Below are 576,716 nucleotides of genomic sequence, written 5' to 3'. Positions count from 1 at the left end.
TCATGAATTTCAATGACACATGCATTTGTTGTGTGCGATTTATTTCGTAAACTGAAGAGAGAATAAATTTAGTACCGAGATTCATAAGGCACGAGATTTGTATCTCATGCCTCATATATGCTCAAGGGTGCGTATGTGGACATTTTACCATAGTATGTGAGTGTATGTCTTTTGTTATATGTTTGCTTTGCATTGTATCAAACGGTGACTGCACATTCTTTCCACATGGACTGAACAATGAATGTTTGTAGTTGTGAATGTCTCGTGTTGGTACAGAGTTCTTAATGGATACTGAATGCGTCTAATATCCAGTACTTGAAGGACGACAGTTTTGTTTAACCCACATTAAAAACGTAAATTATTCACATACAAGATTGGGAATGTCTGTACTAAATTCTTCATTCAGTTAAAATTATTTGTTGGGCATTTGAAAGGTTATGCATCTTTCTTCTTTAACATTTCTACAGATAACTGACCTACAATTTTCTGACCGTGTAAGTGAACTTTCTAACCACGGAATGTCAGAACCAAAGATGTAACAAATTGACAAACTTGAAATATTTCTGCTAGTTCTCAATAGATGACACTATTATTGGGACAGTTAAAAAAATTGTTGGAAAAAAAAATGGTGATGTAGATTAACTAGCCTATAAATTATTCTTGTAATTGACAGTATCAGCGGTTTCCCGCTAAACCTAATGCTTTTACAATCATTACACGGAGATGAAATTTTGAATTCTATAATACGGGTATATTTATGTAGGTACTATTGGCGACACTGATTGTTATCTTCGCCATCTATTCATAGATTATGATAATTAAAGAAGCCACACTTACGCGAACAAATTATCGATTAGTAGGTGTCGGGTATCTTTGAACGCCAGTGTACCTGGGCAATGGAACATGAACTGTTCAAGATTTTGTGAATAGTAGTAGTGATATTGGTAGTCATGATTATTTCACAATTTAAAATTTAGTTAATGGTGAAACTGATCAGGAAGATAACTTTAAGATACATATATCATATGCGGAGACTAAGAGGAAGACGGAAAAAAAGGGAAGATTGGAAAATGCTGGTTTGCCCTTGGGCAGAATACTATAAATGAAGTGGAATCATAATTAATTCAAGTTATTAACTCCAGATGTCTTTTCTTGGGGTCTGACTGCGGTTGGTTTCCTAATTCATTAATGATTTGGCACGATTCGTAAGTTACAGCAGCTTGCAAAATATTATCAGCTGTGTCGCCGACCGAGCGTCTCTTATCAAAGTTTCAACAATCAGCTGTTTGTATTCGTCATCAGTTTTCTGTACCACGAGCTCTTTTTCTTCTTGATAAACAAGAAATGCGTAAATGCATTGCTATGCCCACCCGAGTCTGTAAAGCATGCTTTATCTTGTTACAAAAATTACGTTAAAGACACCTTTGGTAGAAATGTGTGTCTGTTTTACAGACTTATCGTTTTATTGTTACTATTGACGTCAGCGGAAATTTTACTTGATCGTTGATTTACTTGGATAGGCCTATATCAGCATTAACAAATTATAATGCGGAAAAATATATTGAAACAAAAGCTATAGATAATAATAATCACCATCATCATGCGACAGTCATGTCCACATGCCTCAGCAGAGGTGAGCGATCATCCAACGAGTATGGAGGTAATTAGAACGATGATCCTCTTAGCCGTCATAGGACGTTCGCGGAACCGGATTTTTTTTATCTAGACTAGACCTACTGTAGCTGTTTAAATTCATCACGATACGTGGGTACCGGTCCCACGCATTGTCCGAAATTTCATAAGAAAATGAAAATTTCCTCCCCCATGAAGATCCGAACCATTGCTCATTCTGTAACGTTAGCCCAAAACATGACGCCTTAGACCACGGCGCTACGGAAATAAATACATTAATTAATTAGTAAATATATATATATAATGCTAGGCACTATTTAGCTTCGTGATGATGATGATGATGATGATGATAGCCAGTTTCATATTACGCTAACGTTCCTAGAAGTTAAGCGAAATGAATATCTCAGTTGTGATTTTCACTGACGATTATATGTCAAGTTTTATGTAATTTAATACGCTTCTAGAATAATTCGCAAATTCCTAGTAAGCTTAGGGTGGAATGAAGGCCAATTGCCACGGGATTGTCTGTGTACGTAGTCGCTGTAAGAATGAGTAGGTCTAGATTTAAAAAAAATATATATGAAAATATTACATGCCTTTTTTCCTTTTTATGGATGTCAGGTTCCGAATTGTGTTGCATAGCTATAGGCCTAGTTGAGTCGCCCCCAACTCTCACGGTTAAAGCGAACCTCTGAATTATCTATCCTATTTTTATTGCGGTCTTTGATTAAAGAAATTTGCACCTCATCCCTTACTGAAATTTACGTCACTAAGCAGGCGGGAGTAAAAAAAAAAAATTAAAAGCACCTGCGCACCCACATTTCTTCACTATAATTTCGTCGGTTTATAAGCAAAACACAATAAGTAAAAAATGTTACTTCTGAAATAAAGGCGTGTAATAATGTACATAATGTATGTGTATGAACTTAGGAATTTGAAAATGAAATACTCGTAAAAAGAAACTACTTACTAAAAATAATATTTTGAGGATTCAGTTTTGTCAAAAACGTTTAAACGCTTTTTTCTCAGAAGTAATATTTTTTGACTTAATGTATTTTGCTTGGAAACTGACGATTTGTTTTGAAATATGGGAATGTCACAAAGAATAAAGTGAGTGTTGGAAATTCCAGACTATATAATGTGTGCGCTGAGGTATATTGTTATGAAATAATGAACATTATATATACAGTCCTTGTATTGTGGGTCCCTATCACTACAGCATGGCGCGTCCTCAGGTTGCGGATAGAGGAGACGGCCTCCAGATATGGAGGGTAGCTGCGAATATATTGAATAAGCAGTCGTGGACAGCCGATAAGGGGTGGTCCTCCAGCTTGGGGGTTGGGCGAAGGGCTAACAACCCATCACTGTAAAAAACAGCTTGTTACGAAACCTTACAATAAGCCTCGGAATGGGACTGATTCTCTGGCACGACCACAGCAAAGGAATAATGTTATGAGATTTGGAACTTTGAACGTAAAATGGATCTGAAGGAGGTGGGATATGATGACAGAGTGGATTAATCTTGCACAGGATAGGGACCGATGGCGGGCCTATGTGAGGGCGGCAATGAACCTGCGGGTTCCTTAAAAGCCATTTGTAAGTACGTTGTAAGTACGAGTATATACAGTAGTAAGATGTTGCTTAATTTTATTTCTAAAAATGGAAATAGTCCTGTATTCACTCATGATTTTCATACGCTAAGTCTCCTGTCGGATGTATCAGTGTTCTGATTCAGATAAAACATACCATGACACCCTAAACTTTTTGCCCAAATTGACGAACTATGTTGTTTAGATAGTCATTTGCATATGTGCAAACATGTAAACCGCAAGCTATCTTTAATTACGTCACAAGCTGTCGGTCGGATTTGGTTGTTAGCGGAAGTGCAACACATATGGTGTTGAATCATCGCACGACTAAACAGCTGAGATCAAATGGGCTGTGTAACAGATGGTCATTAAGTCTGAAGGGTTGTAGTATGATGACATATGTCACTTTGTGTATGTATGTACGTGTGGTCAGCATGGCGCGAGATTACCGCTTCGGACGTCATAATACACGCATAAGGGACTTATACCCAATCCCTGTGGAATGATGCTAAATACTGATAAAAACATTAACTTAATTTCACTTGTAGATATGAATTAAATAATGAACAGATAACAATTAAAAGTTGATGTTAAGTATTAATTTATTTGCCTTAAACTATACATATAATTCAGTTTTTTTACGACGTTTATTATGATTCTCTTGGTTTTGATATACAATTTAGTTTATATGGCTCGTTTCAGAGAACTTTGCATTTTACTGCATAAGTGCGACATTAACTACACCCTACTATGTTTACAGTATGTAATTTACCGAGGTCTCGAAGGAGACTAGACGCTCGGTCACCGACCTATAAGAAAATATATATCTTCAAGGTGTTAGGCAAATGAAATGTGTTGTGTATGAGGCATAGCACTTCATACAGAAGATGAATGTATGAAAATTAAAACGTCACAAGTTCTTTGATCTCTTCAGTGTGAATATATTTCACATTGTACAGTAGGCCTATTGTAAGGAGGTTCTACGAGAGGACCTTGGAAAAATAGAGGTATTAAAAATTGACTGTCTTTCCTAGACACTTGCTATACAGTCATAGCGTGTACTGCATTTGGAATTTTGTGACAAGTTCAGTGCTTGAAATAAGAAACATTATGTGGACAATCGTATGAATTTAAGAGAAGCAAGTTATAAAACTGAACGCGTACATGTTCTTAATTTTCAAATAATTTAAATGTGAGTAGACCATTATGTACGTAGCTTTTAAGAAAATCCGGAAAATGGAAGTAGATAACCTCAAGAGAGCACTGAAACGTAATAAGGAATATTAAAATGTGATTGCAGTAAGACTTTCCTTGTGTGCAATATAGTGGTAATAAACGCATAGTTTTATGTATATGCATGACGCTACGCTATAATACAGTATTTCCCATAAAATAAATTAACTAGACTTAAAATGCTTTTAGTAATCCCCTTTGCAGGCAATGAAGGTGTTTGGGGGGGGGGCATGGAAGTAGGGCTTCGTGCTTTCATGATCTCGGTACTAGAATGAGGTAGTGTGGTCGGCACCATGCTCCGACCGCCTTTTACTCTCAGTTTGATAGGAGGTTGGGTGAATCTCAGAGCCGTTCTAGAAGATTTGGAAACGAAAAAAATCCTGCCGCTATCCAGGATTGAACCCGGGACCTTAGAATCCGTAGCCAGTTGCAAAATTCTTTTAATTGAGAGTAATTTATGGACAAAAAACGAGAAATTATCTCATAAATTTAATATCGCAATGTTGTACAGTTTGTATTTTTGCAGTACAAATGGCGTAATGTGCGTTAAACCAAAGTAATAACGACAATACATCACATATGTTTTAATGTAACATAGTCTATTGTTGTTTTATTCATTCAAGTTAATCTTCGTTTACAAAATTTGTTATTGAAATTATTTAACTAAAAATTAAACTACAGGAAGAGGAAGTTATAAGAGCGTATATTATCTAAACTAATTTTAACTGCATAGGGTATATAACAGGTATATAATAGGTATTCTTCACCTGACATAATTAGGAACATTAAATCCAGACGTTTGAGATGGGCAGGGCATGTAGCACGTATGGGCGAATCCATAAATGCATATAGAGTGTTAGTTGGGAGACCGGAGGGAAAAAGACCTTTAGGGAGGCCGAGACGTAGATGGGACGATAATATTAAAATGGATTTGAGGGAGGTGGGGTATGATGATAGAGACTGGATTAATCTTGCACAGGATAGGGACCGCTGGCGGGCTTATGTGAGGGCGGCAATGAACCTTCGGATTCCTTAAAAGCCATTTGTAAGTAAGTAAGGGTATATAACATACTAAAATAAAATAAAAATGACGCATTTATAGTGTGTTAAATTTCTGGCTTCGTGTTACTTTCTGAAAGAAATGTGGTTCCGAAATGCTTACCGATTGGGGAAGAAAGAACAACGAATGCTGTTCGTATTGATTAGAGTATCTGTAATAGTAAATTATCCCGAAATTGAAACGGTTCCCTTTCTACAGCGGTATTGACAACGTTTTAACCCCAGGTTGTATTCCGTGCTCTGATCACCGTAATGAAATTCAGGTCACGGTCGCCCCCACATTAGAAGCTGTGAAATACACTAGTTCCGTTAAGCTCAGACATCAAGCTGACTGTAAGGAACTTTCACTTGGTACTGCTGGCTGCACAGTTTCTAGTCCATATCAATATTCTGTTCTCAGAGTCGACTTGTAAAATTGTTCACATTGCATTTGTATATTTGAAGCGTTTATAATTTAGGAATAGCAACTATCAATTTGAGTAATTTAATGGAATAGAATTATGATAATAGAAGGTGAAATGATCACCAGTATTTTAGAATCTTTCGAGTTCCTATATTATATTCACTTTTGTTAATCATTTCGTACAATAATTTGTCTGAAATTTTATTCTTTAAAGGGTATGTGATTGTGAAGTTCATCCCTAGTACATTCCTGTCAAAAAATGGAGGCTATGGCGTGTTCAGTTTAACGGAGAAAATGCCGTAATATAAATTATGTGTATTTTCACGTCTCTTATTTCTACCCTGTGTTCTTCCAGTTCTAAGTGTGCACGGTGTTATCGGTCCTAGTTGCAATCGGACTCGTAACTAATCGCTTTGTTGAGAAATGCCTGTGATTCCCATTTTTCGTAGTAGTAATAGTTTCTCCTTTCAAAACCTACATTTCCGACATAGGAATAATGAATGGTCCCAATGAAAACTTCACGAATATCTCCCTTCAGTCTCTGTGCCAGAAATAAAGAACCTTCGTTTACAGTCAACTTCAAGATGACAGGCACGTGCCAGAGGTCTTATATTCATGATGCTGCCACACTTCCCAATACGGCAAACATGATTTGAAGGAAAACCGAAAAGAAAATTGAATTAATGGATATATCGTAGTTTTCTGCTCAAGGTCAAGTCTTTCACTGCAAACCTAGCATTCTTCAATCTTCTCTATTTTCCGCTTTCCTCTTAATCTCCGTATACGATCCATAAAATTCATAATCACCATCGTCATTATCATCAAACTATCATGGAGTTGAGCCATGAGACCTGTTCCGCTCTCAGGCATCCAGAAGTCTTTTCAAAGGACACCCTTGATTTCTTCTATCCTGTAGCCTCTGTTACAGAATTAACTGTGGAATTCTGTTCCTGTTAATTTTCCGTACATGTTGAATGCAGTTACTTCTGTATTTTTATTTTTATTTCAACATGGGTTTAGTTTTTAGTTCTTTGTAGATTTTTCATTGTATTTGCGATTAAAGACTGTTATCTTAAGAACGTTGTTATTGAAATTTGTAATATAAACGAGGGTTCATTAATTTTGGCACAGATAATACCAAGCGTAACAGATTTGGAATGTAGGAAATATACAGTAATACCAATTTGTTCCTAGGAAGTATGTCGAAGTCCCCGACCTCAACATGAAATCGCCCAAAATATACCCCTAAAATTAGCTCTCGTGATTTATATGTGACATGTGGAATGTGAAATGACAACTGCACTATAAGGGAAATTGTCAGTTAAGAGTTGGTGCTCTGTTGCCGTAGGCGGAAACAACCGCTGTATCTCCACACGAACTCGAGTGCGCTATCTCTGAGCTTGCATTTCATCGACGCACTATTGTTATATTGCTGTCTGTGATAGACCTGTTGCTTTCAGTACCGTGTGGGAAAATACGATTTACAGTTTGTCTCTCATTCAGGATAATGAAATCAGACTAGCTTGAAGGGAGCAGTTCAGAATATTATGCTTCCGCCGAAATGTTGGACCTTAATATATCGTTTTAATTAATAATTCTGTGATTGTATTGTAATGACGAAGAGAGATTGTTAATCACAACTTTGAACAGATCATAACGTTAAAAGTATAACTTGATCGATTGGATACCACACTCCTCAGAAGGAGAACTGTTTTAAAAAGGTTATAATTAAATTTATATTACATCTTTCTAGTTTTATAATGTGCCATGATATTTAAAATGTAAATCAATTATTAACATAGATTCTCGTCTGGAGAAGAAACATGAATAATCAGTGTTGTTGAAGCACAGTTGAACACTGTAAGATACTAGTCGCTTTAATTTCATAAAAGGAACAAAGGCTTAGAAACAAGAGACGCAGGTACCGTCGTGTACATACAGTATATTGATTTGTTGCCTGGACGATGAGGACAGCTAAATGAAGCAATCGGTCACATTATAAAGGATACGGAGTATCAGTGTGTTGCATGTCTTTGTCGAGAAGAGTACTCTCAATTGAAAGGGCGGAATCTGCGGCTCAAGGCCAGATTGTCATCCTTATTATTAAATTATACCCTTTTGTGAATTCCTCCTCTATTCTTGGGTGATACTAGTCCGGTAACGAAAAAGAAATGTATTATCTAAATTCTAAAGCAAGCCACAGTGAGTCCACTTAAACTGGTCTTGGTTGTGCTTTTCTCTGCTCTTCGCAGCTAAGATTGTAATGATGATGCAAACAATTGCAATGCAAATTTTACGGAACGTGGGTTGTAGGAGATAACAGTAATATTGATGTTGCAAAGAAAAACGTATTCCATCAACATCGAAAATATACACGTATATTGAACGATACCGGAAATGCGGAAGTAAGATAAAACTGTATATTGATTGAATAGTTGTATAAGTTGATTAGAGGAGAAAACCACCATTAAAATACATTCGAGATTGCCGACCTTCATTGTTAAGGACAATCTGTATGTCTGATTTTACTCGAACGTGCCTGTACCAGTTGGAAAGATTAGTACACGTCAATTTAAAAGGATACACATTTCTTCTCCTTGTGTGTCGTACAATAGAACGTAGGTTATTGTACCTATCTCACAGAGTGCCGAGGTCACAATAGACATAATATGTATGGTGGACACGTATACAAGCAACGGTAGCCTCCCTGTATTTCTCAAAGGAATGTTGATGGGAGCAGGTGTATTCTCGGTACAGCCTAGATTTCATAAGATAGAAATGTATTACTAAGCATGAAAATATGCTGCATTGTATACGAGAGTCCGTTTTGAAATTCTAATGGCACTACGAGACTCTCCTCTGTAAACACAGCAACATCGAATTTAAAATTACATTTTTATTCTAAGAAGCAGCCAGTTATGTCCAAGTTCTCTGGTTTACTCTCAGCGATTCCTACATAACGGTCATGCAGTGGACAGGAACAGCGAGAAAGTTGGTCTACCAAGAAAATTGTGATTCATAAATGCCACTAAAGTTGATGCACTACTGCAGGCTCAATTGGACGGAGTTACGCAATAAGAGACCAACCGCCGAAAACCTGTTTTCGAGATACTGACCATTGAAATAAATCTGGTTTTTAGTGAACATTTTATCAAGAAGTATTGTAACATTCGTACTATTACCAAAAATAGCACAAGTAATACGATTTTTAATAAAAGTTCAGCAGTTGATTTAATATTGTAAACCAAATAAATTTTATGCAATAAACGAATTTTGCTTATAAATAACAGCAAAATGCAGATATCGCATTCTTAATTTTATCCGAGTTAAAATCAAGCCAACAATAGATTTGTGCAAATATCTCAATTTTTTTCAAATTGTCGGTTGGTCTATTGTGAATCGAAATCTTGCCAAACGGCGCAAGATAGTGTGACGATGTAAAATGAGAATCCATCAGATTTAAACAAAATTAAGAATATATATATATTATATATATATATATATATATATATATATATATATATATATATATATATATATATATATACACACACACACACACACACACACACAAATTTTTGTAGGTATTACATTTTGTTAAAGCTTAGTCTCATCTAGAAAACCCTGTGACTTGACGTGAGGACAAAAATGCAACAATTGTAAGAGGCACTTACACATATTTAATGACAAAAAGTTTATATGTATCTGAACGCATTAAGATATCTCAAGACAATAGTACTCACCTACATTTCTTAACATTGGGACGCGAACAGTAATTGGATGGAGATAACGCAACAATAGACCAACCGACATTTTGATAAAATTGAGATAATTGCACAAATCTGTTGTTGGCAGGATTATTGAACTCAGAAAAAATCAAGAAAGCGATGTCTGCACTCTGCTGCCGTTTATAAGCAAAATTCGTTTATTGAATAAAATTAATTTATTTATTTTGCTTTGCAACATTAACTTAACAGCTGGTATGTTATTAAAAATAGGTTTGTCTTTTTTTATTATTATTTGTGCTATTTTTGGAACATTATGAATGTTACAATACTTCTTGTATAAATATTTAATAAAAACCAAATTTACTTCAATGGTCAATATCTCGAAAACATATTTTTGTCGGTTGGTCTCTAATTGCGTAACTGCGTCCAATTTATCTTATAAATTTACCAGACGGGGGCGACACACCGCGTAGAGTTAAATTCCCGACAGATATTGTGTGGAATGAAGTGGCTATGACCGGGTTTTCTTAAGAGTAATCAGTTTCCTCTTCCATTTGCATGACACTATTTCTCCATTATAGCCATGCATGCTATCGTATCGTCGTCTTTAAAACTTAACATTAGGGTTGTTGAGTACCTGGTCTTTCCCGAGGTAAAAAGGCAGAAAGAAGGAAGAGCGGTGGTGCCGAGGTCATGGAAATATGGAGCGCCAACACCTACTTGCATTATATTGAGCAAAAAGGTTACTATAAGAACTGAAGGTATGCTATCTCCCAACTTCCAAAGTTAAATATCTCAGAACATCTCGCATGCTACTTATATCACTATGGTTCTAATGGCCTCAATTGGATCTTTGGCGATAACACAATGTCGGCGTAACAGTTCTTGTAATTCTGACTTCCTGGAAAAATGTAATTCGCAGGTCATGATTTTTCAGTGGGCAATAGCAGCAAGTAGTCTGATATGCAACAAGAACTCTTTCGCAAACCCTTATTATCGTAGTTGTAATGAATATAACTCTAATAGTTGCAGTGTACTTGATTCGTATTCCGTTCGTGGCAGTGCCCTGATCAACAAATTTCTAAGTCAGTCTAATTTTGGGGAGAAAGTTAAGCTTTCTTTGGATTCCCCTATCTTTAATATATTATAATATCGAAAGTGCGTTTCATTTTTAACCGGTGCATTACTAACAAGGTTTGGAGTACAATTTAGCAGACACATTTTTGTGAAAGTATTAAATAGACGTGATCCCGAATGGGCTTTCATTCACAAGAAACACAAAGGAGTCGCAAGTTGTACATGTGGCAGAATGTGAGGGGGAACAATATTGATCCCCAAGGAACCACTTGGAAAATCCGCTTACCAAGCAAATGAGCGTGTCGGTTGGCTTTTTCCGTAAGAAGTATACCTAGTTCAAGACAGTGCAGGTTAAATATTTACATGGCCAAATTTAATACAAAATAATCTGTATGCTGTATGTTCGTATAAACACTACAATAAATCATACATACTGGAATGGATACGCCAACGCAAATTAGTTAAAGAAAATGTTGTGATATAATATTGGTGTGTGTTGTGTGTATAGTATACGCATTGTTTGTAACAGGTGTTCATTGTATGTAACACAGGTACAATTTTGGGTGTGCATGAATTTGTTCCGATAAATGTATTACACATGCAGTTAAATGGCGTTATTTTCTGTAGACACATTGGCATATACTGAGAGATTATTTGGTGTATCATGTTACTCTTAAGATCGTTAATTTATGAAATTTATTTAGAAAGTTATGTTAATTCCAAAGACCTCCAAGTGATCTTATGGATCTGTAATAATATTTATACGATAAATACGCTACTTAATTTCGCTTGTTCTAATTTGCATTTATGTCGAAACTGTGTCATTCTGAAGGGACGGAGAAGATATTGTACCCCGTATCACGGCCATAATTTTTTTAGTAATAATGCGTAGCTATTTCTGTAAAATCACAAAGAATATATAATATCAAAGCATACGTATTAATCCACTGTGATTTGACACGCACAAACAGCTGTTACACACTCACACCATAACATGGCACTCACTGTATTCACAACACACAGATCACTGAACGCATTGTTCGGGCGGGCGACAGGCTGCTACTGGCAAAGTGAGAGAATGGTTACCGACATGCCGAGGGGAATCTCACCAGTGCGGGGGGAGGAAGTGTGGTTCCAGTGATGTGGAGGGACAGGCGGGGCGGACCTTGGACCAGCAGACAGCAAACTACACAAAGCATGGAAGATGTGCTTATTGACTTACCATAACAATTGTTTCCTTTCGAATGCTTATTAAGCTCTTTTCCTTTTTCCTATTGAAATAAGTATAGTGCTGCAAAAATACGTATCTTTCGAGACTCAGACTGAAAGATGTTTTTGCCATTCCTTTTGTTTGAAATAGCGGACGGATTTTGTTCGCGTTGCTTTACCCAGAAAATTTGCAATTTTAGGAAGTTTTACCTGAATAATAGCGGTATTTCATTTAAAACCGTTAGTCAGCCAAATGCAAGATAATACAAGTTTTCTCAAAATCGTCTGTAACATTTTTCTTTAGTGAAGAATATTGTAAATAAACTTGTAACTGTCTTCTTTCGAAGGTAGTTTAAAGTATATATTTTAATATGTGCGAATTCATTTTACCTGAATAGTAGCGGTATTTTATTTAAAACCCTTAGCCAGATACATTCCTCTGAGGTTCTGGCTGATATGTACATCTGTTATCAGGCAGGTACATCTCACTTGAGGATATGTGTCAGAGGAAGAACTTATTGTTCGTATACATCTGAAGTCTGATTAGTATAACATGTAGCTAATCGATGATGTATTCAATGAAGGGGGAAAGGAACTGGCCACACTACCCCGTTATCTCCTAATTTAATTGCCTCACAAGTGGCGCTCTGTTGGTATTACTTGTGAGGTTCAGTCCTGTCTTCGGACATCTGTCTGAGCAGCCAAATGCAAGATAATACAATTTTTTTTTCAAAATCGTCTTAAATAAAACTTGCAACTCATCTTTCAAAGGTAGTTTAAAGTAGATAATTTAATATGTGCGAAATCATTTTACCTGAGTAGTAACGTGTTTTATTTAAAACAACTAAATGCAAGATAATATAAGTTTTCTCAAAATCGTCTGTAACATATTTTTCTTTAGTGAAGAATATTGTAAATAAAGCTTGTAACTTTCTTCTTTGAAAGCTAGTTTTTTTATTTTTATTTTAGTAGGTTATTTTACAACGCTTTATCAACATCTCTGGTTATTTAGCGTCTGAATGAGATGAAGGTGATAATGCCGGTGAAATAAATCCGGGGTCCAACACCGAAAGTTACCCAGCATTTGCTCATATTGGGTTGAGGGAAAACCCCGGAAAAAACCTCAACCCGGTAACTTTCCCCGACCGGGAATCGAACTCGGGCCACCTGATTTCGCGGCCAGACGCGCTAACCGTTACTCCACAGGTGTGGACGGAAGCTAGTTTCAAGTATATATTTTAATATGTGCGGAACCATTTTACCTGAATAGTAACTGTATTTTATTCAAAACTAAATGCAAGATAATGTAAGTTCTCTCAAAATCGTTTGTAATGTTATATTTTTCTTTGGTGAAGGATATTTTAAGTAAAACTTGCAGCTGTATTCTTTCAAAGGGAGTAATTTAAAGTAGATAGTTTAATATGTGGCAAATAATTTTATTTAAAACAGCTAAATCCAAGATAATAAATTTTTTTCCAAATTTCTGTAACGTTATGTTTTTCTTCGGTGAAGAGTGTTGTAAACAAAAGTTGCAGATCAATGATTTCAAAGGTAATTTGAAGTAGATTTAATATGTGCCAAATTATTTTATAGTGTCTAATTTTATTAACAAAATTAGTAGTTCAAAAAGTTCCACTATTACCGGCATGTTAAAGAAAAAATTCCCGAAAATATGTCCAGTTCAGTCTCTCTATAGGAGTGGTTGTGAAATTTTAAAATGATAAAAGTTTCAGGTGGGATCATGACTGTAGAGTTCATAAGAGCATAAAGGAAACTTCTGAAAAATCGGATGATCTAATTTAGAAACATAGTCCTATGACTAAGCTGTAGGTTATGAAGTAAGCATTCTGAAAGTAAGTGTCAGCTGGATTCTTTGTTTATAGTGAACCTATTTATATGAGTGTTGCAGCCGTGTGTACGTGAGTAATTCCCAAGGCTGTTGAAACAATAAATGAACAATTCCAGTAAATAAAAGAAGGAACATTATCGCATATTCTCAGACTTCTTATTCTTGTAGAATAAACTTAAAGTCTTAATAGCTAAGAATAAGTCAATTCGCGTAGCCTAAATGTGTTTATGTGCGGATTATGAAAATTAGTCGTACGGTACTCTATTTTTTTAAAAGCCACAGGTGTACCTCCGGAATAAGGACTATAAAGATCCCAGGCTATATAATAAATCATAGAGTCCATCTTCTGGAAAGCCACAAGTAGCCTATACATATATAGCTGTATAGCTGCAGGGTAAAGGCTGAAATGATCAGAAGCTGTAAGTCGTAGATTCTGTCTTCTGAAAAGCCACCTATACTTCTTTTGGTTTATATTGACACATGCGTGTAGACACAAAGTTTTTCTTACCAGCGACTTGCCTCCATCCCCAATGAAGCACAGTGCAAAATCGTCGTTAAGGCTTAGGATTTTTCTGAACTCTTCTTAGCTGCCTTACCGCTTCACTCACAAGCAAACATTCTCATGGGGGCAGATAAATTGTTTTCTTCCATCATGTTAATGTCAAAACAAGTGCTTATACAAATTTTGGCCACTCGAGCGCAATTACGAGGACCTCACAGAAAGTAAGTTTCCCTGGGCCGTTTACAGAAATAAAACGCTATTTCACCAGCTGAGTCAATGTTATGCCTTACTCAGTTAGTGCAGAGCTTCCAAACGAAATGGAAACGTGAAAGCTAGTGCAGGTATGCCTCTTCGACGTGGAAGAGCGCAATATCAGCACGTGAGTGAGTTCGAACAGGGCAGAATGGTTGGGTTCCGGGAAGCAGATTTGTCATACCGTGACATTTCGGCTCGTACAGGGCATGCTGCTACGACAGTGATGCGTGTGAGGAACCAGTGGATAGAAGAGGGTCCTACCACAGTCTAGTATATACAGTCGCGAAGCTCAATACGTAGTAAATATGCAATTATTAGGTAGTTGCTCACCACTAGGATCGCTAATATCGCCTCATTACAGGCAATGCAAAATAGTACCGTCACAGTCTATTGTTTCTAGCACCCTCAAAACTCAAGCTTCGTGACTGTATATAGTAGACTGTGGTCGTACGCAGAGACGAGCGGGTTCTGGACCACGTAATGTGACCACAGCACGGGATGACCACCATCTTGTTCGCATGGCCATGACGGACCGTACACTTCATCCACAGTGTTGAGTCGACGTTGAAGTATTGAAACGAGTGTGGACGTGTCTGCGTCAACGGTTCGTCGCCGTCTTTTGAGGGCTGGACTAGTGGCTCGCATGCCGTTGCGTCGGCTTCCATTGTCCAGAAACCACCAACGCCTCATATTGCAATGGGCATGTGAACGCGTCACTGGCGTGCTGAGTTGCAAAATGCAGTAGTGTTTTCGGACGAGTCCCGCTTCAACTTGTCCTACCATGATGGCCTCATACGTGTTAGACGCTACCGTGGTGAACGCATTCTGAGAGCCTGCATTGTTGAGCGACATAGTGGACAAACGCCTAGTGTGATGGTTTGAAGCGCCATTGGATACAATATGCGATCTCGCCTCCTACGTATTCAAGGCAATCTGAACAGTAACCGCTACATTAGGGATGTTTTAGAGCCCGAGGTGCTGCCTCTCCTTCAGGCAACTCCATACGCCATATTTCAGCAGGTCAATGTCCGGCCACATGTGGCGAGGATTTTACAAGCCTTCTTCGAAGAACGACAGGTATCGCTGCTTCACTGGCCTCCACGATCGCCAGACATGTCGCCCATCGAACATATCTGGGATATGGTTGGTCGGCAACTTGTTAGTCATGGTCCTCCAGCACCCACTGTTGACGCTTTGTGGACTCGCATACAAACTGCGTGGAGGGAGATTCCCTAGGAACATATCCAGGCCCTCTTTGATTTCATGCCACGACACTTAGGCTCTGATTGCAGCGCATGGATGCTTCACACCATACTAAAATCTGACTGTTACAGATCAAGTACAATTCTTTAATTCTAATCATTTGTGTATTGTCATGTATACCTAATCTGTGGTATCAATTTCATTTCAAACACATGTATTCTTCTTGGTGTAGCAATTTTCACAAACATTAGCGTATATAGATTTCTGCCAAATTACAGCTGTATTTCCTGCAAACCCAGTCTTTCCTACTTTCTGCCTTCCTCTTAGTCTCCGCATATGAAAACACATTCAGAAGACCGTACGGTTTTTTTTTTTACATCTACGTAAATAAAAAAGAATTACGTTGATTCTGTTTGTAAAACAACAGACTGGAAGAGTCAATAAGATCCATGCTCAGGTGAAGGAAGAATTTTTCATCTCGTTATGAGGGCGGCCACGCACTCTTCCATAAAATGGAGTATCGGTTCTTTCGCGAAGGAAAAGACTGTCGGAATGTGATGCTGCCAGTCATCTAGTATCGAGATAAAGAAGACATGGGAACTGTACCGTCATGCCTCGTATGCGCCTCAATAGCGTGCACACAGGCACCTTTATATTTTGCTGGTAAATAGAGCTTCAACAGTTTTCGCTAAATAGGTTTCAGCATGACATCATTTATCCTATTACCCCCCTTTTTTTACTTATCGTTTGCTGCAGTAACAAGTGGAGAATTAATTTATATTCCTGTTAAAACATCTGTATAGTGGGTTCAAAATGCTATCTTGTATTACGGTCTGTAAAGCAATTCGAATTTATTCGTTTTGTCCAAAATGTTACTCTCTCACCGCGCACCATTTGTCGTTCTCATTATCTTTTCATATCATCTCACCAGTTACAGGCGATTTTTTTTCTCGAAAAAAAAAACTCGTGAACCCTTTACTAATTGCTTCGTTATTATGAATTATGATTACATTATTCACTATGTCAATGGTCTATAAACATTTCTTTTCCACATTAACATTGTTTCAACAGTAGTATTTATTATTAGAACCATAATTCCGACTGCGCAAAGTGAATAAAAACATCGACCAACTTTTTGGTTGAAATATGGAATCAAAGCAAGAGCCTTTTGCTATGTATCCATGAGTCAGAAGCGCTTCTTTATGATACTACAGTAACTGTACATTGAAATGACGACCAATAATCATTGGAACAGTACTAACAATGTTTTATTCATTTTATGGTACCCTAGATGATGTTCAAAAGCAAGATCACAGCAACTGTGAGCAGAAATCCAACTGTTTTGAATTCAGTAACTTTAGGAGTTCAACAGAGGTCCAACATGTAACTTCGTAAGGAAGCACTTCGTACCGTTTTCTTAACAATATGTTTTCATCCCATCTTATTTACTTACAAGTGGCTTTTAGAGAACCCGAAGGTTCATAGCTGCTTTCAATAAACCCGCCATCGGTCCCTATCATCAGCAAGATTAACCTAGTCCCGAGCATCATATCCCACCTCCTTTAAATCCATTTTAATATTATCCTCCCATCTACGTCTTCGCTTTCCAAACGGTCTTTTCCCCCAGGTCTTCCAACTATAGTCCCGTCGCTCTAATTTCCGGCAGCCAATCGCGTTGCAGGTCGGCTACATTTAAACGTGTGCGTCTTGTGATTCGCTGAGGAAGACGTTATTCATTTCTTAAGGCTCGATAAATACTTAATATAATCGCCCGCCATTTTGGCTCTTTCGTTGGCGTTCGCAGAAAGCACACGAAGACGTTATTTGCCGCTCAATTATTTGCTGAATTACAGTGCGTTTGATTTATTATCATAGGAGCAACGACATGATAATGTTTAACGGTATGGCAAATAGGTTCCTCGTATGGTAGCTCGGCAACGAAAGAACAAAAATGGCGAACGATCCTACCTACCTAGACTTTATAGAGCCTTCACTTCCTAAGACGTAAGCAAAGAGGAGGAGTCACGCCGGGAATAACAGCGTCGCGACTGTAAGACTCTATATGCATTTCTGTATTCACCCATTTGTGCTACATGCCCTACCTATCTCAAACGTCTGAATTTAACGTTAATTATGTTAGGTGAAGAATACAATGCATGCAGTTCTGCGTTGTGTAACTTTCTTCATTCTCCTGTAACTTCATCCTACTTAGCCCCAAATATTTTCCTAAGCATCTTATTCTCGAACACTCAACCTCTGTTCCTCTCTCAAGGTTAGAGTTCAAGTTTCAAAACCATACAGAACAACCGGAAATATAGACTGTTTTATAAATTTCATCTCATCTATCACCTAGGAATGTCTCTGCAGATAATTTTCTTCACTGGTGCGTTTTTAATTTTCTATACTAGACTTTTGCCGATTCTTTCGGTGATTTTTAAAGCTATGATCAGTTAATTACAACCTATGACATTTGAGAATATAATTTTTATCATAATATATTTATAGAGAATACAGTTTTAAGAATTGCAACTTTTGAAGTCGAAAGAAAGTTCATTGGCTGCTTTTTTTTTTTTTTTAATTTGATTCTTTGTCTTCCTTTGGATGTTTGAGTACTTAGGCCGACAGCATACAGTATTGGACATTCTGTCTCGGACCATCGATGCAGTATGCTGCAGCCTCATAAGAATGCGTGTAATCAGTAATCACCGTCACATCGGACATTTCGAGACGGAATTTCCGATGGATGCAGTATGCTACCTATCTTACTGTACATTCCCCGTTCCGAAGCAAAGACTTGTCATGTTTTGTACACCTCTTCCTGGATCTTCCTACACTTGTCCTTCCATTTGGTCGATACTGAATCAGTCATTTTAGAACGACAATTTTTAATGTTATGTTTCCAGCTCCTGTTAGCGGGTTACTTCGTTCGAAATGTGATTTCTTTTCACTCTTAGTCAGGGTCTTATACATAAATCTCATTTGTGCTGCTTCTGCTTGACGTTCTTTGGCTTCTTTTTAATTTGCTTTAGTAGAAATTATCGTGCCATCTAACCTATGATCAAGAAATTCTTTTCTTATAACGAGAATTTGATATTAATTCCTTTTTTGTATCATATTTTCTGCCTCTCTTGTTCGCATTCTTCCGAATTCAGGTTCCTTGTATTTTTACTGGGAAAAAAGACTGAGGACAGGTTTTCTCAAACTAATTGTTTTATTAAAGTTCTTACCTCATTATTGCATAACGAGCACCATTCCGTAGTCATCGACTCTGAATAAACTTCCAATCATTTTAAAATAATTCTCCTTAAATGCAAAACTGTTCCTATCTTAAATTTGAATTCTATCATATTTTTTATTAGTTGTTATTAAACTTAGTATAGTTTAAAGATAATTTCTGTGACATATGTACAAACATGTGAAATGTCAATGTAGTAATGTAAATGTTGACAACAGAATTATCTTTGCTGTTGTTGCTTAACATTAAGTAGAATGACAGTTCAATTACGTTAGAGATAACATGTCAGGCACAGAAGTGCGAGCATTTAAAATGTTGCGCTTATAAACCGATACTGCTAGACACAGTTTGTCTCGACCCCGCATGAAGTGAGGATCCCCTCGCAATCTCGTCCCTCCTAATTGACCTCTTCCGTGAGTTGTCATCCCCGAGGTCTCTGCGCGCGTGTACTCCAGGGAACAACTGTTAGGGGTTTGAAAAGTGCCTCCTATTCTTGTTCGTTTTATACGCATCCCGTTTATTTCCTGAGGGTTGTGGTATTACTAGTAGTAAGAAGAATATTCAGTTTTCAAAATACACTGTCGGACTTCAAACTGTTTCAGAATATAATTAATTATTACTCTTAAATAGGCAACTGTCTCGGAATTGTCTTTTTTTCCTTCATATTCTCAACAGTCATGGTCATTATTAAAATTTCATGGCATTTTTTTGTGAATCTTGTGGCTTTCCATAGAAGATGGATGACCATTTTGGTTTTCTTCTGTAATTGTGGAGTGTTCTCGCGTCCTAATCGATAATACAGGAAAACAGTTGCCTGTTTTTTTTTTTCCTTTGATGGAGGAGGGGTCCGAAGGCTAGCATCTCAGCCTGAGGCTTATTGTGCTTACCACTCCTGTTCTGTGAATATATGTCGCCGAACGGCTCTTTCACGAATAAATAATAATAATAATAATAATAATAATAATAATAATAGTGCCACATGTGAAGAAATGATTCCGAAATGAGTGATAGGACCAACGCCGAAAGTTACCCAGCAATGCTACTTCATTTGGTTGAGGGAAAACCTCGGAAAAAACCCAACCAAGTAACTTGTTCCAACCAAGATTTGAATACGGACTCGCTTCTCACAGTGAGACATGCTAACCGTTACTCCGCAGCGGTGCATATCTGTTTCTCGTGATCGATTTCTTTATAAATCTATAATCTAGTCTTCCAAGTATGCAGTTGCTGAGAATATGTCCGAAATAAATTTGTGAAGCTTCTGTTAATGATGCTTAACATAGAAAAGTCATCAGTCCATCACATTGTGCAAATCTGTCTTTCAGGTAGTAGCTCCCTGTAAAGCAGGTTTGAATAATTATTCAGTCCATCACATTATTTTATATCCTTCATTATTGTTGTTGATAGTGTCTCGATGCCTTATTTTCAGGTGGAAAATTCACAATAATAGTAATAATAATAATAATAATAATAATAATAATAATAATAATAATAATAATAGTGTCACGACAACCCATGAAGCGCCAAGGCTGACCAGCCGACTATTAGGCTAACGCCCACATGCCTGAGCAAAGATGAGCGGTAATCCAGTCGATACGAGGGTAACTTGTGGTCAGCACGATTATTCCCCCAGCTGTTATAAGTAGCTTACGAAACCGGATTTCGCTACTCATTGTAGCTTCCCAATTTCATCACGATGCTTGGACACCGGCCCCATACACTGGCCGAAATTTCATGAGAAAATTTCTTTCCTTATGGCTTGAACGAATGCTCATTCCGTACCTTTGGTCCAAGACATGTCGCCTTAGACCACGCAGCTACGGAGTTGGACGAAGTTCATATTTATCTCTCACAAAAAGAAACTGTTAAAGATCTTAAAACACTAAACATACCGGTAAATTTCTCGAAATAACGGATAAGAGGCGATTTTGTTTGCCTAGCGCCAAATCTGCTTTGTTACATGATTTGTTCTTAGTGAGGATAGTCTTTTTGGGATTAGACATCAGAATTTATAAACATGATGTGTGTTCCCATGTTGTTGTCCTGAAGTCTTAAACGAAGAAAATCTCTAGCAAATGTTTTATTTCTGCGTAACTAGAATAGTCTACAACGTTCTATTCAAAGTATGAAGTTATTAAAAAGTCAGAACAATTCTAAAATCATTCACAGTGTTAAAAATAAGGTTTACATAAACTTTGAAATTAGGTTATCAGTTTATTCACAGAAGAGTAAGTTTATTTATGTGAAAAACGATTAATATAAAATTCATGTATGAACGCCGGTTTGTTTTCACCAATTGAGACGTTCTCTCGAACACGAACATTCGTACAAAACCTTGAATTTGAGATACAGAGCATCACACATTTTAGATCCGGTATAAAAGAATTGCGCACGACATTCAAATGTTTCTAAAGGGCACTGTGTTTGTTGGAGGATAATAATATTTTGTCAAGAGGGAGATGTATTATTATTATTATTATTATTATTATTATTATTATTATTATTATTATTATTATTATTATTAAGCATTCAGTATATGCTGAATACGGAAAAATGAACTAACGCACATTAAGTTGTTATTCCAGGGAACGTGTCAATTATTAATAGCCTCTCTTCCATTCACCTGTACAGCATTAGAAATAAAACCTTGCAAAATGCTCTGGACTCGCTGAGTAATTGATATTATTACATCAGTATTAGAAGAGCGACGATAGATAACCCTGTAGCCATAAATTGGCAGGATTTTATTTCTGACGATCGTGGAGGTCAAATGTTGATGAGCTAGCTCATCTGCAGTTGTGTCGAAATTTTATTTGAACTGCATGTTTCATACTCAGAATTTTTATTAATTGGATTTCTTGTAAGGCTACCATGTTCTTCAGATTTTGGTCAACCAGAACGTCCCTCTCTATTCTTTAATCTGCCAGGGACTGATGACTTCATATTTTCCAACAAGCGTCCGAAATAGGCCTTAAAGACGGATTGCAGGTTCAAACCATTTCGCTGTTCTGTTGTCATATATCTTATAATGACGTTAGTAACTTCTCTGTTTCACTCATAATATGAACAGTTCGTGTCTTTGGAAACAAAAATATTTTTTTCGGAGAGTCGGTTTGCAAGGAAAAAATGCACACATGAATAGTTTTAATATCTTTAGGTTATTGCATTTCAACATGAAAAGAAGTATCCTGGCATTAAACCTCATTCTTTTGTTTTATTTTTATTGTAAACCACATTCTAACGAAGTTTGAGCGTTTTCGGCTGTCCGACTTTTGAGTAATTCTATACTTTTCACAAGATAGTGAACTTGAGTTTGGCGTATCTTAACCGCAACTTAAATTCTCTTTTCATAAGAATTTAACGTTTATAGACAGGAGTTCTATTTATTGCATATATGAGAATGAAAAACAGCGCAGAAATATTTGTTTATAACATAGCTACGTATGAACTACTCGAAACTAGGGTATAACTAGGAAGGATGAGTTACTAGTGAAGAGTGGAAAAGCTAAAGGAGCTAAGCGCCAAAAACATGTTTTCGAAATACTCGGTAAAAGCTGTATAACGTTTATAATTTTTTGTTAAAGTTGTTTAAACAAATATGTAAATCAACTTCAGACTAGGCTGCTGTTGCATATGTTGCTTATACAAGCTTTTCTTAAAAGGTCTTCCAAAAAAAAAAATGTATTGTGTAGGTAATTTGGAAAAGAAAGAAGTCTAAACTATTATTTCATATCTAAAAGAGCTATGTTCTTTTAACCAGAATGGGGGTTTGAATAGGTGATAAGGTTAAAGACTATTATACATTCTTAAAAAAATGTTTATTACAATCTTGCTGAAAGGACTGAATAATGGTATTAATTTGCCTTAAACACAAAACATTAATGTCAACAAAATCCTGAGTGTTATTTGACGACTATCAACTACTAGGCTATTTAGCGTCGATGAAATTGGTGATAGCGAGATGGTATTTGGTGAGATGAGGGCAAGAATTCGCTATAGATTACCTGACATTCGCCTTATGGTGGGGAAAACCTCGAAAAAAATCCAATCAGGTAATGAACTCAAGCGGGAATCGAACAAAGCGGTAGAACTTAAACTGAGAGGATTCAATCCGGCATCGGAACTCGAATCCGGTGTGGCTTAGTGGATAAAACGTCAGCACGTAGAGCTGAAAACTCGGGTTCGAGTCCTGGTACCGGAGAGAATTTTTCTCTGTTCTACCCATTCTTCACCATTATTCTTACTAGTTCGTCTGTGATGTTTTGGCGCAGTGTATTCGATTATATTACGTATTATTCATTATGTTCTGCTAGATCTGTAGTAATATTATACTCAACTTCTGGTTGGATTGCGTTACGTCTCGGGCTTGTGAAGATTGCACAGGAAGTCATGTGACGAAATATGATAGAGGGGTATTTCTAATTACTGTAATCTTGAATTACGGACGAAACATCAAATTCTTCTTTGTTTCCTATGATTATATAACAGAATATATCGAATTTACGCAGTTCCAGTTTCGCTACATTGCGCCATTGTGATGACATACAACTTCCACGTATACATTATTTCATAAGAAATCTGATTTTAAAATATCGTTCGATTGTTTTGATTTTATGTTTAATAATAATCGGTCATACGTTGTGTAACAGTTGCTTATATTTATTTATTTACTGCTTATTGTTCTATAGAGGGTTATCATTAGCCGTCTGCTTTCCAAAACGAATATCGTAGTTCAATCTCAGCAAGTCCAAACGGAATTTGTGGTGAACAGAGACGTGTATTGGGGCAGGTTTTCTCGGAATTCTCCCATTTTCTTTGCCAACATTTCACTATTTATCCGTTCACTGCCAGAATCTATAAAAATTAGATATAGAGGCAAAAGATTCCTCTATTTGAGCTGAAGATTACACATACACACATCCACCCATACCCATACATTGTATAATTTATGACCAAATAAGTATAGCGCGATAATTTATATTAATTACCAGGTTACTTTAACCTTCATCTTTAATCAACAAATATTCATATTTTAGACTGAACTTTATTTAATCCTATTATCGCGATTATAGAACATACAGAATTCGTAACTGAAATCTGTTGATTTTCAAATTAAATCAGATTATGTTGTTCTGTGGAACTTTACAATATTAAGAAATCGTATTTGATTTCTTTTAGGCTTACTACACTATCAGGGTATGTCCTTATTACTTATCAAACGCTTTTATGTTTTTTTATAAACAATTTCACTTCAATATCTCCCAAGATAACGGTCGTGATCTAGGACTAGCGACCGAAACTCGTGCTCCGAAGCTGCGCTCGGACGTGGGTTCAAATCTTGTTTGGGCTGGTAGGGCATTTTGTGAAGTTTTTTCCAAGTAAGGTAAATATTGGATAACCTCATGGTGAATCCTCGAATTCATCTTGCCGAAATATAATTTCGCTATCACAAATTTCATCCACGCTAAATAACCGTGTAGTTGATACAGCGTCGTTAAATAATGACCAGAATATCTCCCACAATTCTGCAGTTACCGTTGCAGTTTGAAGTTTCTAATTTTTTACAGCCAGATAATATACCATGACCCGCACGTTCTCCTGACCTCTATGCATACTATTATTCCTTTCGGGACTGTCTTTAAAACAGGGGTGTTTGAAAGAAATTTAGAAATATAGTTGATTAGCTATAGAGCATATGCCTCAGACAACCGATGATTTGAAAGTTGCTGTCCGTTATGAAATTATATCAATACAAGAAATCGTGGTGAAGCGAGCAGTGAAAAACTTAGAAGCAAGATTAGAAGAGTTTGTGCAAAATGATAGAAATAATTTACGTGATTTTTTTTCCAGTTGGATTAAAAAGGATTTACTGTACTTCTTTGTAATTAACTGTAAAATTCCGCTGAGTTGAAGTAAGTCGGGATTTTATCATGTATTCTTCTGTACTTTGTGACTTCATTAATTATAGTAGACCTTGGATGACTGAATTTATTATGTATTTAAAACAAAATAGTTTCGAATTCATCCAGCTGTGATAAAACATAAAGAGGAAACAAATGATTGTGACATTATTATTATTATTATTATTATTATTATTATTATTATTATTATTATTATTATTATTATTACTACTACTATTATTATTATTATTATTATTATTATTATTATTATTATTATTATTACTACTACACAAATTAATAAATTAATAAATGTGAAGCATAGCTTAAGCGGTAGCGCGTTTGCCTGCTGCCCCTCAGTTGCGTTTATGGCGTGAGTTCGATCCCACTTGGCTTGATTATCTGGTTGAGTTTTTCAGAGTTTTCTCAAACAGTAAAGCGAATGTCACGTAATCTATGGCGAATTCTCGGCCTCATCTCGCTATCAGCAATTCCATCGACACTAAATAACTTAGTAGTTTATGCAGCATCGTTAAATAACTAAGTAAAATAAATAAGTGCGGTGAGTATAGAGCAGATTTCGCACTCCCAGTAAAATAGTGTCGTAACTCAAAATAGCGTCGTGCAGTACAGGCTCTATGTTCGGTTCAAGTTTGTCGAGTATGGCGAAGTTCGATATTCGTCGATGTTCGCTCTGCAGTAAGAGGCCTGGCGTGTTTGTGGCAACTTGTTATAAAAATATTCGCTCTCCTTCACTCCCAACTCTTCATGTTTTAACCGTTTAAATTTTAGCACAGATAATGCGATTAGTTTTTCATGTGGAGTAAGACGAAGTTTGTAATGTCTTGGTTGCATTTCTAATGTTGGAAATTGCAGGACAGTAACTCTAAAATTGTGATTTGTAAAAATTCGATGTTTCCTAGTAAAATACTGCTGTAAAAATATTTTAATAAATATTTACCAAAACGTTTGATAATTTACTATTTTATTATTAGATTTTCATACCTTCAACCAGTAAAACAGTGTTGGAAATTATTTACGAGAGTAATATGTGATTTTCGACATACGACAGCATTTTTCTGGGGGTACGATGTAGTTAATTTAATAAATTTAACGTAGGTATCAAATATGTATAGGTTTATTACAGTCAAATTACTTATCAATAGTACACACGTTGAACCATTACAATATTACATGAAATGGTATATAAAAGTTTTTGACAAACGTTTTCGCCATAACCATGGCATCTTCAGGTCATATATATATTTTTTTTGGGGTTATTTTACGACGCTGTATCAACATCTAGGTTATTTAGCGTCTGAATGAAATGAAGGTGATAATGCCGGTGAAATGACTCCGGGGTCCAGCACCGAAAGTTACCCAGCATTTGCTCGTATTGGGTTGAGGGAAAACCCCGGAAAAAACCTCAACCAGGTAACTTGCCCCGACCGGGATTCGAACCCGGGCCACCTGGTTTCGCGGCCAAACGCGCTGACCGTTACTCCACAGGTGTGGACTTCAGGTCATATTAGAAAAGAACACTGTAACACATGATGAACACTTAAAAATATTCAGGTTAAAACAATCGTTAAAAGTTTAAAAACTGGTATGGTAGGCAGTTAGAACATATGCCATGAAAAATTATTACACGTAGCATGAAAATAACACCATAGGCCTAGTCTATTTCTAAAGTATTTAACTGTGGTATTAATTTCGAATTGAATCCCAGTTCTCTGTAATGGTATATTATTCATTCAGATTTTCGAACAACTCATTGAAGTCGTAGTGATGTATGAATCGTTTCGACTATCAGTTGCATTGTTGTCTCGAGACCAGGTCTCACGGAATGAGGAAGCAATATAATTATTATGAAGTAATTAATGAAATGGCTCTGCCTTGTTAAAGCTAAATGCTTGGGATATAAAAGCAGAAATTGAAAGAAATATAAAAATGTTGTTTCAAATCCTAAACATCCTTACAATCCCAGCCAACTAAGCTTGCAGTAACAATCACGAACAACATAAACGTTTCACCCAATTATTACTTCTTAAATTTCCGCAAAGATAAATATAAACACGGCATTATTTAACCTATGTTCACATATTCTTATTTATTTTTTAATATCGAACTTCCCCCTCTTGCATCGTAATAGAAAAAGAAACAAATGTATGATTTTGCAACAATATTCAAAGAGCCGTGACAATATTTTTTTTTCCAGTCACGTACTTTGATTCCAGTGCCAATATTGTGGGATCTACGAATGTTTATTTCCAATGGCCGTGCCCCTTGCCCTCGTTGCAAATCATTTCAGATAGCGGCATCTCCACAGAGACCCACACACCAGTAATCTTGGCCCCGGATACTTGTTAATTACAAGGGGGTCAGCTCGTAGAGTATTAATACATGTAAATAAATGGAAGCACGCACTGCAATCAAGTTCAGGAAATTTTCCCATTCTGCGATAGTGATTTATTACACAATTTAAAAAATGGAGATAAAGTGTGTGTCTATTTTTCAATTCAACTCTTGAAACAAAATGAAAACTTTTTATTAGTAAATAATGTTGACATACGCCACACCAAGTTGTGCATGATGATAACTAGGGGGGCGGATGTTGATGGAATGTCATCTTATTTTTCACATTAGGATGATGCCTATTAATATAGAAATCCTTTGTATGTTAATATCAACGTAAAAGAAAATAATTTCTTATGTTGCATTTTTCTGCGTTTTTGAACTAATAGGTCATTTTTATATTTTTTCAGCATTTTTTGTCATTTTTTAATACTTTGAAGAACTTTTAGATAATTTGGAATCCATTTTACTTTCTTTTTTACCGATAGGTCTGTTAAACCATTTTCTAAGCAATTAGGTCAGTAGTAATTATCTACTGAATAAGTGAATAACAGTGAAGTTCGAGTTTTATAGTTTGAAACAAACTGTAAAGACCAATTTGTTTTGTCTTTCACACTCCCCCATCTGGAAGATCTGGTAACAAAAGTGAAGAACGGAATTAGGAGGAGACGGAGAATGAAGGCATGACATGGACCACCACCGATAGAAAAACACTGTAAACCCTCATTAAAATCTATAGTTTTCCTTTAAAGCCTTAATTTTTTTTGCATGCTCTTTTCCTTTATCTTAGCCAAACTCCAGAAAGTTGCCTCCTCTCTCCAACATTTGCAGGGCAGTCATTGAAACAAGATGACTAATTTTTAGCAAATTGTGGTGCGAGTACTTTGAATTACATTTAAATGTTATTTTATTTTAATTTTATGACATTTTTACAAAAGTTTAAGGGCATTTTAATGATAATTTTAAATAGATTTTTAGGTCATCAACATCCGCCCCCTAATGATAACTATATGACAAGAAGAAAATCGTTAGGGTCGAATGGAGTGTTGGTCTTTTCTTAACAGTTTCATTTAGGATATGCACTACGTAAGCATAATTCATATAAGAATAAATTGATAGGTACGTAGATATTGTACAAAATATGCGTAATAATGCACGTGAAATTTCCATGCAAAGAAAGATAGAGCTCATACTATAAACCTCCTTAAAAAATTAAATTATGGCTTATTTAACGGCACTCGCAACTGCAGAGGTTATGCCAGCGTCGCCGGTGTGCCTGAATTTTGTCCCGCAGGAGTTCTTTGACATGCCAGTAAATCTACTGATATGAACCTGTCGCATTTAAGCACACTTAAATGCCATCGACCTGGGCCTGGATCGAACCCGGTATCGAAGGCCAGCGACTATACCAACTACGCTACTGAGGCCGACTAACCCTCCTTATTTGGGGTGATAAAACATTTCAGCGAAAACTCGAAATTGTATTTTGCAGCATCGCTATAATTATGCCCTATACACAGATATGTCAGTAAGTTAAAAATCAAAGTAGTACTATTTTTAATGAAGCACATGAAACTTTCACCGCTAGATGGCATATTACCCAAGTGTTAATGTGATCGATGTGCGCACAAGTGAAGCAAATAAGCAGCAGTTGTAAGATGGCGGCACTTCTACACGATTGTGCCATTGTCGAGCAGCTCTCTGTTGTTCGACTTTTCTGAGTAAAAGATTTGACGGCAGTTGGTATTCATAAAAAATGCTGTACATGTATGGTGAGCATTGTCTGTCAAGCTGTCTGCAATTTAATACAGAAGTTCACTGAAAGGCGGACCACAGAAGCAAATGTTCAGCAGGTTGGCAACAATAGGAGTAGACAGGATGAAGGAAACTATCGTATGTGCTAGCCCGGATAGTCACAGATGATGAGTCTTGGGTGCATCATTACCACCAAAGACAAAGCGTGCATCAGTGCTCGAATCAAGTTGTCAGTTGTACACTTGTGCAGAAGTGCCGTCATCTTGCAACTGCTGCTTCTTCAGAAATCTTGGCAGTGTTTAAATCTCAACCAACACACGCCATTTCCTTTGTCTTATGTACGTACATTGCTACCTTTTCTCATATCTTGCACTCCCACGCGTACTGCAACTCTGCACCACACCATCATCGTGTGTGAAAATGTCAGACAATATCAATAGTAGGGCGAGTACATAAGGAAGGAAGGCATTTGGGGCGGGTGAGGCGGGTTTATTGTTTTCGCAGTGATCACATCATGTCTCTAGATTGGTCTGCTACAGTTTAGAGGTTATTTTCAACAATTTAGTGATGCGGGAAGATAAACGAAGTTTCACCCAATAGAGTTATAATCTGATATTCACTGTATATGACGTTAAAATTCCTCTCGTGACATTAAAAGGAAAAATTTCACAGTACAGTCCGACTTCCAAATACTAAGCCGTCACGGTGGTATAGTGTCTAGAGCGCTGAACTTATAATCCTGAGGACCCTGGTTCGATCTCCAGTATACCCCCGATTTATAATTTGTATTGAGCAAGTCTGTGGTCCAGGTAACACAGGGGTTTTCTCCCTGAGCTGCGATTCTCCTGTCCTCTGTGACATCCCAACAAATATCCATCTCATCTCAGTCCCCCTATGGCGTACCTGGGCAAAGATTCTGTCGGTATAGTCGTAAATTTGACTACAGAACAGGCTTCATATGAGAGAATGACGAACAGTCAAGTATCCGGCAGTAAAAAAAGAAATAATGTACAATGCACATTGACTTTATCTGGATTATTATTTTGAGTGCTAGAAGTTCGTCCTTAGTTCCTTTCTTCCGCTCTGCTGCTCTGCACTCTTCATTCAGTTACGTACTGTTTACTTAGTCACACAAGTGATAAAGGTCGCTGAATTCGAGGAATGCACTAAGTGATTTTTTTAATGTGCACTTATCTGCGATAATCTTTGGCGTCACTGAAAGTCCATCGTTCATGGTCAGACTCCGTTATTCGTCCCTAAGAAATGGTTAATTCCCCAGGCTTCTATTTCCCTGTCATTATTTATACATTTATTTATCACAGATTTGATAATAGACAGTAGGCCCTACAGCGTAGTTATGTGTCAGCTCTTAGTATGTATAAACATTTCATGTTCAATCGTTGGCATAAAATACAGCCATTTATAGTATTTTCGGAACAAAGATGCTTTAGAATTTATCCAGGGTAAGGGGGTTCTAAAGTACTAATTCCTAGAGTTGAGAGAGATAAGCGGTCGAGCTCGGAACTACATGTTTGCAGCGTGGTGGGTGTGAAGAGTATGATAACGTCACAAATGTTTTGGAAACAATGTACAATATTTGATATTTAATACAGAACTGTGATGTGTATAAAATGAGGAAAGGTATCACATATCACTAATAACACTGTTCTACAAAAAAAAATGAAATTCATTTTTCTGAGTATAACATTCTTGATTAATATGGAAATTTACCTCCTGAATTCAAATCTGTAATTAGTTTCTCTGTGTCACGCATAGTTTTCAAGTTATATGCAATTTCATTTTTTAAATAATTTTCGTTTCCATGCTATGTATTTATGTAGGCAAAATATGTAACTATTAATATTTTAGTCACTTACAAAATTATTTACAAACATTTTATGCACTATAAAACAAAAAATAAATACAAGCCTCAATATAATAATTATATTATATGGAAAAACGTATTTAAGGTTAGAAAATATGAACAAAATACACTTTTCCCTAAGAATTTAAATATCTTATCTTTTTCTCCTGTGTTCAATTTTGTAGTCTCTAACAATGTTCCAGCAGTAGTCAGCAAGAATCGCAGGCATCCATTTCCTTTCATACCGCTTTTCCATGGATATTATATATTTATGGAACCTTTCACCATGTTCGTCAGAGACATCACTGCAGCTCTCAGGAAAATGATATAGATGAGAATCTTGGAAATACACTTTTAAAGACATGTGACATCCTAGATCTCTATATGCATTTATCATTTGTTGAACCAATTGTTCGAAGTCGTTAACTCTTTTTCTTCCCAGAAAATTTTGCGTTACATTCTTGAAACAAGCCTATGCTCTTCTTTCTTTTGGTGCAAGGCATTGTTCAAAATCTGAATCCTTCTGAAGTCTCTAATTTGGGGACTCACAAACACGCCCTCTTTTATTTTTGCTGCAGAAAAACGAAGAAACGTTTTTGAAAGGTACATAAATCCTCTTCCAGATGTGTTCATGGCCTTAACAAATTGTTTAATAAGGCCTAGCATGATTAGACTGTATTTTGAGGCATCTATAAAAGTCTCCACTCCTGTGGCTCGTATTTGAAGTTCAAAGTATTCATTAGGTCACAAACATCATTGCAGAATGTCATTATGAGTTGAATTGTGCATATGCAGAAACAATATTTCATGTAAACAAACAATGCTCACTTCCTCTAACAAGAATTTCAGGTTAAACTCAAGATTTCTCTCTCTCTGTTAGAATCTGTCTATTTTACTTCTATGATTTAGGAGGTTTCTGTGAAAGAGAAATATGTAAAGTTTTACATATTTTATATACCACAGATGTCGGAATATTATGGTTAAAAATGAATATTTACACACATGGTAAGGAATGTCTCCATCATCCAAATAATGCCAGTTTAACTCAATTTTAAATCCTGTGACAACGACTTGCTTATTAACATAAAATTTTACTAGCAACAGGAATGCCACAATTTGAAAATGAAAACCAATGAAGAACAAAATTAACTGTAGGCAACTGTTGTTAAGCAAAGTTCACCATCTTTATCACAAACTTAAAATGTAAGTTAAATGAGACGTATATTGTCGTATAACTAAAAATCTGTGCCTGATAGCGAATTTCTGTTTTCAGATTTGAATTTGCCATATAAAAATCCTTTGGAATCACATATTTTCATATAAGAAAAATGACCCTTGTAGAACAGTGTAATCGAATTTCCTTTGCTTCTTTCACAATATAACCAGATGTAACACTGAAACACGGATTTAAAAGCCAAATGGACTTGCCACAAATCTTATAACTGGGGCCATTATTCGTATGCAAATGCATATTTTTACTGGCCAGTTGAAAGACCTGCAGAAATAGTCTGTTTTATACATGTTTTGAGCGTCTATGATGATGAATATGCAAAGTTAATCCTGCATGTTTTTGCGTATTTCAGGCGTTTCTGCATAAAATGGACTATTTTGCATGTATTGTATATTTCCAGGATTTTGTTGCATAAACTACCAAGTTTTCATATTTTGTAAAAATAAAATAGTAATGAGATTTGGTTGTCAGCACAATATTTTTTGGTTGATTACTCGATGGCTGGAAATTCCTTGCATATGAAGGGTACGCATGAAAAACCAAAACAACCAATCCCTGCTTTTGTTCCATTCAACTACTTCAAAACAAGAAGCATTTCCAAACATCTCTACCTACTTGACTCTAACACTCTCAATCCATCTTTTCTCTGACTTAATTCAAAGTTGGCGCGCCAGCAGTTCGAGTGCCAAATGCATGATTTTGTTGTATTTTGTGTGCGGTATGTGTGAGTGCGTTCGACCATGATGCATCCTGCAAAATTATTGAGAGTAATAGAATCCCAAACAGAACGATTTCCCACGCACAAGAACCCTTTGGTAAGGCTGTCAAGACAAAACTAGATATGGTGCTATAAAAAAACTCTAGTTATAGCACTGTGCTCAAAGTAAATACGATATTGTGCCAATTAAGTGTAGCTTGCTTGAACCTGCATCTTACATATAATTTGTACACTAAAATTTTGTCCAGTAACTTTATATGATTTGAACGATCATTTTCAGCATTCAAAAATATCCTGGTAGATAAAGTATGACAACAGAGAATCTTGAAAAATTGTTGTTGTTTTGCAACCAGAAAAAATAAGGCACACAAAGAAATCGTATTGAACCTTAATGTAAAATAAACTTATGTATATACCTACTTGATATATTCACATTTTGTTAAACAACACTTTATTAACTGCCTTGAGGCACTCCCAAATGAAATGATATGAGGAAATATTCACACTTTAGTGACCCCAGTCAATTAAAGTAACTTTCTTTATACAGGGTGGAAGTGAAATAGCCTTGCAGATTTTCAGAGCGAATAGCTCATGTAGCAAAAAAACTATATCATATTGATGGAAAGTTCATAGCTTTTTTTTTTTTTCAGGAAAAAAATGTTTCCCCCCACTCCAAATGTTTAACAACCTATTGTATAACTATTGCTAGTAGGATCGTGATTTTTGTCCATATCGATAGAAAATGTAATAAAGAATAATTTATTCCTCTGACGTATTTCAATAGCGTGCACGGTTTTCGTGTAAATTTAAATTTAAAAACCTCTAATTTCAAGCCACTGCACGATACGACAAGTGGAACGTGGAGGCAGAGAGCAGGTCACCTACCGAGGCATACAGAGTTCGTTGATCTCTTACATCTGTGTCACGAGAAGAGTGTGTTAGCGGCTGTTGCCGGACTGCTGAAACTTCAAACTTAATTTTTTATTTAACCGTACATTTAATCGTAATAGCTATAGGTTTCTATTCATTTTAGTGCACCCTATCGTCCATTCCATTTCCACTCTGTATTATGCTGAATGTTTTGAAATTGCCTTGTACTTTTTTTTTTAATCTAAAATTCCATTAACCATTTTAAGGTTGAATAAGATTAACATCTGGCTCCAAAGATATGAAACGAGAAACAAATCGAAATTATAAATGGGAAGGAATAAAAATTGCTACCATCTAGAAATCCATGTTACAATAATCAAAAACAAGGACGTCAAGCGAACGTGCAGGCTAGGTTCATTTCATCCTCGTTACCCCCATTTTCACGCACACATCAAAAGGCGACCACTTTGCAGCCTAACTTTCATTGAGACACACACACACACACACACATATGGTGGACCATACGGGATACTAATGGAATGTAGCGCAACTCAGTACAGCAATCATTAATTTATTCTTATAACGAACCAGTCAGTCAAAACGGCACTTCAATTTCTTAATTACAAAATTCTACAGAGTTACGTTATATAGGAAATCGTCACATTAGATTTCACTGCTGTACCCTGTACTTCACATCTAATATCAAAAGAAGTGCCATAGCTGTAGCATTCATTTTCTTATAGGCTAGTCTTAAACCTGTTTATATAGCAAATGCTGAAACTTGTTTGAACTTAAATTATGCAACCGTTAGGGCTGCACGAAAAAAAAAAAAGTAACAAACATTATACAAACTTTTCAGAGCAAGGAACTGAGGAGCGTCATGATTGCTCCTTTCTGTACGGAAAATTGACATCCATAAGGATTTAAATATCGTTTCAGTCGCCGATGAGATTCAGCGATATACCAAAAAACATGAGAGAAGATTGCAATATATAGCACCAATACATCGAGAAGCTTACAACTTTTCGACAACTAGTGACAGAACGAAACCAAAGCGCGACGTTGCAACTAACAGCATTCCCTCTTCCCTCAACCCGATGACAGAAGAAGAGCTGACGGCTGGACAGGCATGCAGATAAACGTGAAAGGAAAGTTATGTGGCAACGTCGTGTTCACTCTCTGTGTGGCGCCAGAAAGGCGAATAACATAATCCAATTGCTGAGGGATCTCGGGAGATAATGGAAGGGAATTAAAAAAAAATATGTCACGTATCTGTCACAAGTTGGTTGCTTCCTTGCAAGAGCTTTAGTACAGTGAGCCCGTTTAAATAAATAAAATTGATTAGTGAAAATTTATTATTGAAATTAAGCTGTCTGAAATCATTAATACTACCATGCGATGAAATACGAATACTTTATCTTATTTATAATTCTGCAGTGCTTGGAAAAAGTGACATAAGTCGTTTCCACAAACCTTTTTTGATAATTTATTGACAACTTACACTGGTTTATGTCGATTTGATTTTTTTCTTTATGAATTGTTGTAATGGGAGGAATACTTATGTATTTTTTTTCCAAGCGAGCAGATGTTCCGTAAGTTGTCAATAAAATTATCAAAAAAGGTTTCTGGAAACTGACTTGTGTCACTTTTCCCGAGCACTACAGAATTTTAATGCATAATATTTTTTACAAACATGTAGACCTAATTAAATACTTTCGTATAGAGATGCAGGCAGAAACGTTCAACGTTTCGGAGTTGTGTCTAGACTCAATCCTCAAGGAAAGCAGTGGAACAACAACCTATATATCGGATCGTATTTATTAATTTTTTTCTGTTCATATTTTTTTTTTCTGCACTCGTTACCCTCGCGAAAAAACGTGTAGATAGTTGACTGTTGCATGCTAAGACCTCGTGTTGTCAACAAAGACATTTATGGGTCTTCTGCGGATCCTTGGCTGGGGTCGACCTGGTTGGCCTTCTATGCCCAAGGTTGCGGGTTCGATCCCGGGCCAGGTCGATGGCATTTAAGTATGCTTAAATGCGACAGGCTCATGTCAGTAGATTTACTGGCATGTAAAAGAACTCCTGCGGGACAAAATTCCGGCACATCCGGCGACGCTGATATAACCTCTGCATTTGCGAGCGTCGTTAAATAAAACAACATTTTAACATCCTTGGCTGGGTGGTTAGACCTTCAGCCTGTCACGCAGGCTCATAGTGACGATTGCGGCGAACAAGGTCGCAATTGGGGTTTCCCCTAGCGCCGGCTTGCGGGGCGCATACGAACAACCTTCATTTCTTATTCGAGTAGAGCACAAACAATCTGAAATCGTTCATTCGCATTGAGCACAAAAATTTTGAAATCGTTCATTCGCGTTGAGCGCAAACAATTTGACACATTTTCCTTCCCATTTTCTACAGACTTAGGACTGACAGCATTGATTTTCCTGGTATGGTTAAAAATGTTGGTCAAAATTAAAATCATGTAACTGTTTTAATTAAAAAGATTTGCAGTGATGGGCTGCTCGTTTTACATAATCTAATCGGGAAATTACTCCTGTCTTATATTTTAATAATACATTTGTCAAAATATATCCTTTTTTATGTTTCGTCGAGAGGTTTTCTTTTGGCGATTGCAGCTTCTTATGTTAATATAAGCCTCTGTCTATAGGCCTACTCCTTTTAGAATATAAAAAATGCATATATGTTTGGATGTGGGCTGGTAAAATTCTTATTGAATTTAAAATAAAATGCCTCGCAATCATTTGTAGTCCTTTGAGATTCTGTTGACTCGGATGCCCACATTTGCGGAGGGAATAGTGCAGAATCACTTATGTACGTGTCTACTAAATAATCGCTGAATCTACTACTTCGGTAGATTGGCAAACCATGAAATTTAATTATCTACAAACGAAGCGTTGAATTCCGTTGGATCAAGGTAGGTAAGTCCAAAAATTGAACGCAGCAAAATACCATACTCTGTTTGTCCTTATAGATAGTCTATGCATTTTGTGCTTAACTATGACATCGATGTGAGCGCAGATAGTGATTTCTGACCATTGTGCTCAACACGCATCTACCCGGCTTGCGATGCACGAAGGAGGCGGCTGCCTTCTCGAAATCTACTCAGCGATATCAGTCCAAGTCTCTGTTGGCTGAGCAGTTTGAAGAATTCACTTCTGAGATGAGTAAACTTTGTCTGAAGCTCTAACCATCAGTGGCCGTATATTTACCACACGAAACTCCCAGCTTTACTTCCCTATGCAAAAAAAGGTCATATTAAGATTTTTCCGTCGTTAATAAAAAATTAATGGCCTCCGTTCAGGTTTGAACCGCGACCACCAGACTTGAGATTGTTCGTGTGAATCAACTGTGTTACCAATGAACGAATTTTAATCTTTTTTTTCTTCTCCCCCCTCCCCCACTCCGCCCCAGAACTTCGGCCACATTTAATATAATTGAGTGCCAACTGCCATTTACATTTTTCTCTCAATAAAAGGAGTTTATTATTGCTTAAATAAATGTTAACTATATTGTTTAAAGGAGCGATTTTATCATTAATATAGCCTACACCTGAAATGGCTTCCTTTCGTGTATGGTTTTATTCTCTTTACATCAGCCGTACGGTAACTTACATAAGGCTGAAATTTGCATTTAATTATATGATGCCATTATGTTGTTTTGAGCGACATAGGCTCATAATCGAGAACGTAGTTACATAGGCTTTTTATTTGAAATACTGTGTTCAAGTTTGAATGTGGCTAAAAGTAATATTAAGAGCATTTTGCACTTTTATATGATTCACTATGCAATTAGTACAATTTTAACATTTCCGAACTTAATTAAGCTGATGAGATTCCTTCGTTAAATGTTCTTGAGAAAAATTAAATAATGAAATTCAGTTGAGTTGATGCCATGCAGTGAAACGTCTGTACAGACTGTTAAAACAGACGAAACTCGATACTCTTAATTATATAACTACAACGTCTTTGCTCTTAATATACCAGAAACAAATAATAGCTGTAGGAAGAAAAATACGAATCGAGAATATATTTAAGAGGAGATTAACTATCCTATAACTTACCGTCAATGATCTATATTAAATGTGCTTCTTTAATGACCCATTATCTCAGCAACTAGTGGAGATATCGTAATGAAATTTTCACATGATAAAGATACAAACAAGGTTTCTACGGAAACTGGCGCAGATTTATCCAGAAATACAAGTTGTAAAAAAATTGAATTTTTTAAAATAATTATTTTATTTTGTTTTTTTTTATTATTATTCAAATGCCCCATTTTCCCACGAACTATAAAATAATGACAGAAGAGTGAAATTTTCAACACATATTGACAATAATACAATGACGCATATTAAGATTTGTCTAGTAGTTTGACCAGGAAAAATATTTTACGTGAAATGAAATAAAATCAATATTGTTTTAAAAAATGAAATTGTTTTTACAACTTGTAATACTTGATAAATCTGCATCAGTTTGCTTAGAAATCGTTTAACTTTATCTTGTAAAAATTTCAGTATGGTCGATATCTTCATTAGTTAAGATTACATAAGCAAATTTAACATTGGCGGTATATATCTGTTAATCTCCCCTTAATATATCTCGGGAATTCGGCAGAAATGCAGTCACCTGTAATTTCTTCTAGCGTCGTGACCGTCCAACTAAATTTGATAGAGGAGATGTGGTGGTTTATTACACAATGACAAACATATTTTTCGACATTTTCGAGAAAATTTGATGCTTCATTCAACACCAAAAAAAAAATAAATAAAATAAAAAAATAAAAATGACGCGCATGGTTCTGGTTATCTGCCTTATGAGGAGGGAAATTTCTATCTCCGGTTTGAATTCCTAGCTCTTGAATTAATCGCTGTGAACGGTCCAAAGAACACAGGTCTTAAAGTTGATGATAGTGATAATTATGACGATTATGATAACTAAAATATAATTATTATTAAATACAAATCGTCCAAATTAGTAAAGAATAATAAGCTTAACAGCTTCTAGGGAAACAGCAGTTATGGCGCAATAGATTAGCAGGAAATGACTTATGTTCCACAGAGTGAAGACAACACTGTTATTGTTATAAATACACTGTGATTAAATCTCTTCTATGTAACAACAGGCCTGTAAAATTTATTGTTTCGGAATTTACAAGGACAGATGACACATTCGCTTCACCCCCACTTTTCCATTTTTCATTTTATACACGGTAGTCTCTCTCTCTCTCTCTCTCTCTCTCTCCCTCTCTCTCTGTGTTTTTTTGTGTCAGAAAAGGCACAGAAAAAAAATATAAATTGTTTCGTGACGGACTCTCTAACAGAATATATGTGACAATTGTTAAACAAAAATAGCGTGTTAAGATGGCATACAGAATGAATTTATTTCATTGACCTACTGATACAAAACACGTCTATTTCTTAAGAACAGCTGCGCACGAAACAATGAACAATCGGACTGACATTCATTTCACAGGTATTTCTTTGTTCTCCCATGTTATGTTATTGAATGAGCACTCTGTTTACAGTTGATAATCAAGTGCTTTAAGAATTTTTCTTTTATTACTCAGCTGCGGTTTATGTCACTCGCTCTACGTGGGATGAAGTCACCGTAAACGAATGAATCAACTGTCGTGAAGAATCTATTTGAAGCTTCTTTTAAAGCGTAAACTAACACCAAGGTTGATGTACCTATTAATGATTAAGGGCATTCAGGAGTGTCTGAAGTAATGCACGATACTGTAGGCGTTCTTTCCAGATTCTAAAACCGAAGGGCTTAGCTGGTAACTGAAACCCAGGTCCACATGTTGCGCAGTCGGCGTACTGACGACTAAACCAGTGTGGCTGTAATTTTATAATATAAAGAATATTAAATGAGTATACACTGCTGTACATAAAATGTGAACCACTTGGTGTGGAATGCGATTTTTGTTTTATGTATTCATAAAAATCTTGCTTTCATCTTAAGTTTCTTAGTTTGCTGCATTGGGTCGGAGTGTGCTAGTTATGTTGTGATGGGAATGATGGGAAGAAATTGGTTATAAGTGTTGCCAATTTGACATTTTAAACATATGAAAACCAATTATTTCCAGGATTTGTCAGTTTGATAACCTTATTATTATTATTATTATTATTATTATTATTATTATTATTATTATTATTATTATTATTATAAAATTGTCTTTTTGTATAGCCGATTTCAGTCGAAGACAAAGTACGAGTACAGTAACTGAATTAGTCACGTTTATTAAGTTAATCAGTGATTAGATGTTGGTAAACCTGTTACGTTTAAATATTGAAGACAGTCCGTTACTTGAACAGATGGGAGAGCAGAGGAAATGCGTTGCCAATGGTTTTTAGTCTATTGTTTAACCATTATAGTTCATATCCATACGTCAAACCAAAAAACCATATGTGTTATGTATATTGTGGTTTACATTTCCTTTAAACTGATAAACCATTACTCTCCTTTGGGGAGTAATATGAAAAATACTAGTAACAATATTGTTTGTATAATGGTTACCTGTAATAATCAATCAGGTTGTGGACCGTGAGATACAGATCCGATTTTTGCCACCCTTGGCTTGGGTTTAAAATCGCTTCAGTATCCTCTTAAAAGTTTACCTCTTGAATTGGAGGTCTTATTTATGCTGACTAGTGCCGTCCGTATAAGCACGCTCCAAACGGCAGAAGATTTGAGCCCAAGCGGACTTCTCGAACCTGACATCTATAAATTACAAGCATCACATACGTGTCCAAGTAGCTGCCTACCATACAAGGCGTAATTGGATATCGCAACTTGAAAACTGTTACCTACCACTGTTCAAATATGATGCGTAAATTTTAGTCAGAATTTTTTAAATGACACTGTACCCATTTATTTAAGAGTTATTTAACATATACAGTACTCGTATAATGAGTGAAATGTTATAACTTAAAATTGCGAGTATTCGGCATGTTTCATCTAAAATGTTTCACATTGTCGACCACCACCTACTGTTGTAAGACTCGGTAAATGAGTATGTAAGCCACGCTTGAACCCTTTTAAGATAAATCGAATCAGGTGGTCTACAGTTTTCAAGGTCACATATTTATTTATTTATGTCTATAACAAGGCAAAGCCGCACTTACAATAGACAGCACAAATATTTGCTTAGAACATAAAATTGGAGATAACATGAAAGAGATAAAAACAGATACAAATGCAAGATACAAGTGTAAATACAAATGAAATGTCAATTAGTCAAATGACTAAATGAAAATCATATGCATTGAAAATTATATTTGCGTCTTTCTTCCCTCTTCCATTATCATTTATTTCCGAGTAGTCTGAAATTTATGTTTTTGTCGCAAGAAGTTCACGAGAAATTTAGAATTTCAAACATTTAACGGTTTTCTTTTATGTGCCGTTAATAAGGTAAGATAATAGACAACAGTAAGATATATGGATCGTATGCGGAGATGAAGAGGATGGCGGAAAGAGGGAAGTATGGAGAATGCTGGGTTTGCAGTGAAGGACTTGGCCTTCGGTAGAAAACTATGAATGAACATACAAAAATTTGATGATTCGGTGAGATATCCATAACTTTGTTATTACAAAGAATATATATATATATATATATATATATATATATATATATATATATATATATATATGGGCGAATGCCTCTGATTGAGGTTCGACTGATACGTACATCTATTATCGAGCAGTACATCTCACTTGACGTTAGGTGTCAGAGGAAGAACAATAATTGTATGCATCTGAAATGTGATTAGTGTAAATGTAGCTAATTGGCGATGTATGCAGTGGAGGAACTGGCCACCCTACCCCATTATCTCCTGGCCTAGTTGCCTCATAAGTGGTGCCTGTTGGTATCACTTGTAAGATTCAGACCTGTCTTCGAGCAGTTGACTAAACAAACATATGGAGGAAATCACAAATGTATTCTCAAATCTGTATTCGATTTTCGCTGCAGTAATTTGGTGCGCCCGGAGTCTAAGAATGTTACTGAAAAAGGTTGTATAATTCACTAAAATTCTCCCCATGCACACGCAGTTGAATGCGAGGATTAGAATGTTGTTTAGAGCTTCAAGAACGACTGGAGAAGACATTTACTTCTACAGTATTTCACGAGTAATTTATATATCTGTAAGTCTAATATAAACCATGAAACCTTTTAATATTCATATTTAAATATTGATAAATGTTTGTAGTTACATTTATACTGTAATATGTAACCGCATATTTAGACTTATATACTATTTTATACTTAAACCGTACTGTTTAAGGAGAGATGTAAATGAAAGTGCAATACATTGCTAAAATTTTCATAACTCCATTAGTTTGTGCCATAACGTTATGAAATTTGGATATGATGCAAGTAACATGTGAAGCATGTATGATAATTTTTATATGAAAACTGGACAAATATTTTGACAAACATGGCTTACTGGGTTTTAATAAATTTCATTTTACTCGTGTACCATTTTTACAAAAAAGCAATTAAGGCAACTAAATGACCATTTTATACGTTCTTACTTCATGTGTAGTCAAGTAATTGCTTGTCATGATTTTTTCTATGACAATATGATTATATAATTTTAAAAATGATTTTCCAAAAATTGTTCTTCTCTGTAACAAATGTTGTGCAAGTTGAAAAATATACTAACTATAAAGATTTGCCTGAGATTTAAGTAAAGCATATACAAAGGTAAGCAAGTGTTCAGAATTTCAGTTTAATTTGTGAGTTATGGGTACATTCTTATAAAAAAAAATGTAACTTTCGAAAAATGAAGTGTAAAGTTTAGGATTATAAAGATAAGTGATGTGGCACTATTGCATTATTTTGGGGTACTTTCTGATCTAATTTTTGACCATTTTCATTGACATATCCCCCCTTTTTTTTCTCTCTTTCTTGTACGGGGGAGGGACCCGGAGGCTTGCACTGCAGCCTGAGGCTTATTGTGCTTACCACTCCTATTCTGTGAATGTCTGGGTAGCCGAACAACCGCGCTTTTGTACAATTACAGCACGCCGCACCGTGAACTTAAGTCGGTATATTGTATGGCTACTGATGCTGATATGTAGATTAATGATGGCGAAATGAGTCCGAGGTCCAACGCTGAAAGTTACCCGACAATTCTGCTTCAATTGGTTGAGAGAAAACCCCGGAAAAATTCCAACCTGTAACTTTTCCAACCGGAATTTGAACCCGGGTCCGCTCGTTTCATAGTCAGACGTGCTAACCGTTACTCCATAGCGGTGAAAATTCCCCCTTAAATTTATGAAAGGTGTGTTACGTTTTGGAATAAAAGAGCTTCTGCGTGCATCGCGGAAAATGTACATTTATCTAGATACACGTTAAATGATTATTTATCGTAATCATAGTTTTCAAAAATTAAATGTAAGCAGGAAGGTAATAAGTATGTATCACCTTCATGACACCGGAGTAGCTTCGGGCGAGGGCGAGGATTCGAATTCCGTTTGGGTTTGTTACCTGGTTGGGTTTTGTTCGAGATTTTCCTCAACTGTGGGGCTAATGTCGGGCAATCCCGTGGCGAATTCTTTGATTAATGTAATAAAATTAAAACTCGCTATCACAAATTTTACATAAAAATAGCGCAGTTGATGTAGCGTCGTTAAATGACATAATGCATGCCATCTATTTTTGTTTTTCTCTAAATGGTATTTATGTCAATCGTCTCATCGAATTCCTCTTCGTCCCACATTTCATTTCTTGTCGTACAACGTGTTATTGCTGTGTATGCTCTTGGAATTGTTATTGTTTCGAAGCGTGTACGAGAATTAATCATCATTTCCCCTGCGTAAACATTCGTTTGTCATTGGGTCTCTTCATTGATTCAGAGCAGTGCTTTCCAAGGATTGCAAAGTACAAATAAGTAATTTGTGTAAACTGGTTCGAGCGTAGAATGTAATCACAATCACGTTCAGAGACGTGCCAGAGTTGCATGTAGCAGAAAATGCTGGACAAAGGACGACGTATTATTTATATTTATCGCACCTGCTAACGGAGGAGCCAGTCAGTACCACGATGTATGATTATTTTTAAGGGGGCATATACACCTTTCGAAGTCTAAAAAAAAAATTCTTTTTCTTTTTGTTGAATGGATTTTCTTCAATAGTATGGCAAAAAATTAAAATATCTAATACTTATCGAGTTATGACCCAAGACATGTGACTGTGTCAATTGACTTGGTCATTTAAATAACAAGGTGAATGGTGAAAAAAAGTAAAAATCTGTAGCGAGAGTGACAGCAATGTTAAACGGTCAATTATTGAAAATAATGAAGGCGACAGGTGTCACATTATTGTGCTCTTATTTACTAGTACATGTCATCACCACCAGAGTTTTAGTGTAGTGCTACACAAAATGGCGACATCTCTTAAGACAGGGAGGCAGGTGTCACACCCAGATTTAGGTAGATGAATAATTTACGCTTTAATATATTTACTCGAATAAGCAACCGCTGTGAAATGACCTCACTCTAACTTGGGCTATAGATCCTAGATCCATTCTGTCCCTGTTGCAGTAAAGAGCCAATTGGTTAGTCTCCTGATCTGAGCCAATTGACTAGACTACATCCATCGAATCATAGAATCATTTTACCTAAGAGCCAATTGACTAGTCTCTGAAATTGAGACAACTCATTCTGCCTAAGGTTTTTCCGTGGTTTTCTTAAGGCACTAAGACAAATGTCGGGATGAGCCCTAAAAGAAATGGGCCACGGACCTGTATCCACTTCCCCAGACCTTGATAACGGCTCAAAATTAATCACATCTAACTCCGGCTATAACAGAATCTAATCGTCCCATTTTACAGATCGATGGACTCATCAAAGAGCCAATTGGCTATTACTGTTAAGATGATTAAATCCTACGCGGTCGAATCTTTAAACATCCAAATTGACTATTACCGTTTCTTTGCCTATACAGTACTTCGACCACTTCTCCTCTTTGTCGGTACCTTCGCGTTTCTATCTCCTCTTGGTCAGCTCGCTGTACTTCTCCCCCTTTCCCCCTCGAAATTTTCTAGCGCTCCTTCAGTGGAGCAGTGAAACCTGAAGTGAGACAAGTGGCCAACAGGCTTGGAGCTCACATATTCAGTTTTACACAGCTAGAATTCTCTTGCAAGGAACGTTTTCACGTACCGTACCTTTAAGTTTTTCCTTCCATTTCTCTCTCTTTCATTCATTCATTTATTCATTCAAATAAGAGAAAGCGTTTTGCATCATGGAATTTGCACGAACGAGATACAACGAAGTTTTAGGACTACATTTGCTAAGGATGCACGTTGGTCAGGCAAATCGAAACCAATGAATGTTTGTCTTGGGGAAAAGTCCGGGCCGTCCACAGACTTCGGAAGAGACAGTAAACAGGATACGAGCCGTGTACCAACGCAGTCCTAGCAAGGCCACAAAAGGGGCTAGTAGGGAATTACAGGTGTCACAATCCATAGCACTGCGCCCTTACGGAAGCATAATGATTCGCTACCATAACATTGGATCAGCGGTGCAGGGAACAACGATTCACCAATATCGTCTCCGCCCTCCGTGATCGCCAGATCAAAAACTTCGCGACTTCTTTCTGTTGGGATATACCAAAGACTTCGTGTATGTCACCCCCTACGCCACAGAACCTGAATGACCTGAGACGAAGCATCACAGAAACAGTGGAGTCAATATTCGAGGACATGCTGGCACGAGTCTGGACAGTACCGTTTCGACATCTATCATATCACGAACGGGGACCACATTGAGCATTTACGAGTATAGTGTAGAGGTAAAACTTGGACAGTTAATCTGTCTTTTCATGTCAATACAGTTGTGTTAGGTTCATTCAGTTATGAATAAATCAACTTTACTTTTGCACCACCCTTTTTTAATCACGTTGTATGTACAGAAGCTCTCATCTTCGATAAGTTTCTCGCTCATTTACATTTTCCAAATCCGTTTCCGCATGTTTTTAGATACATTTATGAAATTATGCGTGCAAGTATATTTCATACCGAAGAACAAATCCTACCTTTAGCATTGTTTTATCATTTCAATCTTATTTCATTAATAATTCTTTATTAAAAATAATTTTATAATTCATAGCACAAAACTCACCAAAAATATTTATATATTGAAGTTATAAGGGCAGACTTTGTTAACGCAGTCATTGTGAACAAAACAGAGAAGAAAGCATTACAAAATATTCAAAATTATACAAGATATCAGAGAAACCAATTTTTCTTGCACAAATTGCACCCTCCTTCCCCAATTTAAAAATATAACTGACTTTAACAAAAAAGTTTTTTTAGGTTCTAAAAATTGTTTATTAATCTAGAAATACTGTTTAATCACTTTCAAATTCTAGCACAAAATTAATTCCGGATATGTAGAAATTAAATTTCAAATTTTACTAAATGTTTGCTAACGAAAGGTGAACATACCCCTTAAGTGTGCCTGGAGTTTACGTTTCACGGTTATATTTGTATAGCTTCTCCATTCGTAATAAATGTAGTTTCGTAATTATCACAAACTTGATGCGGACTTGCTCTCTCTTTACTTCTCTTAACAGTTGTCTCTTTGTACTCAAATGATTTTGTGTTTTATTTCATACTGTTAACCAAGTTAATTTCGATCATTTGAGAAAATTTGTATTTTCCTCTGTCCGTAAAATCTTTTAGTTTTACTGGCACTAAAATATACTTCATTCAGAACGGATTGTTGTCAATTTTTTATTATCATACCTTTCCGGTATCATACACTTTCTCGTATGTATATATATATATATATATATATATATATATATATATTCCTTTTTCTTCAGAAAGAATGTTTAATTTAATACCTTAGTAGTTAAGAGGGAAAAAAAATGTTAGTGTAATCCCACAGCGCATGCGTTCAGCTTTCTGAAATATCCCTAAACATTGTAGTGTCTATAAATATCTCTGGATTTTTTTTTGGGGGGGGGGAATATTCATCATGCACTCACGATTCACAACTATTTCATTTTATCCACGTCCAACCAGATCACTTTGTATTACTCACCATCATATGATAGTAGGAAATATGTTGAGCTTGTCTAGTGGTTCAGTAATAGTGATGACCAGGGAAAGGATTTATATGTAAATACATATTTACTTATAAAGCTAATATAATTTATATTTTGCATTATCTTTATGTTTCACAATGTGTAGGGTTGAAAAATCCTACTTTTATTTTCCATATTTTTCCATATTTTAGAGTTTAGTACATATTTTCGTTAATTTCCATATATTTTCCATATTTCATATAAAACAGTCCATATTATATTAGGTTTAACAATAAAACAAAACAAAATTCCATTAACTTTTAAAAATACATTTCAACAATAGAGATTTAAACACATGTTCAGTAATCAGAGTTATTTGAAAATTAGCAGTCCTATCAACAATGGGAAAGTAAGTTACAAAACTGTATTAATTTAATTTAAAATTTTTAACAGACTTCAGTTGTGCAGCTCAACAGTTAAATGCCAGTCAGAGTACACATAGGTTCAGTTTTGTAAATCATACTATAAAGACGGTAAATATGCCAAAAGTACGTCATTCAGTCAATTTAAAATCAAAACTAACAAGTTACATTTCAGAATTTAAAGAAGATGGTTTATCAACTGACAATAAAATATTATTTTGTAATTTGTGTCAGTGTGCAGTATCATCTACACAAAAGTTCCTGGTGCAACAACACATTACAACTAGTAAACATCAGGCCAACAAACAACTAAATTCCAAGCAGAGACAATTGTTTTTAACACAACCAACAACATCGAATGTAAGATCTGAGTTTAACATCGACCTGTGCCGTTCTCTCATCTCTGCTGATATTCCTCTCTACAAACTAAAGAATAAGGTCTTCAGGGAATTCCTTGAAAAATATACTCAACATACAATCCCGGATGAGTCAACACTTAGGAAGACGTATGCTCCATCCATCTACGATGAGACAATACAGAAGATAAGAGATGAAATTAAAGATAGTTCAATTTGGGTTTCCATTGATGAGACTCCCGACAAAGAAGGTAGACTTGTTGGTAATGTAGTTATCGGTTTGTTAAGTGAACAATATTCTGAACGAATTCTTTTACATTGTGATGTTCTAGAAAAGTGCAATAACAAAACTATAGTTAAACTGTTCAACGAAGCTATGGGTATCCTGTGGCCAAAGGGTATTATGTACGATAATGTGTTATTCTTTATTAGCGATGCTGCCCCTTATATGGTCAAAGCTGGACAAGCATTATCTGTTGTATATCCTAAATTGACTCATTTTACTTGTGTGGCGCATGCATTTCATCGTGTGGCAGAAGTGGTCAGAGACAATTTCCCTAAAGTAGATTTGTTGATTTCATCAGTGAAAAAAGTATTTCTCAAAGCTCCCAGTAGAGTTAACGTGTTGAAAGAAATGTACCCTGAAATTCCATTGCCACCAAAGCCAATTTTAACTAGATGGGGTACATGGCTAGAAGCAGTTGAATATTATGCCGAACATATAGACTCTATTAACAATGTTCTCCTTGCATTGGACTCTGAAGATGCAGTCTCAATTGATACTGCGAAAACAGTTACCTGTGACATAAGTGTGAAGAATGACTTAGCTCACATTCAGCATACATTTTCATGCATCATAAAAACGCTCAAAAGTCTCCAAAATAGGCACCTTTCACTATCTGAAAGTTTTGAAATTATAAATAGTACTGTGGAACAACTGAATCGTGGTAGAGGTAAAGTTGCAGATGCAGTAAGAGCTAAGGTGGACACTGTACTTTCAAAAAACCCTGGATATGAAGAACTACAAAAGGTTGTTGCTGTGATGAGTGGTGAATCAACAGTGAAGATTAACTTGGACTTATCCCCAGCAGACATTGTGAAATTGAATTATGTACCAGTTACTTCTTGTGACGTCGAACGCTCTTTTAGTCAGTATAAATCTATCCTCAGAGACAATAGAAGAAGATTCACTTTTCAGCACTTGAAAGAAATGTTTGTAACCTATTGTTATGGTAACAGACAATAAAAATTGTGTTTTGTTGAAACTACATTGGAAGATAAGGTACGTCCATTATATTTTTTGTTTAGTTTGATTAAAATGTACCAATATTTAACGTACATAGTCATTTTTTTATAATTTTAAGTCCATATTTAATTCCATATTTTGGTAAAAATCCATATTTAATTCCATATTTTGGTAAAAATAACTACATATATATTTACATATTTCATATATTTTTAGTCCATATAAATCCGTTCCCTGGTGATGACTAATGTAATAAAATAGCCATATTGGTTTTATTGCCTTTTTCTTGATAATTTATGAAATATAAAATGTGTTGAATATTATTTGTAATATTTTTAGTTTTATCATAAAATATTACATACAGAAATTGTTAGAAATAAATGAAGTAATATTATGTCCGTGTTTTAGAGAAAAATATTATGTGGGTATTTGAGGTGTAACAGACATTTTTTTCAATTTCATACCATATTAATTTTTACGCAGTAAGCTATAATTCTAAACAAGAAAATAATAATAATAATAATAATAATAATAATAATAATAATAATAATAATAATAATAATAATAGAAAAATCACTAACATTCGTTAAGAATACGAATAATATTCAAAACTTTTTTACACTTGTATATTGCGGTATTGCTCATCCTTACCCTATCCTGAGCATCTATGAGTTACAGCTTCTTCAGCCGCAAATCAAAAGACAAACCTAATCATAATCCTTTATGAATGCTAGTCCAGATGATACATTCCGACGAAAACATTAATGTCTGTCATATTTATGAGATTGTCTTCGTTTTTCCTCCCGGTCGGTAGTTAAAAAAATTGATAAAGATAATTTGTAATGATTCATTTTTGTAATATTTTGTATCAGTTGTGCTTGTATATATTGATTTAGTCGATAACGAGTACGATTTCTGATTTCTACAGAATTTCGTGTAATTTCTTCTGTGCTCTAGCAAAGTGCATTCAACTGTTCTGAGAAATGTGGTTTATGATGTGTTTTAATCTTTATAAGAGTGATACTTAAAAGAAGAGGAGTCTGGAACTGGTTCAGACTCTCTCATTGGACTCCTTCCATAGCATTTCCTTGCCATTCGTACCATGTTTTTTGTTATCGTTACATCTAAATACGAAAATTTTGTTCTGCTGCTCTGTAGACTTCATTTCGTCGTATTATACAAGCCACCTCTTCACTGCTGGGCTATAATAGGAGTTGTGACACGCAACATTGCTCTTGGCTAGATATGCATATTGTGTTAGTTGTTTTCCTTGGAATTCAGAGGTCTTTATATAGGAAGATGATAACGTGATTTCGTACAAAATTCAAATAAGTAAAAATAACAACATTGTGTAAATTACAAATTACTCGCTATAGCTACTTATTTTTAAAGAGTTTCAGGAGGAATGAAAAAACATTACCACATCGGAGACTTTGTCCTTTCAGAGAGTCAAACACATGGAATCGTGTGAATGTAGATGTTATTGCAGATGGTCGTACTTACCTTAATTTAGGTTTCATAGTTAGTTTTTAAGTTACCGGTAATTATTCGTTTGTTTCCTGACGAGCGACGAGTTTAATATATGTGAAATAACCACCCACGAACCAATAATGAAAATTACTACAAGTACTGCCCAGAATTTGCGTCTAAAATTAGATGGATGTTACTGAAACAGCTGTCCTCTTGGTAATTTAAAAGATTATAATTACTGTATTTATTTAGTTTAGAAAATGTCCACTTTCTCCTATCACAAGATTATATGGAAGGCTCAAAATGTAATATTTTAAAATAATCGTCATCAGCTTGTGGAATTTTTGTCAGGTATTTTGCTACTTTTTAAATTATTTAATTCTTCTCTGTTCATATATCACGAAAATTATCTTAATACCCTGACAATAGAGGCAATAGTTGTCTTTAATTCTAATCGTAAAACTACATCAAGGGTGTCCAAACGCCTATAGAACCGGGAGATATTGCACGTCAAGCATGCTCTGCTAAGGTCAATAACTTTCCATATAAAATAGGAAAAACGACCTTAAAGAATAGGCCTATGCGCTGCGTGTTGCTTACGCCAGGGGTTACCTCGTAGAGTTACAATTGGACATCTATGCTCTACAATAATTCTACATCAGTCCTTGAGACATAAAACTGTTTATTCAAAACTTTGTAAAGAGGTCATATTTCTACAAGCTATTTTTTCAAGACAATGAACTTTTAGCATTCTCTCCACGGGGACATAAAAACGTTTAGAATTCAGAGTTCACATCATCTTTAAAACTTAGTCATTACTAACACACATTATTAGGCTGGTTTTCCAAAATAAAACAAGCTTTACGAAGTTATTAACCTTGTCTAGCGTTTCTCTCTGTGTCTTTGATACTGATACCATCAATAAGTAACACCACAGCGCTATCACAACGAATGTAACGTTTAAAAACTGGACCCGAGATGTAGAATTTCAGCAGACACTATGCTAAACTGTGTACGGATCAACTGACATTTTTAAACTTAATTTTAGATTCATCTGTAATTGCGCTTTCAGTTATGTGCAGTTTGTTGCTTCTACTGTTAGATGCGCATTTACATTCACTAATCAGTACAAAGAATTTAACACATTTATGTAGTAACTCTTTTCTCACACAATTAGTACTTCGTAGCTATTTTCGCTACACGTAGATGAAAACGTAATCATTTCGACTCGCCGACATTATGAAACCAGTCTTGCGTCCAGAGGTGCTTTTCTAATTAATTTCACCTCCCTCCCCCCCCCAATTTTAGGTTTTATTTATAGACAAAACTTTTTTAAGACTGTTAATACATTGGATTGCTGCCACCTGTTGGCCAATCCGCCAGATAAAATTACGATTACTTATCCATTTAGTTACGCCAAGGGGTGTTTGGGTTAGTCACTCGGTTGCTGCCTTCGTAGCGATCGGATGTCATGCGTGCGGTAGAGCGGTATGTTTCTAGTACAATTAAGCTGTACTGCATTCCTTTACCGACCGCTCGCCCTTATCTCTACTCCTGAGCTCTCCCCACTACTCCTATTACTTCCCCTGTTTCGCGTCGCTGAACTGTCAGGATTAAATAATCGATCTGTGATAGGGATTGAGATCTTGCGAAACATTAGACCTATTTGGACCATTTGTAGCGGAAATTGGAAAAATTCTGAATTTACCTTTTAAATAGCTAGGAATATAACTAGATTCCTAGTTATTTTAATGATCGAGGAAATAACTAAAAACCTCAATTATATTGGTCAGCCCCGGGATTTGAACCCAGGACCTCCCGAATGCGAGTCCAGTGATATTTCGCTTTTGTTTCCTTACAAATTCAATGAATATACGTACTAAGAGGAAGCAGAATTTTTTTCTTCACATTCTGGTAATCTGGTGAAAACGAAATTATGTTAATGATGGATTAGGATTTTCATATTTCACTAGTGCGAAGGAATATATTATTCACTCCAGAAGTAAATTTCATGAAACAGAAGTTTACCTGCATGATGTCTAAGATGTGTGCGAAGAGTCCACTTCCTAAAAGCGGTGATCTTTCCTCTGCTTGACGGAATTTTTGAGGTACAAAGAGATAATGAATCCTGTCCATGAGGCCCCGTATCGAAGAGGGATGATGTGACACCACCCATGTTGCAAAGTTCTCCAGGGTGTGTTGTTCGAGCCGCCACTTCCCCTGCTCTGTCGCGTTGTCATATCCTCCTTTGATATACCTGCAAAAATGTATGTTTCTTAATTCTGTCTTGGTAACTTTCTTTATTAACAGTTCTTTCAAAATAGAGTGACCGCTCAGATCTGTCGACATTATGATGAACTCATAGCCGTTTCATTCACCGTAGATCTCGTAGAGTGCCGGTAGTTTTTCTCATTTAGGATGAACTAAAGGACTTGTGTGAATAGAAAGTATCTGAGCTTCGAATGGATACCAACACCAGAAAAGACTGAAAGAATTCTTTGCCATTTTGTTTCCATCCACAATATGTTTGGGTCGCCTACCATTTTAGGTTTCTGCACAGATAAATCGTGAATTGTAGAATTGTAAATTTTTCAGTATCTTCAATAGCATATGATATTTTAAAGTGACTATTTTTTCATTTTGTAATAAGATCTAGTGTTCGACATATTTGAACTTGAATATTTTTCTTTAATATTTTCTGAAAAAGAAATCTGAATTACTTGGACATGTTGGGTTTCTGCAATTCATGACTGATTTATTTTATTCATTTAAAACAATTTCTAGGTGAAGACGAACAAGAATCATGTTTTTATGTTATGAACTGTTATATATACCCATATATATATACTAATAATAAATCTGTAGCCGAAATTTTTCTGGTAATTTTCGATTTTCCAAAAATAATTGGTCCTAACATATATAATTATAATTAACCATCCTGAAACCGAAAATCGCTTTTTTGAAATTTTTGTTTGTATGTTTGTCTCTCTATCTGTCTGGATGTTTGTTACCTTTTCACGCGATAATGGCTGAACCGATTTATATGAAAATTGGAATATAAATTAAGTTTGTTGTAACTTTATATGGCATTCAAAATATTTTATTTAAATGGGGGGGGGGGGTTATAAGGGGGCTTGAATTAAATAAATCGAAATATCTCCCTTATTATTAATATTCATGAAAAATATTACATAACAAAAGATTCTTTAAAAATAATTTCCGATAAGTTTATTCCATGCAAAATTTTGATAGGACTGATATTTAATGAGATAAATGAGTTTCAAAATTACAATAACAACGCCATCTAAGGCGGTGTAATGAAATAAAAAACAAATGACTTCGTCTATAAGGGGCCTTGGATAACGACAATCGAAAGCTATGAAACATAGCCTACAGAGAATGTTTCTGTGTTTGTATGAAGTAATATCGGAAGCTAAATTAACCGATTTGTATAATTAATTATTAATTCACCATTGGAAAGTGTAGTTTCTCTAGATGGACATAATGCTATAATGTTATTACAGTAACTTCTGAGTGAATCGAGGACATGTAAGATTAAAAGAGCTTCTTATGCACAGAAAACTTGATAGGCATTCGTTTCCTGTATTTCTTAAAATAATTTTTATGCCAAATGAGTGGGCTCTGGATCAAAATGATCGCATTTTAATTATTTAAATACAGTTTAAATTAAGTAACATAATAAACGATTTATCCTTCTATCGAACACGAATGTTCCCTGGATCAAATGTCCTATTTTAATTATTTAATTACTTTATATTTATTTCTAACGAGTGCAGCGGAGCGCACGGGTACAGCTAGAAATTGAAAAGTCCACAAACACAAAAATGGAAAATTATATGATTGGTTATATAATTCCTCAAATTCCTTTAAACCAATAGAAATAAACAAAGTAAAGTAAACTGAGACTTTTTGTTTCTAAAAAATTCCACATGTCCTGTACTTATGATCCTGCAATTCACTGTACATAACTTACTGTCGCAGTAAAATGTACACTGCACGTATGGGGTTTCTGCGCCACTTGAAAGGCTTATGTATGAATATTACAACCATACGAAAAATTGAATTTGAGAAAAAATGTGACTTGTGGGGTTTCTGCAATTCATGATTCACATAAGCTCTTTGATTCGTCCTAAATGAAAATCATTCTATCTACAAAAAATCAAACTCCCAATAATGTGGCAGAGACTCACCAGCATTAACGTAGATTTTCTTATTGTTTCTACATCCTTTTTTTACATTTTATTTTACTGCCCTTTCAACTAAAATTATCATTAATCATTAGTATAATGTGACGAATGATTAGTCGAAAAGGTTTAGAAAGATGTAATGGCTGTCCATTTTAATCTATTATCATTTCAATAAAAAAGGAGCCTCTTGTGCGGACCTCTGAAAAGAAGAACTAAGGAAGAGACTAGTGAAGTGCTTTGTGTGGAGTGTGGCATTGCATGGGAAAGAAACCTGGACATTACAACGAAATGAAGAGAAGCGACTAGAAGCATTTGAAATGTGGATATGAAGAAGAATGGAGCGTTTGAAATGAACAGACTGAATAAGAAATGAAGTTATGTTGGAAAGAGTGGGTGAAGAAAGAATGATGCTGAAACTGATGAGGAAGATAAAAATAAATTGGCTGCGTCACTGGCTGAGAAGAAGGATGCACTGGAAGGAATGGTGAACGGGAGAAGAGTTCGGGGCAGAAGAAGATATCATATGATAGACGAATTAAGATATGTGGATTATATGCGTAGACAAAGAGGAAGTCAGAAAATAGGGAAGATTGGAGAAAGCTGAGTTTGCAATGAAATATCTGGCCTTGGGCAGAACACTATGAATGAATGAACAAATCCTTTTATTTGTCTTGAGCAGTGGTCTTCAACCCGCCTTATCTTTTCTTTCTTGCTCTCCCGAATAAGCATAAGACATCGTTTCTTGACCATTTTGCTGTTTTGTCATTATAGTAACGTAGTTGAATATCTCCGGAATAGGAAATTGATCATTTCAGTTACAAGTTTTTCTTCTAGTAATATACGTACTTCACTCAAGTTAGGATATCTTTCACAGGATTCGTATGGTCCACATACACCTGAATGAATTTAATTCTTACGAAATTTTTAAGATCACTGGTCTAGAGAGAAGCTGATTAAATCTATCCTTTCTTACAGAACCATTTGTGATGTATAGAAAGTAAAAGACCTGCCCTTGGACAAAGAACTATGAATCTTCTCATTTATCAGTAGCGCAATCAGCTTCCGGACAAAGCAGGGACAAATGGACTTCCTTCGTTTAATCTATTTCTTGGAAGGCAGTAGTTCACTGCATGATTTAGCGCAATATGTTTAATGAATTGTGTGCAGTGTCATCCATGCTGTTTCATTCAAGGAAGGAAATGCCAGTATCTTACAATAATTTTCAAGACAAAAAATATCTTATTATTAGATATTGTTTGTCTTGAAAATTATTTTCGGAAATAACGTACTCCCCTCATGTTCCCAGTAGGTGCGGTCTTATTCTGTTTGTTATTCTCTTTGTGTCTGTTTTTATGAGTTACAGCAGTTAAAAAAAAAATGCCAATAATTTACAATAACGTGGTCTGCAGAAATCCAGAACATCTGGAGGTTATGACATATTTTACATCAATATAAGGAATACAGTTGAACTTGGTTAATCCGAAGTTGAAGGGACCATTAAAAAAATCGAATTAGACAAGTTTCAATTTCTTCTTACTTTATACGTCAGAGGCATTTTGATTGAAATATACCAACTATTTTCGAGAGAAACTTTCCAAACAAACAAACTACTTTTATGGAGCCTCCATGGGAATCGTATCCGGAACCTCTTGTATAAAAAATATCAGTGCAATACAGTAATAACAAAGCTATTTAATCAAGATTTTGTACAGCATTGTCAAAATACAGGACATTCAGAGTTTTTAAAAAAGACTTGATGCTTTTGTTTGATTTTTAGCATCGATCATTGATTCATGCAAAATTCTTCAAGTTTATTAAGTGATTGGAACATTTTTTTCACTCGGACTTCGTTATCCTTCAGCATAGGATCTTAATTTCTGGATGCGGTCCATGGCGTGGACAATTGTAGGCAGTAGTTTCTCTGGATGTTCTGGCCTTTCTTCGTCTGAAGACAGAATTTTATTTCGTTGGATTTCACTTCGAATTGCATTTAAAAAACTAATTTTAGACGATTTTTTTTTAATTTCGTTGCATAGGAATGTCATAGGACCCCTCTAAAAGCTCAAATTAGACAAGTTCGACTAGACTATGATATAGATAGATTCTTGGCTAAAGAAACGGAATTTTTTTCTTTCCCATTAGTGAAAAATTAGTAAACCGCAATTACCACGATGCAAGTCAATAGTTAATTCCTTTCTGTAGCGTTGATTTTCTTTTCCCCTTCTTAATGTTGCATTAACCTCCTCAATTATGATGTGTAGGGGTGTGCAATATTTTTAAATCGCAGCTTAAGAGACGTAAGTATCGTGTTGCACTCCATGTGGAGAAATATGGGGGACATGGAGGTAGACGGACCCATTCTAGGAGTTTTAACGAGAAAATCGATCTGTAACCGTTTGGCCGACGGTATTTACCTGAGAGAAATCTGTTTCCTGACGAACGCTCTATACAACTGCGATTACTCTAAAAAGAAAATAAACTGTCGCAGAAATTGACACATTTCGACCCCGTGTTCCCCTCATGAACAGAATGGAGAAGTCACCTTTTGAGTTGCAAATCTGCAATGTCGATCTGGCTCATATAGTCTGCAAGTTTCTCGAGTCTGTACTCGAGACGCATTAGCTGCGGCAGATCGCGCATTAGGCTGTTAATCATGGAGGCTGTCATGGCCTGCTGCTCCAGCCTCAGTCTGTCCAACTGACGTGTCACCTCCCCGATGCGCTCTATCACTTTCCTCTCTTTTCCACGTAGCAGGGGCAGCTCAACCCCATCTAACTCCGATGTCTTGTCGGGTGCTGAAAAACATCCCATCAATATGCATTATTCATCACTTCTATTCTTTGATCCAGCGTTTAATGCTCTCATTTTACAAATATTCTATAGCTAGTACTTAAATCATATAATTTACAAATTATTCGGAGATCTTTACTTTCATGACTATGAAAAATTCAGAAAACGAAATTGTATGTTATGTCATTTAAATGATTGTTCTAAAAATATATAATAGTGTTATACGTTATGTGATACATAACTGAATTGTGACATGCGTAAAACGTATATTGTACCCTTTCTGTGCAACATTGCTCCTGATGAAACTCCACAGTGCATTGTCACAGTTGTGAGGTCAGGGCTGCGAGGTGGCCAGTTCGAGAGGAGCTGGTAAGAGAATGACCCACGGCCAATCCAACGCTGTGGAAACGTCATCCATCTTACCAGCTCCTCTCGAGTGGCCATCTCGCAGCCCTGATTTCACAACATGTGACGATACGCTCTGGGGTTTCATCAAGAGCACTGTTGCACAGGAACGGTACGATACCATTGATGAATTGAAGGATGCCGTGCGACACGCTTTCCAACAGATTACACCAACAATGCTGAGATAAATGTCACACCGAACCTGACGCCGCATTATTTTGTATGCGGAGAAGGATGGGGGACATACTGACCCTTTGGACACTTAGGACACACAGTTAGTGTAAAGTGGATGTATGTCTGCATTATGACCGGAATTACATAAATAGTGTATATTTGAGGTAATGGTAGGAGGTAGCGGGACTTTGTGCCCACTCTGTAAAAAAAATTGTAAATTATGTTTTATTTAACGACGCTCGCAATTGCCGAGATTATATCAGCGTCGCAGGTGTGACAGAATTTTGTCCCGCAGGAATTCTTTTACATGTCAATAAATCTACTGAGATGAGCTTGTCGCATTTAAACACACTTACTGTTCTCCAACCAGGAGATAAACCGTGAAAGAAATGTGCTTACTATTGCGTCATCTATTGGAGCGAAATAGATAGATAATATTAGAGTTATAACGTCAGTTTAAAAATCATGCGCTCTCCTCCATATGTTATTTCCTGTATGGAGGGATTAAAAGACCAAGAGATTAACAGTGATCTAATTTTGTAACTAGGGTAGTATAAAAATGTGTTATGGTTTGTGCTTTGAGAGATAGCCAATAGAGATATGAGTACCCACGTGTGTGACCTTATGACATCTTATGACATCAACATTCATTCACAGCATCATCCTGCTTCCCTTCATTCCCTGGAGACTTTCTCGTGGTTGGAGTACAGTATATGCCATCGAATTGGGCCGGGATCGAACCCGCAACCTCGAGCGCAGAAGGCGAGCACTCTACCGACTGCGCCACCCAGGCCGACTCCCTCTCTGTATATAGGAGTAGAAAGAACTCTCTCCTGTCTCCACACATCAGCAACTCAATGCAATAGAAATGAACGGACTCTGCAGAAGTAATGAGAATTTCGATGTTACAACACATCGGACATCGGCGTTATTATGGATTCTAAAGAAATTCTCATACGTAGATTAGAAGCAAGATCATTACAATGGTTTGAGCATTTACGAAGATCCCAGAAGAAAGAAGGAAACGTGAAAGACCCCGTATAACATGGCGACGACGAATGATCCAAACAATCTGACAAGGAAACTTGGTGTGAAGATATCTGGACAGACAGATGCAAATGAAGAAAGGAAATAAAATGCCCCTACCGATAAGTGATGCCTGTGAGGTGGTAAAAAATAATCTTAGACTACAGCTTATGTACATGTAGTCTGTACATTCCTTTATAGCTTCTGCAAATATTTATGTTTACGTAGGGCACTTAATATAGTTATATTTGCAATTCAAATTTGAACACACAACATGAAAATACAGTGTAATAATTTATCATAATGTTTTAGTAATGGGAGTACAATACTTGTCATTTATCTTAGAACTGCCATTTTGTAATTTTGTCTTACCGTACAGGCTTAGAAAAACGTTTTGTCGCACAGATAGAAAGGAGGCAGTGCGCATGATCAGAGGACGAGCGACCTGGTTCACAATAGAAGGACTAGTTGATGTAATATAATTAGTTTTGTTGTATATCTGATCATGCGCACTGCCTCCTTTCTAGGACTTACGAAGTATCTGTGCGACCAAACTGTTTTCTAAGACTGTACATTCAAGATGAGGTTTTGAAGACTTTTAAAATAAGCATTCCACCGCTGTGGAGTAACGGTTAACATGCCTGACCGCGAAACAAGTGATCCCAGGTTCAAATCCTGGTTGGGACAAGTTGCTTGGTTGAGGTTTTTCCGGAGTTTGCCCTCAATCCATTAAGAGCAAATACTGGGTAACTTTCGGCGCTTGACTCCGGACTTATTTCGCTGACATTATCACCTTCATCTCATTCAGACGATATATAATCATAACAGTTGGAAAAGCTCGTAAAATAACCAATTAAAAATAAGCATTGTAATAATATAATGCTTGGATATTTTTTGTGAAATCGCAATATCTCGTACCTTAGTAAGGGTCATAAAATCTACTTTAAGAATAATGTAATGTTTTCAATTTATTATTGCACAACGATGTCACAATCTAGAAAACTTGCCTTATACAGAATTAATAAGCGACTCCAGTTTCTGAAATCAATTCGAATATAATCGAAGGAACTACAAATTCCACAATTGGAACATCTGCCCGACATCTACGGCTGACCACTAGGATCCAGAATACGAAGCAGAGGTTAAATTAAAAATAAAATACAATATGATTTGCGGAGAGAATACAAAACAATAATAAATTTAAAAATGAAGTACAATTTGATTTCGGAGAAACATGAGATGAAAGTACAATGAAGAGTTATGAAATGAAGTAAAAAAATATTACGTAGTGTTATACAGTACAAGCGATTGTGTAAAATGGATGATGAATCTCTCAATACCATAACTTATGGAAATATTACGTTTTTCCATAACTGTAATGAATTCACGAAGTATTGTTATCTTATTCAAATTGAAGTTGAATACAAATTCATTATATGACAAGTGAACTTTCGTCGTTAAATGACACGTAATTTTTATTACTCTTTTCTTTGAAAGAAGCAGCAAGATAATGGTATGGCGACAATGAAAAAGAAATATGTGAAAAAACATTCTCTGAAGCAACAAGCTACGTCCGATTTGTCCATCCAACACTTCAGGTCAACTCTAACTCTTTGGTGAGGAGTTGTCGATGGATCGCCATAATAATAATAATAATAATAATAATAATAATAATAATAATAATAATGTATTTTTCAATAATTGTCACTGATAGCAAAATCCGTCGTGGTTCAAGGACAAATAAAATTTGGGGTAGTCTTAGGCCTATGTCTGTGGAAAAAAATTCAGCGGTACATTCATTAATATGAGTAAATACACTAATATTCAGCAGCAACTTATCTAAAAAAATTCTTGAGGGAATAACCGCCATTCGTCAGGTCACGTGTACACATATTACGCCATCTCAGCTTCCACCGACTGGGCTTCCCCGCTCTTCAACAACTGTTTTTATTTTACATTCGTTTAAGTTGGTCATCAGCTGCACTAATGACACTACGTAAAAAATGCTTTCTGGACATCCAACACGAAATAAGTTATTTCGTACTTAACTTTCATTTAGTGTTATTAAAGTTATCCTGTACATTACCGATACTGAAAGAAATAAAGTCTGTACTTGCTTAGAAAGACCTTCAAACACGTAATAACTGTTTCCTGAATACGACATCAATATTACGTATGTGCAAAATATTGTCGTGAATAAATTGTGATGCTAGTAATGATTAAAAGATTCTGCATTACTTTCCCATTTAATTTTTGAAAATGAGAGGCTAATCCTTTATCACAATTTCATAGACATAGTAAGTAAGATAATTGAGGTGTGAATATTGTAATCTGTATTTTCTTAAGCAATTATTATAATTATTATGCTATCATAGAACGTAAAATTATCCATTATTAGTGTTTCATATTATATCCATTTGGAATTCAGAGGTTAAATTAGTGGCTGTAATTTGACTGTATTCATAATTTAACAAATAGGTACGGTAATTACAACCACATATATACAGTTATTTTTTTCTTCAGATACAGATTGTTAAAATACTCAGTATTTTGACAGATGGTAGTATTCAACAAACAAGAAAATAGCGTATAATAAGTGGGTTCTAATAATGCAGTAAAGACCGTTATTGTTTTTTTTTTTCTTAACTTCAGAAATTGCACAGCTTAACTGTAAAAGAATGGATTACAAAGTGTAATAAAAAGTCCGGATGTTCATGACTTTAAATTTAGTATTGCAACATAGTATAGTTCAAAATCAATAAACATTTCCTTTATGTCAGGTAGAATGCTCATTGTTATTGAGTACTTTGTTGCGATCTGATGAATATTGTCTCCGAAATCTAGTAATTCTTTTTCGAGAGTGAACGTAAACAAAAGGAAAATTACAGCTCACTCCACACAGGTAACAAAATTTGTGGAGGAATGCAAATCAGGCGCTTACCTTACATATTCTTAGACACCACCAATGAGATACACTCACTATCATTTTTAACATTTAGATCATAAACATCTGGGCCCTAAGGCAATAGAATATAAACATGTACTTTTGTTTGGGTATAAAATACTGCGGTTAATGGTAATTTCGTTTAGGTATGAAATACTGCGATTAAAGCATTAACGAATAATTAATTATTCGGTAAAAGATTTACTGATTTTTTTTTTACAAATTTGACAGCTCCATGCATAACTCAGCACTGAAATAATTGAAGTGTAGGAGAATTCTTTGAATTTTGGCTGGAGCAATTGATATAGAATTTAAATATATTATTACAGGAGTTTGAGAGCAATAAACAAATTGTCATGTATGAACTTTCGCAAGCAAGCAGTAGGCATGTACCGCTGCAGTAGGATCCAAAGTGCGACACTGGCCAGCCGGGCTTGTTATACTATATAGCTTGTGACTAGTTTGCACAAATTAATTCATTGTGTAGTGGTCTGGACATACAGTACATGCAGCTGCCGGTCTTACCCAGTGCATTCCACGTGAACATTATTTCTTTGACAATTTCTCGTCCCAGCTTAAGAATAGATATTGCGTCGTCCAGTTCGAATCCGGTCGCTCCATTGCATCCCAGGATCACTGTCACGATAACACACCACCCGATAACACAACCGGTAGCCGGGCGCGCCGACATGTTCCTGAGCGTCCTTAGAGTCACACCACAGTACCAGCTTTGCGAGCACCGGAAACCGCACACTCCATCTAGATCCACTCGCTAGCTAGAGGGTTAGGTCAACGCGTCAATTTTAAATTGTCCAAGTGTCTAACCAGTAGAGGAGAAGGCGGGGCAATTTTCTTCTCTCCTTTGTCCCGGAATTGGTCTGTAACCCTCTTCGTTAAGACGGAACAGGCAGAAAATAAATGTTACGTAGTCCAAAGTTACACTGTTCACTTGACGTCCCCGATGAACCGTCCAGATATCGTGCTACTCGATACGGCGCAGTACAAAAGACGGTGCCAGGCGCGCGGTGTGGCTGCCGTCTGAACACCCGTTACGTAGTGCATGAAGCTGGAGGAGGCGCTTTGCTAACGGGAAATAAAATAAAAAAGCCTTTGGTACACACAGACAATCTTGTACTCCTACTCACTCCACCAGCTCGCTCAGCTGATTCTCGTCTACACCGCAAGTTGCGTCCTTGATTCAAGTATTGCCAGCTTAGCCAGATCCCCGTTATAAAATTTTCACGTAGATATCTATAGTTGAGTGCGAGGCCGCGGTTGTTGACATATTTCTCCGATTTTCATTCATTGCACAAGGTTGAAGGGAGGAACAATGGGGCGGAAGTTCAAGTTTAATGGTCCCCTCCCTTATTTCAAGAGCATGGCTATACAGTAACCCCTATAAATAAAGTAGAGAGTAGCTCGTGTCAAGGGTCTAACACTAGAAGCTCGGCTACGCTAACAACACTGACATCAGAAAGTGAAAGTTGTTTTAGACTTGGAAAGAAGTTTGGTTCTTGGGGTCTGATATTATTATTTATGTAATACTCTTTCGTTTCTATAACAATGCGTCTTATTACTTGATTAAACGAACTCTGCCTCCGTTTAGAAGAGTCACTGTTAATTTTAACTGTTATGTATTCGTTTATTTAATTAATTCTTTAATATATTCAGCAAGGTCACCGGCGTCATGTAGCGAGCGGAACTCTTGCTCCTTTCTAGTTTGCGCTCGGACGTGGGTTCGAATCGTGCTTGAATTACTTGCGTTTTTCTAGAGATTTTCATAACTGTAAGGCGAATATCAGGTGATATTATAACTAATTCTCTGACTAATCTCGCCAAAATATCATCTTATCAGCAATTCCTCCGGCGCTAAGTAACCTTGCAGTTAATACAGCGTCATTAAATGAACAATAAAACCAGGTTATAATAATAATCACTTCAAATCAATTATCAGGCAGTACATCTCACTTGATGATAATTATGTATTAGAGGAAGAACAATTGTTTGTATGCATCTGAAGTCTGATGAATGAGTGTAAGATGTAGCTAGTCGGCGATGTATACAATGGAGGGGGAAAGGAACTGGTCACCCTACCCACTTATCTCCTGGCCTAGTTGCCTCATAAGGGTGTCTTCTTGGTGTCACGTGTGAGGTTCAGACCTGTCTTCGGTCAGTTAACTAAACAAAAATCACCCCAAATTAGTATGCAAAATGCATGTTTCGTATAACAATCTGAAACATGTACAGAAGCGATATTCTTTAAAAATAAAAATGCAGCCATCGACATACGAATGACATTTATACTATGAAAAACGTTGTCAAGAAACAGACGTAAATATGTCACTGTGTAAATCTTACAATGTCCTCACATAATGTAATAAAATGCAACAAAAGAATTTCATTTCCACTTTATGTTAAAATTATTGTATTAATCTTAATCTTATGTTTGAAGACTGGACATAGAAAGCCTCTCTAAGTGCCAAAGATACAAAACGTTGAAAGCAGATCTTTCTTGTGCAACTGCTAATGTAATATACATTTTGCACATCCATGGGAGAACCTAGAGTCTAAACAAAATTACAGTGGGACTTGTCATATTTCTTAGTGGATTCAATAATTAAACTGATTTTCAAAGTTATTGTCACAGCCTTTTTTGTGTCCAGTTTTCATTTATAGTGAATGTTGTAATAGTATTCTAGTGCAGTTTTACATGCATAGTTCATAATTTCGTTTTATACACAAATCCAAACTGTAGCAATCAGTTTAAGGAAATATTAACAAATATAAGTTAATATACAGGATGTAGTGAAATTCTAACGACAGATTTAGTGAGGCGTTACTGTATTGGAAGTTAAGGAAAACAATTTTTAACATTATACCGGCGTCCGTATATTTCACGTGTGCTTACAAGCAGTGCTGCCAACACATTATTCGCCAACTTTTTTTTTTTTCGAACTTCAGCCTAACGGCAAAATTTAGCCTTCCCGCTTGGCGAAAATTCTAGCGTTTTTACTTCCGTTAAGAGAAAATAAAACATCGGATTATGCCAAAATGATTAGTAATTTAAAAAATATAGTTCGATACTTGCAAACTTTTTCTTGTATGTTGTGACTTATTTGCAGGATGTCCTTATTCGGAAACTAAAAACCAGGACTACTTCATCGAATGCAATTATATTTTAATTTTATTTGTTGCAACCATTTCTTAATTTAACTTACACAATAAATTGTAAAATATTGTAAGTTGCCTAACATGGTATGTAAAAATTCTTAATAAAATATTAGAACCTATGCATTGAATTATGTGAAACAATATCAATAAAATGCAAATAAATTTAGCAATAATAGCAGAATGGTTCATATTTATTACCAATTAACAATATTGACTTAAAACATGGGGAAAATAAAGGGCATTTAATTACACTTTTTCTCAGAAGAATGCATTTTCTAACAGATCCCGCTTTTTATCAGATAATCTTAAAATTTAAAGCATAAATACTGAGAGTGTGTCTTCATTACCAAAACATCTTCGAGTTCCCACATGAAGGAGACACTTTTACTTGGTCCAGAACGAGTCCATCAGACTGAAACTGCTCTTCACATATGCGTTTGTTCCATCAAAAAAAAAAAAAAAAAACACAGACTTAGCCATTTTTGTAATGTTGCCAACAATGATACAATGATATGAAAATCTACAAATTGCAAGAGTATTGCTGTCCAGCACTGTGAGAGGGAACGTTTCTTTGTATTTTGCTGCTTAGTGCCTGTCATACATACGTATGTATGATTTTTGTTACATTCAGGAATTCATTTTCATAACCTTCCACAGATATATAGAAAAAAAAATCGATTGATGATTCCATATTACTCCAACCAGGTAGGTACTCCATTAAGCTGATCCATGACACTTCATAACCTCATTGCGACAACAGTTTTTTAAAACATCGAACGCAGGTATCAGAGAATGAATCTGCAGATTTGAATAATTCTTCCTCAAAGATGTAACCTTCCTCTACTGCTACTCTTAAAGACCTTACTAACATGTGAAGTAATAAGTCTATTTCGTCTTCCCACTGATGAGACTTTCACAAAGGTTTTCAATACAGTTTGAAATTTCGACCAGTGACAGTAGTTTTTATTGCTACTGTCTTTTAGTTTTATCATATACATCACGTTTTGTCAGCGAAAAATGATTTAATAAAATATATATTTATTCCACACCTGTAAAATCACAAAACTTATTCAAAGTCTTTGTTTTAACAATATAGGCATCAAAGTACGTGAGATGTTGAATAAGTAATGCACCACATTTTTTTCTTCTCATTCAAGGTTTGTTTTAGTGCATTTGCAAATATACCACTTTATTCCCCCATGCATTGGCTACAAATAGGCCTACCTATTTTTTCCGTCTGCATTCATACAGGGTGGAAGTGAAATAATCCTGCAGATTGAATAGGACGATAGAGTACACTTAAATTAATAGAGTGCACACCTGTGGAGTAACGGTCAGCGCGTCTGGCCGCGAAATCAGGTGGCCCGGGTTCGAATCCCGGTCGGGGCAAGTTCCTGGTTGGGGTTTTTTCCGTGGTTTTCCCTCAACCCAGTACGAGCAAATGTTGGGTAACTTTCGGTGCTGGACCCCAGACTCATTTCACCGGCATTATCACCTTCATTTCATTCAGACGCTAAATAACCTAGATGTTGATACAGCGTCGTAAAATAACGTAATAAAATAAAAATAAAAAATTAATAGAAAACCTATATTGCGTTTCGTGATTAAATGCACGGTTAATAGAAAATTGGGTTGGAAGTCTCAGCAGTCTGGCAACATTGCCCTTTTTTCTTCTCGTAATACAGATGTAAAAGGTCAACGAACTCAGGTCTCTCTACCTTAGTGAACTATCTGCCATCTCCCTTTTTGGCTACAATATTGCAAGCTGGTCGAATGTCAGTGGCTTCAAATTAGTGGTTTTTAAATTAAATTTACACGAAAACCGTCCACACTACTCAAATACACCGGAGGGATAAATAATTCTTTATTAGATTTTCTGTCGATATAGAGAAAAATCAAAATCATACTCGCAATAGTTACCGAATAAGAGGGTGTTAAACATTTGGAGGAAAATTTTTTTTTCTTAGAAAACTATTGACTTTCCACCAATATGGTATTACACTGTTTTGTTACATACAACATGAGCTATTCGCTCTGAAAATCTGCAGGGTTATTTCACTTCCACTCTGTACGTACGGTCTTACGTCAACTTACGCCTTATGCCGACGCAGTACCACTCTGCTGGTCTTCCATTCAGTCATGTCTTTGCTTCGGTTACGACCTCCTCGTCATTGTCGTATCGCTTTCCGCGGATTGCATCTTCAGGCGGCCAAACAAATGGAGATCAGATGATGCAGGTTCCGGGCTGTAGGGTGAACGAGAAAGGACAGTCCACAGAAGGACTACCCAGACAGATGTTAAGTTAAACAGCAAGTTAGTTGGTTGTAATTCACCTTTTGTTTCGAATAACCATATCGCCGCGTTCAATAATGTTGTCGCGTGGCCGTCCCCAGCGTGGAAGATATGAAATCCTCGCTTCACCTTGTTCTGACGCTGACACTCGGCTTACCCGACTCACAGTGCCTCCATTCACTGTCTTATCTTCATATACAAAGCGTCTGTGAATGTTTGTAGTGCTTCCCTCCTCAAAAAGAAATTCGATGACAGCTCTGTTGTTTGTACAGTTTTGAAAAAAAGTTTTGTCGCACAGATATTTTACAAGTCCCAGAAAGGAGGCAGTGGGCATGACATGATCAGACATACAACGAAACAAAACTAATTTCATTACCTCAACTAGTCCTTCTCTTGTGAACCAGGTTGTTCGTCCTCTGATCATGCGCACTGTCTCCTTTCTGGAACTTATAAAATATCTTTGCGACAAAACTTTTTTCCAAGACTACGTACTTCATGTACAGTTGCCATTTTGAACACCAACTGTATCACTGATATCTAACTGAAAATGATGATACTGCATGGAGTTATGCAAGAAGGTTTCAAGAGCTGTATATATGATTTTGTTCTCCAGTGAAAGGTGGCCGAGGAAAAAAACATGGTGTATTACTAATTGATCTATGTAATACTAGATAATGCTATAAATTTTGTATAGCAAAACTTCCAAACAACATTTATTGGAAGGCTATCCTTGAGCTTGTTTTGCAATTTATGAAAAATGCAATTTTTTCGGTATCTCCATCGAAGTTTGTATTCGTGTTGTCGGCTGCAAATGCAATGACTTTGTCCATGACCAATGACACGAGTGTTATGATTAGTAGTTGTTTCGCAGACTACGTAGAAAATAAAAAAATCATTGTACTGCAGTCAGTCTCAAAATGGTTATTGTTACAAATTACTGTATGCGTATGTATCATGCAGTTTTTCGTTCTAACCTGTGATTTTTAACATCCGCAACCTCCCTCCTGTGTCCCCCCCGCACACAGTTCCGCTCATTTTCGTTTCGGAGAGGAGGAGTTACGAGATCACCTTCAGGTCTTTAAATGTGCTAAGCTAACAAATACTGAATCACTTTCCGAATTGCCCTCATATTCACAAACACTACACAGTGAACTTAAGAGTGTACGACTTACGTGGATTTTTTTTCTTGGTTATTTAACGACGCTGTATCAACTACTGGATTATTTAGCGTCATTGGAATTGGTGATAACGAGGTAGTATTTGGCGAGATGAGACCGAGGATTCGTCATTGGTTACCTGACATTCGCCTTACGATTGGGGAAAACCTCGGAAAAAACAACTAGGAAATCAGCCCAAGCGGGAATCGAAGCCGCGCCCAAGCGCAACTCCGGATCAGCAGGCAAACGCGCTACCGCCTGAGCTACGCCGATGGCACGTGGATGTTGTTCCTAAAAAAATAAGAGCTCATATACTTCTTAAGCATTTTATTCTTGTCAGATGTTGGTCTTTTGCACTTAAAGGGAAGGACCTACAGGAAATCTCTTTTCTTATATTATTTGAAGTAGAGCCTCTATTTCCCTAACATAGTTTCATATCAATGTACAAGGTGCGGCAGAGGAATCGGACGATTTCCAAATGAAAATAACTCAGTAGTTATGTCTATTAGAACAAATCTGTTACTGCCAAAAAAACTGGCTATGTATGTCATTTTGTTGACATACATTTAGATTGTCTTGAAAATTATGTCCTTCAAATGGTGTCTGTCTCTCTGTATGCACTCTTCAAGTCTCCCTGAAGTTGCGTGTCGCTCTTTCCAACATTTCGCCATCATTGTTGGCAATTTCCTGGGCAGTGGCAATCTTCAGGTCATCAGTTGTCAGGCCTGTTTACGTACACTTTGAACTTCAGGTAAACCCCACAGAAAGAAGTCGCAGACGGTAAGGTCAGGCGAGCGAGGAGGCCAGGGAATGTCGCCACGCCGAGAAATGATGTGCCCTGGAAACATGCGGCGCAGAAGTCATTGAATTTTCTGCCGTATGAGCCGTGGCACCATCTTTCTGAAACTATACAATTTGTCTACCAATCCCACGTAGACGCCTACGCAGTTTTGGTTGAAGAAATGTCCTCAGCATTTCGACATAGCACTCACTACTCACTGTCATAGTGTTCTCGTTCTCCTCAACAAAATACGGGCCTGTGACGCAGTATCTAGACGCAGCACACCAAACTGTAACCTTTGCACAGTGACACGGACGCTCGTGTAGTTCGTTAGGATTTTCGGGGCCCAGTATTTAAAGTTCTGCTTATTAACATAACCATTTAAATGGAAATGTGCCTCGTTACTCATGAACATAACAACCTCGTCAGCGAAAATTTCCACCATTCTCTCGGCGAATGTCCTGCGTTGGACATAGTCTCCCTCATTCAATTGCTGAACAATCATAAGTTTATATGGATGAAACTTACGATCTGAATGCAATATTCGGCGCACAGAACGTTCCGAAAGCCGCGCAGTGCTATAACCTAGCTGATCGATGTGGACTCCTCGTAATAGCCACTCTTACTCGCTCAATGTTATCTGGCGTTCGCACACTTTGAACGTGTCCTGGTGGTTTCTTCAAATACCTTACTATACCTTATAGTAAGGTATTTGGTTTCTTCTTGCAAGCTGATGCTGATAATCGGAAGTTTTATACCCATCTGAATATGATATTGCGAACATTAAATTGGAGACGAAAGGCACGCTGGGTTTTCACAACTGAATCACCATTCTTGAAAAATGTCTCGATAACGAAAGCACGATGCTCCGAGCTCCATACTACTCGTACTATGATTACACAAAATGGCATCAAAAATGCTAACAAACGACGGTCGATCGATATCCATAACCAGAGCCTTCTTCCATAACCCCTCGTGTTGCTCAGTAAACGGCCTTCTAAAACCGTCCGATTCCTTTGCCGCACCTTGTATGAAGCTTTTTAAATACTGTATATTTTCACTTTTGCCCTTTATGGTACAGTAACAGACATAAAAAGTGCAGGAAATGCAGTATTACGAAGAAAATGATATATCTACTCTCAAGAGTATCATGGAACACAACTCTTGTCCCGAATGAAAGCTAAAAGACTGCTAATCAATTTTGTGTGATGATTTTAAGAAGTTTTAATTTTTATATTTTTATTTTTATTTTGCATTTTTATAGAACAGAAAGAAAAATGGTACGTCTGCTTTTAACTTTTTAATTTGCAGTTTGACAATTTCCTCTTACAGAATTATTCATGTATAATGCGAGAATATGCCCTGAAAATTTTATTCAATTATCTCGATTATTGTGTGAGATATTGCATATTAAATGTTGAAAATGTAAATAAACAAACTTAGAATATTCAACGGAGAAGTTTGAGCACAGTGGTTATTTAAAAATGGCATAAAAGCAATTATTTTCTTCCTAATGATCTTCAGCGATACGCCCAATCCAACGGCGAGGGAGTTCTGTGTTCAGGGATGATAAGTTTCCGGACTGCCCTGAATACAGGCAACACACAGGACGTAGGAATTTATCTAGATCTAGAATCAGGCATACGCCTGGAGTCTATGCTAAATGTATCACTTGAAAGGCAAAGAAGAAGACTAGTCATAAGGCGTATATGGAAATATTCCAGGAAAAATCGCAATAGATCCTTGACATGTTTGCACAAAATCACGTGTAGAAGCCCAGTTCTTAAAGTCTGCCTGACGCTGTTTGATAGAGTGACTCAACAGACATGGAAGCAATTATCTTCATTGACATTCACATTATATTTAACGGTACAATAAATACAAGTGCAGTCCGGAAATACAGTAATATTGATTGCATCTGGACTTCTGGAGACTGGGGAAAATATTTAGGAGTTATGTTGTGGAAAGGATTGAGACTTCTCGTCCCTTCCGGACGAACACAAAAGCTAACGTTGTTTATGAAAATTCACATGTATTATCTTCAAGAACCTCGCTTAAAAATAAATCAAGTTTTGGCGTCTGGTACATGAACTGAGACATTTTAAATAATCACAATAATTTTTTCTCATAACTATTCTTAGAATCATTGGGTAGAAACATATTTTCGAACATAGCTGTATGAATTTGTATTGTTTTTTTTATTTTTTTTATTTAGCTGATTCATTTGTAAGACAATTTCAAACTACGGATATATATTCAAGTTGCGATCTCATTAATGTGAAATACAGTATTAAAAGTGAATCAGACGTACAGATAAAATAGGTTATTATTCTATTATGAACCCAACGTTCTAATAGTTTCTTTATGCCAAAACTACGCAAGACTAATTTACTCAACTTCGGCTTTTAACAATTAATATTTGAATTGTTTTATTACAAAAGAAAAACAGTGTCACATTGACTTGACGCAATAGCCATTGGTTTGTAGACAAATTTATTCACTTCTGTAGGTTTTGCAATCAGAAAGCAAGGGAGAAAAACGTAATATTGAGGTTGACACTCTTCGTCGTTATTGTAATGTTGTAGGTCTTTGAGGCAAGAACTGAAGCAGGTAGAGAATTCAATTCCGACAGTGTAAATGTTGATCAAATGGAGGCAGGAGAAATATGGTCACTGATGGCAGATAATTTGACAGACATTTACTCAAAAAATGATTATTTTAATTTATGTAATATTAAAACCATACACCATTTTAATGACGCCAATATTTATTAATAACACTGAAAGGAGAAACGACTGAAAAGACTGCCCCAACATCGTCTTTGTTTCATTTTAACCAGAATTGTTGATGTAAGAAAGAGATTATTGAGCAATTCTGTTAATTACCCGTTCCCTGTTGTATAATTTGTGCGCATTGTGAGCGTTTAAACGTACAATAAAATTGTCAAATATTGAGTCACTTTACAATATTGTCAAATATTGAGCCACTTTCTGTAATTAATTAAATTAATCTATTTGTACATAAAATATTGTTTCATTGCAAACTTCTGTACACACTCCCACTTTTATGTAGTTAGTGATAAGGAGCTGTTATCAGTTCAGAATCTTAACTTGTACTGAAGTCTTGATAAGAACACGGAAATACCGATACTTTTCTATTTTCCTTAATTGCAGTCATGATGTTTATACATGCCATAAATTTATAAAATTGTGTCCATACTTCATTTTCCTTTCGAAGGAAGCAGGATTGTTCGGTTTCCTCACCCTCCATTTTGTCGCTTCAGTCTAACTTGTGTTTTTGTATTGTATCAAACACACATTTATTAGAATATAGAGTTCTCAAATATTTGCAAGTAGGCTATATTTAGTTGTTTTTAAGACGCTTTATCAACTGTTATGGTTATCTGGAGTCTGAATGAGGTGATAATGCCAGCAATATGAGTCAGGGTCCAACGCCTAAAATTGGCGAGCATTTGCTCTTAATGGTTTGAGGGACAACCCCGGAAAAAACCTCAACCAGGTAACTTGTCCCAACCAGGATTTCAAATGGAGCCCGCTCGTTTTACGGTTAGACATGCTAATCGTTACTCCACAGACATGGACTTTTAGTTGGGGTAAACAGCTGGCTTCCTATGGGTGAATGACGAACACTTGAATACCCGCCATTAGTTTGAATATTATATAATACGTATTATTTAACGGAGAAAAGTAATTGGCATGCAGAGTTCAGCGGTTTTTTAACTTCTCACAATGCAAAGAAACATTTCTTTACATTGATAGCATAAAAATTCAGGAGAATTTCATTCTTCCCTGGCTGTTTTTCCTGAACTTGTATTGGCAACACTGCTAGTTATCGTCATAATTTCGTGATTTATCCGATACACTACGTATCTAAAATCCTGTAGAACTAGCGGAAAAACTATAATTTGACAGCATTGAAACTGGCGGGTGTGTCATAAACCTACTAGTGTAGGTCTACAGCCTCAATGTATTCAACGTTGAAAATTCAAGCTCATTAGATTGAAAACTACATATTTTCAACAATTTCCCCTCTTCCACTTTTCACTATCTGCGCCAATAACGGGATTTGTCTGTCGCCGGACTTTTGAATCACCCTGTATCTATAATGTTTCTTGTTCTTGTGTGATGGAGAACGTCGAAATTGACTTTTCCGTCATAAACCAGTTATTAGAAAAACCCATGTTAAATCGAAAATAATTGCTATATTTGTAATTGCCAGTTGTATGACGTATGTGCGAGTTGCTTCAGAACTGAAATTTTTCTAGTAGTCGAAAAATTGTCGTACTACTTATATGGTAAAGCTCATATTAGTGTAATATATAAGGAACATCTTGTGCCATAGCATTGGATACGAAAAATAAATACACTGTATCGTTTGCAGGCGAATGCGTATTAAAAATGTTTTGAGATCCTTGAAATGTATACCTGCATACTTTTTATGTACAAAGCTATGCATCATCCAAATGTATATAATGACAATAGGTAACTTCTTATTCGATTTTTAAATACAGTCTCCTGTGTGCACATTACGTATGGATAGTACTTTAGTCTATCATATCATCGCTTATATTAGACACTGACGGAGACGTGCGAGAGGAAGTGTCGAGTATAATGTCGGAAGTCTGAAAGTTTTTATCAATCCGTGTTTAGAATTAGAATTCATTGCGTAATTCCCCGGCACACCTTCGCTCTTGAACGCTGAAATGGAAGTATACTTACTTACTGGCTTTTAAAGAACCCGAAGGTTCATTGCCGCCCTCACATAAGCCCGCCATTGGTCCCTATCCTGAGCAAGATTAATCCAATCTCTATCATCATATCCCACCTCTCTGAAATCCATTTTGATATTATCTTCCTATCTACGTCTCGGCCTCCCCAAAGGTCTTTTTCCCTCTGGCCTCCCAACTAACACTCTGTATGCATTTCTGGATTCGCCCATACGTGCTACATGCCCTGCCCATCTCAAACGTCTGGATTTAATGTTCCTAATTATGTCAGGTGAAGAATACAATGCGTGCAGTTCTGTGTTGTGTAACTTTCTCCATTCTCCTGTAACTTTATCCCTCTTAGCCCCAAATATTTTCCTACGCATCTTATTCTCAAACACCTTTAACCTATGTTCCTCTCTCAAAGTGAGAATCCAAGTTTCACAACCATACAGAACAACCGGTAATATAACTGTTTTATAAATTCTAACTTTCAGATTTTTTGACAACAGACTGGATGATAAAAGCTTCTCAATCGAATAATAAGAGACATTTCCCATATTTATTCTGTGTTTAATTTCCTCCCAAGTATCATTTATATTTGTTACTGTTGCTCCCAGGTATTTGCATTTCTCCACCTCTTCAAAGGATAAATTTCCAATTTTTATATTTCCATTTCGTACAATATTCTCGTCACGAGACATAATCATATACTTTGTCTTTTTGGGATTTACTTCCAAACCTATCTATTTACTTGCTTCAAGTAAAATTCCCGTATTTTCCCTAATCGTTTGTGGATTTTCTCCTAACATATTCACGTCATTCGCATAGACAAGCAGCTGATGTAACCCGTTCAATTCCAAAATTGTAATTGTATAAAACATGTAAAGATTGAATAAGAGTTGTCGGTAGTTTGCGAAATAATGATGACGATGATGATATACTTCGGCAGAATAAATTATTTAACCATTCATTAATTGTATAAAATGACCATGAGAACCTTCAGAAACCTCTCAGCATCACAAATTCCACTTTGTCGCAGAGGAGGATCGAACCCGGGTCGCGATGACAGACAGAGCAACTAACAACTCGGCCACAGGCGAGACCTTCAAATGTATTGTTGGATAAATTATATTTGATACACCCCTGTCATGAATCTGAATTGACTCTAGCAGGTTGTTTACATTTTACATTTAATATTAGAATGAAATCAGAGATATTTTGTGTCATGTTGCAGGTTGCATTCTATGAAATCCTGAGTGGTATGTGGGTACGAAACGGTCTGCAAATCAAAGGACAAGCGATGACATACATTCAGTGCAATTTTTGTAATTCCATGGTGGATGCAGACCTCTACCTGCTTCAAGTGTGCGCCACTCAGATTGCTCCAGAGGTGTTCCTTACCACCGTAATGGAAAAGTAAGTTATGTGTAATTAAGCTGTCTTCACGTTTGTATTGTGTTTTCGTGCAGAGTTCAAGTGTTGGAATACAATGTTATTTCATAGTAGTCGTCCTCGTTGGCCCTGCAATTACCATCTAGTTGTTTTATTCAGGATTCGCGGGTTCAAACCCCTTCAGAGGCGATGGGTTATTAAGAGTGATAAACATTTAGCTTGACTTCCTCCAGGAGGGAAGTAATAGATTTACGGCACGTAAAAGAACCCTTCCCTGATAAAGGGCTTCAGGTAAATTTTGTCAGCCATGTGTTGCCTGCGTTGAATTTCGATGAAGAATAGCATCTGCGTGAAAAGCATCATTAAATTAAATATTACTGCCAAGGTCGGACTTTTTTGTTATTAGCGATAAATGAAAATGTGACTGAGAGATGCACTACAAAGTATGTTCAGGTTTTATCATAAATTTGACTGATTTATGACTGTAAATTTGTCGCGAATTTATGCAAAAATTGGCTGTTTCTGCGAAAAATATTCATTTCTATGATAAAAATGAAAAAAAAAATGATATTTTTAAATTACTTTAAAGAAATGTATTGGTTTTGAATATGTTGACTACAAAAAGAATGGGAGGCAAATTGTTCAGAATGTGCAGTGGCCTGGAATTCTCTTATTCTATTTCTGACTGGGTTTTTCCTAATGATTTCAAACATTCCATTTAAGAAACACATGAGCCTACAATTCCGTATTATCTTGAAAAATACCACCTCAAAACAATTCATATCTGTGACATGTTGGAGCAAAAGGCACAATACCGAAACACCTGGTCAAGATTTGGAAACTTTTTCGCTTTTTCACCTAGACCTCCGGAACTTGAAAACTACAATATAGCTTTTTTAGCCTTAAAGGGCTGGCCCCAAATTTTTAAGAATCATTGTAATAAAATTTATTTTTTATTTTTTGTTTTGTTTTGAGAACTTTTTTTTTTTCAATTGTCGAATATTTTAGTTATTTGTGTCATTTTTAGTTTATTATTTTAAAGATAAATTAATTTGTATTATTACTTTTCATTTCTATCTAAATTTGTTCAATATTTGTATGTATATGTACATTATATGGAATTGTATTTCTTCCTTGTTATTTTATACTTTGTCTTTGTAGGCAACCTACAATGGTCGAAAGTATTCAATAAGTTATTAACATTCGGTACTCACTCTCCTCATAGTAACTCCTGGAAGTGTTGCCCATTTTGTGTGAGACGTAATTCACATCATTCACAGAACCTCTTTCATTGATTAAACCTATTCACTAAATTTAATATTGTTTTTCTACACAGAACGGGGCAGCCAGGAAGTTTACGTCTAAAGTTTTCCCCTTTTTTTTCACATGATTTCTTTTTCCATGTATGTTTTCGAAATTGGATATTTCTGTTTTATGGCTAACCACCAAAGATACTGATTCGACTATTCTCACGAGTTCGTCGTCTCCCCTTATTTTCATGGCAAGTGAATTCCCTAATGCTTAGCTTATTTCATCACTCCTGACTGGTGTTTATGTTATCCTTCAGGCATCAACTCTTTGTGTGTGTGTCAAGAAAGAGGGAATGAAGGGAAGAGTGACATAGATCACCACGTGAAAAAGCTGCATGGTTTATGAATTCTCATCCCCTGAAGCATAAATGAACAGAATTTTAGATACTTTTGTAAAGACCCATATTTTGACATTATAATTACCACATTAAACTTGTATATTTCAGTATTGTTATGTTTGACAATTACATTCACATTACATTGTGAGTATAAAATTTTTGAAGAAAATATTGCAAATAGCGTTGTTGTGAATTCTGTAAGAAGAAACGTACTTTCTTTTGAGCACATTGTATTCAATTTGGTAATTTCTGAGGGAAAAAACTGTAAAATTAAACATCCCAGACATTATTGCTGGACTTTCGTAAATTTTATCATCATTTTTAATTTCAGGTTTTATGAGTAGAACCAATATGTGTTTAATTTCAATAAATCAAGAGAAAATATTGTTTATGACATATAAATCGATAGTAAACTGATTGTATTTCATTGACAATATAAATGTAAATGTTTTTGCAATTATATTGATTTTATATCTTCAGTATGCAGTCCTAGAAAATCCTGTTTAACTCTTCACACTTTTCTCTCTGTCGTCGAAATAATTCCTGTCTGTTTTTTAAATTTTGTACATTACATTTAAGAATGACTACCTTGTATTAGATTTTTGGAAATCTGTATAACATTTTAGTAATTAAAAAATCAGCAATGCTGTTATGAACAGATATTGTCTCCGGTTTTTTCAAAGTATCTGGTTGTCTTCAGGTTCCATATAATGGATTGGATGAGTCTAGCTCCTTATGTAGTAAACCATAACTCATTCCTGGATGGTGAGCATGATACTCCAATGTTAGAAAGCTGTCTCACGTTCCTGGCCACTCTCATGAACATAAGGACAAATCTGGGTAAGTTTATGATTTTTAATGTACATATTTTAATAAAAGAATAATGTAGGCATCACACAGTATAGTTTGGAATACAGTAACACCTGTTATAATGTAGTTATCGAGGGATAGCAGAATAAGTCCTGTAGAGAGAAAAATGATATGATGGAAATTCGGGGGAAAATACTTTATAACGTAATATCTTTGTATAGACTGCATACTGTTTGTATTTTGAAATATGTAATTATATAGAGAGGTTTAAGTTTATGGCTGCTTGATTTGGTGTGGCAAAAAGGAGAGTAACTCTATCTTATTCATTTTTAAGCCAGATTTATTTATTTAATTCTTCACGTCCAGAGTTCTGGTAGGAAGCAGTCGAAAATACATGTCAATTTCATCACAGTTATACAGTTGATAGTTGATCATTACTTTGTTTAATTCCTGAACAAAAAGTGCTGCGGATTCACTGTCACATGACTGTGCTTCCCATTCAGTGCTTGCCTGGCATATTCCACGCAAAAACTGCCCATCAGATGCATTAAGTCATTATTGCCATGTAAATCATTATTAAATTTCACAGCTTGAGCTCTCTTAACTGGTCGTGATAGTGGCACACCTTCACTTTTCTTTATTAAAAACCACTTTTACAGACACTCATCTAGCTTATCTGTACTTAATTTAGTCTCTCCCCTTTTTTTTCCTTCTCTCTCCTTTGCAGTCCCTTTCCACTTTCAACTGTGTCCACAAAATTTCTGAGTTTATCTTCTTTCATCCACCCTCCAATTCAGTGGTCATCAGCACTCACTGAAATGTGCAGTGGGTAAGCGGTGCCGTCCCTTGTGCACCGTCGTGCAGCAGAAAGAGGTAGAGAGCATACCCACTAGCAGCTACAAGTGCACCATGGTGCACTGTGTTCTTTGGGGGTAAGAGATGCTAGCCCCAGGGTGCTCTGCGCTGACGACCCCTGCTCTAATTGTTCCTTCTGGATGCCATACTCACACGAAAAACTTGTCTTTGTTTCTCTGTTCTTTACGCAATCTATTTTCTGCGGCATTATGCAGTAAATGCAAGACATCACTGAGAGAGACTACTTAAACTTTTTTTCAAATTTTGTAGTTCCACGATTTTCATTACTGTATTCAAGAATTCAAAGAGCACAGGCTGCAAATTGCTGGGACAATATCACATTGTTCATTGCCCATTACTGTACTTCTGGGAAATCCCAGAAATGCAATTTTACAACCCCCCCCCCCCCCAACTCAAGGTTATTGTTTCTGGTGGTTGAGAACGCAAGACTAGATAAATTGTAATGCAAAATTGCTCTATGCAAAAACATAGTACTGTATTTCCGAAAATTTCACTAATAATGAAGTGTTTTTTGGGTGGGGAGGGACATAATTTTCACTGCATTATATCTGAATTTGCAGTATTTTGGACCATGTTATATCGAGCCTTCTACTGTAGTACCACTACCTATTTATTGAATACACAACACTGGAATTTAGTGTAAATATTTCCAACACACATCAAAGTAGATGAATGAACCAAAGTAGATACAGGTGTTGGAGCAGCTATAGCTGCAGGAAGCCAAGTCATAACACCAAAGAATAAAACATACTATAATAATTGAGGAGTTCTCTGAAAGAAAGAACATGATTGCAAAATCATGAATTTGAGATACAGAGCATTAATATTTCAGATCTCGTATAACAGCATTGCGCAGATTGACATTCAAGTGTTTGTTGAAGGAAAATAATACAGGATGAAGCGCAAGTAATGTAATTAATTTCAGGGAGTTATTTTTTTTAGATATTTCAAACAGAAAAGTTTAATACTACAATTTTGCTCGTTTTTGCTTCCTTTTAGAGATAAAAATTGTTTTATATATATGATGTATTTCATAGTGTGTTTTGGGAAAACAATTGATTCAATTCCCAATATGCTCAGTCAGTTTAAGAGAGCAATGTATTATAATAATAAATTATTGAAAGAATTTTAGTTTTGTCCTTTAATTATGCAGAAATTTGATCTGAACAAATGTAACATTTTAAAATTCCTTTTCAGAACGAAAATTTACATTTGTTCGTATCAAATTTCTGTACTTTTAAAGGACGAAACTAAAATTCTTTCAATAATTTATCATCATAATACATTGCTCTCTTAAATTGACTGAGCATATTGGGAATTAAATCAATGGCTTTTCCAAAACATGCTATGAAATGTTTCATATAAAATGATTTTTATCTCGAAAAGGAAACAAAAACGAGCAAAATTGTATTAAACTTTTTTTGGAATATAAAGCATATTATATAATATACTTTATATTCCGAAGTGATATAGTGTTAGAAGTTGTGTAATCAAGATGTATAAACTTTTTTGTTTGAAATACCTCAAAGAATAACTTCCTCAAAATTAATGACATTACTTACTGTTCACTCTGTATTTTGACAGGAGGGAGATGTGTTTTTATAGATTCAATATATGCTGGGAACGAAAAAATTATGTAATGTACTTAAGTTGTTATATTTTCAGAGAATGCTCCAATTATAAAAAAATAGATTATCTGATTTGTTAATGGAAATTACTTTTTGGGCAACCAACTTTACAGAAAATAAAATTATTTGTTACTAATACAAGGGTGTTTCCATAGATTGAGTGGATAGTTTCATTTGTGCATGTTCGTGTACACAGGCCGCAAATTCAACCATTTTAATTTTATTCCTTCTTCTCAGATGGGTCAGTATCCCCTCTCTCTCTGCTTCAGAAGAAAGAGATAGAGAGAAATTATTAATAGTTTATACTCTACAGCAATTTTGTCAAGAAGAAATTCTGACACTCGTTTAATAGAAGGTAGAGTGATCTCAAAGTTGATGAGGATTATGGAAATGGAAATAGTTTCTTTCTTTGCCCTAAATAAAGCCATGTTCATCGAATTATATAGATAGAGCTAACTGAATCTGTAATTGTGCAAATTGTTATTTGATAGGTGTGAATGATGCATCACTGTCTCAACTTGAGATGGTTACATTACTGTGTATGGGAGACAAGACTCACAGTCAGTTAATGGAACTGATGCCAGAGCGATGTGGAGCAGGACAAAGTAGAGACTTCGAGGTCGTATTGGCTAAGGTATATAGTGCTAGTATGATTATTTATTTTTTCCTAATATTTACATTGAACGAAATATTGCCATATTCAGATGCAGTTGTGTTTTAACTCTAAGCTCCTGTTATTGAAGTTATTACCTCTGAAATAGCTGTTGAAAAGTTAATGCCCATGCTAACAGCTAACTGTAATTACAGTTTACTATTTTCCATTTTCTTCGTAACTATTTAATTGAAAGAAAAGTCTTTCATGCAAGTTCAGGAAAAAGGTACAAAGGAAGTAAAAATGAACACGTGGTAAACTAAGCTGCATATAACCCAATTCAAACGAAATTATAATTTTTATGTCATTATTAGAGGTAGTAAGAAACTTGAAAACAAGCTATATATCAAAGAGTTTGACAAGAGAATGTTATTTTTTTAATCCAGTGGCAGCTGAGTTGGCAGAGGCACTTGCCTTCTGATTCAGAGCTGCACTTGGGCGTGGGTTCGATTCTCACTTGGATTGATTACCTAGTTGGATTTTATCGAGGTTTTCCCAACTGTAAGGTGAATGTCAGGTAATCTATGGCGACTCCAGAGCTGCACTCGGGCTTGGGTTGATTACCTGGTTGAATTTTTTCCGAGGTTTTCCCCAACTGTAAGACAAATGTCAAGTAATCTATGGCGAATCCTAGTACTCATCTCATCAAATACCATTTCGCTATCACCAATTCAATTGACGCTAAAGAACCTACTAGTTGATATAGCGTTGTTAAATAACCAACTGAAAAAAATCCATTGGCAGATACTTTCTGTTATTCATCCTAGTGTTCCCATCTATGAACAACATGCCAAAACTGTTCTTTTTGCAGCCTTAAGGTACGATCACACATCGCTACTTTTGCAGCGCTGCAGTACAAAAAACTGTGCAACTCTTGTACTGCGACGTGTGAACAACAGTGCAACCCGAAAAGTAGCGGCTGCCAAACCTGCTGCCCGCTACTTTTCCATGCTGCGCGCAACTTAAAAGTAGCGACGTGTGAACAGGGTTCTCAGGGTTGCAGCCGCAGCATTTTTGATATCGGTTTTGTTGAAACTTTTGCTGCGGTTGCAACCAGTGTTACCACCAAAATGTGTCAATGATACTTTTATTGTTTGGATATGTTTTAATGTTAAATGTGATGAAAATAAATTATTTGTAACAGTTATTAAAAACACTACACAGTCTGAGCATAATTGGTGACGATATAATTCATTTTTTAAATTTTCCGTAGCGTAGTTCCAAACAGGAGGGTTGCCAACATTGATTACGTGAATATACTGTTGGTTATCATTTAAGTATATAGGCGTTTTTAAAAGCTTTATAGTAAAAATAATGCCAATTTCTGAATACTAGATACGACAGAAAAGCAAATAATAGATAAGGAAGCTTTCGCATGAGTTTCTTAATAATGCGAACATAACCACAAAATGTATATTGAGAAGTCAACACGGAGATGGGAACCTGCAGCATGACTGCGGCTGCAAAAGTAGCGCCTTGCGTGTGAACAGACTCGCAACCTCCAGTTGCAACTTTTGCAGCACTCGGGTTGCGCAGCACAAAAAGTAGCGTGCAGCGCGCTACTTTTGGCTTACATGTAAACACGACACGCAACTTTTGCAGCTGCAGTATAAAAGTAGCGCTGCAAAAGTAGCGACGTGTGACCGTACCTTTAGGCATTGCTCTTGATGCATAATGGGAGACGAACTACATAGCACCACATGATGATGATGATGATGATGATTATTATTATTATTATTATTATTATTATTATTATTATTATTATTATTATTATTATTATTATTATTATTATTATTATTATTATTATTGGAGCAGTGGTGGAATGCGGTAGGGAAAATGGGAATACTCTGGAAAACCTACCACCAAGAACCATCTTTGTTCATCACAATTATTTCACTTGAGCCCCCCAGGATTCAAACTTAGTTTACCAGCATGTAAAGTTGATGCTTCAGCCATTCGGCTAATAGTACGTTTCAGAAAAATGTTGTTAGTGTTAAAATTGCATATCAAACATGTAGTCTGTAAAGATAGGCTGCAGATTTTTTCTTCCCTGAAATACGAATTTTTGTAACTAGGTGGACATTTCTTAGTGTTCATAGAGTTTGTTATAAAATAGTACAGTTTTGCATAATTTTTCGAATGTAGCCTATACTTTTTTTCTTACTCTGCATAATATTTAAAATAATGCTGCTGTTAACTAATGCTGACTTCTTGACAATAAATCCATTAACTCTCTTGTTCTCCAATATAAGAGAGTGATGTAGCAAAAAGTATAACCATTTTAATTAGGCAGTTATATCACCTACACACAACTCCCAAACTGTTTGGAGAACTATACCTGCCATTGGTTAGCAGGTCCATATGCGGATAGTCAGACAACTCCACCAATCATATCCCTCTTCACGACTTAGGAGACCCTTATGCATGCCGTGGCAAGCCATCATGCTGAAATGGCCTTGTTCTCCAATATAAGAGAGTGATGTAGCAAAAAGTATAACCATTTTAATTAGGCAGTTATATCACCTACACACAACTCCCAAACTGTTTGGAAAACTATACCTGCCATTGGTTAGCAGGTCCATATGCAGATAGTCAGACAACTCCACCAATAATATCCCTCTTCACGACTTAGGAGACCCTTATGCATGCCGTGGCAGGTCATCATGCTGAAATGGCATTTCCTCCTTTTTTGATCAAACAGTTATACTGCTATGTATTTGTCCCCAGAGCCTCGTTTGTTAAAAACAGGTTGTCTCATGGGAAGGTGAGGATGGGATTGAGAGTAGGAGAGATTATGGAATGCACTTCACTACTCCTTGCAACCTGTATTTAAAATATAATGCTGTCTATCAAAACAACAGTTCTGTACCAATAGACAATTTACTAACATTTATGCAGCATTGTTTTGGATTGTTACAAGCAGGAGGAAAGCAAATAATTTTAGAATAAATAAACTTCAGTATCAGAATTATTATATTGTAATAGGAATATGTTAATGTACTGTATGAATAGTTCTGTGGCAGAATAACAGTTCTGTTCAAGTTGTTTCTGTTTCTTGCCTTCAGAGAAGTACATTGTATACCATTAATGTGTTTTTCATTGGTATGACAAATAGCATTTGAAATTTGTATTATACTTAAAAAAAAATTCTTTCACTAAGTATTGTGATTGTATTTTCGGTTTATTATATTGCAGGTGGCAGATTACAAAGCTCCAAACTTGGAAGCTAGTGGTAACATGCAGCAGGGAATGTATGTGCCAAAAGCAAAGGTGTGGGAGGAATTGTATGATCCAATACATGTTCTGTTGAGAGCTGTTCATCGACGTGACTTTCAAACGTCCATGGACAGATTCACAGAATAGTGAGTAGTCATCTGTTAAAATACATATTCATAGTATTAAAATAAAAGGAAATTGTTGTTATTTTTGGTTGATTGCATCCCTCATTTAATTTTATTTTATATGTGCTAAACTTCACGGATTATTAAAGGGAATAATTAATATTTTGGGATGACCATTAGGTTAAAAGTTTGTTGTGAGAGCTTAGTTACATGAAGTACAGTAACGAAACTCTAATGATTTTTTTTTTTGTGTGTGCGTGTGCGTGCGCGTTTTTTTTATTTTTTTTTAATTGATGTTCGATTTTGGGTGATCTGTTTTCAGGCCAAATACCTCTATAATTAGACCCTTTGCTTATATGGCTTTACTTATTAGGACATCTTACTTCAGAGAAGTTTCAATAGATCTTAACAAAATGCGTTAATGATAACAATTCTTATACAAATTTCTAAGTTCTTGGACCATATCTCTTACCAGTGTTCAACAAGCTGGTAAGTTCAAGGGCAGTGGAGCACCCTGGCCTCCATTCCGGATTCCTGGGCCATGCAGTCCAGCATATGAAGACCCCCGAAAGCTTCTGCGGTCAAGAGTGTTTCATGCCATGGTGTTTGTTGTTCTCTACAAGGCAGTGCATGGGCAGAATGTGTCAGAACATGTAATGGCTCTTGCTTTGTATCTTCTGGAGATGGCAGTTGAATCGGCAGAACCATTTGACCAACAGAGTCAGGTATGTTGAATATATCTGGATTTATAAATAAAAATATGACTTCTTTCATATTTCAGTCTTCAATTTTGGCTATGTTATATTAATTGTGGAAAGAACTTGAAACTTTCTTCTAAAATTTCTCTCTATCTCTCTCTTCTGTTTAATGTATCTTGATTAGAGATGAGTAGAGGCTTGTCCCGATCTGAGTTGATTCTTGACCTTGCGTTATGTGGCTAGTGTGAGCTGCGGCATCATAGCATGCAGGCTTGTACCATCCTTTGCTCTTACTCCGCTGGCTAAGTAAAGCACACTGCATATGTAAAAGGGATAGCTAATCAATACAGAGCTGTAATTTCTGATATAAATTCAGTAGTATGGGCAGTAACACGTAAATAGTCTTCTTTCACAGTAATTTAAAGTGAACGAAAGGTACATACATTAAATATGCTAAATTATTAGAATGAAATACTGCATTCACAAATAAAAAAAAGTGTCCACATAAAAAGTCAATTTCAAGTTGTGTTAATTATAATAATTAATGTTTTGTATTTCTTTTTCAAGCAATGTAAAGTATGCAGTTGTAAGTTATAAAACAACATTATTATTGGATATAAAATGTGTCTACTATGCATTTGTAAAGGAATAGAAGATAGGGCCAGAGTGATACTGATGTGGAGGACAATAAGAGTGAAAGACGACTATAACGATGAGGAGAAATATTCACTACCATGAGTAACAACTAAACCACAATTTTTCGTTCACAGATACAATGTCCACTCCACATTAGGGCCTACGTCCATTTTATTAGCTGTCTAATGTCTATAAATAATAAAATATCTCCTCAATTTTTACAGCTAATCAAACATAGTCAATGGAATTGTGTTTGAGAAAATTTTTCCGGTTATACAGTAGACCTATATGCACTTTCCATTAGAAAAGATGAAAGTATGTAAAGAAGTATATTCCAGCATTTGAAAACTACAGCACAAGGTATAATCTCGGATTTAAATCTACAATTAATCTTAGTAGAATTCAAAATTAGTGCAATAAATGCCGCTCAGGTTTCGTTCCAAAATAGTATGGTAAAGGAATGTCTGTTTCTTTTTCATTAAAACATTTGGCATCACGCAGTAAATCTTGGACTTCAAGAACATTTCCTAAATGTTGTCATTCACATTGGCTTTCATCACCTTCTGATCCTTCCTCTTGTTTCATTGCAAGATGTAGAAGATAATTTAGACTAAATAGCAGACGGTTTTGAAGATGATATCTAAGATCTTTTTGCATACATGGAGACAATATATGCAAGATACCATCTAGCAAGAGGTAGAGATTTTCGACTGCACTTTGGAATGTCTGTGGCTGAGAGACAGAGTGCAGAGTACTAATAAATTATGTGAAAAGGTAGCACTTCCGTTTTCAAAAAATCATTAGTACAATCATTCGAACATGCGGACGTTTTTGGAACATATTGAAAAACATTATTTGGAAATCCAAATGGCGATTCTACAATTATTCGCGGGACATGTAAACATCCGATACCTTGGTAAAAAGGTAGTCTACATCCTGAAGCCACGGTACCTAGAACAAATTGTGAGTAGATATCAAACATATTGTAAACATAACGACATTAATCTGTATTTGATGTGCCCATATATGTGGGATGATTGTTCAAGTCTAACAGGTGGTCTAGGTGGCATTCGTGAATCTGATGCTGACAGGTGTACCCTCCTGTCTCAGCCCTGACTGAGCCAGGTCTGATCCTCGGACAAGTACTGGATAAGTTTGTTATAATTATTTTTCCTGGTCTTTCTGCTTTCTTCAAGTACAGTAGCTATTTTATAACTTTCATTGGAACCATTGTGTCATCCATTTTTTGTATACATGGCTTCTTCATAGTTTCATTTTCTTCCATTGTTTCATTTAATAATTCCATTCCTAATTTATCCCCTTCCCTCCCCCCAGTATTCTGGTTCGTATGAAGTTGCGGATAATTCTTCAGACTATATAACTTAATTTTCTTTTTTATCTTTTCTGTAGTTCTTGCGTTTGAGTCATAAATATGCTGGAAGCAGTGGTGTTTGTTATTTACAACCTTAATTTGATAAACTGTAATAAAGAATAAGTAAATAAATGTATGCAAAAATAAAATTACATTCTTTTAATAATACTCTTTATTCAAGGGACAGTAATAATTCTTCTCAAGATTAATAAAAGTTATGTGTCACCTTAAAAATTAGAAACATTTTGCATCTCATGAATATAGAACTCACTGTTTATAATTTGTATTGCAGGTGTGCCAAACATCTCGACCAGAACCCAAAGAGATCAAGGACAGAGATCTTAGTTCGTGGTATAAATCAGATTGGCTGTCTAGCAATCTTCGCACTGTCATCAATGTAATAAAGGTCGAACCTGAACCAGCTGTTGTCTTTGACAGTTCCGACAGTATGTGAAGTTATTAACTTAGTCTGCTGCATGTTAGGTTAGGTTTAGTAAATGTTGATTATCAGTCAAATATTTTTTTTCTTTTGTGTAACATTTTCATATAAATAGAATACTTAGCCAATTGATCATTCTTGGCTAAAGGACAAGTTCTCACACTTCAGATAACTGTAAATTTACTTATCCAAGTATGTGATACAGTTTAAGTTATACATTAGAATATGTATTTTTTTCTATAATGCAGTTTTCTGAAGCTGCTAGGAGTGCTGCTTTTAGCTGCTGATCCATATGCCTCTAATTTACATGTCAATATAATAGAAACTTCGAATTAAACATATATATATATATATATATATATATATATATATATATATATATTTTCTTCGAAAATGAATCCAGTATGTGATACAGCTTGTTACAGAATAGAGTATGTATTTTGTTCTATAATGCAGTTTTTTGAAGCTGATAGGAGTGCTACTTTTAGCTGCTGATCCATATACCCAGTGGTATATTAGAGCACTTGAGCACGTGAACCCGCAGTAAAAATGTAGTACAATAGTATTCAATAAATAAATAATTATATACCCACACTTTCTGAAGTCGAAATTTCGATAGAAAATCTGAAAAATTATAAGTCTCCAGGTATCGATCAAATTCCAGCAGAATTAATACAAGAGGGTGGAAGCGCATTATCTTACGAAATTTATAAGCTTGTACTTGCTATTTGGCAAAAGGAAATTGTATCAGAACAATGGAAGGAGTCCATAATCGTACCTATCTTTAAGAAGGGGGACAAGACTAACTGTAGTAACATTCGAGGAATATCACTTTTGTTGACGTCGTACAAAATTTTGTCCAATATTCTTTTGAGAAGATTAACTCCATATGTAGATGAAATTATTGGGGATCATCAATGTGGTTTTAGGCGTAATAGATCACCTATTGACCAGATATTTTGTATTCGACAGATAATGGAGAAAAAATGGAAGTATAAGGGTACAGTGCATCAGTTATTCATAGATTTCAAAAAAGCATATGACTCGGTTAAGAGAGAAGTTTTATATGATATTCTTATTGAATTTGGTATTCCCAAGAAACTAGTTCGATTAATTAAAATGTGTCTCAGTGCAACGTACAGCAGAGTTCGTATAGGTCAGTTTCTGTCAGATGTGTTTCCAATTCACTGTGGGCTAAAGCAAGGAGATGCACTACCACATTTACTTTTTAACTTTGCTCTAGAATATGCCATTAGGAAAGTCCATGATAACAGAGAGGGCTTGGAATTGAATAGGTTACATCAGCTTCTTGTCTATGCAGATGACGTGAATATGTTAGGAGAAAATCCACAAACGATTAGGGAAAACACGGGAATTTTACTTGAAGCAAGTAAAGAGATAGGTTTGAAAGTAAATCCCGAAAAGACAAAGTATATGATTATGTCTCATGACGGGAATATTGTACGAAATGGAAATATAAAAATTGGAAATTTATCTTTTGAAGAGGTGGAGAAGTTCAAATATCTTGGAGCAACAGTAACAAATATAAATGATACTCGGGAGGAAATTAAACACAGAATAAATATGGGAAATGCCTGTTATTATTCGGTTGAGAAGCTTTTATCATCCAGTCTGCTGTCAAAAAATCTGACAGAATTTATAAAACAGTTATATTACCAGTTGTTCTTTATGGTTGTGAAACTTGGACTCTCACTTTGAGAGAGGAACATAGGTTAAGGGTGTTTGAGAATAAGGTGCTTAGGAAAATATTTGGGGCTAAGAGGGATGAAATTACAGGAGAATGGAGAAAGTTACACAAAACAGAACTGCACGCATTGTATTCTTCACCTGACATAATTAGGAACATTAAATCCAGACGTATGAGATGGGCAGGGCATGTAGCACTTATGGGCGAATCTAGAAATGCATATAGAGTGTTAGTTGGGAAACCGGAGGGAAAAAGATCTTTAGGGAGGCCGAGACGTAGATGGGAAGATAATATTAAAATGGATTTGAGGGAGTTGGGATGTGATGATAGAGAATGGATTAATCTTTCTCAGGATAGGGACCAATGGCGGGCTTATGTGAGGGCGGCAATGAACCTCCGGGTTCCTTAAAAGCCAGTAAGTAAGTATATATATATATTACAACAACAGAAAAAGAACATTGTAGAATTATTTGTTTCTGAGTGCTGTAAGAGAAAGAATAAAAATTCTTACACTGTGGCAGAAAGATTACATTTGTTGTCTGCTTAGGCGCACGTGCTATGACACGTCAATGGGAGAAAGACTGGCTGACTCTTAGAAACGAGATGGTGGGGGTACCTTCCCTATAAGTTACTGTGGAGCACATGCCATTCGTGCCAAGGCATCCTGTGAGGATGACTAGTAAAGTGAGCAAGTTGAAAAACTGTTATTTTCTAACTTATCATTGAATAAGAAGTTGGAATTAAATTAGAACGGTAGACAAACATTTCAGCTCAATATTGTGCAGGTAATAAAAAAAACATGTTTTGAAAGAGAATTTGAGTGTAATGTTCTTGAAAGAAATGCATGAATTTGCAGCTGTGAGGCGATCAATTGTTTGTACGTTTTCCATGCTTGTTATTTGAGAAAGAAGGTGGTAAACCTAATTGGGTGAAGCTTGGTGTTGTCAGTGATTTTGCGCACTCAAGTCATAAAATAAATAAATATGAAAGTGCACAGTCACACCTTTATTCTCTTATATTTTAGGAAAAGTGGACAGTATCCACAGCTTAATAGAGCTTATGGCCTGAACATAAAGATACATAATGAACAAATCTCGGAAAATCGTTATGTGCTTTCTAAAATTGTCGACTGCATTAAATTTTGCAGTGCATCCGAATTAACACTTTGGGTCCACAATGAAAGTGCAGATTCGAGCAATCTGGGTGTTTTTAAAGTTCTTCTCAACTTCTCGGCAAAGTTAGATGATTCTTTAAGGGACCATATTTTTTTTTGTTGGTTGTTTAATGATGCTATATCAACTATTGGGTTATTTAATGTCGATAGAATGGTGATAAAGAAATGGCATTTGGCGAGATTAGGCCGAGGATTCGCTATAGAATACGTGACATTCGCTTTAGGTTTAGAGAAAACCTCGGAAATATCCCAATCTGTTAATTAGCTGAAGCGGGAATTGTGGCACTGCATTACAATCGATTGAAATGCACTTTCGAATATGCCAGTACTGTTGATTATTGAAAGTCGAGTCAATATTTCGGGCTTAATTATAACAAAATCCGTAAAAGGGAATTAATTACATTATTCTTATAATAATTTGACGGGACATAACAAATTGTTCCTTAAAATCGGGAATTCTTTAAAAACAGGAATGTTAAAATGGGGTATTACTGTAATTTTATGATTTGTCACTATATTAATAATAATGGAATGGTATGACGAAAAGGAGAAACAATACAGGCATCTAATCCATTGTTTATGTTATAGAAATACAGGCTGGATAACAATACTTTACAATGGCATCGATTTGTAAAGTAGCATACATTAAAATATTTTTCAGGTGAGATAGAGTGGGAGACATCGGAGATGGAGGGCGAGATGTCAGACCTGCCAGTCAGTAGTAGTACTGGTGGTGGGACCACTTCTGTACTCATGCTGGAAGGATCATCAATACCAGCACTTGGCATGGACTCTTCCTCTGGTGAGAACTATCATCTGGCCCTCAGTGTGCCTCATGGTGAAATGGTGGTGGTTTCTTCCCCGGATAGTGAGTACATCATTGTTCTCACTGTTTATGTAACAGCATGCCTCCATCGCATTATTTATAATTTTTCTTCATATTTCTTCGTTAGTCTGAAAGAAATGAAAAATAAAATGAAAATAAGTTTTCTTATGGTATAGCTTGGGTTAAAAATGCATCATTATAAGCTTTTTATTTCTAACTTGCTATAGAGGTGAAATTTTTTCAAGTGCTTTGATTACACATTTTGGGTGTATGTGTTATATACTGTACTGGTTACTGTTTTAATTTGATAAATAGATGTGACTTTCTACACTTTAATATCGAAAGGTGTCTATTAAATTAAACTATGTTAACAATTTTTGACATTAACATTGAGAAACCAGTTGTCTTAGAAAATTTAGTTAATTCTCATCATTCCTAAATAAAATTGAACTAGTAAGTTACTCTGTCTTAGACCTGCAAGAGCTTTACAGAGCGATCCATACAAACCTTTACAAACTAAATGCCTTACAACTTTGAACCAATAACAGCAGACGTGTACAATCTATTCTGAATTAGAGAGTAACTGTGGGAGATTTCTCACAGTAAATGTTGAAAATGTCTTCCACCAGCATCCATACACAACTGTACTTGTACCATTTTCCATGACATTCTCCGAAGTGTAGCCTCGTTGCTGATTTCATTCCTAATGGTCTCACAGAGTTCGACAAGTGACCACAGTTTATTCTTGTCCTTAAGTTAGCCCCGTAAGAAGAAGTCCGCAGAGGTCAGGTCAGGTCAGGTGATCTGGGAGGCCAAATTTTTTTAGATTAGGTGATCACCGAAGAAGCTAGCTATAAATTTCATGGAATCTTTAGACATATGACATGAGTAGCCTGTCTCCTGGCTCAATCAGTGCAATGATTTTGTTATTTCTTTGGTGAGTTAACTAAACATCCTCGAACATCATCAACACAATCTTGACTTATTGTAAGTCTGTTTTTTCCACCCTCACTGAGGAACGAACCAGTTATCTCCAGCTTTCTTGCCATCGATAAAATTGTTGGCCTGGTTGGAACAAAATGCACACTGAATTCTCTTTGAAATGCCTGTTGTGTTTGAATCAAGGAATTTGTCTTCCAATACATTTTCACAATAAAAACATGCTGTCGAATTGAGAACTGAATGTTCGTGATATGACTGCAAAAACTAGAGATTGCGAACTAATTACTAATAACCAACAGTAGTTATAATAGTCAAAATTGGATGGTAGAGATGTCAATATAGATTCTTCCAGAGTCACTGAGATCATTAAATCCAGTTTCAAGTTTGTATTGACTTCCAAAGGGAAATTATAACTCATTAAAATTGTAAAGGTTTATATGGAGCACTCTGTAGAATCTGAATCTGAAAACATTTTCATCTATCATATGATGAAGCTGTATTCTAAGGTTAAGGATTAAGCTATGTGGTCTGATCAAAAAGTTTCAAGACAGTTTTAATATAAAAACAATTTAGGCACTTACAGGATAAGTAGTGCTTGTCTCCTTCAAAATACTTTCCCTCTGATGTAATACAGATCTGTCAGCATCCCTGCCACATTTCAAAGCACCTTTGGAAGTCACTTTCCTGGAGAGACTTTAGTTCCCTTGTCATATTCTCTTTAATGGTAGGAATGTCATCGAACCTACACCCTTTGAGTTTCATTTTAGTCAGGAAAACAGTCTGCTTGAGCCAAATCAGGCGAATAGCGAGGATGGGGATTTTTTTGAGCCAGATGTTCTTGGATGGAGAAGGCACAATGGATTGGTGCATTGTCATGGTAGAGGATTCAACTCTGATTTTGAAACAATATGGAATACTTTTTTCGCACTTTCTCGTGCAAACGTATTAAAACTTCTTTGTAGAAGTATTGGTTAATTGTTTGACTCCTGGGAACAAATACATGGTGTATCATACCTCTAATACCAAAGAAAACAGCATTGTTTTGACGTATTTGACTTCACTTGTCTTACTTTCTTGGGCCAAGAAGAATTCGGTGACTTTCATTGCGAGGATTGAGCATTTGTTGCCAGATATATCTATACACTCATATCTCATCACTGGTTATGATACGAGCTTGTAGGTGTCAAAAAGTTTCAGTTCATTTCGATCAGATTTTTCAGTTATTCACACACGCGACAATGGCCTTGCAACTCACTGACGCCAACAAAAGGTTTGCAGTTGATTTGTTTGTCCCAAAGGGTTGCGGTTGCAGCTTTAGGAAACCCCCTCCCTCAACCACTAGCAGTAGTAGGTAGCTAGTGCATCCTGTTTTTTCAGGGGTGACCCTGTCTTAAAACTTTTTGGCCAGACCTTGTATGGCTGCACTGGAACTAACATTAGAGAGATCAATTACCATTAGGAATTTTATGTATTTTTTTTCATTAACCTTAAAGGGAACTGGAGTTGTATGTCCCAATTTTTGATGAATTACATAGCAGACAAAGTTACTGTGGAGCAAATTTATTCTTAATAGTATTCTGTCAGTTGCTGGATTCTGTAGCTAGCACATAAGGATCATACCATCACGTGCAGAGGCAGGGAAGAAATGGTGAGTGAGAGGGAAATGAGTGCTTGGTGGAAGAAGTTTTTCATTTCATTTATTGTAGTCCATAGATCTTATGTTAGCATTGCAGCTTTAAGATGTGAAAAAAGTCAAAATTTTACAACATTACAATTTTTTTGGCGAGATGTAGTTGAGAAAACCTCGGAAAAAACCCAACCTGGTAATCAGACCAAAAAAGGGGATGAAGTGAGATGAGGCCGAGGACTCGGCATCTGCCCCATGACTAGGGAAAACCTCGGAAGAAACCAACCAATCAGACCAAACGAGGGATCCAACCCAAGCCCAAGTGCAGCTCTGGATCAGTAGGTCAGCTGCAAGTTCAGTTCAAAACAAGCACTCTTGTTTTCTTCTCACTCACTGCTTCTCCCCTATCTCCATGCATGGTGGTGTGACCCCTCTATGTTGGCCACAGAACCCAGCAACTGACAGTTTCACATGCGAATTTCTGTTCTTAATTCCATTGTCATGCCGCCATTCTGTCACCATATTTTTAATCAAAAAGGAAAATATATAACAGCACCAGCAGAGCAGGCTGTGCAGCTGTGTTTTATAGTCATGTTTTAAAATTCAAAGTTCTTGAGCTGAACTTAACAGTATAATAATTTAAAATTTGAATGTCATTTATAGGTCCACGTCAAACTCAAGCAGCTCTGCCCAGTACCCCACGTCATCTGGCTGTATTGGCTGGCACTGAAATGGTTCCTGCTGGTTTCACCAACAATAGTAGTGGTGGAAGTACTGCAGGTATAAAATTAGATTCAAAATGACATTGCATACACACATGGCCATAAACTCCAATCTAAAATACAGTACTGTATATGTTTGCAATTCGTTCACAAGATTTTGTATGTTTTGAGTTTGGTGCTTCATGTTCGAATTCTCTGGTTTCTAAGTGCATAATGGGAGTAAATTCAAACATAAATCCAACATATATCTACGAGTCGCGTCCAGAAAGTAAGTTTCCCATGGGCCATTTACAGGAAGAAAACACAATTTCATGAAAAGATTTATTGGAACATACACAATTGTTGAGCTATTTTTCAACATATTCCCCACTGGAATTGAGACATTTGTCATACCGTGGGATCAACAGAGAGGTGCAGACAGCTGCCATACACTGGTTCCGATCCCAAGCGGCAGACTTTTACAGCACAGGAATACAAAAGTTGATTCCACGTTATGACAGATGTCTCGTTCCCAGTGGGAAAAACATAAAAAAATAACTCAACAATTGCTATATCTGTTCAGATAAATCTTTCCTTGAAATTGTGTTTCCTTTCTGTAAACGGTCCCAGGGAAACTTACTTTCTGGACCTCCCTCTTATATAGTTCTTTGTGTTTGGTCACAGTCAGTTGGATTATCAGATAGATTGTGAAAGTTCAGATTTGAGACTCTGAAGTTGTCACACTCATGAATGGCCTTGCTGTTGTATGTCAGTCTTTTGTTTCTTTTCTGTGTGTATGACGAGGTACAATTGAAATAGATCAACTCTGTGCTGACTGAATAAATAAAGAGCTCTGAAACTTTGCTCTGATTATGTGGTTTCATATTAAGTTCTCTGACATGCTTCCCTATTTGCTTTATAATGAAGAGCTATAATTTTGTTCAATGTTTTTCAGTACTCATTTATGAGTTATGTTCATTTATAATAATAGACACATTTTTGTGCATAAAACAGGTTATAATTATACTCGTTTAACAGCTTCTTATTAAGGGGACAAGGTTTCGATTTTGGCAAATCCCATTTTATTTGTGTTTAACTTTTCAACTGTGAGCAGGTTTAGTTTCCTTTGGCATTCTCATTTCTTTATTGCCTATTATTATCAGTTAATTATCGTAAGCATGAATTTCTACTATATCTGCCTATCTACGAGTCTACCTAAGTCGTACTATTTTTGCTATTGGACAACAGATTCAAAACTGACAAAAGGACAGTGAATTATATGTATAATGATGAGTAACTACTCTTTACTCGAAATCCTTGAGTAATTACTTGACCAAATTCTCAGCAAGAGTAGTTACTTACAATTTCGTATGTATAACAAGTCAAGTGTTCACTTTTCGGAGAGTAGTTACTCTATAATTTTTAAGTGACCTCAGTAGGTGATTCATGTCTGAAGTTCAAAAGTGAAGAAATGGTAGATTTTTACCGGAGTATTACGGCGTAGAAAAGTATATGGAGCAAGGAAAGACTTCAAATGTGATTGTATATCATTATATTGATTTGAGAAAGAAAATGCAGAATGTATGGGATAGCATTTTATAGGGAAATCAAATGAAAATAGAGGTGGTTCAGAAACAATTGAACGTTAATAATTTTATTATTTGTACCATCTATGTTGGACTATGTTTACATGTTCAAAGCTGCCTAATCAAAAGTAATTACTTGATGATATAAAGGATTACTTGTTTAACGACTTCCCATCTTGGAGTATTTACTTATCAAGACGATTTTGCTCAGGAGTAGATTCTCTAAGAATTTACTGGCATTTTATACAGTCATATGTCTTAGTGTATCTTTAAGGACGATAAAAATATTTAGCATGGCTCCTTCAGTAAAAAAAAAAAAATAAATAAAGCAGAGATCATGTAAGTAGATTTGTGACACATGAAAGTACTCCATTTCAGAATGAGATTTCAGGCTTTGAGCCTGCAGTGCTCTTAGAGTGTTTAATCAATATATTAAAATCAGATCGTAAGTTGCCTTCTTACTTCAAATATAATCAAAATCTGAACCTATGTGTCTAACTGAAAAAGAAAGAAAAGTAGTGAGACTGACGTTCTTATACACTGCTCCATCCATTTAGTAGAAAGTCAGTGTTCACCTACTTAGATATAACACACGCAGCAAGTTCTCTGCTAACGACGATCATCATCTTTTGGTAGAGCATTGGTATTCAATCTGTGGTACATGTAGTTGTCTCAAGGAGTAGACATCCCACTGATAACATATATAAAAATGCCGACATATTTATTTTATTATACTTATTAATAATTATTGCATTATATTATAGTTTCTTTTGCAATATCAACTCTTGTTTTTCCTTGCTTGAATAACATTTTACGTAAATCATTACTATTATTATTGCATCAATAACCACTATATTATAAAAATAATAATAATAGTTCCTCTTATTGAGGTTCTGGCTGATATGTACATCTATTATCAGGCAGTACATCTCACTTGATATGTGTCAGAGGAAGAACAATTGTTTGTATGCATCTGAAGTCTGACTAGTGTAATATGTAGCTAGTGGGCGATGTATGCAATCGAGGGGGAAAGAAGCTGGCCACCTTACCCCATTATCTCCTGGTCTAGTTGCCTCATAAATGGGTCTTCTTAGTATCACTTATGAGGTTCAGACCTGTCTTCGGATAGTTGACTAAACAACAACAATAATAATAATAATTTATTTTTAGTACAACATCAATCATAGTCTTTTGTTAAATCTTAATTGGAGTGCAGTTTAGTTCGGAGGTACAAATATATTTTGGGGATATACTAGGAAGAAAGATTGACTACCACTGAGGTAGAACAAGAAAGTCAAGAAATATTATGAACAGTAAAAAATTGATCATATGGGAATGAGTATTTAAGAATTGTTAATTCATTATAAGTAAAGAAAGGAAAGAATGTGAGTGAGTGAGTGAGTGAATGAGTGAAGTCATGAATGAATGAATGAACGAACAAATTAATGAATTATATAAATAAATAAATATTACCTTAGTCTCTCCAGCAATATCCTTAACATTTGTGCCATTTTCAAAGTGTTGAGTAATATTTACTTTGTCAGAAATACTCAGACTTGAAAGTGTTCATGACACGATGCCTTACCGGTAAGCGGGGACTTGGATTTTCGTCACAACAACAGACCATGTTGTACTATTTTCTGCTCTCTTTAGACTCAAAAGCATTCTACCCATACTAAATCGACGGAGCAGTGTAGTATGTATTTTCCCATATTGAATACCTACAGTCGCATAAATTTAAGAGGATGTGATAAGAATGTAGGGTTGGAATATGTATAATAATTGTGTGACGTGATATTTTCCACTTCAGGGCCAAGTACCAGTCAGGCTGCACTGCCTGGTGTCCCCCAACACTTGGCAGTTCTCGCAGGCAATGAGATGGTACCTGCCACCAGTACTGCCCTTACTGCCTCAACAGACATAGGTGTGGGTGCTGGTTACCATTACATGCCTACTGCTACTCCTGCAGTGCATGATGCTCAACACCAAATAGCCATAGCATCACATAACACTTCTGAAGTCCTTCCGTCTTCATCTGGATCTCGAAAAGGATTGCTCAAGAACAGGAGACAAGTTACGGTGAATATCTCATTTTACTTTCTCCATATGATAAAAATGTTAATAAAAATAAAGGTTACAGTAAAACCTCTATTATCCTTGGTACTGAAAGGGGTGAAGTGAATGGTTAATCGAAAAGTTCGGATAATCTATGTCATAAAAGGTTTTCATAAATGAAGTGCATAATACATTTTCGTAATTTTCTCCTTGGTCTTTTGACATGCTGAGTAGTAGATCAAAAGTTCACTGATTTGAATCTCGCTTTCAATGACTGGTTTTTAATGGCCAAGGAAACTCCTTATGACAGCTTTCTATGGAAAGATAGAAATAGTAAAAGGTAGATTTACATACTTTATACACTTTATATTTGTTTTTCATTAAATTGCGCACAGTTGTAATTCTCATCTCATATTCTAATGCGAGATCAACCACAGTTTCCCTCTTTCAAAACCACTCAGTTGCTTGGGTTTTTTTTGTAGCACAACATGTTTTCTTTTGACACCTGTGGAAGACATTTTGCATAGAATTTAGACAGTATGGCCACTCGAAGAGTAGACCATACTGTAAAAAGGTTTTTAAAAAAAGCACTCCATAAAAAAAATTCGTACTAGCATAATGTACAATACTTTTATTACTATTCCGGCGTAGCTCAGTCGGCTAAGGCACTTGCCTGCCGATCCTGCTTGGGCTGATTACCTGGTTGGGTTTTTTCCGAGGTTTTCCCCAACCATAAGGCGAATGTCAGGTAATCTATGGCGAATCCTCAGTCTCATCTCGCCAAATACCATCTCGTTATCACAACTCCCATCGATGCTAAATAACCGAGTAGTTGATACAGCGTCGTTAAATAACTAAGTAAAATAACAAAAAATTATTATTATTATTATTATTATTATTATTATTATTATTATTATTATTATTATTATTATTATTTCTCATACTTGGAAAGAAGTTCCTGCCCACAGATCTGAATGGGAGATTATTTTACCTCTGAATAGTTTTACTTTCTAAGAATCCTTAATTTTATTTGTTATATTAATGTAAAAAGAAAAGCGCTAATTTATTTTGTGTTTGTTTCAGTCTGGTACATCAGGCAGCCCTGAATGTGTAGAAGTAAATGAGAGTATAATTTCCTTACTTCTAAAGCTTCATTCTCATCTTTCTGGTAATCCAGACAGTTACAATCCTGATGAAACTAATAATACTAGTAGTAGTGGCAACAGTAGTACCAGCAGCAATGAGAGTGCTGATAGTCGGATAGGTGACGGTCCATTTTTTGTTGCAAAACTGTTGCGACGGATAGCAGCATTGGACTCGCACTGCAGGTATGATCAATCTTGTATTTCTTTCAAATAATGTAGCTTTGTTTCTTGTTAACCACAAAACTTGCGCCAAGAGAAATATAAACTTTAACAAAACTAAATGTGTTAAGTGTTAAGAAAAGAATAATTTGAGCACAAATCTAGGTCCTGAGATGTTTTTTATATCTCCTGAAAATGGAATGGTTGTAGCCGATTTAAGTGAACACCTTATTTTAACGTTTTGGTGACCACTTCATTCACACACAACCCCCAGAATGTCTGGAGGACCACACCTTCTGTTGGTCGACGGGTCCATTGGACCTAGCTGGGAGATCTTGTTGATCACCAGCTTTCCCTCCTTAAGCCACTGGAGGACGATTTTAGTGCCATAGCAGGTCAACATTAGGAACAGAAAAGTAGAAAGAGGAGGAAGGAAAGTGAAATTAATCCTTAGGCCTCGAATGCTCTAATGCCATCGGGGCCGAAGAAAGTAAGAGTTCAGTCAGAAGACTGGATAGGAAAGGGTAAAGAGGGAATTAGATATTGAATAGAGGAAAATTATACCAAATTCAGTCATTAACTCATCAAGCTGACCAGGGCTAATTGATGAGTAGCCCCTCCCTTTAATTCAGCTTGTAAAATTATGCTTACTAACAGCTGCACCATGGGAAGGTAGGGATGGGACATCGGGTATTTGTCCAGGTTGGTTCCTTAAAGCCTTCAATGGGAAGAATTAATGGATCCCCCCCTGTATCCTACAGGATTGCAGTGGTATCATGCATTGTTGTTTAAAAACTTGAATTTAAACATAAGTATTGCATCCAATCATACGACTTTCGACATTATTAAAACGGTCTTTGTTTAAAATAAGATGCATCTATTACACAGGAAATTTTTTTTAACTCGAAAAATTGTGGTGCGTCTATTATGTGGAGGAGTCTATTACGCTGGTAAATACGGTATATTGTCTATGAATTTTGCCTCAACATCAACCTGTTAATAAACTATTTTTCTTGTGGATAAAGGAGAAGACAGGTTATAGAAATATTTCTATTCTCATGATAATGTTCTATTTTTATAAATATCTCTGTATACTGAAACTCTTACTTTGCTTATTGTATGACACTAAATTTTATTTTATTTTCAGAGAGAGTATACACGAGACCCGAAATCGACTATGGCCTCAGAAACAAGAGGAAGGTGAAGAAGAGCAAAAGGAGAGGGAGGCAAAGGAGAGAGAAGACAGAAGACGGAGAGCAAAAGAGAGACAACAGAAACTTATGGCTGAATTTGCTTCTAAACAGAAGCAGTTCATGGAGAAAGCTATGGAAACAGGTGTGTAGTACCTAGGTATAAATAATTAAAAAGTCTTAAATTAAATTATGCGTAAAAAAATTTCACAACTTAGTGTTATTGATCTTAAACTTTGTGATGTTAGAGAAATAATTTATTTTTTATGTTCTCATTTTGTTAACATGAGCTAAAAAAGAGACTCATATAAAAGCAGCTGAACAGATAATTGTCATGTATTAAAATTTGATGAATATAATGGCTCTGTAAACATTATGAAAATATTTTTTACATTCATTTTATATACAGTAGAACCCCTTTTAACGAATCTCTGGGGGATTACTCTCTTTTTTTTTTCTTTTTTTTTTAAAGGGATTTAGATCTACATAAAATGGGAAGGAAAGGCTAAAATAAGTTGCACTAGCATGTGTGTTATATACCAAACTTTATTATAACCATTTAATTAGACCTACAATTTCATTACAATATTTTCTAACTCTTCAAATGGTATGGCACGAATGTTTTCGTGTTTGGTTGAACCCAAACGACACTGAAATTCGGCATTGAAAAGTTATTGTTCCTTCTTCATTATTCCCCATAATGAAATAGCAAACCATGCTTTTTGCCATATGTGATAGTGTTATTTGAGGATTAGCCTCGACATCCCTTATTATTTTCTCTTTCTGCCCAGTAGTTAATTTCTTCCATTTAATTGTCATTAGGATGATACATAAACAACATAAACAGACAAAAAAAACTTGGAAACAGAATCCACATAACTCTAGAGAACAAAACAAGCAAAGCAATGCAAAGCAAAACCATAAAGAATAATGCTGCCATGTGGCATAATATGCCGGTACTATTGATTATTGAAAGTCGAGTCGATATTTCAAGCTTCATTATCATAAAATCATTTGAAAGTACAGTAGAACCTTTATTATCCATAGTAATAAAGGGGATGGATTGAACTGTTAATCGAAAAAGATGGGTAATCTGTACCATAAAAGGTTTTTATGAATGAAGTGAATAATATGTACAGTTTCATAATTTCCTCCATGGTCTTGTATTTAACACGCTAGGAAGTGGATCAGAAGTTCATTAATGTAAGTCTGGTTGTCAAACACCTGTGGAAGACATTTTTTGTACGAGTTATATAGTACGACGCGGCAACTCAAACAGTAGACCATACTGTGTAAGGGTAAAGGCTAGTATTGACTAATAAGTTAATAACACTCTCTAGGAGCAAAAAAAAAAAAAAAGTAGGATAATACGCTATCAGTTAATAGGATGATTGATAATCAGGGTTCCACTCTATTCCTTAAAAGCAGGATTTTTCTTAAACCGGGTTTCCTTAAAAGCAGGAATTAATTACTTTATTCTTATGGCAATTTGGGTGGGACATAACAGATTATTCCTTAAAATTGGGGACGTTAAACTGGGATTTTACTGTATATACATTTTCACCTGTACGAATGTAACGAAGTAATTTCTTTAATTTTTATAGATGAAGAGGGTTTATCAGGAATGGACTGGAATGAAGATGAAGGAACTCCGTTGTTGGCCAGTAAAAAAGAATATGACTGTGTAATATGCAATCAAACAACTCCAAGCACTGAAGACAAGCCTATGGGTCTTGTTGTTTTAGTACAAGTAAGGAAATTTTTCTTTATTGTCTTGTCATATTGTATGCCACCACACTGAGTTTAACTATTGTGATATGCTTGTACCATATTTTTGTGTCACAGTGTTAAACTTCGGTATTAATTTTAAGTATAGCTTCATTTCTGTTAAAATTAAGAATTATATATAACAAAGGGTTAGATGAGTCAAGTTGAAATAAAATGTTTATTTTAATATTACAAAAAAAGTGCAAGCACCAGTGATTCAAGCTGATTATAAGTTTCCTCTTATTAGTTTTGTTCTCTCTTTAAATTAAATTTTATGATGGTAGGAAAATATAGCTATAATAAATGCATAATTCATAATTGCTATGCAGGCAACAAGTATATTGGGCCATAAAAGAAGAAGTGCAGACCAAGCAGTGTTACCAACAAGTGAGGAGGAACGACAGACTCTAAGGAGAGATGACAGCTTGGCGAGTGAGTTTGACCGTCGTGTGGAAGAACTCAATCGTCAATTTGACTGTGTATGTTGATAAATTTTAATCATTCATTCTGAAGTTTTTATTATTATATTTGTGCCGCACTTGTCACATAGAGATAAAATTATCATATCTTATAATGAACTTGTTAATTTCATTGTAACCATTTCATTGCATTTCATTTTGTCATACTATTAGTGGCTCTTTGGAAACTTGATATATAATATTATCCATTTGAATATTTAATATAGGCCTAATATTAAATTGAAAATGTTCTACATAAATATGAGTTCAAAACAGATTATATTTTAATCATAATTTTTAAGAAAATTTCACTGCCTAATTAAAACAAAATCGTAAACCCAGCTGACTACAATCACTACCATGTCTACCAGCACTACAGTGCGCAGGGAACTTGGCTTCACCGAAGCTTATTGTATTAATTCACGCACATATGTATTTGACTTCCAATAAATATATCTTTTGGGCACTTCGAATTAAAATTTGTTTTAAAAAATCAAATGTTCTCTTAAAAGCACTAATTTCGAATAAATTCGTGCAAAAAATAAATATTTCGTGAGTTCATACTTACGATATTTTGATCTGGAAGGGCTTGAAACATATTTTTTTTGCTTTTATCAGCTGAAAGGCTGTATTTCCCGAATCCGTGGTTTCCAAAAATTAGGTATGTCTAATCAAGTGGAACTTTAATCAGTCTTTAATTTCCAAAGTATTGGGTCACCAGTGTACGATAATTGAAGATACACCTTATTTAGCTGAGCATGTGGAAGAAGTGTGACAAAATGCCAAGTTATTGAGTTTATTTTTCGTTTACTGTTATTAGGAAATTTCTTGAAAAGTTTTAATAGGACACTAAATCGACTTTCCAGTTATCGTGGCTGTTAGCAGTAAACCTGGGTTGGGAAGGTGGCGTTCATGTACAGACGTGTGGTCACCATTTGCACTTGGACTGCCTGAAATCATACCTTCATTCTCTTCGGAGTCAACAGCGGCAGCAAAGTCTGGCTGTTGACAGGTGAGCATTAATTGCTACAAACAATATGCATCAGGTTTTGCAGATATGTATATCATTCTGTGTGTTGTAGAGACTGACATGGTCGTATTTGGTTCTTGAAGATTTTTATAGTGCTGAATGTTTACAATTACTAGTAAGATTTCAACAACTTGTTGTTCATGCTATGTATGTTAGTCCTCTGTAAATTTTGTGTTATGAAAATGTGTTTTCATGCCGAAAATTTGTGTCCTTGATAGTGTAAGCATGATTTTGGTTGTTTCCCAATGACTCACTCACATTTGGGAATTTGTGTCTCTTTGTAAATGAAGTCTACTTAAGCTTAGACTGTTGAAGTACAGTGAATTTTAATAAGTCTTTCTAATCTATTTTCGGGTTTAGTTGTCCATAGAAAGTACGTCCTTTTATTTATAAAATGTTTATTCTGTACAAATGAACAGCTATAGTCTGAATTTAGTCAGACAAGAATAATAGCTTCTTTTCTTGATTTTTTATGGTTCTTTCGCCAAAGTTTTCCCACACTTTCTCGTGCGAATTTGTAAAGTGTTTATATCTCTGCTTTTGAAAGTATGTGCTAGCTCAGTTTTGTTTAGGTGTTGAAGTTTGGTTGCCTCTGTTTTTGACAATATATGTGCAGTGGAATTTCATAGTAATTCAGAATGAGAAAGTATTCACTGAGTATTTATTTTCTTTTGTAGATCTGTAATGTTTTGATTAATTTTATCATTTCATTTTTGTATTTAATGTAGTAATATAGAGATTAGGGATTTTAATATACATTTAATGAGCTGTGAATGTATTTACAATAAATCTTATCTACACATGATGCATTTTTTCTCTCTGTTTGCTAGGGGAGAATATTGGTGCCCTCTTTGTCGTCAGTTAGCCAATTCTGTACTACCATTATCTCCACAACTGGGTGAATGTGCGGCCATGGTTAGATCACGGCCAGCCAGTCTGCCTTCTATAGTCACTGAGCTAAACAACTTTCTGAAAGAAAATCCTCCTACACCAGTAAGATACTGTATATTTTTACCCTTAGTTTGTATATAATATTTTCCAGTTTTCTAAGAGTGAACTATATTTGTAAAACATTATACACCATACATCGAATGGAGAGATGAACGTGGAACACACAAAAAAATGCACAGCATTGCTACAAGAGGATGACATTGCACAAAAATAATGGAGTGCAAGACTGCAAATGACTTCATTGACAAGTGTGTTATAAATGTGATTTCTTATGATCTGTAATCTCTTTAGAGATCTTTCTTAGCTTTTTAGAATTTAAATTAATCTCGACAATGCTAAGTGGCTCTGGTCTGTCTCCCCTCTTTAAGTTTCAGTACTGAAATTGTTTTAATCCGACTTCTACAAATATATTGATTTTAGAAATACCATTAAAATATTTTACAGAAAATGATTATAATAGACCTAAACACTCAAAGTAACAAACACATAGTTTTGTTATGCTTTTCATTAAACTTTATTCATAGTGAAATCTTTTATCAATTTATCCTTCTAACAGAGGACACGATATCATTGATTCTCTTTCAGAAATTCATTACAAGAAACTCTAAACATACCAAAACTCATTTACTACTCTGTAGATATCACAAAATATAATAATTCCATTATCATCACCATAGCAAACCCCAAAATTATTTCCTGCACATGCGCCAATTACAAACATAGTAGATGATGCAATGCAGTCAACATATTGTCTCAAGACTCGTAAAAAAATTGCGTCTCAGTTTTTTCCTGTTTAATCTTTTTCCTTTGAGAACTAGTAAACATTATGTTTATAACTGTATTAAAAACTAATAATTGTCAATTGATATCAGAGTCAGATGTAAATTATATCTTGCCTTATTGATACAGTAGAATCCCTCTTAACCGGCACCAAAGGGACCAGGCTAGTTCCCGATACAAGATTTTGCCGGTTAATTGAATAAATACCTGTGTATACAAAAAAAAAAAGTTCTATTTCATGGTGCCAAATGTTGAAACTGCAGCCATGTGAAACTTATTTCTCTATCACTTGCTCATAACTGAATAAATATAAAAACTGTGTGGATTTTCTTTATTAGAACACATCACACAACACAAATAATACATTAATTTTAGGTTCGAATATTCACTGAAAACGAACGCTCGTGCGAACTTCTTAATGTGGCAAGAGTGACAGCCCGAACATAACTAAAACATAAAAACTATGTGGATTTTCTTTATTAAAACACATCACAGAACACAAATAATACACTAAATTTAGGTTCGAATATTCTCTGAAAACGAAAGTTCGTGCAAACTTCTTAATGTGACAAAACTGATGGCCCAGACTGACAGTGTGGCACATTCAAACTTGGGGGGCAGCTAAAAGTGCCGTTGTTTTGATATTGCCAGTTCTTTGAGTGCCGGTTACGAGGGATTTTACTGAATCACTTATGAGGTTCAAATCTGTCTTCATACAGTTGACTAAACAACAACATCTTTTAAAAATGTTATTTAGTATATAAATGTTAAGTATACCTCTGATTGAGGTTCTGACTGATATGTATATATATTATCAGGCAGTACATCTCACTTGACGATATGTGTCAGAGAAAGAACAATTGTTTGTATGCATGTGAAGTCTAATTAGTGTAATATGTAGTTAGTCGGAAATATGTGCAATGGAGGTGAAAAGGAACTGGCCTCCCTACCCCATTATCTCCTGGCCTTGTTGCCTAATGAGTGAAGCCTTGTTGGTGTCACTTGTGTCTTCGGACAGTTGACTAAATAACAACAACACTGTTAAGTAGTGGTATTTCTGTTATGAAAATCGAGGAAAGATTTATAAACGTCTTAGAATAGGATTTACACTTATAATTAGTATGATGTCACAGTTTACTCTTGTTGGAAACAAAGAATCGATTTCTGACATCTCTAGTGAAGCATGTAAAAGATACAAGGCCAGAGTTGCATCTAGCAGCATTTCCCTCCCCACAGGCAAACATTAGATGAGCAGGCAAAGTAGAGATTTTGTGTTCATTAATGTTAAGTATGGAAGAAAGTGTTTACATTATGATAACAATGGGCTAAGGATTTATGCAACAACACTATTGTCACTTATCTTATATATTTATTTATTCTGGTAGAATTAAGGCTCTAAGGCCTTCTCTTTCACACTACCAGAAATGAAATGTACATTGAAACAATAAAACATAGTAATATTATGGAGCTGGGAAGAGGATAGAAGGGAGTTAAAAGAGATATATTACACAACTGTCAGAAGTCTGTTCTTTGTTTGTGGCAGCTTTAGTGATAGTTTGTCTGACATTGCCATGTAAATACTATGGAATCTTCTGTTTCTGTACTTCAGTTCTCGTCTTGTTTGGTTGAGGCAATGGCAAAAGCAATGGAAGATATGACAAATAGTACTCATCACAAATTTAAACAGAAAAGTACATCACCTACACCACAGAGTCTGTTTCTGTTCGTAAGTTCAATTGCAAGGACAAATCTAGAAGTAGAATTGGTGCAGCGAGGAGGTTCACTCTGTTCCTGTACTAGCAATACTGGTTCCACGTCTGGAAGTAGTACTGGACTGTCTAGTAGTGCTGTTGCTGACAATTCACCTGTTCCACTCATCCCTAAACGCTCTTGTATAGGTAAGTGAGTTTCATGTTATTTTGGGAATGTACTGTTGATGAAATTGAGATTGACTAAATGTTACTATAATGAATTAACTGCAGAAATAAAAGAAAAGTGCTTATGTGAATGTTTCAGTGCCTCTTCTACATGTGCTAGCAATGCACGGTCGCTTGCTAGCACATTGGCCAGCTTGGCATACGTGGCAACAAGTGGCAGGAATAAGGTCAGAACCACGGGCACCATTAGCTCTAACGCCATATGAGAAAGAGGTGCCTCTCCTACTAAGGGATCCTACTGCACTTTTAACTCAGCTTATCTTGCTTCTCCCTCTTCATCTAGATCAAAGTAAGTATGGTATCTCCATGAATATTATAAAATACTTTTTTTTTATGTTCCCTTCAAAAATCTTCCTGTGAACCAGTGATTATTGTCAAGGATTGTGGTCTTAGTCAGAAGTTGCATATGAAAGATCATCATCTTCCTCCTTATCTTTCATGCATTACACATCACTGTCTGTAACAGTCTACATGTCTTGCTCGTGCATTAGACATCACTGTCAGTAGCAGTCTACATGTTTTGCTCATGCATTAGACATCACTCTCTGTACCAATCTACATGTCTTGCTCATACATTAGACATCACTGTCTGTAACAGTCTACATGTCTTGCTCATGCATTAGACATCACTCTCTGTACCAATCTACATGTCTCGCTCATGCATTAGACATCACTATCTGTAGCAGTCTACATGTCTTGCTCATACATTAGACATCACTGTCTGTAGCAGTCTACATGTCATGCTCATGCATTAGACATCACTCTCTGTAGCAGTCTACATGTCTTGCTCATACATTAGACATCACTGACTGTAGCAGTCTACATGTCTTGCTCGTGCATTAGACATCACTATCTGTAGCAGTCTACATGTCTTGCTCATATATTAGACGTCACTGTCTGTAGCAGTCTACATGTCATACTCATGCATTAGACATCACTGTCTGTAGCAGTCTACATGTCTTGCTCGTGCATTAGACATCACTGTCTGTACCAGTCTACATGTCTTGCTTGTGCATTAGAGATCACTGTCTGCAACAGTATACATGTCTTGCTCATACATTAGACATCACTGTCTGTACCAGTCTACATGTCTTGCTTGTGCATTAGATATCACTGTCTGTAGCAGTCTACATGTCTTGCTCATACATTAGACATCACTGTCTGTACCAGTCTACATGTCTTGCTTGTGCATTAGACATCACTGTCTGTAACAGTCTACATGTCTTGCTCATGCATTAGACATCACTCTCTTACCAGTCTACATGTCTTGCTCATACATTAGACATCACTGTCTGTAGCAGTCTACATGTCTTGCTCATACATTAGACATCACTCTCTGTACCAGTCTACATGTCTCGCTCATACATTAGACATCACTGTCTGTAGCAGTCTACATGTCATGCTCATACATTAGACATCACTCTCTGTAGCAGTCTACATGTCTCGCTCATACATTAGACATCACTGTCTGTAGCAGTCTACATGTCTCGCTCGTGCATTAGACATCACTCTCTGTAGCAGTCTACATGTCTTGCTCATACATTAGACATCACTGTCTGTAGCAGTTTACATGTCTTGCTCATACATTAGACATCACTCTCTGTAACAGTCTACATGTCATGCTCATGCATTAGACATCACTCTCTGTAACAGTCTACATGTCTTGCTCATATATTAGACATCACTGTCTGTAGCAGTCTACATGTCTTGCTCATACATTAGACATCATTGTCTGTAACAGTCTACATGTCTTGCTCATGCATTAGACATCACTCTCTGTACCAGTCTACATGTCTTGCTCATACATTAGACATCACTCTCTGTACCAGTCTACGTGTCTTGCTCATACATTAGACATCACTGTCTGTAACAGTCTACATGTCTTGCTCATGCATTAGACATCTCTCTCTGTACCAGTCTACATGTCTCGCTCGTGCATTAGACATCACTGTCTGTAGCAGTCTATATGTCTCGCTCATGCATTAGACATCACTGTCTGTAGCAGTCTACATGTCATGCTCATGCATTAGACATCACTGTCTGTAGCAGTCTACATGTCTCGCTCGTGCATTAGACATCACTGTCTGTAGCAGTCTACATGTCTCGCTCTTGCATTAGACATCACTGTCTGTAGCAGTCTATATGTCTCGCTCATGCATTAGACATCACTGTCTGTAACAGTCTACATGTCTTGCTCATACATTAGACATCACTGTCTGTAGCAGTCTACATGTCTTGCTCGTGCATTAGAAATCACTGTCTGTAGCAGTCTATATGTCTCGCTCATGCATTAGACATCACTGTCTGTAGCAGTCTATATGTCTCGCTCATGCATTAGACATCACTGTCTGTAGCAGTCTACATGTCTTGCTCATACATTAGACATCACTGTCTGTAGCAGTCTACATTTCTTGCTCATACATTAGACATCACTGTCTGTAGCAGTCTACATGTCATGCTCATGCATTAGACATCACTCTCTGTAGCAGTCTACATGTCTTGCTCATTCATTAGACATCACTGTCTGTAGCAGTCTACATGTCTTGCTCGTGCATTAGACATCACTATCTGTAGCAGTCTACATGTCTTGCTCATATATTAGACGTCACTGTCTGTAGCAGTCTACATGTCATGCTCATGCATTAGACATCACTGTCTGTAGCAGTCTACATGTCTTGCTCGTGCATTAGACATCACTGTCTGTACCAGTCTACATGTCTTGCTTGTGCATTAGACATCACTGTCTATAGCTGTCTACATATCTTGCTCATGTACTACCACTGTCTGACATTATTGAAGTAATAGTTTACTTAATTTTGTTATTGACCACCATACATAAGAAAAATATTCATATTGTGAAGACTTGTATTTTGTTTCAGCGTACTTCTCGTGTATCGTCAAAGTGTTGTATAACCTACTATACTTCCAAGTAGTAGCACAACTGAGTTGTCGCATGACAGAGCAGGAACGAGCTCAGTGGCGTGTCCCTGATGTTGGACAAACAAGTTTTCCAGGTGAAATGACATCTCTGCGCGAAGTGATGGCTCTTATCATCACTCTTCTAGAGCAAAGTCAGTTGTATCAGCTAGAAGATTCTGACTGCAATATTTCAGAGGAAGGAACTTGTTCCTCAGAAGCTCTTCGGGCTAAAAGAGAAAATGTGGAGTTACAGGTCTGTATTTATATTAAGCATTTTCCTAATACTGTGTTTGCTAAAAGAATAGCAAACAGCTAATGTAAATTTCGGTAAAGAAGAAGCATGTGTGACATAAAATTCACTGACATTATAGAATGTAGTTTGACGTGTTCACGAATTCTTTTGTTTTTGTTTCAATATAGTCGCTGACATCACCGCTAACAAAAAGCTTGGAGTTTTCAGGCTTGTTTGTTCACATTATCATTCACTTTTAATGTTAACGTTTATGAAAATCACTGTGAATGGTTACATTAAATCACCTGACTGCAAGCTTTGGCGTTCATGTCTATTTTTCATTCTGAATGTCAATTTTGTTGATTATGACCGGTTTAGACGGCCATGAAATCGTGATCATGAATAAAACAAGTTGTGATTCTATTAATACTTAATTCTTAATGGTTCTGAATTTAGACGGCCATTAATTCGTGATTTTATAACCTCTCCAACTTGAAATATTTATTTAACATAAATTTGTGCTGTCATAGAAAAAATGATATGATACACACTCATAAAACAATTTTTTGGCCCTCGTGTTAAGCTTCGATTCACAAACTTTACACTCATGTCCCACTCCCAAAAAAAAAAAAAAAAAAAACCTTTACGAACTTGTTTCATAAATATTGTTTCACTGCTCTGAGTCGAAAACTTTTAATTCACTACTGTGAATAAATCTATTGTTTATATTGCTAAGGTTAATAAAATAAAGACCTGTTTAGATACCAGGTATGGATAAAGAAATTATGAAATTAATCTGATCATGTATTTTATTGTGTTTGAATTAACTATCGCTAAAGTCGAAATATGCACAAATAATAGGATTATAGATGTGGATATTTTTTGATAAAATGAAAAATCTTCCCATAGTATACGTATAGACGAAGCAATATTTACAGGGTAGAAGTGATGTTTTATAAGAGTGGATTATTACATTTTATACTGTTTGTATAATAGGTTCAGGAGCTGTGTCTACCATTCCTTCGAGTGGCATCTCTATTACGCCACCATCTCTATGATCAGCCCCTTCCAGACATTACAACCAAACAGTCAGAATTTGTACGGCTTGTATATTATCTGGAACTTGTTACTGAGGGAATGGATTGGAGCCGTTTCAATGCAGGTGTTGCACTTAATTGGCCCACCAACGGCTACGAAATAGGTCGAGCGTGGGGTGAGGAACTGGTTGCCTTTGTGAATCGCAGCCAAATTGCAGCACGCAACTTCCTTGTAGATCAACACATCACATGGCATCAACCTCGGCTACTTCGGTTACCTGATCTATACGATAAAATATTCCAGGTAAACTTTCTTAAATAATAACAGTATTTATTTATAAAGGAAATTGCGATAAAGTAGGCAGATGTTTGAATTTGAATACAAATTTATTATACTTGTACTTCAGGATGACGATGAAACAGAATTCTGTAATTAATAAAGTATATTTGTATATGTGCTATTGGAACAAATGAAACATACAGTCAGTTAATTTTAACTATTACTAATTTTCCTCTGTTGTTTGATACTAACTGCAGTTTTTTCACAGTGCACGAATTACGAACTCAAACACGATAGGCCTATATTGAATTATTTTAATTTTTTAGAACTATTTTATTACACTAGCAAATGAGATATGATAAAAATGGAGTCATTTCGAACAGAGAAATATCTTTAAATAGCAGTATATAAATATACATGTTTCCTCTGGAGAGTGGTTAGTAATATGACATGTTTGGCTTTCACATTGTTGGATTTTGAAGAAAATTTTTAGCTTTTTGATCGTGTGTTCAGTTTAGATTTCTCTGGCACTTCAGAACTCCATACAGATTCCTGAAAGTTTCACCTGTTTTTTCTTCTGTTATACTTGGCAGCAGCACTGCTGGAAAGTCCAAAATCTTTACAAATAATGATAGTTCATCACAATCCAGTACATATTACCATAATTAAAAAGGAACATATAACATGAATATGCATTTTACATTCTTCACAGTATTACCATCGCAGACAATGTAGCCAGTGTCACTCTGTGCCACGTGAAACTAGTATATGTCTACTGTGTGGAACTCTGGTCTGCCTTAAGGAGACATGTTGCAAGCAACTCAACGTTTGTGAAGCTGTGCAGGTAAATATACTAATCAGACATTTAATGACCAGTTTGTTCCAAACTCATCAGAGGTTTATGGATTTTTAAATGTGATAAAATTGTTTGTTACTTTTCTTTGAATAGATTTATGACATTTAACAGAATTGAGTCCATCATTAAGAATACTCCAGCCAAATTTTACTACTGCTTTAGTTAAAAAATTATCATGGTGTGCGGGATTTTTTAGTTCTTGCATTGTATCATAAATAATGTAAAAATGTCCACTGTTTTGGAACTATGTGTTCACTAGCAAAAGAAAGAACTGCAGAACTGATATTTCAACTGAGACATAATATGAGCCCACGATCCACATTCCTGTAATAGCATCAATGTTGAGAAGCCTATTTCTCTGGCTTTTCTTCGTTACACAGCTACAACCATCAGTTATAATAATGTACCCCTAATTAAACTTCTTAATTCAGTTTTCAATTTTTTTGCTTTCTTGCATTCTGTGAAGGTTGGCTTGGATTTCTGGGAGCATAGCATCAAGTTTGACCAACACACATTCGAATGTGGTCACAAATGATATTTTTCTCCCCTCCCATGATGACATAATATGTATTATCTAGGTTTGAGCCTAGAGTTCTGAAATAATTTACATACCTATGAACAGTATACTCTGCACAAGCATTTTAAAAGATGTTACTCTAAATTTTACATTCTGGTTTATTATTATTATTATTATTATTATTATTATTATTATTATTGTGTTGTTGTTTTTATTATTTATTATTATTATTGCTATGTATTTGTCTCATCTTCCTCTTTTTCCTTGTAGCTTATTCCGTGATTCTTATTTTATAGTCATCTTTGCAGGGTCTAGCAAGACTGTTTTCTCTCAGTTTGTGGGTTAAAACTCTGAATGGAAATCTGTCTGTTGTCAATCTTTTTACGTAGGCTATCCACTTTATATATATATATCTGATCTTAGAAATCTCATTTCAACTACTGGCTGATTCACTGGTAGTACAGCACATTTTGTATTATCGTGATATCGTATAATTTCATTTGTGTGCCCTTTCTTGTCTTGTCTCTCCACTGCCTCTGTCACAACCTTGTGCATAGAATGTGGTACTTAATGCATAAGGGAATAATCATGTAATGTTAATTTTATTTTAAAATAATTTTTTTTTCCTTCTAAAGCCATTACATTTGAAAACTATAATGTCAGGAATATAGTAACTAACATATTCCGAGAATTCTCATAGATGAAAATTATGTAACTTCTTTCATTACAGCATTCTATCGACTGTGGAGGTGGCACCGCGATGTATTTGGTGGTGACTTCTTCTTATATAATTGTGATTCGGGGCAAGCGTGCCTGTCTCTGGGGATCTGTTTATTTGGACAGTTTTGGGGAAGAGGACCGTGAACTCAAGTAAGAAGCTCAAATAAATAATAATGACAGATTTACTTCTACTTTTAGATATTTCAACACTAGAATACTTCCTTCTATATGTTTCATGAATGGTAGTGGAATTACACAAAGTTTTGTTAATTCAGATTATCCCTGAATTTCAATAGAAATAAATCTTATTTATATAGAAAATATTTTCGGCCTTACTCCATCTTACATCGAGAAGTGGCCACTATGGGATTATGTGTGGTCAGCACTTTAAACGTTGTTTGTGACAGAATATAAACTGAAAATGCTGACTTAATATTGTTGCTTAAGAATGGAGATCTTGTATCTGCAATTTTGCCGAAAATTATTTTATTGTATCATTCTAACTATAATGAATTCTCCAGATCGTTCTATATGAGGTCGCCATTCTTAAGCGACTATATGTATACTTGTAATGTTAAGGTTAGCTAAAAGTAAACAGTGGTTCAACGTTATTGCTACAGATACGTTTAATAGATTGCCGAGCGATGCCTGTTCTACTAACTTAAAGATTTTGAAGTCTGGTTTAAAAGTTTGGCTTATTGCCAGTCCATTTTATAATATTCATGAGTTATTTAATTCAATACGTGGCACTGCATTTTAATGTATTCATCATTGTTTATCTATGTATATTTTGACTTTGTCTACAACTTCAGAAAAATGGTAGTTTTTGACAATATAATTGATTGATTGCAAAATGTTTATTTCAATTATTATTTTCATTTTATGTTTACTCATGAATACTTTTATTTCACTGAAGTTTTAGAATGTGGCACTTGACTCAAATGGTAAATTTTAACACAGTTGTCAAGAAACAAATGCAAATTTTTTAATGTATATTTTTCCTCTTTACATCACAGGCGTGGAAAACCACTCTACCTTAGTACTGGCCGTTACCAGCTATTAGAACAACAGTGGCTTGCACATCGTTTCGACCACACAAACAAAAAATGGGTGTGGCATCGTGATGGACTGTGAGAGGAACATTATTGTACTAGCCAATAATGTCAGTCATCAGAATGTTTGATTGGTCATGATCACCACACCATGTTTGCCAAGGGAGGAATCCGACATTAACAACCATTAGATTGTTGAGACAGCAAGCACCGTAATATTTTACACCAAATAAACACAATCCCGTAAGGACATATACACCAAGACATTTTTATACCTGTACAGGAGGACTGCATGTGGTTGTTATTCTGAATGAGTTGTATGGCAAAATGAATTTCAGAACAGCAGGTTTGAAGTTACGAAAGATGTGAGTGTTTATTAAATTAAATTTTTATCAGATCTATAACTGTAAATCTTTGTTGACTGAAGAGACCATTTTAATGTAAAAATATAGTGTAATTGCCTACTGAAATTGAAAAAAAAAATCAATTGCAATTTACAAAATTTATTTCAAGTATGTCAATATATTGAAAAGCTTCACAGTTTGGCAGCATGCAATATTGGATCTTACTTCTTGATGACATAATCATAATTTTGCACCAGAGTAAGATTTACATTGTTGTTTAATTAATATTTGAATCAATTTTTTTTCTTATGATACACGAGCACCAGATCTGGTATTTCATTGAGAGTTTGTCTTGAAAGAGACTGCTAGATAAGTGTCTTGAATGGAACACATACCAAATCTATGTTTAGTTCTGGTCCATAGCTGTAATATCATTTCTTGCATTCTGCCTTTTACATATAAATTTATATTCTGGTATATTCGATCTTGTTTGATTTCTTGTGATTCTTCAAATAGAAAATACAACATGGGCTAGTCTCCGACCATTACGAAATGAATGACAGAATTCCCTATGATTAAGATCAATGAATTATAGTATATATACAGTATAACGTTTTTCATGCATATTATCCAAGTCATATAGACTATCATTTATAAAAATCTTGTAAATTTGTATATGGTATGAATGTTGCCATGGTTGTGATTCTGCAGCTCAGGAAATCGTAATATTTTGTGTATAAGTCCACAAATCTTGATTCTGGAGATGGAAAAGAATACAAAATATTTCTTGCTTTGAAACATCACTCCAAGTTGTATGTAAATGTGATAGAAGGGTAATTGAATTTGAATAATTTCTTAAGCTTCCTTTTTATATTAAATCAGTTTTATGTGCGTAAATATTGATTTATGATTATAAAAAAAAAATAAAAATAATTTCCTTTTTGCGAAAAAAATTCACTGCTATTGACAGACCAAAAAAAAAAGACTTTACTATACTCTCTTCCTTATGAATGAATTTCTAACTTTTAAAACTGAAAGTTATTTTTGCATACACATCTTATATAACTGTTTCATTCCTTGTATTCTATAGCCGTAGGATTTCTTCTGTCAGGAATTCTTCAATCTCATCCCAATTAATTTTAAGCCAATTTAACGAGAATCCAATATAGTAAACATGTTCAGACTCACGAAACCTACAATAGAAGGGAACTGTACTATTTATTTTAAATACATAAACGTTTTCAAAGATGTTGCACAGACACTCTTCAATTGAATGCATTTGAATTGTCTTTGTGTACTTTTAATTCAGTACCCGAATCCCATATGAAGTCTACGTTTCTTTTCAGTAATTTTCTATTTTTCTTTGTGTCCAGTTTTTATGCTTTACATCAAAACTATATTTATGTTTTGAAAAACCTTTCTTGATTCTATGGGTAATTGAATAAGGTATGGCCTTATTTATCTGGTATGTATTTTCTTGTTTCATTTCTCATTTAGTGCATACCACGAATTGTACGAAAAGATTTTGAAGTTTTGTTGTTATTAAAAATTAAACTGAGAAACTGCGCTGGATATACATTTCTTTTGTTAGTTGCCTTATACTGTGAATTAGCATTTCTTATACAGAAATGTTATACTTTGCAAGAACTATAATGTAGCTATATTTTCAAATAATATTTTTGTAATTGCTATAAGCAATATACTTTATAAAGAGAGATTAAATATTATCTCACATTCGGCCTTCGAAGGTTTTTCTTCATTTAATATTTTATACTAAGAACGTGCTTCTTTCATTGAACTTTGAAATATATTTTGTTTTCCAAGTTCTATCCTAAATATCGAAGTTAATTATAAAGACTTGGTGAATATTTTCTTTACATAAACTTCTATGTATGATATCTCCTCATGCAGTAATGTTTTATATCTTCAGCAGGAGAGTTGAGATTTTCAGTTCCTCAGAAATAGAAAGATGAAGTTGTATGTAATCACTTCCTAGATCTTGCTTTTCTATCCTTTTCTCTGTCTCAAATGTGTAATCCGTGGTGCAACAGTCCATGAAGGGCCAAGGCTGACCAGCCAACTGCTGGCCTCACGTCCAACCAGTGCGAAAGTAATGTGTGGTTAGGATGATGATTCCCCTCCCAAGCCATTATAGCTGGTTCTTGAAACCAGATTTTGCTGTGTGAAATATAATTTTAATGACAGAAGAGGAAATCTCATGCAAAAATTCAAAATAACATTTGTACTTTTATTGCAATAGTTTTACTACAAGAGCATTACTCTATGCTAAATGAGAAGGTGAAATAAGAATAAAAATAGTTCAACATAAGATAAATAAAAAGTATACCTAATTAAATTTGCTTTCTTTTATTCTGAAATTGTATTAATCATCTGTAATTTGTCTGAGGATTTTTAGAATTTAGTTTCGTGACTGAAGTTTACCATAACATCACTTATCCTTTTCTCTTTTTACTTCCTCTTTACATGAATATAATGTTATTTACACAACATCAATATTGGTAATCATCCAGGTTTCTGAATCTCAATTTAGAAATAATAGTTTACTATATATCTTTCAGTGCTTGCTTTTCATATTGCCGGACAATTGTGCTGTTATGATTTTAATGGCAGTAGAACAATAATGTAATATGAGTGTAAAACTTGGCATAATTAATTTATAAAACTGTACAAATTTTGTATCAAAACTTAAGTATTTTATGTTCTATTTTAACTAATTGGTTATAATGTCTGTTACATGAAAATTAGCATAAAATATATTGTAAAAACTTCTGTAGTAAATTTTATTGTGCATAAAAAATAATTTCCTAAACTGCTTTCATGCAGTTTTTTGTAGTATCTTTGAGAAAAGCGAAGTCGTTACTTTCATAATGAAGTCATAAAAACAAATATTGGAATTATTGTAGGAGACTTTTCTTTTTTTTTCTCTCTTGTTTTATTTCACTTCTCTCTTCCAGGCTTATTATTTTTAAATAATTTTAAGGAATCTTTAATGATCAACTCATGGTTCGACATGAAAACAGGGTATAGTATCTAGTGTCAGCAGGATTTCCTTTTAGGAATTGTACTAATTGTATTTGCACTAACTTTATTGTGAGATTTTAGGTAGCAAATAGTAATTTTCACCTTGAATTTGATACTGTTTGTTCATGAACACGTACATCTCCCCAGAAATAAATATTCTTATATGTAATATAGAAGAAGACAGTAATATAACATGCCACTGAAGTGGGAAGTTTTTTTACGAATACGATTTGATGTAAAAATCTGTTGATCATGAACGTAGTAGCACAGATAATTAAAACATTTATCAAACAATGACGATGTTTTAACGAAACTTGTCCCTGAAAAATTGCATTCCATTCTTCTATAATCTGCTGTAACCTTGTGAAATCATTCTTTGGGTAGTTACAAATTTGCGTTTTTTGAATTACTGAAAAAGAAAGGAACACATTTTCATGACTACTAATCTGAATAAGATGTGTTGGGTAGAAGAAAGATGATTTATGTAAAAACTCCTGAACAGTATTGATTTCTGTTATTAGATCAGACAGAAGTAGATATGATAGCTGTAACTTAGTGTATGTTACCGGTATACTTTTTTTTTTTCAATCTAATGGTGGGGATTCTTATCAGTTCACTACACAATTCTAGGAGCAATGTACCAAAACTATATAAATCATATGGTAACTGTTACAGACGTTACCCATGATGCATTGTGGATGTTACATAGGAAAGATAATTATCATTAATGGAGAAATGGAATGTCGGTATTATAGATATTCTGTTTACAGTGCACTCTGTTAACTCTATCATATCCCATTGTTCATGATTTTTACACTAAATTGTAGCTTTAGTAATGTCTCGTACCCCACTATCTGAAAAAGACGATATTTTCAGCAACAGTCATATTATTAGTAAATAACTTAGAATAAAATTCTTAACGAGTTCTGTGTTAACTTTTAATAACGTACATTATTTATGCAAATTATGTATTGTTAATGTGCTTATTAAAAATTTTCTAGAAGCAGGATATTTTTAAACTTACGATGTTAGAAATTTCGAGCATTTTCACAATTGTAGACATTTCTCTCATAAAATTCCATTGAACATAGATAAAACTGTAAAAAGGAGAATTGCAGCAAGACATATGTAAACATATATTCTGCAGCTGTAGTGATTTTGGCATGATATGGATGTGAGATTAAGGTAGATAATGATTTTTCTCTTGTTCAGCATTCCTTCCAGTGTATCCTTCAGTATGCAGTATTTTCTTAGCCAGTGACCTAACAGATTTTTTTTTCTCTTCCTCATCATTTTCAGCATTATTCTTTTTATAACCCACTCTTTCTAGCACATCTTTATTTCTCATTCTGTCAGTCCATTTCACACTTTCCATTCTTCTCCATATCCATATTTTAAATGCTTCTAGTCGTTTCTCTTCACTTCGTCGTTATGTACATGTTTCTGGCCCATATAATGCCACACTCCACACAAAGCACTCCTCCCTTTGACTTCCTGACAGCAGCTTATGTTACTACTTATAGTACACCCAAAATATTTGAAACTGTCCACTTGTTCTACTACCTCATTTCGAGTTCACACATTTACCTTCTTTATTTTTCTTCTGGATGTTCATCTTCTTTGCATTTGTTTTCATCCCATATTGCTCACAGCTGTCATTTAGCTCCAGTAATACATCTCTTAGTATCATCTCTTCTGCTAACAACGTATATCATCAGCAAATCTTATGCACTTTACTCTTCTTCCTCCTACTATCACCTCTCCCATGTTCTGAAAACGGTTTCCATTAAATGATAATGTATTTTTACATTCCTACATGCAATGATCTTAAATTGTTATCTGCTTGTATTCTTCTCTGGCCATTTAGGTTCCCTTCACATTACTCAAGTTCCTACGCATTATTCTTTTTTTTTTTTAACCCACTTTCTTTTCAATCAAAAATTGTTTTATTACACGGTATGCATCATAAACCATTACTTAAAGAAATTAATTGTAAAGTGTGTATTAAACTTTTAGTCTAATTTCACGAAAAGGAAATGCTCTAAGAAATGAAACCAAGAACCATTGCTCTGCATTAAATATAGCCTACAATACTACTACTTCTTCTTCTTCTTCTTCTTCTTCTTCTTCTTCTTCTTCCAATCTCTGATGCAAATATACAATACCGGTACTTGAATTAAAATGTGTCGATTACAAAATTTATAACTGGATATTTCAGCAATCTTGAATCAAGTCCTCTCTGACCTCGAGAACTTAATATTTTCATTATTCAAGTGTGCATATACATTTTTTATAAGTTCAAAAGTGTGCATTATGAGTGTTGGGTCATTTTTTTTTCAGTAACATGAAATTTCTGAATCCGACTTTCATACAATAAGAAAAAGGTGAAGCCAACCCTATTAAAGGCTAAATTGATCCGGGGTGGCGAGAGGTTAGGACTTCCCATCTTTAGAGACAGTCAGAAGTAGGGATGTCAGTCCTACATGCCTGCCAACTTTACTCCCAAGGAAATGCCCCTGGTACTCATTTCTGTTAGAGGCTGAGTGAACCCTATCGAGAATCAAACTCGTGACCTCTGACTTTCGTATAGTATGCACTGTCATTAATAATAATTTGTATTTTTGTAATTTCACAGATCATTTCATTCATTCTACATTTAGGGTTCAATTTAAAACGTTTAATTTATATCACTTATAAGAAATAGTGGTTGGGTAGCTGAGTCAGTAAAACATCTAACTACGAACTGGTGGTCCCAAGTTCAATTCCAAGTGTGGCGGAATATTTTTCTTTGCTGAAACTTCGAGAACAGTCTCACAACCCACTCAACCTCCTGTCAAATTCAGTACCGGGTTTTTTCCTGGAGGTAAAAGGCAGTGGTGGCAACCACACCAATTCATTCTAATGCTGAGTTCATGAAAGTATGGAGCTTTACTTTCATGCCCCCTCATGTGCTTTCATAATGCATAAAGGGATACCTTTATTTATTTTTTTTTTTTTTTGCAAAGACATCAGACCAATAACATTGGCAGACCACAAAGATCCTGAATTCCAGAAAACAGAAATTTCTGAATGTTTGAAGGATAGAAAATGTATATATAAATTTGTAAAAAAATGATTATAAACTCTGTTAAAACTGAACATTTTGAAACATGCCCATAAAACATTAATTAGATATATGGTATGCACGAAAACAAAAAAAACAATACTGAAATTATCACTCATCTGCTGTCCACGTTTCCCTAGCAATGTAGTATTTATTTGTTGTATGCAATAGTTTGACATATTGTGAATTCAGTGTTGTGTTGATTTCTGCAATTATGATTTTCACAAAAATCTACAAGAATAAAAATATATAATACACTAGCATTACCCACCCTTTTATACGGAAGCGAGATTTGGTCATTAAAGATAAAAGACATGAACAGAATCGAAGCAACGGAAATGAAATTTTTGAGGAGGACAGCAGGATATACTCTTTTAGACCGAAAAAGGAATGAAGAAATTTTAGAACAATTAGAAGTAGAGTCAGCAGAAGGAAAAAATCAGCAGATACAAATTCAATTGGCTAGATCATGTAAGAAGAATGGAAAATTCAAGAATCCCAAAAATTATGATGCAATATAAACCTAGAGGACATCGTCGACCAGGAAGACCTTTAAGAAGACTGCTAGATGGGGCCGAAACAGGTCTACAGAGGCCTAATTCGTGAAGGATGATGATGATGATGATTTTCACAGAAGAGGAAAATGTATTTATTGTGGAACATTATTTCCGGTCATACGGAGTGGGGCATCAGAATGGGCCGAGCTTGTGCCACGTTAAAGAGCAGTACCAGGAGCGATTTAACAATTTGACACCAAATAACACAACAATGTCAGCTATCGTCGAGAAATTCCGTCATACGGAATCAGTATTATGTTGCCTTGCATGTTATAATGACATCTTTATTTTCAGAATATGTTTGTAATTTCAGTACTCTGTATACCTGGAAATAATGCTCGACAATAAACACCTTCTTCTCTGTTGTGAGAACCATAATTGCAGAAATCAACACAATACTGAATTCACAATATGTCAAACTATTGTATACAATAAATAAATACTTCGTTGCTAGAGAAACTTGGACAGCAGATGAGCGACAATTTCAGTACTGTTTGTTTTGGCTCATACTGTACTACATATTATTACAATAATGATATAATAACAAATAAAATGTATATCAAATTAAAATATTAGGATTCAAAATAGAGATGTTAATTCAAAATGCTCAAGAAATTTTTGATGATGCCTATGATAATTTTTTCCACAGTTTGGTATTGAATATTAAAAGTTTTTAATATGCCCATGTAAATTTGAATACACTACCCCTACTACCAGAAAGTAGTCCCATGACCAACTAGTTTTTATGAGGTAGGTACACTGTAACAGATGCTCAAGTCAGGAATACATGGTTCATAAATACTTTTACTTACAACAAATAGTGATATGAATCCGTAATATATTATTATCATTATTATTATCATTATTATTATTATTATTATTATTATTATTAACACTTTCATGCCATTCCTGTTTTATTTGTGTATATCTTACTAAAAAACGCAAATTAGTAATAAGAAATTCGTCAGTAAGATCTAATTTATCTTATAAGTATAAAACTTCCTAATTAATAATTCTTCACTAGTCATATTGTGCATGATACCTGTATTTATCCAGATTACTGTTTTCACATTATATAGTTGCAATGATTAATTCTATTAGTGGATAGTCATAGCTGTGTAAAGTAATAAATGTATAATATTAATATACAGGGTGATTCACGAAGATCGTGTATTATTCAAGAAACTGATTGCTGATTATCATTGTGAAGAAAAATGTTCATGTATACATATGTCCGAAATAATCACAGTTGTTTTTTCTGTAACACAAATTCTTGTGAACTTCACTCGAGCGTTTAGAATTATTCTGTACTGTAAACAGCTCACACTTTTCGGAACAGTAGACAGAGTATTCCATAATCATTCACAGCAAACTGCGAATTGGTTCCTTGTTCATAATTGTTTAATTTATTACTAGTATACGTACTATGTTGACATGCACGTTCACTCTCGGATATGTATTGCTGCAGAAGGTGAAGTCTTTGAAAACCAGCATTAATAGAAATTTTTCTGGTCACTAATAATGTCAGTAATAATCTGAATGTACTTTAATAAATGTATAATACATCCAGTACCATTTTCCGACATATTTATAGGCTATGCTTAATCTTCATAACTTTCACTTTCATATTTAACTTTCAGGAGGCTGTAACTTAGTCAATTTTAAAATTATGAAATATGTTTATATGATCTTTCTTCATCACAGTTTTATCAGAAATCAGTTCCTGGAGTATTGTACTATCTTCGTGAATCACTCTGTATAATCATACTGTCAAAAGTGCCAGTGCCCCAAACAAAACACGAAGACATTCTTCCACTGTCACATTTCAAAATTACTGTTCAGAATACCAACCTGATAAAATAAAAATGCATTGTGATTGTCATTTTGTAATTGCTTTATTCATGTTACCTTTAAAAATAAATTTTAACGACATTTACAAAAAATTTTAAAAGTCTAAATTATTATTATCTGTAATTGTAAAAAAAACTTATAATATTTTTATTATTAAAATATCTTTATTGATATATCACTGTTGTTTAGTCAACTGTCTGAAGACAGGTCTGAATCTCATAAGTGATACCAACAAGGCACCACTTATGAGGCAACTAGGCCAGGACATAATGGGGTAGAGTGGCCAGTTCCTTCCTCCCCCCCCCCTCCATTGCATACATCGCCGACTAGCTACATATTACAGTCAAATATACGTGTGCAATAGCTATCATGTAAATTATTGAAATTTTCTTTATATACAAATTTAAAAGAGCCATCATATACAAACCTACATCTACATCTACATTTACATACACACAAACAAGTAAACGAATGAACAAACAATACATTACATATAAAAGGTTCAAACAAAATATTTACAGATTTGGTTTTGTAAATGCACAACCATTTAACTAACAGTTAATTATATCACAGTTCTTGAATAACTGAATGCTGTAATAAATTGAGGTTAAGAGGATTTTCAGAATTGTTGAATGTAAGCAAGATTTACTAATGAGAATGGGATTACTCAAATTCAATTGATGTTGTAAAGTTGCGTTTTATCAGAGTGCAAATTTTCTGTTCTATAATTGACACGTTTTCCATCCACATAATTTCCATTTCTGCATGCCTATGAATGTGAGCAATTCTTACCTGCATGATGCAGTGATACGTAACATTCACAAATTAATATGAATTTTGTGATCACTTGCATTTTCATATTGCAGAGGTACAATTACAGTACATTGAACTTGGAATTAATTTTTGCAACTTGTATATATTTAAAGATTCATTTATGTCCATAATTTACATATGTCTGGAGTGATTTATGAAGTTTTCTTGCAATATTTCTGAATTTCTGAATGATATTCATATAACGCCTTTGGAGACCACTCAGAATACTTTTAATAGTTGCTGCTAGTTATTTTCGTAGATTATTCAGAATAATTAAAAAATTTATATCCACTGTCATTGTTTCATATAGTATTTCATTGGTGATTGCGTTATGTGGAGTATGCTATCACTGTATGAAAGCTTACTTCATACCCACCAAACTTCCTTTGAATTCTGGGAGCATAAATAGTGTGGAATTGATTTATTAATTATACTTATTGTTTGAGTAAAGCCAGAAATCACACTTGAAATGCTCGAAATTCTTTACTTATTGTAATTGAGTTTGAAATTTAGCAGTAATTAATAACATTGTCTTCAGAATTGCAACTACAATAATTAAATGCTTTCAAATGATACGATACCCTTGCAGGTTTCCACCTGTGTTATTTATGAAAAATAAGATTACAGCAAGAAAATTAAGAATGCTAATAATGGTTACAGATATGTTTGATCAATGAAATAAATTTGAAGTAGTTGCTACTTGTATCCTTATGTAAATCACATTCCTGTTCCAATATTTTATATGTGAGACAGTTAATTTATTGATTACCGATACTCTTTTACAGAAGAATTTTATTGTTGATGGTCTGCAAATGTGGTTGTGAAGGAGTTAAAATTGTGAATTCATACATTTGTCTGTGATTTGAGAAGCCAACACTGTCCCTTTGATAATGAATCAGGCTTCCACTTAGAATTGTTTTCTACTGTACACGATCTTATAGTTTAGCTGTAACTCATACAATTTTAGTATCGTAAATAATATAGTATTGCCTTTAAATGATTAGATATTCAAGATTAAAAGATGTTCTCCGTCCCTATAAGTAAGATACTGTGTTTATTGATAATAGCTTGATTTATACACAATGCTTTGAATATAGCATTAAAATCATAAATAAATGTCACTAATGAATCTTTCTTTTTGTTTTGGCCGTAGTAATACATTCGTAATATATATTCATGTGTTATACTTGAATTCTTAACTGTCATGGTCAATATTATCATCTTCAGGTGGAAATCATACTGTAATTAAGGACTGAAAAAAGTAAGACAATTTTAATTATTTTCGTAATTGTTTTTAATATTGTCTTTGCTGTTATTACAATTTGTATCCGTTTATAGTCATCTTAAAGTCTGCTTTACATTATATTTATATGAAACGTTTATGGGTTAAAGTTCGTAATCTTCTTGTTTTACACAACCAAATAAACCAGAATCGAAATTGTCTGCATGAAGGCAAAGAAAAATCACATTCATTTTTTTTTTAATTTGAATTGGAAATCAAGTACTTTCTTCCACATTGAGGAGGTCCGAAGCATTCTGTTCCTGTAATATTAAATAATACCCCATTTTCTCAGCTTCTATCAAGCAAAGAATAGTTCTGTTTTTATGATGTTTCTTACTCACTGTTCTCAATTTTAATCATTTTTAAAGAAGTATACTATAAACTGAATATTTATCTTTTAATTTGCAGTATTTATTAAAAAGTGTATCTTAAATAACTTCAATAAAATTACAAAGCTAAAATTTATTAAAATTATTGTTAAAACATCATATAGACTTAGCAGGTTCCTTCACATAGGAGATCCTGAGAAAATGGGTAATGAAAGAGATAAATTTAACCACTACAGGGATAGACCGTTTCGAATTCCTTTAAGAACACATTAAGAAGTACTTTTATAAAAAGTTATTACAGAACAAACTAGCCTTCGTATATTCAACTACTCAGAAGTGAAGGTACAATTGCCACAAATTAAAATAACAGTAAATTCAGAATTAGGCCCTACCATTTTCAGAGATGATGTGTCAGGACAGGTATTGAAGAAACACTGTAAATGTGGTATGTTTCTTATTTTAAGCCATAATGTGTAATCCATTACATATTAAATCAAGAATTTCATTTTTTTAAACATAATATTTAGGAAAATCATTAGCTTCTGTATATCTTCAGCACTCCTTGCATTATGTAGTATCTATCGTACTACAGTATCCATGCATTCATTTAAACAGATATTCTGTACCAGAAAAAAGTATGTGTAAGTCAAATCATTGGCACTTTTAAGGGAGTAAGATTGATTTAATCCATATAATTCGGTGTACAACACATGGTAAATATTGGACAGATTTAATCACCCATCTAATATCACACTATGAAAGAAAAATTGTTCAAATTTGGTGCACTTTTATTATAATTATAGAGCTTTGACCAGATTGTAATGTTCCTAGAAGTTTGTGTATGTATGTGTATATACAAATACACATGGCCCTAAAATATCTGACAGTAACTATTTCAATAAAATTTAAATCCTTCTTCCATATGAAGTATTTTTTTTTATTGAGCATTGTTGACTACAAACTATGTTTATAAATAAATAGGGTTACCATAATATTATGTATTTTGTTTTGATACCAGAACAGTATAGAGTGGGACTATGCTGTATGCTGTTTCGACCTGCATACAAAAATTAAATTACAGAATTATCCAAAGTTTTCTCTTATACAGTATTTACTTAAAGAAAAAAAGAAAAAAGAAAAAATCTTGTAGTTTCAGTGGTATTCAATATTTTTTGCTAGCGTACCCCCAATACATATTTCTTTAACTTTCGTACCCCCAAACTGCATTGCAATTTTATAAGAAATAACAAAAGACTATAATCGATTCCGTATGCAAAATAAGTGATGATGATGATGATGATTATTATTATTATTATTATTATTATTATTATTATTATTATACGTACAGTAGTTATTGATGCAGTAATACTAATGAAATATGTAAAATGTTATTGAAGCAAGGAAAACGAGAATTGATATTATAAAAGAAAATTTGTAATTGTAATAATTATCAACAAGTATAATAAAGTAAATGTGTCAGCATTTTTATATACCTAGTCGGTGGGATGTGTACCCCTTGAGACAAACCCCCATACCCAGAGGTACGCTTACCATAGATTGAATACCACTGTATTACAATATAATATATTTCTCCATAATCAGACATTCTCTGTGAAGCTCGAACTTATGGTAAATCTGTAGTTAAATGGAAGTGTTACGACTTTTGTGCAAGAGCTTTTGAATCAGTATCATGAATCAAAGAAATATTGATCAGAAGTTTCGCGTACATTTGGTATATCAACAGTAGTAATTAGCTATGAACTGTAATAGTTTATAGTAATAATTAATCTTAGGAATTCGTAGTCCCTTTCCGTCAGGTTGCCTGTACACAAACCATGCAGTCGTTACAAAGATTGAATGCAAAACAGATTCGAAGCAGGTAACTGACAGGCAACCAGTCATTGTTATGTGCGTAGTACAATCACATACTGATGTCCTTCAAACTCCGATACAATATGTATATTTGAAAATCGTAAGTAACAGATAGCTAAACGTCATATTCATATTATTACATTGACTTAAAATACTCCTACCTTACATGTATAACGTGCTTGGAGAAACGTACAATATAACAAGCTGTACTTGGTGACAGTGAGTCTCTATTTATAAGCGACAGGTGAATTTACTAGTATGTACACTGAACTCTGTGACCATCTTCCACAGCCCATACAGCACGACTTCATTTTCCTTCAATCAGAGTTAAAGGGACTATGAATTCCTAAGACTAGTAATAATTATGAAAGATTACATAAAAATTGAAATTGGTAAGGAAACGTTACTTAGTTCTCTTCTCTGTTTTGTTACTATTTACCATTCCTGGTTTAAATTCTCACAAGGCTAGCCTTTTTAAATCCTATTTCTCTCCTTCCAGCTGGAATGCTTTTCATAATGAGTAGTTGCTTTGAAAGGTCTGCATGTCCTAATTTGTTTTGTGTTAAAATATTGTATTAATTGAAATATTTTTATTGAACAGTGCGAATTAAAATTGGTATTTTGTCAGTTGATGCATACTTAACAATGAATTCAGTTTAGCTATGTCAAATGCCTTCAAAGTTGAAAAATGGAACTTAATGAGGAAAGTGCTCAACTCAATGTCCCTTCTTTTACCAGAATCAGCATTTTGTTCATTATAATTCTTTTTACATAGTAAGCAAATTCAAATTACCATAATTAGTATTTGGTTCATTTGTTTTTGGACATTGATAAAGGAGCAAGACATAATTATTTTCTGTGACTTCCACCATCCCCATATTTCGATTATCTTGAAGATGAACTGTATCTTTAATTCAAATATTTGCAAAGAGTGAAGTCTTTTTCTTTATTTTATTTTTTTTTCATATTAAGTGAAAAACTTATTCTCATATTTCACTAACATTATACCGGTACTTACAAATTTTCGAGTATGAATGTGTTCCTGAAGACCAGTTTGCAATCAGTGATTTCAATTCTGGACATTTGGTTTTTACAGAATAAAAAACCCTTCCATATGATTTATTATATTAGGAATATATGTAGCTGAAAATTATGTTCTTTACTAAATTAAATAAAGGGGGAACTTTATATCTCTATTGGAGCCATAAAATTAACTATAATTCAAGTAGCTTAATGTTTCTAGGTTGTGATTATTATTACTGTTATTATTGATGTTAGAATAAGTTGCTTGAATTATCATATCTGCTGTTCTGGACTAATTTATGCTAAACATCTTGTAATGGAAAGTTTAAGAGAAATGAGCAGCTGCAGTTCAATCTGTCATGGTAGTATGGTACATACATTAAAAATACTGCTGAAAATATTCATATTCCTGTAATAATTTATTGGGTATTTGCGGTCAATAATAATTATGATGATAATTTGATTTGTATATGCTAAAATGTGCATAGCACATATCATACCCAAGTAATGCACAGATATAAGTGGTGATTGGCTGCTAAATATTGTGCACATGCCCATGGAATTTATAGAGGTGGCTTATGCTTATCAGTATTGTTGAAATACAAACTCAGTTCTGCTTTGCAGGTGGTCAGGATGAAATCTGATTTTCCATAACGTCACCGGATGATGATGATAATTTACTGGTAACAATCACGAAGATTCCTCAAGCAAACTCTTAATATTTGTATCTACTCTATTTATGTCATGACGTATATGGCTTTGGTTTTAACCTAAAGTGGCATGACAGACTGGTGCATTTGCCTGCACATAGAACAAATGGAATATCCTACAATTTTACCAACCTATTTGTGTTATGTTAAAACACGTTTTTTGTATATACTGTACACTATAAGGCCAATTATTTCTCTCTTTTTTTTTTTTTTAACAAAATCTGTAAGTTTATTAATGGTAAACAGATTACCTTCTCAGAGGTAGTTTGTTGAATCCCTCTCTGATAACAGATCTGAGATTGCATATTTATGTTAATATTGTGATAATGAATGATAAACTACAGGGGAACTGAGTTTATTTATACTTCAAATTAAGGGAAGATGCAGCCAAACCTTGTGTTTATGTGAGACAGGGATTGTTGTTATTTTTATTTTACTGATAATTAGATAAATATAAACACTCTATGTTATAAATTTTAAAAATATATTTTCACTTTTTGGTGAAAATTGTTGTACAGTCTATTTGGTTAGGAATATTCGGAAATAATGGAGCTTTCAAATAAAAAGATACACTTCAATTATGTTTACAATAATTTATATATTAAGATGTATCATAAAGTTAATCATTTACCCAATAGTTCCTTATCCCATCATATTTACATGAACATTAGAGTTGAACAACGATCGAGAAAGCAAGAGTAACAGCATTCCCAAAGCTGAAAACCCCTCATGACAGTGTTGCCTATGTCGTTGACTGCTTAAGCAAACTTTCAAGACGTCGGGAGTGGTCAACTCTCGAATGTCAAGCAGCCTTGAATAGTCACAGTTGTTTATACCAGACTGAACTTTTATCTATTTTGGCAACTATTATATATGTATAAACAATTGAGTAACCTACTTGTAACATCATCTCTAACTTTCAGTATATAATAATCCGTTCCCCAATCATTATTTAATTACTAGGTCCTTATTAAAACATTAAGAATTTTTTTTTCGTATTTGTACAATCTCATGCAAATTTATTTGAGAATTTTTTTTTTATTTATGACACCATAGGTAATATCTGATAATAGAACCAGAACATTTTGATAACTATGATACTGTTTTGTTTTGTCTTTTTGTATCAGTTAAACATCTCTAATGTTATTTACTTCAATTATGTATGTTATTCAAAGTTATGAAATCTTTCCGCGTCGACCAAATGCTGTTTCGAGAATGATGAGCAAGACTCGGAAGTGCACAAGGGTTACGAGACGAGACTTGAAAGACAAGTGCAATGGACACAGTAAGTGAGAGCGGAAGTTAGATTTGTTCATCTCCAATGGACATGTAAATTAAAATATTACATACTTATAAAGATGACTGATCTCAAATGTAGTATTTTCCATTTCTGAATTGCTTTTCATTAACTCTGAGAGAGAACACCCAAAATAAAATTTCCTGCCTAAGAAAGAAAGACATGTTCAAATCATTGGAAGACGAGTGTGCCTGTTCAAATGATTGGATGGCAAGACACTCACTCAAAGAACAGTATTTTGGGAAACATATTTTTGTGTTTATAATTTGGTTTACATTGCAGTTGTAACTGACAAATATAAAATTAAAAAGAGAGCATTGGAATTCTGGAAAATTTTGACTACCGGTACATAGAACGAATTCTTTGTACAAGAACAATGATGAGATTAACTTGTAATTTTGTGCTGCTTGTTTCAGATCTCTGCCTCTGAAAATATTAGTGAGTTGTTACAGATCCCTTCTCTATTCATCATCATCCTTGCATGTATTGGGCCTAGTGGCCCGTTACGGTCTCTTTCCAACGCTTGAACGGTCTACCCAAGGCCCTTGTAAGCAGTCGTGTTCTGTGTTTGTAGAGACGTTTTAGTAAGATGATGTCCTTCCAACAGGTTACTAGCCTGGAGGAAGTAAGACCAGTGGTGGGGTTGCCACCTATAGCCTCTGGACAGGCATGGGAATACAGCATTTCCTCTGTACTAGATGTAATGGTTATACCACTATGACTCGGTCCCCAGAGTCCCCGTTAGTTAATTAGGTTGCACCACGAGCAGATGGGGTTGGGATTTGGGTAGGAGAGGTTATGGAATGCATGTCACTATCCCTTACAACCCCCCTTCTCTATTAAAGGAAATAAATATGCAAGAAGCCATAAATAATATTATATTCATATAATTCCAGGCTTACTTTATTTAAATACAATATTATAAACCATATACTTCATTTTCCAATTGATTACTTAATACACAAGAACAGTCACACACACCTTCCAGTACAATTCTCAGAAGCGATTAACTGCTGGGATGTTTTGTAGAACTGGCTTCCCACACTGCAGCCAGGAGAGCAGGAAGTCGGCAGAATGACGCGAAGTTTCCTCATAAAATGAGAACACTGTATTATTAATGTTGGTTAATACCATTTATGTCCCACGTCGTGGTCTAAGGCATCCTGCCTAGGACTCACGTTACGGAATGTCCGCTGGTTTGGGTCCTCAAGGGGAAAAAAATTTTCTCATGAAATTTCGGCTAGTGTATGGGACCAGTGCCCACCCAGCATCGTGATGCACTTGGGGAACTGCGAAAGGTAGCGAAATCCGATTGCAAAAGCCAGCTATAACAGCTGGGGGTTCATCATGCTAAACACACGATATCTCCATTCTGGTTGGATGATCGTCCACCTCTGCTTCGGCATGTGAACGTGAAGCCGGCTGGTCGGCCTGGTCCCTTCACGGGCTGTAGTGCCACGGATTATTATTAATACTGTTTATAAAATTTAAAAATAAAATTAGTAGAAGAAAAGAAGAGAATGTTTTATTTATGAAGTTTACATCATTGGGCTTTGAAAGTTGTCATACTCATAGTATTTCACATAGTAAAATTATTAATCTATTTTGAAAACCGTTTTTACTCGGAAATAAGACCCTCGCAATTTATTGAGTAAATTAAAAAAAAAATTATGCGAATTTTAGACCCATGAGAATATACCAGTAATCTAGTTTGAAGACTTAATGTATTTTACATTGCACAATAAAAAAAATCCGATTAAAATATTTCAGTAATGCATAGTATTAATCTTTTTAGTTTTTCAGACACACCTTTGAATTTATAGATAAGTACATGTCTAAATATAGATCAACAAGCAATATGCTCTGACTTTAATTTTTATGTAAGTTTGAACATCTGTCATTAGATTTATGTTAATATAATTTGTTTTATTAAATAACCATTGTATAGTCACACTCCTAGTTCTCATTTTGGATTATTATGCCTCTATACATTCCTTTTACCGCGAATATAAGACACTCCAATTTTAAAACACAAGTCTGTCAAGGAAGACGTGATCTTATTTTCAAATATATATGACAATTATTACGGTTTGATTCACTGAAATCCTAAATTTCGGCTGCCACATTAGAAGCCATGCAGAACCATAAAATACAGGGTGATTCAGACCACCCGTAACAGCCATTTATTTCGGAAACTAGTACATTAAAATTTTCGAGATAAAAATATTTATTACTAAAGCACACGTGAACTTTAACTTGAGCTTGATTTCATCAATCAATTTTAATAGGAAGTAGGATCAGTAGCGTATCACTTTAAAATTTCAAATGGGAGTAGTGGTCAAAAATGGTACCATTTGATAGAGCTCTTCAAAACAAACAACTTTCAGAGGAAACATTTTTATTAATTCCTCTCTTTCAAAGAGAAAGCGTACAAAAAAGCAATGGGTGATTCGGACCAGCTTTAAGTCGTTTATTTCGGAAACTAGTGCATTAAAACTTTCGAAACAAAAATATTTGTAACTAAAGCACGTGGTCCTTCACTTGAGCTTGATTTCATCAATCAATCTTAACAGGAAGTAGGGTCAGTGGCGTATCACTTTAAAATTTCAAATGGGAGTCGTGTCAAATAGGGTACCATTTGATAGAGCTCTTCTAAACAAACAACTTTCATAGGAAACGTTTTTAACAATTCCTACTCTTTCAATGAGAAAACGTACGAAAAGATGTCATTAACACTGAGTAATGTTACGAAAAGAAAATGTAAACTAGATAAGTACATTTAATATTAACATAGTACACACGCACAATTACCTGGCTGAGTGTAGACCTGGTGGCCGGAAGGGGTGAACACAAGTAAATTACCCCTTCCCCTTTTCGTCTTGTAACATTTCTCAATATTGATGGCATTGTCTTTTCGCACGTTTTATTATTGAAAGAGTAGGAATTAATAAAAAATTTTGCTATGAAAGTTGTTTGTTTTGAAGTGCTCTATCAAATAGTACCAAATTTGACCGGACTCCCATTTGAAATTTTAAAGTGATACGCCACTGACCCTACTTCCTGTTAAGATTGAATGATGAAATCAAGCTTAAGTGAAAGTTCATATGTGCTTTAGTTAAAAATATTTTTGTCCCGAAAATTTTAATGCACTAGTTTCCGAAATAAATAACTTAACGGTGGTCCGAATCACCCATTGCTTTTTTGTACGTTTTCTCATTGAAAGAGTAGGAATTAATAAAAACGTTTCCTCTGAAAGTTGTTTGTTTTGGAGAGCTCTATCAAATGGTACCATATTTGACCACTACTCCTATTTGAAATTTTAAAGTGATACGCCACTGACCCTACTTCCTGTTAAGATTGATTGATGAAATCAAGCTTAAGTGAAAGTTCACATGTGCTTTAGTAATAAATATTTTTATCTCGAAAATGTTAATGCACTAGTTTCCGAAATAAATTACTGTTACAGGTGGTCTGAATCACCCTGTATATTGATCACATTAATTTTCAATTGCCTCTAATTGTTTTCATATTTAAAGGCCCTCTCTTATAAATATCAATGGGGGCTTTAATTAAAAGAACACACGAACCCAATAATTTTATGTGTGGTATTCTCTATTTATGAATCTATCCCCCCTCATCAGAAATCTTAATTCGCACCCTGCTTTTTGTTAACTAAAACGTTGTTTATATTAGCGTGGAAATATCGGGTACCGTTGTAGAATACAAGCAAAGAAACGGGATACTTTACCTCGACTTAAAGTCGATCATTAAACAATCGTTTCTGTTTTGTCTACAGTTTTTTTTATATTTTGTGACTGATAGCTAAAGCACCAGTCGTTTCTGTTTTGTCCACAATTTTTATATTTTGTGACTGATAGCTAAAACACAGTTTAGATACCCAAAATACCTATAACCTACTGTAGCAGAAGTAACTATAACGTTACTGGAAGTAACAGTATAACTCCATTGAATTCTCTTTCACAGATTTCACGACGCTGTTTTGTGTAAGGTTATGTGCGTGAATGCAGCGAGAGAAGATATTTCAGCTTCATTGTAAATATTAATTAAATTGTTGTTTTGTGATTATTTGATTTGAATGGCAAAGAAAATGGTGGTACAGCATGTCAAAAAAGGTACGGTTTCATATTGTTTAACAAATAATGTAGGCTACATTGCAACAATATAATATTTAATAGATCATTCTAGCATGTAGCGTAAAGTAGAATTTGGTTTATTGTCCCTGTATATTAGGTGAGGAAACAGAGGCCCGTGAGATGATTTTTGTCTGTCCGCTGGCGAATGAATACAGTATTAATGTTGACCACACCACAAACGACTTGTGACACTGGCGCGCGTCCCACTGGAGTAGAGTTAGGAAGAGCAGAAATAAAAGTAATAAAAGATAGTCTTTACATTTTTACGATAAAATCTGGTTCATTGGCTGTATTAATGTTTTCTTACAGTAAACATTTTTCTTTTCACTGATTCAGTAGTGGGGAAATGATAGTGTACAAATGGAGAGCCAAGCTTGTCTTGCAGTTCGATGAGACGGGCAAATAATTTAGTTAGGGCTAAGCGATTCCTCCTGCAATTTTCGACCACCAAAATCTCCCGGCTTAATAATGTCTACTGTAGAGACTTAGATCTGTAATATTTTTAACCACGCAGAGGGATTCAAAATTAGGCAGTCCTTTAGAATATGGGTCCCGTTCCTACGCCTTTCTTGCACTCACAAAAAAGAACAACCTCCGTCCTGGTCCAGGGTGCATGCATTTCTTTTTTTTTTATTATTGAGAATCAGTCAACAGTTTGCGGCAAAAATTAAAGAAATAACTTACCGTCATTCTATTGAAATACACTGCCCTGGACCAAAGAAAAGGAACCAACAGAATACGGGGAAAAGGAATTCGGTGCTGGCTTATCCCCTCTTACCGTCTTACGTAAGGAATTCTTTCTCCCATCCAATTGCCTCCACATGAACTCGTTCTCATGTAACAATTACATCCCTCCTATAACTTGTAGTGTATTCGTCCAACATCTTATGTGGCCCATTCACGATCATACCTGTATGACATTCCAAAATTACCGTGTATGACGCTGTTTGACACACCAGACTCATGTACATGGATGGGTAACTCGCGCTCACAAAGTGCTAAAAAAAAATCTTGAAAGAGAGAAAGACAGACGGAGCCAGCCGCAGCAGTTACAAGTTGTTTGTAGTTTCGCTGCAAAAGCAGTTCACTGCTACGGTGCACTTTGGCAGCTCATGCAGATGGTCGTAATATCTACTCCATGATTTGAATTTCAGAATGACGCATGGTACAATAATCCTAGTACTTTTAGGCAGACTGTACCTAAACACACATAACAAAATTATATTATTTCCTAGCTTTGTAAATTAGTTTAGTACTGGATACACAAATTGAATACAACCTTTGCAAAATACAACAAATATAGCTGCAACATTATTTGTTAATATCTCTTATTATATGTCTTATTTGAAACATAGAACGCGAGAATTTACAATTCTTCATACATTAAAGAGTATTCCTCTGTTCTCAGAAAGGTAATAGTCTGTATTCGCCAACAATCACAAATTCAAGGAAGTAATTTTTTACATGTCACGGAAAATGAAATAAACTTACTTCTGAACTCTTTCTGTACATTGAGAGCTTTTACACTTCTTTCTTGTATTAAACTCTGCCTTGTATTAAACAGAATATATGGAAGCAAAGAGTATATTTGGAAATTCTGACTTAGGCAGCATTACGAACCGTTCGATTCCTGATTTCGCTGGAATCTGAGTGGCGTAGCCTATTGTTCTGTAGATTTATCAATTCAAGCTATAAACTTTCAGAACCTTCTATCGGCTGTAAGCCAAAAGGATTTCAGAAAAATCTCGATTCCTAGTCAATTGTCATAGTTTGTCCAAACTTACCAGTGAATTCTGCTGTAGATCTTGTTATAGCCTATTTGATAAGAAGATTTTCTTATCACTCTTCAAGATTATAGTCAAAGAAAGTGAAGTTGTCTATGTTCTACATGATACTGCCACATTTCAAATTTAACCATAAATGCTCTTAGCTAGTCGATCATATGTCGTGCAATTCTGTAACTCACACGCACAACGTGCTAACGATATTTGATATCAGTCTCACCTTGTTGATATCTCATTTTTACCTTTAGCTGTTCTAAAGCAGATCTAGACTGTATTTCTTTACTAAAACCTTCATTGTGTTTATTTGTAACATAAAATGTCATGCGTAAGAAAGTGTAATAGAACATAATACAAGCTTTATCTCACTTCTTAATAAAAAAAACTTTCTCGTTCGACTCATCACTAAAGGGAAATGATCTGGAGATTATATTGTTTTTCACTTAAAACGAGCCGCCACTTACTGCAGACGCGAGCGAACTTGCGTGTTGCAAGAACCGCATACAGACACTACAGCTAATACAGAGTCCGTTCTACCTGCACTGACGTTGTGTTGACACTTTGAAAGCACGAGTTGCCCATCCATGGTTCCATGTAGTGTGTGAAATACTGTACTTCTAGCATGCTTGAGAACAGTGACGTCGCCAGGATCAGAGCAAGGGGGGTGCGGATGGGGTGCGAGATTTAAAAATGGGGTGCGAGCTGTAAAAATGTGGTACATAAAAAATCCAAAACGTTGTTTTATACACTTGCGCGCTTACTATACATATGTTTATTAATATTAATATTATTATTATTATTATTATTATTATTATTATTGCTCATCACATCCATTACGGTAGTTGTTTTTTCACATCCAAGAAATTATTTGAATAATTTCAAGGGGAAAATTGTTCCGGGTGTCGATCCCGGGACCTCTGGTTGAACATACCAGCGCTCTTTCCAACTGAGCTACCCGGGAACTCCACCCGACATCGTCTCAACCTTCCCCTTTATATCCACACAACTCGCGTGGGATGACGAAACGCCAGAGACCCACATCGAGTGCACACAATTCCAAGTCACACAGAGATTGTGTGCACTCGATGTGGGTCTCTGGCGTTTCGTCATCCCACGCGAGTTGTGTGGATATAAAGGGGAAGGTTGAGACGATGTCGGGTGGAGTTCCCGGGTAGCTCAGTTGGAAAGAGCGCTGGTACGTTTAACCAGAGGTCCCGGGATTGATACCCGGCCCCGGAACAATTTTTCCCTTGAAATTATTCAAATCTGCTTTACAGGGAGCCTTACCTGAAAGACTAGATTTGCAAGAAATTGTTTGTTTGTTTTTGTTCTTCAAAATAATTGATGCCTAGTATTTTGTTAATAAATTGCCCTTTGGGGTGCGGAAAGGGGTGCTCCGATTTTTATGGGGTGCTTGCGCACCCTTTCGCACCCCCCTAGCGACGTCCCTGGAATCTAGGACGAGCCTGGTCCACAACATTCATACAAATAATTTTGAAGTTTAATGCCATTCCGCGTTATACCGGTACTTGTTATGTCCTGATTGTTAACAATAATTTATTGTTTCTTTCGATATTGTCGTCAATAGTAAAGTTAGCGATAAGTTTGCTCACTCGCATTGAGAAGCTGAAGGTGAAAGGAGGTCTTAAAATGCTTATGACCTTGACTGTTACCAAGCGGTAGGCGCATGCAGATAGTAGACGTCAGCGACAGTCGCCACATGGAACATTCAACCAACTGAAATGACATTCGTTCTGCATCTAAAATATCACCATAAATTTATTCTGCATAGCATAAAAATCGCTGTATACAGACAGATAATCTTTATAAGAAATCTAAGGTTGTTCATATTTTACAGATCTTTTATTAGATCTCTGCCTCTGTGCAACGTCAGTTTACAAACAGGAGAAAAGTGAGATAGAAAAATGTGTGAGAAAAAAATATGTCTGAACTCTCAGCTTACAATCAGTGGCCAGAGCTTTGGAATGTTAGCAACCAGATATCTTTTGTTTTGGTTTCAATTACTCTGACATCAACGACCAAGATAAGTCACTTGAAAAACTCAACCCTCACTCATCGACAGAGATGAACAATTATTATTATTATTACTTAGTGCTTACCGATAAAAACGATGTTCTTTAGGAAAGTAAGGAAGCCCGTGTGCTGTGCTTAAAGGAACTTTGTAGTAGGACGAGAGGACTTCAGACATAATTTATGGGTTACTTCTCGCCAAAATCAAAATTTTAAAGTAGCACAAAGGGTTCACATGAAGAGCCAAAGTATGCGTGAGTCTGACCCCAACCTCCACCTGCAATAGCTAGGTAGGCCTATAAAAATTGTTTAATTAAGTTTTTACTTTCACTGCGAAGTAGAGACAAATTATTGTGCTACTAAAAAGAAAAGTAATTCGAGATTTTCACAGGGATAAGAGTATTTTGTTTCCTTTATATCGAAAAAAAAAAAATGATTTTGAATTGTTTCGTCTGTCTGTATACCTAGCGATTTTGACGCTATGATTGGAAAGTTTTTATTCATATTCAATATAGGCTATATGAGTCTGTTTATTCTAATATTATGCAGATTAAAGACTAAAACAAATTATAGTAAAAAATAATGGACACTTATCTTACATCGTGAACACGCAGTGGTGATTTACTTGCAAACCAATCTTTCTCATTTACTCATTTTCTTCGTGATTTTTGTAGTAGGCCTATGTAGACTCGTAGAATAAACTAACAAATGAAATGGTTTAATTTATAGGAGAGAGAAAAAAAACATTTCCTCAGAAATTCACGATAGCGACCAGTAGGATAATATGAATTCATAGTATAGTAATTTTTATTAGCTTATCTACCAGATATGAAAGTTTTTCTTGAAAGTAGTTTTCGTAATTCACACGACTTCTCACATACATTCTCAGAAAAAAAGTTTTGTCGCACAGATACCAAGTCCCAGAAAGGAGGCAGTGCGCATGATCAGAGGACGTGCGACCTGGGTCGCAAGAGAAGGACTAGTTGAGATAATTAAATTAGTTTTGTTTCGTTGTATGTCTGATCATGTACATTGCCTCCTTTCTGGGACTTTTTTCTAAGACTGTACAGGCTTTTCGCTTCTCTGACATGACTTCATCATTCTCGGTGCATTGTTATAACTCCACTTGCACGTGATTCACCGCAGGCAACGTTATCTACAGAACGATTATTTAGTCCTGACAGTCGCCGGAGATGTACGCCTGGGTCAGGCGAGTCCATTTAGTTACGCCAAGGGATGTTTGGGTTAGTTACTCGCTTGCCTTCGGAGCGATAGGATGTCATGCGTGCGGTATAGCGGTATGTTTCTAGTACAATTAAGCCGTACTACATTCCTTTATCTACCGCTCGCCCATATCTCTACTCCGGAGCTCTCCCCACTACTCCTACTACTTCCCCTCTTTCGCGTTTCTGAGCTGTCAGGACTAAATAATCGGTCTGTACTCTGCACCCTGCACCATCTACACTCTATACAGTGTAGGCGTTTTGACTCCGGAAGAGGACATCTGGATTACGATAATCAAATAACCGTTATTGCTTAATTCTTTTTTCATAAATCTCAAATTACAGTACGCTGAAATGTTCGAGAGAGTAGAACGGTTATTTAGTACAGTAGATAGGTATTACGCAATTATTCCTAGTAAGCGAATCGTATAGCGTCAGTGCGAACTACAGCTACTTCAGCATAAACATTTCCTAGTAACGGGTCTTATAGCATCGCTCAGCGGAAGTTCGAACTACAACATAAAAATTTTCTAGTAAACTGATTACGTCATAACATCATTCAGCGCAAGTGCGAGCTACAGCATACACATTTTCTCCTCATTTGATACAAGAAGACTCCGCATATCAACAAACGTAACTCAAAATCCTTCCGCTCCCCGATCTCTTGATTGGTCCTATGTTCACGCCGCAAAATGATGAGTGCGACACGTGTGGAGCCCAGATCACATCTAGGGAGTAATGACAGATGACGTAACGACAAATAATTGTATTATTTTAAACTAACAACCTAACATAAAGTATCGATACATGCGGGAATTTTAGAAGAATATACGAAGAGTCCACGTCAGGTCAGGTAACGGACTGCTAGGATGTTTCGATGTCTGAGCCCTGAATTACCGACAACTGACTGAACTATTACAACCTACACCAGGCGGTAGCGCCGAAACACTACTGAATGCAGCCCGCAACACTTGTCTACGTTTTGAGGAGTGGAAGATACAAATCACAAAGTGTGGCAGTGATTTATTACTTCCTTTAGCTGTTACCAATCGCTGTTTATTTATCGAATTATCAACATAAATAATATATTTTATTTATTAGGTTATTTTACGACGCTTTATCAACATCTCAGGTTATTTTGCGTCTGAATGAGATGAAGGTGATAATGCCGGTGAAACGAGTCCGGAGTCCAGCACCGAAAGTTACCCAGCATTTGCTCATATTGGGTTGAGGGGAAAACCCCGGAAAAAAACTTCAACCAGGTAACTTGCCCCAACCGGGAATCGAACCCGAGCCATCTGGTTTCGCGGCTAGACGCGCTAAACGTTACTCCACAGTGTGGACTAAATAATATATATTTACATAACATTATTCCATGAAATTAATATTTCTCTAGTTACTTTTTTTAAATACAGTATTACACAATCAACATTTGTTTGAAAATGAATATAATGCATGCTACTCTTTTCAGTAAGTCAATGTATAATACTTACCAGTTGCGTACGCAGAATGTTGTCAAGGGAGGTTATTATTAAAATTGTTGACAATTTACATTATCGGTATTTTAAATTTTGTGTTGTGTTTTATGTTACGGTATATTTTATCCTTTTAAAATCTTTGAAATGTTTTTCACAGCCATGCAGTTTGTAACAAACAAGTTAAATTTTATATTGTGTCGGTTTCATTTTATCACAAGGTCGTACCAGACGGTAGAGCTCTCTGTAATAAAGATAACATTGTTATAATTCGAACGTGCCACAGCACCGAGCATAGGAATTATATGCATGTATTGAAGGAGGGATAGGACTATGCCTTATGTCGATGTAGATTTTTTTTTACTCTGACAGTGACAAATTAGAGAAGGGAAAACATTATGGATAAACAAATACTCAAATCTAATTATGTGTATTTTTTTTAAGTTAATATATAATAATTACGTTTAAACATTGTTCCCTAATCTTCTTCATCGACTCGAGCAAAAACAACTTCAAAATCTGTTCTTATATCTGATACACCCACAAGTAATTGTGCCAAAAGGTTCTTGTCTTGTATTTTGATTTCACAAGGTTCAACTGTGAAAAAAAGTTGCTCACACTTGTAGGTTCACGCATATATACATTCTATGGAACAGGCAAAAAGGAATTCTAATATTGTACTATAATAATAATAATAATAATAATAATAATAATAATAATAATAATAATAATAATAATAATAATAATAATAATTCCACACCAGTTAACTATATAACATTAAAAATGTTATAAAGAAGTTATAATAATAATACTTACAAATGGCTTTTAAGGAACCCGAAGGTTCATTGCCGCCCTCACATAAGCCCGCCATCGGTCCCTATCCTGTGCAAGATTAATCCAGTCTCTATCATCATACCCCACCTCTCTCAAATCCATTTTAATATTATCCTCCCATCTACGTCTCGGCCTCCCTAAAGGTCTTTTTCCCTCCGGTCTCCCAACTAACACCCTATATGCATTTCTGGATTCGCCCATACGTGCTACAGTTATTATAATAATAATAATAATAATAATAACGTATGTATAGCTTTTAAATCAGAATTTTGGGAGTGACATATAGTATAATGGCGTTAAATATTGGTTTTGAAGAGCTACCCAAAACCCTGCGCCAAATGAGGCATTTAATAATCCTAAATCGTCATTGTTAATAGTGATTCATCTGTCGGATGGGGATGTTAAGCCTGGCAGCCTCCTTGGTGCTATTTGACAGGAGTAGACTACGTGCCGGCACCGGGTTTCCCTTCTCCCTTCCTCATCATCACTCATTCCATACACTAAACTAACACAAACACACATACACTCACCCTAGTACTTACTTACAAATGGCTTTTAAGGAACCCACAGGTTCATTGCCGCCCTCACATAAGCCCCCCCCCCCCATCCTGTGCATGATTAATCCAGTCTCTATCATCATATTCCACCTCCCTCAAATCCATTTTAATATTATTCTCTCATCTACGTCTCTCAATTTGAGAGGAACATAGATTAAGGGTGTTCGAGAATAAGGTGCTTAGAAAAATATTTGGGGCTAAGAGGGATGAAGTTATAGAAGAATGGAGAAAGTTACATAATACAGAACTTCATGCATTGTATTCTTCACCTGACATAATTAGGAACATTAAATCCAGACGTTTGAGATGGGCAGCGCATGTAGCACGTATGGGCGAATCCAGAAATGCATGTAGAGTGTTAGTTGGGAGGCCTGAGGGAAAAGGACCTTTGGGGAGGCCGAGACATAGATGGGAAGATATTAGAATGGATTTGAGGGATATGATGATAGAGACTGGATTAATCTTGCTGAGGATAGGGACCAATGGCGGGCTTATGTGATAAGTTAGGCTCTTCATTAAAATTGTTTTGCTATAGCATTTGTACAGTAGGCCTACATAATGAAGTTGACAATTATTAAAAAAAAAAAAAAAAAATACAAAATGTTACCATAGCTGTTGCATTAGTATTGATGTTAGCAAATGGAAGTAACATGAAATAAAAAAATTTCAGAAATATTTAAATTAATTTCTACTAATTGCTGGTTGCATTTATTTCTGTTAGTACCTATATAAAATAAAATATATAGAAATAACTAAAATCGAAGAATGTATCACATCACATTGCACATGTTTATTGTATTCAGGACCCTTGAGGTCACTCAAATTCTTTGAACTGATGTCTATAATTTAGAAAAATATATATAACCAAATGTCATGTAACTAATACAATCATATTTAGGTAAATTATTATTTCACTTAAGTTTCTTCATAACATACCTGTATTGATAGGAGGACTGTTTTCACAGAAGTACGTCGTCATCTTCAGTTACTTCGTCTTGACTGATATTATTTAATAATATAATAGTTTTCAGTTTAATAATAGTTTCAGTGCCCCTAGTGTATACAGTAATACAATACTCATAAAGTTAATACAAGGATGATGCTAATGACTTTTAATATGATTTAGTTTTGTAAAACAATATCATCCCGAATTTTTGTAATATGATTATTTATTCTGATCAATTTTCGATATCGTCCCACATCACACACAGGACTGACATCTGATTTAAGTTTCTTTATGGGTTAGATAGATTAAATGAGGAGATAGTTAAGTGACATTAAGCCGAGTATGTGACAAGATTAGTGAGTTAGTTGGGATTATGTAAGTGATATGAGGCAGAGGAATTGTGTAGTTGAGGAGATACCGAAGTTTCACCATTATTCTTTATATTTTTATTGCATTCGGTTGAAGAGAAACCTTGGTACACCCAATGCTGGCTTTTCTATAGCATCTGACACTGAAACTTCCAACTTGGGTTAAATTAGGTTAGATTCGCTTTGCTCGTAAATGCTTAAGTCTGCAAAGCTTAAGTTTGATTTTGTGGTATTGTGATTATAAAAATTAATTATAATATCAATACACTATTTTTTTCTCTTAATGTCTTATGTGCTCATTGGGGACACCTTATTGCAAGCGCACAACAAAATGTTTTGCCTTCAAACATTGGTCAGTGTTTGTGCTATGAGCAGTCCCAGTTCTGCTCAAACATGCTGTGTGCACCCTATTGCAATAGGCAATACTTTTCGACGTCTTGTAGCTAAAATATCTTGCCTTCTCTTTCTTGAAAGATAATTCCACCTCTAATAAAATCCTCTTAAAATTAGATTTAAAAATGCATTCAATTGTATTGAATGAGATATTATGCCATTAAACAAAATCTTCCCCAATCTTTTGTTTTTCTTTGGCAAGCCTACAGATACCCTACAAAATTGTTTTATGGATCTGACACAGTTTTATCCCAATTAGGCTGTCAAACAAGGAGACCCTTTTGGTACTCTGCTTGTGTCTTGCATTACAACCAATTATTACATCTCAATAGTAATTTCAAATCTTTTTATCTTGATGACGGCACTTTAGCTTGCGATTGTTCTTAGCGACCTTCAGAAAATAATTTCCCTTGGGTCTCAAATTGGCTTAAAACTGAACCAGATAAATGAGAACTTTATTTATTTCTAACTTCGAGAAGGTTGTATCTGCTTTTCAGCTTGTAGCTCCTGGTATTTAACTTCTATTTCTAAATCTGATTCAACAATTCTAGGTATCCTTATTTTTTTTTATGCAGTTCAAGATACCATGGAGCAGAAATACGTTTGAGAACTTTGCTTGACAAATTAGTCCCCCTTAATCCCGTCATATCTTACTTTCTCCTTAAAAACGGTTTGATTCCTAAATTTAACTACTTTTCGCGGACTACACCTATATGGTTGTTTCCATTTTTCTCTATCAAGCTGACAATATGATACGTCATTACTTAGAAATTTTACTTAATATTTCTCTTAGTGATAGCAGTTGGATTCAAGCTTCTCTACCTATTAAATTTGGTGGATTAGGTATTATAAAATTGAGTGATATTTGTATGCTGCTATTTTAGCTTCTCCGCACAAAGTTTTTGACCGAATCACATCTATTTTTCCCTATTACAGTGATTTGGTTCAGACCCCTTTTGTGCAGGAGGCTTTGGTTCGGTGGGTTGAGGTTTCCAATAACTCTGATCCTCTGTCTTTTCCAGCGGTTCAAAAGCACTGGGATGAAATACTAATCTCTCTTGTTGATAAATTTCTTCAAACCATCTTTTTTCTTTAGATACAGATCATGCTCGTTTTTTGGCTCTCCAACAATAAGTTTCAAGGTCTTGGCTTCACACAATTCCTTCTAACATTGGTACCCTTTGGATCCCAGATCCTTTAAAGTTTCCGTGACTTTATGCCTCGATTGCAAAATCTGTCATATTCATAAATGTATTTTTTGGCAATATTGTAGATTTTTATGGAAACTCTGCCTTAAGTTGTGTCATGAGTAAGGGACATAACTCTCGTCGTTCATCGCTTAATAATATCATTAGAAGAACATCAACATCCTCAGGGATTTCATCCATCTTACAACCTTCCGGGATCATTCGTTCAGATGGCAAAAGACCCAATGGTCTGACTCTAGTCCCATGGCATGTAGGTAAATCCTTAATTTGGGATTCCACATGTGTGGATACACTCGTCCCTTCTCATCTGTCTTCAACCTCTAAGACATCAGGATTTGCAGCAGAAAGTGCCACTCTCGGGAAACACCATAAATATAAACATCTTACAGATAATTATATTTTTATTCATTTTACTGTTGAAACATTTTGATCATGGTGTTACGAAAGGTAAAGCTCATATCTCCATCACTAGCAGAAGTTTAGTGCAGCTTTCTGGGGACCCTCGAAGCAGTCATTATCTACGTCAGCGCATTGGTATTGCCATTCAGAGCGGTAATGCAACAAATATTATTGCAACCTTCCCAGAGTCCTATTTCAATGAAATTTTCTTTCTTCAATTAATTTATATTCTCATCTATATGTACCTTAATCTAGTTTATGATATTTACTACCTATTTATATCAATCCATATTGTATTTTATTATACTTTGACTATGTATACAGCATTTATGTTCATGCTCATGACATTTAATATTTACTGTAACTTGTTGAATTTGCCAATAAAATATACCGTAAAATTGAAAAAAAAAAAAAAAAGTTTCATAGACTGTGTATTTGTTCAAGAGTTAAAATGAAATTTAAGATATTTGATCCTTTCAGTGCTACCCTGGCCTACCCACATTTCTTCTCTTGGTTGATATAGTAGTATTTGTTTAGGTATGAATGCACATCCATCCACTATATCAGTCCATACTTTGTTTCTATATGTTATGATTGTCTCATTGATATTTTCTACGTACATGTACTTCCACTTAATTTCTTTTATGATGGAGGACAGACTTTCCTGTTAGAAGTCTTAAAGATTCGCAACTCTGCTTGCCTGAATTATTTTGTCTGACTGGTTATCATCCAGACTTGTAAGCCATATGTCAGCACTGGACTCGGCTTTTTTTTTTTTTTTTTTTTTAACAGAATTTCAGTACTCTGTTGCCTTTTGAGCAATATCCTTTTTAGTGTGCTAGGCAATTTATAAATTTTAACAGTTATCATTTGTTTTTCCAAACAAAATATTACATCCAAAATAGTTACAAAAATACTTATTCTGAATTTATATCATATAATATTATCTTGTGCATATGAGAACTTCTCCAAATCTATTGCTTTTATTCTGGCATCTGCGAATTAAATATATTGGCAATTTCACTTAGTTCAAATAATACACACAGTTTTCCTCTGATCTGGCAAAAGATGACCTGAACAACAACAAATAAGATACAGTAGAACTTATTTTATACATTTCACACTTATACGATACGCTCTTTTATACTTATAGGAGATATGAAATGTTATTCATACATTCTAAATCAATTTTGCTCTGAATTAGTTTGCCATGAAAATGTAACGCGAAAATACAGCACAAGTTTGTTAAGATGTGGCCCACTTTGAAATTCGTGAAAATTCGAAGCTGTCCATGCTTGCCCTCAACAATCTTGTGTTCTTTAATGATGCAGTTACTGCTTTAGACACAGTAAAACGTTTTGTAACGCATAATGATGTAACTGAACAAGTTATGGAACTTGTACCACAATATGAGCGCATGGTTTGTTCTTTAGGAGCATGCAGTCTAAAATGACAGACTTAGTTATATGCTTTTTTCACTTATTTTCTACAGACCCCCTTGACTTGTATAAATGAAGTTTTACTGTACTATTTATAGATGCATAATTTACAAAATAATATGTTTTTCTGTCATTCGCATACGGCACTGCCAATATACTGTGCATGTTAAGTAATGTAGGTAAAAGTGAACATAATGAGCCTACTTCTCAGAAAATTACAAGAGTCGTCTTTAACTCCTCACTTTAGTTTGTACACACCACTTAAAAGAATACTGAAGTAAAGAAGGGTACATTAAGAAAGTTAAACATGTTTTATTTGACACAAAAAAATACTAAATCAGAAAACATCAAATTGAATGCAAAACCTATCAAACTTTTGTAAGAGTGAGCCAAACAATTTAATAGTGATGCATGCTTGCTACTCAACACAAGCTGCACTACACTGGATGTTTACAAGTATCACATAAATCTAATGTCCACTGCTTTTTTTAAACAAAATTCTTCTTCTGAAACTTGTAAGACTTTCATCCGTAACTAAATGTAATATATAAGTGCTTATTTGGTAAATTACAGTTATTTTTCATCTTCCCCCAAGATGTACCAGTTAGTTAAAACATAGGACAAGAAATTAAATATTAAAAAATCACACATTTTCCTTAAAATATGGAATTTAGCCATTTAAAATGAGATAACAGGCTAACAAGCAAATTCAAGTATGTGACTCACCTACAAAAACAATTTTCTGTAATAGAATATTCTAAATCCCAAACAGTTCCTACTAAAGACGACTTGAAAAATATGTGATTTTGTACTGCTCAAAATACTTCCAATCCATAGTCAGAGAGAAAAAAAGTTATACACAGTTAAATGACAAGGAATGTGATAAACACTTTTACTGGCATTGGTTTTAATTTGGGGGCAAGTCCACAGTATCTAGCATAGTCTCTCTGATGTTTGAAACCTGTGAAATATAAAATTGGCCACATGTTTTACGGCCCAAATACGTTTTCACTTTCATTTCACACAACATCATTCAAAAGCCTCCTGTCTGCTCTTGGTACACCTCAATTACATCATCATTCTCCATCTCAAGTTGCTTTGGAGTCTCATCATCATTTATCCGTCGTCCATCAAATAGAAACCTTAGTGATGTGACAGGAACACCCTAGAAGCAGAAACAGTACAGTATGTCACAGAAGTAACATCCAAACATTTAAAATTCATTGAAAACATTAAATGTGCTACTCCGCAGCAATGATTGTGTTTCTGGGCAAAGCAGTCAGTTCCAGATTTGAAACACGAAGACAATTTTATCAGAAGATAAAAGAGCTAAAATTGAAATAGGTCTACCATTTATTCATATTAACAATGTTAATGTAACACAACTTAACTGCTAGCTAGGTTTGGGAACCGAATGTTTTGGCAATGTAGTAATACACAGAGTTGAATAAGACCTGTCAACAGGGTTCAAATTAATAGAGAGACTAATCTTGTTAACATTTTTAAACTACAGAAGTAAGGCAATTCTCTATTGCAGTGGTTCTCAAAGAGTAGTCCGTAGAACGCTGGGGTTCCTGAAGCTTATTCTGGACGTCTGCGAATATTCTGGATAGGGAAATTATTTTCTTTCTTGAAAAGGAAATTTATTTATTAGGTTTTTTGTTTTCCTTTGGATGAATTTTTATTTATTTATTTTCTGTGGCAATAATGTCTCAGGAGCATTGGCTGTTGTTAGTACAACTTGTAAATTCGTTCTATTGTTTTTGATAGCCTTCATGTGTTATTAGCCCTTAAATAGTCGTGTGGGTGTTATCAACACAACAGTATCTGGAGCTGTTAACTACATACTAAATAAGCCTGTATTTCTGAAACTTTCAGTACCTTTCTTAGAATTGACAAGGGAACAATAACTCGGAACTCGCATACTCGAGATAATAACGGTTTAAGTGGTATACTTGTGTACCAATAATGAAGATGGATATTAAGTAGTGACTATGCGCTCAGAATAATGAAGAAAGTGGTCTGGAAAGGAAGATTAAAAGTAAATGATGATTAGGAGGGCACAGACGTTCGAATATTACACGTGAACCAATATTGAAATATTAACATCACTGTACATTAATTATAACACTGTGCTAGGTATTAAAATATTTCATGTAGTTGTATAAATAAAAAAGAGCGATATTTTAATTGTTCACTAAAAAAATAGCCCATAAGAACCCATTATATTTGGGGTGTCAGCAACACCCCGCCCAACTCTTTATGTTACAAAGTTAGGTGTTACTGCTTAAGGGTTAAAGTTATTAAGCAGTGTAAAGCTATAAGAAGGATTTTTGGTGTGACAATGTCTCAAACACACTGGCCATTGTTGGTACAACTTCTAAATTCGTTCGATTGTTGTTGACAGCCTTCATGTGTGAATGAAGTCATTAAACAGTGTTAAGACTAAGTTCATCATAATATGAAGATGAACTCAGATATTTTGCAGTTCCTAATTCTAACAATATGTGAATTCAAAATTTATCAGCACGGAGACTCTCAATTTCACCGAAAAGGTGGAAGATCAGCTTGAGTTATAGACATCGTGTCACACTGCTTGGAAAATTGTTTAAATAAATACCAGCTTTTTTATTTTTGGCTGAAAGATCATGCAAAATCTAAAGCACTCTCAGAAGGAGTCTTGAAACATTTAATGCCATTTCCCACAACTTGTGATTACTGTTCAGATATTTTCTACTCTTTCGTGTATTAAAAAATGTTTGAAGTAACCAAGTAAATGCGGTGACAAAGTCTAAATGTAGAGACATTTTAAGCACAAAAAAAGTTTAATCATAACGAGTGATTCCTTATTGGTATCACATGGATAGTTCAGACTTGTCTTTGGACAGTTGACTAAACAACAACAACATCATTCTCACTGAAGTAGGGAGACTTGTAAAAGCATACTTGCAGTACAAGAATATTATACAAAGAAAGTATTGAAAGTAGAACACTGTTTTACTATTTTTAATATCAACTCTGCTGTAACATATTAACTCTACTTCTTTCCGGGCATTAAAATATACAGTTAAATATTGATCCAGTTTTATAAAAATATAACAATATTGATCCAGTTTTATAAAAATATAACAGAAATATCACCAGTCATATCTACTTAATATTAAACCCAAAATCTAACCTACCCATCACACTAATGACGACTTTGAAAGGATCTGCAAAAATACTGATTTATAAAAGAAGTCTGCACTGCTAATAAGTTTGAGAACCACTGCTCTAGTGTATGGCTATTTTCAGAGTCCATATTAACTTGACAATACATGAATGGTGAACTGAGAATGACAGAGGAAACCGAAGTACTCAGACAATTTCCTAATTGCTGCTTTTTCCTGTATAAGTTTTACAGTATAAATGTTGATCTTTTTATGAGAAACCTCTTCACAAAAGCCACGAAACTTTATAAAAATGTATCAACAATCACTGATATTTGTTAGATGTTAATACTGTTTGGAAGACCAGATTAATGAATGGGAAACATGCACTTTTCACACAGTTATCAATTAAGAGGGTTACGTATCAAACTTACATTTTGAAAATAAAAAATGTAATAGTGGTGCTCCTTTCCACGAGGCATCTGTACGATGTAATGCCACATATTCAGCTCTAGGTAGGAATAGGTTCTACTTGGCCATAGTTTAGGCTATACTTTGTGTCATATTGTTGACTACATTCTATTGTTCTTGTACCCACCTTTGTAAGAAGACTTTCATGACAATTAAAAATCATTGCACAAAAGGCCACAAGTTAAATACTACAATGGGGCCTTCAACCATTTAATTCTGCTCACTCTTATACCGAAGGATACATTAAAGGCAATCAGAAAAGTTTCAAGCATTGTAAAGTGCAACAAAATGTGTCCTGCAAAGAGGTGAACACAGTTCATATTGGAGAGGGGTAAGTGCCTGACAACTCCTTAGCACACGCTTTCCATTTTGCCCTCTCTCCCTGCACCCTGCTTCGAGCTCAACAGTATGACAAGTCCAGCAGCATATACTTCGGACCAATATCTGTGTTGCATTCTTTCATGTTGTCACAGGAATGGGCATAGTTGATAAATCTTGCATAGTTGATAAATCTTTTTTAAGTACAGGCATACTTCCAAGTCACTCATGTGGTAGTTGTGTTGATTAGGATTTTCACAGGTTAATGTTTCTTGCTGAAGTGGTGTTTTAAGTGTTTTGATTCTCGTTTACGTGTCACATCTTATATTAAATTACTGTTATAGAGAAAATAGTTAAATATTTTCTGCATTTTAATTTTTAAATCCATATTATAGTATTATTAAGAAAGTTTTATTAAAGATTCTAGTAATAAAAAGTTAGGCCATAATGCTACATAAAAAGTCATGTTAAAGAACTTATCTATACGATAACATATTTTGAAGAAAAAACAGATGTGGTACCTATTTTACCTATTGGCGAAGTTGTGGAAAGAATGAGACCTGCATTAAAAATTTGGAGAAATTCAGTGGCAAAGATCTCGTGTTACTTTTGTACCAAAAGCATTTCTACTGTTCCAATAAAAGACACAAGATAATCATTAGATGGTGAGATGATGACAGAGATTTGTCAAACAGTTTAAAATGCAGCTGTTCTCGAATATTCTTCAATCTTAATTATTATGCATAAATAACATGCCATATCACAGTATCCAATTAAGTTAAGACTCCCAATTCCAACTCAAAGAAAAAGACTTATTAAATGACATCGTTAAAACTATGTTTCAAGATTGAAAGAAGGAATGTGAAAAACCAAGTTGCTATCATTAGTGAAACTGCACAAATTAACGATGGTGCAGAATGAAATGGAACTTGTGAAAAAGTATGAGCATAAAGTAGTGAGGATATTGCCATACCACTACCATTTCAATTGTAGAGAACTGTTATGGATAAGAATTAAAAGGCATGTTGTGATGTCAAATACGACACATAGCCTAGACAAATTTGTAAGGGAGTCTGTAGCCAAGACATCAAGTGGGGACAGGTGAAAGGAGATGCACTGCACTCGGAAAGTATTTTAGGTAATATTGAAAATGAAGAAGGGTCATGGAAAATATTTTGGAGTTATCTTTAAAGAGGAACTGCTGAGGTACAACAGAATATTAAGTTCATTAAACAACTATATTGACCTTTTTGGCAGCTCCCAGATGAGATATGGGAAGTTCTTCTCCATGTTTAAAAAGTTGGCGAATGGTGTGCAATCACAGGATACACATATTGCTTCACTAAACAATTAACTCACATTAGTTACCTTAATATTAGCATCATTTTCTGTCCAATTGACGAAAAAAGAAAATAATTACGCATAATTTATTAACACAAAGAAATTTATTCAATGGCCACATTTTGTGAAAACTTGGAAATTTCTACCATGAATCATTCATTCCTGGTCTCACTTGATTAAAATCCATGTAATAGTTATTAACTTCAGAAGATTAATTTAAATACAAAGTGAATGAAAATGACTTTCATTCCCTACATGAACTAGGCTAATACATTCAACAGAGTTGACAGTTACTATACATAAAACAGATACATACAAGCTATAATTTTCCGACTAATTACTGTTCACTTAAGAACATTACACACATCCATGAATACTGTCAGGCTTTGAACTCTCACATAGTGAAGAAAGACATTAAGATGTCCTTTTGTCACGTATATATGCTAATAAATAAATCCGTGCCTTCAAGTTAATAGAAGGAATCTCACATAATTACACATACACATGCTTATCTCGTAAAACTTGTTTCGTTTTTGGCAATCAATATGAAGAATATGGTTCATTTTATGTATAGCCTAAGTAATGAAACTCAGAATACAAATTTACTATAAAGCAACTGATAGGCCTACAGAGACGAGAATATAAGCAACCCATATTATTATTCATATGCCTATTAGAAACCTTTGACAGTTGACGTCTAGAGCTAAGAGAAAATCAGATGTAAGAAGGGCTTTCCAGAATCTATAATAAAAACTGTTGAAAGCACACATTTCAGTGCAAACATAATTTACTGACAGAAGAGAAATAATTAGCAATAAAAAATTGAAGATTAACGAAAGTACTAAACATGGCTGCAATATAAGTCTACGTCATTAAGGAATAGCAAGAGAACTTCACATAAACAATTTCAAAATTACAGACAATATTTTATATACTATTTTGTTTGCAACGGCCGAGCAATCTTCAGTAATTAATAAACTAATTTACAATTAGTTGTCCATAACTAAATGATATAGCAAGCAAGTATAATCTGAAAATTTCAGGAACAAAGACTAAAGTAATGGCATTTGGCGGGAAAAACCATGAGAAGTAAAATATTTATTAACGATTAAATAATAGAGCAAGTGAATAATTACAATTAATGGAATTAAAGGTGTCCTACTGCAAAAAAAAAAAAAAAAAAAAAAAAAAATGTGAATGTGAAACTAAATAAATTTTCTAGCATGCACAACGAAACTGTGGAAACTCATCATCACATGCTTTCATCAGTGGATCTACTTCGGTCTCATACCAGCATATTTTTGGTCTTCCTAACTTCTATTACCCCTTGGGGGGAAAATTTCAGTATACGGATTCCTCACTGACAATTAATCTGAAAATTCTAACCTTGTGCACAGAAAATAAATTATTGGCACTGAAAAGTGTCTTTTCGTAAGCATGATGATGCGCATTCGACAAACGCAGACAAATCTGCCTTTCCCCCCCCCCCCAGATATAACTGTCAGTGAGGAATCCGTATACTGAAATTTTTCCCTAAAATTTTTTTTCTTCTTTTTTTGTGGAGATGCAGTTGATCGTAATTATATGCAAGGATAACAAAAAGCCTAAACTAACCAAATCTAACCTGTCACAGATTCGTATATGCAAGTATATAAGCGGAATGCGAAGGAAACTACTTCAGCGCTAGTTTCTTGGGGGGGGGGGGGACGTAGAGATTTGCACGAGATTGCGGCAGCGTCGGAGGTAACACCCAATACAGAGTTATAATTACTACCGAAACAAAATCTGCGCTGATTTTACTGTGGAACCACTATCTGGTTGCGGATGGTTGCGCTTAACACATTACAAAGATAAAAATGCGATTATACTGCATTAACCACCACAACAAGCACCGTAACTATGATTATTTGTGCAATTAAAACCATACTAACGTACTCATAACCTCTGCCTAAAACCATATCACGCAATTTAACAAACCTAACATGTTATAAATATAACATATTTAAACTATCACACGATGTGGTGAGCAAAATCTTTATAACCTAGCTTTACAGAAATATAGAAAACACTCATGAAATTTAGCATATTACGAACATGCTCATCACTTACCACACGTTCACTGTAGGATTTCTTTAGTTTCCCCATCTGCGTAGTCATCTTAACTCTGAAGTGTATTTCATTTGAATCCTGAAAACAAATCATGGAAAAACAAAATATATTTTATCCTTCCAACACACACATTTCACGTACAAATCGAAACTACACAGAGAATAAGTCCAATATAATAGCAGTATAATGCACTATTACTAATTTACTTACATTTCCAACAACTTTCAATTTTATATATTCTGAATTTCCGTCCCCTGGACCGGCGTCGGGTTTCTGTTCCTGAAAAATATGATCAAATTATGCACCCGCTTTCAAACTAAAAAAGAACTATAATATACTTAATATTTCGGTACTAAAAACACAGATTCCGCATATATTCTACGTGAAGTTTTGAACATTTTTACCTGATTATCGGACATTTTCTACAGCACGCGCCACTATAACACTGTACTACCCAATATGGCGCCACGCTTTGTCAAAGCCACAGCCTTCCTAAGATAAAATCCTAGAGAACTCTTCTACGTAATTTTGAAGTGCATTTAGAAAAGCTTCAAGCAGGAAACGTTGTAAATCGCACGCAGTCATTGGTTGGCTTGAACAATAACATAGCACAATAAGGTAAACATAATCGTTTGGCCTATAATTTTGAAAAACGCAATTCTACGTGGATGCTACACATGAAAATTAATTTTTTTACATTGCTGTTTGTGATAAATTAGGAGCATTTTTCATTTAATTTTAAATTTTATACCAGAATTTTATTCAGAATCTCTTAGGTCTCAAGTGTTTATGAAAGTTCTACGTCATCAAGATATTCACAGCCTTCTCAATCAGTTTTATATATTATATATCTGTTTCTTAATATTATGTGGTGCTAGAATTGATAAAAAAATCATTACTTATACAAATGAATACAACAAAGAAAAAAGTAGGATACACTTCGCTAAAGCGGGAAATAATTATGGACGCTGCGAGCAGTTTCGTAAAGGAAGAGTTATTTTCCCTGGACCAATAATACAATACTAAAGCGGCCATATTATTTATCGTTTTGGCGGAGATTGCCAAAAGTAGAAAATACATTTTGTGATACATCTGACATGTCTCATATCATGTTGTGATCAGTTAGACGCAATATTGAATATATGAATATGAATATAATTTAAAATGCCAAAACGAGGAAACATAGCGAGTTATATTGTAAATTTTATGCATACAGTGCATGAAATCATAGCAATTTTCTGAAATGACAGTTGTTTTGAAAACTATATTATTACACTGCTGTATGTGTAATATGTTATATTATCTGTACGAAGACTGGCTGGGAACCTTGGAATAGTCCACACTTGTGGAGTAACGGATAGCGCGTCTGGCCGTGAAACCAGATGGCTCGGGTTCGATTCCCGGTTGGGACAAGTTACTTGGATGAGGTTTTTTCCGGGGTTTTCCCTCAACCCAATATGAGCAAATGCTGGGTAACTATCGGTGCTGGACTCCGGACTCATTTCATCGCATTATCATCTTCATTTCATTCAGACGCTAAATAACCTGATATGTTGATACAGCGTCGTAAAATAACCTACTAAAAAAACTTGGAATATGGAATATTGTTAGATTGTGACGGTCTCAATCTTTCTTAGCTTATTGCAAGAATAAAAACAAAATACAGAAGAAAATTCTTTATATCTATTGTTGGTTGTTTATTCAATTCAATAATGTAAGCCTATATATTCAGAAATATCACGAAATAGCGAATGGAAAAAAATGTATTTCAGTTTTAGTACCGTTGTTATTGTTTTCCTCTCATCCCAAGAATTATCAGTCACAATAGCTCACATTGTTCACCAAAAAAATGTAAATGTTCTTTTGTACGCTCCATTAAAAATTGTATTATTTGTTTTGCAGCATCATAAGCAGAGAAATTCATGGTATAAATTAATACCAATTCAATGTATGCAATGTAATAGCTTACACTACCCAGCAATAATAATAATAATAATAATAATAATAATAATAATAATAATAATAATAATAATAATAACAGTAATATAGTCTACCTATTTATAAAAAAGAAAAGAGAAAATATAGGTCAGTTTGTTAAACCCAAAACAGAATAAAATCACCAATATAGGGTAGGTGGTATTGAGGACTTCTTATTACTCGGAAGGTAAGACCTGAACCAAACTCGCACAGCTAGATTCTCTTCTGCCGGTAGTGATAGAGAGGAGTAGGGGTAGAAGAGAATGGATATCTCGTGCTGTGAAGGTCAGGCAAGTCGAGATTACGTCATCGTAGACGTCTGCACAACCGTTTGTTTGATTCAGGTCTTACTGTCCAAATAATATATTAAACTGGTTTTGAGTATAGAAATATGTACAGTAGTATCAAAAAAAAAAAAACCGGACCGACGCTTGTAACTGATTTCAGAGCCTTGTTCACTCCAGAGCACGATAGACTGTTAACAAAGACTTTCGTGGTTCAAATCCTGCCTGGGAAGGAAACTTTTTTTTTGTTTCTTATTCAAATTTATTTCCAATACTTTTCGATTGCAGCGATATTTTACTACTTAATTAACTTATAATTCCCAGAACATGAATTTTATCAGCAATCGAAAAGTATTGGGAATAAATTTGAATAAGGAACAAAAAAAAGTTTCCTTCCCATGCAGGATTCGAACCACGAAAGCCTTACAAGGGAACCTTCTATCATGGTGAATTGAAAAGGCGGTAATGCCGTATATTTTTGGAAAGAGGAGGCAAAAGTAAGTCAGCAGGTGAAATTTTTCTGCCTGAGCTCCATAGGGATAAAAGTTATGGGACTTTAAATTTAACATGACAGTCTGTGGGAAGAGACACAATGTGCATACTCAAAGGTTAAAATGAAGTTGTTTTTGAAGTCACTGCATTGCAAACGAGATATTCAGCTGTTGTGCACCTGAATTGCAGACATTATGGATATCGATCTTCATGCAATGAAGAAATTCTGGGTGAAAATACTTGCGAAAGCATATCCTTCATATCTGCCTTCCGCTTATTCGCTGAATCAGAAGCATATGATTTGATGTTATATGAGTCAGCAAGTTTATTTTTAGGGAACTTTTTCTGTGAATCGGCTGACAGAAGATACATTGGGGAGGAGATCTGTTCGTTCATGGAAATGACTGGCATAATCATGTAGGAGTACGTCATCGCAGCCTCTGATACTACTGTGGGATAAAATTTCTTCCCTCCTTTGAAACGCAGGGTTCGTCCGGAGTGAATCTCTTTTTTCAAATCGACTTTGGTCAGTGTTGAGGATCTAGCGAAGAATGAAACCACGATCGATGAACAACTGCTTCATCTTCGACACGAAGCTGTCTGATTTCTGCTTCACCTCTGTCTCTTTGCTGCGAAGTTTCTACTGACTTTATGCGTCACAGAACGAGAAACGGTACGATTCCGCTGCTTGAATCTCCATACCCACGAGTCAGAAGTTCTGAAGTTAAGACTGTCGTCAGGATCAATTTGAGCCTTCGCTTGTATGCCGCAAAGCCTGATAGTTCTGTCATGTATGACAGCGTTCGTACTTGACATTTCTTTGAAATGTTGCAGAACCATGGCATTATTATCTGCCATTCCAGGTTTCTTCTTCTTCTTCTTCTTCTTCTTCTTCTTCACTTTTGCATTGTAATCGTAAAGCATCTTCTGTGTGATGAGAAGGAATCGATTTTTTTTACAGAGGTGAAGGATCGTCTCTTTCCGCTGACTGTATCGTTCGTATAGTCGAGCGACTTCTGCTTGTAATCATCGTCGACTACGTTTTGATTCTTTTAGAAGAGGAACGTAAGAAGACGTGCTGATTTGCGACTACGCGATATCTCCGTCTCTTCAGTGTCCTCCGCTTTCTGGCCGTCTTTTTGGCGTCTCGTCATTAGTTCGTCTTCTATGTCACCATAATCTTGCTGCCCATCTTCCACGTCCAAATCTGGTGTCTCATCAATAAGAGCGACGTGTACGTTTCCACGGCCTCCTGTTCGTCCTTTAACTCATTCTTCAACTGATGAAATATCCGGATGAATACGACTGATGGTTTAGCGTCACTGGTGCCAAACTCGCGCATCAGCATCTGGACCACAACTTTCGGATCCATCCTGTATATGGCACAAATGAAATGTAAGAGTAGCTGTAACACCAGAATTAGCTCGAGAAAGACTTACCTTTCCGTAATAAAAGTAGGTGATCGCATCCTAGCGATAATACGCAGTATTATTTAAAAAGCACAACAGCTGCAATATCTCGTTTGCAATGCAGTGACTTAAAAACACCTTCATTTTAACTTTTAAGTGCGCTCATTGAATCACTTCCCACAGAGACTGTCACGTTAAATTTAAAGTCTCATAACTTTTATCCCTATGGAGCTCAGGCGGAAAAATTTCACCTGCTGACTTACTTTTGCCTCCTCTTTCCAAAAATATGCGGCATTACCGCCTTTTCAATTCACCATGATAGAAGGTTCCCTTGTTAGTTACCAGTCTATCGTGCTCTGGAGTGAACAAGACTCTGAAATCAGCTACAAGGATCGGTCCAGTTTTTTTGCCACTACTGTATAGTATTCAACTTTTTTTTATGATGTACCAGTATGTATCTAATGCTCTGAATTTTACAATAAAGTCATTTTTCTTATCGCCTCCCAATATTTAGAGATGAGATCCTTAAATGTTAAAAGTGCATCACGTATTAATAAATATCTCTCTTCTTCTCTTAATAAATATCTTTCTTCTTCCTTTGAACACAAAAGGCAATTACTTTTTTATGATTAATATGTTTCAAAGATCATAAAATGCCATCCTCTGAACCACTTTACCATCTGAATTGCTAAGCTGTGTGTTTATTGTTTTATAGCACCGACCAGCATTAAAACCTCTAAGCTATATAACAATGGAGAGGAAACTATTGATGGATTCTTGATGTGTGGCACAATTTGCAATTTATTAATCAGTTTGCTTTATTTTCTCTTTCACATTTGACAAGCTAAAATACCTCTTAGCAATGAAGATATTGTGCAAGCTTTCACGCTAGTTGAGGCTAGACACAAAAATTCGTTCTGTGGTTAGTGTAACATCAGTACGTCATTTGGAAGTGTCCACTGTGCCCTACATTAATTCCAAGAATCAGGTTCATACCAGAGACGAAAGGGATCAGTTTCGGAGGTCTACATCTACCAGGAATGACAGGCTTCTGGGCCTGCAACTCTTGTGAGATCATCACATGACCAAAGTCCAGATGAGGAATATTCGTGAGGTAGTAACAGTCGTTACTGTGAGTGATAACACTTTTAGATGATGACTCCAGAAAGCCAATTTTACTTCAGGAGACCTGCAATTATTTCAGAGCTCGCTCTGCAGCAATTACAGTTTGCACAACAATATCGGAATTTGACTGTGAAGCAATGGTCAGTAGTATTGTTCACATATTAGTCGCGATTTGGCCTTTGAGCATCTGATAATAGAGAGAAAGTATGGGAAGACCTAGGGAGTGATATTATTTGCCTTGCAACTTCAAGAGGACACTGTTTGGAGATGGCTCTGTTATGGTGTTGGGTGGTAACAGCTTTGAGGTCCAGACAGAGCTTGCTTTCATCGATGAGGTGCTGTAAATGCACCTAAATGCTGTAAGTGGCTGGAAAACGGTATTTGTCGAATACAGGGGGGAGAGAAATTAATCCTTCCCATTGAAGGCTTTAAGGAACCAACTTGGACAAATACCCAATGTCCCATCCCTACCTTCCCGTGGTGCAGCTGTTAGTAAGCATAATTTTATTTTACAAGCTGAACTAAAGGGAGGGGCTACTCATCAATTAGCACTGGTCAGCTTGATGAGTTATTGGCCGAATTTGGTATAATTTTTCTCTATTCAATACCTAATTCTTTCCCCTTTCCTATCCAGTCCTCTGACTGAACTCTTACTTTCTTCGACCCCGACAGTATTAGAGCATTCAAGGCCTAGGGGTTCATTTCACTTCCCTTCCTACTTTTCTGTTCTTAATGCTGACCTGCTATGGCACTAAAATCGTCCTCCAGTGGCTTAAGGAGGGAAAGCTGGTGATCAACAAGATCTCCCAACTAGGTCCAGTGGACCTGTCGACCAACAGCAGGTATGGTCCTCCAGACATTCTGGGGGTTGTGTGTGAATGAAGTAGCCACCAAAACGTTAAAATATGGTGTTCACTTAAACAGCTACAACTTGCCATTTTCTATTGGAATATATCAGTCTCCTAACTGTCCATTGTGCAACTCAAATCAAGAAATGGATTCAGAACATCTCAAAATCTGTGCATCAGTGGCTAACCATGACAATATCTTTGAAAAATATTGGAGTGCAAGAGGTCAAATGACTTTATTGTCAAATGCCTGGCATTAGAAAACAACAACATACTGAAGGTGTTTGATTAACATGTACCAGTAATCCCCTTCGCTCCATTTATTGATGAAAATTTTACTTTTATATGCATGACAACTCCCACCTCTATACTGACCACTGCATGACTGTATATAGGTAAATGTGGAAATAACACTTATTTCAATTGAAATATGTTTTAATTTATGTACTCAAGTGAGATTACAGACAATATTTAAGTCTCTAAGAGTGCTTGATAATAATTGCTGTGTATTCATCATGTCTTTGATATAGTAGTGTAATTTACACTGACAATAATTATATCATATTCATAGTTCTTAATGTTGACATAAAGTGTCTTTTAGTGCAGTCCTTTGTTCCTTCGTTACAGAAGCCATTTCTGTAAACCAAGAATGTTTTAGTTTTGTTAATGTTACCAGTAAATCAAGAATTATTATATCGTATGTGATAAGATGTGTGTGTGTGTGTGTGTGTGTGTGTGTGTGTGTGTGTGTGTGTGTGTGTCTATCTATGTGTTCATAAATAGGCCTATAACTTGAGTACAAGATGAAGTGAGATATGGTGTTTATTATATAATAGTTATATTTCTTATTGTTAGTAAGTTTATTTTAGAGGCAGAAAACACAAATAATGTGTTGTTATGGACAGATGTTCAGAACAATCGCATCCTTAATAGGAATTGTGTCATACATACAATTTGTGGAATGGTATATTTGTACCTGCATTTTTTGATATTGCTAAGAAGTATATATTATTATAATTACTGCTAATCTAATTATGTACCAGTATTAATAAATTGGAAACATGATCAGATTATGGAAATGTTGACTTCAGAATATTAATATAGACTGTATTAATTAGATACGGTACATGTAAATTTTTCACAAATTTACATAAACACATGGTTACATTTATATTCTAATAATAATTTCTAATTTAAATTTTCTAATTACGAAAATTGCATTAGTGTGATTAGCTTCTTTCTTTTAATCCTAAATCTTTAACATCTTTCTATGGTTAGTCCTCGCATGTCAACGAATTTTACAAGGGATAGTAAATGATATGGAAAGGGAAAGACTTCCAAGATTAGCCTCAGTATATAGACCAAGAAGATACAAAGATCAAGGAAGACCAAGACATTGATGGAGGGATGAAGGCCCTCTTTCTTAGATTATCGTACAGATCACATGGTCTAAAACAGGGGTGGGAAACTCGTATTGTAAATAGAGCAATCTGCATAAGGGCAACTAAGGTAAGGGGAGAGACTAAGCTCTCTGAGAGTGGCTGTTTCCCGGCTCTGGTCTGAAACGAAGAAGTTTATGATGATGAAGAGTAAATGATAGTAAATCCTTGGGACAAGGAGTCCGCTTACATGACATATCATAACAGGCTAAGGTTTTGCCGGGTGATATACAATTGCCACAAGAACATCCCTGAATAAACCCCAACAAATCTCGTCTTTTATTTCTTAAGTGTTTATAAAAGTGAATTATTTTAATATTAAAGGTACAGTACTCACATTTTTGCTTTTGTAGTATTACTCAATTATTAATTTTTGTAAGTCTTAAACTCAGGGGGGAGGGGCATTTGCGCTAACCTGTCCCCTAAATAACGCCTCCTATACTGGAATCGGAACAAAAAGTAATAACAAACAATTCTGTATATAACACCGGTATTTAATTTCTCTAGAATTCCATATTCCTTTTCAAAAAGTTTTCTGTCAGTAATATGTGACTTGTTTCATTTGTAATTTTATTCTGCATAAAAATGATTATTGTGTGACGATTCTTGAAATGAGAGCCATTGTTTTCTATGCCAAATAAAGACCCATTAATTTTTTCCTAAATTATTGTAGCCTATTATATTCATTACATAATATCCGGATAAATATAATCGTAGATGCTAAATGTGAATCAAATCTAATAGTTCAGAAATCTCTCTACGTACATGGACACACAAACTATTGACAAGCCCAAAACCTCTTTTTCACAGATGTTGAAAATGTATATTTCCGCGAAAATTTCGAGTCCCCCCCCCCCCGAATCTCTTTAATAAGAAAAGTGAAATCACGTTTAAGGTAAAAAAGAAAGTGATTCATTTCTTCTTGGCAGCCAGTCACATCCTATAACTGCTAATTGCCTATTAACTAAGTAGGCCTACAGTATCCACATGTGATTGCAACATACATCTCAGTGATTATTTCTATAGGTGGCCCTTTTCCCTTGGAAATAATTATAATAAACTACAGTCAAATGTTAATTTTTTTCCCTACTTAGAAAATTTGTAGGACCAATAATCATTATGACGTTCATAAAGGAAACTATCAGTAGTATTTTCTGCCTAAGCACTTTTATTTTCCGACTGACTCAAATTATTACCTTGAATGTGCAAAGGACATCTCAAAGGTGACATTTGGAATGTAAAGGCCTGCTATTTTTCAATTCTTTTACTCCCATAATTCCAACATATTTTTTATACAGTGAGTCTCAGCAAGCAAACATTTCCAGTATTCTGTCGGCCAACCAGTGGCAGATATCTCCTGCTACTTGCATCCATGAACTCATGGCACTTTGCTGGATTAAAACTTACGTAGAGGTAGGGTAAGGTTATCCCGTAGGGCATGGAGGTAAAACTTCACGCATTGTTGACCTCTGCACTAGAATGAGGTGTTATGGTTGGCACCATGCTGCTACTGTCTTTTTACCCCTGAGAAAGACCCGATAATTCGATAGAAGGTTGACTGGATCTTGGGACCATTCTGGAAGTTTAATCACGAGAAAATTCTGTCACCACCAGAGATCGAACCCTGGACCTTCCTTTCCATAGCCAGCTGCTCTACCAACTAACTACTTGGCCGCAAAACTTACGTACTAAGACCAAGTCCTAGCATAGCTCCTACTTCATCTAGTTTTTCTTTGGTAAGCACAGGAGATTGTTGTTGGCTTTTCCAGTCATTCACAGAACCTGTTATATTAAACCTATTCACTAAATTTGGTATTGTTTTTCTACATGGAACTGGACACCCAGGAAATTTACATCTAAATTTTTCCCTTGTTGTGCCACACGATTTCTTTTTCTGTAGGAATGTTTTCAGAATGTATACACATTTATACACTCAATAACTTATATGACCATTGCAAATTACAACACACCATAAGAGAATAAACTGCAGGTTTCGAAAACCAGCTATAACATTGTGGGAATCATTGTGCTAACCACACATTATCCTGTATTGCTTGGATGATTGTTCATCTTTGCTGAGGCATGTGGATGTAAGGGTAGCATTTGGCTAGTAGGACTTGGTCCTGGCTATTCCTCAACATATTTGTTTTCACTGATGAACTATTAAGTTATCCAGACAATTTCACTGTGTTAATGTTTAAATTATGGTGTTATTTTACCTGAGTGGATTGATTAGTTTCGATGTTATTTCCATCATCTTCTGAATTCTAGTTACCGCTATTTGTTTTGTTTTTTGTACTAGTCTCTATGTAATATGGGTGCAGAAGACATGTAGGCCTACAACGTGAGAAATTTATACAGCATCTTTGCGTCAATTTCTGTGCACATGAAAATGGCAAACAAATAGTAGTATGGAAGGAAATTGTTTTTGTTGTTTTCTAATGCCAGGCGTTTGACAATAAAGTCATTTGACCTCATGCACTCCAATATTTTTCAAAGATATTATCATGGTCAGCCACTGAAGCACAGATGGGAGGAAATTAAAAAGACCTTTTTCAAGAAGAAACCTGGAAAGATTTTCAACGCTCATGAACTCACAAGAATCAATTGTATGAAGAAAAATCTTCCCACATTATGTAAAGTAAATAATATGAATTATCTCACAATACCACAGTTTCTGTATTTAAATATCTGAATTTCTGTTGAAGAGGGCAAAAGTGCAATAGAAGAAAATTCTCCATAAACTCTAATTTTAATTCTAGGCTTATTTATAGGTACTTACTTTACAATTTGTAAAACACAACTGGTGTATTTTGGCTACAAAATTATCTATATAATATATGTAAAAAATTTGACTTCATTTTTTTCAATATAGGGCGTAACCATCATTACTAAATATTACCTAATTTAAAGGTGGAATTTTTTTACACACTAATTATTGCTGTCCGTAAAATAAACTGAAATCAAGTTACATCTTTAAAAATTATGTACAAAGGTAAAAGGAAGGAATTTTTTTTTTTAAGTGTTAAATGTTAAATATCTTACAATTTTGTACATTTTTGCATTTGTAGATGTCTTCTTTCCAATATGCTAAATAAATGGATTTTACAATAGGCTATTATTTTATTCTTAAGTAGTGAACTGAAGAATTTATGTGCATTGGTATTAAAATAACTCTACTGAGCCTTGATAACATACACTCAATTTTAAATTTTCAGCCTGTGAAAGCTTTGAGTAGATTCACGGATGTATTTTAGGCCTGGTTGGCCCTGGCAGCACCAGGGTACTATTTTTCGAGGCCAGGTGGTACCAGGGCACTTTCATGATTTTCCTATTATCGTCAAATTTTGAATTTATTAAAAGTTATATTTTATTCGTATTTACACAATGGCATACCTAACAGTCTCTATATCTAGATTCGAACACATGATTTTCATCTTATATTCTGTATATATTCCTGCAGAAATGATGATGATGATGATGATGATGATGATGATGGTGACGAACAGCTACCAGTACTACCGAAATCACAGAACAAGGGCACTTTTCTGTTTGGAAATACACCATTGAGTAGATCTATTACAATTTCACAAGTTTCTACTGTGTAGCCTACACACAGACGTCATATAAAAGTATCAGAAATGTGTTTGTGGAACCATGAACATGTCCTGTCATTGTAATTTGGAAATGGTAATTTGCCATAATTTACTGTCCGCATGAAGAAAGTGAAAAATCTGACTGTGATTCAATTAAATAAAAACTATTTAAATATAAACTTAAGTGATGAATAATTTACCTGATCATTGAAGTTTTTTTCTTGAAATATCTGCATATAACTGATTTCTCTCTCCGTTATGAGATCAACAGGCTGCTGCTTCTTTGATTCATTTGAAGGTGCACGAGTCTTGTATGGAAGTTTATTAGTTTGTTCTGTAGATTGTATTTGGAAGATTTGTATTGATTTATTTGTAAGTAGTTCAGCCACTACTTTTTGGGTATGTTTGTCAATGTTCAGTTGCTCGGAAATCGCTTGTGGATGTTTCATTGTTGTTTGCTTCATAGATGGAAATTGAAGTTTGGTTCTTGCCCTCTTTTTCCGTTCTGTTCCATAACTTACTTGCTTAAGTTTCTTCATGCCTGTTATGGAGTGTTGCACAGAAGGTTTTGATTGCATTACAGTAGGCCTAAATGATTGATAAGAAATTTCTGCCTGTGATACAGTAGGTGACTTTAGGATGATTGGCTGCGATTGAACTGGAAATTGGTATGGTGCTGGCGATTTTTGAGTAATTGACTGTGTCTGAAAAGAGTGTGATGCAATAGATGATCGCTTTTTAATGGCTGTCTGTGGTTGAAGAGATGTTAGTGATGCACTTGGCAACTCTTGAGTGGATGTCTGTGGCTTATGGGGTAGTTTGGATGCAGTAGTTGATTGTTTTTTAATAATTTGCTGTTGTTGACGGACTGTTAGTGATGAAATATATGATTGGTGATTTGATGTCTGAGATTGAAGAGCTTGTTGAGGTGCAAGTGATGTCTTTTTGAAGACTGATTGTGACTTAACAATTGGTGAATTTTGAATATTTGGCTGAGATTGAAGGAGTAGTTGTGACGCAGTAGTTGCTTGCTCTTGTTTCTTTAACTGATGTTGAAGGGTTGGTTGTGTTATAATTTTTGATTGCTGTTGTATATTTGATTGCAATTGTAGGGGCGATTGTGGTGCTGTAGTTGATTGCTGTTGAATGTTTGACTCAGATTGCAGAGACGACTGTGTTACATTAGTTGATTGCAGTTCATTGTTTGACTCTGGTTGGCATTGCGGTTGTGTTAAAATAGTTGTTTCTTGTTGAATATTTGACTGTAGTTGAAGAGGTAGTTGTGTTACAATAGTTGATTGCTGTTGAATGTTTAACTGAGGTTGAAGGGTTGGTTGTGTTGTAATTGTTGATTGATCTTCAATGTTTGGCTGGAATTGAAGGGACGATTGTGATTCTATAGTTGATTGCTGTTGAATGCTTACTGATAACTGCTGTTGAAGAGGTTGTTGTGTTACAAAAGCTGATTGCTGTTGAATGTTTGACTCGGTTTGAAGATGTGGTTGTATTGCAGTAGTTGATTGCTGTTGAATATTTGACTGTAGTTGAAGAGATGGTTCTGTTGTAATAGTTGATTGCTGTTGAATGTTTGACTGGAATTGAACAGCTTGTTGTGATTCAGTAGTTATTTGTTGAATGTTCAGCTGAGATGGAAGGTCTGATTGTGATGTAGTAGTTGACTGCTGTTGAATGTTTGATTGGAGTTGAAGATCTGGTTGTAATTCACTAGATGAGTGCTGCTGAGTATTTGACTGGAATTGAAGAGTTGGTTGTGATTCAGTAGTTGAGTGCTGTTGAATATTTGACTGGAATTGAAAAGGTGGCTCCGTTACAACAGGTGATGGTTGTTGAATGATGGACTGGTTCTGTTGAATATTTGACTGGAGTTGAAGAGCTGGTTGTGATACAGTAGATGAGTGCTGTTGAATATTTGATTGGAGTTGAGCTGTTTGTGATTCTGTAGTTGAATGCTGTTGAATATTTGACTGGAATTGAAAAGGTGGCTGCGTTACAACAGGTGATGGTTGTTGAATAATGGACTGGTTCTGTTGAATGTTTGACTGGAGTTGAAGAGCTGGTTGTGATATGGTAGTTGGGTGCTGTTGAATATTTGATTGGAGTTGAGCTGGTTGTGATTCTGTAGTTGAATACTGTTGAATATTTGACTGAAAATGAAAAGATGGTGGCGTTGCAACAGATGATGGCTGTTGAATGGTAGACTGGAGTTGAAGAACTGGTTGTTGTGATACAGTAATTGATTGCTGTTGAATGTTTGCATAGGGCTGCAAGTCTGGTTGTGACGTAATAGATGCTTCCTGTTGAATGTTTGCATAGGGCTGCAAGTCTGATTGTGATGCAATAGATGCTTCCTGTTGAATGTTTGCATAGGGCTGCAAGTCTGATTGTGATGCAATAGATGCTTCCTGTTGAATGTTTGCATAGGGCTGCAAGTCTGATTGTGACGACGCAATAGATGCTTCCTGTTGAATGTTTGCATAGGGCTGCAAGTCTGGTTGTGACATAATAGATGCTTCCTGTTGAATGTTTGATAGGGCTGGCTGTGATGCAGTAGTTGATTGATGTTGAATGTTTGACCATGGTTGCTGTTGAATGTTTGGCTGTGGTTGATTGTCTTGTGATGCATAAATTGACCGCATTGGTTGCTGTTGGACGTTTGTCTGCAATTGGAGAGTTACTGGCTTAGACAGAATGTTTTTTTGAGGTATATTTACTGATGTTTGCCCGGTTGACATGTATAACTGTTGTGGACTAGTTTCAATGAATTCCTGTTTTTGAGCTTCATTGTGTTGGTTCACAATTTGTTGAAGTTGCGTCGGTTGTAATAATTGATTCTGTTGTCCGGATTCCTGAACTTGTTGCCTATAATTCACATTCTCACACACTTCATAATAAACGTTCAGAGCATTCTGAATTAATTGTCCCGTATTACTTGTTGCACTGTTATCTGCCATAACTCAAAACTTTATGTATAGTATATAATTTCAAAACTTTCCCAGTGACTGGATTTTAAATTTAAATCCAACAACGGTATAAGATTTACTACACTACACAAATTGTCTCATTTTCGTCGACCAATAAGCGCACAGTTGAGTGATTTTTTTTTTTTTTTTTTTTTTTTTGCAAAGCGAGATGCAGACGAAAACGGAAATATGTTATATTTGTAATTATTATGGTTTAAATGGAACTTGTGTTATACGTATGTAGCACTGTGAGTAAACCGGATTTATAAAACAATCTATTCATGTAAGTTCAAAATAACGTCTTATTTGACGTAATAATTGTTAAATTAACGACTATCAGAATAAACTGAATCGATCCATTTTCGATTCATATTACAGTACTTGTAATATGGTGTGAAATTTGCGTGTCCACTAAATTTTTTTTACGATACTCATGTATGGCTCGACTAGAAGCCAAGGATGTAAATACATTTGTACCTTAACGTGGTAACGCTATAGTACCGGTAGGCCTATTACAGAAATATATAATCATATATCTTCTAAACTATAAAGGGAGCAGAAAGCGTATAATAAAAAACGTTCATGTACTACCGCTAAACATTTGAAAGCTTTCTGCAATTGGTCATTAACTATGGTATTAATTTCCAAATGAATCCAATTCTCTGAAGAACTGTTACGATCTACAAAAACATGTTTTTACAAAGGACTACAACCTGTGAGAATGATGATGGTGACATTAACTTTCAATATAATGCTTCAAACAACTCATTAGCGTCATATTGATGTGTGAATCGTAAGAATAATGGTAGTATTGTTGTCTCGAGACTAGGCTTCATGGTCATGTAATGAAGAAGCAATAAAATTATCAAGTACCGGTAGTTAACAAGAAGGCTCGCCACCTGCGTAGCTAAGTCGGTAAGGCACTTGTCTGCCGATCTAGTGTTACGCTCAAGCGCGGGTTCGATTCATGGTTGGGTTTTTTCCGAAATTTTCCCCAGTCGTAAGGCGAATGTCAGGTAATATATGGTGAATCCTCGGCCTCATCTCGGCAAATACAATGTCGCTATCACCAATCCCATCGACGCTAAATAACCTATTAGTTAATAAGCTTAAATAACCAAAAAAATATACCGTAAAGTGGGGTGACTTTGAACGCCGAGGTGACTTTGAACAATAATTTAGCGCCTTTCTCAATTAAATGCTGTACCCAATTGCGAAAAAAAAACAACTAATTTATTGTCAACTTAAACAGTTTTTTTCGCAATTGGGTACAGCATTTAATTTAGAAAGGCGCTAAATTACTGTTCAAAGTCATCCCACTTTACTGTATAAAAAAGAAGGTTCCACGGACTCCACCTTGTTAAATTTAAATGCGGGGCGTATGAAGACAGAATAAATGAAACTTTTATTTTAAATCCCAACAATCACGAGCAACGAGCAATTTGTAGGGATTCCATAAATTCAACGAGTTAGATAACTCGTTTCATAAATTTCATGTTAATTTTCCCCCTTCCCCCACCCTGCAGTGTACTGACTACCCGAAAATAGTGACCAATAACAATAACCCATGCCCACTTGATTCGCATTTCCTTATTATTATTATTATTATTATTATTATTATTATTATTATTATTATTATTATTATTATTATTATTATTATTATTATTATTCAGCTGCATCCATGTCAGTTGTTTCAACAACTTTCAGTAGTAGCCACTAGATGTCGCAGGTATTGATGAAAGTTGATGGAAGTTCTGCGGATACGATATGAGAAAGTAAATGTCAAATCTAAAGTACAAAATAATATTATGTCGGCAATGTAACGTTCCAACACACGTTATTGAAAAGGTACATAAAGTTTAATATTGAATTAGGGTATGTGTTCTTGTATTTTGGGTATTTAGTATTGAAGTTTATCTTGGACATGTGAAATGTCATAATTACTGTAAGGGAGAAATTGAGTTCAGGAATTTAATATTATCTTTCTTTGTGTAGACTGTAACTACTATATTCTGAGACAAAGTATATAGGAAAGGGAAGAAAGTAATTTACGAACGAGTAAAAATTTGGAAGGCTGAAATTTGTGTGACTGAATTTTAAAGTAAAAAGTTAATTTTAATAGAGACTGTGGCGACGCTGATAGAACCTCTGCATTTGCGAGCGTCGTTAAATAAACCATAATTTTTTAGAGACGGTGTGATTCATTGTTAATGAATCATGTAGGCAATATAATGTTAATGTGGTTTGACTTACTCGCTTTAGTTATTTGTGTAAATGTTGCATATTCTTGTATAAAGTTGGTGTAACATTTTACCTAATTAATGACCTCATGAATTTTCAGTTAGCCTAAATAGATTTTCTTTTCCCGATATATGTTGCGAATTTATAATATAATAATTATGATTTCTGTACTCCTCCCCGTGTAGGAATATTGTTAAATCATCCTATAGACCTAAGACTGATTCTTTATTTTCAACTAGCCTATCCTATAAGATAGTTTTCTGTTCTTGTTGAAATTCATTAAATTTGTAATAGTTTTTACCATCTTTTCCAAGGTTCCTTTTTGTACTTTAATTTCTTTAGGAGTTTTTAAGGGTTTTCTATGACACACGACGCTGAAGATTTTTTGACGAAAAAATGAAAAATGATCTAATTTTCAGAGGGATTGTAGTTTGGAATGTGAAGAATTCGTGTAGGACGTAAATTGACTTGAAAACAGTGAAATAAGGAAGTAGAACATTTCAAAATATAACGCGAAATTCACATTTCACCTTGCTTAGTATATGCAAAACGTAAAAAAAAAGCCTAAACTAACCTAACCTGTTACAGATTCGTATATACAAGACATACGACAAGCCTAAACTATCCTAACCTAATCTGTCACAGATTCCCGCACTGGAGAACTTAGAAAAATTCAAGTTGAAAGATTCAGTGTCACGTGCTATAGAAAAGTCACCACATTTTATTTTAATTAGTCTCAATAACTCATAATAAATATTATGATGATTCTCCACATAAATCCAGTACTGAATATTAAGCGTATCAACCGCTTTCTGTAAATTAAAATACTTGGACTTAAGTTATTAACAAATAGGCCCAAAACCTACAGGTTCTAAATAGCGCAACGTGTCATTTTTAAATTACACATATTACGTAAGTAATATCTTGTAATTGTAATATTTATAAATTACTGTATTTAACAAATTTATGTAGCAAAATTGTTTCAAAATCAAAGAGAATAGCCTATTAATCTGTCACTAGGTAACCGAAAAAAATGAGTTGGAATGTACAAGGACTAGTGGAAGATGCTCTTACATCCTCAACACGTGCCATACAGTTTGATCGTGATGGGCAGTATGAAGTTGCTGCGTTTTACTACCGTGAAGCAGCAAAATTTCTGAAGTTGGCTGTTAGAACCACAGATGAGGATGGAAACAAGGAGTCTTGGACTAAGAAGGCAGATGAATACAAAGAACGTGCGCAGGCACTGGACCAACTTAGTGAGTCATATTAACATTAATGTTACCAAACAATTATCACTTAAACAGAGTTTAAAAAACTTGCATTGCTCATAGTAAATACTGTAAGTACTTGCTTTCTTGAAGAAATTGTAATTGACAGTTGTTAATATATATATTTTTAGTAGGCTATAGGCCTACACTTTTTGAAGATCTAGTGAATGAGGTTTCTCGCAAGATAAAATTCATAGAAATGATGTCTTACTGCTACCACCACCAATATTTATGGCGACCAGATTTTCAGACATTTAAACTTCATACCAAAGCAGTAAGTTAACCAGTTTTAATATAATACAAATTTTCAAATAAGTTATGTAGACTAACAGCTGTCTGCTGCAACTACAACGAAGGAAATATCGGTAAAGTATCAATAATAAAACATATAATATATTTTGTTATGGAGAGGTGTAAATTGATATATATTTGTTACTCATGCTCACTATTAACTATTTTCCAACTTGATTTAGCAAAATACACATACACAATGTAGCTGCTGGACAATGTTTATTCTTATGTTTATACTACATATTTCTGATTTGAGTCTACTGCTTTCAACAATTGCCGTTGACCAAGAAGGAAATCATAATGGCTGGGGGGGGGGGAGATCATCATGCTAACCACACGATACCTCCATTCTGGTTGGATGATCGTTCACCTCTGCTTCGATATGTGGATGCGAAGCCAGCAGCCGGCTGATCGGTCATGGTCCTTCATGGGCTGTCGTGCCTCAGATTATTATTTAAGAAGGAAATCATAGAATCCAATACAGCTGTTTGAGATTGCACTTTGTGATGAACATATGTTTCAAAGTTTCTGGCTTCAATCTGGATTTTTCATCTGTCTACATTGCTGCGAAGTAGTTCTTGTTTTCCTCTTCACTTATTTTCTCTGAGAGAAAATTTTATTTCGCAGGACTATTAGTAGAATAAATTAAAACGCAGGATATTTATAGGGTTTTAAAGGTTTTTTTGTGGGCTGCAGGATAAGGGACTTGGAAAAAAAAAAAAAGGAGTATCTTGTGAAAAAACAGGATATCTGGTCAGCCTACCAATGCTACCTCTACCACGACTATACTATCATCATCGTCATCATCATCATCATCATCATCGTTTTCATAACCATTACCCCCACCGGTGCCATCACCACAACTGCCACTACCACCACCACCACCACCACCACCACCACCACCACCACCACCACCACCACCACCACCACCGCTGCCACTGCCACCACGACTTTACACTCCCTTGAACTTTTAATTGGAGATTTAGATTAGACTTTTGATTCTGTCTTGTGAAAGAATCCTCTGAAAATAAATGTAGATAGACTCCATTAGAATGAAACTTTCAGATATTTTATCGTGAAATACTCAAGAGTCTGTTTCCTAACGCTATCACCGAAGAAGTCTAAAAACTCCATTTACCACTTTCTGAACATGGATTTTTATGTATTTCATTAGATAGCTAGGCTTAGTATCATTTAGAAATTCTTTGTCTAATTATATGTTGTTGTTAACCAGTGCTGAATTCTTGGCAATAAAGCCATTAAGGGTCTGGCGTAGAAATTGGTTATCACGATTTTACACTGAAACTTGTTTTGAAATTAAGACTAGTACTGTCTGATAAGAAATCAACTAAAAAAATTGCGGATTATCCAGTAACAACACACCTAATCAAACATAATCTAACCTGTTACATTAATACACACCTAATCAAACCTAACCTACCTGTCGCATAATACACAACAAATCTAATCTAATATAATCTAATCTAACCTCTCCCATAATACTACAAACCTAACCTAACTCTCACATAATAATACACACCTAATCAAACCTAACCTAACCTTTCACATAATACACACCTAATCAAACCTAACCTAACCTCTCATATAATACACACCTAATCAAACCTAACCTAACCTTTCACATAATATACACCTAATCTAACCTAACCTCTCCCATAATACCTAACCTCTCACATAATAATACACCTAATCAAACCTAACATAACCTCTCACATAATAATACATACCTAATCAAACCTAACCTAACCCCTCAAATAAAACACACCTAATCTAACCTAACCTATTACATAGTAACTTAACCTTTCACATAATACTACACACCTAATCTAACCTAACCTCTCACATAATACTACACACCTAATCAAACCTAACCTAACCTCTCACATAATACTACACACCTAATCAAACCTAACCTAACCTGTCGCATAATGCATACCTAATCTAATCTAATATAACCTCTCTCATAATACTACACACATAATCAAACCTAACCTAACTCTCACATAATAATACACACCTAATCAAACCTAACCTAACCTTTCACATAATAATATACACATAATCAAGCCACCGGCGTGGCTCAGTCGGTTAAGGCGCTTGCCTGCCGGTCTGAAGTTGCGTTCGGGCGCGGGTTCGATCCCCGCTTGGGCTGATTACCTGGTTGGGTTTTTTCCGAGGTTTCCCCCCACCGTAATGTGAATACAAGGTAATCTCTGGCGAATCCTCGGCCTCATCTCGCCAAATATCATCTCGCTATCACCAATCTCATCGACGCTAAATAACCTAGTAGTTGATACAGCGTCGTTAAATAACCAACTAAAAAAAAAATACACATAATCTAACCTAATCTGTCACATAATACACACCTAATCAAACCTGTCACACAATACTACACCCCTGTAGTAACATTCTTCAAGTTTAATATCATTTCGTTTGCAAATGTTGCCCGCCTTGGTGTATGTGTCCAGAACCATCCAGTGTAAGATGATAGTGGACGACTTTCTTCTCCATTCTTCATAATTACATTTAGTTCATTAAGCGTGTGTTATGTGAATGAATCAACGTGTTAATGCAGTGATCATTTCACATATATAATCTCCAATACACCTCTAACATCCATGACTGTCTGAAAATTGATGTTGAAAGTTCTGCGCTTGTTATCTGTTATGTATTAATGCGCGTGAGCCTATAATGCCAACAGTGTATTTCTACGACGCCATCCCAACGCAATAAGAAATAGTGCAACTCTTTTTCTTTATAAATTGTCTTATTTGTGGATAATCCCCAAATAATTTTGTTGATTTTGAATCAGACAATACTAGTCTTAATTTCAAAACAAGTTTTAGAGTGAAATCGTGATAACCAATTTCTACGCCCGAGCCAGCCATTAATTCTTTAATGGAGGCACCATATTTTTATGTTTTGGCTTTTATATCACCTGCATGCAACCCACATAACCCTGCGGTAGCTGAGTGGTCAGACTCCAGCCTGTCACACAGGCGGCCCAAGTTCTAGACCTGGTCTGGCCTGGGATTTTTCAAATCCATAGTGACACTAGTGGAAGACAAGTTAGGGTTTTTCTCGAGGTTCTCCCGTTTTTCCCCATATTAGGCATGTACATCATTTTGTCACCATTTCTCCATTTTGTCATTCTATAGCTTTCCCCAATTGTCTGCTGGCAACGAACGGAGGGAGCTGGCCTAGGGACGAGGAGGAGTTGTCTCTTCGAAATCTGGATACGCAGCGAACCTTAGTGTAACAGGTGTCGCAGTGCTGGGCCATAGTGTCCTCCTCCTGTAAATTCGATTCCATTCCAACCCCGAAACTTTTTGGAGGGTCGCACCTGCCATTGGTTAGTGGGTCCATATGACCTAGCTGGGAGGATTTTCAGACAACTCCACCAACCATATCTCCTATTCACCACTTAGGGGACGCTTATGCATGCCATTGCAGGTCAGCATGTTGAAATGACATTTCCTTCATTTTTAATTATGATATAAAAATGTGTAAGATGGGTGTGTTGCTCTTAAATGGAGAAGTGAAAATTGCTAGGATCCTTATGAATTGAATAGTCGCCCAGAACAAGGTTGTAACCCTCATTTCTTACATGCTGACTTTTTCATGGATCCAGACTCTTAATGATGTGCTATGGGTAATGTTTGCACTCGAATTAAAATCAACATACATGTCTGATTGTTAATCATATTGTCAATCTTGCTCTAAAAATTGAAAGTATGTACCTACAGTACAATGTGTTTTCCCCCATTTCTGAAGAATTTCGTATTTGCAGGTTACAACCCTGTTCTGGGCAGCTATTCAATTGTGATCAATGATTTTTTTAATAACATGTACAGTGTTTAAAGCAACTTCAGATTAGTTTATAGTGCTCCAGAAAGAATGTTAGTGTAAGGCTGCATACTCTAATCTTTAATTTATATCAGACAATGGTCCCACAGTATACAAGTTTTGGTAGAGAAATGCAATTAGGATTGCATTAAAGCAGTTTGATAACTTCCTCATTGAATTAAAAAAAAAAACACTTGTCTTTTTCATGTCATATCTGATTATGAAAGTTCCTAAAACAGAATAAAGTAAAGAGATTCAATAACGGGTCAGATGTTTAAATGTCAAAGTAAAATAATGTGAGTGCCATCTCATTATGATCCTGATAGACTCGAGACCGTGAACTACATGCTTGAGCAGACTACAAATTCAGTACAGATTGGTAGTCCATTGGAATCAAAACCATTGTAAACAAAGAACTTTAAGAATAGTTGCAACAAAATCAGAGAAAGTTACTAAATGACATTGAATTATAGATGGCATAATTATTATGTAGAGCCTGATGAACCAAGAACATTGGTGAAAATCTTTTTTTCATTTGTCTACAGGGACACAATTGCCTGACTACTCATATACTTTGGCTTACCATCTTACCAGTGGTCCTCTGTATAAAGATCTGTACCTTTTGAACTTTAATTTCGGAAAGCTCATGTCAGTTTCTGAAAATTAACCTCAATTTCGAAAATGGTTAATTCATATTCCGAAAAAAATTTTATTATATAGGTTAAAATGAAATTGATTCTCCATATTCTCTTAAGAGAACAGAAATATTGTAGCTACACAGTCATTCAGTGAACAACGTTTAGTGGCAATATTCGTTTAAATGGCAACAAGAATTGTTACGATCATCATAATTTGTATTGCACAATCCTAAGCAAGTAGTGGAGGAGGTTGGTTCGTTTTGTGCAAGTGAGGCGAAGTACTGTGTAACAGGTTTTAGGAACTTTCATATCAGATATGACATTCACAGCTGCCCTGGAGTTAAAGAAAAAGACCATTTTTTTTTTTAATTCATTGAGGAAGTTATCAATCTGCTTTAATGCAATTCTAATTGCATTTCTCCATCAGACTTGTAAAGTAGTCGTCAATAGTAAACAAAAATTTAATTCAGTATAATATTATTCAAAATAAAAATAATTTAAATAATATTAAAGATTTCTAAAATTAGATTCTTCTTTTTCGAAATTGAATTTCCTTTTCCTGAAATGAATTTTACATCTTTCGAAATTTAGATTTAAAATATGTAAATTCAGAATTTGAGACATCTATTAGTTTGCAGTAGACAGTGTTAAGATGTAACAGTATGTATTGCGAAGTTAGACAATTAATGACATGTTGTTGAGTGCCAGTTCATTCTTGTAAATACATAGTAGATATTTACGGAGTTCACAGCTTTGCTATAGTCATGTAGTGACAGGATTTAATGTTACATAATATGGAGAAAATAAACCTAAATATTTATACTAATATGACCTAGGTAAATGTCCAAAAGATAATAAAGATTCGCCGTGGAAGAGATTATGAAGATGACAGAACCAAAACATGTGTAGTTTATTTCTATTATTGCTTACAGAAATGAATCAGGAAGCTACTTCACATTCTGCTGAGCATTTGGCAAGTCACAAGCAGCTACAACGATGCCATTTTCTGTTCAATCAAGCTTTGGATGCTGATGAAGCAGGCAACAAAGATGAAGCTGTGCAACTGTATACTCAAGCTGTTGAGCTTGGACTCAATGCAGTAAGTTCTTTTTAGCTTACTAAGTTTTGAAACCGTTTTCATGTTTCTCGCCTTACATATCTCCATGCTAGAGCCTTTAAGGGTCCAGACTGACTAGCCAGCTGCTGGCCTCACATCCAAACACCGAAGCAGAAGTAGACGATCATCCAACCAGAATGGAGGTATCTTGCAGTTAACACGATCCCCCCCCAGCCGTTGCAGTTGGCTTATGCAACTGGATTTCACTACCTATTGTAGCTTTCCAAGTGCATCACTATGCTGGGTGAGCACCAGAACCATACACTGATCCAAATTTCACTTCCTCCATGAGGACTCGAACCAATGCACATTCCATAAGGCGAGTCCTAGGCAAGATGCCTTAGACCATGATGCCACGGCATGGGACTGAACATGTCTCAAAAAGTGAAATATTTTTATTGAATATGATGAATTTATTTTCAAAGGGAGTATTATGTACATTGTGGCACATCAGCAAGGCCGTTTGCACATTATTTCATTTCTAGTTCTTTTTGAGTGCCTGAATTTGCTTTCTCTTATTCATTGTGAGATATTTTAAATTTCATCACTGGCTCGAGCTACATTAGGCTTTTGGATCCAGGTTACTATGGCTTTGAATTGACTGTGTTACTGCTAAGAAAATAGCAGCATGCTTAGGATAATCTCTATGTAAAGGAACAGGACCTGTGACGAATCTACATAGTTATTATTCTAGGGAGTCCATTGTAAATGCCACTTGCTCCATCAAGTTGGTGATCATGTGTGCTGTAGATTGATTTGAATAATGTGTGCTTCTGTTAATAGTTACCAAAGTGATGAATGCCAACTGGAGAACTAAGTATCGCTTACATCCCTATGCCCTGTTCATACTGTAGGCTACTATGTTGTCTTAGACTTGACTTGTGATGTACCATGGAATATGGAACCATGTTGCACAGGAATGGCGGTGATTATGATTATGATAGTTGTGATTAGGGCAATGGAGAAGAGTTGGAATGCTGATACGAGAAACCTGCACCCAAGGAAGTAGGGATGGAGCTTATCACTGAACTATATATTGAAGATCATTCCGATATTATACAGTATTTATGGTGTTTTGTCACACATGTGGTTTCAGTATTATTAAAATGAAACAAAATAATAATATGATCTAGTAAACACATAATGGACATCTATGAGATGACTGCATTTATACAATATGCGAGTGACCTTAAATACACGATAATTTAGAGTACGAAACTAAATAATCGAAATAATTCTTTATTTATGTACGGTAATAGTAATGCACTTATATTGTATTTTGTGTGAAATAGAATAGTATGCGTTCATATACTCCACTATAATAATATTTTAATAAAATTGGAGATATGCTAGTGCTTTAACAGCTGACCATTTAGGTCCGGAACTTACAATAGATTTAAAATAACTCTGCAAATAAAAAAAATGGATAAATATTGACGGATTAACTACTGATTTATAAAATATTATATAGTTTTCAAGAAAAAGTTTGAATATGTATATTGCTCTTACCTCAACATCGCAGTGAAGGAAAACAAATGGCAGGCAACAAATAGTCTACAGGACGCAAGAAGAAAAACCTATTCTAAATTTTAATAATCAAATGAAACAATATTACAAAACAAAATGGCATTCACATATAAACTAAACCACATTCAAAATATCCTAGAATTCACAACATGATGAAATAAATATAATGACTGTAAGCTAACTTGTATAATATTGTAATTTAAACATCTTACCCACCATATGCAAGTGAAAATTTTATTATATAATATAATTATTTTTAACTAATGTAAATATGAATGTATACATATTAGGATTTTACATAAAAGAATACAAGTGTATTATGAACCAACATATAAATAATTAGTTTGCACTATGTAATTATTTAGCAAGTGAATGTAAATATTGATTTTCAGTAATGTAAACCTCACATGAACATAAGTTACAATGATATTGAAAATCATGGACTTCACACAATGTAACTAATAATATTGATAAGACCACTAAAAATAGAATGCATTATCCCGAAACGTGTTTGTTTATAAAATGAACAAGTTAACTGTATAGACGGTGAATATAATATGATAATAAAAAATAATAAAGTATAATAAATATTAAGTCAATTATGTATGCCTATATCTTATAAATGCATGATTAGATAAACTTCAAAATGTAATATTTCTTCGTATCATGTTCATTTTATTCTTTGTATGAATAACAAAAATAGGGAATTTCCAATTGAATGATTAAAACAAAGTAGTTGGAATCTTATACTAACTGAAATAAAAATTTGTGTGCACGCTTTTGCTTGCAGGGTGTCTGATACAATAAGCTAGCTGCTATCCACACAGGAAGGGAGGGAGAGGGAGCGCTTCAGACTCTCAGAAAGCCAACCGTCCAATAGAGCCAGTGGGCTACTCAAGCGATTTCAATATTTTCATACCATCTTTTGAGCACCTTGTAGTTCACATAATAAGCCATTTTTTTTGTATTCACTCTTTCTCTCCATTATCTTCCTTTATAAGAAAATTGAATAAAACTCAACATGACAGGTTTTAGAAGATTTCCTTGTAAGTTATAATGAATTTGTTTGCAGTCATAACCCTGTTGATGTCATACTCCAGAATCGAACTTATAAAATTTAATTGTCTTGTCCTCCTTCTTTCGTCTCACTTTCGTATTAAATCACTAAAGTTAAGTAAATTTATAAATTTTATTATAGCAAGTTTTTGTTCTTTTAAATGATAGCTGCCATTTTATGACTAATGTCATGAACACAAATATTACATAGAGACTAAAGCGACGTTTTTAAGAACTTACTGGTCATTTTAACCAAAATGTTCTAGACTGGGTTCAAGCATTGTTCCTGCTTATCCTACAGACAGGCAATGCTGCCATTTTTGCTAGTTTATCTGCTTCATAAGTGTGACCATAATCATCTTTTCCTGTTGTGCGATTGGTCATTAGTTTACTACAGACATTTGCTGCTATATTATCACTTGCTTTGTGTTAACACATTTGTATTAATTCTCTTGTGTGTATTTATAAGAAGATAGCCTTTCTTTTTCATACTGTTATAATTTTGTGTAGAATTAGTCATATTTAATTTGTTGTGTTTAATTTCTACAGCGGTCTTCAACTACTGATTCCGAATTACAAAAAAAGTTAACAACTTTGGCTCGTAAAGCTCTTGAACGAGCTGAGGAGCTGAAGGGAATCTCCCCTTTGCAAGAGGAAAAATCAACAAAGCAAGTATCTGTACAACCGAAATTGAACACAGTACCAGAGAACACCAGTTCCAATATAACTGTTCGTGCCACAGCTGCAGCTAGTAGAGGTATGGAAAAATCACAAGTACATAATAAGCCTTTAACCTTGTCATGATAGTCGAAGATCTCCCCAGAAAAAGGATGTACTAACGTCAAATTCTTGAAATACTGTATGTGATTTACGTGGAACAATGAATTTTAAAGCATTTATTTGTAACAAAATATTTTTATTAATGGAGAAAATTCGTTCTGGCACCAAGAATCGACCCCAGGACTCTCAGCTTGCCATGTTGAATTTTTCTCCAATAATAAGTATCTACGTGATGACTACATAAAAATCATTTGATTACACAATATTCAATAGAGGACGGCAAGGTCCTCAATAAGAATATATATAAACAAATTATTGAATTTAATGGTTGAATAAACTTGTATCCTTGTTTAGTCAAATGGTTGTGATAGTAAATATAGATCTAAAGAAATATGCCTCTGAAATTATTTTCCCTTCTCCTGAAACATGAATTACAGTTTTGTTGGTTACATCCTTATTCTGGAAAGACCTTCAATTATTTCGAGACAGAAATAACTATCTCATGACTAGAAACATGAATTTAAAACGAAATGAAATCGCAGAAAATTATCACCGCGAATGTTGTTTGGCTAAATAATTCCCAAGTGAAAAATTGTTCTTATTGCATGAGTGCATTCTATTATTTTTCTATGAAAGCAGAGGTTACAGACACATATGTAAGCTTTCTGGAATATGAAATTTAGTGATAAAATATATTTGGTGTCCTTGCAGTAAAACAAGTGAACATTTTTTTTGAGTTTAATATATTATAACATTTTATTGTGAAATGCTTAAGTTATTATGTCTTTATTTTAAACTACATATTTATTTGTATTTTAATATTACACACATTTTATTGCAAACTGACTTTAACAGTAATTGATAGTATAATTATTATTATAATTAATTACAGTTCTGAGATGACCTTGTGTGCTTGATGTAAGCATTTGAATGCTAGCATTTACTCTTAAACTTTCCACCATGTTAGAATAAAACAATTGAATTCATTGGAGAAAAAAAAACCACATTAGTTTTGATAGCATAAAACTATGAGTGTAGCTCAATTGCCATTGGTCAATCAAGCATCAGTAAGTTTAATGATTGGCTGATAAATGTTAGCGTTGAATTATCATAAGCTCAATGTAATTATCAGGAAAATTATCAGCATTTGGGGAATTAACGTGATAGTTTTTACGTGGTATCAAGTAATTTTACAATACTGACAGTGATTGTAATTACTCATTTGACAACAGTGTGGTTGGGATTAAAAGTTCCAATCTCTCGTGAATGAGGCATTTTGGAATCTTTTTTGATAAATTAACATATGTGAGACATTTCGTGGCTTATTTTCAGCAGGATAACGACAGAGTTCATACTGTTAATGTACTCAAAACAGAATTGCGCCAGATATTTTGGTGCAGAATTATTAGCGGGAATTTTTGGCCTCATTTTCAGACTTTATAACTTGTGATTTTTATTTCTGGGGAATGCTAAAAAAACAAAGCACATACAAATTCTCAAACTCCACTCATGAAATTACCGGCTACAAAATAATAGGACCATTAAGGGAGTTGATACTGATCATAGACCTTATGTTGAGACCCACCAAAATTTCCCTCCGGGTCCATGAGATACTAGGGCAATCCTAATGCATAAACATTTTATTAAAAATTATTAAGTATGTATGAAAGAGTTTAGATTGAAATTTAATTAATCTTTACTATTAGTAAAAAACTTGCCCAGACATGTTCAAACATTTTTAACAAGAGCCAGAACAGGTCACATTGTCACACAATTGTACCTACACTGATTTCACATTTCTGATAATCCTACTTGTCTGTGGTGTAATAATCATGATGAAGATCTGGAACACATTCTTCTATACTGTCCATCCATAAATCACAAAAGAAGTAAATTAAAATCGTCAGTACCAGTTGCAGAAAACACAGCCCTGCAGTATATATTGACTACACCCCAACTCTGGCTACTAGCAACAGGCATCTATAATGAACACCGATCAAAATACCCCTCATTTCTCGTGAAAAACAACTGAATAGACTACAGTGGACTATAGTGAACTTATGTTGTCAGCAAACAGCTGGATACATTAAGAAGATTGATTGATTTACTGTTAGTATTCTAGTTGATTGACAGTACTCTGTATTTCTATTACTACCACCATTAAAAACCTATACAATTTTGATAATTAGAAGACTATGAAAAGATTTGCAGTTTTAGCCTCCAGTTTTTATGAATTTCAATATTGATGATACTGATTCATTACAACTGTTTATCATTTTGGCAGCACTGCTTAATTCTGAATTTATTTAGATAGAGAAGAAGAAAGCCAAGCTTTTATAAAGACAAATGATTCTTTTGAAGAGTCCTAAAATTACATAATACTATATACATTATTCTTAAATGTATAGTGACTGGTGAAAACTGTTGCAGGAACGGGAAAGCCTCAGCTGCATAGAGGTAGTAGTGCTCACCTTAAGGTTGCAGGTGGCCAAGATACATATACAGAGGAAGAGAAACGTGTTCTTCTCCAGACATCTGCTATAAATAACAAAGAATATGTCCCGTTCATGAGTGTGGATCTCAGCGAACGCTTCCAGTATTCACTTCCCTTCACAGACAAAGATGGACTCCTAGCTCTGTCACCAAAACAAAGAAGAGACTTCGCTCGTTGGGCACGTCCAGATGAGATCAGTCCAGAACCTAAGCTGTTGATGGGTCAACATGTAGACTATTTCAGCATTAAGCAGACGGTAAGGTACAGGATCCCTGTAACATTTTTCTCTAATTTGTTTTATATCATCACTTGATCGATGTAATGGTAAAATAAATCTATTAGGACTTTTAAAATGAGGCATCTACCAGGTCATAGTCATATACAGAAGGCAGTGAAAAGTTACCGCATTATGCAGGGGACGTCAGGGAACAGATTGCCCGGAATCCATTGCTTGACTCATTGGTCAGCTGTAGCAGTGCTGGCAAGTGTTCACTTTCATTACGGCAGGCCTGAATTATTAGTTAAGAGTTACCTAATGGATGAATGAAGTTAAAAACTTATGTAGATCTTACCTTTCATCAAAGTAGCTGTTGAAAATGATGTGCCTCGTGTTAAAAAATTCTGAAACACTCTTTGTATCTCCGCATCTGAAATTTCAGATATCACTCGTCTGATTTCATTCTTCAGGAGATTCAAAAGTATGTGGATTGTTCTTGTACACTTTCTGTTTTAAAGTTCCCCACAAATAAAAATCACAGACACTTAAATCAGGGGAATGATTATACCCTCTTCTATGGTTCTGTTTTTTTGCTTAAAACAGAACCTGTTTCTCGCTATTTTCTGAATAACTTGGTTATATATTGTCTTGAAAGCATTGCAGCGTCATGGAACTGACATAGGAACTTGCGAACGATACTGTCATACGATTTCTTCTTTAGGAGAAATGTCTCCATTGTGCAATACTATACGTCACCATACTGATAAAGAACACAAATAATGTTCAGTAACAAGTGTAATAATGCAACACTACGTAATAACGTGTGCTCAACAAACACGTCAACTGTGCTTCTCAGTGTCCGTGCACTCTATCCCCAACACTCGGGGAATTTTAGGTCTACCGTAATGAAACTGAACACCTGTCCACGCTGTTACAGCTTACTGGTGAGTCGAGCAATGGATTGCGGGAAATCTGTTCCCTGACATTCCCTGCATAATGTGGTAACTTTTCGCTGTCTCTCTCTGTACATACCACTATATCCCATAATAATTTTACAATAGCTGGGTGGTAAGTGTTAAACCCATTTTTGATCATTTTTGACAATTTTCTTAACTGCTATGTATGAATCATCTTTAAAAACCTTTGCAACATTTTGTTTACTTAAATCAAGTGTCAAAGACTGCTGTAGCTTCAGAGGTTCTGCAAAGATTAATCTAAATAAAGGAGTAAACTTGAGCATGGTGGATGGATCACAGTTGGAGCGTGGGACAAACTCACACATACTTAACCTACATGTAGGATGGTTATAAATTGTGATTAAATTAAAGATAGGGACTTAAATCCAAGGAGCAACAGTTCAGATATTGAGAAGGAGATTAGTTTGTCAAATGGGGAATGAACTTCCATCAGTCTGTTAATATTAAACTGGATTAGGTTAAAAGTAATTAAATACATTGAAATAAATGTAAGCTGTTCATATTTAACTTCCAGCCTGGACTTTTATATTAAAATTGGTTTTGGAAAACACTTTCCTTATCGAAGAATATTGTGTATATTTATATACTTTAGCCTTAATGGAAAGGAAAGTGTAATAATTTATACATACTAGAACACAGACTGAGTAAAAATTAAAAAGTGATATATAGTAATTTTTCAATAAACTGCTATTAAGATTTATGCCTTTACGTAGGTTTTCTTTATTTAGTGTTGAATTACCATATTACAGGTTGTGTCAGATTGTTCATTTGTGGCATCTCTTGCTGTAAGTGCTCAGTATGAACGCCGATTTGGCCGTCGACTAGTCACTTCAATAATCTATCCTCGAAACAGTAAGAAGGAGCCTATATACAATCCATTTGGTAAGTAGTTATTATTATTATTATTATTATTATTATTATTATTATTTTAGTTGATTATTTAATGATGATGTCCCATTATTTAAAATGTCTTAATCTGGTACTTAATTTGGAAAAGATTCTGGAGTGTTATTTCTTGTGATTTGTAACTTAAAAAAAAAAAACAAGATTTTGGTTTGATACACAGTACTTACTTACTTATTTATAAATGGCTTTTAGAGAACCTGGAGGTTCATTGCCATCCTCACATAAGTCCACCATCGGTCTCTATTCTGAACAAGATTAATTCAGTCCCTTACCATCACATCCCACCTTCCTCAAGTCCATTTTAATATTATCCTCCTATCTACGTCTCGGCTTCCCCAAAGGTATTTTTCCCCTCAGGTCTCCCAACTAATATACTATATGCATTTCTGGATTCACCCATTTGTGCTACATGTTTTGCCCATCTCAAATGTCTGGATTTAATATTCCTAATTATGTTAGGTGACGAATACAATGCGTGCAGTTCTGCGATATGTAACTTTATCCATCTCAGCCCCAAATATTTTTCTAAGCACTTTATTCTCGAACATCCTTAATCTCTGTTTCTCTCTCAAAGTGAGAGTCTAAGTTTCACAACCATAGAGAACAACCGGTAATACTATAACTGTTTTATAAATTCTAGCTCTCAGTTTTTTTAAACCAGACTAGATGACAAAAGCTTCTCAACTGAATAATAGCGGCATTTCCATATTTATTGTGCGTTTAATCTCATGAGCGTCATTTATACATATGTTACTGTTGCTCTAAGATATTTGAATTTTTCTACCTCTTCACAAGGGATAAATTTCAAATTTTTATATTCCCATTTCGTACTTTGTTCTGGTCACGTGACATAATCATATACTTTGTATTTTCGGGATTTACCTCTAAACCTATCTGTTTACTTACTGCAAGTAAAATTCCCATGTTTTCTCTAATCGTTCATGAATTTTCTCTCAATATATTCACATCAACCGCATAAACAAGCAGCTGATGTAACCTGTTCAATTCAAAATCCTATCTGTTTTCCTGGTCTTCCCTAATGGCATATTCTGAGCAAAGTTAAAAAGTAAAGATGATAGTGCATCTTCTTGCTTTAGCCAGCAGTGAATTGGAAAAGCAGCCAACAGAAACTGACCTATACGGACTCTGCTGTATGTTTCACTGAGACAATTTTAATTAATCGAACTAGTTTCTTGGGAATACCAAGTTCAATAAAAATATTATGTAAAACTTCTTTCTTAACCGATTCATATGCCTTTTTGAATTTCATGAATAATTGGTGTACTGTGTCCTTATACTTCCACTACAGTTAGTCTCTTCCCCCTTCTTAAAGTTAGGTACAATTATGGACTCCTTCCATTGTTCTGGTACAATTTCCTTTTCCATATAGCAAGTACAAGCGTATAAATTTCATTAGACACTGTGTTTCCACCCTCTTGTATTAATTGTGGATCCTGTAAGAATTTCAGTTTTGCCTGTTCCTTTCTTTCTACTACGATGAAGCAATATTCATCAAATCATGGTTTCTTTTCTTAGTTTGATACGTAATACAAGATAATAAATTGAATAGATATATGAAGAGTCCACTGCAAGAATGATGGATGTCATTTGGAATACATTTTGCAGGAGAAGCAATTGAAAGTTTGAAATGCTTAGCGGTCAAAGCTTAACTGTGATTTTCCGATCATTACTGGACAATGACTATCAGTGTTAATGCCATATAACTCTGTATGTACTTTCTATATGTCTTAAGCTATGCATTGGCAGTCTTGGTTCATTTTCGACAAGAAAGTGACATCCATCATTCTTGCAGTGGACTCTTCATATATTTTAGGCTTTTTATTTTGTAATATCTGTTTTGTAGGTTTAACAAAATAGATGCTAGAACTTAAGTTTTTCTGGAAAATATGTTACAGGAAAGTATATGGTGAAGCTACATATAAATGGAGTACCTCGCAAGGTTATAATTGATGACCAACTGCCTGTAGGGAAACGAGGTGAACTTCTATGCTCATACTCAACTAACAAAGGTGAATTATGGATCTCACTATTGGAGAAGGCGTACATGAAAGTAATGGGAGGTTACGACTTCCCAGGATCAAATAGTGTAAGTCATATTCTTTTATTGTTTTAAATGAAGATGAAAGAAGTGCTGGATTATTTAGAAGTGTAGTTGGGCTTTTTCCATCATGCTGATGAATGTAACAATTTTATAATGTTTCGAAGATTGGCTCTATGAGATTCTTACAGTCATCATTCACAATGAAAAAAGTGCAATGTAGAACTTTTCTACGTATATTTTAAGTATGATTTGAAACTTTCACGATAAGCGTGGTGCCAGATTTTTAGGTATTTGCATCATGTTCTAGATGTAGAGGCATCAAACGTTTTGGAGCTACCTGTTGTCTTCATTGTCAGGGAAGGTAGAGAAAAAAAGAATGGAGAAACCTATCTGTGGGATCTCTTGGTAATTTAACGAACAGATAGGTTTCCCCATTCACCCTTTTGGAGAACAGCTCTTGGCACTGGATCACTTTTCCCTACCTTTCCTAGTTGTGGAGCTGATTAGTACAGTAGTTCCAAATCATTGATATATACTAAGACACTGTGCAAATACCCCGCACCTTTTTATATCGTAGATTTCTTTGTTATTTAAAGTAAATTGTTACATAGAATTTGTATTAGGACAGCTTTGTGTACAAGAGTGCGAGTGAAATACATAGCATGCTGATATTTGAAACATTTTGCGTTGCGTTGGAGTTACATGGAACAAAATAATGGAACACCTGGCTATTGAAAATGTTCAATTCACTAACATTTTTATTCCAGTTCAGAATTTATTATTATTATTATTATTATTATTATTATTTATTATTATTTATTTATTTTTTTTTTGTATATTTTGTTGGGTGTTCTTAAGTACGCTGTTGTGTATACAATATATGCCCTTTATAATAACATGTTTGAGACTGTTCATTTTAAGAAGTCTCAATGATCTATACAAGCAATGCTAAGTTAACAGATTTCATGTTCTTTTTTCTCAGCAACCAGTAGATATAGAATCCTGAAATATTTATGTGTGATATTTTGTTAATTCGCTATGTATATTTATAACTCAAAGGCCCAGTTTCAATAATGACTTTGATTATACAGGGACATCATTTTATTTTTACTAACATTTTTAATATTAACCTGGCTATACCTTTGGATTAATGATTGAGAACCGGAAACACAGTTTGCTCCCCCTTCCACGACTGGAGTTCGATGATACTGGCGTAAAACACAAACAAATCACTTTACTAGGTACAGGAGGGAAGAAAAGTAGTTCATCCATTTACGTAAACTAGGAAATATCGCGATTTTGAGTTTGATAATTTTCATTAGGTTTTGTTTAATCAAAATACAGTACAGTATTAACAATAAGTGTTTTTACTCACGAACTGAGTTATCCATGCGAACGTGTTCATTATGCAATGTATACAGTATTATACTGTCTACAGCACATTAGCGTACGATCTAGACAATGAAGTTAAAATAAAAAATAATCATAATATGGATATTTAAACACATTTTTGAAAATGATGGTCGTTCATTTCGATACAGGCTTCAGTTCTTTTGTGCCTATTATCGCACTATAGACTATTGCATCTAATTCCAATTATCAGTTTCGTCCCTCATACTTAGTAGCCTAACTCATGTTGAAATAATTCTGTACCTACTTTATAAAAGAGTACCTTATGTACTGTAAATTCAGTCTTCACTTCTGCCCGACCCGCACAGATAAAATTACTCAGACATGCTATCTACTGTCCGTCCAAGTGGTTATGTCGCAGGATCGTAGAAAGGGGGGGAATCACGTGATAGTTAATTACTTAACGAGGCCCTTTTATTTAAGTTATTTTAAACAGTTGCATAATATTATGTAGACGTCCAATTAATTCCTAACAGAAATTAATGTTTTCAGAAAAGAGCGAAGAAAGCTCAGCCAATAGTCTTTATAGTGGAGTGAGCAGAAGCAGGTGGGGGAAATCGGGATGCGACGTAGGAAAACGGACGACAGTACCTGTGCGAAAATACGATTCAATACGGGAAGTTTTCGTCACTGGAAAACGCGAACATATTTCTGAAATGTACTATAATCACTAACTCAGTACTGCGGCCTTGGTTCTGTGTGTAACTTCGTTAGTAGAAGGGGTGGGAGTGAAGTACATTCAAAAACTCAGGTACAATAAAAGTTGAAGTAAAAATAAAATGATGTCCCTGTACAATTTTTTATATAAATGTCCAAGATTTGCTTAACTTTTTAAATTTTCATTTTTTCGTTCCAAAGTATATAATTAAAAAACTTCATATGTTCTAATTCTTTAGAGACTACTTAGTAAAATATGTGGGGAAAAAATCATAAAATTATTTCCAGTACCTATTAATTTGAGAAAAATTCGTTCTGACACTGGGAATCGAACCCGGGACCTCTCAGCTCTGACGCTGAGCGCTCTTTCCAACTGAGCTATGCCGACACATGATCCACGGTGCCGGTCGAACTGTCCTAATTTTATATCATCATGACCTGCATTTTGGACATACAGTATGTCATATATGCAGGAGCACATATTTAAATGACTATGGCCATGGTGAGAACTCATATATGTATATTTATTTCCAGTAGGTTTAGAGAAAAAGTTAGTATAAAAAAAGTTTTGAGAAAAATACATTTAAAATACCCCTACATTCCTATATGTTATGAAATTTTCGCTGACAGCATGCAGATAAATTTAATATTATGACTATTTATGAAATGAAAAACATGACATGTTATATACCACTTGAAAGCCAAGATTTTACAGATTATAAAACTACAATATTTTTTTTTTTTTCTGAAAAATTTCGAATTGTAAACCCCTTTATACTCTCCTTTATTGAATGAGTGTGTATGTTGGAAATAGCTGGACATTGACAAAAGTTACATGATTAAGAACTTCATATAGATGGAATTAGAAATGTTTATGGAGTAAATGGGCAAAAATGTAGTATGAAGACTGAAGTGAAAATAACATTTGGAGAAATATGGAGAAAGATAATTGTAGATTGTAAGACAATGTACTGGATAGTTGTTTAGGTCTAGTTTTTCCCCTTTTATGTTCTTATTATACCTTTTTTGACAGAATATTGACCTGCATGCTCTCACTGGGTGGATACCAGAACGAATGGCAATACGGGCAAATGAACCTGATTTCAATGCAGACGCTTTGTTCGATAAGCTGCTGAGTCGTTTTCACAAGGGAGATGTTCTGGTCACAGTAGCAACTGGTGAAATGAGTGAGACAGAAGCTGATAGGTCAGGTCTAGTACCTACACACGCATATGCTGTCCTTGACGTACGGAAAATCAAGGTAATCTCAACACAATACAAATTTTTTCTGTAAGATATTAATGTATTATAAGTTAAAGTGAATGCAATCAGTGATGAATTCAAGGCTGGACCAGATAGAAATTTTGCTCGATAAAAAATAGACCATCTTCCCTCTCTATTGTAATGAACTGCTAATAGCATTTTCTGTACATAAAGAACCAGTATTATTTATAGGGACCAGTAATAATTAATACGCTGTTTATGTAGTAAATTGTCAATGCTAATGTACATAAACTAGACTATTTACAAGATTATTATTACATTTTCTCATGCTTATGTTTATTTTAAAACTAACTGTTCCTAATTATCTTGAATGTTTGTGCAATAGAACATCTCGAAAATGATATTGTTAATGTAAAAGGAGTTACAGGACTTTATTTTTACGACTATTACTTAAGATTTTTGGTTTGTTTTATTTAACATGATGAGTGTAAGGCTTATTTTTGTTTCTTCGAGCTTTTGTGGGCCCACAACCTGTGGTGTACTCTGGTATGAGATCTTACCAAAGAAATGAGGGCTCAGTCTTCAACAGATCGCGTGACATTTGTGTTGGACAGGTTTTGTCAGTCATTTGACCATAGATCCATATTCGCCTTAGTATCATGTCTGTTTTGAAGAGTTTCTCCAATTTAAAAAGATTCTGAAATGAAGAAATCATAGTATTCTTCATAGTTGATGTCTTGATTGTTTAATAATTAAAATAAGCTTTAACTGATGTGATCTAATGTTTACAAAATGAAGAAATGATTAATCTCTTTCCTGTGTACATGTTTTCATATTTCTGGACAGAATGTCCGACTGCTGCAACTGAAAAATCCATGGTCACATGTTAGATGGAGGGGCAACTATTCTGAGCTGGACACTAAACACTGGACTCCAGAGTTACGTGAAGTGCTTAGTTTTGATCCGAACAGTGCAGCCATGTTTGATAATGGAATATTCTGGATAGACTATGAATCCATCCTGAGATTCTACGATGTGTTTTACTTGAATTGGAATCCAGGTCTCTTCTCGTACACATATTGCATTCACCAGTAAGTTGAACACCATTTTACTTCTGTTTTACAGTTCTACATGATTGTAATATTTTCTGCATCTGTAACTGCTGCTTGTCATTGTTTTTGCTCATGTCATCTTCTCATCTCTAATTCAATGAGACACTCCTTATTAGAGCATTCCCCTTTCCACAGGAGCATTGCGATGGAATAGAGTCAGTATAATACGATAAAATTTCATAAATTCATAATGAGATTCACCACCCAGTACCACAGCTGTCTACGAAAATTTATCTCTTTAAGTACCGTATATTATGTGTTTTCAACTTTGGCAGCTGGGTTTTCTTTCAGTTTGAGTTAGCTTTTCTTACTATGCTTCAATGACGACTGTCAGAAGTGACTTCATTTTGATAAGAGTGTAACTTTCAGATATAACCAACTAAGGTCTAATTCTCCTAAGTATTGAAAAATGCTCTTCAGCATCTTTATAATTTTGGTGCAACATACTGTACCATAATATGCTGGTAACAGCAGTTATAAAAGATATGAAGAATCAAGCATACTTTTACTTTATCTTAATCTGAAATTTTATTTAAAAAAAACTGGATGTGATGTTTGAAGAAGCTGTCGAAAGTGTGTTTAAATGTGTACCCTTGCCTGATCAGAAAAAAACTATACAAAGCCATTTCGTAATATTTAAATGGTTTGTAATTATTTCTTATCTGTGATTAATTCTAACATCTAAATATTTTTAAGATCATGGAATGCTGGAACGGGTCCTGTAAAGGATGCATACAACATTGGTGAAAATCCTCAGTTTCGCTTGGAAGTGGAGCCAGGTGTGAAAGGAGCATTATGGATCCTTCTTACTCGACATATCACACAAATAGAAGACTTCAAAGAGAACCGCGAATACATTACAGTATTAGTGTACAAGAATGATGGACGACGTGTTTATTATCCTTGTAGGTATTTTTATATGCTCTATATACACTGTTTTTCAAAAGGAATGACCCAATTTTAAAACCTTATATTTCCGCAACCACGAACCCCAAATGAATTAAATTTATACCAAGTGAATGGCCTCAGTTCAGAGTTTTATACAATTACCACTAGATTCCACTACTAGCGCCCATACTAACAGTACCATTAGTTATTGAGAAGATTGCCAATGCAACGAAAAACATTTTGAAATGCTGCAGGATTGACTATACCCACGAATGACTGAAGATTTCATTTTTTAGCAAGATGTAGCATCACCACATTAGCATAACAAAGTCGGTTTCTAAATGAAACATTGCCTCAGTTTGGATTGGATGCACAGGACCTCGAGATTTGACCCTACACTCTTGACCCCCAAGTTCTCCAGGCATCATCACACCATGTGATTTTTTCTTATGGATATATGTACAAGAATGTGTTTTAAGTTTCACCGTTACCTGCTGACTTAGATGAGCTCAAAAATAGAATCACAGTTGCAGTAAATTTTGTGACAGAAGACACTGTCTGATGTATTTGGAAAGAATTCAGCTATCGCTTTGATCTTGTCCGTACAGCAGGTGGAGGGCACATATTATAGCATTTATAATTATAGTGAGTGAAACTTAAGGACTTACTTAATAGTGTGTAATTTGTTTTGTAACCATAACCGATTTGCATTATTAAATGTAATTATTTAAAATTGGGTCATTCTTTTTGAAACACAGTGTATAACAGTGCTACTGTTAGCTTTCAGTGGGCTTTTAAATATATGCACCTTGTTCCATAACTTTATAAGTACATACAGTATGATGGTATCATGGTTTGGACTTGGTCATTGTTTCTTCCTTTTTTCCTGCAGAAAAATGTGGCTTCCTCTCTACCATTCTCATCCTTTGTGGATGCATCATGAATTGTGATCTGCACATCTCCAAGATATCACCTTTTTTTTCGGAAGAATTCTGTAATTTATTCCATTTTTTTTTTTTTTTTTTTCGTTTATTGTAAACAGAATTTATCCAGTCACATTAACCGTTAATATCTGGTGGCTTCTGCAGAGTGTATAAAATTGGTGTCAAATATTTTGGGAACATACTCCTAACACTACATACACTGCATACACTATATAGTTGCAAGTTTAATTTGGTACAAATCAGTTCTCGAAACAATGCAAAACAATGAGATAAGATAAGTCTCCACTTCTCTGATTGTATTGATCTCTGCTTAGCATACACAACCATTGAGTCACTGTAAATGAAAAGCCTTTAAGTAAGGTGTAGAGAGTTTTGTGTTGATTATTATCCATTTTTTTGAAATCCTTAATTCTTAGAGTTTTAATTCCTTCCTTGTCCTCTTCAGGAAAGCCAACGACTGCTAATGGCTTCATTGCCAGATGCAAGGCACTAGACAACAACAACAACAACATTTATCAAGTCGCTTGAATTCAAGCTTCGAAAAGTAAGCAAAATTATTCAAGTTAACTTCACGTCAAGAAAATAGATGTTTTCAAGTTTCAAGTAAAATTGAAATAATTTTTACTTTTTACTTGACTTGAGAATTGTGAACTGCATATGAATTCAAGCTCAAAAGGTGCGAATTCGCAAACCAGGTCTACAAAAGTAATCAAAATGGGTAATAAGCGAAATAATAAAACAATATCGATGTTTCTGAAGCTATATGAAGTTTGTCACATTCTATGGAACATAGAAAGCGTTTTATATTGGGAGAAATGCTAGAAATATGGCAATGAGGAAACTTTTCATCCCCTCCCATCTCCCAATACGTTCAGTGGTTAGTGGACTATAAGTATTGCTGCAACTGAAATTTCAATACACGTAACGTCGATTGACGCCAGTTTTCCTCTAATTTGATACAAGTATGACTTGACAATTTATTAATTGTAATTTGAACTCAGTTTACCTGAATTCATGCTACTTGATGAATGTGAACTCCACTTTATGTTGATGAATTCAACGTGTTCTGTAGTTGTAAAAGTTGTTACAAAAGTTTAGCAAAAAATCTGGGAAGCTATTTCACAATTGTGGAATTTATAGTCGATATATTGTGATATTCTTTTATTATACAAGTAATGGAATAATTAAAATAGTTGTTTGATAGAATATAATAGCTACTGTATTATAATATTGTAATAAGAAAATTTAACACTTTGTCATACTAAGTAAATTATATATGGATGGATACAGCACCTTATAGAAATGTCACACAGCTGTCTAAATAAAAAAATTTGAATCAGACATTATATAACATATATGTGTATAAATGAAATTGAATTTAAGTAAACTCACTGGTATTTATGTCCCCAATCAAGGTCCTTATTACTAAAATGTAGTGAGCAAGTTAAAATGTGTGAAATAATGAATATTGAAAACTCGTGTGGTTGTTTCAGATTAAACATTCTAGATTTTGAAAATAAACTAAAAATTTAAATGCTTACATTTTGATTACAGATGATCCAGCTCCATATATTGATGGAGTTCGTATAAACAGTCCACATTACTTGTGCAAACTAAGATTGGATGAAAGTACTGCAAGCCGCTACACACTTGTTGTCTCGCAGTATGAGAAGATGCACACCATTTACTATACTTTGCGTGTCTATGCTACTTGTCCATTCTCACTGAACAAGATAGGTAGCCCTTACCAGCACCAAAAGGTAAGTTTTATAGCAATATTACTTTCTCATTTTACGAAGTATCATCATCATTAACTCAACAACCCAGATGGGTCTTGACCTCCTTAAGAATTCCTCTCCAGACCTCTTGTGTGTGCGTGTGGCTAATTAGTTCTATAAGCTCCACTAGTAAACCGAAACAAAATTAAAACATTCAGAAACAACTCTAGTTTCATTCTCGAATCTGAGTGATGTATTCTATGTGCTGGTGTATTCCTGATATAGTGTAGAAATTCTTTTTTGTTTCTGTAATGTGTGGATACTGGTAAAGTCTTGTGGCATATAAGCACCACAGTAGAAAATATTCTTCATTAACATATGTTTCACTGTTAAAAGACTTAAAAACTATCTTTAATTTTGTACGGCTTCTACAACAGCAGAGAATCCTAAGATGAATATTTCGAGATAGGGACCCTTTGATCAGAGATGTCAACAAAAGGCTCTACAGCTCTTGACACATGAGATGCAGATAAATTGTGAAAAATGCTTTTTAATAAAAGCTGATATTTTCTAAGAATTTTTATAAACTACCAAATGACTTATCAGAGCATTAACACAACAGGCACCCTAACAGTTTTGCCTGTCTTTGGGAATATTCTTGACTTTGTCATCATCGTCTAAAATACTCACCTTAGGATCTTCTATCACCAGTATCATTTGACACCATGTATTCACGCACACATGCACATACATAGATTATTTTTTTTTTTATTTTTGGGTAGATCATTCATGGCTTGTTTCTCTGTAGAATTTAAATGGTCAGTGGAAAGGTGTCACAGCAGGGGGTTGTGGAAATCATCCCACACATCTTAACAATCCACGATATCAGATGAAATTGGAATCATCACACAACAATAACCAGATATTTTTGGATCTTAAGGGTCCGAAATCTTATCAGATTGGTCTGGATGTTATATGTGTCATAGCTAATGATTCCAATGCACCTGGTGTATTCAGGAAGAAAAACTCGGGCCCATTCAGGTGAGTAAATGAGTGAATATCGACATATTCTGATTTAGGAACATTTGAATATTAGAATGAAGCTGTATATCCTCTTAAATTACATTAATAATATGTTAGAAAACATTATTATAAATTACAGAGCTTTACAAATTTACAATCCATTAGTGAAATAAAAATTGAAATGTTTATTTTTAGGTCAGGCTTTGTGATAATGGATATGGAAGATGTGCCTGCTGGAACATATGATATTATTCCATCTACCTTTATGCCTAATCAAGAGAGTCCATTCATTCTGACAATAAAATCTTCCTGTCCATTCTCATTGGCTCAATTACAATGATAATGGTAAGTTTTTGATATTAATATTGGGAAAAGTAATAAAATGAGAGAGCAGGGATGGAGATAGAGGGAACAGAAAAGGAGCACACTTTTTCCTCTATTTCAGACTTCCACTTAATCAAATGCTGTACGGATGCAGTATGCCTCAGAGGTTCTAGTTGCTAATTGCTAGCACTGAGTTGAATACATTGTCTTAACAGCTATCATGATAATGTGAAATAATATTCTTTGGAGCATTATAACAGATATAATGTTATTAATAAGATGTACAATATTTTAAACACATCAATCAATCTCATCTTCTTAATATATCCAGCTGTTTGCTGACAACATAAAGTCCACTGTAGTCTATTCAGTTGTTGTTTTTCACGAGAAATGAGGAGTTTTAGATTGGTGTTCATTATAGATGCCTGTTGCTAGTAGCCAGAGTTGGGGTATAGTCAATATATACTGAAGGGCTGTGTCTTATAAAATTATCTGTCTAGCATGAAAGTGGAACATGGATTACAAAGAAAATGGATAAAGCAAGATTAAAGGCTGCTAAAATGAAATTCCTTAGTGGTGTTGTTGGTTATAAAAGAACTGAGAAAAAAAGCAACAAATTATGAAAGGGCTTGAAATATACGAAATAAACGAGAAAATGAACTACAATTACTACTACTATTATTATTATTATTCGAGAAAAACAGCAGGCTATACAAAAATGGACCATAAGAGGAATGAGGATGTATTATAATAATTAAAAGTAGATCCTATAATACACCACATTCAGGAATATTGGATCAAATGGTTCAGCCACTTACATCGAATGTCCTCGAATAGAATAGCTCACCAAAGGTCATGTTCTACTACTACTGGTAAAAGATCACTAGATCGACCAAGAAAAGATGAAAGGAAAATTCTCCATTGAGATCGTAATAGGCTAAAATACTTGATACTTACAAGGAAGATGATGATGATGGTTGTTGTTGTGGAATGCACTGCTCCTTTACTTCACAGAAATCGTCACTGAGTTGCACTGTATTTCATGGTGCTGGTGATAGAAAACTGAGATTCTTTTTTTGAGTTTGTATGTTAAGTGAAAATGGTTAAGATAAACCATATCTTAACCATTTTTTTGCTTATATTTAAAGGCTACAGAACATATAATAATAAAAATAATGTGACTGTTTTATTTCTCTCAAATCCAACAGTTTTACACTGTTACCTTTGAATTCTTGAATTATATTAAGTTTGCAAGAGTCACAATGTTTTGAAAACTCAGTTGTATACTTCCTATAAAAGCTCTATGTTAGAGTTTATAAACTTAAACTGAAAAGAAAATTTCAGTATATAGTTTTGTAAGTCCATACTTTAGGTGTTTTTTTTTTTTTTTTAATCTTGTCACTTTTAGAAGAGGAAGTATCAGTCTGTTGTCCTTTGATGGAAATTTATTTTCAAAATCTCTCTCTGAACACCTGAAATGAAAAATAACACAAAACACAGTTTTGTATGATTTCTTTATATCAGAGATTTATTACATATAACCTGTAACTGACTTACCTTCTGAACACTTCCAGCATACTTGACTGTGAAATATATCATCTTCTGCTAGCATATTTTCAAACTGCCTAGTGCCACCGCCTACACCAAAATAATGAGTCTTGGCAGCCAAATATCTTTATTGGTGTTAAGGAAACGTCTTGTGTGAATATATGTGCCTGAATTTACATACTGAAATATTTAAAGTAAAGCATCATGAGTTGTTCTAATACATAATGTAGTAAAATTTTCATGTAGAGTGTGGAAGAAAGTGTCGTTAATTTTTTTTTTTCAATGGCATTACATTGTCATTGATCCAAGTGTCTCTCTCTAGAAGTCTATAGTAATCCACCAGAATTGTAGATCACTGTTGTCTGCTGTTCACCATGGGAACTGGTTCTGCCTTACACCATAATAATGGAATTAGGACAGGAAAACAGGAATATCCCGAAAAAAAACCTCCTCAAAGTACCATTTGTTCACAAATTTGCTGGGATTTGAACCCAGATCTCTGGCACAGAAAGTCGATCTTAGTTCGATTAATGATGTGCCAAGGAGTTTCACTGTGTAATTAATTATAGACAGCTCTTGAAATAAGTTTTCAGTTATATGTGTGAGGTTTACAAAATAAATCTCGTGCTTTAGTTTTGTCTCTGAGAGCATATTTCGGAAATTATTTTTCAATCAGACAATTACATTTTAGTCTTTATTCTTTCACCATGTTATTCTCATCTCCTTCAATTAATTTTCTATTTCGCACTTTTGGGATGGAGTTTATTGCCTCTGGTTAGTATTCATTGTGTATGGATAAAATTATTTTTAATGTTTTTGACATCACCCAAATACATGTTCTACCATAACTTTGATCCAAATTGACCGAATCATATAAATTAGCACTCAGTCGATAATGTGTAATGTCCCGAGTGTCCTACGCCCACGAACGTTATCGTAGTTCCATTAGATCTCGAGATATTTCAGTTTAAGTAAAAGGTGAACATATTTTCCAGTTACTTCAACATACAGATTTTCATTTTAAATTGATACTAAATTTCACATTATTACTCTCCACCTTAGGCAGTGGGCAGCACTAAAGTAGTGAGAGGAAAAGATAGGCCTCATTATCAAAAAGGTTGAGAAATACTGGAATAGAGTACAGTATTTACAAATTAGTTAGTGTCCTAATTTATTTTTGGTATCAATTAGGCTTTCAGTATTTATTTTAAAACAGTTACATTTTGTCACTGTAAAAGAGAGACCATCTCCTTGGTGTGTGGTTAGCTTGCCTGACTATGATCCAGGAGGGCTTGAGTTAATTCCTGCTAATCTCAAGAAATGTTTCAAGGGTATAGAGCCTTGAATTTGGTTCACACAGCCTTTTGGGGCCCCATGATAGGTGGCAAACTCAGGTTAAAGGAGAGCTGATTAATAGTACTTGTGGGAATTCTACACTGACTGTGCAGCATTCCAATCCCATCTGGCAGTTACACAGTGATTATTATATGGCAGATGCTTGGCATGGCTCTAGTCTCTAATGTGGCTGTAGTGCCACGGAGTTCAATTATTTTTGTTTAGAATAGAAGAGAGGGGCTTTGATGAAGATGATACAGGAGGATAAATTCTATGATCATTACGTAGATTAACAAACATTCGAATTCATCTGAATTTTTAAGTCAGTAATGAGTAATACGTAGTTACCTATTGATTTTCTCTTCTTCCGTTACTTCTTGATTGATTTCTATACTTACAACTTTTTCCTGGGCATTTAATTGAAAGCTGAAATTGAAGAGAATTTTATTAAACTTAAACTTAATAACATAATTAAGGGGACCATGAACCTCCTATCTTAACAAATGTTGTTGTTGTTTTCTAATGCCAGGCGTTTGACAATAGTCATTTGACCTCTTGCACTCCAATATTTTTCAAAGATATTATCATGGTCAGCCAATGAAGCACAGATTTTGAGGTGTTCCGAATCTATTTCTTGGTTTGAGTTGCACAATGGGCAGTTAGGGGACTGATATATTCCAATTCTATGCAGGTGTTTGGCCAACAGTCATGGCCTGTCGCCAATCTGAATGCAGCTACAGACGATTTTCGTGGTAAATCGGGAATTAACTGTGAATTATGATGCAGAGAGTTCCATTTTTTCCCTTGAGATTGTATTATCAAATTTTGTTTGTTGAAGTCTAAGTATGTAGATTTAATAAATCTTTTCACAGAGCAATACATAGATTTTGTAACAGGTCTGTAAGTAACACATGTTAAATTAGTGATATTTATGTACCTTTTCTCTAAAATTGTTGGCAATAGAACAATGAAACTTTTACAGCTTATTTCTGATACTATTATAAGTGATATGATGGAAGGATTTTCAAAACTAATATTTTATAAATTTGATTTTTTTTAATATGTAAATTGTTACGTAATTTTTTGCTATATTTTTCAAGAAATTGGCTTTAAAAGCGATTATTTAAAAAAAAAACCTGTGTCAATTTATGCTACAATACCAACTAAAAATACACAGAAAATTTGAAATAAATCTAACCACTAGACCACTACACTTTATAGAGAAAAATGCAAACTTAAGGAAAATGGCTGTCAAAGTTATCAGAACACCCAAATTGCATAATTCTCTTAGATAAAAATGTTTAAAATATATTTGAAGGGCTTGGGGCAACATAGTGACAAGCCACACTCAAATTTTACAGGAAAACAACTCTTAAAGATTTAAGTCTTAAGGATTGTTTTCCTGTAAAATTTGAGTGTGGCTTGTCACTATGTTGCCCCAAGCCCTTCATGTCCATAATAATAATAATGTGCATACATGATATACCAATGGAAAGAGGATTTTTCAGAAAATATAAATCAATAAAAAACAAAATTGAAATTTTGAGAATATTACAGGATCCTGGTCCCCTTTTAAGTAAAACGTGAGTAAATCCATTCGTCAATAAATTGTTTGTAACTCAAAACTTTTGAAAGGATACATTACTCCGCCTGGCTTGAGGCATTCTTTGAATACTCTTAAAAGTTTACTTTGATTAGCAGGGTTATATATTGTTTCAGACGTCAAAATAATATCATAATTGTTTTCTTTTGCAGAAGATTCACCTTTAACAAGATCTACAAAAGATTTCCAGTCTCCAGCAAAGAACCTGTTGGTTTGTAAAATGCCATCCTGTTCAAGTTTCGACTTGTTTTTCAGTACATTAGGCATTGTAACTGCACTGATCACTGATGAATTCTGAGGAACAAGCACACATTGTACAAAATATCACTGAAACGAAGACTGTCTTAACCACAAAGTTCAAGCATGTAACATGTTCACCTGAGGCAGATGTATATTATTGTTGAATTTGTCCATAACTTTTTCCTCATGTTTTTAAGATCTCATGTTTATCTGCCGTTAATAGACATATGAACTTGTAGTGACTAACATAATGGTACAGAAGATGTATTTTATTCATTAACCTTCAAAAAAGATTGGTTGTGGATACTTGAAAAATCGGAAATAATTACATACCGGTATTTCTAAGAGGAAGAAATTCAGGTCCATTTCAAAGTACTTTTGTGTCATTTCAAATGTGATGTATAGCTCACAGCATCTGGTTATATTTGTGAAATGTCACTTGTTTTCTGAATGAAAAACGAATGTCGAATCTTTTTTGGGGAGGAAAAACATTCCTGGAAATATGCGGAAATGCCATATTTTAAGGTATTTTATAATAAATCCTTTTAATTTGTGTGAAGGCATTCATATTAACACATTATAGGTTTTAAATTATGTTTAAAGTCTATTTTATGATACTGACACACCTACAATAAGAATAGAGTGAAGTTTAAACAGAGCTTTGAATAATGATTTAAATTCGTAACACGAGTCAACAGTATGTAGTCAGTTTTTGTTCTTTTACGAATTGTAGTGAAGATGTTCCACAGTTTCTCATATGATCAGTTACTGGGGAGAGCAGAGAAAAGTAATAATTTTGATTTCACTCTTTCACAATGATTACAATAAACATTAAGCTTAATTATTTTTATAGTTTCTGAGCAGCCATGACAGGTTACCATACTTTGGTATTGCTGTTCATCTTATCACGTCATTGAAAGAAGCAAAGCACTGGTGGAATTAAATCAGTGATTCAGAATCGGAAAAAATATATATTGTAACACTAATGAGAAATCTTAAGTCTACAAAGATCGTTATAGTAGAAGACTCTGAGAAAAGATAATGGAACATGTACAGTAATCCCTTGTTAATGTCGATATCAGTATTGCTTTATTAAAACATACAATTTTTTGTAACATGATTTGAAAGTTAGGAGATATCTCATGTAAGTAGGCCTACACTTCTATTAATTCATAAGAACAGAAAATGCTATGTACGAAGCACGTCCATAAAGTAACTTTCCCACTCGTTCCACAGCTAGCAAACCATATGTTGCATGAGCATCAAAATCCACAGTTAATTCCCGATTTACCACGAAAATCGTCTGTAGCTGCATTTAGATTGGCAACAGGCCATGATTGTTTGGCCAAATACCTTTATAGAATTGGAATATATCAGTCCCCTAACTGCCCATTATGCAACTCAAACCAAGAAATGGATTCGGAACACCTCAAAATCTGTGTTTCAGTGGCTGGCCATGATAATATCTTTGAAAAATATTGGAGTGCAAGAGGTCAAATGATTTTATTGTCAAACGCCTGGCATTAGAAAACAACAACAACATATGTTGCGTGAAGCGACTGCGTGTACGTGATAAAGTAATGTCCTGGCATGGTGCATGCGCTAGCAGAACTTCCCAAGTGCTTTCAGTAGAATTCGTTGCATTGGTTGAAGATGGACGCTCCTATTCCAGCTCCCGCTGCGTGTGAAGTGCGATTAGTGATAAAGTTTTTGAATGCACAGGGTATAGTGCCATTTATCGTCAGCTGTGCCAGGTCTATGGACTTAACGTCATGAGCAAGCAGATGGTGTGTTGCTGATGTAGACAATTTTCAGCAGGATGCCAAAATGTGCATGACGAGGAGCGTAGTGGGAGGCCAACCATCATCACAGATGATCTTGTGGAGCAACACACCATCTGCTTGCTCATGACATTAGGCCCATAGACCTGGCAGGCACAGCTGACGATATTTCAATTGGCACTATGCCTTGTGCATTCAAAAACTTTATCATTGACCGCACTTCACACGCGGCGGGAGCTGGAATATGAGTGTCCATCTTCAACTAATGCAACGAAGCTGAGAGCACTCAGGAAGTTCCACTAGCACATGCGCCATGCCAGGACATTACTCTATCACGCTTTGCGCAACATATGGTTTGCTAGCTGTGGGATGAGTGGGAAAGTTAGTTTTACGATAATGTAAAGGTTTACATAAACATTATATTGTAAACATTTCATTAAAGTTAATTGGCTATGATTATCAACAGTAATATCAGAAATACTGATAGTTTTCTGGTAATTCAATTGAGCTTAACGAATATTTCTTGTCATGATAGCTATTTCGAAATCGCAAGTAGAGAAATAATTATCTCATGACAGGATACATGAGTTTAGAAGCAAAATTAAACTACTGGTGAAAACTACTTTGCACATGTGAAATTTAGCTAGATAATTCCTATGCAAACAACTGGGTCCTACTGCATGATTGCATTCAAATATTTTTCCTGTGAAAGGAGAGATTATACAGTAGAACCTCTATTATCCGTGGTAATGAAGGGGGTGGACTGAACAGTTGATCGAAAAAATCGGATAATCTGTACCATAAAATATTTTCGTAAATTAAGTGAATAATATTTGCACTTTCGTTATTTTTTCCATGGTCTTGTTTAACACACTAGATATTGAATCAGACGTTCACTAATTTAAGTTCGGTTGTCAATGACTTGTTTTTAAAAGGCAAGGAAACTCCTTGTAATGGCTGTCAGCAAAGGATAGGAATACTCTATACACTTTATCCTTTATTTTTATTAAATCGCGTATAGTTGTAACATCAGTCTCGTATTTTGATGCGAGATGAGTCACAGTTTCTCTTATCCTAAACCACTCAATTATTATTTGCACTCTTTTCAATACCAGCACAACATGTTTTCTTCTGACATTCTTAGAAAGTATTTTATATAGAAGTTGTACAATACGGAAACTCGAACAGTAGACCAAAATGTGCAAGTGTAAAGGCTTGTAATAAAACTCTGTAAAAAAAATACGTACTAGTACTAATATAACATACAGTAGTAGTACTTCATATGATTCTGTAGAGAGAGAGAAAGGAGCGAGTGAAAGACATTTGGATAATCTGCCAATCGGTTAATAGGGTGACGGATAATCAGGGTTCTATTGTAAATATATACCAGTCTCCTGCAAATAAATTTATGGGCAAGCATTTGAGATTACAATATCATAATACTTTATTGTGAAATAGGTTATATTTATTTATATTTTGGGTAAAACTTAGTGTACGGGTTGCTCACTTGTCCTCTACCATGACCACTTTCTTTTCTCTTTCTCCTATCTCAATCAGTTTTTCTTTTCCCACCAGCAGCCACTTTTGCATGATCTCAGCTATTGCGGAATACCCCACATTTGCTGTAAATCGACTTCCACAATAATGTATACACTGAAGCCTTTACCGTCATTTATTTCTCTCGTTGTTTGTTGGTGTTAAATCCTCTATAGCTTCATTTATTCTTTGTATATTTTCACATCCATATCTTGCCATGTTTGCTTAGTGTTTCATACCAACTGCTAATAATTTTGAGAGCAGTAATTGAGTCAAAAGCAGAGATGAGAGTAATAGAAAAGCTTCTTGGAATGAAACAAATAAGAATACTATAAAATATTTTAGCACCATGTTTTTGACTAGCAGTGTAGTATGATTCTCATTGATCAGTTGAGTATCATTGGCTGAGAGATGTTTGCGTGGAATTATCATTGAAACTGTTACAATTTTATATTGAGTGAAATGAATAAAGTGCCTATTTCCTTTACATCTTAGAAATTGCCTTCAAATGTTATGAACTTCTCCTTTGGTCTCTCACATCATTTCAAACAAAATCCTGTATAAATTTCTAATCTTTCTCGTAAAATAACATTCCTGGACTTATCCATATAACTTAGAAATTACTTTGGATCTTTGTGGGTGTATCCTCCGGCCTTTCTTCTTCTCCTCTTAATCTGCAGGGCTGTCTGGATGTTGGGTGATATGCATCCGAATAAAAAACCATGATTTTTACACAGCTTATGAAGTACAGTATATCGGCCAACTTCGGAAATTAACATGTACCATACCATACTGCTGCTGCAGTGTATTCTTAGAGTTACAGAACAATGAATTCCTACTCAGGGCCATTTAAATCCACCAATCTCCTTTGTCAGAAAGTTTTATATGACAGAAAAAAGTCTAACTTATTTTTCCAGGACAACTTTTTGGAAATCTGTGGTTAATGTGTATAAAAAATTGGGCGAACTTAGAATGCACCTGTAATTTATATTAATATTGTCAGAAATTTGATGATGTATAGTTTTCACAGTATGATCCATTGTCCAATAATATTGCAGGTACGGTTTGTCCAGGAAACCCAAGTTGACACCTATTGCAGAAAAAAAAAAAAAAAAAAAAAAACATTTTCGGAGTGGCAACCATTTTCTGTTTAGAGATTTCTTGTTTGATTAATATAATTTAAAAAACAGAGTTCTATTATTGTGCTTAAATTTATCATGCGAAATTTACAGTACCAGAAAAACATAATGGACTGAGTCTTGACGGCAGTCTTCCTGTATGTAGGCAACAAGTTTTTCAACACTGTCCACAAGTGGCATATATACAGGCATTCTTGTTTACTTCACTTCGATGCTTTGTATCCAGAATTTAGTAAAATTGGTGGCCCATTTCTTTTTCCTGAAACTGTACATACAGGATGAAGGAAAAGTATCTATACAAATTCTTCTGGGTAACAGTGGGATCCAAACAAGCATACTTTGTTGCGTAACTAAGGGTCAGAGGTGCTTCCATATGAAATTATAGCTATGCTGTCAAATTCGACCTTTGTTCTAGTTTCCAAGTCACTGGATTGACACCAATGGAATAGATTTTGTTTCTCCTATTGCAGAAGCAGCAACTTTGATCAGAATATGTCGACAATTTTGAGTTCAAAATGTAGTTTTTGTTGTATTTACTGCTGTGCACCAAAGTTGGTGATTGTGCCTTTGAATCGACCTTATATACCGTAAAATGAATAAAATATTAGTAGTATGGTACTTTATAAGCTACATCCTTAACATACAAACACTTAAATGACGTCCACATCTGTGGAGTAACTGTTAGCTCGTCTAGCCGCGAAACCAGGTGGCCCGGGTTCGATTCCCGGTCGGGACAAGTTACCTGGTTGAGGTTTTTTTCCGGGGTTTTCCCTCAACCGAATATGAGCAAATGCTGGGTAACTTTCGGTGTTGGACCCCGGACTCATTTCACCGGCATTATCAACTTCATCTCATTCAGACGCTAAATAACCTAAGCTGTTGATAAGCGTCATAAAATAACCTACTAAAACAAAAAAATAAAAATAAACGCTTAAATGTCTGTGATGTTGTAAGGAAGTATTTCTCAAATTATGATTCAATGCTACTTAACTAAATATACTTCGTTGATCTCATCTCTTATTCCAGAATGTTTGTTTAGATAATTTCCCTTTACTCTGTTCTGTACATTATAAACATAGCTGCTGTAACATGTTTAAGTTGTACCTCTTTTGGCTTATGTTTGGTGGTAATTGTGATTTTCTTTTATCAAAAATAAATTATGGTAAGCCACTTTTCTTTTAATATAAGACTTCAAGGACCTATGTTCCTCACAATGGGATAAAGGGTATTTTTTTACACATTAAATTCAAGTCTTTATTTTATTATTATTATTATTATTATTATTATTATTATTATTATTATTATTATTATTGCTGATGCCTGGTACTTGACTGTTTGTCATTCACCCATATGAAGCCAGTTGTGTAGACCAATTTACTGACAGAGTTGTTGTCCAGGGGCTACACACGTGCGATAAAGTGATAATGGAGATTTATTGGGATGTCACAGGGGAATTGGAGCTCCCAGAGAAAACCCCTGTGTTACCTGGACCATGGGCTTGCCCAACACAAGTTATAAATTGGGGGTACACCAGGGTTCGATCCTGGGTCCACAGGATTATAAGTCCAGTGCTCTAGCCACTAGATCACTGTGACTTCGTTTTTAATGTGTAAAAAAAAAATAACGTCTTTATCCTGTTATGAGGAGCATAGGGTCTTGAATCAACTGTGTCCAGTGCACTCTATTCTCGGCAGTTAATATACTGTCTTCCAGGTGTAGACAGCTTTCTTGTCTTCTTTCGAGGTAGATAATTAAGAGCATTTTTAGACTGAGTTGATTCCTGTATCTCCTTACACCACTGATTCATATGGTATTAAGTTGCCTTGGGACTTGAACGCCATTAACTTGGGATAATAGTACTCCTATTTGTTATGAAAAGTCGTAAGAAATTTCACTAATTTTCAGACCACTGTATAAAGCACTTTTGTTATGTGTATGCAATAATATGTTTATATTAATGAAATGTTTAATATATTTTTACATGACCAATTACTGGCATGTAGAACTGGTGCTATATAATAAAGTTATATTGTTAGTAGCGTGTATGAAATGTTTCATAGTTTCTACAGCTATGAACATAACAAATGCACACTTTCTATATGAAACCTATAAAATTTCTGAAATGTACATAATTATATAAGAAAGTTGAAATATAGCTTTACTCACATAATCTTGAAAATGTACAGATTCAGCTTTAAGGTACATTGCTAATATTCCCAACAGGCCAACACCACATCCAAGGTCTAGAACTTTCATTCCAGAAAAATAAATATTGTTTTGCAACAAATAATCTGCCAAGTCTCTGGTACATTCCCAAACCTTCAGACCTCCTATCAAAAGAAGAAATACAGTTTGAGGTGGTGGTGGTGGTGGTGATGATGATGATGATGATGATGATGATGATGATAATAATAATAATACTTTGATAGTGAACCTTACGGGAGGAGATACACCACTGGCCTGCAAAATTTTAATGAAATTCATTTTTTTTATCTCAGCTCTATAAAAGCTAAATGAACAAAACTTTTCATGCTTAATATACGTACATTACACTCTATAAAACATTATTCATAATGTTAAAATAGCTAATAATTACCTGTAAAAATAATACTAATTTGCATAATTTTTTTTACAACTGTAAAGCATTTACATAATAATAAAGTATACAATTAATTAAATATCTGCATGATTCTTTTACTGGAATGTTTTAAAAACCTACACCAACAACATAGTGTAGAATCTTTTACCTATTCCTTCAGGAAATATTTTTTCTTATTAAAAATTTTTAGAAAATTTAATATTGAAGGTAACGATTAAGAAAAAAAAATATTTCTTGAAGGAATAGGTAAAAAAAATCCGAGACTGTGTTGTTGATGTAAGTGTTTAAAACATTCCAGTAAAATAATCATGCAGCTATTTAATTAACTGTATATTTTATTATGTAAATGCTTTATGGCTACAAAAAATTATGTAAATTTGATATTATTTTTACAGGTAATTATTAGCTATTTTAATATTCTGAATTGTGTTTTATATGGCACGTAGGACGTATGGGCGAATCCAGAAATGCATATAGAGTGTTAGTTGGGAGACTATAGGGAAAAAGATCTTTGGGGATGCCGAGACATAGATGGGAGAATAATATTAAAATGAATTTGAGGGAGGTGGGATATGATGGTAGAGACTGGATTAATCTTGCTCAGGGTAGGGACCAATAGCGAGCTTATGTGAGTGGCAATGAACCTCTGGATTCTCTTAAAAGTCATAAGTAAGTAAGAATAATGTTTTATAAAGTATAACATATGTATACTAAGCATGAAAAATTTTGTTCATTTAGCTTTTACAGCAGCTGAGGTATAAAAAAAATGAATTTCACTAAATTTCTGCAGACCAATAATGTACCTTTTCCCTTAAATACCATTATGATGAGGCAAAAGAAAAAAACTGGTTGTGGTAACATCTCACATGAAATTATCCTATTTTAGCAAAAGAAAGAAACAAATTAATAACACTTTAAAGAACTAATGCAGTAAATACCAAATAAAATTCTCATGCAATTTTGCTTTTACAGGCAATAACCTTATTGTACTTAAGGACGGAGTATACTTATGTAATGTATTATTTAACATGAATAACGTTCACACATTTAGCCAACCTTCATATTTTGCAGGAAGAAGATCAGAGTGTAATATCTCAGCTTCTGAAATTTCTTCTTTTTCACTAATATTTGAGAGCTGTTTAATGCCCTCCTGAAATGGCATGTGTTTAATTTCATACTTTCCACAAGTAAACATATGGAAACGTATATTTTCTTCAATATGCACTTGAAGTGGGAACATTTCATGTGCAGTAAACCATTCTATTTCTCTATCAGAACTGTCGACATCTGAAACATACATTCAGTAATAGCATTACTTTTAATTCTGATGATGCACATAAATTGTCAACATTTAAGTAATGAGTTAATGACCATGTTTTTAATAGGTTTGTTTCTACAGCATTTTTCAACCGTCATGAGCATGAGCACATCGACTTTAGTGTTCGTGCGGCGATAACTTCATATTCTGACTACTTGCTGATTAAAGTCAGGCGTTCTTGCTGCATATCAGTCGCCAAACCATTTCCTGACAGTGAGAAAAATTCCACAAAAATAGTGTATTATGCGGGACTTGAGCGCAACAAACGGAATATTTTATAAAGGCATTATATATGAAATGTTCAGGGACCGGACAAAAAAACAGCATAATAAGCATAATAAGTCTTATCGAGGTTTTACTGTAATTGTTTAGTACATTCTGAATTGTTTTATGTGAAGGACGAAATAACAGTGGTTTATTCATGATTGGTTTCCATTGCCAGTGAAATAAGGAATGACGATATTTTGGAAGTTGAATGTTCCTGCTTCTTCACATGGGAAAAAAAAAAAAAAGAGATGAGGGAGGGAAAGAGTAATCCATTTCTGCACGTTGCTATAAATGCTGAATCCACTTTACTGACCAGTGGTTCAAAATAGGTAGTAAGAAATGAGTAAACTAACAGAGCATAAAAGGGATTACGAAGGGATACACTGGCACATAAAACATGCAGTGTTTATGACATTGGAAATCATGGAATGGTAAGCCACTCGATATTTCACTTTTATACCATATACATTTAGTTTCATTTCACTTTGTAGTCCCTTTTTTATAGTTACCTATAAGCCTGTTTTAACCAGTTTGCTCATAATTTCTCTTTTCCTACCCTCAGTCACTGAAAATTCAAGTGAATTTAGCCTTATGTAATGGGCCTATGAGTATTTCAGCTATCTAGAGGCCACTTATTTCCTTCCCCTTTTCGTCTAAAGATAAAGGCAGGTTCACTATTCAAAACGTGTATTTCACTATTTCACTGCATTTTGCTAGCAGTGAGAAAAGTTCAATTGAAATTCTTATTGAACTAGTTGAATGACCATATTAAGTAATTTTTAATAAATGAAATGCAAATTATATAGTAACACTTTAACATTTGAAGAGTCCACTGCAAGAATGATGGATGTCACTTTCTTGTCGAAAATGAACCAAGACTCTCAATGCATAGCTTAAGACATATAGAATGTACATAGAGAGTTATATGGCTTTAACACTGATAGTCATTGTCCAGTAATGATCGGAAAATCACAGTTAAGCTTTGAGCGCTAAGCATTTCAAACTTTCAATTGCTTCTCCTGACAAATGTATTCCAAATGACATCCGTCATTCTTGCAGTGGACTCTTCATTTGGAATTGGTAACTTTTATTTTATAAAATACAACATTGTCAAAATCTGTTATACAATTACGTCACATCGAATAGGGATACCTACTAAAGCCAACTGTGTTTTATGCGTATTAAGATATATAAATTTTTGGTGTAGTAGAAGGTTCATTCAGACTAAGTCAAACAGTTTCACTTTCAAAATAACAAACTGGGATAGCAGAGTAGATAGTAGGTGAAAATAAATATAATCTTAATCCTTGCTTTAAACATATAAGGTATTTCTTTACAATTGCGTTACCAGTGTAAAGTATTATCATCCTCCAACTTGAATTGTTGCGGTATGAATGAGACACTTGTGTTCTCAGGCCAAATCTTCTTTGGACGACCCAAAGATTTTTTTGCCACGTGGGTGACATTGCATTATGGCTTTAGCATCCTATTAAGATGGTCCTGCCAATTTTCCTGATAATCTTGGATGTAGGCCTAGTTCAAGAGTGGTGTCATTTTCAGATTTTCCAGTATAAATATATTTACGTAGGTACTTGGCTTCTAATTGAGTCATAGAGTCATATTACCACAAACAAAGAAAAAATGAGTGCTGACACCAATTTTGCACTGAAATAAAGGTGGAAAGTTGATGTGAAAGTGGGGACCAGCAGAGAGGTCCAGACAGACAAGCTCACTCCGTCGAGATGAAAGGGGTAGGTGGCAGAGAGGGGCAGCACATCTCATTTCAATGTGTCTTCCTACTGATCACAGAGAAAAGGCGAGTTTTCGTAAGGTCGAATCAGTGACAGGTTAGTTTAGGCTTTTAGTATTCCTTGCATATACTCACAATTGTCTAAGAATGTCCTTTCTATCAAGGCATACCAAAAGCCTAAACTAACCTAACCTGTCACTGATTCGACCTTAAGAAAATTATCTTTCTTTCTGTAATCAGTAAGGAAACGCACGGAAATAATGTGCAGCTTCTCCTTACTGCCTACCCCTTTCACCTCGACGAAGTGATCCTGCCTCCCCATATATCTCTATGGCCCGCCCCCACTTTCACAGCAACTTTCCACCCTTATTTTGGTGTGAAATTGGTGTCTACACTCAATTTTTGTTTTGTTTACGATACATGTGACTCGACTAAAAGCCAAGTAGATAAATAAATTTGTACCTTAACATTGTAACGCAGTTGTAAATAAGTACCAAATATAATACCACTGGTTCAAAACAAAATAAGGGTATGTAATCTGTTTACCAACCTTCTACATTGAGATGTTTAACTGCATTCTCATCCTTGTTCTCGTAGGGATCAGGAAAATTGAATTTGAACATTGTCCAATGTATCTGTAAGATCAGAATTTATTAATGCTATTGAAAAAATGTGGTAAATCGTCAAACTTCCTCAGTCAGCTGCCTCCCCCCCCCCCTTGGCCACCAGTAACAGAATAGAGAAGATTTGACTACATACGTTTGTGACAAATAGCCCCAATGTCAGTTGCAAGTTTAGGTAGGATTAATGAGGCGATAGTTATCATCACAGAGTGTCACAGTTTACCTTTAACGTAGTTGTTCATTTCGCAAGTGTTTGGCGATATCCCGAAAAAAAAGTACAGTATAATAGGCTATATTCACTTTAAGGATACATGTTCGTATAGATGCATCTGAAAAATTATCGTAATTTCTTCTGTAGCGTTTGAATATAGAGCATAAATAAAGTACATTATATTAAAACATTACGACACAATCGCACATTTAAGCAGGCATATTTGATACATTGTGGCATAATGTTTGAATGTACAGCACTTTATTTATCCCCTGTATTCAAACGCTCGTTTAACCACAAGAAATTACTGTAATTTTTCAGGTGGGTGAAACTAGCGCTGAGGTACCGGTAGTTCACGTGATTTCAGAAGTGAAAATCGTTGAATTTATAAGGGATTTTTTTGAGATGCAGTTGATCGTATATGCAAGACATAACAGAAGTTAAACTAACCAAACCTATTCTGTCAGATTCGTATATGGAAAGTGTATAAGTGGATTACGAAGGGAATTACCTCAGTGCTAATTTAGCGCTTAAAAGTACAATAATAGGTAGGCTTATTGTTACTGTAATCTGTAGATTTGATGACTAAAGACTATTTCTTAACCTAATTTAACATAGTGCTAAGTTAATTCAGTGTGATATTATTTCAGAGCACTGACAGAGTTGTTAATTTCCCTTGTGTAACTGAGTTGTCACAGATTCGAAAGAAAGATCCATAATATGTTAGATCCGTAGCAAAATCTAGGTATAATTTTTGTTGTGATACCTAAGCTAACATTCCCAAATAATCCAGATTCTAGCACGTTGATGCCACTTATTACATAGGCCTACAAGTCTTCTGGCAGACCATGGTCAGATTAGACAATTTAATAATACAAAATGGTAAAATCACACTTTAGTATGAAATTTAACTATGGCCACGGCGAACAGCTTTGGCGTGTCCAAGGCAAAAACGCATGTTTCGCTGACGGCCATACGAAAGGGTGAATAACGATGTTAGATATAGCAATGTCATGCAAATCATTTCATAACATAAAAGATTTGAAAGCTAGGTTAGGTTTGCCGTAAAGCCAGTTTGATATTTACGGTCCTTATATCAGATAGTTTGTCATAGTATTACCCCAGCTTATAAGTTAAATATTATTTATGTGTACATAACGTATTTGTTACAATCCTTTCCGGAAAGGTCATGAGAAAACCAATGCCGCGTCTTGTTTACGATACAATTGTAAAGAATGATCGCAAAACGCACAATATGCATTTGTTTACACAGGGTAGCCAACTTGTCCCGTCACTGCACAATTCCACAGTATAGCCAACTCGATTCTTAAAAACTCGCTGTGAAACAGTGCAGAAACCGTTAAATTAGTATATTGCCAATGTAAAATGAGATTATTTTGCCGCCGTGTTTGTTAAAAAAATACTCGCTAAATACCTGAATCAGTAATCTAAATTTCATCAATTTTACCCGCTGAACTAGCACAGAAAAACGCGAGGTCTAGCGAAAAAACCGCTGAACTGGCAACACTGCAAAACCATCACTTACCCAACTATATTATCCAATTAGCTCATAGAAGATTGAAGTCGAAGAAACCGGGTTATTTAAAACGTCGGAAATCTGAATGTGAAAATGACAATCATGACATAATACTTACCGGTCCCTAAGTACTTCATTTCTGGAGGCAAGCGGTAACGTAATGGTTAATGTGCCACGATACAAAGCCGAACATCCCGGGTTCAATTCCCGATTATTTTTTTCAATTGACCTAAGCCTTCCAATTACACTAGGGCCTGGTGCATCTAACAGAAATAGTTACACGTAATTTTACCTGGGATAAAGGAGGCAAGCTTGTAGAACTGATATTTCTACTGTTACTAATGGCACTTGTCTTCAAAGGTGGAAGCCTTAACTTAACTCTTTCCTATGAGCCTCAACAGACTGTAATAGGGATAACTTTACTTAATTTCAAAGCAAGCATAGCAAATGCAACTATTACTTTTTCCACTAATTTTTAGGGCAGAATTTCTTACCTTGAATAGAAAACCTAGTTAGAAACAGTATATACGGTAAACGAAGAAATGAAAATTAACATTATGTGTAATTTCCCTTTCATTTTATGATGAAAGAAGTGCTACTCCTACTCAAATTCTCATAATTTTTGACGTGATCTACAATATTAAAACAGAACGTTGACAGACAATTATTCTGATTTACCTTTCAGCATTATTATTAAACAGGAAAAAGCTACCTAAAATAATTGTTATGCACATTTGTTTCCCTCTATGACAATGGAATGATATGGATAAATAATTCAGACAACTCTTCACTCGTGTAAATCAATTTAGCATCATCACTAGGACTACAGACCTGGGTGAGTTTTGTTTTTTCAGACAAATTTTCATTTTGATCTATTCTTCCATTATCTTATTCCCATGATTTTCAAATCCGATATCACATCATCCATTCACCTATTCTTTTGTCTTCCTTTCCTCCTGCTGTTGTATAACTTTTCTGTTTACCTTCTTGGGCATGCGTGTTGGACATGCTCTCTAGGTGTTCCCAACATTCTTAATATTGGAGATTTTATGAATTTGATAATATCTTGTTCTTCGATAAAATTATTTAACTCATGATTGTAGCATAGTCTCCATCCATTCTGATACCAGAAGGACCAAATAATTAATATCCTGTGCAATACTTTCCACTCGAAACAATTCGTGTCATTCTCATGGTACCTTGTTTAGAGTCTATGCTTGTAACCAGTTTGTATTTTTGTTTTAAGTTATTTATTGTACTGAATTTGAATATATGTGTATGTTATATATATTTGTACAGACCCAGAAACAAAATTTGGGCCCACCTGAACTTTCCAAGCTTTAGTTATAACATACTATGCATGCTCAGTAATCCAAGTGGCCCAAATTTTGTTTCTGGATCTGTACGCACACATTTACTACTTATTTACTCATAGTTTTCTGCCCAAGAGCAGTCTTTGACTGCATTCTTCAATCTTTTCTATTTTCTGTCTACATATCTACTGTACATGAAAATATTTAATTACCATACTCTAAATGATTACAAGAAATAATATCATTATCATAAGAATTTTCTTATGTATACAAACAAGTTTTAATGGCCTTAAAATATTAGTAGGCCTACATTTACTCATTCGTACTTGTGGTAGTAATGATGATATACAAAGAAATTAAGTCTGACTGACCAGGTTATGAGTTGAAAACATAACCAAATATTCGTGAACACTGTAAATTAATGACTATTTAATCAATTTTGTCATTCTACTACTGTCTGAATCTGTATATGCCCTAAGATTTTAAATATGTGCACTCCTATCAGGAATATGACATACAATTACACCTTTTGTGACTTAATTCTAGATTTTATAAGATGAGTGAACATTTTTGTAGCAAAAATGAGGAATATTTGATCTGTTAAATAAGTTTCTTAGAAATTAAGACAGAAAATGTCGTACAATTTGTTTCTTTCCATACCAAAAATATAATGAATATTCTGCATGCAACATTGTATAAAATTTACTTTACTGCTATTCACATAATTTTTTTCACATGATCTGAAAGAGAGTAATAAGATTACCTGTAAACATTATACAGTAATATATCAATGTTTATAAAAGTATTTTGTTAAGAGGTTGTATGTATATTACTACAAGTTTATAATAACGATAATTTCTTTTGATCTAAATAGCCTATCTTTATTGCATACATAGGAAATGTGGTAATACCTAAAGGCTCTTGCCCTTTAGAAGTAAGTCTATTGCTGAGTGTATTTTACATTTTCACTACTCAAGAACATCACCAAAGCTTGAAGATTGTTTCAACGATCTTTTGTCTATAAGGTTGGGTTTATTAGTTTTATGTAATCCATATTGGCTCAAAAATAAGCTGCAGTTGAAAGGAGAGAAAAAAGACAATAATCAGAGAGATTAAGGGAAGACAAATTACTGGTAGCAATTTCATTCTACAGAGTTTATTACGTAAGATGCAATTGACTGCCCTTATCTCCCACAGCTATCGCATACATTTAGCACAGTTGCTGTGTCACGGCCCAGCTTGTCTCTCCTGAGTTGTGCATAAACTAAGAAGTAATGTGACTAGATTAAGCTTACCTTTATTTACAGAACATGCTGCTAGAGAAGCCTGGCACCAATTGAACACGTTATTAAACACTTGACGAATTTCAGCTGTCGAAGTTGTTGAAATCACAATCACTGAAATGCTAAATGAGGCAACAATTTTCTCGAACCTCTTTGTAAGGCCACTCCTAATTCAATTTCCCCAGTTGGAACACTTAGTTTTCTCTATGTTTAACACAGCTCCAGTTCTTTAAATTCTTCTATAGTCCCGTCGCTCTAATTTCCGGCAGCCAATAGCGTTGCAGGTCGGTTACATTTAAACGTGTGCGTCTTGTGATTCGCTGATTCATTTCTTAAAGCTCGATAAATGCTTAATATAATCGCCAGCCATTTTAGCTCTTTTTTTGGCGTTCACAGAAAGCACACGAAGACGTTATTTGCCGCTCAATTATTTGCTGAGTTACATTGCGTTTGATTTATTATCATAGAAGCTACGACATGATAATGTTTAACGGTGTGGCAAATAGATTCCTCGTATGGTAGCTCGGCAATGTGAGAACAAAAATGGCGAACGATACTACCTACCTACTACTACTAGTAGACTTTATAGAGCCTTTACTTTCTAAGACGTAAGCAAAGGGGCGGAGTCACGCCGGAAATAACAGCGTCGGGACTATAGTAATCTACATATTGTCGATTTATTGGGAACATGTACATTGGGAAATTTTTGCATGAAAGTTAGCTGACGTCCCACACACGACTCTGTTCTTGCACAGTTTAATACAATAAACACTCGTTGCTCCCTAGTGTATAACATAGTGAACAAAACTACACACAATAAGAATGAACAAATGTGTATTCAATCACACAACAAATGAAACTGAACAAGGCTGAGTAATACACACTGTTTACAGCTAAGGCGCCTGCAAGACTAATTTTGTTACGAGAAAACGGTGGAGGCCGCCAGCTGCACAATCAGTGCTGCCTTCCTACCAAGCTAATGCTTTCCGAGCAATGCCGGAGACCTAGAGTTGTGTCATACATGAGAAACTCATTATATACATACCTACCATAGAATTTCCCTTCAACATATTTATTTTTTTGTTAAGCATGGTATCATTAACTTCAGTAGTAACAAGTAAACTTTTTTCTTAACAAAGAGTATACTGGCCTAAGGCATAGTGTTATGTATCCAACATATTTTCATTGCCACATTCATTGTTATTACTGACTTCACTATAAACTTGAACATTTTTAAACAGTGCATGACATGATGAAATGTCGTAAAAGCCAGGATCACAAATAGAAGCCACATCTTAACTTTTCAGTTAAAATTTGGATAAAAAGTGCGGCTAGTTTTTGGGCCAATACAGTTAAGATTAATCTTAATATCTGTTTCATTTCAATGCACTGTCTGCAAACAATAATGAATGGAGACCATTTGCTTCATTATTAAGCAATAAAAAGCAGTGAAAGAGATGTATATGTCCAACTGACAACTGCGAGGCAAAATGGACAATTTTCAAAATTCTGAACAATAACAGACAAAAGTTTTAAACAGAATTAGCCTCTCTATCTACTTTACTTTATTAAATTAATAGGAACCAGGGTATCCCTAAAAATTGATCTAGAAATGAAAACTCCATTCCTCTTCGTGATATTTATTTACCAACGTTATGAAGACATATAGATGACATATAATGGACTGACACTGAAATATTTTGCACCTTTGCAAGGGTACTTGTACTCGAATTTCACTGTGATCCTGTAGAGAGCAATGCGAGCAGTCCTCCAGCAGCACCTACTGACAGGACATAATTTCTGAACACAGAATTAAGGAAGAAGTCTATATTAACATTAAGTTTTGGAATACATCTAAAATATGGGTATCATAAAGACGACGTTCTTTCTCATTACACATTTAACACATATCGCAACAATCAATTTCTTTACCATTCTGTAAATTATGATGTTATAGTTCATATTCTTTAACTATCATTTAAAAGCCATACAAGAATGAAATATTTACCATTCACAAAACTAAGACATCTGACTTCATTTAAAAAGTGTACAGTTTGAGTAGATAATGTGAGCGAAATTTCTATTCAAATAGACGTCTCGTAAGTTCAATTATTTCTTTGGAAATTTACTCAAGAGTACAAATGAGGGTTTAAAACTAGTGGCCATTAATCCTTTAAGAAAGAAGGCCATTTCCTTGCCTTCATAGCCATCTGGCTCGAGAAGGTAATTGCAACAAAAGGTAGAAATTATTATGCAACAAAAACAGAAAATCAGGAAACCTGAATGAAGAAATGCCCAATGAATTTTCTCTGAAGTCCCTCATTCTAAAACAGAGTTATTTTACGTTCTAAGGAATCTCAGGTTTTCCTCTTCTGAAGGAAGCAGCATACAAAATTCTTATCATCCTTAAAATTCATTACCCTTGGCCAAATTTGAACCCATGAACCATGATTAGATAATATAATTTCAATGTTAGAAAGCTATCCAAATAATAACACTGTCAGAATATTGTTGCTGCGCCTCCAAAATCTGCTATGTGCATTTAAACAGACTTTTAATTCTCTTGATTTTCGAAGCTACTTTCGGTATAATTTCATCATTTTTCATGAAATGAGTGATATTATACCAAAAGTAGCTTTGAAAATCAAGGAAATTAAAGTGATAACGTTTTTTTCTTTCTCCTGCAAAATCTGTTTAAATGCACATAGCGTATTTTGGAGGCGCAGAGATGATATGTTAATAAAAATTATGCAATAATTGTACTCTCCCCTCCCATATTTCTTAGCCATGGCAAGCACATGAGCATACAAGGCCTGTGCTGAGCTAGTAGGGAGTAAGTTGCGCCAAAGTGAAGTGAATTAAATTGAAGTATAAAATCCTCGTTTTAGATCATGTGATCTGTAATGATAATCTAAGAAATATGGTCTTGATCCTTCCATTGATGTCTTGGTCTTCCTTGATCTCTGTCTCCTCTTGGTCTATATACTGAGGCTAATCTTGGAAGTCTCTCCCTTTGAAGTATAAAATTAATTAATTAATTAATAACAGCAATCAGAGTAACAGGATGGCACACTCTTAAGAGTTAGCCCCGCCTGTTTGCAAGTTCCAGGTCTCACTGGCTCCGGTGGGTAAGGGCCCCAGCACAGGGATATGTGTGAAGACTGCAACCGTCAGCGAGGCGATGTGGGACCATATGATCACCATTATAGCTCAAGGAGTGGAAGTAGCAACCCCATCACTGTCCTTATTCTGCACAACGGTCGTAATGTGGCCAGAAGACATTCCATTTACTGAATTACCTCATCATGTATCACGGATTCCAGATTTCCGCATTTCCAAAAAAAAAAAAAAAAAGATCTTGCAATATAAGCTTAAAGGGAAAAGATCTATGAAACGATGGATGGCCCAGTTTCTTTGAAAGGACGGAACAGGTCGAAAGGCCTAATCCCTGAAGTTGATGATGATGAATAACAGCAATAGTACTATGCATTTAAGTTATAATCAGAGTATTGGTACATCTAAGAAAAAAAGTTTGTTCATGAAACTCATGCATGAATATTTCCCCAAAATATGGACGAAATGTTGTGACCATGTGCGCAAAATAGAGGACAAATATTTCAAATATTTTAACCGGAAATGTACGACTGATGCGAAAATAAACAATGTAATCATCTCCTAATCCAATGAGAGTCATGAATCATCATAATAGTGGTTCTGGTACTGCCAACCTAAGTTCAGAGATGGACTCAGATTGGTAATCGACAGTGGGGAATGCAAAGCGAGCGTGGGAAAAGGAAATGAGTTAAGGTTTCCGCCATAACTGCTTTTTGTAAATGGTTTAGAACGCTATATAAGAACGCTAGCTTCATGTTCTTATATTTATAACAATCAATGAAGAATCAAATTTAATGTATTAATGATTTTTATGCTCGACCGTGCCGAAATGTAGTAATTATACACCTGGTAGCAGTCCTTTAATGCATGTCATTAAAGTACACCTATTCATTAAAATTCAGGTTTTCGATTATTCTCGGATATGCAATCGAAAGACGAGGGAAACGTCACGGAGGCTGGAAATCCAATACTGTTGCAGAAGGTTATGTTCTGTTACTATAATAATTAGCGTTAATTGTAAATAATATTCAAATAAATTCAATTTGTCATCTCGTTTTTCAATTCTAAATCAATTTCCAGGTTATATCAAAATTAGTTCATGTTATTCTCTAGATTATATCGAGGTCAATGACATTACTGTTTCTCGGAAAAAATCAATACTTTCACATATGCGCACGTCTCACAATTTACGAGCTATGCACAAGGTCACTTCCGCTCTTGAGTCAGATACGAATAAAATGAATACTTCTGAATAATTTCAAGTTAGAAATATGGTCGAGCATAAAAGTTGTATGAAACTTGCCTAAAATGGTAATTAAGACGCTTGTATGAAAATTACGGAACTCACTTGCGCTCGTTTCATAAACAAACATACTCGCGTCTTAATTACTATCATTATAGGCTCGTTGCATAATTTACTATTTCTTTACTACGGCCACCAAAGAAAGGATACACAGCTGGTGTGAAAGTCTTCAAAATGTAGAAGCTGGAAAAGATCACCAGAGCTAGGAAAAGAGCATTGTTGTAGAAGATGGAAAATGTTGTTGCTTCGTAGTCAGCAACTTCATTTTTCTTCCACAGGATTCTGCAATAAAAAAAAAAATGATTTTATGAACATACCACAAAATTACCCACTGGAGAAAAATGAATTATATGTAGAAACTATTTTTATCCAAACATAATAATGTAACATAAAACACTGATTAAGTATGCTAATACAACACTTTAAATAAAAGAAACACTCTTGTACAAAAGAGCTGCTAAATAACGTGTGTTTTTTATAAAGCTATACGTTATGTATTAATGTTCTTTTGGAAATAATAAGTATCTCTGCACAGATACTAAAAACAATAGTTCGAAATTGGACATTTCTTTCACTCCCTCACTGGATGGTGAGGAAAAGTTTTCCCACCCCCACAATATCAAAACAAAGTCTTAACTATTCTGTCTGTAGTTCTTACAATAAGTTCTGGAGAGTACAAAAAATAACTTTGTAATTATCTGTAAATACTACAGGTTTTGGTTTTTTTTATGAAATTAATATTTTAAAACCTTCTGATTATTATTCCTAATGTGAAAACACTCAGAAAAAGTAAGCGGAAAAAAATCGTATTTAGATTTATTAAATTTACGTTTGAGACCGTAACAGGCCACTCGGCCTAATACTTGTTAGGAAGACGACAATGATGATATTTACGTACTTACGGATATGACCGATTGGAAGTGGTGGTCAGCCATTTTGTGTTTGATGTTTATAACAGGACAGGAGTCATTTGGCTCTGGCACATGTACTGACCTCTCATGCAGTACCGGCATGTTCCTTACATGAATTTATTTTCGCGGTACATTCCAGATCAAATCAAGCAGTTCCTTTCGTGTTCTGGTTATACATCTTGCATATACGAAGTTTAGGTTTGGTTAGTTTACTGTAGGTTTTTATTAACCAAGTCCACGCAAGATCCTGTCGCAAGCCGCACGTGTATAAATCGATGTTTGATGTCCCATTAATTCGATATTTGATTGTTTTCATTTTGTTTGTCACTTTGCGATTGGTTCTACTGATGGAAGGAGCGTGTAGTTCTACATCTCGTGATGGTGGTTTATCTGGAGATGTCGGATATTTAGCAGAGCTGATGTTCAAGAAGGCATATCCAGAACATCGTGAACATATGCATTGTTTTTTCATGGAAGTGGGAGGTAAATTATCATAGTTTGCTATTTATTGAACTGTTTCGTCGTTGATTAAGGTTAGATTATATTGACTTAGGAATGTTAAGTTGATCGTTATTATAAATTGAAATATAATTTTAAAATTGTCTATATTTAAAGTATTTTGTTTTTGCGAATTTTTTGTGTTTTGAATTTACTTGCGAAAGTTGGGAGTTTTTATATATATTATTTTTTTTTTAAGTTATTTCAAATTTTAATGTTTTCCGCTCATTTTTTCTTAGGGTTTTCATTTTTGGGGCAAAAATTGAGGATTTCTGGAATGTATTTTTCACGAAAGGTCAGAACTAGTACTTACAGATATTTATCAATAACTTACCGGTATTAAAAAAAACAATGATAAGTAGGCCTATCATTTGCATTCCAATGAGATCTCCGATATGAGAAAATCTGAGCACTACAATTACACATAACTAAGACAAAGCTAATTATATAACTTTCCTTGTGCGTACCAGATTTGAAAAAAAGTTAAAATTTGGCATTTTGATTTATGTTGGATTCGAAGTGATTGAGTAGAGTATTGTTATCATTGCTGCATGAACGTTAAGCCATTTCATTTCCTATTCAAAAAAGCCATTTATCACTAGTATAGTGATGCAGGCTACCTTTCATCTTTCTCCTTCTTACTCATCTTCTTATCCTCTGCCAGCTTCCTAGTCATTTCCCTGGTCACTGCTTCTTCTCGCTTCACAGCTACCTGTTAACAGTATAATGTTAGACAATTCATTACCATTTTATCATCTCCCCAATGAAGAATATACCTATATTGAAAAGAACAATGGTAAATGACATACTACTCCTTCACTAGGCCTATTTTCCACTTAAAATTCATGCAAGTTAAAATATATCCTCCACGGTCGAACTCACCTTGTGCTTCAGAACAAATTTGGTGTTCTTATAAGCCAGAGCAACCAAATACGTACTAGCTAACGTCACGGCAATGAAGGAGATAATTGAAGAATATAGATCAATCATGTGTATTCTCCAGAATAACCCTATAACAAAACAATTTTAATATAAAATAAACTACATAATGAAATTATAGTCATGCTTCAGAAGGGAGGCTGAAAACAAAGAATTAATAACGAAACGATTGGTTATATTTCACCTAATCCATAAAACATGGGTTTAACCCTAGCCTATTTTTTTTAGACTTGGTAATTTAATATTTATTAAAATTACAAATACTTTATACAAACATAATACAATTCTCCATCATTTAAGCAATTACTGTTTCCTCGTTTATATTCACTTACATATTGGTATAGCTGACACAATAAATGCATTTCCATAAAACAGTGCAGACGATTTTGTTGACACATTTCTGCTAAAATCTTGAAGCAGTAATTCCTCTTCTTTCGTAAAGGCTTTTGATTGTTTACCCGACATTCTGCCAAATTATGAACGAAAATGAAAATTAATTTAATAAACTCTTGTGTTCACAGCTGGATATATTTCAATCCATTCACAGTCACAAACTTTGTACAAGTGAACGAACAGTCCTGGCGTAAATAGGTCTTTACGTATTTTCGATATTACGCGATGTGGTACCGGTTTATCGACAGTCGACGCAACGTGTCACACGTGGCGCATTGTGGGTGCAGTGTTGCCAAATATGAAGAATTTTATGTTGGTTTGCCTGTATAAACAGTACAAACACGATATTCCAGTTCACGTGACAATGTTATTGGCCAAAAACATAAACGTCATAATCTGTCAAAAATGGAAGATGCAAATGAGTTAATAGTGTTTGATGATTTGAATACCGAGGACAGCGACATCGTATTTATTGAACAATTCGTGCAAGATGTTGTTGGCTTCAGTTCACAGTATGGAAGTGATATTAGTATATCGTATACAGCATATAATATTACCGGAAAACCTAGTAAATTTCCTGATTATGGTGACTTTCCACAGGCATTTGTTATGGTAGGTTAATTTAATGGTTTTTTCGTCAATCACACGGTAACGTTTGCGGAATTTCGACTTTTATTTATTTAATTATGTCTCATACTGAATTAGTGTGTGCTATTTTCCGATTATTGTTTTTCAGGATTGCATGTAACCAATTCTGTTATATGAAGCAGAACCGGTTCATAAATTTTAGTAAATTATGTTCATAATATTAACAAGTAGCAGAGACAGTATTTCGGCAGATTTCCTTGTATCTAATGCTTTCAGTTAACAGAACTTTATCTGAATATTGGATCTTTTATTTTGCATTAATTTGCAGAACTTGAATGAAATGGTCTGTTTTATCAGAGATATATAAGCCTATTCTGTATAATTTGGTACTTATTATTTTATATATAATTAAACTTACATGAGTAGTTGTTTCTGAAAGTCTGTAGTTACAGTTTCTTTTGTATGACAGCGATGATATTCATGTTATTCTTGAATTTGTACTAGGATGAATTATTATTTATTACAGAGAACGTATGGAAAATGGTGGAATGAAGCGCCTTCACGAACACCTTCGTTCATGCCACAATCACTAGGGAAAATAATTAGTCAAGATTTCATAGGTACGACTTTGTCATATCATAATTATGGATGAATATTCATCCATGTCATAATCTTTCACATGTACCCTATATGTCACATTTTTTAATTTAAGATTGGAAGCATAAATTATAATATTCTTACTATTTCGGTAGGTTATTACAGTTAAAGTATTTTAAGGGGAAGCATACATCTTTGAGTAGGCCTATTAGTACTGAAAAATTTGTGATATTCAATTTTTTCTTTCTCACCAATGAATACTTTCAGACTTAGCAAATTCGCTGAGAAAAAAATTCGAATTTCATCAAATTTTCAGTACCCAAAGGTGTATGTTACCCCTAAAGTCTTCATATAATATTATCTTGTGAAGTAATAGGTCTTCACAAACTATAGAATAATAAAGCATCCTGAAATTAAGCTTTTCAAGAGCGCATAGTCATAAGTTGGCTTTTGCTGTTTCTTTAGATTAGATTTATTTACCAAAAATTAAACCTCATATGCATTCATATTAAATAGTTGGTAATTATATAATAAGCATCCGCCAGGCCGCCATCTTCCCGCAATAGAGGTCCAGGGCACATATTTTCCGGTTAGAGTTTAAAGAGGCTGATAAATGCCAGTCATAAGAAAACATTGAAAATTGAGTTAATATAATTGGTATGTAGGCTATATATTTGGTAATGTATGTGCTCTGGACCTCTATTGCGGGAAGATAGACTGGCCGATGCTTACTGGTATTATGTAATTACCAAATAGGGAATTATAATTTTAACAAATTTGTTACGATTAGTGTCTTACATTTCTTTTTCCTTAGTTTAAGATTATTTTTCAAAATATCTATTGTGAGTAGGCTACGCGTCAGTGCTTATTCTCTAGATCAGAGTTTTTCAACCTTTTTCAATGTGTGGCACACTAAAATTATAATTTAAAATCCAGTGGAACACTCAAAAAGGCCTAGTCTAACTGTGTGGTTCCGAACCAGGGGGGAGTTTTTTTAAGGTTTAGGAGGGAATGAAGGATATAAAATTCAAATAAATGTGATAAATTTATATGCATTCATGTATAAAATAAAATATTTTCGATTTTAGAGGCATTATAAGGGTGCATGGGGCAAAAAAGGCTTAGGAGAAAGAAGAGAAACAAAATATCTGTAGCCTACATATGATTAACAAATAGAACTAACACTTTTTTTTTGTATCTTTATTTGAAGTTTATGATAGAAATATAATATTTAATGATACAAAAATTATTCCAATGCAATATTAGTGTGATAATAATTATGGTAGGTCTGTTATGCATGTTTTCTTAATTTGTTAATTAGGAAATATGAAAATATACAGTATTACCAGGCCTGCATGTTGTTCCAAGGTATTTAGTCTACGATTTTTTTCTCATGTAGACAAGTAAAGTATGATATTTTTTAAGGTTGGTATAATATTCTAAATTTATTGACTTGAGAACCCTAGCTGCACGTCACACATTCTCTTCACTGTGTTTGCTGAATGTTGACTTGTGCCGTGTTCGCTGAAAGTTGACTCCTGTGGACACACTGTTTTTTTACTACCGGTACTTTTATTTTTTTCTAATTTTTGCTACGACAGTCTTTACATTAGCACACCTGCAGATAATTCGCGGTACATTGGTTGACAATGGTTGCTCTAGATAATGATTGTTGACAATGTAGTCATTGTTAACTTTTAGTACTGTGGATTGTGAAATTTGAGTTTTGGTATGAGGTCAAGTGCGTTTGAATTCTTTTCAGCTCATAGTGGTCAATACACATTAAACTTACTCTACAAGTCGTATCCTCAGTTGTACTGATGTTCCTGGGACTGATCTCAGTAAGTGAACAATAATCCGTGCCAGCAGCTTTGAATGTGTCAGCTTTAAAATTATCAGATCTGATTTCCTGCGAATGAGTTACAAAGAGTTTACTCATTACTTTTAGAAACTCTACTTTGAATGATCATAATTTTACAATTCTTATGAATTTGAAATTGTATGGTGTACTTTTGACAGATTTGCAGTTTGAGGAATCCGTATATCCATTCAAAGTAAGCGTGTACGAAACATACAACCCTGGTTCAGTTGTGAGAATATGGGCAGCAGATTACCAGAATAGATGGAGATTGCTGTGGGAAGGAGAACCCCAACATGTTGGACACACTCCAAGGGTCTTCTCTCCTGTGATACGAACTATCAACTCTCCAACCAAGTAAGTAATAATCTTTGTAATGATATATGTTAAATATGCCTGTGGCAAGCAGGATTACAGATCTGGAGCTTATCTTTCTCCAAATAGTTGTTGGAAATACAATGCAATGCGTAAAGTAACAAGTGTATAAAAGCATCTTTATTGGACTAGTTGATGCAAGACTTTCCACACAGTTGACAGGAAAATTGTTTTCTATGATGCTTGTTCATTTTAAGGTAATTATGAAGTTTGACTACTGCGCGGTTTTTTAAATAAGGGCTCTTGATTATAGGGTAGTTTTATAAGGTGAAAACAGTGTTTTAGTTTTTATTTTTTCGGAAATTACGGGAACATATTTGTTTTTGTTTAGTAATTTATTACCATTTATATCGCGGAATTCGTCAGGCATTGTTACGATTGATGATTGGGTTTCAATGGGAATGGTTGTGATTGGTTGCTGGGTGAAGGAGTTTGTTTGGTCGATCAATTGCAATATTCAAGTATCTGTCTTTTGTCTTTATGACTTCGATGGGAGTGGATGGAGGAGGGGCTCGCAGCAGAATCATTTTGGCTGTGGCGCATGTGTGGACCTCTCATGCAGTGTCAGCGTGATTGTTAACTGGATTTATTTTCGCGTGCACATTCCAGATCAAATCTTCGTGCTCCGGTTACATATCTTTCATATACGAAGGTTAGGTTTGGTTAGTTTGGTGTATATTAATCAAGTCCGTACATTCTGGATTTGCGTAGATGATCCTGTCGCGAGGCGCACGTGTGGATAGTGTGTTGTGCACAGGGTGTAGACTGTCTTTTGTCTTTATGACTTGGATGGGAGTAGATATTGTGTTGTGCATGGGGTGTAGAACAAGTGAGGTAGAATTTATTAGATTGAGGGAAGAAGAATTGCGTGAATTCTTACCTTATTAATCATGGTGTGTTGATATCTGATAGTTGTGCGTGTGGTAATAGTGGGGATATTTTGAAAGCAGATTGGGAGATCCTATATTCACCACTTCACGTCTAATTGGTAATTATGGATTTTGGACTGTTATTTTCAAACTTTAATTTTCGCCATATTTTACCACTGTAAAAACGATAGAAATACTTTCAATTGTCGGAAATCACCTATAATATGGTAATCTAACTTAAACTAACGTTCGGGTTAGGTTATAGTTGATTTCCTACAAATGAAAATATTTCTATCGTTTTTACGACGATGAAATATGGTGGAAATGGAAGTTTGAAAAAAATTGTTCAAAAGTATTCAAACTCCATAATTACCCTTATTGCTTCATGAATACTGTTATGTTTTTTAGCCCTGATATTGTTTGCTCTAAGAATTCTATTAAAGTATAAAAACATGAACACTAATCTTTGAGAACATTGCTTTGCTGGATGAAGTGAAGCAAAAAATCAAACTAGTTTTAAATGAAGCCAGGAGAGAAGAAAAAGGACAAAATTGGAGTGGTATTATAGAAGAATCCAGAGTTGCTGCATCTATGTGTTGCAGTAGATATACTAGCAAGTAAGTTTGGAGGAACTTCAATTTGACTGAAAAATTTTAATTCAAAATTTACCCTAATTGATATTTGGTTGTACCAAGTGTCATGGTGTAGATTTTTTTTTCTTATAAACTTATCTTTCCAAAAAAGAAAATACACGGGTGGGAAGGGGTGGAGTGAGAATCACAGTTTGGGATAGAAATCTCTGAACAGGCGCTTATAATTAATTATGAAGCCAGTTACAGAAAATTTGTGTATGAATTCATAACACTTATAATTTGAGTGAAACGGGTCCTAAAATATTTATAGAGTGATTGAAGGGGTCAGAAACAATGTTTTTTTTTTTTTCAGTAGGTTATTTTACGACGCTTTATCAACATTTTAGGTTATTTAGCATCTGAATGAGATGAAAGTGATAATGGCGATGAAATGAGTCCAGGGTCTAGCACCAATAGTTACCCAGAATTTGCTCTTATTGGTTTGAGGGAAAACTCCGGAAAAAACCTCAACCAGGTAACTTGTCCTGACCGGGAATCGAACCCGGACCACCTGGTTTCGCGGCCAGACACGTTAACCCTTACTCCACAGGGAAACAATGGGGTATAAGTGCACTTAAGTTACTTATAAGAAAATGTGATTGAAAGTTTTTGAGCTTGTAAGAAATTCAGATGCTGATTTTTATTGATCTGTCCTATATTTACACTTTACTGGCTTTAGTTATTTAATTCAACATTCTTATGGCTTCAGGGATATTCTGTCTTGTCTACCCAGTCTGTGAAAACTTACAAGTTGCAGAATTTTTTATGTTTGTATTTGCACATTCATTCATTCTTACTATCCAGTTACAACTGTTGTGATGCATTCATAAATGATTACCAGTTTGTCGAAACATGTTTCCTAAGTTGATATCCTGATTTCTTTTCGCTGTTACAAGACTATTTTGTTCGTGGTTTTAATATTATAATATTGCTTGTTTGTTCTGCTTGTTTTAATTTGGCGATAGTCATGCAAATCCCAAAACATACATCTGAATTACCACAGGCTTACCAGAAGTCTTAACAGCATATCACATAGAGGCTGCAATTTATATAATAAACTTCCACAGAAAATCAAAGAACTTAACATAAGAAAATTCAAAAAAGAGGTAAAGAACATTTTATTAACACATATGCCATTTTGCACAAATGAATACCTAAATTTAAAATTTTAGAATTTAACTTTTCTTGATACTGCCCTTGACTATTTATGTTTCAGGAGACTGAAGATCAAGCTTGTCCTATATATATATTTTTTTTTTTCTCTCTCTTTTTTTTCTCTTTTTTTTTTTGCATGTCACTTAATATTAAGCTGTTAAATTTATTTAGAATTAAGTCTATTTTTGTATTATATTGTATGTTATGTCATTTTTCTTGTGTACTGACGACGCCATGAATGCTTGTAATTCTATTCGGCTAATAAAGATCTAATCTAATCTCATCTAATCTCTTGACACAAATGTGAAAGAACTTAATTTCATAAGAACTACGTTTGGGCAATTGGTAGAAATGTTTGAATTATTGAGGTGGAATAACGGACTTTAAATGAGGAAGCAAATAATGACATTGGTCTCTATTTTGTGCCAGCTATGACAGATCATGATGGTTTTTTTAAGCTTCACATATCCCATAAACCATCTATGCGAGTTTTATTGTTGTAAGTAATGTGTCTGACTTTATTGCTGGTAATATTGTTTTAGATTATTGCCGTCTTCAAACATTCAATTTATCTCTCTTTATGTCATCTTTTGAGAGTGACTAAAAATGCACAAGCAGTTTTTCGAGTATTAAAAGAATGAATTAATAAAAAAAATTACACTTTTTTAACTCTAGCCTTTTACTGAATTGTTAGCCACAAAATGCTCCTAAATATGTAGAGACTATTATGAAGCAACTTATGTAATACACATTTTGTAATAATTTAATAAATACACTAATTTGTCAGAGTTAAAATTTCAAAGAAGTATGTTTTTTTCTTTATATGCAGTATCATTAGACACTTGCTCTGAGTTTGTTTGCTTCATATCATGGATTATTTAATTAGCTTTAAATTTTAGTGCACGTTTTTCTTTCTGAAAACGAGAAAACGTCCAAAATGCGAATACTGAGAAAAATAGAAACAAAGTTTTGGTGGCATTGTGAAAGAATGTATGCTTCAAATTACAAGAATAGAGATCGTATAATATCAGTGCAAATATTGTTTATAACCTGTTTATTTTTGGACTCTAAAAAGAGTAATAAATCAGAAAATACTGTACTATAATGTCATTATCTGCCTTTTTATCAACATTATCATTAAAGATAATGTGCACAATTTACATTTGAGATTTATTTCGCCTCAAGCCTGTATTTAGACTGTGAAATGTGAGAAGTAAAAATCTTTTCGGACATACAGCATTGTTGAAATTCAATCCAGATACTATTTTCAAAAATACGTGAAGAAGGCCAGGATTGATACAGGACTGGTCGATGTTTTTTTTTATTGGGTTATTTTACGACGCTGTATCAACATATCAGGTTATTTAGCGTCTGAATGAAATGAAGATGATAATGCCGGTGAAATGAGTCCGGGGTCCAGCACCGAAAGTTACCCAGCATTTGCTCGTATGGTCGATGTTCTGTTGCTGTTCATGATGGGGATGATTGTTGTTATTGAAAACATTAATGTCTTTTCTTTAATTTGCAGATTGCTTCGCTTGGAGTTTGATCACTCACATCTGGAATATTATACAGAGTTGGATGCTGTATTACTGGTTGGAACTAAAGAGCCTATTGCTACTTCAGAGGAACAACAAGTATCTAATTATGATCTCATTGTGCCAAATATTGGCAAACTGACATCACAGATTCTGCAGCTCAATATTCATAACATTCCACCCCAGGTTCGTTTTTTCCATGACTAATTAAATTATAGTTAGAGATTTGGTAGTGACTGCAGGAATTCATGCGGAATTTAAAGATTACACTTTGAAAGGCAACATAAAATTGCAATTGCAGTTAATTTTAATTAATCTTCCTCTCATTCTATGAGGTATTCAGGAATGGTGAGAAGATGATATGGAGATAGGCCTAATAGATAAGCAGTAGAATGGAGATGGTAAGAGAAACCAAAATAAGTACTAGAAAAAAGTCTACTTCATTGAATATTGTGTATAGATAGAAGCAAAAATGGCAAATAAATGTAGAGACGTTAGCTTTGTGACTGCTTCTCTGTGCATTATCAAGACTGCCCCAGTGTTCGATGGGGGCGCTTATTGTGCAGTACATGCTAGTAGATCAGGGAATTATTCCCATTGCTGAATGAGGAATGCGAAAGGAAACTTCGCATCATTTCTTGATGTAGAATGCTGTATTAGTATCTGTGGCGTAATCGTGTTGGTTGGGTAGTATCTTGCTAGTGTGAGGGGATTGGTTTGTTTTCTGGTGGCCGTTAGAGACCTGCGTGAGTCGTTTCTGAAGTATTTCCAGGGCTGAAAAGCCATAAGTAGGGTCACTCATCATATCTCTGCCTTTTGGATTTTTCACACTACACAATTAGTCTACATGTGGAAGGACTTTCATTCATTCTCCCCATACAAGTAAAATCTTTAACGAGAAGGTATGTACCATCGTCATTAGAAATTTTTTTTCTCTCTCTCACTCCGTTTTTCGATAAAAGTGATGTTAAGGAATTCTTCATTGATATATTAGAATATACAAAAACAGCATTTACAGTTTTCATTAGTTTGCTTATTTGTGAAGACATCTTGCAAGATATTTTGTTCTAGTATCTTTATAACACTCGATCAGGAAAGATTTTGTGATACAAGAGTATACTTACAGTGAAAATAAAACTGAATTTTAATTAGTTTAGGCCCGACATAATTCGGTTTCTTATCAAAGGAATTGATACTGCTTCTAATCCTGAAAATTTGTGGTGAACTAGAGGCGCCATTAACAGGGCTAAGGGAGTCGTGGTCCCCCCATTATTTGGCCTAATCGCATTATTATTATTATTATTATTATTATTATTATTATTATTATTATTATTAATCCACTGACATGTTTCATTATTCAGTAAACAGAACAGATATAAATAAATAAGGCCTTAATAAACTTTATATATGTATTTTTTGATTCCTAATGCCTCCTCCCAAAATGATTATAGATAATGGCACCAATGAGTGAATATAGCAACTTCTGAATCAGTTTTTGTCCAAGCATCTCCTGTCCTTATTGTGTCCTTGCTTCTTTATCACCATACTAATTATTGAATGTTCAACAGTCTGTATAGTTTAAAAAGTAGTTAAATTAAGAATTAACAACTAAAAATGCTTTTATTTATTCTTTTATATTTTTTTACATATACTTTATGTATAATATTATGTCTAAACTGTTACGGTAAAAACTTGATAATTTCATTATGAATTTTCATTTTATTGCAAACTTTACACTCATGCCTTATATGAAAATCTTGTGTTGCTAGTTTGATAAGATAAATTTTTCCCTTTGGTTGTCATGTCTTGAATTTATCTGGCGCTGAAACATTTAGAGTATATGTATTGATCATGTGCAGAATGAGTGACCTGAAACATTGAAGTGAAAGTATGAAAATATTAGTGGTCATGTACAATATGCAAACATCGAAAACGCGACGAAAGATAAATAAATCATGTATGTCAAGAGAATTAGACCGCTAAATACTAACTTAACTCTGATCTAAGACATCCTAACCTAACCTAACAACCAAATAAAATAAGTACAGTAAATCTGCATAATTCAATAGTTTGTCAGCATCATAAAAATCCTTTCCTGATTGCAAGAATCAGATAAGTCATTTTTTACACAAAAATATAATTATAAATAAATAAAGTTCTTAGACTGGCTGGACTCAACATTGGTTACAATATGACACAAGTAACTTTTCTACAGTTTCTGTCAGAAGATTACGCCTTTAATATGATGAAAACCCCATGAAATTGCAAAAAGAGGAGAGATTAAGTAGACAGCAAAATTGATGATTGAAACTCGTTTAAAGCATTAATTTACACACATGATATCTTAACCTAACTTAAGATATCCTAACCTAGGATAAGTAGACTACTAATTATGTGATCACAAATATTTTAATACTTACTGTTCGATTTACTATACTACATGGCTTGTGTTATTAAATTATGATGACTGAAGAAGGGACAGACAACCAAACGGAAAGGTAAGCCTTTTGTAAACATGAATCTGCAATAATACTTTATTCGTTTTGAATATGTTGCAGGTTGATATTCCTAATTCTTTTTCGAGCTTCCTAGATGAAGAATTGCCATACTTGTTGAAAGGCACAGGAGATGGAGCTCAGATTAACGTGGCTTCAAACAAAATAACTCCGTCCAGTAGAACTGAGAACTTTGACTGCTTGCCTGTATGTTTTTTTATTAATTTGATTCAGGCTATTGACTTCTTGGTATTGTTGATATTGACCACAGAGAGTCATCCACTACCTGACCTTTGGCCTGACTTGAGGTGATATAAGTTCCGGTACTTCCTTCATTCCCGTCAGGTGCATGTTGAAATAGTTTTTTAAATTTATTAATTGACCTGACCTTGTTTTGCCTTCCATATAATTCTTAATTATTATTCCAATAAGGTAGAATTAAATATTGATGTATTAACATAGAGTAATGAATTTCAGTTAGGAACTTGTTTATTCGTTTTTTATTTTTGAAACAAATATATTCACACTACATTTACATTCATATGAAAATATTATTGTCATTAGAACAAGTTTGTAGGTAATATATACATACCTTCGAATAATTATGAGTACTTTTCACTATATATTTTATTTAAATATTTTTTTCCCTCCACTTTTAGTAGATAAAATGTGATATTGATTTCAAATTATTATGTAAAATACAAATTAGTCTTCTTTGATTTTCGAATTTTAAATGTGAATATTCATACAAATTACTGACTTTTAAATATAATTGAGTGTATGTAAACAATCAATGTACTCATTTCTCATTAATTAGCATATTAATAATGTAAATCTCATTATTTATTTATTTACTTGGTTACTTTCTTATTTATATTGGCGGAGTTAAGGCCACACACTCCACCAGCTGACAAAATACACAAGCATTGAAATTTAACAAAAGATGAAAAGAATAAAATACCAGCATATTACAAAATAATAAGAAAATTGAGACACTACAAAATGAAAATAATGCAATACAAGAAAGTAAAATACAACATAAGTAACTCAATTAGTACAAATAGTTAAGAGGGAAAACATAAGGAAGAATATAACAAATGGAATGTAATAAATTAATAAAAAAAATGAAATTTAAATAAAAACCACAATATAAAAAGCTATGATGATAAATGAATCTGGTGATCATGGAAGTTTAGTGATTGTGGGGGGGGGGGGGAAAGGAATTTAATAATGTTACATTTGTTTGGATCAAATTTTTGCATATTTAAAGGACAAAACTAAAACTCTTTCAATCATTTATAATATACTTCTCTCTTAAACTGACTGAGCATATTGGAAATTAAAATGCTTCCCCAAAACATGCTGTGAAATGTTTAATATAAAACAGTTTTTATCTCCAAAGGGAAGCGAAAATGAGCAAAATTGTATTAAACTTTTTTGTTTGAAATAGCTCAAAGAATAACACCCTGAAATTAACGATATTATGTACGGTTCACTCTGTATACATAATCCATATACCCGGAAGCCTAGAGGCATATTACTTAGAGAATGGAGCAACACAGTCCATGTGTGAAACCACGTGGCATGAAAGTTCATCTTACACTTCTGTTTCCCTTTCATGTCAAAATTTACAATTTTTCTCTCCTTATATGTCGAATATAGACATTTCACATCGATAAAAGAATATATTTCACTCATAATTTTGAAACATGAATTGTAATAAATTGTAATACTGTTTATGTTTGCTCTAGGATGAAACTGTGTTGAAGATTTTTGGGCATCTGAGTTTACTCTCACTATGTAGGTGTGCCCAAGTGAGTAGACGTTTCCATGATCTCGCCACTGATTCTCTCCTCTATACGGAGCTCAACTTAAAGGTAAAGTTATACTTCAAATACAGTTTATGTGACATTTTTATGTCATTTGCAATCATTATAGTCTCGTAAACCATTTTTACTTTCTCATTGTACTACATATAAAGAAAAAGTATTATGTCACAAAAAGTCGATTTGGAATTGGTCACAGAAATACTCGTTGTCAGCACTGCTGATAGCGAAATAAGTAATTTTTAGCATGCCATCCGTGTATTGCAATTTCTCATAAAGATTGAACAAATCTTCATTTGAAATTAATAATCCAAAATTGCGATGTACTTAATCAGTTCGTCTGATTTATTTCTTGATTTTTTTTATTATGTAGGAAGTTAACAAAAGTAATGGTACAGTCTGTATTATAAAAAAAAAATATTTCAAAGAAATTATATATTAACCTTGTAACAAACGGAGAAAGTAGTGGTATAATATAATGTCCAAAATGTTGCACATCTCTCAGTCTTTATTCTTACGCCATAGTTCTAACAACTGTGAAGTTAGTTACGTAGAGTTACTGTATCTACCTGCTTTGGTCAACTTTATAGATCAGGATTTTTATCTTTGTACTTGCAAGAAGATTACTTGTAACAATTGTACAGACCTTCACCAGCAAATGACCATAGTACAACTTCCCTTGTTAGTCCTATCCTTGGTTATTTTCCAAGTAAGTAATATGAAATTCATATCTTTTAATATTTCTGTTAATTTTAAATACAATTTCCATGAATAGCAAAATAATATTAGAAGTTATTAAAATATACAAGCAGTTATTTTATGTCAACTTATTTGAAATACCAGGGTCATTTCATAAATAATGCACAATTCGGTTAGAACTGTGAAGTGAATGACGCAACACCAATGAAAATTACACCAGTTAAGAGTTGAAGATTTGAGGAAGAAACACGTAAGTTATGTTCGTTTCGTCCACAGCATATTCTGTGTTTAGATAATGGAGCTAGAAATGGAGCATACATGTTGTCTTGGGTACTGTGACAATTGAAAATCAAAGCTCGAATCTTTTTGTGGCAAAACCTCACAGAAATCCACAGTGGAGCGGAGTTTGTGGTGAGCTTACAGTGAACTGTAATACAGTTTCTCGTTGAGCTACTTGTTTTCATGTCGCTTAGACGATGATGCAAGAACAGGAAGGCCGAAAACATCAACACATGAACAAAGTGTGAAACTTGTGGCAGATGCTCTTCAAGAAGATCATTGAGCAACGTGTGAGAAACTTTAAGAAGCTATGGGGATTTCATCAAATTCAGTATTCAGTATTTTGAAAAAGAATTTGAAGAAGAGAATATTTCTGCGCGATGGATCCCTCACTGCTTGACTGCTGAATAGAAGTAGAAACGCTTGGACATTGCAAACTTGCTGACAAGAGCATCACGAAAACGAGTTGCCAACGAGAACTGTATTATGGTTCACTGTAAGTTCACCACAAACTCCACTCAAAGCACTGTCGAAATGTGGATTTCTGTGAGCGGGTTTTGCCATGTAAAAATTTCGATCATTGGTCTTCAATCGTCGCAGTCCCCAAGACACGTGTAGGCTCCATTTCTAGTTCTCGTTACCTAAACACAGAGACCATCCCCTTGGTGTAGCGATTAATTTGCCTAATTATGAACGAAGAAATCCTGGGTTAGATTCCCGGCCATTTCAAAGCAATTTTTCAAAAGTTCATGCCCCTTCTGGCCTCGTGATACAGAAAATTGGGGAGCCATTATAGGTGGTGAAATAAAAGCCGATTAGTGGCACCAATGAGGACTCATAGCACTGACATTGTAGCACCTCTTTCTCATCTTGTAGTTACACAGTTAGCTACTAGATGATAGGTGCTCGACTTGGAGCTGGTCAATTGTGGGACTGTAACGCCATGGAGTTTGTTTTTTTTAGTAGTCAAATGAAAGCTATTTGCAAGTTAAATCCCGAATATTATTTTAAATTTGTTTTCAACAGACTTAACATACATTCATTACAACACTGTACTAAAAGAACATACTCTCTATTAAAGAATCTCTTTAATTTTATATTATGTGGTTTTTGCCCTCTGAACTCAAGTGATTTTTCTTTCTCTCTCTCTTTCTCATATTTAATGGAATATATGAAATGAAGTGTAATACACAAATTGTTTATATCTTAGAAAGTAATTTAATTTATAGTCATTTTTAAAATAATAAGTTGAAAATTGCATGGAAAGATATTTATTACGAAAGTTGTTTCTTGAAACATAATTGAAACATTTTTATTATTCATGTTTATGTAACTGTGTATGTGAATATTATATTTCAGGTTTATTGGTATTGTGTGACAGCTGCTGCTTTACAGTCCCTGTCAAAACATTGTCAGTACTTACAGAAGTTGGACTTATCATGGTGTGGTGACTTCAACCACATTACATCTGATGACTTTATTGAGTAAGTATTGAACATTGATTTCTTTTGCATGTGATATAATCTTTACGTGTTAGCTTTCTTCATTTTAATTGGGGTTATATTTTTCGTACTGAATAAACTAGTGGTTAGATAATGTTAAGAATGCTTGGAGGTTTGTTTCCTAAGCCACAGATCTGATAAGCGTTTCTTGTTTTTTCTACTGTTTCCAGTCAAATTCAAACCTTAATAGTGATATGAATTCTACCATCCATATCCTATTCGCACAATCATAATCACTTTGTTGTTTTATGGATACCTGAGCAATTTCTGCAGTTTAGAGTATGAAAGAAAACTCAGAAGGAATTATATGTTCAGTTGATTATGCTGATTTGTATCTTGAGTAATCTATCGCACAGTCACATTCATCGGCCTTTCCTTTATCTTAGTGTCTAAAGGACTGAATCTAGTGTGGAAGTGGAGTTAAGAAAGTTCCAGAATTAGGCCTTTCTATCCCGTCAGAGGATTTTTTTCCACTTCCCAACATTGTTTCATTTCAACACAACAGCTGTACTTATTTCAGACAACTTAGTGCTGTTGTAATTTTATCTTTATAATTCCAAATTTAACGTTTCTGTGGTTATTTTAACTGACATTGTGGGTTCCAATAAGTTGTGTATTTATTCAATTACTTCATGTACTGTATAATATTCCTTCATTACATTACATATTCATTTTATGAGGTCTCGCCACCCTCATTGAGACCTCATAAAATGAATATGTGATGTATTAAATGTTAACAGTTTTCACAAACTGTTGTTGAATATGGCCAAAAGTCATTTAAATATGCGCTCCTGCATATATGACTTATATATGTCTAAAATGTAGTTAGTAGGCCGTAAACATTACAATGAGAGGAGTTTGACCACCACCGTGCATCATGTCCCGGCATAGCTCAGTTGGAAAGAGCACTCAATGCGCAGAGCTGAGAGGTCCTGGGTTCGATTCCCGATGCCGGAACGAATTTTTCTCGAATTAATGGTGATAATTCCTTCATTAACTTACTAGTATATTATACGCTTATTATTTTAGTTACATGGGGCAAAGGTATCGCTCATTTTAAAAAGCATCTTTAGGTCCATCAAATGAAATGTGCACTTAAACGCTATTATATAATATTAATTGCAAATAAGATAAAACAATACAAAGTATATATAGTGTGAAAAGGTTTAGACCTAAAATATTAACATGATAAAACAAGTACAGAGTATGTAATATAAAGGTTAAGCCATATCAAATCATAAAATATGATGCAAGTCTTCAAAGTTTAAAACAGAATATTTTATAGATTTGAAGTTCGCAACATGTGTGTGCTGTGTCGCGCGATATTTCAGCTATGGCATAGACATCAAAACAGGATAACAAGATGCATTTATGCAAAACCATATACCGTTAACTTAAATTTCATCAATTACTCTGTTGTCCCCATTAGATGTAATGCTGCGAACTTCAAATATAAAACATATACATATGTGATAGATATCGAATCCATTCCACAAACCAACTATATCATCATTCTAACCACATGATACACCCGTACTGATTGGATGATCATTCACTTCTGCTGCGATATAGGGACGTTAGACCAGCAGTCAACTCTTGGTCTTGGCCCTCTATGGGCTGTAGTGCACAGGATTATTTGACAAGAGAATTAATGTTCACATAGGTTATTTTTTAATGCAAGGTCTTATTAAATTAAAAGATTTTTTTTATACTTCATTAGAATTATGTCAGTTGATATAAAAGTTAGCAAAATTTGTTGTATATATTATTTAACCAATTTTAATTGTGATTATTATTTTCAATTTCAGTTTTATAGAAGAATGTGGCAGTCAGCTTACCCATTTGAGACTGAACTCTTGTAAATTTGTTGATAACCCATGCATCGTGAAGGTAGCGATGAAATGTAAAAATTTGAAAGGTATGAGACAATTTTTCTACCTTTTAAAATTACATTAACACTCAATAATAATAGAACTGTTGACGAATATGTAGATTAATGGTTTTATGTTTTCATTCGTCGTCATGATTGCCTTTGTCATCATCATTATTGCCATTGTTTCTAGTTTGCCATAATAATAATAATAATAATAATAATAATAATAATAATATTTAATCTTCCTCAATAAGATGAGGTTGCCAAAGACGAATACTGAACAGTAACATTTAAATGCCTCATAAGAAAATGGTTTACATAAATTAAAATTTACATTATAGCTATTAAATGATACAATTAAGGTCATGAAAATTTGCAGTAAAGTAAGAAGATAAAAGATTTTTTAAAATAAAAATGAAATGAAAAGAATTCGTTTGTAGTTTGAATCGAAGTACAAACGTTGCTGTGAAATCTACAGAGAACCCTTCAAAGCTAGCAAAGAAATTTATTTTATTGTTATTGCATGGACTGCAAATTTATGACAGAATGACACGAATTGTTTTATAATGGTCCCTCTTGCGCCCACCATTAAACCAGTGACTTCTATATCCCTGAGTTTATACAATGATTTGTAATAAGGGGTAGTCAGTTCATAAATTGCTCTTTTCTCTCGATTATTGTATATTTTGTGAAAAATTTTCTTATTGTGAAATGAGGTCATTCGTTCGTGAGTCAGCTATCTTTTATTGGGTGTGATGTGTCACTTGCCGGCAAGTTCAAGCTATGGTCATTGGAGTATCTTGCTTGTTCGTTAGTATTCAGTCAGTTCTACACTGATTGAATAAGCATGATTTTAGTGTTTTCTGTCTTAATGAGATAATAAAGAATATTTCTTTATGCTATGAAGAATTCAGCAGTGTATAGGCTTAGAATCTTTGTGACAAGGACATTGAAATGCCATATACGAAATATTCTTCACAACAAGGAGTGTTTCTGTACATTATATTTGTTAAAATCAATGGTGGAGTTCTTAAGAGGCTTTTCAAACTCAGTCTACCCAAAAAGTTTGAGTTATTCCTAGTAACACTAGGCCTATAACTTCGTAATAACGATGAATTGTAAAACTTGGTTAAACTCCGATTCTTCCATATATTAAGTTCACTGTTGGCAGTCATTCCATGATGCAGAGTTCAGTGCAGAAAGCCTCTAAAGGCATGGCTATGACCTTGACTTGCAAGCTTGATGGGGACTGGGGAGGGGGTATCAATTCACTACATCTCCATACAAAACAAAGCTAGCCTTCTGTCACAATACTATGTCGCGCTATATTGGTGTTCTTTGAATAAGCTGCATTGTTGAGTTTAGTTTAATCAAAAGTACGGTGAGGGGGGGGGTTGTGTGCGTGCGTGTGATATATTTTTTTTCTTGATTTGCCTGGATAAGTCTCTCTTATAACCGGCCTCATCTAACCTTGTCTGGCACTGTAGTTGCAGTCAAATACTAGTGTGAAAACTGGTTCACGAACAGATAATCTCACTGTATATACCAATATGTTTATTTATTTTTGGCAAATTATGAATTGATGTTTGTCGCTTAAATTTAAAATTGTCAAACGAATGTTAGCTTTAAGTTCTAAAATACACAATTAAGTTACAAAAGAATTAATTTCCAAAATAAATATAAGTGCACGCATTTCACTGAGTCCTGCACATTGTATTTTTATACAAACTATAATTTGATATAAAAATGCATTTCTAATTCATGAAAATTACACTTTATTATGTGTTATAGAGCTTGGTCTACGAAACTGCCATAACATCACAGAACTGGGCTTCCGAAGTCTAGCTGTACTGAAGAATCTACAGTATTTAGACCTTTATCGAACATTGATAGACCTAGGACCTCTCAAAGCTATTCTTAAATCATCTCTACAATTGAAACATATCAATATGGGTAAGTTGTACTATAATAGTAAACAGATAAGTTGTAATATAAGTAATGGCAAATTAATAATAATAATAATAATAATAATAATAATAATCTGATTGAGGTTCTGGCTGATACGTACTTCTACAGTGCGATCAGTTTTGCTTTCTGCCAGAGTGTTTTGCTTATGAGCGAGCGCACCGCTTGTTAGCTAGTTAGCCGGGTCTCGGTGATTAGTGGGAGGGTAAAACAATAAAACAAACCAACCATACAACAATACACAAACAAATTTAAGAGACTCATTACTTACCAAAGTATCAAATGAGGTGTTTAAACTGCCTGCCTTCATTCTTCACACATTTTTCGCATACCTTTAGGAAATTATTCATCACATTTTCCAGAATCCACTCATAAAATGTGCGCCTACGTACAGGGTCACCAGGCTGAAGAGCATGTTTCACAGTTATTTTTAGTTTTTAGGTATTGCTAGAAGTGTTGATTTGTGTTTTTCACTCTACATTAAATTTGCAAGTTTCTTGTTTATGTTCGTTAATTAGTTAGGATATAATTAATTATGATACTTAATCACTCATCTAAAGTTTGTGTGACTGCAACCTCTGTATATTTTTGTGTGGCTTTACTTTGTATATAGTGTGATTTTTATTTTTATTTCGATTATTGTATTTGTATTCCTGGTGGTGTGAAGGAGAAGGCCTGATGGCATTAACTACATCAGAATAAATAAATAAATAAAATGAAATAAATATGGCTTGAAGTGCAGTAATTTAGTACCTTTTGCACAGACCCATATGAAAGTCCCACTTGTAGTGCAAGGCGACAAAGAGATTTTCTAGGAGAATTTTCTAAACGATTACGAATGTCATGTAATCTTTCTTTGGTGAGAACCTTAAGCTGCTTTTTTGATTTCTTAAGCTGGACACTTCCAGTTCCCTGAACTTTATGACAAAGATTATGAACTGTTTTACGATCTGGAGTGTCTACACTGGGAATCTTTCTTGATACCGTCTTCGAACTTCACGAGCTGACTGAGTTAACACATATGAATCGTGAATAAAGACTCACTGTGCAATTGTAAACTCACGCGGTATAATACACTTTATGTATACTATCGAATTAAACGAACAACACAACACACACCCTAGAACAGCTGCCGACATTCAGCAAGGTCAACAAGTAAGCAAGCAGACTTGCTACTCCCTCCAGTGCACAGCAAACGAGTGGGGGCTCGCTCATAGATAAAATTCTGTGCCACGGGAGAAAGCATAACTGATTGCACTGTATTATCAAGTAGTACATGTCACTTGACGATATGTGTCAGAGAAAGAACAATTTTTTTATACATCTGAAGTCTGATTAGTGAAATATGTTACTACAGCGATGTATGCAATGGAGGGAGAAAGGAACTGGCCATCCTACCCTATTATCTTATGGCTTAGTTGTTTCAGAGTGATCCCTTATTGGTGTCACTTAGGAGGCTTCAACCAGTTTTTGGACTGCTGACTAAACATACATATTGAATTCTAGTGGTTTCCAAACAGTAGCAAACGATATTATGAACAGTTTGATTGATTTCGAAGTCCAGTGTTTCGGCTTCTGAAGTTTCATGCAAATCAGTAGTATCTTCTTTAGGTGGTAGATTCTTTTCCAAAAGGCTCTTAGAGTTTGATCCCCAGCTATACTGAGATTTGCAGTGTACAAAAGTAGATTCATTCTTTTTTCACCACTGTTTCAATATTGCATCTTACAGGTATTGGAACTGTCAGTAAGGTCATGTAGCAACTTACCCTTAAATTGCGTGCATAGTTACATGTCCACAGCAGATAGAAAAAAAGCTGCCCATGCTATGTTCAAGGGTACGAAAATTTACTTGGAATGTTACATTAGGAAAACTGCACATACTTGGAGTTAGGATCCTCTGTGAATGCTTACCTTATCATGTGACATCCGAAACAAGGTTGTGCACACAAATCACTTTGCGAGGTGGTGAGCGAATACTATCTACTGAAGACTGGAGGCTATTCAGTTCTTCGATACTCTTTCATAACTGATGTTTGAGATTAGAACTTTACATTTACTAATTTTGCTCGAGCATGAGAAAGCAATCATGTAGTTGAGAGTGTACGAGACTTCATCGCTCACCACTAAACTTAGAGCAAGTGATGCTCGAGATGAGCTAAACACACTCGTGACAGTTGCCCCAGTAAACATGGATGGGGAAACCAGCGAATAGGGATTACATAGAATGAACACTGAGAGAATTTTCGTGTTCTGTTTTACTGTGAGCATATGCTCCGTCGGCATTTAGTTCCACTTTTAGTTGCTAGAGCTTAGTGTAATCGAGCACACATTACAGTTCCTCGATAATAATTGAATATAAGAGTTGAGACACAGGATTCAAACTTCGCTTACCTTGTTGCATAATCTAGTAAGGACTTTGCTTCCAATAAATTCAAGTTAACAGATTTTTTTTTTATTTTTCAGTGATAAACTAGTTGTAATAATAATTTTTATGTTTTATATATAATAAAATTATGTATCAAATTCGTTTCATATTTGTATGCAGTATATAGACGTATGGTTTTACTTCTCATAGGAGTTTTGTTTTTCCATTGTCATTGGTATCAAATCATTACATAGTTTAATTTTTTATGGGATCAACATCTCAACTCTCATTATAAAGGAATTCTAGAGTCTAGACATTATAGATAATGACGGATTTATTATTTCAACGGTCCAATTTATTTTATTTGAATACATAATGTACCTAGATTATTAACCATATGTGTTATATTTCCGCTGGTGTGATGTCAGCGCCAATCCAGAAAAAAAGCAGAATCTCATGCTCAAGCTAGTTTGAAGGTCATTGAAATCAGTCCTGCTTCTTCAAAGGTACTGACGTGAAGTGTCCACACTTATAATTACCTACACGCTGAGGAAACTAGACAGGTTGTAGAAGCTAAACTTTTAACCCAAGAATACAAATTAAGCAAGCCATTAGACCTGAAGAGTAATGCGTGGGAAAAGTTTGTTACAGAACGAATATAAATCATGATTTAATTTCGTTGCTCTTAGTTATTATCCTTGTATTATTTTTATTTTCCAATCAAAAACACTGTTTTATGATGTGCCTACTTCTGTTTTTGATTCAAAGACATAATTTAATATAGACATTATTTAAGGACGTTTGAGATGGGCAGGGCATGTAGCATGTATGGGCGAATCCAGAAATGCATATAGAGTGTTAGTTAGGAGGCTGAAGGGAAAAAGACCTTTGGGGAGGACGAGACGTAGATGGGAAGATAATATTAAAATGGATTTGAGGGAGGTGGGATATGATGATAGAGATTGGATTAATCTTGCTTAGGATAGGGACCAATGGAGGGCTTATGTAAGGGCGGCAATGAACCTCCAGGTTTCTTAAAAGCCAGTAAGTAAGTAAGACATTAAATAAGGTTCTTGTGGTGGTAAAGATGAAAAAATTTACAATTAATTTTTATTGATACAGCATTTGAAATACGAGAAGAAAGTAAAATTGAGTACAAAATATAGTAAATAGAATGACAAGTCAGGACGAAAATAAATATTATTCTATTATTTTATCCTTCACTACCGTATCAGGTTTCATCTAGAACTACTCGTATATAGCTGATCGGCTCGCAGTAAAGAGTACTGTAGGCTGTGTGTGTTTCCGAGTAAAAATTTTAACGATTCCAGGTTGTTTCCTGCGAATCTTCTTTTATGGGAGTATAGTTCACTCAACATGATTTAGAGCACTCTTTGCTCGAAAGAAACACCCTCAAGTGCGGGACCTTTGAATGAATACAAGTGAGCGACAAATTTGCATTGTAGTACACTAGTCGAGATCTAACTGTGCAAGGTCTGCATATTGTGATCATTAATATGCAAATATGGCAGTAATAATTAGCTTTGGAATTCCAGGTTCATGTGTACACATATCAAGTATGGATGAAATTGCTCAGACATTGGCAACATATAACAAGGAGCTGGTGTCAGTGGACTTTTGGAAGACTTACAGTCTGACTCCAATAGGCGTAAGAGCTTTGCGCAAGTGTAAAAAACTTGAGGAAGTTGACTTGGGCTGGTGGTAAGTACAGTATATTCACATATTTTTGGGTGATGTGTACATTATCATAATCTGTGAGATTCGTCATTATGAGGCATTTCAGAGAATATGCAGATAATCTATACTAATAATAAATCTGTAGCCGAAATTTTTCTGGTAATTTTCGATTTTCCAAAAATAATTGGTCCTAACATATATAATTAACCACCCTGAAACCGAAAATCGCATTTTTGAAATTTTTGTTTGTATGTCTGTCTGTATGTTTGTTACGTTTTCACGCGTTAATGGCTGAACGGATTTCGATGAAAATTGGAATATAAATTAAGTTCGTTGTAACTTAGATTTTAGGCTATATGGCATTCAAAATACATTATTTAAAAGGGGGGTTATAAGGGGGCCTGAATTAAATAAATCGAAATATCTCGCTTATTATTGACTTTTGTGAAAAATGTTACATTACAAAAGTTCCTTTAAAAATAATTTCCGATAAGTTTTATTCCTTGAAAAAGTTTGATAGGAATGATATTTAATGAGATAAATGAGTTTTAAAATTAAAATAACTGCCATCTAAGGCTGTGTAATGAATTAAAAAACAAATGACTTCGTCTATAAGGGGCCTTGGACAGCAACAATCGAAAGCTATGAAAGATAGCCTACAGACAATGTTTCTGTGTTTGTATGAAGTAATATCAGAAGCTAAATTAATCGATTTGTATAATTAATTATTAATTCATCATTGGAAAGTGTAGTTTCTCTAGATGGACATAATTCTATAATGTTATTACAGTAACTTCTGAGTGAATCGAGGACAGGTAAGATTAAAATAGCTTCTTATGCACAGAAAACTTGATAGGCTATTCTGTACATTCGTTTCCTGTATTTCCTAAAATCATTTTTATGACCAAATGAGTGGTCTCTGGATCCAAATGATCGCATTTTAATTATGCAAATACAATTTAAATTAAGTAACATAATAAACGATTTATCTTTATATCAAACACGAATGTTCCCTGGATCAAATGTCCTATTTTAATTATGTAATTACTTTATATCTATTTCTAACGGGTGCAGCGGAGCGCACGGGTATGGCTAGTAGATACAATAAGTGAACACTGTACTCAGTAATGTGTTCAGAATATGAATAAATGTGTTTGTTGGAGTGGCCAGTGCTTTTGTTCTCTCACATCATCAGCAACGTTTTCAACTATGCAAGTTATTTGGTGTTGGTACAACAATAGAATGGTTAAGATTTAGTGAACAGAAAGCGATTTAGTTAAGGCAGTTGTGACATCCTTGTACTTGAAATTTGTCTTCTGTATGTCCAAAGCAATATGTAACAACTTACTATTACTGCATTAATGTAAAACTAGAGCTTTCCGCTTAGTATTAGAACTTAAGGATCCATACTCATATTACATTCTTAATATACAAAGTGTAGAGAAAGTATCGTTATTTTATCATCATCATCATCATCATCCTCTTCACAGGTTGTAGTCCTTTGAAGAATTGTTACGATCTACCAAAGTTTTCTTTTCACTATTTCTTAGGACGTCCTAACGACCTTTTATAAAATATTAATTAAGAATTTTCATCGGATCAACATGTTTTCATTACAGTTAATAACGAAAATGTTATTTTGGCAATTCATTTGTCTGAGACAGTATATTTCTGTCTCTATAGAGTTTTTTGTCTGTGTTACAGGACAAATTTTATTTTCATTAACCAATCCATGCAGCAAGTATTCACATAAGCTACCAGAATTTATGGTCGGAAAATAATGATAGTGTGTTTGAAGTCATTCACATAGAATTGGTGTTAAGTGGCAATTTACTCAAAACTGGCGTTGATCAAATTCTTATTTAAGAAACATTTAAGAAGTATTTACGGGAAGAAGTTGTGTAAATGCTCAAAACTTTGGATATAGTGTATAATAGTCTTGCGTCTTTTCCACCAGTCTTTATACATGTATGTAAAATGACAGCTTATTGTAAAGAGTGTTTCAGAAACAAGTACAGAATTTTTTATAGATGATTGGTCGGTCTAGGCAATCATTTTAACTAAGTGAACATAGGAACCCCGACTCGTAATTTCGGCACTATGCTGTGCCAAATTGCAGTCTATCTGCCTGAAGATTAGGCAGCTGGTGGAATCCCTAGAACTTTAATTTGTTTACATTAGTACACCACCTTTCGAAGAGGTGGCAGTCTCCAGTTTATCAGCTGACTGCCCATTTTCTGTTATGTTTCGCCTATAGACATGCTGTGTTTAGGAACCCATACCACTACAGAATTTTTTAAATTGCACTGTATTGTTCCATCCTTCATCCCACAGTTACATATCACAGCATCACGAAGTTATGCAATGACGGATTTGGTGTCATGTACCGGCAAAATGACTAATTAATTGGAGACACCATGTTCCTATTTTTAAAATGTTGCGTGGAAGCAACCTATCATCTCTAAAAAATTTCGTTACATATTTCTGAAATACTCTGTATATATGGAAGTAGTAAAAGGGTCATCACAGATGCTGAGAAAAATGTACACTTGGCTAATTAAGTAAATAATATGAACTAGTAAACAGGGACTCATTGGTTGGCATCTTCTCAACTACAGTGGTTTATTATAAATAGGATATGTTGTAAATTCACTTATTAAGAGAAATCTGAATATGGTGATCACAAACAATTCATTTGACTCATCATTGCATAAAAATGTAGTTGTATAAGTTTGTCTGAATTGTGGAATGAGAACATTTGTTTAAATGTTTTATTGTTATGCACGTTTTATCTCTTCAGTTTTGGTGTTGGTGCACCTGGAGATAGTCTTCATTCTCTTGCAAGTGGCTGTCCTTCTCTTCGAAAGTTATTTCTTGCAGCATTAAGAGGTGTTACTGATAAAGACCTTGAGCCATTCATTGACTATTGTCCTGCTCTAGAACAGGTTGATCTTCTGGGTGTGCGCAGCATTACATCTGATGTCTGTCTCAAGTTAGTATTTCATCTTAGAAATAAAAAATTGTCTTAGTTATTCGTATTATTTCTATTTGTTGCATGAATTTAGATTAATTTAAATTACAAACTTTTATGTACATATCTATTCAGTAGTTCCCAAACCCTGGGACACATTTTCAAAGAAATGGGGGAACATAGAGTTGCCAATTGTTTTTGAAGAAAATACAGGAGACTAAGGAATCGACAAAATTTCACATATAAAATAAACAAATAAATTCGGTTCAGTTACTAAAAAAACAACTTTATTCTACACTTTGGCAGCTAGGCTTAAACTAAGAGTATTTTGAGACATTTTGTCTCGTGTAATAGTTGAAGCCAACTGCAGTTTTCAGCTCTGATTTCGAACACCTGTCCAATTATTGTTCATGAGATGAAACACCCACTTTGTATGAGCATTACTACATGGTATGCTTAGAACAAAACTAGCCAGTTTTTCCAAATTTATAATATTAACACGGTTTGATTTTAAACGAGTGAGCACTAAAACACATTTTGGCAAGCATTACTTTCTACAAAGACTGCACATTTTAATGCATTTCTAGAACAACAAAATTCATCATATCATTAATCATTGGCAAATTCAAATGTTAAGATTAAAAATGTTTATGTTATGCAAAAATAAGGGAGAAAAAATCTCAAGAGAAGAATAATACGGGAGCTTGGAGACTGTTAAAATTAGGGGCAAATACAGAAGATCCCGGGAAATACCGGAGACAGCAAAAGTTCTTCTGACGGTTCACAAAAATTTGTGTATTTTATTTCGTTTTGTACTTATTGTGAAATTTGTACTTTATTTTGGAGTACTGCTTCTAATACTTTCTACAAACGCAGAATTCAAATTTGCAACGATAATGTAACAAAACGATGTTTCTTTCACCTTAATATGATGTCAAAAAGAAAATCTTGGTCGGAGCAGACCGAATTTTTACACTTCACAAAAAAAAAAAAAAAAAAAATACCAAGATGGAGAAAATTCATTTTGAAATGATGTTCCTCATATACCCTTCCTCATCTCTGAGTTCCCCATTCTTGCTCTAATGCAGTGGTCGACAAAGATTACGTCATATAAAATGCAGCCCTACACAGAATAGGGGAAAGTAGGAAGGGAAATATGCCCAAACTACCTAACGTTGAATGAACAATGATGGCTAATGGGAGAGAGATGATCACGCCTTACCCTTCCACCCTGCTTGTGTGTTAAGCGTATACTCGCGAGTCAAGAAATGGCGACCACTGCTCTAGTGTGTACTTAGGGTTTACCATTCTTACAAAATAGGTGATTGCTTCAACAATTTGACATATGTAATAGTACAGTTGTGACTGCTCAATATGGATTATAGAAGAAAGAACACTAGAATAAAAGGACACTTTGGTGAACTTTCAAGATAGCTTACAAACAGAAACTAAACACATTCTATTCTAAATCTGATAAGTCACTTTAGTAATTAGTTTTGCTTTATTTGCTGGATTTGATGGTTGTATTTAGAAATCATTTACTAATAAATTATTTACTTTATCATATTAGGTTTCTAACGAGATGCAGCAAACTTCGGTTGTTGGACGTCAGTTTCTGTGACCAGGTTCAGGACAGTGAAGTGGCGTACTGGCGACTGGTTTTCCCCCATGTCAGCATTAAGAGAAGCTTCCAACACGATATAGTCACTTGCTAAATTCCATCTTTGAAGAAGTGCGTGTGTTGAGTTTTATAGTATAATAATTGTATTAGAAGTACATGACATATTTATTTATAGAATTTGAGAAATATTATTCATACAACTTTATAAACATAAATATTTATAATAATTTACGTATAAAATAAAAACGTGCCATTATACAATGTACTTAATTTCTTTTAAGATTTCCTTGAGTAGATAGTAATAATTTTTTGTGGAAAAAGTTTTGGCTGTTAAGCAAGGAGGATTGTTAACTCAATTTGAAAATCTCTGTGATTTAAAATGTCTGAAAAACTACAGTGTATTTATTGACGTGTATTCTGGCAAAAATGTTGCCTTTTATGTCGATCACAGTCTAGACTTAAAGTAGTGTGACTCCCTGTTCGTAAAAATTATATCTTTGAAAACAAATGAATAGCGTTTATATTTTTACACATATAAAACGAATATTCTTTGTATAAAATTACATTTTACATATAAAAGAAATGTTAAATTTATTTACATATATAGGGTGTTTCCGGGCTAGTGTTACAAACTTTCAGCGATGATGGGGAAGGGCACATGTATCAATTTGAGATAGGAACCCTGGTCCGGAAATGACTGAGTCTAAAGTTATAAGCAAAAATAGTTGAATGGAAATGAAATAATTTTATTCCTCTGTACACCTTATTTGTATGTATTTATCTGTACATCTTACACATACTGTATTCATCTGACGTTGTTTACGTTGTCTACTTACAGTATTCCATTCAGTGTGCTGTCTGAGGGGTGGGGACAGGAAACTACACTAAAGCAATGCAGATAGCATAATGTGTAACGGACATGGTCGGTCCTGATATGCACGTCTGTAGACAGCAGTGTATGTGTACAAGTTGCAGTGTCCAGTCGATCAGTCCTAGTGAAATGGAGGAGTACACGAGAGCAGAATTTGCAGACCTGATTTTCGAATACGTATAAGCCAATGGGAACAGTAGACAAGCTCACAGATTATATCGGGCTGAGTATCCACGTAGGAGACATCCGGCCCATACCATCTTTCCACGACTGTTCCAAAGGTTAAGGGAAGGAGGGCACGTGGTGTGAAATTACAATTCCATTTTCACACAACTATTTTTGCTTATAACTTTCGACTCAGTCATTTTCGGACCAGGGTTCCTTATCTCAAATTGATACATGTGCCCTTCCCCATCATCTCTGAAAGTTTGTAACACCAGCCGGGAAACACCCTGTATATTAAATATAAATACAACTGAAATAAATATCTTTTAAGAAAGTAGTTAAGTCTAGAAAATTGAATCATTATCAGGTATTACATCTTCCTTATGGACAATGATTATATTAACTGAAGTAGATAGTATGTAACCTAGTTTATGTGAAAAGAAAGACAACAGTGTAATAAATTTTCTTGAATGTTTTGCTTTATGACGGAGAATGGATCTGTTCATTTGTTCATTTTTAAGGTGGAGATTAATATACAATAGAAGACCTCCTCGGAATAAGAATGTAACCAACAAAACTATAATTCATGTTTCAGGAGAAGGGAAAATAATTTCAGGGGCATATTTCATTAGGCCTATATTTACTATCACAACCATTTGACTAAACAAGGATACAAGTTTATTCAGCCAACGAAGGCAATAATTTATTGTTATAAATAAATGATTTAAAATCACTTTTTCCATTTACATAACATATTTCAAGAATCTGATGTTACGGTACATTCTTTTTCTAGGGAGTCTTCAATTTTGAAATATCATAATATTACTTCCTGTATGATAGCATAGTAGTATATTGTTTAGGTGTTAATTTTGCTGATGAATGTTATCCTATATTTGATTTTATAGTTTTGTCTATTAATATGTGTAAGAGTTTCTATGTTTTTGATTAGACGGTCAGTTCCTTTTCTAAGGCAGCGTAACTGTGACCATTTAGGAATGTTCTAAAGTACAGGATCTCTCTAAAGGGTATAATTAAGAAGCTATAACTGTACTCAAGATATAGCTGATGCTAAATATGCCATGAAATGTATATTCTTATAAAATATCATGTCAAAAAAAATATATATATAAAGTTTTTATCTATATGTCAGCAGCTAAAACCAATTTAAATGAATGTTTTTGCAACATTACGACAGAAATTAATGGTCATTAATCTGTGTCACCACAGATTTAAAATGCCGTTTTATGACTGAAATTCTATATTTTTTTCTGTTTTGAACAAAATGTTAATGAAAAATCTTGTCAAAATGTCAGTTGTCAATTTTATTTTGTTAGACTTTTATTGCACTTTAAAATAGGGTACTGAGAGGTTTATTGTGACATTCCTACATAAACACATCAACAGAAGTTTTGCATGCCAAAAAATGTATTCCACGTCACCTCATTTACTGTTCCCTCTTGATACATGGCACTATTACATGTTTAATAACATTTTGCCAGTGAGTCATTTTATAAATGTACTCAAGACAGAAATTGATACTAGTGCTAGATTTATATATTGTGTACTTGTGTTTTCAATACATAGGCGTGCGTTTTTCAGTCTGTGTGTGTTAATATGCCTCGTGGAACTATAATGTTAATTAAAGTGATGTGTCCAGGATATGGCGAAGATATAGAGAGAGCCACTATGTGAATGACAGATTTCACTGCCTGCAATTTGCAGCTCGTAAACATTCCATCTTCACTGCCAGGGATTTACCTACAGAAGAGTGATGGGTACTATCGAATATTTTTTACTATCAAATGCATGTTGGTAGCTGAAATTTACTACAAAAAAAATATTCGATAGTTTCATTCGTTTTCGGTAAAGTTGTTGTTGTTGTTGTTTTCTAATGCCTGGCGTTTGACAATAAAGTCATTTGACTTCTTGCACTCCAATATTTTTCAAAGATATTATCATGACCAGCCACTGAAGCACAGATTTTGAGGTGTTCCGAATCCATTTCTTGGTTTGAGTTGCACAATGGACAGTTAGGGGACTGATATATTCCAATTCTATGCAGGTGTTTGGCCAAACAATCATGGCCTGTTGCCAATCTTAATGCAGCTACAGACGATTTTCGTGGTAAATCGGGAATTAACTGTGGATTTTGATGCAGAGAGTTCCATTTTTTCCCTTGGGATTGAATTATCAAATTTTGTTTGTTGAAGTCTAAGTATGTAGATTTAATAAATCTCTTCACAGAGTAATACGTAGATTTAGTAACAGGTCTGTAAGTAGCAGTGCTGCCCTTCTTTGCTAAAGCATCCGCATTCTCGTTTCCCAGGATTCCACAATGGGATGGTATCCATTGGTAAACAATTCTTTTATTGAGTGATATTAATTCAGAGAGCATTTTAGTTATTTCTGCTGTTTGAGATGAAGGTGTGTGTTTAGAGATGATTGATAGAATAGCTGCTTTGGAGTCTGACAATATAACTGCATTCCTAAATTTATTGATGTGGCATAGAAGATTCCTGAGACATTCACTTATTGCAATGATTTCACCATCAAAACTTGTTGTTCCATATCCGAGAGATCTATAAAGTGAGAAGAGACAGCACGTAACACATGCACCGGCACCTTGTTCTCTGGAGATCAAGGATCCGTCGGTGTATAAATGAAGCCAGTTTTGTGGAGGGTACCTAATATTAATTGTCTCGAAAGACAATTGTTTCAGTATTTCAATGTTTACTTCTGATTTCAGTATTTCTTCTGTTAAATTTAGATTATATTCTATATTTAATAGAGTTAAAGGATTTGGTTTAATTTGTAAGTTTTCTTTTAAATTCGGGATATTGATTTTCTGTTTTAATTCTTGAACAATGGATATGAAACTTTTTTGAGTTTTCAATCTACAGAGAGGACTCTATGAATGCCAATTGTTTCCTGGTAATCTGATAAGTTTTTCATATTGAATCAGTGCTTTTTCTTCTATTGTCATTTTGATGCTGTTAATATTAGTGAGGAATCTCATAGAATCTATTGGAGTTGTTTTGATTCCACCAGTAATGAGTATGAGAGCTTGGTTTTCGGTAAAGTTGATTAGATGGTTGATTTCTATTGCCCAGCTTGCTGGAGTTCGATCATTTATCATCTTGATTCCAAATAGTGCAGTGCTAATCCTGTTGCATTTAAACTCTGACATTTTTGTATATAATTCAGGATAATCTGTCTTATGTATGAAAGTATAATAGATACTGTATTCTGCTGTTTATTTTCACTTTAAAGTGTCACAATTTGTTGTACAAATTTTGCTGTATGTCTTCCTGGATTATTGATTTTGACGAATGAAATAATAATAACTGATAGTTTTTGGGTTGTTGGATTGTTGTACCTTTTTTCGCTAGGTAATCTGCTTTTCATTACCGAGGATTCCGTAAGAGACGTATTTGCATCATTATAGCATTATTTACTTACAAATGGCTTTTAAGGAACCTGCAGGTTCATTGTCACCCTCACATAAGCCTGCTATCAGTCCCTATCCTGTGCAAGGTTAATCCAGTCTCTACCATCATATCCCACCTCCCTCAAATCCATTTTAATATTATCCTCCCATCTACGTCTCGGCCTTCCCAAAGGTCTTTTTCTCTCCAGCCTCCCAACTAACACTCTATATGCATTTCTGGATTCACCCATACATGCTATATGCTCTGCCCATCTCAGACTTCTGGATTTAATGTTCCTAATTATGTCAGGTGAAGAATACAATGCGTGCAGTTCTGCATTGTGTAACTTTCTCCATTGTCCTGTAACTTCATCCCTCTTAGCCCCAAATATTTTTCCTAAGAACCTTATTCTCAGACACTCTTAACCTCTGTTCCTCTCTCAAAGTGAGAGTCCAAGTTTCACAACCATATAGAACAACTGGTAATATAACAGTTTTATAAATTCTAACTTTCAGATTTTTTGACAGCAGACTAGATGACAAAAGCTCAACCGAATAATAACATGCATTTCCCATATTTATTCTGCGTTTAACTTCCTCCCGAGTGTCATTTATATTTGTTACTGTATGCATTTGTTTTTTATTCTATCATTGTTAAAGTTAAAGAATTTTATTAATGGTAACATGATAACTAATTACAGTTAATTTGCAGAAATTTATAGATTACAGATTCTTCTGGATTTACAATTTCAATAATTTCTTCTACAGAATGACTAAACTGTTTTCGTTTCAAATGGTCGCAGAAATTCAATGTGTTCATTTTACATATTTTAAAGCCTCTTTTACAAAGCAGACATTATGCTGAATATTCTACCTTTTTCTCGAAATATTGCCAGATGATCTATTTCTTTTATTTATGTTAATAACACGAGATGCAGGAAATAATTACAGAGCTCTTTATATGAACTAGAATAGCTGAATCACTTGCACCTACAATCAGGATATGGGCCCTACTAACAAGAAAATCGCTGAAAATCGAATGATTTCTTAAACATTAATAGTCCGTGAGAAAATTACTTTCTGAAACTGAAACAAGACAAATATGATTCTAGCCCGCATTGGGCAAGACAAAGTGATATAAACACAGAAGAGATATAATTCTCTATGCATATAAGTATGTATGAAACATTATTTTGTCTTTTTATTCGTTAATGTAACGAGCAAGCAGCATTCGAATTGTTTTCTCTAGACTGTGGATTGGGAAACGAATGGATCTTCAGATACATTACAAAACTGTCGAATGAAACAGTGGTTGGTTTTCTTCTGATAGTGCCCATCACTACCACAGAGTGATTTCGCCAGAGTCACAGGACAGTATATTTCTCATCAAATGTACGCAAAAGGTTGCAGCAAATGGGGCTTCATTCTAGGAGACCCATAGGATGTGTTCCACTTACACTGCACCTGCAAACCCAGATTCATAGAAGAAACTGGACTGTAGTTCACCGAAACCTGGAAGAGTGGCATAATGTCTTACTCTGTGACGAAACTATGGCACCATTAAGACCTAATACAGGGCGCACTAGGGTGTGGAGGCAATCTGGACGTCTCCACAATACAATCATGTATAAGAGGTCATCCATTTCGTGGTGAATCTTTCATCTTCTGGGATGGAATCATGATGGGTTGCCAAACACCCCTAATTCCCATCGCTGGCAACTTGGAGATTCTATAACCCATTGCGTTCTCTTTTAGAATATCCATGGGAGAATAATTTCATTTTAGTGCATGGTAATAGTAGACTCCACTGTCATGCAGATGTCTTACGCTGCCTTTAACAGAATAATATCTTTCAGATGGACTGACATTGCTAAATCACCTGACATGAATCCTATTGAACATGCATGGAAAATGTTTGAGAGCGCAGTTATTCAACATCTACATCCACGTGACAGGCTTTAGAAAGATATTGTGGCAGCCATAGAAGAGTGGGAGAATTTGCTACAGATCTTGATCACCAAATGAGAAGCATGTTGGGAAGGACAGGGGAACTGAACAATGTAAGGAAAGAACATACTTCTTGTTAGGCACAGTGTTGAAAGGGGCTAAAGTAAAGACAGGGATAAATTTTTGTTGTTAGAACGAAGTGCGAAATGAAAGAGAGAAAAGTGTTGCAATATGACAAAGTTTTTTGGAAGGGGGGGGGGGGACGATATGTACACATATATACATATGTATATTTCTTTGGCGTAAATCTCTCTAATGTTTATGAACCAAAATTTTGTTGATGTGTTTATATTTAGAAGCTTCTCAGTTCATATAGAATGTACAGTGTTCGGCTAAATTATGTCCTTATGTCATATATATATAGTATACTATATCAAGCAAATACTCATTTTTTTGTTTTATTGGAATGAAAACTGTTAAGGTAAAGTTATTGTTTTAGTATTGAAATTAATTTATTCTTCTTATCAACACTTTATTATAATTGAAGACCTGAATTGACAAACATTCGAAGTCCAAAATTTACCAAATTTGACTTTTTTACTTGACATGTGTTTTGCATATACCACCATCCTGTAAAAAAGAATATATCAAAACCGACTCTGAGCCTGTGCTTTTGAATTATACAAATATTTATTTCAATATTCTTGCATTGCAAGCTCTTGCTTTCCTGAACAGTTTACGTCAATGGACTTGGGATGTTTGTCAATTCCTGTATTCAATTAGAGGCATTATTTTTTCGCATTAATTTTTTTTTTTTTTCCAGTTTCGTGGAAAGTAAATTATTTTTCGCGAAATATTACCTGCACTGCCTGTATCACTTTAATTTTGCTCTGTTTTTATTGAAATAAATGGTAACGAGCATTGTAAAATTATCATTATATTATCTTAAATTTTCCGGTAATGTAAATAAAAAATAAATACAATACAATACTTATAGCTTTATTTATTTATTTTTCATATTATCTAGTGGTACTATACTGGTAATTCACGAATTACTTAATTCTTACTTTTACTCTTTTGCATGAATGGATAGAAACTACCTGCCAGATATACAAAAGCTGAGATTCTTGGCAAATCCCAAATGAGTAAAATGAGATCTTCTTTCTAATATCTCACGTCGCAACATTAATGCAGCATATAAGCTTGTTAGTGGAAGTAAGAACACTAATAAAGAAATAAAATCATAAAAGTCAATTTATTCTGCACCTACCAATGATCAGTTAAAGAAATGTGTGATCTGATTGATGAATTTAAACACAAAGAAACAAATTTTAAAAAATGATAGCCTCGTCATGGTTATGTTAGGTTTCTTTCAAAATCATTCGGCCATTCCTGTATGACAATCTTGACGTTCCTCCCTTACACCACTGCCTAAAGGGTCACCTTACTTTCACAGTACAGGATGCAGATAAAGGAATATTGCCACTCACTGGTATATCCTGGAACTAGGGACGTCATGTTCTGTCCATAATTACATATTTATATTTTTGTCAAACTGGAATTTTTTTTTTTTTTTTTTTTTTTACTTCACACAAACTTGGAACAAAATTTGAAACTTATTTTCTGTGAATAACTTATAGCTAGAATTCCATGCTTTTCGAAAAATGAGTCATTTTCGCTTCAAATGGAATGTATCGCTGTAATTCGTGAAAATGTCGATATTTTAATAACCACAATCACATGATTTGTAAAGATACCTTCAAATCTCTTTAATATATTTTTTGTCGCGTTTATTGTTTATGCGAAAAAAGAGTGCCTCTAATTATAATCATTTACATTGCAATTTTAAACGATGGTTTAAATGTACACAGGTGATAATCTAAAAGTCTAAAAGTGGTGTCCACAATTTTTTTGAGATGATGATAATAATAATAATGGTAATAAATAATAATTTGTTAATAATGGAGAGAAACTCACTCCGGCACCAGGGATCGAACCCAGGATCCCCAGTTCTACGCACTGGGTGCTCTACTGCTGAGCTACACTGAGGCTCAACCCACAGCACAGGTTTTTCTCTTTGTGACCTGACTCCATGTTCAGCATATATTATCATACAAGGAGTGCACTCATATGAGTAACTTGTGTGGCCAAGTCTCCACAGTTTCTTTACACTGTTAGATGAATAATAATCTATGTAAAAATTATTAGTTTTTGGTCCTACAGAATTCTCAGTTATGAGATTATTCGTCTAACAGTGTAGACAAATTGTGGAGTCTTGGCCGCAAAAGTCACTCATATGAGTGCACTCCTTATATGAAGAACAGGGGCGATTTCTCAGGGCATGCTATGCTTGCTGCGCAAGCCCAATATTTTCGTAGAATGTGAATTTCCAAAATGGGATTACATACATTAAAATTTATTTTGATTTTTGGAATATTGTATAGGCATAATACCATCCGCAGGTTGCACACTGCAAGTATCGCAACACTTGGTCATTTCCTGGAGCTACAGGAAAGACGTAAAAATAGCGAGAATATGATGCGCGTGCAATTGTCTTCCTCTTTAGTCCGTCCTAGGCGCACATGCTTCTGTTATATTTTGTTTGAAGCTCTGATCCGAGAGCTACAGCAACGACTATTTAACGTTACACAGAGCAGTATTGACAGCGGGAATGTACATTTTGCGAGGGCAATGTAATAATTGTGTTAGGTGCTGCATGTGTTAGCTGCTGCATGTATTAGGCCTATTAATTCTTAAACTTTAATGTGAAGTATTGCAATGAGTTCGGAATTGTGTGTTATTGAAACCTTATTATTAAATCCATTTTCCCGAAGGACTATTCAAGAGAAGACAGACATTATAGAGAATATGTGCGCTCGTTCAGTGCAGCTCAATACAACAATATGCATTGGTTGGCAGGGTCGAAAAAACTAAATAAACTGTTTTATTGGCCATGTTTGTTATATTATATCGAACTTCTACATCTGATAAGCGAATATGATCCATGACTCATAATAATTTCATAATTATAAAATAAATTATTTATGTCGGTCTGATTATTTTTATTAATTATTATATCCTCCCATCTTCCCCTATGAATAAAAGAACAAGCCTAACTTTCGTGACCAGCATTCACCCCTGATGAAGATATATGTCGAACATGAAGTAAGGGGAGAAAGAGTCGATCTGATGTGGATTGAGCCTCGGCATAGCTCAGTGGTAGGGCATCCAGTGCGTAGAACTGGGGGTCCTGAGTTCGACCCCAGTGCTGGAGCAAGTTTTTCGCCATTATTGATAAATAATAACCATACCAGAGAATTCTGTACGACCAAAAATTAATAATCTTTACATAGAGAAAATAATAATAATGTTGATAATACGGTAATACTATTATTTTATAAATTACCATCAGAAAGGTACAAATTTTGAAATGAAGACCAGATATGATACTGTACATTTGATTTCTAATCTATGTAATATGTTCAGCAAAGTGTTGTAATATGTTTTATTAATGTTAAAAACGATAACATACATTGAAATTTATCATAAAAACACTATGTCTTATGTGCTGTGGTTTCTTTACAAGCGTTTTTTTTTTAATGTACAGTTCTGATAATTGAAAGGAAATATATACTCAAGTCATGAATTTGATTCAAAACGAAGCAGTACATTATATTATTACCCTCTGTTCCTGTGTGGAAGCTTGAATGTTTTATTTAGTAAGTTAAAGTTGACCTGGCGAGCAATAAAGTGTATGTTCATAGAATAAAGGGAAATATTTTATTTATTAATGTACACAAACATTTGATTTATTGATAAATATGATTGTAAATTAAGTCCCTATTCTAGTCTTTCATCTACACCCTAATATTATTGACGTCTTTACATTTGTTTTAACAGCTATATCATCGTGAATCCTGAGACATTTGTTGTTTTATTTTTAAAGCTCAATATAATTGCTACACTCCAAAAAAAAAAAAAAAAAAAAAAAAAAGACACTGAAAAGAGGAAATATACTGAAAAAGTTCTGCAGGTTACAGTTAGGGCGCAAATTCAGGTACTGGTATATTATACTAGATTTAGGGTCTCTGCACATACATATAATCATGTATGAAGAAGTATAGTATACTGTACTCTCAGGACTCAAGAGGATACACTGAGGCTGCTTTCTTCCAAACATTATTGTATATTCCTTTGCTGGCAATGATTCTAACTGGAAAATTTGTTATTGTTCCTAGTCATTGTATTCACATTAATTAGAGTTATTCATTGTCAGTTTTATGTTTGTAATTGAATACCTGCGGGGAAAAAAAATTTAACATACAAATTATAAATTTTACAGGATAAGAAAAATTTTATTTTCTGCTATAATTTTATTTGAAAATATTTGCTATTTTTTCTTTGCATTCCATAGTACATGTATAACATGTTGAATTGGGAGAAAAAAAGACTTTATTTTCTAAAACGAACAAAACTCGATCCTTGAAAAAATCTCCACAAAAATGAAGTCTAGTGGGAACAAGTCCGGCAATCTTGCCACCACACAAATGGATTTCTGTGAGCTTGTGAATTAACGATCGCCGAACGTCTTTTTGCAACATTTCACAGAAGCGCTAGAAATTATTTATACCTGCTTTTTTTTTTTTAAAGATGAGATATGACATTAGCGCTGCGATCGGAAAAACAACTGAATGTCACATGGTGTGATAGGCCTGTTGCTATGGTAACAACGATTGAGTTGCCAAAGTTACAGGTCCCACGTGGTGAGTACTCAATAGCTCTCTTGGCGATATTTATTGTACACACAATGCTAACATTGATACGTTTCGTTTCTCATTCTCTGTCGATTTTTGTATCGTTTTTTTTTTTTTTTTTTTTACCTTATCGTAAATTGTCAATGAATGTTTTAAAGTCAGACATCTAACGTCAATCCCATCAGCTGTCAGCGTGGTAGTCAATATTGGCAACATAGCGCTGTAGTTCCAAGTTCGGCCGCTGAACTGTCATGTCCCATTAAAAAAAAACAATTATAGAATAGTAGCACACAAATTACGCACGTGTTATGAACGCAGAATGTAGCAAACCGACAACACAGGAGCGCATCGCATAGCAGTAGCAGTGCAGCTGATTGAAAATGCTACGTTCTGATTGGTTCAGAAGGCTTGTGTGCAGCGTTATTCAAATTTTTCTTGGTCAGCGTTGCCAACTCATCAACTGTAAGTGCATTGTTACAACAGCTTGGGTACAGGATGCTATTGCGTGTCGGGAGTGTACTATAATCCATGGTACTGCCCTGTTCCTTTTGAAAACGACATTGCATTCGTGTGATCGAATGGACTGCAGTGGACCTTCTCCTGTACGTTCCACATCCGTAGATGAAGATCAAATTGCAATGAAAATAAGCCTCATAGCATCAATTTCAACAATTGCGACACGGGAGAAACATTTTTTTTCTCCCTTGGTCAAGGGCATGCGCTTGCATATAGTTCGCTGCGAGTGCATCCAACAAAACTTTCTGTTTCTCTTACTAAACGTGTAAGCTTAAACATCAATAAAATAAATGCAGTAGTTTCTGAGAGATGATTTTATCTTTTTTCACTATGCGTTTCCCGGACACGGTGTTAGTTTATATATTATTTTAAACATGATACATACTATCGATTTCGTATATTGGGGAAAGTCCTAATCGTTTATAAAGTTTATAGGCATACCCATATTTTTGTATTCGTTTTGAGTTCTCGTTTGATAACTTATTTGTCAACAACAGTCATTTATATTTTCCGCCTCATTCCTCCACTCCAGATAAGTTCAATGATTACGATTGGAATTGCGCAAAGCGATGTTCAGTAAATTATTTGGATCATTTTATTTAAATTTTTGGCGGTAAATTACAAGACTGCAATGGTGCTCAGTACGTAGTGATAAACATAAAGGTGTTACGAAATCTATTTTCATGAGTTCATATACAGCGGTTAAGTACAATTCTAACACAGAATGGTTCATTTAATAGCTGCAGAGTGAGGCTATTCCGCTTGAAATCAATATCATTCTGATTGTGTTGTGTATTATATATATACAGTATATATGTACACATACACACAAGTGTGCCGCTAGATCGTGCCACGGTGGGTTGTTATGGAAGGAGCGTGGCGGACAAATGTATATTTTGTATGTGTTATTTCACGAACATTTCATGGTTTTGTTAACATTCTTAAGCTATGTAAAACAAGTGTGAGATAAAGTGGTTATTTTAAAGTATTTTTAGTAGTTTAGTTACACGATTTGTCTTACGATAAAGATAAATTGCCACTGCAATTGACCTGGTCGTTGGTGGGTCACTGTAGGCTGTGTAATGGAAGTAGGAATGCCAGTGTAACGTTTCTATTAGTAAGTGTGATATTTTTAAATACAGTCTGTGAGACACAAAATGCGTTCATCCACGTATCCATTATGTAAACTACTCCGAACCGCTTTGTGTAAATCAGTGGGTTATTTTTTCGCCTTGAAAGTGTGTGTTTAAATGAAGGAATGTTATCTTCTTCTAAAAAAGAGAGGCAGAAGGAAAAAGAAGGTATATTAGCTTATGTTAATTTTCTTATCAGTTCTGTATTTTCTTATAATGCTATTTATTAATAAGTGCAAGCTTACCAGTGATGTTTTCTGTAGAAGCTAAGAATGTTACATTACAATTGGGCTGTTAACTGCAATGTTACTTGATTAAATGTACCGGTATGTGCACTTTCAGGTCGAAGTCAACATCGAAAATCCACAAAGCCTTTGCAGAATAAGAAGTTTTATCTGGATTTAAAAAACCACGTTGCTGCCAACAATCTTGAACAGAGACTGAAATCATTAGGAGCTGTAAGCATAATTTATAATGATTTCTTGTAATTTCTATCTTATAAGTACTTTGTACATGTAGGCCCTAACGACATTTATCATTGTATAAACTTTAGGGTATTTTGACCGTATAAAATATGGAAATAATACATTTCATGGTAATTAGCAAGGGACCGTCAGTCTTTTATAAGAGCATATGACAAGGTTAGTGAGTTAGATGAGGGGTATCTAAGTGACGTGAGGCCGAGGATCTTAAATCATTGAAATCCTTTCACATATTCCTCGGCCTCACGTCACTTAGATATCCCTTCAGCTAACCCACTAACCGCGTCACATACCTTGTAAAAGAACGGCTGTCCCTTGCTAATTACCAATACAAAGAAATGATATGATTTATTAATAAGAAGCAGTAGGCCTCTTAGCCTCAATAACGACATAGAGCATAGCCGGATGTTTTAATAGGCCCTAACATCCCCTGTGTCGGTATTTTTGGTGTGTAATCGCACTTTCGGATAGCTATTTTAAGAATTTTATAAAATCTTTGCTCTTTCCCTCATCACTATATTTATGTAGATATATTGAGGTTTTCGCTCTGGAATTGCTACAACGTATTATTCCAATGACACTCCATTATCAGTGCTCAGCAAGGGTCCCATCCATCTAGATATGGACCCGACATGAAGATTTTGAGTTACGGTATTTAACATTGGAATAATTAAAACGTTGTACAGGGCTAAAAAGTCAAAGTCTTTAAATCTTAAGTCTTACACTGCATGTGAACTTGTTTTTTCAATTCGTAACTAGTGTAAGAGCAAATAATGGTGTAGGCCTATGATTTATGATATTGTTAATTAACATACATCTTCGTTATTGTGAACTGTCACATTTCTGCATTCCGGTCACACTCTCTGCTCTGTTCACATTTTCGTTACATTACTACGGGATTTCTGTACTACCTACTATTTCTAGTTCATTGGTTTTCTTCTAAGCCCAAGTTTGTTCAGTCTTCTTATTGCCTGTTTTATGCATTTCGGTCTCACATTTTGAAACTCTCAAGCTAATTTTAATCACTGTTAAGCTTCAGTATTAATTACTTTTCTACAACATAGGCTACTGTGACATCTGTAACAGAGACATAGGCCTATTGAGTGAATGAGTTGTAGCATGACAATTTTAACGAGTGAATCATAGATCTGTTTCGTGTCCTTTGTGTTTAGGTACGATACTCGATTTGTCTTTCATTCGTAAATCGTATTTGTTGATGTCATCCATTCACGTAAGGGAGATCAGTGGCAACTACAATTTTAATTTAACGCAGTCGTTTTATTTTCGTGGTTATTAATATTACTAGTAAAGGGACCAGGAATGTTGAAGATACTACTACTCCAATTGATACCAAAGAATTTTGTATCAACCTGAACACTGGTAACTTGGAAGATATTAGACCTACCACAATAATGTCATAGCAATTGCATGGTATGTCAGAATATAGATTTCACGTTGGAGAATAAGAAAATTTTAGTAATATTACCTTTCCTTTAAAGACTAAACCGCATGATTATAAATAGGCTATCTAATTCCAAGGATATTATTATTATTATTATTATTATAACAATACTACTACTATTGGAAGGAAGAAAATAGGAAAGACTGGAGAATGCTGAGTTTGTAATGGTAGACTTGCCCTTGGATAGAAAACTTTGAATGAATTAATTATTACTATTATTATTGTCATTTTATTGTCTCAATATACCTCTAAAAAGGTAGGCTAATCTAATGCTTATAAAAACAAGTTGTTCGAATATTGTTAGCCGAAGATATAAACAATTTGAAACTTGGAGATGAGTTTAACTATTTTTGGCAGTACATTTTATCTAGCATAGGTAATCTAGCTATATGATGATATTATTATTTTTTAAACCTATATAATTCTCTGTTATGGTTATTATTTATTATTAGCGGATAAAAATTCGCTCTGTCACTGGGGGTCAATTCTACATACTGAGTGCTCTACCACTGAGCTATGCTGGCACTTCATCTGCAGCACCGGACCGAACTCTCCTTAGTTTTCGCCTTTCGGCTATTCTGCTTCAATTCTGCAGGAGTGCTCATGTAGATAACAATATTCTGTATTTGTCTATCCTACCTAGTAGGCTTTGTAAATAGCCTAGGTAGATTTTGAATGGATACCCTCACACTGTGAAATAGTAGGTAATGAGAAAGCTGACTTTCTGGCCAAAAAAAGAACAAACATAAGACAAACTCAAAATAATACAATCTCCTTTCATACCTCAAAAGTCAGGATCAAACACATAGTCCAGTCTTTTTGTAAACAGAAATTCCTGAAGAAAAGTGAAAGCAAACCTTGGAACATTCTGCTAGACAGTAATAACATCCTAGATTTACCATGAAAAAAGGCTGTCGCTATATTTCATTTAACCACCAGACGTAATTGTCTCACCTCTCATCTACATCGAATTAATATCTACCAGCATCCACAGTGCACCTTCTGTAGAAATCAGAACTCTATCATGGATAAAGAACATTTGCTACAGTGTCCAGCAATAAAGAAAATAGATGCTGATTTACCATCGCAGCTCACCAGATATTATTGGGATGCTTGCAGGAGAATGGAAGAAATCCAAGATCCTTAGCATTGGTCAACAACAACAACATAATTTGAAATGTTTAATTCTTCGTGTATTGATTAATTTGTTTTATTACGAGAGAGTAGTCTGCCAAAGGTCTTAAGTAGGCCTAATGTCATCTCTGCACACTGTAAAAAAATAAGTATGCATTACCGATATATACAGAGCATTCTTATGCAGATTAGTTTTTAGGGGTCATGTTGCATCCCCATATATGATGATAAATAGTAGTAGAGGGTGGAGTGGAATATTGGTCTGTATAGCAAAGTGTGAATGAAGTTGTCTCTGTGTCGGCATATGACCACTTGCCACCCATGAATGTATTTTGTTAGAGGCTCAAGTGGGACTGGTCTGCATAGGAAGGGTCTCTACTTAATTATGGGAAATAATAAAGTGCTTGTTGAATTACAATTTTTTCTGACTGCTAAAGTACAGTACTCAACTAGGTCTCATACCTACTTACCAAAAATAAGGTGGTTGGAAATCAGTTATGGATTCCTTTTGTCCAAACTTTTTTCTCAAAACAATAAGCTACACTACAGTCTATACAAAACTAGAAAGGTTTTGATATTAATAATAATAATAATAATAATTATTATTATTATTATAAACATATGAATGAATGTGAATATGTTACGTGTATGTAAGCGATAAGTTGTCTCCATTAATACCTTACAACCATTGATTTTTTTCATACTTGAAACCTAAATTCTTTTAAGACAATGTGCAGAAGAAACACTGCCGTAAAAAAGTTTCGCATCTTGAAGCGAAGTTTGCAGCTTTTTTAAAGTAGGATGCTTCTTCTATCGGTAATATAAATATACATGCTGCCGGATTGCATCCTCCTGAAAGGTATCTAAATTTGTCACTGCTTTTCTTTTCTTTCCCAGGGTTTCAAGTCGGGAAGGTCCATCCTCTTGCTCATTCAATTTAAATTTCTCCTTTCCTATTTTAACGATGATGTTCTTTCCTATTTTGAGAGCCTCTGCAGTACTATTTACCACCTGTTGTGTACAGGAATAAGAGGCACGCCATTGTCTTTTCTTTCTCCCACACATTACAAACCATTTCTCTCGCCTGACTTGTAAGAGGAGCACCTTTTTCGTTACTTCTAGACCTCTTGCTGTCCCTTGTAGCACTGCTTTCTCCCTTTGAGCCCATGGTTCGTTTTGTGCTGCTAACTGCAGCCGTGAAACACATGGACACTATAAATCGCGTTACAAATGCACTCACAATTAAATTTAAACGTATTCTACTTTCATCAACAACAAAATATCTACGAAAACAATAGCCACGACAGAACACAGTAACGAAGATTCAACACTTCCAGCAAAGCAACTGGCTACCATGTGTTCGCTGCGAAACAGTCGGCAACATCGCCTGTTGGCATGGTCTCTGATTGGCTAGTTTGAGCTGTTGCCATGGTGACACTTTGAAGCTGCTGAACTGTCAATACCTTTCTAGTTTTGTATAGACTGTAACATGGATCCCAGGACACTCATCCATCCCAGATGATAAAGTGAATTTTTTAACAAAAGAAGCCACACTATCACTAATTTTACTTCAGTTCTCACTCCAATTAAGGTGATGCGCTACTGAAATATGTAGAATTCACAATTTTTGAGCTAGAGAGGTGAAATTTTGACTGAATATGCATATCAATATAACCACACACTGTAAATTTCAATCTTTTCTCAGAAATGCTTTTTAAAAAATTAAACTTATTTTGTTTTTTGTTTTAATTTATCTTAATGGAAATTGTGTTTTTTTAATATATGTATTTTTTAACTCTAATTTTTTCTTAAAGGTAACACTGCATATTGTGCAGTGGAACATTAGTAATGCCCTACTCAAATTTGTTCGTTTGTAAAAAAAATATAACTTCTTCAGTATTCAAACATTAATAAAAAAATAACGCTTTACGTATAATTCTCTAGCATTAAAACTATGCTGAATACAGCCAATCAAATGCTCCAGTTCACAACAGAGATATTAATGAATAAGTATGCCAAGTTTCATCACTCTAGCTTTAACCACTGAAAAATAAAATGATTACTTGTCATTGAAAATGTAGAAAATTTATTTTTTGAGATAATTAAATTTAAAGTTTTGTTACACGTAATTCGAACATTAACACGACTTTTACCAATTATATAAAGGTGTACTTATAAATTAAGGTATTGAGATAAAATGTTCATACTGGTATGTATTTATATTAAAGTAATAGAAAAGGTTCTCCCTGAAGTTGTGAAATAATTGTAAAGTTACGCCTTTGTGAATGTCTGTCGGGTAGAGTATGTTGTGCTTGGTTTCTGTATGAGTTAGCTTTGCAAATCACTATGTCTGTTTATTGTTGGAGTTTGGGTAATTCATCATGAATCATTGGCTTTGGAGTAACGTAATATGTCAGCAGAAATAGTTGGCTTTGGAGTAACGTAATATGTCAGCAGAAATATATAGTCTGTTTAAAGTGTCATAAAACTTAACATTCAATTTCAGTATTCATTTTATTACGCTAAAAATCATCACGAAACCCACACATGCAATGTGCCTGTGTACAGCATATGTGATCATTTTTGGAATACCTTCTCATTTTACACTTTTTTATGCATGCATTGATTTATAGTTATTTTGTGCATTATTAAAAATTCTTTGTGCGTCGACGTCGCAGAACAGAACGTCGCGCATTGATTGATGTTTTCGGAGGTGGGGAGTAGCAACCGATACGAACAGGCGGCTTTCCTAAGCCACCGCCATTTTTATTTCAAGCGATTATCCTGCCCTCTTTTGTAAAGCGCTTGTAACGGAAGAGAATAAAGCCATTTTGTGTGACAGCTTTGGCAAAGTTAATTTATTAATGGCTTTAAATTTGTTTAGTGGCGACTAAAGTACCAGGCGCATTGCTAATTAGTAGAAATTTCATTGTGTTTGCTCTTTAAGATAACTTCAGTTGTCTGGAACAAGTTTAAGTTGGCAGAACCTACAATAGCGTATGTACTCGGGAGGCGGGTCTAAGACCTACATACTGTTGTTTACAAACTATTATGGAGATAACTATTCCAAATGACACCCTTTTCACAATTTAGTCCATCTGTGTTATGTAAGGACAGTTTTAAAGATTGGGGACAAACCTTTAAAGTTAGTGCAGTATACTCGTGACCTTATACTGGTTTGATAAAGTCTACAAATTGAACTATTTCAAGTGAAGTCTGTCTAATTTTGAAGCCTTTGTATTGAGGTTGTCCCACCGCTCTCATTATCTATATGGCCTTAATACTGCACATTCATGACCTATATTAAAACAAAATATACTTTTCTAAGCTTCATCTGGGTGTCTGGTGTATTTTAGAACTAGAATTTGTGTGTTTGAATGGTGAAAGTAGTAAAAAATGTTAGTTCATAGTGTTGTCAGACACTGTAAGATTCTGAGTACATTAATGCATGTTTTCGCTTCTTGGAACTTCAAGAGAGGTTCGCTTATAATGTTCCTATTAACGTTTGGGTGTCGTACTAATTATTTTGTCAAAGACATCTGGGATAGCCTATTACCCATCTCGTTTCATTAGAAGTAATGATTGTGACATATTTCTCTCCATTTATTTTAGAAAAAGTTGAATGTCTCCTACCATGGCCACATAGAGAACAATGAATCATTATACTTTGGGTGAGTGAGTTATATCAGGTGTATGTTTAGAAACGTGTGGTACAGTAACTTATTGTTTCGTTTTGTTGTATGTTGAAAGCATTGTGTTGGTTATTTGATTACTCAGAACAGATGTTGGGGTTTGAATGTGTATTTGATTTAACCTTTTCCTGGTTTCTATTCTAATGACGTTATGAATTAGTTTTCTTAAATTATAAGTAAATATTAGTCTATATTTTAATTTGTACGTAGTTGGTCTGTCATGTAGCAAAATTTAAGTCTACATAGAAGTGTTTTTTTTTTTGAAACTAGATATGCTGTGTCTTGGAACAAAAAACTTTTTCTGTTTCGGTAGCTTAAGGGATATATCGTGAATGGTAAGTTATATACTGTCAATTGTAATTCATATTGGTAAATTAGTGTAATTTTATATGAAGCATGAAGCTGAATTGGTGTATTACTTATTTTATTAAGTGTCTAAGAAATCCTAGAAAAACGTGATTATTTAATTGAAGGAATTTAATATCCAGTTCAGATTAGTCTATTAGCCATTGACGCTTAATTCAGGACCCACCTTTGTCATATAGGAATTCCTTTAGTTTTCTGCACAGATATTTTGTATTACCAATATGACGATAATGAGGAAATGCAGAGAAATGGTAGGATGATGGCTTGAGGAATGAGAGCATCTCTACAGAACTTACCCCAGTACAGTCTTTCCCATTAGAATTTCCACTTGCCGGGACTCATTCACCATGAAAACTCTTTATCCAACCATTTGTCTGCTAGCACCCACATGTTATGGATCAGAAATTATTCATCATTATTTTGTTAGTAAGAGAGAGTGAGATTCTCTTGTAACTACTGGTCTGTCCAATACTGTACTGTGATTATGGCAATTATTTTGTAAGAATAAGGTAAATAGCAAATTATCCCGAATACTCATTGTTACTATTATAATATTACGTTGTGAAAGGAATGCATTTTAATAATCAGTTCTTGTCTGGTATTATGATGTTTCATTGAACATAACATTGCATCCATGATAACAATGAATGTGGTAAAGTGTGAAATATGCATTGTATTGTTTTGTGTTCTCAATAATATATGTTTGATTTTAAGTAGTTTCCAACTTGTATAAATAAATAACACGGGGCAGATTCGATTAAATAAATTCTTTAATTTATTTAAAGGAATGGACAAGGAAAATTAACCTAACTTTTGCAATCTATTGGGAGTCAGGAAATAACGAAAGCAAATCTGTAAGCTTTGGAATAGTATCGTGAAGTCAACCTTGTTTCCACTTAATTCAGCCTTATCTCATCACGTTACATGTATTATGGGAAATTGTACAATAATCATGTAATGTTCGTACAGTGTCATTATAGAAGATATGAATGAACTTATTTTGATACTGCCGGTGTATATTAAGTTCAGATTTAGTGTTTGATTTTGTTGCATTATGTTTCCTATTTCTATTAACGGTTTTTCCTGTCATTGGTCAACAACTACATGAACAATTCTTTTCTTTATTTCACTGAAATTCAATTTTGAATTTGAAAAGAAACAAATTCGATATAGACACGAATTTTGAAGAATTTATAGTAATTGATTAAGAAAAATCTAAATGTGTTGTGTTAATAGTATGTGCTGAAGAGGCTTATATGCTCCCTAGAGGTATATTTTTTAATAAAATGAACGCTTTGATAGTTTTTAAAATCCATTTGAGAATTTTTTTCCCCTTATGTAAAATTATAGATTTGTTCCTGAATATTAAAAGGCGTTCAAAATTCCACCTTTTTTTTAAATTATAAAGATGTTTGTATTAAATACATATTTAATTGTAATAGAATAAAACATAATGGATAATATTTTATAATAGATAATAATTTATAGATATGTTCAATTTGCAATTATTACTAATGTTCAGTTTGTGCAACATTCCATTTTTAAATAGCTTATCAAAAAAATGGTGTATTTTTTCAAAACAATTGCTTAGGAATATTTTTTTTATATGCTTAGTAGAATTTTTTTTTACTTGGTTATTTAACAACACTGTATCAACTATGGAATTATTTAGCGTCGATGGAATTGATGATAGTGAGACGATATTTGGTGATATGAGGTCGAGGATTTGCCATAGATTACCTGACATTTGCCATAGAGTTGAGGAAAACCTCTGAAAAAACCCAAGCAAGTAATCAGCGCAAGTGGGAATTGAACCCACACCCGAGTGCAACTCCAGATAAGCAGGCAAACGTGTTACCGCCTGAGCTACTCTGATGACTTTAGTAGAATAAGAAAAATGTTGTTTCGTTGTTAATTAAAGAATATTCGTGAAATAAAGAATATTCCTCCTATGAAATTGAACTGTGTTAGTTCTTTAGTGGCAGTGATTATGACACATTCTCTGATAAAAAAGACGGTATATGCTTAAATTGTGGACAGTATTTTTTTGTATGAATAGTTCTTTTCGCATTCTTTATTGTCAATTTTTTATGTAGTTCACATACTTTGTCCGTTCGTGATAACCAGTGTATAACAAATTATCTTTGATACATGTCATTAGGATATTTATATATGAGGATAAATAATTTTTGTCATTAGGATATCTATATATGAGGATAAATAATTTTTGTTTCAGATAGTTGAATTATTTCTGGTAAAGGAAGTCAACTATGTGGTGACAGACCGGTCACATTGGACCGGTGCAAGCACAGCTGCTAGTGGTGGATCTGTCAGTGGCAGCACGCCAAAATGTGGTGCCATCCTGTCACCTTCCTTGACTCCTCTTGGTGGGCAGTGTTCCAACGAATCTCCGGCCACACTTGATTCACCAGGAGACGGACTAAAAGGGGGAGGAAGGAGAAGATCTGTGAGTTTGCATGTTGTCATAGTTTCATCAGTAATATGCTAATGTTCTTATAGAATATTACGGTACTAACTACAAGTCAAAGTTTATTACTAATATTACTTATACTCTTACTTACAACTTGCTATAGAGACTATTTGTTGTTATTTTGGCTGACATTCACTTATATTGAATAAGTACTACTAGGATTTGTTTACCCTTTTTTCAAATAACACAAGGTACAAAATTCAAAATGCTGTGTTTGAGATTACGTCATTATGTGTGTAAGAGTACATACTTAATGTTAGTTAATAGTTCTGTAAAGAATTAATGTTTCATGGAAATTCTTGACATTCGTGGCTGACTGTGACAATATCTTTGAAAAATATTGGAATGCAAGAGGTCAAATGACTTTATTGTCAAATGCCTGGCATTAGAAAACAACAACAACAATTCTTAAAGTTGTTGTCAATATCTGAGTCACCAATTATGACACTGTACAAGCAAACAAAGTGTGATATCACAAAATAGGCCTATTGACTGTAAGATTAAATAGTTCCATTTGCATTGATCCGATTTCAAGAGTAAAATTAATCCAACTTGTTTCGTTTAAAACATTGTTTACTTTATACATTATACTAAGAAATGGAACTATTCCTTCACCACTATGCTGGACACTTGGTGATGAAGCCATTCGTCGTCTTGCACTCCAATGCTTTACATAAATAATTGTTTCTTTCTGGAGGGTTGGACATCTGGCAGGTACTTCCAATCCATCTCTTCATTTAGCCCGCACAATGGACGTATAGGTGATGGGAGGATTTCTATTTGGTGTAGGTGTTTTGCCATGCAGTCATGGCCTGTAATTATTTTGATGGCTACTATTGCTAATTTCCTGGGTGCAGCCGACATTATGTTGGTGTTGTGGCATATCTCTTTCCATTTCTTTTCTTTGGAGGTCTTTGTGTGTTTTTATTTGTATTGGAGTTTTATGAATCTTTTGACGGAATTAAACTGTAGTTTTTCTGTGGGCTTATGTGCTATCTTTTTTGGATAGTGCATCTGCTGCCTCATTTCCTAGTATTTTGCAATGAGCAGGTGTCCATTGTATGATTACTCTTTTATCCATTCTTGCAAGTTGTGACAACATTTTGGTGTATTCTTGATTTTGGAGGATTTTATTGATGTAGCTGCTGATGTTGTAAGGATTGCTGCTTGGGAATCTGATAGTGTTACTGCATTCGGGCATTCTGGAATTTATCGATTCCATATAGTAAATTTGTTGTTGTCTAATGCTCGACCCTTGGCAGTGAAGCCATTAGCACTCCTGCTCTCCAATATTTTTCTACAATGGATCCAGCAGGTACGACATTACAGGTTTGAAGATGGTATGTCTAAAGGAGTTCTCATTTTAAGCATGGATGTAACTGTTTTTCAAATGGGCTCCAGTTTTTCTTTTTGTGATGCTTACATCACCCAGTCACTCAAAACATCCCCATATGAGTGGAGGACTGCACCTGTCGGACAATGGGTCCATCAAACCTGGTGGAAGAGTGTTTTGAATCCATCAACCATTCCTCCAATTGCCACTTTTGGGTCATTTTTTAATGCTGTGACAGGCCAGCATCAATTAGTATAATAGCATTTCCTCTATTTCTGTTGTTATGGTTATACCGCCAATACTTGGTCCCCAGTGCCTCATTTGTAGAAGCAGGTTGTATCATGAGCAGGTTGAGGATGAGATTTGGATGAAGTATTATCATTTGTTTCAACGTGAACACTCCCAGATGAAAACATTCCTAATAGAACTACAATCCTTAGATTTGTGGAAAAGTTTGAAAAACAGAACCCGTTCTGAATAAAAAAAAATCTGATGGTACTTGCATTCTCACTGAAGATAAATTACATGAAGTAGATGTCCAGGCTTGAACAATTTCATGGAAAATCTTTAAAACATATAGCTCAGGAAATAAGGGTATCAAGATAAACAACTTTAGTTTGAAGAAACAGGTTCCATTATGAATGAAAGAAAATGTGATAGGACTTGCATTCTCATGGAAGATAAATTACATGAAATAAGTGCCCAGGCTTGAATAATCTCAATGACAAACTTTAAAACATATAGCTCAGGAAATAAGGGTTTCAAGATACATACCTTTAGTTTGAAGAAACAGGCTCCGTTTTAAATAAAAGAAAACCTGATAGAACTTGCATTCTCACTGAAGATAACTTACATGAAATAGTTGTCCAGGCTCATCGAAAATCTTTAAAACATGTAGCTCAGGAACTCAGGTATCCAGATACATAACTTCATTTCGTGGACATGGTAACTGTGTCATTTTCTACAGTTTTCGTCCATTCCATATAATAGTTTAAATGTCAATTATTCTAATAAATTATTGTCTGATTTAATGAGACTAGGATTTTTTTTACAAAAAAAAATGTACCATCATAAGCTAAGATCCTACCATGTACAGTAGTGGCAAAAAAAAAAAAAAACCGGACCGACCCTTGTAGCTGATTTCAGAGCCTTGTTCACTCCAGAGCATGATGGACTGGTAACTAAGACTTTCGTGGTTCGAATCCTGCCTGGGAAGGAAACTTTTTTTGTTCCTTATTCAAATTTATTCCCAATACTTTTCAATTGGTGGTAAAATTCGTGTTCTGGGAATAATAAGTTAATTAAGTAGTAAAATCGAAAAGTATTGGGAATAAATTTGCATAAGGAACAAAAAAAAGTTTCCTTCCCAGGCAGAATTCGAACCACGAAAGTCTTAGTTACCAGTCTATCGTGCTCTGGAGTGAACAAGGCTCTGAAATCAGCTACCAGTGTCGGTCTGGTTTTTTTTGCCACTACTGTACAATAATCACATAACAGTGATGGTACATTCACGTGTTTTTGTAAATACGAGATTGAAATTAAAGCTATGACTACATTTTGCAATTCATTAACTTCAGAATATTGCATATATCTCTTACATAATGCACTACAACAAAAGTTTAAGGCTTTGGTGTAATGTGAATTGTAAGTGAAGTTAGTAAAGATTATAATTATTTGGCATTAATATAACAATGCTCTGTTATGATGGCACACTGTTGACTGCATTGAATAGCTAGTATGTCAGCTTTTCTTGTGCGGGGCCTATATTCAGATCCTAACAAATATGTGAGGAATTTGTGATGGAGAAGAATTCAAATTGGAACATGTTTTTGAGAGGTACTCTAATTTTCCCTACCATCGTTCTTTAATTTCTCCATTAACCATCATAATCTTCTGTACCATTTACTGTAGATTTATCACCACTTGATGTACACAGTGACCTCCATCTGAAACAAAGTGGCCTGCACCTTCAGTGCATAACATATAGAGAGAAACATTTGAAGGGTACACGGGAATAACGATCAAGGTCCATTTTAGAAAGTTTCGAGAAAAACAAATTTTAAAGTTTAAGCACTTAATAGTTAGTTATGTGTGTATTTCATAGAAATTGACGTAGTGGAATGTCAAGAACGATGATTTCTTATGACTAGCTAGACTACATGATAGTACTTCCTTTCCACTACAAGATAGCATTATTAACTCAATTTCGATTTTTGATGGACCTTGATCGTTTTTCCCGTGTACCCTTCATTTGGGTGATATCAAATACCTGCTATTGGCTGGGAGTGAGAAGTGATTATTCGTGCTTGTTGAAGTGCTGGGATGGTGAAATAGAGAAAAGGTTAGAATTGGAAGAAAATGTCAAAGTGTCTTTGAAAACACCACTTCCTGGTTATACTATAGAATTCTGGGGATTGGATTGTGACTTATGTAACTTGACAAGTCTACTGTAATTAATTGATTTGAAAGTGGGTTAGAGGCTGTGAGGTCCGTGTGTTCCTAGACCTTTTGCAGGTCCCCTACAGTACAGGCTGATAGTGGTTATAGGAGACCAGTCCTTTGTATAAAAGATAATGTCCTCAACTTCATTTGCCTGATATCTTCTGGCTCCAATGTGTGTGATCCTGAAGTCGTGTTAATATTAGCTGCTGTAATAGATACCTATACATTTGCTGTAATTCGTTTATTCTCAGACGAATAAACGTATTTTGATACTGAATATAATTTAGTTTCTCCAGGACAGGCTAAAGGCTTGTTGCTACCTAGTCTAGTAGTGGGGCTGCCATTTCATATTCTCTAGCTCAGGGCTCATCAACTCGAAGCACTATGGAGTGTGGATTATGTGGACTACCTTCTCTGGTGCTGCGTGGTTTAGAGAACATACAAGTGGTTTCAGCAGTGCCTTGTAGTAATTTGACACACAAGAATGACGCTTGCAATACAGACAGAATTTTGCATATTTTTATCATCGATTGCTTGATTGATTGACCGACTGACTGGACTCTGAATGTATCTGTGAGTGAAATCCGACCATATTTTCTATATTTGCAGTGTCAGGCAATATTTGTAAATCCATAGTGTAAATGATGGTCAGAGCTAGGAATTTTGATCAAAAAGGTACAAAAAAAGGGGCGGGCCTTAATTTAGTTGAAAAGTTGCGAAAAAAGGTGGAAATTTCAAATGTAAATATTCATTACAATTGGCCTCCTAGTTAGCTGTGTGGTAGCATGTTTACCTTCAGACTAGCCGGCCCAGGTTTGTTCCTGGTGGGGTCAGAAATTTTCATGTAAAATTTCTGTCTCGGGGCTAGGAGAGATGGCAGTGCATAACTTCTAATAACTAAATTGTGCACCAATATGCCTGGGTTAAATTCCAAATCTCTCTGCAGTGCATATAAAGAGAAGACATATGGCACTACTGATAGTGATTCGTCTGTCAGATGGGGACATTAAGCTTGGCGGCCCCCTTGGTCCTATTCGACATGAGTAGACTATGTGCCGGCACCGGGTTTCCCCTTCTCCCTTATCATCACCCATTCCATACACTACACTGTATGAACAGTTACACATACACTCACCCGAGTACATGACATAACTCTCAACAGATATACATCATGTACAATATGGCCCGCTGAAGTGGTGTGCAACTAGAAAATGGGTCACAGTCCTGCCATCCATCCACTATATGTGGAACCCGAATCACGTAAAGTGAAGTGGGTAGTCATTGGATACATACATACATACATACATACTCATTACACACAGTACCAAAATCAATTGCATTACTTGAATAAGCTTAAGTTTCATCCTCTTTGGTGAAAATGTCAGCCGACTGATCTATGTTTGGGGATCAGCCAATAAAGTGGATGATATTGACAGGGAGAGGAACAGAATTAATCTTTCACCATTGCAGGACCATGCTCAAAATTCCTTTCCTTCTTATTCAGTAGCTTTTGCCTAATGATGGTACGATGAAATGCAAAATAATTTGTGGACATTTTACCTAACGGGAATTCATTGAAGCACAAACTAATTTGAAAGCTTTCGCCAAACAGCTCTGCAGTGAAGTGAAATTAATGTGATAACAGAGTAAAAACGGCAAATTCTATTTAAAACATTCAGAAAGCAGTGGAATTGTCCATTTATTAAAGTGAAGAGTAGAATAATAGATTAAGGTGTGTCTAAATGGTATATTAACAGTAGGTACAAGCACTTGTCAAGCCTTCCTTGTTTTCCTTGTTCAATTTTTATAAGGAATAAAATACGTTAAAGGAGCCAAAAAAGGGTGGGAAAGTGTAAAAAGATGCTGACATTGAAAAAAGGTGCAACCAAAACACAGTTAGGAATGTTTATTTCGTGTTTTCTATGCAAGACAATCCAATTTTGGCATTTTAATAGCAAAAAAAAAAAATAAATAATAATAATAAAATAAAATAAATAGAGTACAGTACCTAAAATTCCTAGCTCTAGTGGTGGTGTTATATCCAGGCAGCAGTGTATTTGCCTAGATTGAGCAAACCATCATTTTTATGAAAACTAACATCATGCTTTGTTTTAGAAGACTCGAGCAGAGGCAATGCTGGAGAGGGCCAGACTTCAGCCACAGCAGTGCACAGTTGATCCACTAGATAACGCAGCTCGTTGGAATATTCCCATCTGGCCTTTAGAGAAAGTAAGTTTAATTCCGTCAGCTTGTTTCTTATTTCTAACAGGGATTTTGACATCCCATAGGACACCAAACATTGTAAATTGCAAACAGAGCATGTCACTGCAGCATTAGTCTCTATTATCTGACCTGAGTGGGATTGAAATTGAATAATAGAAATTGCTAGATAGCTACAATGTGTCTACTGGTAACGAAAGTAACTAAAAAGTAACTAATTTAAGCAATCGGTAACGAAAGAAATGAATTTAAAAGACTCAAATGAATGTGGGTAACAAAATTACATACTGTATATTGTTCTGCTTCACTTAATATTGGCTGAAACAGTTGATATTGGAGAAAAAGCTGAGGAGTTGAAGTCCTTTGAAATGAAGATCAGAGAACTTAAGAAGTAGGCCTGATGACGTGAAATGTTAGTCTTTTTAGTCGTGCTTATGAGTAATCAGTAAGACTCCCTGTAATCGAGAACCATATTTGGATTAGATTGCAAAGGGTGTAAGATGAGAAAGTTCATGTGCATTTATGCCACTTCTTAGCAGCTTCTCAGTGACACGAATATCACTCAGCAATCCAGTATGGTGCACGAACTTGATGCTCCAAATTGAAGTGCTGTTAACAACCATGTCAGGCCAAAATTTATTAAATCTACATACTTAGGCTTTAACAAACAAAATTTGATAACACAATCTCAAGGGAAAAAATGGAACTCTCTGCATCATAATCCACAGTTAATTCCCGACTTACCACAAAAATCGTCTGTGGCTGCATTTATATTGGCAACAGGCCATGACTGTTTGGCCAAACACCTGCATAGAATTGGAATATATCAGTCCCCTAACTGTCCATTGTGCAACTCAAACCAAGAAATGGATCCGGAACACCTCAAAATCTGTGCTTCAGTGGCTGACCATAATAATATCTTTGAAAAATATTGGAGTGCAAGAGGTCAAATGACTTTATTATCAAACGTCTGGCATTAGAAAACAACAACAACTTAATGACTTCAACTCAATTCATCTATGACATCAACCCATCTCAGAGTATTACTTATTAACAGGAGGAGGGGGAAAGTAGATCCACCATCACTACTGACACCAATCTTCTTTTTCTTCATGACATTCATCTGCATCACAGATTTCTGAAATTAGGCCACAGATTTTTATTATTAAATGTGAACATATTATGTTTTTGTGTACCATAGTTAAATATGTTTTGTTAGAATTAGGTTTCTAATTTAATACAATTATCTGTGTTACAGGTCCTTAAATGGATCGATAAAATTTGCAACAAATACTTTAACCACTCAAGTACATGCTCTGAACAAAAGAAGCAATCTACAACTGGATTAAAAATACCTTATATAAAGCTAGAAAGTGTTAACAGGTAAATATAATTAAATTAAAAAATAAATTGTTATGACTAATGAAACTTCTTGTTTGTTTCTGTCATTCTGTCATTGGGATCCTTAAGCATTACAGTGAACAAAAGCTAGAAATTTGGAAATTGGTTTTCTCCAACTTGAGATTCGTGATTGGACAAAGAAAACCGAGTTACCTATTGCTAAACAGTTATCCTTAAAAAATAAAAAAAATAAAAAAAAATGCTCTCGAGTTACTGTCACATAATATTAATTATTATCTTTATAGTTTTATGTTTCACAGTGGCGGTTCATGCCTAAAATAACACGGGGTTCCCTACTTTCATTGTATTATAATATAGTTTTCCAACAATTTAAATAATATTCAATTTCTGGAAAAAAAAAAAAAAAAAAAAAAAAAAAAAAAACTATACAGTTCTTTAAAGTAGATAATTACTTTAAAATGAGCCTGATGATGCTCAGTTTTGAAAGAACATAGCGATTTTTCCTTAAGTTATCATTTTGTCTTTCAATATTCTGCCTTAAAGCTGAGCTAAGCTAAGCTGTTGCCTAATTTCTGTTCTTTCAAGGACTGATAAATCTAGGCAAACATTCTTATGAGGAATAGATTCCTCATGCTTCTTAATTTTCTGTGTTAAATGGCTTAAATCTGACCCACCAGTGCATGTCCAGCTCGTATATTTACTCTTAGTAAATAGCAGGCACGGGAAACGAAATAATTTATTTGTAGATTCACAACCGTTAATCCAACTGTTTCTTTCATGTATTTTTACATTAAAAGCCCTGCAAAATGTCTTACCTCGGCTTGTTTGTGCTTGCTTTAAATCGAGTTGAGGTAACAACCTTCCAAGCCTCTTTGTTTTATCTTTATCTTCCAAGATTAAAATTGAAAAAAATTTGTTTGTGAAAGATATTGGACACTATTAATTTTCTTTGAAAACGAACACTTTTCACATTTACAGATGAATATATTAAGACTAAAACACCAAGAATGACCATTCTGTCCACACCTGTGGAGTAACGGTTAGTGCGTCTGGCCGCAAAACCAGGTGGCCCGAGTTCGATTCCTAGTCGGGGCAAGTTACCTGGTTGAGGTTTTTTTTGGGGTTTTCCCTCAAGCCAATATGAGCAAATGCTGGATAACTTTCGGTGCTGGACCCCAGACTCATTTCACTGGCATTATCTTCTTCATCTCATTCAGATGCTAAATAACCTAAGATGTTGATAAAGTGTCGTAAAATAATCTCCTAAAAAAAAGACCATTCTTACGTTTCCTCTATAGCGTGTTGGTTGTCTCACTATTACATCATTGGACAGCTGCACTCAGTGCATGAACATGTTTCCCCGCTTACCTTTCTCCTCGCACGCAAGTCGAGAAGATGGTTCGGCGGGATTCAGAGGAGAAATTGAACCTTTCTAAGCATGTATTCGATCTCTGCGATTCTTAGGATTTCAGACGACAAAAATAGAACAGGACCGCAAGTAAACTTATTAAAGATGAGCAAGAAACAAAGAATGACTGTGTAAATTATAAATAAATTTATTTAAACAATTAAATTGTTTTTCCTGGGGGTTCTCTGAACCATTGAATGCATAGGACGCACCACCTCTGCTGTTTCATCTTGCTTGACTTAAATGAACACCATATGCAAGAACACTGATTTAGATGGAAATTAATATTGTTCTTAATATATCCCTTTCCCTATTGAATAGAATTGTAGGGTACATGGGAATAACGATCAAGGTCCATTTTAGAAAGTTTCGAGAAAAACGAATTTAAAGTTTAAGCACTTAATACTTTATGTGTGTATTTAATAGAAATTGACGTAGTGGAATGTCAAGAACGATTATTTCTTATTACTAGCTAGACCACATGATAGTACTTCCTTTCCATTATAAGATAGCATTATTAACTCAATTTCGATTTTTGATGGGCCTTGATCGTTTTTCCCGTGTACCCTTCAATTATAAAAGTTCGTTCTATAATTTGATAGGAATGCATATGATTCTTAATTCATTTGAAATGAAAAAAGTCGGTTAAACACAGAAAGAGAATTTTGACAGTCAGTTTTGTAATTTGTAGATGTCTTTCGCGGATGTTTTCCATTATGGAGACATTTAACGTCATTGTAAAATTAAGTTTGGGGCAGTGAAACCTAGACAGCTATACCTGGTTCAGATGAGTATTTAGTGGTTTTATTTTTATTTATACTTAATTATTAATCGATGACTGACCAGCTGACTGCTGGACTCACATATATCTTAGCATAAGTGAACGATATAGATGTGTAATGACCGGTGGAGCAGAATGAGACTTAAACAACACAGTGCATCTTTTACACATTATTATGGACTTTTCTGATGCGATGTTGGTGCCATTTACATTAATTAAAAAGTTAGTAATTGTACTAAATTTCTTGTGTTGACCCACTGAAAAGAGGTACTTGTTTATTAATGATCCTTTTGCACTGTTAGAGTTATTCATAGTTGATGTAGTGTTATGGTGATAATATTGGTGACTTAAAATAAAAATTATAAACGGAACTGAAGTTTTAGGAGAAAATTTGCCGCCCGTAATTTTATGCTGCATCACAGATTATGTGATTTATTGTGAATTGAAAGCAGTCCATTTGATAATGAGTAGATATAAAAAGTGAATATTGTGATATCAGTTTTCTCATGTGAAAGAGCATTCTTAATTTTAAATAGTTATATTGACTATTTTTCAATTTAGAACACACATGTTCTAAGTAGAAGTTTGTCGCAAACCATATCCATTAGTGCACATATAGAACGAAATTGACAAATACATGCAGTGAGGGTATTTAGGCCTTACATTCTTTGCATAATTTTTGTAGTGAACTTGTTCGAAGAATGTAACAATTCGAGTTTATGTATAATTTTTGTATGTATCTTAAAACTAAAAGTTTTCACTTTATTTTCAATAGACAATACAGGCCTGTATACAAAGAGCTGTCAGTGTGGCCGAGTATCAGCTTGGACTTCGAACCTGGAGGCTGTCCATTCACAGCTCCAAAAGTGTCTGAAAAGAAAGTTCAGGAAAAGAAGGGTCAGGAAACACCAGGCCACACTCCTAAGCCAACAAGAAAAGGAAATGAAGCAGCAAGTGCACAAAAATCAACAAAACAAACTGTGGAGACTCCAAGGTGTGTTAATTTTAAAAGTATAAAGTTATTAATTTACTGCTGGTCAGTAGTGAAACATTAAGTAAAATCTCTTCTTGAGTCTGTTTATAAGAATAAACAAAATCTGTTAATTAGCTGTGGGTTACAGAAAAAAAGCCATAAGAATAAAACCTGCTCATTTGGGCAGTAGAGTAACCTGTTTGACTCTTAATGTGTTTAGCAGCTTTCTGTTTCATTTGTGTTAGAGAATACACATAAAAATGGAATTGTATCTTCTAGAAATTTTGTGTGTGTTTCATAGCATAATCTTAATAAAAATCACATAGGCCTACTTAGATTTATACACATTTATTTGTATGTCTGAAATGATAGTCATTATAATCCAGTAGATTGTAGTGATGTAGGAGTTAATTGAGTACTGCATATCAAAAGGAACCATGTCGTATTGCCAGACTACCTTTGATTATATAAATGTTCGCATTTTGGATCTCATTGGTCACAATTGTGGTGCCTGTCTAGTGTATCCTACCTCACTTCCGTAACTGTTCTATAATCATTCTTGTATGTGGATTAAAATGAGAAGAATTGGATTGAAGAATGTACCTAAACTAATTTTATATTCCTGATGATTTAGCACGTATTTTCATTAAGATAAAGACAAGAATTCGATAACAAAATCAACCATCATCATCAGCTTTCCCAGAACACGCATTTTCGTTATCATCAAATTCTATGCATTTAAATTCGAGAAAATATCACCACTATTTAAAGTGAAAAGAAACAACAAAAATGTCAAAGGTCGAAATATCTTTGAAGGAAATAAGGAATGGAAAGAAGGAAAGAATGAGTGAGTGAGTGAGTGATTGATTGATTGATTGATTGGCTGGGTGGATGGATGAACGAATGAGTGAATAAACCAAATGAAACCGTAAGATAATTTTTGTCTCGTGAGACAATACAATGTAACTAATAAATTGTATGACCCTATCACCATGGCATGGCACGGCACGTACTCAGGTTGCAGATAGAGGAGACAGCCTGCAGATATGGAGGGTAACTGCAAAAAATATTGAATAAGCAGTTGTGGACAGTCGATAAGGAGTGGTCCTCCAGCTGGGGGTTGGGCGAATGGCTAACAACCCATCACCGTAAAAAACAGCAATTTTTTCTTTGAAATTATTATACATTTAATGTTCGCGAATTGTCCAGTAGTGTAGATAATTTATTTTTTCTTTATCTCCTACAGAGATCACATGTTTTCAATGGTATTGTGTTTTTAATAAACTCCAAGTAACATTAAATCTAAACCCACAATCCAGAACAACAGTAGAAATTATAAAAATTACATGAACATTGAATAAAATACACAGTGATTCAAAGTGAACATATAATTATTTCATGAAGAAACATAGAAATGTTGAAATGCAATGTATTTTGCATTTCATTATTATTTATCCTTTAGAATAAAAATGTCAGTTTCTGATAACATTGTATGTTTCTAACTACTGTATTAATAATTTTAATTTATCCGTGCATTTTTAGGTACCTATTTACCTGGACAGTTGGCAGTTCTTTATATTTATCATATCACTAGTATTGCCTCTTATGCACAGTATTGATGTGTTGGCAATTTGTCAAAGAATTTCCATTAACAAACTTAAAATGCAATTCTCCCTCCTGTAATTTGACATTTTAAGTCAATTTCGCATAAGAGTTAAATGTTCATATTCGTTGTTAGCATTGTAACTTTTGATTGCATTATTACTGTTTGAGATACAGCTTTATTTTGCAGAATGACTCGCAAGGCTCGGAGTCGATTGCATCGAGGAAATGATACTACAGTAGCATTACAGAATTCTGCAATTGTGTCAGGCTACTGTGAAATATGTCAGTTGACCTTTGTGGACCAGAAAAAACACCTCCTAAGTGATCGTCACTCAAAGTTCATAGCAAATAGCAACAACTTCCTCTCATTGGATCATCTCATTAATCAAGGACCAACTATGGATGCTTTCCTTAAGCTTAATGGAGCAAACCAAATAAGGTACTTGAAATATATTTATTTGTGTTTATTTAAACATTGATACTGGAAACTAAAACATCTATAATTTGCTAGCTAGGTAATGTTGATGTTAGTTCTTTCTCAATGTGAAAATTATTTGATGAATATGCTGTTACTCTTTTGTTCTGCTTCTTATGAGGATGAAATATCTTAATTGCCTATCTACGAAGTAGAGGGTTGTCGTGTTTTACCACGAAAAGTTTCATAATGTTACATGTAAACATTAACACAACTTTTTCTTAACTATCATGCTCAAATAACAGATAATCAGTATTCATAAATTGGATGATGTTCCCAGATGTGTTAGATTGACAATACAGCTCCATCTATGAGAAGTATAGTCTTGCTAAATGATGAGAATAATTCACTGAATGTTTGGAGTTTGTGTGTTAAAAATTGTCTTCATGTTATCTATTTTTGTACAAGAGAATTAAATTAAACTGCCTTCATTTATCTATTCCACGAAATTACTAAACTGTGGATAAAATTAATGAACTGTTTGAATTTGATGACAAATTTTTTATAAATTGAGTGGACATGAACACAAATTCATTTCAGCTTACCCACACAGTTGATTAAGACGTGTTTTGTATATCAAATTAGTTGCTGCTTCTAAAGTTCAATAGTTTTATTACTTCACAAGTTTTAATTCCAAACTGTAGGAAAAATAACATTTTATGGTATTTGAATTGCATGCAAAATAAAGACTATAGAAAAACAACCACTATCATTTGACTGAAGCAATTGAGGAATTGTTTTCCTGTTGTATTGTATTTAAATTTCTTTTGCAGTTATAAATGGATCACAAAAAATGTTATGATATACGTAGATAAATTTTATCAAGAGGGAAATAAGGAAATTAAATAGAGAAAGCTGGAATAAATATATAAATAAATAGAATATGAAAGTAGAAGCTTAAGATGGGCAACCAGACTTCTGACCAGACATTGCCATCTGTCTAAATAAAGATGAAACAGACACTGTGATATTCAATAAATCTCAACACAAGAATGACTTGCACACTTTATGACATACTTTATTTTAGACAAATAAACAAATATAGATAATGATTATGATACTTCAATAATGGATAAAGATGAAATTGGTTTTGAGTAGAAGGAATTGATATTAAAATTCTTTCATAATAAACGAAACTCCAGAAAGGGATAGACTTAATTAATATGGAACTTCTTAAATGTGCTCCAAAGAAAATAAAGCAATGATTGCTTCATATATTAAATATATGCTGAGCAATTAAAAAAAATCCCTCAAGAACGGAACGGAGTTATAATCATCTCTATAATTAAGAAAGGTGATCTGTTGACCATGTAATAATTACAGAGGCTTTAACCTATTGAATTCAGTTTATAAACTATGTGCAAAAATAACCAGATGCATAAATACAATCAGCAAATACAAACTAAAAGAAGAACAATGTGGATTCAGAAAAGGACAACAGGTTATTCACAAAAGAAGAAATTTAACTTTCCTACATATGTTATGTTTGTTGATTATGAAAGAGAAGTTGACAGAGTCCAATGTCATGAATTACGAGAAATAAATGCAGCAAGAGATATGCTGATTATTATAAAATAATACAGAGTTTATATAAAAATACAGAAATATTAATACATAATCAAGAGATGCCAATTATTATGGATTGTCCGAAAATTTTATGGATTTTCGGTAATCATAGAATTTCAGTCAAAGGAAAATTATTACATAACAGTATTATCATGGAAAAATATATACTTTATGTTATATTTTAATTGATTGCACAAATAAAAACTGAGAGAAAATATGTCTACACCGCTTGCTCCAGTTCTGTGCGTAACATTTTGTACCTAACTGGTGAAATCATCATTTTCATCTGCTATAATTCTGGTGTCAAAACATTACATCAATATATGACATGTCTTGTGAAATTGTGAACAAGACAAGTGAATTTCGCACTTTATGTTCTGCTTTTATCTTTATATATATATATATATATATATATATATATAAATGAAGCGTGTAAATTCACAACTTGCAGTCTCTAGTAAGAAGACAGCATTTATTACAAAATATCGAAATGGCTACACAAAGAAATGACGATGTTAGCTGCTTCAAGTGTTGGTGAAAATCATGTGTTTTGTAGTGTGTGTTCATTTGATTTTTCTGTAGCTCATGGTGGCTGAGATGACTGTAAAGAACATATTGATTAAAAGAAGCATAAAACATACTGTATTGTAGACAAGTGAATTTGGAAAACAAGTATATTTCGTCCTTAGTTGTTAATAATCATGAAACAATGATGACAAATGCTGAATTGTTATTTACATAATTTCTTTTGGAGCACAATATATTATATCAAACAGAATTCAGGCTTATGTTAAGTGCATCAACATTGAAATCACTTCAAGATGATATCACAAGGAGAAGTATGTTTCAAGAAGTTGCAGAAAAGCATCTGTTAGATACAAACTACGCAACGAAGGATATTTATCATAGAACTGACATGTAATGTGTACTTATATGTAATTTTGTTCATATCTGACTTTTTTCGAAAGGGGGCTGTGAATAACATGGGATTACAGATAACCTATTTCGAAGGTTGGTACCTCTGTATACCACAAATACGATCAGTGGAAAAGTGAAAGCTAATTAAGGCATAAAGCAATGTTGTCATCAACTCAGCCATAGAAAAATGACAATCATCTTTTACATATAAAATCAATATAGGTTCTCTTAAACATTGTTATTTGCAGATCAGCTAATTGTAGACACCAGCTTATCTGGAAAAATGTATGATAAATTACAATTTCAGAATATTCAATATTAAATCTAAAACAGTGACAGTTTTAACACTGCATGAAAGTTGTGATCATTTTCATTGGTCTTCAGCATGATATGCTTCATTATCTTAAATGGATAACATAATCATACAGTAAATTAGCATTTATTGAGAATTACTGAAGTAGGCCTATAGTTAAATCGATCGTGAAACAGAAAGTAATGATTGGTTTTTATCCTATTTCTTTCTTTCTTTACTTTCTCGGTACACGAAGTTTAAAGAGAAAGCATATTAACACTGCAGAAAATTGATTTCGAGGTTTTAACGAATAGCATCCTTGATACTACAAGATTGGTGTTTTAGTATATGTCTACAAGATTTCTTCTAAATTATTGGACCGGTTCCTTTGATTTTAATTATTTATGAGTGAGTTCATCCTGGAAATGCTGTACATCATATACATATAATAATTTGTTGTAGTAAAAGTAAGCCCACACTATTTCTTCATTATTTTATTTTATACATTTATTCTCATTATATACTCTCTGCATAAAAATCCACAGTTAATTCCCGATTTACCACGAAAATCGTCTGTAGCTGCATTTAGATTGGCAACAGGCCATGATTGTTTGGCCAAACACCTGCATAGAATTGGAATATATCAGTCCCCTAACTGCCCATTGTGCAACTCAAACCAAGAAATGGATTTGGAACACCTCAAAATCTGTGCTTCAGTGGCTGTTCATGATAATATCTTTAAAAAATATTGGAGTGCAAGAGGTCAAATTACTTTATTGTCAAACGCCTGGCATTAGAAAACAACAACAACAGCAACAACATTTTTTAGTAGATAAATTGATATATTGAAACTGTGTAGTCAGTGTGTCTTCAAAATTATTTGTAGACAAATTAAATATCTACTTAGGAGAGAGAGCAACTGGTGGCAAAGTACGAATTAGAAGTATCTTCCAGCAGTGGTTTTTTGAGTGGAGGCTACTTGCTTTGTGGATCTGCTTCAAAGAATGGAATTTCTCTTGTTTTGATACTTGTGATAAATGGGGAATAGTAAACCAGAATTCCACAGGTTTTATTAACAAAACAATGAAGTTGTATATATTTTTAACCAGTTTTTTATGATCCACTAGTGGCTGTTAGTTTTCCTCCAGCGTTGTGTGTTACCTGCTGTTGCCATCATGTGCAGTGTTGACAGGCAATGTTTAATTTGTAAATGCAATTGAGTCAGTGGATCTGCTGCAGTATAGTCCCTTACATTTCATTCAATCTAGATGGGAATTCTTCCCACATGCTGTATACAGATGTAACTAAGATGTACAGTTTTGAGGGTAAGTTCTCCACATCTGACTAAGAAAAAAGGTAATATAATTACCAACCAAAGGAGAATTAGAAAACTTAGTAATGAGTATAAAAACAATGGTGTTAAACCCTATTTACGTGCTATATCATACAACTTAAAATTTCGTATACAACCAGAGGCATAGGATGATGAGGTTGAGTAAAATTATGAAAAATATATTGGACTTTTTTTTTTTACATTGAACAGTTATGTAATGAAATTAGTGGACATAAATAAATTGGACGTTTTTAATTGAGTTGGCATTAATGTAGTGTGGACATTTTGCACTGGACATTTTAACCTCCAACCCATTATAATTACAAACATGTGGTGCCTTCCTTCACCCTTGTCTGAGAACGGTGATCATGTCAGTATCACAGTTACACTCTTTGTTCCACAAACTCTGTAGTAGACCAAAACAAAGGTAAATATTGTACATGCACAGCTTACATTATGCCAGACTCCACAAAAATGAAATTCCCAGCCGTGTCCTGAGGAACGAAACAAAATCTGAAAAATATACTCATATTGAAATTAAAAAACTTTATGCATTATTCGAAATCATTTGTATTTCACTAAAAATGCAATCTATTGCGGTAATATCTATTTATAGCATTGATTTACAGTAATGAAACTGGCTTCAAAAGATTGCAATTGTGATAAAATACAAAGAAAACTGAAAAAAAAAAGAACAGAAAGCACACTTCTTATTTTTATCGTGTTTATTGTAATTGCAATATTTTCATAGTTATAGGTGACTATTTTTTAGGTCCACATGTTTTATTACATTGTCTTAGAGGCACTGTCTACAGGGAGTAGATCATGAACTTTCTTTCACAACTTCTAGAGATTGTGCCTCAGGCAATAAGAGCAACTATGTGGTTTATGCAGGGTTAGGTCCCAGTACAGTAATAAATAAGTGGAGGAGCTCTAGCCTCATGACTTGCACTTTCACCTGACCTCATTCAGTGAACTGTTTTTTTTATTTTTGGAGACACATAAAAGCCCTAGTCCATGCAACTCCACTTGTAAATGAAGGGACTCTTCACCAGCACATTGTAGATGACAGTGAAACAATTTGAAACCATCCTGGTGTCTGAAAGAATGCAACAGACCATGATGCAATGTGTCCTTGTATGCATTGAAGTAGGTGGAAGACATTTGGAGCATTTATTGTGAATTCTGAGTAAACAATTGAACTGAAGATTTGTTAGGTTGGTAATGTGTTGTTAAAATAATATCTAAATGTGAAGTAAAATAGGACATCTTAAGTTTTTGTCAGCTGCCACCGTGGTCTAGTGGCTAGAGCACTGAATTGACAATCCTGTAGACCTGGGTTCAATTCCCAACTTACTCCCTATTTATAACTTGTGTTGGGCAAGCCTGTGATCCAGGTAACGCAGGGGTTTTTTCTGCAATGTTCGATTCACCTGTGCCATCCCAACAAATCTCTATCATCATCTGATTGTGGGCGTAGAATAGACCGGCCTCCTGTGGCACACCCTGAGAAATGATTGTCGGTAAATTTGTCTACGCAATTGGCTTCATATGGGTGAATGATGAACAGTCAAGTACCTGTCATTAGCTTTAAAAAAAAAAAAAAAGGGTTTTGCCATCAAATCTTTTGATTATAACTTACAAACCAGGCATTTATGGACATACATTTATATGTTAGGTGTGGAGTACTCACCCTTGCCCCCAGCAAAGTTTATGGAAAGTATTTTAGTTACATCCTGTACAGACATTGAGATATGTATATTCTAGCTATGTGCCTGTCATTTTCTAAACAATTTTTTCTTCATGCTAACCCGAGTAATAAGTAATCATAAGAAAATATGTTCCACGTGCATTGCACAATTTTTTTTATTGCTGCTACATTATTTTTTCATCAATATGATAGGTAGAGAGAAAGATATTTATCGATCATGTTTGGAACTGGGGATTCTAAATGATTCATTGTTTGATTGTATATTCTTCTTCTGTATGGATAAATATTACTTCATTTGCTTTATCTCCTCGAACATTTCTTGTGTGCAATTCGGTTATTGGATCTTCTGCTATGTTCTTATTTATTCCAGATATCTGGAAGTTATTGTTATAACTTAATGATTTTTCACGCTTGTGGTACATGGAAGATTTTAATTAGTGTTGTATTATTCAATGTCAAAAATTTTAACCTTGTTTCGTTAAAGGTTTTACTTTTGAATAAAATGTAAAAATATTCTTGTTAATTCCAAATAAAGGAGAAAACAAGCCATTGAATATAGAATATTGGAAATAATGGAAATAAAACCATAACTGTAATTGTGGTTACTCTTTAAATTATTACTTTGGATATTCGTTCAGTGAAATTGGAAAACATACACTTTGTAGTATGCAGGAACCATTCGTACATATTTATTTTTACTGTATCAAGGTCCGCATTTACCCGACATCAGCGTCGTCTGATTGGCTGCAGATGACATCTTTGCACAAGTGATCACTAGCTTCTTCTCAACAACTGGGTAGGTAAATCCTGCGAAGTTCTTGGAGCACACTTTATTTTGTTATGAAATTCTGGCTCACTGTCAGTTCTAAACCATGCAGTATACTGTCACAACCTTCTTGACCTTTGCTGTTACATGGCCCGTAGTTGAAATTCAAGTACCTACATGTGAATTATATTTATGAATAATCTAAGGATAAATAATTTCTAATTGTGGCTTCATTCGAAATAAACTCATTCATAACAAAAATAATTGTTATAAAACAAAATTTAAGACTGATCAATCGGTTAATTTTGAATTGTAACAAATATCTTGTTTGAAAATCTAGTGAAATTCAAGGAAGTTTTGGTACAAATGATACCCTAAGACTTCGAGTTAAATCTTATTATCTTAATGAAATTTTAACATTTGTCTTCTCTTATCAAATAACTTTTTTGTGTTCAAATTTCTTATCCATATAATCTGAACTACTTTATCTTTATGTTGGTTGCTTGACGGTTGTCAGCCCACTTTGAGGTCTGTGGATATAGAGGCAAAAATTGGATCGGTGTCTGGTAGAGTTCCCGGGTAGCTCAGTTGGGAGAGCATTGGTACGTTTAACCAAAGGTCCCGGGTTCGATACCCGGCCCCTGGAACAATTTTTCCCTCGAAATTATTCAAATCAACTTTACAGGGAGTTATACCTGAAACCTTGATTTGCATGATCAATCATGTGGAAGTGATTAACATAAACGTTTCATTTTATGGTTATATCATTCACTATATGAAATATTACATTTGCAAAGAAAAGGAAGGGACAAAGTTATAATATTTACTGTATTTTGCGATTTTACTTTTTCATTCTTAGCAAGTAGTTTTTCATCATGTTATAAATATGATGGAAGTTATTGTGAAATTTTTATACCCTTGAGATTTATTTTTGAAGCTTTGTCTCTTTATTACTAGTATAAATACAGTTTTAAAGTTCATTAAAGTAATACTGCGTTAACATTTAACACATCAGCGTAATTCATATAATTCTGATAAGTCGTCAAATCTTTGATCTCGTATATTCAGTTAATTTTCAAAATAATAAAATAATATTGAGTTTATTGGTACTTGAAAAAATACGTAGTTGATGGATTTTGTCCTTTTTACAATTCTGAAGCTGCTTATTCACTATCAAATTCAGCACTTCATAAGACTTTTCAAGACTTGCCAATACGTCACAAGTTTTATTGTAAAATCGCTTAAAAGTCTTTTAAATTGAAATGTCTTTGATGTCTTGAAAGTAAATGAGAATACGTTTTAATTGATCAGACTTAGACAATTTTTGAAGGAATTGACCAAAGGAATTCGAAAATATTATGGTGCCAAGAATGCAAAGACATGGCATCCTTTCCGAGAAAAGATGTTTGTGAGTTAATTCACTTATATGAATTAATACTATGTCTTTACACCGTGGGTTCTATTGAATACACAATAAATTGATGAAAAGTAACGTATATGAGAAAACTGCAAAGCAAATATCTCGAGTTAAGCACCAATACATTTATTTTTTGTGTGAAGATGATTCTGACCTACCCTTTGGCAAATAGTCGTAATATTTTGTTTCAAAACAATATGTAATCATAATATTCTTCGTTTCAGGGTACCGTACAGTTAAGTAATACAGATATTGTATTGTATAGCCTAGTCATTCTCCAAAGAATTTGCTTATATAGGTTACAATGAACTTGAAACCCAGGTTGTAAAATCTTGTCAAATTTTTAGCAACATGAAACAGCCTTTGATAAATCTATTTCAGTATTGATCAATCTTTGACAAGTTTTCTTGTAAAGTATTGAATTGCAAGAAAAATTAGATTGTGTACAAGCAGCTTGATAATGTTTTCGGTATGGATGCGGAATTCTTGTTTTGATATATTTCACTCTGTAGAACACAAAATTAATAATTCAAAGACTTGAATTTTTGGGCATGTTCCAAGTGCACATGGCAAGAAAGGAGGTAGTATATTATGTCTCACTAGTAAGTGTGACCATTTCCTTAATTTTGTCATATATTCATGATTTTCAGTCTTACCTTATCATTGTGAGAATTAGTGTTTCTAAATAAATCTTTGTCTCTCTCACAACCTGGCACAGCTTAAATATTAATTTGAGTGGCCTGTTACCATTTTGTAGCATATAAAATATTTTCGGAGCTTCTTGGCTCATTTCATGTATTTGTTCTTTGTTTCTTTATGTTTGTATCCATTTTTAGCCTCCTGCTTTTTTCCTTTCAACAAATCTAACCATTTTCACTGAGTTATCAAACACTGTCACTACAATTGACCTACAATTTTTGCTGTGTTGCATGTTTCTAGGCCTTGCATGACAATAGTTCCACATTTTGATTCTACAAATGGCTGAGGATCATCTAGCGTGCATAAAATACATTTCTGTAACAATTCCATCTAGAGAAGAAACAAGTAAGAAGATCTATAAGAACATACTACTCTTGTGGGTAGCTTGAAAATTCTCTTCTGTGACCAGTAATTTATTTCATACCTGTCACTAGTGAGTAGTATCTCAGGGCACCTAAAAAGGGTTCTATTAATTTTGTAACTTACAATTATGTTATTGGTATGGATGATTTAACAACATTTTCATTTTCAAAGTCTCTTAAGTTCTGTGGTGGAAGAAATCTAGTGGAATGTTGTCTTTGTGAATGAAGTAAGAGAGGTTTCATTGTGTGTCATTGTAAACAAATACATCCTTCCTAATATGTTAAATATGTTGCTTCTGAATAATTCGTTATTTCTTTGTGCAACACTTCTGAACTGAGTTATGTTTGACACTTTGGTGAAAACAAATAAAGTATCCATTCTTACTTGATGGTATGGAAAAGTATTTTAAGAACCCGTAGCATTGTGACATATGCCCATGAGTGTTTTAATAATGTCTTAGCTTGCATCATATGTTGTACATAGTGAAAGACGTAATATTCACATTCACTTTGCTAAATAATTTTAACACATCACTGACACTCATCACTCGCAGAATTCAAGAGATTCTCTCTCCCTTTTAAACATTCACACTTTCATTGTTGCGTTTTCGTATTCTCATTCATCGTTATCGTGATATTAGTTTTCTACTTGTGGAACTACCTTAAATGTACTGTTTACAAAGAAGAGGACAATGCATGTGCTCTCTACCTAAACAAGCTGCAAAACCGGATGTTTTAAAAAATAGTTCCAACAAGGCAGTACCCCATTTCAATTTAATCGAGATGTATAATTTTCTTAACAAGTTTTTCCACACATTTGGACAGGATCAGTGATTTTGTCTTCCTCTGCTGGCCATCCAGATCTCCAGACATATACGATTTCTTTTTGTGGGACTGTGTAAAAGACTTTGTCTATGCATCACACTTGCCTACAAATCTCCAGGACAGATGTAGGAACTGAAACATCAAATCTTGGCTGCACTGATGAAATATGATAAACATTGCACTGAGTGTAAGACAAATTAGACTATTGATTGGGCATATATAGTGTGACTGGTAGTGCTTATATAGATAGACTATAAAGTCTAAAGGTAAAACTTGGAGAGTTATTCTGTACTCTGAGGCAAACTGTGCATACTTGTAACTTCCCAAATATGCGAATTCTAGATGGACTTGTCAGGGAGTCGTATTATGTTATTCTTGTAGTAGGCATAGTCATACAGAAAAGTTGTATATATTGGGCATTTTGTTATTCCTGTAATATTCATACAGTAAGAGTGTATTCGGTTTTGTTATTCTTGTAATAGTCATAATCATACAGGAAAAAAATATATACATTTTTATTTATTTATTTATTCATTCAATATTATGTTATTCCTGTAATAGGAATCCTGTTTAACGTGTGTTTTATGGAGGACAGGTGAATATAAATGATTACTGTAATTTACAATATGTCGTCATTTTTCTTTTACAAAATCTGATCATCTTAGGTACAGCATAGTTTATATGAGTGGTATCGAGCTCTGTTTAGTGGTATTAAGATGTAGAACACATTGGACAGGGGATATTAATTTTATTGAACAACTGTAACTGGTTGAAATATGAAAATTTCGCAATAAGATATATGCAGTTGAAGTGAGGTGTAAGGTTGTGATTGACATTGTGTGAGTGAACTCACATGTGTGAAGACTTGGTGTTACCTTGCTTAATTAATGACCCCTTATGTCACTCCTGTGTCATGAAGTGTGATTGGGCAAGATAACATCGAGTCTCAACTCATGTGAGTTCACTCACACAGTGTCAATCACAGCCATTTTTATCTCCCACTATATGTGTGTTACTGTTTCATCAATGTCAGCAGAGTTAGTACTACATTTACAAAATTCACAAAGATACAAAATTTCATAGATATACAGAGTGAATCGTAAGTAATGTAATTAATTTCAGAGGTTATTCTTTTAAGATATTTAAAACAAAAAAGTTTAATACAATTTTGCTCGTTTTTGCTTCCTTTTTGAGACAAAAATTGTTTTATATAAAAAAAATCCATAGCATGTTTTGGGAAAGCCACTGATTTAATTCCCAATATCCTCAGTCAATTTAAGAGAGCAGTGCATTATGATAATAAATAATTGAAAAAATTTTACTTTTGTCCTTCAAATGTGGAGAAATTTGACGCAAACAAATGTATTGTAAAATTCTTTTACAGAACGAAAAGTTACATTTGTTGATCAAATTTCTGCACGTTTAAAGGGTAAAATTGGAATTTTCAATAATTTATTAATACACTGTTCTCTTAAATTGACTGAGCATATTTGGAATTAAGTCAATAGCTTTCCCAAAACATGCTATGAAATATTTCATATAAAATAGTTTTTATCTTGAAAAGCAAGCAAAAATGAGCAAAATTGTATCAAAAGCTTTTGTTTGAAATATCTCAAAGAATGAATTCCCTAAAATTAATGACATTACTTATGATTCACCTTGTATAATTGAAGAGGAAGGTGTAGTTTAATGGTGTCTTATATAGACTATACACATTGTTATAGGATTACATCAATTAGGCATTGTTTTAATAAAGCCTCTTTATTTGAAACTTCGTATTCATCAATTTACATAGGTGCATCTGTACACAAAGAGACATACATGCATACACTTCTGTAACATATTTCAGGAGAAACTTATTATGTTTCTGCGACTAATTTTTAGTGTCTGTTCTTTTAGGACTTTGTAATACATTTTTTACTTTTTAATTTCATACGGTGCTGAAAGTACAGTCTTAGAAAAAAGTTTTGTCACAAAGATACTTTGTGAGTCCCAGAAAGGAGACAGTGCATATGATCAGCCATACAACGAAACAAAACTAAGTTTATTACCTTAACTAGTCCTTTTGTGAACCAGGTTGCATATTCTCTGATCATGCGCACTGCCTCTTTTCTAGGACTTATGAAGTATCTGTGTGACAAAACTTTTTTCTAAGACTGTACATTAATAATTATTTAGGATCTTACAAGTGTATTAGGAATTTCACACACTACTTTGGAAGCTAATTTTCGAAATCACAGTAATTCTAAAATATGATCTTTGATTTTATGAACCCTCCTATGTGACAGTATAGAAAATAATTTTTTCAGGAGGAAGAAAAAATTAGTTGTATGTATTTCTTTACACTGCAAGTGGGCAAGCACCTGGTGGCAGTGGTATATACAATATAAACAATACACAATAAAATGATAAGCAATACACAATAAAATTTACAATACACAATACAATTTTACAATACATATACAATTTTATACACAATACAATTAAACACAATAATAATAAAACATAAATAAAATACCTAATTTTACAATACAACCTACATAATTATGTATAGGCCCTACATAGGTTTCAATAGTCTTTCACTTTACTCTCATCTCATTCCCTGTAGTGGCACTATGACGCATTTCACTGACACTTTAGCACACATTTCATTGACACTCTGTAACACATTTCACTGACACTATAGAACACATTTCATTGACGCTATAAATTATCACTGATCGGAACTATTCACTGCACTGTAAAACCATAACTTCACAGACTCACCTCCCTTCACTGATACAACAGTTCAAATAAGTAAAATAATTACATCCTTATGCATACTTATAAACAGAACTACATTTAAACTAAACATTTCTAGTCTAAGGCCCTCTTACACGCTATTTTTAAATAATTTACGATTCAAACCAAGGAAGTAACTCGTCAGGCTAGATAAATACATGTCACCTTAAAAAATTAAATGTTGAATATCACCTTAATTTTAATTTGCACTTTATACACAACTTTTTAAGTTATTCTTGAATCTCCTTAAGGAAGGACAGCCCTCAAAGACCGCTGCAGGTAGGTCATTCCAATCATTTATAGTTCTATTTAAAAATGAGAATTTACCTACATCCGTTTCCTGTTTCCTACATTTGATTTTAAAATCATGATCGTTCCTACCATAGTACGTTGGCTTTTCTAACCGAGCCGTTATGTCTACCCATGCTTTCTGACCTAGATGTGCTCTATACAATGATGTTATTCTAGTTTTCCTACGTCTGTTTTTCAAAGTTTCCCATTTAAGTTCTTTTATTGTATCGTTTCCATCTTCTCTTTTACCTTTAACAAATTTAGCTGCCCTATACTGGATTCTTTCTAAGGAATTTATCTGATATATTCTATAGGGATCCCAACATGTAGTTCCATATTCCATTAACGGTCACACTAACGTTAGATATGCTATTTCCCTCGATTTGGGGCTAGCCTTTCTCAAGATTCTTATAATAAAGTGAAGTGCTCTCCATGCTTTACCCGTAACATTATCAACATGCTCTCCCGAAGAAAGTTTGGAGTCCCCAAGAAAGTTAAATATCAATAGGCGTATACTGATCCTCGATATCATTTATGTTCATTTTATTCACCAACGTTTTTAACCGAATTACTTCATATTCTTATTAGGCACATTGATTTTTAATTAAATTTTTCTTCCTCCTGAAAAATTATATTATGTACTGTGACATTGGAGGGTTCATAAAATCAACTACAATATTATATACAATAAGTGCAAATGTACAATACATTGAGGATTTTGAAGATACCTTTCCTGTGTATTGTAGGGAAGTTTTGTACACAGAAAGTAAAAGTACAAAATTAAATTGTATTAAACAGATAGTTTCATAATTTTGTTTTTCTTATATATGTGGGTTATCTTATGTGTAACTTCACGTAATTGTGTATATGCTTTCTTAACATTTACAAGACTTGAGTTTCCTAGCAGAATTGGAGAGGTGTGAAATGCAGCATTATCAGTACATAACCAGACATGAGACAAAGAGACTGAAGTACTGGAATCTTGTTTGTTACAGCACATGTCCAACTGAGTTGAGTGGCAGCACTCGTCGTTCACTACGAAGTGTGGTTAAGCTGCATTCCCTTACTCTCGATGCATCAACATCGATCACTTCCCCAGCGGCCTGGAAAGGAAATGAGCCTCTCTCTTCAACGCCCAAGAGACCAGCTCCAGTGTCCAACACAAATGGCCATCACGTCACTCGATCTTCTGGTTTGAAGCAGCATTTTGAAGAAAAAAGTAAAATGCTGCTACAGCAGAAAGAGAGTTTAGAGGTATGGGAGAAGTTTCGAGAGGTTAACTGGAAACAAAACATTTGTAACAATACAAATTGTATTGTTGTTTGCTAATACAGGACTAAATAAATACTAAATAGACTTTAGGTTCTCAGTTTGAAAAGATCGCATACACTTGCATCTCAATACATGTGTCTGGTTATTGTTATTAACTGATAATATGAAATCCACAAAGATCTGTGGGACCTTCAGTTATTATGGAAGCTTTGTTATTGAGGCTAGCAATAGGCCTATGCCTTATTTTATGGAAAAAAAAAAGTCTGTTGTCAAAGTGAGTTAGATGCCAGAGAAGCAGCTATGTAAAAGTAACAGAAGTTCTACATTTATTTTTTTTTTCACTGTGTCAGCCTAATGTGGGCCACCTGTGGGGTTTCTCAGTACGAGTTGGTTCCTAGCACATGAAGGTCATACTACAACACACACTTGTGGCATGTTCTCATTAAATTGTAGCAAGACGTATGTGTATTCAGAGTACAGGGTTTCTTTTAAAAAGTGTGTAATATGGCTGAGTTTAGGTTTTCCTTAGAGCATCGTGTGTTTACGTACATATAATGTCTTCTTGTCAAATTTCAAGAAGGACTGCCTCCGTGGTGTGTTGGTCAGCATGCTGGCTTCCAGATCTGGAGGTCCCGGGTTCGATTCCTAAGCTTGGCTCTTTTCTTGAAGAAAAATTCCCTGGGTGTCTAGAGTCTGGAAATTTGTATGAATGTGAGTGTGCCGGTTAATATTAATTAACCGGTTGATTATCAAAAACATTAAATATATCAGGACTGTTGCTGTTCAGTAACCTGAACACACATTTCAGCGTCACATTGTTGACAAAGTAATTTCATCTGCCAGCATAACCATGAAGCATTAATAAATGCTATAGAATTACCAACAAGGGGGGGGGGGGATTTCAAGAAGGTTCCAGCTCGTGCAACAATGCATAAATTAGTAAAGTAAAACCTGTTCAAGGCGGAAGTGACTTAGTCCTAATTTTTTTTCTGTTGTGGACAGGTTTCCTTATTCAGGTGTAAAGTTAAAATGGAATAGGCCTATTTTATCATTTTTATAAATGAAAAACAAAATGGCATGCTGCAAAATATTCCGTTTAACACTACTGACATTAAATCAGCTTTCTGTCATTTATTCCATTGGTAAATCATAATGATTAAAAAATCATTTTCTGTATAAATGTTATCGTAACTGACTCATTAAACATTATTGAAGTTTACTAATCACATTAAATTTAATATAATCCTATACTGTATATCACGTAACATTATTTAATTGGACTAGGAGCCATCCATTAGAAGCCTTGAATTCTGGCTTATCTAATTTCTTTGCAAGTTCAAGGGTTTGCTTTGCAGAATAGGTCCAGAAATTAGCATGGTCTTTAAAATGGCATGAAGAACTCACTCCCACAACAGTTCATTTATTTCCACATAATCAGGTGTTTTCTGTTTCATTTTTGTCACATTATTGACCACAAGCCACTCACTCATGATAAGGTCTTTATTTTTAAAAGTGTTACACTTAAGTTTCCCACACCTGAATTTTAACTTTATTTCCCATACACTTCTTTTCTTATTTTCCTTTAACTTGGCAACTTTTACTTCATCACTTAATGATAGTGTCACATTTTTACGCAACTTTTTTTCTTTTACGAAATCACTACATTTGTGTTCTGCTCAGCTGTGACAGTATACGGGTGTCAAGCATCGAAAATATTCGAAGAGATTCGTCAACAGGATAATAAAATTTGTGACCGCCAGACCAACACATCCTCGCGCCCTTTAAAATTTGTAAAGAAAACTTGTTTAATTTTGGTGACCTATATTTCGTACATTTCTTGAAATTACACACTGTTTCAAAATATAATTTACATTAAAATAGCGTATCCAAAATATTATTTCCGTTTTGAATAGTAGCAGATAGTTTTCATTTCCGCATTGGACAGTTTCCATTTCATTCAGGAAAAATTACACATAAAACATACGAATTTCTCCAGGACCAATAAATTCTGGATTATTCAGGTTCCGATTTGATGAACAGGTTTCACTGTATAATAGGTTCGAATTCCATGTTAACCACTGGCAAGCCATTGATTTAGCGACAATGGAAATTTAGTTTGTTGGCTTCCTTTGTGTTCTGAGTCAGCTACCGCTGTGCGATATAGACATAGTTGTCATGTCTACCCTCTTCTCATCGCATTCTTAGATAATTATACATACATTACAGCAGTGATGTCAATCAGAGCGTATATGCGCTATGAAAACGCTTGCGCCACTGGAGCACGCAGAGCCTGCCAGCTATGAATACGTGCTTCAGTGAGGGTTGTACAGTGTACAGTTGGCATTAACCATGCACCCAGTGAAATAAACTAGAACTTTTCTATCGACCTCTTGCTGCAAACATAGAAACTGTACCACTACATTGCAGCTAGAAATAATTGATATTGGGAATACAACGTTGTTAAAACATGCATATAATAATCAGGACCTCCTTACCGTTTACAAATGTTTGAGCCCTAAACTGAATCCTTTGGTCCATAAATTTGCAACTCAAATTATAACAATTTTCGGTAGCTCATATGTATGCGAACAATTTTTTTAATTTATGAAGCTAACAAAGTCAAGACTAAGGGCCAAATTATCTGATAACAGTATGCGTGCTACGCTTCGACTTGCTACTTCAAATAACATAGTACCAAACATTACAAGGCTGGTATCGAACAAAAATCGTAGGAACGATTCTGGTGAAACTTCATTTTGAAATGTTAATTTTCCTTATTTTCGCCGTTACAGAAGATACAGTAGTAATTTTAATAACCAAGAATGTTCAGAAATCATTATATATGTTATGTTATTTGTAAAGCAGTATTCAACCAATCAATCAGTCAATCAGTCATGTTTATTTGTCAGAATCGCATTAGCGTAATTATAGACAGTTGTCAATAAAAACAAACAGATTAAAATTCCAAGTTCATATGGCTGTCGGCTATAATAGTCTGCAAAACTAACCTTGGCTGACTATTCTGATTAAACTTCATTTTCCAATGTTCATTTTCCCTATTTTCGCTATTACCGAAGATAGTAATTGTAATAACCAAGAATATTCAGAAATCATTCTGTTATGTCATTTTTAAGTTACTAAAACAGTACTCGGCTATAATAGTCTACAAAACTAATCTTGGCTGACTATTGTAAAGCATATATAAATTATTCAGCTATCAGATAATTGCATTTAATATAAATGTATAAACAAAGGTGTAAGGAATTATTACATCTAGACACCAGATCATTTTCACTTTGTCTGCACTTGTGTCTTGCTTGTTTCTGTGTTTACGGAATTCCACTCCAGCACGTAAGCACGCGAAGGAATCGAACGTCGTTCATACGCTCTTTCTTTGACATCACTGCATTACAATTTATAAAGAAATAATGAAATTCATTCTGGCAACATCTACTCTGCATGTTCTGTTAGAATGCTAAAGCAATATGCACTTCTATTGTTGCGTTAGATGAAATTGGAGCTGTCCTTTCCCTGTTACGCCTTTAATTAACATTTGGCTTCATAGTGGTCCTGCCTTTGATTTTAGATGTTAATGTGGAATTCGAAAAAACTATACTTAAACTTCGGAAGATTGGAAATATTACAGATACAAAGCCAGAAAGGTATTGACAGAAGAAATGTTGAATGTCTACTGCTTGGAAAATTTTCCTAAAACACTTCAGGCAACTTGTTGGAATTTCTCATTTTTGCGCACATAGAGCTACGAAGTTGTTGGAAAGCAAACCATACAAAATTAGTGTCGTGAGCTACATCATCATCATCATCATCATCATCATCATCTTGCTGTCTGAGGTCGTAGACAACTACAGAAGCACTTGTACAATTGATTCCAGTAGACAACAGTGGATGACCAGCTTCATAGTGCTAGTGGGTTTGATTTCCTGAATCTCCTCAGGATACAGCATATGTTTTCCGAGGTATCAGTGTCTGATATGGCTTAAACCTGAGATAATCTAGCAGAATGTGAGATTATGACTCAACCAGGGCCAACTTACAAATTATTAGTAAAAATACTAGTATCATTAAATGAATTTTACTAAATTTTGTTGCATAATTGAAACTAATATTATTAGTTATTAGTGTTTACTAATATTTTTTGTACAAGTTTGCATTCATCCGTTAATTACAGATCATCAGTGAAGTTAGTTTGTTTGTAGTCAATAATAGTAAACTAAATCATGATTAATTATTTAGTTTTGGATTCTTCAGATGAAGAAAACGTACCAAGGCCTCCTCCTAGACGACAGAAAGTGTGTAACTATAACCAGAGCCATCTTCAGTTACAAGCCGAAGCATGCATACGTTTGGCAACACTGAGCGGAGGCAAGGGCGAAGGCGAAATACAACACGATGTTTGACATTATAGTGCTTTGGTTTCGTTGTCACGTGTACATTTTCGACATTAATTTACACAAAAGTAAGTGGATATGATCAAGATTCAGAATATTGATGTACATAATTTATTACGAAATCCGAAATGGTATTTTGAGTTTCAGAATACTGCGTACTTGCATACAGCCACTTAAAAAAATTGATGGTACAAGGGCAAATAAATACTTAAAGAAATGTTACCTGTACCAAAAATAAATAAAATAACGACGTACTTTCGTAATACCCTATTCCAATCAATTAACTAATATGTAGCTAGTAAATTGACAATGTTTTGCCACTTTATGGCATTTCACTTCTGACATGAAAGGTCTAGGATATCACATATATTTTAATCTCATGTGATTATCTGCCGTGCTTTTCTATAAATATTTCATATGCCTAGGAAGCCAGTTTTGGTTTGAACCTGGCTAGTCACCATAACAATACTGTTATTCTGAATTATTTGTTATAAACTTTTTCAAATATAATTTTAAATAAATATAACTGCAGGAAACAAGTTAAGAATGTAAACTATGCAAAAAAAAAAAATAAAAACATAAACAGAAGAAACTATGGACGTATTATAATAAAGTATGAGGGTATAAACACAGTTAGGCTAAGTATAAAGATCTATGAAAAAATGCAAAAACATACCTTTAACATAATATGTAACAAAACACATTATTATCTATTAAGTATGTGCCAATTAGCGTAAACTCGGTGAACTTCAAATCCTATAAATATGAAGTGAAAAGAAACGTATTTATAAAGGGAATGTGGATGCTGAAATACACAATCAGCATCGTGCTTTTTACCCATCATTTGTAAGAAGAGGAAATTCATAGTGAAACATAGTGGAATACGTGTTTTCAGCAAATAGCTGGATACACTACGAAGATAGATAGATAAAGGGGGGGAAAAGAAAACGAACACCAACAGGGCGAGTGTGTGCATCTACAGAATATAGATGGTTCTGACATTCTGAATCTTCAACAAAACTGCAACATTTATGGGATCACAAAATAGCTGTTTACAATGAACTTTAAACAGCTATTTTGCGATCCCATAAATGTTGCAGTTTTGTTGAAGATTTGGAATGCCTTCTTTATATCAGAACTATCTATAATTTGTGCACGCATTCGCTCTTTTAGTGTTCAAGATTAGAATGGGAGAATAGTTAGGGGCAGGAGAAGATATCAAATAATAGACGACATTAAGATATAAGGATTGTATGTGGAGACTAAGAGGAAGGCAGAAAATAAGAAAGACTGGAGAATGCTGGTTTGCAGTGAAAGACCTGATCTTGAGCAGAACATTATGAATGAATGAACTTCAGAACCAACAGAGTAATTTTATTGATATTTATAGCAGGCGAGATCCCACAATTTAATTGGAACAACATTTCTGCTACACTACAAACCACAAGTAAGACTAAAAATGTAGTTCATAAAATATTTAATATCTAGAAGAGTTGTCAATCACTTTGTCATCATTAACCGTGAAAATTGCCAAATACTGCAGCCATTGTCTTTTATCGCCAATATGCACTTAGTTTATAATACATAAACAATGGATGTTTGGTACGACTGCAAACATAATTTCACACTATGTTATAACATTCATTTACATTAAAAATTGACATTAACACAAAAACATGTTGTAGTCCTGCTCTTGACAGTTATTTACAGTGTTGCCAACTCAAGATTCCGGCTGTCTATGTAATGTCTTTGCTATAACTATATAGTGTTCATAGAAGTCTTATTTCTTACCACTGATGTCTTTTTTGTATTTGACCACCGAACATCTCTCAGATGTGTCCAACCTTCGTTTGTGGTATTGCTCCATTTGATTTTCCATATTCACATATTTCTTTTCATCCATTAATTTTGTCATCTTTAATTAATATGTTGCTAAATCGGCTAAATAATATCGATTTTTTTTAAATTTAATGTTATTTAATACAATTTGAGTTTTTCTTGCTCTTCTCTCTTCCCCATTGCAAAAAATTTAGACACATCAATACTGCTAATTTTTTAATTTGGTATTTACACTCACTGCCATCGAGATTATTGTAATTGTCGCTGTGGTTATCATGGCACTGGTACATACAGTTACAGAGCAAGAGGCTGTGATACCTATATTTCTTTGATTTGTAAAATTTTTCTAGCGAAAATTACTAATATTAGTAAATTCATTGGTATTATGCAATAGAAATTATTAGTATTAATAATTTGTAAATTTATTCTAATGATATTAGTAAAATCATGCAATGGGGCCCAGATCTTCTCCTTTCTGGAACTAGGAGTTGTTTAGTTAAGTCAGGTGTTGGTTTTCAAGTAAAGAGGTTGACATATCAAAATTAGTTACTGTACGTGTGTTATAAAAGTATGTGAATTAAATTAATTTCCTGCAAAACTAGATATGTTTAAAGACAAATGCTTGACCCTTTTTTGTATGTTTTTTTTTTATGCTTTTTATGTTTTAATAGTTCAGCAAAATTTGTACATGCAGACTTCCTATGTTACATATGATGTCAGCAGCTGATTATAATATTCCATGTAGTATTGGATTATTTAATAAATAAATTTCCAGTAATACTTATCAGCTCAGTTTTTTGCACTGCTATCTAGAAAATAATCTTAGCATAACTACATTATTACGTTTTTTACAGGCTGGTGACACTGAATGTAATTAAAATACAAAAAACATCATATTCATTGTTGTTGAAAATAAATGACCAGAGTACAGTAGTCACTTTGAGACTTTTGCATCTGCAGTTAGGCTATTTACAGTGTATATTATTTTTCTGAATATTCGCACATTTTGGAAGAATTAGTGGGAATTAGTATTAAGGCAAGTCAGTGAATTTTTGCACCAATGCATCTGAATACACTTGCATTTTGACAGCTGTTAAGTACAGGCAGCTGCAGTTAAAAATCGGATCTTTGAACATATGATACAGTGGTGACCATGTTTGAGATTTATGTTTGTAACTTAATAGGTTCCGTGTATTTAAATCTAAAATTGGGCTACTATTTTTTAAGGGGTGATGTCATGATTTTTTTTGTCAAAATATGTTCTTTGGAAATATGTTTTTCTTAATCTACATAGTGTGATTATTTACATTGTGTATAAATTTTATATTTGTAGAAGACCTGGAAGTATATTAAAAACATTTAAATGTTAAACTCATCACTTGCCACCATGCCCCTTTCTTTGATATTTCAGTGCATTTTTCTCGAATATACATTTTTTGCAGGATCTAAAGTGTTTTCTCAAAAACTATAAATTCCAGTGCTGTGATTTTTTTTAGGAGTTCATTACATATTGCTGAAGATTTGGAACTACAATGATAATAATTCATTATTTACATTTTTATTTTAGGGTATTATTTGAAGAAAAAATTGATTATTTTTGCAACACTAAGTTCAAAATTTTACAAATATAAAACTGATGTACATATTATGGTATTTATTATAGTCCAGTAATCTTATAGCAGTGTTAGCTTCATACAATAAGAATTTCAAATGAATTGGTTAGTTAGGATTCATGTTATGGCTTTCATACAAAAGGGCATAACTGTTAAGTGTTTTATAATATATTTATGCGCATGTCTTACTCTTAGGTATCGCGTTATATTTTTTCCATTGAATACAATTCTTTGTCTTTATGCACACAAAATTTCATGCCTTTAACTTAAAACTATGGTTGTAATGATTTCTTAAAGAAAAAGTTGTATTTCCAATAACTCCCATCTTAAAAGTCTAGACACAGATATTCAGATTTTATAGGAAACTGGACCTTGTAATAAAAATTCATTTGGTTCTGGATATTACTTCTTCAATATATTCTTAAACTTTGCTTTTTGCCTTACATAGTAAAATAAATGTGCATAGAGTACAGTACCTTCTGCAGTATTGTCGAACATCTGGCTGAATTGTCTGTTGTTTCAGGTATCATTTTTGTACTAAATGAAATGTGAATGTAATTTATCAGAATTAATTAATGGAATGGGAATTGAAAAAGGGAAGAGATATTTTTATACACACGTTATGTATCACAAAAAATATGAAACTTCTTCACATAGAACTCTTGTTTTTGTGTATTTAATTGAACATTATTGAGACAAACTTGTTTTTATTAATTTACAGGTACAGTGCAATGGCATATGGAGTCATTGCTATGACACAAGGCATGGTGGAATGAAAAGCCCTCTCTCTGGCAACATAAGGCGAGTGCAGTGGGAGATACAAGGAGGAGGAGAAGGGGGAGGAAGTAGCAGACCTCAGCGAGTGAGGAGGGCATCAGCTTCCTTCTGCAGCAGTACATCTCCTTCACTGCAACAGCAGTTGTCTCCAACGGGCAGTGATTCAGGACACCATCTGCGTTCCCGAGGCCAGATTTGGCTTCCAAGCAATCTTCTGGGGACTACTGCAGAAGACGAAGGCTATCCTGTAAGGACTCGCCTTGGTCATAGTTCTGCTGAACCGCAGCCTGCCCGTACGTGCCGTGATATACCTCTAACTCGGAGTGATGACGAGAAGCCCAAAGCAGGCCTAGTTATTAAGGAGGAAGTAAAGTCTCCGTGTCGGAGTGGGAACATCAAGGAAGAAGTAAAGTCTGCGATGTGTCGGAGTGGCAATAGTCAGGTGATAAGACGTAAGAGATTGTCTGTTGAGGAAAAATTGATAGAGGACAATAAAGCTTATTACAAATTAGAACTGAAAAATAGTAAACTTCGGTCAAGTGGGTACTTCCCTGCCCAGAGAGAAATTGAAATGCCTTTAAAGTCGGAAGTGAAAGAAGAGAAAGTGGAGTCGAGTATTCCACCGAAGGTAAACAATAGTGTGAAGTGTAATGGAGAACAGGGTCATGAAGGAACTAAGAAGGAAAGTAAAGTGGAAGAAACAGTTACTGTAAAATTTCAAAGGGTTAGGAAAAGTGAACTCACTTTATTAAGTGATGAAGCCGAGAGCTTTATGTTCGGAGAACCGGTGCGGAAAGACAGTTCATCTGATTCTTCCGAAGAAGAGGAGGAGGAAAAGACCAAAACAAAAGTGAATAAAAGCACAAAGAAGGACAATTGCAATGAAGATACTAATGTAAAAAAGTTGGTTGACAATAAGAAACATGTAAAGAAAAAAGATGGCGAGAATAATTCAAGAAATAATTGCAATGTACCTCCAGTAGTTCATTTGAAAATTGATGGGGAAAATGGGAACCAGTGTAACATGTTACAGTGTGATGAAAGTTCAGTAGGTTCAATAGATACTTGTAGCTTGGCCAGCAGTTGTGATACCAGCAATGCAACACGGCAGAAGAGAAAGCGACGGACTCATGCTGAGGCTTTCATTCATGACAATTTGGATTATTATAAGTTTGAAATACCTGGCTCCCGACTTCGTTTTCAAGGAAGTATACTTCCTCCTACTTTGACCTCTGTTGAGAACAAGGTTAACTCTGTTAGCAACAAGGACAGCAGTGGAAGCAAGCAAGGAGCAGGTACACCAAGCAGTTCTAAATCAGACTCAACATCTAAAGGGGGTAAAGCTACTTGTAACGGTGCACATACCAAAGTAGTAACATGCAGTAATGAAATATCGAATGAGAAGGAGCATATTGTCCATACACAGGAAGAATCCAAAGAAAAGGTGGTTGGAGAAAGTGAGAGTAAAAGTGCGAAGAAGCAAGAGAAAGAAGATGACAGAAAGAAAGAAGAACAGGATGACTCAAATTTGAAAGAGTCTGTAGAGAATGAATTGCTTTCATCCATGGAGAAACTTCATTTCTCATTTGAAGTTGTTCCTCAAAGTGAGCCTTGGTATCAGACCTACACAAGGCAGGATGAAGGTGAAGAATTCTATGCGTATTCTTTCATGAGTGATTCCTGTTATTGGAAACCCTTTCTCTTGCCATATGAGATGCCAGCCCCAGAAGGTCTTGCATCTGGGTGTGGTGGTCCGGGTGGAGGATCAGGATCTTCTGGCTTAATGAGAAAGCGGCGCAACAGGTTTGCTCATTTGCTAGACAAAAAACCTAGAAAATCTCCCAGATGTCATGCTTCAACCTTGGCAATTTTATCAAGTCTGATGCATCATAGGCGTAGAAAAGAGCCGGATAAATTCAGAGATGATACAACTGGCAACAATTCCGCTGAAGAAGACAATGCCAGTAGAGATGCAACTAGTGAGATTAAAGATGAGCCTAATACATCCCCTAATACATCCATGATGGTTCCAACTTCACCTGAATCTACTCCAGTGGTACAAGGATCAAATTCGGACTTCAAATCTGAATCTGATGCAGATCTCCATGAGATTGCACGGAACATAGACAGAATGTTTGGCTTGGGAAGTGAGGGAGAGGAGGGCAGTGGTAGTGAAAATGATATGAGCAGTGATGAATTGAAGCAGGAAGTTAATACTACTCCGAAACTTATAGATAAGAACCGTAAGTCAAGTGCGAAGAAAAACGTGCAGAGTAGAAAGAATTCTAATGCAAAGGCAAAGAAGTTAGAATTGAAGTTAGGTAGACATCAGGAAATAATGGATGTAGATCCTGTTGTGTTGGAAGAATTAAGTGGAGAACATTCAATATCAAGTACAAGGGAACAGATTCAGAACCGATGTCGTGGTGGCCCTAAGATGGATGTTGTGACTTTGTTAGATGAGTTCTCCACATGTCGCTGTGTGGACGAACCTGTGTTTATGAACAAGGACTGTTTAAGTTACCTGAATAATCCATCACTTCACCTTGGTGAATCGTCGTGTAACAGTTCTGAATGTGGAGCCTCTTCAACATGTGAGACTATCACTTTTTCTGATGGTTTTGAAGGAAGGGTCTTGCAGATACGTGGAAGGAAAAGGAAACGGAAGAAAAATCTTACAGGTTGGCCAGCAGAAAAGCAGAGGGGGAAGAAAAAAACAAATAAAGTAAATAGGATTGAGGAACATGGTCCATCAGCAGATGACGGGACTGCAAAGTGTGTGAATGTTTCAGATAAGTTGACTTTATCAACTGAAGAACGCATTGCAAGTGGAGTGAAGAGAGACAATTGTGGTAGTGCTGAGAAAGTAATAGATGAAGCAACAGTGTGTCGTGATAAATTATCAGAGAAGTCTGATAGGGTAGGGACATGTAGGGATGACAGCAACAATGAAGTGGGGAAATCGGTAAACAATTCTGCCAGTGGTGGTAGCGAACCTTCCATTGTTCAAGAAAAACGAGCATCTGCTCTAGCAAGGACAGAAAGTGTAGATTCGACTGGTGGACACAGCTCATCGGAATACCAACCGTGTGTCAGGATGACTAAGATACCTGATATTGCTGGTGTAGTGGTAACCAGTTTGCCAAACTCTTCTTCCTCATCTTACTTTGTTGCTGGAATTTCCAACAATCGTCGACTGCGAAGCTCTTCTCTGTCTTCCTCATCACCTGGCATTTCTGTTCCTGTTCAGAAAAGAAGTCCATCAGTATCTTCTAGTGATGGCTTAAAAAGGCCTGTTGGATCTTCTCCATCCAAGAGAAGAGCATCTCCACGAAAATGTCATCCTCGGTCAGGCATTCAATGGAGTACATGGTCTGCGCGGAAACGGAGGTGATTGTGACATACCATCCCCTACAAATCATTATTTGTGTTCATTTTTTAAAATATTTCATTAAATTATATAAATATATATAAAGAGGAGAAATAGAGGAGGATGAACATACAGGGTTGAAATAAATTGAGTAGAGAAAACTCAGCCATATTTAATGTCAAAACACTGAATTAAACTGGACAGTTTCAAATTGCAGGATGCAACGTCTGGTATTAGAATGTTCTATCACATTGCAGTTTGCTGGTGGTTTAATAAACAAGCATATTAATAGATAAACATACAAATACATATCATGTAATGTGTGAAGAGATGTTGACTGTACTGTTCCCAGTTTTCTAAATGTCACTTTTTGATCTTTTGTATTTTAATATAATGCAAAATGGAATAAAAATAGCTAATGCTAACATCAGTTTAAAATATTTTGTATATAGTTTGTAAATCTGATGATAAATATCGTTATTCATATATGAATTCTTCATTGACTTTTAATTATGTTCTGATGGTCTACAATTGAGAAATTATCTACAATAATAGGAAATAAAAACATGTGCAGTACAGTCACTCTGCCACACAAGGAAATGCTGGTTTCTTGAGGGTATATTTCTTCAGACTGAGAAATACTGGTGTAATGGTTTATAATGTTGGGATGTGTTATTTTCAGTCCTAATATTTTTTTAAAGCTTCCGTGAATGTGATTATATACAAAGTTGTGTGCATAATCAAAACCCCCTTGTGATTATGCTTTATATAAAACATGTTAGATTAAGACTATTTTCTAGAGTCATTCTTAACTTTAAATGCTATTGCAGAAAACAATTTCATAGGTAAAGCAGTGAATAATACGAATAATTATTTAAATAAATATTATTTTATATATGCAAAAAAATCACGTTTTTCTTTTTCAGAATTATGTTACATTATTTGATTTTTAAAATGTTAGCATTGAAGACATACCATAGAATTACTGAAAGGATATTATTTAACAAAATGCTAATACTATGGAAAGTCACCTCTTACAATGTTATAGATTTAAAAGAATGTCTAAATGACTTATTCCTTCCTCAGTGTTCTCATTGTCATTTTAGTAATTATTACAGTCATTATTGGCGAAATTTATTAACATTGAATCTTTTACCACATTAATTTTGAATTACGAAAGAAAGCAAGATTTTATTTTTTACCTCTCGTAGAAACTCATTTTAATCAAGATGAAGATACGGAGTGTTCTTCTGCCCCTGGCTGGGAATGCATGCATGAGCTATGTGTATGTGGCTGGCTTAGGTTGCGCCATTGTTGATCCATAAACCCCCACATATTTATAGTCTTGTAACTTTGATTAAAAATAGCATGTACACAATTAGTATTTTATTTCATAATGAGTTTTCCTTCCTGGAATCTGCAAGTATGAGTGACATCATGCGGTGGATTGGTACAAGGTATGTGAAGGGATTATAATACCAGACATGGAAACATCACTGTCACTTACCTTTTGATAGCAACACACTATATAACACTAAAAATATATTTCATTTTAATAGCAGAATGCTGGACAAATCACTTTTGTCTAAGCAACTACACAGTGAAGTAGGGATGATACTGTCATATCTATTTTCCTTTGATTGAGGGATTCGGGGGCCGGATGGAAGTTAAATAGACATTACAGACCTGTCTGAACTTGCTTCTGCAACTGCAAATGTGGATCAACAAAACTGTCCGCAGTGTTTTGTAAAACCCAATTGCAGAAATTCGCCTGATTTACATTGTAATGCGGCTGTAATTCATAGAATATAGTTACTCTTTCAGTGAAAATGCGATTGTGTACATGCTGTTACTAATCAAACTTAGGACTAGAAATATGCAGGGGGTTTAGGACTTATTTACTTCTTTCTTTCTTTCTTCTTAATACATGTGTCCAGCTATAAGCTGATTACATGATGTCCACCGTAAATCAAATGTGCAATTATCCGGAGCTGTGGGTTGGTGAGAATTTCATATAATGAGTTGTTTTTGTTAATTTCTTGCACTTTATAGTTGGTAGTGCCGTGGTGTCGTGGTCTAAGGCATCCTGCCTGGGACTCGTGTTACGGAATGCGCGCTGGTTCGAGTCCTCATGGGGGAAGAAATTTTCTCATGAAATTTCGGCCAGAGTATGGGACTGGTGCCCACCCAGCATCGTGATGCACTTGGGGAGCTACGATAGGTAGTGAAATCCGGTTACACACACCAGCTATAACGGCTGGCGGGCCCATCGTGCTAACCACACGATACCTCCATTCTGGTTGAATGATCGTCCACCTCTGCTTCAGCATGTGGTCGTGAGGCCAGCAGGTGGCTGGTCGGTCTTGGCCCTTCGTGGGCTGTAGCGCCACAGATTATTATTAATTGAAGTAGAATGTGTTCTATTGTTTTTTCTTCCGTTAAACATTTTTTGACATAGTGGTGTCTGATAATTTAAAGTGATGCAGATAAGATTCCATAACAAGGTGTCCAATTCTAGCCTGTGCAGCAAAAGTAGGTGATTTTGGACTGATAATGGCGAACTTAGGCTGACCACACATACATGGCTTGTGTGTGAATTTCCGGCTGGCGGAGAAATGAGGTGCTCTGTACATAATCTAGTTAATTGACAATATATTAGGTCGCGTTAAGAAAATATCACATATGTTGTGTGATAAAAGTAGCTGAAAATTACTGGGTACCAAGTCAGTTGCCTTTATTTGCAAACATCATCTTATCTTGATATATTGTGATCACTAGTATTATATATGTAGATAAATATATATTTTCTGACCAAAATCTCGTAAATACTTGACAGTCCGCTTCAGTGTATTGGATAGTTTGGTGAAAAATTGAAAGGAAATTAAATCCATTATTTAGTATTTGTACAAGTGGAAGTGTGAATTCATAAGAAATAATATTTTGTTGCCAGCAAAGAAACTTGTGTACAAAATTATGTGTTGATATGCAAGTAAAAAACAAACCTTGTGTTTAGTTTGATCGAATCTCCCATTTATTCTTGAAAGGACTCTTACAAAGTAATTTCGGATACTATATTACTGAGTTGTTTTAAAGAAACATAATAGCCAAATTCTCGTTATTTTTTTTAATTGTTTAATTTTTTTCATTCAGGGGAGGGGAGTTTCTCTTGAAAGTCTTTACATTCATTAAAAATATTAACGTCTTTAATTAGTAAAGGAAAGTCATGCAATACAATGAACTATGTTTGGGATTTGTGTCTTTACACTAACCACTTTTGAGCTTACAGTGTTACGAAACTTTGTAGATACAGGTTACCCTTAGTTGAACATATTTTGCATATACAGTAAAACTTCTTTTGTATGTTTTGCAGTTATACATTTTTCACATGAAGTAGTTCCTTTCTGAAGGCCCAGCAAAATTCCTATACTTTCCATGTTAATTTATTTTGGATATACGTTTTTCGTTTATTTATTTTTTACACCTAAATGATTGTGTTTTAAAAGTTTGCCGTGAAAATATAAGAATATGAACAGTTATCACAATTTCAGGATGTGGTTTATTTCTTAGGACCAAACTAAAGCAAGTAGTCAAAATAACCGACTTATTTTGTAAAATAATCACACGTTATTAAATGAAAGTCATACGGGAAGAACAAGGTATTGGGTTGATGCAAAAGTTCGTAGCATATTTTTAGCTATGACGAAAGTTTTTATTTCATATGAATAGAAGACTGAAATTAATCATTAATATATTCTTCTACATTACTGTTATTGCAAGTTATCTTGAACCTTACATCCCCTAAGTCTGTCTTTCGAACTGCTTGGTACGGCATGTACTCATCAACGTAATGGCACGGCAAGGATGCCCCTCCCTCGGGTAACGTGACTCTTTTCAGAAAATGTTGGTCCTTTCACTTTACGGCTCTATGCTGTAAAAGAACTTGGTTCAATACAGACATTATCATCTCACGACACTCCGGTTTTGAGAGGAGAACATGGTTTCGTAGCTGGTTTTAATTAACCTGTAATGAGTAAGTATTTAAATATAATCGTGTGTACACTCCTCTCTCATCCGGGCTAAAGACCGGTAATGGCAGAGTTACTACAGCTATTTCTATACATTATATACGCCTACATGACTACAGCCTACAGCTAATATGTACATATTCTTATAACAATATTTTACAGGCTTATTATTTGAATTTACATTAATTTACAATTATACACAATCCATAATCCTATTATTGCTCCCATCATTGTCATCATCTTCATTGCTTGGTCCAAAATTATTATTATTTCGTCAATGACATCATCCATTCAGAATTATCTTCTTAATTGTAGGTACTACTTTCTGAACAAGATAGAATTCTTCGATTGTATACCGAATGACATGTTGATCTAAGTCGTCCACTTCAACTTTACACAATTCCTAATTCTGGAATGAAATAATATGTTTTGCAGAACTATAACAAAATAATAACTTACAACAGTAATCCATTATGTCGCTCACAGTACACACACTATTGTGCATAACTATTATAGCAATAATTTCTAAACATTATCTACCTATTCTTTCCCGGAGTAGCGTGAGGTTCATTAGGTTGTAATTCAATATTATTCTTAATTCTCTTCACGGAACTAATACTTTTGCCAGAGTATTTAGCCACTCGCTCATATGCCTTATCAAGAGGTTCCAACAAACATTTGTTTAATTTTTCCTCCTCGCAACACTTAATTATATTTGCAATAATATCTCTTTCTCCGCTATGGATAACAGCGTTACTTTTTCTCCGCTGTGGTGTGATTTCACCATAATTACTACCCTGTGGTTGCTGCTCCATGTTAACACTACTGGTAGGCAGTGAAGGAAGTAGTTCTATGTTTTTTGACAAAAGATTATGATGCGGAGCATGTGCAAACAACTCGGTTGGCTCCACCCACGTTGCGCGCTTCCTTCCCTTGCCCCTCTGTCCCCGCTCAGGAAGTTCAAGATAACTTGCAATAACAGTATCTCTGTCTCTGTGCCAGTGCTTTCGATTCCACGTCTGAAGAAATTGCTGGTTTGGAGTTAAAGAAGTCAGTCAAGCCAAATTTGTAAAGCATCTTCGTTATCAAAAGAGTTCCCTTGAAGATGTTGGATAGAGAACAGAAAAGGTGGTAATCTGAGGGCGTAAGATCAGGAGAAAATGGGGGATGTAGAATCACCTCCTAAACAAATTTCTGGATAGCTGCTTTCGTCATGTTAGTGGAGTGTGGGCATACATTATCATGTTACAATCTTTTTGGTAATTTTTTTTTTCAATTGCGGCTGCAAGGCATCAGTTGTTAGCATTACATGTCGGCAGTTATGGTTACATTCCTGGAAAACAATTTATAGTACAAGACACCTTCTTTATCCTACCAGACACACAACTTTATCTTCTGTTGTATGTTGAAACGGCAGAACCATTTTCTTGCAGTGCTTCCTTCGATAGCATTTTCCCTGCACACAGCACAAATGTTTCAGGTCACCTCCACTGCCTTTGCTCTATTAAACTGGAACAGAAGAATATGTCAGAAGTGTTCTTTTTTTTCCACTTGACACTCCATTTTCTTTAGCCTACAAATAGCACAAACTTTCTTCAAATATAAAATTCAAGATGTATTTACAAGCACAACACTTCAAATAACAAATGAAAAATGACAAACATTACACAATCTCCTAACAGTGCAATGTTGTGAAGATGAACAAAAACACTACAAACTTACGCGTCAACCTAATATGTATTGTTCATGAAGTCAATTTCGTAAAATTTTATGGAGTCTTGTGGCTGCAATTGAAAAACGACCAGGAAGACATCAAGGGCTTCTGCAACACGATAATGCATGTCTGCACTCCACTGATATGACGAATGCAGCTATCCAGAAGCTTGGTTGGGAGAAGATTCAACATCCCGAATATTCTCCTGATTTTGTATACTCAGATTTCCACCTTTTCCTTACTCTATCTTCAAGGGAACTCCTTTGATAACGAAGATGCTTTACAAACTTGGCTTGACGACATCTTTAATTCCAAATCAACAGATTTCTTCAGAAGTGGAATTGAAAAACTACTCCAGCGTTGGCAGACAGTCATAGATAATGTATGAGAATGTATTAGTGATTAATATCTGTCTTCTATTCACCTCAAATAAAAACTTTTGTCACAGAGAAAAAAAAAACACTACAAACTTCTGCATCAACCCGATAGATTAATTGAATTTACATTCATCGGTTGAGTAAGAGATATGAATATGGAGAATTTTGAGTAACACTTTTGGAGCATTCAATTCCATTGTTTCAACCATCCCAGAATTTAAGTATATAGAGATAATTAGAAGTACGAAATTTCGGTGAAAGGTAATATGGTCGTGATGGAAGATTACAGGCAGAAAGTGGGACAAACATAAGTACATTTAGGCCACTGATACAGGCCTGTTGTGCTTCTTCCAGAGTTTAATTCACGTCGAAAAATGCCCAGTTGATATTTGTTCGAAGTCCTGTTAGCTTTACTTGTCATGTGGAGGAAGTCTTGTTAACGATTTTTATTGTCCTGCATTTGAATTAAATAATTTCAGATACAGTGGTACAGCTGGGAAGGTAAGACTTGAGCAAAACATTTATATGTGTAATAGAGTCCTTTCGCTTTTGTTTTGGTGGCAATCATAGACTAGGAAGTCCACACCTGTGGAGTAATGGTTAGCATGTCTGGTCGCGAAACCAGGTGGCCCAGGTTCGATTCACGGTCGGGGCAAGTTACCTGCTTGAGGTTTTTTCTGGGGTTTTCCCTCAACCCAATACGAGGAAATTGCTGGATAACTTTCGGTGCTGGACCCCGGACTCATTTCACTAGCATTATCACCTACATCTCATTTAGATGCTAAATAACCTAAGAAGTTGATAAAGCGTTGTAAAGTAACCTACTAAAATAAAAAAAAATAGGCTAAAAACTCATTTTGTGTAAAGACGAGTTTGCAAATGCTATAAAAGATTTAAGAGCTGCTTATGCATGCTCAAGGTATTCTTGCCTGGTTTTGAAACAAAACTGGTCTATCTATATTCTGCAAAAAAAAAAAAAAGTATAGTTCAACATTCCATCATCAGTAGGTACATATTTCATTGAGTTATTAATTAATTTATTTTTTTTAAATAAATTTCAGCCACTTGAAGGCAACTGTCTAAAAACGAATTCAGTATCCATCTGTAACTGTCGTAATTGTTTTGAGTTTTTTCCGGAACATACTTGAAAAGCTATTGTTTAAAATTATGCAAACTTAATTGCATGTCTGTAAAAACAAACTCAGTATTTGTCATATCATACTGTACGCAGCTAACTTTTTCACGAGTTCTTTTATACACTGTAATGAATTAAATTTATTTTTGTCAAGTCAATCTTATCTGTGGTTATAGTAACATCTTGGCCTTGCGAACTACTATTCAAAGTGTTAAGTGTTCAAAAAATATATAAGCGAGGGGAATGCCAATCTAAGAAACCAAAAAGAACCGGAAAATAGTTTTGCATATTCAGACTTCTCATCTTACAGACACCAGTACATTAGAAGTTGGGTGACATCCACTTTATTGTTTTCGATTTTACAGGGATATGTTTTTTTCGAATAGGTGTTGAGTACTGGTACAATAGTGGGGGGGGGGGGCTGCAAACAAAAGTCCCGCCCAAATGTGGATCTTGCCTTCAGAAAGTTTGGAAACCACTGCAATAGACTGTGATGACATCTCCTCTCTAGTGGTCAGTGAAAGGGAGGAAGTGCTTTCCTCTCAGTGCGTTTTTGAGTCTGGTCTAATCTTCCCAGCTATTCTATAGACTAGATGGGTATTATCTAGAAAAGTTAACAGGAAATTGATCCTGAAGTTGTGTATGTATTGACGTCATTGTCTTGTAGGGTGTAGCTTATTTCTATATCGTAGCAGAATACTATTCTTCTCTTCCATCTTAATCTTATTTGTTTCTATGGCTTGCATTAAAGACAACAGCAAGATGGATATTTTATTATAGACTTATGATGTAAATGGTGATTGGGAACAATATTGGCAGAAACCACTCGTGGTCTTGGCCTTTCAACGTGTTTGAACATTATGATGTCTTTGCCGTAATTAACAATAGATAAATTTGACTTGTATTAGTAAAGTACATGCTATATTACATTGCTTTCTTTCTTCCACAAAAACACCGGAAAGAGAAACAACAAATCGCTAAATTCATGAAATGTAACATAGTATCACTGAAAAACTTTGGGAATGAAATTGAAAGCTATGATGAATTCTTGGACTCTTCTCCCTGTAACCAATTCGACTGATGCTGGATAACTGAGCAGTTGATACAGTGTTGTTAAGTAACGGTAAAATTACTTGCTTACTTACTTACTGGCTTTGAAGGAACCTGCAGGTTCATTGCCGCCCTCACATAAGCCCACCATCGGTCTCTATCCTGAGCAAGATTAATTCAGTCTCTATCATCATATCCCACCTCCCTCAAATCCATTTTAATATTATCCTCCCATCTACGTCTCGGCCTCCCCTAAGGTCTTTTTCCCTCTGGTCTCCCAACTAACACTCTATATGCATTTCTCGATTTGCCCATACCTGCTACATGCCGTGCCCATCTCAAACGTCTGGATTTAATGTTCCTAATTATGTCGGGTGAAGAATACAATGCATGGAGTTCTGCATTGTGTAACCTTCTCCATTCTCCTGTAACTTCATCCCTCTTAGCCCCAAATATTTTCCTAAGAACATTATTCTCAAACACCCTTAATCTCTGTACCTCTCTCAAAGTGAGAGTCCAAGTTTCACAACCATACAGAGCAACGGGTAATGTAACTGTTTTATAAATTCTAAGTTTCGGATTTCTTGACAGCAGACTAGGTGACAAAAGCTTCTCAACTGAATAATAATAGACATTTCCCATATTTATTCTGAAGTAACAGTAAAATACCCTTTAAAAACATTGAAAAATAACATCAATTTTGACCAAAAAATAAAAGTGAAAAATGCAGGACTGTAATGAGATGGGGATAGAACTCCCAATCATAGAATTGACATGAGTGCTGAGCATCATACTCTAGTCATTTTACTCCAGTGAAAAGCCGCCAGTACTCTTTATGGAAGGATTAGTGAATCCCAGAAACATTCTGGAAGTAATGGTGTAGACAAGAATTCCTTACCTATGTTCTGTTTGTAGTTGAATCCCAAAGAGAATCTAGGATAAGATTGGTTTAACTTGGCTTTTACGAAGTCAGCAGTGTGAAAGAGAACTTTAGGTCTACTTGTTAATATATTGTAATAATTCCAGGTTATGTAGGATTTATTACGGACTTCTTCCAGTGTTCTCATTCTACTGTTCAGTATTGCTGTATCATATCGCTGAACAGCATTTTGTTGAAAGTGGCCATTAAGTAAAGAATTGACAATTCCACTTCATTTTAGTCTGCTTTCAATCAGATTGGTTGTATTTCAAATGTATACTCCTATGTTAGGAACTTATATTTTTTTTTACAAAAGAAATTTTTATGTGCACAAGTTAAATTAAGATTTTGAGCCTTTTTGCACTCGAAAATAAAAATGCTTTTTTTTTTTTCAGTACATTTGATGGTTAATAGTGAATGTGTAAAATTGTTTAAGTATTGTAACTTGAAAACAAAGTATTTGCAGGCCTATATTTATGTATATAAACATTTTCTTCCATATACCGAGAATTTTACTACAGGTTACATAATATTTATTTTGTAGAAAATGTAAGGTGGTATGATATTTCAAGTTGTTAGAGTGTTTGGAAATGTGTTAAACATCTCAGAATGAACTGTATGTGTCCAAGTTATGGTTCTCTCCTTGTAAGTTCCGTTTCGTTCAGTTTGAATCTACTGAGATTCTATATTTTTTGTGTATATATATTTATTTATTTATTTTTCTTCAGTAGAGTTTTCAGACTTTAATAAAAGATGACATTTGGAAATAATGCATTAAAAGAGCCATGTGTTGGAATTATTGCTGTTTTGAGAACAGGGTACATATTATAATAGTATATTGGATGTAGTTTCTTTTCATAAATAACATGTCAGTTACATCATCATCATTATCATCATATGTTGTGAGGACAGTACCACTTCGTGATGATAAAATGTATGTATAGTTTTTTTAGTAGGGAGGGGGGGGGAATTGATAGACATCAGTTTTCCTAGGTTCTTATGTCATGTATAAGTCCATGACTCAACAAGTTTCAGAGTCATTTGGAGTGATATCTGAAATAGGATCCACAATTTTAAACTGTAATGATCAACGATTATAAAATTGAACTATGTCAGTTGACTGAATAATATGCAGAATTGTTCATTTTTTATGATCACTTTATTTTCCATGTGTGTGGTTATGTTAAGATATTTAAACATTGAAGGAGCATGGAAAATCACACCCTGTTATTACTTTATTCACTAAATGAAGATTATTTGAACAGAAATATGCATAACAAAACTTGTTGCAAATATTGTGTTAAAAATGTTAGTCTTAATTTTTCGGAATCATATATTTCTAGAAATTAATAGTGTTGTCATGAGTTTTTCAGTAAGTGCTGACATACTGTGGATTATCTGGTATCCTTAGCTGTCTTGCTAAGAAAGGAACAAAAATCTTACAAAATTCCATGTCAACTTTATCATTTTCAACAGTTAAAATAGTAATCAACTCAAAATATCGAGAGATATACTATCACATAATTTCCACGAAATTTAAAATAATCTCAGTGTACAAAATATAATTCCTGAGTATCCAAGGAAAAGTGGAGTTGTATCCTTGCAATTTCACAAGGGCATGACTATTTGTCAAAGCATTTGAACAAAATAAGAATTATTTCTTCACCTCTTTATCCATTGTGCAGTCTTCAGGAAGATGGATCAGAATCATCATCAGTGATTCCAGCCCTTTCCTCTAAAGTCACTGTGTGTCAGGAATATTGGAAAGTAAGAGAGTTAATGGCTTTATTGCCAAGAACTTAGCATTAGTTAACAAAAACACTGTTGTGGACTATGTACTGTAGCACTAATGCCTACTAGAAGTTTTCTAGGTACTGTTTTTTTCTTTCTTATTGTTTAAATCTAGTCTGTTTTATCTTATTTATTAGATTCTGCTGAGCAGTACAAGATTTTTTTTTTATGTTCGCCAATTACATATAATAGGGAAAAAATGGCATTTTTGTGAATGTGTTACTTTTTTTTTTTTTTTTTTTTTTTTTTTTTTTTTTTTTTTTTTTTTTAGAAAACCTTGACATACATGTTGCAATTATAATTATGTTGGTGCTACGTATGTGCACACTAACACATTTAGAAGAGTGTCATTATGAAAATTAAGACAAATATTATTAATAAAATCTTTACTTTTGTTTCTAACATGTCCATGAAAATTGATATAGTTAAACAATTATACCTAATAGTTCATAGGTTATTTAAGGGTTTACAACGTCATTTTGCATGCACCTACAAATTCATAATAATAGTTCCTTAAAATATTGATATGTACAGAAAATATAAATTTTCTGCATTAATGAAACAATTTGGTGTGTTTTTATTTAGAGGGATTTCAGCATGGATGTGAGGTTAATTTTTATTATGCACTGATTGCACATATGCCATCTGTAGACTGATTGGGCCTTGGCATTAATCTGAATTGGCTAGTTTATTTTTGTTTCGACAATAGATGTAGACTGAATTTCTGGTGAATTGTATTTCGTCGAGAAATTTGAAGGTATGGGTGTATAGGAGTGGTAAGGTGGTGGAAAATGTTTGTAGGTAAAATTAGCCTTACAATTTTATCTGTTTACATGTTCGACTCTGAACATGTCAAAATTTGAACCTGGGTCTCTATTACGAAAAGAAGATATGCTTGATATTTGAATAAAAGTGAATGCTACCAGCATTTGGGTAACAAAAAATCATTTTTATTTTATTGTTGTACATGTAGGTAATTTATCACATGTCAATTTTCTGCAGTAAAGAAAGAATAACATTCACTGCCTAATTACATAACATCTATTTCAAAAATTTAATTTGAGTGACATTATAGCATGATTTTTGGCAACATATCTGTTATGCTTTTGTCTCACTTGATCTATTATGAACATTTTTTTCCTCCCTTTCAATGGCAGGGCTCTTAACTTGCCATCAATCGTTCTATGATCATGGGTGATACATATTGCTGGTGTCGAGAAGCATAGGTAATTTCATGAACATAGAATTGATTTGTAAAAAAAAAAAAAAACACCTAATATGACGAAACATAACTGATATTGCTGTAGATTTCTTTATAGAAAATATCTGTATGTCTTACATGAAACGAACATTAAGCATTCCATGTGTTCAGTTTTTAAATTTTAAAAGTCATTTGGTATTGAGAATTACACAAAAAAATGTATTACTAAAGAACGTACATTTATCTTTAACCCTCACAGGAAAATATTATTGATAAATTGATTTTTGAGTTTCTGTATTGTTTATTTACATACTTGTATGGGAAATCCGTAAGTGTTTGTAGCCTCCTATTTCTGTAGCATTTAGATTATATGTACATTTTATATGTTATTTTTCACCATATAACTCACAATAGAATGGAAAGGTAATTATGTTTATAACTCGATAATGGAGAAGGAAGAAAAAATAAGAAAATATCTTTTACTAGATTACTACCAGAATTACAAGTTTCTATTATAATTTGATGAGCAGAATATATAATTTGTTGATCATATTAGTATTTCCTCTAGCCTCAATTGTCTCGAAAGTTTTCTTTTTAGTGGGCATACATCTAACTTTTCAATTCAGTATCAGTAAATGTAAAAAAGTTGTAGCTGTTCAGAAAAAAATTTTGTTTTCTAGTAGCTGTTTAGAAAAAATTTTGTTTTCTAAATTACTGGTATTTGTAATTTATTTTTATACGTTCTCATATGTTGTTGTTTAGTCAACTGTCTGAAGACAGGTTTGAATCTCATGATACCAATAAGGCATCACTCGTGAGGCAACTAAGCCGAGAGATAATAGAGTAGGGTGGCCAGTTCCTCTTCCCTCCCCCCCTTGATTGCATACATCACTGACTAGTAACATATTACCCTAATCAAACTTCAGATGTATGACTGCTGTAAAATTAACTTTAGATGTACATATTTGAAATGTCCGTGATACTGAAAATACTGTTTTTCACATACAGTTGCATTTGGTTATGACATCGATGGGACTAAAGAAATGATACTGCAATAAACCAGTGTTGTAATTTATATAGGCCTACAGTATTACTACTTTTCTAAAAATTCTTTACCCCTTTTTTTTATCATTTTTAAAAATGAAAATACTGTGCTGGTTTGTAGGAAATAGTGAAATAGAGTAAAATATTATAATGTATACATGCAGTACTCACAATTTAAGAATGTAGGCTGAACAAATCTGTAAATTTTTCTGCTTCCATTTTACAAAATACTGCAACTGTAAATCATGTTCAGTTCTTCCTTAATGAAACAAATCAGAGTGTGAAAAGAATTACAAAAAATACCTGACATGCATGTAAAATTGGCTATTTAAGAGATAAGAAAAGAGATGACAAATGCTGATTTGTCTCTAGTATATTGATGCGTCTATACCAACATTTTACATAATTAATGGGCCACATATTTCCGCAAAATGACTGTTTGAGAATGTAATTTGATTTTTTGTTTCCCAAAAATCGGGGTAACTGCCAAATATTTTTTTACCTAGAAAGATGTAAAGTATGTAATCTATTTATGTGAGCATATCTCTGACAGTTTTTTTTTTTAATATTGTAAATAAATTGTGATTAATTTTCGTTTGATCTTGTACTACACTTGCTGTTTATGGAAAGTACAGACTTCAGTATTACTTCAGGTAGTTTTATAACATGTTTCTGAAAAAGGAAACCATTATTTTAGGTTATATGTACGAGAGTTGTAGTTTGTAATGAACCAACTAGGTTCATGATATCTCACTGCGAAATCTATTGAGGTGTAGTTGTAGTATGGCTGAAAAGTTTTCTCTATTCAATTTAAATCACAATTGATGTTCGTAAATTATACATACATATATACAATGATGGTTTTTGCATATGTAGTAATTATTCATTTTGTAATTACACAATCATATTTTAATCTATTGCCAAAACAATATTTTATAAGTTAATAATGTAATTTGTATTGAAAAAAGAGTTTCTATTAATCCTGTTTCTGCTGTTATATTTTTTACATTTTTCAATTTTGTTTTCATTTTTTATTTTCTCGTCTGCTATACTGGACCTAACTTTTTTATATGAAGGGAAGTGTATCATAAATCCTCCAAAATGTATTATGTAAGTTTAGATGGTGTAAATATTGCAACTAACTTCCCTCATCTCACCCAATACAAAATTGTACCATCCAGTGTGATAGACATATTGTATTGTAGTTAGTATTATGTCTGAACTATTCATTTCGAAATTAAATTAAGATTTGTACTTTATATATTATTTAATTCTATAGACTCCTAATATCTGTACAAGGGATATATGTTTTCAAGACAGAAATGATATATTCGCTACAAAATTTCTTCTAATAGAAGATTTTCATTTTAAGTTTGAAGTTTACTTTTAAATTTAACCTAACAATTACCATAAATTCGCATTCCTTCCTCTCACCAAGTATTCCACTGCATCCTATACATAAAGTGAAACAAGACATCTTTATATTCAGTGGAACAAACCACATGCATTTGTATTTTACATTTGTATGGGTTGTTTCATACTTTCTATAGAATTTGAAGGAAACATCATAATGTTACAAAAAAGAAAATAATTGATTCGATATTTTGATGAACATGCACGTCTTATCCCACTATTTGTATAAAGCCCCGGAATGTAATCTATTGGGCAGGTTTTGATTGTATTCATTATTCTTCTAATTTATCTCCTGCTCACAAAAATCTCGGTTATTTGTATTTGATTAGCAATGATTCTGTACAAAGTCCATTCAAAAGTCCCAGAGTGTTTGGAATAGCATATCAACGTGATTTCTTAGTAATGTCAGCAAGTGGTGCTGCTTAGTGGTATACTTTCTCTTTAATCTTCTATTTGCACGTTGTCATGCAGCTATTTCTTGTTGTGTGGAGTGTTTTGCATTTTAGAGACGGCAGGTTTTTGTGAGTAATGTGTTAACATTAAATTTTGCTTCATCTAAAGGTACGGTCACACATAGCTACTTTTGCAGCGTAACTTTTGTACTGCAGCTGCAAAAGTTGCATGTCATGTTCACATGTAAGCCAAAAGCAGCGCGCTACTTTTCGTGCTGCGCAACCCGAGTACTGCAAAAGTTGCAACTGGAGGTTGTGAGTCTGTTCACACACAAGGTGCTACTTTTGCAGCCACAGTCATGCTGCACGTTTCCATCTCCGTGTTGACTTCTCAATATACATTTTGTGGTTATGTTCGCATTATTAAGAAACTCATGCGAAAGCTTCCTTATCTATTATTTGGTTTTCTGTCATATCTAGTATTCAGAAATTGACATTATTTTTACTATAAATCTTTTAAAAACGCCTATATACTTAAATGATAACCAACAGTATATTCGCGTAATCAATGTTGGCAACCCTCCTGTTTGGAACTACGCTACGGAAAATAAAAAAAAATTAATTATATCATCAGCAATTATGCTCAGACTGTGTTGTGTATTTAATAACTGTTACAAATAATTTATTTTCATCACATTTAACATTAAAATATATCCAAACAAAAGTATCATTGGCACATTTGGGTGGTAACACTGGTTGCAACCACAGCAAAAGTTTCAACAAAACCGATATCAAAAATGCTGCGGCTGCAACCCTGAGAACCCTGTTCACACGTTGCTACTTTTAAGCTGTGCGCAGCATGGAAAAGTAGCGGGCAGCAGGTTTGGCAGCCGCTACTTTTCGGGTTGCACCGTTGTTCACACGTCACAGTACAAGAGTTGCGCAGTTTTTTGTACTGCAGCGCTGCAAAAGTAGCGACGTGTGACCGTACCTTTAGGAAGAACGTTTATGGAGACTTATGAAATGATTAAAATAGTTTCTATTCAGTGTATGAGCTGTACCTGGGCACCGTGAATGGTTTAACTGATTTAAGGATAGTCGGCAGTTAACAGTTGACAACCCACATTGAGGAGGACTCATCTCATGACACTCATGGTGTTCGTGCTTCCTAATTATCTATCGATAGTTCTGGAATTAGCAAAAGAGTGCAATAAATATGTAAGATCATGTCATGACATTCTCTTGACAAAATTGAAAATGTATTGGGTAGTTGCAGAGTTTGTTCCAAGACTTCTGGCACAGCATCACAGTATCAGAGAGACACTAATGTAGTCATCTATAAGGGTCTTTTGGATTACGCCAGGAATTAATTGAAGAGTGTGATCCCAAAACTTGCTCAGTCCATTTGGCCATTTTTATGATTTATACATATATGATTATGCTTGAGACCTCTTATATTTTAAGCTTTTTTTCTTTCAAAATAACGCCAGTTCTTATCTAACATTTTATGTTATTGTGTATGTCATTTGAGAACTTCCTCAGTCCATAGACCACTAAAAAAATGGACTTAATGCGTTTTGGAATCACATTCTTCAATTACAGATATGACTGATGACAAAAGTGGGTATATTTTGGATACATAGTGAAAACAAAAATTAATTTCTCACAGTATGTCTGAAAAAAATTGTCTGAGACTCAAAAAGTCATTTCAGGTTAGTTCGAATGTGAAAGTCATGGTGAGTTTTTTTTTTTTGACATCCCGGTTGTGCATGACGAATTCTTAAGTGAGGGACAAACTGTGAATCGTTGGTATTATTTCAGTGTGCTAAACATCTTAAGAGAAAATGTCGAGAGACAACTACTGATTTCTCCATCATGATAACCCTGCAACACATGCATTATTATTGAGTCGTGACTTTTTGGCCAAGACAAACTACTGTGCTCACTTATCCACTTCACTTGCCTGATCTGGCTCCAGCTGACGTTTTTCTAATTTTCGAAACCAAAGTCCACTTTGAAAGGACAATGATTTCAGACAATTGACTACATTATGGAAAATTTGCTGATGGAACTACGCATGATCCTGAAAAAGGTCTACCCAGGACTGTTTTCAGAGGTGACATTGGCATTGAGAGCAGTGCATAAACATGGAATTTGCTGGGTAACTTTCGGTGCTGGACCCCGGACTCATTTCACCGGCATTATCACCTTCATATCATTCAGACGCTAAATAACCTGGATGTTGATACAGCGTCGTAAAATAACCCAATAAAATAAAATAAAAATAAACACGGAAGGGGAGTACTTCAAAGGTGATCATATTCACTAGTTCCCAAATATGTACGGAAAAAAAATAATTTTGGAACTTTCTGAACAGACTTGGAGAATGAAACTGCAACAAAATTGGAAATTTTATGCTTTCTCTCATTCTTTACCAGTTTTCCACAACGTTTTCACTGCTTTTGCTGTTTTCTCTACGGCTTTGTCCATAGATGTAAGGAGACCTTTCGTTTTTTTCTCTTCAGGAGAATTCTAGAACATTGTGAATTATATTTCTAGCCTGTGAATTAATGACTTTTCGAGGTGAATTTCCTGGCAGAATTTCCATTGTTAAACCACATGGAATAGGTTACTTTTCAATATAAATTAATTTTCTTATTTGAAAGGCCACTTCTTTCAAACATTTCGGTTCTGCACTAACAGACAATAGCAGCAACTGATATATATTTAGCTGGATAGTGATATTTTTGATTGAGTGTACACGTGACGTTGGTATGATCTCTGCTAGTTCAGAACTCCACTGCTGGTAAAGCTAAATGTCATCGCGTGCATGGATTACTTCATACAAAGTTTCAGACAGTGGCGAAGCTTTTGAGGCTTACAGGCAAACATTCTTATGGGAAAAGATAAAAAAAAGTTAATGACATGAAGTTAAATGGAAAGGTCAGTGGAAGTGTTCGATATGACGTAAATGTAAGGAATATAATCGTGAAAAGATGCATGAAAAATATTTATAAGGAAATTTGAGATGTGTTTCCCCTATACCCCCCAAATTTATGAATGTTCTTACATTGTTCGCATATCTGCTCACAGATGGCGCTGCAGTAGCAGTCGAAACTTAATCGATAGGAAACTACTTTTCGATTGTATAAATGAATAGTGTTGTATTCGAATCTGTTATGAAATTTACGATAGTGCATTATAATATAATAGTTTACATAAACACTACAATAGGGCTAAACTAGCACAGAGAAAGTTCCCTTCGTACTCCGCGAATTGTTTTGCAGCTGTTTCTTCAATCTTACCCACTTAGCGTGACATTACGAAAGTTTAGCGTTAGTGTACAGGTGTACACCATTGAGCTCTATACTAAAATGTTTATAATGTTGAGGTCACTGGTGTACACACGTAAAAAGAGGGAATTTTCAAACATATTTTCGCGATACGTATCTTTTGTTTCTACACGTATGGTGGACATAATGATTTGCGCCCAATAAAATTGTACATGTTCATTTGTGTTATCGCAATGGAAGCTGGTGGTGATTATGTCAATTTTACGTTGCTGAGAATTATTAAAATTGAAGGAGCTCAATTATGGTGCCGGGAGAAAGATCTGCTTCCAAGAAAATACCTATGGACTGCCTACTTTGTGGAGAATCGTACCCTGAATTTCACGAAATAACGAAATATGGCATTTTTGTTTTGTTTGACGATTTCAGTTGTCTGATGCAAATAATAATACGTTTTTCAATCTTACGAAATTGTCTACCAAGAGAGTTCTTATTGTGATGTGTACGTTTGCTCTAAGTACTCGTACTATCAGAAAATAAAGAAGTGCCACGAGATCAATGTACCTGAGGTAGCTGAGTCAACGATTGCGGATTGGATTTCATACATCAGGGAGGGCCGTAGAGGTAAGGTAGGCTAATGCAATGTTTAAGTAGGCCTACATGTATTAGGTTACGTTAGGCTTTGTTACCTTAGATTAGGTTAGTTTGGCTTAGGTTAGGTTAGATTCTAAGTAGATTGCCGATTGACCTCATGAAAGTGCAACAATATCAAGTCTGGAATACTGTGGACTTCATTGTTCGTGATCTCTAATTGGAATGAATTACTTCGCCTATAAGTCGGCGTCAGCATCTATGTCCTGTTATAATCCATTTCTCGACATTCATTGGCCTTGATACAGATTCACATAGCCTGACTTACATCTGAAGAATCTGCGAAGAAAATTCCATATGGAGATGTGTCATAGCCTTTAGAGTACCGTAATACATATAAGTCAGGCCTAATCCTCTTTGAAAAATCGTCAGTCATCCATTTTGCGACCTTGCAGGCAATTGAAACACATGTTCCGCGGAAATTAATTTCTTCAGTTCTATGCTGGAAGTTATGTTGCACTGTGTCATAGTACCGCTCGTATTTTGATAGTTAAATTTTTAAATTTAAATAATTTAAGTAATTGCCTTTCTCATTTTTATGTTTGTTCAAATGTCTACCCTTTCTGCATATTCCTTATTTTCTAATCTAATCTAATTGATATGTTCGTATTACCCTAACAACGGCATATAGGCTGTATCTGACAATTGAGGCGTTCAGCGCACAAATGGCCCAACCCACAAAATTATATTTCCACTTTACCTCTTTGTAACAGTGCGCGAAAATTGTGCTGAAATCTCATGGAAAAACTGGGAATGATAATTAAGGCCCATTTACATGTCTTTGAAGAGAATAATATGAGGTGCTCTTTAAAACAATAAACTCAATATGAAAATGTTTTGGGTTGGGCCATTTGTGTGCTGAGCGCCTCAATTATGCATAGGAATGTGAATCATTACTTTATTTGAAGTGAAATGAAATAAAAATATAAGAAATTAAAACTTTACATCATATAATAAAACAATAATAAATAAAAACAATTCCACATCGCATTGTTACCAGAACCATAGCCTTCAAAGTGTACATGCCGCAAATTTGATCAATTTTTATTAATATGGCCCACAGTAAATATTGTCAGGCAGTACATCGCACTTGACAATATGTGTCAGAGGAAGAACAATTGGATGCCTTATTGGTATCACTTATGACTGTGAGGTTTCAACCGGCCTTCGGACTGTTAACTAAACATACATAGGCTACACAACATAAACATACAGTATTTATTTATTCAAATGATATGAATATAACACAATTTTATTGTTGTACATTCACTCCACTTCTAATACTCGTCTCTTATTCATTGATTTATACTAATGATACATTTTTTTGGTGCAGAGAAAATACCGCTACTAATTTTTATTCGCTTTTTTTATTTAGTTTTTCAGGCGCATGTAGCTATGTTCCAAGGAAGCATAATCTGTCCGAAAAAGATAGTGACATAGTGACAAATCGGAGCTGTAAGCTATAGTAGATGGCTCAGAACCTTATGCTGTTAAGCATTATTGAACCACTGCATCTATACTTCATTCATTCATTCATTCATTCATTCATTCATTCATTCATTCATCGTTCTGCCCAAGGACAGGTCTTTCACTATGAACCTAGCATTCTCCAATTTTTCCTATTTTCTGCCTTCCTCTTTGTCTCCTCATATGATCCATATATCGTAATGTCGTCTATCATCTGATATCTTCTTCTGCCCGAACTCTTCTCCCGTTCACCACTACTTCCAGTGCATCCACAGTGACGCAACCAATTCCTTTTCCTCTTCTTCATCAGTTTCAACATCATCTTTTCTTCACCCACTCTTTCCAACATAAGCTCATTTCTTATTCTGTCTCTCCACTTCACACGTTCCATTCTTCTCCATATCCAGACAGGAGATGTATATATTTCCGGCAGAGGAGGAGAGGTGTAATTGCTATTCAACCAATGGCAGAGGTCTTATTCCACGCTTGACTTGAAGTTGGGCAATCTGAAGCATTCTACACCGCCCAATTTCAAGACAAACTAGGAATGAGACCTCTGCCATTGGTTGAATAGCAATTATACTTCTCTCCTCCTCTGCTGGCGCTGTGTACTTCTCCTGTCAGACATCATGGAACGAAGTATAGTCACTTGTAAACGGATTTCAAATGAACACTAGGCGAGTTAACATGCATCTAACATCTAAAAACTTCCTGTAGCCTGTATAGAACCAAACTATTCTCCCTTGCTTTAATTAAGGCGACTACCACTATAATGTTATTTACTTATGCAAATTAAGAAAGGAGATTCTGAAACTGTCTGCCTTTTTGTTACAAAAAATTTTGGGACCTACTTAAGAAATGACGCAACAGTTGCTGCTGTTTCTTTTGAGAAATGAAGGTGATGTTTTCCTTAATACCTCGCCTCGCCAGACTCTACTTCGGCGTGAACTAGCTGATACAGGGTCTTAAATAACCAATTAAAACACCGATGGCATGGTTGTACGATAATTAAAAACTGAACGTGACCTTCAAGTGTGAAGCTGCACTGAACTCTTGCACTGATACGCTCTGTGGGTCACTTGCGTTAGCAATGGCCTTGGCATTAGAAATAGCTGAATAGTAAGCCAGTGTAGTAATTAATACTAATCCGTTGTAAGCTTCATTATAACTTAATGAACGAATGTGTTGCATCATAAATAAATGGTTGCTTACATCTCCAGATGCGGTGGATTCAGACCTCCCTGGACTCTGCTAGCCTTGCAGAGGAGAAAAGTCCATTTCTGAGGTCGGGCTTGGCTTTTTGAGAGTTGCACCTAACACGGATCCTTGCAGCTAGTCTTGTTTTGGCCCATGGTATGCTTTTTACGTCCTACAGATGACCTGGGTAGCATTTGTGAATCCAGTGCTGACGGGCCATTCTACCTCAGCCCGGATACCCTAGACGAATATATTCATAAGCCCATGGCACGGAGCCCCAAGCCCTTTCTTTATCAACATTGGAAACCCGTACCACCCCCAAGACATCATCCCAGTCTATTTTTAACTTTGCAGATGACAGATGAAACAAGAGGGAAGTAAAGAATATTGGTGGAATGATAGAGGGAAACTGGAGTACCCAGAAAAAAACCCTCTGCAACGCCTGCTTTGTCCGCCAAAGATTTCATCACGATCTGACAGGACATCGAACCCGGGCTGTCTGAATTGAAGACACTTGTAAGGCTGAACTCTTATCCTTGGTGACAGACGAGGATTCCAAATATCAGAACTGAATTATTCTGCGGGAGAGAAAAGATCAACAAATTTTTCCTGTAGCCCTGTCATTTAAGGATAGGATTGCTTCCCATTGTTCTTCATCCAAATTTAATCTCCTCATCGCTATTTGTATATTCTTCTTCCAGGTTGTTTAGGCTTTCCTCTCTTGCGTCTCCCTGGTGTTACCCATTCCAGCATATTTTTTGGTATTCTGCTATCTGGCATCCTTCGCACATGTCCATACCATTTCAAATGTGTCGTTGTTATATCGTCAAAAATTGTAGTTTTGGCTCCCATCATTTCTCTAATTTTGTCTTTTCTTGATATTTGGGCTGCTCGACGCCAAAAGTCCATTTCAGTTACCTGTACCAGTTGTTTTCTTAAGTGGCCAAATAGCTGCACCATAAGTTATTATGCTTTTTACAGTGCTATTGTAGATATGTATTATTATTACTATTATTATTATTATTATTATTATTATTATTATTATTATTATTATTATTATTATTATTATTATTATTATGCAGTAAAGCATGGGAAAAGAATTTGAATTTAAAGACTAATATGCAATGGAAGGGGAAACGAACTGGCCACTCTACCCCATTATCTCATGGCCTAGTTGCCTCATAAGTGGCGCCTTCTTGGTATCACTTATGAAGTTCAGACTTGTCTTCGGACAGTTGACTAAACAACAACACAATAAGATGAATGCGTGCATTTATTACTCGTAATTGGGCGCATTTACGGAATGATACAAAATGATCAATTTTATTATTGTTATCAATGCAAGTGGCGGTTAGCCAGTGTCGCGTCTCTCCGCAGATTTCGTCCCCTAAGAACCATCCCCTGTCCGGGGGACTTGTGTACTTCTTGCAGAGGGTCGTCTTCTGCATTCATGAGCTGAAACAATTAAAGTGAACGTCAGGAACAGTGCTTCATAACTAGACCTGTATGATATCTATCGAATTGAAGACTGGACATGAAAAAGACTGTTGAAAAATTAGTTTTTGAAAAAAAAAAAAAAAAAAAAAAAAAAAAAAAAAAAAAAAAAAAAGTATGTCCCTTGCTCAATCCACTAAAAAATGATGTCTCGTAATTTTATTTAGGCACTGTCTTCTTCCATAGATGTGCAAAACGTATGATATTACATTACTAGTTGCACAAGAAAGCCCGGTTTTTCTCTTGGCATTTACAGCTTTTTTATGTTTTCTTCAATTACTGAATTGTTGCAAGCAGTTCTGATTGGGTGTTTCTATACTTCATGACACCACAATGCCTTATATAAATAGCCCTAAGTAATGATTCAATATAACATTTTTTGCTGAACTCAGTAAGAGAAACTCTGACGGTCTTAACTCCATCAGTATAGATGGATGGATGGATGGATGGATGGATGGATGAACGAACAGATAAATAAATAAATAAATAGATAAATGAGTGAATAAGTGAATAAATAAATAAATGAGTGAATAAACAAGTAAATAAATACATAAAATGAGTAAATTAAGTGAATGAATGAATAAATAAACACATACTGTACCTAATGTTTCTGTGTGTTTTGTGACAACTGTCCAGTCGCAGCTACAGACCAATTATTTAGTCCTGATAGCTCAGCGACGCGAAAGAGGGGAAGTAATAGGAGGAGTGGGAGAGTTCCGGAGTAGAGATAAGGGCGAGCGGTCAGTGAAGGAATGCAGTACGAGTACGGCTTAATTGTACTGGAAACAACACTATACCGCACGCATGACATCCGATCGCTTCGAAGACAAGCAAGTGAATAACCCATACACCCCTTGGCGTAACTAAATGGACTCGCCTGACCTAGGCTCACATCTCCGGCGACTGTCAGGACTAAATAATCGTACTGTACTGTCGGTGATTCAGGAGAAGACGAGCTAGGACTGAGGAGAAAGGCTGGTGGACAGATAACGTTACAGCAGTGCAATACTTGTACTACTAGTAAGCGGAAATAATGTTTCTGCTTACTAGTAGTACAAGTATTACACGTGTTGTCATAACGTTATCTATTCACCATGCTTTCTCCTTAGTCCTAACTCGTCTTCTCCTGAGTCACCGACTATAGTGGTTTTGAAATTGAGAAGTCTGTAAATGAGTCCTTATCACCTATAAATTGATTGGGACCTCAGAATTTATAGCCTATATTTCATTCCTATTTGGAAGGACGGAAGAGAACAGAAATTGAACGTAACACATCACCTGTATGAGGAACATCCTCCTCACGCGGTCCGACTTGTTGAGGTAGCTGCCGTGCAGCAGGAGGTACGAGAACACGATCACGTCGCCCTTCTTGGCGTGGATCGGGGTGGCGCCGGACAGGGGGTACTTTTCCTGTAATACGAGAAATAATGTAACAGTACTCAAAATATCATATTCTTAACAACCTCACGATGCATTTTTACAGAGCAAGTTCAAAGGCCACCGGCGTAGTTCAGGCGGTAGGTACTTTTCTTTCTGACCCGAGGACGTCGGTTTGATTCCCTAATCGGGATTCATTTCCTGGTTGTGTTTTCCCAATTGTAAGACGAATGTAAGATAATCCACGGCGAATCCTCGGTCTCATCTCGCCAAATACCATATCTCTGTCACCAATCGAAGCTAACTGACCTCCTCCTCCTACTCATAATTATTCTTTTTTCCTTTTTTCCCCTAATTTCCTTTTCTAGTTTTCTTTATTTTCTTTATTTTATTTTAAATTCCTTTTTTCCTAAGACTTTTCTTTTTGCGTTCTCTTCTTTCTCGTTTTTCTTTCTTTCCTTATTTATCCCTTTTATCTTGCAACGTCTTAATTCGACCTACACGTGCTGTGCTGATCATACTATTGTACTATTCCTTTAGTTGTGAGATTATATTCATATGTAGTAATTTTTTTTTAAGTTAATACTTGTATACTAGAATGTATTTTCCTGTTTGTGATTATGTATTCAGTCTCTTTTTTATTATACATATATTATTATTATTATTATTATTATTATTATTATTATTATTATTATTATTTTAAAGTTAATACCGTACTGATTGTGTATATGTATTCAATGTCTCTTTTTTACTTTATCATGCTTATTATTATTTTTAAGTTAATATTTGTATACCGGTATGTATTTTTCTGTATGTGATTTGATCCTGGTTGAGTGGAAGAGAAGGCCTGATGGCCTTAACTCTGCCAGTGAAAATAAAACGTTTATTATTATTATTATTATTATTATTATTATTATTATTATTATTATTATTATTATTATTATTATTATTATTATTATTATTATTACATTTGTAGGAAAAAATGAAAGGATTTTGTGGAACGTTTTGTTGTGGCTACCGAGAAAGACAAGCTACGGAACGACGTCACATTCTGAGTCATAACATGGCCAACATTGAACAAGTGGCGTACGCAGTGTCATTATTAAAATTGTTAAAATTTACATTACCGGTATTTTAAATTTTGTGTAACTTATTATTATTATTGTTATTATTATTATTATTATTATTATTATTATTATTATTATGTTACGGTGTATTTATTAATATTAGGGCCTACAGTATGTTCTAATAGAACATAACATATTCATGAATATCCTTATTAACTCTTTGAAACGTAACTTTTTCACAGCCATCCAATTTTTAATAAACAAGTTAAATTTCATATTGTGTCGGCTTCATTTTATTATAAGGACGGCATTAGGCGTTAGGTCTCTCTATAATAAAGATTGCATTGTTATAATTCAAATGTGCCGCAGCACAAGCACAGGATAATATTGAAGGTTGGGTAGGTGGACTATGCCTTATGTTGATGTAGATTTTGTTACTCTGACAGTGAAATTAGAGAAGGGAAAACGATTATGGATTTAAAAAATACAAATCTAAATATGTACGGTAATTTAAAAAAAAAGTTCAAGAGGAGTTCAAACCCGGTAACCTCCTTGCGTACGCCCCTGGTGGGAATCTTTGAGTAAAGTTTCATTTGGAACATACCGGATCTACGTAGTGGTAAGGTTGTCCACTCTTCGGTTCTCCGAAATCTTCCAGGGGCCCAAGCTTGTGAGAGCCTGGATATATGGCCAGACCTCCGTTCTCAGGAGAAGAATCGTCCAGGTTCACGAAGGCGGCAATCATGGAATCCTTTTTGTATGGGAAGTAGTGGTAATCCTAAAATAAAATTTCAGGTTAAAAATCGTGGGGATTGAACCAGGCTTGCTATAAATATAGTGACATCTATTTGAAACGGCGTAATTAAACCGCTAAATTAATGATGTTTCATTGGATGCCCCACTGATAACATTTTTTGTAAAGTTGCTCTGAGTAGAAGTTAACAAAGTTCGTGTGTATTTATCTTATGTTACACAATCATAAAAATAACTGAATCTATCTCCTTGAGGGGAGGGGCACGGGCCTCGCATTGTACTACCCGGAATGGAATAGTGTTGATTCCCTAAGGCCCCCCAGGTTCCCCTGTTGGCCGCCTCCGAACTCCCCTACAGCCTACGGAATCCTTTTACCTTGTATTCCATAAATTATTAATGTTTATTTTTAACTAAAAATGAACATGTCCAAACCATTTCCAATCAATACTGAACAAGTCCACCTCTGTCAATCAAAATTGAACAAGTCCTACAGATTCTTTACAGTAGCTCGAGGGCATTTTGTATAAAACAGAATCTGATTTACAACATTAATTTGTAACTGGCCCCTCAATGTCCTCACAAAATATTACATTCATAGTATTAATGTGAGGGTCTATTTCAGTTTTTTTTTCATATTAGTATTGATGGACTTGTCTGGTTTTGGACGCAAGCTCCACAACTATCACGAAAGAATTAGAAGAAATTCACATTTAAAAGTTGTTGTTATTGAAATAAATGATACATACGAAATAAAATAATGTCAGTTGTTAACAAAAGTTAATATCTTCTCAACGGATGTAGAATTTTTGTTTAGAAAAGTTGTGTCACATTACATTGCGATCCACGATCCAAGGACGAAGAGATTTATTCTGCATCCCGAATTCTTTGGTACTCATTAACGAACAGGAGCCTGTTTGAAATCCTACTATTTGAAAATCGTAGCCAATAGAGCTCCCTTGCCACGTTTGCAATTTTCTTGCTGTTCCGTCATTAAATAAATATAAAATATAAGCTGATTCAGCTTCAGTGAATGCTTCCATAACGTCAGAAATGCTGGTGACTGAGCTTCCAGCAAGGTTAATGACCCTTAGCATTTGCTTACATACTGCAGCCTTAGTTTTCCTTTCCTCAGAACTTTCAGAAGATTCAGAAACAAGTTTCCTAGGTCTGCACCGTCTGTCACTTTTTCCAACAGATGATCGAATGATAACCCTGACATTCTGAAGTAGTGAAAAAAATTATCTTCATGGGCTTGAAGCTCGTGAAAAAAGTGGTCATATGCACTCATTGAATGAGAATCCGATGTATCCAGTATTTTCTATGTTTAACACGTCTTTTTCTAGGACGGAGAAGAAATAATAAAAGTAGTTCTTCCTCGACGTGCATTATTATAATGTGCATGAATAATGACATACCTTTTGCAGTTCGACTGCTGCCGGAACCGATGACACACAACGCCCGTATCGACTGCAGAGTCGCTCATGTCGACTACTTCTGCCGTCGAAAAGCCGCTCATGTAGGCGGCAGACCGACTGCTTTTTGCAGTCGACCTTGGCGGCTAAAAGTCGCTCTGTGTAAGGGCCCTTAGTCAGCTAAGGTCATTAACCTTGCACTAGCATTTTTGACGTTATGGAAGGATTCACTGAAGCTGAATTAGCTTATATTTATTTAATGACGGAACAGCAAGAGAATTGCAAACGTGGCAAGGGAGCTCTATTGGCTATGATTTTCAAACAGACTACTGTTCGTTAATGAGTACCAAAGAATTCGGAATGCAGAATAAATCTCTTCGTCCTTGTATCGTGGATCGCAATGTAATGTGACACAACTTTTCTAAACAAAAATTCTACATCCGTTAAGAAGATATTAACTTTTGTTAACAACTGACATTATTTTATTTCGTATGTATCATTTATTTCAATAACAACAACAACTTTTAAATGTGAATTTCTTCTAATTCTTTCATGATAGTTGTGGAGCTTGCGTCCAAAACCAGACAAGTCAATCAATACTGATATGAAAAAAAAAAAAAAAAAAAAAACTGAAATAGACTCTCACATTAATACTATGGATGTAATATTTTGTGAGGACATTGAGGGGCCACTTACAAATTAATGTTGTAAATCAGATTCTGTTTTACACAAAATGCCCTCGACCTACTGTAAAGAATCTGTAGGACTTGTTCAGTATTGATTGGAAATGGTTTGGACATGTTCATTTTTAGTTAAAAATAAACATTAATAACTTATGGAATACAAGATAAAAGGATTCCGTAGGCTGTAGGGGAGTTCGGAGGCGGCCAACAGGGGAACCTGGGGGGCCTTAGGGACTCAACACTATTCCATTCCTGTTAGTACAATGCGAGGACCGTGCCCCTCCCCTCAAGGAGATAGATTCAGTTATTTTTATGATTGTGTAACATAAGATAAATACACACGAACTTTGTTAACTTCTACTCAGAGCAACTTTACAAAAAATGTTATCAGGGGACATCCAATGAAACATCATTAATTTAGCGGTTTAATTACGCCGTTTCAAATACAGATCTGAACCTCACAAGTGATACCAAGAAGGCACAACTTATGAGGCAACTAGGCCAGGAGATAATAGGATACGGTGGCCAGTTCCTTTCCCCCTCCATTGCATACATCGCCGACTAGTTACATATTACACTAGTCAGACTTCAGATGCATATAAACAATTGTTCTTCCTCTGACACATATCGTGAAGTGAGGTGCACTGCCTGATAATAGATGTACATATCAGCCAGAACCTTAATCGGAGGATATGGTAGTACGATTACTCATAAAACATCAGACCGTATAATACATTTTATAGAAAAACTGTTAGAGTAATGGGAAAAGTAAATAGGACGTTGTTTTACATGTATTGTTCTGAAACAAGGTATAAACATATTTGTACTTATAACCCTAACACTCTGTTTATTGAATCAGTTTGTCCTTGCGTTTAAAATTATGAGTAGCTTACGGTTTTATTTAGGTGTGAGACTAGATTCGCTGCTACAGATTTAAATTTAGTGAGTAATGAATTAATAAGAATAGAATAATAATAAAGATAATAATAATAATAATAGGAATAATAATAATAATGATAATAATAATAATAATAATAATAATAATAATAATAATAATAATAATAAAGACATATAAAGTGTTAGTTGGGAGGCCGGAGGGGAAAAAGACTTTTGGAGAGATCGAGATGAGATGGAAGGATAATATTAAAATGGATTTGAGGGAGGTGGGATATGATGCTAGAGACTAGATTAATCTTGCACAGGATAGGGACCGATAGCCTGCTTATTTGAGGGCGGCAATGTACAGCTGTCAAAAAAAAAAAAAAGTGGCCGCACTCGTGAACAGCGAATATTTTCAAAGTCCACTTCGGGTCGCGGCGATGTTACACGATGCATTTGCAGTTCCGGAACTATGAAAGTGTTCCCTATCTGCGCCTCGTAGACCAGCGGTAGAATGCTTGTTTAATGATTCAAAGGTTGTCGGTTCGGGCCTTCTTGAAGTTTTCATTTTATTTTTTAATCGTTCTTTAGCGATGTAAATGATATTCAAATTATCATTTATATCCAGTTATCGTTCTTTATGGATATCACGTTGTTTATATTTTGTTATCGTTCTTTAGAGATATGAATAAAATTCAAGTCATTTGTATTCTGTTATCGCTTTATAACGATATGAATAATAATTATTATTATTGTATCTCCAATGGGGGTTAGCCCTATTTTACATATGTATGTTAGGGCTATAGTTTTATACACAAAAAAGATAAGCGTAAAGAGAAATGGAAAAGAAAATTAAATTAGCTTACGCGATGTAAACAAAACAAACAATCCGTAAATTAGGCATTGCGATTGCAAAACAAATATCAGGTATCAATTTGAAACATACAAAAACATTAACAACACACATACGTAACACTTCTATAACAAAATATGCAGCTTTCCGTACCATACATCATAAATTAATACACAATAGTCACACAAACACAATCAAACTATAATTACAACATTGCGACGACATCAAGCATCCCATAACTGACTCACATACATAACAAATCAAGCATCTGTTGCAACACATACACTTCAACATAGTAACCACACTTTTAAAAGTTACAAATTTGGCTCCAAGAAGAATAAATAGGACACTGTTACTAACTACTATTTTTCTACAATTTCTTAAATACATCTGTAATAATAAATCTGTGAAATTCCGATATGAATAATATTCACGTTTTTTATATTGTTATCGTTCTTTAGCGATTTAAATAATATTCAAGTTATCATTTATATTGTTTTCCTTCATTAGCATTATAAAATAATATTCAAGTTATTTATATTGTTATTGTTCTTTCGCAATATAAATAATCTGTATTTTATGTAAGTAATTATTATAACACAAATAACCATCTTTCTTTGTAAAATAGGTTATTTTATTTAGATAATTAAATACGTATTATATAATATCTTATATTAATTAAACAAACCGATATTTATCATTTATATTCTGTTATCGTTCTTTAGTGATACTGTATAAATAATATTCAAGTTATTCATATTGTAATCGTTCTTTAGCGATATAAATAACATAAATTTAATATTAGGTTTGGAAAAATCCAGTTGCATAATACTGGTGTTAGTTTTTCTCTTTGTATTATTACATGATACTATCTTGAATCACAATAAAATGAAAAGGAGTAACGAGTAATTGAACCTGAGACGTTGACATCTAAATTCCGACGTTCGTCCGCTGAGCTACGAGGGCAAAAGTGTGGAAACATTTTCGGAAAAATTGGCCCAATCACACTCTAAGATTTTCTGATGATTCGTAGAAGCTAGCCAGGATGCGGGGGGCAAAGGCTAATTGAGATTTCCCGGTCTCTGATCGGGTCAAACATCCTGATAGAATTAATATTTAACCCTTGCCGTGACTTTCGGTGAAGTCCGGAGGGCCCAATTAGTCAAATCCACTCTCCTCATCTCCACGCTTGGGCCCCCTGGAATTTAATAAGATGCGAAAGAGATAGTGGTGTGCGGAAAGCAACAGGAAGTTACCGCATTTATCCTTCCCAAGAAGAACTGCTAACATGAACAAAGGAAACTTTTCATAGAAGAAGAAGGATCTTCTGCGGATCTCTGGAAAAAGAACTAAGGAAGAGACTAGTGAAGTGCTTTGTGTGGAGTGTGGCCTTTTATGGGGAAGGAACATGGACATTACGACGAAATGAAGAGAAACGAATTGAAGCATTTGAAATGTGGATGTGGAGAAGAACGGTGCGTGTGAAGTGGACAGACAGAATAAGAAATAAAATTGTGTTTGAAAAAGTGAGTGAAGAAAGAATGATGCTGAAACTGATTAGAAAGAGAAAAAGGAATTGATTGGGTCTCTGGTTGAAAAGAATAATAGACGACATTAGGATATGTGGATCATATGCGGAGACTAAGAGGAAGGCAGAAAATAGGAAAGATTGGAGATTGTTGGGTTTGCAATGAAAGACCTGCCCATGGACAGAACATTTATGTATGTATGTTCAGAATGCCTGGAATATCGTGTCTAAGAACAGTCGCTATTTGCAAAGACTAGTCAATTCCATGCCCACTCGACTGCAAGATGATCGAGATAAGAGGAAGATAGACTAAATATTGAATTGTGACTTTTTGTTTTGTTTTTTGAACGCTTAACTGTTTGAATGTTTTAAGGCCGACGCCAGTAGCCTAAATTGGTTATGTTTATGCCACGAAAGATATTTTTATTGGGAATAAAATCTTTTTTCTTTCCATTTGCAGCCACAATACCATAATGATAAAGTCATGGCATAATACATTAATGAACCTGATGTTAATTACTAAAATAATCGTAAAAGAGAAAGGAGCCATTATGTATAGTTTGTCTCTCTCAAAAACAGAACGAAAAAAGAACATAAAAAGCACGAGGTTGTATTCGAACGCAGGACCTCATGAATAAGAGGCCTGAACGCTACCATTACGCTATTGAATAACACATAGAATACTTCAATTATAACTGTAGATATCAGGCAACGTGGTCCAACAACATGTAACATCGCCTGTCTCCGAATTGTAGCGAAGATACCCGAAGGGAACTTTATTTCAGGAGAGCGGCCACTTTTTCTTTTGACAGCTGTACCTGCAGGTTCCTTAAAAGCCATAAGTAAGTAAGTAAGTACAGATGCCTCAAACTAGGTAGCTGCCTGGAGAGGGGAAGTAGTAGAGCTAACGGAGGGGGCCCACCTAGGCTCCTATACCCAGGTATAGTCATATTATCTGAAAAGTTGACCTTTTGACAATGTATTCAAGATGTACCCTCCCTATGCAGCCTTTTCAACTGTTATTAGAACTGAGCTGTACTGTTCTAGTCCACAGTGCACAGCAGTAGGCTGACAGTGGTAGGGGAGAAGTGCTCTATGCTCCTGCGTGAACGAGACAGCTTGCTAGTTTGAGGCATCTGTAAGTAAGTAAGTAAGTAAGTAGTAAGTAAGTAATAGATAATAAAGAGTTGCGCTTCTCGGCCCGTTCCGCCCGTCACTCTTCTGAGAATTTGAACCAGCATAAGTACCGGGACAAGTCAGTTAAACTTTTTAAATTTCCATTTGAAACAATTTTGATAAAAATAATTATTTGCATTATTGTGACAAGATTATTTCACATACAAATATAATTGCTAAGAGAGTAAACACTTTTTCCTCGTGGTATTAAAACGTCAATTCAGTTAAAGTAAGAAATGTATTTATTTATTCATTTATTCGTTTATTCGTTTGTTGGTTTATTTACCTATTTATTGTGATTGCGTAGTACATTTTCATGAATTCACTAGAAAATAAAACTGCAATCTGTTAACGGAATGGAATCTTTAACAAATCTTTAACGTTGAAAAGGCTTCGTTATTGTGATGAATAGCAACCAACCTGATGTACGAGAAACGGAGAGCCCTTAGACGGAGGTTTCAGGTGCGCTTTCGTGTGATGGAGCAGGATGTTCGGGGTGTCCATGATGTCCTCCAAGGCGTCAAGCAGTTTCTTGTTGGTGATGAGGCGCGTGAACACTGCAGAGTGGAACTGCAGGTTGTGGATCGACAGCACCTGAACCAGAAAGTAAAATGGAAACAAATTCATTCATTCATAGTGTTCTGCCCAAGGGCAGGTCTTTCACTGCAAACCCAGCTTTCTCTAGTCTTTCCTATATTCAGCTTTCCTTTTAGTCTCCGCATATGATCCATATATCTTATTGTCTCTATTATCCGATATCTTCTTCTGCCCCGTTCACCATTCCTTCCAGTGCATCCTTCAGGAGGCAGTTTCTTCTCAGTCAGTGACCCAGCCAATGCTTGTTCTCTTCCTGATCAGTTTCAGCATTATTCTTCCTTCAGATTAGCCTACAAATATTTGTCTGTGATTTACGTAATGTGGTTACAGTTGGCGTCAGCGTTTTTGGCGTGTGTCCTGATATATAGTGCCCAGTTTGTGAGCATTTTGCTAGTGCAGCTGAGAACGGTACCACTTCCTATACACGTCACATCAGCCATTTGACAAACACAGTTGTCAGACTGACTGCGGCAAATGTAAAACACTCACACGTAACGTTCTCATTACTTATTTCACATGCTAAAAACGGTGACGCGGACTGTACCTCAGTACTCCTCAAAATATTGTACAGTAGGTATATTCATTTGAAAATCATTCAGTTATTAATGTAATAATAGATTGTGTTATACGAGTACTATTGTTACTAAAGGGATTTTGACGAAGATGACTATTTTCACGATGATGATGATGATGATGATGATGATGTTGATGGTGTGTAAGAAGTCGACAACTGCGGCGATGTTTCCGGAGACAACTACATTTATGAAGATAACGAAGATGATGATAATTAGTAAGACGACGAAGAGGGTGGTAATTACGGACACCACGACGCAGTTTACTAAGACGACGAAGAAGACGACGGTGATTAATAATGAGACGAGGATTAAGGAAGAACAATTAATAAGAAGACGAATAAGACGATTAATGACATAACGAATGAGAGGAAGGAGACGATTAATATAATAAGACGAGAATTAATAATGAGACGAGATATAAGACGACGATTAATAATAAAATTACTAAGACGACGGTGATTAATGAGACAACAATTATTAACGAGACGAAGAAGACGGTGATTAATAGTAGTTAATGAGATTTTGGAAACTGGTGTTAATAATGAGACGAGAAATAAGATGACGTTTAGTAATAATACAGCTAAGAAGACGACGGTGAATAATAATGAGATTGCGAAGACGATGGCGATTAATGAAGCGATGAAGACGATTAATAATTAGACGAAGATTAATAACGAGATTATGAAGACAACGATTAATAATGAGATGACGGAGAAAATCAGTAAATAGACGAAGAAAGAAACAACGGTGATTAATAATCAAATGTTGCAGAAGGTGATGATTAATGAGACGACAAAGGCGACGATTAATAATGAGACGACAAAGGCGACGATTAATAATGAGACGACAAAGGCTATGATTAATAATGAGACGACAAAGGCGACGATTAATAATGAGACGACAAAGGCTACGATTAATAATGAGACGACAAAGGCGACGATTAATAATCGGACGACGAAGGCGATTAATAATGAAACGACGATTAATAATAATAATACAGCGAATACGATTAATAATGAATTGACGAAGACGATTAGTAATAGGAAGACAAAGACGATTAATGAGATGAAGATGATTAATAATGAAACGACGAAGACAACTAATGAGGCAACAGAGACGATTAATAGTGACATGGCGAAGACGATTGATAAAACGGAAAAGACGACGATTAATAATGAGACGAAGAAAACGATTAATAATAAAACGACGAAGACTATTAATGATGGGACAACGAAGACGATTAATAGTGAAATAACGAAGAGGATTGTTAATAAGAAGACGATTAATAATGAGAACGAATACTATTAATAATGAAATGACGAAGACGATTAGTAATAGGAAGACAAAGGCGACCATTAATAATATGAAAATGATTAATAATGAAACAACGAAAACAGTAAAATGAGGCAACAAAGGCGAGTAATAGTGAAATGGCGAAGACTATTAATAAGACGAGAAAGACGACAATTAATAATGAGACGAAGAAAACGATTAACAATAAAACGATGAAGACTATTAATGATGGGACAACGAAGATGATTAATAGTCAAATGATGAGTATTGTTAATAAGACGACAAAGACGACGATTAATAATGAGACAACGAATACGATTAATATGAAATTACGAATACGATTATTAAGAGGACGACAAAGACGACCATTAATGAGATGAAGATGGTTAATAATGAAACGCGAAGACAATAAAATGAGGCAACAGAGACGATTAATAGTGAAATGGCGAAGACGATTACTAATAAGACGGAAAGACAATTAATAACGAGACGACGATTAATAATAAAATGATGAAGATTAATAATGAGACGACTAAAAAGGCGATTAATAATAAGGCGATAATTAATAAGGCGACAAAACGGGTTAATAATAATGAGTCGACTAAGAGAGTGATTAATAATGTGACGGAAAAACGAGATTATTAATAGTGACACGACGAAGACGATTTGTAGTGACGAACATCTCATTATTAGTGAGACCAAAGCTTCATAAATATCTTTCAAGAAATAATTTTATTCATGTAATAAAATTCACTAGTGATTAGAATACAAGGGTTACATTTTTAATTGCTTTTTATTATATTGGTTATTATAATCATGTTTATGTTATTGCCGGAGAAGCCCATATTCAGAGCTCGACTCTAGTTTCAGAATAAGAAAATAATAATCAGTGTTGTCAATACCTACCTCTACTTCTTCATCATTGGCAGCATCCTTCATTTCTTTGCCCTTCCACGTTGCGTTTAGTCCAATACTTTTCTTCCTCGCAAACAGATCATCGTATTCATCAGATATCTCTTTGAATTCCTCTTCGGTAAAGATATTTTCCAGCTTTATGAATCCGTTGTCCTTATAGAACTGCACTTGCTCTTTTGTTAACATCCTGAAAACTGAATAATTGATTTCTTTTAAGAGTAAGCAAAGGAATTTTTTAGTGCTACTTAAAATTCCTGTGCATCAGAGCTTTAAAAATAGCGTTACAGCAGTCAATAATGTCATAAATGTTCGTTAAATTTTATGTCATATGTTTTTCACATATTCAATATTATTTTAAAGCATTTTCTTTTTCTTTTTGAAAATGTACGCCCTGTTACTATTCCACCATATTTAACCATCCCTTTCCCTTGAAACCATAGCTTTAAAATGGTGTTACACCAGCCAATAATACCATAAATACGGATTAAATTTTATGCAATATATGTTTCTCATATTAAAAGTATATGTTAAAGCAATTTTATTAATTCACTGGTTTTTCACTATATTAAAACCATCATCTCCCCTTGAGATTGTGTACAGAATGAAGAAATATGAGAAATTAAATTTATCTTTTATCACATTTCAGCAACCATTTTTAGGGCGTATTTTGGATGTTTTCAGTGTCCGTTTGCCTTTCTAAGTTTAACATTTTAAGTGCTTACATGTCCGAGTTATACTCATCACCAATTGAACCGAATCTAGGTAAACTTGCATTTGATACAGCATCACTAAATAAGCAATAAAATTGAAAACTTAATGTAAAATGAATCAAACACCTTTTGCGCAAGGCGTTCAAAGTGAACGCAGATCTCAGCGCTATTGCTCCTTGAATTCTGTTTGACTGGAAGATGTCGGCTTTAACAAGAAAGATCGTCTTAACCGATATATTGGCATTCTATACAGTAGCTGACCTGCGCATTGTATGATCGAGATTGGACTACACACTTAGTTCCGCCTCTCTTTAGTATCAGGGTATCAGTTAACCGGGGATATGAATGTTCCTCCATTACTTTTACTGTATGAAGGGTACCTACTCGTGCACAGTGTGTTCGTCTTCTGACTGAATGTCCGTTTACGTGTTTAATGCACATTGGACATGTCCGTTTACGTGTTTAATGCACATTGGACCTCTGCTGAATAAAAAAATGACCGTTCATCCAGCAGAATGCCATTACTTCTGATATTATGCTATGCTCCATATCTAAATAACGAAGCAATTGCGACAATATTTTCATGTAGCCATTTATGTTTATTTTTAACCATGAAGTGTCCTATCATTGTTTATAGCATGTAATTAAGATACGTTCTATATATTGAAAACATTTCCATTCTATAAAATTCCAGCGTTTGCCATTTTGCTTTCTAACCTGAACATCTAGATCAGTGTTTCCCAAAGTGGGAGGTACTGTCCGCCAGAAGGCTTTTCTGGTTTTCAAGGAGGCAGTAAATAGTATTGCAGGAGGAATTATTCTTACAAGAAGAGGCTCCTGCACATTCCAGCCGACCAATAATTCAGTATCTCAATGAAACCTGTCCTGAGAGTTGTATCGATAGTGGAAATGTCATTTCTTAGCCACCAAGCTCACCCGACTTCACGCCAATGGATTATTAATCTCTGAATTTACTATAACTTGCACTGTTCGCGTTCTTCATGGTTTCGATTGGTTTTCTTCAAAACCATTGATGTACTTCGGTACATCGAAATAACATTGAGAATAAGACATGTTTATACAGGATGTCAAGAAAAGCATTCAATATTTTGAGAGGTAGTATTAATCGAAAGAAGAAAGATATTTTAATAAGCATAGACCCTAAAATTAATATCTTCTGATATGTGAGCACTTGTTCATCAGCATCATAGGGGATGCTCAATGTGATTTATATTTAAAAAAAGAACATTTAATATTCTGAGATGTGGTAGTATTCAATCAAAACAAAACAAAAAGTCTAGTAAACTTGAGTCCTAAAATTAATAAAAAAAGTAAATCCATGGTACTACAGCCCGTGAAGGGCCAAGACCGACCAGCCGGCTGCTGGCCTCACATCCACATGCCGAAGCAGAGGTGGACGGTCATCCAACCAGAATGGAGGTATCGTGTGGTTAGCACGATGATCCCCTCCCAGCCGTTATAGCTGGTTTACGAAACCGGATTTTCGCTACCTATCGTAGCTCCTCAAGTGCATAACGATGCTGGGTAGGAACCGGTTCCATACACTGGCCGAAATTTCATGAGAAAATTTCTTCCCCCATGAGGACTCGAACCAGCCTAAAATTAATATATTCTGAAATATTGTGAGCATTATAGGAGATGCTTAATGTAATTACCGTTGAAAGAAAAAAAGCATTCACTATTCTGAAAGGTGATAGTATTAATAAACACAAGAAAAAAATCTAATATGTATAACTCCTAAAATTAAATTTTGTACGAAAGAAGGGCTTTGAACTTGGTCTTGTTATCTATTTGCTTGTTTCTTTTTGGGTATAAAGTATCTTATCGGAAATGCAATAAACAAAAGGGTAACAAGAACAAGATGCGATTTCGTAAGACGTAGGGCAGAAGGATGCATTACAGTGAATGGAAATCCTCTGTGATGCTGATGATCAACTACTCATCTCGAAAGATATTAGTTTTAGAAACCATGGTTGTTAGGCTTTTTTCTTCTTTTGATGACTACTACCACCTCTCAGAATATCGAATGCTCTTTTTAATGGAAAGTACATTGACCATATGCTATGATGTTAATGAACAAGTACTCATATCTCGAAAGATATTAATCTTAGGACCCATGATCATTAGACTTATTTTTTGTCTTGTTTTGATGAATACTACTATCTCTCTAAATATTGAATGATTTTTAACACTCTGTATATAATATTTTCCCTTTAGAATCACCCATATCATCATCCCTCAACGTATGGTCCTTTCCTCCAGAATCACTCTGTATAGTTGATTATTAAGTGAAATACACTACATAGTTAATGAAAATACATTTATATTTTATTACCGCAATTCTAGTACAGATATTTCATGCAGTCATTGAGATTTGCTTTTATTCCTTGCAATTTTTTTAATTTGCATTAGTCTACACTTAGTTTGAAATTACTGGCATAAAAATGTGCAGTTATCCTCAGATATTGAAGCGCCCTATAAATAATGGCATAATTTGTTTTTTTTTATTATCTAGACGATTAGACATTTTACTAAAAAGAAAGCTTAAGTTACCAAAAAGCACTCATGCTAGACCTTTAAAACATAGGTACCGGTACACTGAATATTAAAATGTTTATGAGTTGCTATGTAAATTTACCGTGTATGTCGTCTTACAATCACGTATTCTTCTTGTTCAGGCAGTCACAGACAGAACACTGCTTTCTTCTCGATTGTTTGTTGTTAATAACGTAATATCTGAAAAGTATAGCCTATAAGCATAGTCAATATGCCCTTCGCTTTTCGTTTAATCTCGGTGACAAGATAGCATTGGCCTTGATGAGAGAGTGGAATCTGTGCCGTATCTCAGATGTGTAGGCGGATGGCACCCCCCACTGCACCAGCCGCGTCTGCTGGTATGGTATTACCCTTTCCGAAAATATTTACCTCTTCCAATAACCAAATATCAGCGTATTGTATTTGTCTAAGGAGGGTTATTTTAGTCACAGCGGAGTTTTCTCGAAGTTCATCTTTGGGATTTCTTTCATCCAATGGGGGATTTTAAAATATCAGAATTACGAAAACGAGAATAACTTGTCTCTTTTTCGTAATAACAGAAAATTATCTTTCCGTCTGTAGTGAAACCTTCGTCTCCACCAATCCACTCCTTCATTAGCATACTGAACGCTTTTCTTTTGAGCAGTACTGGAGTGTTCAAAAAAGATTAATCAGATTTTTGTTTCTTAAATCATTTGGTTACTATCCCTCCTGGAATAATGAAAGTAGTATTTCGTACCCATCTCTTTTGTCTCTCTTTAATTTTGAAAGTTTGCAACACAGAAGAAATAATATTGATATAAAATGCCTCCATAATTTATTAACAAGTTCTGTAAATAGTCATCTACTGTCCAGGATAGCAATACATCTACCAAGAGAGAGCTGTAGGACCAGTAAAACATTTAATATAAACTATGCTAGGGCATGTTATTATAAGTATCCTCCACTTCTTAGAATCTGTTCCTTCTATAATAAACTGAGCAATATTGACATCTTTCAGGATAGAACCACACTCTTGAGAGAAATAAATACCGGTAGCGTTGAAAACACTCCATAAGCATTTTGCAAATAAATAGGTCTTAACTGGTTTGCATATTGTATTTTTGGTCTTCTTTCTTAAATTATTTAATATCAATTATCATGACGAACTCACTCCTAATTCTGACTTAACGTAGGTCTAGTCCCTCATCAGTTATCGTATTATTGTTACTAATCTGTGACTAGTTATTTGCATTTCATCACTGGCTCTATTACTTTAATATAATCTAAGTTTTCTTCATACTGTAAATACTTTTGTTTTTGTTTACCGAGATTTACATGTAATATTTGCTTAATATCTTTTGTTGAAGCAGTATTGGATTGTAACTGTTTAAGTTAAAATACTATTATTATATGTATTACTACTGTTATTTTCATTTTATCTACTCTGTAATTACATTGTTGAGTGGATTAAATAAATAAATAAATAAATAAATAAATAAATAAATAAATAAATAAATAAATAAATAAATAAATAAATAAATAAATAAATAAGTAAGTAAATAAGTAAATAAATAAATAAATAAATAAGTAAATAAGTAAATAAATAAATAAATAAGTAAGTAAATAAGTAAATAAGTAAATAAATAAATAAATAAATAAATAAATAAATAAATAAATAAATAAATAAATAAATAAATAAACTGAAGTGTCCGGAAAATCACTAAATAGTAGTTAACAAAGTAGAGTAGAGATAAACATGGCGTTAGGTTGGCGTTTTTTTCTCAGTTTTGTACTGTTACTCGAAGCACATCGTCACTTTCAATCTGCTTGGTGGTACGGTATGCTAACACCTCTGTGATCCCAAAAGCAGTGTTGCTAATTTAGCGATTCTGTCGTTAAATCTGGCGATTTTAAATTTATTTTAACGTTTTTTCCGCTTAATTAAGAACTTAGCGACTTTTTGAACACGCTCTAGCAACAAATATACTTTCTCTATTGATAATAAGGAATCTAGCGACTTTTTAACTACTATTTAGTGATTTTCCGGACACAAAGATACTGCCCGAACGAAAAGCGTTCAGTATGTTAATGAAGGAGTGGATTGGTGGAGACGCTAGATTCCCTATTACCAATAGAGAAAGTATACATTGCTGAAGAGGCTGCTTCGTTACGAGCGCGCACATCTGCAAGAATGCTGCCTCAATAATAGCATGGTGGAGATCACAAACAATAGCTGGTAATAAAACAATTATACACTTTCATGACTTGTAAAAGCTTGCCTCAATACTTGTATAATTCTCTCGTCAACTAGCTTAATGTTCGTAGAACGAACAGTATGTGTCTATCTTCACCAAGGACAAGATAAACTTTTCTTCGTGTTTTCCCTAGACTGTTGAGAAATCAGTTACTTATCACTTTGCACTTATAATGACATAACAAGTAATTCAGTTCTCTATTGGCTGCATACATAACAGTTCTTATCTGGAATATATGTTTAGTATCTACAGTACATTGCTCTTAAGTAAATAAACACTGATAGACTATGTTTAATGTGAAGTTGCGTGTTTTTGTTGAGAACTTTGCGTAGTTAAGCAAGTCAGGGTATGAATATATTTTAGAGATAACTCACAAAATTTCTTTAAGAGAGAAGATGGCCATTTTTTTTAGAAAAAAAAACTGTTTACATCGGCCAAATTTTATTAATAGAATCGTTCTCCAAATTCATGTTTTAGTTATAGTTCACAATTAAAAACAGGTTTTCGTGACAAAAAAAAAATCGAAATTTTACAGTCTTTTTCTACACTTTAAATTTCACTGTATTTACTCACTCTCAAATACTATAGGCCTAGGCTCAAACAAATTTCATGTTAAGAATTTGAACTTTTTACTGCATTTTCTGAAAAAGTGTGGTTAACAAAACTACAGAGCCTATTTGGGAGGGGGTAAAATAAATATTTTGAAAAAAAAAAAATACTATCCGGACACTGACAAAAATTATTTTCGTTTTTAATTGACTGTATTAACTTTTTTCGGGTCATCCATACATTTAAAATTACAATTATGGCTCTGCTGTTAAATTAAATGCATGACAAAGATGCTGTACAATTTATTCAGACCTGTAACTTATATTTTGTGGGGGTGGATACATTTTGAAAACAATCAACATTGCTTTAAACTTTCAATAACTAAGAAAATATTAAATTAATACTAATGTAACCTGGGGCCATTAATATCAATAACAATAGGTTGCCGTATGCAAAAAATTAAGTCTCTAACTTAAAAATTGTAGAACATAGAAATTTCACCATTTCATCCCTTAATATTGCTATCCACTCTTTCAAATTCTTACGTTGCCATTATTTTAAGATAAACTGTTTTTGAAGACATTTAAACGCTCGAAGACTTGCTCCGTATTACTAGCCCATTTCAATTACTTAGCATTTCATTTATACTAAACTGATGTTTATTGACAAAGTGCAGCCGCGGCTCGAGACAGCCTTGTAGTTGATACAGCATCGTTAAATAATATCGCCTAAAACTGCTGCTACTACTACTACTACTACTACTACTACTACTACTACTACTACTACTACTACTACTACTACTACTACTACATTAATTATTACGCACGATTGGCATAATATGATTTATGAATGATGAATAATATGATATAGGAATGATTATTTTTCTGTCGTCTGATGCAGGACATTTGTTATTCTCACAATATCCAATGGGAAATTAAATATAGGGTACAGGGGCTATTTTAATAATTTCAACTTTGTTGGGAATTTATCCGGAAAATATATGCAGTAATTTCAATGTTAATATGTAGTATATATAGTATATATATCGCCTTTCTCGATATGGAATGGGGATGCAATAAATTTAAAATTATTTAAGTTATCCAATTATTCGATTTACCTTCCACATAATAAATACCTAACATCGAGCGGGGCTATTTGAATAATGGATGGGGCTATTTGGATAAGAGAAAAAACACACAATAATTGTGTCATTTTCATGAAACTGTTATTAGAAAACATGATAAGTTTAAAAAAAGAATAGCAATACATAATTATTGAGAAAAAATGAAAAATGATTTGCACCCACGCAATATTCGTGGTACCAGTCTTGCACTTCTGGCACTGAATCCATTCTTTCTTTTCACCTTCAGATTTTACGAGGTATCATTTTCCCTGACAGAATCCACATTTCCACTCAGGATCTTCATGTTCAGAGTCAGTCACAGGTACAGAGTCATCTAGGCCGGAATCATTTTAATGCCACTGGCCTATTATAAACTATTCATATTCAATTCACCCTAAGGTGTTAATATACACTACACTCAATTTAAAATAAAAGTATATTAATTGAATTAGAAACTTCATCTTATACCCTAAAATGACAAAGATGTAATGCGTAATTTAATCCTGCTGTAAAATATAAGATTGATTAATTAATTACTAATTATTCTATTTTATCTACATTAGAAGTGCTCTATGTGTTTACAAGAAAAAAGAGAAAAAATTAGCGTATATCAAAACATAATTTTGACTATTCAAAAAGCCCCGCTCTCTGTTATTCAAATATCTCGCGTGACATATTTAACTTCATGAACACGTAGTTACCCAAAATGCGCATAGATTGCAGCACGAGTTGCAAGGCTAGTGGAGGAAAGATTAATTAGCACATGTGTATGCCATTCACATTCCATGCATTTCAATGTTCGCTGCTAAAGCTTATCGAACACCGAGAGCATTTTACAAGCTCTACAATCAATACACCAGAACCACCTACCTTCGGTACTGCAAATCAGTCTTGACGAATCTTTTGAAGGCAACAATTAAAATAGATTTCTTCACTGCACAGAAAAGACTTGCACTAACAACATCCACCCACAAAATGGCTTCTCCTTCTTTTTTACTTCATTGCACATGCGCAAAAGCTTAACATTATTCAAATAGCCCCCTATTCGAATAACCCCGCTGTACCCTACCTTATTAAAGTTATCATCGTTATCATTATCGTGTCTTACCCTTATTATTGTTCTAAATTTATTCATCTCATCCTTTTCCATGCCACCATTTTCTTGCAGTTAATAAGGCCAAGTCTTAAAGAGTCACTCAGTACCTTATATTATTATAATATATTTACCGTATAAGAGTGCCAAGCGGTCCTCGGTTCGACTCTCGGCGTAGGCAATGGAATAGATTTATCTTCCGTTCACGGGACCGGGTATTTGTTCTTGTCATGTGCTGTCCTGTGTTATTTCAGCGGTGGTCCTGCGCTGTGTTGACCACACGTCCAGGGAGGACGGCAATGTGTGTCTGTCTAGTGTGGGTCCATTATACCCCCTACACCGCATTGGTTTGTAAAGGCCCATTCACAATGAAAATTAAACATAACCGTAACATAAACACAGAAGTTTGCGCCCAGGCTACCAAATGAGATAATTCACAATGATTCACATAAGCATTGACATAACATTACCGTAAGACGTTAACATGAAAGTTTGCAAACTCCAAACTTTCATGCTTATGCTTACGTGATTTGAAAACAGAACACAATCGTGGAGCGCTGAAGTATACGACAGAATATGAGGAAATGACGTCGTTGTTATGTTTCCATAGTTACCAAGTATCTTTACGGTTATGTTTATGTTCCCATGAATGCTCTTGATTTTACCGTAACGTTTACATTTTTAAGTTAACGCTTACGTTACGTTTAATTTTCATTGTGAATGAGCCTTAAGTCGGTAGGAAAGAACGTGGTTAAGCAAAAAAAAAAAAAAAAAGTGTAAGTGTAAAACACGTCAATAAAGAGCAGTTCATATTTTTTTATTGAATGAAATCTTAATTTACAGTACACAGTTATAAAATATAAAGTGGTTTATTGCACGAAGCGGGTTGCCATGGATGCGTCCCTCTTCACGTTGCGCCCTCGCAGAACCATTCCCTGGCCTACTGACTTATGGACGTCTTTCAAAGGCTCGTCATCTGCAGACATCAGCTGCAACACAAAATTCAGTCGGAATCAAAACGTGACGTCGCTATGGACCGACATGTCATAGCTGTAGAGCAGCCCTGGGTATAAGAAGGGATGTGAAAGAGACGGAGAAACCTGCTTACATCGCCTTGTAAACAAACGCGCAGTAAGGCTCTATGTATCAGTGATTGATTTTAGACGACCAGCGAGAGCCGAAAGGTCGCAAAAGGTATGATGTCCGCCTGATACAACCAGTCACTGACCTTCCTGTCTACACGTACCGCACCAAAACATTACTGTTTCAGCTAGGAAAGGTGGAGTAGGGAGTTAAGGAGTGGTCTACAATGACTCAATTGTGTTAGGCTAATAACGCTTAGGCCTGCTGTAGAGACATCCAAAGTTTCGGAGCTGCATATCGGCTACTCTCCACTCCAGGACCAATGAATAGCTCTTGTTATCGGATTCATCAGACAGTGTTGCCAATTTATTTATTAACTTATTTTGACGTAGTTGAACCCATCAGACCTTCTCTTTCACACCACCAGAAATATATATAAATAACAGAAAAACTATAAACATAAAGTAAAACCATAGCCTAGAGAATATAAGCTTAGGGGATTTAGCCATAAATTTTGGAATATTTCTAAGTCTGGAAGGGGGGACAAGAAATTTTAGGACATAAATATTTCGGAGTCATTGATTAAGAAAAACAAAAAACTATATAACTTATATACATACCGCAATTCCCTTATATATATATATATATATATATATATATATATATATATATATATATATATATTCATTTTTGTTTTGGCGACTAAAGTGTTCTTACGCAGTATACATACTATTACAACAGTATTCAATGGCAAGCCTCACGGTCAAGTGTTCAAAGCTTCTGGCTACAGTTCATGAGGTCCCGAGTTCGATTCCCGTTTAGAGCACAGGAAATCTTTCTTAAGGGGAATTATTCCTGTGTACACGGTATGGAATTTAGATTAAGTTTAGATTAAGATCTCTCTTGGCGCCATATACTTAATCATGACCATCCTATCGTATAATTGGGGTAATGTAACTCTGCCTTCCAGGCGCTCCACCCAACCACTGTCAAGAGAGAAGACCAAAAACGTCGAAAGAAAACCTGGTGGCAATAGAAAAAAGTCTTCTTCATTGTTAAATGCGCATGCGCATAGCGATCATAGATATAACATGCTCATTTCTACTATTTGTTACTTTAGGCTTACTTTTCCCTAATTTTTCTTTTTTTAATTTTTCAGTGACATTTTCTTAAATACCGGTACGTGAAATTTGTTGTTCAAATCTTCTAATCTAGAATTTATGCACATAGACACAATAAATTTGTAATTCTATTTAATGTTGATATTCCCTATGTTTTCTATTCTATGTTGCAATACTGTCCTGAATTATAAAGAGAAAGTTGATTTATTTTTGTTGTTTCCTACTGAGAATTTCTTTTTTTTTTTTTTTTTTTTCTGTCTTCACCCCATTTTTAGGAGATTTTATGGGATTTTGTCAGTATCTTAAGGGAACTGCGATGTCACAGGTTGGCAATACTGCCATCAGATACGTTACCCCTTTCTATACTTTCCCTGACGATGGAACCAACATGTAGCTTCAAATAGTTGGTTTCTCTACAACTGAGTATGACATGATGCAAAAATACTGAAATTTTGCACCACGTTGAACACCTTGAAAATAATAAAAAAAGGCGCGGCACTCTATAAAGGAACAAGGCCGGCTGGCCTCATTCTCACATGCCTCACAATTATCCAACCAGTATGGGGATAACGTGTGATTGACATGAGAATCTCTCCCAGCCGTTATAACTGGCTTTCGAATCCGAATTTCGCTACTTTCTGCAGCTCTCCAAATTTATACCTGTTGTGAAACAGAACTAACCTGTACGAGGAACATTCTTCTCGGTCGATCCGACTTATTGACGTAGCTTCCATGCAGCAGAAGGTAAGAAAACACCACTATGTCGCCCTTCTTGGCGTAGATAGGGGTGGCGCCGGACAGGGGATACTTTTCCTGCAAAAGAAAATAATTACTATCTAGCCTTCGATGAAGATGATAGATGTAATAATGCTCAGGAAAGTCTTACAGTATCTATGGTAGCACTCTTATTTCATTTGAATCTGACTCACCGGGTCTACGTAGTGAATTGACTCCCCTTTATCAACGACTCCGGCGTCTTCAAGGGGTCCAAGTTTGTGAGAGCCTGGATAGACGGCAAGTCCTCCGTTCTCTGGACTGGTGTCTTCCAAGTTGAAAAATGCTGCCACCATGGAGTGATTCTTGAAGGGGAAGTAATGATAGTCCTGCGAAATAAACAAGTTACCTACTGAGAATTTAATATATTGAGTGATTCAGTTGGGAATCGACCGTCACACAACACTTGAGCTGACGGTAGCGGGCCAAGACAAAGCCGGCCTTCAGATGCACAAACCTATGGGTATGCAAACGAGCACGTGCTTTCATGTGGTCAAGACGTGTGTGTTTCTTGCTTTCTTTGTGCTTCATTGAATGTTGAACAACGTGACGGTTCAATTTCTTTGAGTTTTGATGTACAGGGACGTCATTTTATTTTTACTTCAATTTTTATTGTACCTGAATCTTTTAATGTACTTCACTCCCATCCCCTCTACTAGTAAACTTCCAACCGTCCTCCATACAGAACCAAGGCCGCGTATGCAGTCAAAGTCATCTTACGGCCATGTAAACTGTACTGAGTATAGTACGTTCCAGAAATATGTTCGCGTTTTCCAGTGACGAAAGAACTTTCAATATTGAATCATATTTTCGCACAGGTAGGCTACTGTCGTCTGTTTACCTACGACGCATCCCGGTTTCCCCCACCGCTTCTGCTCGCCCCTCTGTAAAGGCTAGTGGCTGTGCTGTCTTAGCTCTTTTCTGAAAACATTAATTTCTGTTAGGAATTGGACGCCTACGTAATATTATACAACTGTTTAAAATAACTTAAATAAAAGAGCCTCCTTAAGTAATTAACTGTCACGTGATTTTCCCCCTTTCTACAACCTTGCGACAAAACCACTTGGACGGACAGTAGATAGCATGCCTGAATAATTTTATCTTTTCGGGCAGAAGTGAAGATTGAATTTACAGTACGTAAGGTACTCTTTTATAGAGTAGGTACAGAATTACTTTAACATGAGGTACTAGTACGAAGGACAAGACTGGTAATTGGAATTAGGTATAGTAGTCTATATGCACAAAAGAACTGAAGCCTGTATCGAAATGAACTGCCACCATTTTCAAAAATGTGTTTAAATATCCATATTATGATTATTTTTTAATTTAACTTCATTCTCTATATTGTACGCTAATGTGCTGTAGGCAGTATATTGTACACTGCATAATGAATACGTCCGAATGGATAGCTCAGCTCGTGAGTAAAAACACTTATTGTTAATACTGTACTGTATTTGGATTAAACAAAAACGCAATGAAAATTATCAAACTCAAAATCGCGATATTTCCTAGTTTACGTAAATGGATGAACTACTTTTCTTCCCTCCCATACCTAGTAAAGTGATTTGTTTGTATTTTACTCAGCATCATCGAACTCCAGTCGTGGAAAGTGGGGGGTAGCAAACGTTGTTTCCGGTTATCAACCGTTAATCCAAAGGTATGGCCAGGTTAATATTAGAAATGTCAGTAAAAATAAAATGATGTCTCTGTACTTATTAATCGCGCTGTACTGTCTTACTTGGTGCATAAGATAAGGAGCCCCCTTCTCTGGTGGCTTCAAATGCGCCTTATTGTGGTGTAGCAAGATGTTGTGAGTCTGCATGATGTCTTCCATAGCATCCAGAAATTTCTTGTTCATGAGGAGGCGTGTGAACACTTCGGAATGGAACTGCAGATTGTGCATAGCCAACACCTGGAACAGTAACGATGTGACATAGTACAGTAAACACGAGTCATCGTCGGTGGTCCAGCGGATTCAAAGACTTCGAAGTCTTAATAGTGTTGTAGCGGAATGGGCTGAGGTTTTTGAAAAGTCTAGGGACTTCTTTGGAATACGTTCCTTTCCGTCTTTGTTCCGTTAGAACCCTTCAAGTTGAGAGGAATTCTAGCTTTCAACGACCCCATTTCCTTTAAAACAGTAGTTCTAACCTGCAGAAAACCTGCCTAGCTAATTCACCTCGTATGCTAAATCTGCCGGTACAGTAAACTAGAGAGTGGGGGTTGAGAAGTCGCGTTCTACTTGTACTATAGTCCAGGTCAGCTTACTTCATACCTAAGGGTGAAATCTAACCATTTTCCCGCCATTACTACATATGCTAGTGGATTGTGGTGATTTTCTAGTTTGCAGGTTGAATTTTCTTTTGCCAACTTCGTTTCGAATTTCGATACTGACAGATACTACAAATGGTAGTGATTTTGTAACTGGTATGTTGGCAGCTGAGACAAATATCGACAATATTTGTTGAAGTTCCATGAAATTAAAACTGTACTGGTTTTCTGAGCCCGTTACTGTGAAATTTGAACATACTACTCGTAATAATTAATTAATATCAGTATTAATATTAATAAATAATATTTATTTTATGTGTTGCGTTGTGATTAAAATTCAAGACCATAGTCAGATAAGTTTTCGGAGTTAGTACTAATAATTTCACGTGGTCAAATAAAATACAATTTTAGGTTAGGTCTCGTGAATCAATTGTTTAGTCAAACCAATGAATTTCGTATTGCCAGACAAAATACTTGACTTGTTGATCCCTTTCTCGTATAGTTTGCCTACGGAAATATGTTACAAATTATTGAATTATTTAGAATAACCTTCCAACATAAAGTACGGAAAGTAAAATAAGTAATTTAGTACGTAGGATCGTGTGATATCTAGTAACAGTTGGCAACACTGACAAGACGACAATATTTGCTGTTTAGGAACTGTTCTTATGTGACCCTCACTATAGTGAGGATCACGTACTGTGTACTGTAGTTCCTTAAAGTCAAATTTGGCCGTCTCTTCAGTGTTGCCAACTAAAATCAGTTATCACCAAAGAGGGAAAAATCACAATGCTAGGTACTGAAATAATAATAATAATAATAATAATAATAATAATAATATAGTAATTAACAATAACAATGTCTTGCTTATTTACCACATCTCCTCATCTTTATGTTGCGAGGTATTTTCTTAATGGTTCAATAAATTATGAAATAATATATTTTCCTCCTGGACTTTTCGCATATTATATTGGTAATTAGAATTAGTATGATCTAATATTAATTTATTTTGTCTGGCAACATGAAATTCATTGCTTTAACTAAACAGTTTACGATTCACGAGACCTAACCTAAAAATGTAGTTTGATCACGTGAAATGATTAGTACGAATTCCGAAAACAGAACACCACTTTAAAATGTACAGCTTACTTAAAAACTTACAAGCGCTTTCTTTCTTGGGGAAGTCGCTACAATGCTATTTCCTCTCTTGGACATTTTAATAAAAATCTAAACACGAAAGAATTTCATTAAAATGTCATATATTTACATGCATGTTTCATACGAAGTAGGTCTGTAAGCTATTTCTTATTTAATTACACTTACTTGAATATAGAGTTAAATTGGAATCACAACGCAACAGAACTGAATTGTGTATTAATATTAATACCGGTATTACTAATTAATTAATTAGTGCATTTTCATCAGTTTAATTTACTCCGAACCGAAGTTGTTGCTGCCAACATAATAGTTAGAAAATAGCTGCCTGTTGTAGTATTCGAAACGAAGTTGGTAAAAGAAAATTCAACCTGATAAACAAACGTTCTGATGGGGGCAGATAAAAAAGTTAAAATTTTTCTTCCGCCATGTTAATAATGTCAAAAGAAGTGCCACTCGACCGCAATTACGAGGGCCGTGAAAAAATAAGTTCGCCAGGGGCCGCTAACAGAAAGAAAAACAATTTCATTGGACAAATTTATTGGAACGGACACAGCAATTGTTGAGCTATTTTTCAACATATTTTCCATTGGAATTGAGACATTTCTCATATCATGGGATCGACAGAGAGAGGTGCAGACGCAGTCAAACGCTGGTTCCGATCTGAGGCGGCTGACTTCTACGACATAAAAATTGATCCCATGGTATGACAAATGTCTCAATTCCAGTGGGGGATATGTTGACAAATAGCGCAAAAATTGCTGTATCTGTTCAAATAAATATTTCTATGCAGTTGTGTTTTTTCTGTAAGCGGCCAGAGGGAAAATCACTTTCTTGACGGCCTCGTAATTGCGGTCGAGTGGTCAAAATTTGTATAAACACTTCTTTTGGCATTATTAACATGGTGGAAGAAAAAAAAATAACTTTTTTATCTGCTCCCATCAGAACGTTTGTTTGTGAGAGCTAGAAAATCACTATAATCTACTAGCATATGTAGTAATAGGGAAAAAATGGTTAAGTTTCATCCTTGCAAAACTGACCTTCTACCTGGAGAAGCAACCCCCTCTATTCATGAAACGCATTATAATTAATTTCATTTTATGATTCTGACAATGGAATTTAAAGGTATTAGTGATAATTCCTGACACTATAGTCAAGTCACTCGAAACTTCCGAAGAAATGTTTATAAATAATTTCAAATTTTTCCAGTGCCGAAACTGGATACATTTTATTCCTTTCCACGTAATTTCTTTTATCAGAAAGGTTATGAAACTTGGTGTAGCACTGCCCGACACATTAACATGTTCCGTGACTTATTCATTGGAGCCGGAGACTTTCATTTTCGTAACAGACTACAAGCAATAGAGACAGTATTTCTTGTATCTTACCAGAACGTTTTCATTCTTGGCCAAATTCTTCATGTCCTTGCCTCGCCACTCAGTTCGCATATTGTCATGTTGCTTTCTGGCGAATAGTTCGTCATATTCGTCGGATATTTCATTTATTTCCTCTTCCGTGAAGATATTATCCAACTTTATGTAGCCATTTTCTCGATAGAAATCCACCTGCTCCTTAGTCAGCATCCTAGCATATACAAAACGAACTTCAGACACATATTTTTTAAGAATTCAGACTGTGATCTTGGTAGGTATAACAAGTTATGTAACAATCCTTTAAGGTAGTTATAAAATAATTCACAAACACCTAGGTAGGACAAATAAATATAGACTACACAGGCATGTTCAGCTCGGACATTTCTAGCCTTTAAATGAGGTGCAACGAAGACGTAGAATCTCAAAAGCGCATGCAGGCACACGCTTAAAAGATATTCTACGTCACTATTACACCTCGTTTAAAGACTAGAAATGGCCGCGCTGAACATGCCTGGGCTACAGTAATTGTTAAATTCTGAACGTCCAGACAATATCGGAAATCTTTATGTCCCACCCATAATGATAACAAAATAGTTTCATGTTAATTCATTACACAAAAGGCCTCTAAGAATGCGATTTTTTAAACATGACTGTTTCTTAACCAAAAAGTTGTGATGTTATATATTCAAAGCTGCAAAGAAATACATACAGGTCAGAAGTATATTCCACCCCTAATTGAATTAGTTTTACATAATTTACCACTAACATCAGTATACAGGGTGATTCACGACGATTCACCGTCCCTTACGGAGCTATTTCTGAAGACATTCTGAGCAAAAAAGTCATACAAACATGTGTCCTAATCTCAATATTTTCAGAGTTACACTAATTTGAAGTTGTTAGTAAAATACATTTTTTCTTTAGTTTTAAGGGTAAAAAATATTACAAATAGAGAATGAACTATTCAGAAGTGTAATTTCTTTAATTAGCTAGTGTTCTGAAGCTAAAAATAGTTTTTAATTGCTTTGTACAGATTTTGTTTTTCAATTTTTAACTAAAAATTACACCATTCTTACGCACTTATCACAAAAATTGTTACAAATCATACGACTTTAAGAACTTGATCCTTTACAGTTTAATTATGCTTCGTAATGTACAGTCTTAAAGAATTGACAAGAGTGGCGTGATTTGTAATAATTTTTGTGATAAATGCGTAATAAAATGTAATTTTGTAGTTAAAAATCGAAAAAAAAAAATCTGTACGAAACAACTATGGAATTCACAACACATTTCTAGCTTCAGAATACTAGCTAATTAAAGAAATGATAGCCTACTCCTGAATAGTTCATTCTTTATCTGTAATATTCTTTTACCCTTAAAACTCAAGAATAATGGTATTTTACAAACAACTTCAAATTAGTGTAATTCTGAAAATATTAAGATTAGGACAAATGTTTATATGAGACTTTTTGCTCAGATTGTCTTCCGAAAAAAGCTCCGCAAGGGACTGTAAATTCTCGTGAATCACCCTGTATACGTTCATCACATGTCACAGTTTAATAGAGAATAGAAGATTTGAATGAAACAGTTTTACTCTAAGTTTAGAATTATTTAACTGGTTATTCAAGCCAGATAAATGAAGTTAATTCTGTAAAACTGTCCCACCCGTAGTTTTGAAATTTCTGTGTAGTCATTAAATTAATAAAATATGTAATTACGTGGTTGGAGTAAATTACATTAGAATTATTTTATGCTGTTTTTAGTTTTGAGCTTATGGAACATTATCACATTAGAAAGCTCTGTATTAAAATTAATTCGAAATCCGTTTACCATTTCTTCAAGACTTTTCCCTAGTCATTTACGTACAAGTTTTAGTACCTATAAATAGGGCGTAACCTCGAGTTTACTTACTTGTTAGCCGTGTGTAGCAAACAACTGGATGCAGAATCACTTTTTCAATGAGAATGCAAATGAAACAGACCCCTACAGTATTTATATATCATCCTCACTGACCTTGAAATCTGAAGATAGATCTGAATATCAATATAACAATATCCTGAGGCTCCTACAAATCAGCTGACCGACGTGTGTATGGAAAATAACAGTCTCTGTGCCAAGCGCGACATGCAGAGATCAAATCCATGTACAACTTGTAACTTACGTTTTGTATAGGCTTCAAAATTAGGCCTAGTAATTTCCTTGAATTAAGCTCGTTTATGCGTCAGTGTGTTATCGTGGCAAAGTACTTATTAAAGTCACATTTATTTATACTTTTACTATCTTACTAATAAACCGTGTATAATTTTTATACGAGACTTTTCCAGAGTTTGGACAGAAAACGTTACTAATAAACGTGCTCACACACACACACACGTTGCAAATGGACTGCACAGAACCATGAGAAATGCCTATAAAGTAACCACATAATCTATTGACTGTCTACGGTCTCGTCTGATTTCTTGCGCAACTCGAGCTATCATTTCTTCCGTTCTTGCCGATCTGGGTCTTCCTGAACGTGGATCGTCATCCGTTGAAAGACGGCCACTTGTGAAGCGCTTGTGCCACTTGTACACTCGGGTCTAAGACATTGCTTCTTCTCCATACGCTTGGCACATGAGTGCCAAAGTCTCAGTAAATGTTTTACCGAGTTTAATACAAAATTTAATGTTATCTCTTTTCTCTTTCAAGCTCATTTTACCATATATACCTACACGTCTTCACTAAACGGAGCGGAAAGCTGCATTGTATTTCGATTGATTTCCGGCTACGTTGTCTTCCTCATATTCATGCGAAGCCGCACTGAGTCTATACGCCTGGAGAGTAGGTCACATACCACACGGACAAGGCAGAGAAGTTGCCTATAGAGCATGGCGTTGCCATACGAAGTTCCTATACTTTCTGACTACTCTCAAGGTCTATGGAGAAAGGGGTTGCTATGACAATGATGTATTAAATTTTAGCACGGAAAATCGTTTCATAATATACACCTTCTTTCAAAATGAATATCGGAGTTTTAAGGCTTCGTAGTATTCATTACATTTAACGTACAATTATAAATGACACATGAAATGAAAGAGTAACTCAAACAGTTTTTTACGCACGCATGCGCATGCACTGTTTCTCTGTCTGCCGTTAGAAAGCGCGTTGAACGAGTGAGAAATCTGTTCGGAAGGCTAGTCGTGAATTAGCAATTCCAGCAACGTCTGTGTGGAGAATTTTAAGGAGATGCTTACAACTAGTCCTTGTCGTTTGCAGTTGCTACAAGTTCTATAGCCCACAGGGGCCGAATGACAGAGCTTGTTTCGCATGGCCTCCACGTTCACCAGATCTTACGCCATGCGATTTTTACCTTTGGGAATTAATAAATGATCATGTGTATGTACCTCCGCTACCAGCTGACCTACCAGACCTAAGACAGAGAACTGAAGCAGTTGTTGCAACAATTACTCCACACACACACTGATCAAGGTTTGGGAAGAACTCGCTTATCGACTCGATGTGTGCCGTGAGACGAATGGTGCTCACATTGAGCACTTGTAGCAAAGCTGTCTGAGTTGCTCTTTCATTTGGTGTATTATTTATAATTGTACGTTAAATGTAGTAAATACTACAAAGCCTTAAAACCCCGATATTCATTTTGAAACACCGGTATTACTTTTATGGCACAAGTTATGCCGTCATATATGTCATGATCTTTTAGTTGACACGGTAATATTTTACGGCACTGGTACAATAATGTGGCATATTATGCACGATTTTCACTAACGCTGAAGACTGTTTATCCACTTTCATTATGTAATGTGGACTTTACATCACTAATAGAAATGTTGTAAATACATTCATTACGAAACTAATTGGGTAATAGCAGTATCATAATCTAACTAGTTGCTTAATGGAAGTATCATTATCTAACTAGATGCGTAATGAATGTGTTTACAACATTTTTATTAGTGATGTAAAGTCCACATTGCATTTTTCTTGGAACATCGGTCTTCAATTTTTTTTTTTTGTATTCCACTTCATGTCTTACGCGGGATTTCGATGGTACTAAACATTCATTACAGAATTTACATCATTTTCAATATTTGAATCCTCATTGAACTCATTTTAACAATTTTTGCTTATTCTCCTAGTGCTGTTGTTCTTCTGTATCGTGTTCAAAACTAATAAAACAAACATAACGAATCGCATCTTGCAGGAAGAAACTAATAATAATACAATCGCCTCTCTACAAAATACATGTTCAGAACTAATATAAAAATAATACAATTACTTTTATTAAAAATTTAATTTTTTATCAAAGTGGATAAAACGTTGTATATTGTATGATATACTTACCGTAACTTCATATTACATAACTCGACTAGTTATCAAATAATATGCAACATTACGATACTCATATCGTAAATAACTATTATAATGATAGAGTACAAAAAAGATAATTTACATGCAAATTTAACGTGATATATTGAAAAATATCTTGACAAAGTTAGAATTTGAAGCATTAACATCTCACTCAATACTGACGTCCGACTGATCGCACATCATAGCGTTACCGTAATATATGCACATTTGAATGAATAAAGAGTTTTAATGTGCATTGTGATATTATTATTATTATTATTATTATTATTATTGTTGTTATATATTACATCATCCGTTTGATGACAAGTTACAAATCAGTGCTGTTTTCCAGATCGAACTAGATTTCCGATAAGCATTTCATTAGACCAGAGGGGTTATAGGGATTACTTGACCGCAGAGACAAAACAAGAACATAATCGTTTTAAGCGATGGTGTCGCCAGACGGTGGCAGTGAGGTCAGGAAACCGGTTAGAGTTGGAAACTGGTTGAACAGTAACCGGCGCCACTTATCACCACGGTAAAAATCATTAAACGAATTTCCGTGATATCCGAGGTTATCTCTGTGATTAGCAGATTTACATGCTCTGTGTGGTCACTCAGGAACGTGAAGACACTGAAAATACCTCGTGTAATGTCAGAATAGTCTAATAAACAATAACAGTAATAGCGATCAACACTCAACAGTTATGTATGGTGACTCTTGCCCTCAAAACTATAGTTTGTTTAATATAATATGTATTTAATAATATTCGTAAAGAATTACAAATTAATTCACAAGTATAAATATATTAGGCTTTACAAGAAGACATTATTGTATAATGTAAGGGCACAATTATACAAGAACTTCAAATGAGGTAAATAAATAGCAAATGAATTTCTAATCTAAATTAAACTAACTTAATATTAAAACCGAAAAAGAGAAACTATAGTATTTTCCGATTGAACATAACTCGTGCTCAGAGATAAAGCAAAAAGAAATACATTTTAGAACAGGCCTGTAGTGCCAAATAATAATAATAATAATAATAATAATAATAATAATAATAATAATAATAATAATAATAATAATAATAATAATAATAAAAGATTTAAAACGGTGTTAAAAACTAATTTCTGTTGGATTGATCTAAAAGATGAATTTTAGTTTTCTCTTAAAGTAGTTAATATTAGCTTTCCCGAGGTGAAGAAATTTATATGTGACTTTGTTGTATTATCTTGGGTCTAAATTTGCACTATGTTTTATTGTTATAGTAGTTTTACATTTTGGGTCTTTTAACGTTATCGTGTCATATTCCATCTAGTTCTAGTGCAATTTCCGTAGTTTCTCGAATACTCCGCGCCCTCGAATAACCCACGCACCCCACTTTTGAAAGGCAAAAAATAACAACTGTATTCACAACAAATTAAAAACAGTTAAACACAAATACGGTTTACTTAATAATAAATAAATACATTTTATCCTGGAATAGGTCGCATTTCAATTCCGTCTTGCACGCTCTGCGCACATGCCAGTTGTCGTGCTTAATTGGCCGTTTACACGATATCCTGCAACATTAATAGCACGCATAATGATTTCTATGTTCCTCCGCATCTTTGATAATTTTAAGTTTTTTTGCTATAAGTAAAGAATCTCAATCTCATACCTTCAGTGGTAGGTACTTCAGAATTGAAAATATAAGACCACAAACTATGCACTTATCACACTTGAACTTGTTGATACAAGTAGGCCTACTGCTAATCCATGTATGTAGCCTATGTATATATATATATATATATATATATATATATATATATATATATACAAAAGTTATAGGGTATCAAAAAAGGAATATTTTGAACATGTTTTCAAATATTATGCTTTTCATTTATAAAGGCTATGCCAATGAGTCTGTTATTTTAAAATGACACCATGTACTTATTTCCCCATTTTTTCCTTCAGGTCTCACTACGTACAAAATCATATTTTTTTTGCCATTTATGAACTATTGTTTTGTAAAAATTAACTCTTTTGATTACAATGTATGTGTACTAAACAAAATAAAATTTTAGTGCTTCAGTACATCTATTTGAAGAGGCTTTGGATTAAACAATAAAATTGCAGACAAAAGAATGCCACACTGCGCATGCTCCGGGCCAAAAGCTTGGTTCATACCAATGAGTTAGAACTAACTCGTTGGTTCATACCATGAATAGATATTCGTGTCTTTATCCTGTTTAAATATTACGTATCTATGTTGAGACATTAAAATTAGAGGGGTTACTATTTAACATACGTAGGCCTATACAAATATACAGATGTAAAATGCTGTGTTAAAAAAAAACAACCTGTAAAATGCAGAAGAGCCGGGAGCATTCTAACCTGTTATAAAAGCAAGCACAGTAGTCGAGTGGTTAAAGCGTATTAGTCAAGAGTACGGGACTGTGTGTGTATAGAATATCATATTGGTCATTCCATGTTATGAAATGGCAACATATAAAGAGAACAACCACTTAATTTTTTTGGTGATGACCGCTAGATGGAAGTACTGCTGCAAGCTATTACTCCATGCAATTTCATCAGGGTTATAACGTGAATTCTTTTGCAGTTGCTGGATGGCAGCATTGTGAAATTGATAAAAGTTGCCTTGAAAGTGCATTAGGCTGATCAATCCGTTACATGATGTTTCGGGAACTGAAAAGTTAAATTGGTAAATGTTTAGTACACGACTGCTACTTCGTAGGAATGAATATTATATTTGTTTCTCCAGGAAAAATACTCGTCTGTTGCGGAAAAATTCACTCCTGACATTTTCCTAGCGACGCTGTATTGTATTTTCTCTCGACAAAAGAAATAATATGGCGTTGCTACAAAGTGATGGTGACGTGCTGAACATTTAATGCTAAATTAACTTGCTGTAACAGTAGAGGTTGTAAGTGCATGTGCATCTTCGGATATTTCAAACAATTCCCTTCCTCCGTGCCGCAAGGCAGAATATGTCGGAGTACTCCTATTTGCCTCTTTTATTCCTTCAACACTCTTCACTACAAGTCTCAGAGGTGGTAGTAGAGGTTTTCGATGCTGATAATAGGTTCTAAGGGATTGGTTCTTCGGACCCTAATGTTTATTAGGTAATTGTCTGGGCATGGGATCATGCTCTGTTAGGACTGTGGCTGGATGACCCACCTGTCAGTATCAGATTCACGAATGTAACGCACGCAACTTGTCATGAACTGGAAAAAATCATCGTATTTGTACGACGCTCAATGGGCCAATGTGAGCTTAAGTACATGAATCGATCTTGGGTCCTACCCTCGGAAAGCCAGTCAGCCAATACAGCCCAATAGCGTTTAGTTTATTTACTTTTAATACAGTGTTTTGTATTAATCAGATCGAAACTCGAATACTCATCTCTTACATAAACTGACTCGGCTGAATTGAAGAGTGTATTTCCAAAGTGATTTAAATCCGACAAATACGAAACTTCAGAAAAACAGCTTTTTTAAATAACCTCTTCATATTTAAGATACATCTGTGAAGTTATGCATATGACTTTATGATTTGCATGTGAATGGTGGTAACTGTTAGTTTGGAAAGGAGTCGTCGATCATCATTTATTTTTCCGTTTTCAGTTTGTTACCCAATGACAATTCAACCATATTCATGGAGGACCACTTTTTCCCTCTTTTCAGTAGACTATGCTACCATCACTTCCACATCTCCGAACCTCCTCATTGTTTTTACGCCATTCTGATGGTTCACGTTTCCTTTTCCACGCATAAAAACCTACTTGTTGCGTTGTAACTTCATTAAAAGTTGTCATAATTCTCAATAATTAGTGATACAAACTCTGGATTCCACATACAGCATGCACTCAACTAACGAAAGCAGCCATTACCGTGTCGCCACAGTATAGAGAACATATGTTCTCTATACTGTGGTGTCGCGTTCACGTGACAGAAAGCAGCACTCCTGTTGGCCAAGTGGAAATAAGACAATTGGAAATAAAAGGAGGGAGCAATAATGACACTTCGGAAATAAACATAACTTTCACAGCCATTTGTAGATGAGATTTACACAGTTTTGAAAACACAATGTTGTTAGTACGGTAAAAGAGATCTATTGGAATGCGAGAACTATGTTAGCTCGAATTTTTTTAAAAGTGGATTTAAGTCACTTTGGAAATACACTCTTCAATTAGAGAGTATCCAACGCAAATTCATGGCCTTACATTCGCAAGATTTGTGCCCAATAACTCTGAGAAACATTGTGATTATTTCAAGTATCACAGTTTATATTTCCATCGTCAGGATCTTGATTCCTTGCTTTTATTAAAGGTCCTTAAAGGTAATATATTTATGTGAGCCTGTAATGAATGATGGTAGCTTATGTATCTCTATTAAAGATATAGGCTAGTAGTCTACGTATAGGAAACACTTCTTGTTACTTCTAAATCTTTTTCTCCTGTCTTCAGGTGGATTAAAGTTTCCAACCTGCATAGCAATAAATTTGATTCATTTGTCTTACAAATTTATAATTTGCATAATCGTAAAAAATTTAAACAAATATTTGGTTCTATTAATTCCTGAAAGTGATGTTGCGGCCATTTTGACCGGAATCATTGCCTTCGACGATGGAGAAAAATAATTAGATTTTATTGCATCTAAAAATATCCAAAAGATGAAGTCACGACCTAAATGACATTGTTTCTTATATAAGGCTTCGCCCATATTTTGCTAGTTTTTAATATGAAAAGTTTTGCTCTTGTCATTCGAGAAATTTAGTCACACTTTCTGTTAATACGGTGACATCATCTTAGCGCGCTACGTCACACAAGCGATAAGAGTTGCGCTGTTCCGCTCAGTAAATGTGAAAGTGTGTAGGCCTATCTAATGCCTACTCACTTCACTTGCGTGATTCGGTTCCACCAAATACTCTCTAACAATCATTGGGGAGTATTTGGTTTTACATACTGCGGATAGATAGCAGAACTGTGACCGATTTTCAAGTTGCACACCATTTCGGCAGGCCACGTTATGCATGATGTGTATATGTGAAGAATTATGTCGTGTACTAGGCTAAATGTGAAAGTTTAACGATAAATTCAACTTAATTTAATACATAGGCCTACATCTTGATTACACAACTTTTAACACTATATCACTTCCGAAAACGTATTACCTGTCTTTCTCGTGTTAAATTTCACATTACCTCGTTAACATGTTTCAACCTGTTATCGGTCATCTTCAGAACTGGTTGTTGCTGTCTTGGCGCCTTTTGTTTGTGTTTCCTGTGGGGGTGTGTTTGTGTTGTGTAATGTGGAGTCAAAGAGTGTGTGTGTTCTGAAATTCAGTTGTGTGTTGAGAATTTCATTTGGATGTGTTTCTATGTGTCTATATATTTCGTATTGTTCTAGTGTGTTTAGTTTCTGGCTTTTCGGTTGAATGTGTAAAATTTCCATGTCTGTGTTGATGTCTCTGTAGGTGTGGTTAATTTCAATGTTCGTACACAAACGGATGTGGTCAATAAATAATAATAAACATATGAGCATTTTAATAGGAAAGACATCAATAAAGAGCTGTACATTTTTATTAAATGAAGTAGTAATTTACACAGTTACAAGAACTTGGCGTGAGTGGTTTATTGTACGAAGCGAGACGCCATGGATGCATCCCTTCTCACATTGCGACCACGAAGTACCATACCCTGAGCTGGTGACTTATGCACGTCTTGCACGGGGTCGTCCTCTGCAGTCATCAGCTGGAACAACAAAGACACACGGGTCAGAAACAACGAACTACTGTATAATTGTGTAAATGTCTCTAGCGAAAATAGTGACTCTGGAGGTCTTGTCAACTGCAAAATGTTCTCTAGCTACGTATGTTTAGAACTCTGTCGTGTGTTCAAAGCATAAAATATCGTTAAATTTGTCAAATACAATGAATTTTGTGTAACAGATCGATATATCGAGTGATTCTGTCACTTTGTTACAAACTTTTAGGAATAGAGATCATTATTATCAACAATTTCATATAGGAACTCATGTCTGTAAACGTTCCGTTTGGTAGTTTTATAATTGGTTATTTTACGACGCTTTATCAACTGTTATGGATGTTTAGCGTCTGAATGAGATGAAGATGATTATGCTAGTGAAATGAGTCCAGGATCCAGTGCCGAAAGTTACCTAGCATTTGTTCTTAATGAGTTGAGAGACACTTAAATATTGTCATTATTAAAACAAATAGAACTAAATTCTGTGTTTACAATGATAACATGTTTTAATGCTGCAGTTAAACATATTTTTAAAAGTTATAAATCAGATATAAATGCAGACGGTTTTTTTTAAACAGGTAGGAGTGTTTCCCGGAGGAGGGGTTGTGTTATTTACTAAACATTCAATTAACTTCCAGGCGATGTCGCCACTTGGTACTTGTGTAAATAGAGTTTGTAAAAATGTATTATGGTAAATTTGTAAAGTAAAAAATTAAGACTAACGGAGAGTCGAATCTATTACAACCTATGCTATTTGGTTTGTACCTATGCTTAAGTCACTTACGCTATAACGGCTCATAATTTAACCTGGCGCGTTAAGTAGCTTTCTTCATTTGATAATTTTGTACCCCGTTTCCATATATTTAGGTTTGGGAGTTGTTTTCTATTCTCACTGGAAGAAAGGTAATTCGTGGATCTCAACCAAAAAGGGACTTTCGAGCAGTCAGTGGACGCAAGCCATTAAGATGAACTGTAATACAATACCTGTACGTACTCTCCCTGGTAGAACTCTTGACTCAACCCGTTGCAGAAGATGCGACGAGCAAGAAACGCTTCCTCACGTCTTGGGTTTCTGCCATCATGGAGAATTGCTCCGAATCAACAGACATAATACGGTTCGTTCTCTCATCGCAGCTTCAATCCGTCAGAATGCTTCCTATGAGGTTTATGAGGAGGTTGGTTGCGTCTCTTCTGATGGCTCTACTAGACGGGCTGATATCATCATAATTGATCGGCAGAAGGATAAGGGTGTCATTCTTGATCCCACAATCCGTTTTGAGATGCATGAGCAACAGCCACAAGAGGTGTGTCGTGAAAAAAAGTCATATATGAGCCTTGTTGTCAGCATCTTGGAGCACAATACCACATTACACATTGGACAGTTTTTGGACTCATGTTCGGTGCCCGTGGCACGATCCCACGTGAAACTTTAAATCAACTTAAACAATATAAAATTTCTGATGCAACGATTGATGCCATAGGATCTCACGTGTTAAAATCATCCTTAGCTATAATTAGTAATCATTTGTACCCAACAAAATTTTTATTGTAAATGATTTCCTACGTTTTCTTATCTTAATGTTTTTTTCTTTTTCTTTCCAAATGTCACAAAATTGTTTTGTTTACTTATTATTCTTTATGAATTGATTAGTAGGCCGATCTATCGAACCCTTATTTAGGGCGGCTTTTGTTTAAACAAATTTCATTCAATTTTATTACTATTTCACTCTTCAGAGGACCTGATGCAGCTAGAATCAACCCTTCGTTTTATTTTATAACATATTTAGAACAAAATACAGCACATTTACATTGTTTAATTGTGTCATCTTGTGAACTGGAACTTCAAGGAGACGGGCATGCGCACTATTCTGTTTCTGCAACTTCGCCGGCCCATTCTTTTTTAACCTTATTGTACACGGAGAACTTTTTAAAGGACAGCCGAACATTAGGCGAAACTTAGGCTGTTAGCAAACTTTGGGAGAATGGGAGTTAATCAGTGACACTCGAGGCGTCTTTTACAACAACAGCCATAGTCCACATTGGATTTTTTAAAAAGGACTGCCCGTTTACGACTCTCTTTAAAGTCTATCTCCAGAAGTAAAAGCACTCATTGACAATAGAAATAATCCTTTAACTGCAATTTAAATCAGGTTTAATGATATACATTTTAACGAGAAGTTCAAACTATTTTATCTCCCTACTAGAAAGAGCTTAGTGAAAGGCGACGCTTCAATTGAAGGGTTCAGAACCATAGTGAGCCAAGCGCCATTTACTAGTAAACCGTAGAAAACAAGGGTTAGAATGAAGTTATTACCATAATTCAATGGAAACATATAGCACGTAATATAAAGTATACACATTAAAACTAAATGATATGTCAATCTTCATTAAACTATAGTATTCACTTAACTTTAACCCTTGCTTTCTCCGTTTTTAATAAATGGCGCTTGGCCCACTGTGGCTCTGAACCCTTCAATTATAAGGTCATTCGTTATCTCGTGAAACCTATCTGCGCGTGAGGGAAAGAAGAAAGTGGACCGGGAACCTTCCCTCCCTCGCTACGCTTCCACTTGTAACTAGCTCGCTCATCCCACTTACTATGAGCTACGGCGCACGCATGCATTTGGTTTCACGAGATAACGAATGGCCTTAATATCTATAATTAAACATGACCAACCTGCAAGAGGAACATCCTCCTCACGCGCTCCGACTTGTTGAGGTAGCTGCCGTGTAGCAGGAGATACGAGAACACTATCACGTCGCCCTTCTTGGCGTGGATCGGGGTGGCGCCGGATAGGGGGTACTTTTTCTGGAACAAGAATAGAACATGTTGTTTCTTCTACAACAAAGACAACTGTAATAAAATTCTTCCAAGTTAAAGAACTACTCCGTTTTAGTTTTTTATTTTAAGAGTAAATACATAAATGAATAAAGAAGTAAATAAATAAACAAATATAAAATAAATAAATAGACAAAATTAAATACATAAGCAAAAAGTAAATAAATAAATAAATAAATTAGTATGTGGGTAAGTAAATAAAATATATATAGAGGGGTGGTGGTGGTGGTGGTGGTAGTAGTAGTAGTAGCAGTAGCAGTAGCAGCGGCGGTGGCAGCAGCAGCAGTAGTAGTGGCAGTAGTAGTAGTAGTAGCAGTAGTAGTAGTAGTAGTAGTAGTAGTAGTAGTAGTAGTAGTAGTAGTAGTAGTAGTAGTAGTAGTAGTAGTAGTCACGAAAGATTTGAAAGTCCTCTAAGAAGTAAAATCTGTGAACGAAAACACCGTTCTGTGGAAATGAGACACATCTCCGCCCAAGCCTAAAATCGAACCCCGGAACGTTTAATCAGGAAGCATATAGCGGCGAATCCATTTTTTCCGTTGATACGGAATTAAGATTTGGAGCCAGTCTTGATGGAAGTCCACCTGTATGTAGGCTACAATTTCACACAACTGTCCACAAGTAATAAGGGGCTCTTGTTTGCTGCACAGTGTGTTGTAAGTGAATCTTATACAATAGGGGAGCTCCAAATTTTATTTCTGTATCTGTAGTTACTATGAAGGTGAGCATTCAGCTGAAGGAGAAGAGTCGAAGAAATGACTTGCGAGTACTCCCTCCACGATTTGGGCAGGGTTGGCATAAACGTTTCACCCAATTATAGGGATTCAATGGATCCCCTGCCACTTTTTTTTACTGGGAGACGATATAATAATAATAATAATAATAATAATAATAATAATAATAATAATAATAATGATTTATTTAACCTGGCAGAGATAAGGCCATACGGCCTTCTCTAACACTCAACCAGGAGTAAAGACTGCGTTACAAAAACACTACAAATTTACAAATTACACTACAATTTTACACACAAAATTGAATAAGATAATAATAATAATAAAAAATAAACAACAAATAAGAAGAAATCGGACATAATATATAACATACAAAGAAAGAAAGAAAAAAGCATAATAATATGTGAACAGCAGGTCAAAATAAATGAGGCATACAAAAAAAGACAATTATTCATAATAATAATAATAATAATAATAATAATAAAATAAGAATAGTAATAATGATGATAATAATAATAATAATAATAATAATAATAATAATAATAATAATAATAATAATAATAATAATAATAATAATAATAGTAATATTAGTAATAAAATAGTGCAGTACAAAGTGTACAGTGAATACAATATTTCTAAGTACACACAATAAGGAAAATTAAGATTATATATAGGTCAACTTATCACATTAGAGATATAACATTATCGGAAAATATGAAAACAAAAATATAAAATAAGTTGAATATCATTAGAACATAAAAAAATGTGAAAACGTGGAAACATGCAATACAACACTTGTCATAATAGTAAGTTAGTTTGGCAACTCGTCATAAGATAATTTTCTAACTTTGATTTGAAAGAATTCAATGTTCGGCAGCCCTTGACTTCAGGCGGCAGAGAGTTCCAGTGACGAGAGGTAGCAACAGTGAAGGATGAGGAATACAGAGACGATGCGTGAAGTGGAATTTCTAGCGTGTTATCGCGTTGTGATCGAGTATTAATATTATGATAGCGAGAGAGAGTATGAAATCGAGCGAATAAATAATAGGGGGATGAAGAGTGCATAATTCGATATAAGAGAGAAAGTGAGTGCAGATTTCTCCTCTCATGTAACCTAAGCCATGATAACTTCTTGAAAGAAGGTGAGATATGATCATAGTATCGAACATTACAAATGAAGCGGACGCACGCGTTATGAACACGCTGTAGTTTCTGAGCGGAATCAATCCTGAGATCACTGAACAAAACGTCGCAATAATCGAAGTGAGGTAGAATGAGTGTCTGTACCAGCGTCTGTTTTAATTTAGATGGATAATGATACAATCTTTTTAGTGAATGGAGAATAGAGAATGCCTTCTTAGATGTATATTTAATATGCGTATCCCAATTGAGATTAGATTCGAAATGTACTCCGAGATTTTTGACGGTAGAGCTAAACGGGATGATTGTTTTATTCAGTTTCACAGGCGGAATATTCAGGTCGTTGACTTCAGGAATTAATCTACGGTTCGCGAACAGAATAGCCTGTGATTTACATGCGTTTAGGTTAAGCCCAAATTGTTGAGACCAGGAAGAGATGGAATCAAGATCTTCATTCAGACTATTAACGCTATCGTTTAGTGCGTCGGGACGGGCTGAAATATACAATTGAACGTCGTCTGCATATATTTGATATCTGCAGTGCTTAAATGAGTTGGAAATTCCATTTATATAAATAGAGAAGAGCAAGGGGCCTAATACTGATCCCTGAGCAGATATGGAAAATAGGTAATGGGAATTTTATGATTGAAATGACTTGGAGTAATATAGCCCTTCTTAATTTGATGGATCATTGCTTGATATTATGATTGCTAAATTGTTTCGCAATACGTGCGATGAAGAAGTATATATTACATATTAACACCTAATGTACTCTTTCTTGCGAACTTACCGGATCGACATAGTGAAACGATTCTCCTTTCTCAGTTACTCCGACATCTTCAAGGGGTCCAAGTTTGTGAGAGCCTGGATACACAGCTAGTCCTCCGTTCTCTGGACAGGAGTCATCCATGTTTATGAAAGCTGCCACCATAGAGTGTTTCTTGAAAGGAAAGTAGTGATAATCCTGCGAAATAAAACAGCTGCTAAGACATTTTTTCATTTCCATTGTCAACATGTTTCCAGTAACGCAAGCTGCAATATGATAATGTAGGCCTACTAAAGTTTTATCTTCCTTCCCATTAATGTCCTCTTGATCATCTAACTCTGATATTACACTGATAATTTCAGTTATAAAACTCGTAAACAATTGATCAGTATGAAGGTGGAATTAATAATAATAATAATAATAATAATAATAATAATAATAATAATAATAATGTGATTATATCATTATTTCGAAGCCTGACTTGTGTAATATGTTATTATCGCCGCGTGCCGGTATCATACAATAACGTGCGGTGTGCTTTTAAAATATAATTTTGTCGACCGGTTGTTGCTCTGTAAGTTTCACTCTAAGCGTCACGTTGTCACGTCTACTTCCTCGATAAGAATAAGCACAAGTTTGTTGTATTGTTAAATGGCTATTATTATTATTATTATTATTATTATTATTATTATTATTATTATTATTATTATTATTATTATTATTATTGTTTCATATATACGAGTACGTCGACATTATTAGCTCTTAATAATAACTCTTTATTAATAAATTTTTAATCACATACCTTAATGTTCGTCCTCAGCACAAGACATTGCAACCTCAGTTTTAATCCATGTGGATTAGACAAGTAGGTGTCATTTTATAATGGAAGCAGCTTATTGGTTGCAACATTGAAATTGAGGCGAGTGATTGGAGCGGCGACACAAGAAATTGAAAACAATAATACAATTAAATTTCAAAGACCTGCCGAATGTTACGCACGAGGCCGCTCAAAGACCTGCCGAATGTTAAGCATGAGACAGCTGCGATAATACTAGTCAGTGATGTATGCAATAGAAGGGGAAAGAAACTTGCCATTCTGTCTTCTGGCTTAGTTTCCTCATGAGTGATGCCTTATTGGTGTCACTTATGAGCAGACATCGGATTCTAGGGCAAATGCCTATTTTGTTTCTTTAGGAGAAAAGTAAAAATAATTATTAATATTTGTGTTTCATGGAAATTGAAAGGTATTCAAAGAGTTTTATAGTGCCCTAAAATGCCCTAAAACGGTTATTAGAGCCTAATTTGTTAATATTCGCCTAAAAATGCCTAACTCACTGTAAAGTTTCGCATTTTACTCTTACTTTTTATAATTTATACATGCATTCACTGCGAAATTTAAGGCATTTAAAAAGTGGAAAGTTTGCTTCACACCGGCCATGAAACCATTGATAAAGGAATCTCACGACATTCACAATAGATTTCACCGAATTTAACATGTTTGGAGGCATAAATGCCGACAAAGAACCAACCTTAGTTTTGAAGCAGGCAACAATCACAACATGTGCTGCTACCGATTCAGAGATATACATACTATAAAAATGACTGTTTTCGATCTGAAACCGATTAGCTGTACTGCCCTTCAGAGTGTCATAAAATCACAATTTTTGGAGAAAGAGTGTTTTTGAAATATTTATGAAAAGTCGTAAAACTGCGAATTAGTAGGGTAAACCGTTACAAAATATTTAAAAGAATGGCCCTCCTAGTGTTAACACTACCAGGAAATGCAACAATAAGTGGAACTTTGTATTTTTGTCCAATGGAATCTCAATAACAACGGTTCATTTGAATGCTCGTTAACAGTTGCTCTTTCCCTCACCTTATTTGTGTTGAGAAGTTTTGAGCGGTAGGACGTTTTCCTGTGAAGTTTAACGCGATAATGCCGAAAAATATAAGTGCAAAATCTACATTGATCCGGCAATGGCTAACAGAATATTCAGAATTCACTTATGATGGAAAAATAATATTCTGCAAGATTTGTAGCAAACAGGTATGTAACAATAGTTGAAATATATCAATTCTATTAATTTTAATGAGTAGGCCTATAATATTTATACATTGACTGAGCTATCCTGAGGTATAATTCTTTTTAAGACCACTACACTTTAACCTTTTAAATTCCGATAGTTAAAGTATTTGCAGGTCATTAAAATTTTGATTGTTCGAACCCACTAACTTTGTGATTGAAATACGGCAATACAACAATTAGGATTTTATTTTAATTCAGTTTACTTTACATTTTTAGATTTCGCAAGAAAAGAAGTGCCACCTAAAGCAGCATGTGCAAGGAGCGGCTCATAAGGCTAAAGCTCAGCAGAAAAATCAACTGCAACAAACTTTACTAACACAGCCTACTTCATCCAATCTCAGCAGCAATTTCTATGCTGATTTAACCAGAGCGTTTGTTGCTGCTAACATTCCCTGGAATGCAATTGAAAATCCGGCTTTAAGACAGTTTTTACAAAAATACTGCAAACAAAATATCCCATCTGAGTCGACCCTAAGAAAAAATTACTTAGACAGAATATACAATGAAACTTTAGCTTCCATTCGGGAGGATATAGGTGATTCTTACATATGGGTCTCTGTGGATGAAACCTCAGATCCTATGAATAGGTATATAGCAAATATGGTAGTAGGAAAACTTAGTCCTGATGGATCTTCGATTCCACACCTCGTATGTGTTAAGGAACTTTCGAAAGTGAATAGCCAAGCCATTGCTTATTTTGTAAATAAAGGCCTACAGTCTTTATACTCAGGTAATATAGACGATTCTAAAGTTCTGTTGTTTTGTACTGATGCTGCCTCATACATGGCTGCTGCAGCTCCACTTCTTAAAACATTTTATCCTAACCTCACGCATGTAACCTGTCTAGCACATGGCCTTCACAGGGTTTCTGAAACAATCCGGAATGAATTTCCTCTTGTCAATTCGTTTATTTATAACACAAAAAAATGTTTTTGTAAAGCCCCATCCAGGATTTCAATATTCAGAGAGAACTTTCCAGATATCCCACTCCCACCTCAGCCGGTTGTTACACGATGGGGAACCTGGATTCGGTCAGTGGTGTATTATTCTAAGTATTTTAAAGAAGTGGTCACAGTTATTGATAAATTACCTGAAACTGATAGTGCAGCGTGTGTGAAAGCAGTGAAAGATTGTCTGAATGACTCACGAGTGAAAAACGATATTGCCTACATAACATCAAACTTTTCTTTCATACCTGCAAGCATTGAACAATTAGAACGTGAAAAACAATCTCTTTGTAGCCAAGTAGCAATAGTAAAGGAAGCTCAAGTGAACATACATTCTGCTTTGGGCGAAACTGGGAAAAAAGTTAAAAATAAGTGGGACAACGTATTAAATAAGAATGTAGGATTTTCATTGTTGGAAAAATTATCAAGAGTGATATCGGGGGAAAGTGTAAATGTTCCAGTAAGTATTGATGTTTCTATTGTACCTAATTTAAAATTTGCGCCTCTCACATCAGTTTCGGTTGAAAGAAGTTTTTCTGCTTTCAAAATGATTCTCAGTGACAAAAGGCAAAGGTTAACTGTGGAGAATTTAGAAAAAATTCTGGTGGTGTACTGTGCAGATAATTATAATAAAGTCTGAGCATGGAACTGAATTTCAATAATTTAAAATGAGTAATCTTGATATCAATAATCATTATTTCATTAGTTTCAATATATTAAATTTGTGCAGCTCTGTTTATAAATATAATATAGTATTCTTTTTTAATGTTTAAACATACTTTTTTGTGCGTATTTTAGTGTATAACTAAAAATTTCAGTGAAAGAAATAAGTATGGTACCTTGATGTGCCTAAAATGCCTATTTTCATTAAAATAGAGCCTAATTTTACAAATTTTGAGCTTATTTTAGGCGCCTAAAACTGCAATTTTTAGTGCCTAAAAATCCGATGTCTACTTATGAGGTACAAACCTGTCTTCGAACAGTTGATTGAACAATATATTATTATCCTTTTTATTATCATCTGTAATATCACAAGTGCTGATAGGTTTCCGGTAATTTAATTCGGCTTAAAAATTTGTTTTTATTGTTATTATTAATATTAATATTATTATTATTATTATTATTATTATTATTATTATTATTATTATTATTATTATTATTATTTAATGTTTCTTATCATGATAATTATTTCGATATGTTGAGACAAGGAAAATATAAGTTTAAACCTCTTTGCTTTTAACCCCCTCAGTTGTTTCCATTTGTACGGTATAGAACGAGTGATAAGTGACCGGCGTTGTAAATCACAGCCCGATCTCTCGGCGTTGGAGGAAAGTTTCGAAGCACTTACTGTTCGCGAACCAGTAAATGCCTATCCTTATGATGTAACTGATACTATTCCTGCATTTTCCTGGAGAAACTTGGGAAATCACGAAAAACCTCCACAGCATGATACAGGAACCCACGCACGAGCACAGCTTCAGCAGAGGAATCTGCTTGTTCCACTGCTGACTTGATCAGTGTAAACTCACTTGGTGCATAAGATAAGGAGCTCCGTTCTCTGGTGGCTTGAGGTGCGCCTTCGTGTGGTGCAGCAGAATGTTGCGACTGTCCATGAGGTCTTCCATGGCATCCAGTAGTCTCTTGTTCGTGATGAGACGCGTAAACACTGCAGAATGAAACTGCAGATTGTGAAGAGATAACACCTGAAACAGAAACGTGGGCAGGTGTTAAGAGGCACAGTACAAATACTAAACTGAACTTAAAGTGGCGATAGAGGTTTACAAAAATAGAATTGATCTGAACTTCTTCCAAACATTTCTGCCGTTCCAAATCTTTTCGTGAAGAGGTAAAACTAGACTTCTTTGTTGTGCCAACATGACTGGACGAACATGAGTTGGTGTTGATCTTCAGTGAAGGTCCTGAATCACAATCTTCTTTTTAATTGGTTATTTTACGACGCTTTGTCAACTGCTATGATTATCTAGTGTCTAAATGCGATGATGATGATGATGATGATGATGATGATGATGATGATGATGATGATAGCGAGATGAGTCCAGGGTCCAGCGCCGAAAGTTACCCAGCATTTGCTCTTAATGGGTTGAGGGAAAACCACGGAAAAAACATCAATTGGGTACTTGTCGCAATCAGAATTCGAACCCGGGCCCGCTCGTTTCACTGTCAGGCATTCTAACCGTCACTCCACAGCGGTGGAGGAATCACAATCTGTTCCCGATATTTTGAGATGCAATAATTTTCCCATAAAGGTAAGTAAAGCAGAAAGTGTTTCCTTCTAACTCCGATTTGGCATTTTACACGCACAGAGAATTGAAATAAAGACCACAAGGACATAGGACATGTATACTCGAGGACTTTGTACGTGTACATAGGCCTATATTAACATGACCTTCATTGTTTACAAGAGTGTGTATGTGGTATAACCACTGCCTACGCACTTGCGTGATTCAGGTTCCGCATATTGAAGATAGATGGCAGGATTGCGACCCATTTTCAAGTTACACATCATTTCGACGGGCCACGCCAAGAGGCCTTCAAGCCCTCTTGGGCCACGCTGTGTATTATGTTTATCAGTGGAGAGTTAGGGTGAGTCAGTGGCGGCTCCTGAATATTTCTTAAGAGGAGGAAAGAAGTTAACAGCGCAAAATGACACCTGCTTGAGAGAAACATGCTAAAAATTAGCCTACATGCATTCATGTAAGACCAGGTCGTGTTAGGATTGGTCTTCCTCTTTGTATAGCAATAATCTGTTCTTGTAAACTGAATTTTCTAAATTGTCCAAAATATAATGTGTTTTCACTTCCATTCATTGTTGAATAATTGCACAAATTAACAATTACAAGGAAATTCACAACCTCGCAGCATTTTTCGCGCACACTACAGCATCACACGTGTTGGAAGAGACTAGCTACTAACACGTAACCAGAACCGTTTTACTGAAGTGGGGATGGGAAATAATCTGTTAGGAAAACGAGAACACTGCACCCACCCACGTGGTCTGTGTTGCCACACGTACATTTTACAAGTTCCGTATCACATGCTTTTGAAGAATGTCAGTTCTTGTAAAGTCATACTACCATTATTGTTCAAAGTTGCTGGTGGCCGATTAATTTTTCTTTTAAAAATAATGTAGTTTGGAGTACTTTCAATTTCATATATATTTGTACAAAACTGACAACTGTTCTGTCTAGTAGACAATGAATGGAAGTGAATTTTAGGGGCCAAAAAGCTCTGCGATAGTAACGTAGAACTACTTCCTCTTTGTTTTATATAAATCCAACTTCAACTTTCAGATCTCCTCGAAAGTTTCAAACCATGAATAGTAGCTTATATAAAGTGGAATGAATAATGTATTTTGATTTATAATTAAAAAAAAAATATATATGGTGTATTTCATAGCTTTGCGTTAAAACTGTTTTTATTGTGCCTCCTCTTAGATGTGTTATAGTCTGGTTGAATGCAGCATCGTTAGATGGCAGCGGTAGCGAGCTTTGCTGCACGACCAGGCGGTTTCTATTTCCCTTCCATGCGCTGATTCAGAGGAGGATCTCCTCCCTATCCGTTCATTTACTTGCTTTAAAACTCTGCTTCTTTCTCTGGCCGCTAGTGCGCTGTTGTCTATGTGTGTTAACTGCAGTAAAGGAGGAATGGATTGACTTTCCTCCACACAAACAATCTCGGATGTTTCTCACAGTTTTCTAGCAGGACATGAGTGTGCGTCGTTTAAAACTCGATCAACCGGGGTTTTCTTATAGTTGTGAACTTAAAATTTATCGAATCTTCCTCGAATTTCAAGGCATATATTTCATTTGGTATTTACTTTCAAAAGAAGAAAAATGTGAGGAGGACGTTCCTCCCTTCCCTCCCCCGAGGAACCGCCACTGGGGTGAGTATATGTGTAAGTGTTCGTATATGGGATGAGTGATGGAGATGAAGATGAGGAAGGGAGAAGGAGAAAGCCGGTGCCGACACGTAGCCTACTTCTGTCTAATAGAAGAAAGGGCTTAACGTCCATATCTGACGGACGAATCACTATCAACAGTGAAATAAGGTCTTTCTTCATATGCACTGCGGACAGATTTGGGATTTAACTGAGACATACTGTATTAGTGCACAATCTAGTAATTAGAAGTTGTACACCACCATCTCTCCTTGTCCCGAGGTAGACATTTTAGACAAAATCTCTGACCTCGCCGGGAATCGAACCCGGGCCAGCTAGTCTGGAGGCATACTGCTAGCATAGAGCTAACTCGGCGGACTGTTTGCAAAAGTAATATTATTAATATTAATAGCAATATTTAGTGTAAGTTGATCAAATTCGTTGTTTAACAGTGATGTTTAATTGTAGCTAACCCAATTCATTTATTAACACAAAAATATACATATTAATATTACCAGTGTTTAATTAAATCTCATCAAATTCACTTAATAAAAGCTATATTATTTACGTAAAGATCAATATTTAATTTAAGCCCATTAAATTCACTATTTAACAAAAATTAATGTTATTTGTAATAAAGAACAATGTTTGACTGAAGTCCATAAAATTCGCTGTTTAACAAAATTAATATTATTATATCAGCAGCAATGTTTTATTGAAGCCCATGAAATTGACAGGTAAACAAAATTAACATTATTATTATTATTATTATTATTATTATTATTATTATTATTATTATTCAGAACAATGTTTAACTAAGTCAATCAAATTCGTTGCTTAGAAATCGATAAAATTCCTCGTTTAAGATGAGTGGCCTAGAATTATTTGTCAGAAAAAAACGAAAAACTAGTTCAGTTAGACCCAAATGGTGATTTTACTACTAAAGTTAAGGCATATAAATTCCAGTTTGACTCCAAATGAACAGTTTATCACATTTCCTGCAAAATTCTGTACTGAAACATAGGCCTACCTTAATCACATATTTCATAATTTGGAAAAAGTAGTTTGACTCTAGGCGACTCAAAAATATTTGATTTGATAGGAATATTTAATTAAAGCATACCAGATTCTTAATATGTTTTCCATCAAGTTTGAGGGGTGATATCGTTACCAGTGTGTTAAAAAAGTCGTGTCAGACTTTAGAACACCGTATAACTAATCTGAACTAATTTATATTTCATTCATTTTATTAGTAGTGCATTATTAATGTACCTGTTCTGTTTTATTTTCTCTTTTTCGATGTATAACTATTATGAGCATAGGTAGGAAGTTCGTACCAAAACAGTAGGCCTATATCTCAGTTGATTACAGCGAGGAGCACCGCATAGATTTCACTCGCGTCTCGCTCTGCTCCCGCTCGCTACAGACAACAAACAGTTCACATAAACAACGCATAGTATGATTCTATGTGTATAGTCGTGAATAGTTTGAAGAATATTTTTAATTTATATTAATAGTTTAGTTTCTGAACAAAGTGAGCTTTTCTATTATTATTGTTATTTACGTAATGTTAATACGTTAATGGGCTTAACCCATGACATACAATAAATATTGTAACTATGCTGTTGTAAAGTTGACAATTAATATGTAATGTATTTATTATTATTATTATTATTATTATTATTATTGTTATTATTATTATTATTTTTATTATTAGTTATCACTATCATCATTGCTATCACTGTTTCTCTTTCTCTTTTTTTCTTGTATTAGCTCGATGAGAACTCTATAGTGTTCTTTCGACCCTGTTGACCATCTAAAGGGCTTTAATTTAATTTGTATTATTTTCATCAGTGTTTTTATTTCTTTTTTGTATTTATATGTGCTATCTGGTAGGATGGAAGAGAAGGTCTTATGGCCTTAATCCTGTCAGATTAAAAATAAATAAATAAATAAATAAATAAATAAATAAATAAATAAATAAATAAAATAGTATATATAACTCCAAAAAAGTGAAATCATCTATTATTAAATAATTATGCAGATAGAAGTGTGCAACACGTTTATTTTTTTAGGATTATGCTTCGTTAAATGTTGACGTCTCGTGCTGCTATGCACTCGGTTGCGTTACAGTCCAAGTTCAACATCGGAATTACGATACGAACTTCCTAGCTGTCATTACAATAGAAATGAAAAATGTTCTTGCAAACAATTATGGGTTTAATATTATTTGCCACACACGAAATACACTATTATATTCACAAAGTAGTTGTTCACTTGATGATAGTAAGAAATAGATTTGCTCCGTTGCGTAAAACGAATATTTTCAGAGAACAAAATATTGTTTTTCTTTTTTCTGAGCATAAAATGAGTTTTTTTTTTTCATAAAAATATGAAAATGTTCATTGTTGTTTGTTACTTGAATCGTAATTATATACCTTGTTATTTTATATAAATGGGTAAATTCACGGTGAGTAAATTATTTTAGATCAGGAGTTACAAAGTTTATAATTACAAATTATTATATTATTCGCTTATTATTTTCTTTTTCTAAGGCCGTGGACGATTGGAGCACATGTTTGGTTACTATCCGGTCGTTCTGATTCACTGACATTGAGAATTAAGTTAGCTAATACTTTTAATTCGATAGAGATATAGTCCAAGCTCACACAACTTAATTGTTTTGGTACCAACTTCCTAGCTCTGATTGTGACTTTATACTGAGTCCTATGGGCCACCTTCGTTGGGGGACAGTTTGAAAAAAAATAACAATATTCATATTAATAGCAGTATTGAGTTTTGTTTTCATGACACGATGCAAGTCCCAATGAAAATTCTTAACTTACCACGACAGGCTGCTGTTTGGCCGCCTTCTTCATTTCGTTCCCTTGCCACTCTGCCCTCATCTTATCGCTTCGGTGTCTGTTAAAGAGTTCGTCATATTCTTCAGATATCTCCTTCAATTCTTCGTCCGTGAAAATGTTCTCCAACTTTATGAAGCCATTTTCTTTATAGAAATTCACCTGCTCCTTGGTAAGCATCCTGCAAACAGAAGAAACAAACTGCAACTTAAAAAAAGTTCGTATACCGAAGAAAAATTGCATACTATCTCTTGCATAGATCTAATAGCAAAACATGTTGAATTTAGTTTGGGAGTAATTTATTTAATATGATTTTTCCAATTTAACATATTATCGATTTGTAAGCCAAGAGATTTGGTGGTTGTTGTTTCTATTAGGGACCTGTTGTTAATTATTGCGCTTGAAATTTTCGAGGTTGAATTTGGGCAGGTTTTGAATTGGATTATTCCATACGACTTTGTAATAAGTTGATAATATTGTTGAGTTGAAGGAATTGTCAATTTGAAATAGGCTAATATAAACTGCAATTAAATATAGTAATTTCTATTATGATAATTGTTTAACTGCGGCAGGACTCTCTGAAGTGAATAACTAATAAACTGTGAAATTAAGACACTCTGTAGAATCTAAAATATTGAAATTCGAATACAGTTTGCCTCCTCTACAAGAACTTCCGGCGATGGTTTACATAAACATTTATGAATGGGGCGTAGCCCTTGGTTTACTTACTCGTTAGCGCGTGTGTGGAAGACAGCCTGATCAGTTCGTCAATGAGAGTACAAATGAAACAGACCCCTATTTAAACCGAATTATGGATAGCCTTGAAATCAGAAGAAACAAACTGCATGATATTAATATAGTAATGATATCTTGAGTCCCGTAGTCAGCTGACCCGACGTGTGTGTGTGGAAAATAACAGTTCATTTGCCAAGGGCGTCATGCACATCCGTCCACAGAGCGTGTACCTGCGACAGTATGCGTAGGCCTAGTTTTCGTTAGTAGAGCTAGGAGTAGAGTAACTTGGGCAGGTACTAACTATCCTTTTAAGGGGTTAGGTACAGCTTACAGCAGTAACATTTTTGGAAATATTCAACATTTTTTTCCTCCATTACTGTATTTTGTACAGTAATGAAAATTGGTATGTGTAAAGCACTGTCCTTCTACTATATGAATATATATATATATATATATATACGATTAAAAAATATTTATATATATTTTTTCAAATTCAAAATGGTGGCAGTCCACTGTGCAGTGATGAAGCGTTTCCCTCATAACTCATAAACTTTTTAACTTTTACATATTCTCTTTCTTTTATTTTATTGCTGAAACTTATGTTTACAATATCATGCTCTTTCAACTACATTCCTTAATAAATAATATTTTTTTTTTATTTTGTGTTAGAAGAAAATACTGATATATGACCATTTTAAAAATGTATTTACTTTTTATCAGACAATCTATTCAAAGATAGAGAATAATAATAATAATTATTATTTATTTAACCTGACAGAGTTAAGGCCATACGGCCTTCTCTAACATTCAACCAGGAGTAAAAACTGCGTTACAGAAACACTACAAATTTACAAAGTACACACAAAACTGAATAAGATAATAATAATAAAATGTAAACAACAAGTAAGAAGAAATCAGACATAATATATAACATAGAGAAGGAAAGAAAAAAGCATAATAAAATGTGAACAGCAGGTCAAAAATAAATGAGGCCTACAAAGTATAAAAAATAAGACAATTATTGATGATGATAATAATAATAATAATAATAATAATAATAATAAATAAGAATAGTAATGATAATAATAATGATAATAATAATAAAATAATAATAACAGGCCTAATAGTAATAATAATAATACTAATAGTAGTAATAAAATAGTGCAGTACAAAGCATACAATGAATACAATATTTTTAAGTATACACAGTAAGGAAAATTATGTTTATAGGCCTATATAGCTCAACTTATCACATTAGAGATATACCATTATCGGAAAATATGAAAACAAAAATATAAAATAAGTTAAATATCACTAGAACATAAAAAAATGTGAATACGTGGAAACATGAAATACAACACTTGTCATAATAGTAAGTTAGTTTGGCAACTCGCCATAAGATAATTTTCTAACTTGGATTTCAAAAAAAGATTTCAATGTTCGGCAGCCCTTGACTTCAGGCGGCAGAGAGTTCCAGTGACGAGAGGTAGCAACAGTGAAAGATGAGGAATACAGAGATGATGTGTGAAGTGGAATTTCTAGCGTGTTATCGCGTTGTGATCGAGTATTAATATTATGATAGCGAGAGAGAGTATGAAAACGAGCGAATAAATAATAGGGGGATGAAGTGTGCATAATTCGATATAGGAGAGAAAGTGAGTTCAGATTTCTCCTCTCACGTAACCTAAGCCATGATAACTTCTCGAAAGAAGGTGAGATATGATCATAGTATCGAACATTAAAAATGAAGCGGACGCACGCGTTATGAACACGCTGTAGTTTCTGGGCGGAATCAATTCTGAGATCACTGAACAAAACGTCGCAATAATCGAAGTGAGGTAGAAGGAGTGTCTGTACCAGCGTCTGTTTTAATTTAGATGGATAATGATACAATCTTTTTAGTGGATGGAGAATAGAGAATGCCTTCTTACATGTATATTTAATATGCGTATCCCAACTAAGATTAGATTCGAAATGCACTCCGAGATTTTTGACGGTAGAGCTAAACGGGATGATTGTTTTATTCAGTTTCACAGGTGGAATATTCAGGTCGTTGACTTCAGGAATTAATCTACGGTTCGCGAACAGAATAGCCTGCGATTTACATGCGTTTAGGTTAAGCCCAAATTGTTGAGACCAGGAAGAGATGGAATCAAGATCTTCATTAAGACTATTAATGCTATCATTTAGTGCATCAGGACGCGCTGAAATATACAATTGAACGTCGTCTGCATATATTTGATATCTGCATAAGTGATCTTGCATCATATTGTAGATATGACATGCATAAATACACATAAAAATTTCATCACAGAATGTTGGATAATTTTTTAGTTATGTGGGAAACGCTTCATCACTATACAGTGAACTGAATGTTGAAGAAAAAAAATGTAAATAATTCTTTTTAAATCGAAAAAGTGTTTTTTTTTCCATATTGCAGAAGTTCAGTGTTTTACACATACTAATTTTAATTATTGTACAACATGCAGTAATGGAGGAAAAAATGTTGAATATTTCCAAAATGTTAGTGCTGTAAGCTATACCTAACCCCTTAACTTTACCAATGTAAACGTAATTGATAGAGAAGGTAGAGTATTTGATCATTGTAGAATAGAGTAAGATTGCACAGTGGCATAGCAACTCTACCACTCGCCTTCCCCTACCACTGATTTTTACTCTACTCTACCGGCACTATACTAATGAAAAAAGTTTGGTATAGTCGAGTGTACTGTTTATGAATATATTGGCGCGTTGTTCTTAGTTTTGTTTCGTTGTGGTACTTTTAAAAATGAAGTGGTCTGAGTTGCAGACAATTTTTGGCGTGATAATCTCAAGTCTCAAAGTTTTCCAGGTTCATCCTCAAATGCAGTTTATAGTTTTGTACGTCCTTTTTAGCAAGTTCCCTCAGAAGTAGGGCAGATGTTCCATGACTGTGCCTTATTTTTACCCAGTCTCTAATCCATATTTTCTTTGTTCTATTCTCTTCTTCATCGAGAGCTGAAGTCACTTCCATAAGCAAAATTTCAGCTATAATTTTCAAAGATTTCGTCACAGTAAAATGACGACCGCTGATGCTCATTTTTGTGATTTCAATTTTGCGCTATATGACTCTACTCTACCATATTATTTTCCAGTTGCGTGTGAACGGGTACTCTACCGAATTCGGTAGGGTAGAGTAGTTTGGCTAAAAATATTCTAGTATACTCTACTGCCAACTCTACTAATGAAAACTAGGCCTGAGAACTAAACCGTAGCTATTGCAATTTTACAGCCATTGAATTTGTTAAAGTGCCACTAACTTAGGCTTAATATGATTTCAAACCCGGGAAAATCAGAATGCACAAAGTTATTTCATAAGTCTATTGAAGAGGTGGATCCCAAACTGGCTTAAGTGCAAATGACAAGTTATGAGAAAAATGATAAAAACTGATAAAATAAATTTGACGCCTTTAGATCCATTTGAAAAAAAAACATGTGCAGACACTTAGTAAGACTAAGTAAGAATTCTCATAGCTAGCAGTGCATATTTCTGTACAGATCACTGTGCATTTAACTGCGGAATCCCGGCCAAACAGCCACTCAGTTGACTGCGCCCCTTGTATAATGGCAGTTGACTTGGACATAAAACGTCAACGTATATGCCTAACTTGGAGTCAGGCCACAAAGGGAAACATTGAAGGAGGATGGTTCGATCCGGTGCATTGGATTGAATTCAGCGTAGCTCAGTGGTCAGAGCGCTTGGTACGTAGAACCAAGGACCCGGGTTCGATCCCCGGTGCCGGAGCGAATTTTTCTCCTCAAATATTAATTCTTGATATCAGTTATGAGGTTCGGACCTGTCTTCGGACAGTTGACTAAACAAAAACAATCTTTATAACTCAGAGGCGCCTATGTTCATACAAGAAAAAAAGAAATCACATAATATGAAACCGCTCCCTACTCATCAGAACTGCTACTCATGAGCGGTAGTTCTACACCAGCTGTTGCTTATGACTTTTAAAACCTCCAGGAATATTTAATCCGGTAACTTATATTAATGAGTGTGACAGCTTAGTTCTAATTTACGTTTTGTACAGTTTACTGTACTTCAGTTTTGTAAATATGAATTAATATAGTTCTCTTCAACGCTAACTAACGATAACTCTGTAACCGCTTAAAACTTGAAATTATGTACGTTAGTCATGGATCACTCTGTATACGCCCATGACAATGATATAACATTTTATTTAGTTATTTTCTTATTATATTTTTATTTATTAGGCCTATTTTAATAAGAAATTAAAAGTCAGTATCGCTTTCCTGATCGAACTGGATTTATGATAGCTTGCATTATGGTATAAAGTCACTTGGTCACATGGACAAGAGCTGGTCGTCTTCTGTCTTGACGTCTTGAATATGGTGTCATTAAGATCATTAAACTGGTTGAAGCTGGATACTAATTGACCGTAGTAGCCAGCGTCCCTTATCATTGCGGTGGAGTCTGTCTTTTCGTGATATATGGAATTATCAGAATGATAAGTGATTTTGCTTGTTCTGTGTGACCATCGAAGAGCATGAAGTCGCATAATAATCTTACGTCCAAAGAATAAACAATAATCATGCAGTAAATAGTAATGTGAAAGAGAGAAAATTCAATGTCACCATTTTAAACGACAACGAAAAGCTTCTAAATGGTGATGATGATGATGATGATGATGATGATGATGATGATGACGATGATGATGACGATAATTATGATAATAATAATAATAATAATAATAATAATAATAATAATAATAATAATATAAACATCACTGCTGCAACTCAACTTGTCCTGCTTTTTGGGTTCTTCCTTGTACTCCAGTTTTACTTTCTTATTGTTCAATGTATAGAGATAAAATTATTTTGATACAGCGAAAATCTATTAGATTGATGCAAACATTCGTAGCTTTTTTTCACTCTGACAAAAGTTTTTAATTGAGATGAACAGAAGAGAGAAATCATTCGGTAATATTCTCTTACATTACCTGTGACTCTGTAGGCCAGTCATGTCAATTGATGCCCAAAGGCGCAAGCGCACGTTTTAGAGCTCAGGAGAGCCTGAGTGCTTTACAGTGGAAGGGAAAGAGACAGACGAAGAGGTAGTATATGCCGCTTGGTCGAGCTATGTACAGGGATGGCCAGCACTGATTCAATAGATAAAGGGAAGTTATTAAAACTGTATCCGCGTTAATTTTTAGATTTGTCTAAGAAGTATAAGTGCATTATAAGAATATAAGTTTTAATTTTAATGCACATTTTTCACAAGTTTTTTTTATTCAAAAGGAATATTTTCTCAACTTTTTGTTTTATGGAAAAGTGAAATTTTCAGATATAGGCGTATTTACTTAGCAGCCTTCCAGGTACTGAAATAATGTTTTCGTAAATCTAATATAGGCCTATCGTAAATACGTATTACTGAAGATAGTGTATTACAAATTTTTAAAATATTTGGATGGAAAGTGTTTGTGAGGAAATGAATTAACAAAGCAACTACTGTTACATCATAAGCAAAAGATATGTGCCCATGTGTTGTAAAAATGTAAGCTCTATAGTTTCAGTAGGTTTCGAGAAAATAATTTAATATTCTGATGATAGGAAGTTGCTCACCAATATCACCTTAAAAGCATAATGCGATAAGAGTTTTGTTATGGAATATTAGTTATACTTAAAACATATACAGTACCTAGGTAACTTTGCTTTGTACTATAATATTGTTTTGATTAGCTCATTGATTATTTTTATAAGGCTAAAGATACCATCAATATCAATTCCAACTTATCATGTCATACTCAATCTCTCTCTCTCTCTTTTTTTTTTGATATCACTTTCTTTCTTTATGAATGATGTGTTTAATCCACTTAGTATAGTATAGACTACTATGGAATTTATGTGAATATTCCTTCTTAACTCTTTATTATGTTATTAGCATTTAAAACACAACTGCAATATTAAGAAATTGGTGTTAGTACTTTTGTTTTACAGAAAATATAGATAATATCAAATAGAAAGAAGTCATATAAAAATAACAACATAAAATTTCACGTTCCGTTTGAAGTTTGTGCACCACTGTTTTCTTAATCCAACAAGCTGCTTATTCCTTCTTCCATACCAAGCGCTTGATGCCCGCGCACGACGTCAAGGTCAGAAAAATGTGCTTTCTTTGACATCACTGCTGTAGGCTATGCCAACACGAGTCGTTTTTCGATTCCGCGTCTGAAGAAATCTGCTGGTTTGGAGTTAAAGAAGTCGTCAAGCCAAGTTCGTAAGAATCTTCGTTATCAAAGGAGTCCCTTGAAGATTGTTGGATAGAGAACGAAAAAGGTTGAAATTTGAGGGCTCAAGATCGGGAGAATATGGGGGCTGTGGAATCATCTCCCAACAGAGCTCCTGGATAGCTGCTTTCGTCATGTTCCCTACAAGGAGCTTCCAGAGTCCCAGTGTTTTATCTCGTATAATGTACTGCTCACTGTTGTGCGTGGCGGCGCATTGGAGACACGATGATTATCACACCTCAGCTACAGATTGCCGTGCCCTCCTATATAGATTACTATATTTTTATCTACACAATTGAACTCTACAATTAAAAATAGCGATAAATGAAATCGTCCTTAAGGCAGCTTCGACAAAGCCTGATGTCTAAGTCCGACGGGTGGCACTTGCAAATCCGACACTGACAGGCGGGCCATCCTTCCTGAGCCCTGCAGGTTAGGTTCCATCACCTACTGACGAGTCCGAATCCAGAGGCCGGAGCCCCAAGCCCTTAGAACCTAGAACAGCATCGGAACCCGTACTGCACTCAGACATCACCCCAGGCTATTTTTACTAAATTACAGATGGTAGATGAACTGAGGGGGAAGTGGAGAGTGTTGGTGGAATGAAGGAGTTTAACGGCAGTAACCCAAGAAAAACTCTGCAACGTCTGATTTTTTTCACCACAAATTCCACTCAGACCTAACCGCGGATCGAACCTGGGCCGCTTTGAAAGAAGGCCAGCGCGCTAGTAGTAAAGCCACAGAGCGGTCATATTGGGACATTTCTTTTGAACCTGTTGCCTTAACAATGGGAACTAGACTCAAATGAGTTGCCAAAGCCGTATAATGTTCCATATGGTTTTAAGGGTTCTGAAGATAGATGAAACTCACTTTATAGTCAATATTGTTCCAGTGTTATATTATTTGCTAGCCTAATGAAGATGAAAAATCAATTAGTTCTCTCTGGTTTTTATGAAAGATTGTATAGTAGGCCCTACTATAGTGAATGCAATTTTATTTGTCAAGAAAATGATTTAATTTCACTTCTAAGCGACGATTAATGTAATGTCAAATAACGAAATTTAGAAATTACTTTTTAATTTTCTTGCATTTCTTAGCGATGTGACGAATAAACAGTTTCTTAGAAAGTCTGTATTCATACAATGCCTTTTCAAATAATTTAAGCAGTGCTCTGAATATCTGTGACTGTAGCTTCATAAAGCTCCGCTAGATCCCGAAAAATAATAAGGGTTCATCATAAACAGAAAGAGCGCATCTCAGACATATTACCAACACTAATTTTGGGCTCACGGTTATAGATTCATCAATTATATCATAACACGTATGTTGCGATTTTCTTTATTTTGAGTTGAACAATTTTATTCTTTGTTCTTTGGCAATATGTTCAAGAATATTAGCACAACTGAAGTTGGACTACAATGACGAGTTACACATTCACAGGTAAATATTTGACGAATGGTCTATTGTGATTGGCTAGCTTATATGCTGTGCGAAAAATCCTAACCATAGTTTCTAAATGTTAAAGCATTCACATTATCTTCAGTATTTTTAACCATTTCTGACTTGAATTTATGGGTGCACAAGGTCATAGAGACACCATGGAGAAACTACAAAAGAGCAATCCTCTTCCTAATAACAGCTGGCCAAGGAACTGGCGCGTGCTGCACTCTATCGGTAAAGAAGAAAACTACTTCTGAGGATAACAAAATGGAATCGTCAGGTAAATCATATGAGTCAGAGATTACAGAAATGTTAGTGATTCCAAATGGACTCATTCGAACGGAAATTAAGTAGCTATTATATCCAGATTTAATTGATTCAAAAGCTTTATGGGAAAGTGAAGTCTTGCTCAAACTAGCTTGTTCTTTGATTTTTTGTTTTCAGCATTGCTGCTAATCTTACATTCAACTATTTCCCGAAATGATTTGGGAACGTAATTTTCACTTTTATAAAAGAAATCCAAATACTTCTGGGAACCGCCACCCAATTAAAGCATTTGAGAGCACGCACTGCAGGCGCTTTGACATCCCTGCTTTAGCGAGACAAGAAAGTCTAGAGCGCCTAGAGGTTAGGCAATGTTCAGAACGCGTGAGAGCACTGTAAGGCGGAAAGTATAACCATTATTTCTCCATGCTTTAAATTTAAAGTGATAGACGAAGGTCCACCCAGGGCCAACCTAACTTTGGAAAAAATTAAAATGTGCAACAATCAATTTAGATCGAGTTTGTATGAAAATACAGCAATTCTTGGTCAGGTGGAAGAAATCTTATTACTAAGCAGAGCCCTGCGTTTGAACACTTTGAACAAAAGTTAGGAGCATACGTCGATCATTACTATCTTCTCTCGGTATAGCGAGCACTTTATTAAATAATCATATTCTGATATAATGTACCATGGTCAAGCTATAACGGGGGAAGGAGGTAAATGATGTCCCTCATAACCCCGTTGTATGGGGATTCTATGGTTTTGCTTCCCCCCCCCCCCCCAAAGGAAACGGTTCTATCTCCGCCTATGCAGGGGAATGGGATCAAGATACTACGTATTTATTCAGCTCGTAATCTTACACGACTTATTAAATTAAAACGAGAAATATATATATATATATATATATATATATATATATATATATATATATAGTTGACAAACTTGCTGTAGTGATGTGAATGGATATGAAAAACATGGGCAATGGCATGAACTAAGACAGAGCATTTTTCTGACGGAATACATTTATACAGTAAAACACAAACGCATGCTAGGATTTGTCATTCATTTTTCGATTATTCTGTACATAAGACCAGTGCTGTCATAGAGGCCATATGGGGCCATACATCGTATGGGAACCTACAATTTTTTTTTTTTATTAATCGTATGGAGAAAATAAAATTTTGTCTGTACGCAGCCATACGGCATAGCCTATGGGTGCCTAAATTTTGTACGCGGAGATCTGTACAGATCTCAGATCATCTCTTGCTGTTCCTAATGTATTTTGTTTGATATTCATAAACAAAAATTTCCACCTCTGCAGCACTGGGATCCAGAATTATATAAAATAATTGTTGAAAAACAAGAAGTGCTGAAAATACACACTTCAAGATTCATTGAGACAAGTGTGCATATAGGCACCGTGCAAGCTCCTCTGGTGGCGACTGTTGTTACTAACTGCGGGACAGCAGCGATAGTGTTGTGCTTGAAGCGTATGAATATACTTAACATCTCAGGTTAAATGATTAGAAATATGGATGATCCTAAAAAGCGGAAAGGTAATGCAAATTGCTGTGTTCTTGAGTGTAGTAATGCTTATAGGAACACACCAACCGATATTGTTTTTATTCATTCCCAAAACAGAAAACTGAAGCGCAACGACGCTAATTGTGGATCCATGCAGTACGCAGACGAAAGTAAATAAGGCTACACTGCTTGTAATCATAATATTATTACGTACTAGGCCTGATATAAAAATAGAATGTATATAGTACTATGTTTATAAATAACCATTAAGTTAACAACGACAGGAATTTATCATTTAAATTTCAAAAAGTACATAATTACTGAGTTCTTTACATATATATTATGTATAATATTAGCAAAAATAAATAATAATATACTTATTTTTAAAGGCATTCATATCGATATTTATTTCTTGATTTCAAGTGCTGATGGTTCACCTTGGAAACCAACACCCGCAGCAAGAATTTGCGGTATTCATTTTATTGGGAACGAGATCAGAACACCAGCATACTGTTGCCAGTATTTTTATAAATGATTACAAGAAAAAGACTGTCTCATCTCAACTAGCTCCGGAAAGGTACGAAAGAGACGCATAAAGAAGAAGAAAAAATGGTAAATTAACAGCTGAAGAAGTCGAAACTACTTACAGCGTTGCCAGTGTTCGAATTCATGTTGAAAGATGCATTCAGCGAATTAAAATATACAGTATAACATTTTACACAAACTAACAATTGAACTGCTTCCGCATGTTGATCTTGTTGTTTATTCAACTGTCCAAAGAGAAGTCTGAACGTCATAAGTGATACCAACAAGGCACCACTTATGAGGCAACTAGGCCACAATATCATGGGGTAGAGTGGCCAGTTCCTTTTCCCTTCCATTGCATATATCGCCGACTAGCTACAAATTACACTAGTCAGACTTCATATGCATACAAACAATATTGTTCTTCCTCTGACACATATCGTCAAGTGAGATGTACAGCCTGATAACAGATGTACATATCAGCCAGAACCTCAATCAGAGGTAGTATGTTGATGATATTGTTCATTATGTGCTGTATTTTAGATAATTTGCAGTCGCCCATTATTCAGGAAGTATAATTAAGACTACTTTTAGAATTAAATCACATTAAAATACGTAATATATAGAGACATTATACACACAAATATTACGCACGTCATGACATCAAATATAAGTATATCAATGTTTTCGTAATATGACTGTTCGCCCTCATTCAATGGTCTGAAATCTGATTTAAATGCCAAACAACTTCACTGATATTTCAGGAACTTTGTAGTTACATTTTTACACTCCTCTAGCAGTAATGAACTTTCCACTGAGTCTATAAAATAATTAGACTGGAGATTGCTGGGTTTGCAGTGAAAGACCTGCCCTTGGGCAGAACACTATGAATCAATAAACCCATTCTTACTAATATTACAACTTTTTATCGGCAGAAAGCCGCATGTAATTTCTATATCACACATGACTAGTGAATGACTGCGAGCCTGTAGTTAATTAGGAATTGAGATACTGCGCGGCGCCACCAGTACGATTTTGAGACCCATGCACGGTGCCTTATCGGTAAGGCTACATGGTGTATTGTTTAAATCAAAATCAAGCGTGTTTTACAATTAAAATGCAAAGCAAAACAATTTCTTTACTTCTTCTTTAATGTTACAAAAATCATTAATATAGAGAGATAGAGGAGAGTAAAATATATCTCAATGGAGAAAACAAGGGATGGGGCGTATGGCCAAGAGAAAAATTACCATGACAGTACAGTATACTGATTAAGACCCATTAATTTTTACTGCAATAGGCCTATTTTGGTGTATTAGTGGAGACTATATAATTATGACGTGCATCATTCATGGACAGACTTATTTATAGATTTTGAGATAAAATACGATCAGAAGTTTAGGAGAAATTTTTATTGATAGGTAGCTAGTGTACCCAGCGAATAGGGATTATAGAGAATGGACACTTCGCGTCGGTACCTTTGATGTAGCCGGACCGATTTCAATGACCTTCAAGCCAGCTAGAGCGTCAGATTCCGCTTTCTCCCTAGAGTTGGCGCTGACATCACACCAGCTAGCAGTCGACACAGCGGAAATATAACACATATAATTAATACATCTAGGTACATTATGTACTCAAATAAAATAAATTGGATCCATAAAATAATAAATCTGTCATTAACTGTAATGTCTAGACTCTAGAGTTCCTTTATAATGAGAGTTGAGACGTTGACCCCAACAACAATTAAAATATGTAATGATTTGATAGCGCTGAAAATGGAAAAACAAAACTCTTACGAGAAGTAAAACCATATACCTATATTATATTATATACAAATATTAAACGAATTCGATACTTAATTTTATAATGTATTATATTATTTTATAATATAATTTATGATATCTGAAATATAAAATATTATTATTACAACTAGTTTGTCACTGAGAAATAAGGAAAAGCTGTTAACTTGAACTTATTTGAAGCAAAGCGTTACTGGATTATGCAATAAGGTTGGCGATGTTTGGATCCTGTGTCTCAACTCTGTTCTCAATTATCATCTTAGCGTATGCTCGATTACACTAACCTCTAGCGCTTAAAAGTGGAACTAACCGCTGGCGCACAGAGAAACAAAACACAGGAAAATTCGCTCAGTGTCCATTCTTTATAATCCCTATTCGCCAGTGTACCTATACACAGACGAACGGACAGAACAATACAGAGTGCTGTTTTGTATGGAATTATAATTTGTTGTTTTTTTCCTACTTAAAAATTCAGTAAAAATATAATAGGCTTATTTTCACATTGCATTAAATACGTGTTTGACTAAAACCGATTAATTTTACATCCCCTAAAATACATTCGTCGAATGCAAAACATATTTGATGAGGCAGTGGTTGACTGCAACAAGTTAGACTGCGCCACTAGTTGATTTGTTTTGAGCGATTGATCGATTTCATTATCGATACTCGATAGTTTCGACTTTAGAATTGTGAAATTATAGTAGTTGTCAATTAAAAGATTTGTTTAAAGTTAAAATACATTTCGAAATCAAGAAAGTATGAACTTGTGAAATAAATAACTGTTAATGCCACGTTTCGCCGTTCTGTGTATTATGGAGAGATAAAAGGGGATCCCATGGTCCCATATTTATATTGGTATATTTAGGCTACTGCAATATAACATTAGGTTATGTCTATTTGCATAACATCTGTACCCACAACATCCCCCCCCCCCCCCCCACAAGATTCTGTTACATTGCGACCATTCAGCTTGAATACTATACATTGTCGAGTTTCGTAATACTATTTATGTTTGTTCAGATTTTCACGTAGTAAGTTAGGTTAGGCTTACATTAACATTGCACTTTCCGTATGTTAATAGCTTGCAGCCATTCTTCAAAATAAGCTGTATATTGTCTCGCAGACTATGGACCAGGACATCGTCTATCATTAACAGCTACTTTGAGTGCGGTGCACCGGGAGTGCCAGGTAAATTTGATTATCTGATAAAATTTCGTGATACATTCGATAGGCTATAGCCTATACAGTAGTTATAGGTCTAGACCTATAATCTTGTCATATTTTAATAGCAGCAGGTTATTTGGCTAAATGAATAATTTCCATTATTTCAATAAGTAGTGAATCTGAATTCTGATTTTCGCAACAAATAAAGTTTGCCTAGGTACTCATAATTTATAGAGGTCTTGTGAGGAAGTATTTCATGTAGGCCTATGCATTTCCCCCAACTCTGGGCTGGTGTAATACCTTAACTTGTCACTGAGAACATTTTCTACTTTATCTTTGTAAGCATGGCATTACAACATAGCTTAAGGAAATAGGCCTGTTTCAGCGTGTTAGTGGAGACTATAAAACTGTGTAGTACCGTACCGTACAGATAGAAATTAATTGAACGAACGAATTGTAGTTACTTTTGGAATAGAAAACGGTTGTGTTATATACTGTATTATAGAAAGCGAAGAAAAGTTTTGTTAATTTTTCGTGTCGTTCTCCAGAAAAGCTCCACCAAAGAAAGTACAATTTTCTTTTGCTTTACTAGCTTTTATGAGGTGTTTACAATGATAAAACACGCTGTTTTGGTTAGCAGCCGTAACTACTTTCAACATAAAATCGTTTATTCTAATGCACTATTATAGTCTCTGGCCCCCTTTTCTAGAGGTCTAGAACGCGATACTAGGGAAACTGGCCATTTCCCTAGTAATTCGTCTTGGACATCACACGTTACGTTAGTAATTAGTAACAAGTATCATGGAGGGAAACGTATGCAAGAAATATAACCACTAAAAGTGCTAATGTGACTATAAAAATAACTTATACAAATTTTCATGCTTTGCACCATATGTAGAATTATTTGTATGGTTCTTAAAATGTTATTAATAAAACAATATTTATTTCATATTATTATCGGTAACAGTTTCCAACTTGATAGTATAATATTTTGCAACTGTAAAAGCCTCTGCATTTGGCTGTGTTTCTTTCAGGTTGAGGATGTTTCAGCCTGAATATGACCTGATACAAATGGCTTCTGCATTGTTGTCCCTTTTGGAGGGACCTAGTCATAACTCTATTTCAAAGCCATCTCTAGTCAACAGCACCACATTGAGATCGCTGAATGACTTTCCAGATGAAATACTACTCAAAATCTTGTCATATTTTGGACCAGAGGATTTGTGCCTCACAATTTCTAAAGTATGTGAAAGATGGTACGCATTAGCAAGGGATGTTACTCTGTGGAAGACCCTGTGTTACAAATGTGATAATTCCTCTAGATTCAGTACCATTGTGCAGGTAAGTGTTATTCTTTCTTGACCAACTTTGAATGTTTAACCTGAAAGAAACTTTCTTACGCTTCTTAGCCACGTAGCCAGCACCCTTAGTGAAGAGTGCCTCATTGATGTAGGATTAACATCCTTATCATAAACACATGTGTGTGAAGTAAAGCAATATACAAAGATATTCTAAAGTAAGTTCCCAGTTTGAAATGGATGTATCTTCTGTACATATTAACAGTTTGATTCCATATAATTATACTTTAGAGGGATTGTTTTTTTTTTTTTTTTTTTTTTTTTTTTTTTTTTTTTTTTTTTTGCTCTGGTAACTGTGTCATGCTTGATAAACAATTATGGTTCAGAATACAGACAGCAATAATTTTTACAATAGTTTTGCCTTTACGAGTTCATATTGACCTCGTTCAGTGCTATTACGAAAGCATTAAACAATGTCCCAATGCATTGAGAAGATTTCGAACATTACATGGATTAAGAAATGGATCCTAAATGTAAAATCATTTTGTAAGCTGGTGAACAAATTTAAGGAAACTGGTGCAGTTACAGATAAGAAGCAATGGATAAACAGATATTAGTAGAAAACGAGGTGAGTGGAGCTCTAGTTTACAAGAAGTCCAGGAAGTTCATGAAAATTCTGCGTACAATGTTTATAGTGCTAATAAAGTTGCAGTGTTTGGCGATGAATTATTCAACAATGTGGCGAATTCGGTTCTGACAAGTATAAAGTGGAAATGCATTTTGAACTCAAAAAAATAAGATAAGCAGATTCATGTCACTTTCGGTTCGCAAATGTTTAGATTAGATTAGATTAGATTTATTTATTTAACCTGGTAGAGATAAGGCCGTCAGGCCTTCTCTGCCCCTCTACCAAATGTTAGCACTGATTGGGGCAAAACCATTGTAAAAATTATTGCTGTCTGTATTTAATTTTGTTTATACAACCATTACACAGTTACCATAGGAATGAAATACATATCGAAAGAAAAAAATCCCATTTCCTCTTAAGCAGCAGTCATCAGCACAGTGCACCCTCGGGCTAGCATCTCTTACCCATGAGGCACTAGCATGCTTCTGCAGACGGAGCATATTTCGTTACACTCCTTACCCTTTATCCATTTCAGCAAGTGCTGATGACCACTGCTCTAAAGTATAACGGTACAATAAAACTTCGTTAATCCAAACTAATTGGAGAATAAGTTAACCAGTTTAACGAAAGTCAGGATTAACTGAAATAACCTAAAAGACAGGATTAACTAAATAACCTAACAGAACACTAGAAAATGCATTAAAACTCCGTTTATAGCTTCTGATGTATTTAAAGGCCATAGGCGTGAATACACTATACAGTACAGTAAAATGTAAAGCAATACATACAATGCAGTACATATGTGATAGGCCCCTACCCATAATTATGATGATGTGCCCGACAGACCTGACTCTGCATCACTCGAAATTCTTGTTGCAGAAGTTGGTTTGGAGTACATGTCTGTCTGTATATTGTTTTGGAACAGTTTAGAATGTATTCCTTCCTCTTTTTTGCCTGTCTGAATTAAGCAAAGTCCGGCTTATTGGGAGATTTTACTAAATCTATATGGAACCAAACTGTTAATATGTACAGAAGGTACAGCTATTTCAAACTGGGAACTTACTTTAGAATATCCTTATATTTTAACATCCATATCACTTTAAATGCTGATTTCCATAAATAGAAACATTCTGTGCAATTGCATAGTGCTGCCATAGTTGCATCTCAGTGATTCCATGGACATTGCTTAACCCAAGCAGTAGCGGCCGGTGATCCAAATCCTCGGTGAGGCCAGATGCAACTAGTTTAAGTGCCTCTGATAGAAAATGTTTATTTATGATATTAATTATTATTGTTGTTATACTGTTAATATCATTATTACCGTATTATTATTATTATTATTATTATTATTATTATTATTATTATTATTATTATTAGTCTATTGTTATTACTAGTAATAAAAAATAATAATTTCACTCACCAAATAAGCTGTTATGATGCGAGTTTCAGTGATTGTTTCAGTGTGATGAAGCAACCCATATTATGTGTTGAAATTTCCCTTTCTTTCTTTTATTTTTATTTTTTCCTTTGACAGCAACAAACAACGCCAACAGAGAAGTTTATTTTGAACCACATTACCACTTAACCATTTATGTTGCCCATACCAGGATGCAATAGAAACTCGCGTTTTAAGATTATCTGTCAGAAAAATTGTCAGCGATGTCGTAGGTATCTCGGTTGGCTCTCTTTTTATTTAAAACTTCCTTTCTTTCAATATTATTTCTTCTCGAAAAAGGACACTCTAACAATGAATTAACTACACCAGCATTATTTCTGGCATTTGTTTCTGTTTATATTTTCCCGAAATACATAACAACATTGGCCCAGATTCACTACACGAAGTACAATAGAACAACACCCTCGCTTAAGTCATAAACTATGACATAAGAGGAGAGATTAGTGTGGGTCTCTGCCTGCCAAAGAGCTGGAATGTTTGTTATTTATGGCCTATTTAGGAAGACAAGTCACCCTATTCCCACCCCACTCTACCCTTGAGGCCAGCCCATGGTTGAGAGGAGTGAAACCTGACCAGGCCAGACGAATTGTGCCTCAGTTACAACGTTTAAAGCGAAAAGTCAAAAGCCCGCGAAGACAAACGAAAATCCAGAAGCAGACCCAGCACGAACGATCCTGGTCTCATGAAAAAAAATTTACTGCAAAACAGGTCTATATACATCACAAGCCAGACCCGGCACGAGCGATCCTGGCCTCATGAACAAATTTTACTGCAAAACAGGTCTATATACATCACAAGCCAGACCCGGCACGAGCGATCCTGGCCTCAGGAACAAAGTTTACTGCAAAACAGATCTATCTACATCACAAAGTTTTCAAATGCTTTTACAGCGATATATGCTTCATTCAAATAACTAATACATTACATAAAAACAAAATTTGATTTCAGTTAAGCCAAGTGACTGAGGCCCGGCCTCACTTGCCTCAGTCAATCAGCCGCCACTGAACCCAAGAGTATTATGCAGAATGTGGAGCACAGTTTTGTGGCATGCACCTATCTCTGCAGCTAATTCATGCACAGTTCATCAGCGATCAATATCCAGCAGGGAAGCAACAAGCTGAATAATAATGTGGTCTTTAGTTTGGGCCTGTTCTGAAGAGCTCTCTACCTTCACAAAACACTTTCACCCATTGTGCCACTGTACGATATGACAATGCTGTATCACCACTTGCTTCACGCAGTCCCTGATAACAGTCTTGTGGACTATGATCTCATACAATTTCAATTTGATCCATGAACGTTGTTCCAGCTTTGTAAACATGTCGTTTGGCTGCTTGCACTATCCTCCTTAACCAGGTGGCCTGGGTTCGATTCCTGGTCGAGGCAAGTTACCTGGTTGAGGTTTTTTCCGGGGTTTTCCCTCAACCTAATATGAGCAAATGCTGGGTAACTTTCGGTGCTGGACCCCAGACTCATTTCACCGGCATTATCACCTTCACCTCATTCAAGCGCTAAATAATCTAAGCTGTTGATAAAGCGTCGTAAAATAACCTACTTAACTCCTCCTGTACTTTAAGGCATTGCTGTATTTGACTGAATGTCGTACGATCAATACTATTCGCTGCACTAGCTCTGCAACACCCTAAGACTATGTAACTTACATGGCTGACATAGGAGAAGTTGTTGTTACATTTCATCCAACCCTCGTAATTTACGTGCAATAATTGTTTCAAATTTTGCACTTTTTGGGACATCTGAAACTCTGTATATGTACCCCCTCACCCACCCTCGGAGAAGGCGTAGTTCTACATCAAAATGGCACTGTAATTTTATTCCATGTTCTTGAGTCTCAGACTTACCTTAATTTCAGCAGCTGTGTTGTAATGAAATTTTTGTTGAAACAGGTATTACTGGAAGCACCTGTACTGCAGTCAATCACGATTTTTAATAGAACAGATGCTGCACAGCTTCTGGAGCTTCTGTTTGATAACTGTGAGGGCCTCAAGAAACTGATACTTCGATTTTGCAGCCTCAGTGAGGACAGCACTGGCCTGCTGGCTAATATTGTTGCCTTCTATCCTGACCTTGAAGTGCTAGCGCTAGAGGGATGCCACCCCCTCACTTATGCTGGCTATGCCCTCATTCCACGTCTCGAGAAACTGTCTGCTCTGAATCTCTCGCATTGTAAGGTAGATTACTATTTTAGATATAGCTTCAAGTAAATAGTGAAATATTTATAAATCAGATGTAAATAAACGTTAAAAAGTACTAGTGCATGACAGTTTAGTACTGAGGATATGCAATACATGATACGAAACAGTTTTATTTGGGTAAATTGTTTTTTTCCCCGAATGTTTTCTTATAATTCTTTATTAGTGTTAAACTTTATTTTACTGTATGTGTTGAGTATATAATTCTGTGTAAAATACTGTAAAACTATATACATTTTTAAAGGGGTCCGAAGAAAAACCTGCAAGTGAGAAAAACATATAAATCAAATAACGTTTAATGACATCTGAAATAGCATTTGAAGACTATATGGGGAGAATGACTTAAGTCAATTTAGTAAAATTTTCACAAGAGAAATATATGACTTCACAGTTAAGCCATCTTTGAGTCAATAATATAGTACAGGCCATTTGTTATCTTGTGAAAACAAATGCATACAAGTGGAAATGTAGTGAGGGAGGGAAGATTCCCAGTCCACTTTCTTCTTCACCTCACATGCAAGTTGATTTCACGAGATAATGAATAATCAGTACTCAAAATTATACTACATATTCTTGAAGAATGTAAGATTATTTGTAGCAAATCTTATCTGCTTAGAGCCGAAGCTGGCTGATATATTACATTTCAAATTTCAATCCAGAAAATGTTTGAAATTGACTTACCGTGTTCTTACCATAAGGTCTTCATTTAGTGATGTGATTATTTTACGAAAAAAGTCAGTTACTTTGCTCTTAAGGAACGAAATATGCCCTCAAATTTGATAACTGTTCCATAATTCGCTTGCTTAAATCATATTATGTTACGAAATGTTTCACTGTTTCTAAAGAAGTAACATCGTCATTAAAGTACACAAGATTGTTGGACACAAGCATTGGCAGCTTCGAATTTCAATGGATTTCATAGTGGATCGCATCTTAACGATGAAAACATAATAAATTTTTGCATTGTTACATTTTCACGGCAAACCTAATTTCAAGCAAAGTCAGTTTAGAAGGTATAAATTAAGTTTCATATCTTTTGTGGCTTAAAATACCATCATATAAGTCTAAAAACGCATAAATGGAAAAGGTGTATCCAAAACAATGAACAAGAGAAGTATAGACAAAAGTCTGTAGCTGAGATCTGTGTAATGAATGTGTGTTCTTCTCATGTTGCTATCAATTATTGATATACGAAAAGTAGATACACAACTTGTTTCATGATATCTAAGCCTGACAGACCATGCAGGTAGGCGTGCATAGTGTGATGTGTAGGCTAAATATAGTACCTCAAAATTATACTAGTCTTTAAACAAATTGTTAATGAAAGCTGGTCATTTAAACTAATGGAACTTTTGTTCTCAACAGGGGCTGAGTGGTAACGCAGTACGAGGAATTGTGGAAAGTTGTCAGCATTTAAAGAAACTCAGTTTGGATGATGTTACACAAATCTTCGATGATGATATAATGCATGTAATCAAGAAACTGGGTGGGCAGCTGACGACTTTAATCTTAGATGGGGAAGATCTTACAGATGTTGCATTTTGTTACCTTCATAATTGTACGAGGTAAGATGAACACTTTTGTGGTTATAATGATGAACGGAGCTTTTGTTTTCATAAGTGGTTATTTTTATGATGGTACTTTGCGTTTTACGAAAGTGGAAACAATGTGTTAAATATTAGGTTTGTTTCAGCATGGTTCAGAATCGATTATGAACTGCTTGCTCATGCGCAGTAGCTCAATGTATGTTCCAACAAGACTAGAACTGATCCAAACCGATTCTGAACTCCCAGTTACCTGTTCCAACGTGCTTTAGAACTTGTTCGGAATGAGTGAAATTGGTTCTCGATGAAGAGCAGGAACTGGGAATTCTGAACTGTTGACGTGTGCCCAGATAGTTTAGTGTGAAGTTATGGTTAAAATGCTTTGAGACTAGGCAGGTTAAAATAAAAAAAATAGTCCATCATGAGTGATTTGGAAGGTGATGGTGATATATTTTATGACGAATTAAGTTCGGAGATGAATTATAATTTTAATATGAGAAGAAACTGTGAAGGCCATGAAAGAAGAATTTAAGAAACGTTCCAACAACATAAAATCTCGAACTAAGTTTTGAGACCGTACACAACTGGTGCATATGTCGAAAGGAGTTCGGTATTAGTTTGGAACATGTTCTAAATTGCTTGCTGGAACAAATCTATTATTATACAAAGGTGTACTGATATAGAAAAACGACAAATGTTTAGTTACATGAATAACAATACTTCACTACGAAATTACAGGACAGTTAAAACTGTGGGGTCAAGAACCATTATAATATGTTGTTGTTGTTATCTAATGCTGGGCTTTGGCAATGAAGCCATTACTGTAAAGCGGGGTGACTTTGAACGCCGAGGTGACTTTGAACAGTAATTTAGCGCCTTTCTAAATTAAATGCTGTACCCTATTGCGAAAGAACTGAACTAGTTTATTGACAACTTAAACAGTTTTATCGCAATTGGGTACAGCATTTAATTTAGAAAGGCGCTAAATTACTGTTTAGAGTCACCTCGGCGTTCAAAGTCACCCCGCTTCACAGTAGTGTTCTTGTTCTCCAATATTTCTCTGTGGTGGATCCATCAGGTAGAACTTCACAGGTTTGTAGATGATCTTCAGTCATTTCTTCTTTGTTGCATAGAGGGCAATTTGGATTTGTGTAAATTCCTATTTTATTCAAGTGTTTGGCCAAATAATCGTGTTCTGTAAGCAGTCTGAATTTTGCTACTGCAGATTTACGTGGGATTTCTGGAATAATTTCTGTTTTTTTTATTAAAATGCTCCATTTTTTATCTTTGGCTTTGGTACATAGTGCTTGGTTTTGCTTGATTTTATATTTATTTTTAATTAGTCTTTTGATGGATGTAAAAGGTAGGCTTGTATTTGTATTCTGAATTAAATTGGATCCTTTTTTGGCAAGAAAGTCAGCAGTTTCATTTCCAGCAATTCCACAATGTGCAGGTATCCATTGCAATTGAATTCTTTTCTGTAGTTTTTGAAGTTGTTGGATCATTTTGTGACATTCTTTAATTTGGATTGACATCATTTTATATGAATTTATTGCATATAATGCTGCTTTAGAATCAGAGAGAATGGCAGCATTTTGAAATTTATCTATTCTGTACAGTAGGTGTTGGAGTGAGATATGAATAGCCATTATTTCCGCATCAAAATTTGTTGTATGATATCCTGCTGGTTGATAAAATGAGAATAACGCACACGTAATTCCTGATCCTGAGTTGTTATCGATAGTAGACCCATCTGTGTAGATATGTAAGCATTCTTCTGGTGGGTATCTATTGTTCACAGCTTCTAATGCTAGCACTTTTAGTACAGGTTTGGAAGTTTCAGATTTTGTAACTGGTTCTTCTAAATCTAGTTGAATGTTAATTGGTTCGAAGGTTAGAGGGTTTTCTCTGCTTAAAAGAACCATTATAATATAGCATAACTACTGTATATGTGATAAACATGCTAGAATAGGTTTTGCATGGATTGGAGTTTTCCGATGTTTTGCCTTAACCAATTCGAAGCAAAGGCGAAGAAATTTTTTGTGCTGGACCCTTGGTCTCATTTCGCCATCATTAATAATTGCAGCTTCATTTATCATCATTCAGTTGTTCCAAGCAAACAGACAGCTGCAATAGGAAATAGTTTGACTTCCATACAGATGGCATTGTTCTGAGTAGGTTGCAGGAGGACAAAGCTGCATTAAACATGACTTCACTGGAACTGAGTGTTGTGTAAACTGACCAATAAATGGTACTACAACAGTGACTCACGATAATTTAATTCCGTTATACCAGCTTAATTACTGTTTTTAATAAATGCATAGCATTTCTGTGATTAGTAATTTGTTAAAAAGTTGTGCTTAACCTAAGCACTTACATACTTAGAAGTTAATGTGAAATACTAATGACTCTTCTAGGCTTCAGGAATTGGAAGTATCTTTCTGCGACCAAATGACAGATAAGGGACTGCTGGAAGGAATTGGATCGTTACAAGAGCTTAACTCATTACGTCTTAAGAGGGGCCATAATTTATCTGCTTCTGCATTGTCCAAGTTCCTAAGTCGTCCTGCCATGACTTGCATAGTCTTTCTGAACCTGTCAGAATGCTCCAGTTTGGACGATCATGGACTAGAAGGAATTGCTAACAGGTAAGGTGGGGAAAACTCTTTTTAAAAATTTTGCACGAAAACAGACGCCAAAAGTGAAATGCCCTGTAAATGAAAGTGTAAATTTTTATTGTAAAGTTACGAGTTTTCAGTTATTTTCGTTTTCCATTTGTTCGTCAATTTTTAGGTCCTATTAACCCAGACAGTCTGTTTTCATTTGCTTAACATTGGTAATCACTTTTAAAAGACCAGTATTTTATGATAAGTTTGATGTCTCCAGTTAGTCTAATATGAAGTGTGATGTAACAGATGTCGTAACCTCCAGACCTTACATCTTTGTTGGTGCTGGGAAGTGACTGATGCAGGTATCAGGATGATTATCTGCCATTGTAACCAGCTGCGCATTCTGGATCTTCTTGGTGTGGTACGCATTACAGGTGAGTATGACAGATTGTGTAGCAACTTACAGAAGTTAGTATACTGTATTACAGGAGCTGGCAACATAAAATGAGAAAGAGTATCATCTTTATGACACCCATTTTTTTTTTTAACTTTGTGGATTAATTGCTTCCTGCAGCATATCTTTCATACAGGGTGGAAGTGGTATAATTGTGCAAATTTTAACAGCTTATTCCTTGGGTAGAATACAAACGAAAATGCAAATAACATTTTTGTGGGATGTGAATACTTAAAGAAAAAAGAAAGAAATGTTTTTGTCCTAAATGTTTAAGCCTACTTTACTTGGTATTATTCGTACTATTCTAATTGTACTGAGATAATTAAAGAAATCAATCAGGAATGGTTTGTTCCTTTGCAGTTTTGCAATACAAATGATGGTTTTCGTGCAAATTACATACAATCATGAACACTTTTCGTGTCCCTTCACCTAGTACAGATAAGCTATGAGTCCTGTGTTCTGTACTTAGTCTTGCTTGAGCAGTTACACACGTGTTTGCATTCAGTGGTACATGTTACGTGCGCAAACGTGCAGGTTTGTTATATAGTTTTCTGCATTTTAAAATGTACAAATTTACAAACCAGAAATATCTTGACATAATGCTCATTTACGGAGAATCACATTGCAATAGTCGTGAAGCTTGGCGACTGTATGAGGCAACATTTCCAGGTAGGAATATTCCAAACGCACATACCAGTACGGCAGTGTGTGCGCATGTTTATGACACAGGAAGTGTAATACCTCAGTGTCATAATCGCGATCCTACGTGACCTGTTGAAAATGTAATTAAGGAAGAAGACATGTTGAATTTGATGAACAAAATCCAGGATGTAGTAGCCGTGATATTGCTCGTGAAGTTGGTGTATCACATTAGACTGTTTTACGAACTCTTAAGGAACAATTACTGCAACCATACCACAAACAACCTGTTCAGTGTTTTTCACCTAAAAATTACCAGCCACGTGTGTTATTTTGTGAGTGGATAAATAATAATTATATGCAGAATCTAGATTTTTTAGACAATGTCCTGGTGACTGATGAAACCTGTTTCACCCGACAGGATATTACGAACTTCCACAATATGCTTACATGCTTTCGAGAATCCACATACAATAGGGCAGTCATATTTCCAACACAGATTCTCACTAAATGTCTGGGCTGGTATAATAGGCGATTTTCTGATTGGATCTTACATCCTTCCATCCTGATTGATGGGTAGGAGATACAAGCGTTTTTTTAAACATAATTTACCAGGTCTTTTGGATGATGTACTTACCAGACGAGGAGATGTATGTGGTTTCTTCATGATGTGCACCTGCTCATATTATGCATGCAGTGCTGGTGGTTTGGGCATTTTGGGCCCATACCATGACTGCTAGATCATCTGATCTAAACCCATTCGACTTTTATTTGTGGAGTGACATGAAGAGTCGAGTTTACAAGGGCGAAATAGCCTCACCTTCATATTCTGCAAGCTGCAGAGGACAGTAGAAACTATGACTTCTTATTTGCGAGAGTGTGTGAAAATTAGATGAGACAGCTAGAGTATACATTCAGGCTAATGGTTTCATTTTCAGCATCTGTGATAAGCAGGTTTTAAACCAAGAGGTAAGTTGATATACAATGTACTAATTTCGAGCATACCTTGTGTCGATTCGTAGTTTCATTAATCTTTGTTATGTGTATTTTATTTTACTTTATGTTTGTGTTATGAGGATTGTTTCATGTCATGTAATATGTTCACATCTGCGAGAGTAACGTGATAGTCGTTTGTTTACATTCCAGTCTGCTGGTTAGGTCATTGCTACTGCAGATGGGATTGAGATGGGGAGTCTGTGCAGCAGGGGCGGCTCTACAAGAACTGCAGAGCTGCAGAACCACCATTTAGATTGACCTGTTAAATGTAAAACATGCTTTAATGTAATCTAGTTCATTGTTTCATTTATATTTCCAATTCATTCTCCTTCGATTCGAGATTTTACTGTCTGTAGGAGCCTTGCACTGCTCAAGAGAATTTTATCTGTAGTGTAGTTTTCGGATTTGTGATCGGCAGTTCCTGGTGCTCAACGTAGGGTAGTCAGCAGCAGGAAATTGGTTTCCTTCACTGTCCCGTAAGACTGCATTAGAGCTGCAACTCAAGCAGTTCTCTGAATATACAAAAAGAACTGCCATTGCCCCCATCTCTTTAAGATCTGCATTAGGAGAACACATAGGCTTCTGAACTTACGGTATGTCATTACAGTTCCAGCATCAAAAAGAGTTTGTTACAGTAGGCCTACTGTGGGTGGTATGAGGTGTTTAGTCAGTGTTTCTAAGAAAATATTTTGTATTAAAAATGAATGCAGTGAAAAACTGATCGACAAACCCTTTTCGAAATTGAAAGAGAAATTTCATGTTAACTTAAGGAAGTAGAACGTCCTATACCAAATTTAAATATTGAAATTTCTGGAAAAGTCGAGGGAAATCATATTACAAGTCATTTTAATACCAAAATGTGTAATGGAAACAATTGGTTTTTTGCTGCGCTCATGAAAATGCTTTTTTTTTTTCCGTGTCTTCTGTTTGAAGGAGAAAATACGTGGACAAAGACCGGAGTGAAGGATTTTGTATAGTTCATTTGACTTAAAAAAAATAGAAAAGCATGAAAATTCGAAAATACATTTCAACAATCAAACAGATTTGTCACTGCTAGACGCTAGAGATGTTAAAATATTCTGTGTATTGGACTAACATTCAGAAACAAGATGAAAATGTTTCTAAGAATAGATACGTTCTATCTAAAATAATTAACTGAGTGAAATTCTGTGGCATATTTGAATCAGCGATGAGAGGACTTGCTGAATCAGAAGATTCAACAAACCTCTGGATATTTCAGAGCTTGACTGCTTTTACTCCACATTAAGATTAAACTTTCGAAGATCATTTATAGGGATCATCACAATTAACAAAAACTATAAAAACAATGTTAGTAGTTATCCATGAAGAATAAAATTATCGAAGGAACTTAAAGAAGCTCGTTATGTTGCAATAATAGCCAATGGAACGGACACTGCAACAAAATCACAATTAAATTAAATTAAAATAAAATAGTTTTAGTCCTCTGTTATATCAAAGATGAAGAACCAGTAGAAAGGTTATGGAAATTTCTCTTGCAACCAAAACATGACGCTAAAAGTTTGGTGTAAACTATCTTAATGGAATATAATGGAAATTCAGCTAACGTAATGAGTGGGAAACATGGAGAGTTACAGAAAAAAAATATATGTTGTTGTTGTTTTCTAATGCCAGGCGTTTGACAATAAAGTCATTTGACCTCTTGCACTCCAATATTTTTCAAAGACATTATCATGGTCAGCCACTGAAGCACAGATTTTGAAGTGTTCCGAATTCATTTCTTGGAAAAAGGATATCTGTCAGATACAGGGGGGAGAGCCATTAATCCTTCCCAGTGAAGGCTTTAAGGAACCAACCTGGACAAATACCCAATGTCCCATCCCTACCTTCCCGTGGTGCAGCTGTTAGTAAGTATAATTTTACAAGCTGAGCTAAAGGGAGGGGCTACTCATCAATTAGCACTGGTCAGCTTGATGAGTTAATGACTGAATTTGGTATAATTTTCCTCTATTCAATACCTAATTCCCTCTTTACCCTTTCCTATCCAGTCCTCTGACTGAACTCTTACTTTCTTCGACCCCGACAGCATTAAGCATTCGAGGCCTAGGGGTTCATTTCACTTTCCTTCCTCCTCTTTCTACTTTTCTGTTCCTAGTGCTGACTTGCTATGGCACTAAAATCGTCCTTCAGTGGCTTAAGGAGGGAAAGCTGGTGATCAACAAGATCTCCCAGCTAGGTCTAATGGACCCGTCGACCAACAGCAGGTGTGGTCCTCCAGATATTCTGGGGGTTGTGTGTGAATGAAGTAGCCACCAAAACGTTAAAATATGGTGTTCACTTAAATCGGCTACAACTTGCCATTTTCACTCCAATATGAAAAAAATATATATATGCGCTGTTATGCCATTAAATTTAATAATGCAGGAAACATGTTCACAGATGAGTCAAGTTACGATATTTTATTGCAAATCTGTAGGAACTCCCAGCTTTTTGACGTGACAGTGCCTTATAATTCCATCTGCCTATACAAGTGTAGGCTAGAAAAGTTGGCGTAATGAAATGGGTGTAGGCTGGAAAAGTTGGCATAACGAAATTCGGTAGGAGTTAAAAGCGTTCGAATAATAGAAAGTTTCTGATAGTTGTTCATTCAGATATCAACATATGGGGCATATCCCACACTGCGCGACTAGTTGTGTCAGGTGAAAGAAGTTCGCTCATGGGATGGGTAGGGCGTGCTGATAATTGGAGTACAATTTCGGGTGCACAGTCAACTTCGAGAAGGTGCAGTGATCACACGCGTTTTCCGATTCAGATGCAATAAACTGTATGTGTTTGCTAACTACACCTATTTTTCATGCAAAACTGCCAACTTTTGTAACTGTGGGCTGCTACTGCTATGCAGTTTGTTTACATTTGTCAGCTGGTTAGATCATTGCTAATGGAGATAGGGTTGAGAGGGATGTGTTCGTCTGTGCACTATTGCCACCTTGCAGAGATTTTCGGCTTACTTATCTCAGTAACCATGCACTTAATCACAAAATGTTTACATTTTCTTTTGTATTCTACCTAAGAAATACACTGTTCAAATTTGCACTATTATACCACTTCCACTCTGTATAAGAACAAATTGTTAATTTCGTTTTTCGAAATGTGTGCTTTTTTAAAACCTCATGTTGGAGTGATCAGAATCGTCCTGATTTGTACTGTTGCGGTACTTGCCAGGCAGGTGATAATATTTGTTGACTTTATTGCAGGCGTAGGCTACTTTGCACTAGTGCCTTCACATCTGCCACACCTTAAGCGTCTGAATCTGGAACAGTGTAACAATGTGTGTGATGATTCTTTAGCAGAACTCGTTGCTGCTGTACCAGAACTAGAAGTGTTCAATTACTATGGCGACCGTGTGGTTGCAACAGACGAAGAGTTGGAAGTTTACAATGCAGAAGGGGAAGATGATGATGATGAGTGGTTGAGTGTGAATGAAGATGATCCTTGAATAGAAATCCATGCTGTAACACCTGAATGTGCTTCCAAATCAGGCAAATCAAATATAAATTACAATTTATACAGTATATCGTGTTTTGTCTCGGAGATTCGTTGTTTATTAATGTCCTGGAATTATTATTTTAACCCATCATTTGTCACTATCATTGTTGTGACACAGTTTGTCATGCGTGAGCAAAATGCTCACAGTGCTACTTCTACTCAATTGGAAGGAGATTATCTTACGTAAATTACAAAATTTATTTAAACCGAAGTTTAAGTTGATTAAATCTACTACATACAGTAAATCTTCAATTAATCAAAATCCCTTTAACCATGATACCATTTAACTGAACTTCCCAACCAGGTAACTTGTTCCAACCAGGATTTGAACCCAGGCCCACTCGTTTCACGGTCAGACTTGCTGTTACTCCACAGCGGTGGAGACCCCTTGCAGATCACAAAATGCTATTACTAGATGTCAACTTCTAAATTAGAAAAAAACTCGCAGCACAGCATTTTATTAATGTGGTTTGTCGCTCAATGAGGAAAATGCTCACACCTGTGACAGAGCTGAAACGAGACTGGTTAAAAATATAACGAATGCGATCATTGTTGAATCTAATATACATCTGCTCCAGGAAGGTTCAGAAGTCAGGTAGAATGAGTGGGAAAATTGTACTTCAGTGGAGTCCAAATCTCCTGACGTTTTGTGAGAGCCAATAACGTACAAGCATGACGTTGTCAAACCTGCAGAGTGGGTGATGTGTGCTCTACCAAACTCGTCTGGCGGGAGGAATGGGCAGCCGGTGAAAACAGGTTCTGTTCTCAATAAGAAAACAATATAAAGCAATATTAAATTATTTATTCATACAATAATAAATACTGTATTAAGAAATCATACCATTAAATTGATATTTGCAGTTGCACTGGAAACGCCAATGGTGTATTTTCGATGTCATTCAAATTCGTCACTCTTTTAGGTATATTAATGTTTTCTAGGCGAGACGAACAATTTCTTAGCACTCTGTGTTTCTGCTTTTTGCACTTTTCTGCATACACGTGACACGGTTGATACATTTATTGAACTGCTTTGGCAGTTAGTTCTTGACACTTAGAAAAGTCAAGATTTTTATGGTTTTCTTCGGACGAATATTTTCTGAAGAAATTGTAGACATTAAATATAATTTTCTGAACTTTGCTACTATATCCACTGGATGTATTACTTTCACTACCGGTAGTACTGTCCTTCAGAGTGCCCAACTCTAGAAACACGAAATCTGCTATGGAGATGCCAAAATTCTGCTACTTTCTGCTACGGTTGTGTGTACTGAATAAATATGGAGCAATCAGAACACAGATCAGAAAGTAACTATATAACTTCATTGATCAGAAACGTGTTAAATGTTCACAGAAATAAGTTTTATTGTGTTTCCTGACATAATTATTCCCACTGCGAAAGAATATATACCCGGTGGCAGTGGTAACTAATTACACTCAATAATGACAATTAATAAGAAACACAATTAATAAAAAATACAGTTAATAATAAATTAATAATAATACTATTACTAATAATTAATAATAATAATAATAATAATAATAACAATAATAATAATAGGGTGCATCCTAAATTAAATGAAGCACGATCACTTAAAATAACATTTAAAGTAAATCTAATTTGTATCTTAACCCTAAATTCGAACTAAAACCCACGAGTATGATATGTTCATACATGCACAAGTACCTTTCAGCACTACACTCATTTCACTGACAACTCACTCACTGCACTGGAACTACGACACATTTCACTGATACTATCCTGATTTCACTAACACTTCAAAAACATTTCACTGTTCAAATACTTTCCACTGCCACTATAAACTATAAAGTTTCACTGACATAAACACACTTCACTTACACAACACACTTCACTGACACAACACACTTCACTGACACAACACACTTCTTCACTGATACAACACTTCAAATAACAAAATTTCAATTACACCCTTTAAATAGTGTGTATAATGTACTACCGTCTATTAGTAAAATCCTTAAGCCTATTTTTAAATACATTTTTGATTAATGGTAAAGCCTTTAGTAAGTCTGCAGGTAAAGCATTCCAGTCTCTGAATTGTTTGAAAATCAAAGCTGTCAATTATATTCATTTTATCTATTGTATTCACAAATGGTTAAACTTAATAAAGACGTATTTTGTAAACAGAAATATAAGTTGAGCCAAATGGTATTATTTTATAGACAAATCTGAAAGCAAGTTGCTTTCCTTATTTTCCTTTCTGTAATGAAACACTAAAAAGTTTAATTTTGTTATATTATTATGTAATGTTACTCAGAGTTGGAATACATGCAGGCATTTATAAGCATATGCTAAAATATACGTATTTCTTTACTTACGTACTTTATAATACATGGTGCATATTAAATTGTTATTTTTATGTTATATGAGCACATGGCTCTGCTTCTGAAAAGTTGTTAATGTGCTTCTGTATCTATAATTATGTGTTTTAATGTAGGCATTATAAAAGTTCATCAGATCCCCCCCCCCCTCGTATGTGAATTCTGCGAAGTTGATGGAGTACTCTTATTATACATTTGTTAGTTGAACCTCCTGATATGTTTATAAACTGTTTTTGTAGGTCTCACAGCATATATTTTTACTTTGGAGATTTAATTGTATTCTCAGTAAAACACTTACGATGACAAATGACAGTCTGTTTCTTTATTACAGTTGGGAAAGTAGTAATACTTTAATTTCTACGTGTGATTACAAGCATTAGCGCAATCTTTCAGGGAACAGTAGAGTTATGAAAAATCTTTTTTTTTTATTCATTGCAGTGGCACTTGACTAGAGTCATTGCAAAATCTATAGAAAACCAATGATATTAGGAAGATTCAGAGAAAATATACAAGTTTGAGCTTGCGTAATGGAATTCTGCTACATTTGAACACATTGCTGGCCTTGCTGAATGGCATAATTGAATTTCATACCACTAATAAACAAATAAAGTAATCAACTAATAAAGAACATACAGAATAGTAATATACGTTACAAGAGCGGTATGTTGACGTTTTCATGGTCGAGGAAAAGATTGAAAAAGTGAAACATAGTTTTGTGCGAAGATCGTTTATTACATACCTGAAAGACGAATTTCTAATTAGTTGCAATGAAATCTCCATGTTGGTTTCTGTTTAGTGACTGCAACTTCGGAAAACCAAAATATCTTTCTTCAACATTGTTGCTATAAAATGTTTTCTGTGTTTACTATACTCCAGCAGGCCGTGATATACGTTTGTCTTTTTTTTTTCCCCCAGTCTATAAATGCGAACTTAAAACAAACGGTAAGGTTATGTAATGATTTATTTTTCATTGTAATATTTTAACAATATTATTTATATAACATATTGCAGTAATAACATCGGCATCTGGAATCTTTTTGATTTTTTCACGGCTTCCTTAATGTTACTTGTATCAGGAATGCAATAAGTTTCGTGGAGTAATAGACTTTACTTAATTTTTGCAAATATTTAAAAACAATAATTAACATTGCAATTTAGGTGAAATTGCAGTGGTAAGTTTCCAATTTATAATTATTACTATGTTAAACGTCTCTAAAAATAATATGTTAAAAGCCTAAAGCAGTAAAATGAATGTCACGCTTAAGCTGTAAGAAGAGGGAAATTGTTATGTGTGTTACGTTGGGAATACTGAATGTGTATTTCACACTTACCGCGTATTGGTTCTGTGCGGAAAACAAGCAAATATGCACGATCTCGCACAAATGTTTATTACAAACGAATTATTCATTTCACTGACAGACACAAAGGATATCGAATATCTGCACACAACGCAAACAGAAATCGAGCAGGCATTTTTGGTTCTCGCTTCATAACTATTTTTATCTAATGTTTATGTCACTGAATAGATAGTTTACAGTTAATAGTTTTGGTACTTCGAAAGGCTTTCTTATCGGCATGCAGCTGTTAAACATCACTCCTGGAAGATCATAAAAACATAAATTAGCTGGACGCGATTAAGACGCATGAAATGCAAAATACTTGGCGTAGAAATGAGATTCTTGTTTCTATATATTCAGAAAAAGAATGCCAGTCAACCTAATCTCATGTAGACACCCTGTCATGAAGAACTTGTCCGAGCGCACATATTATTTTTACATGTGGCATCAACGAATATTCGTACGTGGCAATGCAACACTGTTGGTACTAGCTATTTCCATACAAGTAAACATGCCCCAAACATCAGGAGATTTGGACCGCACTGTAGTAGACGTCAGTTTTACACAGATGACATTTTGTTCATCTTTTTAGGTGAGCAAAATGCTTGTATAGCGACAAATGATGGGTTAATAAAGGAGGTACAAGACTGTATTCTTCTATATATTGTGCCATGAAGTTGATATAATTTATTATTTTTGGTTGTACTGGAATCTTTCCATTAACGTAAAGCTGTCAATATATGGCTACCGGCTTGAAAGTAGATCTTCACAGTCATTAGGACAAATACAGGAGTGTAATACGACTTCTGAAAAACACAATGAAAAAGGATCTTCCTTCTAAATAGTACTTTTACTTTTTTCGTCAATATATCAAATTATGGTTTATTTAACGATGCTCACAACTGCAGAGGTTATATCAGCATCGCCAGTGTGCCAGAATTTTTGTCCCACTGACATGGGCCCGTCGCATTTAAACACACTTAAATGCCATCGACCTCGGCCGGGATCGAACCCGCAACCTCGAGCATAGAAGGCCAGCGCTATACCAAGTATGCTACCGAGGCCGACTCGTCAATATAATTTGGGGCAAAAACTGTACGAGTCTTTGTGTGGTGGTTCTTCCTGAATGTCTCTTATTTTGGCATCTGTCTAAATGTTTTGAAATTCTATCATTCTCTGTTTTGATGTAATTTTAAATAAATCTAAATATTCGTTGCATTTTTAATTGTTGTATAAAATATTAGCTCCATTATGCTTAAGAAGTCAGTATCCTCATACATATACGAGTATCTCACCTCTGCTGTTTTTCTGTTCATATTGATTAATTTTTTTTAATGGCCCACAGCTTGCTTCTGTATACCAACATTGGTATTGCTAATGTGTTTAACCCTTAGGAGCCATTATAGTGGCCAGCTAGTATTATGGTCATGACGTGATATAATATGTTATAAATTGTATGTTATATATGAAATACGTTGATATTCTTTAATTTTATATAACATTAAGGCCATTGCACTTGATTAAAACAATACATTTTTTTTTTGTTATGTTTTTTTTTTTCTTAAAAAAGGAGCAAAATCATTTCAGCTGCAGTCAACTGAAACCCATCAGCTTCCATGCATACTATCACACCGATTGTTTTACATGGGGCCTCCCCATCCTTTACCACAGGCTCAATTGACTGCAGTGGCCGAGACGCGAATCTGCGATCTTAGACACGATATGCTGGCTGGACATATCTTGTGCACCTTAAACCGCTCGGCTAACAAATTCAACACGAATTTACCCGATTATGCAGGTATACGAACCCCTGGTTAAGAGTTAAGACATTTGCGTGCAATAGTGGTATAAGTCTTCCGACTTCTAAGGGATAATATATTTAGACATGTCTCTCTATGGCTGTTGAGAATTTATGACTCCTTTTAATCTTCATGAATTTCCAAGTGGCATTTCTCTTCGACATAGAACTTATAAATTGTTTGTTGAATGAAATCTACGTTGAAATTATCTATATGAGTGATCGGTTTCGGAATATTGTGTTTGTTACCAAGCAATTCAAATGAAGTTCCCTGTTCTTCAGCATGTTGCCTCTCCTTCATAATCCTTCTCACGGATTTCTCAGACATGCAGGTCACCGCTACAACTCTCTCCTGAACCCTCTTCAAAGGTATCAGCGTCTCCCCGGCCTCTGATTCATGCTTCATGGCATTGACTGTGCAATGTCTTGGATGCTAGTTTCGAAATAACAGGGCATTTCAACACGTAGCAACTTTCGTATATCATTCACTATACTCACTACATTTTACGCTGTCGTCACACTGTCCTCACATGGCTCCGGAAATACACTGAACACTGCTCATGTGCCATGGAATGTAGACTTGCACTGCATATCCAGAATCCACCGGCCAAAAAGGAACGGTTGAGCTGTACCCACTGTGTGCACTATTATCAGCCTTTCTCTCATGCTAAAATGTTGAAGGACTCCAGGAAAACATACATGCTGCCATCATTTTTGTTGACAGTACAGCGTGTATGGATCGAAGCCTCTTGTCTGTATAAATAACAAGTTTTTGAGGCTCCTTTTCATTTTGCCTTATTGCTCTCAAGTAAACCGCGCAGCATGCTACAGTATCATGGCATTCTGTTTATCTTTCTTACTCGCAGAACTGGTTAACATTGTATATTGTCTGAATGTGTCACTGCACAAGAAGGAACCTCCATGCTCCAACACTACAACCAGAGCAGATAGAAGAGGTGCTCTGATACAACTACGCACTCACAATGTCACAAGACTATGTTCGGACTGCAACGATTAATTCCTACTGATCTGTACAGTACAAGCACTCCCCTCTACGTTCTCCTTCCGACTGCAATACTTGCAACTTCTGCCGTCGGTAACGAAAACGTAAAAGGGGGGGGGTGCGTGTGCGTGCGCATCACTTAACATCATTTACCCAACAGTGTTGCCAATCATCTGGTTTTCGCCCAGACAGTTCGGTTTTACTCTCTGTTGTTTGGTGTTCACTCAAATAGTCGGTCCAGATGTGATTTCTCCTTTTTTTTTTTTTTTTTTTTTTTTTTTTTGACAAAGTATGGTATTTAGGTAATGTTTTCTTTGTACAATATTTTAAAGCTTTTTAAAGTTACTCTTTCTTTTTTAAATGACAAATTCTAAGTGTAAAAGTGATTATTCCCTCTATTTACTTCTCTTTTCCCTTCAATAAGATTTCGATTCAATGGAAAGCTTACAAGCATTTTCAAATTTTCAATTTGTGTATCATCATCATCATCATCATCATCCATACAGGTTATAGTCCCAGAAGGACTGTTATGGTCCACAAAAGTTTTCAGCCCAATTTGTTTATTTAATTTTTTATTTCCTATTTAGGGCCCTCGAGTATGCGGGGCCCATAGTGTATACTACATTGTTACTAATGTTAATTCGGCACTGGAAATACTGAACCACCACATCTCTGACTTTCTAGAAATATTATATGTCCGGTTTTGCAGAAAAGAAAAATTGGCAACACTATCACCCAAGCCATCCCCATCTAGTGGACAACACACCGAAGCTTGTAGTTATTTCAGGCATCATGAAGACATTGCCCTTTGGTGCACCATAGGAGTAAAATTACGTAACACCATATGATGGAGATGAATGGAGCAATGGTGGAATTCTAGCAGGGGAAATGGGAGTACCCCAAAGAACCTACCACCAAACCATCTTTGTCCACCACAAATTCCAGTTGGACCTGCAAGGATTCGAACCCGGGTTACCAGCATGGAAAGCTCTAGCTGTTTGGCTAACAGTGACCAGATTAAAAATATTGTGGTGCATTAAATTTAGAATTTGGATATTTCACTTAAAAACTTAACATACAATTTGAATTTCGAGTTTGATTTTTTATGAACAGTGAGGCATTTTAGTCTAATTCAATTAGAGATGATATTCTTTCAAACAGGAATGTAATTGTAACTTCACAAGGTTCTGAAAAAAAAAAAAAAAGGCTTGAATACGAAATTTGTTAGGATTGATTACGGGATGATTAAAACTTAAATAAATGAATAAATAAAACTTAACTTTTTTGTGCCACTTCAGGAAGTCGAGTAACAACTGAATAAATGTGAAGATTGGTTATATAATTTGAAAATTTTGGTATGAGCAGAATTTCAGTGAATGAAGTTGTGATGTTGAAAATATATTCCAGTTTATCCTTCTTAATGTAACATGGCCTTGGTTAATTGTTAATTTCTTTTCTTCTGCCAGAAAATTAGGGGTATAGCTGATCATAACACAATTGTTTTTTTCTCTCTCTTTATGATAAGATTCCAGTCCAAAATGAACCTGCTTCATTGCCAGGTAAAGCACAAACCATATCGTTTTATACACCAATTAGTATCTAGATCTGTTCTCAGTAATGCAATATTCTTATACTTGCCAAAGAAAGAGTTTCCAGATGATTTTTAGAGGGTTATTGTAAGCAACGATAAAAATAAGTAGGAAACTAATGTTAGTTCTGTCCAACTGATTGTCCTTTTTAATCTTATCTAAGAACTTTGAAGAATTTATATATTTCTTACAAGGAAATAATGCTTTCAGGAACTCAATACATTACATAACTAGCTACATTACATTAATAGGAAATTTAGCCACAAGTGTATATCTGATTTATAAAAAAATTAGTATTAATTTAAACTAAATTCATGTCAATTGTTTGTAAATCTTAAGTTCTATGTTTTCATGAATAAATACTGTCATTTATATTATCTTCCTGTAATCGAAATAAAATAATTTAATTGTATATAAAATTCCAACACTGAAAACATACAACAGAAAACCACTAATTACAAACCACTTTAAGATAAAAAAGAACTATTCCAATCTTTCCTTCCATCTGACTTTGGCTCAAAAATATGAAACCTTATTAGAATTACGTAGCAAATTAAAGGTTATGTTATTCCCTACATAACATTACAGAAATTAACAGATTATTGTGAACGTTTAATTTTTTTATTTAGATAATTTGCATTGAAAATACTTGGAATATTTTACAAAAAAAATTAAATAAAAAAAGCAACTTTTTTCAAATTGAAAGTTATAATACAATGATGTAAACATGATGAGCCTATTCCGAATCTCACCGGTGAGCAATCTGATGGCATCACGGTGTTCCGAATTCCACCGATGACATCACTGATGCTCCACCGGTGTCGCACCGGTGCTATCAGCTTGCAGAGGTAGTGGCAGACTCCATCAGCCGCCATCAGTGAATCTGATTGGTTCTTGTATAGGGCGGGAATTAGCAGACAAATAACATCGTGCACTGTTGTGTCATGGCGGTGTGTTCTGCTTTAGTTCTGCTGTAATGAGCACAACATAAAACAATATGTTAATGGCTTATGAGCGAACATGTCAACGGACCAGTTATTACTATGGTTCAAGAAATAAGTTGTTTATGATCTCTTTTCTTTGAACGAGATGGCAGTACGGAAATTTCGCAAAATTTTGCTAGCGTAGCACAGATAACAACTTACACAGTCGCCATGACAGCCATCGATCATTCCAGCAGTTTTGTTCCTATTCCTCTGCAGCGTGACGTCATTGTTGTCCACCGGTCCAGTGAGATTCGGAATATGCTGGATACAACTGGAAGGTGATATTGTGACTGTCTATTGGGAATGGTGTCATCTTAGACCAAAAAAAAAGAAGAAGAAGAAAACTGAATGGTTACCATACACTAAGCCCCTTCAGAAGACTTTGGTTGATTTTATGAGAGTTTAGGTTTACGCGTGAACAAATTTCTTATGCAAGATTCCACTCTGTTTTTCCTTTGTTTTTTTGTTGCTTTTCTGTTTGTGTATAAATAATCTATAACAAATATATACTGTATTAAAGGAGTAAATTAGGTGCGAAATAAACATCCTTTCCTTATTCATATGAACCAGGCACTGTTCAAAGTGGACTTAAGGCAAATTCATGCTATAGGGGATCAGTAATTTTTTGTGCCAAAGGCTGTACATTCCTAATTTTCTGTCATCAACGACCATGTACAACTATGGATTCAGGTCTCATGAATCAGTATCCATATCTTTGTAATGGAAGTGGAAACCAATCCGGCATTTGCTTTTTGAAACAACTAGATTCGTAGTTATTTATGATCAAGAAAGCCACTAGATCAGACCCCAGGATTTGCATCTATGACATCCGAAATGCGTGTCTAGTGTTCTATCACTGAGACAGTTATTATTTTAGTATAAATTATTCAATTGAAAATATGAAACAGGTTACATTATGTTTATTCATTTAATATGTATTTTTATATTCTTCTGTTGTAATTTTCTATATTCTGTTGTTGAGCATTGTTCATATTTATTGAAGTTAATGTTTATAATATATTGATACATTCAAGATTGTAAGTTACATGTTACGTAAGGTAATACATGTTTCATTTATGAATCTACATGTGAGAATAAATAATAGATATGAGGAATTTTTTATGTCTATATAGTTTTTATTTTTCAGAGACAGAAAAAAGTTTGGAATTCTTTGGCCTATTCTTGTTACAAATTTTCAATCTGCTGTGAAGTATAAAAAAACACATACTGTATATTGAAGTAAAGAAGGTACCTACTGTACAGAAGCTACTGTTAATGATCCTATTGAGAGAACAGTAGATGTAGTAATGTAATCAACTTACACATTTGTAATACTTAAGTAACAATAAAAAATGAAGCAGAATTCTGAACTATTAATAAAGAATAACCTAACTTGGCATTGAAATGAAACGTTTGATATCAAAACAGTTGAAAACATATATTATTCAACTCTTTTTATAAACTAATAATGGTAGCAATATTACAATCAGTGTTTCTTCCAGAAAATTTTACTTGAGGTTGAAAAGTATTTGTATATTTTACTGCATACATCCTGGCTAAATAAACAATTTGCATTATTGTAGTGGAATACCTAAAGAAACAAACTGCAGTTGAAAGCCTTTTCATTATACTGTGGCTAGGCAGTTGAAAGTAACACTGGTTAAAAAGACATCAAACCTTAATTTCCCTGCAATGGTTAGAAAATGATATGTCCCATGGTACAACATGTTCTTGTCTCATGATACATGTCCTTCAGTCCAACTGATTTCCCTGCATCTTATTGCATGTACTACTATTTCTTGATTTTTAATTTTAAAACTTCTCCCGCATTTTGTTATACTGCACTGTATATTTTTAATACAGGTATTCGTATATAAATTTATAATTTTAATATTGCTTTGTTTAAAGTTATCATCATCATCATCATCATCACCACCACCACCACCACCACCACCACCACCACCACCACCACCACCACCACCACCACCACCACCACCACTTATCTGTAAGCATTGCATGAATATGAATAAACTTTAAAATTGATCACAATGACAGATTATTATGTGCCTTGTGAAAGTCAACATTCCTGGTATCTCTTTACGAGTTTTCACAACATATTAAATACATTTTTATTTCATTATTAGGAAAATTTAATTATAATACATGGGAAATAATTCAAATCACTGTAGTACTGCTGTTTTGCATTCAGAATGCAGTCTCTTAATATTTTCTTTGACCTTTTGTTGTCGTATCTAATTAAAAAAACTATATTTTTACCAAAAATTTTGATCATTATTTATGAATGACTAATTTTTGGATGCAAAGGAATAATCGACACTTGGAGGTTTCAAACTAAAACATGACAAACATTTCACACTTTAAATTTTCAGATTTTTTATAAAATACACTATGTCAAGGGGTCATGTAAACAGGTGAGGGGGGTTTGCAAGATGATTTACACAAAATAAGAAATGTTGAATTTAGAAACATAAACAACGTTGAACATAAAAATAAAATAATGTTTAAAAAGTTACTGGTATAGGCTAAATTAAAAAGTAATTAATGCTAGAAACACTATGTAGGCTATCTTTATAGTTATGTATAATGTTAAGTTTTCACATATAAGCTAATAATAATTAGACATAAAAATTCAGTGTGATTACCTATAAAATACGGTACTAATAAAACACTTTATTTAGCCTCAATGATGATATTGAGATAAATAAGATAAAAAGATGGAAAGAACATATAAATACAGTCAGTAAAATATCTTTCTATTTCTGGAGCAACAGTGAAGAACATTAACATTGTTACCATATTCTCACTTTTAATCCACATTTATGATAAAAATATGTAAAATTGGGAATTTATATAAATTAAAAAGTATATTTTCGTCAAAGAATCACGTGGTGGTCAGCTGTTTGCAAATATATGTGAAGTTTCAGCACTGTGAATGAGGCTAAACACTCCTGAAGTGGTAATAGTTTTTTGAGAAGCGCCTTTCTTCTGCCTTCCAACCATCCACATTAACCTTTACGTAATACATAGAAACTTTGTGGAATTTCATTTACACAGAAAAGTTCAGCTATAGCTTTAGATCACACAGATTAAGGAATGGAGTACGGGTTGAACATCCTTTCTTTACAAAATATGTTGGTTCTGAATGAAATAATATATAGTGAATATAAAAGATGGTGTAATATGAAGTTAAGACTTGTTGGAGAGACATTCATGTTATTTGTAGTTCCATGTCTTGTCATGTTACATGGTTAAGTAGTGTTTTAGTATATGTGGTAAATGTTTACCCATAAATATTCATACTGTTATCTTATGTACGAGAGTGGGCAAGCAAGCTGTGGCATGTGAAATTTCAGTTTAAATAATAATTTGTTACATAAAAAGTTTACGTATTGAAATATTTGTTAAATATTAATTTAAAATGTTGTCTTTACTTCTGGGATAAACAAATATTATGATATTTGTAAGAAGCATTGTATGGGACATAATAAGAAATATTAGCTTGTTATACTAATATCGATTTTATTATTTATTTATAACATACTTAACATGCTGAGTCAACGTCGCCCGCAGGATCCAATCTCAGTGGTAGCAAGATGGTTAGAAAATAAGAGGAAACAGATGGACGAGGAGAGAAAAAATTTAACATAAAAATAGCCAGTTCTGAAATCTAAATTACCCTGTGCACGCATTCATAGTTTGAAGGACTTGCTTTTGTTGAATTGTTTACCGAGGGTTTGAGGAAACATGTATCGAACTCAAAAAAAAAAAAATAAAAAAAAAAATTAATAAATAAAAATCTCAGTGGTAGCAATTACTCCCTGCGAGCACCCTTGTACTGAGTGCTTACTGAGCATACACAGTATATTATAACTGAAACTTTGAAAATTCAGGTGGTCCAAATTTTGTTTCTGGATCTGTACAATTAAAAAAATTGATATATTGGAAATAAATTTAATATTCTGCAAAAATAATATTTGAAGAAAGATAATATTCTAGAAACTAAAAATAGTCTTTCTGACAATCAGCTTTCGAAAGTAGTCAATGTTTGACAGCCCTTCACACTATACTTACTTATGGCTTTTAATGAACCTGCAGGTTCATTGCCGCCCTCACATAAGCCCGTCATTGGTCCCTATCCTGTGCAAGATTAATCCAGTCTCTATCATAATATCCCACTTTCCTCAAATTCATTTTAATATTATCCTTCCATCTACATCTCAGCCTCCCCAGTCTTTTTCTCTCTGTATATGCATTTCTGGATTCGCCCATATGTGCTACATGCCCTGCCCATCTCAAACGTCTGGTTTTAATGTTCCTAATTATGTCAGGTGAAGAATACAATGCATGCAGTTCTGCATTGTGTAACTTCATTCTCCTTGGGGCCCTTTACACTATGCACACTAAAATACGCTATTTTCACTATTACACTGTCATAAAGATGAAGGCTTATATGATTAAACATTATTTACACTATTATACAAAATTTACAAAATTAGTAGGCTATAGTATTATGAAATAAAATATACCTTGCATTACAATACACAACACTACATTAGCTTAATAATGGAAATAATGTTCGATCAATGTAGGCCTACATTCTTTATTATAGTGTAAAGAGTAAAAAATAGCGTAAACTAGTGCACATAGTTTAAAGAATTTAAATTGTAAATATTAGTGTAATCGTTAAAGTGGTTCATGTTTTGTTCTGCCCCATTTGACGAAACAAGAGTAGCGTGAGCCGTCAGTCAAGTACTTTGCTTGCTAGACACACATCATTCACTTAAAACTCCAGTAATACTTAATCTTGTAGCCTCCTGGGGCAAAATATGGTCCCTAGTAATATTATCACAACCATATACTGTACATTTGCTATGTTTCTATGGATTAATTCTCCACGTTCAAATGCACATTGTTATAACATGTCACCAAGCAGTCTTGTCTATCTTGATGAGCTAAGATGTACAGACCTATGCAGACGACATGCTAGCCACATCTTTACAACACTTCCATCATGATTTGAACAGACGCTGTGTTTAAAAGTTGGCTATCGTGCACTCTTCATTGAGAAGATTATAGTTTTCTATACAAGAGAGAAGTCTTTAAAATCCGGAATTTTGTTTTTCAACCATAATTCTGTAGATTTCGATGAAAGTTATGCAAGAGTATGAAGTGTAATATATACAGGGTGTTTTAGGAGGAATAGTAAATATTTTAGGGGGTGATAGTATGGACTGTTCTGAGTAATAAAGTTCATATAAACATGTGTCCAATTTTTATTGGATACAGAGATACAGCTGTTAGAATGTAACCCAAGAAGGTGTTAAGCAAAGGCAAATGATTACGTTCAATACACTTTCGTTTCATGTGTTGATACTCCGTTTGCTATGGGCTTTTTTATCGATTGTCATTTTTGTTTTGAAGGTCAAACTGTGAAGTTGTGCTTTAGTTTACATAATTGATACATAATCTAAACCTAACATTCCCTGGAAGATGGATCGGCAGATATGGTCACGTTTCTTGGCCACCAAGGTCCCCGGACCTTACTCCAGATTTTTGCCTGTGGGGATGGTTGAAAGGCGAAGTCTACAAAGAAAAAGTAAACACAAGAGTCGATTTAATCGTTCGGATTATGAATAATAGAATAAAAGAACGCCAAGATGACCTCAGAAGAGCTACATGTGGTGTTGTCAAGAGAAGTCGAAAGTGCATTGAAGTCGGTGGTGGAATTTATGAAAATCAACTTTGAACGTAATCATTTGCCTTTGCTTAACACCTTTGCGTTATATTCTAACAGCTGTATCTCTATACCAATAAAAATCGGACACATGTTTATATGAACTTTTTTACTCAGAGCAGTCCATACTGTCACCTCCTAAAATATTTACTATTCCTCCTGAAATACCCTGTATATACACGCTCTGTTTAATTTATATTTAGTCATTTAGTACAACAGACGTGACCAACTGATGTAAAATAGGGTAGTCATGTTCATTTCAGATATTGTAATTAATCGATTAACAAAGAAATGTCACAGAAGTTTTTGTACAAGAAATGGTGCAGACATTGTTTGTTGCCCACATAAGAAATCTTTATTTCCTTTACTTGGTTCATTTAAAAGGGAATTTAAATTTCAAGAATGATAGAGAATTGTATGATTGTTTTTCATATGAAACTAGGTTTCATTGATTTATATAGGCCATTTATGCTATGTAAATATAATATGATTAATGAACAAATGTTACATTTATCTTAAAAGTGCTTACTGTACGGTATTTACGTTGTTATTAATATTGCATGTTAACTTACAATACTGATTATGTTGTGATTATAGAATAGCTGATGCACATTTTATACATCAAGATCAAAATTATGAAAATCTGAAAAGTAGTTCTTAAACATGTGTGTTCATTATGAGCAAATTTAATGAATTTCTTGTGAAACGAAAAGTCTGATTTTGATAGAACTGTGTACATCAATAATTATGGCAAATATACGATTTTAGGAATAAACTTGTATTCACCAACCATAATTTCGTGCTTATTTCTCCTTTGTTTGAATACAAAGCATAGAAAATGCGGACCAATCTTTGCTGACAAGGAGACATTGCGACCTGGAAATGTATTTTGATAAAACCCCTTAACACGTATTAGAACTTGCAGGTAGATTTCCTACTAAAGTATCGCAGTCAGTTATGTTTCAAATAACTGTGCCAGCATATCTTGAAGATGATATTTTTCCGTTTCAATGCCTTTGTCTACAACAATTGATTGTTGCTTGGTTACTAATTATGACATAGGAATATGCAAGGTGGAAGTGATATAACAGTGCAGATTGAAGGGGGCAATTGAATACATTACAATAAATGAAACAAATCTCATACATTTTGTAATTAAGTGCATGGTTAATTAGAAAATCGGGCTGAAAGTTTGCATAATTTGGCAACAGCGCTTTACCGGCTCACCTATGAATACACACGAACTCAGGTCTGGATAGCAGCATTCCATCCCTTAGTAACTGTAGCATGGTTGCCAAACTTCCTAATAGCAGAAAATAATGATACATGTTAACTTTTTATCTAATTTGCAAGAAAACCGTCCATTTTATTTAAAAACTGCAAAGGGATTATTCATTCCTCATCATTTTCTGTAATGGTAAGAATAAAAATCAGAATCATACAGATAGTGCTTATCGAGTAAAAGAGTATTAACAATAAGGGGGAAAAAAAAAAAAATTTTTCTGAGGAAAATGTTCATTTGGGATTAATATGGTATTACAATTTTTTGTTGTACTCTGTCCAAGGAATTAGCTGTTAAAATCTATACAGTTATATTATTTCCAACCTGTATATTACAATCAAAATATACACATAGTTCTGTTATGTACTCTTCAATGTGTGGTCCTCTTTTAAATTGAACACAATGTGCGATCTCTACGAGTTGATTTCTTTTGCTGTTCAGTATTTTTATATGTTTCAATTATATTTATCATTCTAAAATGGTGGCTTGGTACAGTATTAGGCAGAGAATGTTCCTAGTAGGAACTTATTTGCAGAATAAAAACTCTGTAAAACGTGTTAAAAAGTGTATTCGTATGTTTCGTCACAAATATTAGAAATCTCCCATTCTCAAGTTATGAAAGGATCTCTCTCACCCAACGTACGAGTTCTCAGAAGGTTGGTATATGCGAGAAATGTGCACGCATATATGGCATATGTAACAGAGATAACAAAGACTCGGAGATGCATTTATTTGCGTTCAATCAGTGCGAGATTTTATCAAGACTTGCACATATGAGTATTAAGAGTTCTACAGTAATAATGTTGGTGTCACTTGGACCCATTCCAGCTAATCTTATGCCAGAAACAACCCAATATCCTCTTCATGGTGAAATTAAACTCGTACTATTAAAACAGTATCACTTACCATTCCCAACATCATGCTCTCAGGGTTGATCAAGTATTCTTTGTCACTCAGAGCCATCTGGCTAGTCTCCTAAATTGAGACAACTCATCCAGGGCCGTAGAGAGCCGAAATGGGCCGCCTGGCTAAGATTCTACGGGCCTCCCTTTCAAACGATATATGAGTATTGAGAACAATCGTATGTGAAGTAGCATAACACTGAACAATGCTTTTTAATGTTTTATTATGGACGTTACAAAAGTGAACATATATTTTATGCTACTCTATTCTCTATTGTTTATTTTAAATATAGACACACACACACACACACACACACACACACTAAGTCACTAACTTACATTTTAGGAGAACATTACTTTTAAGAAATCTACAGGGGAGCTTTTCTTGCCTTTTGACTCGCAAAATAGTCTATTATTTCTTCAAAGTCCAACTCTCGTGCAAGACTGCTTTCCAAAGCTAAGGTTCTAAGACATGATAGTCTCCCTTGCGACATTGTTGAGCGAAATATGTCCTTCGCACGCGCCAACAGGCTAAACAACTTTTAATGGCAATGTAGTAAATATGCGCAAAGCAATGCAGAATTTGAAAATAGATTGATCGGTTTCTGTTGAGTAAAGACATTCAGGAGTTGAAGAGTTTGTAAGTTATTCTTAAAGTTTACTGGTTGAATAGACTAATTAATTCTAAGATCCCAAGGAAGTTGCCATTCCTGGGATCACCAATAAGGTGAGTATCCCCTCTCAGTGACAAGCCTCTTTCACCTAGAAACAGAATCACATCCAAAATACGGATTAAAATCTTCCTCCCATTGTCCACTTCATTCTTAAAGGTTTTAGAATGTAACATATCAACTACTAAATCCTCACTTAAAAGTTTCTCCAAGCCCCGCCACTCTAGATAACATGCCTTATGTCTAGCACTATTTTTATGTGTAGGTAATTTATCATAGAGTCTCTTCCACCAGTAAAATCTCCAAGAGAACATAATACTGAACGTGCAACTTGCTGAAGATACGGCAGTCAGTCTCTTGGTACGCTTTCTCCATTTTTCAAGGTGCATTGCAGAATACAATGAGAAAATAAATTACTATTCATGTCACATTGAAACTCTTTAGGGAGTGATTTAAGCCCACGAAGAACTACTTCTTGAATCAACCCAGTAGAAAACTACAAATTTTCTAATGTCCCGATGTCAAAATCAAAAGGTCTAGAGGTTGCTACATGATGTTATTGGTCACAGTGAGAGGCTACTAGTGGAGCAAGAAAAATCTGATCGTGTTGTATTTATTGATTCGGAACGTTCATTAGATCCTGATTTTACTTCGTCTTCATCTTGAATATCTTTTCTTTGATCCAAAGATTCAATTTCCACTTCCTCTTCCTGTTCACACGTTCTAGCTTTCTTCAACACAAAACCAAAGCTTTCAAATGTTCTCTATTTTTTCTTGGATAATTCTTCCTTCGTCTCCTTCTCCTTTCTTTTCTGAGCACCATATTTATGAGGATAACTCAGCCACCGGTGTAGCTCAGTCGGCTAAGGTGCTTGCCTGCCGATCCGGAGTTCCGGTTGGGTGTGGGTTCGATTCCCGCTTGGGCTGATTATCTAGTTGGATTTTTTCCGAGGTTTTCCCCATCCGTAAGGCAAATATCAGATAATCTGTGGCGAATCTTCGGCATCATCTTGCCAAAAATCATCTCACTATCACCAATTTCATCGATGCTAAATAACCTCGTAGTTGATACGGCGTCGTTAAATAACTAAGGGCCTGTACTACGATCGCCTGTTAAAGCTCCAGATTCGTATACTCCAGTTTAGCAATCTGGAAGTTAAATATTTTGTTCTGTACTACCAGCGGATTTTAACTGCAGGATTGTTATCCGGATGATATAGTAACATTTTTATTACGTTGGCAATGAAGTTACTGAAAATGTAGTGAAATTTATTGCGTTGGTATACCTTTCCCCGCGTATTTCATGTTAATGTTCCGTGTTTATATGGTACTATTTATTTTGAGGTTTTATTGTAAGCATTATTGTTATTATTTATTATAATGCTGAAGCTCCAGCCAAGAAAATAACAGAGTGAAGAACAGAAACTTACACATACTGTATGAAGAAACTTTACATGGAAGCAAAAGGTAAGATTTTAAAGGTTATGTTTCTTTTCGAATAGTAATAATTCCTACAATATGATAATATTTTGGTTTTAATTAGTAGGCCTAAAGAGGACGGGTGCGGGTTCCAGCAAAAGTGCGTTTTTCTCCATAATCATTGTTTTATTCATGTGTAACTGCACAAGAAGTGTAGGTGGCAATTATTTTTGTATTGTAATTAATATTAAGTGTGCTTTCAGTTTGTTGTATAGCCTACATTATTAGTGAATAGGGCCTATTTCGGTAATTTTTTTAGAAATAATGTACTCACAGCTTCAAATCATGGGTCGAAGGCATAGTAACTCGTTTAAAAAGAAACGTTCACTGATACTGATAATAATGAATGCTGTTTTTGGCCTGGGATTTCTAACCAACATTAGTACAGCAAGGTACACTGTTCCTAGCAAATTACCAATATTTCAGTATGTTAGGCCTACGTATTTTACTGTTAGTAAATGGGCGGATATTTTGTATTAGGCCTATAATACCATTCGATCACAGATAGGGCCTAACATTATTTTTTAAAAGAACAGCATGAGGTGGAGAGACGTTTCCACTAAAATGCAATATCTGTTGCTGCTACCAGTTCGACTATAATCACTCACTGTAATGCACATTCAACACCTCGTAAAATAACACAGAAACAGAAGATATTCAGTTTTTTCCAAAGTTTCTATGTACAGTATAGTCATGTTTGATATTGTACTGACAATCGTCCATTAAAAGCTCTTGCTTATTTAAGTATAGAAACTTAGATAAGGGAAAAAGAGAATTACAGTATATCTTCTAATGTTGTAGGTTGCATATGGAATTAACCTAGTTTTACTTCCTTTTTAGTAATATAGAATGAAGCATGGGAAGAATATAGTAACATCAGCACAAATACAAGGACCTGAAAACAGCTGAGAAGCAAATTTGAATTCTTGGAAAAGAACACAAAGAAAATTGCTGCTGCAGAGAGACAATGCAGGCTACAAACAATTGGAGCCCCTCCAACTGAAGCAAAACCAAATCCAAACTTAGCCAAGGTAAGTGATTTAATTCTCCTATCAATTGAGTGATTTCTCAGTTATTTTTATTAATATTCAATGCATAAGTTCACTTATATGTTAATTTATACAATTATTACATAATAAGCAGAGGAAATTGTATAACACAAGTTTGAATTCTTTTTATTTATTTATTTATTTATTCATTCATTCACTCATTTATTTACTTACTTTTGTTACAGCCGAAGTAGTAACTAAACCAAGTTCCACTGATACCAGTGCAGCTAATAACACGAATGAGGTTAGTGTGTAAGGAATTAAGAGTCAGAAGAAGAGATGATGAGCTTTAGAGATAAAAGAAAATATTAGATTCTTGAAAATTGTTATACAAATTTAATTTAATGTCGTTATTACTTTATAATACTATTATTTCTATTATTACCATTCAGGTTCACAGTGCAATTCTTTAGTTTTTGAAGTGAAACTGGACATCCCAACAATATCTCCAGGTAATTTGATTTATACTACAAAACATTCTTTCACATTCTACGTATGATCCTTTTCCAATCTGAAATAGCTGTAACATGTAAACACATTTTCAGCCAACATGTTGAAAATAAAACTAACACACATACTATATGAAATCTGCAGCAAGCAGTAGATAAATTAGATGCAAAAGTTAAAAAAAAAAAAATGTTAAAATATAAATTGTACATAATGATGAAATGGTCACAAGAAATGGATGTCATAAAAACTAAACATCATTGTATTATAATATTATGTGGGATTCGAGTGGGAATTTGAAATTTATAAATGTAGGCCTAAAAATAGAAAGTACACTAAACTGAAGAATTTATTTTGAGATTTCTCTGTAATGGATTTGTAATTAGATTAGGCCACATTATGTTAAGTTATATTTCAATTTTACCGTGAGGATTCTCATTTTGAAACTTGTGAATGATTTTTTGTGTACAGAAAAACTGAACAATATCTTTTCATAAGGTAAAACAGAAACTGACTACACTCTATTTACAATAGAACTATTTGCTTGGTTTTCTCTCTCTCTCTCTTTTTTATTGCAGCTTCACTTTCTTATTGTTAAAAATGAGTTTGGATTAATAGCACGTTAGAAAATACAATACTGTTACAGCTGCTGACTTTGAAGTGTCCACACATTTATGATAAAACATCATCTTTCTCCAGAATTAAATATCTTATGAATTAATTCCACTCTTAAAATATTACAGAGTCAGCTGGTGCAGCAGGTGAAGGTCTTCCACTGTACGGGTATTTACACAGTGTAATGAAAGTAAGTTTTAAGTGAAATTACTGGTTTATTCAGTGTAGGTAGTGTAGGCTAAACTCAGAAAGATCTGAATATAAGCATATATCCCTCTCTTAAATATTTCAGCTGATAATGGGATAATAGCTGATCGAGTTACACCCCAAGGATGCTTAAAAAAAAAAAAAGAAAGAAAGAAAAAGCAAGCCCCTGAGGAATGCATTAGCCACATTGAAAAATCTTTCTCCATCTGTGAACTGTAAGTTTAATGTTGACTTACTTTTACTTGAGATGTTAGAAATTCATGAACTTCAGTACTATTACAGTGATTTCTTTAAAAAATACATTAGTTGAAAGTTGGATGCTAACATTATAACAAAGAATGATTTGAAATAAAAGTAAGTCATGTCCTCATGTTTGGAAAGAGATGGGGTTTGGAATATCAAAAGTAACATTTGGAGTTTTTACATTACTTTTTCCTCCTCTTTAATGGGTGGTCCATCTACAAGGACATCTTCAATTAGTGGCAGAAAGTAAATGCTACAATAATCACCCATTCTTTATGTTTTAACAAAATATATGTTTAATTTTGTTGACCAGATTTGTTTGACCTGGATGACTGGGAGATTACTTCTTCTCATCCTTCTAATGGAGTGATAATCTCTTGCAGCTGTTCTTGATCCCTGTGGTCTCTGGCCTCTGCTTTATCTGCTAGTCTTCAGGATTAGGTTCGAGTCAGGTGATAATTATTAACTAATCTAAGGTTTCTGGTTGGGTTCGGGTCTGGTTCAGATCAGGCCGAGATGGGCCGGGCCTAAGAATTATGGCCCGTGCAGATCTCTAACATATGGGGCTTATAGCTGAAGTTGGCTCTGCCACAGTTTTCCAAGTTTTGTGTATTTGCATATGTATTTGTGTTGTGTTTAATTACAGTTACTATGTACTCTTATGTATTAGCCTGTATATTATTAATTTGTAAATATGACATGTACCATAGCATATATAATGAGACAGTGGATGTAATACATGATTATGCTTATTGTGTCTCCTGAAAAATGTCGTGTTTTGTTCACACAAAATAAATAAATAAATTTTAAATTTAATTGCAGCTATAGTGCATCTCTCTTGTTTTAAGTACACATTCACAGAGTACCTGAATACAATTGAAGCGTCAGCTGGAACAACGTTGTAAGTTACAAAATTTTCATTCGGTGTGTTTCCGTGTAATAATGTTGTATGTCATGTTACCTTGCTATACTCCTTGGCTTGCAACTGTCCATCAATGCAGTACGTGAAATTTGTCCACTCAAAAGTTTGCTACCCTCATAAGAACAAAGTTGTACGCATATACACATTTTTGCAGCTCCTGTAAATTTTACCAAATATAATTTATAATGTTGTTCCAGCCGACGCTTCAATTAATGTGCCTCTTGAAAAATGTTGTTTTACCATATTTTGCTTATGTAAAATAAATTTGAATTGCAGATACAGTGCATTTTTATTGTTTTAAATAGCCTACAGTGTACCTGGTCATAATTTTTAAAATGTATTTATCAAACCTTTGTGTTTGAATCATCTTAGCCTGTTAAGACATCACTGTGAGGGATCCAAGCAATAAAATATATATAAAAAGTAACGATATGAATATGTTTGCATACATGAATCACTAGGCCTAGCGTGAATGAAACAGCTCCCTTGCAAAACATAAATGCCAATTCCAAAACTTTCAGGAAATGAAGAAAAACTGTCACGTCTAAAATTTAATAAACTGTTACAGTTTGTTAAATAATAATAATACTGTATATAGCAAGCATATCTTAAGTCTGATTAATGAAATATGTTAGGCCTACTCCTACTGGTGAGCGATATATGCAAGGAAGGAGAAGGGAACTTGCCACCCTACCACATTATCTCCTGACAGTTGTCTCATGAGCAGACATCGGATTCTAGGGCAAATGCCTATTTTGTTTCTTTAGGAGAAAAGTAAAAATAATTATTAATATTTGTGTTTCATGGAAATTGAAAGGTATTCAAAGAGTTTTATAGTGCTCTAAAATGCCCTAAAACGGTTATTAGAGCCTAATTTGTTAATATTCACCTAAAAATGCCTAACTCACTGTAAAGTTTCGCATTTTACTCTTACTTTTTATAATTTATACATGCATTCACTGCGAAATTTAAGGCATTTAAAAAGTGGAAAGTTTGCTTCACACCGGCCATGAAACCATTGATAAAGGAAACAAAATGTTTTGAATCTCACGACACTCGCAATAGATTTCACCGAATTTAACATGTTTGGAGGCATAAATGCCGACAAAGAACCAACCTTAGTTTTGAAGCAGGCAACAATCACAACATGTGCTGCTACTGATTCAGAGATATTCTATACTATAAAAATGACTGTTTTCGGTCTGAAACCGATTAGCTGTACTGCCCTTCAGAGTGTCATAAAATCACAATTTTTGGAGAAAGAGTGTTTTTGAAATATTTATGAAAAGTCGTAAAACTGCGAATTAATAGGGTAAACCATTACAAAATATTTAAAAGAAAGGCCCTCCTAGTGTTAACACTACCAGGAAATGCAACAATAAGTGGAACTTTGTTTTTTTGTCCAATTGAATCTCAATAACAACGGTTCATTTGAATGCTCGTTAACAGTTGCTCTTTCCCTCACCTTATTTGTGTTGAGAAGTTTTGAGCGGTAGGGCGTTTTCCTGTGAAGTTTAACGCGATAATGCCGAAAAATATAAGTGCAAAATCTACATTGATCCGGCAATGGCTAACAGAATATTCAGAATTCACTTATGATGGAAAAATAATATTCTGCAAGATTTGTAGCAAACAGGTATGTAACAATAGTTGAAATATATAAATTCTATTAATTTTAATGAGTAGGCCTATAATATTTATACATTGACTGAGCTATCCTGAGGTATAATTCTTTTTAAGACCACTACACTTTAACCTTTTGAATTCTCCAGTCAAACGTATGTACTCATAATATTCAGTTCTTCCTTACAACTTTGATAGCAATTGCCGGGATGATATTCTTATATTCTAATTGCTTAGCTGGCAGCTTTTCACGCTACTAATTTAGCTTCTTCTGCATGAAAGCGTGTGTGAAAGCAGTGAAAGATTATCTGAATGACTCACGAGTGAAAAACGATATTGCCTACATAACATCAAACTTTTCTTTCATACCTGCAAGCATTGAACAATTAGAAAGTGAAAAACAATCTCTTTGTAGCCAAATAGCAATAGTAAAGGAAGCTCAAGTGAACATACATTCTGCTTTGGGCGAAACTGGGAAAAAAGTTAAAAATAAGTGGGACAACGTATTAAATAAGAATGTAGGATTTTCATTGTTGGAAAAAGTATCAAGAGTGATATCGGGGGAAAGTGTAAATGTTCCAGTAAGTATTGATGTTTCTATTGTACCTAATTTAAAATTTGCGCCTCTCACATCAGTTTCGGTTGAAATAAGTTTTTCTGCTTTCAAAATGATTCTCAGTGACAAAAGGCAAAGGTTAACTGTGGAGAATTTAGAAAAAATTCTGGTGGTGTACTGTGCAGATAATTATAATAAAGTCTGAGCATGGAACTGAATTTCAATAACTTAAAATGAGTAATCTTGATATCAATAATCATTATTTCATTAGTTTCAATATATTAAATTTGTGCAGCTCTGTTTATAAATACAATATAGTATTCTTTTTTAATGTTTAAACATACTTTTTTGTGCGTATTTTAGTGTATAACTAAAAATTTCAGTGAAAGAAATAAGTATGATACCTTGATGTGCCTAAAATGCCTATTTTCATTAAAATAGAGCCTAATTTTACAAATTTTGAGCTTATTTTAGGCGCCTAAAACTGCAATTTTTAGTGCCTAAAAATCCGATGTCTACTCATGAGTGATGCCTTATTGGTATTCCAATCTATCTTCGGAGAGTTGACTAAACAACTAGCAGACACAAAATGAAACAGTTCTAGGAAAACTTTAATCAAGACCTATAATATATACATAAAACCTGTATTAAAATACTATTCAGAAGTATTCGTAACAGCATCAAAAAGAGACAGAATCCCTTGGGGGGGGGGGGGGGGAAATAAGCCTTGCACTTAATTACTGGAGCAAATAAAACTACTCCCAATGAAGCATTAAAAGTCATCACTTCAATTAAACCAAGCAGCAAATGCAGCACTAGTTCGATTGACAACAGTTCCTGCTGTAACTTCGTGGACCCCACAAAAATCTCCTACTGTTGTCAATGTTCTCCCAGTGGCATAGAATCTCAATACCAGTAGTAGTTGGTCCATTGGAGGTAAGGCATTATTTCTGGAAAAATGTATAAACAATGAGATTTGGTTACAACTTTACCGGTAAATCTTTACAATAGCGTTACCAAAAGAAGGCAAGGACTCCCTACAGGATAGCCTGGAAGAGAGAGGTTTGGATGTAGTTTTGACACTTTTTTTTAGACAATTGTAAATATATGCAAATCATACTAACCTGTCACTAACTCGATCTTACGAAAACTTGTCTTTTCCCTTTAATTAGTAAGAAAACACAGTAATGAAATGAATGTGTTGCCCTTCCCTGCCGCCTACTCTTCTATCTCGATAGAACGATCCCGCCTACCCGTACCTCTCCACCGCACTCCACTTTCACAGCAACTTTCCACCTTTATTTGGGAAATTGGTGTCGGCACTCAATTTTTCTTTCGTTTATGGTACATATGACTTGACTAGAACCCAAATATGTGAATACATTTGTATCGTAATGTGGTAACGCAATTGTGAAGAAATGGTAGTTTACCATATAAAGGATTTTGATATATTATATACTGTTATTATTTTTTATATAAAAGTATTTTGAAACTGTTATTATTGTAGGTTACCCTATATTATTATATCAATCACCTTCATACCTTGTAAGGGCAACAGAACACCTGTATGAAGCAACATTCTAACCTCACTTCTACTGTATTACAGGTTACTGTACTTCAAAGTAATTATTATAGTGTTATTATATACAAAATATTGATGTAATACCTACCGAAATAGTGTAGCTTATTATTAACTGTGTACTTACGAGCTGTGTCTTGTTTCAGTTGATAATTGATTTCATGTAGTAGGTATCGTTATTCGAAACTGTCTAAAAAATTTCTCGTCATCCCATTCTTCAAAATTATTTGGACGGGGCCTAATTCGTTTTGCTGTTCTGATATAACGAAGCATCTGCTCCAGAACTTATCATCAGAATCAGTATCAAAATTAAATTGATCCTTCAAATCACCAGCTGTACAACGTGCAGCCATCTTGATTTCAACACCGAGTTCCAACCTCCGGATAACGCCAATCTGCTACTCTGCCTCCCGGATTGCTAATCTGGAAGTTTAGCCTCCAGATTGCACATAACCAAAAGTCGTAGTACGCAATTACAACCCAACTTCCGGATAAATATGCCATCTGCCGGATAAGTTTAAACTAGAACTTTATCCGAGAGTCGTAGTACAGGCCCTAAGTAAAGAAAATGATAACTCAGGATCTGCAAACAAAATTGATTAAAACATTAACATACACGGTTGTCAGCTTCCGAACAAGCCAACCAAACGACTTTTAGTCTGTGTGTGGCGTGGAATGGAGATGGAACAAGCGTGTACTATCTGTCGTAGTAGAGAACTGTTTTCCCAGTAAATGCCACGCCCAATGCAATGATTTCACTATGATCCGTGGTGTAAAAGTGTCGCAAAAATTAAATAATATTATTACTTTCAGTTTTACATTTTAATTAATATCTATATACGAGATCATGTATTGTGGGTCCCTATCACCACGGCATGGCGCGTCCTCAGGTTGCGGATAGAGGAAACGGCCTCCAGATATGGAGGGTAGCTGTGAATATATTGAATAAGCAGTCGTGGACAGCCGATAAGGGGTGGTCCTCCAGCTTGGGGGTTGGGCGAAGGGCTAACAACCCATCACCGTAAAAAACAGCTTGTTACGAATCCCTACAATAAGCCTCGGAATAAGACTGATTCTCTGGCACAACCACAGCAAAGGAATAAGGTTTTGAGATTTGGCACTTGGAACGTAACTAGTCTTTATAGAACAGGAGGGGTAACATAAGTAGCAAAAGAACTAGCTAGATATAGAATAGACTTCGTGGGAGTACAAGAGGTTAGGTTAGATGGGAATGGCATATCACAAATAGGAGATTACTTGTTGTATTATGGGGAAGGAAACAATAATCACCAATTAGGAACAGGATTCTTTGTTCATAAAAGAATAAAATCAGCAGTAAAAAAGGTCGAATTTATCAGTGACAGGTTATATTTAGTACTTATGGGTAGATGGTGCGACATCATAGTTATAAATGCTCACGCCCCTACAGAAGAGAAATGGGAGTATAAGGGTACAGTACATCAGTTATTCATAGATTTCAAAAAGGCATATGACTCGGTTAAGAGGGAAATATTATATGATATTCTTATTGAATTTGGTATTCCCAAGAAACTAGTTCGATTAATTAAAATGTGTCTCAGCGAAACATACAGCAGAGTCCGTATAGGTCAGTTTCTATCTGATGCTTTTCCAATTCACTGCGGGCTAAAGCAGGGAGATGCACTATCACCTTTACTTTTTAACTTCGCTCTAGAATATGCCATTAGGAAAGTTCAGGATAACAGGCAGGGTTTGGAATTGAACGGGTTACATCAGCTTCTTGCATATGCGGATGATGTGAATATGTTAGGAGAAAATCCACAAACGATTAGGGAAAACACGGAAATTTTACTTGAAGCAAGTAAAGTGATCGGTTTGGAAGTAAATCCCGAAAAGACAAAGTATATGATTATGTCTCGTGACCAGAATATTGTACGAAATGGAAATATAAAAATTGGAGATTTATCCTTCGAAGGGGTGGAAAAATTCAAATATCTTGGAGCAACAATAACAAATATAAATGACACTCGGCAGGAAATTAAACGCAGAATAAATATGGAAAATGCGTGTTATTACTCGGTTGAGAAGCTTTTATCATCTAGTCTGCTGTCAAAAAATCTGAAAGGTAGAATTTATAAAACAGTTATATTACCGGTTGTTCTGTATGTTTGTGAAACTTGGACTCTCACTCTGAGAGAGAAACATAGGTTAAGGATGTTTGAGAATAAGGTGCTTAGGAAAATCTTTGGGGCTAAGTGGGATGAAGTTACAGGAGAATGGAGAAAGTTACACAACGCAGAACTGCACGCATTGTATTCTTCACCTGACATAATTAGGAACATTAAATCCAGACGTTTGCGATGGGCAGGGCATGTAGCACGTATGGGTGAATCCAGGAATGCATATAGAGTGTTAGTTGGGAAACCGGAAGGAAAAAGACCTTTGGGGAGGCCGAGACGTAGATGGGAGGATAATATTAAAATGGATTTGAGGGAGGTGGGATATGATGATAGGAACTGGATTAATCTTGCACAGGATAGGGACCGATGGCGGGCTTATGTGAGGGCGGCAATGAACCTTCGGGTTCCTTAAAAGCCATTTGTATGTATATTTATATATATCTATATACGAGGAAGAGTAAAAAAGTAACCTTAATAATTGTTTTATTAATTGAATATGTACAATAAGACTACAAACATTTCATCACTTTTCAACATAGTATAACAGGAACACTTGCATTGAACGTACAGGGGACTATGTTGAAAAGTGATGAAGTGTTTGTAGTCTTATTGTACATATTCAATTAATAAAACAATTATTAAGGTTACTTTTTGACTCTCCCTCAGCATGTTACCCAGGCCCCTTAAAGCCCCGGGCCCCCAGGATACAGCCATGCCTTCCATACCCTCTCACTGGGCCTGAACTCATCTTATCTGTAGTTTCTCTTTGGTTTCCTAAGGTGCTAAGATAAATATCAGGATAGGCCCTTAATACACAAGTTTTAGCATTTTTCCAAATTAAAACCTTTTGAATCTGAACCTTGGTTTTTGCATATTGCCTTCTGTACTAGGGCAAGTTTACTTGAGTGTCAGTCACACAGTCCAAGGGCTCGATTCCCTTCTCTTGAGAGGACAGCTGCTTCCCATTCGATGTGCAGCCTTTTAACATATTCGGTGATCCTGTCCTGTTATACTTCTCCCACCCTCATGTGGTAGCTATTAAGTTACGTCGATTTTCGGCTTTCACCTTCAAAATTCTCCAAAGTTCCTTCAGTGAAATGGCGAAACTTCGAGTGAGATATGTGATCAACAAGCTTGGGGCTCACATATTCAGTTTTTCTTATCACTAAATTCTCTTGCAAGGACGTGTTTTCGCGTACCTTTTAAATGCTTCTCCTGCCATTTCTCCATTGGTATTGATATATGATGATTTATTATCACCCAACAGTTTGGTCCTGTTGGTCCTTTACATTCCTGTATTCGGGCCAGCATTCCCATTCTTATACTACTTACATCATTTATAAATTTAGTAGATGACTCATGCACTTCTCTTCCTTTATTCAACATTGTGTCCATTCAGGAACAGGTCTGTAAATGGATGTACTACCCTTCTTAGCCAAAGCATCGGAATTTTCATTTCCCAGAATTTCACAATGAGATGCAATCCATTGGAAAATTATTCTTTTGTTGAGTGTTATTAATTTGAAGAGCGTTTGAATTGAACTGTTTCAATTGATTGAGAAGTGTAGGAGTTAGATACTATTGATAAAATGTAATTTCGCCATCAAAACTTGTTGTACCAGGCCTGTAAAATGAAAAAAGAGATGTAACAAAATGGCAACTTGTAGCCGATTCAAGTGGACACCATGTTTTGATGTTTTGGTGGCTACTTCATCCACAACTCCAGAATGTCTGGAGGACCACACATGCTGTTGGTCAACGGGTCCATTGGACCTAACTGGGAGATAGTGGTGATTATCAATCATACTGTCCTTTAGCTATAGGAGGACAGTTCGGAGTGCTATAGCAGGCAGCATTAAGAATAGGAAAAATACGTAGAAAAGTAGACATGTTAAATGCTCTTTATATGCAACTTATTTCAATACGAAGTTAGGCTGACTGGATGGTCCATTGTTTGGTTTGTTCTGAGTGCATGTTGTGTAATGTACAGGTTGGTTTCAAAATAAGGGGACAAATTTCGAGAGCTGATTCGTGGTCCTATGAACATATGTCCGAAAATACAGATGCAAAACAGTCTGGCTGAGTTACATTAGTTGTTCCAAGTATCCCCCATGAATTTCTATGTGATCATACATTGCATCATGGACTTACACATTCTTTCGAATTTTTCGGTCTGTATCTAAACAGCATTACAAGTAGAATGCATATGTTACAAAGTTGGCATATCAAGAACCAGTTCAGCACACAATACTTTTCAGATGCCTCCATAAGTAAAAATCAAGGGGGTTAGGTCCAGTGATCATGTGAGCCAAACAAAAGGACCTTCTTAACCAATTCATCTGCCAGAGGTGTTGTTCAGATATGGCGAAATGTAACATAGAAGTGCGTTGGTGCTCCATCATGCATTAACCACATGCCTCGTTATACCGCCAATGATATAGACACAATATTATGTTGTGTAGACCCACTTCCTCTGACATAATTGCTGATAGGAACTGACGAGGTGAACAACAGTGTTGCAATCTACTGTATCTTGTAACAAGTACATTTGGGGGCATATGTTCATAATGCCAGGAATCATCTCCCGAAGATATTCCCCATATTTTTTAACCACCCTTTATAGTTTAGAGATGTCTAGACATGGTGAAGTGCATGGATATGTCAGGGAGTTTGTGAAACCCAGCTGATATTTTTCGAGCTATATTCATATTTAATATTCTCATAACCATTATATTAAATTGACTATACAGAAACAAATCAAGTAGAGTTCTCTATAGTTTTGAAACGGCCAACATGAAATTCAGTAATAGTTGCTGGTATGATGAGAAAATTATGGCTATAGTTCTGTTGAAAATACTAATTATTTATGGGTTCAATATTACCTTTAAGTACTTACTCTGCAACAAATAGAAAATGAATATCATCAATAACATGTGAGAATTATTTCAGTTCTCGTTCAAGGAAATCTTGATTCTAAACAGTGGAAGAGACAACTATCACAGATTTTTTAATTGATCTAGATCTGAGTCCATTTGCTAAATGCACTCCTTCATGCCCTTAAAATTACATAATAATATTACACAATTTCAATTTATAACAAGACCTGTTTTATTTGTAGTATAGTTTGTTGAAAGTAATGAAATCGCAGATACACAGAAGTTGAAGATAAAGGAAATATGTAATAGGTAATGTGTAAACGAAAATGAAATATATATTAAAAGTTAACGTTCTTTATTTTAATGTACAAACAGAAAAGAAAAAAGGGGGAAAAAAAAAACCAGCAACAGTGAACAACAGGGCAACTCGAAAAGCTGCAGCTACCAAAACAGTTGTTTGCAACTTTTTCATGCTGCTCACAGCACTAAAATAGCAACATATGAACAGGATTGCAGTCACAGCATTTTTATATCAGTTTTGTTGAAATTTTTGCAGCAGTTGCAAACAGTGTTGCTGCCCAAATGTGGCAGTAATACATTGTTTCTACATATTTTAATGTCTGACATGATAAAAATAAACTATTTCTGACATGCTCGATACAAATTCGAGTATGTATGGTATAATTCATATAACCTTCCATAACATAAATTTCAAAAAAGAGAGTTGCCAAAATTGTTTATAAACTAATGGTATTGGTTATTACTAGACCTCGGATTTTAGGTTTTATGCCTATTTTCTCCTGAAGGAATAAATAAGAACCAATGATGTAGGTACACTTTTCATGAAAATTATACCACCTGGTAGAGTTTAACTGTGCCTAAAAATGCCTATTTTACCCATTAGTACCTATTTTGTGTTTTTTGAGCCTAAAATAAATATTTTTAGAGATATTTTAATTTCCCGGCAAATATAGCTAAGTTTAAATACGCACCTATCATGTCAGTGTCAGTTGAAAGGTCTTTTCAGCTTACAAAATGATTCTTTCTGATAAAAGACACCGTTCAACACCTGAAAATCTAGAACAAAATTATTGTGATGTCTTTATTTCTTTTTATTAATTTCATATTTCTTACATCCATTTTGCTGTTAATTATAGTGATATGTGGTATTACACATTTTTAAAAGCCTAAAATGGTTTTTTAGAATCTATTTTACAGTTTTTAAAGCCTATTTTTGATGCCTAAATCTACATTTTTAGAGCCTAAAAATTCGAGGTCTAGTTATTACAAAATTCTTTTGAAGAATCAACACAGATGCAAAGCTGCATAGCTAAATTATTGTGGTTTGCAACATCCTGTAGCAACTTTTGGGCTGTGCAGCATGGAAAATAGTACTCTACACGATACTTTTGACTTATGTGTGAACATGATGGGAACTTTTGTAGCTGGAGTACTAGCAAACTTGCGCAGTAAAAGTAGGACCTTTGCTCTGCAATAGCATAATTTAATATATAATTAAATTAAAATAAATTATGAAGTATTTTGTAACAATAATTTTGATTACATGTGCTTTGTAGATGTTCTGGAAAAGGTATTTTGGAGCAGTCAACTTACAACCCTCCCAAACATTCTTGAGTTCTGTGGCATTACTATTGCTTATAAAGCACCATTTTCTGCTACTCGAATTTCTTCCTCCACTGCTTTCCACAATACTGAGCTGACCAGAGCTGCCATTACTTTGAGCAGAAGAAAGATTAAAACGAGGAAGGAATTTGGAGTCCTATCCTTCAGTGGGTCTATTTGTTGGGAGAACAGTACATTAGTCATCATGAATTGAGAAGCCTGACTAAGTACAGGTAAAGTTTGCTTTATGTCAACATGTAATATGGTGACACAACTAATTAATGAAAGCCATAAGGCAGTAAACTAAGTTTAAGTCAGTATGGTTAGAGATTGCGATAATCAATTTCTATATAAAATTAAAAAAATAAGCAAGAGGACAGGGATAAACGTTTCAACAAGTACCATGACCCTGTAGAGTTTGGATATTTGAAGGTTGGGTTACGTTAGTTATCTGTTCAGAAGACTTTTTTCTGTGTACTTCCACGTGCATCTTCAGGCTACATTTGTAAGAAAATCCTTTTCCGCATTCAGTACACTTGAATGGTTTGTCCTCTCTATGCACTGCGAGATGCTGTACATAATTACTTTTCTGTATGAAGGCCTTGCCACATATACTACAAGAATACGACTTCTCTCCCGAATGCAATTTGAAATGTCGTTTCAAATGGTTATTTGATCTGAATTCCATAAAACATATGGAACAACGAAAAGGCTTTTCACCGGTATGGATCATGAGATGAGTGTTGAGATGCGATCTGTTTGTAAAACGTTTTTCGCAAACGGTGCACTTCAGTGGTCGCTGTTTTAAGTAACGTCTCTGATGGGAACGGAGTAGTGACTTCTCGTGAAAACGTTTGTTGCAAATATTACAAGCAAATGGCTTCTCACCCGTATGAACTCTAATATGCTGGGTCAAACGAAACTTGGTAAGATATTTTTTTCCGCAGTACGTGCACAAATGCTGAAAATTTTGTTCATGACTCCGAATATGTTGCTTAAATTGAACGCTGTTCACTTGTTTACCACACACATTACATAAACAGGTTTTCTTATCTGCTGGTTTAACGGTCCTTTTATTACCACCATTGTGTTTCACAACCAACTCTTCTATGTTCTTGTCATCCATTCCGTGTTTCAAACTCAAGTGTTTCCTAAATGCAGCTGATAACAAATACTTCTTCCCACATGGAGGGCAGGTGAACTGTCTTTCGTCATTGTCAGGATTGTCTACATTGTTATCTTTTCCCTCTATGTCAGAGCCATTTTTCACAACACTCGATGAGAGATCTTGTGGTTCTCCCATGACTGCACTATTTTCAACAGATGAGTTATTCTGGTCTGCTTGTTCGGAACCTGCGTCACTCTTCCCACTTCCCTGGGCACTGTCTTGGTTTGTACTCCTGAAAAGAAAACCAATACATAACAATATATATATATACAGGACAGAAAAAGTCCCTACGACTTTTTTCGGAACAATGTGACACATTAGCGAAAAAAGGGACGTCTATCACATTTTACAGAATGTATGGGAATCCTATGCAATATAGTACTATGTACAGCATATTGCATTAAAATTCATAAAGACAGACAATGAAATAATTGTTTCATCAAAATAAACTTGAATAATTGGTGCATATTTTAAAAAATATTTCCAAAAATAGACATTTTGAAGGTGTTAAGTTGTACCTACACCTTTAGCACTCCCTATACACATTTTGCATTCAAGATTAGGAAAATCAAGAACCATCCCTGTCCAACTCATTTCATGATTGGCCTTTTTAGTATATTGGTACTTGGCCTCACAAGAAAATACTTATTTCACTTACTGATCACTTAATTGTGCACAGTTTGTGTTGAGTAGTTCTTCTCTCTTGTCTTTTTCAGTTTGTTGTGCCATATCGTTCTTTCTGGCTTGTGCTTCTTGCTGAAACACGAGTATAAATTACAAAATAAAAATAACATACTATTTCACTGGTAATTGATACCGTTGGGTGTCTGCTAACAATATGGAACAATATGCAATATGAACAAACAATAACGAATTGCACTGGACAGCTGCTAACACTGAATACTGCTTGTGCCGAGTGCGAGATCTTGGAAGTAATAACAGTTGTGATGTTCACCAGCAGCACAAATGTAGTTACTGCATTTCACATTGTAATCAGACACCCTTCAGTACCAGCATGTACTTTATAGACGTACATAATTTAAAATAATATATTTAGATCCCGGATTTACATGAAAAATGCTGTATGTAACATATAATACATAAAAAGATTATATTCTTTACAAATTCTGCTTTGGCTGATAATTTACTGTATACATGAATTCATATTTCGATTGAAAATACTTTTTATTCCTATTTTCCTATTCCTATAAGAAAATGCGTGTTTCACTGGTAATTTTCCATTTCTAAAGGTAAGATTTTTTAAGATATTTACATTTGTTTTATGCAGTACTAATTATTTGAACACTTTTGAAGCTATGTTTTGTTCTAAATATCTCTATGAACAACTCTTTTTAAAAAAAATGCAGCTTCTTAAGTAAAAAATAAGGCCGCGTTTATCTGATAAGAAGTTAGAAGCATTACTAAAGATTGCTGTCACAAACATTGAGCCAAATTTCAATCAAACTGTAGAAAATCAGAAAATAAAGTGAACATACAATGAATTAACATATTATTTATAACATTCCGCCACTGAAACAAAGAAACACTACTATAAGGTAAACAAACAGAGACAAGTACTCTGCACACTACATGACAGTAGGCCTACATAACATGATTTCAAGGACGCGAATCAATGCTGATCATCATTGATCTATTGTAACAAACTTTTAATTGTATGTTGTAATCGATGTCGCTAAAAGTATATTAATAATTGCTTCTAGATCAGAGCGTGAGTAATTCAAAAAAAGAAAGTAGTACATAAAGACTCTTAGTATACTTCTTTAGTAATCACATCTTGCTCCTCCTATACTTACCGCACTATTTAGTAAATGTTTTAATATTGAATCAGCCGTGAGACACTTCTCCTTGAAAATAAGGGCACTGTTTAGATGGGCAACACACTCGTTGCATATATGCGCTGGCAGGCCATCCCCTGCTTCCACCTACATAAACATAGGCACAGTTAAACAATATAATGAATCATACAAAAAATGTCAAACTTTTAGAAAATGTGTAACTACCTTCATGCAGTTCATAATTTTAGGCAAATGTCAGTAAAATTAACTTAACTTACAATGAATTTAACTACTATTATTTTCTTTCAAATGGATACAAGTGTTCATTCCATATCAGTATGGTCAAATTGAGATGTCTAGCATTTAGTATTAATCGGGTAGTCACTATGTACTTCTTCCATTAATGATGTATTTTTCAGTCAATAGTTCACATATATTATGCATTTTAATGAAATAGTTCCGAGAGTAGAGTAGGCCTAAGTTAAGTTAGGTTAGGTTAGGTTAGGTTAGATAACGTTACGTCACAGTACAACACAGCTTACAGTAACTTACTTAGAGACCTGACACACAATCTGAGTTATACACATTTAGATACCTACTCGAAATGTCCTCCTAAGTGCATGACTTACATTCTATATTAAATATTTGTTGTAAGAACATAAAGATAATTCCGGTTACAATAACCTACACGAAGAGTGCCGTAGTGAATGTTGTTTCATCAGTACCTTGATCGAAGTCACAGTTTCTATTTTAAGTGGCAACATCCCAGATAAATCTTTACTGACGTCGCCATAAATCTCAGTTTCAAATGTATTCTCCTGGAAAATGTTCTGCATGTCCTCACACTTTCTAGCACACAAGCGACACAAGGTATTCAAATCCAAATCCATGTCTTTTTGCCACCACGCGTTACACTATAAACATAACAGGTGGTGAACACATAGGTAAGTGAAAAATTAACATATTTTGAGTAACATGTAAGATACCATTAACCAATAATTATGAAATTCAACCAAAGGGTAAGCCTACATTTCTTTTCGAAAATGAATTCCCATTGAGGCACAACCATTATTGCGTATAACAACGTACACAGAACACCAACACGAATTGTGTTTCCGCACAGGCCATGTGAATCAAGTACGCCGTGATTTATAAAAATAAAAAATACTGTAGTACAAAGTATTAACTTTCATTACTTATTTATTCATTATTTTATGCAAATAGGCCTATTACAAAATTACCGAATCCAATAACGATGGATTTGTTGAAGTCGGTCTGCGCCTTATAACTATACCCCGGAAAAAACTTCAACCAGGGTACTTGTCCCAACCAGGATTTGAACCGGGACCTGCTCGTTACACGGTCAGACGTGCTAACTATTACTCCAAAGTGTGGACTACAATAGCGTTATCAAAAGAAGGCAGATAGCAAGGACCCTCCACCCCCACCAAAGGCACTACAGGATGATGTGGGAGATAGGGATTTGGGTTGGATAGTGACGATTGTGAGTACGGTACCGGTACCGGTACTGTATAATATGTAAAGCATACCAAAAGCCTAAACTAACCTAACCTGCTACTGATTCGATCTTACGAGGCCTCTTCCCATCTTAAATTCCTGGCTATGCCAATGGAGAAGGATATAAAACGCTACAATATAAAAATGTAAATAACCGAAGTATAGATAAATTAGTTTTGTAGATTATTTAGGATAGATTACCAGTAGAGGTTTAATACATAGAGAAAAATGATAATAATTGAAAATTTTAATTGAGATATTATAAAAAGAATTAGTGTATTTCGCTACATTTTCAAAATATGTTAAATTCTGTTGACTTTTATTATAAGCTACTAATTTTATGAACACTATCAAAAATGGAAGTTTACAGGCACAAGAAATGTGGATAGTAAATAATACGGATTATACCTATGGTCCAGAAATACCTGATCATTTAGAATTTGGATGAAAATTAAATCATAGTAGTATAATTAGTAGTAGGCCTACTGGTATACATATTATTTAAGTAACCTGGTAGAGATAAGGCCATCAGGCCTTCTCTTCCCCTCTACCAGGGGATTACAACTACAATATTAAGAATACATTTACAATTGTAATTACAATTAATATTAAATTTACCAATACAATAAAAATCAAAATACTAAAAGATTACCTATTAATAGAGGCTAGACATATCATAGGGAAATAAGTATTCAAAACATGAAATGTACTGGAGAATTAGAATGAAAAATAATGTTACAATTTCGTATATACCGGTACATAAATAATAGATTAATTACAATGGATTGGGCTCCTTTAATAAGTAACTTGGAGGTGGAACGTAGTTTACTAATTTTATAAATGAATTAACAAGAGCACGGCCGTTTGGCTACCCAATCATTCACAGAATAGGAGTGGTAAGCAAAATAAGCCTCAGGCTGCAATGCAAACCTTTGGGTCTCTCCTCTGTACAAGAGTGAGAGAGAGGGAGGAGGAAATAGCACATGCAAATGGCGCCTTTTGAAATTCATTTGACCACCAAATACTTGCAATAAATACCTATAATTGGATTTAAAAAAACTTTTCTTTTTCAATAATGTTAGGGAAATTACGAAAAAAAAAAAAAAAAATGTCGTGTTTGCAAATTAGCAGCAAAATACATATCACTACTACGGTGGTCTAGTGATGCGCTGGACTCTCCTGGTGTACCCCAATTTATAACTTGCGTTGGGCAAGCCCGTGATCCAGATAACACAGGGTTTTTCTCTAGGAGCCTCTGTACAAAGAGAAAAAATAATAACCCCCTCCTTTAAAAATTCTGCATATACCACTCCTTGTTGTTTTCAACTGTCCGAAATCAGGTCTGAACCTAACAAGTGATACCAAAAAGGGACCACTTATAAAGTAACTAGGCCAAGAGATAATGGATTAGGATGGCCAGTTCCTTTCCCGGAGGGAGGGGGCTATAGTAAGTAGTCAGAATGTCTGACTATGAAACGAACGGGCCCGAGTTCAAATCCTGGTTGGAGTTTTTCCTCAACCAATTGAAGCAGAATTGCTGGGTAATTTTCGGCGTTGCACCTCGGACTCATTTCGCCATCATTAATTCATATATCATCATCCATACAACAGCCGGGTTATGTTCACAGTACAGCGTGCTGTACTTGTACAAGAGCGCGGCCGTTCGGCTACCCAATCATTCACAAGAATAAGAGTGGTAAGCACACTCAGGCTGCAGTGTAAGCCTTCGGATCCCTCCTCCGTATAAGATAGAAAAAAAAGTAGTCAGAATTAACGTTTTATGTTTGTTTACAACAGATGTGGCGTATTCATTGTCGCCAATATAGTGGTTTTCCCACCAGATCTGGTGTATTTCCGTGTTACTTTAACAGTGATCACATTTATACTGTTGATATAGGGATTCAGCAGGTTTTTTAATCCTCACTGAGGCAAAATTCTCCATATTTACATTGATGATATACAAGAGGGCATATCTAGCCCTCTTGATGTAATATCAATTTAACGATTTACGCACTTTTATAGGGATTTTCAAGAATCATGTTGGCGACACTGGGCATATTGTGTCGCGGTACAGTTTTGTAAATTTATAATATTGTTTTGAATGATTATTGTGAGAAGGGTTTATTTGATTGCGATCGGTAATGATATAAGCATTATTTATTATGGACAAATTAAGTCATGAAGACGTGAGTACACATTTAGAAAGGATACAAAGTGTATTGTTTGTAATTATTGAATATAAATTAATTCAGATAACATAGCAAAGGTGTTTTTCCTTGAATGTTATCCCCGAGTAAGGAAAATATAACAAAAGAACAGAAATGAAGAATGGGTGGAGCCAAGTGGCTTGGGTGGAGCGGAGAAAAATTCTCTCCGGCATCGGGACTCGAACCCGAGTTTTCAGCTTACGTATTGACGCGTTATCCACTAAGCCACGCCGGATTCCATTTCCGATGCCGAATTGAATCCTCTCAGTTTAATGCACGGAAATATCATATGTATAACATATGCAGGAGAACGCATGGTTTTTAAACTGGCGTTATAACGGTAATATTATTTATCTACTTCGTTCCAATAGTGAAGCAATAGTAAGCACATTCCTTTCACGGTTGATCTCCTGGTTGGAGAACAGTAAGTGCCATTACAAAAGTTTCACGCTAGTGTACACACTGGAATTTTTTATATTTTAAATGTTTATATCACAATACGCCCCCTTTCGTATGCTTTGCATTTACGAATCTGTGACAGGTTGGGTTACTTTAGACTTTGGTATGCCTTGCATATACGAATATGTAATAGGTTAGTTTAGTGTAGGCTTTTGTTATGCTTTGCATATACGAATCTGTGACACGTTAGGTTAGTTTAGGATTTTGGTATGCCTTGCATATACGAATCTGCGACATGTTAGTTTAGGCTTTTGGTATACCTTGCATGTACTCAAAATTGTCTTAAGAATGTGCCAGTTTTTGCTGTCCGCCTTCCTTTGGTAATGCTATTTTAAAGATTTACCAAAAATATCAGTAGACTATATGATCGAAGCCTTCAAGGTAAGAATATCATTATTATTTAGATTAAGTTAGCTTAGCTTAGAAGACGTCAAGGTCTTGTATCCTGGCGGTCCACATGAAAATGAAGATGACAGCAATTGATTGCAGGATTTCAAGCACTGTGCAAAGGCTGGTGATTTTTGTTGTTGTGATGTCAGTACTGGTCAGTGAGGAGCTATTGTAATAGCGGATGTACAAACGAAGTCACATTGCGAAAAGAAGTTATGCATTCTTCACTTTACATTGTATCGTATATTTTGTCCTTACATTCCTTTCCTTCACTAGAAAACACAATGTTTGCACTTCCATTACCACGAATCTCTCATTTCACACGTAATTCCCTACATTTTGCAACAATTTTTCTTTTTCCAAATATCATCATCATATCCCTCATGTATCAGACCCTGCAGGATCTGTTATGGTCTCATGCCAGCGCTTGCGTGGTCTTCCCAATTTCCTCTTTCCTCTTGGTACATAAGTAAGAATCTATTTAGGCCATCATGTGTGATCCATCCTTTCGACATGTTTTTTCCACTGAAGTCGATATTGTTGAACAAAATTAACTATAGGATCCATTTTTAGTTCCTGCAATATGTCCACATTTTTACGGTGTTCCAGAAAAGAGCATCCCGCTGTTCGTCGCATGAACCTCATTTCAGCTGTCGTCAGCCTTTGCTCATTAGCTTTTCTGATTGTCCATGCCTCACTACCGTAAGTGAGGACCAGTCGAGTTAGTGTTTTATATACCTTTAGCCTTGTATGTTTCTGAACATGGGATGTTTTGAAGACGGTGTTAATTACGCCAGTGATTTTTATAAATTTAGATATTTTGTTTGACATATCTTCATCAGTGATGTAAGAGAGGCTATAACCTAAATAGTTAAATGAATTAACACGTTCAATTAAAGTATTATTTATCATGATCTTACTTGGAATTGGGTTCTCTCCCGAAAATGCCAAGACTTTCGTTTTCTCTTTTGAGATTTCCATATTGAAATCTGAGGCGATTATTTGCAAATTATAAACGGCTCTTTGTAAAGCTTCCTCTGTTTGAGCGTTAATAACCTGATCGTCGGCAAACATTAGTGTATCGAGAACTGTGTTTCGATTAATTTGAATTCCAACATGATGACTTTGTCGCCAAATGTATAAAATATGGTTCATATATATAATAAACAACAGAGGGGAAAGACCGCATCCTTGTCTAACACCTTGGTTGATGGAAGTCCAGGTAGTAGTTCCGCATTCAGTTCTTATGGCAATTTCATTTTGTTGATATAAATTATAAATGGAGAGAATGATTTGGTTTGGCACATTATCATAGCGTAAAATCTCTAAAAGTTTATTTCTATCAACTCTATCAAAAGCTTTTATGAAATCAATAAAAGCTAAGTGGGTTTGAATATTAAATTCTCTGTGCTTTTCAATTAAAATCTTCATGGTGAAATAGCTGTCACAACATGATCTTCCTTTTCGGAATCCATTCTGTTCTTCAGTGATTTTGTCTTCGTAAAGATGTGATAGTTTATTTTTGATTATGGCTGTATAGATCTTATATCCAGAATTGAGAAGACTTATACCCCTGTAATTTTCACATAATTTTTTGTTTCCTTTCTTATAAATATGTTACTACAATGGCTTTTTGCCAACGTTCTGGGGGTTGTGATCCCGCCCATATATTGTTTAAGAAATATAAAAATCTATTGGTAAATTCTTCTCCAGCGTATTTAAAAAGCTCGAAATTTAAATTATCTTCGCCTGGGGCTTTCCTGTTTTTTAAACGTTTATATACTTCAATGAGTTCATCATAAGTAATAATATCTGTTGTGTTGTTGTTGGAAGTCTTTAATGTAAAAGAGATGTTTTTGTGAAACCATATATTTTTAAAGTAATCAAGTAGAGATTCGTTAGGAATAGGGTTTAGAACAACATTTTCTTTTATCTCCGAATTTATTTTCTTTAAAATTTTGAAAGTTTTGGGTCTTGGTAATGTTAAATCTCTTTCTAATCTTGAGACGAAATCATTCCATTTCTCTCTGTGTCGCTTTCTTGTTTCCCGTTTTGTAATTGCTCTCTTTCTTTTATAATCAATTTCATCTTCAAGTTTTTGTGTTTGTACCTATTAAGTCCTTACATTTTCAACTCCATCTCCACAAAAAATCCCTTATACTAAATTCAACGATTTAGGCCTACCTGTGCACTGGTGTCTATGTATCTTGAAGCATAATGGTTTTTTTTCCCTCCATCGTGTTTATTACTGCGGTTTTATAGATTAGGCGGAAATCAGGAATACCCATAAACCTCAATATCCTCCCACACGCTGGAGAAAAAAACATCAGTAGGCTACTTAAATTATTGAGAAAAAAAAACCTCAAAATTGTAACACATTACTTTGGAGACAATACATATGATAATTCTGATATTTATTAACTCACTCAACTTGCCCCATATGTGTTTTACAGATTCTGCTTTAACTTGTGAATTGTAGATATAGGAAACTTCTTGTTCAATAGCATATTTCTGTTTCACCAAGATTAAACAGCATAAAAAAGCATGGGACAGTAAATCTGAATGTAAAGAACACATTGCAATACAGCTGCTGGTACTGAAAGTATTGTAAACAGAAGTTCTGCAAACAGGATCTTAGTGTGGATATAGGGGTTGAAGCCATTTACGAGGATGAATTGGAAAGAAATGCACAATAATGAAAAAAAAAACGTTTAATAAGTAAACAAAAATAAAAAAAAATACACAAATGAACTCACATCTTTTAGCTACTTTTCTACATAGGCACCCAATTCTCAACACATTTCTCCCATTGTGGTGCCAGTTTCAGTATACTCTGTTCATAGAATTTCGTTCATTTGGAGTATAGCCATCTGTGGACATTGATTGCATTTCTGCATCGGTCGCAAAGCGATGGTCGGTCAAGAATTTCTTCATGGGACCAAACAGATGAAAGTCCGATGGTGCAAGTCTGACATTGTCAGCATTAATGTTATGACATTTGTCACGAAGGACATGGGGCAACTTTACCAACGTTTGAATATAGGCTGCAGCATTTACAGTTGTTCCATGCTTAGCAAAGTCCACCAACAAAACACCATGCATATTCCAAAACACTGTCACAAGCACTTTCTTAGGAGATTGCGTCACTTTGAAGTTTTTCTTTCCACTCCATAGAAGCCTGCTTTGTTTCGGGTATGTAGTGGTACGCCCAGGACTCATCACCAGTGACAGTTTCTTTCAGAAAGTCATGCCCTTCTGCAGCGTAACGCCTTAAGTGGTCCAAGCATGTCATCATTTGCTGGCCCTTGTGGTCATCTGTCAGGTTCTTAGGCACCCAGCGGGCACTAACTTCATGAAATTTCAGTGTGCCATGCACGATATCGTACACTGCACTGTATGAAATGTTGAACTGCTGAGATAAGGTTCGCAGTTGAATCTGCCAGTCGTTCAAAATTGCCGCCTTAATACCTGTGACATTCTGCTGGGATGCAGCTGTTACCAGCCATCCGGGACGTGGCGAATCACAAAGGTTCTCATGGCCGTCTGCGAAGAATGTGCACCACCTGGAGATGTTACTATAGTCCGTACAGTCTTCCCTGTGTACGCCATACATGTTCCTGTAAATTTTACTTGGAATTATGTCCTTCAGCCCACAAAAGTCGCACAACACTTCACTGCTCTTCACAAGTTGACGACAGTAACATGCGCGCCATCTTTGTTGCGTAGTTTACACTTCTCTCGCTAGAGTTCCACATGCAAAACAAATTGTGTCTGTAGTGAAAACTTCAATCTATATCTCAGTGAAATGTCAACATCCCAGGCGCAATGCCAACGCAGAAAAAAATTATTTTTCATTACTTTCCGATCCACCCTGGTACAAGAATAAATGCTGAATCTTCGCAAGCATTTTAAAGAAAATTGCAGTAGCCTAGTGTTGTTTGATTTTCCTAATTGCGAAAAATTTTGGGCGAGCAGAAATTTACTTATCAGTTATATACACCTTTTATTAACATTCTTGTTCTCTCATGATGTTTTAGCTTTCTTTTCTCTCTTCTCAGATGTCTCTATTTACTAATTTGTATCATACTCTCTGTCTAAAGTTACTGCCACCTTCCAATTCCTCTCCACTAAAATCATTCTTGCTTCTCTTTGCTCATCCTATTAGACCACTCTTTATTTTGGGATTTTGGTCTGAGAATCTTTGTAGGCTAGGCACAGTAGGAACTGAGTAAGTGACTCGTCAACCATTTTTGTCTTTGGTTTTGTTCTTTGTTGTAAAACTCGGAACTAATCATGTTACTTAACCCATTCTTTCTCCAGTACCACTCCATTAGTTTAGATGGGGGCATTTTCATTTTATCTGATTGAATTGTGATTTAAGTTCGTTTATTGAATATTGTTATGCTCATCACAATTCCGTACTGGCTGGGTGGATCATTGTGCTAATCACACAATATCTCTGTGCTTGTTGGATGATCGTTCACCTCTGCTGAGGCATGTGGACGTGACACTTGTAAGCATGAATTTATTTTCTGGATGGAGTTGTCTTAGTATTAGTTACATAATTAACAACATAGGATTCGGATGGTATATTTTTACAAAACATGCTGCTGATTGCAACATTTTGTATGTATGTTTTTGTACATGCTCCACAGAAACTTCGGCTCACTGTCCATAGTGAGGTTCGGAAGATCTGCCAAGAAATTGGAGGTCAGGTAGACATGGAGATGAATAAAGCAGCTACAAGTCTAGTCGCCGAATTCATCTGGAAGAAGATGCAAGTAGTCAGTAAAGATCTGGAATGTTTTGCCAAGTGAGTAGGCCCCTGTATAAAAGTGGGGGGTGTTACGTTGATAACTAGCCCCGCCCTTCAGTGACTGATTTTGTTATTGGTAACTGACTGTTCACTTAGTGACAAATGATTCATATATAAAGTCATGATGGGGTCGATTTTCAATGGCAGCTAAATCTGCCATCAAAAGTTGTTTATAATAAGAAATCTGTTTCTTTTGCATTGTATTTTGGAACTGTAGAGGGTATTGTATACTTAACCTTTAGAAGCCTGAAGACTTATATCACTATTGCACGCAAATGTCTGACTCTTGACCAAGGGTTCGTATACCTGCATAATCAGGTAAATTCGTGTTGGATTCATTAGCCAGGCGATTTAAGGCACACAAGATATGTCCGGCCAGCATATCGTGCCTAAGATCGCAGGTTCGTGTCCCAGCCACTGCAGTCAATTGAGCCTGTGGTAAAGGATGGAAAGAGCCCATGTAAAACAATCGGTGTAATGGTACGCATGGAAGCTGATGGAGTTTCAACTGACTGCAGTTGAAATGATTTTGCTCCTTTTTTAAGAAAAAAAATTACAAACAAAATTTTGTTAATTATTTTAATCAAGTGCGATGTCCTTAATGTTACATAAAATTAAAGAATATCAACGTATTTTATATATAACAAAAAATTTTTAATATATTATATCATGTCATAACCATAATACTAGCTGTCCACTATAATGGACGCATGGCTCCTAAGTGTTAAACATCTCCCTACCAATTAAGGCTATCCCTTCTGCTACATACTACACCTTTGGAATGCCTTCTCTTCAAGACAACCATAGACTAGGTTGGCAGGGCTGGACAACAAGCAGTTTGATGTAGCAAAGAAAATTATGGTTTATTTAATGACGCTCTCAATTGCCGAGGTTATATCAACATTGCCGGTGTGCCGGAATTTTGACCCGCAGGAATTCTTTTACATGCCATAAATCTACTGACATGAGCCTGTCGCATTTAAGCACACTTAAATGCCATCAACCTGGGCCGGGATCGAACCCACAACCTCGAGCACAGAAGGCCAGCACTTGATGTAGAATGCCATAGCATAGCAATGTCTAATTTGTGTCAAATATATAATATGTCAAAATAAATAACATCTTATTTTAATACATCACAACTAGTAGGCCTATTACTCTACCTTTGGAAGCTCTGTTGATAAAAGAAAATTGGAAACGTCATTATGTAAAATTTCGAGTCCTAGTGATAATGAATCCATTTCATCATTTCTTGATTTTTTTTTATCTCTTTGTTCTTCTAAAATTTTGGACACCATCTAAATGCACTTCTTTGCATTCTATTGTTTTATGTTTTCCACACACATTTTCACCATTGTAATTTTGTTTGAATGTAAATAATTTTATTTTTAACGTTTCTAAATTAATTATGTTTATTTATCGCAGACATGCCAAACGATCAACAATTAATGCAGAAGATGTGAAACTTCTTACACGGAGAAATCCATCACTGGTAAGTATTCACAAACAGGACTGCAGAGTTGATACATAAAACTTCTGACTTCGATTCTGACTTTTTTCATAAAAAGCTATTAAATTCGTATTAATAATTATGATAAACTTAGTGTAATGGTAGATGGTACCATAAGATAAGTGCAATAAATTTAGTGATAAATTTAAAATCGAGCCCTTTTATGTGAATTTACTTAATTTTATTTGCAGCGGACGACAATTTGCCAGATGGCTGATGAGACAGCGAAAAAGAAACGTCTGAGTAAAGATAAGGATAAAGATAAAGAAGTGGAGGAACTGGATGGAGCGGGAGGAAGTGGATTGTGAAAGCTGGGGTTATTTTCTAACAGCCCTTTGATTCAGGTATGCTGTCTGTTACACTACATATGAGGTTGTGGGATAATAGTACATTATACAACGAGCCTATAATGGTAGTAATTAAGACGCGAGTAGGTTTATGAAACGAGCACAAGCGAGTTTCATAATTTTCATACGAGCGTCTTAATTACCATTATAGGCAAGTTTCATACGACTTTTTATGCTCGACCATATTTCTAACTTGAAATTATTCATAAGTATTCATGTTATTCTTATCTGACTGGGGAGCAGAACTGACCTTGTGCAATATCTCGTAAATTGTGAGATGTGTGCAGACGCGAAAGTATTGATTATTTGCGAGAAACAAATGTCATTGACCTTGATATAATCTAGAGAGTAAAATAAACATTAATCTTGATATAACCTTGAAATTGATTTAGACATTGAAAAACGAGATGAAAAATTGAATTTATTTGAATATTATTTACAATTAACGCTAATTATTATAGTAACAGAACATAATCTTCTGCGACAGTATTGGATTTCCAGCCTCCGTGACATTTCGCTAGTTGTCTTTCGATTGTATATCCGAGAATAATCGATACTTGCGCTTTCATATTGCTACAATGGTGTTTTCTGATTGGTGGAACACCTGAACTTTAATGAATAGGTGTACTTTAATGAGGTCCATTAAAGGGCTGCTACCAGGTGTATAATTACTACATTTCGGCATGGTCGAGCATAAAAAGTTTTATTACATTGGAATTATGTTGGTCAATTGTATTGATTTAATATCTTCATATATATTTTTATTTTAGTAGGTTATTTTACGACGCTTTATCAACAGCTTTGGTTATTTAGCGTCTGAATGAGATGAAGGTGATAATGCCGGTGAAATGAGTCCGGGGTCCAACACCGTAAGTTACCCAGCATTTGCTCATATTGGGTTGAGGGAAAACCTCGGAAAAAACCTGAACCAGGTAACTTGTCCCGACCGGGAATCGAACCCGGGCCACCTGGTTTCGCGGTTAGACGTGCTAACCGTTACTCCACAGGATCTTCATATATACATGAAAGAAAATTCTTTTGAAATTTTTCGTATGTTGTTGTATTGATCAGTACTGTTTTGTGATATAAAGTGACATCAAACACTTTTTTCCTTTCATTTTTAATTATGTCCTGATTGTACCTATGCAGTGTAAAATATTACCTTGGCAACTAAAACTTACCATTAAGCAAAGCCTGCATGGTATAGTCAAAAAACAAGGTACAATGAAATGTAAGGAAAAAAGTTATTGATGTCACTGTACATAGTGTTACAGATATTTCATTTCGAAGCTTAAGCAAGATAAATCTATCAGCAAGTGAGATGTACTGCCTGATAATAGATGTACTTATCAGCCAGAACCTTAACAATTAACATTAAATAGCCTTCTAGCAGTATTCCCAAATCACAGTGATTAACTACAAATTGAATGCAAAGAATAATTTGTGATTATGTATCAGCTGTCAGCTGTTCCTTGAGATTTACTGTGTCTAATGTTTTGGAACTTTTTACGATGTCCTTATCAGGATTGTAATATCCCAAGACTTGAAAGATTGCTTTCTTTGCTGGTTGTGTTACAAGAGATAGTCCAATAATAAATTTCTTACGTATATTCTTTTTCAGAGCTGTTAAGTCTTATGGAAACAAGCAACCGCTGTGCCGAGCATCTCAAACAGAAGTCATAATGGCAAACAAATGTGAACAAAAGATTAAGTCTGGGCAGTTGTCCGCTATGAACAAGCACATGGTACTGTAATCAGTAAATGACTTCTGGAGATGTATGGAATGGATTTAATGTCAAAATGATGGTGTAGCAGTGGATATTAGTGTGTCAAAGATTACAGTGACTTGGACATTTTTCAATATCCACTAGAAAGGAAACACATGATTGGCTATTGTAATTCACACCAACAAATGGGAAACTGTGGAAGAGAAATTGATGGCCCAGTTCAAAAGGAAAGCAACTAAAAATTTAAAGTTTTGAGCAAACTGAAATTTGAAGCTTCACGTTGCTGTGAAAAATCCAATTAACACAGTCTAATTTGAAACTTATTGTATATATAAAACATCAGTAACAGAATTTGGAGTAATTTCAGTGATCCTTTGATTTTTCACAGAAACATAAAGCTTTAAAATGCAGGTTTCTCAAAACTTTAAATTTTGAGTTGTTTCTCTTTTGAACTGTGCTGTCGAAATATAGAATTGTGTGATGAGCTTGCCTACTTCGTAGTGTCAGCATGGTGGTGCCTCAGTGGCCCAACTCTAGTCACAAGACTACCTGAATGAGCAGCAGTAGCACCTGCTGTGGTATGAATGGAAAGGCAACCTGTTCCTTTTCTAAATTATGAAATGGAATGTAAGGTTGGTCCACCATTTCATCCTTAAGTCAAATATTGCCTCTATGAAATAGAAGCATAAATAAGTTTCTTAGCTGAAAAGAAGTTCAAGTTAATCCAATCAGGAGACAATATCCTTTTGAACATTTTTTAGGATGCCGAAAGAGTTCTGTTGGTGGACTTTTGGAAAGCAAAACTTTTGAGTGTCAATAAATCTTCTTTCTTTTAGGATATGATATTTGATCTTGAGTGTGCTTACGTACACGAGCAGCAATAGTTCGAAGTAACTGAATCCTTTGCAGAGTATGGCCGCACAGGAATCATAATGGTAAACAAATGTGGATGAAGGGTGAAGTACAGGACAGTTGTCCTCTATAAATGAGCATGTGGCATTGTAATCCATAAATGGCTGATGGAGGTTATGGTGCAGCAATTTTTAAAATGGTGCAATTAAGTCTATCAGTGTTGGTGAAGAGTATGTTGAAATAAAATAAGAATATGTCTTTCTATCCATGTGTTGTGCCCATTTCTGACACCAACTTTTTGTTATAGTATATTAATTCTGACACCAATATTTATTATACCATTTCTGAGACCATAATTTATTGTTAAGCTCTATCATATCTGACATCAGTAATTTGTCATGGCGCTTGCCGCGACAAGGGCGGGTGGCTTATCTTCGAGATAATCGCGAGTTATAATCTCTATGAAGATAACACAAACTAATCAAACACTGCGTTATATTTTATAAACTGTTCTTTCTTGTGTATAGGAGGGATTCCTACTTAGAATGTTATCTCAGGTTTTCGGAAAAATCACAAGTGTAGAAATTCACTAGTACTAAATTTATTAATAAAAATATCAATTTACTACAAATAAAATATTGAGTATTGAATGATTTGGAAAGTATGAAAATTTCTGTTAAATCTGAAGTACCAAGATAACTAGTTAAATGAAAAGTTTAAAGAATGATCTGATGATTTTACTTACAATAAATAGTAGGGCGAACCCTAATGCTGGTTCCAGTTGATCCCATTTTCAATGCCATTTTCAGAACTTCTTACTGGACGTAGGGAGCGCTACTCCATGACCACTGTCTTGACCAATAACTAATAACCGTGTTTTCGACGTTTCATGTCCTTTTATAAACTCTCGAACCGCGTCCTTTGTGACGTAACAGAGTGACGCTATTTTACCCGCGAATCTTCTGAAAAAATGGTATTGCACTCACTAAACACCACGCTTCTGATTCTTAACCATTCTTTCAAATCGGCGTTTCCGGTCGTTACTTAAAACAATATGGATTCAAGGAACTTTCACGACTGGATCTGTTTTTGATTTGACCAATGGAAATTCAGACTTTCGGAATCGTCGCCAATTAAAATGTCTCGTCATAAGTCAGCTGTCGCTAAGTTGAGTTCGCGATAAAATGCAAGATGCAAACGTACGCATTTCTGCATGTTCAAGGACTGGACTGTGACTTTGATGACGTTAACTAAACTGTGCTCTGTAATCTGTCAAAACAGGAAGCGAGCTCTTTCGCATGTATAGCATGTATTAATAATACGATTTCGTTACTTTAAATTAAAGTGAAAATATATTGCTTATAATCCCTGGGCACAACACATGGTATCATTTATCTCCTGAATAAAAATTCATGTTCATAACAGAGCTATTAAAACTTATTTTCCTTATTTTTGAGCTACCCTTTATATGGTAGTGAGGACACTGGATATGCAGTCCTCTAAGCTTCTTCTATGCATGGTGAAAGTGAAAATACACTGAAATGAATAGAAAACCTGTTTTATGTTTTGTGATTAAATGCACGGTTAATTAGAAAATTAAGTTTGAAGTTTCAGCAATCCGACAACATCGTCGCTAAGACATTCTTCTCGTGATACAGATGCAAGAGATCAACAAACTCTATGTGTCTCGCTAGACGAGCTGTTCTCTGCGTCTGTGTTGCAACCAAATCGCATCGTGCAGTGGCTTCAAATTAGAGGTTTTTAAAATTAAATTTACACGAAAACCGTCCACACTATTGAAATACGCGAAAGGGATAAATTATTTTTTATTATTTTTCCTATCGATATGGACAAAACAAAAATCATGATCCTACTCGCAATAGTTACCGAATAAGAGGTTGTTAAACATTTTAGAAAAAGCATTTTTTTCTGAAATAACTATTAACTTTCCAGCGGTATGATATTGTGACAGCCACCTCGAGACTCGAACACACTTCCCGCAAGAGAGCAGGTCGCGCGTGAGTCGACACGGGCTCCACGGAGCACTGGGGGACGGCGCGCGGCTTGGAGAGGCGAGGGGAGGTTGCGCGCGCAACTACTATGTGCGAAGTGAAGGGGGGGACGGACCCTCCCGAATCGTCCAGGAGTCCGTCGAAGTGGAAATCCAGATTATTCGAGAGTGGAATCTTTCGCGAACTCTCGAGAAACTATAGTTTGGTTATAAAAGAGAAGACGCAAGTGAACGTCAATCAGTGAGTCAGTAAGGCAGTGTTGTTAAAGTCAGTGGAGAGCAAGCCAGACACTCTTGTGTAGCAGTGAAGCCAGCTTCGAGACCAGAGCTAGACTTGAGTTGTGTCCGTAACTCTGGAGCCTGAAGCCTGGAGTTCGAGTGCAGTGGACCGCAGTTGGGGGACCTGAGTTCGAAGTGCAGCGGATCGTCTCTGAAGGTCTGGGGTTCGAGATTCTGTAACGCGAATGACTGAGCTAGAAGAACTAGCCAAGACAAACGGGCTGTGAACTGAGAACTGACAGTTCTGTGTTGTAAATAGTGCTTTGTGAATATTAGTTAAGATTAACAGTTCATTGTTGTTAGTAATAGTCCAAGTAAATTGTCATTGTCGTCAGTGGAGTGCACTAAAGAACGCTGTGTTGTTGTGCAGAGAGCAAATCCCATTGTTGACGGGAGTGAAATTAAATCGTAGAGAATGAAGAGTTATTGTTAAGAATAAAACTACATTATTGTTGTTCAGTATAAAACGTTACAATATTTTAGTTTTTTGTTACATACAACATGAGCTATTTGCTCTGAAAATCTGCAAGTCTATTTCACCTACTTACCCTACTTACAAATGGCTTTTAAGGAACCCGAAGGTTCATTGCCGCCCTCACATAAGCCCGCCAGTGGTCCCTATCCTGTGCAAGATTAATCCAGTCTCTATCATCATACCCCACCTCCCTCAAATCCATTTCAATATTATCCTCCCATCTACGTCTCGGCCTCCCTAAAGGTCTTTTTACCTCCGGTCTCCCAACTAACACTCTATATGCATTTCTGGATTCGCCCATACGTGCTACATGCCCTGCCCATCTCAAACGTCTGGATTTAATGTTCCTAATTATGTCAGGTGAAGAATACAATGCGTGCAGTTCTGTGTTGTGTAACTTTCTCCACTCTCCTGTAACTTCATCCCGCTTAGCCCCAAAGATTTTCCTAAGCACCTTATTCTCAAACACCCTGAACCTATGTTCCTCTCTCAGAGTGAGAGTCCAAGTTTCACAACCATACAGAAGAACCGGTAATATAACTGTTTTATAAATTCTAACTTTCAGATTTTTGGACAGCAGACTGGATGATAAGAGCTTCTCAACCGAATAATAACACGCATTTCCCATATTTATTCTGCGTTTAATTTCCTCCCGAGTGTCATTTATATTTGTTACTGTTGCTCCAAGATATTTGAATTTTTCCACCCCTTCGAAGGATAAATCTCCAATTTTTATATTTCCATTTCGTACAATATTCTGGTCACGAGACATAATCATATACTTTGTCTTTTCGGGATTTACTTCCAAACCGATCGCTCTACTTGCTTCAAGTAAAATTTCCGTGTTTTCCCTAATTGTTTGTGTATTTTCTCCTAACATATTCACGTCATCCGCATAGACAAGAAGCTGATGTAACCCGTTCAATTCCAAACCCTGCCTGTTATCCTGAACTTTCCTAATGGCATATTCTAGAGCGAAGTTAAAAAGTAAAGGTGATAGTGCATCTCCCTGCTTTAGCCCGCAGTGAATTGGAAAAGCATCAGATAGAAACTGACCTATACGGACTCTGCTGTATATTTCACTTCCACTCTATATATAGTTATGGCCAGTGGGGCAATTACTATAAGTGACGTATAATGAAAGTCAAATTATTGGTTGTATAACTATATATAGAACACTAGTTGCTTGTGCAGCAAATGCTGCAAACTAAGTTCATTAGATGTTCAAATAAAAATTTTTCAGATTTATTTTCAATGAAAAATACCAGACATTTTGAAAGTTATTTGCTTCCATAATAATGAAACATACTCCCTCTGAATGGTTTTTATGTCCAATACTTTTTTTTGAACGCAAGTATTATAACAATATCAGGGTGATCAGTGGGTTTTTCATGTGGGAATAAAGCAATAGCTATTTCAGGTCATAGTGGATTGTAAAAGTCAGGTTTGCTATGCTTTGGAACAATAGACATAGCATTTTGGTATAGCTGCAGCATGTAGAGCTTGAAATATAGAGGGTAAAATCATTTTATCCTGCTAAGAGATCTTGCTGAAATGATCGAGAGACTACAAAATTTTGTAGGTCTCTTATATTTTTATCAGTAAGTAATACCGTCTTTCCTTAGGAACTGTAATTTTTGCGCTTTCTCGAGCCAATACTGAAGAGAATGACGCATATAAATATCTACACCACACCTCCATCAAGTATATAAAAAAGACCCAACCCCACTTGATTAATAACTATAAAAATATTTGATTTTTAATAACAATATTATTAACTTACGTAAGTTCTATATATACATAATAGTCGCCACTCAGTAAATTATAATTATAAAAAAAATCTAATTTAACACATTCTCTGAATCTACTTATGTAATCCCAAAATGTTTCACTTTCATGTCATCAATATAGCATTAATATGTATAATTTATGAAAAATAATCACATCATGGCATTAACTGTAATGAAATTTCATTGCTAATGGTAATAATGTAATCAAATCACTTCAAGTTTTGTAGATTTCAATATCCAATACACAGCTGTACTCAGAAAATTACACACCGCAGAATCACACCTGTAAATTAACGAGTCTTCAAGTTTTTAATAACCAATTGAATTTGAACTCTAAATATGTCAGCAATCCTGCAGATCTTGGCCTTCGTGTAATAGCTATTGTTTATTGTAGTGTGTGTTTTGTTTTATTCTGAAATCACGGTCGTGCTGAAATGCAATTAGTTATCAAAACTGAAGAAAGATGGATTTTGGAAAATAGGAAAGTAATGTAGGAAAATTGATATTTCACTGAAAACTACTATTTTTCTGAAAAACTTTGAGTTCCAAGCTTCAAAATGAGGGGCCATTTATTAAAATCCGTTCAGTCGTTTTCCGGGAATTTCCATTACCAGTTCAAATTATATATATAGATATACTGCTAGGTATATTTTATAATATAAATTTTGGTAAAATAAATCTTTTTGCATATCCGTTATATATATTTTCCACCCCATATTGAATGATAAACTTAATGTACCTTGGGTTAATGGATCTATGATGTTGATGAATAAGTATTCATATCTCGGAAGATATTAATTTTAGGACCCATATTTATTAGACTTTGTTTGCTTGTTTTGTTGAGTATTATTTCTTTTCAAAATGTTAAATGCTTCTTTTTTTTAATACTCTGTGTAACTCAGATCTGTAATTGCTAGCATACATAACACCTTCCCTAAGTGACTAACAGGACCATGTGAGTGAATGTCTGCCAAACACATTCTTTAAACATAATTATGTTGAGTTGTTCTGACATTTCTGATAAATTGTTGTGTAACATTTTGGTTGTTTCAATTACTTGGCGAAACGAATAGTTTGTAACATTTCTACACTAGTCGCCCTGGGTGGCGCAGTTGGTATAGCACTGGCCTTCTGTGCCCGAGGTTGCGGATTTGATCCCAGTCGCTTAAATGCGACAGGCTCATGTCACTAGATTTAGTGGCGTGTAAAAGAACTCCTGTGGGACAAAATTTCGGCACAGCGGCGACGCTGATATAACCTCGGCAGTTGCGAGCGTCGTTAAATAAACCATTATATATATATATATATATATATATATATATATATATATATATATATACTTTTTCTACACTACAGGATGCTCTTATGTGAAGAGTTCCTCCTGACTGCTGTGATTTCAGTGACATTATGAGCAGGAACTACAAATTTCCATCGCAAATTATATTATGTCAGTACAACTGACTGTTCCAAAGAGCATTCATGCTGCAAACACATTGTGTCTTATGGTGACTGAAGTGCATGCATACGGTAACAAGTTTGTTTCTGAGTAATTCAGTTGCACCAGTCTTACGGTGCTTTCATAACCACAAGAGAACTGCCAAATCCTTGCAGCCCACTGTAAAGGAAAGTAGTCTCAAGGTTGTCATTCATAACATACACCTACGTGGACGGAACATAGGATAATCACACAGCTAAAGGAGGAGAGGAGGAGCCATAGGGGCGATCTGGACATTGCCGATCTTTTAGCTTTCCAGTCTCAGTTTTAATGTTAAACAGATTATGAAAAGTTTAGGGAGAGTGAAAGTGAGTCACTCTTCAGTGCGAGATTATAACGTGGAAGAAAAAGACTTGTCCTTGCTTGTAGAAGTGTTAATTTTTTAAACTGAAAGATAACTGCGTGAGTAGCATGACTCATGACTTAGATTCTAGTCGTGAATGATATCATACGAAGATACATGAACTGGTTCCTCATATTCTCCTCTGACGAACGATTGTGCTCTAGTTTACCACCTTTGAGACCATCACAATAGAATCAATTTTACCATTCACAACCTTATATTTTTGCTATATTCAAACATCATACTTAAGTTTGTGTGGCCTGGACATAGGTTTTATTCCTGCTTGGGCTGATTACCTGGTTGGGTCTTTTCCGAGGTTTTCTCAAATGTAAGGTGAATTTCAGGTAACTCTATGGCGAATTCCCGATCTCATCTCACCAAATGCCATCTCGCTATGACCAATTCCATCGATGCTAAATAACCTAGTAATTGATACAGCGTCGTTAAATACGGTAACCGAATGAAAGAAGAAAACCTAGAGTGATGTTATGAATTAATAAATATATCTGCTGTAATTACTGCAAAAAAATAACAGCCTTGAGTTTGATCAAAACTAGGCAGATTTTATGAATTGTCAGATGCTTTGACAAGAGAACTCTTTTGAAGGTTCTAGCTAAACCGTTAAAGCAATTGTTGGGAAACGAGAGGTTTTTTTTTATAACAATACGAAAGTTATGAATTTGATCAAAACTAGGCCGTTTTTATGGATTTTCAGACATTTTGGCGAGTGCTCTTTTGGGGTTTCTAACTAGAGCAATCATAGATAGGGAAGAGAGAATTGTTTTAATAAAGCAGCAGCTTCAAATTTGGTCAAAACTAGACCATTTTTATGGGTTTGTCAGGCACTGGCAACATTGGTTTTTCGAGGATTCTAGCTACAGCAATAATTGTAGGAGGTGAAAGTAACTTTTAATAAAGCAACACCTTGAACTTAGTAAACAATAGGCAATTTTTGTGAATTAGTAGATATATTGGCAACAGTGCTCTTTCGATGGTTCTAGCTAGAGCAATTGTAGGGAATGAGAAGGAATGTTTTAATGAAGTAACTGCCTTAAATTTAGTCAAAACTAATCCATTTCTAGGATTACCAGACTCATTGGTAGCAAGGTTCTTTCCGGGATTCTGGCTGGAGCAATTGTAGAGAAATTAGAGGGACTGGCATAATAAAGTAATAGCCTTGAACTTGGTCAAAAATAGGCCGTTTTTATGCATTGTCAGATACTTCGGTAACAATACTCTTTAGTGGGTTCTAGTTAGAGCAATCATGGGAAAGTGAGGAGGATTGTCTTGATAAAGCAGCAGCCTTGAATTTGATCAAAACTAGATAATTTTTATGGATTTATCAGACACGGGCAACAATGCTCTTAGTAGGAAAGTGAGAGTGATTGTTTTAATAAAGTAACAGTCATGAACTTGATCAAAACTTCTATTTTTATGGATTATTAGTCACATTGGCGAAGGTGCTCTTTAATGGATTCTAGTTAGAGAAATCGTAGGGAAGTGTGAGCGATTGTTTTAATAAAATAACAGCCTTGAACTTGATCAAAACTTGCCCATTTTTGTGAATTATCAGATACTTTGGCAAAAATGCTTTTCCGGGAATTCTGCCTAAAAACAAACATTGTGAAATAAGAGGGAGACTCTTGCAAGGATAGTACTGGTACACATTGTTTTTATTTAGTTCCCTTTTAAATGTAAGTACAGTATATCTGAGCTCAAGAATATGTTTTTATTTGCTAAATCTCAAAATCGTCCTTTTATGCCAAAATAATATGCAGTACAGCTTCTTCCTATTTCAGTCATAACTTAGAGTATTATAAAACCACTAGTTTTTCTCTCTTGAGTCGTGTTCACATTCCAGTCCATTCACTCCAAACAGTGCTTTACACGATCTTCTACAGTCTCCAAGATTTTTTTTTTATCAGACAACATACTAGTATGAGAGATCCAGTTCATAGTTCCGTTGTCAGAGTGTTATTTCGCAATTGCTGTTTGGGGTCTGATATTTATTTGAACTGGAACAGCTGGAGCAATTGCAGAAGAAGATACATTATTCCAATGCCTAATATGCAAGAAAATCTTGACTTATATACTGCGGCCTGCTGCCCTCAACCAACACGAAAACAGTTATATCGGAACTTAGTTTGACTCACTCTAAAATCATTGTGAATGGACTATGATGGCAATTTCACAATATATTCACAGTTTTCTAAAGTTTCTTCACATATATCACCATCAACCATTAAGCTGTTGGATGCTGTTCCTGCACTCTCTGAAGACTTTGTAGTATCCAAGATGCTGCATGTTGGCCCTGCACTGACGACCTCCCATGTAGTGAATCTTTGCGTAGTCATCACAATCCACTCGTCCATTTTTGTCACAGTCCTGGAATTAGGTTTCGCTCATAAATATTAAAGTCTGAATCTCTTGAATACAAGGCTGAATTAATGTGGGATATTGAAATGGAGAAAATAATGCAATAAAGAACTGTCATTCACTTATTGTAAACGAATCAAATGCCTACTTACTTGAGCGTATTTTCCTAAATAACGGCGAACTGCTGTAGCTGCACAGTACGGCTCTGTGACACATCTGTGGTATGCTGGAATAAAATGTAAAGTATTATTATTATTATTATTATTATTATTATTATTATTATTAATCTCCCATGTTCACATTCATTTGGACATTGCACATTACCCAGAGTCATGAATTCAACTGCAAATACGGATCTGTGTACAGGTTGTCTCAGATACAAGGGACAATCAATAAGTTTCCGGACTGCTCTGAATGTAGGCAACATATAGGACATAGGAAACGGAGAAGTTATCTAGAATCGGAGAAACGCCTGGAATCTCTGCTAAATGCATCACTTGAAAGGCAGAGAAAAAGACTAGCCATAAGGTGTATGTGGAGAAATGCCAGGAAAAATCGCAATAGATCCTTGACATGTTTGCAAAAAATCACGTGTAGAAGCTGAGTTCTCAAAATCTCTCTGACGCTGTTTGATAGATTGACTCAACAGGCATGGAAACAAAGATCTTCAGTAACACGCGTATGCATGTTTAACAGTACAATAATTGAAGGGTTCAGAACCATAGTGGGCCAAGTGCTATATATTAAAAACGGAGAAGACAAGGGTTAAAATTAAGTGAATGCCATATTTAAATTAAACATATAGCAAGCAATGTAAAGTATGCACATTAAAATTAAATGATGTCAATCTTCATTAAACTATGGTATTCACTTAACTTTAACTCTTGCTTTCTCCGTTTTTAATAAATGGCGCTTGGCCCACTATGGCTCTGAACCTTTCAATTACAAGTGCAGCTTGGAAATATATTGATTGCACCTTGCACATACACAGCAGTTAGTTGGGTGGCCTACCCAGGTTATTACAGGCGAACAAGTTTGTCTACGACTTACAGTATGTAGAATAACTGAACAACTATTGTGAACATATTTTATAAATGGTATATAATTAAGCATTCATAATCCTTCTGATACATCTTTACCATCGGCGTTTTTAGTAACTAACGAATACGTTATACTCTTGACAGCAGTAGAACAGAATTGTGACGTCAGCTTTATGTTTGCAATTTCGTATCAAGTGTTGACAATAAGCTCCTTGCTCTGCACACAATGTGACTCTTTATTAGTTCTTATACCCTCAGCAACAGCTGGGGAGTTACAGTTGCAATGCTGCATAATTTTTGTTTATTGGGTCTTCCCTGTCAGCAGGTAACTCGTGGTAAACGCAATTAATCTTATAGAAAATAATCAATGGGAGTTAAATCCGGGGATCTTGGGGACCATTCTTGTAGACGACTATGTATTTTTATACATATGCTGGGATAATGTCTTTTCAATATAGCACGAGTCGTTAATGCCGTTTGAGCGGGATGGCTATCTTGTTGAAACAACATGCCTCGGAGAATGGCAGTAGCACATCCTGTAAGAGATTATCCAGCTGCCCCTCAAGAAATACAGAGTAGCTTGCAATATCGACATTCCCAGATTATATGGGAGTCAATTGTCTGGTTGTCAACTATGTCCATCCAAACGTTACAGTGAAGCAACCTTGGATGTGCAGTTTTTTCCTGCAATGAGGGTTATGGTCGGCATAGTAGTGATTATGGCGGTCGATGCTGTCATTACTTCAAAACACACATTCATCGGTTGATAAAATTCTTCTTAAAAAGTCATCATTGCCAATATACAGTATTCTACGTCAATCGAAACATGTTCGCCTGTAATAACCTGGGTAGGCCACCCAACTAACTGCTCTGTATGTGAGGCACTCTATACAATATTGTATCGGCATTGTAGTTACTACTACTGTACTATCACTACCACTACCATTACTGCCATCACCACCGCTACCTATGGACAGTATCTGTATCTGGAAATATACTATTTTCATGATTTATTTAAAGGTACTACTCATTTCATTGCCCAGATTGATACAGGAATTTGGAACATTGCTGAATGTTGCAGTTTCCTTGAAGAATCCACTTTTCATGACGGGTTGATTATTCTAATATATCAGAGTACAGATTATGCACATGTTTAATGTGAGTTTTCCTACCAGTTCCAGAATTTTTTAACAACATAGATAACAACAAAAATGCTGACTACTATATTGAAAATGAGTTTGAAATATAGACATTTTCCATTTTATTGAAATGTATTTTATTCGCTGATATAATATTGCCAGTCAAAATTCTTACAAAGATGCAATTCATTTATTTGCTGGTTTTTGTTTAAAATATATTACATTGTTTTATTTAAATATGTACTTCAGTACTGTATTTCGAGCAAAATTTGATGTGCACCTACCTAAATCTAATTGCTTAAAAGTTGTTACGTAAAATATTTATTGAGAATGTGTAGTTTTAATATTGCTCGTTTTGTTTTCTATCTGTTAATCCGCATTATTATTATTATTATTATTATTATTATTATTATTATTATTATTATTATTATTATTATTATTATTATTATTATTATTATATTGTGCGGGAAACATAATTTCGGTTGTCATACTTTACATACATATTTACTTCAGCTATATCCGTGGAAGTGGGAAAGGAACTGGCAATCCACCCAGTTGTATTGTATTGTATTTATTAACATTCCATGCTTCACAGCTAGAATATGGAACAAGTCAAACAACTTAATAGGCCTACTATTATAAAGTCTTAATTTATAGTCACAGTCTAGATGAAATATATACAGGCTAGGTTTACAATATAGTCTAATAATAGAACACAAAGTTTTAGTATCAATTTCATGAAGCGTTGTTGAATGTCATGAATTTACCTACAGAATAGAAGGCGTTAAAAATTAGGTACTTCTTTAATTTGGCCCTAAATAATTTTATGTTTTGAGTTTCATTTTTATATCGATAGGGAGGCTATTAAAAATTTTTACTGCCATATAACACATTCATTTTTGATAGCACGATAGACTTGCCGATGGAGTATGAAAGTCAGTTTTTTTGACGTGTATTTATGCTATGAACTGTTGAATTAGTTACAAAGTTTTCACGATTAAATACGATGAAGATTATTAATGGAAAAAAATATACTGACAAGGCATGGATATTATTTGTAGTTTTTTGAAAATAGTCCTACACGATTTCCTAGATTTGGCACCTACTATTATTCTAATTACTATTTTTTGTAGTAGGAATATACTGTTACTATCTGTGGAATTTCCCCGGATTATTATTCCAAAACTCATTACCGAATGGAAGTATGCAAAGTATAGGCCTATTGTTTTTAAGTTATCTCCTGTTTCAGTTGCCTCAAGCCTTATTGGTCTCGCGTATGAAGTTCAAACCTGTCTTCGGATAGTTGACTAAACAACAAAAAAACATATCCATGGAATGGAATGAAGTTTCGGGAGGGGGCACAACGATCCAGTACTGCGACCTTCCAAGATCTATTGCGCTAACCCTCAAGCCGACACCAGTTGACTACACCAAAGTTCGCTGCGTACCCAGGTTTCGAGCAGACAACCTCACTCGTCCCTAGGCCAGCCCCCTCCTTGCGTCGCGAGCCAGCGTTCGGGGAATGCTATGGAATGATGACGGAATGGAGAAATATTGACGGAATGATGTAGATGCCTAATATGGGGGAACGGGAGAACCCCGAGAAAAACCCCAACTGCGACCTTGTCACTATGAAATTTCCAATGAAGAATCTCAGGCCTGACCAGGACTCGAACCCGGATCGCCTGCGTGACAGGCTGAGCCACCGCAAGGGAGAGCTATATCCATACTCTCATTGTGTATTGTGTATTAGCTTCCTTGTTTTGCAACAGTCAGTCTTCAACTTGACGTCGAATTGATTATAGTCAATTTACACGGCTTTTGAAAGGCGTGGTGGCGCTCCCGTCTCTCTGACTCACTCGCCTTGACACTCTTTGCAGCTGGCGCAAGTCCATCTGTAGTGCTATGAATGAATTGTGGTTATGCAATAATGACAGCTTTTATTCAAGTTCTTCGACCTGATAAATCTTTGGTTAAATTGGCAGTCTTCAATTCTTTTAAATCTTGTTACGTTGCTCGAACGTATTTCAACTCACAATTTAGTTCTGAAGGAAATTATGGTTTTCGTAAATTAGGCCTATTTAGACTTTTCGTCAAAAATATACCAAACCAGGTTTAGACGTGAAACTCCTGTATTCAACCTACAAGGAGAGAAAAATTGTAACATTTTGACATGAATTTTACTCTGACGTCACTTCGTGATATCACGGAAACAAGTGTAAGATGAACGTCATGCCTCGTGGTTTTCCACATGGTCCGTGTCGCTTCATGCTCTGCAAGTATTTAATATGTTTAAGCCATCTCTAAATTGTTGAAGTTTGTTTGTCTATCAAAGATTAATTAAATCATAAAGAACTAATTAAATTAAAAATGAATCAAGATAAACGGCTTTGCAGAAGGGTACCTAACAAAATGAGTGCATTGGCTTTTCAAAATTAACATGAGACGTGTCTTCGACGATCCTGACCTATTGCTGTTCTGTCATACACCTTCCCTCCCAGCTTATGTGGTAGCTATCAGGTTACGTCAATTTTCGGTTTTCTCCCTTCAAAGTTCCTTCAGTGAAACTGCGAAAATGCGAGTGAGACAAGTGACCAACAGACTTGGAGCTCACACATTCAGTTTTTCTATTGCAAGTATGTGTTTTGCAAGGTCATATTTTCGCGTGCCTTTTAAATATTTCTTCTCTCATTTCCCCATTGACATTGACATTTGGTAAAATTCTGCCTGCCATTAAAACTCATTCGATATGGTTCCACCCCTATTTGATTGATTAACTTCCCTTGTCGCGATGACATTCCTCTCCCTCAAGCTGTTAGATTACATCCAATTTCGACTTTTCCCTTTCTAAATTCCCTTAAGTTCCTTCACTGGAACGGCGAAAATCAAATCAGAGTGAGACAATTGGCCAACAGGCTTGGAGCTCTCATAGATTCTTCCTCTCAGTTCCAAATTCCCTTGCAAGGACGCGCGATGGATACTTTTTAATTGCCTCTACTCTCAGCTCCCCTTCTGTCGTCATCATCATCGGCTCACTTCGCTCCATCATCTGATTATTGTACAGATTACAGAGTGTACTCATCCTGCCCGTGAGTATATATTTAATCCTTAAATATATCCTTAACAAATCTAAAAATTACACATATACCAAAAATAAAGACGTTTCACCCTAGATCATTATATACCCAGATTGCTCGGCATTATAAGCTTTGACGGTAACAACTTTTGTCAGGTTTACTATGCTGCCATCTAGTTGTTACATAAGGAGTCACGTGATAACTCCCATTTGAACAAGCCGGCCCGGATGGCTCAAGCGGTAGGGGCACGGCATGTCCCTATCGCTTGGTCCGAAGGGTTGTGGGTTCGAGTCCCGCCTCGGGCATGGGTGTTGTGATTGTATTAGTAATAAGTAAAAAAAAAACGAAGGAAACAAAGGTAAACAAACAGAAAACAGAAATAGATAACTTTGGAAAACGGCCTCTGGCGGTTGAGAAAAGAAAAAAAAATTATAGAATGTTTAAAAAAAAAAAAAACTGCATTAGCGACTGTACTGCCACCTCGTGTTCGTTTACAACGGACGGGTGGCGATCCTGGCGATTGTGCTCTTCAAAGTGCAACCGATTTTAACATAGGAATGAGCAATCTATAGCCTATGTGATCTGGGGTTTCACGAAATCCAAATAATTTCTTTTTGGAGTTAAAATTAATACATTAACAATAAATAACTACATTCACGTTTGCGAATATATTTGTTTTATATATATATATATATATATATATATATATATATATATATATATATATATATATATATATATTTTAACTTTATTTAGTTGGTTATTTAACGACGCTATATCAACTACAAGGTCATTTAAAGGATTGGTGATAGCGAGATGGTATTTGGCGCCATGAGGATTCGCCAAAGATTACCTAACGTTTGCCTTACGGTTGAGGAAACTCTCGGAAAAAACCCAACCAGGTAATCAGCCCAAGCGGGAATCGAACCCACGCCCGAGCCCAACTCCGGATCGGCACGCTAGTGCCTCAGCCGACTGATTTACGCCGGTGGCTAACTTCCTTGTTAATTTCTGTCGCGTAGAAGAGTATTATTTGGAATGAATATAAACAAGCCATATTTTACCGAAGTTCCGCGCCGTGGCGTCATGGTCTAAGGCATTCTGCCTTGGACTCGCGTTACGGAATGCACGCTGGTTCGTGTCCTTATGGGGGAAGAAATTTTCTCATGAAATTTCAGCCAGTGTATGGGACCGGTGCCCACCAAGCATCATGATGCACTTGGGGAGCTACGATAGGTAGCGAAATCCGGTTGCGAAAGCCAGCTATAAAGGCTGAGGGGATTATCTTGCTAACCACACGATACCTCCATTCTGGTTGGATGATCGTCCACCTCTGCTTCGGCATGTGAGCATGAGGCCAGTAGCCGGCTGGTCGGTCTGGGCCCTTCACGGGCTGTAGCGCCACGGATTATTATTATTAGTATTATTATTATTATTATTATTATTATTATTATTATTATTATTATTATTATTATTATTATTATATGTTACCGAATATACTGACAATAGGGCCTACTTCTGTATAGCTCAAGTGTTATGTGTACCGTAGTTTGAAAATTGTGCTTTTAATTTATTTTTTTAACTACCGATACTACCGCTACGAGACGAATTATTTAATGGAGTGCGACGGAATTGGTGATAGCGATATGGTATTTGGCGAGATGAAGCCGAGGTTTCACGTGTTTGTCACTTAATGTTAGCACGCACCTCCTCTGTTGCTGGGATGGTCGCCTGGGAGCACAGGACGTCCTGCTTCATCCCAGTAGATCCGAGACACGAGAAAGGGACCGCACAGTCCTCTAGTGCAGCCGATCGTCAGATTACAGTTGGTTGTGGCCTCGCAGATGCAGCCCATGCACACCTCCATGTCCAGGGCGTTAGGGTCACCTGCAGAACAAACAATGGGGAATATGCACTATTATTATGCACGAAATAAAACAAAATTGTTTGCTTTAAGTTTTATTTATAGTCGTTCTAATTGTAAGAGCATATCACGACTACCTGTTGAAGATATGCATTTTGTTACCGTATAGTGGCCATATCTGATACATGTCCACAGTCTTGAGAGACAGTATTTGTTGTATCTGTGTTGTAATAGATGTGGGAACCAGTCCTGCATTTGCCTTTTAAGGGGTTAGGTACAGCTTACAGCAGTAAAAGTTTTGGAAATATTAAACATTTTTTCCCTCTATTATTGTACCTTGTACAATAATGAAAATTGGTGTGTGTAAAACCCTGTCCTTCTGATATATGGAAAAATATTTTTACGATTAAAAAATTATTTACATTTTTTTTTTCAAAATTCAAAATGGTGGCAGTTCACTGTGCAGTGATGAAGCGTTTCCCTCATAACTCATAAACTTGTTAACTTTTTCATGTTCTCTGTCTTTTATTTTATTGCTGAAACTCATGTTTACAATATCATGCTCTTTCAACTACATTCCTTAATAAATAATATATTTTTATTTTGTGCTAGAAGAAAATACTGATATGTGAGCATTTTCAAAATGAATTTATTTTTTATCAGACAATTTATGAAAGACAGAGAAGTGATTTTGCATCATATTGTAGATATGACATGCATAAATACACACAAAAAATTCCATCACAGAATATTGGATAGTTTTTTTATTTGTGTGGGAAACGCTTCATCACTACACAAATAAATAAATAAATAAATAAATAAATAAATAAATAAATAAATAAATAAATAAATAAATAAATAAATAATTTTTTTAAATCGTAAAAGTATTTTTATCATATAGCAGAAGGAGAGTGTTTTACACATACTAATTTTCATTATTGAACAAAATACAGTAATGGAGGAAACATATTTCCAAAATTTACTGGTGTAAGCTGTACCTAACCCCTTAAGTTTTATTTATAGTCCCTGTAATTGTAAGGGCATATCACGATTATCTGTTGGGAATATGCATTTTGTTGCCATATAGTGGCCATATCTGATACATGTCCACAGTCTTGAGAAACAGTATTTGTTGTATCTGTGTTGTAATGGATGTGGGAACCAGTCGTGCATTTGCCTTTTAAGTATTTAGTTTCCTGATTATTTTATGATCGAGTAAAATACTAAAAATATCGATTTTATTCACAACTTCGGAATTTAATCTAGAATCTTCCGAATATTGATTTCGATACTGTCGCGAAAATGACCAGTTTTCAGTACCCGCCGATTTTGGCATGCCGTATACTGTATATGTTCATGTTATTCGAGTGTCTTCAATGTTTAAAGTAGTTAACCGGTGAACTTACATACGGGAAAGTAAATTTCCAGAGCTGTCTTTAAAAGGAATTGCTTATATTTAAATTTTTGTTTACATTTCTTGTTCTCTCCTCCATCGCTCTAACATACACGCGAGGTGTAGCACGCATCTGTTGGCTATTAATTTTACAGCGTTGTCACGGTTCCGTATAATTTAAAATTTCTCTAAGTAATGAAAATTCATACTTCGGATCAAATTTCTGGAAATTTAATGGACAAAACTAAACTTCTTTCAATAATTCATTACCAGAATTTACTGCTCTCTGAAATTGATAGAGAATACTGGGAATTTAGTCAATATTTTTTCTAATATACGTTTCATTAAATCTTTTTTTCGCGAAACATAAGCAAAAACCAGCAAAATTTTATTTAACTTTTCTGTTTGAAATGTCTCAAATTAACCTCCTGAAGTTAATAACATTACTTACGGTTCATCTTGTATGAGTGACAGCGAATTATTACCATTTCTCTGTCGGAGTAGTCAGATATAACGAGCACAACAGTGTAGGCAACCCTTTGGCCGCACCCATTTGTATATTAAGCCAAAGCGTGCCTAAGTGTACAGACCGGTAAAGCCAAGCCAAACATAAATACTGCTGTCTATTGTAAGATATCGGAGAGTTAAAATGCGACAGCACAATTTTTTTCTTGTATGTCTGTGACTGGTTCACCTAAAGTGACACAACATATTGTGATAGTCCCAGAACATCTTAAATGTCACGTCTGTGCGTGCCTACATTGACCTAAGTCTGCGAACATGCGAAGGTCGTCCGGTAAGCCGGAAGTCGCAGCTTCTTCATGAAGTAGAGCGAGTCATCACGCATTTCAATCAAACTCCTCATTCTTTTGTTATATGATGCTGTCATCTAATTATGTAGTCTAACCTAGCGAGACCACTACTACGTTCTCAGATAACAAGATGGAGAACTGTCATATGTATTCACGTAATAGCTGAAGTACTTTCTTAATTTATTTTCATTAAGTTGTGATTACTGGTTGTACCTGTTTATTGCCAGATTTAAAAGAAAATAAGATAATTTTCTTCATCGTTAGCAATACTCTAGCACGCAATCATTTCGTCACGTGAATGCAAGAACTAGATAACTCGAAATTTGCGTTTTTTAGTTACCTCTTTTATAGCATAGCCAAAATCGCACAAAATGTAATGCAAGAACTAGGTAACTGATCGAACGATACCAGCGACATCTATTTTCCAATATAACAAATAGGTAAAAGAAAACGAGACATATTCCCTAGTGCAATAAATAAGTAAATGGGCAATGTCACAAAATATGAAAAATCAAGTTACCTAGTTCTTGCATTCAGGTGACGATTTATAGTCTGTTGAATTTCCTCGAGTGCAGTTTCACAGAAAAGATTTCGCCGACTGACCCTCTTCGTCCCCTACTAATTACTGGTTGTCATAAATAGATGTCTTTCTTTACTGCGACAAAAGTCTTCCCTTCGTCTGTTAATAACAAATCATAACGATTAGATGGAATGATCTATAAAATTCGAAATCGAGTAGAATGCTGGAAACTCCATAGACAGGATTATTCATTTCTGCTTACAACGCATACGAGGATAGTAAAATTTAACAAAGAAGCCATACAACTTATTGAATTTCCTCACACGAACAAACGACAGGAGGAAGGGACTGTCACGCTTCTGTCGCCAGTGATTGGAGTTCCGCGTTCATACATGCGTTGAAATCACCGCTGTTGACGCAGTTAGGATTCCCGCCTCCGCCGCACCGTTTTTAAGACGGGAGCTGCTGACAACAATTATGACTGTGGTGCGATGTTAGACGGGCCAGTCCCAGACGGGCCGGATCTGCAGCCCAGGGCTGTGACGTCGGGAGTAACAAAGCAGGAATGTGGAGCAATAACGCAACTCCACTTACGGCGCGGCGGCTACGGTTCATAAAGCTCACAGCGAACACGACTGCGTGATTCATTAATTCAGTCCTTTCTCTACTTTATACGCCACGGTCATCATCATCATCATCATCATCATCCTCGGTAGTATAATTGGTATAGCGCTGGCCTTCTATGCTAGAGGTTGCGGGTTCGATCCCGGCCGAGGTTGATGGCATTTAAGTGTGTTTAAATGCGACAGGCTCATGTCAGTAGATTTACTGGCATATAAAAGAACTCCTGCGGGACAAAATTCCGGCACACCGGCGACGCTGATATAACTTCCGCAGTTGCGAGCGTCGTTAAATAAACCATAATATCATCATCATCATCATCATCATCATCATCATTTCTTTAACTCATTTTTGTTTTTTCACTTTTCTTTTCCTTCGCATTTTGTTTTTTTTTATTATTTTTCGTCTTTTATAATATTTTATTATATATATATATATATATATATATATATATATATATATATATATATATATATATATATTTATTATTCTGCTCTTCTTTTGTTTCTGTTCTTTGTTCCCTCTTCTTCTTTTTTTCCTATAGGCTACGATTTTAATTTTATGGTCTTAATTTTCTTTCACTCTTTTTCATCTCGTTTACTCCTGTTTTGATTTTCTTCATTGTAATCTTATTTTCTTCTTTTTATTCTGTTTTCTCTTATTTCTTCATATTTTGTTTTTTACTGTTAATTTTCCTCTTATTTCTTTCGTTTTGTTGTGCAAGTTTTAGTTATCTTCCCGTTTTTTCTTATTTTTGCTCCTTCTTTAGGGAGGCCGAGACGTAGATGGGAAGATAATATTAAAATGGATTTGAGGGAGGTGGGATATGATGATAGAGAATGGATTAATCTTGCTCAGGATAGGGACCAATGGCGGGCTTATGTGAGGGCGGCAATGAACCTCCGGGTTCCTTAAAAGCCAGTAAGTAAGTAAGTAAGTAAGTAAGTAAGTAAGTAAGTAAGTAAGTAAGTAAGTAAGTAAGTAAGTAAGTAAGTAAGTAAGTAAGTAAGTAAGTAAATAAGTAAGTAAGTATATTTTTATATATCGTCTCTATTTTAAACCCCGGGGATGGCTAAGAAGTCAGATTTTCAGGCGGTCCGGGTTCTAGTTCCGGTCAGGCCTGGAATTTTTCATTGAAAAATCCATAGTGACACTTGTGGTGGACTTGGGGATTTTTCTCGGAATTCCACCTTTTCCCCATATTAAGCATCTACATCATTCCGTCAACATTTCTCCATTTCGTTATCATTCCATAGCATTCCCCGAACGCCGGCTGGTGACGCACGGAGGAGACTGGCCTAGGAACATGTGGGGTTGCCTGTTCGAAACCTGGTTACGCAGCGAACCTTAGTGTAGTCAGCCGATGAGGTTTTGGAATACGCCTAGCTTGAAGGTTAGCGCAATAGATTATGAAAGATCGCATTGCTGGGTCGCAATGCTCCCCTCCCGAAATTCCATTCCATTCCAAATATTCCTTGCTGAATGAGAATCAAATCTGGTTCTTGGTTTTGTCATCGAAAAACAATCACAGAGTCACAGAAGAAGCGAGGTAGGATATTAATTAATATTTTTAGTCATTTGGGAACTGTTTAATTAAGTTCATGAAGCAATCACAATAACGTTGCAATTATGTAATTAGAGTCATGAAACTCAAGTATTCAGTTCACAATTTGTCGGCTATCGAACCCGGATCCTTTTGGAGAGAGACAGTCAACTCATTCATGACTCGAGCCTGGGAAACTTTGTGTGGTGGACCGATTATGATTTAGACGTAAGAAATTGCATAACTCTTGTTAAATATAGAAAGCTGGAAGCCAACTGCTTGAGGAATGAAACGAAAGTGTGACGTCACATGGTCGCCTTGACTTTTGCGTGATGTCCCGTTAAATGAGTCACACGGCTCAAGCGCCAGCATGTGGGTTCGATGTCCGGTAAGGACAGGTACACTTGTGTCCACTCTTAAGGACACTTAAGCACCTTCCTCGAGGGCAGCACACCCACCTTTACTGAGTTCCGTTTGTGAGGTGAATAAGGCATGAGTTGAACCTGTTTTGAAACACGGATCTTGCAAATACCTTCAATCACACCAGAAAGTAGATCTATCAATATTATAGTTGGCGGGGATTTCTCAACTCTTTCGTAACGAGAAGAGAAACGTAGCAGCTTCATTAGCTGTCATTCCACGCCTTCATTGCACGTATTATTTATTTGTTTGTTTATTCATTTGGCGGATTTGCATCGCAATGAAATCTTTCACCACATGTTGGTGAACTGGTCGCAGTAGAAATGGAGAATTATAGAAGGTAAAACATTACTGTATCTTAAATATAGTAGCATAGGGGTTTACGTACAAATTATAGTGGACTTCACGTAAGATTAGTTCCTAAAAAGCTAATAATATGGCCGTCTCTTTAGTGTTGCCAACTTACCAGATATTATTATTATTATTATTATTATTATTATTATTATTATTATTGAAGCAGGTAAATACATAATGCTATGTACTGAAACAATAATAATAATAATAGTAATAATAATAATAATAATAATAATAATAATAATAATAATAATAATAATAATAATAATAATAACCAGTATTGTTCATTTATTTGATATTAAAATATTATTTTGTATAGCAACATGAAATTCATTGATTTCACTAAACAATTTGTGATTCATGAGATCTAATCTAAAATTTTATTTTCTTTGACCACATGAAATGATTAGTAGGCCCTACTACTTTATTTGATATTAAAATTATTTTGTCTAGCAACATGAAATTCATTGGTTTCACTAAACAATTTATGATTCATGAGATCTAACCTAAAATTTTATTTTCTTTGGCCACATGAAATGATTAGTACGAACTTTGAAAACCGAATACCATTTTAAAATGTAGCCTATACTGTTTATTTATTAATTATTCATACATTATTATTATTATTATTATTATTATTATTATTATTATTATTATTATTATTAATTGCGTTCAAATTTCAAATTACACTAGCTAGTAACTTTCGTTTCATGACTGTTGGCAGTTTCATCAAAGGCAAACGATGATGTGAACATAAGAGTTAGAGAATAACTGCCATTGTAGTATTTGTCAGTACCAAAATTCGAAACAAAGTTGGCGAAGGAAAATTAAACGTGACAACTAGAAAAATCACTATAATCCTGTCTATAATACATTTTGCTTCGATTGTCGAAGTTGAGCGAATCGAGAGATTGTTGATTTATCCAAAGGAAATGAAAACCTTGCGTGTTATTTAAGACTATTTCGCTAATAGAATAATAAATAATTAATTATTGACAAAATAAAGATGGCATTACTTGACAAGATATTTGCTATATACTTAATCGTATCATATTTCATTCGTTGTGATGGCTTAATTCATTCATAAATAAGGACAAAGTATTTATTTGCAAATACGACCAGAGCAATCTATTGTTAACTACTGTAATTTTAACTACATATGGATGACATACACAATGTAATAATGAATATTTTCGTTTTATTATGAATTCAATGAAATTCACACGGGATTCATGAAATGTTTTAGATTACATGAAACTACTTGTTCTATGTAATGTTTAGGTTAGGTAAGTAAGGATTTAAATAGTAAATAATATTACGGGCACAATTAGTACACCCTATTCAATAATTAGATAATGGAACAATATGATGATGATGATGATAGAAGAGGAAATGGGAGGAGAAACAATTAAAAGGTAAACGATCGAGCGTCCTTGCAAGGCCATTTGGGACTGTGAAGAAGAACCTAATCTGCAAGACTGGCGAGGTAGCTACATTAAAAAGAGAATATAGCGAGACGCGTGGAAAACAACAAGACACGAAGTTCATCTTACACTTGTTTCCGTGGTACTATGAGTAATGTAAGAGTAAACTTGTCGTGTCAAAACGTTACAATTTTTTTTCTCTGTAGATTGAATGTAGACGTTTCAATCAAAAGATGGAAATTTACAGAAGATACATTTCCTAAAAAAATAAATTTATTGAGCTTACTTGATGCTCAGAAAATTGATGCTGATTAATTATTCCTGAGTTTATTGAGTTAGGTTATGGCGTTCGTCATTTATTTGTATGGACATATTACGACTTCACGTGCCTTCCAAATATTTACATGACCTACCAAGCAGGAAACAATTGTATTGTGAATCATAAAGCGGCAAGATTGACACTAAAAATCAACAATATTACATTGAAGGATGGCTGTGATTGGTTAAAATTCAACAGATTCTTACACTCCACTGTTGAACTGATACATGAGCAAAATAATTTTAATATCTTAATTCATTACATTATTGCATTATTTATTTTACTTCTCCCAACTGAGGGCTGCCTTTACAAACAAAGTATAACGTACAAAGAAATAATAGTCAAGTACGTATAACGAAAAAGAAAAGTCAGCCATTAAATCAATGTAAGCGGTTAAGATGTGTATAAATGGTTCCGCAGGATATGAATGGAGTATTTCAGTGCAAGGAGAGAAGTACTCTTCATAACTGACTTGTCAATATTGAATGATTCTTTACAGAAGTTCACAAACTGCTTAATTGTCTTCCCTCTTGCACCAACCATCAATCCGATAACGTGAATTGAATTAAGTTGTATTCTCTGGTGTAATAAGTTTGTTTTCATTTATAAGTTTCCTTGAATATGGAGATATTTGCTTGTCATTCTTCCCTTGAAACGTAACTTTTTTCTTAATATCAGAGCTCCATTGCATTTAATTTCCGTTATGAAGTATTGCGAGATATAAAACATGAAGATCGTTCATAATGGGATTTCGAAAGAAGAATGATAATTAGCTTAGCATACAGGCTGAAATCACTTTAAATGTAATTCGTAATGCCCTGTGATGTGTTAAAATATTGCCTCCACATTCTACGAATTTTTGTAAATCACACTTACGAATGCCACCTTTGTGATGTTACGGACCTTGACCACAGTCCTTGACATTCAGTCTTCAATTCATAACAAACAGAAGAGCGACGTCACTCGGATTCTGACATTGAATTCAAAACAAACAAAAGAACGACGTCTTTTCATAATCGCGGATCTCGAAAATAAAAGAATGTTGCCATTTCCATAACCACGAGTCTTGAAATGAATTCGTAACAAAAGGACATCGTCCTGGCCTCCTACCTTCTGGAGTGGGCTTTGATCGACCAACAATTGATGGGTTTCAGAACTGCATGGTAATTATCATCTATGCATTCGTACATAGTCACGTAGTTGAGTTCAAGAACATTTTGTAAGTTATGCGTGGGCGCAAATGGCGCGCCACCTGGAGATAATTCCGGGTATCTCCTCTAGGATTGGAATCCGTGAGGCATAAAAGGAAAACGCCCAATAAGGCGCTTCTCTGGAATCTGGACGAGTTTTTGTGACTACAGCCCACACGCCTGCATTGCAACCATAGCATTTACTTCCCTCTATGCTTTATATGGGGGGATATGTATAGGCCTGCATGGTTAAAAAAAAAAACTTGCTTTGATGCTGGAGTCGACAGTCAATTTGCAGTATCCTAGGTCTGAAATGTCTGCGGAGTATAAATCTTGAGTCACGAAAGAGAAAGAATGAAAAGCAAAGTTGCTTTAATTAAAACTGAGTTTCTTTGTTTCGCATCGCCAAGCGTATACCGGGTGTTGATTAAGAATGAGTACAAGAGGAATTTCATTGCTTTAATTTATATGTTGAAATATGAGTTCTCCTAATTAGTATATAAGTAAAAGTTATTACAGTTTTTGTAGATAGAAAATTCTTCGTCCATTCATACCATCAAAAGTAATATTTTTCCTCAGGATAATATAATAAATTGAAAAAAAATAATAGAGCCTACAGATATATTCTCTCGAGAGAATACAGAGAAAGGCGACCAAGTATGTTAAATTTCGGAAAAGCGCATGGCGAAGATAAAGTTAAAGAATTGGGTGGAAAATGTTGAAAAGTAGGAGGAAAAAAGAGAGAGATTAATTTTGATATACAAGACCAATAGTGAACATAAACCTGCGTATTATGGGAGAGAAGAACATGCTTTAAAGTAAAGTGCCCGAATCAAAGAACGGACGTATGAAAATTTTCCTTCCTGAATTGTGCAGTAGTGGACTGGAACAAGTTTCCTACAATTGCCTTTACTGACCCTTCTATGAGTGTAAATAAACCTAAAAACATATTGAAAAATACCTTGTGATATATTATTATTATCATTATTATATTAATGAAATTATTATCTTTGTACTGTCCTACCATAGGGAGGTTTAAAAGTAATGTAGATGCAATGCAATTATTTAAGATTGACACGAAATTAAAGTTGACATGTAATTAATTAAGGCCACTTGTAATTACTTACTTAAGTTGGCAATGGTTGGATTAACAGAATTATGTTTACTTTTAATTAAGTTTACTTTTGTTTAGGGATACTTTTATTTAGGCTTAACTTTTGTTTATTTTGTTAATGTTATTTTATTACTTAGTAGATGTAGTTATTATAATGTTATTATATACTATATACCAGTACCACCGGGAGTAGACTATACCCATTTTCAGTGTACATACATACATACATACATACATACATACATACATACATACATACATACATACATACATACATACAGCCACCGGCGTAGCTCGGTAGGCTAAGGCGCTTGCCTGCCGATCCGGAGTTGCGCTTGGGCGCGGGTTCGATTCCCGCTTGGGCTGATTACCTGGTTGGATTTTTCCGAGGTTTTCCACAACCGTAAGGCAAATATCAAGTAATCTATGGCGAATCCTCGGCCTCATCTCGCCAAATATCTTATCGCTATCACCAGTTCCAGCGACGCTAAATAACCTCGTAGTTGATACAGCGTCGTTAAATAACCAAGTAAAACATACATACATACATACATACAACATACATACATACACACATACACTATTTGCCACTGAAACTGCACCGATTTTTGATGCATGCCAATTCATAGTTGGCGTTGGATCATTACAAATAATTCACTGCAAAACTGTTGTTATTTATAGTTATTTATTAATTCGAGAAAATGTGTTGCACGAAAGAAAAAATTAAAATTATTAAATGGTATTATCACAGTCTAGTATATACAGTCACGAAGCTCAATACGTAGTAAATGTGCATCTATAGACAGTTGCTAACCACTAGGATCGCTACTATCGCCTCATTACAGACAATACGAAATAGTACCTGCATAGTCTATTGTTCCTAGTACTCTCATAAACTCAAGCTTCGTGACTGTATATACCGGTACTAGACTGTGGTATTATGATGTGAGAGTATGGGAGATATTTAGTGATGAATATCCAATAAGACCGGCACCCAGTCAAGTTTACATGGTCTTATATTATTGACAATAAATGAAGGTTTATTTGAACACTTATTGTAATTTACGATGAAATATGTAAAACATTATTTTCATTATTAATCTGTAATAAAAATGAATTCATTATGATAGCGCATCGATTTGTTTTCTATTTATGATTTATCACGTCTGACTGGATCCGAAATTATTTTGTTTTAAACACATAACTGCATTTATCCAAAGTGTAAATAACATTTTTCATAAAGCTGATTATAACTTGTCAAATTTTATGAATTCCAACACACTCGTAAACAAAATATTAATTTAATAGAACAAATAAACGCAGAATTTTTCTCTACTAAAACTGTAATAACTTTTCCTTGTATAAAGTTAGACGAACTAATAATCCAATTGTGGTAATATTGTTTGACACTTAGAATGACATGTAACTAAACTTGCCTTAATTTTGATATTATTATTATTATTATTATTATTATTATTATTATTATTATTATTATTATTGATATTGCTCCTGTGTTGCTGTCATTTTTATATTTGCTATTGTTCTTATACTGGTTGAGTTGAAGAAAAGGCCTTATGGCCTGAACTGTGTCAGTAGAAATAAATAAATAAATAAATAAATAAATAAATAAATAAATAAATAAATAAATAAATAAATAAATAAATAAATAAATAAATAAATAAATAAATAAATAAGTAAATAAATAAATATTTTACGTTTAATTTGTACTTTAATTTTTATATTGTAATTGTAAATTTAATATTAATTGTAATTATAATTTTAATTGTATTTCTTAATATTGTAGTTGTAACCCTCTGGTAGAGAGTAAATAAATACTAAATACTAATATATAAATTTTTCCCTCTGATTGAGATTCTGCTGACATTTAGGCTACATTTATTATCAGCCAGTCCATCTCACTTGACGATATGGGTCAGAGGAAGAACAATTGTATGTATATATGTTCCTAATCGGCGATGTATGCAATGGAGGGGGAAAGGAACTGGCCACCTTACCTCATTATCTTCTGGCTTAGTTGTCTCATAAGTTATGGCTGTTAGGTATCGCTTGTGAGGTTCAGACCTGTCTTCGAACAGTTGACTAAACAAGAATGTAAGGTTTAGCATTAAAATCCCTATTCTGTGTGTTCAAATTCACCACTCTGTATATATTTAAATTGTATAAATCTTAAAGTTAGAAGATTATGAGGGAATGACTGTCTCGAGACCGAAGACAGTAATCAAATTAAAATTAACGGTAGTTTGACGAAATGGATGAGAGAAATAGTTCACTCTTCAAAATTTGTTTGGAATTTAAGAGAGAACATTACCAGTAACATAATAGACAAAAATAGGGAATAAAAGTCTTGATATTTTCTGGTGATAGAAATTGGTTTTGTGCATTTCATTGGATAAATAAAACATAATATGTGAAGCATGTGAGCCTATTGTTGTTTAGTGAACTGTGCAAAGACATGTTTGAACCTCATAAGTGGCACCAATGAGGCATCATCCATGAGGGAAATAAGCCAGGAGATAAAATGATAGGGTGGCCAGTTCCTTTCCCGTGGGCTTATTATAGAACAATAAATAATAACAAGACACTGAAAGCAATACATTTATTATTAAGGCGCTTTTAAAACAAGTCCTCCAAGAATTGTATACGTGTCACCAAAGTCATCTCTTACACTGGCGTAAGCGTACTTTTCCGTCATATAATAATAATAATAATAATAATAATAATAATAATAATAATAATGATTTATTTTAGCTGGCAGAGTTAAGGCCGTAAGGTCTTCTCTTCCACTCAACCAGCAAAATGTGTACATACATATGTATGAACTTACAAGCTACAAAGAATACAACTTGACTTAGAAGTTAATGTTTACAAGAGTTACTTATGAATTAAAGGGTAAAATACTATGAACTATTAATTAAACAATGAAATACAAACTGTGTAGCAGAATTAAACTAAAATACATAGAATGTTAATATATTTCAAATAATGTTAGATAATAGCAAGAGATTATTGAGAGACAATTTTGAAAATACAGCACTATCAGGATGCATGTCTAAAGAAAGAAGTTGCCATATAGTCAGTGACCGTTGAGTCAGAGTGAATTGCTAAGAAGGTTATCCTTTAAGCTATAGACCTACATAAAATTATTTATCTCAAGTGTCTTAATATTGAAACGTGGAAAAATAATACGTGAAACGCTGTGATTCTGTCTGTGCCTTTAAACCGCCAGTTATTAACCCACTGCTATGACCGTTGCTACTCTTTGTGCGCTTCAAGGAAAACAGCCTGCGCAAAAGCATAACTGCTTATACGTACAGGGTTATTCAAAAGTCTGAACACATTTAAAGTTGCTGGAACTTTTAAAAAAAATTGTAGTCGAGTCTTGATTCCCTGATATCCGTTGAATAACGTATAAAATATATTTTCTGTACACCAGAATTATAAATAGTCTTCATTGTTGGTAAAAATCGTGCACAATAGACTAGGTATACCACATTATTTTACCAGAGCCGTAAAGTATTACCACGCCAACTAAAACGTAATGACTTCTGTTATGACGATTTAGCTTGTGTCATATAATTAATACTTTTTAAGTAGGTTATTTTACGACGCTTTATCAACATCTTAGGTTATTTAGCGTCTGAGATGAAAGTGATAATGCCGGTGAAATGAGTCCGGGTTCCAGCACCGAAAGTTACCCAGCATTTGCTCATATTGGGTTGAGGGAAAACTCCGGAAAAAACCTCAATCAGGTAACTTGCCCCGACCGGGAATCGACCCGGGTTTCGCGGCCAGACGCGCTAACGTTACTCTACAGGTGTAGGCTATAATTGAATCGCTTCATAAAGAAAGGGCATCAGTCACATTTTTTTTCGAAATTGAGTTAACATTGAATTTCTCATATTGAATGTTCAACACATCATTTTATCAAGAAAAGAAACCAGTTCAACATTTCTTTCATCGTGATATTGTAATTATATATATATATAAGGTCCTATTTTAAATAATCAATTATTGATAAATAGATTTAACATAAATATATTTTTAGAAAAATAAAACAAAAAAAAGTCCGTCGGAATGTGAGCGTTTTGTAAAGGAAGGGGCATCGGTCCGGACAGTTTTTCTTCATTTCCCACAACTTAGCTAAACTGGACTGATGCACTTTCTTTATGAAGCGATTCAATTAATACTGTATTATTAAATGATTTTCCGTGCAATGATATTTCTATACGTAACTGCTGTCATAGCAACTCATTCTTCATAGACCATGATAACAAACTACCCATCATTACAAATTTGATATGTTATTTCCTTATTAATTGTTTTATAATGCTGTCGTACAAAAATAGCGTATGAAACACGTTTATATTTTTATAGTTATTCCTTCGTCAAAATCAAGAAACTTTTCCGCCGGGAATCTAAGTCGGATCTTTTGGATTTCTGCCACAATGGAGGACTTGAAGCAAGGCTAAATATGGTTCCTCAATTGCAGAGTCTCAGTACCGTCATACTTTTCAGTAAGCTGTTTGTCTCTATTTTTCGCGTTGACCTTAACGGGAGACATCAATGAAAGAATAAGCATGCAACTCACGCGTGGTATGTCGTCGGAGGGAATTCCGTTCATACTGCTCCAATGACGCGTGATTCACTTTTTACATTTTGCTCGTGTTCTGCATATCTCTGGGGAATTTACAAAATGTGTCCGTTAGTCACCATTATATAGATTCACTTACTGCGCAATCGTAAAACTACAAGAGACTTTTCAGGGACGAATGAGATAACATTGGTATTGACAGAGAACTGTAAAATTTCCAGTTCTGCAGCCCCGATGAAGAGATTTGTGTTTCTGCTTGTAAGGACAATCAATCTAAAAGTGCGCCAGGACATAGGCCTACTTGTAGCTCGTACGTTTAATTCGTACTTGTGACTCATGATTTATACTCGCAACTCTTTCTCATACTTGTGACCAGTAACTTGTATTCGTGACTGGTACTTATACTGGTACTCACGGTTGAAACTCGTACTCGAGTCTCATGATTCGTAATCGAAACTCGTACTTGTGATTAGTCACTCGTACTCAAAACTGGTATTCTTGTTGCACGTGATTCGTATACTTGTAACGAGTCACTCGTGCTCACGATTGGTACTCGTATTCGTGACACATGATTCTTACTTATGACTCGCGACTCGTACTCACGAACTCATACTCGTATTCTTGACAAGCGATTCATATTTACGACTCGTGATTCGTACTTCTGACAAGCCACTGATACTCACGACTGGTACTCGTACTCATGACTCGTGATTCGTACTTATGACGAGACACTCGTGCTCACGATTGATACTCATATCCGTGTCACGCGATTCGTAATTACGACTCGTGAGTCGTATTCACGGACTCATACGCGTATTCGTGACAAGTGATTCTTACTTATGATTCGATATTCATACAGTTGACCAGTCACTCGTCAGTCGTACTCACGACTGGTACTCGTACTCGTGACTCGTGATTCGTACTTATGACGAGACACTCGTGCTCACGATTGATACATATCCATGTCACGCGATTCGTAATTACGACTCGTGGGTCGTACTCACGGACTCATAGCTTATTCGTGACAAGTGATTCTTACTTATGATTTGTTATTCGTAAATTTGACGAGTCACTCGTCACTCGTACCCATGACTAGTACTCGTGACACGAGATTTATACATGACTCATGATTCGTACTCGTGACTGGTGCTTCGTAATCGTTACTAGAAATATAAATTTGCGTTGGATACTTTATAATCTAGCCGATTCAGTTGTAACAGAATCCTAGGCTGCAGATGAATATTCAAGTTTCGAGTGCAAAGGGAATCAGGCATAGTATAAGGAAAGAATAAATTATTTATTGTGTAATAATAATAATAATAATAATAATAATAATAATAATAATAATAATAATAATCGTTACTTTAATATTTCTGAAGAGACAACCCAAAAATTCAAGGAGAAGTCAAGAATTTGTCAGGTCAGAAATTGCAGCCATAAAAATGTCTGTTCAGGCTGGATTCAACTCTCATCTGTTGGGTGTTTTACGGCCTCAAGCCGAATTGACTCTTGGAAAATTATATTGGGTCTAGTAATTACGAGTAAACGAAAAAGAAACTTCTCTTCTCGCATATTAAATCAGTTTTTATCATCATTATATACCCTAGCAACGTGTACAAGGTAATCGTATTGCTTGAATTAACAAATGAAGACCGGTTGTTACCATGTGATCATCTTCTCCATAGCTACAAGAATGCTCCAGACTGGTCACGTACCTCCATGCTTCCAGACCGCAAGAAGTGTTCTCATTTATAAATCTGGCGACGAAAATGACTTTAAAAACTGGAGACCAATTACTATTTGTTCCGTGTTACGTAGGGTAATTGAACGCGTCCTCGATAAACGCCTTCGAGAATACATAAAATTCAATCCTCATCAGAGGGGATTTACACATTCTCCAGGAACAATAGTTAATACATCCCTTCTCAGGTCCATTTTAATGTCCGCAAAATCTAAAAAATGTGATGCAACTCTCGTTTTCCTTGACATTAATAAGGCATTCGATAATATCGGGCACTTGCACCTATCAAACACATTAGATAGCTTGCTTATTCCAAGCTTGTTGAAAACGTTAATTTTGAATCTTCAACTAAATAATTCCACTAGAGTAGAAATCAATCATAAAAAAACTAATCCCATAGATTTACGAAAAGGAGTTATCCAAGGATCGCCCCTTTCACCCGCATTATACAATCTATGTACTGACCACATCCTTAATGAATTGTCAGAAGACTCGATCGCTGCTTGTTTTAGGTTTAAAACCTATTACTGTACTTGGTTTTGCAGATGATACTGTTATCATAGCTAAAAACAAAAACTCTGCTTTAGAACTCACAAGGATGGCTATTGATCGTTTCAAAGCTATTGGTTTAGATATAAATGTAAGTAAATCTGTAGCTATTAATATTTCTCGCGGTAAATTGCATCCAAATCAACTAAACATTTCTGATGACACTACTGTTACATGCTTAACTGCAAATGAGCATGTACGCTACTTAGATGTTAATTTTTCTGACGTTTGTATATTCGATTCCCAAACCGTTTTAAACGACCTGAAAACTAGATTAGATTTGCTAATTTCGTCGCCTTTATTACATCCTGATCAAAAGTTTTGTATATTGAATTCCTCAATTTGCCCATCATTAATCTACACATTTCAGACAATGCCCTTGAAAACAATACCCAATACTTTTTTAGATAACGCTGATAAAATTATTAAAAGCACTCTTAAAGAAATTTTGCAACTACCAGCTGACACACCCGATTCTATGATATATACACATCGTAAATATAAAGGTCTTGGTCTTTTTAGGGTACGCTGGGAATCCACGCTACAACACATTAACGGCTTAAGGGTATTACACAAAACTAATGATCCTTACATTACTTCCACTAGGGACCTTATTGAGGAGAGTAAAACATGTTTAAGGAGCCTTAAATTAACTCCTGCTAATTCTTTTTTAAATAATCGTGAAAATTTTGTGGACTCTCGAAAAGTTAGAGACGCTTTAAGAGACAAAGAATTTGAAAATTGGTGTACATTGCAACAAAAGGGTAAAGGAGTGATTCTTAACAAAGAGTTCCCCCCAGCAAACAGCTGGATAAGAAATCACAAAGGTCTAACCCTCTCGGAATGGAAGCTATGTCGCTCCGGTCCGAGCTGTACCTGGTAGAAGTCGGGATGGTACCCGCTGTAGGCGCTGTCTCAGCGAGATTGAAACTCTTCCCCATATCCTTGGCTTCTGCCCCTATAGTGAGGTCCTTCGCAACATCCGTCACCATGCTGTCCGTTCTATGCTGGCCGAGGCACAGAAGGAAGTAGGGTTTACAGTCCATCAAGAGGTGCAGGGACTAGCCACACAAGGAAGTGTTCGGCGAATTGATATCATGGCCATTAAGAACAAGTCGGCATACATTCTCGATCCCACCATCAGATTTGAGACACATGCAGATCAACCGCATGAGGTGGACAGTGAAAAGAAACGGATCTATGAACCAACAATCCCGTTCTATAAAGATAAATATAGCCTGTCCCATATTGATGTAATAGGTCTGATGGTGGGAGCACGAGGTACCATACCCTCCTTCTTTGCCAACAAATGTAAAAACCTGGGCCTAACACACAGCATTGTGAAGGAAATAGCCATTAGTGCCCTCAAAGGATCGATTCAGATATTGAGAAATCATTTGTATGGGAGTGATAATGCAAATTTCAAGTTATCTTAACCGATGGCTGTTGTGATTTAGATATCAATGCCAATCACTCCGTATTATTATTTTTCTCGCGGCATTCAAATCATTCTAACCTATCTGATAATATCCCCCCTTTCTTAACTGCAAATGAGCACAAACTCTACTTAGGTATACATTTTTCTGACATTTTGCATATCTGATTCCCTAACCGTTTCTAATGTGTATCATTTTACCTTTTAAGTGTGTTTCCAAATTATATGTAATACGCTTTGTCAAATCTGGCAACCTTTTCATAAGGGAAGCTAAATTTATTATTATTATTGCTTTGAAGTGGATTTTTGAAGAGATATGCCTTGTGGGCCTTCTTTTTTGTATGTTATCGAATTAGAATGGAGCTGCTTGCTGTGAGAGTGTCCGGTTTCAGTACAAGCTGACGAAATTTACGTGATCTTACTCAGCCACTACATAGTCTTCTTGTAATATTAATTTATAATCATTTATGTCTTCAACCATCTTTTCATTTTACTCGAAGTCAGCCACATATATCAGACTCATTAATCTTTGCGTGAAATGATTGAAAATAGCTTGGTGGACAACGGTTACTGTGGTCATTGATGACATAATTGTAACTATCCGCTTCCGCCTACAAACCAGTCTAGTTTAAGTATTATTTGAGACTTAAATGGGTTATGGACGAGAATGAAGCGTATGAAATGGACAGGCAAAGTAAACACGAAAGCTATGGTAGGAAGAGTGGGTGAAGAAAGAATAATGCTGAAACTGATCAGGAAGAAAAAAAGGAATTGGCTGGGTCACTGGAAAAGAAGAAACTGCTTACTGAAGAACGCACTAGAAGGATTGGCGAACGGAAGAAATGTCCGGAACAAAAGAAGGTATCGTTTCGGAGATACATGTCGGCTCCATCAGCAGGGTAAGAAGAAAATGAGAACTTTTTTTGTTTCATCCATGTCTGTCCGTCAATCCGTCCACCCGTTTGCTCTCCATCCATACACCCGTCTCTATCTGTTTGTCTCCCTTGCCCGCCCGTCTGTCAATTTACCTACCAATCAACCCATCTATTCACCAATCAACATATCCATTAACTCATCCATTCATATTTAATCCACCAGTTCATTCACCCAACAACCCATCTGTCTATCAAGCCATTAATCCATTAACCCATCAATCCACCTATCAACCCATCCACCAAACCACTAATCCATGAACTCATGAACCCATCCATCCACCTACTAACTCATCAAATCATCCACCAATCAACCCATCCACTTATCGAGTCATTAATTCGTCAAACCATGAACTCATCCATCCATTAACCGATTAATCCACCAGGAACCTATTTATCCATCTACCTACTAACTCATCAAATCATCTACCTATTAACTCATCAACCATCCACTTATCGAGCCATTAATCCATCAACTCATGAAATAATCCATACACCTATTAACCCATCAATTCATGCACCTATTAACCCATCAACTCACCCACCTATCGAACCATTAATCCATCAACTCATGAACCCATCCATCCACCTATTAACCCATCAAATCATCCACCTATTAACCCATCAAATAATCCACCTATTAACCCATCAAATCATCCATCTCTTAACCCATCAACCCAACCTCCTATTAACCCATCAACCCATCCACTTATCGAGCCATTAATCCAGCAACTCATGAACTCATCCATCCACCTGTTAACCCATCAAAACATCCACCTATTAACCCAGCAACCCATCCACATATCGAACCATTAATCCATCAACTCATGATCTCATCCATCCACCTATTAATCCATCAAATCATCCACCTATTAACCCATCAAATCATCCATCTATTAACCCATCAACCCATCCACATATCGAACCATTAATCCATCAACTCATGAACTCATCTATCCACCTATTAACCCATCAAATCATCCACCTATTAATCCATCAAATCATCCACCTATTAACCGATCAAATCATCCACCTATTAACCCATCAAATCATCCACCTATTAATCCATCAAATCATCCACCTATTAACCCATCAAATCATCCAACTATTAACCCATCAAATCATCCACCTATTAACCAATCAAATCATCCACCTATTAACCCATCAAGTCATCCACCTATTAATCCATTAAATCATTCACCTATGAACCCATCAATCTATCCACTTATCGAGCCACTAATCCATCAACTCATGAATCCACCCATATACCTATCAATCGATCAAATCAACCATCTATCAACCTATCAGACCATCAACCTATTAATCCTTCAGTCCATCCACCTATCAGCCCATCAATCCATCCATGCATAGTTCCTGGTAATGGATATAACTGATAAGTTCCATTTCTCCTTCTCCCCTGATTACAGAGCCGATACGTGGCTGGGAAGTGTTGGATGGTCCTACATCCTTCATACCATAATTTCCACACAAATTAAGCTTAAGAATTTCCCTGAGGAAAATAACAAAATACAGCTATGGGATAATTGATTTTATGAAGACGTTACGGATCTTTGCCCGTGCCTGACATCAAACTCCTAACCTGTATTACCTCGTAGCAGCAGCAGACTCCATGTGGTGCCGACACCCAGCAGCAGTAGAAGCAGGGAGGCTGCGTTGGCGCGGTCCATGTCAGCTGAGAACTGAGAGGGCCTGCGACAACACACGTTATATAGGGCATGCTGCGCCTGTGTGCCGGCAGCCACACTGACAGCCGTGCAGCGACGTCATAAATTGTGTGCACGCCGGCCCACTCCGCGTGGAGTGTGATCCTGTTGGGGATAATTTTCTGGGGAAACATAAATCACCTGTCGATATCTAATGTGAAGGGGTGAGCATATTTATGAAGGGAATTAGCGTCAATGTGACTCTTCAAGTGTTATTTTCACTGCTGTGAACGCGAAGTGTACGCCTACCATAACAAAACGTTACAAAATTTGAATCAGAGACGCTAAAAGCAGGTAATGAGAGTGACTAAAATTCTTATGTTATCTTATCTTGCTATCCCAACTGCAGAAGATATCAAGCATTTCTTTGGAGTTCTGGCTAATGAGATAAAAGTCAATAGTTTAATGATCGATACTCCTAAAACTTAATATATGAAAAGGATCAATACTCTACTGTATATGCATGGAATATTTGAAAATTAGTGACAACACTTTAATTAAGATCAAGAACTTACTTATTCACATACTTAGGCCTACAGCTCTTAAAGTAATCCTCCAGTAACACGTACTTGTCGCCAAATGACAAATGCCCTCCACAACGTCACTTTGCTCTAATATTCTGACTGATTGCTATGCAGCTGTTATGATGACCTGTCTATTTCTTAAGCGTATTTCTATCGTAAGTTCTTTCATCCTAGGGAAAAGGTCTTTAAGGGGTTAGGTACAGCTTACAACAGTAACATTTTTGGAAATATTCAACAATTTTTCCTCCATTACTGTATCTTGTACAATAAAGAAAATTGGTATGTATAAAATATTGTCCTTCTGCTATACGAAAAAAAAAAATATTTTTACGATTTAAAAGAAATTACTTATATTTTTTTTTTTCAAAATTAAAAATGATGGCAGTTCACTGTGCAGTGCTGAAGCTTTTCCCTCATAACTCATAAACTTGTTAACTTTTTCATGTTCTCTCTCTTTTATTTTATTACTGAAACTCAAGTTTACAATATCATGCTCTTCTTTCAACTACATTCCTTAATAAATAATACTTTTTTTATTTTCTGTTAGAAAAAAATACTGATATTTGACCATTTTTAAAACGAATTTATTTTTCATCAGACAATCTATCAAAAGTAGAGGAGTGATCTTGCATCATATTGTTGATATGACATGTATCAATACACACAGAAACAATTCATCACAGAATGTTGGATAGTTTTTTATTTATGTGGGAAACGCTTCATCACTGCACAGTGAACTGAATTTTGAAAAAAAAAAGAAAAAATGTAATTTTTTTTAATTGTAAAAGTATTTTTATATAGCAGAAGGACAGTGTTTCAAACATACCAATTTTCATTATTGTGCAAGATACAGTAATGGAGAAAAAAAATGTTGAATGTTTCCAAAATCTTACTGCTGTAAGCTGCACCTAACCTCTTAAGCAATATACCTTTTAGTGAGGCGGCACTTCACATTATTAGTATACAGTGCTGTCTCCCTGTTTTACAATGCCTCTCGTACAAGTCATTTAGGTCGTTACTTCTTTTAGTTTATTGTTGCAATTCTTGCACTAGTTTTTTTCTTGTCCGTCATCAATTCTTCCACTAACCTTACTTCTCACCCATTGTTATACCAAAATTACTATACTTCTAATTCTTGACCCCCCTCCTGTATGGCACATTTCTCCTCACTCCACATCTCTAACTATTTGCACTTTTCACTGCTACTTTATTTTAGGTCTTAGTTTCTTTTCTCTCGGTTTATTTCCCCTCCACACCATTTCCTTAAGTCACACTGCTTCTTCACCTTGTTTCCCCTCTTCCTTCATCACTGCTCCCTGAACTATCTCCTACTTGCGTTTCTCTACTTCTCGTCAGCCTCGATTTGGACCCTAGTTCCTTCACCCGCTTCGGAATTGCTGCCATCTGATGTCCACTATAAATAAGTAATTCGTATTTTATGTTTACATTTTTTATATAGGCACATCCCTTGGTACATTTCTTCACTGTTCTTAGATGTTTGATTTCTGACTTATTTATATCAGCCATTCTTTTTTCGCTGTCCACGTGCCATATTACTCTTAATACAGGCTAAACATAAACTTTCCAGTGCTTATTTCTTAGTGTATGAAGCCTATGTGTTTGAATTTATATACTGTAATTCTTTATTTAAATCTATTTTGGTGATATTTAGTGGTGTATCACAAATTATTATATCTATGAACGTGTTCTGAAATTTGACTCCTTAAGAACAATTTTAATCTATTGAGATATTTTCCTGGGAAAATCTGCTTTTTAAAATTATGTTCGTTATTTTTTCTTTGTTATTGTATCCCATATCAGAAATATGTACATTGCTTCATGGTGACCGCATAACCGAGGAGTCCCACTGTATTGTCACGCTATTGAGGACAAAACTGGTCATAGAGATCAAACCTTGGAAACAGTTGATGATTATGATGATGACTGAACCTTTCAATTTTTTTTAACTATTTAGTGTCGAAATAAAGACGTAATACGAGTGTCGTAATTTTTAGGATATTTAAACACTTTCGTTACAGATTTTGACGAAAGCAGAATACAGAGTCATGACGTCCTTTTGTGTACTGGTAAGACAACTTATTCGTTCACAAGAAGTGACCCTTTTGTTCTCACATACATTATAAATCTCTGAATTTATTTTCGAGGAAGGTAAAATACCAGCTGTACTCAGAATTCATCTTTTGATGTCACTCCTAGGAACGTAGAAATGACATTTTTTTTTTTTAGCTTTTTATCCTTATTACAATCGTACAGGAAGTCCATAATTTCTGCTTTGCTTAGTTACCTGCTAACAGTAACTTCTTCATTATAAACAATTAAGAATTCACGTCGATTATAATCGAGTACTTGGAAAATGTTTGAATAACAGTTATGATTTGCAACATGGATTGAGATCGAGTTGTGGCTTCGTATTTTCGGACTATGGTGATCGATTACTAAAATTGATCACTACGATATAAGTTAAACGTTTTGTTCAGTCTTTCCGATGCATTATTAATTGTGCTTCTTCAGTTACACTTGTATACATATACAATATCGTTAAAGAAAACATGGGCATAGAACGCCATGCTTCCTTCACCTCAGCGCTAGAATGAGGGGATTGTGCTCGATTTGATCGCCTTTTACCTCCGGGAAAGATCCGGTATTGAATTTGGCAGAAGACTGAGCGGACCCCCGGACTGTTCTGGAAGTTTGGCAGCGAAAAAATTTCCGCCATCACCCACGATGGAACCCTGTACCTTCTAGCCCTTAGCCAATTGCTCTATTAAATGAGCTATCCGGCCGTCATATCATATCATATCATATCATATCATATCATATCATATCATATCATATCATATCATATCATATCACGTCACGTCACGTCACGTCACGTCACGTCACGTCACGTCACGTCACGTCACGTCACGTCACGTCACGTCACGTCACGTCACGTCACGTCACGTCACGTCACGTCACGTCACGTCACGTCACCTCACATCACATCACATCACATCATATCATATCATATCATATCATATCATATCATCATATCATATCATATCATATCATATATCGCATCGCATCACATCACATCAAATCACATCATTTATCATTTATCACATCACATCACATCATATCGTCGCCTGAATGCAAGAACTAGGTAACTTGATTTATCATATTTTGTGACATTGCCTATTTACTTATTTATTGCACTAAGGAATATGTCTCGTTTTCTTTTACCTATTTGTTATATTGGAAAATAGATGTCGCTGGTATCGTTCGATTAGTTACCTAGATCCTGGATTACATTTTGTGCGATTTTTGCTATGCTATATAAGAGGTAACTAAAAAACGCATATTTCGAGTTACCTAGTTCTTGCATTCAGGCGACGATATCATATCATATCATATCATATCATATCATATCATATCATATCATATCATGTCATGTCATGTCATGTCATATCATATCATATCATATCATATCATATCATATCATATCATATCATATCATATCATATCATATCATATCAGATCGCATCGCATCGCATCGCATCACATCACATCACATCACATCATATCATAGGCCTATATTATAATTGTGAATAACAGGAACAGAAAAAAAAGAAGAAAATAACTTTACACTTGTTTATGGTATTGTCCACTGGCAATCCCAAAAGAACTCTATAGTCTCATATCACTATGCCGTTTTCATTTTAGTCTTCTATGGTGAATTGGAATAAAGTGATGGGGATCCTAAATAAATAGGTGTGGATTGGAAAGAGAGATGGCTGTTCAGTAATCTTTATATGATACGAGTCAGTGTCAGGATAGGAGAAGAAATGCCAGAAGGGAGTGAAATAGGGAGAGGAGTGCGTCAAGGATGTCCTTTATCACCTACCCTGTTCAACATCTACTTGGAGGAATTAGTGAAGAACTGTTTTCAGATCATGGGAGGGGTGATAGTAGGAGGAAGAATAAAGTATATAAGATTCGCTGATGATATGACGTTGTTAGCAGAGAGGAGATGATACTAAGGGATATGCTACTAGAGCTAAATGATAGCTGTGAGCAGTGTGGAATAAAGATAAATGGAAACAAAATGAAGACCATGGCCATACGAAAAAAATAAAAAAGGTAAACTTGCGAATTCTAAATGACGCAGTACAGCAAGAGGAGAGCTTCAAATACTTGGGGTGTACTATAAACAGTAACATGAGCTGCTGTCAGGAAGTCAAAAGGAGAATAGCAATGGCCAAGGAAGCTTTAAATAGAAAACGGAGCAACTCCTGCGGACATTTGGAAAAAGAACTAAGGAAGAAACTAGTGAAGTGCTTTGTATGGAGTGTGGAATTGTATAGAGCAGAAACATGGACATTACGTCTAAATGAAGAGAAGTGAATAGAAGCATTTGAAATGTGGATATGGAGAAGAATGGAAGGTGTGAGGTGGACAGAGAGAATAAGAAATGAAGCTGTGTTGGAAAGGATGGGTGAAGAAAGAATGATGCTGAAACTGATCAGGAAGAGGAAAAGAAATTGGTTGGGTCAGTGACTGAGAAGAAACTGTCTACTGAAGGATGCACTGGATGGAATGGTGAACGGGAGAAGAGTTCGAGGCAGAAGAAGATCTCAGATGATAGACGACATTAAGATTATGAATCATATGAGGAGACAAAGAGGAAGGCAAAAAACAGGAAAGATTGGAGAAAACTGAGTTTGCACTGAAAGACCTGCCCTTGGGCAGAAAACTGAATGAATGAATGAATGAATGAATGAATGGATGAATGAATGAATGAATGAATGGGCTGGATCTTGCGGTAGATTCGTGACAATGGCTAGAAGTATCGGATTCATAATAATAATAATAATAATAATAATAATAATAATAATAATAATAATAATAATTCTTTATTTATACTGGCAGAGTTAAGGCCATAGGGCCTTCTCTTACACTCTACCAGGTCACAAAGTATACAAGCAATTAAAATTTAACAAAAAGTTAAAGAACAGAATACTAACATATTACAAAAAAAAATAAATAACAGCATAATAAAATCGACACTAAACAACATGAAAAATGTGGTTTAGGAAAGAGTGATACAGTCTGATGAAGCTGTGTCTTGGGACCTCCATCACCTCAGGAATAAAGAGATCGTCGTGCAAGTTCTTGTTATTAATATACTAAGATTCACCAGACATCAGCCTCAAATAGCGATTTTGCATGAACTGTATTCTTCTTATATGAAATGCAGAAGCAGATCCCCAAATTGAAGATCTGTATTGCCACACAAGTCGCACAATTGAAATATAGATGTCTTTTGTAGTGTAGAGGCAATGGAGACCTGTCTTGAACAATGTATTTTAGCAGGTAGAGTGATAGCAACATGCCGTAAAAATGCATTCAATTTTAAAATATAGCAGTTATTATATTTCTCACTCTACTAAAGTGAATGGCCACGCAGAATGTACACGTGTCAGTCATATTTCCAATGGAAGATACGGAAATATCCAGCTCTGTAATATATCTTGCAGAAGTAGGGTACATCAAGCTACCTCTTCATCTCCTGCTGTTGATCCTTAAATCTCTCACAATAACGTTTTCATTTACTGATCTCATGTCACTTACCTGACGTACAAAGAGCAATCTGTAAGTTTCCGGACTGTCCTGAATGTAGGCAACACACAGGACATAAGAAACATAGAAGTTATCTAGAACCAAGAAAACGCCTGGAATCTATGCTAAATGCATCACTTGAAAGGCAGAGAAGAAGCCTAGTCATAAGGCGTATATGGCGAGGTTACAAGAAAAATCAGAATAGGTCCTTGACATATTTGCACAAAATCACTTGTAGAAGCTCAGTTCTTAAAGACAATGTGACACTATTTGATAGACTGACTCAACAAGCATAGAAGCAGTGATCTTCAGTGACACGCGCATGTATGTTTACCGGCATAATAAATACAAGTGCAGTTCGGAAATATATTGATTTCACCTTGTATGTCAGCCGTTGGCTTTACTGGTCTTCCTCTAAGTCGTGGTCTTTCTCCAGACTGCTGAGGCCTAGACATACCGATACTCAAAATGAAACTACTCACAGAAACTCAAATTTGATCTATTCAAGCCAAATTCTTAAGAGTATATAAATTATAATTATTTCCCACTTTCGAATAAAAGAGTTCGCCATAATTGCAAGAAACAAATATTTATTAGCAAAAAATAATAATTTATTTTTAATAAATTTGTACAGCTTACAGAGTTTTCCTGTGGATTTGATTAGGCAAATACACTAAGCATTCAGTATTGAAAATTTTGACACACACTCTATATGCAGAATTTCTTTAAAGAATATGCGAGTTCCTATTATAATTACATTTTATAATGTGTATGCCCCTACATATGCTCAGAAATAGAATTTGGAGTGTATAAAAGTAGTGGATTTAATGATCGGAGCGAGAGGTAGGCCTACCTTCATAGAACATTTTTATAACTTCTGCAAATAATTCCAATTAGATGCCAAATTTATCAAGAATATTGAGTTAGTGTTGCTAAAAGGTCCACTAACAATATTTAAAAATTATTTATATTTCTTATCAGTTATTGCTGTTATGTTTTACTATTATCGTTTTCTGGACTTTCTCAGCAAATATATTCACATTTTTAGTGGAGGAAGCAGAAATAAAATGTATTCAATGTGTGTTTAGGGGTCTTGGACACTACAAATTTTGTTACTTAAAGAAGTAGAAGAAGAATTAATTAAATTCATTAAAGCGAGATAGTTCAGGAAGTTCTACCAACTATCAAAAAATTACTATTGTGACCTACTTTCATTTGTTTATGTTTAAATACGCTATAGCATAGCCATCTTAAATTTAATGGCTGTGTCTGTAGGAAATGCAACTTTTGACTGCCTTCAAAATTCTACATATGCCCAGCTTAAGAGTGTTTGCAAAAACAAATGTATTCATTCCAGAAAATTAAATAATTGTTCTTATCAGTTTCGTAAATTTTACAGCTTATAGAGTTCCCCTGTAAATTTCATTAGCAAAATTGCGCCAAACATTCTGTATTAAACATTTTGATACATTATATGCGGGGAGTATTTTCTTAAGAATTAAGAGAATTTTACTAATATATACACTTATTTATTTTACTTGGTTATTTAACGACGCTGTATCAACTATTATGTTATTTAGCGTCAATGGGATTGGTGATAGCGAGATGGTATTTGGCGTGATGAGGCCGAGGATTCGCCGTAGATTACTTGACATTTTACTGCGGTGAATAGGAGCACAGCATTACCTAGAAAATATGTACTGTATTTGTCTGGTTTCGAACACGGTGAACCAGTTCTCAGTAAAGAAACGACAGCAGAATTCCGCGTTAATGACAGTTTCGGGTATGAAGTCAAGAAGCTTCTGTGAAAATTGCACGATTAAAGTGTGATGCTATTGTATGTTTGAAGTAATTCGCTCGTTAGTTGTGGGAGAGGTTTGCTTGTGCCCTCATAATGACATCTTTTACCTTCGTAACTCTTCGACAGTAATCACGTATTTGGTTGCAGGGTGTTTCAACAAGTTTCAAAGAGCAGTGATATAATATTTTCTTCTTGTTCTTCATTCAAATAACTAAGTGAAAATTACAATAGGTACAAGGTTGAAAATACTCTCAACGGAAATTGATTATTCGGAGCGTTCGGCAGGACATCCTAGATCGGAAAGGATAAAATGAGATCATCAGGCAGAAAATGAATATTCACAATTTTGAAAATGAATATTCACAATTCCGAAAATGAATATTCACAATTACTTATATTTTGTAAAATAATACATTTAGAACTGAATTGTAAGTAAGACGAATGTCAGACCAATGATTACCAAGAAAGATTTTATAATGGATCCCACCTGGTAGAGGAAATCCATTATTTGTCCCAAGTATTGAAAATGTTGCGCCCTGCATTTTATTTAATCGCTTATAATTCAGTCAATTATACTGATAAATATAATGTGTTTATAGTGCAATTTATTGTGTATAGATAACAGAGAGATGTGTTATAAAGGTGGCAATTCTGTCTTTATCCACAGTTTCCACTTTGTTTTTCTGGGATTCGAATTCTGACTTAGAAGAAATAAAAAAAGGAGTGTGCCTAATGTATGAAAAAGGATTTGAAGAATTCTGATATATATATATATATATATATATATATATATATATATATATTTATTAAGAATTCAGATATTTAATTTATTTGCGGAGAAAAGTTAGGAAAGGCATTTATTAAATCCACAAATGTAACTATAAATCTAAAACAAGAAGACAAACTGCAATAAGAAGACTTTCCTTTCGCTACTGACAAAATTGAATGACAATCTGGTAATTTCAAGTGTGAACAACGATCAGATTTAATAATAATATAGAGGTTTTTTTACGGGTTTTCGGCCTGAAACGTAATTCATATTGTGTAACCAATGATGAAAAACACCTTTAGACTTGGAAATATTATATTTAAAATGGAAATTGTCAAGACTGGAAAAAAAAAACTATTTTCTATAACACAAACATTTTGAGAAATATTATTAATGGAGAAAAATTAGCTCCAGCGCCGAGGATCGAACCCGAGACCCCCAATTCTACGCACTGGGCGCTCTAAGCATTAAGCTACGCTGAGGCTCAATCCATAGCACTGGATAGAATCTTTCTCTTTTGGTATTTTCCCTTAGTGGCCTTAGTGTCCAACGACATTTCCGAACAAGGTTTGGTGCAGAACCAACCAGTGGACCTACAATTTACAAGTGGTGTAATCCGATTTTAAGGCAAGGGGATGCATTTTTAAGAGGAAATCAACCGTACACCAGCCAGTAAACGAGGAAACAGTTGAGCGTGTCGGTAAAACTTTCTCATGTAGTCCGCGAAAATCTAACAACAGAGTCAGCAGGGAGCTGTAAATACCGAAGTCGACTGTATTGAAGATTCTGCGCAAGCGGTTGCGATTTCATCCATACCAACTAAAGTTGATACAGGTCCTAAAACCAGAGGACAAAATGCTGCGACTTTCTTTCTGCTGGAGTTTGCAGGCTTTCATGGAAAACGATGATGATTTTGTTGGATTCCTAGTGTTTATCGACGAAGCCACCTTCCATCTTTTGGGTAAAGTGAACAGACATAATGTCAGAATCTGGGGGTTGGAAAATCGACATAGTCACGTGAAGCATATCCGTGACTCTCCTAAGGTAAACGCGTTCTGTGCTTTAAGCCATGAACAAGTGTATGGTCCCTTCTTTTTCACTGAAGAAACGGCAATGGAAATAATATACCTGGATATGCTCCAGCAATAGCTACTGCCGAAGCTGAAACGAAACACATCCGATTTCATCCCCAACAGGACGGAGCATCCCCACATTTCCTCAAACAGGTGAATTGGACATGCTGGTTGCAACAACTGTTATCTTCTTTGTTGATTTCCACGTTTTCCAGACGTGACATTCCTTGATTTTTCATGTGGTGTTAAGTTAAAGATAGAGTCTAGTGCCTCCCTTACCACAGTTCATGCTTGATCTACGAGCGTGCATCGCAGGAACCATCGCATCAATCGATAGTGACGTGCTTGAATGTAATTGGGAGGAACTCGACTATGGGCGTGATGTGTGCCGTATTACCAGAGGAGTAAGGTAGTAAAATGTTTTCAGTTTCTCTTTCTATTGGTACCAGTTTTATGTATCTGAGTTTTATAGTAGTGACAAAACTGTTTGCAATTTAAAAAATATCAATGATTACATGAAACGGCTGTATCGGTACTCGATTTAAAGTAATAAAATACAATATATGTATTTTCATTAACACTGTGTTTTAGTGTATTTTATTTGATAATCACATAGTAATAAAATACACTACATTACAGTGTTAAGGAACGTGCATATTCTATTTTATTACTTTAAATCTAGTATAAGGGCTTCACGCAATCAGTTTCTTTAAAGTCTCTGTCAATATTTAACATTTTTTAACTTCAAAATAATGTTACCACTACACTACGCCACAAGTTACGCTTGAAATCTATTAGTACGCCTACTACTGTTCATTATTTATCTATGAATTTTTTCCTTTGTGTGTGTGAGAGATACTTTTATAATTACGTGTACAACTTTGTACTACACATGTCCGAAATATCTACATTTATATCACTAAAACAAATGAAAATAGAAAATTGGCACGAAAATATCAAATTTTATAAATTGCGCGCCAGCAAGCATACATGAGCTGTTTGGGGCAGACCACGCGGACCAGATATAGATGGCTCTGCGCGGTACCGATTGCAAAGAGTATAGTCATATTGTGGTCATGGACTAGTTTATGTGATCACCACGAAAGTCGCAGCTGTAGAAAACAAAACTCCGTAATCTTTATAACCTATTCGACTGTGTAACGTTTTGTGTACGCTAATACTGCTTCTAGCCGAAGTTTTTGTATTTATTTTGAGTTTAGGTAAGTTAATTTAAAGAACACGTGGGCACATATCAGAGTTGCATGTTATTTATATTAGGATCTGAATTATTTTATTTTTTGTTCGTAAATTATACGTGCATGACTACTGTACTTCATAACAGTAATGTTTAGTTTATCATTAATAGTAAATTAGTCGCAGTTTGAAGTATAGTTGTGCATCAAATATTTGAAATTAATAAAGTAAGTGCGTTGCAAATGCCTATTTTTTTTTGTTTGCATAATATTTTTGATACTTAGTCTACTTAAATGAAAATTGACAGGTTATCTGGTTTTAATTTACGCGAAAGATTTATTATTAAAGTTACATTGTATCCAAGGTATAATAAACTGGTATATTTTATTAATTGTATAATGCTGATGAGAGATACCAGTGATATATACTGTATTTTGAACACTGTTTTCAACAATATTATAGCCTATTCATATTTAAACTGTTAAAGCTATTTGATTTTTTCAAGTAAAATAATCGTAATTCTCCAGAAGAACGAAATCAAAGTAGACACATCTCCCTCTTCTTCTTCTTCTTCTTCTTCTTCATCAACGTGAGAGGTCCAGGACGAATTACCCTACTGGGAAAATGGTCCGTTTTCCTATTCGTGCCGTTTGGACCTCTGGCGTGTTATGTTGAAGTAGGGGCGAAGGAAGATGTGTCTCCTTAGGTGTAGTTGTTGTGGAAAATTACCAAAATAATATGTTAATGTATAAGTAATTAATTTTGTTGAATTGTATGTATATAAAGTAAATCCTATTATAGGCTACATCTGATAATAATCAGTGATGGGCGTGGAGAAGAAGTCATCACGTCGCAGTCGCAGTCGAAGTCGGGAGAGGGATAAAGACAGGGAGAGAGATCGCAGGGACCGAACTAGAAGGTCCCGAAGTCGCTCCAAAGAAAGGGATAAGGATCGTGGGAAAAAGAAACCAGATAAAACGAAGGAAAGGTCTCGAAGCAGAAGCAGAGAACGTGAGAAGGAGAGAGACAGACATCGCCACAGAGACCGAAAGCGCTCACCGACTCCGTAAGTGATCACTGATCATATAAATGTTTTGCATATGCTGTAGAGACCCAGAAACAAAATTTGGGTCAGCTGAATTTTGTTTCTGAGTCTGTACATCATAACTTCAGTGTGAATAATTTTTGATTGCTTAAATTATATTGTTAGGCCTAAAAAATATGGCAACTGTTACTAAAGATGCACATGTCAAAAGTTTATTTTGTAATTAAACGGGTCAACTCAAAAAAGCTAATCTAAGTGCCAAAATTGTCACATTTGAGTTTTCTTCCAAAATTTAGGTCTTTGCTAAAAGACAAGGCTAATACTCTAATATAACAGGCAAGTGATAGATTTGTGTTCATGACGTTATGTGACTCTCTCTTAGATCAGTCATTTTTTTTGTAACATACACCTCATACTAAAAAAAAAAAAATAAAATAATTTATTCTCGTGTGAAAGTAAGATAATGTGTAGTAAAATGTCTGAATATATCATAGCTCAATGTGGTCTCCGAGTTTTTGTGAAGCATTAATTTTCCATGTCCAGTAAAGTGAAAACATGTTTTACTTGGTAATAATTCTTTGGTCGGCAGGAAAAGGCACACATGTAAAAAAAAATTGATTTTTCTGTTGTACCTAATCACATAAGTATAGTATTTTTTTTCTAATTTTTGAAATAATAACATTTCTTGTATTTTAAATTGAAAAGGGTCTTAATTTAACCAACATACATGAATTTCATTACCTATTTATATTCAGTTAAGAATAAATTAAAAAGAAAGTCTCCCCTGAAAAATTATTTCTTTTTACTTATGTGCTTTTTCCTGCCGACCAAAGAATTGTCACACCCATTAAAAAATCCATGTCACACCTGTTACAAAAAACTTTTTTTTTAAGTCAAATAAACAGTCAAGGAGCTTATCAACACAGATATTTAAGCACCAGCAAAGAATTATAAAAATGTTATTATTGAAAATGATTAACAGATTTTTAAGCTAATAAAAATGAAGTGTTGAGGTGAGTGACATTTTTATCATGCATTACAGTGCAACAATGCTGATAAAATGAAATCTTCAGAGCAATAATGATGAAAATTAAAATGAGTCTAAGAAAGACCGCGAGATAACAAGCTGAGAATGGAATATCCAAAAATTCTACATTTTTTAAAATTAACTTCTAGTAACTTACTGTATATATAATAATATTAATAATAATAATAATAATAATAATAATAATGGCTTCATTTAACCTGGCAGAGTTAAGGCCGTAAAGCCTTCTCTTACACTCAACCAGGATTAAAACTTGCTTACATAGGCTAGTTGAACATAAAACTGGATCGGAATTAAGTAATTACATACTGATACAATTTAGGTACATAATGAGATCAAAAGAGGTAGTTACATAAAAATTTACCTCATAAAATAAAAGTAAACATAGTACATATTAATGTTATTAGAATCAAATATGAATCACATAAAACAGAAGCCGATAATTCAATAAAAAAAATGTACACAGTAAAAATAAAAATAAACACATTAGTATACGTATTAGTATTAGATTACAATTAAGTAGGATTTACATAATTAAACCAGAAACCGACAACTGAATAAAATGTACACAAAAAAAATAGATTAATAATAAAAAAACAACACAGTGGGATACATATTGGCGTTGTGATAAATAAACACGATTTAGATAATAAAAATAAGAAACAAAAAAAATAAATAGACCTAAATAAAAATAAATACAGTGGAACACATTCCATTAAATATTTGCAACGCGTTAGGTCTGGCAACCCATCATATGTCACATTCATTACAAAAGAATGGCTGAGATGGCATCCCAGGTAAAACTAACCTGAGAAAATTAAATGTAACCTAAATCGGAAATCATGTAAGTAAACAAAAACTAGCTTGAGAAAACCAAACCTAACCAAAATAAAAAGTTACGAAGAAACTAAAATTAATCAAATAAAATTAAAACTAACTTAAAGAAGCCAAAACAGACACAAACCATTCACGTATGTTAATACCTATGTAGATAAAGCGAGGACTGTATGCATCTGTGTTATGTGCAGCTGCAGATAAGTACTCTTTATTTTATACATGGTGTAATTATTATTGTGTTTATCTGCAGCACAAATGTAGTTAAGAAGGAAGAGGAAAAGGTGAAAGAAGAGCCAGTGGAGGAAGTGGAACCAAAGAAGGAGCCGTTGTCGTTAGAAGAACTACTTGCTAAGAAACAGGCTGAAGAAGCAGCTCGCAGCAAAGTGAGTAAATGGAATAATATATAATTATCCGATATTGCTTTTAAAATTAATTTTGTTACACAAATAAGTAAAAGAAAAGTGTGCAAATTATTTACACTTTTGTGATTTTTGTTCTTTGGATGCACAATTAGGAAAGTGGATGAAGGTGTTAGTTTAAAATAATAATTAGGCATGTGAACATAGAAATCAATCAACAGTTGGGCATGAAGGGGATCTGCATTTCGTTTATTGACATGCGAAGTCTTTTTGTATGGAAAGATTAGGGTATACCTTATACAATGAAGGTACAGCCATAAATATCCCTTTTGTTCCCTTCCAAGTCTTTGTGAAAGAATTTGTAGGCTTTTAAAAGATCAGTAAATTTTCCTCCAGGAAAACTGCTTAATTTTTGGGTTGCATCCTATACACCAACAAATTCTTCTTTCTGTTGTAGTTAATAAACATTGTGAGCCATCAGCGTAGCTCAGTCGGCTAAGGTGCTTGCCTGCCAATTTGGAGTTGCGCTTTGGTGCGGGTTCGATTCTCGCTTGAGCTGATCACCTGGTTGAGATTTTTCTGACGTTTTCCCCAACCGTAAGACAAATGTCAGGTAATCTATGACGAATTCTCGACCTCATGTCGCCAAATATCATCTCGCTATCACCAATTTCATCGACTCTGAATAACCTCGTAGTTACTACAGCGTCGTTAAATAACCAAATAAAAAAATAAACATTGTGTGTGATTTAGGAGTAAACTTTAGGTTTTACCAAAGATTATTTCCGAACTCAAATCACCGTGAAATCTTAAAAACTCATATTGTGTATGATTTCTTGTGACATACAATTGTCTTTTTCTCAGCCCAAATTTCTGACAAAAGAAGAGCGTGCAGCAGAGGCTATGAAGAAGAGACAACAAGAAGTGGATGAGATACGACGCAAGATGGAAGAGGAGAAGAAGAAGAGGGCTGATTTTGGCAAAGAGGCTTCCAAAGCTTTTGATGATATGCGGAAAATGGACAAGGATCAGGATCGAGATAAAGATGGTTTCAGGTACATTTTGTGCTTCATTCAGGAATCTGAAATATGAACTGTAAAATACACTGGGAATATGTGATTAGCTGAAGAAGAAAAGAGGAAAGAGGGAACATGTATGCACATTAAGAAAAAAAAAAGTAACGAACTTAAGTATTAATCCTTGGGAAGGAGTCCTTGTTAGTCGAGTGAATACCATGTTTTGTATTAGATCCTAAAATGGAGGGTTGAAATCTTGCAAGGTTGGGTTGTTGTGACTTTTTTTGAGAGTGTCATAGATTTGATGTCATTATTTTTAATTTTGAAAAGTAGTAATTACAGTAGAACTCTAGTTTTTCCACGTAGTGAAGGGACAAAAATGAACATTAACTGAAGAAATAGATTAATCGATACCATGATTGATTTTCATATGTAATGGACTTGGTTATTGTTTATTACAGACGGAGAGAAAGAGAAAGAGACAAAAAGGATAAAGATGAGGATAGTCAGTACTCAAAAGACAAGGAGAAAGAGGTGGAGGCTATCAGAGAACGCTATCTTGGTCTTGTCAAGAAGAAACGCCGTGTACGAAGACTCAATGACCGAAAATTCGTGTTTGACTGGGACGCTTCTGAGGACACTTCAGTTGATTACAATCCGCTCTACAAGGAACGACATCAGGTGTGTGTAATTTTTCAACCCCTGCACTGACAGTGATAGTACAAGTGTCATGTTACAATGAAAGGAAAAAAAATTTGTAGTATGTCTGTTGGAAAATGTATAAAATGCTTTCGCATGACTTTCAACTGGCCAGTAGAGATATGCATTTGCATAAGAATCCTGACCCTAGTAATGAACATCCATTGTTGAATGTTGCTGTGATTGACGTAAATTTATATTACAGGTCCAATTCTTTGGTAGAGGCAATGTTGCGGGCATTGACATCAAGGCTCAGAAGCGAGATCAGTCAAAGTTCTATGGAGAACTACTGGAGCGACGGCGCACTGAGGCTGAAAAAGAACAAGAAAAGTCAGTATCAAAGAGTGAAATCCTCATTGTTGTGTATACAGGATGGAAGTGAAATAACTCTACAGATTTTTAGAGTGGATAGCTTATGTTGTATGTAACAAAAAAATCTCATATCATATTGGTGGAAAGTTCATACTATACTCCAACCAGGAGAAAGTCTGAGGGGAATGAGACGCAGCGGGGTAATGCTGTGAATGAATATTGATGTCATAAGGTCACACACGTGGGTATACTCATCTCCATTGGCTAACTCTCAAAGCACGAACGATAACACTGATACATATTTATACAACCCTAGCTACAAAATTAGGTCACGGTTAATTTCCTGGTCTTTTAGTCCCTCCATACAGGAAATAACATATGCAGGAGAGCGCATGTTTTTTAAACTGACGTTATAACGGTAATATTATCTATCTACTTCGCTCCAATAGATGACGCAATAGTAAGCACATTCCTTTCAAGGTTAATCTCCTGGTTGGAGAACAGTAGTTTTCTTACAAAAAGATGTTTTTTTTTTCCCCCAAATGTTTAAGACCATCTTATTCGATAACTATTGCAAGTACGGTCTTGATTTTTGTCCATATTGATACAAAATCAAATAAAGGATCATTTATCCCTCTGGCGTAGTTCAACAGCATGGACAGTTTTTGTGTAAATTTAATGTTAAAACCACTGAAGCCACTGACCGATGTGACCAGTTTGTAAAATTATAGCCAGAAAGGGAGATGGAGATAGTTCACTAAGACAGACAAACCTGAGTTTGTTGACCTCTAACATCTGTATTACGAGAAGAAAGAGTCGTGTGTTAGCGGTGATGTTGGCAGACTGCTGAAACTTCCAACTCAATTTTCTAATTAACTGTACATTTAATCAAAACGTAATATAGGTTTTATATTCATTTACGTATACCCTATCATCCCTTTCAATCTGCAGGTTTATTTCACTTCCACTCTATTTAGCACGTAAATTCTTTGCAAGTGCATTTGAAAGACAAGTAAGCTACACTCTTTGTCTGAAAATGAAAATAATTTTCTCCACATCTGTTGTCAAATAATCAAAATTGTTGTTGCCAAACTACTAGCAGGCATTGGAACTGACACACAGCTGTACAAAGAAAAGCTGTCAAATTGCCTAGACATACACACATTGTGTTCTGTCAAATTGCAGGTATTCCACTGTAAACCCAGCATTCTTTAATCTTTCCTATTCTCTGCCTTCCTCTTAGTCTCTGCATACAATCCATATATCTTAATGTCTTATCATCCAATATCTTCTGCCCCGAACTCTTCTCCCATTCACTATTCCTTCCAGTGCATCCTTCAGTAGGCAATTTCTTCTCAGTCAGTGACCCAACCAATTCATTTTCCTCTTCCTGATCAGTTTCAGCATCATTCTTTCTTCACCCATTCTTTCCAACACAGCTTCATTTCTTATTCTGTCTGTCCATTTCACATGCTCCATCCTTCTCCATATCCACATTTCAAATGCTTCTAGTCGCTTCTCTTCATTTCATCGTAATGTCCATGTTTCCTCCCCATATAATGCTACACTCCACACAGAACACTTCCCTGGTCTCTTCTTTAGTTATTTTTCCAGAGGTCCACAGAAGATGCTCCTTTTTCTATTAAAAGCTTCCTTTGCCATTGCTATCCTCCTTTTGACTTCCTGGCAGCAGCTCATGTTACTGCTTACAGTACATCCCATAATTATTCAAATTTTATATATGTTTAAGACAAGTTTATTCCCAATATTTTGTACTTATTGTGTAATTTTCTCTCCTCAATTTTTCGCCTTCAAATTTTGTGAAAAATAGAGGAAATTATGCGATTGAATACTGTACTTTTATTATTCTTTTGTCCGAATCATGTAAATGAAACAGTTTTATTTTTCATAATTTTCCACTGCAAGTTTAAAAAAAGAAATAATATGATAAAAATAATACCATCTTCCATGAGAAATTTTTTCCTGTCCTCTTTGATACTTATTCAGAAAATGATTTCTTTCCAGATTAGAGTTTCCTTCTTCAGGTTCTATTATGTAGGTAAAAAAAAACTGTCATTTTATTTCCCAGGGTTCGATTGAAAAAACTGAAGAAGAAAGAGGAGAAGCAGAAGTGGGATGACCGCCACTGGTCCGAGAAATCTAAAGATGAGATGACAGAGAGAGACTGGCGAATATTTCGAGAGGATTACAACATTACCATCAAGGGTAAGAGATACTTCTCCTCACAACCTTGTATTTTGTTGTTCCGATCAAGAAATTTTTTTATAATTCAGTGCCAGTTCATCAGACTTTTTCATCAGTGAATGCTCTCGATGCCATGGAATGTATTAGCAATGAATGCTGATTTTAAGAATGGCTTTATGAAATAAATGAGCAGGAAATTTACTTAGCCGTAGCCTAACTATGCTGACTCATTAGATTTCGTTTTACTCTTAAGTTTTGAGAACATACAGTATTATCGTTATTTAAGATTTCAGATTACATTATTATTATTATTATTATTATTATTACTATTACTACTACTAATTTCTAATACTAACCTCAACAACTGAATATAGTATTTGTAGAGATCCGTGAAATTTGGAGATGTGTTGGTGCAAATTGTTCTCATTTTGCCTATTTTTTGCACCACAATGATGAGCACCATTGAAATTCTGCTAAATTCAAGGCCAGCTTGATGGAAGTGTGATGTCATTCATAATCTTACCAGTGAATTAAAAAATGTGCCCACTGTCTTCTCCTGTGTTACAGTTGAACATTCTACTTATATTTTTCATTTAACATTCTTTTTAGGTGGTCGGATACCTGATCCGATCAGGAACTGGAAGGAATCAGGCATTCCTCCCGAGATTCTGGAGATTGTGGAGAAGGTTGGCTACACAGACCCCACTCCCATCCAGCGACAAGCTATTCCTATTGGTCTACAAAATCGAGACATTATTGGTGTGGCTGAAACAGGTTCTGGCAAAACTCTGGCCTTCCTCATACCTCTGCTTATGTGGATACAGTCCTTGCCCAAGATTGAACGTGTTGAAGATGCTGATCAGGTAGATAACATTTAGATGACAATAGCTAAGAGATTATGCACTGATGCCAAGCTTAGGAATTTTTAATAGAGTGAACACAGATTTCGGTGTAATGATTTAGTCTCAATGTAACTGATAAGAGGTTAAAATGAATTTAGTTGCCTCAAGAAACATTCATACTGATAGCACAAAGCTGTATTAACCAGATATTGCCATGAAATATGTTTTCAGTAGTTTCATTTTCACAAACTTCGCTCTCAACTGGATATATCTGTACCTGTTCTTCAGAGGCTCGTTTTGTAACTGGTACAGTTATTCTTGGTGTGCAGAACACATAGCTTAATCATTGACAGAAAGATTAAGTTTGTACAAAAATTGAGCCTGTCACATTACTTTTCTGCTCGTCACATATTCGTTAAAAACACTAGCTCGACCAGTCCTCACTTATGGTAGCGAGGCGTGGACAATCAAAAAAGCTGATGAGCAAAGGCTGACGACAGCTGAAATGAGGTTCATGAGACGAACAGCGGGATGCTCTTTGCTGGAACACCGTAAAAATGTGGACATATTGCAGGAACTAAAAATGGATCCTATAGTTAATTTTGTTCAACAATATCGACTTCAGTGGAAAAAACATGTCGAAAGGATGGATCGCACTAGATGGCCTAAACAGATTCTTACTTATGTACCAAGAGGAAAGAGGAAATTGGGAAGACCACGAAAGCGCTGGCATGAGACCGTAACAGATCCTGTAGGGTCTAATACGTGACGGATATGATGATGACATATTCGTTAACAAGTTGCATTCCACTTCAATTATTAATATATATTAAACAATCTCTGATACGTGAGTATCCATAATCTCAGCAGAAGCTATAACATAACCTAAATAATATAAACAAGATAAATAATAGGAACGTTTTAATTAAGGATAATGAAATAAACATGAATCATTTTAAAAGATACAATTATTGAAAGTACAATGTTGGCAAACAAACAAATGCTAGGAAGGTGATAAAAATTGTAGGATAAACAGCCATAATTGGTTGAAACACCTCATTCCGTATGTTTTATTGGTCAAAAGTAGTATGAGGTAGTAAAAGTGTAATAGTCATGGTAAATGTTACATAACTTTAGATACTGAACTCTATATGGTAGTAAGTATGAGACAGTATGGACGATTTTGTAGTATCATATTATTATCAGTTGTGATTATTGCTTCAGTATTGTTGTTGCTTCTTTTACTGACATTCGTGTGCAATGTATGGTTTTCTTGCAGGGTCCATACTCCATTATTCTGGCACCCACTCGAGAATTGGCACAGCAGATCGAGGAAGAGACTAACAAGTTCGGGCAGCCACTTGGCATCAGGACAGTGGTTGTGGTTGGAGGTCTCTCCAGGGAGGAGCAAGGTTTCCGTCTTCGGATGGGATGTGAGGTAATGATTTGTTTTCTTCTTTTTCTTCATGTTTTGAGCAATACTCATTGGTTCGATCATCTCTTGTTTTGTCTACCAATTCTTCTTTTACCTTGTGTTCAGTATTTTGTAAGATAGCCTGTTTAATTTTAGTATTAATAATTGTAAAGGAGATTTTTCATGATTAAATCTGGGATTTTTTATGTACTGAAAGGTAATATTTTTAATCTGTAGGTCCACACCTGTGGAGTAACAGTCAGCCTGTCTGGCCGCGAAACCAAGTGGCCCTGGTTCGATTCTCGGTTGGGGCAAGTTACCTGGTTGAGGTTTTTTCCGGGGTTTTCCCTCAACCCAATATGAGCAAATGCTGGGTAACTTTTGGTGTTGGACCTCGGACTCATTTCACTGGCATTATCACCTTCATCTCGTTCAGATGCTAAATAACCTAAGCTATTGATAAAGCATCGTAAAATAACCTTTAATCTGTATAGTTTATAAACATATAAACCGTGTTCCCTCCCCACTCCTTTAGATATTACTGTTGTTATTCAGTACTTCTGTTAGTACTATTAAGGGTCTCTAATCCTCCTAATTGCCACTTACAAATCACCACGTGATTTACAAGAGGCATTGTCTAGTCCTTGTAGTCACAAGTTCTCAATTGTCACTTTTTGAAGCCTTGTGAATCATGCTTAAAAATCCTCCTAACCGATACTACATCCATTCAACTATACTCAGTGTCATTCTTAACTTTTAGTACGTATAAATCGCAGCTCTGTTCATGACTGGAACTGAAATGGATCAGTGGCTGAATTTGTGAAGCTAATGATGATGATATTCTAAATTTTATGAACTTATTTCCAAAAGAGGAGAAGGCGAAATTACCTGTGACACCTGTTCTGTTTCTGTCTAAACAGGACAATGCTCATTCCCGTATTTACTTAAACATTATAATCACCCTATTTTTAATGGTTCTAGGAAATGAAATTTGTTCTTTAAGAATTTAATTCTTGTATTGCAGATTGTGATAGCTACCCCAGGTCGTTTGATCGACGTGCTGGAGAACAGATACCTGGTGCTGAACCAGTGTACCTACATCGTTCTTGATGAGGCTGATCGTATGATTGACATGGGTTTTGAGCCAGGTGTGTATGGGAAGCATAGCATACTACTGTATGTATTTATGAGCCTTCAAATTACAATTAAATCCAATTTCATATTACAAATTTCAAGAACTGGTAATGATGATGATGATGATGATGATGATGATAATTTTTTTATTGTAGCATAGAAAGTCTTTTTTTTTTCTTTCATCTGTAAAGTGATTTAGCATGATTTTCTAGCAGAATTGAAACTGCAAAAAAATGCGAATTTCCTATAAAATTGGGATATCACGAGAAAAATGCTATTTAATAGCGATTTATCAGTCAAATACTATTTTTCAGGTGAAAAGCGCATTATATATATACGAAAATTAAAGTCATTTTTTAAGTTCGGTACTCAAAACATGTCGATCAAATATTGTCTGCTTGATTCAATAAATTTCATACAACGATAATGAGATCCGGTAATTTATATACATATCGTAATATCGACTATCAAATTCTATATTCGGTATGGGTACCAGCCTCATGGTCTAATGGTCAGAGTTTTTGGCTACAGTTTATGAGGTCCCAGGTTCGATTCCCGGTTGGAACACAGTAACTTTTTCTTAAAGGGACTTGTTCCTGTGTTGGTCCATGATCTGGAAAATAGATTAGGTTTAGATTTAAGACCTCTCCTGTCACTACATATTCATAATCATCCTATCATAATATCTTCGGGGCAGCTTAACTCCACCTTCTAGGTGCCCCAACTTCAGAAGTGGGTTACAAATAAGCCATTGCCAAAAGAGAAGACCAGAAATGTCGAATGACAACCTGGTGGCATTCGGGGAGGGGGGGGGGGATTCGATATAGACTTGGTTAAAATGCGTCACGTTGGTTTATTCGGCTGTTTGCTTTTGAAATTGCAGCAGAATTGGGTAGTTGTTCTAATTACTACATTGGCAGAGTTGGTTGAATTTGTGAGACATGTGCTCCTCTGTAAAATGGGGCTAACAACTGTAACTGTTCAGTTGACAAATTAAATATTGGCATGTTTCCAGGATTTTCGAGTACACCAAAACAAGAAATTCGAAGTGCATGCAATTCATTTGAGAAACTTATTGAACAGCTGGTGAAAAATGAAAAATGAGACTTAGTGACAGAAGATGTAATTTGAAGGAGAAAAACGTTGAATTGTTCACAATGTTATCTTTTGAGAAATGAAAGCTAGAATGCACAAAGTTTCTTTTGGAAAAAAAATAGACGCTAATTTGGAAAAAAGTAGATGCTCATTTCAGAAAAATAGATGCTAAAAGTTCAGGTCCCTAACAGTGATCCATACAAATTCTTGCCATGTGGAGTCCTGGAACCCACAATGAACTTCAGTGTATATCATCGTTGTTCCTGCAACAACTCCTATGTGCAAAATATAAAATTTTTCAGTAGGAAGAAAAAACACATGTATTCATCTATGGCAGTGGTACATAGGAGATTGTGAATTCTTACATTTTCGAAACAAAGAAATATAATTACATATAGGAGATTGTATTATTTGCTGTATCACTATTTAAGTTATTTAATAGAGCAAAAATCTGAAAATCGATAAATATGTTACATGGAGTTATTGCAGGAACAACGATGATATACAGTAATTTAATGGTGCTTCACATCTCTGTCCTGTTTCGTTACAGTTATCATTTAAAGTACTACCAAGACTTTATGCAGTCATTATATTGAAATAAGTTCTGTAATTTTCGCAAAAATATTGTAGTACCATATTTCATCGCATAATCGTCACAATTTTAATGCCTTTTTTTTTTTCGAGTGAAAATATATGGTGCGACCATTATGTAAAGAATAAATTAAAATGATGACGATTGGTCACGTGATCAGCTTCCATGTAACAGGAGAGTGTGCAAGCAAGTAGGGCCAAGTTGCGTGATTCGTAGCAAAAGAGTGAGGAAAGGGATGCTGGAACAATAACGTGAATAATATTTTAATAAAATAAATATTACTGTGGTGTAATTCAATTAAAGACACTTTTGTTCTTCTTAATTAGTTCTACAGCCCAAGACAGCCTTGACTTCATTAATGATCCTCTTCCATTCTTCACGATCCTCAGTCTGCTTCATCCAATTTCGGATTTCAAACCTCGCCAAATCACAAAGACGCTTTTATTAATTAAAAACATTCACAGTATTGTTGAGTCACATGTACCAGTACATTGGATACTCTGGAGTCAATATTATCTGACCAATGAGCTAGTCTGCAGAAAAATGATTGGTCTAGCCCTAAAAAAAAAGAAGTATTTAAACACTTGTAAAAAACACCACATGCAACAATTATTATACTGAAATGAAGGCATTTATAGCCACTGGCAAGTCCTGATCAGTTTGTCTATAAATAATGGTGCGACCATTATGTGATGGAGACGATTACATGATGAAATACGGTATTATTGTGGTGGTATAGTGTTACAATACAGTTCATTCTGATATATATTACAGAGGTACAAAAGATTCTGGACTACATGCCTGTCACAAATCTAAAGCCAGACACCGAAGATGCAGAAGATGAAACAAAACTTCTAGCCAATTACAATTCCAAGAAGAAGTACAGGCAGGTGAGTTGTACTGATATTCAAATTCACTGTATTGGTAATATACCAGAAGCCATTGCCCTCCCATATGCTGTTTTTGCATGAAAAAGTGATGGCATATTAGCACTTACCTTGCTATTCACTGTCAATGTTTCTGTCACTTTTCTTTGTTGATGCTCCTCTGCTGTATGATATTGCTTTTAATCTCTGGTAGTTCCCTAGAACCTGGCAGTGTTCCATATGTAGCACGTATGTCATTTCTCCATTACGGAAGTACTGTTTCTTGTCCATGTCTATTTCATTGCTTTTGCGCATTACTACCAAGTGAGGGAGAGGGAGACTGGACGCAAAAAATTACATTCCGAATTTATTAGGCTGAGATATAGCTAACACGAAATATTTTCTGCTCACCTTAGTTGTTTCAGGAACTGATCTTTAATCTGGCGCACAAAACAGGCGAATTTAAGGAAAATTCCTATCCTGTATAGGTGGCTTGCTATACAATCATGACCTGTTATCAACTTGAACACGAAACAGCAGATTTACATGGCCTTTGGGGATTATGTCGGGGTTAATTAATAAAATTCCCCAAGTTTTATCTTTTGCTCCAGTCGAATTTTGTTTTTGGGTAGATCTGAATTTACTTTTTATTATTTGTTTTACAGAATAAAATGGAAATCTGTTATTAGATGGTTGTAAAATTTGTGCCCTTCTTAGACAAAAAGTCTGCTGTTTCAGTTCCTTTTGTATCACAATGGGGAGGAATGCATTGTAAACTAATTTTTTTCTATAGTTTAGTTAGGGAATAGATCATTTTCTTAAAATCTTGAATTTTATTCCCTTCTGTATACTGTTGTGAAATTGTAGCCTGTATGGCTGCCCTTGGATCTGATAATATGATAGCGTTTTGGAATTTATTTAATCTGTATAAGGGATCTTGCAAAGATATATAAATAGTAGTAACTTCAATGTTATACATTAGCATGGTAATTCCTTTGCAGACGGTGATGTTTACAGCCACTATGCCTCCTGCAGTTGAACGTTTGGCTCGAACATACTTGCGGCGCCCAGCTGTAGTATATATTGGTTCTGCTGGCAAGCCAACAGAGAGAGTGGAACAGATTGTATACATTCTTTCTGAAGCTGACAAGAGACGCAAACTCCTCGAGATCCTTGGACGTGGTGTTACACCTCCGATTATCATCTTCGTTAACCAGAAGAAAGGCGCAGATGTACTGGCAAGAGGATTGGAAAAACTTGGTGTAAGTTTACAGTTATAAACGAAATAATTACTATGCGTTTGTACTGAATTTAATCTAATCCTTTTAAAGACATGTACCATTGGAATTTGTTCAATTTATTACGCCCTTATAAAGATATAATAATATTTCGAATGTACATTTATAATGTCAGAAAATTACTAATATGATACTTTTCACTGTTGCAATGATTGAAACTATTTTTTCTGAAAAAAAAAAAAAAAAACTTCCCAAAGTTAATTTTCAATCATATTGTAGAATATGGTATCTATGTTTGAAATTCAAAATTACTTCTCATTTTCGATTTGATTAATTTCAGAGTGTAAAAACACTCGCACATAAGTATTGTCAAATAAACACAATTACTTTGAGAGAGCAATTTCTGAAGTCATGTTACTACTCTTGTGATATAAAATTATTCTGGGAATTCATCACCTTATGTTACGAAAATGGATCCTAGTTGAATTGGGAATTGCCAATTCATTTTAGCACTCAAAGATTTTTACTTAATATTTTAGGAGAAATATTACAGATAAATTCTGTAGAACAAATTAATATATCTATAATACTCAAAGATTTGCTTATTGAGTTTTTGACATGATGGAAAATTTGGAATAATACTAGTAATTTTACCTTATTTCCAATTGTCCATGCCTCGCTACCATAGCAGAGTTCAGGTTTTGCCAAGATCTTGTAAAGGTGTATTCTAGTATTTCTTTGTATTGCGGTGGGTTTCATTATTCTAATAAATTCACATTATTTTTGTAAACTTGAGAATATTTTCTGGTATATATAAATTTCAACAAATGATAATTTATATCCAAGGCAAACAAATTCATTTACTTGTTCCAAAAGTGTATTTTTCAGACAAATTTTGCTTGATACAGGATTTCAGCTCCAAATACCATTATCTTGTCTTACTCCTTAAAGACTGGAAGTTTTATTTACAACCACTGTTTTGTGTTACAGTATAATGCATGTACGTTGCATGGTGGCAAGGGTCAAGAACAGCGTGAATATGCTCTTGCAAGTCTCAAGTCTGGCACCAAAGACATCCTCGTGGCCACTAACGTTGCTGGACGAGGTATTGACATCAAGGATGTATCCATGGTCATCAACTATGACATGGCAAAGAGCATAGAAGGTACGTTTTATAGCTTATTTTCACGTCTTTACTATTTCGTTTAATAGATCTTGTTAACATAGCCATTTTATTTATTCTTTTATATCCTAGCCTTTTTTCTTGAAAGTAGTGAAACAGATGTGTTCTACGATTTTATGATTGTGTAAGCAAACTTTGTGTATGTTGACTGAAACGTATCATGTCCCGAGGATACTACAGTGGCCTTTTCCACAAAACCATAGAGTTATAGTTTACTTACTTTATGAATAGAAAATCTTTACATTGGGTATATTGTAGTTAAGTTCAACGTATGTATAGTTGTAGTAACCTTCTGTAAAATTGTTTCTTTTTAGAATACACTCATCGTATTGGACGAACAGGTCGTGCTGGCAAGCATGGTATGGCAATTTCATTCTGCACCAAAGATGATTCTGAACTTTTCTACGATTTGAAGCATACAATCTTATCCAGTCCAGTGTCAACATGTCCACCTGAACTTCTGAATCATCCAGATGCCCAACACAAACCTGGCACTGTTGTGACAAAGAAACGTCGAGAAGAGAAAATATTTGCGTAAAGGACTAAAATATAATTTGTATATTTAATCACTGAAACCACAAAGAGAATACTTTATTGAAATTATTAAACCACTTTAACATACATTGTTCATAGATGTAGAAAAATTTGAAAGAAAAATGTCCTATTTCTGAAGTTCTTGTTCAATCCATCCTTGTCTTTATAGATCTGGTGGTGATCTTATCCTTCTCACTGTAAAAACAAAGAAATTAGACATATTTTAGAGTAATTTCAGAAAATTCGATGAATGCTGTATTGTATGAGTATGTTTTGCACTTTAAAGCATAGTGAAGCTTAGATTATCATTTTCGACCACTGGTTTTTTTGTCGGACTTTGTCTCCTGGGGAGTGCTACTGGCAGTTACTGACTTTAGTTGCTTATATTGGGAAGCCCGACACCTGACAAAGTAAAAACATGGAAAGATAGGCATATTTGGAATCGATCTTCCAAAAGGAAAACACGAAAATAGGATATTTCTACTATTGTAAGCAGAATGGTTTCATCTATTAATCAGTCACAGTTTTTAATCACGACTATTACACTTTTACTACGTCATACTACTTTTGGTATGAAAGGACGTATTTCAACCAATCATGGCTGCTTATCGCACAGTTTTATCACGTCCCAAGCATTTGTTTCTTTGTTTGCCAACATTTCAAACTGCGCTGGTCTGGACGTCAAAAAACCAGAAAATTACAAACCACTCCAGTCGATGCACAGCAGTTTCAAATATGACTCGCATTGGCATTCAAGAACAAGAATTAATAAAGATCACTGGTCATACCTATGCATCTTCCCTGAAATCCTATTTACAAATAAATCAAGAGCACCATTCTGAAATCCTGAATAAGTTGAGGAATACACCGTGTACATCGAGTTGCACTTCTTTTACGCACACGTCTAATATAAAACACTAACACCAGCCACTAAACATTCAAATTTAAAAATTGTACATTCAATAATTATTTCTTTTAAAATTATTCATGTTTTTTTATGTCATCATCGTTAATTAAAACTTTTCTTGTTTATTTCATCATCCCTAATTAAAACTTTTCTAACACTTGTTTATATTATTTAGGTTATGATATTATGGATAGTCACGTATCAGAGATTGTTTAATACTAAGATTTATTGAAAATCATCTGTAAAGTGACGTTGATTACTGGGATCCGGATAATTGAAGTGGAATGCAACTGTTTTAATAAAAATGAAATTGAATCAACAAAGCCTTCTTGACTAGTATCCATCTACAGAGCTCAATGAAGATTCCATAGTTGGCACACCTGATAACATCACATAATTATAACACACCACTGCCATTTAGCATGCATCTAGCGTAATATCTGTAATGTTCAGGTGGTACAATAATACATTAATTGAAGACAATTTTATTTTCGTAAGTCAATATTTTACTGTATTGGAGTACTTCGTTACTTCTAATCTTTATATACTTTCTTCTAATCGTGTAATAGTCAATTAAATCCCACTCGAGTTTTGATTTTCTCTAGATAAATCAAAACCTCTAGTGAGATTACTGTTGATTATTGCACATTTCATTGGCTGGTTACGAGTTTTTATTTCCATATGTTGTTTTCTAATGCCAGGCGTTTGACAATAAAGTCATTTGACCTCTTGCACTCCAATATTTTTCAAAGATATTGTCATGACCAGCCACTGTAGCACAGATTTTGAGGTGTACCATATGTGATCATAGCATTCTATAGGTTCTAAAGGCCCACTGTCCTTGTGAAGTAAGCACTAAAGATCATCTCAGCTTTTAATGCCAGAATTAGTAAAGAAACATAGCGCCCCAGTGATCTGGTGTTTATTGAGTAGCATTTAATAGTTTTTATTAAACTGAATCCTAAAAAGTGATATTTATTGTACCATGTAACACAATGTTGTTCGAAGTTATAACCTAAAGACAACATTGTTAATATATACCTAGGTTTTATTTTCAGAAAGAATTATCATTCTGATAGATGTTGCAGTCAGCAAATTAATGACAAATCTAAGTTCCACTTTATAGGACAGATTCTCTTAAAATTATTTTAAGTTTAATTTCTTCACAGTGACTTTCTGGTCATAAGATCACTCAGAAACAGCACACAATGAGACACCCGGGAGATCAATTTTAATTCCACTGGATTTATTTTTTTTTAGTAGGTTATTTTACGACGCTTTGTCAACATCTCAGGTTATTTAGCGTCTAAATGAGATGAAGGTGATAATGCCGGTGAAATGAGTCCAGGGTCCAGCACTGAAAGTTACCCAGCACTTGCTCATATTGGGTTGAGGGAAAACTCCGGAAAAAACCTCAACCAGGTAACTTTTCCCGACCGGGAATCGAACCTGGGCCACCTGGTTTCGCGGTTAGATGTGCTAACCGTCACTCCACAGGTGTGGACCTCTGTATTTATATTTGAAAAATTTCCCATTTGAAGTGTCGACTCTACATATTCCTGAAACATTCCTGTTTAGTGAATCATACAGGCAATTCAGCAATAATTCTCAAAGAAGACTTGCCAGAGATTTGAATTTGATTCTGTGGCGGAGATAAAATCATTTAAGCTAAATGGAGACTACACACTAATAATAAATTGCATAAAAGTGTGGAGAAACTAGAATTAACTGTACTTACATAATATGGACGACGGCTCCCCAACCAGAGATGGCATCTCTGTCAACAGCATTAACCAGAGCCTGTGAGATAGTCTCAAATAAGTCATCAGGCTCCAGGTCTGGCTTCCAGAGAACTTCGCACATCCCATATAGCTGTTCACTGCAAGTGCCTCCAACAACGAAATCTTCTGGCTCATTAGGGGAGCCAATAAGATCCATATTGCAGACATAGGGTTCAAATGTTTTGGGATCCAATCCCGCAATCACAGGTTCCACAAAGTAGGGTCCAAACCTACGAAACACAGATTTTTTCTTGTTTACCAAGCTTCAGAGTTCTGTCCTTTTAATTTTTCATTTGGGATAAAGAGAGAGACAGTCGTAAATTTCAAGATACAAAGTAAATACAGGAATTGAACAACTCTCTAATTAATTCTACATAATATTTATCCCCTTTGTAATTCAAAATGCTCTTAAATTAAGTATTTTCTAAAAGCAGGAGCCAAAATCTTATAAAATTTCTGCAAGTACATAGAAAATACTACGATAAATATTGCAATATCAAACAATTTAATATCTTCCAAATGCAATGATTGTTGGTTCAATGATGATTAATCACGAATATATTGCAACATAAATTTTAGTTTAAGATTTCAGTTTCCGCGGTTATGAAGTAACAACTTGCGCCTTTCAGCACCATAAAAGTATGACAATAGTTTGTGGTCATACTTTTACTAGATTAGATATGCTTAGATTCTTCAATAAGTTAGTGTTTGGCGACTTTAAGTTTTTCATAAACATAAACTTTTCTTCCTCTCTTTGCAATGTCAGTGTTGCAAATATCGTACATCTGATCACCAATGTGTTCAGCGGTCCACGCCACTCAATCTGAGCACTTTTGTGTAAGAAAGAGTTAACTGATAACCAATGGAGAAAGCGTTTTCCAAATCTGTGAACACATTAGACCCTAAGATAAATGGATACCGCAAAATGCGATTGTTACCTTTTCTCGTACAGCAGATTGGACACCATAGAGGCAAATGTCTTAGGATGGATGCGACGATTTTCGTTGAGTTCATAAAGGTTCAATCGGAACTTCAGCCTTTGATGGACAGTTTGTGTATCAGTTGCTAGACCTGGCAGGCCGATAAATAGATGTGGTCCCATTTCAAATATTTTCTGCAAGCAGGAAGATAAAGTATATTACAGAAATGGACCATGAAACAGCTCTGCTCAAACCACTAAAAGTGCATATAATATTTCGTAAAGATGTTAGGACAATTTATTCACACATTTTCATGGCAAGCAAATGAGTAGGCTACAATACAGATTACAGATTCATTTTGTTATGTCAATGGACTAATACTCCACGATTGATTGCAATCATACATATAAACATACCTGAAAATCGAGTGCCAAAGTCTGAGCCTGGATACCAAATCTCTTGTCAGCAGCAATGGCCACACACTTTTTTCCTTTCATTGCCACAATGGCACCTCCATTATAGTCCATGATAGACTGAAAAGGCATAAATCACTCTATAAATAATGTCAACAATTCAAACAGTAGTTAAAGTTATTCTTATATGATAATGGGGGAATACGATATCTGCTCCATTTTTAAAACGATACTGTGCAGTCTCTGGAAAAGGGACCGGGTTTTCTATAGCTCGCGACACTGAAGGTTTTTTTGACGAAAAAAGTGGAAAAATGGCCTAACTTTCAGAGGGACGTCAGTTGACTTGAGAACATTAGAAAATGGGTAACAATTGGAAAGAATTGATTGGTGTAGATAACGTAAAAGCAATTATTTAATACGTGAAGTGAAATTGTTGAACACTTCAAAATGAACGCAAAATGCACATTTCACTTCACTTAGTACATGCAAGGCATACAAAAAGCCTAAACTAACTTGACCTACCACAGATTGTTATATGAAAGGCATATGAAAAGCCTAAACTAAGCTAATCTAACCTAACCTGTCACAGAATCACGCACTGGAGAACTTAGAAAAATTCAAGTTGGAAGTTTCAGTGCCATGTGCTATATAAAAGCCAAGGGACCTGGTGTTTTTCGTAATAAATAACGAAATACATCAGCTAAACTTCATAAATAGGCTATAGGTTCAGGCATCGAGTTTATATAAAACTAGCTGAAACCACCAAGCGTTGTCAGAGTTTTTCTTTTTGCTTCTATTTTTAATTAAACTGCTTCTTATACTTTCCGGAAATCTCGGAAACTCAACTACAGACAACCAAAACAAATTGTCCTTACTAAGCTTTCGTCGTTCATAAAGATGAATCTTTACATAATGTCACTTACATGAATTAATGAACTTCTTAATTCAATTTAAAACAGCTGTAGATCAGGCACTGAAAAGAAAACATTTCATCCTGTGCCTTACGTTCAACTGTTTTTAATTAATTTTTATTTAATTATTGATTTAATCTGGTGTAGTTAAGGCCATCTATTAACACCAGAAATACAAATACAGTAATCGAAAAATCAAACCATAAACAAAGTAAAACCAAACGAAAATATATACAGGTTATACTCACGCAAAGTTTAAATGAGTTAACATTGTCTTGAAGTTCAGAGAAACAAAAACACACCCCTCGGTCTCTATACACCCACTTAGCATTAAATCGATGTTCTACAGATCTTAAATTTAATCGTGCCGGTCAGTGACCGTTAAATTTCAAGTGGCTTATCTTATTCGTGGGAGTCGGCGTATTAAAAAAACAGTACAACCTTTGTGCCATCTCCTTTCCTTCCCACCACAAATGTGACATTACATAGAGGCAAAGATAAAATAATTATAAGATCTGTACATTGATCTTAAGGTATCCTGATATACATTTCACGTAATTTCATATCTATTTACCGGTATGCTTTCACTTGAACTTCAGAGAGACAATGACGGTAAATAGGGAATTCCCTTGTTCCCAGTCTGAACTCGTTGGGGTGTCACTGTAAGCCAAAATTTATCTCTATCGGTCGTACCAAAGAATCAATGTATACTTACATAATTTAATTTATATTGGAAGATTTCTCACCCCTTGATCGCTGTACTTACGCCTACTTATATACTCGTTTTAAATATGACTTTAGAAATTATCTGTATCTCACAAATTTAGAACATATTATATTATTTTATATTTTATAGAACAGATACAAATATAAACTTGCAATAAGTCATTTTTTACATAAAGACTAATATTCTGAGAGAAGTTTATTTTAGAAATTAAGATACCGGTACTGTTCTTTCCACAATGCTTAACATAGGCCTAGGTACTATATTGGCAAAGTGACTACATAGATAGAATTTCTCAGCAACACATTTTCGGACATGAACATGATTTTGAGATGCGTGTATTTTAGGATGAATATAGTGTTATTTACAATGGGCTTGCGTACATTCATATACTATATTAGCAACATGACAAAAGTGTCACTGAATTGCTTTTTTGATATGTGTAAAATTCTTTGTTTTCCTCTCCTTTGCATAAATTAAGTATCCTAAATGTTTAGGTGTGTCCACTCAAGAACAAGTCACATAGGTTAGTTGAAAATGTTTCTAAGTTAATGTCTGCAACTTTGAGCGACTATCTTTGAGCTTTATTTAAATATGGCCATTACAAACGCTATAACCTAATGCGGAGTAGCTCACTGCGTTAGTGAAACAGAGCTACCCTCTAGCAGGAGGCCTTTGCCCTTCAAGGGACACATTAGGCTATTATTATTATTACAAACGCTAGTCACAATGAAACTGCAGTCGCTTAAAATCGATAGACATATTAGTGGGTGTCATAGGAGTACGTGGAATAAGAACATCTTCTCTTTTCGTTTTCACAGTTAATATTGTCATTTCTATTACATTTTTTATGAGATTTTCACACCAATTCTTGTTCCATTGCATAATTTTGGTGGGTCAATATTTCGAGATAAGTAGTAGGCCTACTATTGGTGATTTAATATTACATATTAAATTATGTGGTTGCAATCCTTGCGTTAAAAAAATTAAAGATTTCAGTTGGGTAAAGAAATTGCCTGCTCACTATCTACAACTGTATAAGAAAATCATAATACGGTCCTGGATTGCGTAAAGATACTTATTGCATTATCTAAATTTTGGCCTTTATGATGAATCAACAATGTTATTTGATTTCGTGTTATTTTTTTCACGGCCTCGTGAGTCGTGAAAGTGGATGTTGAATACAACAGAGAATAATAAAGAACAATTGACGGTAATTTCCTAGTACCCGGTACTCGTTACATAGGTCGTTTTTATGTTTAACATATTTAGTATAACTTGTTGCTTGTGAGCCATCCCGAACCCCGACCTCCACCCGTAAGAGCGCCAGTCCTTATATATCCGTCAGTCAAGGCCTTCTGACAAATAAAAGCAATTGACAATAGATATCTCAGTCGTGACAACCTCATAAAATATCCTATCAATTGAATAATCGATCTTGCTACGTACAACATAATTATATAATTATATTATTACCCATTTCAGTGAGTACTGACGACCACTGCAAAATACGACAATTTGGTCCAGGGAGCATTCTCTTTTGGCACAAGGGTGATTTATGTAACATGTTTCTAATTTAGTCTTTTAAATACCGGTACATTCTTTAATAAATCACTGAAAAAGAAATGTGAATATAGGAAATGGAGTGAGTACGAAATTATTATTATCTTTTGGCGCATCATTTTTACGTAAATAACGACAAATAAAAAGGGATTATTAGCAAGTATGTACACTGCGTTTGTCAAATGTGCATCATCATGCTTTCCAAAAGGTACTTTTCAGTGCCCGACACCCCGACTTATATTTTATGATGTGTTCTTTCTTCCTTTAGACCCCTCTTAGGGACTTGGCCCCCAAACCTTCATGAAATTAATTTATAGTAATTAACGGTCCATCACATTTGAGTTGAAGGTAGGAGTTACATTTTATAATGTGTTCTTTCTTGTTTTAGGGGGCTCCGTCCCCTAAAAACCCCTGTTGGGGACTAGTAGCCTAATAAACCGGCCCATCACCTTTGGGTTGAAGGTACGAGTTATATTTTATGATGTGTTCTTTCTTGCTTTAGGGGGCTCCGCCCTCTCTGTTGGGGACTTGGCCCCCAAACCTTCGTGCAATTAATTTATAGTAATTAACCGGTCCACCACCTTTGGGTTGAAGGTACGAGTTACATTTTATAATGTGTTCTTTCTTGTTTTAGGGGGCTCCGCCCCCTAAAACTCCTGTTGGGGACTTAGTCCCCAAACCTTCGTACAATTAATTTATAGTAATTAACCGGTCCATCACCTTTGGGTTGAAGGTACGACTTATATTTTATAATGTGTTCTTTCTTCTTTAGGGGGCCCCCTAAAAACCCCTGTTGGGGACTTAGTCCCCAAATCTTCGTGCAATTAATTTATAGTAATTAATCGGTCCATCACCTTTGGGTTGAAGGTACGACTTATATTTTATATTGTGTTCTTTCTTCTTTAGGGGGCAGAGCCCCCTAAAAACCCCTGTTGGGGACTTGGCCCCCAAACCTTCATGCAATTAATTTATAATAATTAACCGGTCCATCACATCTGAGTTGAAGGTACCGGTACATTCTTTAATAAATCACTGAAAAACAAATGTGAATATACAGGATGTGGAGTGTGTACGAAATTATTATTATTTTTGGCGCATCATTTTTACGTAAATAACGACAAATAAAAACTAACATGCCACATAACATTATTTTAAGAAATACAGGAAACAAGCATGAATAATATTCACCATTCTTAATGATCGTGGGATAGAAAAAAAAAGTATGGAATAGTAATTACATACAAATGTGCGTGTAATAAACAATAAGCAAACCATCTTCGATTACATTTCAAAACAACGTGAATATAGCGTGGATTATGTAGGAAAATAATTTCTTATATGTTGCTCCCAATGTGCATCATTGTGTTGTTGTTATCTAATGCCGGGCTTTGGCAACGAAGCCATTAGCGTTCTTGCTCTCCAATATTTCTCTGTGGTGGATCCATCAGGTAGAACTTCACAGGCTATGAGATGATCTTCAGCCATTTCTTCTTCTTTGTTACATAGATGGCAATTTGGATTTGTGTAAATTCCTATTTTATTCAAGTGTTTGGCCAAATAATAGTGTTCTGTAAGCAGTCTGAATTTTGCTACTGCAGATTTACGTGGGATTTCTGGAATAATTTCTGGCCAGGTCCGATGGACCCATTAACCAACGACAGGTGTGGCCCTCCAGTCATACTGGGGGTTTACGTGAGTGGGTGATGTAACCACCATTACAAACAAAAAATTGGTGCCCACTTAAAAAACGGTTACACTTATGCTAATTAACCATAAAAAAAATGTGCATCATTGTTAACTTATGAAAACAAATGAAATTTAACATGGCATATAAACACTATTTGAAGAAAGATAGGAGATATTAAGTAATATTCATCGTTCTTAATTATCTTTGGATGGAAAATAACAATGAAATATGTATAAAATAGAAATTACATCAAGTGAGCATATAAAAAAAAGTAGAATCATTTATTTGATTATTAAGCTTAAATTACTCCAGGTTTAGTGTAAGAGTGATCTCTGTAACGAGTACCGGGTACTAGGAAAATACCCAATTGACTAGAAGAATGCATTTTAATATTATGGGTGCTCGTGTAAAGGGGGTTAAGTATGATTTTGCTAAACTGGAATAAGTACAGATTTGAAACTATCCACAATTACTTTCCTCTTGTGTTAAAGGGGTTAAGTCATTCTTCCATCTATGATGCAGTTACAGTGCTCCATATTTTGTGACAAAGGGGTTTTGTTCAGTACCAAAGGAGAGAAGTTTACATACCTTGCTATTTGACTTAACCCCCTGTACACGAGCACCCGGTCAAAACATGTAGATTTATATAGAGAACATACAAACATACGTTCCCACACGCACTTTCATATATTTAGATATTATATATGTTTCGATTAAGCACATGAAATTCAATTTTGGTATTTCCATTATACTTACCATACTTATAATATTGTACTCGCTAACACAAACGCAATCAGTGACTTGCTTCTTGACATCCGATTACGAGGTTATATTGTTGTTGTTGATAGACTAGATTCTTCTGACGTCTGTCTAAGAAATTATAATCGTAACAGAGTATAGTCACAGTCTAGCATAGACCAGTCGCGAAGCTTCAGTTGTGAGGGTGCTAGGAACTATAGATGTGCCGATACAATTTCGGATTGTCTGGTATGAGGCGATATTAGCGATCCTAGTGGTTAGCAACTACCTACGGATGCATATTTATACGTATTGACCTTCGTGACTGTATATACTAGACTGTAGTGTAGTCCATGAAATGCTTATTTGTTCTTTTCGTACACCAGATGCCTCTGTGGTACATTTTGCTGTTTCATTTTATAATACATCTCCATTGAGCTCGTCTACAACTCGTTGATAAACAGTAATGTGTCGTTGAAATGCTTTCAGAATTGTCGGTTTATGTGTCTATGTGAGTAAATAACAGTGATCTCAGAGCTTAATGCTTTGAACAGAACAACCGCCAGGATCGCCACCCGTCCGCCGAAAATGAACACGAGATGGCAGTACAGTCGCTAATGTAATTCTGCCTGCTGGATCTCAGTTACGCAGCCATTCGATGCGATCCAGCAGGCAGTGCTCCTGACATACGAATATTATCGATTTCTGCAGACGCCATTGCGATAGATCACATTTCGATACAAGTCTCGATAATTATCATTACTACTCGTTTTATCGAGGAATTGTGATGACTGATGAGTTAATTCCTCGTGATTTTTGACAGAAAATACGGCGTAGCTTTAGATTCTTGAGAGTGTGTGGAGTAATAGTGCCAGTTGTTGATATTAGGTAATTACAATATAAGTGGTGTGAAACACTGTTAAGCGAAAAGAAGAGTAATCCTGTTGCCTGTATAACCTTTTCATTGAATAGTATTTGCTAATGCCAATAGAAGGCTTGTCTCTAAATATAAACCGGGTAACATTCAGGTCAATTAATTTAGTACTCTACCGAATGCTCTTAATTTATTCCTCTGTTCTAGCATTATCTAAGACTCCTTTGAGGGGGTTCTTTTCTTATACAGCTTCAGGATTATATTATATTAAGTTAATTTAAATATTTTATAGCGAAAATTCAAAATATTCATTTCATGATAGGTTCAAACAAGACAAGAAAATATGTTTTCAGTTAAATAATTGTCATAAATTTTTACTTTAATAAAGCGTATAGTAGACACATTCTCTAATAAGTTACTGTTTAATATTATTAAAAGAAATACTGAAACTTAGATATCACTACACACCAGCTTGCATGAGACTGACATATGATTTGTGTTGCGGTATTTCGTGAAGAAGTAAAACTAAGAGATGGTATTATAACTTCACAAATCTATGTTCACTTCTTTGTAAAATTAAATAAGCGAATTAACTTCGGTCGAGAATCAGTGACAGGTTTGGTTTTTTCAGGTTTTTTTTATATGCCTTGCATAGGCCTAGATGTTTTTTTGATAGGTAGCGAGTTTTCGTAAAGTCTAGGCTCAGTGACAGCTTAGGTTTTATTTGTTCAGGCTTCTCGTATGCCTTGCATGTAATACGCTTTTTGTTAGATAGGTAGATAAATAGAAAGCGAGTGTGCGTAAGGTCTAGGGTCAGTGACAAGTTATTAGGTTTGGTTTGTTCAAGCTTTTGACATGCCAGGGATATACGCTTTTTGGAGATAGAGCTAGGTACAAAGATCTACCCTGGACTGAAGAAAAGAGTGCTTGCCCGCGTAGTGCAACATCATGCCTGAAGAGGTATGGATAAAATCATTGGTCAGGCATAAAAGAAACGAATGCATTTAAAAACTTAGGGCGAGTTTAATGGGCTTATAGCTTTTGCTGTGGTAACATCGTATCTCTGGAGTGGTGTACTACAATTTTGAGGTTATTTTCAATTGTTTAAGTAGGCCTACTTTTTTTCTTCGCGTGTGTGGTGTGTAGTTGGATCGAAGTTTCATCATATAAATTTCATTTCATTTTTTTTTTTCATTTCATTTATTGTATTCAGTAGATCTTACATTAGCAATGAAGTTTTAAGATGTGGAAAAAATCAAAATTTTACAAGATTTTGGGGAGATGGCGAGATGTAGTGAGATGAGGCTGGGGATTCGCCATAGATTACCTGGCATTTGCCTTATGGTTGGGGAAAACCTCGGAAAAAATCCAACCAGGTAATTAGACCAAACGGGGATTAAGTGATGTGAGGTTGAGGACTCGCCATAGACCACCCAGAGTTCGCCCCATGGGGATTAAATATTCGCGAGATAGTAGAAAAATGGATTTAAATCAACAACTTTGACTTCATTAGATTTTATACCATTAATTTCAAGGTGATTACAGAAAATATTCTTGTAGAAATGCATTTGAAGTTAGTAAACTTAAAAAAAAAAAGAAAAACATGCGAAATTTGACACTTATTGCCACGTTCTGCAAATCTGTTATCAATTTACTATTAACATCCAGTTTAACCTTTAATTACCGGTAATTTCACTGTAGATTTGAAATAGGAACAATTATCCTATGAATGAGTTATGAGGGACATAAAGGTATTTATTTTAAATACAGGACTGACTTAAAATTCGTAACATCAGGCGATTTAGTCAAAAATAGAGGAAGCTATTTAATTGGTTTTTATGTGTCAGCATTAAAATTGCGAACTTCAAATTTTTTTACTGACAAGGGAGTCCGTAGTGTTCCTGCACCAATTTTGTTGGACTAGCATGAGGTCAGTTTACATAAATGCAAGAACGATACCCATCCGAAAATCCTGTTGAATGAGGCTTAACTTCCAAGGTTTTAGCTTCTGAATTTGCATCGCATTTATGAGATCTAAAGTAAGGAGAAACAGTTGAAGTACCGTCCTGTAGCATAGTTGATTCACGCATGCACACACACACACACACACAGTTTTTCATGTTTGCCTCTAAAGCCTAATTTATTCTTGCCGTCTGATGTGTCATAATACATCAACAGTGTGACCAAATTTTGTGCCATGTCACATTTCCATTATGTCTTGCACCTTCTAAGCATGATGTTTCCGTCAGTGTTCCTATTGTTTTTTCCCCAACATGTGGAATATTCCCGCATTTTTAATGTTTTTCTTCTGGCATACTTTATAGCTTTTACTTCAAAGTTTTTTACTGCGGAAATATCAGCATGATTCCAAGATACTTCATCTGCTCAGAACCATTTAGCCACCTATATTTAGATTACCAAATACTGTGGCATATGCTAGTCACATTTCCGTTTTTCTGGGACAAATTTGATTGAGGACTGTCTATTTCTTTTAGACTTAGGTTCAGCTTCTGCTCAATGTTAAAGACAACAAAGAATTGGTTTTCAGGAAACTAACAAAATCGAAAGTCACATTTTTTATGCTGGTCATCACCTGATCTCTTTCCATACTTGATGAAAATTGTTAAAAAGTGTAGCACAAGAAACAACAATCAGGAAAAGGATACACTATTGTATCGCTGCAGTGTACAAACCTGGGTAGACATGTGTAGCAATCTGCGAGCAAGGTGCGTATGTTCTGTATATGAGGGCAAGTTGGCAGGGTACACACATAATTTCGACCTAACATAACCTAAATTAACCTAACCAAAGCAAAAACTAGCCTAAATTAACCTAAGCTAACTAATATTACCAGGTAGGCTTAGGTTGGCTTAATTTTGCTTGGGTTATTTAAGGTTAGGTTAGGTTGTGATAGGTTATGTTAGGTTACAGGGGATTCTTTTATTATAGGATATCGCTTAATTTTCGTAAAGTTTGACAAACGATGACGTCACAACATGGCGGTAGTTACGTCACAACGCAGTGATGTCACAACATGGCCGACGTAAACCAACACGACGAGTAAATAAAACTATCTAAAAAGAATAATCACACAAATTGACGATATCCCATTCTGGAACAGAGCCCATCCGCTCTTATCCAAAATAGGATATCAGCAAAACAATTTCACAACATCCCATTCTGGAATACAACCCATGTGTGCTTATTCAAAATAGGATATCATCAACATGATCCCATTATCTAAAAAGCAATAATCACACAAATTGACGATATCCCATTCTGGAACAGAGCCCATCTGCTCTTATTCAAAATAGGATATCATAAACACGGTCCCATTATCTAAAAAGCAATGATCACACAAATTGACGATATCCCATTCTGGAACAGAGCCCATCTGCTCTTATCCAAAATAGGATATCAGCAAAACAATTTCACAACATCCCATTCTCGAATACAACCCATCTGTTCTTATTAAAAATAGGATATCATCAACACGATCCCACACGTGAAATTTCGGCAATTCGACACTACATGGCAGAGAAAACGCATTTATATCATTGAATTCACAGTATTCGACCTCATGTCACTGAGATATCACCTCAACTAACCCACTAACCTTCTCACATACGTCAACTTCAAGTCACTGAGATATCACCTCAACTAACCCTCTAACCTTCTCACATACGTCAACTTCATGTCACTGAGATATCACCTCAACTAACCCTCTAACCTTCTCACATACGTCAACTTCATGTCACTGAGATATCACCTCAACTAACCCTCTAACCTTCTCACATACGTCAACTTCAAGTCACTGAGATATCACCTCAACTAACCCTCTAACCTTCTCACATACGTCAACTTCAAGTCACTGAGATATCACCTCAACTAACCCTCTAACCTTCTCACATACGTCAACTTCAAGTCACTGAGATATCACCTCAACTAACCCTCTAACCTTCTCACATACGTCAACTTCAAGTCACTGAGATATCACCTCAACTAACCCTCTAACCTTCTCACATACGTCAACTTCAAGTCACTGAGATATCACCTCAACTAACCCTCTAACCTTCTCACATACGTCAACTTCAAGTCACTGAGATATCACCTCAACTAACCCTCTAACCTTCTCACATACGTCAACTTCAAGTCACTGAGATATCACCTCAACTAACCCTCTAACCTTCTCACATACGTCAACTTCAAGTCACTGAGATATCACCTCAACTAACCCTCTAACCTTCTCACATACGTCAACTTCAAGTCACTGAGATATCACCTCAACTAACCCTCTAACCTTCTCACATACGTCAACTTCAAGTCACTGAGATATCACCTCAACTAACCCTCTAACCTTCTCACATACGTCAACTTCAAGTCACTGAGATATCACCTCAACTAACCCTCTAACCTTCTCACATACGTCAACTTCAAGTGACTGAGATATCACCTCAACTAACCCTCTAACCTTCTCACATACGTCAACTTCAAGTCACTGAGATATCACCTCAACTAACCCTCTAACCTTCTCACATACGTCAACTTCAAGTCACTGAGATATCACCTCAACTAACCCTCTAACCTTCTCACATACGTCAACTTCAAGTCACTGAGATATCACCTCAACTAACCCTCTAACCTTCTCACATACGTCAACTTCAAGTCACTGAGATATCACCTCAACTAACCCTCTAACCTTCTCACATACGTCAACTTCAAGTCACTGAGATATCACCTCAACTAACCCTCTAACCTTCTCACATACGTCAACTTCAAGTCACTGAGATATCACCTCAACTAACCCTCTAACCTTCTCACATACGTCAACTTCAAGTCACTGAGATATCACCTCAACTAACCCTCTAACCTTCTCACATACGTCAACTTCAAGTCACTGAGATATCACCTCAACTAACCCTCTAACCTTCTCACATACGTCAACTTCAAGTCACTGAGATATCACCTCAACTAACCCTCTAACCTTCTCACATACGTCAACTTCAAGTCACTGAGATATCACCTCAACTAACCCTCTAACCTTCTCACATAGTCAACTTCAAGTCACTGAGATATCACCTCAACTAACCCTCTAACCTTCTCACATACGTCAACTTCAAATCACTGAGATATCACCTCAACTAACCCTCTAACCTTCTCACATACGTCAACTTCAAGTCACTGAGATATCACCTCAACTAACCCTCTAACCTTCTCACATACGTCAACTTCAAGTCACTGAGATATCACCTCAACTAACCCTCTAACCTTCTCACATACGTCAACTTCAAATCACTGAGATATCACCTCAACTAACCCACTAACCTTCTCACATACGTCAACTTCAAGTCACTGAGATATCACCTCAACTAACCCTCTAACCTTCTCACATACGTCGACCTCATGTCACTGAGACATCACCTCAACTAACCCTCTAACCTTCTCACATACGTCGACCTTGTTCAGCCCTCCGTTTCACTCCTCTTGGGCTAGCAACGCACTCCATAGCCAAACAAATCACCAGTAGCACAACTGCTTACGAATTGAACAAATAATAGAATGATTTACACACCATCCAAACACATGCTTTACCGGTATGCCATTCAAACCTCATCAGTACCAACCACCAATAAAATTTACACTTATACCGACCTAACCACCGGAATGCACAGCGACCTCTATATTTTTACCTGCAAACACAAAATGTAACCCTACTAACCGATGACGTCAATCTTATGACATCACCCCATTCCTCAATCTAGCCAACATATATTGTCATAAACATACTACCAATATCCTATAGTCATATAGACCCGGTTACAGTCGAAATTATGTATTTCTGAAATTTTTTTTATTATCTTTCGAAAATCCAGCATATAATCATTGTTTGTGAAAAAAAAAAAGTCCGAAAATCGTAGAGTGATCATCCTCCAGAATTACCTAAGGTAATTATTTTTGTAATGTCAGAATGGGTATCGGTTACCCAGAACTGCAAATGGAAGAAGGAAAAAAGGAAATGCAAAAGTTAAAATGTTGAAAATTAAGACCTACGTGATATGATTTTGGGATGGGTATGATTTTTCTATTTGTCTGGATTCTTATTGTGAAATTTCAACAAAATCAGTGTCTGGAACTAGCCAGTTTTTCATATTTGCTAGTTATACATTAACTAAAGTGTCTTATGGGATTCTAAACTAAAGGAGTAATGCCAGAAGTCCTTTTGGAAAGACAATTATGGCTGTATGAACAAAAGCTGGGAGGAGAGGAAGTTCTATAGACACAGTTGATTTGATAATTATGACCTTGTTTCGAAGGAAATGAGGACAGTGATAACGTGATAAGAAAGAGAAAGTACGACTTTATATACTTCGGGTGCTACCAGTGGCAGTATTAAATATCAAGAATGTCTCCTTCTCATTCCTGAACATGAGAAATATATTTGGAATCGTGGTTGTAGCATAGGTCGAATTGCTATAATATCAAATGAATATGGAGACATTTTGTTAATTCTTTTTTGAACTTTTTCGCTTAGCCCTTTCAAAACTTTAAGATAATTAGGCAATATATTAAATATATTATATATTTCATTGATAAATTAGGTACATAAATTGCTTAAAGGAGAAGAAATTATCTGAGAATAGGCTTTCAGAACTTCATTTCGTATTTCATAATATCTAGATGATTTTTTGTTTTTGTTTTTGTATGTTTCAACATACACTTAAGTTATTTCTTCTTCTGTAGTGGGAATAAATTTGAGACCTTGAAATTCAGTATTAAATGTATCTGTTAAATAAACTGTAGCATCTTCTGCACAATGTTGAATATTTAATTTGTCAGCCATACAGTATATATGGTACATAGGTAACAGTTGAAGAAATTTGCAATAGAATTTGAATCCTCTCCTTCATGATCATTTATTTTCATTATTTGGATATTGATTGGTTTCATATTGAATAATATCCATATAGTTATTTTTGTATTATTTGAATTTGCGGTTTTCTGTTCAACTGTGTCCTTTTCGTCTCTAACATTGATAAAATTTTAGAGTATTTCTTACTGTAAGTCAAAATATGAAGATTATTACATTACTATTCTTACTCATTAAAAATATATGATATTTTAATTCCCTAAGTAATCCACTTTTGGGGTTTTTCCACAACCTTGACTTAGAAAAATTCACTGAAATAGCCTAATTCGTAAATATAGTTAGATATTCATTAATTTAAATTTATATTAATATCTGTGACACTATATATTTTTCTAAGAATTAATTTTAGACAGTCTTGATAGATACAGCATTTACAAGTTTTCTTTTTAATCTCTAAAAGTATTATCAATAGGCCTACCTGTACAACTTCAGCTTGTGTTCTGGTTGAAAAACTTACTGTATGACTAAGTTCATAAGTTTGGAAAACTGAGTTAATTTACATTTACGAAAACATTGAGAGATAATGTAAATTATAAATTCCATACGTGATCTGTAAAATCTTTTCATTGATAAATATAAGTTAGATGTAACATTCTTAAAATCTCCTACTAGACCTCTGTAAACAACACAAAATAACAAAATTTGGTAACTGACCAACAATTTGAATTCGACAGGTTTCAATATCATGTTCACTACGAAGTTAGACTGACCAATTTTATCAAGTAACAGATCATCCCTAACAAAAATACAAACATTCTTTTAAATAAATATGCGTTACAGAAATTAGAGCCTAATACATACCTATGTAAAGGCAACTATTATATTTCTTGTGTTATATCACGTTCTTTTATTTATATAATGTGTGTGTTTGTGGTTTATAATTTTGAAATGCTAAAGCAGTGGTCAGTTCGTGAATTTTTTTGTTTTAATCCTCTAATATTTTGATGAAAAATAATAAAATTAATATGTTTGATATATTAAGGGAGGGTGCCCAATGTTCGTCCCCTTGTCTAAATTCGTCTCCCATGGTTTTTCTCGTACAACGTGTTGCACTCTGGTGGTGGTGAGTAGAAACCATCCCTCTTTATGCAGTAGCAAGCGTGGGTTCAGTTAGAGCGAGTATTATTGTCTGTTTTGTTGTTATTTATTTTTTTAATATCTGTGAAGTTGGAAAACTATTCTTATATATTCTAAGTAGTGCTTCACAGCCCAAGGTAGGTATTTTCGTAATATTTTTGCTTTTACTTGTAGATTAAATTGTCTAGTGTAAGATTATACAGTCAGCAGACTGAATATTGCAGCATAGTTAGGACACGATGCTGCTATACTTCTGTGGTGCACATGCCTATATTTCGTCCCCCAGGGTCTGTATATATTTTGTCCTCGAAATGGTATTTCCATCTTGGTGAATTTTTTAAGAAGGTTGTTGTCATTTATATTTCAGGCCGGACTAAAACACATTGAACTTTTTAATCTCGGTTTAAACTGTGTAAAATTTTTCTAAGTGTTTAAAAATATCGTATGAAAGAGCTGTTTTTTTTAAATGTCGTTAAAATAATTTTTAGAATGCTGTGTTATATATTTTCAATGATCGTTTGTTCTATTTTTTTAATTTCACTGTATTATTAAAATAATTTCCACTGAATGTGTTAAAAAGCATAGGGAATGAAATTTAGACCGCTTCATTGAAATGTCAAAAAATGCATAAAATCATTCGGTGAATGTAGAGTATCCAACGCCCACTGAACGAATATTTAACTTTTATCACTGCCAATGTTGCGCTATAATCGTATATGCAAGATAGGCTATAACAAAAACCTAAATTAACCAAACCTAACCTGTCAAAGAAGCAACAAAAACCTAAACTAACCAAACCTAACCTGTCAAAGAAGCAACAAGTTATACTAAATATGTGTAAAATTGGCCTATATCTCTATAGTGGGTGGGACATAAGTAACATTGACCAATCATTCTACATGTTTTGTATTCCATTTGTTTCCGCATTTATAAATTTCGAATTCTGTAAATTGTAGCTAAATGTTGAAAGGTCTTAATTACATAATTTTGAAGTCTTCAACTGTAATGACCTGTGAATGGTAAGCAAAAACCAAATGGGGATGATAAATCAGCACCTTACCTTATTAATTTGAAACTTCATAATAGGCATCCTTTAATTGTGCTGACATCTCCCGGCATAAAGTAGATGACATGTTTGTCGCATTGTTATGCTACCCATAAGTCACTCATTCATCACGTCTTCACATCTGTATGTGTTGGAATAACAGACTAGCTCTTACCTTGCATTGTTTGTGTTCTCTCCTTTCAGTGGAGCAGTATGGTGGAACTGAATGATATACCAAGTGCACCAATTAAGGTGAGTGTTGTTTGTTCCGCATCTGTGAATGTTCTATTTCTCAGTTGTTTGTGCATTCATTAAATATAAAGACATGAATCGAACAGCAGTTATAACTTAGTTTCTTTGTTGCAGGTTGTGTTTTTAGTTCATTTCATCCTGACAGCATGGTAAGTTGAATGGGAATGTTGTGACATTGGCCGTGTAAAATGAAGAAAAACTAAAATATTTTGCTTTTTATATTGTACCATATTGTACTTATTTACATTTCATGATATTTATAAATCGCTTCACAGCTAGAATATGGAACATGTAAAAAAAAAAAATCTTAATAGTACTACAAAATCTTAATATAATCACAGTCTAGTTGAAATATATCCAGAAGAGTTTTACAATATACTAATGCAGCACAAGGGGTTAGTATCAATACTTAATGCAAGACAGAAATATTCATGAAGCGTTGTTGAATATTATAAATTCATCTGCAGAATAGAAGGCGTGAGAAATTAGGTACTTCTTTAATTTGCCCCTGAATAATCTTATGTTTTGAGCCTGATATTTTATATCCATAGGCAGACTATTAAAAATTTTTACTGCCATGTAACGCACTCCTTTTTGATAGCATGATAGACTTGCTGATAGAGTATGAAAGTCATTTTTTGACGTGTATTTATGCTATTAACTGTTGAATTAGTTACAAAGTTTTCACGATTACAAGGGGGAAGTTTATTAATGAAAAAATATACTGACAAGTCATGGGCATTATTTGTAGTTTTTTTTTTTTTTAATGAGCGTACACGATTCCCTAGATTTGGCACTTACTGTTATTCTATTTACTTTTTTTTTTTTTTTTTTTTTGTAGCAGGAATATACTGTTACTATCTGTAGAATTTGCCCAGAATAACAGAATTATCTGTTAGGAAGACAGACAACAGGGAAACTAGTTTTCAGGAATTTCATTCATGAGAATGAAATTTTTGAGTGCGTAACTTTGTTCTTTGGTCCAGTGCAATGCATTTTGAATGCAGCGAAGATAAGTTATTTCTTTAATTTATGTCGCAAATTGTCGACTGACTTTCAACAAAAAATGCGTGCATCCTGGACCAAATAATCGAAAACCGAAGGTACTGTTTTAGTTTTATTTTTAATATTATATATTTATTTGAATGGTTTTAATTATGAATTATTATTTAGAATAGTTTTCTTAACTTTTCCGTTTTTGAGGGTGCTTTGGGTTTATTTATTTTGGTTTCTATAATTCATAGATATGGTAATGATTATTTTCAATGATATGTTATGTTGCAATGTTAAAGTTTTTAATATATTTAATCTTTTTGATCCCGCCCCTAAAGTCTTTAGTCTTTGAATGTAATGAAGATGAATTACTTCTTGAATTTGTATCCTGGGCCAAAGAGCAACTATCAATGGAATATTTTTGTGTTACTTAAAGCAAAACCAACATAAGTACATGGACATGTCTCCTATTAATTTACCAAAAATTATTGTAGGGAAAAGGATTAAGGGTGTTTATGGGTTCTCCATGTTGCTGTATTGTTGCAGGGGCGTGCAGGGTCACTGGTGCCCCATGTCCTATCTATTCTATAATCTCATGTTCTTCATGATTCTGCTGTGGGCAATACATCATAAAGAGGGTGATGAACCTATGCAGATGGTAAGTAATGTTCTGCTTATTTACACAATTTGTCATAATGTTCTTAACTTACACGATGACTTACTTGATTTCTTTTCCATTTCAGGCTGTTGCTGTTAGTGCGCTCTCCATCTTCCTGGATGTGATAGTGATATCGATGTACTTTCCAGACAGCTACAGTGAGTACATTTTTGGTTTTATTTACTAAGAAAAAAGTTGACTTTAACTAGGGCCTGATTAGATTAGCTCTAATCAATTTACACCCAGTGGACTCATTGTGTCCACCTCCTTAGCATCAGATGAAAATTTCAATAAGCTGTGACCAATAGATAATGAGAAAATGAGACACTAAGATTCTAATTTTAACATTGCTAAGATAGAACATTCCCAGTCCCCTTAAGTACTTACTTACTGGCTTTTAAGGAACCCGGAGGTTCATTGCCGCCCTCACATAAGCCCGCCATTGGTCCCTATCCTGAGCAAAATTAATCCATTCTCTATCATCATATCCCACCTCCCTCAAATCCATTTTAATATCTTCCCATCTAAGTCTCGGCCTCCCTAAAGGTCTTTTTCCCTCCGGCCTCCCAACTAACACTCTATATGCATTTCTGGATTCGCCCATATGTGCTACATGCCTGCCCATCTCAAACGTCTGGATTTAATGTTCCTAATTATGTCAGATGAATACAATGCGTGCATTTCTGTGTTGTGTAACTTTCTCCATTCTCCTGCAACTTCATCCCTCGTAGCCCCAAATATTTTCCTAAGCACCTTATTCTCAAACACCCTTAATCTCTGTTCCTCTCTCAAAGTGAGAGTCCAAGTTTCACAACCATACAGAACAACCGGTAATATAACTTTTATAAATTCTAATTTTCAGATTTTTCGACAGCAGACTGGATGATAAAAGTTTCTCAACTGAATAATAACAGGCATTTCCCATATTTATTCTGTGTTTAATTTCCTCCCGAGTATCATTTATATTTGTTACTATTGCTCCCAGATATTTGAACTTCTCCACCTTTTCAAAAGATAAATGTCCAATTTTTATATTTCCATTTCGTACAATATTCTCGTCACGAGACATAATCATATACTTTATCTTTTCGGGATTTACTTCCAAACCTATCTCCTTACTTACTTCCAGTAAAATTTCCGTGTTTTCCCTAATCGTCTGTGGATTTTCTCCTAACATATTCACGTCATCCGCATAGACAAGCAGCTGATGTAACCCGTACAATTCCAAATCCTCTCTGTTATCCTGGACTTTCCTAATGGCATACTCTAGAGCAAAGTTAAAAATTAAAGGTGATATTACATCTCCTTGCTTTAGCCCACAGTGAATTGGAAACGCATCTGACAGAAACTGACCTATACGAACTCTGCTGTACGTTTCACTGAGACACATTTTAATTAATCGATCTAGTTTCTTGGAAATACCAAATTCAATAAGAATATCATATAAAACTTCTCTCTTAACCAAGTCATATGCCTTTTTCAAATCAAGTACTATAATAAAATGGACTTTCTTATGTGAAACTGGTTATTGAAGAACGCACTACAGTAGAACCTCTATTATCCATGGTGATGAAGGGTTGGAGTGAATGGTTAAGCGAAAAAAATCGGATAATATGTACCGTAAATATTTTTGTAAATTAAGTGAATAATATTTGCATTTCTTAATTTCCTCTCCGTGTTATTGTGTTTAACACGTTAGATAGTGAATCAAAAGTTAATCATTCAAGTCTGGTTATCAATGACAGGTTTTTTAGTGGCAAGGAAATTTCTTGTAATGGCCGTCAGCAGAAACATAAGGATAATGCAGGTCTCATGTTGTAGATTTACATACTTTATTGTTAATTTTTATTAAATCACGCACAGTTGTAACACCAATCTCGTGAATTTAAATACTATTATAGTCACAATCATGCCATGGTATGAAAGAAAAATTTCACAACCTCGAGCGGGAATTGAACCTGCGACTTCCTGTTCTCCGGTCAGGCGCTCTACCACTGAGCTATCGAGTTCGTCTCATGCCAAAGGCTTGGAATTATCCTTTCATACTAGCGACTCTGTTATAGAGTACTGTCCATAGCGTCTGATCTAGTCAGCACTGCTTATCGCTATGGACAGTACTCTATAACAGAGTCGCCAGTATGAAAGGATAATTCCAAGCCTTTGGCGAGAGACGAACTCGATAGCTCAGTGGTAGAGCGCCTGACCGGAGAACAGGAAGTCGCAGGTTCGATTCCCGCTCGAGGTTGTGAAATTTTTCTTTCATACCATGGCATGATTGTGACTATAATAGTATTTAAATTCATTAATATGTCACATCAACGGACGTGTATACGTCACCAAACATCGTAAGATGAAGATTACCAATCTCGTACTCTGATGCGAGATGAGCCACAGTTTCTCTTTCCCCGAACCACTCAATTATTTCCGTTTTTTTTTTTCGGTACTTAGCACAACACGTTTTCTTTTGATACTCATGGAATATATTTTATATAGAAATTCTACAGTAGGGCAACTCTAACAGCAGATCATACTATGTAAGTGTCAAGGTTTGTAATAACATACTCTAGAAAAAATACATACTGGTACTAATATAATGTATAGTAGTATTTTATACATATGAAGAAGACAGACTATATATGTGTCTGTAGCAAAAAAAAAAACAGAGAAAGATAGTTGGATAATCCAGCAATTGGTTAATAGGGTGACGGATAATCGAGGTTCTACTGTATTTACTAAATTATGAATTGTTACGAAAATTACCTGCTTCACTGAAAATTAGAAAAAATAGTTTCTTGTCATACCCGTGCTACTTTTCTGCTCCTTCCTTTAAAATTATTTAATAGATACTACGGAAGCTTTTTTTCTCTCTAGAAGGAAGTGAACGTTTCAGTGTGGGAATGGCTATCCTGAATCTCATCATCCGTCCTGTTACAACACTGGTTTTGTATCGCATCTATGTGGAAAGAGCTAGTGCAGCTGGAGCACCTCTCCCCACCATCTTCGGTGAGTTCCATAAGGATGCATGTACCCCTTCACTAACAGTACCTCCAAGTGTTTTGAGAGTAAATTAATAGGACAATAAAATTATGCTGGTAATGTATTTGGCTTGCTCTAATGTAATTTAATTTGTGTTTTATACATAAGGTGTTTCAGTAGTTACAAAGTCCTTACCATTTCTAGCTAGCATTACAGCTAATACAGCAGCTGCTGTTGCTTCTTAAGTTTCCTTCCTTCTCAGTACCCGTGTTCAGTTATTGTTAATTTATTAAATGTGCTAAGAGATATATGTAGGGACTGTGGCATTCATGATAATGGGGTATCATATGAAATTTTAAAAATTGTTCCTACTCTAAGATGCCTAAGATACCATCAGGAGAGAGCCATACAGATCTGAAAGTAGGAGCTATATGTGAAAGAATCAGACTGTTTTGAGAATCTTGCTTATGACTAGGGTTGCCAACCCTCCTGTATTTCTAAGGATCTCCAGTATTTGACTCTAATTTTTAAATCTCCCTGCTTTCATATTTTTCTTTTCTTTGAGCATTTTTCGCCATTATTTTTGCAATATGTAATAGTAATATGCATTACAAGAGCGGTATGTTGAAGTTTTTATGTTCGAGGAAAAGTTTGAAAAAGCGAAACGTAGTTGAGCTTCTTTAATTTCCGAGAATTGAAAGAAAACATACTGCTCGTGTATCGTACATTATTTTGTGCGAAGATCGTTTATTACATACCTGAAAGAGGAATTTCTAATTAGTTGCAATGAAATCTCCATCTTGGTTTCTGTTCAATGACGGCAAATTTGCAAAACAAAAATATCTATCTTCAACATTGTTGCTTTAAAATGTTTTCTGTGTTTACTATACTCCAGCAGGTTGTGATATACGACTGTCTTTCCCCCCCCCCCCCCCCAGTCTATGATGAGTCTGGAATCTTGTTGATTTTTTTCACGGCTTCCTTAATGTTACTTGCATCATGAATGCAGTAACTTTAGTGGAGTTGTAGAGTTTACTTAATTTGTGCAAATATTTAAAAACAATAATTAACAGTGCAATTTAGGTAAAATTACAGTGGTAAGTTTCCAATTTATAATTATTACCAGGGAACGGATTTATATGGACTAAAAATATATGAAATATGTAAATATATATGTAGTTATTTTTACCAAAATATGGAATTAAATATGGATTTTTACCAAAATATGGAATTAAATATGGACTTAAAATTATAAAAAAATGACTATGTACGTTAAATATTGGTACATTTTAATCAAACTAAACAAAAAATATAATGGACGTACCTTATCTTCCAATGTAGTTTCAACAAAACACAATTTTTATTGTCTGTTACCATAACAATAGGTTACAAACATTTCTTTCAAGTGCTGAAAAGTGAATCTTCTTCTATTGTCTCTGAGGATAGATTTATACTGACTAAAAGAGCGTTCGACGTCACAAGAAGTAACTGGTACATAATTCAATTTCACAATGTCTGCTGGGGATAAGTCCAAGTTAATCTTCACTGTTGATTCACCACTCATCACAGCAACAACCTTTTGTAGTTCTTCATATCCAGGGTTTTTTGAAAGTACAGTGTCCACCTTAGCTCTTACTGCATCTGCAACTTTACCTCTACCACGATTCAGTTGTTCCACAGTACTATTTATAATTTCAAAACTTTCAGATAGTGAAAGGTGCCTATTTTGGAGACTTTTGAACGTTTTTATGATGCATGAAAATGTATGCTGAATGTGAGCGAAGTCATTCTTCACACTTATGTCACAGGTAACTGTTTTCGCAGTATCAATTGAGACTGCATCTTCAGAGTCCAATGCAAGGAGAACATTGTTAATAGAGTCTATATGTTCGGCATAATATTCAACTGCTTCTAGCCATGTACCCCATCTAGTTAAAATTGGCTTTGGTGGCAATGGAATTTCAGGGTACATTTCTTTCAACACGTTAACTCTACTGGGAGCTTTGAGAAATACTTTTTTCACTGATGAAATCAACAAATCTACTTTAGGGAAATTGTCTCTGACCACTTCTGCCACACGATGAAATGCATGCGCCACACAAGTAAAATGAGTCAATTTAGGATATACAACAGATAATGCTTGTCCAGCTTTGACCATATAAGGGGCAGCATCGCTAATAAAGAATAACACATTATCGTACATAATACCCTTTGGCCACAGGATACCCATAGCTTCGTTGAACAGTTTAACTATAGTTTTGTTATTGCACTTTTCTAGAACATCACAATGTAAAAGAATTCGTTCAGAATATTGTTCACTTAACAAACCGATAACTACATTACCAACAAGTCTACCTTCTTTGTCGGGAGTCTCATCAATGGAAACCCAAATTGAACTATCTTTAATTTCATCTCTTATCTTCTGTATTGTCTCATCGTAGATGGATGGAGCATACGTCTTCCTAAGTGTTGACTCATCCGGGATTGTATGTTGAGTATATTTTTCAAGGAATTCCCTGAAGACCTTATTCTTTAGTTTGTAGAGAGGAATATCAGCAGAGATGAGAGAACGGCACAGGTCGATGTTAAACTCAGATCTTACATTCGATGTTGTTGGTTGTGTTAAAAACAATTGTCTCTGCTTGGAATTTAGTTGTTTGTTGGCCTGATGTTTACTAGTTGTAATGTGTTGTTGCACCAGGAACTTTTGTGTAGATGATACTGCACACTGACACAAATTACAAAATAATATTTTATTGTCAGTTGATAAACCATCTTCTTTAAATTCTGAAATGTAACTTGTTAGTTTTGATTTTAAATTGACTGAATGACGTACTTTTGGCATATTTACCGTCTTTATAGTATGATTTACAAAACTGAACCTATGTGTACTCTGACTGGCATTTAACTGTTGAGCTGCACAACTGAAGTCTGTTAAAAATTTTAAATTAAATTAATACAGTTTTGTAACTTACTTTCCCATTGTTGATAGGACTGCTAATTTTCAAATAACTCTGATGTTAAAGGGATTACTGAACATGTGTTTAAATCTCTATTGTTGAAATGTATTTTTAAAAGTTAATGGAATTTTGTTTTGTTTTATTGTTAAACCTAATATAATATGGACTGTTTTATATGAAATATGGAAAATATATGGAAATTAACGAAAATATGTACTAAACTCTAAAATATGGAAAAATATGGAAAATAAAAGTAGGATTTTTCAACCCTACACATTGTGAAACATAAAGATAATGCAAAATATAAATTATATTAGCTTTATAAGTAAATATGTATTTACATATAAATCCTTTCCCTGATTATTACTATATTGAACGTCTCTAAAAATAATATGTTAAAAGCTTAAAGCAGTAAAATCAATATGTCACTTAAGCGGTTAGAAGAGGGAAATTGTTATGTGTGTTAGGTTGGGAATACTGAATGTGGAATTTTAGACTTTCCGCAGATTGGTTTTGTGCGGAAACCAAGCAAATACGCACGATCTCGCACAAAAATCTTTATTCTAAACATTTGATTTTGTCATGGATGATAATTTATATGATGAATTTTGTTTTTGCAGAGGTTTATTAAAATGTGCAGTCGTTTTAGAAAGTAATGCTTGCCAGAAATGAGTTTTAGTGCTCGCCCATTTAAAATCAAACATTGTTAATGTTATAAATTGAAACAAACTTCAGTGAATTGACAAGATATTTATTTATTTTATTTATTTATTTTGCTAATAATTGTAACGTAAAATATAAATAAACAGAAAAACTTTAGCTCGCCCCTGAAAGAGTAGAGCTCGTGTTCAGGGGCAGATTCCTGAATTGAAATTAAAAAGTATATAATACAATTTGTCTTATATGTACTACGCAATAACCAATATACGCAATATGAACCTATATTCTGTAAAAATTTTCATTATATTATCTCGAATAGGCTAGTTACAGAGGAAATGGGAAATGAAGTTGGTAAATTTAACATAAGCAATATATTTCTTTCATATTCTCCTTAACATAAACTAAAACTAAAGAGATAAACAATCCAGTGATAATTCTACTATTAGCTAATACCACTATAAGCTAAATTTATTGCTGATGCCAGTAAAAATCTGTATTTCCATTATAATTAATGCTGCTGCAGGAGTAGGTGCTACACAGAGGAGCCCATATGAAGACATCGATAGTGCTGTCCACCAGAGTGTGCCCCGCACGGATATCCCCAGTCCATCTCATTATGATCCTGGAAACAAGATGCCACCTCCTTACCACAGCTGAATGAGACATCATTACTTTCCCCAATTTTTGATATTCAATGTCTTTATTTTGTATACACTGTATTAGTTATTGTGTTTTTAGTATAGAGTGGCTCAATTGAGATTGCCCCATGTCCCAACTGTTGTAAGGGTGTCCCTATTGTTGTTTAGAATAATCTAATCCTTATCATTTACCACATTATGTTTAACAGTGTTTGTCCCTTTGCATCATTGCTTTATTTTTCAATGGATTTTCGTGTGATGGAGGTAGCTGAAATTGCTAGATTGTGTGCAGAAAGATTAGTAGTTCGTTTTTATATGATAGCTTGATAACTGTATGATTAAATCTTTATGTTGTATTAATCCAGTCAGTTTTCTTCTAGGGGAAAAGTGGAAATTGAGATGGTAATTACGAAAAAAAAAATTGAATGTCAAATTAGGGAACATCATTTCGAATGGCTATGACAATGTACTACGACTTTACATCATCATTATACACTGCCTTTACGGCACACAAATCACAACATTGAAGATGACACTTTTTCTTCATTACCTTTATTAACATTGCCACTAACAATCACAAAAAAAGAAAATATTGAATAATTCATTTTGCATTGGATTCGCAGCCAGCCATCTTGCCTTCCTCAGCATGACTTGCAAAATCTTCTGGTAGGATCACTGATGACCAAATAGCAGTGTTGGCAGCATCTGAAAGACCGAAAATTCTTTCGTAAAAGGAGAATATTTTCCCTGAAACAAAATTACGAAAGTGCTTTCTTTGATTTTATAGATTATCCAAGTGATTTTTAAAAAGTTGCTGCGAAGTTCCCATCCTTTTCATCTACCAAAAGAAAAAAAAAAAAGAAAATAAATATTTACGTACCAGTAATTAGTTTTTCTAAAATTTATAGTATAAGCTAAGTACACAACAAAATTGTTGTACCTAAAATTAAAGTTAAATCAGTCGTGATTATTAAACTTTGAGAATTTTTTTATTAGAACTGTAAGAACCTGTTTTTTAGGTTATTTTGCAATGCGTTATCAACATCTTAGGTTATTTAGCGTCTGAATGAGATGAAGGTGAAATGAGTCCGGGGTCCAGCACTGATATTTACCCAGCATTTGCTCATATTGGGTTAAGGGAAAACCTCGGAAAAAACCTCAAGGTAACTTGCTCCAACCGGGAATCAAACCAGGGGCCACCAAGTTTCACGGCCAGACGCATTAACCATAACTCCACAGGTGTGGACGATAGCCTGTTAGCAAGTTTAAAAATATTACATGGTGTATGGATTTAATAAGAATTTAATTTATTCTATGCTAATTTTGTTTTAATATTATAGAAGTTGGAAGTGATATGCGTTAAAAACATTATTTTTTCTAAGTGATGGGAATGTGAAAACTAGGAAAATAAGGCCATAAGCTTTAATGGATATGAAGCTGGATTGCAGTCAGATTTACAAAGTAATTAAGTATAGAACAAGTGTTAGGAAATGGTAGTCTAATCTAGGCTTCAGTTTTACTTGTGCCACCATATTTATTAGTACAATCTATTTTTGTTTCTCCATGATACTTACAGCATAATCTACAGCTGTGTTTTTAGATTGAAATGATAAGTTGACGATAAATTGTGTAAATGAAGGGGATTTTTAAATGATCATCATCATCATTAAAATAAGCAGATTGAGAGGGATTGAATCATGAACTCAAGGACAAATTGTCTAGTTTCCAGGTAATATGATATTTATACATTCCATGCGTACTGCAGCTATTTGCTAGTCTGAAATATTTGTGTATTTGGGAGAATAGAACATTTTAAGCATTAAAAAATCATATCGTCGCATCTTCCAAATATGCATATGTTACTTTTTTCGTTTATGCTAAACATTGGTAGAGTACTAATCACACATAATTCACAAGTCGCAAATTTAAGTGTAGTCACTCTGTTTTGTCTTGAAAGGGACACTGGACAAATCTTACTTGAACTACTACGAATGTGTGTATGTATATTTGTGAACCTTTATGAATAACTCTGGTTGTTGAAGGAAATAAAAATAAAACTCAGAATCTCTTCCTGGGCTTGGGCTCAGACTCCTTATAATAGAATAAATCATACAAAATGATTACTTGTTTATAACAGTTTCTTAAAATTTGGTATATATTATTTAAATCTGTCTTTTGAAACTTCGTTTGATTGCATTTAAGTATTACTGTACTTGTGATTTTGTAGTGTAAACTAATTGAGCACTTCTTGACATTTATTTAAAAAGTTCAATTTTTTTAAAAATAAATTGCAACATGTACAATCTTTGTATTGTATATTGATACTGTTTTTTTTTTTTTCTTTTCTTCATGTCTTTTCTTTCATATGTTTCTGATTTCCTTTCTTTACCTCTCTTTTCTTTCTAGCATGAATGATCTTCAACTGAACATAATTATTGATATTCTAAAAATATTTGGAAGAACATGGTTGTAAACTGAAGATAATTGATATTTTCAATACTAAAGGCATGGTAAATGTGATCATCTTTCTTACTGTATATCAGAAAATTAGAACTGTGAATGTTGTAAGCACAAACATTTCTGAATTGTGGAAATGTTAAATACCTGCCAGCGGCATGACTAGTAATTTAGAAATAATAGTGTAGTTGTTCCTATCATTTTGTCTCTCAGTATGTAACTGGCTATGTATGAATTAATCAAAAAAGGGTTTGAATTTGTGAGATTGTGTGTTTTGTCCACGGTTAGAATAAGATAAAAGCTTCAGATGGATACATCGCGTTGAGAAATATGTAAAAGTTTTACATGATGTAAGTTTTCATGGTAAATATTAGCAATTGTTTTGTGTAATGATATAAAATGTTTAACTTATGGTTTTATTGTTATCATCTTTGTATAGAAATGGCTATATAGGGAGAGTAAATTTACTTCAGGTCTAGGAATATAAAAACGTCTTTTTCTGTAATATTTTATATATGTATTTGAAAGAAATTATTTCAGTTTATAGAATTTTGAAGATTATTTTACTTATAACCAGATTTACCCATTTTACTGACTGGACCTATAGAACTTAGTTATAATGTTACAAAAATATTGAAATTGATATAAGTTTATTATGTCTTATGCTCCAATACTAAGAAAATACATACCATTTTGTACTGTGTGATTATTTCTTCATGGACTTTCACTTTACTTGCGTAGCCTGCTAGGAAGAGACCATGTAGAAATATTCCTACTGTAATTACTGATTTACTTGTGTTCGGGTGATTTTCAGAAATTTAATATAAATGAGAGTCACAAATTTGAAATTGCTAAGAATATGCAATGCATTGGGAGTAATGACTGACTAAAGAGATAGTAAGAGACAAGAAAGGAGTGCATGAGTGAATAAATTAGAGCGCTTGTGTGTATGTGTGTGAGTGTGATTTGTATACTCGGTTTTCTTTTGTATGTCTTAAGAGCTGTAAATGTGACTTGTGTTGAAAGCATGGTAATTTTAGTAACTATAAAACCTGCAATGCAAGATTGGCACATTCTGATGCCAAATTGGTTTATTTTCTTTCATTGACAGCCTACATTATTTTTGCCTTGTACAACTATGACTGAATAACCTTCAGGACCCATTGTGATATGATTCTTGCTATGTGACACGAAGGGTTACAGTTATATTTTTCAACTATAAATGCAATTTATACCGTGTTAATCACTTTATGCCTACCAAAAAAACTTTTATGAACTTGTATATTTTGAATCAAGATACCAAAAAGGTGGAATTTTTTACAGCATTTTTTCATGTTCATCCTTAACCATCATTAATTAATCATTAGGCCTATTGTATTTTTTAATTTTCTTTTTTCAACATTTTAGTAATTGATTTCATACAATCTTCGCAAAATATGCTACTTCCATGTTCTTAGCCTTTTGATTCTATTTGTGAATTTACTTTTATCTTGTTGTCTTCATTGTAATGAAGAATATATTCGCTGAAATTAGTTGTTTAATGAAGTTCGGGATTGGAGGGGTAGATAATGAAACTGTTATATAGCACATATAAATTGAAATGTATATATACTGTCTAAGTATTTTCATATTGAAAGCATGTGATGGTTAGTGTTTCTTTTTGGATGTTTCTGCCCAGAGGTTAAGTAAATAACTCAAGACGTGTAAACTACTTTTGTTTTTATCTCCACTTCAGTAAAATTCTAAATATATCTGATAGGTTATGTTGTTTAGTCAACTGCCCGAAGACAGGTCTGAACCCCACAAGTGATACCAAGAAGGCACCACTTATGAGGCAACTAGGCCAGGAGATAATGGGGTAGGGTGACCAGTTCCTTTCCCCCTCCATTGCATACATTGCCCACTTGCTACATATTACACTAGTCAGACTTCAGATGCATACAAATAATTGTTCTTCCTCTGGCACATATCGTCAAGTGAGATGTACTTTAGATTTTAATTTTATTACTAGACAAAAAATAAATAAGAAGAAAAGTCTTACAGACTCTTAAACATAGGCTTTTAACTTGAGAATATAACGTGTGAATATTGCAAGTTACGGGATAGCAGAGAATCGTTAACAGGCACTATAGTTTTACAATCTATTTTTTTTTTTTTTTTTTTTTTTTACTAGTGTTGCAAGGCCTTCCTTTAATGAAAATTGCCTTGAATTGATTCAGAATTTATCTTAGTCACTTGAAGATAAAAGTTTGTCGAGTTTTCAAAACTTAATCTTAATTTTAGTGTTATTATTATTATTATTATTATTATTATTATTATTATTATTATTAATAAACACAGTTGCAAAAGACTATACTATGACCATTTCTGTAGAAAAGTCAAAAGTTATAACTTTTAAAGGTAAATATCCAGTAAGAAGTAAAATCTGTATTGAAAACAGATTTCTAGAACAAGTGAACACATTTAATCATTTAGGGTACTGTCTTTCATATGAAAAAGAAAAGGATATCGATTCTGAAATAACTGATTTTGTAAAAATTATCGGCATTATCAGTTCAGTTTTCAAATCTAATTTAGTACAGAAACATAAGAGATTAAAGATGTACAACATTTTAGCACGACCTACTTTAGCCTATGTATCAGAAGCCTGGACTTTGACAAAAAAAGATGTTCAACGATACACGATGGCACGATACACACTTTGGAATAGAAAACGAAATACAGAAATTTTGGAAGAATTGAATGTCCAACCTATGTTAAATTTTCTTAAAATCTACAGAGTTAATAAATTGGAAACAGCTTGTCGAGAGAATGCCAACAGAAAGATGGCCAAAGGCAGTGCTACATTACTGCCCTTCTGGACAACGATCTGTTAGAATACCATTAAAAAGATGGCATGAGACCACAATAGGCCAGTAGGTCTAGTGCTTGAATTGGATTATTATTATTATTATTATTATTATTATTATTATTATTATTATTACTACTACTGCTGGTACTGGTACCATTATCCATTTTGTTATTCTTTAACCTTTGGCAGTTTTAAATATCTAGAAAGATATAACTAATAGTTTTTATGCTTGTTCTGCTACTTATAAAATTAATATCATGTGCCTTGACTGCCTGTGCTACCCAGTCAATTCTGATACATTTACAATAGGCTGAAATTTTATGGTGGATGCTAGGTCAAGTTGACATTTAACATTCCTACCAAGTGTTCACAAGCTAGCAAACTTAAACGAAAGACCTAATTTAATATTATCTTTTAGTCGATTTTAATTTTGTTAATAGTAAAGCTTGAAATACATAATAGTTCTAATCGAGCAGGTAAATGGTAATTTCAGAGTTGCGAACTTACGTAAAACCGTCCCAAATACAGTGAAATTCCCATTTAAAATTATATTTTGTTTTGTGGTTTTATTTTATATCATTATATTGCATGTTTAATATTTCAAGATTTGAATTTTATGTGGAAGATTTTATTTTAAGTGTTAAATCTTTTCTTATTTCGTTTCCAGTAGTTAATTGGGCATGCACATACAATGTTTGCATGCAACACTAATTACTATTATGATTATTATAACAATTTACTTTTCTATCTTATAAGTTTGTTTCTGTGCTATGGTCGAAATCGTTTTTTCTTTTTATTCTGACATTGGTCCATACAGTTGGGTAATTACATTAATATTACAGTGAGGTTAGTTTGGGATGCTTGGGTTTTCGTCTGGAGGTGGTGCGGCTATCAATGTGTTGGTTACGGTGAGGAACACTCACACGTCTCCAGCACTTTTAGGCCTACAATCCTACTGTTACAATGCATAAAAGTTACAATACTTACCAAGCTCACATTCGTTGCTCAAAATGTCCTCCATTTACTGCAACACACATTTGACATCTTTTTATGAAATTTGCAGTCACTCTCGCAAGTTTTTCAATCTTTCACCAATCTCGTCTAATTTCTCTTCAGACAGAACACGGCGTTCTCTTTTTGGTTTTTCATTGTTTATCAAACCTGTCTGCATAAACTTCTTATTGCACTGGCAGCTGGAACAGGTCTCTCTGGAAACTTTTCCCGAAATTTACATCTTGTCGCTGCACAAGATTTGCGTTTCTGTATGTATGTATTGTATAGATAAGTACGTTCACTAATAAGTCATTGCAACAGTAGCCTACATGGAGCACTTTAAACGTAACTTAAATTTTAAATTATATCAAATAGATCAGTATTTTTTTTTCAGTCATTCACTTATCATTTATCAATGATAGAAAAGGATTCTGTTACATCGAAAGTACAATTGTTAAAAATCACGAATATTTTCGACTTGCATGGAAGTCATCTTCAGGTGATATTTTGACAAACAATATTTGAAAACTAGGTGAATATTTAAATACATTTATGCTCGACCATGCCGAAATGTAGTAATTATACACCTGGTAGCAGTCCTTTAATGCATGTCATTAAAGTACACCTACTCATTAAAGTTCAGGTGTTTTCAGCCAATGACAACTCAGCTTACAGGTGTTCAGCCAATAATGAGTCAGCTTTGTACCGTTATAAAACCGCAAGTATCAATTATTCTCGGATATGCAATCGAAAGAGAATTAGCGAAAAGTCACAGAGGCTGGAAATCCAATACTGTCGCAGAAGGTTATATTCTGTTACTGTAATAATTAACGTTAATTGTAAATAATATTCAAATAAATTCAATTTGTCATCTCGTTTTTCAATGTCGAATTCAATAATCAAAGTTATACCAAGTTTAACGGGATTACACAAGGTCAATGACATTGTTTCTCGGAAAAAATCAATACTTTCGCGTCTGCGCACATCTCACAATTCACGACCTAGAACAAGGTCGCTTCCGATCTTGCCAGATACAAATAAAATGTGTAAGTTACATCTGAATAATTTCAAGTTAGAAATATGGTCGAGCATAAAAAGTCGTATGAAACTCGCCTATAATGGTAATTAAGAAGCTCGTATAAAAATTATGAAACTCGCGCTCGTTTCATAAACATCCATACTCGCGTCTTAATTACTATCATTATAGGCTCGTTGCATAATGTACTATTAAAACACTTGTAACTGATCTGACCATGTGTGCTTTACATGAATTGGTGAAATAACATACAGAGTGGAAAATCTTCCATTAATCATAATTGTGATACAATAGTTAAGGCACATGCAGTATGCTAAGAATATAGAATTAAAATCGTTTAAAATGTTCTTAAAATTGTTGACTTAAGTTGTTCAGTGTAATGTTAAAAGACTATATGAAGTAAATGAAGAATTCTCAGTCTATTCGCCGTGGTGAGAGGTGTTTTGTCTGAAAAAATTAATCAAAAGGTTATAAATTTGAAAAAGTTAAATGATTAAAGCCTTGAAAGGCTTTAAGATTAATACTCACAAAAGATGTACATTGAGAGTTTCCGGACAGTGTGGCCTTCTCATGCCGGCGTTACCTAGTTTTCAAATATTGTTTGTCAAAATCTCACCTGAAGATTACTTCCATGCAAGTCGAAAATATTCGTGATTTTTAACAATTGTACTTTCGATGTAACAGAATCCTTTTCTGTCATTGATAAATGATAAGTGAATGACTGAAAAAAATAAAATACTGATCTATTTGATACAATTTCATAAAACTTCTCTGACATTCAACATGACCTTTAAATTTTTAAGATTACAACTTTTACCACCAACTTACTTAACACAACACAGCTAAAGCGAAACTGCAGTGTCACTCATTGCTTGTGCTCGAGAATGCAGACACACTATTCCCGGTGATCATGCCATCTCTTGGTGGCAAACAGCTCCTGCAAAATCCGAGTGTCCCCAACTAACCTCACAGTATAATAGATATTATTGTGTACAATAACATACAACAACTGAAGAGTTTTAAGCCACACGGGACTATATCACAGTATCACAAAAATTAAGTTTATCTTAATCCATCTTGTGGTAAGCATGAATGACTTTTTCCTTAACTGCTGAAGGCTGCAATTGTGAGATGAAGTTTGACAACATATGGATTTAACTGTTCGCAGTTGAACTTACACCTTGAATATCTCCGAAACTGTTTCATGTGGATTAGTCATATCTGGTTTGAAACCCTTCAAATAGAACTTTTTAATTCTATAATTTTTAACAACGTATTGTAGTGTACTTTCTCCTGGCTTGATATCTGAATCTTTAGATGAGGATTTCATTGTACCACAGTCTTGTTACAGGGATTATATTGTATATGTATCTTTAATGTATATAGTTTTAATCATATATGTATATATTTGTGTTACACTATGTTATATTTGTCTCCATCAGGGGTGACTTATGACAAACATTTTTAAACAGATTTTTCTCTTCGATTTTCTTGTGGTGTAATGTGGGTGAATTGAATGGTTTAATTAGAGAGTTGGCCAGTTCACGATAGAAGAACATTGACCCTCATTAAGGCATTAATACTTTGATGAGTTCGTCGTCATCATCATTTGTCTTCCTATTATTCTTCCTATTTTTCGACAGTTCAGAATTTTTATACGTAATCTTTAGTTATTAATTCGGTAAGTTGTATCCATTGACATTTATAATTTCGTTGGAAATTTGTTCCTGAACAATTTCGTTTTGCAGATGTTCTGAAAAATGTAATCTTTGTTGTGTTTTGTCCTGAAAAATCTTCTTTCTGCTATGTCCAAATTTTCTTCCATATGTAGTGTTGTAATTGCCAATAGAGACCACTTTAATAGAATGGATCTCACTGAACCAATCATAACACTTTTAGCTAATGCTCTTCCTAATACTGTATTTACTTGTGTAATTGCCTCCCTCGCGTATCCCTCCCCTCTAAATTTTTAAGGGATATTTTCAGAATTTTATTTTTGTAGCATAATCTCCTCCTCTTAAATCACACCCTTTGACCAATCAGTGAGGATCGAAAGGTTTACACAAATACACTTGGAAAACCCAAGGTCAAAATTCACCCCCTCCCATCAACTGGTTCTCGTGTCGTGCACTTTGAGAGAGAGAAAAAAACAAGTAGCAGGTAGCATCCGTCATTTGCCAGTTCTCTCTTTTCACACATGGTGTTAGTGTTGCAATGAAAGTATAATACTTACATGGCACAATTAAACCAATATTATTTCGTACTTAAGTTTTCTGCTGTTATATATCACTACTTCACTCCCGATATTTTTTGTAATCGCGTAATTCCCCCCCCCCCCTCAAATTTTCGGTTACGACTTTTAGAAGGAAAAGGGAGGAAATTACGCGAGTAAATACGGTAATTCTTCTATAAAAGAAACTGTGGTATCTGGGGGACACTTTCGGCTTTCCCCTTCAAAATTTTCTAGAGCTCCTCAGTGGAGCACGTAAGCTGGAGTGAGACAAGTGACCAACTGGCTTGGAGCTCACATACTCAGCCCCGAGCGCTCTTTGCAAGGATGCTTTTGCATTTCTTTTAAAATTTTTCTCCCATTTTCCCCTCTCTTTCAATTCAATGGGGGAGCAGATGGGTCACCCACGTTTCCAGGGAAAGGATCTCAAAACAACCCATGTAACCTACAAGCATTTTGTGCTCGAATATTGACTTCCTTATTACAGTATAACAAAACTAATTGTAATCGAAAATATTTCTAGAAATTTCTTCCAATTTGTGAGCAAAATACCGAACTGAAGTAGGCGAAATAAAGGCATCTAGGAACAGAGAATAAATTAGTGTATCACAGGTTACTTATAATTAGAAATTGGAAAATGTCTACAGTGCCGGGTCATTCTGTAAGATTGGAATAAATTATATAGACAGATATAGAAATTATAGGAAAGATGTACTACTGAGAAAGAAATTGAGTTCCAGGTGTAATAGAGAATGTAAGCATTAGTATTTTCAGTACTAACAAGTGAACTGTTAATGAGCTCAAGTCGAAACCTCCCTCAGAAAAAAAAAAAGCTGGCCATACTAACTATGAAGTTGTGAAGTTATAGCTTGAATAAAATATTATCCTGATATAGTATTCCCTGGCCTTAAATAGATAGTGATCATTAGATGTCGGATTTTTAGGCCATTAAATATTAACTTTTAGACACATACATCAGGTTCTAAACTGTAAAAATTGGCACTAAAATACAATTTGATACCAAAAATACAATTTCAGGCAGCTACAATTACGCTTTTGTGCACCTAAAATATATTTCTAACCACTCAAACTACAACAACTGTAAAAATGCTATTAATTAGTGAGTATTAAACATTACGGTACAAGCAACAAAAAACCGTAAAAAATTGTGGTTAGAAACTTATTTTTGTTGTGTCTTAAATTATGAAATTTTTAATGAATTCATCGACCTCATTGCTCTATGGCTACTAATATCACGTGTGTTAAATATTACAATTAAATTAATTTACTAATGAATTTACAATTAACACATTTTTCATAATTGGCATTGTAATGCATAATAATATTTTTCTGTAAATTTTCCATTGTGAAACTTAAGTCATTTCTCAGACAGAACCATTTTATAAGTGGAAAAACATCTTTCCAATGATACCGAAGTAATGGGTGCATATTTAAATCTAGCAACATTTGCTATGCTGATTTCTTTGGGGAGAAGTACATTCTTCTCATTCATACCGCCTGGTAAAGTGCTGAACAAAACCAGACGCTTTCTAGGAACTTCATTGCCACAACCAAAGTATTACAAGGTCTTTGAACCAAATCCACCCCATGATATTCAAAACTTTTTCTTTCATTGCTACACGAAAAAAAAATTAAAAACACTTAAACAAAATAGAAGTAGACATTTTTAGGATATAGAGCTAGGTCACAATGGACGAAGTAGGCATTTCAGGCATTATACAACCCCCTCCAAACGTTCATATTTTATATTTAACAAATTTTAGTTTAGAAAGAAATAGCCATGCAGTCTAAAATCTGAGGTCTAATGCTCATGTAGCTGGCAAAGCACAAGGTCATCCCGCATGTCACGTGGCGACGTACGACAATCACAAGGAATAACAACTTGACTAATGTGTCTTAGTACGTGCCATTGCTCCTTAAAGCAACATTGAAAGTAAGTTTTCATATCTTTACAGTTAGTATGGGCAGCTATTTTTTTTCTCCTGTGGAGAAATGTGCCCGCAGTGTGAGGGAAAATTTCGACACAAGCTTATTAATAGTTCCATTGTGACATCACAGTTGAGCTAATGATGGAGAACTCAGAATTGAACTATACCGTGCGTTTTTTTTTAAAGCAAAACGTAAAGTGCTGGAGCAAGACCGTTCTTTTATTACTTTTGCTTCACCGTTGCTGCAGCAACCGTACAGCAAATCAAAAAATCGCTTTATGAGTTTGCTGCATGATCCATCATGGTGGAATGCATGTTTTGGTCTTTTGCAACGTTTATTATTGTTAAAATCATTTAGTAATAATAATAATAATAATTCTATGTCATTGTCATGGAAGTCGAAACTATTTAACACGTTCGGTTCTTTTAAGATTAAATTTATTACTGCAGTAATAGATGTCAATATTAATTGTCCACCATTTTGCAGTCAGCTGACCTAATTGCGTTTTTTTTCGACCCTCATTTTGCTGCAGCAAAGGCATGAAGCACTTAAAAAAAACGCACATACACAGACACCTTACATTAAGAATGACTTAAACGAATTTTATGTCTTCTTACATATCAGCATAATCGTATATTTGTAAAAATAATATGAACTGTAGAATTGGGAATTTTGTGATTTAGAAAAGTAATTTTTCACCAGCAAATATTTTTGTACTCTTGCAGTTCATACAGCTCAAAGCAGACACTTGTTTTGCTTGCCATGCAGTCACCCCATGGATTTACCTTGCCATTGTATGTAGAGTAGGAAGTGATAACTTCGAATTGTTGGTTAGATTAGAGTAGCTCTGAAGTCGTTTATCACCAGGCTAGTAATCTGGTGGCATTAAGTCCTGAGAAAATGTCTCTTTACTGATCAGATTAATGTATTTCAAACTGATGTTTTGTCGAGTTTTACTGAGTGTATGTATGAAAACATCATAATACAGCATAACAATTCATGTTGTTCATGTAAACAGTTAGTACGTAAGACTCAAATATTTTGTTAAAACTTATTATTAGTATTTTAATAATTTTTGTCAATACTTCTGCCATTTGTAACTGACTATTTAGCTAGTAACATAGTTTCTTTTTGATACTGTATTGTTTACAATGTGTGATGATTGATGATTCACATTATGTTGAAAATATTATTTTGATTATTTCTTGCACAGTTTCTGTTAGGTTTATTTTATTATTATTATCGTACTTGGAGGCTGTAATGTTGATATTATTGTAATTAATTGCATCACATATTGTGAACAATGATAAGAGGAGCTACAACTCTTCGTTTTACAGAACATGAATGTAGAGAATGAGTTTCAGGTCGTATGTAACATGCACCTAATAAAGCATCTTACAATAAAAGCTTAAAACATAGCCTACAGTTAAATTATCATTGTGTATTATTTTACCCAAGTCTATTTTGGGACATTTAATATTTTTATAGGGCTTTCTAATGCACTCATTTCACACTGTATTGTCTGGTGACTGCTCTGAGGTTATTTTGTTTTTGTTGGTTTGCAGGGGCGGCTTTCGAAGGGGGGCTGCGGAGCTGCAGCACCCCCAGACATTTGTGGCTCTTGTCTCGTTTTATGTTGTGAGATACATTTATTATACAGTCTCTATTTAGCGGCTCGAATTTTTTTTATAAAATTTCGCTCTCATTGACATGCAAGCAATCGTTAGTGAAGTCACTTCCTCCCCTGGTGCTGCCAGAGCGAAACCAGAGACAAGGACTATAGGGTGAAGCCACTTCCTCCCCAAGAGTTGCCAGTCTCGTCTCGGATGCTTTGCGCGTTAGTTTTACCCCTCTCTCTGCTGCCCCTTGCCGCGAATCCAGAGTTTCCAGGCGCTGCAAAATTCGCAGCAGTTTGTCAGTAGCGCGCAGTTTTAAATACATTTTCTTTAATGTTGTGAGTATAACAAGTGCAACAATGTTTAATTCTGTACAATATTTACAGTCTATTCAGTTCAGTACCTTAACAATTCAGGAGAAATGTGAAATTAAGTGCTCATCGGTTGAATCTCATAATGGAAAGAGCTGCT

At 34.9% G+C, this 576,716-nt stretch overlaps 18 protein-coding genes and 2 long non-coding RNA genes across 50 annotated transcripts in view; 9 read left to right on the top strand and 11 right to left on the bottom strand.

The window, feature by feature from the left end:
• orion overlaps positions 1-62,999 on the bottom strand; it is an 84,194-nt gene extending 21,195 nt beyond the window's left edge. Inside the window, exons 1-3 of one of the 4 annotated variants that reach the window (XM_069820184.1) lie at positions 62,289-62,999; positions 56,967-57,219; positions 52,245-52,473 (exon numbers count right to left, since the gene is read on the bottom strand). In XM_069820184.1, the coding sequence (XP_069676285.1) occupies positions 52,245-52,473; positions 56,967-57,219; positions 62,289-62,454 (648 nt within the window). In that variant the 5' untranslated portion in view covers positions 62,455-62,999. Of the gene's footprint in view, positions 1-11,657; positions 11,845-52,244; positions 52,474-56,966; positions 57,220-62,288 lie in introns of those variants that run through there. The other 3 variants (XM_069820203.1, XM_069820194.1, XM_069820212.1) reach the window with 3 other exon arrangements.
• The window catches only part of Ubr3 (Ubr3 ubiquitin ligase), a 196,580-nt gene extending 66,042 nt beyond the window's left edge, over positions 1-130,538 (top strand). The window contains exons 10-31 of one of the 4 annotated variants that reach the window (XM_069820155.1): positions 75,128-75,309; positions 77,634-77,773; positions 80,739-80,881; positions 84,095-84,261; positions 84,716-84,965; positions 87,239-87,392; positions 90,929-91,069; positions 94,326-94,442; positions 97,760-98,028; positions 99,088-99,332; positions 100,456-100,643; positions 102,103-102,248; positions 102,595-102,744; positions 103,590-103,735; positions 104,584-104,746; positions 107,094-107,382; positions 107,501-107,710; positions 110,301-110,593; positions 111,569-111,913; positions 112,602-112,733; positions 113,993-114,132; positions 114,999-130,538. In XM_069820155.1, the coding sequence (XP_069676256.1) occupies positions 75,128-75,309; positions 77,634-77,773; positions 80,739-80,881; positions 84,095-84,261; positions 84,716-84,965; positions 87,239-87,392; positions 90,929-91,069; positions 94,326-94,442; positions 97,760-98,028; positions 99,088-99,332; positions 100,456-100,643; positions 102,103-102,248; positions 102,595-102,744; positions 103,590-103,735; positions 104,584-104,746; positions 107,094-107,382; positions 107,501-107,710; positions 110,301-110,593; positions 111,569-111,913; positions 112,602-112,733; positions 113,993-114,132; positions 114,999-115,116 (4,128 nt within the window). In that variant the 3' untranslated portion in view covers positions 115,117-130,538. Of the gene's footprint in view, positions 1-75,127; positions 75,310-77,633; positions 77,774-80,738; positions 80,882-84,094; positions 84,262-84,715; positions 84,966-87,238; positions 87,393-90,928; positions 91,136-94,325; positions 94,443-97,759; positions 98,029-99,087; positions 99,333-100,455; positions 100,644-102,102; positions 102,249-102,594; positions 102,745-103,589; positions 103,736-104,583; positions 104,747-107,093; positions 107,383-107,500; positions 107,711-110,300; positions 110,594-111,568; positions 111,914-112,601; positions 112,734-113,992; positions 114,133-114,998 lie in introns of all 4 variants that reach the window. The other 3 variants (XM_069820146.1, XM_069820170.1, XM_069820162.1) reach the window with 3 other exon arrangements.
• Positions 130,539-148,362: 17,824 nt separating this feature from the next.
• Positions 148,363-155,991, bottom strand: LOC138695973 (small ubiquitin-related modifier-like). 2 transcript variants are annotated; one of them, XM_069820405.1, is made up of 4 exons: positions 155,858-155,991; positions 155,664-155,732; positions 155,454-155,531; positions 148,363-149,230 (listed from the first exon to the last, which is right to left on the bottom strand). In XM_069820405.1, exons 1-4 carry the CDS (start codon positions 155,870-155,872, stop codon positions 149,099-149,101), a joined length of 294 nt encoding a protein of 97 aa, XP_069676506.1. In that variant the 5' UTR covers positions 155,873-155,991; the 3' UTR covers positions 148,363-149,098. The 2 variants fall into 2 exon arrangements, with proteins under 2 accessions (XP_069676506.1, XP_069676515.1); XM_069820414.1 differs by having other exon boundaries at positions 155,664-155,726; positions 155,858-155,947.
• Positions 155,992-171,316: 15,325 nt separating this feature from the next.
• LOC138695776 (calpain-7-like) lies at positions 171,317-206,878 on the top strand. Its single transcript, XM_069819970.1, has 14 exons — positions 171,317-171,452; positions 172,866-173,104; positions 178,845-179,011; positions 182,162-182,369; positions 184,823-185,142; positions 186,830-186,962; positions 188,903-189,093; positions 192,149-192,376; positions 193,186-193,430; positions 194,148-194,356; positions 196,838-197,043; positions 197,810-198,042; positions 198,220-198,369; positions 202,987-206,878. Exons 2-13 carry the CDS (start codon positions 172,879-172,881, stop codon positions 198,362-198,364), a joined length of 2,511 nt encoding a protein of 836 aa, XP_069676071.1. The 5' UTR covers positions 171,317-171,452; positions 172,866-172,878; the 3' UTR covers positions 198,365-198,369; positions 202,987-206,878.
• LOC138695792 (histidine protein methyltransferase 1 homolog) lies at positions 199,508-215,601 on the bottom strand. 9 transcript variants are annotated; one of them, XM_069820030.1, is made up of 8 exons: positions 215,419-215,589; positions 214,224-214,416; positions 214,015-214,099; positions 211,186-211,416; positions 209,697-209,860; positions 202,872-203,128; positions 199,906-200,021; positions 199,508-199,820 (listed from the first exon to the last, which is right to left on the bottom strand). In XM_069820030.1, exons 3-8 carry the CDS (start codon positions 214,085-214,087, stop codon positions 199,768-199,770), a joined length of 894 nt encoding a protein of 297 aa, XP_069676131.1. In that variant the 5' UTR covers positions 214,088-214,099; positions 214,224-214,416; positions 215,419-215,589; the 3' UTR covers positions 199,508-199,767. The 9 variants fall into 9 exon arrangements, with proteins under 9 accessions (XP_069676131.1, XP_069676159.1, XP_069676150.1 ...); XM_069820058.1 differs by having other exon boundaries at positions 214,224-214,310; XM_069820049.1 differs by lacking the exon at positions 214,224-214,416 and having other exon boundaries at positions 215,453-215,601.
• A 4,454-nt stretch (positions 215,602-220,055) lies between these two features.
• LOC138695824 (translocon-associated protein subunit gamma) lies at positions 220,056-225,849 on the bottom strand. The gene is made up of 5 exons (XM_069820081.1): positions 225,529-225,849; positions 225,140-225,267; positions 224,878-224,969; positions 222,999-223,130; positions 220,056-220,231 (listed from the first exon to the last, which is right to left on the bottom strand). The coding sequence occupies exons 1-5, from the start codon at positions 225,659-225,661 to the stop codon at positions 220,165-220,167; spliced, it is 552 nt and encodes a 183-aa protein (XP_069676182.1). The 5' UTR covers positions 225,662-225,849; the 3' UTR covers positions 220,056-220,164.
• A 102-nt stretch (positions 225,850-225,951) lies between these two features.
• On the top strand, positions 225,952-259,897 carry Fbxl4 (F box and leucine-rich-repeat gene 4). Its single transcript, XM_069819982.1, has 12 exons — positions 225,952-226,201; positions 226,704-226,797; positions 228,794-228,989; positions 233,192-233,387; positions 235,760-235,903; positions 237,448-237,573; positions 239,860-239,984; positions 241,811-241,920; positions 243,667-243,828; positions 247,762-247,927; positions 250,704-250,895; positions 252,445-259,897. The coding sequence occupies exons 1-12, from the start codon at positions 225,995-225,997 to the stop codon at positions 252,587-252,589; spliced, it is 1,863 nt and encodes a 620-aa protein (XP_069676083.1). The 5' UTR covers positions 225,952-225,994; the 3' UTR covers positions 252,590-259,897.
• A 4,981-nt stretch (positions 259,898-264,878) lies between these two features.
• On the top strand, positions 264,879-320,934 carry LOC138695727 (protein chiffon-like). 3 transcript variants are annotated; one of them, XM_069819872.1, is made up of 9 exons: positions 264,879-265,476; positions 265,651-265,766; positions 274,681-274,911; positions 280,829-280,939; positions 282,189-282,313; positions 285,257-285,475; positions 287,247-287,498; positions 301,491-301,749; positions 310,350-320,934. In XM_069819872.1, the coding sequence occupies exons 1-9, from the start codon at positions 265,434-265,436 to the stop codon at positions 313,797-313,799; spliced, it is 4,806 nt and encodes a 1,601-aa protein (XP_069675973.1). In that variant the 5' UTR covers positions 264,879-265,433; the 3' UTR covers positions 313,800-320,934. The 3 variants fall into 3 exon arrangements, with proteins under 3 accessions (XP_069675973.1, XP_069675963.1, XP_069675981.1); XM_069819862.1 differs by having other exon boundaries at positions 280,826-280,939; XM_069819880.1 differs by lacking the exons at positions 264,879-265,476; positions 265,651-265,766 and adding exons at positions 271,194-271,383; positions 271,999-272,057 and having other exon boundaries at positions 280,826-280,939.
• Positions 320,935-332,286: 11,352 nt separating this feature from the next.
• On the top strand, positions 332,287-433,389 carry LOC138695741 (F-box/LRR-repeat protein 2-like). 4 transcript variants are annotated; one of them, XM_069819912.1, is made up of 8 exons: positions 332,287-332,750; positions 405,129-405,235; positions 406,246-406,552; positions 410,498-410,782; positions 412,169-412,368; positions 414,765-414,995; positions 415,263-415,390; positions 420,279-433,389. In XM_069819912.1, the coding sequence occupies exons 3-8, from the start codon at positions 406,253-406,255 to the stop codon at positions 420,518-420,520; spliced, it is 1,386 nt and encodes a 461-aa protein (XP_069676013.1). In that variant the 5' UTR covers positions 332,287-332,750; positions 405,129-405,235; positions 406,246-406,252; the 3' UTR covers positions 420,521-433,389. The 4 variants fall into 4 exon arrangements, with proteins under 4 accessions (XP_069676013.1, XP_069676005.1, XP_069676022.1 ...); XM_069819904.1 differs by lacking the exon at positions 332,287-332,750 and adding an exon at positions 404,226-404,477; XM_069819921.1 differs by lacking the exon at positions 332,287-332,750 and adding an exon at positions 404,708-404,902.
• Positions 336,697-358,240, bottom strand: LOC138695764 (phytanoyl-CoA dioxygenase, peroxisomal-like). Of its 2 annotated transcripts, none has more exons than XM_069819956.1 (6): positions 358,089-358,240; positions 350,035-350,237; positions 347,084-347,257; positions 339,984-340,157; positions 338,214-338,345; positions 336,697-336,896 (listed from the first exon to the last, which is right to left on the bottom strand). In XM_069819956.1, exons 2-6 carry the CDS (start codon positions 350,227-350,229, stop codon positions 336,777-336,779), a joined length of 795 nt encoding a protein of 264 aa, XP_069676057.1. In that variant the 5' UTR covers positions 350,230-350,237; positions 358,089-358,240; the 3' UTR covers positions 336,697-336,776. The 2 variants fall into 2 exon arrangements, with proteins under 2 accessions (XP_069676057.1, XP_069676048.1); XM_069819947.1 differs by lacking the exon at positions 358,089-358,240 and adding an exon at positions 353,413-353,588.
• On the bottom strand, positions 359,108-368,399 carry LOC138695717 (probable alpha-ketoglutarate-dependent hypophosphite dioxygenase). Of its 2 annotated transcripts, none has more exons than XM_069819849.1 (6): positions 368,247-368,399; positions 366,101-366,296; positions 363,028-363,201; positions 361,445-361,618; positions 361,197-361,328; positions 359,108-359,300 (listed from the first exon to the last, which is right to left on the bottom strand). In XM_069819849.1, exons 2-6 carry the CDS (start codon positions 366,293-366,295, stop codon positions 359,181-359,183), a joined length of 795 nt encoding a protein of 264 aa, XP_069675950.1. In that variant the 5' UTR covers position 366,296; positions 368,247-368,399; the 3' UTR covers positions 359,108-359,180. The 2 variants fall into 2 exon arrangements, with proteins under 2 accessions (XP_069675950.1, XP_069675940.1); XM_069819839.1 differs by lacking the exon at positions 368,247-368,399 and adding an exon at positions 367,997-368,151.
• LOC138695758 (phytanoyl-CoA dioxygenase, peroxisomal-like) lies at positions 375,999-392,352 on the bottom strand. Its single transcript, XM_069819935.1, has 6 exons — positions 392,197-392,352; positions 391,453-391,648; positions 386,238-386,411; positions 381,700-381,873; positions 378,877-379,008; positions 375,999-376,187 (listed from the first exon to the last, which is right to left on the bottom strand). The coding sequence occupies exons 2-6, from the start codon at positions 391,645-391,647 to the stop codon at positions 376,068-376,070; spliced, it is 795 nt and encodes a 264-aa protein (XP_069676036.1). The 5' UTR covers position 391,648; positions 392,197-392,352; the 3' UTR covers positions 375,999-376,067.
• A 5,976-nt stretch (positions 433,390-439,365) lies between the features above and the next one.
• Positions 439,366-443,346, top strand: LOC138695697 (uncharacterized). 3 transcript variants are annotated; one of them, XR_011331181.1, is made up of 7 exons: positions 439,370-439,718; positions 440,571-440,761; positions 440,965-441,023; positions 441,172-441,231; positions 441,970-442,031; positions 442,134-442,263; positions 442,605-443,346. It is a non-coding gene; the product is annotated as an uncharacterized lncRNA (long non-coding RNA). The 3 variants fall into 3 exon arrangements; XR_011331180.1 differs by having other exon boundaries at positions 439,366-439,883; positions 441,970-442,263; XR_011331179.1 differs by having other exon boundaries at positions 439,371-439,718; positions 441,970-442,263.
• Positions 443,347-445,989: 2,643 nt separating this feature from the next.
• Positions 445,990-447,525, bottom strand: LOC138695714 (uncharacterized). Its single transcript, XR_011331182.1, has 2 exons — positions 447,099-447,525; positions 445,990-446,342 (listed from the first exon to the last, which is right to left on the bottom strand). It is a non-coding gene; the product is annotated as an uncharacterized lncRNA (long non-coding RNA).
• Positions 447,526-452,344: 4,819 nt separating this feature from the next.
• LOC138695639 (gastrula zinc finger protein XlCGF57.1-like) lies at positions 452,345-457,705 on the bottom strand. The gene is made up of 5 exons (XM_069819817.1): positions 457,623-457,705; positions 457,319-457,507; positions 456,612-456,740; positions 455,456-455,553; positions 452,345-455,029 (listed from the first exon to the last, which is right to left on the bottom strand). Exons 2-5 carry the CDS (start codon positions 457,481-457,483, stop codon positions 454,021-454,023), a joined length of 1,401 nt encoding a protein of 466 aa, XP_069675918.1. The 5' UTR covers positions 457,484-457,507; positions 457,623-457,705; the 3' UTR covers positions 452,345-454,020.
• A 161-nt stretch (positions 457,706-457,866) lies between these two features.
• On the top strand, positions 457,867-473,696 carry LOC138695656 (centromere protein S-like). 4 transcript variants are annotated; one of them, XM_069819820.1, is made up of 6 exons: positions 457,867-458,097; positions 461,065-461,158; positions 465,823-465,980; positions 467,409-467,475; positions 467,685-467,837; positions 469,462-472,366. In XM_069819820.1, exons 2-5 carry the CDS (start codon positions 461,141-461,143, stop codon positions 467,799-467,801), a joined length of 360 nt encoding a protein of 119 aa, XP_069675921.1. In that variant the 5' UTR covers positions 457,867-458,097; positions 461,065-461,140; the 3' UTR covers positions 467,802-467,837; positions 469,462-472,366. The 4 variants fall into 4 exon arrangements, 3 of the variants coding, with proteins under 3 accessions (XP_069675921.1, XP_069675919.1, XP_069675920.1); XR_011331178.1 differs by lacking the exons at positions 457,867-458,097; positions 461,065-461,158 and adding exons at positions 459,585-460,297; positions 472,373-473,696 and having other exon boundaries at positions 469,462-470,502; XM_069819818.1 differs by lacking the exons at positions 457,867-458,097; positions 461,065-461,158 and adding an exon at positions 459,585-460,297.
• Positions 473,697-478,467: 4,771 nt separating this feature from the next.
• On the bottom strand, positions 478,468-507,035 carry LOC138695623 (invertebrate-type lysozyme 6-like). Its single transcript, XM_069819816.1, has 4 exons — positions 506,897-507,035; positions 486,152-486,331; positions 479,341-479,414; positions 478,468-479,197 (listed from the first exon to the last, which is right to left on the bottom strand). Exons 1-4 carry the CDS (start codon positions 506,973-506,975, stop codon positions 479,048-479,050), a joined length of 483 nt encoding a protein of 160 aa, XP_069675917.1. The 5' UTR covers positions 506,976-507,035; the 3' UTR covers positions 478,468-479,047.
• Positions 507,036-517,873: 10,838 nt separating this feature from the next.
• On the top strand, positions 517,874-534,545 carry LOC138695591 (probable ATP-dependent RNA helicase DDX23). Its single transcript, XM_069819814.1, has 14 exons — positions 517,874-518,017; positions 518,793-519,057; positions 521,169-521,301; positions 522,142-522,332; positions 522,755-522,974; positions 523,198-523,322; positions 525,394-525,530; positions 526,119-526,372; positions 527,631-527,789; positions 528,790-528,913; positions 531,361-531,476; positions 532,454-532,714; positions 533,681-533,855; positions 534,188-534,545. The coding sequence occupies exons 2-14, from the start codon at positions 518,816-518,818 to the stop codon at positions 534,409-534,411; spliced, it is 2,361 nt and encodes a 786-aa protein (XP_069675915.1). The 5' UTR covers positions 517,874-518,017; positions 518,793-518,815; the 3' UTR covers positions 534,412-534,545.
• Prosbeta3 (proteasome subunit beta type-3) lies at positions 534,444-544,227 on the bottom strand. The gene is made up of 5 exons (XM_069819815.1): positions 544,070-544,227; positions 538,432-538,548; positions 538,034-538,209; positions 537,053-537,325; positions 534,444-534,602 (listed from the first exon to the last, which is right to left on the bottom strand). Exons 1-5 carry the CDS (start codon positions 544,070-544,072, stop codon positions 534,554-534,556), a joined length of 618 nt encoding a protein of 205 aa, XP_069675916.1. The 5' UTR covers positions 544,073-544,227; the 3' UTR covers positions 534,444-534,553.
• Positions 544,228-544,764: 537 nt separating this feature from the next.
• On the top strand, positions 544,765-576,060 carry LOC138695545 (type-1 angiotensin II receptor-associated protein). 4 transcript variants are annotated; one of them, XM_069819812.1, is made up of 7 exons: positions 544,765-544,939; positions 554,180-554,227; positions 554,342-554,376; positions 555,767-555,878; positions 555,964-556,036; positions 558,750-558,881; positions 563,004-576,060. In XM_069819812.1, the coding sequence occupies exons 2-7, from the start codon at positions 554,189-554,191 to the stop codon at positions 563,129-563,131; spliced, it is 519 nt and encodes a 172-aa protein (XP_069675913.1). In that variant the 5' UTR covers positions 544,765-544,939; positions 554,180-554,188; the 3' UTR covers positions 563,132-576,060. The 4 variants fall into 4 exon arrangements, with proteins under 4 accessions (XP_069675913.1, XP_069675914.1, XP_069675912.1 ...); XM_069819813.1 differs by having other exon boundaries at positions 544,767-544,939; positions 565,519-576,060; XM_069819811.1 differs by having other exon boundaries at positions 544,771-544,939; positions 558,753-558,881; positions 562,998-576,060.
• Positions 576,061-576,716: the final 656 nt, after the last annotated feature.

Source organism: Periplaneta americana, chromosome 1, assembly GCF_040183065.1.
Source record: "Periplaneta americana isolate PAMFEO1 chromosome 1, P.americana_PAMFEO1_priV1, whole genome shotgun sequence".
NCBI classification, from domain to species: domain Eukaryota; kingdom Metazoa; phylum Arthropoda; class Insecta; order Blattodea; family Blattidae; genus Periplaneta; species Periplaneta americana.
The sequence above is the reverse complement of the archived record's forward strand: the minus strand, read 5'-3'. Positions and strand labels throughout refer to the sequence as shown.

Excerpts from the sequence above, each read along its gene's own strand:
- LOC138695973 (XM_069820405.1), bottom strand. Across the intron at positions 155,532-155,663 it reads AATTGAAAGTTGTTGGAAAT|GATTCAAATGAAATACACTT; the intron begins GTAAGTAAATTA and ends ATTTGTTTTCAG. Across the intron at positions 149,231-155,453 it reads AATCCTACAGTGAACGTGTG|GGTGTTCCTGTCACATCACT; the intron begins GTAAGTGATGAG and ends TTCTGCTTCTAG.
- LOC138695776 (XM_069819970.1), top strand. The coding sequence starts at position 172,879 with ATGAGTTGGAATGTACAAGGACTAGTGGAAGATGCTCTTACATCCTCA. Across the intron at positions 179,012-182,161 it reads TTGAGCTTGGACTCAATGCA|CGGTCTTCAACTACTGATTC; the intron begins GTAAGTTCTTTT and ends TAATTTCTACAG. Across the intron at positions 197,044-197,809 it reads GCCCTTACCAGCACCAAAAG|AATTTAAATGGTCAGTGGAA; the intron begins GTAAGTTTTATA and ends GTTTCTCTGTAG.
- LOC138695792 (XM_069819992.1), bottom strand. The coding sequence starts at position 215,559 with ATGCATATTGTGCGTTTTGCGATCATTCTTTACAATTGTATCGTAAAC. Across the intron at positions 209,861-211,185 it reads TCTTCCTGCAAAATATGAAG|GAGGTCTGAAGGTTTGGGAA; the intron begins GTTGGCTAAATG and ends TTCTTTTGATAG. Across the intron at positions 203,129-209,696 it reads CTGTACATTTTCAAGATTAT|AATTCATCAGTGATCAGTGC; the intron begins GTGAGTAAAGCT and ends CTTGTTCCTCAG.
- LOC138695824 (XM_069820081.1), bottom strand. The coding sequence starts at position 225,661 with ATGTCGGGTAAACAATCAAAAGCCTTTACGAAAGAAGAGGAATTACTG. Across the intron at positions 225,268-225,528 it reads TGTGTCAGCTATACCAATAT|GGTTATTCTGGAGAATACAC; the intron begins GTAAGTGAATAT and ends GTTTTGTTATAG. Across the intron at positions 224,970-225,139 it reads AATTTGTTCTGAAGCACAAG|GTAGCTGTGAAGCGAGAAGA; the intron begins GTGAGTTCGACC and ends TACTGTTAACAG.
- Fbxl4 (XM_069819982.1), top strand. The coding sequence starts at position 225,995 with ATGGAAGATGCAAATGAGTTAATAGTGTTTGATGATTTGAATACCGAG. Across the intron at positions 235,904-237,447 it reads AGAACTTTGACTGCTTGCCT|GATGAAACTGTGTTGAAGAT; the intron begins GTATGTTTTTTT and ends TGTTTGCTCTAG. Across the intron at positions 239,985-241,810 it reads ACATCTGATGACTTTATTGA|TTTTATAGAAGAATGTGGCA; the intron begins GTAAGTATTGAA and ends TTTCAATTTCAG.
- LOC138695727 (XM_069819862.1), top strand. The coding sequence starts at position 265,434 with ATGTTATCTTCTTCTAAAAAAGAGAGGCAGAAGGAAAAAGAAG. Across the intron at positions 280,940-282,188 it reads CCATCTGGCCTTTAGAGAAA|GTCCTTAAATGGATCGATAA; the intron begins GTAAGTTTAATT and ends TCTGTGTTACAG. Across the intron at positions 285,476-287,246 it reads CAAACTGTGGAGACTCCAAG|AATGACTCGCAAGGCTCGGA; the intron begins GTGTGTTAATTT and ends TTTATTTTGCAG.
- LOC138695764 (XM_069819956.1), bottom strand. The coding sequence starts at position 350,229 with ATGTTAACAAAAGAGCAAGTGCAGTTCTATAAGGACAACGGATTCATA. Across the intron at positions 338,346-339,983 it reads CTTACCACTACGTAGATCCG|GAAAAGTACCCCCTGTCCGG; the intron begins GTATGTTCCAAA and ends CTCGTATTACAG. Across the intron at positions 336,897-338,213 it reads GGAGGATGTTCCTCATACAG|CTCATGAATGCAGAAGACGA; the intron begins GTGATGTGTTAC and ends TAATTGTTTCAG.
- LOC138695717 (XM_069819849.1), bottom strand. The coding sequence starts at position 366,295 with ATGCTGACTAAGGAGCAGGTGGATTTCTATCGAGAAAATGGCTACATA. Across the intron at positions 363,202-366,100 it reads CCAAGAATGAAAACGTTCTG|GTGTTGGCTATGCACAATCT; the intron begins GTAAGATACAAG and ends TTACTGTTCCAG. Across the intron at positions 361,329-361,444 it reads CAATTCACTACGTAGACCCG|GAAAAGTATCCCCTGTCCGG; the intron begins GTGAGTCAGATT and ends TTTCTTTTGCAG.
- LOC138695758 (XM_069819935.1), bottom strand. The coding sequence starts at position 391,647 with ATGCTTACCAAGGAGCAGGTGAATTTCTATAAAGAAAATGGCTTCATA. Across the intron at positions 386,412-391,452 it reads CCAAACAGCAGCCTGTCGTG|GTGTTATCTCTTCACAATCT; the intron begins GTAAGTTAAGAA and ends TTTCTGTTTCAG. Across the intron at positions 376,188-378,876 it reads GGAGGATGTTCCTCTTGCAG|CTGATGACTGCAGAGGACGA; the intron begins GTTGGTCATGTT and ends TTGTTGTTCCAG.
- LOC138695741 (XM_069819912.1), top strand. The coding sequence starts at position 406,253 with ATGTTTCAGCCTGAATATGACCTGATACAAATGGCTTCTGCATTGTTG. Across the intron at positions 410,783-412,168 it reads TGAATCTCTCGCATTGTAAG|GGGCTGAGTGGTAACGCAGT; the intron begins GTAGATTACTAT and ends TGTTCTCAACAG. Across the intron at positions 415,391-420,278 it reads TGGTGTGGTACGCATTACAG|GCGTAGGCTACTTTGCACTA; the intron begins GTGAGTATGACA and ends ACTTTATTGCAG.
- LOC138695639 (XM_069819817.1), bottom strand. The coding sequence starts at position 457,483 with ATGGATTTGGATTTGAATACCTTGTGTCGCTTGTGTGCTAGAAAGTGT. Across the intron at positions 456,741-457,318 it reads AAACTGTGACTTCGATCAAG|GTGGAAGCAGGGGATGGCCT; the intron begins GTACTGATGAAA and ends ATGTTTATGTAG. Across the intron at positions 455,554-456,611 it reads AACATTTACTAAATAGTGCG|CAAGAAGCACAAGCCAGAAA; the intron begins GTAAGTATAGGA and ends CTCGTGTTTCAG.
- LOC138695656 (XM_069819818.1), top strand. The coding sequence starts at position 460,274 with ATGGACAAATTAAGTCATGAAGAC. Across the intron at positions 460,298-465,822 it reads ACAAATTAAGTCATGAAGAC|AAACTTCGGCTCACTGTCCA; the intron begins GTGAGTACACAT and ends CATGCTCCACAG. Across the intron at positions 467,476-467,684 it reads CACGGAGAAATCCATCACTG|CGGACGACAATTTGCCAGAT; the intron begins GTAAGTATTCAC and ends TTTTATTTGCAG.
- LOC138695623 (XM_069819816.1), bottom strand. The coding sequence starts at position 506,975 with ATGGACCGCGCCAACGCAGCCTCCCTGCTTCTACTGCTGCTGGGTGTC. Across the intron at positions 486,332-506,896 it reads GAGTCTGCTGCTGCTACGAG|GTGACCCTAACGCCCTGGAC; the intron begins GTAATACAGGTT and ends TTTGTTCTGCAG. Across the intron at positions 479,198-479,340 it reads ATTTAGGAAAATACGCTCAA|GACTGTGACAAAAATGGACG; the intron begins GTAAGTAGGCAT and ends ACCTAATTCCAG.
- LOC138695591 (XM_069819814.1), top strand. The coding sequence starts at position 518,816 with ATGGGCGTGGAGAAGAAGTCATCACGTCGCAGTCGCAGTCGAAGTCGG. Across the intron at positions 519,058-521,168 it reads CGAAAGCGCTCACCGACTCC|CACAAATGTAGTTAAGAAGG; the intron begins GTAAGTGATCAC and ends GTTTATCTGCAG. Across the intron at positions 522,975-523,197 it reads TCTACAAGGAACGACATCAG|GTCCAATTCTTTGGTAGAGG; the intron begins GTGTGTGTAATT and ends TTTATATTACAG.
- Prosbeta3 (XM_069819815.1), bottom strand. Across the intron at positions 538,210-538,431 it reads CTTTGGCACTCGATTTTCAG|AAAATATTTGAAATGGGACC; the intron begins GTATGTTTATAT and ends TCCTGCTTGCAG. Across the intron at positions 534,603-537,052 it reads GGAGCCGTCGTCCATATTAT|TGAGAAGGATAAGATCACCA; the intron begins GTAAGTACAGTT and ends TTGTTTTTACAG.
- LOC138695545 (XM_069819810.1), top strand. The coding sequence starts at position 554,189 with ATGGTGGAACTGAATGATATACCAAGTGCACCAATTAAG. Across the intron at positions 554,228-554,341 it reads TACCAAGTGCACCAATTAAG|GTTGTGTTTTTAGTTCATTT; the intron begins GTGAGTGTTGTT and ends TCTTTGTTGCAG. Across the intron at positions 554,377-555,766 it reads CATTTCATCCTGACAGCATG|GGGCGTGCAGGGTCACTGGT; the intron begins GTAAGTTGAATG and ends GTATTGTTGCAG.